Here is a 576,716-nt window from a genome sequence, read left to right on the forward strand (position 1 = left end):
CGTCCCAAGTGGATATTGTCCACTTTCAAAAAAATCGGAGATTGAAATATGTGCCGTAAGGTAACTAATTAGAAAGTGTTAATTACCGCAATTATGTTATTTATGAAATTAGGCATTTTGATTTCTCGTAGAAGTAATTGCAGTTTCATCGAGTCATTTAGATCAATGGTTGGAAGTGGGAAAAGTATCAGGCAATTTTTTAAAATCTAGAGCAGCTAAAAAAGGACACTGTAACCAATATATTATGTATGGACTTTTTAAATTTTTTTATTAAACTTTTGAAGTGTTCGTATATTTAACGAGGTCGGCCGCGTATGTAATCTGTGCTTGGCGCCTGACAGCGGTGCACCTGACTAGCTGTTATGGCTACGGGTCCAATAATTATTGTGCATTAACGAAGGGGATCATGTGTTCTGAAAAAAGAAATACAGATGTCTTAAAAACCACGGAATATCGCGTGAAAACCGTCACAACCGTTGCCAAATACGGATATTCCTCGGCCTTGTGATGCTGGTATGCAACGTGTGCAGCTATATATAGTCTGGCTTGTCGCTTTTCATCCGTTTCAGCGCTCTTGTCACGCTTGTAGTATTTCAGTTCTTGTGCTTGAAAAAAAAAAAAAGAAAGCTAAGAAGGAGATTGACGTCATGCAGCTAACCTCTACAAGTCCACCCCCTGGCACGCCGCCCATGTCTCCCTTCAGGGCCTGTTTGCGCGTTGTCGCTGGAAAGTGGGCCCCCCGTGGTTGCGGAATTTTTAATGAATTTGTGTGATTTGCGGTAGCCTTTTACACATTCATCACGATCGACACTCGCTGCCCGCTTTAGAATAAACTGGAAATATTAGTATTCTGGGCCACTCTATACCTGCTGTCCGTTCTACCGTATTCTCTGCGCGCTCGGCGGTTATGAAATACCGCTTGCGTGCGTGTTACGTGGTGAGGGCCCGTTTCCATTGAGCATTTTCTCCAGCATTCGAAGGGACGCTGGCATCAAGAAGCACTACCAACGCCACCTAGGTGGCGGCGTTCACCGTACTCAGCACAGCGGAGCGTGGCCTCCGCAATTAGCTCTGAAAATGTTTCTGAAGTTGATCGCGGAGGCTGCAATTACGACGCGCTGTACGCGCTGATTTGACTCGGTGACGATTCAGTTACGTGCTTTGTCTTGCGCGTTGTATTAGTGTGTCAGTTACGTGCTTCGTCTTTCGCGTTGTGCTAGCGTGTGCAGCGTAGTGCAGCTTCCATATGCACGACGGTTGCTCATGGTCATCGACGTTGGTAGTCGTGATGGAGGAGACGTGCCACCAGGCGTCAGCGTGGGTGCATCAACGCCTAAGGGCGCTTTAGCCACAAAACACCAATAGACATTATATATCAATGTGCAATAAACATTACACTACTTCTGTGAAGACACGTTTCACTTTCGTGTTCTATACCGATTCCTATATAAGAGGGATCAACCACATTTTTTATATATGTTTTTATTACTTGACTTTAAGACTGTCTCGTGACGCTCCCAGTCTAGTCTTCTTTCCTTCCTTCATACTCCCCCGTAAAGGACGAGTTCTGCCATCTTAAATTGTCTGTGTCAAACTGAAACTTTGATGCCCGCTATATTCGGCACCCGCATATTAATCCTAATCTTAAGATCGGCTCGTAGTCGTAAATTATTGCCCGTAATAAAGACGTGCTTGCACTGTTGTGATTAAGAATGCTTCCTCCATAGTCCCGCCATTACAAGCATTGTAGCAGCATACTAGGAATTAATTCTTGCTCTTCCCATACAGTAACAATTTAGAACGTCTGTCCCGTTGTCAGTTTCCTTATATATATATATATATATGATCGCAAACATTTGTAGCTTTAAAAATATATTGATTGAATAAAACAACTTTCGAGAGCACCATGCGTGTGACAAGTTTGCTAAACGTTTTCGTGCGATTTATTGTTACAGTAATGATAAAGTAAACCTCTACACGGCGTTAGTGCTATGACCCAGTTTAATTTGCTTTTTTCTTGTTCGTTTATGTTTGCGTGTTTATATTGTTTTTCAAAACTGCTGCACCGATTGCTTGCATCGTGCTAACCCTCCCCCTCGTTGTCATTGAGATAGTAATAAAATAAATGAAAGCGAAATCAAGTTTGAACTATTTAAAATACGGCAACAGGTTTCTCCGCGGGACGTTAAGCCGGATGTATAGAATTATACGATGCATCGTGGAAAAGCTTGCTTTCAATACTGAGCCGTGGTGATTTATTCACACTGCGATATCGCTTGTATGTGGTTGCTTTGGTGCTATATCGTAACTTGATTAGCGAAAACGCACGTTATTCTCACGATTTTTTTTTTTTTTTTGTGATGTACGAGAAGCACCCCACCGCGAACAGAAGGCGACAAGACATGGAAGCGAGCTTCTTCACCGGGCAAGACCCATTCTTGCTTAATTGCGAGAGCATATCGTCTGCGAAAAGGTTCACTCATCGATGATTGCGTCGATGGACACTGCTAAGGACGTCACCTTTATCGTCAGCGGCCCACGATGACGTGATGGAAGCTTCTCGTGGCGCTGTTTATTACAGCGACCGGTCGGTAAGTCACGGTGCCTTTACTGCCTACGCCGACGCCGTAACCTGAGGCAGTTCTAAACGAGTGTTGGCAGACGCTCGTGGAAAAAGACGGTAGGCCGCAAACCGGGGATCAGCGCCGGCCTTTGAATGAAGCACTTCTGTCGACTTATACCGCATACATAATTCAAGGGTTTAGTCAAGATATTTACACGGCGCTGCTCAAGAGCAGGGATGTTTCGTTCCGTAGGCGAAACAGGCGCTGGCTCCCGGTACATATGCTGGCACCTCGTCGCCCCTCATACCGCTCCACCAGCACGCTTATAGCAGCGGCCGCGGTCCATAAAGAATCAATGAAAGTTGAGCTAATCGGTATGAATTCAATCGGACTAAACAGTGCAAGGGAAACAGCGCACGTACACGGGGAAAGAAGGATACGACACATAGCCTTTTCGTATCATTTTCCTCCCCTGTGTACGTGTTTCCTTTGCGCTGTTTAGTCATGACAACGTTGGATAGTGTTGTACGCAAATTAGAATCCATATTGCATTTTATTCCCGTATTTTCTTGTGTCTATAAACTAATAAACTAACAATAACAATACTAAAACGAACAATGAGCTAACACCCGGAAACCTGCGCGACATCTTTTCCTGTTGCTATTACTAATGCTTAATTTCTTTAAACTGAAAGAAAAAGTACTCTCACAAAAATACAGCCTGAAAGCTACGGGAGTAGGTATCGGCGAGGATTTCTGCCACGCAACGCGCCAGTCAAGAAATAAACTAATAGAATTTGGGAAGGCTAGCTGTCAGCATTACATTTTGCGTTTCAATAAGCTAATGGTGAATTAAAAAAATTGTCGCAGTTTCACCCGAAAGGCGAAGCATCAATTGCGATAGCAAATTAGTAGAGAGCTATACGGAGTAAGGATAGTAGTTTTATCAGCTGTATAAACTTGGACATGCAGCAGCACCAGCAACGCGCAGAACTGTTGTCGACGCCGTCGGCGTTTTGCCCGCGTTCGCACTGAACGCGCGCGGCGTTTTTATATAAATACGCATTTGGTGCCGCAGCTAAACGTCACCTCCCCCCTCTCTCTCCCTCCCGTCCCCCCACAGCCTTTCGCGCGACGGAAAAAGTTGCGTTTGCTCTCTACATATGGAAAGGAGGAAAGAGACGCTTAATTCTGCAGCCCTTCAGGGAGCCCGGCGCAGAACGCGTGTTTGCTCTTCGACGTGCGTTCGCTCCCTGTGAAAGCGCGCGTCCCTCTCCCCCTTTCACTCGCACATACAGCGTCCGGAGCGCGGCGACGATTTCATCGCCGTTGACGTCATACGGAACCTCACGGCGACGGCGACGGCAGAAATCCGCTTTGGAGTGTCCATATATAATAGCTATCGCAATAAAAATGCACTCTTTGTGCGTGCATCTTTTATTCACCTCCTCTGGGAGTTGTCTAAGTATACGTAAACATTGTACCACTTGCTGATCTCCACGCAGCCCGGTGTCATTATCAACGTTATGCAGCTTGATGCGACCAGTACAAACGACAGCGCCCTGACTTTAAACACCGACTTTAAGCACTGCGCATACAAATCCCGGCTCCAACCCGCCGTGGTGGCGTAATGGCTATGGTGTTGGGCTACTAACCCCAAGGACGCGGGAGCGAATCCCGGCTGCGGCGGGCGCGAATTTCAGTGGGGGTGACATGCAAAAACGCCCGTGCATTGGATGCATGGTACCCAGGTGGTCAAAATTAATCCGGAGTCCCTCACTACGGCGTGCCCCACAATGAGATCGTGGTTTCGGCATGTAACACCCCGAATTTAATTTATTTTTAATCCCCGCTCCTAATCCCCTTGCGCGATCGAGAAGACTGTGTGGTTCCTCCTCATCCCTGTGCGATTGGCCACCCTTGCCGACCCCAAAATAAATGTATCCGTGCGCTCGGATCACGGTGGAGGAATCGCTGAATTCTGCGTATTTTTGTTTTCTTTTTTTCATTTTTTTTTTTTTTGCAGCGCTGGTGTACTTGGCAAATCAACGTCGAGGAATGGTGTTCAGAATCAGTGTCCAGGAAAGGAAAAAAAGAAAACTTTCTTCTTATTCGAAGCTTTCTTTCTGAGAAACCAGTGTGTGTTAATTTCCCTTGTATAGCTTCGTGATACAGTGCAGGTGAGTGCCAATATTCCCTTTCACCAGTGTATTCGAAAGGGGAAGCTCGGAAAGACGTCCCTGCAAGGGCTTCCTTTCAAACAAGGCAGTGTCCAAAGGCAAATGACAGTTACATCAATGGTCGGCAAAGACCGCTGTAATCTCGCGGCGCGCTCGTGCAAAAGAATAAGGAACAAGCGTGCGCGACGTACTATTGCGCGAGTATATTAGAATTTCTGCCTCCGTCTGCTCGGAGAACGCCATCGGGCGAATGACTTTTCTTCAACTTTCGAAATTTCCGTGATCGGGGATTTCCGTTTCGCGTCCACAAGGCACGGCTCCTGCGTGGTACGCGGAAGTACAGTGTACTAGAACTCTTCTAGTACACTGTAGCGGAAGCTTGCTTTTACTTTTTTTTTTTCGCGAACTATCTGCACGCGACATGAATTAGAGATAACGGCTGAGAACGACCACTCGACTTGGGAAAGCAACGAACTAAACTGAAGCACGTATATCTGCTTACTTTGCAACAAATGCCTTCGCCTACGACAGGCGGACGCAAATATTCATAGCTAGTAGTGTAATTAGGTTTAGATGAACACTAAGCACGGCTGGACTGGAGTACCGCGCGTGCTTCTATCTTTGTGGACATGTGCGTGACAGGAGGGGGTAGGGGACGGGTGAGGGGCGTGGGGTGGAAGGGATTTTGCTGCCTATCGCCGCAACTCATACTGGCCTTATGTTACGTAAGCTGATCGATCATATACTGCTCTAACGATGATGACAATCGCTTTTAGTTTCGTCCACCTCGCTTATATATATTTTTTTATATACCAGCGCCACAGATTCCCATTTTTTTAAAGGAAAATAGAGCCGAGCGGGCACTTAACATTCGGGTTCCCTTATAGCTGAGTGACAATCGGATGGAGAACAATTTTCCCTTTCATTAACTTTACTCCACCTTGTAGGCTTCCGCACAACTTAATCGCCATAATCAGTGTCCCAGGGCCTTCGAGTTGTCGATTAATTCGCCCTCGCTCTGCGATCTGTTAGCCTCCTGGTTAGCTCAGACGGTTAAGCGACCGCTCCGCTAAGGCATTGATTCCGGGTTCGAATCCTGGACCAGGCCGAATTTTTCTTCAACTGCGAAGTGTTCTTTCTGAGAAACCCGTAAGGGTTAATTATACCTTTGTAACTACGCGCGACATTCGGGTGGATGGCAATCTTTCGCTTGCATGAACTTTACTCCACCTTGCGGGATACCGCAGAACTGATATGCCATAAACAGGGGCTTGTTGCACTTGGCTACCTCGAATGACACTCATTAGGACACATGTCGCTAAGCGTGACTCTGACTCGCAATGGCTTGTAACAATATGAAGCAACGGTTTATTCGATCGAACCGTATCGTCGCTATACCTCATTTTGAAGAATCGAGAAACTGTGGTTGCCTTTGACCACCGTTGCCTGCTGTGAGCTGTAAAAGGTGCAGACGCGCTTTCGTTTACATTTTTTTTTCTCTTACAACGAACGTTTCTTGTTCACGAACTCGAAGACGGCAGCGAGGAGCCTAACGTCACTTCGTGGACTATAGCGGAAATTTGGTAAGACAGAAATTTATTGGGAAGTTTTCAAAATATCAAGTGGTACTCTACTTCTAAGAAACTTCGAGTGTCTTAAGATGTGCACGAACCTAACTGAAACGCAATATTGTTATAGATTGATTGAGATATTGGGGACAAGAGAACGTCGAGGAAGGTCTCAAAGCCAAGAATCTCTGGAAAGAAACATATAGATGGCAGAGCGAAGTGGCCGAAACTTGTACAGACAGCGACTGAATGCATGTAATGGTGATACATATTTGAAGAAGAGATCGCGATTGAAACCAACTGCTTTGATCAGGTGGGACACATGCTGCAATTAAACATCTAGAGATGCTATACATGATCGCTTCAGTGAGACTCCATGCAAACAATGCTGTCATGGTGGTTAAGCGAATCGTGCATCATGCCTTATTACGTAATGACGCTTGCTTGTCACAACAACGCTAGCCAGAGAATGACGCAGCGAAATGCATGGGGCACAGGTGGTGCCAAAAACTCCGCCACTGTCTGCTATTCTTAGCACGAACTACGTGGATCGTCTGTGGTTCTTCTGCTGTGTCCTGTGTCGCGCTGTTTAAAGCTGCGTTTTACAAACCAACCAGCCCAAGTGAACACGACGGGTTGTCTGTTTTACGTCACCCGATGCCCCACCGTATACAGCCAGGGATGAATCGTGTTCCGTGTGAACGTTAACGCTGGTGACCAACAGTTGCCGTTGTTTACTAACGGCAACATCTGTTGCCTTTACTATTGCTGTATTAAAGGTGATTGTGGTCATGAGGACAAATTGAAATTTCACCATCAGCCTGCAAGTCAATTCCACGCTTTACAAAAAAGCATCAAACCTCGTCTGCCATTATGCATTTAAACGAAACGGGTGCAAAATTTTCATTAATATTCTCCTTGTGAACAAAGTGTTAACAAAGTAACAACGACATCAAAACACTTCAACCGTGAGTAGTATGTGGGTATCGCGTGGCTGGATTTAATTCATGTTTGTACATGGAAGACACATTCACCAAAGGTTAAAGACTGTCAAGCCGCCCAAGTTGTCTTCCAACGAGGGCTTCTCGGTATGTGATCAAGGTCGTGATGCTATCGTAGTCATTTCATCGTCGTCATTCCAGCTTTGTCATCCGACTCTCGTCATGCCTTCGTCGTCACATCATCGCTGTCATTGCGTCGTCGTCATGGATTCGTTGTCATACCGCCGTATGACCGGGACAGATTTTAAATAAACGATCTATTTAACAATACGGCGCATCGCTTCATTGCTTGAATACTAATCGCATTAACGTCATCAGTCATCGGGAGACTGGTTCTATACACCGGGGTTTTTCTTGAGGTATAATAAAATGTCACAGTTTCGCCCTAAGGGCGAAGCGATGAATGCGATAGCAACACAGCAATGTCATACGAAGTAAGGTGAGCGGCTTTGGTAGCAATTTGAATTGTAGTAAACATGAGCTGGATTAAGTAAGCAGGTGTGCTGCGGCGTAAGTAGACCGACATGAAGAGAGACTCGATGACCACGAGAAGGCGCGTGTGAAACGGTGGTGTTGATGAGAAGCGCTTACCGTGGGCAGCGCGTGCGAAGGGACACACCTGTAGTGCTGCACTGCCGATCTGGGCAGCATTGCATGTGTAGCGTGCGTTGGAAAATGTGGCCCGACTATTACTAACTGAATGAACAAGCGTGGTGTGAGCGCGCACAAACAAACATGAATAGATCACACTGAATGACTGCAGCCAACGACTGTCAAAACGCTGGCAGCGGGCGAAGGTACGTGCGGTCTATCGCTTCAACGGAAACTACAGTGCACTAGAAAATATTGTAACGGAAACTGAGCGGCGAATGCGCATAAAGGTCAGAGCCGTGTGGAGATAAGAGACGGTGCGGTCGAACGAACGACGAGCGCGGTTGTTGGCAGCGTAGAAGTGCGCCCCCCCCCCCTCCCCGCTCCTTCCGGCGCTGGCTTCCCGCTTCCTTGCTTGCGCGTGGGAGAGATAAGAGACTGTGCGGACGAGCGACGAGCGCAGTTGTTGGCAGAGAAGTGCCCCCCCCCCCCCCCTGCTCCCTCCGGCGCTGGCTTTCCGCTTCCTTGCTTGCGCGTGGGAGATTGAGTGCGTTCGCTCTCCGTGATAGCGCGCGTCCCCGCACGCTGCCTCTGGGGCATACGGCGCGCGGCGTAGATTTTATCTATACGGAACCTCACGGCGACGCCGACGGCAGAAATCCGGTTGAAGTGTCCATATAATTGCTATCGCAATAAAAAGACATGACATAGCGTGGGTATTTCCTACTTCAATCTTTCCACAGAAACTGATTTATAACATAACGGTTATCGCATGGTGTGGCGCAGACGTATACCGACGTCTCACCAATGATGCGTCGAGAGTATTTCGCATTTGATTTTATGTGTTTAAAAGTGTTGTTTTTAAGCGTCGGAACTGTATGAAACGCTGCACTCATCAGTTAACTTCCTCGTGGTTTTGCGGGAAGGCTCTTTTCGTACTTTCTTTTCTCGTCATATTTTCTATCCTTTCAACTTTCCCAGTGCAGGTTCGCCAACAGGACAGTTACTCCGATTAACGTTTCTGCCTTTCATCTATTATTTTCTCTCTCTCTCTCTCTCTCTCGCATTTGGCAGCCGCTTTCAAACTTTCGGAAGCCGAATTCGAAAGAACCACGGAAAACCACGGAACCACACCAGATGACCGCGCGCCATCGTTTCCCGAGCTTTTGCGGTACAAGGAAAACGGCCGTTACGCAAACGGCACAGCAGAAGATATCGCCCTCGTTATAGAGACGTCATCGCTAGTATTCTTTTTCCGTATCGGCAGGAGACTCCGACGTGTATTGTGTATACGCGAATATATTAACACGCGTCCGTGTCGTGAGGACTCCGGATCTCGCGGTAACCTTGGCGAAGTCCGTGGGCCCCACACAGGCAAGCTTCCCGCAAGGTGCGATGCTGGGTGTGCGTAGGCGCACGCGACCGGCTACTTACTATTCCTCACGCGTGTCAGTAGCACGCGTTTTTCCGGTCACTCGCTGCCTTCTCACCGTTCATCGCGACTTACCACGAGTGGACCGAACACCTCAGTGGAGCTGTAACACACGCCGTTGACGCAGTTAGGCACTTGTATCACACATTTTCTACCCGCAATCTTTCAACTCATCATGCAAGTTTTGAGAACGTGAGAGTCGTAGAGAAAGAAGAAAAAATAAAGCAAATTTCTTGATGGTCATGGAAGTCATTTGACTTCCATGTTGCGTACACCAAGATTCACAACAGAATATCACCGAGGGAATGTAGACAAAGGAGAGGACGCGGGTGGCCTTTGAATTACGGGGTGAAAGGGAGAAACAGCAGTCGAGGGCAAAAGAAAATTATATGGAGCGTTCAGGTTGGAAGAGTTGCAGAAATGGAAAGGGTTTGGCTGACTTCAGGACAGTATTAATTGGACATCTCTTGGAGGCCTTCGTCCTGCAGTGGACTAAGGCTGCTGCTACAGCGGCTGATGATGATGATAGTGCGATGGTACCTGGGAGAGGCCTTCGTTGTGCAGTGCACTTGGGCTTCTGCTGACGATGCTACTGCGAATAAATAAAATATGTTGCGGGGACACTCTTTTGGGACTTCTGGGCGAGGCCTTCGTCCTGCAGTGGACTTAAGCTGCTACAGCAGCAGCAGCTGCTGCTGCTGCTGCTGCTGATGATGATGATACTAAAAGCTCCGCTGTGCTGAGTACGGTGAACGCCACCTGGCGTTGGTAGTGCTTCTTGATGCCAGCGTCCCTTCGAATGCTGGCATCGAGGCGTCGTAGTGCTGAGACCACCGAAGCGTTCACTGTCGGTGCGCGTTAGTGTCATAATGCAGTACTTCTCTTTTCTGCTCGTAGGCGGCGGCACCGCCCCGAGCAAGAGCGCGGGTACACGGAGGAGTGTTAGATATATAAGGCGCGTCTGTGTAGCTCTCTGCGAATGCCTTTGTGGCGCAATGGGTTAAACGCTCGGCGATCTATCGTCGCGGACCGAGAGGTCGTGGGTTCGATTTCCAAATTTTGCATGTTTGTGGAACTTTTTCTTCTGGTTTCTTTCTTTGTATTATGTTCTATGACGTATTTCCGTCACGGAAATCAGTCAGTGAAGTCTTGGTGGACCCCGGCATAAAACACTTTCGTGTTAAAAGAAACGGATGTGCTGTATGGACAATCTTTTTGATTTTTAGAGCTCACAGTGCCAAAACTTTAAGTTGCTGAAATATATCATGAGCATAACGCGTGTGCATTTACTACCTCATTCGTCGTTGGGGCCGCTGAAGTTTCCAATAGATTCTCTCGAAGCGTGCTCAAGCAGTTGGAGAAGAAGAAAGGCAGAATTTGCAGTAAAGCGGCCAGGTGACGGACGAGAATAAAGAAGTTAGTAATGGCGACGTGAAGAAGTACTCTGTCTGTTTATTATGTGGGGGCTTGTTACAACACTATTTCTGAAACCATATGTTTTGTCCGATTCTAGAGTGTAGGTATTGGATAATTTGATGACCTGTGCACGAAATACATGTTTGCATTTAATTATTTCTCATCGGTGGCACAAGGTTGGCGCTCCTCAATGTGCTCTATATGTTGTAGAGGGTTCTTATGCTTTTCATATATGCGCAAGACCCTTTTTTTGAGGGGGGGGGGGGGCAGAACTATTATTTTTAGTTATTCGATGTAGCAGTCGTTCCCCACTCCTATATGCAATATGCTATTTCTGAATAAAATTGTGCGGTATAGAGCGTATGGTTTTCAATCATAGCAGTAAAAAAGTGTTCAGGGCCGCAATTTTGTAGTGATGACTTATGACTTATTCTATACTAGTCTTATCATCCACTGCTCACGGCCGGCTGATCCCGTTGATAACGCGAGCGGACCGTCGCTCTAACCACTGACAAAGCGATAAGCGCGAAAAGGCATTATTGCCGGAAAGGCATCGCTACAAAATACCGGCCCAGCTTGTAGAGGCAGCTGACTGTGTTGCTCCGGTCAATTCTCCTGTCAGTCCACCGTTGCGGACATTCTATAATAAATTTTCCGTGCATCATGCGCCTAAGAAATTTTTATGCTGCACCCGGAAAGCGTATGTTGACGATCTATAGTGGCAGCCACATGGGGGCTGACGCGTGCCCCGAGCTGTCGGTGGCATAATCCCCGCGCAGCAGCAATAAAAAGACTGCGGCCATGTAGCCTGGCGTTGCTCCTTTCATCTAGGCGTTATGCTCCACAAAATTATCTATTATTCGCTTGTTCGGTGGGGCTATTATGATTTTGTCACTTGGTTTCGTTAGTGAGATATGGTTCTTCTAGCATCAGATGGCCCAGAAAACACAGAACATGAGTAAGCATTTGCAGCATTTTTAACTTCAACGGATCGAGGTGCCAATAAGGAAAATATTGGTATCGTCAGCATACATAATTATTCTGGGCGAGCACGGAATTTTATATATAGAGAGAGAGAGAAAGAAAAAGAAAGAGTGAGAGAAAGAGAAAAAGTCGCAGTTTCACCGGAAAGGCGAAGCATCAATTGCGATAGCAAATTTGTAGAGAGCTATACGGAGTAATGATATTAGCTTTATCAGCTGTATAAACTTGGACATGCAGCAGCACCGGCAACACGCAGAACTGTTGTCGACGCCGTCGGCGTTTTGCCCGCGTTCGCTCAAAATGCGTGCGGCGTTGGTGACTGTTGCCGGAGCCTCTGATATAAATAGGCACTTGGTGCCGCAGCTAAACGTTGCATCGTGAGATGCAACGTTTGGCGATGCAACGATAAACGTTGCATCGTGAGATCCGGACTTGTGTCCATCATTCCTGTTGTACCTTGTCTGGTGGGGCAGTCGAAATCATTGTATACCGTGAGCTGGGACTGTTGAGCTTGTGTCATGAGAACCTCCCCTCTGCCAGAAGTTCTCTGGTATCCCCAATCGATGTGCGCGCAATTAAAGTCTCCGGCCACTATTATTGGTGTTTTATTTGCCGCTGCGGTAATTTGCGCTATTAGGTGAGCGCAGCGCGTTGCTGCCATACTCGGCGGATTATATATATTGGCGATGAGTAAGGAATCCTGTTGAATGTCGAGTGGGATAACTTCAAGGACTACGTTTTGTACTATGTGGGAGAATGAAAGCTGCGTATGCCTTATGAACCGCTTGATAAAGGTGGACACAACCGGAGTAGTATCGTTTGGTGAGTGATAAGCAGTATATCCTGGGAGCAATATGCTTGCTTTAGGGTCCTGTAGCAGAATTAGGTCTGGTGGGTGTTCCTCATTTAGTATGAGTTGAATTAGCGCTTCTCGCTTACGGCGTATGCTGCGACAGTTCCAGTGCCAGAGTTTTAAAAGGGGAGGAGTCTTAGAATTAGATGAATCACCTGCCATTTTGCTGCCCAGAAGTTTGGGAAGTGGAGGGGGGATGAGTGGTATGGGGTAGGGGCACCGCCTGCATTTGGTTGGTTGCCTCCGCCACCATTAGGCCCATCTGTATCCTGAGCTGGGTACAGAAGGTATCTAGCTTGTTCTCTAAAATTTTGAAGCGTTCGTCAATGAGGCTGTCGATCCGAGCTTCGAGAGTTGGGAATCGAGCCTCGAGTGTTTGCAGGCGCTTGTCTAGGAATTGCTGAAATTCATCGCGCATCTGCTGTTGGAAGTGTGCTAGTTTCGCTGTTAATTTTGCCTCAAGTTTGGCTTCAAACTGAGCCTCCATCTCAGCTGTTTTGTCTGATTGCTCCAGCTCTGTTGTTTTGGCTGATGGCGGAGGAACGTCTTTTCTTTTCTTTTTTGCAGGTGGGGTGGAGGTTGAGGTTTCTGCGGGAGATGAACTCTGGGTTTCTAGGGGTAAAGGGTGACCAGTGGGTGGGTGTGAGGGTTGGGTGATGGTTTGGGTGACGGGTGATGGGTGGGGTTGGGTGATGGCCTGTCGCAAGCTTCTTACCTCCTCTCGAAGACGGATCATCTCCTCGTCCCGGGGGTCTGGTTTGCGGACGATTCGTTCTGCCCATGTGAGCTCCTCGGGGGCCTTCGGGGGGGCTGATGGATTCCATCTTGGAAAATCTTCTGGGTGTAGCTCCATGGCGTCTTCCGGTTGTTTCCCTGTTTACCGGTGGCTTCGTTGTTTGTTGTCGCTTCGTTGCTTTGCACCATCCTGTTCCAGTAAGGTGCTCTCCGCCGCACAGAATACATCGGGGCACGCACTGACGTGTTCTGTCTTCGCCGTGATCTTCGCCGCATCTTGGACATCTCGGTATTTTCGGTTCTGGACACACATCATATCTGTGTCCTGGGGCGCGACAGTTCGTGCAAGCCTCTGGTCGCGCCCTATAGGGCGTGCACAGGTGTACTCCCCCATAGTAGATGATTCTACGGGGGATGGGTCCCTGGGCAAAGGTTATCAGGATGGATTTAGACTTGCCCATGCGTCTTGCTAGTAGAATGCCTGCTTCCGGATTTCTCGCTTGTAGATCTTGCAGAAGCTCTTCTTCCGTTTCATCCCAAAAAGCATTGGATATCACGCCCCTTACTGTGTCCGCTGCAGGGACTATGTACGCTGCCACCCCATACGCTTTTGCGTTTAGGGTAATGCTTCTGATTTTAACCAGGTTAAGGGCTGCTTCCTGGTTAGTGGTGGCTACTGTGCACGTGTTGTTCATTGGGTGCACGCGTAGTTGCACTTCTTCTCCCATCGGTATCTTCGCCGTTTCGTAGAGGCAGCGGAGCAGCAGCTGCGGTTGTATGTTGGGTAAGAATAGGCCTCCCTGTGAGCGGAAAACTACCTTAATCGCATGTTGTGGCAGTGGAGCCATTTGGCGACTTTTGCGCTTCACTTGCTGCGTGGCACGCAAGTGCGCCGGGTTCGTGCGGTACGTCGGACGCCACGTCGACGCGGGTAGCGTTTCGGTGCGTTCCTCGGATGCCTTCTGTTTTCCGCGTACCCCGTTTGTATCTTCCATTCGGGCTTTTGACTGGGACTTGCCTTGATAGGTTCCGATGATCTTAGTCCAGTCTGCTGGGTCGTAGTCCTCTTCTCGGAGGGTAGTTCCTTCGACTTGTACTTCCATCATCGTGGGCTGCCGGTGATTCGCCGAGCTAGGACTCGCGCCTGGCATGGCGCGGCCTGTACGGCGTGTCGGTCTTCTCTGTCCAATAAGTCACGTTTGCTGGACGATATGGTCGCCAAACTTGGTGAGTGGCCTCCACTCACCTTCGGGTAGCTACACGGCAAGTTTCTTGAAACGAGATGACAATTTACCAGAAGGGCAGCATCGGTCTCACGGAGCCGATGTTGCATGCGTCCGCACTCGCCCGTTACCTGGACGCGTCTCTCCGTCATACGGAACCTCACGGCGACGGCGACGGCGACGCCGACGGCAGAAATCTGCTTTTGAGTGTCCATATAATTGCTATCGCAATAAAACTTTATTTTTATGGTGCACGGAGAAGAGTGCTTCCCCGAGGTGGGTGGAGCTCTCAGTCCAGGGCCCCAGCGGCGGTGGCAGCACTTTCGGCTCTGATCAGCTTTCGCTGATCTTTCCATGCCGAGCTGGTCAGCACCGTCTCCCACTGCTCGTGCGTTGCGTTTCGGTTGGGAAGGTTATTAGGGATTTTTTTGCAGGCCCATCTGGTATGATACAGGGTAGCTCGCTCTGTAAAGAAAGGGCAAATGGGTCGATAAAGGGTTGCGTACATAGCATGGAGGAGCGTGAGGTGAGGATAGGTGTTGGTCTGGAGTTGCCTCCAGGCCGTGGCTTCAGCTCTGGTGAGGGATGGGTGCGGTGGCGGCATCGTCCTTCTCAAAAGATGGTAGTATTTCATAGTAAGTGTATAGTGCTTGTAGACTGTTTTTTTTTTTTTTTTCGTCTCTTGCCGTACGTGGTTGTGGTGACCTCGGGCTATCGTGTGTGTACGATGGTTTCAGATGACGGCTTCGTGTCCCGGTGTCCGGATTATCGCGGTGTGGGGTATTTCGTTGAGGTGGTTGACGATATCACATGCTATATACTTTATGCAAATACTTACTTTATGGCGGTGTGCTCATCGCGATAAAGGAAGAATTCATTGCTGCACCCATCATTATCGATTCTTTTCTTGAATGTACTTGGATTTCCTTGAAGGGTACTGCATTTAGTGTGATCATGGCGTTTTTTACCGTCCACCCGACATGTCTGGCGCGATTTCCGATGAGTATCATCGAGTGCTGAGCGAGGTGTTCGCGCTTTTTTCGAGGTCGGTAATTGTCATATTTGGCGATTTCAATTTCCCAAATATCAATTGGTCGTCACTCTCCGTACCGGCCACGGATGCGGCCGCACATTCTTTTCTGAGCACTTGTCTTGACTTTTCATTAACCCAATTTATTAGTCAGCCAACACGATCCACTGAAACTTCTTCCAATATACTAGACATAGTTTTAACTAATTACAATCCTCATGTATTTTCCGACATAACTCATGAAGAAGGCATCGCAGACCATCATGTTATAACTGGATGCATTCACTTTTGCGTGAGCAAAATAACAATTACCAAAAAGAAAATAATACGTTACGGTAAAGCCAATTTCGACGCAATTAACAATGAATGAACAACATTTTCAGATCAATTTCTGCATGATTTTCATTCACGCTCCATTGAACATAATTGGGCCCTCTTTAAAGCCAACCTCAGTTCTCTCATTGACACGTTCATTCCCATGTTATCCCTTTCCTGCAAAAACAGTTCTCCTTGGTTTACCAACAAGCTTCGGCGGCTTAATAACAAAAAGAAGAGACTGTACAGGCAGGCAAAACGGACTGCATGGTCTCGCGAGTGCCCATGATAAACACAAAGCGTGCGAAAAGGCTTATAAGGCATTGCTAAAATCTACTCGCCATAACTTTTTTTCTCATGATTTACCATCCATGCTAAAAAATAATACTCGTCGCTTTTGGCGTGTTGTGCGTGCTGACATTAGTCTTACTGATTCTAGCTCATGGAGTTCCTATCCCCGATTCAGATTGTGCTCAACTTCTTAATGATATGTTTGTAAGAATTTTCTCTCATGAAAACGTTAACTCATTGCCAACTTTAAAGGCATTAGTAGGAATCACAATGCACGAGGTAGTCATCAGTGAGTCTTGTGTTTTAGCTCTACTAAGCAATCTTAAAACGTCATCTAGCGCCGACCATCTAGGCTTCAATAATAAATGTTTAAAGAATACATCGCATAGTATTTGTTCTATGTTAACCGCTCTATTTTCCCAGTCACTATCAACTGGCTGTATTCCTAATGACTGGCGCATTGCTAAAATAATACCCATTTTCAAATCAGGTGATCGTGCTTGTCCGCTCAATTATCGTCTCATCTCCTTAACCAGTACTATTTGTAAATTACTCGAACATATAATACACACTCAAGTCATCAACTTCCTTGAAGACAATAACATTATTTTCAAGTATCAGCATGGTTTTCGCAAGGGCTACTCATGCGATACCCAACTAGCCTCATTTATTAACGACATACACGCACTGATAGACGCTATGTTTCAAGTTGACGCAATATTTTTAGATTTTTCCAAGGCATTTGATCGTCTTCCACACCATAGGTTGTTGCTTAAACTTTCACAGCTTAACATTCACCCTACTTTAATTGCATGGATCACCGATTTTCTCTCATCTAGAATTCAGTTTACTTCAGTTAACAATTCTAACTCATCTTATGCTGATGTTACGTCTGGAGTTCCACAAGGCAGCGTACTTAGACCTTCACTCTTTCTAATTTATAATAATGATTTACCCAGTTGCGTGTAATCCAAGATCAGAACATTTGCAGATGATTGTGTACTTTATCGATGTGTAACAAGTAACACTGATAATCACTTCTACAAACTGACCTGGAGGCAATAAGTGCATGGTGTTCTATAGATATATAATTAGTTAATGCCATTAAATATTTCCAAAACTAAACTCTTGTCTTTCACCAATAGGCCACGAATTCCAACCACCTACTCCCTTGATAACAACGCTGTGGAACTAGCCACAACTTACAAGTACCTTGGCATCAATCTTCAGTCAAACTTATCATGGAATTGTCATATTAATCTTATCCTTGTCTCTTCAAACCGTACTCTCGGTCTTATTAAACTACTTAAAAGAAGCCCCAATGCACGTTAAAAAACTAGCGTACACAACATTAATCCGTCCTAAACTAGAATACGCGTCTGCCATTTGTGATACCGAACAAACTTATATCATCAGTAACATCGAAGCCTTGCAAAACCGTGCTGCGCGATTCATTTTTTCAGATTATTCACGTTACACCAGCGTCACCTCGTTAAAGAATAAAGCTGAGTTGGACACCTTAGCACTTCGCCGTAAAATTTCTCGCCTATCACTTTTCCATAAGCTTTATCACCATCCATCACTTCATGATGATTTCTTTCAGTCACCGCCAGTTATCTTTCCACGTCGTGACCATCCATTCAAAAAGTCAAATGCATTAACTGCCAGTCATTCCATTTTGCATATTCGTTCTTACCGCGCACAATAACTGAGTGGAACGCCTTACCATCAGACATTGCCACGGAACCTGACTTGACTAAGTTTCAAGATTTAATTCGCTCACGACTTGTCAACTAATCTTATTATTATTATTATTATCTTGGGACTTTTAGAGTGTTTTAGATGTTTGTTGCTGTTTTGCTTTTCATTGCAGTTGCCTTATGTTCTCCTAATATGTACTAATGTTTTCTCTGAAATAATTGTGACTTATTTTGTATATTACCTATGTTTCACTCTATTATTACTTTTGTTATATTGTCTTGTTTTTAATATGATGTATAATCTATGACCAGTGCCTGTGCGCCTGTGACCCCCCATGTAATACCCTCATAATGAGGGCCTTTGGGTGTATTTTGAATAATAAAAATAATAAATGGCCGTTCGTGTATGCTCGACGAGCTGATTGAAAATCTGTATATGTTTCCTCATCCTGTCTCGATGCCGAGATGGCGAGGGCAATGGCGGTCCTCTTTTGCGGCGGCGACGTTGTGCGCAAGAACGGAGGCGGATACCTGTTCCTTGTGTCTGTGTCCTGCCACGCTGATTACCCTGCCTTCCCCATACGCGTAATTGGCTGCATCTGTCCAGCGAGCAGTGGAGGTAGTGCCGTATCCTGTTTGTATTGTTTTGGCTCGTGCTTTTCTCCTGCTAAAGTGATATTCCGGATGCATATTACGCGGAATAGGGACCACCGTTATCTGTTTATGTAGGGACTTGAGGAGTGCTTGTTGAGTATTGGTTGTCGTCAAAGGGTATTGTAATCTTAGTAGAGTTGTTCTGCGTGCTCTAGTGAGGTTGAGGCGTGTTGTTTGCGCATGTCGGTGTGCTTCAGTTAGTACGTCTAAGGTGTTGTGGATGCCCAGGGACAGAACTGTCGTTGTTCTAGTGCCAGGAGGAAGGCCGAAGGCTTGTTTGTACGCTTTCCGTAATAATAGATCATTTGTATAACTAATGAAAAACGAAGTAGTATCACATGATGCGTGATCACTCGCAGCCTACAGGCAGGCGTGAGTGTCGTGCTAGGTTACTTGGCGACGTTTACTAAAAACATAAAACAATACCCTCACTGGTATTGCGTTTTTAGTAAAGTTTCAGATGTAGGACGTTCAATTAAAGAACGATCGACAATTTGTGTTTCGTGATTTCAGTTTAATGCATACGCGAAACATCGCTTAAGCGCCTGAAAAATTATGCTATGTTGGACGCTCTCAAATCCTGCAGATGCCCTAGCCACTATTAAGGATTCTGAATTAATGTAGAGACGCAAAAACAATAACGCGAAGTTACTGCAGATGCTGTCTCCAAATGACAAACGCGTGCTTTGACCAAGGATCTGTCAATTGTTTCAGGTCGTTGTTCAAACGTACCTGTTTCTCCTCCGCCACCAATGTGATATTTGTTGCTTGATATGCTTCGCTTGAACAACTTGTCCATGTTTTCTTGGTTTGTAAACTCGAGTAATGCAATGTACTTATCCTGTTTCAAATGGTTTTTTCCACTTATTTTTTCTCATTTCTACTGAGTGCACCTTATGGTTCATGCGTATGCTGTCGCAGATATAATGTTTGTGGCGTGTTTTGCCTTCTTGTAAACCCGAGCTCCACAATGCCAAACTGTATTTTAAGTAACGAACCTTCGTCAGGCATTTCGTTGCCTTCTTGCTCCCAGTTTCTTGTATGAAAAGTGAATAAACCATTCAATTCAATTAAAGAACGAGTGACCTGGAAAAAAAAATGCTGTTGTGGCTGATAGCACATCCGCTAATCGTTACCATTACCACATAATATTTGTATATGACAATCAGTACGAAAGGGGCTGAAGGAGGTTTGATTAAAGGAAAGGTTTTCATCCGTGTCTGCGTAGCACGACGTTACAGAGGAAACCTGCATACTTGTTTCTCAGGGAAAGAAGTTTCGCTTTGCAGTTGAAGAAAAATTCATTCTGGTCCGGGGAGTCGAATGAGGAACCAACCCCTTCCCGGGACGGGCGCTCCACCTGGAGTCTGGCAGAATGCAGCGCGATGCTGAAATAGTACAAAGCACGAAGCACAGGAACACTGAACATGACAAGTTAATTTTGTGAATATATACAATGTGAAAAAAGTTTTATGAAAAGAAAAAAAAAACTGTCATCAGCCTGAGAATAGTACGAACACAACGGTATGTGTTTGTTGTGGATGACAGTTTTTCCTCTCGGAAACGCCTTTATTATATGAGTATAGAAATCCCCATGTGCTCGTATTGACAAAAAAAAAAAAAAAAAAAAAGAAAGAAAGAAACCTCGCCCCCACGGCCCTGCAAAAGTGCATGGATGTCCAACGAAGCTGTTGAAAAGCACCACTACAACTGCTGATGCAATGCTTGTGACTTTAGAGTAATGGTACAGTGCTATGTTAGAGTAATGGTAGGAATGGGAGTAACCGTAATTTTGACAGCACGCCGCCGCCCATATTTACCGAGAAACGCATGCGGGGAGCGCTAAGTGCTTCGCATTGCTATCATGAGCACCGTATCATCAATTATGTACTTCGGATGCTTTTTTGAGCTCGTTCTTTATTGAAACGTATGCTGTTCTGTGTGTTATATGCGTAATTCCAAAGAATGTATGCACTTCGCTGTACCTTGCTGAGTACTTGTAGCCTCTGCTTTACGTGAGTATGAGCCACTGCTGATTACAGTTTTCGACATGCTGTTCTGTATGTTGTATGGGTGATTCCAAAGAATGTAAACACTGTTCGCTTCACTTTGCTGAGTGCTTGTAGCCTCTTCCTTACGGTGCTATGAGCCATAGTATTTTTTGCTTGCTTACGTGGCTATGAGTGCTTACGGGGGTATATGAGCCATTGATGATTATAGTTTTCTGTCGACGGACGCGAAAGAATCCCGGGATCCTAGCTTTATACAGCTTGGCTGTAAAAGGACTGGGTGTTTACAGAAGGCGGCAGCCACGAAAAAAAAAAAACATTTTCTCACTACCCGAGCAGCGTTCAATTGCACTCGCGCGCTTGCAAGTGAAGGGTGCACTTTTCATGACATTGCGTGTATAGACTGAGATAGACATAGGAATCTATACATAAAACTGATGTAGAAAAACTGGCTGTGTTGCAAAGGCGAGCTGTTACGCTACTCAATTCTTCAAAACAATACATATGATCTCCTATATTAATGATGCGTCACAACATTCTCAATACTAGAAACATTTACAGAACAAAGATCTGCACGCGCCTACTTAATGAGGTTCCCAGCAACGCTGAGAAATTTACAAATCACTACCTGAACAGAGACACAGGTTGCAGCCTTCGTCGCACTTCAATAGTAGTGAAGAAACCAAGGACGCAGTATGGTATGCAAACTATTCAATATGAAACTATGTGCTTATGTAATATGTACCTTAACATTGTTAACGAAGCCAGAAATTGTAAAACAAGTCGCAAATTTAAATGTGCAATGCAAAACATGTTTTCCTCCGATTGTGATACTTTGGCGAAAGTTAACGGAGTTTTCAATTGTTCAATGTCATTAACGATGTTACCAATATATTCATATCTCATTACTAATCACTTATGTTCACAACAGAATGTTTTTCCAATGTTGTATTAGTTACGACACCGACTTGTTCTTATTGTAAAGTGCTGATACGTTTGCGGAAGTGTTGCCTTACTTCTGATACCCATGTTTCTTTCTTTCTTTCTTCTTTTCTTTTGTTGAAAACTACCACTTCTGCTGCTAAAGTAAGATAAAGGCCTTAGTCAGGAGGATTGCGCCATCCTTTTGCCTTGCCTTGCGGGCAAACCTTGTATTTCTTTCCCCCAAATAAATGTGACAAATATAATGTCCTTATTTTTGCCTTCGCATCTTCCGAATTCCAAAACTTACGTGTTATGTTATATGTTTAGCTCACGACAAAAGTTATGTCGTGAAGTGTTATGCTCACACTTTCATAGAGCTGAGCGATAACGGTTTAAATGGGCATGAGTGCAACGCAATGGAGAGCTTTGAGAGTTACGTATAGGGCAGGAAAGTTAGCTTCTCCATTTAAAGGCTTTGGGAGGCTTACTGCGCTACGTCTGGTATAACTAAAGATGCCAGCTTTGACGCGAAGTGCTTGGATTGCTGTCCACTGTGTGGCGCCACAGCATTTAACACTGGCCGTTATACTCTGGCTCAACTTGAAGCTCCCGCAAAGACATGAACGTGTAGCGGGTCGTGGACGTTTTGCGTTGCCCACGTAAACGGCTGGAACGCTTTACTAAAGTGGCCATCCGTTATACTGCCATTGTATCTCTCTAGGCGCAACTGTGCAAGAGCGCCTGTCCCTCGAGGCGGCTCGCCACGATAACGAATCGCGCATTTTCCTAAATCGTTCTAGGATAGCGTCATCGCTTTACCGCATACGTATTTGCGTTGCTCAACGCCTTTGAAGTGACGAGGTTTCCGCTGTCACAATATGTCTGACCTGGCGGTGGGACTGAGCTTGAATTTTTGGTAACGATGTGGCGTCTCAGAAAGCTGTAATGACCGTAAGTGCTAATATGGACAGTGTAAAATTCCACCACATTGTCAAATTCGACATCTTCTCAGTTCTGATTGCCGCAGAGGGCTGCTACGGCTTCTCTGATTGGCTCAGAACGCCGTAATTACAGAAATTTGACAATCTCCAAAATTGCACCTCGGGTGTGACAAGCTATGGCGAACCTCCTGCCGGGACATTTTAAATACCATTGTCACTTAAATGCTATCACTGCCACTCCGTTATCGATATACCGACTTTAATTTGTTGGGTGCCGCGTAGCTCGCTGCATGCGCTGGCAAGAGCGGTGGCCCTTTTGATTTGCAGTGGAGGTTACAGGAAATGACCTGACAACTAGACGTTTTGATTGAAGAAAACGGTAGACGCGGGACAAATTGTTTTCATTTTTTTCGTGTGTGTAGAATTATTTGCATTGATCACGCTCCTATTTAATTTCTGACTGCCTGGCTCTCTCGTGGGCATGCAGCATGCTTTAAGGACTTAACGTGAACTTTGCATAGCACGATTACAGTAAAGGACCCGCATATAATAGGATGGGTAATCTGGGCGCAAAGGAAAAAAAAAAGAATAACATTCTCCTCCCCCTCCCACAACACAGTTAAGATGTTTGGTTTCATTAACGTTGTGTGACCAAAGACGCCAAATGCTTTGGTACCCGAATGTGCGAGAAACGACGTGCCAAAAGAAAGTTTATCTCGTGCTGCACACGTAATTGCGGTAGCCTGGTTAGTGTCACCACGAATGTTTGCAACCAGAATCTTTTAGGGTTAACATATCTGCCTTTCCCACCCCGCTTCTCTCTCTCTCTACATCTGCTATAAAAATGTATTATTTAATCACCACCGGTTGTCGCTTTCAACGTATACCACCGTAGGCCTACCTGATATTATTCTTTTTCTAATTCTGTCTAATTGTTCTTTATATTTTTCATTCTCGCTCATTCTGCTCACTCCTAAAGTGTCACCGATTTCATTTACTGAGGATAATTTACGTTCCTGATGTCGTCCGATTCACGGCCGCTTCTTCACAGTTATATTGTTAGATATTTGTTCTTTCATGTTTACCCGCTAACAATGTATAATTTCTTTGTACTCATTTTTCCTTTTTGCTAATTTCCTGTACCCTCCCCTCACGCAATACTCCTTCGAGAGCCTGTGAGGTAACTGAATAAATAATATTTATAAATGTGCCACAGTTCTTGAGATCATCATCATCACCATCTGAAACCACAGCTAGCACCACTAGTCAGCAGCGCGATGTAGCGATTTGAGCCCACCAGTGAACTTACGCCAGTTGTCTGAACTGCTGTAGTGTGGCGATAATCCCATGAAGAAGCCGTACTTTGTCTATGGAAAAATGTGTGCACAGTGGGCATTTTGTAGTTTGGCGTCAGATTGGAAGTTCAGAATGTTGTAAGTCTCTCGCTAATCAACTCAAATTCCAGCGCGGAGACTGTCCGCTCCTTACTGTGCGAACTAACACTGCCAAACGTTCGCCGATAAGGGAACGTCTCTGGCGACGATTGTATGACGCAGACGATCCAAATGTGGCCAAGCATTAGGTGCGTGAACGGGCAGCCATTTTTTTTTTTTTTTTTTTTTGCAGAGCAGTCTATAGCTTGCGCTGGGCGACGGTGAACACGCCACTTATTGCACTGTGGCACTTGGACGTTTTATTCAAATTGAAAACGTTATGCCCATGTCATGACGTTTTTTGGCATTGCTTTCGGTAAAACGTTACAGCCGTGTGCAAGAATAATTAAGGGAACCTAAATTTCGTTTTAAGCAAGTAATACGACAGAAGCCGCTTTACACAAGTCCTCTTATCTTGTAAACAGAAGCTCTAACTGGTTACTTTTCATACTCTGTTACAGAACGCAAGAAAAAAAAAAAGGAAAATGATGAACATGTACTTTTCATTTATAGGAACATGTCAATTTGCTGCTTTCTTTATTATTAGACTGTTGCAATTCTTCCGACATTTTTCTGTAAAACCAGTCAAAATTCACCGGCACGTATAAATAAACTAAAAAAATCGCAATGATTTGTGATGTGCGCTATGACAGTAATATATGTGCGATGAAGAATAGTTAGCATGTCGTGGCGGTGACAGCAGCACTAGTACCTCACAAAGCCCTTGGGGGCAATGGCTGGTAAATTCTCTCTCCTCTCTCCTTATCAAGGGGCAACCTGGCTGACTGGCATGTCATACCAGTGCAAAGAGACTGGAGTCCAGATTTCTCAGTGAAGCAAGAGTCGCGACATCTGAAAATGTCTTTATTCTCATCAGTCAATGAACAAAGTGGTTGCAGCAAAGCATTTGTCAACAAGAATAATTCAAGAGAGCCAACACGGTCCCAGATCTCTCGAAGCGGTTCTCTAGCGTCATGTCACTTTTCCTGAGGACCGTGCGACAAATGAAGGAAAAAGTTAAGTATGAAAAACATTCAAAATTAAACGACAGGCAATGAACAGGTCACCGACATGCGGTCACCATGACAGGCACAGACTGGCTTTGTACACATTGTCCCTGCAGCTGTAGATTTCACTTTTCACTTCGCTGCTCACACTTCCTAGGTCAGAAAACAAATGCTCGGAAAGAATAAAAACTTCGGTCACCACGTCAGAACATTTGCACGCAAAAGCGCAGGGGCAACACGTTATAGAAAAGTGTGATCACGGTCACAAGTGATTAGCTGGGCACAACAGTTACCACTGTATGGCACTGTACAAGTTGTGCGTCAAGGCAACTTCCACGATGAAGTGTGATTAAAAAATCTAAAATCACGAAAAAAAAAAGATTTTATCTGGCTGTTTATTTAAATGGCAGTCCCCCCCTGCAAGCGAAAATGTTCCTAAATAGGTCCGAGGAATACTAGCCATCGAAAAAAAAAAGAAAAAAAAAAACGACAGAAAATGGTAAAAGCAGTAGTTAAATGCTTAGTGATGAGGAGGTGTGTAAGCGTGATTTTGCTACCCAGTGTTGCCCTAATGGCTGCCTCAACAAATGAAACAAGTGAAGTTCCGCTAACTTATCATGCAAATAATAGCATGAGTGTTTCTCACTTATGCTCATCGCAGATATGTTTTTTGAAGCGGCAAGTTCTGCAGTCTTCAGATGAACATGTCACAAAGTTTTCACAAACATAATGAGCTCTGGCCTAAACCAAATGGAGCAGTAGTAGCTCCGAAATGCACTGTGGACACTGTAAAGGATGCATATAAAATACTACGAAAAGAATAAACATTGCAGCACCTTCAGAGGCGCTCGTCAGCAACCGTAACCAGAGTAAACGAACAATGGCGGCCGACACAACGTATCACAGTACACACAACATAAACTTGAGGAAGCTAACCTCTAGAAAACAGTGGCTATCGCTTGCTGCGACCTGTACCTTAAACAACATATTTCAGCAGCGAACAACAATGTTCAGTGGTGGGCCCATGACGCCGACGGTGTGCGACTGTGACGCTGCAGCCAGTCGCACTTTTGATGGGAGAAGCACACCATTCTGGTTTTATTTTTGACTACACCTCTAAAGCCCGAGTCCTCCTTTTTGACTTTTTGAGGTACAACCGGCTGAGCTTCAGATCTCGTTAATTGCCGGTTCAACCGTTCAACTCTCAGCCTGTACAACCAGCCAGCCTGCCCAGCGAAGCGGAGGAAAAATAAAAGCCCTGTGCCGTGGGCTCAATCTTGCACGAACATTGGTCAAAATCGGCCATTCCCACAGCATACCGCCCCCCTGCTTTCTTGTACTAATCACACTCTCTCGGTTTTTCATTGCCTTCCTTAAAGGAGTATATGTCGCCTACTTGGCTTCTACGATGTCTATCCGGTATGTTAGGGTTACCTGTCCTTAAAAGTAATTGAAGGTTGGATAGAAACACGAGTACAGACGCTCGCAAATACTATTCACTGTCCATATATATATAAAAAACAACATGGCATGACAGCGTTGCAAGGAGAGCAAGAAGAGGAGTGTAGTGATTGAGTGTGGACGGGATGGACGTGACGATGGTTCTTCGGGTGACGCATGTGCCTTCACGATGTGAGGGTGCAAGTTCGTGAGGCGGCGGCCCGGTGGGTGGCGACCCGCGGCGCCGTGCGGTGTTGTGCTGCTGCTGCGGCTGCTGTTGGGGGCGGCTGGTCTCTTGTCGTGGCTTGGGCCAGGCGGCGGCCAAACCGTCATCAGCCCGCGAACGTCGGCGCGACGGTGTCCGTCAGGTACTCCCACAACCGCCACAGGGTGGGGCCCATGTCCAGCAGCTTCCAGGCGGCCAGGGCGAACAGCACGTTGGTCACCTGCTTCACCACGTACAGCCTGCGCGAGAAGCTGAGCGATTGGCTCCCAGTGTGCTCGCACTTTCACTGGCCAGAATTCACGAAAGCTCCAGCTGAACTTCGGCTACGCTCCATTCCTTACCTCTAAAGACATGGCCTCACCGTACTTCACCTCTCAATAATGCTTCATTTGTCCATCTCTCCACCTATGACGTATTCCGCCGAGGCCCATCACTCTAGTTTTCCCTCTATTTTTGACAACAGGGTGCACCTTGTCTTTAGTGTAATAAATAGGAACAGCTGTAGCGATGGTAGCTGTTTACGGGGCCCACGACTGCGCAACATTTTCTACTAGTTCTTGAACGATCCCAGATAGCGAAATGAGCGCCGAAAATTAGATAGAATTGCTTTGAAATGCTTCACGGCTTGTGGACAGAAGGCAACGCATGTGCATCGACGCCGAATCGCACAAGCCAGAGAGGAGGAAAGCAACTCGTTGGTGCATGCGGCGCGTTGGGTTGAGAGTAGTTTTCTTTTCACCATGAAAAGGCCTTAGCCATCGTCCCAACACACGCAGGCAAAATGAACCCGGCATTTTTCATCGTCAGGCAACTACGTAATCCGACCATGTTAATTTTTTGCTCGCTTTCGCATAAATGGTTCCTGCTGAAGAGTAGTCAAGATAAAAAAAAAAGAACCATGGAAGGTGTAGCAGTTCAAGACAGACCATCCTACACTTTTCTAGCAGAAATACGATATCATGATAGAAAGAAAATAGTGAAAACGCAAGCACATTATAAGAAAGAGTAATCCTAAATAACTCAGAAATAATTTTAAACGCAATGATGGCGTCTGTGGAGCTGCAAAAGAAAGGCTGCAGACAATGCCCAACCAATCATTATTATTTTATATATGAATACGCAGAAAACTCGGGTTATCCAGCCAAGCAATCTCTTATTTTGATACTATCCGAGCAGGTTAAATTGTGAATCTCTCCATGTCGCATGCATTTCTTCCTCTACTCGCGCACTCCATAGTATATTCCAGACTATATGCTATAGGAAGACTTCATTTAACGTCCAGAAATGCAGGCACTTGTTTTTCTTTTTCAAGTATGTAGCCTCACCTCTGGAAGTTCCGACTTTTGACCTTGGAGTGATCTTCCTTGAGAAGGATGTCCCTGGCGCCGAGAGCGTAGTGGTAGAAGAAAGGCCTCCATTCTAACGTGCTGACATCGAAGTTGAAGATCTGCACAGAATGTGTGAAACCAAGGGATGACATTTAACATCATTCGGAAAGAACTATGATGTTTCACATAGTGTTGTTTTGTCACGTGTCTAAGTTAGGATCGGACATGCGCATTCTTATCAAGGCAGCGTCATTGTGCGCCTTCTGGAGCGTAAGCAAGCGTTCATTCATGTTGAGAGAATTAAATTCGAAAATCAAACCACAACCACTGTGAAGCAAGAACTGCTCGCAGGCTAAACTTTAAAAGCAAACTCGGATAAAAACAAAGCGCTATCACATTCGGCGTGTAGTAAATATCACATTACAGTAAAAGCTCGATGATACGATTAAGGCTAATACGAATTTACGGATGATACGAATTTTTCTGTGGTCGCGGCCGAGCCCCATTACTTTGCAACGTGCTAGAGAACGGTTGTTATGAATCGATTTTCGGCCTGCGTCAGTTGATACGAATAAACGCCGCCCCACTGACGGCCGCGAAAGAACAGCGCGCAGCCACGCGCTTTCTCCCGTTATCTTTTGGTGCGGAGGCGCGGACGCGGCGCCAGACAGAGCGGACTCCGTGACTGGGCGCGAAGAGTTTGAAGCGATGGCGCTTTTGTACTTTTCCTCTTTTTCGGCGGCCGCCCATAGGACGGAGTGGCTGCTGTGCTTCGGGCCGCGATCTTTGTGCTGTCGCCATTTTACCTAGTCGCAGCGAGCTATGTCTACCGAGATAGGATTGTCTACCGATATAGAAGGACATTAGAGACTTTTTCTTCAAGAAATAAATGCTTTTTACGTACATGTGCCTGAGTGCGTTCACCTCTGACTCTTTAATTTAGCTACAGTCGAACCTCGTTAATTCGAACACGCTTATTTCGAACATACCGCGCACCGACAATGCTCTTAGCAGCGCGCCAAATCACGCGGCGGCGCCTCCGACCGGCATTGCTCCGACACCGCCGTAGAGCAAAAGCTCAGGAGAGACTCCTCAATGCCGCGCGGGAAGGAACGGGGGAAAAAAAGTTTCGCCCTAAGGGCGAAGCAATGAATGCGATAGCGACACAGCAATGTCATACGAAGTAAGGTGAGCGGCTTTGGTAGCAATACGAATTGTAGTAAACATGAGCTAATTAAGTAAGCAGGTGTGCTGCGGCGTAAGTAGACCGACATGAAGAGAGACTCGATCACCACGAGAAGGCGCGTGTGAAACGGTGGTGTTAATGAGAAGCGCTGCCCGTGGGCAGCGCGTGCGAAGGGACACACCTGTAGCGCTGCACTGCCGATCCGGGCAGCATTGCATGTGTAGCGTGCGTTGGAAAATGTGGCCCGACTATTACTAACTGTGGTGTGAGCGCGCACAAACAAACATGAATAGATCACACTGAATGACTGCAGACAACGACTGTCAAAACGCTGGCAGCAAGCGCATATACGCCGCAGCGGGCGAAGGTACGTGCGGTCTATCGCTTCAACGGAAACTGAGCGGCGAATGCACGGCGCATAAAGGTCAGAGCCGTGTGGAGATAAGAGACGGTGCGAGCGAGCGACGAGCGCGGTTGTTGGCAGAGTAAAAAGCTTCGTTGTGCAGTAAAATATGAATGATGCGGCTCTTCTCGAGAAATGACATTTACCTCTTTTGAAGCAATACAATGGAGGACGCATGCCATGGTCCTAGACTTCGTCAGTGTTTAAGAATCTTGTTCGTTAACTAGACAGCGATAAATGTTAGTCGAGACCCACCGTTCAGATTTGCATATGCTCTAAAATTAGGGTAACACTGCCTAAGACCACAGTGTAAGGGGACAGTCATTTCGTTTTCCCAGGTCACTTCTTGAGCGGCAAGATTGTTACGCCAAACCCACTTACGTTCGAGATTCTCCTGCTCTACCCAGCCACTGGTATCTGCACCGCAGGTTGATTCATTTCAAGCGTTACTTACCGGTTAAGACTACATAATTTAGGGAAACTCGCTTTGCTAAGCGTTCTACGATTACAGAAAATGTAGTAAAGACCGAGCGGCGAAAAGGCGATGTCGCGCATAACGCGAAAAAAAAAAAGTTGTCGCAGTTTCACCTGAAAGGCGAAGCATCAATTGCGATAGCAAATTTGTAGAGAGCTATACGGAGTAATGATATTAGCTTTATCAGCTGTATAAACTTGGACATGCAGCAGCACCGGCAACACGCAGAACTATTGTCGACGCCGTCGGCGTTTTGCCCGCGTTCGCTCAAAATGCGTGCGGCGTTGGTGACTGTTGCCGGAGCCTCTGATATAAATAGGCACTTGGTGCCGCAGCTAAACGTCGCCTCCCTTCCCTCCCCCTCCATCTCCCCCTATCCCTCCATCTCCCCCTATCCCTCCATCTCCCCCTATCCCTCCATCTCCCCCTATCCCTCCATCTCCCCCTATCCCTCCATCTCCCCCTATCCCTCCATCTCCCCCTATCCCTCCATCTCCCCCTATCCCTCCATCTCCCCCTATCCCTCCATCTCCCCCTATCCCTCCATCTCCCCCTATCCCTCCATCTCCCCCTATCCCTCCATCTCCCCCACGGCCTCTCGCGCGTCGGAAGAAGGCGCGTTTGCTCTACATATATGCTGATTGTAAAGGAGGAAAGAGACGCTTACTTCTGCAGCCCTTAAGCGAGCACGGCGCAGAACGCGCGTTTGTTCTCCGCCGTGCGTTCACTCCCCGTGAAAGCGCGCCCCCCTCGCGCCCTTTCACTCGCACATGCAGCGTTCGGCGCGCTGCGACGATTTCATCTCCATTGACGTCATACGGAACCTCACGGCGACGGCGACGCCGACGGCAGAAATCTGCTTTTGAGTGTCCATATAATTGCTATCGCAATAAAAAGTGTGTTCAACGATACTAGGGGTCCATCGTTGCTGTCATTTCCTCTGCGTTTGCGACAAATGCAAAGTAAAGAAATTGCAATTGGGACCACAAACCTTCTTTTCTTCCTCGGAAAGGTCGTTGTATATGGCCATCATGTTGTTTGTCTCAAACTTCCACTGATGCGTTGTGAAGTAGGAGAGAGCCTCCAGTAGGAGCTCGAGCTTGTAGTATGTCTTGACTAGCCTTCAAGAAGGGCAGAGAGAGAGAGAAAATAAAAGGTTGTGCAGATGCAATGCTAATTTTGGAATATATGTGAAGCGATTAATGAGACGTTATAGATTTGCCCATTTAATTCCTTTGTCTCTGGCGTAAATGAAACATGGCGCGCTCGTATGTGCTTTCGTGCACTTTTTGTCACAACTCTTACATTGCCTTGTATTTCTTCATTTATTCCTATTTTAAATGTACATCCCACTTCTTTTCCGATCCGCCGTTGAGGTTTCGTGCCTTAGTATGAAAGCCACCATCATCAACACGCGGCGATCGTCTCAAAAGAGGTATTTGGCATTGGCACGATAGAAGTACGTATACGGGTGATTGTGGTCTTAGGGTTTGAATAAAGTAGGCATTGAAAGTCTAGAAAGGTTTGCTTTATTAAATGAATTGAGCTCTTGATGACGTGGCATTTGTTGCAATGAGGATATTTAGGTATAATTTGTTTTATCATTGGGTAATTGCGTAGAAAGCAAGGCTAGCAGCCTGGACCCTTATAAGGGTAGTAAAGATGGTAGTGCTGTCCTGCGTGTGAGCTATTCGACAAGACAGCAGCACCAAACCCAATCAGGAGCCATGGTCAGGAAAGCTTCGCATTAAAAGCCACAAAAGGGTTTCGTTTAAGTACACAAGGAAAGAAAAGATGCGGGGTCATACTTACGAACAAACAAACTGTCGTTACACGTCAGTTAACTGTTAATTACACCGTCAATGTCATTATTGCGTGAAAAGGAAAATATTTGTTCTTACAGGTTAGAAAAACAAATTATAAGCTTACAAGTAAGGCAGGACCTGTACGTGAAATAAATTGCATGCGCCTCGTACAACAACACAGCTGCAGGCTAAGCCTGATTGGACCAGAGAAGCCGAAACTGATGTGTGAATCTGCAACGGTGACCATAGGTCACTCTTAATAAGTGACACCACCGCATAGTTGGCCCGACGGGAACTGGCTAGCTGGCTAGCTTACACGACAGATTCGATAACCGATTCTAGAACAAAAAGATGTGCCACCTGATGCAGTGCATTTAACGTGCCGATTATTTGGCGTTTAAAGTTATCACTCAGATCGATTATCAGTTCTGACATCCAGTTAAGTAAAGTCAACGGGCTTCGATTCTAGTGACAGCGCAAAAGGATATTCAGAATGTAGATGCGGAGCTTACGCATGAACACGACATCAACCCGCCAGGATCGCCTATCGGACAAGCCCATTGTTCGCACACTCCTGAAAGCCGCAGCGTATTGCAACCTTCCTATATCACCATCAGCACCACTTCCGCACTCCCGGGACAAATTCTTAACCCTGTAAAGCCCAACGTATCACACGTGCTACGCTGATTTTGATGCCTTAAAATGCCTATTTAAGAGCGCGAAATTATCGCGAAGCAGTGGCGTCACTGTTTCAGCTGTCGATTGTTGAACAAACAAATGACTAATTAGTGACTATACTGATGAAGTTCTAACTGAAATAACGTTTCATTGTTCTTGCACAAATGCACTCTCCACTTCCAGAAATAAAAGTGAACAATTTGTTCCAGTTTTACTTGATGTGAAACAGTGTTTGGGCATTACAGGGTTAAGAAAATCTCGCGACATTCTCTTTAGTTTACGTACCCTTTCAATATCCTTGAATGGTGTTTCTTTAGAGAAGATATAAAACTTCAACAAAAATGTTCGTGAGGGACAAGGAATCAGCGCGCGCGTACCACTGTTTCTTCCCGACGCAGGCGAGGGCGGCGTCACCGATGCAAGCCGGCACGTAGTGCTGAAGGAACATGGACGTCCGGTGGACGACGATGTTGCGCCGCAGGTGGACGTCCGGGTATCGGATGGCGCTCTTGAAGCACAGCTCGGTCATCAGGGACTCCTGGATGGTCTTCATGTCCCGCCAGCGCAGCTGCGGCGAGCGCCCGCTGCACGCGCACTGGACGACCCGCACGTCGGACGGCCTGCGTGCACACGAGGCCAACATGAGGCATCTCGACGCGCACGCACTTGCAACAAGTACGAACACCCTTGGCTATGTCACGGTCACTTCAAATCCGACAGCGATCAATTCGACAAAAACGTGCGTGCGTCTTAAACGCTTCGATTTGCCTTGCCTTATATGCTGCAATTTGCCGAGAGAATAAATGACTAGACTACCTGCTGCCACGAAAGTACCGTGGGCTATAACCTTCGATTTTTCTTTGCGCCCTCCGAGGTCTCTCCGTTTTCGCACTCGTGTATCTTGTGGCGCTCTCCTGTTCATGCCACTTTCGGCAGACATAAGCGGAATACCTCCTCGGACATCGATGAATTCTGCCTGCTGAAAAACTTATCTTCATGACATCCTTTGCACCTTTCAGCATCATTAGAGACACCCAGCAGCCAAGCAGATTAGGAAACATGACTTTTAAGCAAGCCTTGTTGTGTCCAGAAACATGGACTCCATTCCTGAACTCTCAAGAATACTTGGGTTGTGGGAACCAATAGGCTGTTTCATCTGAATTGCGCTAGGAAACTATAAATTCCATCCAACAATTTGAATACGCATGTGCAATTGCAAGTGTATTAATATATATGCGACGTGTTTAGAGCACCATTATCTGCATTAGTATTTTATTTTGAGGCAATCTTTCGGAGTGCGCAATTGTACACGCAGCGCAGGCGGACCCGCGTGCTTTAGTTACCTCGCCGGCAACAACGCGGAACGTATTTCGAGCTGACTATTGGCGTGGTGTGCAAGCGGTGATATTGCAGTGGTTTACGGCAGTGCTATACTCGTGGCATCCTTGAATTGCAGGCGGCGGCCCTCAAGTAACGCAGTCGCATGTAATACACTTCGGCAGTGATAGTCGTAGGCGCATCGTGCGCCATGGGAAAAGCAAACCGGAGCCATGCCATGGTGTTGCAAACAAGGCAGACCGGTCACGGGAATATGAAGAGGATTTACACTAGGGGATTTGGCAAGGGGCCCTGACAAAGACAGTGTAAGGCTATCGTTTGCATGTATACCCTGAAAGCTGCAGCTATTCCCTCCATTCTCTCGCGGAAAACTTCGCTCCAAACTATTATCACTTACGTTGCGTTGTCATTCTATGCGTAAGGTGACAATGCTGACGTTCCACAGCCTGAAGTTCCCTATCTGTCCCAATAGAAGGTCGAAGATGCCAGGCCGCTAAGCCATTCCCACAACTTTCTTCCATTTTTGCTACCATTTACTGCGCGGTGTACTTCGGAGCAGCCCTTTACGATGAGAATAAAGCCGGTGGCATTGTTTCCATGCATACGCCCACGGGCTCCTCCACGCAAGTTTCCCTTTGCATTGCCACTTGTTGACCACAGGTTCTTCTGGTTTGATGTGGTTACGAGCGCTGCTCGGGGATTGCTAATAGAAGGATGTAATAACTGAGAAGGTTCTCATTCGTCACAGTATGACGGACGACCAGGCATGAACTCTAGACGAGGTCGAGTGTTCTATGGGAATAAAACCGTGACTGAAGTGGAGTCTGAGTCTGAGTCAAATGCGTCGTCTGACCTGGTGACGGCGACGTTCCATGCCGAAGCCAGGATGCAGTTGACGACAACGTCAACGGGGACGAAGTCTGTTTCCATGTCGGGGTCTGTGTACACGCTCTTCAACACCCCCGTGGCCACCTGCGATTAGCACGACGATGACGAGCATGACTTAGAGCCGAGTTAAGCAAAACTTACGTCTGAGCTTACAATAATGTCATCGGTACGATTGATTGAAAATATGTGAAAATAAGTGCGTGTATGCGCGGAATGTGCCTGAATTACACTCCTCAAACGAAACTAAAACTAGGAAGTGCGTTTGTACCCTTAAAGCGCTTGCCTTCTTAATTCCGTTCCTTGCATTTTGCGGCGTAATTACTAAGGCTTCCGGACGCAGTTTCATCGTGGTGTCGTATACATACCGTCCGCTTCGGTTTCATTCCGATCGATAGACGGAACACCAAATGGTCTATCAACTTTTCTAAGGCGACATTACGGTAATAATAATGCGCCGTATTTCGCTTTTGTGGCAGCGTCATGTAGTGACCCGGTGGTGAGGAAATCACGCTTTATTGCTTAGCCTTGCAGCAATTTTCGCGAAAACGTATTGATTTGTGTATTTGAATTATTTGTATTCAGTTTGTTTATTATCCATTCAATACAATGGTTATGTAAAATATAGCACGCAGACGAGGGTCCCGAAGTGAACGACTGCAACGGGACCCTTGGTTCAAATGTTAAAAAAAATGTATACAAAGCATGGGTTAAAGTAGCAAAATTAACAAAATGTAGAATGAAAACAAAAGAACGCGCGATATGCAATACATTGGTGACAGAAATAAACAAAGAAGTACATTTATCAAAAGGCATAATTATACAGAAGAACATATCGGGCATGAAACTATTTACAAAAATAAAACATTTCAATTCATGTTTGAATGTATTCAATGATGATGTTTGTTTAAGTGAATGTGGTAGGTCGTTCCATATTTTAACGCTACCGAGATATTGTGGCAAAGTAAGACATAATTGGCCATCTGTCCTTTATTGTACGGGCAACTGGACTATGTGAATAAAAATGTAACTGAACTGCACTGAATCGAAAATAAGATTCTAGATAATGATGTTGGGTTCATCGACGCAGGAAGGAAAAACAGAACAAAACGGCGTGTACTCACAGCAACGATCAAGCCTGTAGGTCCGTTGAAGTTGTCAACCCAACCCTGAAATTGTTGTAAGCTGTCGTTAAAGAAACGCGGTTCACATTTCCTAACCTTGAGAAATCACGTGTGCCCACAATAGATCTAGAAATGACGATTTGTTTTAGAAAACTTACAACCGCTCAAAACTCTCAAATTACTAGAGCACTTAGGTAACCTCCCTTCCCTCGTATCCCCTCCCCCTCCCTCACTTTCCTTCGTCGTAAACTGAAGGAATATTTAAAGGCCCTCTAATATAAGCATAGAAAATGCTTGTGCGTGCCCTATATTCTACAGCACAATGACTGCCAAGACAACCAAATTTCATAGCGTGTTAAAGCCATAAAAACACTAAACACCCCGGTGCCAATGTTAAGGAAAAAAAAAAGAGCTCTTCGAATGACAGAACAAATCAATCGCGAGAAAGCGCTGTGCCTTACGGGGAAGGGCTCCTTCCAGGAGCATACGACGATCGAGGGCCTGACGATGGCGACGGGGTAGCCCTTGCATTCCCGCTGGACGAGCGTTTCGGCAAGCCCCTTGGTGAACGTGTACGTATTGGGCATTGCACCGAGGAGCTTCGACTGGCATGCATCCAGCGTCTCCGTGTCTAGCCAACTGCGAGCAAAATATTTTGGTGAGGAAGGGATTATCTCAAAGGAGCCCCTGGAACGCAGTTCACAAGAACGAACACGTCATGGCCACTTTCTCCCAATGCGGTATTGTTAAACACAATTCGGTTTATTTCATGTTCCCATATAAATGCGCATTTCAACAATCAGAAAATGAAACTACTGATAGGAGCTAGTCGACATTAATTTTGATTGCAACGCCCTTGCGCTGCAAGGAATATCAGAATGAAGCGCTAACAGAAATTGACGCTGGCATTTTAGAGAACCGTTCTAGGCAGTCTACTAATATCGACAGCAATCAAAAAGGTTTCAATGAACTAAATTTGCTCATTCATTTTCAGTAAACAAACTTCACTAACACGCCAGGAAGTGAGCGCGTGATTTCATCCGTGTGTACTCTTCTCTATGCTTTCATCGTGAGCATTAATCTGCTCCGGAACTGTCCGGTCATGTCATCTGTCCTACCATTCATGAAAACGTCCCCTGCCTGAACTCTAATTTTATTCACCGCAGGAACGACTCAGTGGTTGCTAACCGTACGGATATTATTGAAGTAGCAGTTAATTCAGTGCATGACTTTCCAATTACATGCATGGTCACAATGTGCCGATAGGCTTCTGAAAACACAGTGGCTTCACAACTTATTCATGATTCACTTCGCGTACCGTTAAAGGGACACTATAAAGAACAACACTAATTCCGTTTAGACGGATAATTATTTGAGAACTCAATTCTCATTCATTTTGCAGAAGACGGTCAATTACCTAAGAAGAAAATGAAGGTCACACTTCTCTTTCTCAAAGTGCACGCCGTAATGGTCACCGCTGATACGCCAGTGTGACGTCACAGATTTCAAATCACTTCCTTGTATTTGGTGCATTATGATGTAAGGAAATTAGGTTCCCCTCGAATTAACTGGATCTGAAAAGACCCTGTCAAAGTTGACGTCATGGCAAGTTGGTGCGGGAGTTCACAGGGGCGGTGTCGTCACCGTTTTTTTCTAACAGCGGAGCTGTTTAAGCCGGCCGTTATACCGCTAGTCGTCCACAAAAAATGTGGGCCGATCCTGGCAGTATAGTGAAGAAAGGGTACAAGTGCAATGGCACATACCCCAGTGAACTAGCGAAGCTGAGCCTATCTAAGTCTAGCTAAGCATGGTTGGGACTACTTAAGCTTGTCACTCATCGATAGCCAATCAATAGCTAATCGATAATCGATCAAAAATTAATAAATTCTGGAAAATTCTGGGGATGATTTGGTAGTGCTAAGCCTAGCCTAAATACGTAGCCAATACCTTGCGATAACCAATCAATAGCCAATCAATAGCTAATCGATCAATAATCAATAAATTCCATAAAATGCTGGGGATGACTTGGTACTGCTTAGCCAAGCCCAAAAGCCAGGACTAGCGAGGTGCCGATCAGCTCCGCTGTCTCTTGTGTGTGCGTGTGCGTGCGTGCGTGCGTGTGTGCGTGTGTGCGTGTGCGCGTGTGTGTTTGCATATTTTCTAGCATAGCGAGCCTTTTCTTATGGTAAGAGTGGCCGGCCGCTAATACTAAACTCATGTTACTCTCTGCTCTACCTCTAGTTGCTATACGCAACCTCGCACTATGTTCATGGCGCCAAATTCACATACTTAAGTCGCAACCATCGCATAGTTTCTAACATGCACAGGGGGGAAATGTGGTGTTTGCTATGTAGTAAGGGTGTTAGAATAGGGAAATATCGGAATCCAATACAAATATTTTAGATAAGTGACCTCCGCATATCGAATCGAATCCGAAAATTTTCTCGTTCCTAAACAGGGCGATATATAAAGTTTGTGCGAAGTCCGTTTGGCAAAAAAGAAGAATAAGGCGTATTTATTTAATTTTTTACGTGTACTACGGCACAGAACTGGACGCCCGGTGAACTGAGCTTGTAAATGAGATAACTGAAACGTGGTTGCATTTGGCGCTCTATAACAATGGCAGTAATGAAACACAGAAGCATCACGACGCCAAATATTGTCGCAGATTGCTCTTTTCGCTGACAGAGAAAAGTCCGAGCAACGTTTTCAAGGGATGCAAACAGACAGTATTGACCAAATACGACTATTGACTTGCCTAAATCGAGAAAAAATATTTCTAAGCTGCCTAAAGGCACGGTATCCTTATTGAATGAAAACAAATCCTTCAGCACAACTTAGCTACTCTATGTGTTTGCTCAGCAGCAGCAAAATTATTCGGAACAGTCACCACTTGCATCTGTCTTTCTCCATGTAGACTCCAATAGGTGCGTTTATTTGTTATACTCCGACAGAAACGAGTATTCGACAACTTGTGAATTCGCGAATCGAATGATTCGAATAGCGAAAGCCTTTCAATTTGTATTTGAAGCTTCGAGTGTTCGTACACCGCTACTATGCAGTGAAACTTCAGTTCGTTCTGTGACCATCAATAACCGAAGGCGTCTGAGCAACATACTTACTCAACTATTTTGATTATGTGGTCTGGATCTTGAATAGGTGGGTAAACTTCTTCCTTGATTTCTCCCCTGTCGCAATTGCAGTAACACGTGGAAACATGAACAAAAACCTGGGACGGGAACAAAGGCAAGCATTGAATAAAACTTCGGCCGCATGCATGTTCAATTATCGGCAGTATCAAGTGAACAGCCAGCTAGGTCAGAGAAAACGAAACGTCACGCAGGAAAGAACAGCAGTGTCTGCACCTGCTGAGCAATGACGTCATGCGATAGAATCGGAAGGGCGAGAAGTTCATCAAGCAAGGATTGGTAACAGCCGGCGGTTAATACTAGCCATGAGAAGGTTGTGCGATATGTCTTACTTGCAGAAACGGGCAATGTCAATAACTCGGTACCAAATTCCGCTAGTCCATGTAAAAAGCTCCAAAACTAACAGGCTTAAAGTCCACAAATATTACACTTAATGCTTTAAAAAGTCTCAAGGGCGCACGACGAGGTGTTTCATTTGATAGATCTTCACAAAAATACGTATGTAACGTGACAAGCTTCTCTTGTTCTAGTGTACAAAATGTTCCTCTTGTGTTATATATGAACGTTTGAATCATATATAGCTCTGCTGTGACACATTCACGTCATATGAAGCACTATTAATGAGGTCCCTTGCAAAAAACAAAAAAAAAAACAAAACAAAACAAAAAAACGAAAGAAAACAAAGTTACACATCTGTGCTGCTCCTGCGACTACAACGTAATCTCTATTTCAGCCTGAATTAAATGTTAGTGCAGAATTCTTTTTCGCAATAGAGGCATTAACCAAATACTTGCCTTTATGTCTTCCATCTCGTTGCAAAGCTGTATTATTTTTCTCGTACCATTTAGGTTCATTTTGACGGCATTCCTGGAAGCGGCAAGCAATGAAAACATCAATCGTCAGTACCGGTTTAAAAAGTTTGGGTCACGAAGTTTGTCACAAGTCACGAAGCATCCTGAAGTAAAAAAAAAAATGAATTCTGGCATAACCGTGTCAAGAACTTGTCAAGAATTTTATAACTTGTGGAATTGGCGCCGTTAATTGACTCATTGTTAGAGCGTACTTAAAAAAGATAGATAACGTTCGAACAAAATTAAAGTGTGAGGTCTATAGCGTGAAAAAGAATCCTGGCATATGAATTAATCAATGCATGCGCGAACTGCTCTTGACAGAGAAACACAACGCGATAATTCTATTGAAAATGCCATTACTGGTTTCCAATGACATCGACCTTCGAAAACAAAAGCGATTTCGTGGTTTGAACCGCACTCTATGCATAACGCGCATTTCACTCAATATTAGAACAAACTTGTTGCACCCTTTTAATCGCTTCCTCTAATTGGACCTAAGTAGGGCGAACAAAGTGCTAATATTGCTATTTCTTTGAGCATATATCATGTCAAAAGAAAACATTTCTCGCGGTAAGAAATTTAAGAAATAATTTGCATCATAAATTAGAAAAAATGTCTTCAAAGGAAATGCACACGGACTCTCTAGCATGGCTGAATGCCTATGCCGTGTTTCATGCTGCAAGCAGTTCTTGCTCAGAACAACATTAATTATGGGGTTTTACGTGCCAAAACCACGATCTGATTATGAGGCACGTCGTAGTGGGGGATTCCGGAAATTTGGACCACCTGGGGTTCTTTAACGTGCACATAAATCTAAGTACACGGGTGTTTTCGCATTTCGCCCCCATCGAAACGCGGCCGCCGTGGCCGGGATTCAATCCCGCGTCCTCGTGCTCAGCAGCCCAACACCATAGCCACTGAGCAACCACGGCGGGTTGCGCAGAACAACAGGGTAAAGGAAACATACAAGACACGCGAATAGAGCGCAGTGCCTTTGGCGGGCGAGCGGGCAGGCGACACACTCACTTGATGGGTTCATCGAACTTTACTGTAGCAGCAGAGTGGATGACCACGTTTACGCTAGCAACCAGCAGTTCCCTGTCTTTAGGCTTGAGGCCCAAGTCAGGCAGAGTCAGGTCGCCTTCTAGCACCACAATCTTCTGGAAAGCCTGCGGCCTCTCTTGCCTCAGCCTCTGGAACAGCTGCACAAACACCAGCGACACCACTTGTGGGCATTGTCACGGTACAGGAACGACATATTGTGGAGAGAACTCGTAGAACCTCCAGTGTTTCGTGAGCTTGATCTAATTTACCCATCTGCGTTGGTCACGGTATGGGAATTTAAAGTTAATCAGATGGCAATCCTGAGATCTACGCAGTCATGCGGCGTTGTAGGGTGGCTTCGATATTTGCCTCTTCGCTGTGCGTCAAGAACGTGACGCATATTTTAAAGACACTCTCCGACATGTCGAAAAAACACGACGCGGGACAAAATGCCAACGCTACAAGCGTTCCGTTATTTCCTTATTTGTGATTCTGTCAGTGCCGGAATTATTGTTCCCTTCGAGCCGCTTCGTGTGGCCCATCAACAGATGGGACAGGCGCGCACGCCAGTTTTCGCCTACACTTAAGCACGCGCTAAGGCATCGCTGGACACGGACGGAAGTGTCAGGTGGAATGGACAAGTAGTATGACTGACGTCAGCAGCATGTGGCACGCGAGTCGGCAGGCGCAAAAGGAAACACATCCAATCGGCTACGATTGACGGAGCGGCAGCGTCGAGATTGAATTTCTACCAACGACTGACGACCAGAACGCGTGTTCAGAGAAGGAAACCGTTTGTGTTATTCTAGGAAATTGAGCATGCCCTAGTGTTGCCCCTGCGTGCCATTGGGAAGCATAGCAGCCGTGAGGAAATATTGACAGCTTCCATTCTGAAGTTCTGTTTGTGGGCACTGTCGCAATGAAAAAGCAGTGGTTTTTAGAGGATGTCACCTACTGAAACAAGATGGCGAGGTGGGCGAGTTGGTTTGGAATAATTTTAACGTGTGAAACAGCGGAAACATGGACGATAGGGTGTTTTGTGTATTTCTTTTTGTCACTGTTTATTTGCGCAGTCTCACATATTAAAAAAAAAAGACGTTACCTATATGGGTGCAAAAGGATTAGTCCACCATGCAAACTATAGGATAAAATTCAGTGACACAGTGCTCTAGGGAAAGTCCAGAAAATTTGGTGAATATACTCTTAAAACGCTCCCGATTTTAGAACTTTCACAAGAATTGGTTCGTAAGCGTCTCTCTAAAGCTCAAACTACGGCAACAAGATGGGAAATGCGCTGTACATCACATAGGCGAAACGTTCTTTATTTGTCCTCAATATTAGGGGTCTTAAATAGATCGGTCAGTTCGGCCCGTGACCGATGCTCCATTGTTTCACGCACACCAAAAGAAAAAGAAAAAAAAAAAAACTGATAACCTCAGAGCACTCTGATACAGAGATGAACATCCATTAGCAGCCATGATTGATTGCCGAACACTTCAAACATTTATACAAACGCAAAAGTATATTGCTAAAAACAGTATAATGTTTGGTAATATTCTGGACACTATACCGTTCGAATGGTAGCGATCGTCGTTAGCAGTGGGTGCAACTTTGATAAGGCTCTATACTCAAGGTGTTTCTTTTTTTTTTTTTCGCCACCACACATAAAATCAACTCGTACACACCGTGCACCATACAACTGAAGAGGCTCTAAAAAATTGCAGCATTTTTAGCGATGAAACTGAAACAATGCGGCGGGAAATGTGCGGAGGTCATCGTGGTTTGCAGCAAAACCGTGGTTTCACCCAAGCGACCAGAACGGCGGGGATGTCGTAAGCCCGTCTGTGCCTAACCATGCATAACCGCAAGTGAGGCGAGGAACATGCAGACGACAGCGGATGCAATAACGCGCTCTATGGGGATTCGTTGGCTGGACGGCTGAGAGATTTTTGGAGAGGCTGAGAGAAGCTGTTTCGAATACGACGACACCCGAAGATGTCTTGGCGCGTCGCCCCCCCCCCCCCCCCCCAAAAAAAAAAAAAAAAAAAAAAAAAAAGAACACCCTCATCATTCCCGCCGCCCAACATGCGGCCCTTCTCCCTTTACCTTCAATTAAATTTTTATTTAGTACGTCACACTATTAAAGAGCAATTCAGTTCACATTTTCAAAAAGATTTGATGTCATTTTATGTAGCTATTCCGTGCGTCAATAAATCTTCAGCTACTAATTGGATCATGTAAATCCTGCAAATGTAATACCACAGATTCTCTACCAATACGTGAGCTTTGCGTGTTTTCCCGTCACTTTTCATGCTCTCATCACTTTTCAATGCAATACGATTTCTAGCCGAACTTTATCTGGGAACGTGTCCGTCGTCCTCTCTCCTCTGCAAATTTAGTAGCAGAGCATACTTCTCAGGATATATCATACCAACCACTGCCAGATGAAGCTTATAACTAATGTAGCATGTAGCAATAAGTTTTGTTCAAAAGCTGCTCGGCCACTAGGCGCGCGACCAAAGCTGCTTCTAATACGTCTGGTAGGGTTTTCGAGCCCTCGTCTATAGCTTTCAAGGCACCTGTACGGCGGGGACGAAGGTCCTCCCTACGTACAGCTATGGACTACTGCATTTAGTTAGATGGACAGTATATACGCGTATAGCACCATGTAGTGCCCGGAGTCCGCACAAATCTCGTGAATTATGCATTGTTATGGGAACTCGACAATATGGGCTCACGCCTTTACTGTAACGTGCACTCTGACTATGAACGATGCGCAGCGCTTGTAGCAACACAGTGCTCTCGGTGGGACTCAAGTTCGATTGATCCAATTGATTTATTAGTTTACTGATTGAGTGATTGACTGCGCGATCGATTGGGTTTCCCGTCGCAAAGCAGCACGCCGGCTATGAGAGAGGGCGCAGGATTAATTTTGATCCCTCAGGGTTCTTAACTGTGACCCTGAATTTAATGAACATGTGCCTTTCTGCATACCGCTCTCACTGGCAGCCAGGGCGGGTAATCGAGCCCGCGATCTGGTGCTCACCCGCAGAACGTCATGGCCACAAAGGCACTGCCGCGGTGAGTCCAAGTGCACGGCGCGGCCTTCCGCCCTTCACGTTCAGCTTGATTTCGGAGCGAATTTCCGAGGAGCGTCATCGATAACCCGATGCCGTCCTTGCATTGCAGTGTGCGTATATGCCCTGCAGCCGTGGGAATCGCAGAGGCCTCCCCGACACTTGGCGGCCAATCGCCTCGGGCGGCGGAACTTTCCAAACGTGCGGATCCGGCCTCAAGTCGCTGGACTCGTCCTTCATTCAAGGGTGACGCGGCGGGCGCTCGTTTGCAAAGGGGGAGTTTCTCGAGCACACTGCCGCGAGCGAGAGCAAGCAGACAGAGGCGGCTCGCCACCGTCTACAGCCGGCCGGCCCTGACCGACGGCTGTCTCCAGGGGCGTCAGTCCGCGCCCCCATAACGCCTCGGCTTCCGCGGTCTCCGTATAGTCGACGCAACCTTGGGCAAGGTCGGCCGCTGGAGAGGAGGGTCGCCGGCATCGTGTTTTCGCCGCGGCGGCGTACGCACACGGACGACGCTGATAGCCTCCCATACAAAATGCAACCTGTTTGTTTATACGCCGCTTTCAGCAGGACGTGCGTCTTGCCGTGTATATCTTGAAGCTCGTTGTCTTAGCCGGCGTCTCGATCATTTGGGGCAATAGGATACATCCGGTCGCTGTAGTTCGGACGTCGTATAAGATCAGAATTTGCAGCGCTTTTCTTTTTTTTTTTTTTTTCTGGGGGGGGGGGGGGGGGAGGCGGTGCAGCCATCTTTTGCCGGGGATTGCGGGAACTGGCGAATGAAAATTGAAGAACCGCGATGACGTTCAGGTTGTTATTATATCGCATGCTTGCCGCCAGTGTTCGTTCGCCATGGCTTTGTCGTCAACTGCTCCGTCGTCATCTTCGCAGCCTAGAGTGGGCTGCGCACACCACTAGCAACTGGGGTCGAGATTAAATATGCTTGCCCCAAGCACGTGCGTGAGAGTAATAGATTCTGATCTATACTGATGACATTTAGTGGCTCAGGGGTCACCTAAGGCCAAGAAGCGCATATAGTGTGTTACTTTTTTGAAGTAGGACTTAAAAGTCGTATGGTGCACAGCAACAGTTCCATGCTTGTATTTAAGGCAAAGTCGCAGTTTTGCTCAATGTGTAAAGCAGTCATGGTAACTTGTATAACGCCATATACGCACAGTGACTCTCGCAGTGTTTTGCGCTGTATCAGCTGAGAAACTCTCGGAAGTGGCGTGCCAACAATGTGCATGCGCATCACTGTCCCTCCGAAGTCGGTCTTTGTCTGAACCTCTCGAGAACAATGTACTTCCCCTTTTCTATCCCGCATTACAATTACTCCTTGTCGTGCTCCTACATTTAGCAAGGCCAAGATCATGCGATCTATCGCATGATAGATCGCAACCATATGGGTGCCTTTTCATCGTCCTGTACGTGTCTTGCGGTTGCGCGCTCAAGTTCCACGACGTACTCCACAGCTCCGTGGGTTGGCGATGCAAATACAATTTAAACCAAACCTGAATATTTGATGCGATTAAGGGTGCTCGATGAAGAGTATCTTCCGAGAGAAACATTGCTGTCAGTCACTTGATTACCGAACTTCCGAGCAAGGCAAGCGTGTAATGAGGAAAGTATGTACGTCGGCTGGATGTTCATTACTGATAGTAGAAAGTAACGAGCAAGCTCCCTTGCTCAGAAGTCAGGACAATACAAACACAGCCCGACTATGTGACAACAAAGAAAAGCGTTATTTTTCCTCGCCGCGTGTAAATAGTTTATCTAGCATTTTCTACTGTGAATTTAGAGAAGACAACAATAACAGACACACTGTGACACGAATTAGCGCTGCAATGGCATTTCATCCTCAGCGAACTGAAAACGTTACACATGAGCGACATTCGTTAAAGGGACTATTTACGCTGAGGAACAAATTACGAAATTTTATAAAATATATACGTACGCGCATTGTATCATTGGTCAGCGCGAATGCACAAAGAAATAGAAAGAAGCCTGCTGCCTGCCTGAAGCCCACCTCTATCTCTCTAGGAGCTAAAGCTTGATCGAAGGTAGGCCAGTACAGGTGCGTCTGGGGAAGGCGTAGATGGGAAGATAAAATGGACATGGTGGATGAGTGCACCTGTCCAAAAAATGGTTTTTGCAGCTGTCGCCCTATATCGCGGCCGAAGGAACAATTTCTTATGACTCACCTGCATTTTGAGGATGTCTGCAATTCGATCTTCGCCGCGTAGTCCCCGTTTGCTTCGCACAATTAGGTAGATCGATCCAACGTCGGGGCAAGAACGAAGAATCTTTTCCAACAAAACCTGCGACGAGAAAGCAATAGCGATGTTCATCACCTTCAGCATCTGCCATCATGTGCGAGCTGTATTTCTGTTAAAAAAAAAAAAAAAAACGTGCCAAGCAACTAAGGGTTCACTTAAGAAGTGTACAAGTATCTGTCAGACATTTTCTGACAGAGCTATTGCCCGAGACTAAGATCATAGATTGGTAACCGCAGTAATTGAGAAAGGCTTGTCCCCACGTGCAAACAATGCACACCACAGTCACTCGAGTTAAATTGTTAAAGTTGTCCAAGAGGCAGTGCCAAGTTGCTTACTGTGTTTGTCATTGGAGGAGCAAAAGGCGTCGGAATGGACATCAATCTTCGCTCATGTGCATTGAAGGGAAACGGTTTGCCTTTGTAGAAAAACAAAAGCTTATGAACAGCCCACTAATAATTGTACAATAAGCCATCCGGCCTCATTATTGAGCCTGGTTGCTTAGTAATCTGCTGGCAAGCACCCGAACGATAGGTTGCAATTACGTGTCCAGGGAAGCATGCTCGGAGAAGGAAGACAATTCATGTGAGCTATGTTAAGTTTTGCCTTTGTGAATACCTCGACGCTGCTGTTCTCATTTCCACCGGACAAAACCATGTTGAAGCGCCATCGTGTAAACGTGTAAATATTCTTGCAGACTTTAGTACAAGTTTTCAAGGACAACATAAACCCTTAAAAAGGTGACGTTCAAGCTGGGAGTCAGTGTCCGTTTCCTCGTTCCAAAGAAATAAGACGTCTCCGCAAGGACGACTTCATCCTCAACACCGTATAGTCAGCCGAAACTGTATAATTTTGGGGGAGGCCTATAGATGTCGAAAATGAGTGACGGCCGCAGTACTTTCCTTGGCAACTCGGAAGCGAAGAAAATCATCCTCGAATACGAGGTATCAATAAAGGCCCGGCAAATTATTGCTTGGTAGCACATTAAAGGCGTACTTCTCGATGATTCGACGCATGTCATACGAATTGAAGACGGCACGGCATCTGGCGTACGTGATGACAACCACCGACAGAAACAAAGAAAGCGTTCGTAGACAGTTCGCACAGTTCTTATAGCGCACACTTCAGCGATTGAGTTCCCTACACGCTTCCACCTTCTTTTCCTTTTTTATTATGACTGCATTATGTTATTTTTCATCGGAAGAAGTGGACACGCGATCATCCTGCAAGCCGGTTTTGCAAACGACGGAGTTGTCGCTTAGAAATCGAACAGTGCGTGTGCTGAGATTGGTTCGCGCGGCGCGCGCGAGCTTTCACGTTGCAAGGAGTTATTGCGCTCTCACAGTGTGCCTAACGACGGATGATTTACACCGCACGCAGCTGCCGGAATGGGAACGCAAACGGGACGATGCGCCGTACAGACAGACAGCACATGCCTTCGTGTATCTCCGGTCGGGTGCGGTCTCGACACGAGTCGGTGTCCTTGAGCATACGCTTAGCCTGCTCGCTCGCCTTCTCCACGTCACGCACACTTATCACCAATAGCAATTCTATGCGTACTCTGCCATTGTCTAGCGTAAACAAGGATATGTATATACATAGTCCTAAACGCGAGGATGTTGTTGCCGCGACAGCATTTCAGTTTCAATGATCTTTCACTTTTCCTGGATGTAAAGAACGCTTGCGCGAGAGACGCACTGGCTTCACGATGAGTATGAACCTACTAAAGGCGGTGGCGGTGCACGAGTTTGAAGCGGCCGAAAAACAAAATGCACGTGATTGAATTTATCGCCTCATCACAGTACAATCGTTAGTTATATCAGCCACGTGCGCGAGGCTGCGTTGCTCCCGTTTGATTTGGAATTGCGCGCGACACAGTCTAAAAGACAAACCACACATATTCGAAATAAACAAATTTTTTGGAGTTCACGTACAGGAACGGCGGCGGTGGACGAGGTTCGCATTCCGTTAAATTGCGTCGTGCTCGATAAAAAAACAACCGTCGTATGTTCATACTTCGGTCAATCATGAAGACACGGAAGGTTCCACTAGAAAACGCTATCCAGTCGGAGAAAAATTAATAAATGCAACAATAAACTGGCGCACTTCTTTTTCTACTTAAGTGGCGTCACGCCTTGGGGCTATTCAAGATGTCCCGGCAGTTCGCATCGCAAGGAAAGATTAGTAGGGTGGCGCCAATCTTCGTGCTTTCCATTTCATGCTATCCCTTCTATGCTGATCAAGTCGGGCGCCACATCCGAATCAAGGACGTGTCTCCGAATTTCGCTAAAGTGAGCACAATTATATCAACACGTCCACGTCATCGCGAGCATGTCGTTACTGATATCTCTGGAAAAAAATTACATACTGCAAGGCTATCACGACCAATAATAATCCGAGTGAGTTAACGATGAGGCATTTTGGCTTAAAGTGAGTACTGACGTGATTCCAATACGCCACGTTTTCGAACAGGCTTTTTTCTTTCTCTCGCGGCTAATCTCAGCGGATAACGTACACATCTGCGCACAACAAAGTATTTTAGTACCCCGATAGTTTCACAATAAAGCAGCGAAATGTAGATTAAGAATGGAAACTCGGTAAGAACTTCCCAAGAAATGCACAAAATCACGTTTAGTACATCCGCATAAAAAATTATAATTGCTTTTAGAGTGCCTTCGCTAAAGTCCAGTGTCGTAGCTTTTCTTTTTACTTCATCCCGCGACATAATAGAGCGGTAGTGATGTAGGTAATATTTCGAGCACACAACTTTAGGAAATGGGGGGTTGTCTACCAACTTTATAACGCGCACGTCAAGTTTTCTGCGTAAATATGCGTCCGCGCTGAAGGAATGCTGCAATGTAAAGGAGCCAGAAAAGGAAGCCAAAATGGGCACGGTCACTTTCTGCCCTTTGCATACAAAGGCACCTCTAACGCTCGCACCATCTTGGATAAAATTAATTCCCTTGTAATCTCATTACACTGCCAACGAGTAACGTAGTCAACGAGTGCGTGCATGCTGCACAATGAACAGCACAGTCAGCACTTCCCCAAGCATAGACGAGGTGCTTATAATGTCGCTGAACCTTGGATCTTCGTTCGCGTCATCGGTACCATGCGTTTGTAAACACGGAAATACGTTCAAGACATGCACCATTTCGAGGAACACAAACGTCGCTGTTGAGCGGCGACAGTGCAGGAAAAGAATGCGCATCATCGGCTGTGAGGGAAGAGTGGTGGGTTTACGTATGACGTATAAGGTTGACGTATTAGTCGGTCAATGCATGGATGCTTATGTTCCTGCAGAACAGGAGACGTGAGAGAGAACCGCAGTGTGCTATGGGCTATATACCGAAATAGAAGCGCGTACTCATTATCCCTTACGGCCCACATATTCAGGTACACAGACGCCTTGTGATTGCTTATAATAGTTGTAAATTGTGCTATGCGCGAGGGAGACAGTTAATACTGTCGCGACGTTACGTCTCCGTGTAATCACCGCGCTGTTTGCTTATCCGTTGCTTAACGATGGGACAGGCAATCTTTACGCCAAGAATGCCCCAAAACACCTTTCTTTTCCTCTTTTTGTTTCACTCGACAGAGCAGCCGATCGCGAACTCAACTGTCCCTGTGCTTTGACAACGTGGCCAGACAGAAGTTAACAGATCAACCCGAGGACGTAGGCGTTTGATAAGTGGCTACCAGCCTGATTGCAGTGCGGCTAGGAGTAGAGGTCATGGTTGACGCAGACGCGCAAGCTATAATCATGCGAATAACACGTTTACGTAATATTTAATATATTCGGCGGGTAAACGCGATTCTTTATTGCGAGACTCCTCTCTATATAAACCGTGCTTCCATGAATAGGATAGCGCATCGCGTGTAAAAACGCGTGCGCCACCGTTTACACATAGCGGATCAGGTCTCGTACGGAGGTGTCCGAAACAAGATCGCACTTTTCAGCGAGCAGCAGTTGTTTCGCTATTTCTCATCCCTCTTAACCCGACGCGCCAGCTGTCTACATGAATTCATTGAGGTCGAGCATTACATTCAGACTTTTCATAAGCAGTTATGTGCAACATTTTATCATTTACTGTTGCGTGTGTTCTTCCACATTATTCAGCATTATTCCTACTCTCCGGTCTCTTCCATCAAATCGACAAGTAGAACTTCAAGCGTACTTAAGTTTTTAAGATTGATTCGGTGTTGGGACGTTATTCAAGCTTAGCGGCGCATTCAGCCCTCATCAGCAGATATCTTGAAAGAAAGAGCTAACAACGACCGCAGGAATCTGAAAGTTCCTCTGAAAGGCTTTTGTGCAGGTTCGGATCAGTGCTGCTGTAGTTAGACCTTCAAGTCCATCAGTCTCAATTCGAAAGAACACCACATTATACTTTACTGAATAAAATCAACATTTGCTCTTCGAACGGCGATTACCGCTACATATTACATCGTAGCAGAGACGACTCATTTAGGAATGATGTGTCTTGTTATAACAAATCCATATAACATAAGCAGCCTTTAAAAATTCGGGCCCCGAGGCTAGCTATGTATGACTCGAAGCACGCAGTTATGCTGATCCAACGCGACATTTCGTATCTCGTGCTGACAGCGGGAAACTCGTTCACACGCGATATTTGCCGAGACCACACATTTAAAGTCTAATTTCTCACACTGACTCCGACCAAAAAAAAAAAAAAAAAACACAAAAAGACACCAAATGCTGCGACATGGCGCAATTCCTCCGAAGAGGGAATGTCGCTATCCCGAGTGTTCGACAGCCTCGCCTGCTCACTCCAAAATAAAGAAAAAAAAAAAGACGAAGAGGGGGACGCACGCTACGACTTCGCATCCACCATGGCGTACGACTTGTCGAACCAACAGTTACATCCAATAAGTTACTAAAAGGTTTCGACAAATTCCAATAATCGAAGTGACTATCATTCAGACACACGTCGTAACGGACGCACCAACGTACCATGCGTCTCCTGCTTTAAGATGAATGAGCACAACCTATAAGAACAGTCGTGAGTCCGAGTCAACATCGTTCGCCTTGTGCTTCTTGCCTCCGTCTACTATTTGCGCTGCAACTAGGCCGAGCCATGCAGAGCTCGTCCGGCCACCGCATCTAGTCACTGATTAGCTTGCGTGAGGGTATGCGCTGAAGCTACAGGTGGTCTCCAAATCGCACTATTATAAAGACCGGCTGCTGATTTACATATTCGCAATATTTGAACACTTGTATCCGTGCTCATCGTCTAACTTTCTCATTTTTATCGACTGCTCTTCTGATGCCTTCATACCGGCCGAGTAATCACGTAAAAAAAAAAGTCACATTAACCAACCAACCAACTAGCCCAGCAATTCACGCTTCTAAGATGACCAACAGTGCGCACTGGGATCGAGCGCAAGTGTGCCCAGAATAGGGTATTATCTTCGTTTCTGCATTGGCTGGAATAAGAAAAGCTAATCTGGTCAGAATCTTATGTTTAGCAGGGATACACAGGGAAAAAAGACTGACAAGATCACATGAATGGCTTGTATTGATTTTGACCTTTGTAACGGCCCCGCCCCATGAGCACTTGCTGAAAAATCTCAGAATATACCGATCGCTTAGCTTTGACAGCACATTTTCACACACTGCTTACAGGAAGCAATGTCTGCTCTTCACCTTTTAATGTCTCGCTGTTAGTTCAACCTTGTTTAGCACAAGAGCAATAAAATCGTACGAGGGACTGATTCCGCACACACGAGCAAATTTCTTTGATATCTTAGATTGAACCTAGCACGGGTGCGGAACGCGTGCTAATATCTTGCAACTTATTCCAACTGTGCAGTCAGACCAAGGTAGGGCGCGTAAATTGGTTTACATTCACATACGCAAAATTATGTTCTTCAGTGGCAAACACGGAGCTAGAACTTAAGACAGGTCGGGGAAACGCGAACTGCAGCACCCTAACGTGTTTTCACAAGTAGTTATAAAACAACCCATGCAATGGTTCCTCGCAAGTCTTCACTGTGTACCGCAGGAACACTGTGCTTATGCACAGCTCATACATGTCTGCAAAATCGTGCTTTTTATAAGAGGTGGCCAAATATATTACAACATCGCAAAAACATTGTTCGTGCTTTTGGAACTTAGCGACAAAGTGAAGGAAGAGTGCAAAGTCAACTCGCGACGAAAGCTGCAGGAGTTCGTTGACAGCAAAGTATATGCGCGTGTTCAAAAGTGTTCGTATCCTGACCGATATGAACGTTGCGTCAGAGTTGATGCACCTCTCAGTTGGGAAAACAGTCTACCGCGGGGTTGAATACAGCTGACGTGCAGGCATTTATAGCAATAAATTTGAGCTCGGGTTGGCAGCAAGTCGCGCAAATGGTAGCGAGCTGCGATTGCCACTACGCTCGACAGCACCGGCGAGCCATTACACCACCGTTTCTGCAGCACACCCCCCTCCCGAACCATTGGGCACCCCACTGCAGGATCCCTACCTTTCCGAGAAATCCTGTGCTACCCGTGAGCAGGACATTCTTGCCGCTGAAGAACTCCAGCATGCCCGGTCGACGGGGACTGGACACGTCCGAACTCATGGCTGTGGATCACGCGACGACGACGACGGCGGTTTCTCAGTGGACCACTGAGGCTGGGCGACTTGTTTGTACGAGGTACAACGGGGACGACTTGACCGAGAACCGCGTGCGCGAGGGTCTGGAGGGGTGCTCCGAGCAAAGAACGTTCGACTCGACTGCGGGCCGACTCTTGAATGAGTGGCACTATCCCGGTAGCGCGACAAGAACCTTGCGCTCGCGATGACGTCAGACGGTATTCACCCGGGAGGTCGCCTTGGCGGTACGGCGTCGATGGTTTCGGTTGTTCGGAAAGGGGTCGAACTTCCGCGCGGCTCGTCGAAGGACGCCCGCCGAGAAGGGAGGAGAGAGCAAGAAACCTCGCGATAGCCTTCTGACAGCTGCTGCTCTTCCACGGGCTCAGTATAGAGGAGGAGGGCGGCCGCCGCGCTGCGCACAGTTCGCCGTTACCCCCGGTGCGCGCACACACAAAACACGAACACCGCTCGTCGAAGATCGACTACCCGTCTGTCAGTGCGCACAATCGCAGGCGGTGGGGGACACCGAGTGACCCACACCCGCTCAAGCCGTTATCTCACAGCAGTAGCCGGCAGTTCGTCAGCGAAGGGGGGGATGCGCTTTGCATCAGAGATAGCGATCGGCTCGCGTCCCGCGGGGCACTTCCCTGGCCACCAAAAATTCCGCGGACCCGCTGATGCTTCTACTGTATTCGCGCGGGTGACTGACAGACGGGACCGCGTCGGAACGTGCAGCGAGCCGCAGCCGGGCGACACCCCGAGAGGCGAGGAGGGAGGCGACGTCGGGAAGACGGCAGCTGTGCGACGACACCCCTCTCTCTCTCCGACCGCTCGCTGACGACGAGGTGCGCACGCCGTTCTTGTATACGCGAGGAGGGGTACAAGCGAAGACGCACACTATAGCGGCGGTACACAGCCGCGGCTTGAATAATAATCCTGCTCGCTATTAATAAACCATGAGGTGGGATGCGCTGCCTTTCCCGTGCGAGAGGCCGCCGAAGGCGCTAACACTGATCCCCCGGATTACATCGAGCCCGAGGAAGTACAAACAAGACGCATTCGTATACAGCGTCGGCTCAAGTTCAAGGCATCACGACGTGACGCGTTTTCACGGACTGCCTATGTCGGAGAGCGGTAACAGGTTGGTCAGGAGGGGGGGGGGCAACAGGTCGGCCAAGCAGCCGCGCGAGCGAATTGCGTCACGCGCGATAGCACACTGTACCATGAAATCAGCGTAAACGGCCGCACATGCAACCTTGGGGTGGTCAGTATCGGTTCGGGTAAAAGAGGCTTGTGACACACACTATTAGCTTGACTCTCGTAAAACTAGTTCATACTTGGTGACGAGTATCAAAGTGGGGAACTGCAATGAAGTGAAGTTTCTATGTGATGCAGCAGCTTTATTATTATTATTATTATTATTATTATTATTATTATTATTATTATTATTATTATTATTATTATTATTATTATTATTATTATTATTATTATTATTATTGTTTGCGACACATTTGATAGCGACGCGTCTTCGTTTACCTGTCATACCGTACTGATCCATGGAAAAGTGCTAGATAAATGATCGTGCGCTTCTAGGCCAGTGCTGGAGGTTACCAAATCAGTAACAAGATTACAAAATCAGCAAAACGTCTTCCAGTATAGCATACAGAAGACCTCGCGCACAACGTGATGCAAGGAAAACTGCTACTGTAACGTCTCCTTGACAAAGTGTTAATCTCTAACTGATTCGGCACAGTGATTTCAGTGGCGGCAGCAGGTGTCCGTCAGCTCTGTCCTCGCAGCAGTATCCATTAGTTACTCGGATGTTAGGCTTAATATAACACTGGCCCTTGCTAAGCTAGTCCCCAAACTCAGTCAAATGAGGCACTCTAGTTTATCCTGAACAAAAAAAAAAAAAAATGCGTTCTGTATGCACACGGTTAAAAAAAAAAAGAAAGAAAGAAAAGGAGAGGGGACCGCCCCTGGTCGCGCTTTAAGAACTTGGTTGCAACGAGCAGCTTTTGCAGCGTGTCCTTGGTTTCCTTTTCTTCTGTGTATACCCGTTGTTTCATATCTTGCAAAGCCGTGGCTTGCGCATCCGGTGACATTTCTTCATTTGCGGACGGTGTTCTCCTTGCCTCTTAAAACGATCAGAGAAGAGAGTATTAGTGGAATCGAATACTACTATAGTGTAAAACTGGCACCTGGAACAATTGTCAAGTGTCCGCTGGATAACGTTCTCGAGGCTAAGAAGGCAGCTTTAGATGCTGTCGGAGATATACAATGAGGCGCAGCAAGACTTTGCGTAGCGCCAAGGGCATGCAGCAAAGTGCGCTGTTGGCCAAGGGACTCGGCGGATTAACCTTGACCATCTGTAGCGTTCGACTAACGCGCGCTCGAAGTTCATTACACGGTTGTTTTTGCATGTCAGCCTCCCATAAGTGCGCTTGCCACAGCCAGGAGTCGAAGCTGTGACCTCGTAGGAAGCAGCGGCAATGCGCCGGAACCGTTGAGGTAAGGATAAGTGCGAGTGTATCGTACAATGTCAAGCTGCATAGGCGGCACAGCTGATAATGCGAATTTGCCTTGAGCCCTATAGTATACTCGAGTAAATTGAGAACGAAGCACTGCAGAAACAGACATCGGTGGCTGTTGTTTCTTTGTTTCCCGACTTCCGAACTCAGCGAACTTTGCTGCTATGCACTATGCTTGACGGGCGAGCTGAATGGGTCTCGCAAGACGGAGAAGTCGCGTCTGCCGATTACTGAATGCAGACGCTGCGGCGAACGGAAATGACAGCTATGTGATGAAATAGTGAGGGAACCCACGATAGCATTTTGAGAACGGTACCCACTCCATGACGACCCCGTTAGTAGAAGATCACGTTTTACTTATCGGCCGCCGTGAATAGAATCGATGAAAATGGCCCGAACGCAACCACCTGGCGAGCGATATAGCCGAGCGGTCTGTGTGATACACGTTCTCTATTGGCCTTCACGGAGGAGCCCACTAGATGAAGTACCGGGCGCAGTTTCAGACGTCGCAATTTTGCTCCAAGGTATACGAAGCATTGACAACGATATAGCTAGCAAACTATTACGTGCAGTTACTGCTGCTTCAAATATTGTCTGCAACAGTGACACTGCGCGAAACAGTATATGAGTATTACTGCACAAAGTGACGCGCTGTAGCTATCGCTACACTGCATCGTACTTGGGTGAAACTGCAATCTTTTTTTTTTTTTTTCTTGCTCTTATTCGCGCCTCGTTCTTGTGAGCGTCATTTTTTTTCTCCTTGTTTACAGGGCGCCCTCAGCTTAAGAATGCGTGAACGTGATAGCAAAAGCGTGTTTCGTAACTTTTTTTTTCTTCGTAAGAATACAGATGGAGTTACCGAAACACCAGTAACCTTCTGTTTGCCGACCTCGAGGCGACAGTCCTCCTCACTTTTACTCCTCACATTAGGACAAAGGTCTACGACACCAGCGCTGTCTCTGTGATGTTTTTTCTCTCGTCATTCTTACTGGCTACCGCAGTACTTTTCCCCGGGTCGGCAAACACAATCCGCGGCATTCTTGCGAATCCTCGACAGATGCCGCGCAGCCAAGCGTGCCGAGGAAGTCACCGCTCTTGAGTGTATATATATACCGTGTGTTTCAGCGAATATTTTCAAATATTTTTTAAAAAATTGTCTGCGACAGATAGCACAATTCTAGTCCATGAACTGGCCTACTCGAAGAGGCGGACATTACTTGCACAAAATATTTAAATGCGTAATCGACTAATTAACAAAAGTTCACGAATTAAGTTTTTGACTAATAACCATATGCCACATATTGCAATTTACAAATTCTAGCCGGGGAGTTCGCAAGGCGGATCCACGAGCAACTATGGGCCGTCCAGCAAGCCCACGACGCGGCCAAAAGGCTCTGCCTGTCGGCCCCAACGTGGGAGCAGCCCAGTTTGTGAGGCAACTCGCAACTTGCAGGACCAAATAAATGTTTTCCTTCCTTCCACTTGGAACGAATTCTCAGGATGATACCAGTTTCGGTGTATTAATCCCCCGAACTTTGCGGAGAAATGCGTTGGCGTTCCAGTTACTTTTGTGCTTCAATGCGTAAAACGACGTTTTGTTAAGATAGTAAGAGGAACGACAGTGCATTTTTACCGCAAGTATGACGGCGCATATCACGTGAATTCTGTCATCCACACAATCATTTTTAAGTGCATATGCTTTGCAGTCTCATCCGCTAGAATTTGCAAATTGCAATATGTGCCATAAAGTTATTAGTTAAAAACTTAATGAATGTATGTTAATTAGTCGATTATACATTTCAATTGTTGGTGCAAGTGACGGCCGCCTCCACGAGTAGACCAGCTCTTGGACTAGAATTGGGCTAGCTGCCACAGACAGGTTTTAAAAAAGTTTTGAAACTGTTCGCTGAAACACCTTGTACACCGTCAGTTATTATGCGCACCTCACCTCGCACTGCTTCTCTCTGCCAAATTTCTTCACTCAGCCTACCATAATTAACCGCACATACGTCGTTAAAGGCCGGCAAATCTCCCTCCCTCCATCCATTTCGTTCGTGGCATACACACGCAGACACGCATGAACAGACAAAAGACTCGATGTGAAGAAAGTGCAGTTTAAACGAAAGCCCGGGTGAAGTGGGCGGAGCTCCAGCCTTTACAATGCATGGTTAGCTTCATTAAATATTAGGACGGAGTGGGACGAGGGAGATATAACTGCTAACCCTCTGTGTTGCCCAATTATTGCTAACCCTGTATTGCCCAGTTCCACATCAAGGAATTACAACTTGATCACCTATATTTCTGGCCATGGTGAGTACACTCGCACAAAAACAACAAACCATTATTTGAGTTATAACTCAATTATTACAGACATTAATTAATTAGCAATTGGTTTGCTGAGCTATCTACAACTTAAAACTCTCTCCTGTATATTAAAAAAACGCTATTATAGGCAATGCGTTAAGTTTCCCGGGTTTAAATCGGAATTTTCAGGTATCAAAACTGTGTAGCATATATCCATAGCTTTCACGACGTCACGGGCGCAGAATAACCTTACAGTAGTGGTTCGCCAACATGGCGGGTAGGATGACATAAGCGTAACGTATTCACGTCGCGGTTAACCTGCATCAGTGTTATCGAGACACGGTCGGAACGCTACTGGTGTCTGTGCCAGAGCCACGGCTACACAACCATGGCGCGAGTCGTTCTCGCCGTGCTGGTTCTTCAACATGGCGTCTAAGATGACGTCAGTGCAAGCATTACCGGATTAAATAAAGAACACGTGCATCATGAAAGAAAGAAAGAGAGCGGTACAACATGCGTCGAAGGCCCACTCGACTGCAGGTATTTCACCATGGGGGGAAGAACGAAAATGTACACACACACACGGCGACGCAGACGGCAGAACGGAAGACGGCGGCTGCGTATAGGCAGCACGTACACAGTGACGAATCAGCGACTGCTCAAACACATTGGGCATCACGAATGCGACAGGAATGGCAATAACTAACACATTGTATCATCACAAGCGCAATAGATTACACGTCTCATCATCGGCAAAAAAGCCCAAAACAAAATCGCGTGTCTGCGCAATCATGAAATCGGGACGTGTAACTGCATTGCTCAAACACGTGCGTCGTGTCACCCGGTCTATGGCTGCACAACAGAATGACTCTGTTCCGAATTGATAAACCCCCAATGGTGGTTGTAAACGGAAGCCAACATGCCAACCGACGTGCAGCCGAATAAACAACCAATTCAAGCACCAAACGGGGGCTCCTCGTCGCCGTTGACGTTACAGTTGAAATACCCATTTTTCGTGATTAAAGATAGACAGCGCTTTCAGAAGGATCACGCAACGCACAGTCACCCAGTGACGCTCAACGCTGCACAGGTGGCGGCATGTTTTGGGGTCAGCCCCGTCTTCGTCGTTTCGACGTTTCTCTGAGCATGAGCCAAGCCTTATGAGCTGCAGTTCTCTTGTGAGCCGGAGGAAGAGTGTGTCCCTTCCGTTTTTCCGTAGTTCAATGTGAGACCAGGCAGAAGAATGAGGACGCAAAGGAAGTAACGCAAATATATTCAGCACCCGCTGCGGTAGCTTAGCGGCTATGGCGTCGCGCTGCTGATCTCGAGGTCGTGGATTAGATCCCGGCCGTGGCGGCCGCATTTCGATGAACGCTAAATGCAAAAAAAAAATAATAATAAATAAAAGGACCGTCTACATAGATTTAGGTGCCCCGGTGGACAAAAATTATCCGGAGTCTCCCCTACTACGGCGTGCCTCATAATCAAGTCGTGGTTCTCGCACGTAGGACCCCATAATTTAATTTAATTTAAATATGTTCGACGCCGTGCGGATATCACTTGACCTTCGTCACCAATTCGCTGGACTGTCCGTATTACTTGATTTTGTCCGCCCACGAAACGTTTCCGAGCCGAGCGATGACTAAAAAATACATAGCTGTTTGGAAAATGTACAGGCGCAATAGGTCCACTGGAGATGAAGCGAGTATATAGACCACCACCTCTTGGATTAAATAACCCAAGGTGGTGTCAATAGACTGGGAAGCCTCCTCCCTTGCAGCATCCCTTGTCGCGCCTTGGAGCCTTAAAAATAGGATCGAGTTATATGCGGGAAAACACGGCATTTTGCCCTCCCAACTTATGCCGATCCGAGTAACGGCAGCAAACAATCGACGGAGTGAGACCAGACGCGCTATAGAACACGTGCACGTTCTGAGCGTGTGTATAGCGTGTAGATTGGGTCTTTCTCTTCAAGTTTGCTTCCTTCCTTTGTTGGCGGCGATTATTAGTTTCTTCCTGCTAACAGCCGGCGTTCCGCCTGCTCTGATGTCGACAGCGCTTGACTCGACATGTAAACTAATTGTAAGACCACCTGTGAGCCGCTCGCGTACTTCCATCATCACCTTTGAGGCGGTTAATATTGAGTCACCCTGTTCGTACGGTCCGCTAATTAGTTGCAGTTTTCTTATCTAAAAAAAAAAAAACGTTGTCAACGATACGATGCATAGGTAAGCGTCCAGAAACTAGGGTTTCATCACACGGCAAATATTTTCTCAGACATTTGTCTTGCGTCTATGTACGGAGTCGCTCTTTTGACGAGTATGTTCCATGGCCTTCGTCCAATTATTCACCGATTACAACGTGTTTCCGGCTTTAAGTCTTTCCTAAATAATGTTCTGCGACCATTTACTTGGACCGAGCGAAGCTTCTTTTCTCCTGTTCTCATTGTTTACTCGTTGACGTACTTCTCTTTTCTTCGACGCACGCCCAAACCTGTAAAGGCATCCCTCGTAACCACGTCTACAATCGTAGTCCGAGTGCAGTTCCGACATGTATTTTTTCTTGTCACTCTACACAAGCATCTCCGTATTTCCTTTGATTCACGCAGATCCTTTATATAAATTTTTTGCCGCCTTACAACAAAGAAATTCACGGTGGATTTGTTCCTCAAGGCCCGGTCACACTAGGCCGACCCGACACCGACGCCGACAAAAGAACGACGAGACAACGACGCCGATGATCAGCTGACTAGTCGGCAGACGGTGTCGCTGAGAGTCATTATTTCACATTATAGGCCGACAACGTCGCCGACACGACCAACGACAGTGAGTCGATCGTCGCCGTGTGACAGGCTATCGTGACGCCAACGGCCGATAAAGACCAGTCTGCAGATTATCGTTCAGCCAGTCGTCGTGAGATCGGTCGCAGAACAATAACATCGCACCGACAGCGTGATTGCCGCAGCAGCTGCGCTATTATATATATATATATTATATATATTGTGCGCTGGGTCGATGCGGCGCTAATTTTGCTCTTCCGAGTTCAGTCTAGTTCCGCTCCGGTGATAGAGACATGAAATTAACCACTCTTAACTCAAGCCGGGACTTCGTACGGTGTGCACACAAGAAGCGGGAAGCGACTGACACGGCACGAGAAGCGGGAGCCTACTACTATATAATCAGTGAAAGCCGTTTGCGAAGCCCGGCCGATCACATCAGCTCGTCTCGGTATGATGCGACGCTGATCGTAGGGGCAAACCTGTGTGCTTTGCAGCATTTTGTCAATATTTCACGCCAGCTCTACATTGAGCGGTGGCCTTATGCCTGCAGATACAGCTAGTATACAACCACCTTTGTTGAGCCTAATGGACCAAGAAACGTAGAACGGATCTTGAAAACAGTGTCCAGTTGCCACTAATACGTTGTTATCGAAGCATCACGACTCAGATCTAAAGCAAATACGAGTCTCTGTTGGGAACGATAGGGCGAAACAGTGGAGGACGAGAACTTGATAAATCTGAAGCAGGCGGCTGTCGCCTCGAAGGCGCCGCGAAGCTTCCACCCTAAACAGTCGTGGGTGGTCGTGTTCCAGTGTGACAACAAAATCGTCCGACTCTATGCCGACGAGTTCGTTCCCGCCGCCGCGCCACCGACACGGCTGTCGGCAAACCGTCTGCAGACTGTTGGCGTCGGCACAGTGTGACAGAGGCGCCGACAGGACGAAAAACGCTGTCGCCGACCGTCGGCAGACCTAAAATCGGCATGCTGGCGGCCTATAGTGTGACAGGGCCTAACGCATCACTCATATAACGCGTATTGAACTCCTGCTGGTAAAATGCGACTGTGAATAACAGGAGGACAAACAATAGATATACACGATTCTTGTAAGTTGTTGCGACTCCGTGTAACAAGAAGTGGCGGCTACAGTAGTGTTCTAGTGTAACGCTCAGACGTTATAGCATATGTTGGTCCAAGAAAGTATACCGAGCGCTCATAACAAGTTCACAGATCAAAGTTTGAAGATGCCCAGGAAATTCAATATATACGCGCATGCCGACGTAACAACAATCTCGTGCGATTTAAAATGTTGTGCGGCGAGCAAGCGTAGATTTGATTGTCCATTAGGCAATACCGATTTCATAAGAACTTGGCAGTTTCGCCGTAGGACGATGCACTGACTGCGATTACAAGGTTTAGCGTCGCGCTTCAACTTCTCGGACGGTGTCCGACTAACGAAGGGTCAACTAAGGGTCCGACTGGCACCCTTAAAAGCTTTAACACGCTGTGTAAGACCTGTAGTGACATCGCACGGGGGCCACACTGCTACACATTTGTTTGTGCGCTACCATCCTCAAAATTCTGAGAAATAGTTTAGTCAAGAACGTACAACCTGGTATGAGCAACTTTTGAATAGTGTAGCAATATTAAACCGCATATACGGCATGGATAAGCATATAGCATTCACGTTCTAAAAAATAGACGGAGCCCCACAGGCGACGCCGATTCGCTTGGAGTGTCGATATAATTGCTATCGAAATAAAGGTTGCATAGCAACGTGAAGTTGTGCGGGCTTCCGCAAGGACCTTTCACGCGTGCATAGATAGCGAAAGAAAGTCACACAATGCGCCGCGCACCTAAATGTGACGCCAGGAACATTCGACGTCACATGGTTGTCATTCTAGGGATAACGGCGTTCGTTGTCAACTAGACTACCTCCTTCCTTCAAATGGAAACAAAGCGCAAGAATTATTCGTTTACGGCGTTTCCGCGTTGAATACGTTCGCTAATGTACAGGAACGCGTCAGCGCATACATTATGGTCCCAATAAGCGCCTATGTCTGTTTCCTATTGACGCAGATACGTACAGTCATTTCAAACATCTTGACATAACGCATCGCACGTGTCAGAGTCGAATTTCCTCAAGCGTTACATGGTGTGGTCTCTATCAGTGGTCTTGCAATGCCCGACGATGCGAGCGAAAATGTGTCCTTCTACCGAGGCCGTGTTTTGACGATAGCCCATCGCGGGGCCCTTGGTGGCAGCAAGTTTTCCCTGAGTGAGTTACGATCAAAGGTCGATTGGAGGGCACCGCCAAGGTGCGAATTGTCTGCCACATAACGCACGCAATGGCGTACGCCGCTTCGGCCGTGCAAATGTCGCGTGCGGGATTGTTCCATGTGACACATGGAAGCATAATCGCCAGCCATGCGAGAAAGTCAGGGAAAACTAAAGTTCACTTAAGAGTAAAATTCATTTTTCGGCTTTTTTATCGAAGCCCTCAGTGTCGTGAACACACAATTTTTTTTCGCTGCGTACAGTAGCGGGCGAGGTTCCTATAGCTACCAGATGTCTCATAAGGATTATCAAAAGTAACCATATACTTAAGAAAGACACTTTGCTTACAAAAAGTCGCGTAGAAGGTGAAACATTGCGTAATTCCAATAGATATTGTTGCAATATCTTCTACCTTTTGTCCATAAGCAGCTTGGGCTTGTATGGAATTTATAGCGGAGCCCTGGACTACGGGCCCCGACCATTTGCGCCGCCCCGCTTTCAGGGACAACACAATTTCTATGTATACAAATAAAGTTTATTCTCTCTCTCTCGCTCACTCTCTCTCTCTCTCTGCTTTTTGTCCATGACAGCTTGGGATTTTGCACTTACGGATAAATTAATAAAATCATTATTAATTTAAAAAATGGCACTATAAGTTAGGGAGCCTTCAGTCCCAAGGCTGCACTATAAATAGTGACTTTTTCAGGCACTTCTGGACATAGTCCACCATGCCTGCAAGTAGCGTTGGTCATGCTGGGTCTTGGTGTGAATGAGATAGTCCGGTGTAGGAAGGCGATGGAAGGTTAGACAGAGCTAGAGGGAGGAAAGTATGGGTAGCGTTTGCAGGGGAGTCATTCAGGGTGAAGCCCTAACTGCCCTCGAATGTGGTATATTGCGGATGGAACTTGACAGTGTACCATCAGATTCATTCAATCTGTCATGCACTCTATATCTTCCGCAAGAGCATGATGGCTTCCTTACTAAGGATCACTTTTGATGCAGCGCGAAACGTAACAGGGCACAAGAAGGCACGAGTTATAAAAAGACAACACATAGCGCTACTAGCAACAACAATGTTTATTCTCAAAACCAGACCGCTTAAATACCACATGCGCCATAACAGACATACATCACGTGGAAGCACTGAGAAACATGTGCGAATGAATTCACACTATCAAACCATATTTAATGACCCGCGACCATCTGCCAGAACAACCTGTCACCGCTTACGCAGAAAATCAAACTCCTTAGGAGACAGCGCTATCGAAGGCTCCAAATGAGTTATATTTCCTGCGTAAGGAAATCTAATTTCTAATTAACAAACTTAATTTTTTTATACCGCTTAACGGTATAAAAGAATTAAGTTACGGGGTTTTACGTGCCAAAACCACGATCTGATTATGAGGCACGCCGTAGTGGGAGACTCCGGAAATTTGGACCACCTGGGGTTCTTTAACGTGCACCTAAATCGAAGTACACGGGTGCTTTTATTTTTCGCCCCCATCGAAATGCGGCCGCCGTGGCCGGGATTCGATCCCGCGACCTCGTGCTCAACAACCCAACACCATGGCCACTGAGCAACCACGGCGGGTGGTATTTAAGCGATCTGGTTTTGAGAATAAACATTGTTATTGCTAGTAGCGCTGTGTGTTGTCTTTTTACTTGTGCCTTCTTGCGTCCTGTTACGTTTCGCGCTGCATCAAAAGTGTTCCTCATGAATCACCAACAAGCCCCCATCGCTATCCTTGTCCTTACTAAAATTGGGTGCGGGCACGCGAATAATCTCCGTTGTTTGATTCTCAGACTAGGTCTAAGAGGTGGCCGTGGCTAAAGCCAATATTTTGTCTGACTTGGCTCCAGCACGCTAAACACATATTCACGAGACATCAAAACATTTTCGACACATTGGTGCATGCAACTGTACACACAACACTAGGTGTGCCAAAAACAAGGGTTTAGTGTACGCAACGAGTAGTTATTGCAGTTTACATTGGCATTGGCGTGGTCGGTGCGGAATTTTTTCAGGATGACGTACAATGGTGCTGTCGGAATCATCGGAGGGCCGGGGATGATTGGAGGGCCGGGAATGATTGGAGGACCGGGGATGGTGGGTGCCGGTAACCCTTCTCGGTCCAGCTGATTAGGCGCTGTTCCATTACGCAGCATCCCTGCGCATCCTGGGATGCATATATGAATTCCGTAGGAACCTTGAGGGCGTACCTAAATATGACTGCCGATGTGGGCAGGTCATACGTTTGCCTGCAAGAGTTTGCGGGCTCTCTTGGAATCTGTATAGATGTATAGCAGTTGGGGAAGAGAAAGAGTTGCGGCTTGTGTTGGATTGCTAGCGCTGTGACCCATAGCTTCGTCGTGGTGGGTGAGTGGGGGCCCACTCAACGCAAAAAAAAAAGGAATATTTCATTTCTGAACCAGACTAGGTCACCCCAGAAGCTGCGACCAATGAGCAGCTATAGGAACGATGAAAGTAGCCGCAACCACGCGAGACAGCTAATGCAGTGCACCGTCCCTATGCTGCTTACACCATATACCAGCCAAGCTTAGTACGTTTCGCTCTGTGCAGTGTGGGGGAAACATTTATTTCCTTTTTTAACTCGACAAGCCATTTTCATTTCACGCCGCGTGGTGTTCACGTCACCTGCGTGCTTCCCATAAAATATTGGGCAAGCACAGCCCTGCAACCGCCGCAAGTAGGTTTCGTCACTCGTTACCCGGGGCAAAGATGACATGAATGTTTAAAATTTCCCACAATTAAGAACTGAATTTTTGTGGAGTCATGTGAGTTGTAGTATACAATAGATGACGGGGTGGGGTATATGACGCGTGAGTATATGCAGATAGCACTTCCCAACAGTATAGTTGACTAATAGCTGAGGCATACTGTTGAATATAGCTTATGATTAGGCAAAAAACACAAAGCGCTCTGTTAAAAATTAAAAATAAATAAGTAAACGATGCGTTGCATGATATGCGCTTGCTTTGTTACTTTCTCAATGTACTTTTTTAAATACATATTGCAGTACAAAGACCTAAATGATTTTGCAAAAAGCGGAGGTAACGTCAACTAGACAGGCACAGAGTCTACAAAACCAGCCCCATGAACGAGAACGTAGTGATGGGTACGTAGATAAGTAAACGTAGATAAGTAAAAGTATTAAACGTAGATAGTAAAGATAAGAACGTAGATAAGTAAAAGTATTGAGGGAAAAAAAAGAAACACCACTCAAGCACTCCGTACAGATGGTTAACCAGCGAAGCTGAAACGTGCGGCCCCGGTGTTTAGCAGTGGGTTAATCCCGACGCTGTATTGAAGCGTTTCCTCAATTATTGGCGACATGTTTGTGGTTCAAGTGGAACGCAAGTGCCAATGGCGGGCGGACGTTGCTATAAAAAATAAAAAACTCGCCCCCCAAGCTCAAGCGTAGATGACTTTATATCTGTCATGGAAAGTGTGCTGATTCATTGTGTAACCTCGCATTATCAGATAACAATCTCTGGTGACTTCAATATAAATCTGCTAAAGGATCAGTGCCACGACTACTTGTTCCTCCTACAATCATTTAATCATAAAAATGTTTTAACCGAACAAAACACGTTTCTCCGAAAATTCTGCCACACTTATTGATCACATGCTGTGCAGTCTTGATACTAACGTAGAAGCTGGTGTTTATGATTTTGGAATTGCTGATCACCAGCCGACTTTTCTTTTCATGCCACAATCGTACTTACATCATACTCGTAAAACAGAAAAGTTGCTCCCGAGATATCACACACGCGTTAATTATTCGCAAGTACACACCCTATTGCAACACACTATGTTCGAAACGCTGTATAACGACGATGTGCAACTAGAATGGGATAACATTATTTTCAGTATCACGAATGCAATAAAGCAGTCATCGTATACGTGCACACAACGTAGGTATGATCACGCCATATGTCCTTGGATATATGGCGTGATCACAGCCTATTCTAGCACTACTGAAGCAAAAAGATTACTATTACAATAAGCTGAAGTTAACAAAACAAATTAATATTACAAGGCTCAATTTAAGTACTTCAGAAATCAGTCAGTTGGGCTAATGCGTAAATCTAAAAGGGCATATTGTACACGTCTCGTTAACCGTCGCGATACAAAACAAACATGGCAAATAATCAGGGAAGTGACAGGGCTCGATAACAAAGAAAATTCTCCCTAACAACGTCATAACTAGCCTTACAAATGATTTTAATGATTACTTTGCCACGGTTGGCGAAAACATTACGAAACAATTTAGTGCTGCACGGCCCAGCACTTACTTTGAAAAAAGTGAAAACAGATTTAGCTTTGAGGTCATAACGGAAGAGTTGGTTACGTCTGCTATAAAAAATCTACACTTGAACAAAGCCACGGGCATTGATGGTATACAAGCTAGGGTACGGAAAGACAATCCAGATATTTTGAGTACTCCACTTTGTCATTTATTTAACCATTCATTAAATGCGAATTCCTATCCAGGTGTAATAAAAATGGCCAAAGTTGTACCAGTATACAAAACGGGCAACCATAACATTCCCGGCAGCTACAGAGCGATATCCGTATTGAGTATAATAAACAATATCTTTGAAAAATTAATCGCTCAATAGCTCAAGGACTTCCTTAGAAAGAATAACATAATTTGCCTGGAACAGCATGGTTTCGTCCCAGGGAAATACACATCAACAGCTGTGCTTACTTTATCTCAAATACTCAACTCTGCCCTCATCCATCAAAAGATTGCTATTGGAATTTTCATCGACATAAAAAAGGCGTTTGATAACATTTGTCACTTGGCACTACTGAAAAAATGTGGTTGATCCCTCTTATATAGGAATCGGTATAGAACACGAAAGTGAAACGTGTCTTCACAGAAGTAGTGTAATGCTTATTGCACATTGATATATAATGTCTATTGGTGTTTTGTGGCTAAAGCGCCCTTAGGCGTTGATGCACCCACGCTGACGCCTGGTGGCACGTCTCCTCCATCACGACTACCAACGTCGATGACCATGAGCAACCGTCGTGCATATGGAAGCTGCACTACGCTGCACACGCTAGCATAACGCGAAAGACGAAGCACGTAACTGACACACTAATACAACGCGCAAGACAAAGCACGTAACTGAATCGTCACCGAGTCAAATCAGCGCGTACAGCGCGTCGTAATTGCAGCCTCCGCGATCAACTTCAGAAACATTTTCAGAGCTAATTGCGGAGGCCACGCTCCGCTGTGCTGAGTACGGTGAACGCCACCTAAGTGGCGTTGGTAGTGCTTCTTGATGCCAGCGTCCCTTCGAATGCTGGCATCGAGGCGTCGTAGTGCTGAGACCACCGAAGCGTTCACTGTCGGTGCGCGTTAGTGTCATAATGCAGTACTTCTCTTTTCTGCTCGTAGGCGGCGGCACCGCCCCGAGCAAGAGCGCGGGTACACGGAGGAGTGTTAGATATATAAGGCGCGTCTGTGTAGCTCTCTGCAAATGCGTTTGTGGCGCAATGGGTTAAACGCTCGGCGATCTATCGTCGCGGACCGAGAGGTCGTGGGTTCGATTTCCAAATTTTGCATGTTTGTGGAACTTTTTCTTCTGGTTTCTTTCTTTGTATTATGTTCTATGACGTATTTCCGTGACGGAAATACGTCAGTGAAGTCTTGGTGGACCCCGGCATAAAACACTTTCGTGTTAAAAACTGAAGTGATATGGTATTATCGATGGTGCTCGTGACTTCTTTCCCAGTTATCTGACATTGCGAAAGCAGAAAGTACTAATTGACAGTTTTCTATCCGAATCTAGGAATGTCACATGTGGTGTACCGCAAGAATCCGTATTGGGTCCCATTTTATTCGATCTATACGTTAATGATTTCCCGCGAACTCTACAATCGCATAAAGCAATAATGTAGCCGGACGATACTGTTTTTTATTCACAGGTAGTTCACTTGAAACCTTACAATATACTGTTATCCAATGAACTACTATAGCTGTTTCAATGTGGCTTCGTGAAAATCAACTGTTACTAAATGCCGATAAAACAAAATACGTTATTTTTCATTCACGAATGAAAACTCTGAACTACGTTTCAATTAGCATATCATTAAACAATCGAACCATTGAATGTGTTCCGACTATTAAATATCTGGCCATTATATTTGACAGTAACCTTAACTGGAGACACCAAATCAATACCGTTTGCAAAAAGTTGTCATTCAGCTGTTACAATACTTCGATTTGACATTGCTGCGAACATTATATTTTAGCCTATTTCACTGCCACCTTAGATATTTTTGCGAGTCGTGGGGCCATGCGGACATAACATACCTTACTCCGTTATTCCGATTACAAAAACTAGCCGTTCGCGTGAGAACTTTCTCCTCGGTGCGTCATCCCTCTAATCCTGTATTTCATAGGCTGCCTATACTGCCGTTTACTGGCATACGGAACAACAAGATTTCCTGCTTAGTAAACAAAATAATGAACGCAAACACACCTCTGCCGCGTACCGTTTTCACGTTTCTGTCGTTAAACACACGGCATGCACGCGACGGTAATCTTAATCTTCCTTTATGTTCGAATGTGTACGGCGAAAGATTAATTCAATTCTCTGGTGTTAAGCTGTCGAACAATTTGCCTCTTGAAATAAAACTCGCAAGAAATTTTGACATACATGCAAATGCCACTTCTTATCTTACGAAGCACGTTCTTGAGATTCTTATATTAAAAAAAGGGGGAAAAGGGAAAAAAATCATCAGGTATGTTAATTTGATCGTTTATTATTTTTTGTTCGTTTTTAGCGCAGTTCTGTTATTACATATAGTATATACCGCTTATGTATGATACTTTCACTATTTTGTTTGTATCAGACTGCTAATTATTGCAATACATTTTTTGTATTGGACCCATCACTAGCCGCTTTAGGCTATGAGACCAAATATCTTTGTATGCATTTTGCATATCTTTGTATGCAATCAATTCCCCTTTGATTGATTGATTGATTGATTGATTGATTGATTGATTGATTGATTGATTGATTGAAGGTTGCTGAGATATTCGCCGTTGATCCTCACTCCTAAGCCTTTCCAGTCGAAGAGCTTGAATACTACTTCTAAGCATGCAGTGAATAGCATTGGAGAGATTGCGTCTCCTTGCCTGACACCTTTCTTGATAGGTAACTTTCTACTTCTGGAGAACCAAGGTAGTTGTGGAATCCTTGTAGATATTTCCCAAGATATTCACATATGCCTCCTGTACTCCTTGATTACGCAATGCATCTATGACTGCTGGTATCTCTACTGAATCGAACGCCTTTTCATAATCTATGAAAGACACATATAGAGGTTTATTGTACTCCGCAGATTTCTCGATTACCTGATTGATGACATTGATGCGATCCATTGTAGAATATCCCTTCCTGAAGCCAGCTTGTTCTTTTGGTTGATTGAAGTGAAGTGTTGCCCCGATTCTATTGGAAATTATCTTGGTGAATATTTTATACAGTACTGAAAGCAAGCTAATGGGCCTATAATTTTTCAATTCTCTAACGTCTCCCTTCTTATGGATTAGTATAATGTTGGCATTCTTCCAGTTCCAGATGAAAGAGCAAACGGGGATAGCCGATATTCTAATTGACATTAAGAGAAAAAATAGAGCTGGGCAGGCCATGTAATGCGTAGGATGGATAACCGGTGAACCATTAGAGTTACAGTATGGATACCAAGAGAACGGCAGCGCTGTCGAGGACGGCAGAAAACTAGGCGGGCTGATGAAGTTAGGAAATTAGCAGGCGCAAGTTGGAATCAGCTAGCGCAAGACAGTGGTAATTGGAGATCGCAGGGAGATGCCTTTGTAAAATTAGGATGATGATGATGATGATGATGATGATGATGATGATGATGATGATGATGATGATGATGATGATGATGATGATGATGGATAGAACATGTGAGAGATTACCATAGAAGTTGAACTAGGTGGCACAAGGCCACTACGCCGTTACAAAGGATACGCTCCTAGCATTCGTTCAGGATAGGTCTGTGCGTGTTCACGATGTGTTCTGAGCGTTCTGACAAAGAGGAAAGCGTGTGTGACACTGTCAAATGAGAGAGCGTAGCGCAGCGATCAGCGCTCTCTCTTTGTACTCTCCTTCTTATTCGCCATCTATTTGCGCTAAACGTTTCCTTAGAAAGAAAACTTGATTTGATAATGTTTTTGTATCTCCCGTCCAGTTTGTTGCGCTTTTGTGTGTGGCTTTTTCAGAAGATGTCATGCATTGCGGTGTTCCCGGCGAAGTGCATTGGCAAATCCGAGGAACAAAAGCCATCTTCGAGTACTTCACGGCTACGTGTTCTCAAAATCGGAGTCTTTCGGATGAATCATAACTCAAAAACATTTTACCGGCGAGTGTTTTTCAGAGATTTTAGGGTTTATCTGAAAACGCAGCACCCTAATAATGAGAACTTGGACATCATAAGCGCTAAGGAATGTGAACACAAAGAAGAGACATATAGACTGGACGAGCGCTAGCTTTATTGTTATCATTCTTTTTCTTTCATTATGCTTTACACTTTTTCTCTCCAATACCTACTGCTACGAAGGTTATGCATTAATGGCTTCACTTTTGCACATATATGCAAGCTTAGACAGTATAATGTTTTTGTTTTCACATATAAAGATTTGACATCTTTGTTGAGCAAGGCATTGCATTTTTTAAAATCTTGCTTTTGCTCTTGCCATTTAGGATCATATGTTTCGGTTAATCTGAGCCCACACATCTCCACGGCGCTGCTGCGAATTATGCCTTGTTATGCTTGCCTCAACCTTGACACCGTCCCGTCGAGGATGACGACACCACCCGTTCACTGGAAACAAATTGCGACCTGTCCTGCGTGCGAGAGCAGGTACCATGCGAGAGCCAAGTTTATGAATTGCTCAAAGTATGTTGTCGCAAACGCGCGCCATAATCCAAAGGCGATACCAGGTCTACGTTGTGGCCTATTATGGCGCCAACTTATACTGGCGCGGCCGCGTATTTGTCATCTTTGTGACTGCTAATGTCAGCTTTGATGTTGTCGTCTTAGCTGTAGTTTCTCGCTGAAGGCAAACTGCAAGGGCGAGTAGGGGACGAAACAAACTCTGACGTTATTCTTTCACAACTTTGCACACGCGTTTGACATTACGGTGCATCAGTTTTCCTCTTTTATCGATTCACAGCTTGCGAATTCACATGGACGGTCTCTTCAACATACATTTATTTGAATTTCTTACCTTTCGTTATATAAATGTTGTTGTTAGCGGGAACAAATATGTGCCATAGTGATTTACCATTTAGTATACTAAATGGTAAATTAACAAAAATATCACTAATTAAATTTTAAACTAATTACTTTATGGCCCATATCGCAATTTACAAATTCTAGCCGTGGAGTTTGCAAGGCGGATCTGCTTGGAAAGAATTCTCAGGATGACACCAGTTTCGAGATATTAATTCCCGAACTTTGCGGAGAAATGCATTAGCGTTCCAGTTACTCTCTTAACAAAACGTCGTTTTATGCATTGAAGCACAAATGTAACTGGAACGCCAATGCAATATGGGCCATAAGGTAATTAGTTAAAAACTTTATTACTGAATTTTTGTTAATTAGTCGATTATGTATATCACCTTTTTCAGCAAGTAATAATCGCCTCTTCGAGTAGACCAGCTCACGAACTAGAATTGGGCTATCTGCCACAGGCAACCTTTAAAAATGTTTGAAAGTGTTCGCATGAAACACCCGGAATAGCGGCACTTGAGGATGACGTGCACGTGACGTCACGAATGGTACACTATTGGCCCGCCCAAGGCCTTCGTAGTGCCGCTGGGTATATATGACCAAGGCATAAGCGGGCCCAATTAGGACCAGCTTTCCGCCGTGCTTGTAGTCTTTCAACAATGTATAGCCGCTACTGTATATGTCACGTGCGAGCAGTTTGTATACCAACAGGCGCTGCAAGAGCGAACATTCGTCAGCTTTGGGACCCGCATCGCAGACAGTACGGCGAGTGCATCCAGTCGCCGGACGCAGTGGCAGTTAGGTATGCGCTGCTAACAGCAAGGCTGCTAGACTCATAATGTGAGCTCACCACGCAGTGAGGTTGAGACGCGTTATAGAAAGCGGCCAAACGAGGAGCAGCGCTGCGTCTCGCAACGCCGAGCAAAACAACAGCAACATCGACGACATCCGCGACAGCCTCGAAGCAGTGCGGGGAGGCCTGAGAAACAGCGTGCCAATGACACGGGCAAGGTTTCCGACGCGGCGGCACCTGAGATGGGCGATAAGATGAGAACGCCGCGGTTAATAATAACGAGCGAGGAGGTCTCCAGAAAACTGGTTATGGCGCGGGACTTCCAAAAACTGATCCGCAATCTGTGTCCCTGGAACGCAGCGCGATACGGCGCCCTTGCAGTATCGCAAGGTGATTCCTGCTTCCGAGAGAGAGGGAACTGTTCATCGGAAACAAATCCTCGCGCTGCCTGCAGTGGCGATCGAAAGGTCATCCGCCCGTCAGATCTGGGACGGGGCCACCGCGCATGCGATGTGGACGATTGGCGGCTGTACACTTGGCAGTGCGTCAATGAAAATTGGCCAGGGCATTGGCTCTTGAACAACCTCAGTCACATCTAAAGCTACCCCCCCCCCCCCATTTCCTCCTCCTCCTCCAACTCCGCCCTCGCTCCTTAGAACTCTACTAGCCGGCAGTGGGTTACGCTCTAGATTGAGCGTCATTGCGAGCTAGGCGATAGCGATAATTGGAATCGCATTACAGGCTGTCAAACACACATGGTAAAAGAAAGAGGGTCAGGTCTGGCCGAGTTGTGTAAACAGGGAGCCGCACCTCTCTCATTTTCTTTCGTTTAATTCATTTTCACTTTAATATGTATATGGCATTTGTATCTGAGGATAATGTCCGCAGGCAGTTAGACTGCACTGTACATTGGCGTGGTCCTCGCATAAGTTTGAGCCTATAATAAATGGCTGTGTAATGCGGAAAGTGAAGCAATAACTGATAGTTCCCAAATGCTACGGAAACCACCAAGGTAATGTTTAAAGATAAATTACCTTCAAGAAGCCGTGTACCCTATGTATCCCCATATCGAGACGCCTATGCTGTTATGAATTCCTGCTGAAGAGCTCTAAGTTCGAATGTAGCAGCGGCGGCCGCATTACCACAAAAGTTGGATGCAAGTACGTTGTTGTGATGAGACAACCGCGCGCATTAAAGAAAGCGGTGTTCAGAAAATTAATTTGAAACTCTGCACTTTGGCGGAGCAGTCATGGCCAAAATATCGCATACACCGCAAGGACACTTATCAGGCGGCCGTTGATACAGCTGTTATGAACTACAGCAGCACAAACAACGCGGCGTTGGGCTACATTTGGTGATCTTCAGAACGGAACATGTTTTAACGCGATAGCGTTAAGGGCCCCGTGTCGCAGAAAATCAGGCGTCGGCGTCGGTGTCGGCGTGGATGTCGGCGTCTGTGGCAGAGAAAATCATCCCGAACCATAGCCTCCTCTATGCCCGAACCTACCCCGATCGCGCAGGCCCTCCGCATGGTCTAAGATGTTAGCGAAAAAAAAAATTGAATTTCTCTCAGTGAAATCCGTCAGAAAAATGATAAAGTACGACTTAACCACAACCTACAGACATGGTGGCATCGGACTGTTATTTCAATGTACGAGAAAACATAATTCTGTTACGAGGAAACTTAAACACACCCCTTTTGCCAGCATTTCTACTATATCAACAGCGGCGCGCTCGGGTAGGCTACTTGCGAAATTCTTATCCAGATGACGCTCGCATCCTCGGCAGGTCAAATTGGGACTTGGCCTGCCTAATACGCTTTGGACACGCTCGCGCGTCGGGGAAATAGCAAACAATTAATAAAATAACAAAGAAAGGTCCTATGGCCTTCCATTTTAATATAAGACGACTTATATTGCCCCCGGAAAAACGTCTTCCCAGCAATGCATTTCTGTTTAAAAGTGAAGTCGATATTAAGGGGATCGGTGTAAGCTTGGTCTTTGTAAGCTGGCTTTCTCACGTTCTGTGTTGCAGTGAAGCCTACTCAAAGAAACATGTCGCAGTTTCACCCGAAAGGCGAAGCATCAATTGCGATAGCAAATTAGTAGAGAGCTATACGGAGTAATGATAGTAGTTTTATCAGCTGTACAAACTTGGACATGTAGCAGAACCAGCAACGCGCAGTACTGTTGTCGACGCCGTCGGCGTTTTGCCCGTGTTCGCACCGAACGCGCGCGGTGTTGGGGGCTGTTGCCGGTGCCTCTGGGGGCGGCTCGGAGGTTTTCGACGAGATCAGAACGGGACACTCGTCGAGCAGCGTCGGAAGTCTTTACCACCTTCTCGCCTCGCAACGGATAACCACAATACTCAAGTTCAAGTACTGAATTCGAAGAGATTAAGCGAATAAATACGGCGAATACACACATCGAAAGCAGCAACCGCTGATGTCGTCAAAAACTAGAAGGCCTCTTAACACCCATGTTTAACACCCATCACGCACGTTTCAGCACGTCGTAATCGTGCGTTGACACAGATGTAAAGGTCGCGTGCAAGTTCCTCATTAGGCTTGTTTACATGAACGCACACACCGCCGCCGTGGCTCTGTGGTGACGGTTGTAATAGCGACGGTGACGCAGTAGTTGGTGTCCAAACTGCTGCAAGCAGGTTTTGACGCTTTCCATGTAATGCAAGCCGACCGCATGCGGAATCGTAATTATGGAAAGCAACTGTATAGGAGCTGTTCAGAGCCACTGCGTGGCGTTCAGTACTGCGTGGCGTGCCCGGTTATGTACAAGCCGTCTGCCTTTGTGAAGTGTTTTCCCAACAATAGGGGAAAAACAAGGAAAAGCAGCGCAGCCGCTAATTACGAGAGATACAGAGAGTGACCTGCTCACACTAATAGCGTCATAACGTATATTGTAGCTGTTGCTTTGATGCGAAAGTGTCAAATAGCCCATTGAAAAAGCCGGCGGCGTATACATCAGCGAAACTTCCCATTGGCTGCGATGCTGGCTTTTGCTTGCTGGATCGGGCCTCGATGGAGCAGAGCGGGAGAAAGGAAACACCTGCTGTCGCGGTACTGCGTGAGGGGAGCGGGCAGATCTCATCTCTCAATCAGCGGGCATCGCCGCGACGCCACGTCACTCTCGAAAGCCTGTGTTATCCGCGCGTTCCTTGTCCGCGCAAGCTCTCGCCTGCGTTCTAACTGTGCCTCGGTAAGACCAAATCAAAACGCGCCAAGCGTCTCAACGCGCTCGCTTGCCCACGAAGAGTTCATAACTCGTCACGATGGAGTGCCCAAAACTACCAATTGATACCCCCATTCTAAAATCCCCCCAACCAACATATGCGCAGTGGGAGGCGATCCTCCGTCGCTCCGAGCCTCAGGTCTGGCTGGCCCTGATCCGACGAGCAAGAGCGGTGGCGTAGTAGTAAGTGGTTCTTGAGGAAAGGGAAAGGATGACGCTATCTTCTGCAGCCCTTGAGGGAGCACGGCTCAGCGCCAAATCGGTGGCGGCAGCCATTGGGGCCCTGGACTAAGGGCCCCAACCACATTCACCCTTTCACGTTATGATAAAGTTTATTTCTTCTTTTCTTCATAACTCGAAGGACCGCTCAGTGGTGTTAAATTGGGCATTAATGCTTTCGCATTCACAACTCATAAGTGCTTAGGTGTCCTAGGATTTTTTTTTTTCTGTTACTGTCCCTTTTTTTTTTCGTGAGCTCTAATAATTTGTTTGAAGCATTCATTGTGGTGGTTAACCACGTGCTCATTGTTCTGTCCATATACTGCTTTGTTGTAGTGCTACTGTTTTTTTTTTTTTTTTTTGCAAGGCTGCTCTTGGCTGCTCATGGTTTGTAATGCACTACTGTTTTGATGTTTTACAGCATGCAGTGGTTGTCGTGTGATCTCTTTGATGCGCATCCTGCAACAGTCCACACTTCGGGACTGACTTATTGTAAAATTTTTCAAGAAACCTGCTTGCATACGATTATTTTATCGAAAGACAAGTTAAATACTATAGTGGGCACGTTTTCAATCGCTGTTATTTGTAGTTGGTTGTCATCCAGCGAAGAATCGTTGAATCGAAGAAGTTGGTTGCCATCCTCCCCCCCCCCCCCCTCCCCTACGCGTCCAGCCCCACAAGTCCAACGTGTACCTTCCGCGCTCTGTTCACATGGTCATTTCAATTCAGAAGGTGGCTTGAGGTCGAATTTTCCTGATCAACAAAAACACTCTGTCACTGTCTTGTATTTATTCATTCCCTCTTAAATTACTTTGAGCCAAACGCCGGAGAAATAAACATCGTCATCATCCTTGGTGCCATTATTATTATTATTAAGCATTTTATTTGCTGTTGGATTCCTCTGGCTAAAGCAAGGAAATTACATATTATGCAAAGTGCTTGCTCCCCCCCCCTCCCCTGGCAGAGATACTGGGTGCGCTACTGGCGTCCAGTCAGAGCGCACAAGGCATCTCTTATACAGGAGATGTTGGATTGCTCCTGTACTGAGCACCATTGTCATGACGGGAGGAGAACGAAAGGCTCAGGCAGGTAGGAAATGCCGCTGACAAGAGAGTGCTTGAGACGTCGTTAAGGAATGGGCGGTTTTTATTGTAACTTGCGAGTTAATTATAGTACTTGAGAAAGAAAGAAGGAAAGAGAGAAAGAAAGAAAGGCTGAATGAGACAGCGAAGCGAAAATAATCTAAGGACTCCTGCGCGGGGTCAGTCGGTGTTTTGTCAAAGGGTAAAGTATATTATTCATTAAAGAAAAATGAAAATCTTTAACCCTAGCACGTCCGTCGGCTAAGGCGGTGGTGCGACCACGGATGGAGCCTAAGACCATTTCTTGAATTATAGAATCAGATTGATGTGCCCATAATTTAGAACGGAAAGCTTACCGCTACCATTACGACGTTTAGACGGAAGTTGTTCGACCGCAAAGCGGGGAAGAAACACGAAAGCGTAAACAAAAGCGTTGTGGTAATACCTGACTGCAGATTTAAGGTTACAGAGCGTGCTCGATGAGAGGTAAGGTCAAATAGCATCTAAGAAAGTAGAACACGAAAATATGAGAGAAGTAATTGTGTCAAAACGTCCATGCTGACCATTGCTCAAGAGCTAGATTTAGCTTACGTTTTTCTTGTGTCCCCATACCCACGACATCCGCTTCCTTATTTCCGCAACGTAGCGTTGTAACGTTAAATGTAAACTATAGATACGCGTGTACATTTAACTTAGAATATCTAAATGAATAAGCACCGACATAGTTTGTGTGAATTAACGCGAAGATCGCTTATCGCAAGCGTAAATGAAGAACCACTTACGTGCGTCAAGGAAATTTACATGTCTGGATGTTGTGTGAAACGGGGAAAATTTTACGCAATAGCCACATTCTCAGCCAGGACACGGCATACAATAAATGCGTGAAATTTGCATAAATAGCGAGATATACCGTCCGACGTCAGTGAGTAGAGAGGCTTTTGGTTTTTGGCTACGGGACCAAAAACGGAGTCGGTCATGGAAGGAAGGCGGCGTTTGGCGAGATCGGGTACACGTGCCTTGGCCTTACATAATCGACGCCAGGAGCGTTTGGAGTAGTGCCCTGGTTGCGAGCGGCGAGATAAGGGCAGACAGATCGTGCTCAGATAGATACCTAATTTCTATCTTATTCTCTGGAAGCAGATTCCGAACGAAGGCTGATGAAGGGGGTTCATTTTTTTTTTTTTTTTTTTTTTTTTTTTTTTGCTCAAGGATGGTTCTGCCAGCGCAGGTCTGCGCGCACAACACCCGAAGTGGTTGACCTTGCTGTCAGTGTTTAGATCTTCGGCTGATTGACTGAACGATTGTCTCTCTTTAGAGCCCTGTTTGGTCGGTTGTTACCGCTCAACTTTTCTTCTGTCTCTCTGGTTACTTCTTCTTCTTCTTTCTTTCTGGAGGTTTACGTGCCTTCTGATATCCGAAGCCTACACCGCATACCCATTCTCGCTGCATAAAATGAGATTATTTTTAACGACTGCGTCTCCTCTGCGCGCTCGACTCGAAACGTTTAGTGATAGCGCACTTCTTTAGGCTTTACTTTCGAACCAATCAGATAATCAAGCTAGTTCTGAGGAAGCCTGCAAGCTGGAGATGTGTTCATGCATGAAAGGAAACGTTCGGACCCTCTTCGCAGCATTCTACTGTAACGAGGTCAGTGGAAGCATTTTTATTTTTCGCAAGTTCACCTCAACCTTGGCGTTTTCCGTAGAACTCATTTGTTTATCACATATCTAGCTTTCGACAATTCGAGCTGACGGCCGATTCGCCTTCGTGTTGCCGACTGCTAACCACCTGGTTAGCAGTCGTTATACTCAGTTAATTGGCGGTGTGACTGCACAGCACCTAGAAGTCGGAGTGCGCAAACGTTGTTTCTCCATCAATGCATATGCCTCGTACGTTTTCGTTACCTGTTTGTGTGGGTTAATTTTGTCGGGCGTGAAATAAAATTTCGCTTACCTGACAGTCTGCCATAGAGTACCGCCCTCACACTCTTTCCATTTTCCTTAGACCTGTTTCCGCACGAACTAGTCAACTTCAAACCTTCAAATGATTTTCAAGAGAAAGTTCACACGCTTTAAACAGTGACGCTACGCGCAATGGCCGATAGCTAATATATTTTAATGAACTAAATGAGGAGGACGCGGGCGATCGACACTTAGCATGATCAATTTTTTGCTTAAGTATTGTTTTCCATAAGCTTTTTACTTTCACGTGAGCGATCACAGCTCATAGCGCATTGCTAGAGTTATTGTAATGGCAAGGCGGCAAGTCCACGTTCGATTTCCGGAAGAGAACAAATTTCTCCCTTAAATTACAAAGTTTGGAGGTTGGCATCCTTCAGCTTAGAACAGTTGATTACTTGGTTAGCTTTTAAAGATCCATAGTGCAGTGTGTAATGGAAGCGCAATACATAAACTATCATCTTCAGTCACGAATTATGATAGACTGTCGATAAATGTATTAAATTTATATAATTCTATTCCAAGAGGCTGCAGACTCTATTAAGAGCAAGTCAAGGTGGTAGAATGACCCCTTCTGCATTTTATGATGAGTCACCATAATTACATAGTGATTAAGTATCTAAATAATGTGCACTCAGTAATGATACGTTCCCTCATACAGAAGAATTGAATCACTGACGCGAATTACTTGCACAAATTAATTGTTGGTTTCAAGCATTACTAGAAAGAAAAAAAGATCCTTCGCAATTGCTACAGAAACGTCCCACGTCCCACCTCCCGTCAAACACTGTAGTGCCTTCTCCAAAGCGATCTTCGGTAGCGATAGATTTCCCTCAGAAGTAAAATGAAGCAACTTGAGGTAAGCAGAACGTTCAATTTATCGTAAGCCTAATTTTTGTGGTCTATTCCTTGCCGCAACTGCACAGAAATGGCAACAATAAGTCGCGTCCACAAATGTGCACACCGTGACTGGAGGGTATGAGGAAAGACACAGCAGTATAGATGTAACGACACCTGCTGCCCGTCGCCTATATACGCGCTTTTCTCCTGTGTTACGCGACAGCCGCAGCGGCTCAGTAGTTAGGCATTCTTTTGCTGAGCACGAGGTCGAGGGTTCGTTGCCTGGCCGACGGGGACCGCATTGTGATGGGGGTCGAATACAGAAACGCTTGTGTATTATATGATGTTTTGTATATCCCTAACCGGTTCAAATCGATCAGGCTACCTCCACCATACAGCTAATCTCGGATGGTTGTCTTAGATAGGGGCATAAAAATAAATAAATAAATCCAGTCCAATCAGTCAATCCATTCATTATTCAATTTTGTTTTCAAGTACAGAGCCTTTATTTAATCGAACTCTTGTCCACGCACGTGAGTTGATAGCTACTGCCACTGTTTGCAATGTAGTTGAACCACAAGTTGAACTCCCTTCGTAATATTCTATTGCAATCGAGTCCATCAAGAAAGCATACATTCGGGTAATATAGGTCCGATGAAATTTATACATGCACAACGTTTGATATACGGCATCTGTGTACGTTCATACCCGAGCGCTATAACCGAATACATCGGCTGCTGCCGTTGCTCAGGGAGGCATTGCTGAGATTGGCAAAGCACGCACTGCCCCTGCTTGTATTGAAAAATTATGATAAGTATTATACGACTTAGTGGTTGCGCTCGCGAGCCTAAATATCGTGCTGGCCTACGTAGTAGCCAAGAATTTGAAGAAGAGAAACGGTGGAAAAGAGATGAATTTTGAGCGTACTTTATTTTTCCGCGGAGGTAAAGAAAACACCAAGAGATCTCGTACGTTCGTGGCGCGCGAGGTCATGACGTGCGGTGACACCGGATACGTTACATCTAGATGTTTTTTTTTTTTCAGGAATTGCAAAATTAGCATCACATTTATCGCAACAGTTGCAGGAAGTTTCAACTCACGCACATCAGAATACTGGCATGTTACACATATTTTTTAAATTCTTTTTTTCGTAGGCTATCAAAGACGGTCATTCGCTTACTGAGAATATCGGTACAGCTATACACACTTCACACTTCTGCCACAATGGGTCAACTCAATCTTCAACATTTCGATCTGCTTCGCTAGCCATCTGCCCTCGCATAAAAGCTATACATGGTCTTTTCTCTTGTACATAAATGAATGTTGAGCGCCAGGTAAGTTAATTTCTTCTCGTTGTTCTTGTTAAATATGCCTCCTTCTTTTCATTTCATGCATTTTATTTCCATATCTGCTTCTGATGACACATCTAACATCCTCCAATGCGACATGCTTCATTGAGCGAATGCGGGTTTGCGAAAGTAATCAATAAAGCGCTGGTCGAGATTCGGCAATCCATGCTCGATATGCTTTTAATATTGTCACGCGCTAAAGGCTACGAAAAATACAAGAGACCGCACAAAACGGAAGAAAGAAAAGTGATGCCGAGAAACGGGGCTGTGCCGCGAAGGATAAGCGACGAATGGAGTATTTTTATTCCTTCAAGCAATGCGCCTCGTTTCAAAATCAAATTGTGTTACTAGGACGCGAGTAATTTTTTCATTTCTTTATCGAACGACACGAATCAGCTTCGCACGAAATGCTGTAGTATATATATATATATATATATATATATATATATATATATATATATAGACTAAACACACAGAAATACCCAAGAAAGTGGACGGCAGGTTGGCCGTCGTGGTAGCTTAATTGGTAAAGCACCGCATGCGTATAATACGGACGATGCGAATTCAACTCCCACTGGCGGCAAAAGGTCTTTTCGTTCACCTTTATGTGCGTTTTCCTTATTACTTCTACATTTCAATTAAATAATGTACCCTATGCTTTTTCTGGCGTCACTGTCCGTTTTCTTCGTATGGTTGTAATTAACAGACCTTTGAGTATTTCAGAAGAGGATTTTGTTGACAGGGCGGAGTTTGCTAGTCCTGAATTGTCGTTGATTTCATCTTTCCGACCCGATGCGTTCGATCCTTCCAGCGGAAGAAGTCGGAAAATGTATCCCCCGTCGTGTCGGCTAAGGGCGATGCTGGAAAACAGAGCGATTATAGAGCGCTGAGGACGACAGCCGTGTATGCCGACTGACGGAGTAAGGATAGAACGAAGCAACGTACCACCGGCAGCGGAGGCGATCGCTTAATCTCTTATCACTCGACCTATCGTGCGGGCATCTCAACGGCGAGCGCGAATGCGTTACCTTGGTTCTGCGGCAGACTGCCCAGACAGTGGGCGGTTCACTGCCAAGTTTTCAAGGTGTACACGCGATGACCGAGAAGCGAAGGGCCGCATCGCCACACGCGAGGCAAACATGGAAGAACGTAAAGCAGCCTGTATACAAGTGTGGCCAGTAGCAAAGGCTAAGATGAACGGCTAGTTAATATACTCGCTTGTATTTCGCTTCGTGGTTGCGCAATCTTTGTTCACGCGGTAAACTATGAGACGTGTGATGTGACTCGTTGACAACCTGATGCGTGATAAGCATTCAATGACTAAGTCTTCAATAAGTAATGACTAAGTCTTCAATAAGTCTTCAATGACTCGGTTAAGCATTGTGTGTCGGCAGTGAAAATGAACCGGCTGACGCGTAACATACGGAATTTGCTGGTCTAAGACAATCGGAAAGTGATCGGAGTGGTTAAATTTGATATATCAATTGCGTTTTGCTCATGCGTCGAGGTTTGTTTTCCTCCGATGAAACCTTTTGTAGAAGCCTCATTGTCTTGAAGCGATTGGTTAGACTAATGAACGAATAATAATGGGAAATGTTAATTAATTAACGGCCACACGAAGGGGCTTAAACGCTGATTTATCGAAATCGTTGGGCGCCGGCACTAACTCCCTAAATCGAATTTTAGCCGAACAGTGTCATAAAACAAGAAACAACGTACTTTAAAGCGAAGCTTCCTTTGCCTCCACAATCCTCCACACTGCACAAGAGATATACAATCCTTAAATGTATCAATACGTGGGTCGTGTGTATGCACTTATTGGTGCACATACCTGTCATCACCATTCTTACTTCGACAAGCATCATACATCACCTTCATCTTCGTGACATCCTTGCGTAGACGTTTCACAGTGTGCATTCGCTTGATTTGGTGTTTGCATTCATAAATATAAGTATTGCCTGAGATTACAAATTGAATAGGATGAAAATAAGGACAACTGCACGCATCGCATTTAATTGCATAGCATTTAATTAACCGTTTCACTAAAGCTTCGCTTCACATACCAAAGTAGATTCCACCATGTGCGTTGAATCTGCATAGTTTTCCCGCTTGTTTTCGCACTGGCTTCACACACTTGTTTATGCCTGCAAAAGCGTATTTAATCCGTATTCAGTTACCTATAAGGGCTGGAATACCGCTACATGGGAGTCAAAAGCACTCAACACTTGGCTTGATGGTGTGTTTGCGTTCGGTTAGGCAATGTACCCGTCGTCAACGTGTTCCGATTACTCATCGGTCATTGTGAAAGGTTATTCACTCCATCTGTGAAAACATCCGCAGTGTACACGTAATCGTCGGCGCCTGCAAAATCATCGAAGCTCCCGCCTGGTAGCGTGTCTTTTCACATGCTGTTGACATCCCCAATAGCTGGGCTCGCCTTCCTCGTGCTTGTATAATATGCAAAACTCCACGCAGCCTTTGCCACTTTCACCATTCAACGCTTCTCATCTGACCCGTGCAGTTCCCTAAAACGTAAACATGTGATGGCTCAAATGTGTGTCCTGGCATACAGGTCAGCGACCTATCTATATTTCCTAAGAACTCTCATGAACTGGGTGCGAAGCTCTGGATTTATTTCGTTATTTTAATGCAATTGCATTATAGAGGACACTCATCGCGTTTTGTTGCTTGCCTCAGCTCAAGATGAAGCGGATCGATCACGGAGGCAATATAATCAAAGGCGCAGGTGGGCCGATTCCGATACCGAAGTGTAATTTGTGTTCTCACAGTAGTTTTAATCTGTTTTTTAACAAAGGCAGATTTCGACACCATAGAGTCTGTGATATGTGTCATCGCAAATGTTTTAGTAGGTTTGTGACGCGAGCCGACCGCGGAAGCAGTGTCACAGGGTAGATCCCGATGATCAGGATCTGCCTTTTTATGCTATCGCATAACAAGGGCTCGATAACATGTGAATTTTTGAGATGACGGATGTCGTGTTTGCTCTGTACATCTGCGAAGAAATCAAATAGTTCATTACAACAACGAAGAATTGTTAACGCTTGTACCAAGTAATGGCATAAAGCCGTCTATCCCGGTATGTATACGAGTCCATTACAGCTCCGGGACGCCGTGAGCAATGATGACGAATCATTGATAAATATATTAATCGATTTAATGCGTCGGTGTCCGTATGACAATTAAAAAAATGTATGTTCCTACCACGACCATCTCGTTATAACCGCTGATAGCGTGCCCAATTAAAATGCACGGGACTGCAAGTTAGCGGCTGAATAGTTTTGTAACGCGATGTCATAGGCCACGCACGTTTCTGAGCGGACTAAAACGTTATTTTGTCATTCGTGCGCGGTTTTATCATTTACATAAGCGCTCGCTTGGACCCGTATACTTCACCACTCGGCTTTCTGTCGAGTGGTGGAGTATGTGTGTGTGTGGCCACAACGGGAGAGAGGGAGGAAGAGAAATCTAAAAGAAAGACAGCTTTGAGTTCAGTGCCTCGTAAGAACACCGCAAAGCACCTTTCACGCAAAGGGAAGCGTTCTTATTTTTATACGCTCCTGGTTAATGTTGTGTGTCAGCCTTTGTTGCAAGCTCACGCGATCCTTTCACTGTGACAGCAATTAGAAGCACGAAACTGAGTTGTCTGCGTCCGTCCCTTCCGTTACGTCATCGTCGTCAGGCCACCTCCTCGCCCTCAGCCTTACCCTCCCCTATGGCGAACAAAAACGAAAATTTGCTTTCCAACGCCACAGGTGATCGAACTCAAGCTCTCGCGGCTACGCGCAGTTAAAACCGGATGCGCTAAGCCCGATCGTGCAGCAATCGCGGTCGAATCGCAGACCTTCATAATGGTGGCATCTGCGCACGTATCTGGTACTGTATTTGGGCACATGAGGAGGGCCTCTTTTGAAGTCAGAGAAGCGCCGAGAAAAATTAGTTTTGCAGAAAGACTCAGGAATACGGATGAAAATGGCCGGCTAAGTGCACTGTACCTCAAAAGCGTCAGCACGGAATGGAGGAATAGGGTAAGAAACGTTTGGCAACCACGTCCGAGGTAATTAAAAGTGTAAATAGACAACTAGGATTCACTAAAAAGAAAGTGAGAGAAACAGAGACTGGATGCAAATAATTGAGAAAGAAAAGACCATGCATGGATGTTTGCAAGAATGACGAGACAGAAATTAGGTGGGAAAATCTGTACGATAACACAGACAGCACTTTGCAATAGAAAGGTTCGAGCTGGCTGCCTAAGAACAAAAACATACCGGAGCAAATATTCGCAAAAAGATGAAGCATGAGTCTGCTGCAGCGAAAATTCCTGAGCCCACTCAGCACATCCTAATAGAATGCGAAGGTATTCACACACCGAGACCCGTAACGTACACCTCCTAGAAGCGCTTGTATTTAAAATGGATGGAAGCATCAACCGGTCAGCAGTCGAGATGAGCAAGAGACGTTTATGGGGCATTGGTGGGGAAAAAGCAGGGCAGGGATTGATAAGACCGGATTCGTTACAGGCATATAGGTAACGATACAAGGTAGATATAGAAGATTTAAGAAAGAGAAAAATGATTAAGAAGATGTATACAAAAATGCTAGAATGAAAAACATGTATAGCATACCTGATTAACCCAAGTAGGCCAGGAGACTATTTGTTACCGCCGCGTTTCAAAGGAGATGCCAATAAACCATCATGATCATCATCATCATCATCATCATCATCGGAGGCATCTGCAGACAAACGTGATGTTGACGAAAGCAGATAGGACTTATTGGTACGTGACGAAAAACCAATAGCGCAAACCAAGACACGGACAGAGCAGGCGAAATACACAACCGCTAACTTGAACTTCGCGCTTGGAGTTCGCGCGTGCGAGCGCTAAGAAACGCGTCATGCGGCAACCGGGCTTCTCTCTCGCGCTACTTTCTTAGGCTGCCTCGATGCCAGCGCCGCCGTTCAGGCTGGTGCCATCCATAGACCGCCCCCGCGCCGCCGCTTTCTCACTGCGACGCCATCTTGAATCCCAGCGAGTGGTTGCGATTGCTTGGTGCCAGTGCTTAGGTCGAGGCACAGTGCGCGCGGATGCTTCGCTGACGCTTCTACTTGCTGGACAGTGTTCAAGTGCATCGAGTCGACATGACGGGCTGTTGTGCGCTGGTATCGAGGCACCCCATACTTTCTGAACACGCTGCACCATCTGGCGGCACTGCCGAGAAGTCCGCGTGTGGCCTCCGAGAGCAGGAGCATGGCGCGTCGGTGCCTTCGAACGCTGAGAATTGTTCCCTGGCTTGCCGCACACTTAGTGGCACATACTGAGTGACACAAGTTGGCGAGAGATTCATTGAAGAAGAGCGGCACATAACTAGTGAATTCATGGCGCAGCTCGCTAAAGCGTTGGCGTGAAAGGCATTCATTGAAAAGCGGGACATACCTAGTGCATCTGTGACGCAACCTGCTAAAGCGTCAGGTTTCTGTCCTTCAGGAACACTTGTGACGTGGGTTAGATTCCGTTCAGCATCGGATAAATTTGAGGGATCTTTTTCGTCATTGTAGAGCGGCACATTCCCAGTGGCACGTACTTAAGTTGGCATCAAATATGTTCATTAGACACCAGCACAGACCGACTAGCACGTGCCCGTGGAGTACTCCAAGTTCTCCAAGTCATAGTTCTCTCGAACAGCGGTGCCTACCCAGCCCCGCGTCTCCAGTGATGATGTCGGCGTGATACAGGTTCGTTGAAGAGCGGTACGTGTGTACACCGTTGCCACATACTCAATGACCTGAGTTGGTACAAGCGCTGGTTTTGAACTCTGTTACCTCAGCACAGCAGCCCGATGCGCTACCCATTCGACCATTGACTACTCAGTTAACCAGGTATAGGCGGGAAAACGGTTACTTACAAACATAGATATATGCATAGATACAAACATAGATGGATGGATAGCCCCTGGAAAGTGCGTCAAGTACCGTAAGAATGCTAACGCATTAAAATTTGCTCCTGTCGACAGGGACATTCTTTTCAACGTGTCTTTTTTACCTGCTCACAAAGGTGCATGTTCGTCGGTACTCGTTATTCATACACATCTTCACCTCGGATCAGTGGGAGATGACTCTTCGTGGTGGAACTCCTGAGGTACGGCGGGCGATCATCCATCGGGGTAAGGCCATCTCCAACGAATCAAATGGGCCCTGGACTAAGGGATCCTTCCCTATACCCCCTTCTCTTTGATGTTAAATAAAGTTTTAATCATCCCTATCATCCTCATCAACAGCAAACGTTCACGTCGCCTTTCAGCTTCTATATTTGGATCAGAGGGATAATCGAAGGGGTTTAACTTGTCAAAGCTGCAGAGCGGACTATGGAAACCGTATTAAGTGGAGGGATGGATTGAATTTGAACTCCTCGGATTGGTTAACATACTCCAAAATGTTAATTCACGAAGTTCTTGCATTCCCCCCGCATTGAAATGTGGCGACTGTGGCTGCGAAACGAACCGACGACCTCGCGTTAAGTAGCTGTGAGCCATGGCCGCTGAGTCACTGTGGCATGTGCTGTGCATATTTGTGACACGCAATAACTGAAATGTTCTAAAAATTTTATATGTGGGGTTTAACTCCCCGAAATTGTGCATGGGCTTAGAGAGACGACGTGAGGGGACTACAGAGATTAATTTTGACCACCTATGGTTCTTTAACGCGCAACCTTACCCTAAATGTTGCCACTGGGGTTGACTTTATGATGTACACGCGCAATCGACACCGAATAAGCAGCAGACTGGTATCAATGCATCGCAAGAGCTGGTGAAAGCGGGCGAATAAAGATCTTTCACTTGCTTCCAAGCCCTTCGCGTTCAACCGACAAGTTAAACATATTTTCCCCTTAACTAGGTCGGCGCCTTGTTACGTCGTAAGGGGACACGTTTATCTGCTTTGTTCCGCTTTTCGCTGAGGACGAGGACGATGGGATCGCTCCGTCCAAGGTCTCCGACTCAAGGCTCGTTCGAGCGTTACCTGTGGCCTACGTTGGCTTTTCTCCATACCACCGACAGATAACTTCATCGCTCTTGCACAAAAGTGCGAAGTGTAATCTGTCCATACTAGATAATTCTTTTTCACCAGACAGAGCGGAGCTTTGCTTTGCATTATCACAATGGCGACTTAACATTGAAATTTGCATTGAAGGATATCTGGACACAGGCACCACTTCCTTCAGCATTTCTTTTGTTTACTATTAGATTACGATAGTACGTAAATTACAACCATCATAGATTTCGTACCACCTTATTGATTGATTTGTTGATGCCCCGAAGCAGTACTAAGGCTACGGAGGCCTTCGGGGTAATTTTAGCCACAGTGTGTTCGTTAACGCGCACCTAAATCTAAGAGCGTACTTGCATTGAGCCCACGACAAGTCGAACCCGTAGCCTCTTGCTTAGCAGCAGAAACACGCAGCCACTTAACAGAGTAAATAATTCTGTGCCGCATATAATCTGACTCGCATGGTGGTGTTTCTGGTATGCCTCGCAGATTGCATGGTTGTCTCCGTCAACGTGCCTCGATTTCTAGTGTAAAACAACGAATTTTACGTTCCCGTGCGCTCCCCACGGGATAAATACTCAAGAACGCTTGTCCAAGTTTTCCAATTTGCGCCCCCCTCCCCTCCCCTTTTCATCACCTCATTCCAAACATACCATTGTTCTGTGCAGAACTGACTAGTGGGCCCCACGTCACAACCAGACGAGTTTCCCGCGCCGTTGTAAGAAAGAAAGAAAGAAAGAAAGAAAGAAAGAAAGAAAGAAAGAAAGAAAGAAAGAAAGAAAGAAAGAAAGAAAGAAAGAAAGAAAGAACGAAAGAAAGAAAGAAAGAAAAGTGAAGTATAGAAGTGAAATCTGCTTATGGCTTTCAGCCGGTTAAATGGAAAAGAAGCAACGGCGATCATAAGAAGAGGCCCAGAGTCTCGGCCCGGCCTCGATTATCTGGGGCAATACCTGCTTGTGTACGTGGGAAGGAGGCCACGTATGTGCAGACATCGGGATGGAATGCGAGAACGTTCGCTGACCTCGTCACACCTCTCTCTAATATTACGAGTATGGGGATGACGAAGAGATTAGAGAGAGAAAGGAAGGGGGAGGGGGGGGGGGTGAAGCACCAAGAGTGGCAGGAATTTTCACGAGAAGCTAAATTACTAAAGCGATGTATAAGCAAGCATACAGTCCTTCATTTTATTTCGGTGCTTGTTTCGAACTCTTATAGCCTAACTTCATTCGCTCAGGCGCGCCATCCTGTGGCAGACAGCCGGCGATTATCTCGTGGAAGAATGTCGGCAATCTGCTTAAAGCGAATACTATCCTTATCACGAACCTCGCGCGGTATACTATTTCATGACGTTGCAGTGAAGTCACGTCCTTCGTGGCTTGGGTTGTGAATTGGGCCTGACGTCCATTCCATCTGCGGGATCGTTGCATCGGTCGCGGAAAAGCATGGCGCCGGAAACAATTGTTCCTGACCAAATAATATCGCTAAAGTATCTCTCCGGAACAAATACCCCCAGAATCGATAAGCCCAAAGTTCCAAGCAGGAAGGAAATGGTCCCGGTAGAAGTCGCGCACCCTGCATATAAGTTGTCTCGTGGACACGCTGAAGGATCAAAGGGGGGAATAATGATATCTACCTACAGATGCAATAAGCGGTCATTACCGTGTTACCGTCAGAACGTTTACAGTGGTGCAATGGTGTTTCTTTCCTTAGATTATTTATTGAATACATGTACAAGTTTTCTTTATTTTATTTTTTTCTGTGATGTGGGTGGAACTAAGGAGAGAGGCGCTTGAAATGCGTCAAGTGTACACACGTAGACATCTAGATTACCGACAATTTTACCAGTTTCGCTAGTTATAAGTGGTTGTAGAGTTCATATTCGATCAGATTCAGTCTATTTCTTTTGCAGAAAGGGGAACAAGAGCTAGAAGTCAATGCATTCTGATCACGGGGTAAGATAAACAGGAGCGCCGACTCGGCGTTCTAACTTGCGTCCCTGCGAGCTAGCTGGTTTGTGAAGCAACGCATAGATGGCGCGCATACTTGTTACTAGCATTTCTACACATTAAAAGAGCCTATGACAACGTAGACAGATAATAGTTGTGGGATATTCTGAAGCATGAAGGCATAGATGGCGATTTCGTGGAGCTGCTGAGGGAGATATATAGAGACAACCCAGTACAAGTTGTATGGGAAGGTCGAAAAGGTAATGAAATGGTGGGAATTCACCAAGGACTGAAGCATTGCAAGGATGTCCTCTGTCTTCCATTGTTGTTCACGCTTTATGTTATGCACATAGAAAGACGACTGGAAAACAGCGAATTAGGGTTTGATTTATCGTACATGCGTAATGGACAAATGGTGCAACAGAAGGTCCCTGGACTGATGTATGCGGATGACATAGTGCTACTAGCGCACAATCCAAGAGATATACAGGCACTTGCTAATATCTGTGGCAACGCAGCGACAAATCTAGGCCTTACGTTTAGCACAGCGAAATCAGGAATTATGATCTTTAGTGAAGAGACGAGTAATTCCGTGGTGGCAATTCAGCAAGTCATACCCATATAGTCAAGCAATATAAGTACCTCGGCGTATACATAAGCGAAGGAAAGACTTGCTCAAGCACCCACCAAGATAATCTGAAAATGAAGGGGAAGCGCAACGCAGCAATAACGAAACACGGAGCACTGTGGGGCCATAATACGTATGATGTGGTGCGTGGAATCTGGAAAGGAGTAATGGTGCCAGCGTTAACGTTGGCAAATGTCATTCTATGCTTAAAATCGGATATCTTGCCGGGGTTGGAAGTTAACCAAAGATCAGTACGCCGGTTGACTTGGGAGCCCACGGTGAAACCACAAATGAGGCACTGAGGCAGTGCAAGGTGACATGGGTTGGGCCTCTTTTGAAGTCAGAGAAGCACAGAGCAAAATTAGTTTTGAAGACAGACTCGGGAACATGGGCGAAAATAAATGGGCTGCTAAAGTGCGCAAGTATCTGTAGCTGAAAAGCGTAGACACAGAATGGAGGAACAGGTCAAGAAAGTTAGCAACCAAGTACAGCATAATTGAAACTGTAAATAGACAGCCAGGATTCATCAGAAAGAAAGTGAGAGAAATAGAGACAGGGAATTGGATGCAAACAAAAAGAATGGAAACAAAAAGGACCATGGATATTTACAAGAATGAGAAGAAAGAAATTAGAAGAGAAAATATGTACGATAACACAAAGGGTAGTGCCTTGCTATTTGAGGCTCAAGCCGGTTGCCTAAGGATCAAAGCATACTGAAGTAAATATTCGGAACTAGATGAGGCATGTGTATGCTGCAGTAAAGATCCAGAGACCGACTCAGCACATCCTGATGGAATGCGAAGGTATTCACCCACTGAGACCCGTAACGTACACCTTCCAGAAGCGCTTGGGTTTAAAGTGGACGGAAGCGTCAACAGGTCATCAGTCGACATGCAAGAGACTTTTAGAGTATTGGTGAAAAAAAAGCAGGGAAGAAATTGATACGACCTGATTTGATCTTTCACAGTCATGTGTAGCCGTACAAGGTAGATATTGAGCAAAAAAAAAAAAGCTTAATGAAATGTATACAAAAATGCTAGATAGAAAACATGTATAGCAAACCTGAGTAAATCAAGCAGGCTAGGTGACTGTCACCGCCCCGTTTCAAAGGGGATACCATTAAATCATCATTTAGAGTTACTGCATATGGCTCCCGCAGGGAGCCAGGGAGCCATGTACAGTAACTATAACTACATGGCTCCCTGGCACCCTGCGGGAGCCATGTACACTAACTATATTACTAGTACTCGGAGATTCGTCGCCTGCAGCGGCGCAAGTGGGGCGTGTGGCATAGCGTGGTACTGTGGGCTTCCTGTTTATTGACTAGTTCGTTTGTGCTGTTGTAGATATATATGCGCGCATTTCCGCTGTTGCCCGCGTGGCGCTGTGTGTCTGCGCGCGTGCTAGCGAGTACCGTTGTCCCCTTCCAATTTGTACCTTTTGTATGCATAAAAATTTACTAATGTAAGTGCCAGTGTCCACCTTCCCTCCCTCTCTATGGTGGCGGCTCTTAAACTATCAGATTTTACACGTTGTTGTGATTATACGTTGTTGTAACTAAAGTTAGATTCGTTAATAAAAAAAAGTGAAATGAAAAGCTGTAAACGGCCTTACGTCTGTGTGTATTCAGTACCTCTTTGAGGGAAAATCTGATGCACAGCTTTGCTTATTTGAGCGTATTTTGTGTCTTGTCTGTGTTCATAAACTTCAATTTACAGCATGTTTCGGCCTATGTCGTGGGATGCTTCAGCCGGCATGCCACCTAGCTAACATCCCCAGCTATAATTAAAGCTTTCAGGTGTGTTTACCACGCACTACACCACCTAATTCGTCGACTAGTGGCAGCAGTGCCCTAAAATTAGTAAGGGCATACCACAGGCCAACAGGAACATCAGCAGACTTTTGTTTTATGGTGGAACTCTGCTTAAGACAAATGCAAGTTTATTTAAGTTACGGTCGTGAATTAAGTAGCAGGCTGGCACACAAGCTCAAGGCAGTCCATACTGTTTTCTACGTATATTAGCTTAGTGCCCGCAAAACACCATCACAAGCCAATGTGTGGCTACTGCTAAGCTCAAACAGTGCACTGTTATCGCATTTATCTCCGCTGTTCTAAGAGCGATGGGTAACTTCGGTGACACAATATTTTTTCATTCTTGGAAATCGGCTGATCGTATCTTTAACCGCTGCAGTCGCAATCGAAAAACACGCCGCAGTGATATACCGCTTCAAGCGGCGACAACACCGAAGCGTGCCATCCGGCCACTTATCATTTTGATAGCTGAAAGGGCTCTCGACACGCTCCTTTCTCGACTTGACCGCCGCGCGGCGTGCATAGTTGGCTCCAACATCGAGGGGTGAGAGTTATCTTAGAAAGCCACGAAGAAGAAAGGAAGGGAGTGGAGGTAGAGAACACGGTGGAATACTTGGCGCCTGTTATCGCTGGGGTATTAGTTGGCCGCACGAAATGCATTGCAAGATATGCGAGTTGGAGCTCCTGCATATTTTACTCCGTGATCCTGATAGAGACTTTTGCACCTGTTGACGTTCTACAATGTACACATGCATTTGATACACATCATTGCAGATATATCCTGCAGGACATACACCCTGGATTGACATCCTATCATCATATATTTAAGTCTATTGCAGGACGAAGGCCTCCTTCTGCGATCTCCCGTTACCCCTGTCTTGCGCTAGCTGATTCCAACTTGCGCCTGAAAATTTCCTAACTTCATCACCGCACCTAGATTTCTGCCTTCCTCGACTGAGCTTCCCTTCTCTTGGTGTCTGGAAACGTTTAACAGCGAAGCTGTTTAAGCCAGCCGCAATTTCTGGTGCGTAGCAATAAACTACCAAGAAATAAAAGAAAATAAACTTTCTTGCCGAGGCCGGATTCGAGTCCGCGTACCCCAGGTCCCAAAGCGAGCGTCGTAACCACTAGGCTATACAGCCACGCACGCAGAGCATGCATTTATGCGAACCATATGATTGCGTTCGAGCGTCGTTTTCGTCCACAGCTGGTTCGTACGCTCGTGCTCTGCGATGATGATGATGATAAGTGGTTCTTGAGGGAAAGGGAAAGGTTGGCGCTATCTTCTGCAGCCCTTGAGGGAGCACGGCTCAGCGCCAAATCTCGTGCTCTGCGAGGTGAAGAGGTTTTGCGCGCTTTGAGAGCGAGAGAGAGACGCATTCACGAAGCGGGTCTCCTGGAACGCGGTGTCGGCATTGGAACGCGGTGTCGGTGTGGCAAGCTGCGCTATGCAACGCGCAGTGACGGCCCTAAGTCCGAGACGCGGGAAAAGACGTTATCATCATCATGCGTAATAGGATTAAAAGTTCGCGCGCACTTCTGGAAAATGCTGGGCTACGATCGCCCAGCTTCGCTGTTTCAAGCGTAGCGTGGCAGAGTGCAAGCTTAATTTTACATACATGTTACAAACAAATTCTTCACATGAACTTATACATACATATGACGAATTTGAATTGCAAAATGAAACAATAAATACATCTAAATTCCGCAACAAAGAAATTACCATGGTTACAGTTCAGGAAGCACCCTTACTCGCAGGAAATGTCGTTATTTCTCAGAACTGTTTGAGATAATGTTCAAATTGAGGTGTCTGGAAATCAACTTTCTGTTCAACGAGATTCAATAACCAAGGTATCTTATATAGGAAGTCGCGACGTCCACAAGTTGTTCGAGTGAATGATGTTCTGCGCTGTTTTCGTAATGGATACTATAATGGAGAAGTAGCATATTATAGGTCTATTCTTTATTGCCGCGAAACCTGCAAGGTCATCACGCCATTTGACGCGTTATTTCGAGATTCTATTCCTAGGGCTTTTTTATTTCTAAAGACGGTACTAATGTGTCGTATTTTAGGCTACTCTTCGTGGAAGGCGCACATGAATGACACGTTCACTTACATGCGTGCCTCCCGTATCTTCTTTATACTGGATGGACAGTTTCACCCACTTAACAAACTTTCTTTTTTTTTTCGCGAGAGAGTGATAGATGATATGTTTAATGATAACTGGAGAAATTCGCCTAATGTTTTCTTGTACTGTTTGAAAAACTGAGCTTTATTAAAGTAAAACATATACAGGGTGTTTCACTTAACTCGGGCCAAACTTTAAAAATATGCAAGTGACACGTAGCTCCACCAAAGCAAGGTAATGTTGTTTGCCGTCGCTTGGAGATACTCAGAATATTTTTTTGCATTCCGCCTAATTAGATAATTAGTCGTAAATAATTAATCAACTTCCCAATTATTATCGTTATATGAAAAGTGTCAATGAGAAAATTGTAGAGCAACATAAAAAACTCCCGATACAGCTTTCCGTTGCTCAATACGTGCTACATAAAAGTGTTTTCCGAGCGTGACAGATGCCCGCGAATGCACGCAATGTGCCTCGAATTAGAGCACTACACGGGCCGATTTTTTCAGCCCGGGCCCAGCCCCGCCCGTTTTTACGTTGGGCTGCCCGCCCGAGCCCGACCAAAACTTTTATGGCGAGACCCGGACCCGGCTCGGCACCCCTTTACCTTAGGCCGCGAAAAACACTTTATGTAGCACGTATTGAGCAACAGAAAGGTGTATCTGGAGTTTTTCATGTTGCTCGACAATTCTATCATTGACACGTTTCATATAATAATAATAATAATAATAATTATAATAATAATAATAATAATAATAATAATAATAATAATAATAATAATAATAATAATAATAATAATAATAATAATAATAATAATAATAATAATAGGGAAGTTAATTAATTATCTAATTAGGCGGAATGCAAAAAATAATCTGAGTATCTCCAAGCGACGACAAACAACATTACGTTGGTTCGGTCCAGCTACGTGGCATTTGCATATTTTTAATGTTTGGCCCAAGTTACGTGAAACACCTTGTATATTACTCTATCAGGGTACAAACACGTGTCAGGTATATTTAACTGGAACAATGAGGAGTTTGCGATAAACTGTAACAGAACGAACGTTCCACTTGTTAGGGCTCTTTCGAAAGAGCCGAACCTATCTTTTAGGCTCACCTTACTACTACTATTCGCTGATCTTCCTTCAGTACGGGCGGTGCCACTTTGCATTTCCTCTTACTCTTGCGTGGGTTATCGGAAATATTAGGATTAAAATTTCCAACTATATTCGTCGTTTAGAGACTGGCTTCATGCCTGGCAAATGTGCTTCAGAAATTTAATGTATATGCCCGTCGTTGCATATATGCCCAGTGATGTGCTTGACCAGTCTTCTTGTGATACAAGTTTTGCGATACAAGAAAGCGGCGACTTTTTATTCCGCCAGTGGCAATTGCAAAAATAATCACAATGTACTACCGTGCACAAGTCTAATAATGAGTCCACACGCAAAAGTTTCTTCAATTGCCTTCATGTAAATGAGCATTAGGTTCTACCCTGCCCGGATGAACGGTGTATATAGCGCGTCGCGAGCTCAAACCAAGCATACCAGCGTGTCCCATCTGAAACACAACTGTTCAATTTCTCCGCTCTTGTTTGAATTTTCCCTTTGGGTTTTCATTTGCACACGACACCACCGCGATCGACGCTAGCCCTTTCGTACGACAGAGCCACGCTATATGCTGCCAACATTTAGCGAGCCTTTTCTGGTTTTGCCCCCCTTGGCGCGTTTCGAAGTCCGGTCAGACGTCGCAGAAGTGTGCTATATATGCGTAGCGCGCGAGACAAAAGCCCCCAATCTCTGCGGCGTGTACACGCGTACACTCAGCAGAAACGTCAGCGAAATCAGGAAAAGAAAGGAACCGACAGCCGACGTGGTGTCGAGAGCCAGTCTTTTGTTTGCTCGCCACCATGCGGTGTCTCTTGCGGAGGGACACAAGGACGAGAGCGGGTTGCTGCGGCGGCAACGTATACATACAGCGGTCACGACGCACCGTCGCGAAATGTGAAAGAAAGCCAGGAAGCGGCGTTCCTCTTCTGCCTCACTAATTCTGTGCAGCGTTTGCACAAACATATATAGGTTCAGGGACGATGGAAGAGCTTGGCAGATAAGACGATAGGGGCAACGGCTACCTTTTCACCACTGCACCGTCCAGTCATCCCGGCGAGCTTAGAAGGGTGAGCTGCATTCTGTTTACCCAACGGGACCTAGCGCTAGATTAACGTAGGCGCTGTGGTTTCTGCATTACCAGCTCTCACCTACGATATAAGAGGAAAAGGCAATAAAAACATACTCATAAATAATGACACTCATCTCGTTGCCTTTTTGCGTCTTCGTCTGTGTGAAGGTCTTAGCAGCGCAACAAGCAGCTTCTTCGTGATGTATTTATTGCGTAATACCCCAAATTCAAGCTATTTTGAGCAAATGTGACCATTTCGAATCGCTTTATCGGAAACCATACCATACGCACAAGTGGGAGAGGAGCTGAGGGAACGTGGCCTAGAAGACAAAGGCTGTTTTCACAGTCCGAATAATACCTCTGTCGCAGCAGCAAAGCTGGCTCTATGAGGTGTAGTCCGCCAACCCTGGAGCCCTATAATTTCCTGATCCGGCTATTCTTGGACAAGACTACCGATACTGGAGTAAGCAAACGAAGGGGCTGGATTCAATGAGCTACATTTACACTTAAAAGCGCTGCCTGATCAAATGGCGCCAATTGCCCAAAACAATCAGCATATAGCCAAGGCACCGTTCAATCGCAGGGCGTTCGGACGTGCGATTTCGGCTTTACGACGCTCGGTCCCTAATTGGCCGACGCAAGAGCTATAGTATCCGACAGCGCTGCATGCTTATAGCGAAAATAAGCGCTTACAAAACGATACAGCTGTTCTTTGCCGCCATTCTTTTGACGGGAGAGAAAGGTATAGAGTGTGTCGCGCGTCACTGTTCCTCGATGACGAACCGCTGTCGTGACCGATGACCCGAGAAGAAGCCTCGACGGCGAGGGAAAACGAAAGTGCCCTGTACGCAGGAAGGAGTGATCGGAGGGACCGCGTTCCATGCTGCCCGCTTACTCGGCTTTTCGCATCGGAGTGCACTTACGCAAGAAGCCACCAGCGGGCCGACGCAAGCACACATCCTTTGGTGTGGGAGTCCGATGTTTGTGTTTCTATACGAGGGGAACGCCTGAAGGAATACTACGAGCTTGAGTAAATTTGCGGATGATGATGATGCAAGAGGAAACGCGCACGCCGTCAGCCGTGTATGCACATACAGGTGTTGCACGTTTACCGAAAAAGGTGCCGTCATCATCGCAGAAAGTTCCCGCTGTACCTGTACATAAAAATAAAAAAAAATAAGAAAACAACAAAACGTGACATTTGTGAAACATTCCAACATAAATGTATCAACTTTGGTGATCGACGATATCCGACATGTGTCCAAAGCTTAGTGACCTTTCAGCCTCATGTGAATTGCTCCCCCACCCCCGCATTTTTGTTGCAGACGAAAATTCATCACCGACACCGGTATTTAATTGTTGTCATAAGTTGCAAAGGTATGCTTTCAATAAGCATTGTCACAATTCCGGAGCTCCAAGCTTGGTGGTGCGCTGTTGCGCCTCTCTAAGCGGTGGTGCGTCTCAAGCTCGTTGCTCAACCCCCGTATTCAGAAATGCATCTTAACTTGAAGCCCATGCTTGACTTGACCTAAATGACGTCTCGTATGAGCATGCCCAAGACGCCCATCACGTTTCCTTCGGCGCGTTCACAACAGGCGTCATTTAGATCAACTTTAGTAATTGCCGCAATGCGCAATTTCCGAGACTTGAAAGGCCTGCCGGCAGTTCGATAACTGCCATCCTGGCGGGCAAGACACGACACAAACGCCAGTCTCGACACCAAGCGCCTGCCGTCAGAGTTCACTGGCTGGCCTTTTCCAAGTGTTCCCATGATGCACATTGTTTTCTACATGAACGATTTATAGAGCAAACGCAAAGAAAGAGACGTAGGCAAGCACAGGAACGGAGGCAAGCACATCGCTGTATTTGTCTATATACGCTATAAGCTTGTGGGCGCAGCAACGCGTGCCCCACGGCCTTTGCTCGAGCGTTCGTGACGACCCTCATATAGGCTTCGGCTTTGCTCCGCTCGTTCACATTCCCTGTCAGCTTATAGCGATCTCGCTGGGCCGAATTCATCACGCACTGCTGTCTGCATATGAAGCGGACTTTTTGAGATTTCAAGGAACGAGCAGTGAGGCATAAAGTGTGCCTTGCGGTACATGCCGTACGTATACGTGCCGTGAGCCACGGCACAGAATAGATACCGACAGAGACGGTATCGTTACGCGACCGCCCTTTGAAGTCGAGTCCCCACGGCGCCACGTCCCATGACCAAGCTCACACCTTGCGTCGCCCGCTGGGAATACGCAAACCTCAGCCACCAAGACAATAAAAGCGTGAGTGTGATGTTTGTGCTGTCACAACAGGCCGGAAAATTAACAGCGGCGCTTGATCCATCCTACCGTAAACAACTCAGAACGTTGACTCTGAATGTGGGACACGGTGACCTGGCGAGGCTTAGAAAAAAAAGAGGAGGAGGAGGACGAGGAGGAGGAGAGGGCAAGCCGTCCCACTACAGCAGGCACGCGCAACACCGCGCAGGGTAGTCCCGCAGGGCGGACCGGCGGAGTTGACAAAGGTGACGGGGTCAACGTAACGCCGGCTTCACTCGTGTAAACACGAAAGTGGGTTCGTGGACACTGACTCTCTCTTCCGGTTGTCGCGTTGTCAAAGTGGTGGTGCCCCTTCCATTAAGGCGTCATTTGAGAGAAATGTTAGGAAAGACTCGACTCGGCACAGATATAAAAATGGACCTTAAAGGAATATCGGGCCTAGTTGGTTAGTCATGTTAAGTTGACTGCGGAAAACTACTGAGATGCAGGAGATGCGACGCATTAAATACCATTAAAGTGAGACATGTTTATTTTAAAAAGGATGAACAATGGTTACTGGAGGCTTCGCTATATGCCAAGCTTCTGCGACTACACGCGAACATCATTTTCCTCTTTTATCCGTCGCCCAACGTAGCGTAGCAATATGCTGAGTTGGAGAATATAAATGAGTATATTAAACGTTGAGAATGGTAAATCATGCGCATATTAGGTTTCGAAAATAGCGTTTTTATATATACTGTTTAAACCGTCATTTCTTCGCTCTCGTTATTCGCATCGTTTTCCGCAAAAGACCTCTCAAAGGCGACAGGATGGGTGGCTGTAGGTCCTGGAGTAGGCGTCCCAGTGAAGACAGTTGACCTTAATCGTCGTCGTCTGCAGCCATCGAAATCTCAAACTGCTGATTTCCCAAGACAAGCTGAATTTAACTACCACCTCCTTATTCATGCACCGCTGCCACCATTGCAGCACAATGTCGATGTATATCTCAGACGTGCACTCGTAGGCGTCACCCCCCCCCCCCCCCCCCAAATCTCTTTTACCTCCCTAACCTTCGCGCTTTACAACTCATAACGTATACCCCCTTATAATCCAGAAACTGACATCAGTCTATGGTATAAACTTATTCCACGATCTTTGAATTTGCTTGCTTGTGTCTGAAAGGCACTCTGATTGCTCGAACACTGCCTTATCGCCGGGGCTAATTGCTGTCTTAATTATTGCGCGCTTGAAGAAAGTTGGATCACTTATGCAGTCAGTGAATATTGGAGTTTCAGGCATGCTCAATTGTGGCGAGAGCATCACCAACGGCGGGTGCTTTCTGACGAAGCCGCAGTTTCTGGCGTTCGTGAGAAATTACTTCAAAGCTTATCGTCAGGCCTTAATTCTTGCGTATAGGACTTATTTTATTGGTTGATCCTGACACACAGGGGCCGCATGCGCAAAGCTATTCGTTCGTAAGTGCCATTTGCCATTGGTCAGCCGCCTCCGCTAACAGTATGTCCAGCGTCAGGATTGGCTGGAATTTTCTCTAATGAAAAATTCCACCATAAGAGCTTTTTCGCGAATACGGGCCCAGAATACGTGCCTGAGTAAGCAGACTTTCACAGCGTTAAAGCAACAATATAATATAGATAGCTACGGCGACAAAACAGAGGAAATGACAAGTACATCGCACGTATACTACGCTGCTGAAACCCTCTCGGCCACATATTTGGCATTTTTATTGTGTTATGCGCCTATATCCAAAGACATCGGGTATACTGTCGATGAAGACGATGCCATGGTCTAGCGCGCGCTTTCTACAGCCTGGTTCCGCACTTGTTCACTAGAATGAGTGATTAAACGTCTTTATCAAACAATAAATGTACAAAAGGAAACTATAAAAAAAGAATAATAAAGCAAGCTTACACGTGGCCCCAGGGCCTATAGACTTATAATAAATTCATGAATAATGAAACTAAGAAGGCTTGATCAGACGAGCTTGCGTGTATATATTTTTTTAAATACATTTTACTTCCGTGTCTGCTACCAGGTAAACAGTATGTAATTCATTTATTTCTATATTTTAATTTATGTGTGGTTATTTTTGTGTAATGTTTGTGCCTATTTCTTTGAGAGTGTCTTCGTTATTCTTGCACTTCAGCGTAGTCCTTCTGTCTTTCTTTTCCTTGGCTGCGGGACTCTTCAGGTGTCCACCGACAGGTGAGTACGTAAGTCCACGGCCTATCTTTTGCGATTCCTTCTCGTTAAATAATAAAACTATAACAACAGCCATGAGGTGCTCGTAAGAGAGAGCACAGCTAGCTGTCCTCGCTGTAACCAAGTCCATTAGTCCCCCCCCCCCCCCCTTTCTCTTCCCCACTCGGGCACGTAGAGGTCAAACCAGGGACATTTACCTCATAAGGGCAAGCAGTCGACGCTGCGCTCACGACCGTTGCAGTCGAGATAAAATTTGTCAGAGCCGACTAAAGTAGTCGCTCGCCTAAAAAGCGCAAATTGCGAACCCAGGAAGAAATGCAGCCTTCTCAAGGACGTCAAAACGCGGAAGAAGGCTCCGAAGATACACTTTTCAAGTCGGCAAGTCTCATTAGGGCCGGGACCTCTGTTGCGTTGAGAACAGTGTTGAGGAATGGACGCCCCCATTCCATTCCAATTCCATTCCGGGGAATTAGAACTTGCCGCAACTCCGTACCTTTCGATTCCTCGGATTGAAAAAAAAATTTGCCTATTCCCACTCCGGGAATGGCCGGGCAGTTGAATTCCATTCCTGTAATTCCTCAACGTAAGATAGACATCTTGATAGTTGTATCGACTTACCGATGAACGCACCATAAAGCTGATGTCATCAGACGCGTTAAGAACTCAAAAGTGCGCCAAACACATTACCAAGGTCGAGCGATAGTAGCTTGATAACATATCTGGTGCAGTACAACCACCCTACTAATTCCCACAGGGGCAGTTCTCCCGCTATCTACATTATTTGCATGACCACGTTTTAACGGCTTGTGATGTTTTAATATTGTTTAAGTTTTAATGTGTTAATGCTAAAATGACGACATAGCAGTTTTGTCACGCGTCTAGAGAGGTCGTGAATATGGAGAAAACTAAGATTTGGTAGATGGGCAACAGAACCTACCAGATCTGCTGGTATTAGTTGGAACAGTGCACTACTCGAGCACCTTGTCCTGGGGTTTCTTGGGCGCGAATCGTCGCGTCGGGGCTGGGGGAGGCACCGCCGTGGCCGCAGCTATGCGGGCTCTCCTGCTTCGGCTGGCTTTTCGAACGAATGCTTTCAAAAGTTTATTCTCTCTCTCTCTCTCTCTCTCTCTATATATATATATATATATATATATATATATATATATATATGTGTATATATGGAGGGAGAGGGCGCACAGTTCATCGCGTACGCCTGTGTGCTGTGCTGACCTGCAGACCTTCGTCGACAGAGTTTTGGGCAAAGGCAGCCGTGTGTGTAGACAGGTGGGACAGTATTGCAAAAGGGTCGGGGGGGGGGGGGGGGGGGGGAGTACGAGGTGAGACGGCGCGCAAGCCGGTATGCGAAAGCTTGCAGCGTCAATACGCATCATAACTTATAGAAGCGCTTTTTCTAATATGCGTCCGAGTTGCCGACGGCGACAGAAGCAAAAAATGTCAAATGAAGAGAGACTCGATGACCACGAGAAGGCGCGTGTGAAACGGTGGTGTTGATGAGAAGCGCTGCCCGTGGGCAGCGCGTGCGAAGGGACACACCTGTAGCGCTGCACTGCCGATCCGGGCAGCATTGCATGTGTAGCGTGCGTTGGAAAATGTGGCCCGGCTATTACTAACTGATTGAACAAGCGTGGTGTGAGCGCGCACAAACAAACATGAATAGATCACACTGAATGACTGCAGACAACGACCGTCAAAACTCTGGCAGCAAGCGGACACGCCGCAGCGGCGAAGGTACGTGCGGTCTATCGCTTCAACGGAAACTGAGCGGCGAATGCACGGCGCATAAAGGTCAGAGCCGTGTGGAGATAAGAGACGGTGCGGACGAGCGACGAGCGCGGTTGTTGGCAGAGTAGAAGTGCCCCCCCCCCCCCCCCCCCCCGCTCCCTCCGGCGCTGGCTTCCCGCTTCCTTGCTTGCGCGTGGGAGATGGAGTGCGATCGCTCTCCGTGATAGCGCGCGTCCCCGCACGCTTCCGCTCGGGCATACGGCACGCGGCGAAGATTTTATATATAGGGAACCTCACGGCGACGGCGACGCCGACGCCGACGACGACGCCGACGGCAGAAATCCGGTTGAAGTGTCCATATAATTGCTATCGCAATAAAACAAAGTGAAGGGAGAGGAGACAGCAAGCGGCCAGGACGAAGGCGCCGCCGAGGTAAGGCGTAAGGGGTGCGGAGTATGCCGCCGCCGTAGTTCCGCACGACGGATACCAACGGCATAGAGCCGCGGTTACACGAAGAATCGAGACAAACTTCGGAGCAACTCAGTCTATAAAGACAGAATTGTGGTAGGCGCGTTGCTTCTAAATGTACCGTCCTTGTAATCAGCCAAGCCATGTTAAGAATACTGCTTTATTGTTAAATTCGAGGGTCTGACTTACTAATGTTTGAACGTGGGCTGGTTGGTTCTTCGGCATTTTTTGACAAAAACAGCGCGTAGACGAAAAAGCGTTCCATTTTCGGTAAAAGGCGTAATTTCATTCCAATTCCATTCCGGGCAAAATGCGCCTAATTCCATTCCCATTCCATTCCGGGGTCGCGAAAATGTGGAATGATTCCGCAGTCATGCCAATTCCGGAGTGGTAACTCCGCAACACTGGTTGAGAGACGGCCTTTTACATCAGGTTCGAATAAACGTCGTCTCGTGAGAAATTCGTGTTTGTGGAGAGAAGCCCAAAGATAGGTAATAGAACGGTTCATTGATAATAGCGGTGTTACTTGAAGGCCTCAGCCATTTGTACTTTACGGGATCGCTTGATGCAAGTCACTCATGGAACACGTGCAACCTCGTGCAAAAATCCAGAGACCACATGCAGCCGATTGCAATCTACGTAAGTTAGGAGTTGACTGTGTGAACACCATGTGTTAATCATCGATCTGTATACATCATCGGTTGCAAAAATAGCACGCATATGGGGAAACGTCAAACCAAACAAGATCACAGCCGTGGGTTAGGTGCTAGCGTAGTTTTGAAAGGAATGCAGGGAGGTAAGCTTTCATAATATCTACACCTGACAATGCTTCATAAGGGACGTGGAACAGAAGTTCGATTACGGTTGCGTCAGTCAACAGTGGGTCTTATGCACGTAATGATAGTGACAGATCTACGAAAGGTGGCAGTAGTAGTAGTCGGTCTCAAAGCGACGTGCCCAATGTTCCGGATTTCTCTCATGATGCACTGCCTGAAGAAGTGAAGCTTTCGCTGGAGTGCAGGCTTCACGCCTTCAATTTGCAATCAAATTTGCGACCGTACACGTATACTGAGCGCTCTATCTGGTCAGCAGCACCAACTTCATGACAAATTTATATGAACATGATTGCTACAAATGGGGTTCAAGTATTGTGGAAATTATTCCTCAGGAAAATATCAATTGTGAATATAGCACCCAACGATTTGCGCGTAGCGGCTTCCTTTACGAAAACGCAGAACCAAACCATATCAACGATATCTGCAATGGTATTCACAACCTGTACAGAGCAGTACACATCTCTCGTGCCCGGCGGTTAAGGTCAGTTGCGAGCACTCCTGAGGCGAAAAGGTGCCGTGACTATGCGACAATCGCGTAGAACAGTAAAAGCCACGAGGTTATTCACCATGCAGAGGAATTTCATTCGTGGACAGAAGTGAGTGCATGTGTCCGCATGTCAGAAAGAAAGACATGACATGTTTGCTAGCACTTGTGACAGGGAGAAAATATCGAAACATATCTTGCAGTTCATGCACGCTCGTCTTCTAATTTCAGCGTCAGTGACTGTCGCTCCCTGTGTGACGCGGCGGCGAACGATCAACGGGATAGCACCACGTTTGTGTTCACCGACCAGACTCGGTCATAGTTGTGTATGGAAGCCTTTCGCACGACAACGCTGGGAGGTCATTTTACGACCGAAACTCACAAGACATGCACCACGAGCGCGGTGGAAACAGCCGCAGCACCTAAACGCGAGCGCTTTACTTGAAACAGTCAGCACACATCGTCATGTACCATACATGCGCATCACTCATTACGCGCTGGCACGACCCGTCGTCTTTCCAACAGCTGATCACGCGTTGCCCATTTTGCAAACGGAGGGTAGCGCCTGCGGGGACGCCCTGCGTGCCCGTTCACCCCAACGGGGACGAGACGCTCACCTTGCCAACGAAGCCTGTGACCCCTGTGATGAGGACGGTGCTGCGGTCGAAGAACCGCGCGAGTCCGGGTTCCAGCGGTTGCCCTGCCGTTTCACTCATTCCAGTCATTGCGCGCTGGTCTGGCGGTGGACGGTGGAGGCGCCGCTAGGAGTCGCGGTTGTTGTTCGGGGCCCTCGCAGGTCCGCCGGGGAACCTCAGCCGCCGGGACTGGGATGCCCGCCGGGGGGCATGGTGACGAGGGCCCTCGACTGATCAGCGCACTCAGCTGCAAGGGACGCGCTGTGGATGCAGGCACCGCCGTCGGCGCTGCAGCTCACAGAAGAAGAAGAAAACGCCGAGCCAATGGAACGGCCCGCCATGATCGTCGTCTTCCTCACCGCACGTTTGCTGGCCGAAAAGTGCATATCCCCCTTAATTAGTGGGTGCGAGCCATGATAAAGGATCATCATCATCATCATCAAGTGTCGCTGTAATGCTTTTATTTATTTCGATTCTCTTCCGATTACCTAGGAGGCAAAAGTGATGCTGTTATGTCTGTGGGAACGCAGGGAAGTGGGTAGATACTTCACATTGACATCCTTCTCAAAGCTCTAGGAGACCTTGAAAACGCATCTGGCGACAGCTGTTCCGTTTGTCACAACGGTTTAGTCTGTACTGGAACAACGTGTAATAAAATGTTCTTGCTATGTTTTCATACCAGATGTTTCAGCTATCACTGTTCCCAAAAATTATTCAAAAAGGGAATTCGAGACTGGCCGTGATTCGAGACTGGCCACGATTCACAGCAGGGACGGACAAAAGGAAAATACCTGACGGATCATTTAGTAGCCTAATTGCAAGAAATTCTATCGGCCGAACCGAGGCTGGCTCGGAAGCCGAAGCTGGCTGATGATGATGACGGCTTCACACTATGGCTCATACCCACACTGGGGAATTGGCTAAGAATTGTCTGCATGAACTTCTACTTAATGTATTGAAGTTTTACATATTCGATTAAAAATGTAAAAAGAAGAAATGAAAAAAAGGAAATATTAAAAAATTATTCGTTTAGTTGATTGTATAAAAGCACAAACTCGGGAGCCATTTCGTTGTCATCATCAAGAGCTCCGTCGTTGTCTCACGCCATGAGTTGGTCACATGCTTTCGTCAGTGGTTGACTTGTCGTCAGGCTACTATGAGATAAATTATTGACGCACTGCAGCTGCTGCGTGCTTACGTCTCTTGCGAGAACAGTGGTTGGAATAGGTGGATAGAAAAATGACGATATCGTCAGCTAGTGACTTCCGGTTCGAGGGTTAGCGCTTCTGTTGCTTCGTTCAGCCTTGTCAACAGTTTCTACAGTGCGATTTCCCGCTGTTCGTAAAAAAAGAAAAAAAAAAGAAAAAAGAAAAAAAAACCACGCTTCAGCAACGTGATTATGGTTGGCTGCTCGGCATTAGGGTGCGCGAACTCTTCCGTGAAAGGAAAAAAAAAAATGTTTCGTTTTCCATGGAATGAAGCGCAGAAACGTAAATGGGCAGTTGCCGTCAAACGAGCGACCGTGTACGGCGAGCTGTGGGTACCGAACCTAGGAGCCAGAATATGTGAAGATCATTTCGTCACAGGCAAGTGTTTTGGCGAATAACTTCGTCTACTAACGTTCTAGTACGAATACCCCCTTTTTAACAATCAGTTAAATACACACAGGTGCACCCAGCAAGGATCCTCAGCACATTGATTATGTGCCGTCTTTATTCCGGTACAACGAAAAGGCAACTGAGGCTGCACGAAAGAGGGAGGAGAGGTAACGTCAACATAATTCGTGCACTTTTCAGATACCTAAATCAGTGCTTTCTCTCTGCAGTTATACACGACATGCGTCTCTTGAGAAAAAGAACGGGAGACTGCGAAGGCACAGCAGCCGATGACATGGCGCGCGCTGGGCACCGCTGCAGACAAAACAGCGGACGAAGCGATCGACTGCACCGTTTGTTATGGGAAGCGTCAGAAACAGCCACTTATTAGGTTGACTTATCAGATATTAAAAACTACTTCTTAAGTAAACGAACGTTTATTTGTGCTATATAAACGTTATATGACTATTTGACGCGACACAAACACGTTACGGCATGAAATGCCTGCCACCTAAAAATACACGTGTCTAAGGGCGCCAACATAAGTACGAAGGAGCGATAGCTCACACCTACGTTTTGGAACTGTCCAACGGTGCTTGCACCGTGGTTTTTCACCAAAGATCCGCAGTATATATATAAAAAAAAAAACAAAGCGCGTGAAGCATGGGCATGAAGTGACGGCGGTATAGACGGCGTCGTGGTCTCAAACCGGAAGTTGTAACAGAACACGCCGTACCCCACAATCCCTTGCGACAACCGAGATTTTGCTATCCACCTATTGTCAACGCTACAGAGAAATTTCTGGTTATGCTGAGTTGGAATGGCACCTGCCGCTCACCATCCGCCAAAAAGCACCGTGGAGTACGGGCGCACAGTTAGCAGCACAACACACTAAGCAACCACGGCGAGTTAACGCTGCTTATGAAGCGACGCCAGCCTTAAGCCAACGCTTGGTATTTGGCGGCGAGAAGTTAAATGACAACCATGTGAAATTATTGGAAAATTTTATTCTATTCAATCGCTCATTTATATTGTATGTATATTTTCATTCGGAAAGACAGCACTCCATGGCTGCATCCACTTATACCGAGACGCAGCAGGGTTTCCCCGGGCTTGTTGCATGCAAGATGAAATCGGTTTCCCCAATGTCGATCAACAGCTTTTTTAATTTATTCGTAGCTTAACAAAAGCCTTACTTCGAGAGCACCTAGTTCAATCAATCAATCAACCTTTAATATGAATGTAACAGTAGTGATACATAAGAGATTATGCAGAACGAGGTCCCAAAGTTACAATCCACTGGCGAGATCTCCTATATTAATGCAGTGAAGATGTATCATAGCGAACAAATTATCAAGACTGAAATCAAGGTGTTAGCAGTTACAAGGACAGCGTTAAAAATTTCAGTGGTTGGTATGAAAATTATTGTGTAACATAATCTAAGTACATCGTAAACGATAATTTTTGTTTCCGAAATCCGCGGAATCAATTTTGTTGAGATTTGTTGCACCCAAAAGAAAATATCGTAAAATAAGGAGCCTGCACCGATTGTTGGGAGCAGCCTTTTTATACGGGGCATGCCGTTGTTCTTTTTTATCGGAATTGCCGAAGTTAGAAATAAAAATTAAATTATCCATTTATTACAACTCTCCTAACTAAGTAATACAATTAAAAGATATCACACTTAGATCTGTAAACTCTATCTAATGGCGCATCTAAAGCCGCCAAAATTGCTGTTATACACCGTTCTGAACAATAAAATGAATTTATGAATACATATTTTGCAAAACTCACCTAAGCAATATAGCGATTTAACGTGAGTACACGAACAAATACGTCCTATTTGTCCGCTTTACCCGTTCTAACAGGTAACTTTCACACAAGAGAGAGATAACTACTTTAAGCGCAGCCTTAACTAAGTTGTAAACTTTGTGCTTCAATTGAACGTTAAATTTACAATTTAGGTGATTTTTGCGTAATTTGAAATCTTACAGCAATTCTGCTTGACGCATTCGGTATAATATAACTTTTTTTTCTTGTAAACAAATTTCGTCCGATTTGGTCAAGCTGTTATATTTAACCAGATAAGTTTTGCCTTTCACATCCTTACAAATAGGGAATATCTAACTTTGTATAAAACATTGCAGACGACTTTCCCATGGTTTGGTCCGGTACTTGTATCTACAGGTGGATTGTCTTGGATGTTACCATATTCAAATATACGGAAATACGTGGCGAAGTAAAAACAGCGAAATACTGGATAAAATTTGGCACTCCGAAAGAAAGATAAAATGTGTTGCATCATGTGCACTTTCGTGTTCACCAGCAGTATTAATTGCTTGACCCGATTAAAAATGGTAAAGAGAAGGATGGAAGGAAATTACTGCTGGCCACACTGTAACAGTGTCTAAAGATTGGCCGCTGGCGCTTGGACTGTGGCCAAAAAAAAAAAAAAGCACCCCGCCCCCCGCTCTCCACCATGAGGCAATCCTGGATCCTCCCCTAGATTTGAGCAACGCAAGAATGCATCCATCCTTCGCAAGTGTGCGTTAGAAAGTGTTTCCAAGACACGAAGGTATAGTGACATGAATATGAGGTGACACTGATGTAATTGCTGATTATAGCGCCGCTTAGAAAAACAATGAAAACGACGAAGGCACAGGCAGGTGAAGTCGCCAATGAGTAAAACGGGCACGTCCTTGGTTAACCTCCCTACCTTTCCGTTTTAGTCTCTATATCAATGAGTAAATGCGATGAGAATAAGGATCGTGTAAGTTGTGTGGCAAACGATTTTAGCTTGAAAACGCGTCTAGTTAGACCGACTGCTATGGTTATGAAATATCCTACAGTGCCTTCGTATGCGTCCTATATTTGTATTTTGCGCTCAGCACGCCCATACATGCGTTCGGTGTCGTTTTCGACTCTTTTAAACAAATTTTACCGCACCGCAGTTGCACGCACCACTGGTGAAAGATGTTAAGGAGCCTGTTGAAGAAATGACGCAAGTGATGACGCACGGCAGAAGTCGAGGCCCAGCGACGCCTGACGTAGGAGGCGGATGTATGACGATGCTTCTTAAATCACACTTGAATACAGGGTTTGTCCGAAAATTAATGTCAGTGATTATATTGTGAAGCGACTATACGCCGCAGCGCGTTAGGACCGGTTAGTATTAGTAACCGCTAGGACCGCTTAGGGGGGAGTTTGTTTACGCACACGCGGTCGCTCTATCGTCTGCTACCATCTGGAGAGTAAGGACAGACTTTTCCGTGAATCTCGTTTTTATTTCCCGTGCAAGCCGCAATGCAGCGCTCGTTGGAAGAAAGGATTGCCTTCAAGATTTGTGTGAAACTCAGCAAGTCCGCAGTGGAAATATTTCCTATGATGAAGACTATACCTCTGGTGATAATTGTTTGTCAGACCGTCGTCTACCAGTGGCGCTTGAAAACTCCCATGAAAGGACATCATTTCGGGACAGTTTACTAAGTCAAAGAGGCTTGCACCAAGGCTCGAAAATACATTCCGGAGGAGGCCTCACGTGATGCCTTCGATGCCTGGAAATCTCACAGGAAGCGATGTATCGACGCAGGAGGAGCCCATTTTGAAACCTTTTAATGTGTTGTACTCATCTGATCAATAACTTTTTTTTAATTCGACTCACTGACATTACTTTTCGGACATACCCTGTAAAACTTGGCATCCGATTAAGTACTTTATTTTTTATCCCGTCACGATGGGCAACAGCGCAGCGTATGTATACAGTACGGGTTGTGGAGACATTCTGCCGCGAATTTCGCGACGACCGCGTAAAGACCCTCGTGTGCTGCATACATTAAGCCCACTGAAGAACAATCCGCAGTCGTAATTTTTGGACAGAGAACGTCTCCATATGCGCGTACCACATCCATTATGCATATAACGAAAGGCGCGTCCATTGAACAGAGGAACTAGCTCATAGTTTGTCAATGCGTAGGAAGAATCAGTAAGACCGCTTTGAGGCCGACGCACGTAAGATGCCAAGAAAGGCAACACGAGCCTTGCTGCAACTTCTGAAGCATATGCTGGCTTCAATGTCCGTTAGTAGGCGTCATATGCACGCCCACGTGAGCGTGCGAACAGGTGTACGCTCCATCTTTTCTTCTATCGCCCTTCAAACGTTGACCTCCCTAAAGACGTTCTTATGGCTTTGTTTATACTACGGTTTATCTGCCACGTTATGAGCTCAAATTTCGAAGCAATCATATTTTCCTAAACGCAGAAGGCAATAAGACTGCCCACATGAACTGGTTTTGGCACGTAAGACCCCAGAAAGAAGACTGTGCACATGCATAATCGCTGCGAATTCTGGCGCTTATGACGCAATATTCCGTTGATCATGATCAGTTTGCAAAGTCACAAAGCCGCTTCAACCCAGAAGAACGAAGTTTAGACAAATTTATGTACTACCCACCATTCCCATGCTGGCTGAGCCGCATTGCTTGCAGTTCCTGTGCCCTTCAAAAAATTTTGTTAAAAACTCCATGGTGATAACATAGCCTCCGATATCTGGCCCGATCTGTCAAGAGTGGAGGAGGATTTGTTATAATAAATAAGATTGCGCAACAACAATTCTTTATAAGCAACCCGATGCACGCGCAAAACAGTGTTAAGTTTGTGGCCGAATGGTGCGCGCGCACGTGCTCTTGCTCATGCTGTGAGAAGTGACGCACGCGCCAGCCGACTCTCGAGGCGTTGGCACGAGATAAATATGCGGGCGATCAGAAAGAGAAAGCGGCCAAATGATTGCAGCATCGGGCTGTTGAACTGGGAGACTAATGGTATAGATAGCGCCGCCTGAAACTTTAACTTTACAGCAAATCTGTTAGCCTCTAGTTGGTCGGGATCATCCAAAAACAGTACCGCCACCTAGCGGCTGGGGCCACGCAGAGAGACCTCAAACGGCAGCTGGAAAAAGGACTCTGTCTTTGAGTTTCCGCGTGACAGAATTATGTTTTCTCGTATATTAGAATGAGAATCCGAAGCTATCGTGTCTGCAGCATGTGTGTAAGTCGTACTTTACGAATTTTCCGGCGCAATTGAGAAAAGTTCAGTTAGTTCAATAAGGCACTTGCTCTTCACAGCGGGCCTAGAAGAATGAGGATGCATGTTGCACTTTCGCCCACGTGTGTGCGTGCGTGGCGGCAGTACGAAATATTCGTTAGCATAGCTAAAGCTGTTTCTGCTGTTGATGATGCAGTTGTTGCGCTTGATTTCAATAAAACTTACGATACTTGGAAATCAGTAGTCACTTTATTTGCGTAGCCCAGGAAAGGACCATGCCCGCTCGTTTAGTCACCATTACGCACGCGCACTGCCCTCCGGCTTCTCCGCTCGCGCCATTATCTCGGCATGGCATCTGGCGCCATCGTTAGAGGCTGCGCGGTCGCGTGTTACGACAACACCACCTAGATAGCACAAGGCCTACGCACTCCGATCTATGACTGTCATGCTACCTGGCCCGACTGCCATAGAAACTAATGGGGATGCTCCCGCGTAAGCAATAGTATTTTATTGCTATAGCAATTATATGGACACTTCAACCGGATTTCTGCCGCCACCGTCAGGCGTCGCCGTCACCGTCGTCATCGCCGTCGCCGTGAGGTTCCGTATAGGTTCCAAGGGCGATAAAATTGTCGCCGCGCGCCGTATGCGCGAGCGAAAGCGCGCGGGGGACGCACGGCCTGAAAGCAAACGCGACCGTCAGCGCGAAAGGCCGTGGGGGTTTGGGAGGGAGGGAGCCGGGGCGACGCTGTGCTCCGGCACCAAAGGCGTATCTTGCAATCGGGCGTAAGGGGAACTTGCTACTCAATCTCCCACGCGAAAGCAAGAAAGCGCGAAGGCAGCGCGGGAGGGAGGGGGGGGGGCGCAGCTTCTACTCTGCCAACAACTCCGTTCGTACTTTGCCCGGCTGCGGCCATCACCCGCACGGCCTCTTATCTCCACACGGCTCTGACATTTGTATGCGCTGTGCATCTGCCGCTCAGTTTCCTTTGAAGCGATAGACCGCACGAACCTTGCTCACTGCGGCGGCTGCGATTGCTGCCAGCGTTTTGACAGTCGTTGTCTGCGGTCATTCAGTGTGATCTATTCATGTTTGCTTGTGCGCGCTGACACCACGCTTGTTAATTCAGTTAGTAAGCGGATGTGTCCAAGTTTATGCAGCCGATAAAACTACTATCCCTACTCCGAATAGCTCTCTACTAATTTGCTATCGCAATTGATGCTTCGCCTTTCGGGCGAAACTGCGACCTTTTTTTGACGTCGCCGCTTTCGCCACGCCAGCCTTGGCAATGGAAATTTCGGGCCAGGTAGCATGCCGTCGTAGATCGGAGTGCGTAGGCCTTGTGCTATCTATCTAGGTGGTGTTGGTTACGACAGCGGTTCCGGGTTCTTTGATTTTTTATTTCGCCAGCCGAGAGGGGAAGGCGGACAGTTATCATCTTTGCCAATGCCTCCGCCCCGCTGTCAGACTAAACGCCGCACGCAACAGCCGCGTCACATCAGGGAGGAGCTTTGCGCCTATCCTAACTCTACTTGCACGCGTAATCATGCGAACGACAATTAAAATTTGGAGACGGATATCTCGGAGCACAGACACACTAGAGGAATTCTTCCAACTGATACTGTCTAGAAACACGACTGCCTTCAACTTTTCAATACAAGCATACCCACTTACTGCAGCAAACAAAAAGTTAATTATTCAATTTTAGTTAATTAGGCTGCTGACAGCGATAATTATCATCTCACTTGTGCCCCCATGGCCACATAACTTATTTGCAGAGGTGGTCTTCGCGTGCCTCCCAGTGCCTTATTTTAAGAACACCATAAAGCTTCATTTTGAACACCCTGTATATGCTACAATATGTTACATTCAAATATTGCACTGTGCTACCGCTAATAATAACTTCGTTTTTTTTTATAAACACTTCATAAACTATGCGATTGCTGGTAGTCTGTGGTCTGATGATGCAAGCACGTAAAATACAACTGAGCATGCGCAAATGAAAAAGCGAAAGTTACTTGCGACACTGCGTTTATCACAACGGCCGAACATTTCTTTGTTTTCCTTTTTCATGCTAACCAATCTCACGGTGTTTCCAACATTCCTACTTTAGAGGACTTCTTACAACATACCTTAGAGGGAAATGCTGCGTAAGTTCATTCTAGTCTTCTTCTTTTCCTGGATCCATGAGGCAACACATCCTGAGATGTTTGCTGCAGCAGGTGCGATCGACATAAGAAAACGTGAAAAGAAATAATGTAGCAGCCACCAGTGGTCAACCGAGTAGAGCACCGAGGACGGCGATGGCACAGTGTGGGCTTCCCGAAAGAAAAAGGAGGCAAGGAAGGTGGAATTAAAGCAGACAGCTAGGCGGATGCATAGCAGAGCGGTGGTCACTCGCGGTCCGAGAAAGCCGACTTGCCGTTGCATATTGCATCGGCCCACCTACGACCTTGCGCTTCAGGTGAGGCATCAAGGAAGCCAAAGGAACGGTCGGAATACACACACTCGCCTGGGCATCACCGGTATATATATAGGGGCGCGGAAAGTGGAGGAGCAGGAGGCCGGAGCAGAGCACAGAATTGCAGCGCACTTGACGTCGAGCCTTGCGCCGGTACAACGCACAAGGCGAGCTCCTCGTGTCTACTCTACAGGGCTCGCTGGTGCACGATTGCCTGAGCCTGCAGCTCATCCTGTGTAACTGCTCTCTGTTCTAAGCGTAGCGCTGGGTATGGATTCCGCAGTGGTAGCGAGAACACACGGCGCAATCTTTCAGTCCTCTCTCTCTCTCTCTCTCTCTGTGTGTGTGTGTGTGTGTGTGTTTCAAGCTGTAGTATTTTTTGTCTTTATTTTTTTTATCACTGCTTGAGCGAACTTGTTGGAACACAAATGTGATTCATGCCTAATCGCCCGCTGTTTCATTTTGAAGCTTCTATGCAATTAATTCTTCACGGGAAACTTCCGGCACGAAATTCTACAGAATTACAGTTAGTGTAATGACGTATTCTGCGACAGAAGCGACACGCTTTCTGCGTAGTCACGTCTTGCTTTTACGGGGATTCGACGTCGCGATTGCGCCCGTAATACCACTATGTGCCGTGCCACGTTGTCAGGTACTAGCACGGCGCTTACAGACCCCGCGAAAGAGTTGTTCGGGATAATCATATAATGCGACGCCTGACTAGATTTTGCGAAGACATTTTGCATGAGTAGAGGTGATCCGCTAACTCTGCTTCATCTACTTAATCAGCGTGGTAAAAAGCAGGAGGCGTTTCTTGCTGCAGTTTTTTCTCGAGACACGTGGCAGTTCAATGACGTCAAAACAGACAGTTGTTCAAATCTGTTAATGGCTGCACCACTAACAAAAAAGCCTGAAATGATAGTGTACCACAAAAAGTCTACAAAAAATGTAGTTGTCTCTAACTTCGAGCGATTCGGTGCACGTCTCTCTGACACGACACTAATCCTATCACGGCTCATTCTAAAGCCCCTTCCAGGCGGCTGGCATCGAAGGAAAGGCACACATCTAGCCCGGAACCACGAGCTAACGGTTGACGAGCGCTGGAGTTCGAGCAAGGACGCGTCCCGACATTTTTCTCGTGATTTACCGCGACGTCAATGTGCCACAAAGTCGAGCACGTCCCGAACGCGAAACATTCCTGACAAGGCTGTTGCAGGAAGCCCAGTCGGAAAGGAAACGCTTTGCTCCAGTTCAGATGTTACTCGCGGTGTTTCCTAACAGAACGCTACGGGGCATGGGCAACATGCCAGACCGCGAAAGCAACGCACGCAGCTACGGAGCAACGTTTTTTGGCGCCGCTCGGAACGACTGCATGTCGTTGACCGAAAGCCAGCGGCGGCAGCGGTTTGGACGACACTTTTGTTTTGCGTTCAGCATTTCGCAGAGGCCTTTGGAGACCCGTGCGTATACACGTAACGCGCATAGTTTTGGTTAGGGTTGCTGGAGCATTCGGAGCGTTTGCGCGGTGTACGTGCGTTTAATAGCGCATCGACATAAGGGCGAGGATCGGCATCCATATACGGCGTACGTGCTGATGCTCGCACAGTTGGAACAAAAACAGTGCAGGCAGCGTTGGAGTGTCAGATTAGGGCGACGAAATAATCAACGCGTCCTGCAGGGAACTTTTTGCTCATACGAACACACGTGTGGCGAATGCATCCGCGAAAGCTATGTACGCCGTACGAAGACAGTGCTGGGCGTGTGCTTCGATATAGCGTTGGCCTTTTGCCCACCGCACCCCAATATTGTTTTTGTTTTGTTTGTTTTCCCTCTGCTGATGGCTCACACTGTAGGGGGATTGGCCCAGATTCGGATGGAATTAGAAGGAGGCTTTTCAGACAGTACTAAACCAATAATGTATGCAATGAATTCATCTTGATCACCTTTCCCCGTTTCATGTAGAGTGCGGGTAAAACTTTGGTGGAGTAGCTCACTAATGTTCCAATGCAAATAACACGGAATAAGCATGAAAACATTCAGGCTACCTTTCTTCAGACTACTCAAGCGCAACGTTTTCAGAGAAATTCAATTAAAGTGGAAGGAAATTCTATCGTAGAATACCGAGCAAGCGCCAATGTTCGAATGCACGTTTGTCGCCATCTTTTCTTATTCGTTTCTTTTTTTTATTTCTTTATCAAAAAAAAAGAAGCAGAAGGCCGCAGGAAAAATATAGAAAGCGGGAATAATATTCGAAGCAGGAAAGCGAAGGACACAATAAGAAATCATAGCTCCCAGTCGGAATATTTAGCATATACTCGTAGCTGCGAAAGATAATTATTCAGCAATTTAAAGGTTTTCTTTCTTTCTTTCTTTCTTTCTTTCTTTCTTTCTTTCTTTCTTTCTTTCTTTCTTTCTTTCTTTCTTTCTTTCTTTCTTTCTTTCTTTCTTCTTTCTTTCTTTCTTTCTTTCAACTGGATTGAAAGCAATCATGACTGAAGATCCACAGCTGCGTTGGCGAAACTGATATTTAAAAGACAAAAACAAATGAAAGCTCGATGTGACGGTAGAGTTTCACGAAATTTCTGTAGTAAGCCCCTCTCCCTTCCTTTTTTTCTTTACTCTTTTATTAACGCGCTAACAAATATATTGAGATTGCTATCTATAGAGAAATACCACGCGAAGTCCTTCATTCAATGACGTTCTCCGTTCTCCACAGCCAGCCGGTTAAAGAGTTCTGAGCAATATTGGAGTCTTGGAGAACTGGAGAAACTCTCTAGAACAAGGAAGCTTGATGACTCTGAAAAGCCACGCCGGCCCTGCGACATTGAAGGCAGCCTACTCGATGACCTCTGATTGGAGGACACGCCAGCCAAGAGGACAAACCAGTTCAAGTGCTTGGCTGCGCCGATGGATGAACAAGGCATTGTGACAAAAACCGAGAGCAGGTTCTCTGCGAAAAGAAGATGCTGATAAACACGAATGACCAAAGTGTAGAAGGCAGTGCGGCAAAGACGGATGTAACCGGCACAATTCCGATGCAGGCGTTCAGCATTCTCCAAGTCTGCTCCTGTGCGTGGTGACGACAAGGACAGATAGAGTTTAAAATGTACGTTCGAGAGAAATGGGCAAGATCGTGAAAATTGGAACAGAGGCTCAAAAAGGACAGATTTACATGGCTTGGCTACGTAATGAAATCAGGCGAGGCCTACAAAGTCACGATGACAATGAGAACTGATTATTGTGACAAGAGAGGATTAGGCGGGCCTCTGAAGTGATGGCAAGACACAGCAACCGAATAAATCAGAGCGATGCATTAGAGTAAAGTACGGTTTAATTATTAATGGGGATAAATAGTAGCAACAGGTCGAAACATCAACTATGTGAAAATGGGGTGACAGTTATTAACGGAAAGAGAGCATAAGTTCGAAAAGAACTATGCGCAGGTATGCGGTAGCAACACATCAAACTTGAAAAAAAAAAAAAAAAGCTTACCTCCGTTGCTCCGGTTCATCACGTATATACAGTAAAACACATATGTGTAATGATCGCACTTAATGCATTTTACGAGCTCTCTCGAGCGCTCTTGCACTGGACTCTACAGCTAGAATGTGGCAAACGCCACAGAGTGGCACAAATTATGGCGAAAGTAGCACTTTGTTTCACCGAGATCAGCACAGCCGCTTCTTTCGGAACGAGCAGACAAAGGCGCCAGCAGGGCTCCGACGTGAAACAAAAGCTGCTGCGCGGGCGTTTCAACGTGTACACGTACACACGTATGTAGATGCGCGCGACCCGAAGTGCGCAGTGCGGTTACCCCACGCAAACCCGAAATCCGCCCAAGATAGAAAAAGAATCGAGTCAGAGGCAGCGAGCGAAATCCCGCGCGTATCAGTTGCGACTAGACCATGCAGTGAGCCGTGTGTTAGCGCTAACAGCATCTTTTCCTAAGTACTCGCAGATCTCATTCTAAACTCACTGCACAGCGCAGAGGAACTAAGGGGACCCACGGAATGAGCGCACGGCCGAGACAGACAGCAACGGTAATGAGGTGGGCACAGCGGCAATTCTTTTTTCACAAAAGATTTCCGTGCAGTTGAAGAGTCAGTGCTGGAAGCAAGAGGGCGGTAGCGGGAAAGCCTAATCCCGCGTTTACTCGGTTCTGGTTTGTAGCGATGTGCGCCACCAATGGAGCGGGCGACGCGCGACCAATGTGAACCACTTATTAGATGCCCCGCTCCTGCGCACCGTTCTCTCCACAATTTTATCCCGTTACCCTGTACATATCAATGCATGAGTGACTCCTGTACTTGTTTTACCGAGCTCCTCAACATATCATACCAACTTGTTTACAAAGTTGTAGCAGAGCCTCGTATTTGTTTTCATTTTTTTTTTCTTACCGCATTGCTGAGTAGCTGGCGAGAACACACTGGCGGAAGCCAGCCTCTCAACCTTTCTCTAAGAATATATAAATTTCTTGGGGAACGCGCTATCTATGGCCAATTGTTCCGACAGCTTCGTTTGAAAGCTGTTTATGAAAATTGAATACACCCCTTCTCCCCCCTGCCTCAGTCCCCATTTTCTAGCTTGGTGTTCATTTGATCGTCTTATTACTGCATTTTCTTTTGTTTCTTTCGAAACACATAAGTGATGATAACTGAAAGAAATTACAGCTTTGAACGAAGTTGACTGACGCTTCAGTCCGGATGTGCTGTGTGTCTCCAAAGCGTCGTAGTTGGCATAACTTCGACGCCTATTGAGAAAATGGCGAAGGGAAGATGCCGATCGCTTAAAATCTGCGACATTAACGAGTAGGGCATTGATTACTTCATTATGCAAAGAGCAGGATCATCTACAAACAACCTACGGCCCCGTAAGCGTGAACTAGAGTAGGCGTGGCCCTCGACTCGGCCTGCGCCGGGTGAAAAGGCCGAGACGTCCTCTCTGCCACGCGTCATGCTACCCGTCGCTGTCGGCCCATTACTGACCCTTAATTGCGCCCTCCAAATAGTTTTGAGCGACCCTTAATCTCGGATTCGCGCCGGTCATGAGAAGAGGTCTATACGTCGCGCCAGAAGAATACGTGCCTTCAATTCTATCTCATGCATTGCGCGTATTGAGACGACGGCTCATCACGCACGAGACAGGGGCCAGGGAAAGCGAACCAAACACAAACAAGCACAAATAGATTTGTGGGAGAAGGAGGGAAGGCGTCGTGACGGGAACTGGCGCCGCGATGCACCCGACCACGGTGGATTAAGACGGGCACAACAGGCGTCCGCAGCGCAGTCAGCGGTGATCAAAGTGTTTTGGGAAAGGAGAAAAAAAGAGGCTGCCGTCCTTTTCGCGAGGGAACAACTTCTTCCACCACCCCGACTCACTCCCGTCTCTTCCGCATCCCTTTGATTGCCACTACACGCGAAGGCACGTGGGACGGCGCGTGACGTCAGGCGAAGCGGCTCTTCCCCATTGGCGGAGAGCCCGACGAAGGGCCGGCGGCTCCGCGGTTAAAAACTCCGAGGCCCGCGTTCCCCGAAATGTGCCACTGCGCTCCACGGGAAGCGAAGACTCCGGAATTTTAGCGAAGACCCCTTCCTGCGTCGCAAATTCAGCGGGTGTACGCGCCCCCCAACAGTTTGGCAAAGTGAGTACACGTGCTGTGCATGTCACCTGCACGACGCGTCTGTCTGCTATAGATTGCTGCTCAGTCTGTTACGTGGTTTACGCGTGCGGGTGCCCGTTGGAGGGCGTGTTATCCCACTGCAACTAAGTCTAATATAGTTTTGCACTTAGGGATTCCGTATCGATCGTGTTGCATGGTATTCTATACGAGTGTGATCCCAAATACAAGGTCTCGAACTGTTTTCGAAATACAAAAGAACGCTTATGTTCAATTACTCATACATAATTTTAAAGTTGGAACATTGCTCTATTTTTCTACAAGTTTGCCACTTCGGTCGATGCATTTTTGTAGGCGATGGGGAAGATGTTGCAGCCCTACTATAACTATCACTCTCCCTAAGTGAATAGCTTTCCCTGCTCCATGGGTGTGTTAAGCCATCTCTGCTGAGTGTATTATTATTAAGGACTTAAGGCTAACTACCTCTCAGGTATGTAATGTTATGTTTACTCGTTCCTAATAAAGCTTCGCATATAAGTAGAACATCGTTACTTAGTCTGCCGTGACTTTTCACATAACGGTATTTCATGTAAGCTTCAAATGTGGACCGGATAACAGAGATCTATTCAATGTATAAGTGAAAGCACGTTTGGCTATAACATGGAGAGAACCACTTATTTTTATTTACTCATTAATAATAAATAACGTATTGGCGAATTTGCAGCGTGATAACTCAATTTTCGCCGAGGGAAGCTGGGTAATATAGCGAGGTTTATTTAGCCGTAGCTTCTGGGGGCAAACACTTTAGGTAGGTAGTTACTTTACATCGCTGTGTGCAATCAGTGTATAGGGACGTTGCTGCTGTGACGTTAATTAAATAATCTTATAAGTTGCTCGCGCCCAGTCAACACAACCACGAGTAAATTTCGTCTCCCGAACACTTTCATGTGGGCATCAGATTTGAGATCGGGCAGCATTACATGTTATATGACTGTCGTGCGCACACTTGGATAAAAAAGATCACAGTGGCGTTATTTTTCTTATCATTCTAATCCAACCGTAAAATCCAGATCGAACGCCCCGCCAAAATACGAATTTCCCTTACCCCTTTGCTTATTGTCTGGTACAATCACATTCATATATTTTTCTTTTGCATTCATACTTCTTGCCACGTCCCACCGAAGCACATTTTGCGTGCACTTTGCCGATGAGGCCACGTTAGGGACGGAAGACAAGAGCGAACCGACAAAAATGTGCAGGGACGCTTGCTCCAGATTTTACAGACGTTACGAGCAAACACAATCGTTGCGCAGTAACCATCAGCATACACATTATGTGTTCTCTGGAGAAGCCGCTATCTACAGAATGTATAAAACGAACTAGAACCAGAAAGTAGAACCAGAAATATATTCGATCGCAAGTACACATGCGCGCGATGCTGTGAGCAGCAAAGTATTCTGGGAGCTACAGAACGATGTGTGGCTCTTGCACATGTCCGATATTAGACAGATTTAGTTTAACGTTAGCGTAATAGAGTTAGCGTTACGGGAAATAGCGTTACCGTTCCGCAAACGAAGTTTGCACAAAGAGAGTTTTAGTATAGCGTGATAGCGTAGCTTACGTGCGGGATGCTATTCCATTCCGCTTTGAATTTCGCATACGTAGGATAGGGAACCTAAGTAATTCAATGTGCGTGTTCCACAGTTCAGTTGTGGTAATGACAACGACGACGACGACGATGATGATGATATAAATCAACATGACCGAATAACTGAGCGAATAATTCGTGCAAAGCTGGCGAGTGAGTAAAATACTTTATCGATGTTCTGAGCACGCGAACATCACAACCACGTGAAGTAAAATCCCGTTTGCGTCTCAGAGAGAGAGAGAGAGAGAGAGAGAGAAGAAAAAGCAGTGAGGTTAATAATACTGACCTCCGGTTTGCTACCCTTCACTGGGAGAAGCTGATAGAGGGACGAAAAGAGGAGAAAGAATGGGAGAGAAATAGCACTAGCTTTATGCACATGTGAAGGTGCACGACCTAGTCTATGAATGGTTGCAGAGACCTGTCGACTGCTGAAATTGCAGTAACGATTTCGTTGCTTTCTGCGCCAGCAACGTGCACGGTTGTCCTCGCAGAACCATGTGCGAAAACCAGTTCTGATTATGAGGCACGCCGTATTGGATGACTCCGGATCAATTTTGACCACCTAGCTGGGGTTCTTTGACGTGTACAAAGCAAGCACACGGGCGTTCTTGCACTTCGCCTCCATCAAAATGCGGCCGCCGCGGCCGGGATTCGATCCCGCGACCTCGTACTCAGCAGCTCAACGCCTTAGCTGACTGAGCAACCAGCTGTAGCCTTCGGTCCAGTGCCACCAACAAGGCATACTTGGTGGCTCAGCGTTGGAAGACCCCTCACTTGCTGCGGTAATAAGCCGATAAAATCTCCCTAGGTGTAGACTGCACACAATCTAAGCATCCTGGCTGGTTGATAACGTGTTTTGTTTCTACAAATACTGGCTAAAGCGATGGGTCCGGCCTCGGCGACTATACAGGAAGTTTGGTGCTAGGGTACTGCTTATTGCGAAAGGAGGAAGGACGGATAATAGAGCGATGTACGCATGGTGGTGATGGTCCTATCAAAAACACTCTTGCAGATTTGCCTCTCGCACAAAGTGTAGGAGCGCATCTGGAGTAACTAATCTGATACATTCTAGGCGTGTTGAGCCCGACACCGCAGTAATGAAGTTAACGCGTGTGTACACGCGTACGAGAAAAATAATGAGCCAATACAAAATACCTGCCTTTTATTTACTATCCCCATCTGCTCGTCGGCAACGTTATCGTATACTGGGCAGTCGAGTACTACTTGGCTTTTATAATCACAAGGCTAGTAATAACTCTGACGCTTGCGGCAATCAGGCGAATGCCACTGTAGAAATGACAATGAATCACAACACAGACATGCTCTTTCATCGAATAATGTGCAGTATAAGCAGCCACACAATACACTTCGCAGCACAAGTTATGCGTTAAGATTAGCGTTCTTATCAGAGCTGCGATACGTCAATCAAATATCTTGCCATAAGAAAAAAAGCTTCATTTCAAGTGTTCGGAGTCATATTTACGACCTTTCTTTACTGCGAGACCACATTTCGGGAGGGAGTTGACGGGCCTGTCGCCTGGGGGTCTTTCACGAGTAACAGCACGAACATAAGAACATCAGATCTAACCTTTTCTAGAATTAATCAAGAGAGTGAGCGGGCCAGAGTTCTGAGAAGTTATTGTGGGAAGGCGATCTGCGGGCAGTTTTCTGTGAGATCAGCTGCAAGTTCCACTATACCATCGAAAACACACAGACACAGCAAATTTAGGTCAGCGAACTTTGCACAAAAGTACATAAACATGAAAGTGTCACTGGAGCCGATTGTAGACATCCACATTTATTCATGCGTTTATTAATAAGGATCCCCAGGGAATCAACGACGACGTAGCACAACTTCGGCTTGCGCAAATGTCGCGTCTACAAACCACTGTGATTCAGGCTAGCGGGACAACAGCCAAGAAGGAGTACGCACTATTCGCGTCCGCTTGCTTTCGGACGTCCGCTCGTGTCGTTAAGCGCCCAAACATCGATCGCCGGCTGTCGTTGGTTGCAGCTGTTTGCTGCCTCTACCATCGAGAAGTACGAAAGCCACAAAAATTAGCGATAATAACAGCCCAGCCAAGTCATCGGCGCGTGAGCCCACCGTTTTTGCCCAGCTCGAACAAACGGCATCACTGTGCCTCCCACGCGTTAGAAGGACAGCAATATGAATTCGGTGAAAAAACAACGAACCCCTTCATTACGGGAATCTTTTTTTTTTCTTAGATTTCTTTTATATTTACTGGCAGAGAGGAAAAGCGGAGGGTGCCTTTTAATACATTGGCCGAATCATTGCGAAGATCTCGGCTGCACTCGGCTGTGTACAATCTCGCGATATTGGGGACACAGAAGTGCTGCTCTACAGAGTTTCGCGATACTACAACGATGCTATAAAAGTGTTTATGGGAGATCACTTTCGCCATTCCCGTTGAGTGAGTTTGTGTAGGTGGAGTATGTATATGAGGTTTGTTTGATAGAAGTGGCACGGTGAGAACTGAAAGAGTTACCATACTTTACGAGGTGTTATCCCACAATATTGGCAGCTGAATTGGTACTTAATTATTATGGGGACATTACAAGTGCTGTGCGCGATAGCAGGGTCATCGCTTGGACCTCACAAGAGTGCTACGACTATAGCCAGAAAGCTGCGACGCGTTATCACCGGAAGCGAAATAGGTTCGTTAAATAGACGTCTCGAATCTAAGTTGACAACATAACCCTGCGGTTAGTGGGCACTCCAGAGTTATACGGATGGACGATATTAGTCCCTCTGTATACCTTTAGTGAGAGACACGCACCCATAGACAAGCGCTGTGCAGTTGATTACTTTGTTTCTCAACGTCCCATTTGCTCAATTTTATCATCTCACTGAAGAAAGTGAAGAAAGTATAACGGGCTCTATTAATTTTTATTCCGCTATCTGATTTCGCGCTTGTTGATTATTTAAGACAGACAGGAGCGCGTTATGACGTGAATACAGCATGAGAGACGTACGCCTTGCACGTACACATGTATAGTACGCACGTACGTATAGACGCATGCACACATACACGCACGCAATCAATGAATCATTAGCACGCACGAACGCCCGTGCGCCTATGTACGTACATGCATACATACTACATATACTTACTACATACATACTACATACATACTACATACATACTACATACATACTACATACATACTACATACATACTACATACATACTACATAGTAAATACATACGCGAGCACACACGCAGGAAAGCGATCCAGTGCCACATACAGGTAACAGAAGAACACACATTTTCCCCAATTATTAGCGTCCCAATATGCGGATCCAAACCAAAATTTCAACCATAAATCGGGCTCAAAGTTTTAGTTTCGTTATTGCTACATGGCTACCATAATCCCCATTGTCCTTTAGCCCACAGGAGGCGCCATCTAGAGACGGCGTAAGTTTGGCCGCTATAACGTGCTGACATCACAAGCGAGCGTGCAACTGGGCAGCACACGAGCTAACGCGCTAACCACGTGAAGTGCACGTTATCAGGAAACTGCATTTCTTTTCCTCCGCGAAGAAGCACCAATACGTCAGGACCGCGAAAGTAGTACTCGCTGCCTCCATAAGGAAGGTGATTTCGTTTGGATGGTGAAAGTTTACGATAAATGTTCATCACTTGTATTTACGCAGATGAATGTTCTCTCTCTCTCTCTCTCTCTCTCTCTATTTCGTTTCTTCTTTTTTTCGCTTGTCGCTATTCCCAAATCTCCCCTCCTAATATATGGAGCTTTTACGGTAATGTAGATGATGTCAGCAGCGCTCGTGCCGTTGCTTTTTTCAAACAGCCATTCTTGACGTGTCTGTTCTGTTATACACGAGTCGCTGTGATTAAGGTAGGGAATACCTCGGCTACTCCATTTCTCCACGTTTTTATACAGCAAGAAATACAGAAATAAATAACGAGGTGTCATTTCTCGTTCGTATTCGTGTCCGAGCTCACTTGTGGCCTTCCCGCTGCTCACTTACTGACTTAGTTCAGCCTTTATGAGCAGCGTTCCTCCTCCTGTACTTCAACAAAACCAAAATCAAAAGAACAGAAAAGCAAAGTCGCGGCACTCACGACGTTGCGAGCAGCCACCGAGAACGGAACCTTGAAACGCCGTGCAATGCGGCCAGGGATCAACGAGCAGCGTGAACGCACTAACCAACGCTGTTGTTGCGATTTAGCCGTTCGCAACCTCGACCTACAGAATGGACAGACGCCCTTCTCTGCTAATTGTTGTTGTTTACCTCCAGTATCGACTGGTTTGCGCGCTCGGCGTGGAAATGCACCACGCAGAAATCCATCTTGACATTGTGCTGTCCAGCGTAAAGGACCGGACCACCGCATACGGTTTATATATATGCGCGATGAACCGTGGTTAGCTGCCGGTCGGATTACCTATAGTAGGTCAGCCACAGGCGTCCAAGGACACTTCCCACTGCGCCCTAGGGTATTCTCAATATACGCTGCAGAGCTGCCGACTTTCTGTTTATATCGTGGGAAATAGCGGTAACCTTGTGCGCCGGCATGAATCAGCTCTCTGTATACTAGTGTAGTATACGGATCGCAGGGCAATGCTTCGTTCAGAGAAGCCACGGTCAGCGTGAGCTGCAGCTTACAGAGAGGGCTTTATGTCAGTACGTCGCAAGTGATTGTCAAAAACCAGACGATCTGCTTACTCACGCCGTGACAGCCAGTACCTTCTGTGGTCAATACTTAGAAATTATTTTCAGGTGAGTATGTCTAATTTCATGTATGCCATCTGCTCATGAGCTTTTGCGAACGGCCTTGAGATTATATATTTCAGTGGCTGCCGAGCCACTTAGGCATTGCCGGCAACGACAGGGTATGGATGAAACAGCGCGCTCAGCTTATCAGCAAGATTAGTGCGTACAAATATCGCTGTCGAGAACCAATGCAGTGCGGCAACTTTACTCACTGTCCACGTAGCGTTACACTTCGAGATTGTAATCCGCCAGGTTTTACACTCACAGTTATATTCACTGGACCCTGACCTGCCACTTCACCTGCCACCCGGGCTCTCCCGTCGTGAAACTACTTTTGCGTACCGCCTAAGGTTGGGCGTCGCATTCACGCACGCTTATTCATTCCTCATCGAAATGGCCAACAGCGCCGTATATGCAACTCTTGCGTACGGAATGAGACTATATAGAATACATTCTGTGCCATTGTCCAACCTACAACTCTCAACGAGATGTTCTGCGTATGAGTCTTAGCTGCGTAGACGACAGTCCGTTCTCGGGAGCTGAGCTCGTGGGACCCTGGCCGAATACCTCTGGTATGCACAAGGCCCCCAAAGCGCTAATGCGCTTTTTGAAGAGAAGCGGACTATATGAGCGCTTGTGAACGAGCCTTTCATTAGGAATGAGCATATACGAGAGTTAACTTTCAGCTGCGAGTACGTTCACAATGGCTCTCCGTCTCTCCTTCTCATCTTTCTTCCACCCCTTCCCCACGCGTAGCGTATAGCCAACCGGACGTGACCTTGGTTAACCTCACTGCATTTCCTTCTTATCTCTCTCTCACTTCAGGTGAAAATCACAGCCGCCGCGATAGTTCAGGGGACATGGCGTTCTGTTTGGAGCACGAGGACACGGGTTCGATTTCCCACCGCATTATGAAGGAGGCGGAATGTAAAAACGCTTGTTCATTTTTTTTAAATTCAGGTGCACGTCAACGTGGTCAACATAAATTCGGAGCCCTTTATAACGGCGTCTCTCATAGCTCCAGAGTTGTTCGGTTACGCTGGACACCATGAATCAATCGAACGTATGAACAACATTTCAATACTTCAGGTTAGACCACGCTATAGTTTTTCCTCCACGGGTCCGCGAGGCAAAATACACCTTTGTGGCGCCGGGCTCTCGTATCCTCATACGCACGCAGTCCTGCACATAACAGCAGCGCTGCACGCAGCCCGCAAATAATAACTACCAATACGCTTGATGCACGTCAGGCACAGCGATGTGAGAGTAAATAATCCACCGAGGGAACGACAACGCTTAACATTTCACGTACAGAGTGGATGAGAAAGGGGCGATCGAAGAAGATAGAATAGTTTCAAGCTATGTTAATTTTAAATCGTCTGTCCGTATACGGAAGACAGACTGCGTCACGGCTGCTTGCACCTTTAGTTGCGCGGTATGAAGAATAAAAGTCAAATTTGCATTCAAAAGGCAATGGCGACATAATAACTATAGCGAATGAGGTGAGGTGAAATCATGAGGTGAAACGTTCGGCGACTCAAAAAAGCAACTTGATCCATGTTACGTTAGCTTGGAATTCGCACCGCACAGGTAATCGTTATTTGAACAGATTCGGCGTACTATACTCAAAAAACGAACAATAAGTTATTTTTGCTGCCTTAACTTCGCGTGTTTATATTGCATGTTTAACGCTATAACCGGTTCGCAGTCTCATCCACTAAAGAACGAACTGGCCGCAAATACGCATCGAAACATTAAAATCATTAAATCTAATGATTCACATTAGAGCGTTAAAACTGGTGCACACAAATTTCACATTTCGTGCTGTTCGATACCTGTGAGCAGGTAAAAACGAGCGTCTAGCGTATCAGTGCACGTGTCGCGAAACAATTTTCGGTGGTCCTCCCCCCCCCCCCCCCCCCCCCCTTCCTCCAAAACGAAACTGGAATGAATTGCGAGAGCCTCGCTCGAGAGAGCAAATGAACGCACGTGCTTTTGAGGGAAAACAACTTCTTGGCTGAGAGGATGGCGGGAAAGCAGACAGCCACCCGAGCATGCATTTTTAAACCTTCGTTAGCAGCCGGTCTCAGGGTATACAGACGCATCATTTCCTGCGGACCTTTTCTGGGCAGAGAAAAACGCAACCTAGTTGTAGGTTTCGCTCGAAATTGGGGCCGCCTTTCCTTCTTTCTTTTTAGGCAGCGCTGTAGATGATCATATCAGTCGTGGCGCTGCGGGCGTAATCGAGGAGCGAACCTCAAGTAGCAGAGCTGTGTCGGTGCGGTGCGAAAGCGTGGGACGATCAGTAGGGTGTGCTGTTTGTCGTATGCTATAGATCCATATACGTTATCACGCAGATCGGAGTGCGCGTCGCAATCGCAAATTTCCTGGCAAGCGCCACGTCGTGACCATGGTATCTGGCAAGCTAAAAGATGTTTCATGCTGCGCAGACATTTTTTTTTTCTTCTTGCGGATAAAGTTTCCGAATTGTCAACGAATCTGCGTGAATGCACCTGTTCGACTGGAGGACCAATCGACCCTATGGGTTTACAGTGCCAAACTCCTATAATCACAAGGCCCGAGGAATCGCGCCAAATCAATCAATCAATCAATCAATCAATCAAATACCTTTATTTTAAGGTACAAATTGGAAATGGATACTAGAGCAACAAGCTGGTATAAACAGCTAGCCCTAGCAACTGTGATGAGGCAGTAGTTTCAACATATCGTCATTATCATAGAAATACAAAGGAGCGTAAAAGCATATTGTAAAGAATAACAAAAAGTTGAATATTTCACCAAGTATAATGTTATTTACACAATAGTGAACATATTATGTCGGTAAAGCAGACAATGATGATGATGCTATCAATAAAATAAAATACAAAAGAATGCAGAATAAAACGTTAAGAAAGGATATAGTTTTTACAAGGTACCGTGATAACACAATAGTGAATGTACACAATCATATAAGTAAAGCAAACGAGGATAACAAATAACATTTAGATTAAACTAAGAATACTCGAAGCGAATATTAGTATAGTTGAAACGCAGAAAAAAATTGTCGAGAGAATCGCGCATCAACAAATTGTCGTCTTAGTTGACTTAAAATATAATGATAAATGTCAGTATACTTATTCAATATAACGGGTAACATCCTGTGTTCTAACACCTGCAATTTATAATTCGTGCGGAAGCGTGGGATGAACCATGTAGAATCACTCCTAGCGCTAACACGTTTGTTGTGAAATTGTAATGGTGCGAGTCTGGTTGGAAATTCCCGAAATGCACTAGATGCATTTCGGAATGCACTATAGAATCTCCCCGACGTCAATGCAATTCGGGGTGTAAAAGAGAAGTTCGAAAGGAATATTTCTAATATTGCCAGAATTGGAAAGTCACGCTCACTGGCCTTTGTACACTGCTCATTTTAATACGCGTAAGCTTTCTCTTCTAGCCGCCCCGGTCGTGTGACCAAGTATGGTCGCTGTCAAAAGTACAGTTCTATTATCTATCCAGCATCCATTAAAGGATGTTTCTCTCTCTACTTTGAAGATTTTGAAGTTTTCAAAACGTGTTTTTGCTGACCATTGCACATATTTTAGCCCTTAAATGTTTCGTGAGAGCATGATGTTCGCGTAAACACAAGTCGCGAAAGAAAAGCTACCCGCCGTGGTGGCGTAGTGGCTTAGGTGTTGCGCTTGCAAGCCCGAGGTCGTGGGATCGAATCCTGGGCGAAAGGGCCGCATTTCGATGAGGGCAAAATGCAAATAACATCCGTGTACCGTGCATTGGGTGCATAGTAAAGAACCCCAGGTGATCAACGCTAATCCGGAGTCCCCCACTACGACGTGCCTCATAATCATATGTGGTTTTGGCACGTAAAACCCCAGAATTAAAAATAATAATAAAGAATAGTTCGATGTCGTGACATGCTGTCCTCTTCCTTCTTGTATCCTATCAGGATGCAACTTGGTCTGCCCGGAGCAACATGGATTCTCATCCTGGCTGTGGCGGCGATCGCTGCGTCCTCTCCAGCTCGGTCGAGGTATGAGAACACTTTAATATCTTCAGCCGTGCGACGAATGAGATCTTACAAAACAACATGCTCGCAAGTGGTAAACACACCAGCTCGAAAGCCCTCAGAACCAGGCAGCTGGCATAGATGGCGTACCCGACAGGATCGCATGCTCTGACGCAGGCTGCATCGAGTCATAAATCTTCACTGTAGACGGCGCAAGCGCATATCAGAAAACATCGATCTCGCACTTTATAGACAAGCGCGCTTGGAGTCCCGGGCGGGTGGCGTCTTCTTTGTGTACAGAACATATCGATGGCATTTCTGCAGCAGAGTAATAAATGAGGTTGAATTGGAAGGCAGGACAAATGTCCGGGGCATTCCGGCGTACCGGCAAGTCCTTTTTACATTGAGACCGTGCAGTGACGCGCAGATTCCGTCTTTTCATAAAAGCGTAAGCCGTGTTACCAAAACTACCTTCATCTTTCGTCATTTAACAAGCAATTTATTTGGCCTTGTTTATTTCTCACAAGTTGAGAGAAACGTCGCTTTAAATATCTCCATTTTCTCCCAATTAACTCTACCTTCCTACGTAACTGAAATCACGTCGATGTGAAAAACGAGGGCCTCGCAATCGGCCTTAATGCAATAAAGTTCACATTTCCTTAGCACACCGTCAGAGGACGGTCAATGACTGCTGTAGAGTCGCCCGATTAAACACATGCGACGCCGCCGGCAACTTGCACAGCAACCCTCACTCTCCCCTAAAGCTTTTTTTATTCGCACACGGAGGGCGCACTCGTAGACAGTGAACGCCCTTACATTCTGCCAAATCTCCTGCACTCTTACGCGGCGATGCAACATTATCGCATATGGCTTGGAGTGACATTTACGAACGCTAATTCTCACCGCCTTAGAATGGCCGATATACAAACGTGAGACTCTTGTGCATCTAAAGAAATCATTGAACACGTGTTGTGCACCTGCCCTGAATACGACGTCCATGAGGCCGGAGAGTCGACGTCAATCGCACAAGCATGGCAGTGCTGTGACGTCACTCAGTGACGCATGACTTCGAGAATTATTCAAGGCAACATCAATTATTTGTTTAATCTGTTGCTTCAATAGACGAATTAAAGTTTAGATAAATTATAAAACATACAAACCGAATGTCTGCATGCTTTTGTTTTACTCCGTACCGTAGCAAGAGAGATGTACTTCCGTTTCGTCTGCTTGTTTCCACGTCGTGCAGTCACTCGCGGAGAACGAAACTATCTGCCATTTTCTACCGCGTTCCAGCGCTGCGATCGTGCTCTTTCATCCTCTCGCATTTGCATCACTGCTCGTGACTGTGGCACTGACTTATACCGCTAATCAAGTGTTGTAGTGCAGAGCGCGCAAAATCGTCCGCTGCGCGAAACGAGACAAACGCAACAGCTAGCGCGCGAGACCGTCACCGGAAGTGCGTCACTCAGCAGAGAGAGAGAGAGAGAGAAATAAGGCGGGACCCGTGGCGTATTCGTCGCGCGATCCTCCGGCTCCGGTTTGGGAGAACGCAGGGAAGGAATTTCGCTTGCAGAGACTAGACGGGGAAAGTGGAGAGTGTGTCTATGGTAGCGGTGACGCCCGCCTCCTGAAACCATGGGTTCACGGCACTTAAAATATTTCTATCTCTGCTACTAAGGAACTAATTTGAAATATTCCTGCGGTAGAACACTCCTTAAAGGGCACGTAACAACTTCCAGCGTATAACCGAAATTTGTTATGTGGCCTGGTGAGGGGCTCTTTAAGTTCTGTGCATCCTCCTGCGTGCATGGCAGTGCTCTATCTCTCTCTTTCTACTCTCCCTTTCCCTTACCTCCGGTGTAGGTTAGCAAACCGGACGCTCGTCTGCTTGACCTTTCTGCCTTTCCTCTCCTCGCTTTCTCACTCTCACTCCCTGCTGCTCTCGTGTTAGGCACTCAATCGATCATAGTTCACTGTTTGCACGGCGCTATCTCCAAACAGCATGTCGCATCTTGCGCAGGCCCAAGCGCGACGTCTACTATGACTCCGCCGTTGACGCCGGGGAAGAGTACCTGCTCAGCCTCCTCCGCAACCGCCTCAGGTGAGCACAGCAAAAGGAACGAGACACGCTGGCGTTCTCGCGTTTGTCCTCTGATCCTATAACGCAACACTCAGAGAAGCTCAGCCGAGTGGCGAAAGCAGAACACAGGACGACATATAACAAGTGATGAGGACAAGCGCTAGTATGTTTGGCAGACTGCAAAGACTGTTCTTCTACAGTTGTAAATGTAATTGACAACGTGCGCTTTAGCACCTTCTACAGACAACAGTAAGCGCGCGCGCTCAATATCTGTGATGTCATCTATACGAAGACCGATGAAACCATTGAAAGCGAAACACAGCCATGATCGCTGAACACGTTTTTCGAGCCCTTGCTTTTGTGCTTGAAATATAAACTTTATTTTATTCAGGATGTATAGACTCGTGGTTTTCTCGAGCAACGTACGTCGCAGCGTAGAGTATAAGCCTTCTGTTATATAGGAGCTGGCTGGCCTGCGCCGAGTTTAAAAAGTTCCCTTCGTATCCTCACGCACCGTCTTTTCATGTTAAAACGACGTGGAGCCGAAGATCAAGTTTCTTCATTCCTGCCTCCCCCCTGTTTAAAAGTGCGAAGAAGCCTTTCTAGGATAATGTGGCTTTTATGGGTCTTTCAAAGAAAAAAAAAACTGCCCTGGTGAAAAAAAAAAAAAAGAAAGCGACAAAACGTTCACGCGTCCGCAATGATACTGAAGTATGTCGCAATAATTAGCGAACCAGATCAGGCGTATAAGAAAACAACACTTGCGTAATATACACCAGCTTAACATTCCCGACTACAGCGGAATAACACGAGAAGAGCCGATTGCCGGGTCAGTGACATTGCATTATTAAAGAAGTAATAATGGCTAATTAAAGGGTAATTAAAGGGTAAAACGGCGCAGACGATGTCTCTTCTGCTTGCCTGAGATGCGTCGTTTTCAGCTTCCTTCTTGAATAATGAAAAGTTCGAGCACATTGCTTACACCGCTATGCCACTTCAGACGAGAGCAACATACGAGTGTATAGATGAATGCAAAGAATGTGCCGATGCCGAAGCACTACGTACTTACCTTGAGGCGGTGGCGCCCGCCTCGCCTGTTGCGATCGCAAGATACGCTTTGCCAGGGAAGCAGAAGATACGTTTCCCTGGCAGTGTAGAGTTCCATACAATTAACTAGAGGAAACTGCAGCGCTAGTGTTCACTGGAGCTGCAAGCATTGCCATTCAGCCAGCATGATGACTAGTACATGGATTTGCCCCACCTTCGTCCTTCTGAATTTAAACGGCTTCGTGACTTTCTAAACTCATTTTCAACAAGGTACTGCGGTATAAATAATTAAACGCTATTAAATTGTCCAACGGCAGGATTCGAACACTGTACCTCTAGCACAGAAGCACGATATTCAAACATTTACGCCACGGACGTATGGACAAGTGGAACCGCAGTAATTGAGAAGTGATTATGCGCGTTTGCAGAGTCTTCTGCATTTAAAAAAGTAAACAAATGAAGTATGGATAGCGTTGAAATTTAGGGCAATGAAGGCAGTTAAAGCGTGATAGACGAAGCCACAAGAAAGCCCGAAACCACACGCCCGCAGATCAGACGAATCCATGTATACTAACCATCATACCAATAGTGGCTGAACGATAGCCGCGGTAGAGTTCCCTGTGGTAATTATTGTAGGAAATCCTATGCCTGGGACACTAGCAGAACATGCGGCATATAGCCCGAGAGTCCCTATAAATAATGGGAAAAGGCAATTAAAATATTGCATGCTGCCGGACGCGTATTTATACCGGCCATCTCAATCTCAGCCGGCGACTATACTGCGCCGCCGCGGCCACAAGCAAAGCGGCACCCGCATATATCCGCTCATTCGCATCGCCGAAAACCAGGTAGCTCTCGGGTACACAGTGGGATTGGTAGAATCGCATGGTGCATCGGGCAACTGTATAGGGCGACAGTTCGAGTCCGCGTATGATTTTGTCACTACGTTAAAATTTTGTCTCTCATACGTACACGCCATGCTCCGAGTCCACGTGTACCCTCTTTAGATCCCGGTGTACATGCCTGTATCCTTACGCATTTGTGCCGATGTGCCTAACGTACTACGGTTAATCAACAATAAAAAGATCGCCCACCTCGGAAAGTGTAAGGTATCCTCGAGTTTAGGAAACATGATGTAGATGGCCATTGCTTGTGCCTCGAAGGAATACCGCACGCAGAGTAGGCTAACTTAACAATGTCATGCTAACAAACCTGCTTTCCCAGTGAGTAATCGCATTTCCATTCATCCACTTCTCCTGCCTATCTCTGGGACGTGAGAACATTCACGTTAGTCAAATCTACATGTTATTCAGCGGCAGCTAGTTATGGAGTCAGTGGTTACATTTGAAACGTCTGGCAAATATGCAACCTAGATGTCATGAGCGGTTGTATGTGCATTCAGAATGTTTCGGGCCACTTGGCACAGACCGGGCGGTTTTTTTTTTTTTTTAACCGGACGGCCGCAGTGCTGCGCGACCAGTGGTTTGCATAATTGCTTTCTCTGCCTTGTCCGTCCTTTGGCACGCAGCCATCCTGCCCTGCTCGATCAACAGAAGCGGGCCGGCGGTCTTCTGGACTTCGGCGTGTCTCGAGGTGCGTCCGGAGCCGAAGCGGCCAAGGCCCGCCTGGGACTCAAGCTGGCCCACGACCCGTACGGACCCGGAAGGCGTTGAGGTCGAAGCTCGTAACTTGCACCCTGTGCGCACACACGATAAATCAACGCGGTTAAATATGTTGGAAAAGAAGAAAGCTACAAGGCCCCCTGTCGTGCTTCTCGGTTACGCCAGTTCCGCTACGACGGCGTCGCGAGAACTGGCACGCTGAAATAGGCGCTGCGCTGCGATAACTTAACTTAGGCTGAACTACGCTTCTGTGAAGCACTTCAGTGTGGGCGCTATACTTGTTCCATTTATGATTGTTCTAAAAAGCATCAATGGACTTATGACTAAGTTGCAACGTTCTGCCATGATTTAATCGTACATTTTATCGGACTTGTACACACTGAGGTCACTTTACTAGGTATGTAGCATCAGTTGCACTGAATCATGAAGCGAAACTAGAGAGATTTCATGTGTTCAATAGGTTCTTTTCTTTTTCGTGTCAAGGTAGCGACAACTCGAAAATATTGCAGGGTGTTGCTTCTGTTACAGACGCCCGGTGATGCTACTTTTGAAATTGCGTTGTACATATGCATGGCAATAAAGGCAGTTGGTCTCTTCGCAAAAAGTAGTAGTAGTGACAACTCTAACACTGATCTAAGAAACCACACTGATTCGCACTTTCTCGGTGTTCGACTCGGTTAAACCGCGAATTCTATCTTGCACGTATTCGATTCCCGTCGTATCATTTTCTTTTCGCTTGTGAAGCAAGCCTCCTGTTTTCGACGCCTCACATTGTTCGGTTTGTGTGAAGTACATGAACAAAGTAATGACACGCAGATGCGCACTGTGTAATTTATTTGTACACAATAAAGAAACCCATCGAGCTTAATCTACGCCGTGTGAAGCTCTTTGCTCGATTCAAAACGAAGACTCGGGGCGAAACACGCAAACGTGTTCAACTGAAGAGGACATTCGTGAGAATCCAGCAGACAAGAAAGAAAAAAAAAAGAAGAAAATGTATCTATCCAGTGAAGACAACAAGTATGAACAAGGTCTATCAAGGGACCAAAATAACCCGAACGAGGCACAACCTTCACACCGTGAAACGCATATCTCTGCATGTAACACAAATATAATAGCAGGAAATAACACGGGTGTGCGCTTCGACGATTGCACGTGCGTTGTTTCAACTTCGGAACCGCACCTAATAAAGGTGCAAAAAAGTTCAAAAAGTTCAACTCGATCGTTCACCTTTGCCTAACATTTGCGGAAAAAATAATTTTCAGGTTCAATACCTGACGCGTTCAGTTCAGTGACAGTTGCTTTTTTGCAATGAGCACGACACACGATAATAGATCAAACAAAATTTGCAGTCGGCACGCGACCGTTTTCACGCTATGTAACTTGAACACTGTACAATTAGGAGACGGTTATAGTTTCGCCATACGGACAAAACAGACCGTTTAAGTTTCCTAGAAACCAGGAAATATACGTCTGACCCATCACGTGAGCAAAAATGCTCACCAACATACATTAACGACTATACACAACAAGCATGCACAAAGGCCCGCAGGCACCCTGACAGCCTCACACACACAATGGGACATTGTGACATATGTGCTTATATACATGTGTGTACCAGATGTAAAAAACAACAAAAAATACAACGGACTGTTATGCTACAAAAAGCCGACGCTTGAAAACTGCTAAGCGCATGCTAAGGAAAAAACAACACAAAGGAAAAAAATACTTCAAAAGATAGCCAAGTCGCGATAATTTCAGTTCCTTGTTCGGCTCTGTAGAGTTCCAAAAGTTATTGGAGATTCCTTGAATCCGTTTTTGTACATTTTGACTCGGTAGCTTGAGCAATCCTATTATGGCACTTAATTTCTTCATCTTCTTCAGTGAAAAAAAAAAATCTGGCAAGTGGCGCACACGGGCGGTAGTACGACAATCGTGTTGTGCTGTAGGACAACACTGCCGCCAAGCGGCGAAAAGTTCGCGATTCCTACTGGCCGTCGCGCTACACCACAGCCCAAACCAGTCATGAATTCCCCGGCATTGTCACGGCAAGTCCAGGACGCCGTCCAAGTCACTCAGCAGATCTGCGGCGACGTCAAGTTCGTCCGACTCTGCGATACCGTCGTCATCAGCGAGAAAGTCATCCAGGCGTCTCACGACGTCGCCGACGTCCAACTCAGTGTCAGGAGTGCTGCGACGAAAAACGACAGAATGATGAGCGGGTGCTCGGGCTAAAACACCAAAAGATTCTATTCCAATTCTATTCCTTTCAACGGACACTCATAGGCCAGAAACGGCGCCTTGTCTGCGCTAATCAAAAGAATCGACCAGTTGGCGCTGTAGGTGAAGACAAAGGAACAATGACGAAAAAGAACCGTTCATCTGCAACGGCCTAGAGTACACGTTGAAGTAAAATGTGTTACAAAGCCACAAGAACGAACGACGGAAAAGAACACACACATGAAATTCATGAGAAGCGCATGAATTCGGCAGCACATTTCACTTAAACGTGTACAACCAACAAGCCCAAGCCTTATCTATTCTAACCGAGATTACACCTAGATCGACCTCCTTGCCAAAGTTTCTCGGTCCGCGCGTCATGTGACATGACATCATCTAGGAATGCTGACGCTTACTCGAGAAGGCGCTCTTTTCAGAAAACAAAGATAGCGCCAATTTACGTCCTGCGTCATGCCTTGAAATATGGGCTATCGGAATACGTGCGTGACGTCACGAGTGAGCTCTCGCAGGCCGTGCGCTATCTAGAAGGCCCTAATGGTGGACGGTATGCTCTAATGGACGTTGACTACGACCGTCCTTCTAGCTACAGACAGCCTTCTGCAACATGATAGGAAAAAACCGTGACTCTTAATGATTTTCTACAGATATACATTTCCTCTTTCTCTCTCTCTCTCTCTTAAACCACGCATCGCTCTGGTGCACAATGCGTAGAAGCTACATGTGTAATGTACGTTCTAGGAGCTCCGAGCGCTATCAAAGCGGTATACATAGCTTGTGTGACACACACGGCACCCTTACAACTTCCCGTAGTGACAGAAATTAAAAAAAAGGAAAAAAAAGCAAAAAAAAAAGAGAACGCACTTACATTTTGCAGCGCACAGCCTCTTGTTGGCACGCAATATGCAGCCACTTTTTTTTTTTTTTTCAGGAATCTCATCGTAGACCATACGTATGAATGTGTGCGCAAATGTTACGCAATAGAACAACGTCAGCAAAATTAAACTTGTTACAATGCAGAAGCGTTCTGCTGCTCTACTGTTTACTAATGCCGACAAATGGATGCCCTATAGTGAACAGGAATCCCTTCGGTCCACGCTCCCTTCATGTTCACTCGTTGACATTACGGTGACGAATATGGGAATGCCTTTAGGACACACGAGACAACGGGTTCAAGTAGTTCGACACGCACTGCCAACCGTACGTCAAAATGCGCCAAACTCGAGAATGTGGCGTAGATAGCGAGTTCGCAAGAAAGAAAGAAGAAAGTACTTCCAGTCGGCACAGACCTGTGCTCTTGTTAGCAATACATAATAAGACAAACTGACTAACCTCCTTCCAACGACACGTATTGCGCCACAGATAGTTTACAATGTACAGAAAGTGTTACAGGAGGAAAAAAGATACACGTATCCAAGCGATCGCTTCACTCTCAGATACATCACAAAACGACAGAAAAAAAAAAAAGAAATGAAGAAAAAGAACCAACAGAGCGCACCGTCCTTGGCCGCCAATGCACAGCCCGTGACGAACACCAACAACACAATGGACAATGAATTCACCTCGCATTTGCAGTTCCCCACCTACTACGATTATGCCAACTTACCGTTTAAGCCAGGAAACAAGCAAGCGCGAACGAGGCTTGACCCTCGTATCTGTTTTTGAAGTTTGAAACTTTGATTGTTTTTACCATAAGCATTATACAAGAAAAATGAACAATTTCTGGGACCTAACAGTGTCTTCTAATGACCCCAAACCAAATTCTAACTAAAAGCACATAAAACAGCAATGAGGTCAATCGCTATACGAACATAATTTCCGACATAAAGTATGATCAAGGAGTTACGACTTAAGTTTTTTTTTTTTTTCTAAACAAGTTTTAAGAATATTGGCATTTAATATCACCTCTTAGATTATTTGAACACTAGGTTTCTATGGATTGCAAAGTATATCACGGCTTACCTCGAACTGACGGCGGTCTCCTGCTCCAGGACTGCATGCTTCGGCACTGCGACATGGCGAAATAAAATATGTGCTTCGCAACTCAACCGATGCACTTTTTTTTTTTTTTTTAAGTCAGTAGAAAGTTTGCAGACATTCATGTAAAACGTCTGCATACTGTCCATCGACAACTTGTATCCGCATCTCACTGGTATTCTACAAGCAATCTGAGGACTAAAAGTCACTTCGAGTTATATGCAGGCAAACCTCGTTAATACGTAGTTGGCCGGGAACAACGTTTAGGTACGTACTAAACGATGTACGAATTAACCGCCAATACCAGTTTAGCGGCTACTTACCGGCCGGGAAAGAACTACGTCACCATGCTCTCAAACACACGCACTCAGACAGGCTTTATTTGCGGGTATTCAGCAAAAAATCGGTAATCTTCACTTGCCGGCGTGGCGGCCTTGCAGCGCCGACGGCATCTTCGAACTCGATAAGGCCGCGAGCCAGTTTGTCCATGAGGCCCCGCTTACTAACTAAATTAACAAGCACGGTGTAACGCGTGTACTGGTAAACACGAACACATATCTCGCTCGATAACCGCAGAAATTCGCTGTAAGAACGCTGAGTGAGGAGGCGCGACAGCAGCAGCGATCGTGCCGTCTCTCGCTTCAACGCGAACTAGACGTCGAAAGCACAGTGCATACGAGCTACCAGCGCTAGTTGCACTTTGTCTACAGATCGCTTTGAAGATCAGGCCCGTGCGGGCGCGCACTTTTTCCACGCAGCAGATCGCTTTCAAGATACGGCGGCCGCCGCCGAAGTAAACCCCTCCCTTTCTCGCCTCCTCCGCCGTGCGCGACAGAAACAGCGCGCTTCTGCTCCGCCTTTCTCCTACCCTTGCAAGCTTTCGCTCGCACATACAGCGTACGGTGCGCGGCGACGATGTTGCCGTGTTTGGACTTTATACGGAACCTCAAAGCGGCGTCCACGGTGACGGCAGAAATGCGCTTCGCAATAAAATGTGCTACTTCGCGGTTACTACTTGAATGGGATTCGACTACAGTGCACTAGAATATGACCATTGTCTAGTACGCTCTAGATTCGACGGCGAGAGCGAATTTTCACTCCCTACCGGCGGCTTCTTCGCGTTACCGGGAGCTAATCTCGAAGGCCATGCTTTTGTCCGCGGCAATCGGCAACAGTGCTTGAGCAGGAAATACGTAATGGTGGCCACATTTTAAGTTCACTATCGCTGGCGGCTGTCGTCCGGGCGTCGCAACTCGAGAATCGAACGTCTGCGCACATGAAATTTCGCCGATTTGTGCCTGTGTGTGTTGATAAGAAACACAAATAGTACGCACTAACCGTTTGGTGGGCAATGAGCGACTACGACTAAAGCGGTCAGCCAATACATGGGATTCAATGGGGGCTCGGTGGGGGAATCCTCGCGACTACGTTTAAACCACAATTACACATTAAGCGGGTACGTATTAACGAGGTTTGACTTATATGGTCATAGGGTATAAAGAGTCTACGGTATTATCATTTTACTTTCATTCAACAATCGTCTGTACATAGATTTACTGCACGCCACAACGTAACACAGAGAGATGCCTACCGTTGTCTACCGCTACTGACGGGCCGCCAATCGGTAACAAGGCGCGGAGCATATTACTAGCCGTCCTACGCTTGTTACCGCTAAAAAAGAAAGAAAGAAAGAAGTTGCTGTTTTCGGAACAGTCAACTAAGCGAGCGGTGCAAAGTATACTTCATTCAAAAGTGGATCCACCATACCTGATAGCGTTGCTCTACGTGGTCGCATAGAGTGGTTGCCGATGGTGACCGTCCGCCTCGTTTCCTTGAAGTCTGGCCGCTTGATGCGAATGGGAGCCACTGAATACAGAGAAAACAGCGTGGTTAAGTAGAGATTGTCTATAGACGCTTGATTTACGAATGACGATGAAACAGCTAAATGACACTAACCGCCATCTGACGACTACTAATTAAGTATACCTGCGTGCTTTAGCTGTTGTCCCTTCTTCGCACTATTTCTCCGCCATGATAAGTTACTAACTAGCTCACATGTTAAGCCTAAAGTTCCTGGATCTGCTTGCTGTCCTTGCGAAGTAGTTTCTTATCTTTCTACCTCCCCCATTTCCCAGTGTAGGGTAGCAAATCAGATTTTCCGTTTTGGTTAACCTCCCTGCCTTTCCCTTTTCTTCTGTATCTCTCTGTACTAAGTACCGACACCTTCCTCCTCCCCCTTGCAGCCAGTGTCACCCGCCATGTTTTTATTAACTCACACGCATAGAGCGGCGGAGTACACAACTTCGGGTCATTCACGGACTTTATCGCAATAAGTAAAGATGAAAAAAGTTTAAAAGATAAACCGTAAGAAGATCACCGTTGTGCTGCTTAGACCGAGGACCGATTTTTTGAGCTAGCGGTGGTCAGCGAACTGCACGGTTCATGTCCGATCTCTGGCATCGCAGCGTCGGACTACGTTAGGAAGAAACATGGCGGACGGAGCAAGCTTCGCTTTTTTTTTTCTTTAAAAGATAGCGTACATAGAGACTTTGCTTCACCCTGGTGCACTAAAAGTTCAGTGCAATTAAATTTTGGATGGCGTAAAAAGCCTAGTTTTGATAGTGCCGATGTACAGCAGCACCCGTACAAAATTTTAAGTTTGAAATACTAGCTAGTGTGTGCGTAAAGACAAGCTCGCAAGAAGTGACGTTTTTTGATAGCGAAACTAAACAAAGAAAAAGGCGCTGTCATTACTGCTAACCCGAAATGACGCAGGAAGCAGGCCATGGTTTGGCATTTGTGTCATATACACTAGCCACCAGATGCACTCGCCATCTGCTAACGTGCTTTCTTGAAGGCTGTTGACAAGAAAGCTCTGCACCTTTGCCAAGGTTGCTTCAGTGTAGTATCTACTATACAGGTTTATAACCAACCTAACCAAAGTGGAATTTTGTTGCAGCTGGCCTTTAATAAGAATCAATCGCTTCTATCACCCTTGTACACTTGTGCATTGGAAAGTATACTATAGCAAGGGTTACATGCTGCTTTTTTTTTGCAAGAGCATAAATAAACTTACCTGGCTTCACCTCCTCGGATTTCCCTCGCTTCCTTTCTACACGGTCGACGTCATCCGCTGAATGAGCAAAAGAGACAAACGATGCATCAAAATTTCATTTCCACAATACGGAAGCGTCACGCCGTTACACTTAAGGCTGTTTCACACTGCGACTAAAACGAAAAAAAAAATCGGTGTAGTCGCAATGCGGTTTTCAGAGGGCTCATTTCATATGATTGCAATTTCAAGTTCAAATCGCAATCATGTGAAATGATTCTTACAGGCCTGCCAGACAGGAACGACATAAAAAAAAAGAGAACAGAAAAGACAGAGAAGCACAATCATTGCGAACTGCCAATTTATACTTACAATTTTCTTGCTTTCTTTTTTTGGCGAGCTTCTGTCGCAGGTCCACGACTTTTTCAGCAACTAGGAGAACAAAAATTGAGACACCGTCAGCGAAATTTTATGCGAGTACTTCAGAGAAGAAACACGATGTCGCACATACACCTTTTCATAAATAACCCTTTCTAAATCGTGCTGTGTTTTGATAGTGTTAGTTAAAAAACGATGGACACCAGCATGCCATTGCACGGAGCTACACCCGTCCACAAGAAGTGCAACACCCAACAACATGACAAAGACTATCATTATTATTATTTAATAATAATAATAATGATAGTAAGACAACTTTTTACAGCCGAGTACAGCAGTGACATATTTCACCTCACATTCTTCGTCTATTTCGAGTCATTCTTTCGAAATCTGAGCAGCTGGTGCAATTCATTTAGGAAGCCTACAGCATTTTCATGTTTTCCTGTAACGTCTACAAAATCTCTAGGTACAGCCCATAGCCTTGCATATTTTTTTAACAATTCTCTGTAGACTTCCTGAAAACAGCTATAATTGGTAAGTCTATGAACCCTCAATGTGACCGTCTACAGCCGTCTGCATAGTTTCTATGCTTCTAAAGGCACGTGTGTCCCATCTTTCTCTCTTTGTCCTTGTTTATCGAGAGCTACGTATCTGAAATTATGTCATACCAACTTGCCCAAACTCGCCTGTGAAGCTTGTGATCTATATACAAGACCATATAAATTCATTCTTTGAAGGAGAAAGATGAACGCCGGTCAACTTTGTGCAGAGACTAGCATCACGTGAGCGCCGGACACAAAGGAGGCAGAACGGAAAAATGCACCAATACAATCCTAATCAGCTATTTCACAGTCAAGGTAGATACACAGTGATACACAGATACAAAGCCCGCATCTGCGCAAATGCATGCTAATTAGAGTGTATACCTAAATTCACCTTGCTTGTCATTATCTTGTACCCTCTGCGCCAGTATGAAAGATAACACTCAATCTGTGTTCTCACAACGACTCCATGTGCCACGGCTCTCTTGCTGAAGGATGCTTATTTCAGCGCCAAAACAATTAAAATTACTGGTTTTAGACAAAAGTCTAGTGTGTATAGACTTCAAGGAAATTGCATTACTTACATACAGACTTTTCCTTAACTCTATAGAAACAATTATGACTGCTCTAGACGAATGTCTTTAATGAGTTTTTGTGGTCTGTCATCGTGCTCTTACTTTCCTTTTTCATTCCCTTCTTGCTATCTTCAACTTCTGTTTCTATGCCCTCCTCAAAGAGTAGGCAGGTGCTGTGCCTCTACCAGAGGCTGTTAGCAGCCTTCTGCCTCCCTATTTCTCTTTCGGTCCATTGTGTGTGTGTGGTTCCACATAAAATAACAATAATTCTCCATTCATACTGGGGCGCACCATGTACAGTCACATTCAATACTAGCTGCAACACCGGCAACTGTGGTCAAAGGTTCTCCAAGAATGCAGCGGCTCTAGCATAAGAAAAGTTGGTTTGACCAGTAATTAGGACTGTCTTTAGGTCTGCTAACTTTGTAATGTGAGCGCAGCCGTACAGTCTTGGAAAGTTTGAGCCCCTTCAATCACGCTCACCGGTGTTGGAGCTAATTATGAACGCGACTTCACGCAGTGAGCAAACACAGAACACATGGACTACCGTCTTGGCTATAGCACGTTAGAGGATGACAGATGATACGCTTCGTCGACTTCTCCTTCCTCCTCACCATTTAACTTCTCCGTCTCCAAGGCGCCAGTGTAGACTTCTGCTACACCCAGGATGCGCTTGAGCAGCCTTTCCTCTTGTAGTCGCTCCGAATCAACTGCCATCGAAACGTCCAGCTCTGAAATTGATAGCAGCGACATGCAACGCAAGTAAATAACCAAGTTTGCGTATGATGCGAAGGTTGCTCACAGCACATTCAAACAAAAGTAATGAAGCCTCAGTTCAAGTATCTTTTTTTTCCTTTTTTTTTACATTTGTCAATTTAGTTTGCTCACTTTGGCCCCTTTTCATTCCTTTCTCCTCACCGGGGTTTACAATGAACTGGGCGGTAACTGCATGAGTTCGCAAGCATACGCGTGGTGTTGGTCTATGCTCAAAAAACTAGTACAAATGGCTAAATTGTGCTGCTTGGCCTGACTTCGTTTATACGCCACTCTGCCGAACTTTAGAGAATACGTCTGCAGTTCAAAGCTAAGCTGAGCTCAGCAGCGGATAACCGTAGTTTGCCCCCACATTACCCTTGTGGCTGGCTGCAGAGATAAAATTTCTCAAGGTACACCTTTTGACAAATTTTGGGGGACACAAGACGTATCTTTTGTTCAAAACAATCCGTCTGTATTGTGCGTAAATGTGTTGCTGGACTGCCCGGTGGACACTTCTGATGCTTTGGGAGGTGATCTTTCACTATGCTGAGTACCAGAGACATAGGAATGCAATGACAGCCACAATTCACGGTGCACGAAGTTATATTCGGTCGCAATGAGTGCAGTCTTTCACAATCCATTTTCACAATTCAGCGTGAACACACAGGTGTAAATGGATCGTCGTCTCAGTTCATGACGTGTGAGACGAGGATTCCGTTTATACTGAGGCCTCTGAGTCAACAGCCAATGTGCCTGATCTCGAAGGTCATGCTTACGCGCTTTCGTACCAAAGCTACCTCTGCGCGTGCCACATGCGTTTCAGATCCTTCTTTCTCTTCTATTGACTTTTTTTTTTTTCAATTCTGAGTGCGAATGTAGGTTCAGGTAGAACTTCTTTTGCGCAGGGAAACTTCGATGTAAACTTGCCTCTCTAAACCACAAAATTGAACACACAAAAGTGAAAAGTTTGCTGCATTGGACTGAGAACGCCGTGGCATGCAAAGAGTACTGAATTGCATCATTTTACGAGGACCAACCAATTTTATTCCCCCTACCATACAGTTACGCACCGAATGAATTATTCAGGAGTTCACGTCAATCATAAGGTACATCTATACTAGAAGGTACAAAGAGAAGGGAAGCGCAGTCGAGGACGGCAGAAAACTAGGTGAGGTGACGAAGTTAGAAAATTTGCAGGCACAGGTTGGAATTAGCTAGCGCAAGACAGGGGTAATTGGAGATCGCAGCGAGAGGTTTTCGTCCTGCAGTGGTCATAAATATAGGCTGATGACGATATTGATGACATCGAGGCACCCTACGTCATATGGAAACTTGGATGCCACACAACACACGTGCATACAGTGTGAGCGCCTCGCATATGATACGCGATTGTTGCTAAAAAATTAAATTATGGGGTTTTACGTGCCAAAACCACGATTTGATTATGAGGCACGCCGTAGTGGGGGACTCGGGAAATTTGGACCACCTGGGGTTCTTTAACGTGCACCTAAATCTAAGTACACGGGTGTTTTCGCATTTCGCCCCCATCGAAATGCGGCCGCCGTGGCCGGGATTCGATCCCGCGACCTCGTGCTCAGCAGCCCAACACCATAGCCACTGAGCAACCACGGCGGGTAATTGTTGCTAAGTAATGCAAACATTCTGCTCTATTCATGGTAAATGGTGTACGGGTTACGATCTTGACGATTTTACAAATTTGACGTAGTAAGAGAGCGGGAAAAACCCCACACCACAATATAAAAGAAATAGACAAGGGACAGGTGTTCTCTGTCCGTTTATTTTATGCCCACGTGTTATCACACTTTTTATTGCAATAGCAATTACATGGGCACTCCAAGCGCATTTTAGCCGTCGGCGTCACCGTCACCGTGAGGTTCCGTATAAAGCCCAACGGCGATAAAATCGTCGCCACGCGCAGTACGCTGTGTGCGCGAGTGAAAGTGAGCCGCAATCGCGGCTCGATGTAGCGCACGCGAGGGAGGAAGGCAGGCCGGAAGGCGACGGAGATGGAGGGGGCTACTGCTCACAGCGCGGCCGCGCGGGCGCCATATCTTGAAAGCGATCTGCGATGTGGGCGAAGTGCACGGCCGCGCGGGCCTCATCTTCAAAGCGGTCTGCTATGGGGAGAAAGTGCATGCGCCGAGTGTCGCTAGCTTCGTATGCGCTGTGCTTTCGACGTTTAGTTCGCGCTGAAGCGAGACGAGAGACAGCGCGACGGTCAATTTGCCCGATGCTGCTGGCGCGCTTTCTCACTCCGGCGATCCCACAGCGAGTTTCCGGGTCATGAGCGAGATGTGTTCATGTTTACCTGTGCGCGCGTGCCACCGTGCTTGTCTATTTAGTTAGTAAGCGAATGTTTACAACTCTATACGGCCTATAAACTGCTATCCTTGCTTCGTATAGCTTTCTACTAATTTGCTATCACAATCGATGCTTCGCCTTTCGGGCGAAACTGCGACTTTTCTTACGATGTCAACTACGCACCAACTATAGGCTCACGGCAAGTTCTTTTAAGCGATTATTACCTTCCGTGCTTGTCACAACAGCGGCAACGGCCTTTTCTTGTCGAATCTGGGCGAGCGTCTTGACTCGGAACGGCAGCGGGTCTTCGCAATCTGAAAAGACAAAAACAACAGTCGTGACCACAGTGGTCATGACGTGGTGTTTAATACTGAAATTATTTTGCAAAATGGCAATTCTCGACGACGAAATTTCACTACGAGGTCCTCCAGATGGAGCACTCACTCCCACTGCCTCGAAGTTCCGCCTGAACAGGAGTTTACATAAACATACACCATGTGCGCACCTACATCATCTTCTATGTAGTCATCTAATAGTACTTAATGTAGCAGCGATGCCATTAAGGATACTATCATGAATGGGTATATAACTGTCACTCTTGTCGAAGAATGTGAGGACAAAGGTGAGTTTCGTTATAGGAATGAGGTGAACAAACGTTTCCCTGGTACGCGCAATATATATATATATATATATATATATATATATATATATATATATATATATATATATGTTGTGAGCATTATTCATACGCTTCATATTCTCGTCAACCACCGGCGCCGGAAATCATTCTAGATTTTGTCTACAACGTCTTTTTCACGCTCGAAAAGACATTTCGGCACGAACATTGCGAACTCGGGCTGGATTTTGTGGCAACGCCCTTGCACCTGGGCCGCTATTTTGTAACGATGCCTTTAAAGTAATAATGACTTTTCGCGCTTATCGCGCTTTGTCAGTGGTCAGAGCGACGGTCCGCTCACGATATCAACGTTGATAACGCGAGCGGACCGTCACTCTGACCACTGACAAAGCGCGATAAGCGCGAAAAGGCATTATGACATTACAGGCATCGCTTCAAAATCGCGGCCCTGGAGTCAAATAACGCAAGGAGCCCCATCCGAGCACAAACTTTCAAGGGCTTTTCGATAACGAGCGGGCGCGTTGCGGCATCTCGCAGTGGCCGCGGAATCTACGGAGCGCATGGATTTCAATTCCGAAACTTTATGGGTATAACGTTCTCATAAACTTTTGACGCGAAAAGTGCACTGACATTTCCAATGGCGTGCTTTAGATTTTCAATTCTGCAACTTTATGGGTTTAATGTTCTTATAAACTTGGGCCAACATGCGCGCACTGGAGCCCTCGTGTCCAAGCCGTTCCAGAAATGGAAGCAAACGCTCGCAATCTTCCACACACACGAAAATACTAAATATCACCGTGGCTGTCAGCTGGCAGCTGATAATTTTCTCCAAACATTTTCAGGAAGCCCGCGAAATGTGATCGATCAGCTGGACCAGGGCAGGCAAAGTAATATAAGAGAAAACAGGAGAAAGTAAATGGCCTATTATTGAGACAGTTCTTTTTTGCGGGCGACAAGGTCTGGCTCTCCGTGGCCATAGCGAAAGTGGTCCTACTGATTTAAGCAAAGCCCCCGCTGAAAATACTGGTATTTTCAGAGCGCTTCTTCGCATGCGAGCTGCTTGTGGAGATACATATCTGAAGAACCATTAGGAAAGTTGCTCCAGCAATGCCTCGTATTTAAGCCCAAATGTACAAAACCAAATTATAGATATTTGTGGTGAAATTATCAAAGAAAGCCTAGATGCAAAAGTAAACGCTGTAGACTGTTTCTCCGTACTTGCTGACGAAACGACGGATATTGCTGGAATCGAACAGCTTACTGTTTGTGCAAGGTACCTAAACAAGGATGCCAACTACATCGAAGGAGTGTTTTTTTTTTCTTTTTTTTTTTAAGGTTTTAGCCCCGGAATAGATGCCTTCTCTCTTTGCGACTGCAGGTTCTATGTAAATATGTACAAACTGCAGCAGATTCTAGTCACCCTTCCAGTGACCCCTGCCAGCGTAGAGAGAATATTTTTTAACATGACATTACTAAAAAACTACTTGCGCTTTACAATGTCTGAGGAACGCATGGTTAGGCTGGCGCTTCTATACGCCCATAGAGACGTCGGCATCAACGTGTCCGAAGTAATTGACCGCTTCGCTAAACTTCCCCGCCGAGTGAAGTTTGTCCTTTAGATACCGAAGCAGCAAAAATCAATGCAAGTAAAAAGCTCTGTTCCTTGAGGTTCATAAACTCGTAATTATGAAAACGTATGACTGTTCATTAGCTTTAAAACCGCAGAAATTTTCACCGTTTATTCGAACAGTTAGCATCATAATCAAAATTATCATGCGAATACGAAAATTACGAGGACATCAATAACCAATTGTGATAGACCTTGTTCATTGAAAGCCTGGCCCACGCGGCGTTTCCCAACAAACAAACTTGGATATTGGGTAGTTCAACTTGCCGCATCATCTGTGGCTTTCGTTTGGCCTATTCTTTCCTTTTTAGCTACCTGCTTTTACTTTTTTATTAAAGAAGCAATACCTTTCTTTAATTTTGGGTGCAGAATATTTGTTGCCGCTCTGCGGGCAGTTATAATACACATTTTCTTACTGATTTCTGCATTATTCCTCTATTATTCTATCCATATGGTGCATATGGTGCCAAGTACATATTACGATTTCTGCGATCATAATTTTGTTCATTTGCCTGGATCGTCTCTCTTTCTATGCGTATAAACTGCGCAACATGTTTATTTGTCATATTTGACGCATTATATACACTGACGTTTGCTTAAATGTGTAGATTTATTGGAGAATTGTACGTATATTTAAATATCTTGTTGCGAGGTTTTGCGTATACAAGCAGTGAACTTTGTTTCCAGCGACACTTCTTTGCCCTTTATCAAGTTGTATCTTCGCATTTGTATATTCCATTCTATCTTCGTATTTCTAATGGATATATTGCAGAACTCCTGCTTTTTATGCGTACTCACTGTTGCGACTATAATCTCGGTGTAATCACAATACACGACCGGTAACAGCTGCTCCTGCGCAATCTATTGCAACGAAGGACAGCGTCATTGAGGCTGTTCCCTGGCCGTTGCATATGTACAAAAACGTAAACAAGGTTCTTGAGTGACAAATATTCATTAAAATATTTGTCCTCAACTTGTTCTTTTCATGACCTTTACGTTTTTCATATCAGCTGCAAGTACTGCTTTGCTGGTTTCGAACTGATATAGTTTAAAGTTCATGTGATATTTTCTTATGAAATAGACAAAAAAATCACAGCATATCCACGAAGTGAATGATGATGAGTGGGCGAAGCACCGGGGGATCATTCGGGTAAACCACAGCTACGGACGAGAGATAAAGAGAGAGCGCGTCGGGAACGAACGCCCTTGTGCAATGCAGCGCCCCTAGCTACGGACGAGAAAGAGAGCGCGCGTCGGGAACGAACGCCCTTGTGCACCGCAGCGCCCCTAGCTACGGACGAGAAAGAAAGAGAGCGCGCGTCGGGAACGAAAGAGAACGCGCGTCGGGAACGAACGCCCTTGCACACCGCAGCGCACCTAGCTACGGACGAGAGAGAACAACGCCGGAAGCGTTCTCCGGAAGCCGGAAGCTGGCTTCCGGAACCGGAAGTGGAAACGGAAGCGGAAGTCGGCGTCCGGTTATACTCTACATATACACATATATGTATATATGCGTATACAATTACATACATGCATAGCGGTCTCCATGCCAACCAGAGCTACGGACTTCTAGTCACGGCCGGGCTCGACTGGCGCGCGCAAGCGAGCGCGCGCGCCAGTCGAGCCCGGCCGTGCCCTAGTGAACACTTCATAAAACTACATGCGGTGTCTCTTTCACGTACGGACACACAACGCCATCTATTGAGCAATTCATAAACTTGAGGTGGCTACATACTACTACTACTACTACAGAGGAGGGAACGACCCACACCCTAAGGAGCTTCGCCCCTAAAAAAAAAAGCGCGGGAGCATTGATATCCGTTATTTCTGCCACAATTTTATTGCGATAGCAATTATATGGACACTTCAACCGGATTTCTGCCGTCGGCGTCGCCGTCGCCGTGAGGTTCCGTATAGGTAAAATCTTCACCGCGCGCCGTATGCCCGAGCGGAAGCGTGCGGGGACGCGCGCTACCACGGAGAGCGAACGCACTCAATCTCCCACGCGCAAGCAAGGAAGCGGGAAGCCAGGGCCGGAGGGAGTGGGGGGGGGGGGGGGGGGGGAGACACACTTATACTCTGCCAACAACCGCGCTCGTCGCTCGACCGCACCGTCTCTTATCTCTCCCACGCGCAAGCAGGGAAGCGGGAAGCGAGCGCCGGAGGGAGCGGGGGGGGGGGGGGGGGCACTTTTACTCTGCCAACAACCGCGCTCGTCGCTCGCCGCACCGTCTCTTATCTCCACACGGCTCTGACCTTTATGCGCCGTGCATTCGCCGCTCAGTTTCCGTTGAAGCGATAGACCGCACGTACCTTCGCCGCTGCGGCGTATCCGCTTGCTGCCTGACTTTTGACGGTCGTTGTCTGCAGTCGTTCAGTGTGATCTATTCATGTTTGTTTGTTCGCGCTCACACCACGCTTGTTCATTCAGTTAGTAATAGTCGGGCCACATTTTCCAACGCACGCTACACATGCAATGCTGCCCGGATCGGCAGTGCAGCGCTACAGGTGTGTCCCTTCGCACGCGCTGCCCACGGGAAGCGCTTCTCATCAACACCACCGTTTCACACGCGCCTTCTCGTGGTCATCGAGTCTCTCTTCATGTCGATCTACTTACGCCGCAGCACACCTGCTTACTTAATCAGCTCATGTTTACTACAATTCATATTGCTACCAAAGCCGCTCACCTTACTTCGTATGACATTGGTGTGTTGCTATCGCATTCATTGCTTCGCCCTTAGGGCGAAACTGTGACATTTTTTTGTGACATACGAATATATTCTTTAATGAAAAAAAAAAAAACATATTTTACTGGACAGTGCGTAGCATTCAATAATTCCTTTGCAGCATCTGATATATAATGGCATTGACAATGCAGTTATGATTCGTACATTTGATCTCTCGAGAAATTCGATAAGGAGGAGGCCGCACTGCAACGTCACCCCCCCGCCCCTCACAAAATTTCTGGCTACCCACTGCTTGAGAGCGATCTGCGTCGGAGGCACAGTCTAGGTGCGTCGGCAGCAGCTCGTAGCTTTGTGCGTGCTGTGTGTTCTCGGCGCTCAGTTTGCGCTGAAGCGATATTGCCAACACGAAGGTCACTTCGCTCGCTGCTGCTGCCGCGTTTCTTCACGCAGGCATTTTGACAGCGCGTGCCCGCGGTCATCGAATGTGACGTGCTCATGTTTGCTGTGCGCGCTGACACCATGCTTGTTAATTTGCAGGTAGTTAGCAAGCGAATGCTTACAAGCTGATACAGCCGATAAAAGTACTATCCTTACTTCGTATGGCTCTGTGCTAATTTGCTGTCGCAATCGGTGCTTCGCCTTTCGAGCGAAACTGCGACTTTTTTTTTTTTTTTCAATTACATGCACTGCCTGCAATCTGTTAGAACATATAACCTGTAAATATATTGTTACGGCCTCGGGAGAGGGTTAAGGGAGTGTTTACTGATTGAGACACAAAGATGTAGCACCTTGGGCTATGCTGGCCGGAGTCAATCGCAGGAGCAACGTCGTCTTCTTCTTTCTCCTTCCCTCGCTTCCCTCACTTTTCACTGGCAGTGACCACGGCGTAACAATATAATTGATCCCATGGAAGAGGAAAACCTATCCTATGCTAAACAACATGGTTTTCGTAGGTGTCTGTACTTTCGAGAAAAGCATTTTAACTCAACATTTTGAGACAATTCAACAATTTGCGGCAGCCGTAAACAACAAAGAAGACATAGATGTCATTGCGTTAGAAGCCTTTTGTCGAAGTCTTTCGACAAGGTCTGCCATGCGAAACTTGTACGAAGCTTTATGACAGCGGTCTTAGTTCGGAAGCTGTGCAATGGTTACAGGCCTATTTAAAGAATAGACAGCAGTTCGTGGAAATTTCCAATGAGCGATCGTCGGCATTGCCGGTTACGGCCGGCGTTCCGCAGGGGTCGGTCTTAGGACCGGCACTGTTTTTCATTTATATCAATGATATAGCCGTGCATATCAACCCTTTGGTTGAACTACGCCTGTTTACAGATTACTGTCAAATTTTCTCTCGAGTAAGATACGTCAGCGATCAACTTGTATTGAATGAGTCCTTGCAGATATTTAATAATTGGCGTGTCTCATGGAGCATGCAAATTAATTTTACCAATTCTGCCTGCATGACTATATCAGATAAGAAATTGCCCTCACTTTTTTCAGATGCTATTGGCGGTGACATATTAAGACGTACAAATGAAATGAAGTACCTCGTTCTAACAGTAAAAAGTGATTTAAACTGGAGCCGCCATGAAGCGAACGCTTGTGAATGGGCGCAGATAAATCTTGGCTTGTTAAACCGAAAATTGAAGTATGCCAGCTCCGACGTAAAACTAAATGCATATTCGGCAACTGTTCAGCCAAGCGTGGAGCACGCGTGTCTGGTTTGAGATCGTCACCAGCGATACCTTATCGATAATTTGGAGAGAGTAAAACGGCTTGCGGCAAGGTTCGTCTTTTTTTGTTATATATACCGAATGCAATCTGTTAGAGACTTACTTCATAAAGCGAAGCTTCCGACACTGGCGACGCGTAGGAAGGTTGCTGGGTCAAAATTTCTGTTTCGATTGTATACGAGAAACCTAAACGTGGATCCCAGACCGTATTTGCGACCTCCCGGAAGATATTGTCCCGGATGAATCATAATTATGCCTTAACGTCTTATTAAAGACGTCATCCAGAGATGACGTCTTTAAACATTCTTTCTTAGTAAGAACAATTGTTGATTGGAATAAACTTAACTCAGAGGTATTTGTAACTGCTGCTGATTCTTTTGAAAGCAATTTGCAAGTGATGTTTCACTGAGTTTTGAATGTAAATGCATACTGTAATTTCTTAACTGTTTGTAAATACAGATAATTATTAGTGTGCATGACATTTTTTTTTAGTTTCTATCCCCACCCTGTAACAGCCCCGAAAGGGCTCGCAGTATGGACAAATAAATAAATAAATAAATAAATAAATAAATAAATAAATAAATAAATAAATAAATAAATTTGTCGCAGTTTCACCCGAAAGGCGAAGCACCAATTGCGATAGCAAATTAGTAGAGCTATACGGAGTAAGGATAGTAGTTTTATCAGCTGTATAAAGTTGGACATGCAGCAGCACCAGCAACGCGCAGAACTGTTGCCGACGCCATCGACGTTTTGCCCGCGTTCGCACCGAACGCGCGCGGCGTTTTTATATAATTACGTATTTGGTGCCGCAGCTAAACGTCGCCTCCCCTCCCTCCCTCCCGTACCCCCACAACCTTTCGCGCGACGGAAAAAGTTGTGTTTGCTCTCTATATATGGAAAGGAGGAAAGAGACGCTTAATTCTGCAGCCCTTCAGGGAGCACAGCGCAGAACGCGCGTTTGCTCTCCGACGTGCGTGCGCTCCCCGTGAAAGCGCGCGTCCTTCGCGCCCTTTCACTCGCACATACAGCGTCTGGAGGGCGGCGACGATTTCATCGCCGTTGACGTCATACGGAACCTCACGGCGACGACGACGGCAGAAATCTGTTTTGGAGTGTCCATATAATTGCTATCGCAATAATAAATACTACCTGACGCATGTCCTGCGAGATTGGACGGCGCGCAGGCTCAATGAAGATTTAGGAGACAATGCCGGAGCGGCGTTTGGAAGTGCTCGATGCTTACCTTTACTCGGACTTCGGTCTCCAGTTTGTTCGCAGCGCGACGAAGGCGAAGTGCGACTCTTCTGCGGCGTTCCAAAGGTGCTCTCATTGTCAGACTCTGAAAGAGAAGCGTCAAAGAAACGGCACGTACTGTTTGATTCGTTTGCTTTGCTTCCCTCAATCGATGGATATTGAGGGCGACAATCATACTCCAGGAGAAAACATGAATGTCCTGCTTTCCCAGTTTCCCTACGGCTTTCCTGCAGGGCGGAGAGACACATCACTAACCAATGTAAAAGAACAGATTGAAGAAAAGCTTCTGTAATTCTCCGCCACTGCTTTGTTTTACAGGGGATCTAATTGTTTTGCCGTTAGGTGGACGTATTTAACGAAACGTGTTTAATGCGTGTGCGTACGTTTAGGTCCCGTTAATCCAACGAAGTCGATCCGGCCCGCTTTTAAATTCGACCGTCATCAAACGTGCCATGAAGTGGCCATGTATTTTTACGCACGTCTGTTTCGAACATCGGGCGATTCGAACAACGTTCATTCGGGATCCAACTGACGCGATAGTCGGCTTTACACATATCTTTGACATCCATCGGATAACAAAAAGCGCATTGGCTCAGTTCGCTGACAGAAGTGAATGCTCATTCTTTTTTGAGTTCTGCAACGGTTTGTGTGTGGCGTTGAAGACCGGCGTGCGACGCCGTGGCCGATATAAAATATAAATGCAACGCAACGGGTGTCGGAGCCCGGAATTTTCTTTGAAAAGTAATAATAAATGATGATAAAATAAAAGTTGCCTTCCGTATATCTCATCCGAATAGAAAACTTGTAGGCGCTGTTTTTTTTTTTTTTTTTTAACCATTAATTTTGTACGTTAGTTTCTAACGGCTTCACGTTGGAGGTTAGCTAGGAGCATAGAGTTTCACACTATAAAACCTAGAGGGAAATGTGGCGCTGCTGCGCCGTGGTATGCAAGGGAATGCCGGTATATTGTGGATTCGGATTGGCATCGTTCTTGGAGAGCCACAACGCCTTGAAGACGCGCCTGGCTAGCACAGTTCCGTCTGTCACTATGATTCTTTTCCTGATAAAACAGGACGTAAAAACTACTTTAGCTTTATTATTACACAAAAAAACATGTTTTGTTTAATTTTGAGGACATACTATTGGATGCACAATTCTATGAAACGTAGAAAGTATCAGCTGGCCGCTAAAGTTGGAGGGCAGACGGCAAGATTCTCGCTCGCTTTGGAACAACTTGCCGTCGTCTGTTCTTGGTTTTCTTCGCTTGATGCTGCACTGTAGGTCAGTAAACGTTATTGAGAGATGTAATATGGGTGAATGAAAGCCTTTTATGTAGATTTTAAGAACGCGTTATTTGTGTAGCCATATCCACGTTTTAGATGAAGCCTCGTACAACACCAGCCAACACAAGCCTCGCAGACACATATCCCGTCATTCCCATGAGGGCACGGCAGCCCTTTAAGAAACTCGCATAGACGGTGGCGCCAGTTTACCCTCTAGGTGTTATAGTGAGAAACTCTATGGTTAGGAGTTTGTACGGCTGCGTCAGTGAAAGGCTGATGGCGTTCTCCAACAAGGCCGGCTGCATGGGAGGCCCAAGCGGCCACATGACCAGGGGGGGGGGGGGGGGGGGGGCTACTCTGTAAGAGTCCACCTAGTGGGCTGTCCACTTCGGCTGTCACCATTGGCTGCTGCTTCACGAGCAGGAAGGAGACTGGCTGGCACCTTCCTGCTCGTGAAGCAGCAGCCAATGGTGACAGCCGAAGTGGACAGACCATTAGGTAGACTCTTACAGAATACCCCCCAGGGGGGCGTCGGTTGTGGAAAATCTCAAGAACCGACATCAAACAAACGCTTAGTACGTCATAAGTGTGTGAGAACTCGCTTACACACACCTTCGCTGTCTTTGATGTATCACTTTGGTCAGATTGGCACACATCTGCAAAGGGTTTCTTGGGTTTTTTCCTGGAGTGCCGTTAGATTACGTCTGTGTCAGCTGAAAGCTGCATGTGCATGCCTTTAGGTACACATGGCCTACCTCACCAACCGAAATTAGCAATACCTAGGTAGCGAAATAAACCTATGCAAAGAAAATAATAATCACAGTTTCGTCATAAGGGCGAAACAATGAATGCGACAGCAACTGCATGTGCTGAACCAAGGTTGACCATGTTAAGAAATGAGCTGCGGTGCAAAATTAAGAAAGCTAAGAACTTTTTTTTTTCTGTTACTTGAGTCAATTTATTGAGAGAAGCTCCTGGCAAGTTTTGGAGGTTCTTGACAAGAGCCCAATCGCGGTCTATTTTACTAGACGCTGAAGGCACACTCGTCAGTGTATGCGCCAAGACACGCATGACATCATCCGATCTGTTGGAGTTGGCTCGTCAATGGCGGATCACCCAGGAGGACACTCTGAAATTAGTTCTATATTTGAAAAAAAAAAATTCGTCGGCCCTTCCCCTCCGTGAAGATGACTAACCAGCGAAGCTGAAACGTGCAACCCCGGTGTTTATCACTGGGTTAATCCAGAGGGTTCATTAAAGTATTCATTCATTTCTCAATTATGAGGTTACACACACGTTCGGCTGCGACGGAGAGAACGACGTCACTGACGGTATGCCCGCAGTCCGCCGTTGTCGCTTGCGTTCGAGGTCTCGAGTTTGCTCGGCGCCGTGGTTAGCAGCCTTCGCCCGCCATTGCAGCTTACGAATCTTCGAAATTAAATTGCTTCAAAATTAAATCTGTTCGGTACGTAAGACAATGAATGGCTCATACCCTCGTAAACAAGGCCTCCCAATTACGACGACAGAAGAGAAGTAAAAATCCTACGCTGGAATGATGAGCGGCAACGCAGCCAGCTGTGGAAGACGACGACGAACGCGGGAGTAGAGGCACGAGCGCGTGCCGAGCACGAGCACGAGCGCAACCCGAGGCGCGCTAACGAGCCAGCTGCGGTAGGGAGCCTACATGCAACGCCGTTTTAGGGTGGTGACAGCCTTTGTAAGGGCGCTTGCCACCGCCAGCTAAATTGGCGGGTTAAATCTAGGGCACAAAATGGCGAAAGACCAGCCGACAGACCACATTTCCCGCAACCCTTGGTGACGTGAAATTAATTAACTTCTTTTAATAAACTTTGGCCTCAGCAGCCAGAGACAAATGGCACGTCTGAGCACCGTACACGGCACGTCTACGTTTTAGTTAAACAGACTAGTAAGGACAGTCTTTATTACAGCACACTTCGAAAAGCACCCTTTATATATCGCGTACAACTGGAAGGCAACGATAATGCTTAATGCAGTTCACATTCTTGGCGTGAGATAATGCTACCCCGAGGACGCCATCGTGCCTTATAACTTGTTGCTTTACATGTGTCGCACGACATGTAATAGAAAAGTAAGTTTGATGTGTTCAAATAAAAGGAAAATACAACTAGTATATTGAACATGTATGCAGGTTTCTTGTGCGCATTGGCGCAAAACCAAATTTTTAAAAATTCAATAGATCGTATGCCAACATGAGTACATCAGAGCGTGACAAAAAAAAAAAAAAAAAAGGAAAGACTGGGGACGAAAATGGCTGCCCACCAAATTTGGCAGTAAATAGCGGTCAAAATGTTGGTGTTGTCACCGCCCTAAAACGGCGTTGCGTGTAGGCTTCCTAAGCTGCGGAAGAAGACAACGCTCGAGTCAATGCTGATAATAGTAGTGTGTACACAGGCGATTTCGCCTAGCCATATACGATTTCACCTAGACATAAGAAGCTTCGCTTTAATAAAGGCAATCGGGCATATATTCCTACTGCCTTCTTGCGGCGTGACGCGGAATGGGTTTAGCAGTATTTGAGTTCAATGCATCATTCTTGCAGTGCGCGGTTCCATTTGACTAGAGAATTTCTCGAATTGTGACTATACCAAAGCGTAATAAACATTCAAACGTCTCAAACTTCCACCCTCTTTTACTGACCTCAATCTGCTGTAAAATGTTGGAGCACGTGATCTCTCAGCATCTAAAACAATACCTAGAGGACAAGTGCTTGCTATCTGAAGCTCAGCACGGTTTTAGAGAAGGCCTGTCCACCGCAATCACAGCAATCGCAGGGAGCAGACAGATACAATATTTTTAGACTTTGCCAAGGCCTTCGATAAAGTGCCTAACTAAAAACTTGTCTCAAAGCTTCGCGCAACAGGAATATTCAGCTTGTAGACTTCATTAGGGCCTACCTTGAAGACCGTGTTCAGTACGTTGAAGTTAACAATTGTTTTTCCGAGACGCTGTTCGTGATTTAGGTAAATGACATTGAGAGCCGTTGAGCATGACGTGAAAATGAAACTTTTCGCAGATGATTGTGTATTGTATAGAGTTGCCGAATGAGAAAGGGATCAAATTAGACTCAGAAATAACCTTAGTTGGGTTCTCAGCTGGTGTGAAGAGTGGGGAATGACTTTAAACACTAATAAGTGCTACGTGATGAAGTAACTGTAAGTCAGTCTTACACTTTCCCTATTCTATTGGCTGTACTGCGCTCAACAATTTTTCTGCCTCGGGGTAACGCTAACAGAACATATGAGCTGGAAGGACCATATTGAAAATATTTCTGCTAGCGCTCTTCGTACATTGTGGGGACTTCGCCGCAAACTTTCAGGAGCACCCCAACAGGCGAAGCTTGCAGTTTTTATCCCATTAGTCAGACCTCGTCTCGAATATGCTTCAGCTCTGTGGGATCCACACACAAAACAAAAATCCTGCGCTTAATGTAGCACCAATCTTGCACAAATTCTGCGCTTGTGTAGTTCAAATGCAGCTCCAATAACGTGGAACCTGAGGAAGTGCGATGCAGTGATGCGCCGGTGTTTCCCTTATGCTATATTCTTGCACAAGTGAGGAGGAATCGAGCGCTGGTGGCGCCCTCTCTTGTGCTGCGCTGGTACCAGACTGGAGTTTCGGAAGCGATTTTCACGAGTTTCTGCTAATTCCCGCATATCCCTGGTTCAGACCCGCATATCCAATGCGGGTATGCGCCACACGTGATTATTGTTAATCATGACGTAACTGATGAGCATGTGATGTTATTGATGTCATGACCTATCAGTCACGTTAGTCACACATTCGTACCCTTCCATGCACATTTTGGTATATACCAAGTGAACGAGACGCGAGTTTTCGGCAGATCTTGTTTTTGTGCGTGACCACGACGACATGACATCACATTAGACGCCGACAGCCAGGGCCCATTAAGTGCTTCGTACTAAATATTGCCAAATTAGAACGAACACAAGGAACTGCAGCCACGTTCATAAGCAACTACCGGCGAACTGATAGCGTGTTGGATATGCTAAGTTCTCTTAATCTTGAATCCCTCCAGTCGAGGCTAGAAAAAGAGACTAAAGTTCCTGTACCAAATATATGATAAACTCCAAATCAATAAATCGCGATATCTGTGTCGAGTTTTTCAAGAAAACACTCACCAGAAGCACGGAAAAATGAGGATTTACGTGCGTCGAACGATACACACAAATATTTTTTTTTTCCCTAAGACCACTAAACAATGGAATGCACTACCGAAAAAACGTTGACAGTGCCAATGCCAATACATTTATGAAAATGTTAGAGCGTGTTAACTGAAATGTTGGCTGGATATTTTGATTATTTTTGCGCATTTTCTCGGTCCTCACACGTGTATATATTTTTTGTATGCTCGCCTCTGCTAGGGCTCACAGTCTGCAGTATTTTATATATATATAGCCGTGGTGGGCCAGCGTATCGTACCGCACCCATCGAGCTTCATACTAATATATGTTATTTGAGAATGTACTGCCAGTGTTGATGCCAGACTTAAGGCAGGAGTGGGCGATACATTGGAAGTAACACAACACAGAAAATTTAGTTGTATAAAAGGAAAAATGTGAAATGTGGAGCTAAGAAAATTCAGTGGAAAAAGGATCAGTTGTTCTGACGGAACAAAAGCCCGAATGAGATGTAGCGCAAAACAAAGTAATACTACAGAAATAGCAGATACCACTTATTAGTAAAACGGGTAGTGACGAAACAACACAGGTACCGTACGGAAACGCAATGTCGAATACCAAGAACAACTGCATCAGATTATGCTGAGACAAAGAAATCCTCACTTTAAAAATCAGTACGAAACCATTTATGGCGTTGAATGTTTGCTTATCTATCGAGGCGCGCCGTTTGGTCAAGGCGTATCTGCATGTATAATAATGTAGGTGACACCAACTGTTCCTTCCTGGTGTTCGTTATTTCACGCAGGCGCTATTTAGGCAAACTGAAAAATAAGAGACACAAACTGAGGTGTCTGTTAACTCTGCACAATTTGAATTATGCGCACACAGCATACTCCCCATAATGACAGCGAACATTCCGTAAGATAACATTTCGCGTAGCCGAGCTAGCGTGAAAACTCGGCACATTACCGCTTGTAGGCCTTCCTCACGAGTACTTGTTTGAGTCTGATGGATTATACCTACTATGGCCGAGTGAGCTCTATCAGATCGACAAACGTACAGCCGAGCTATGAACGCCGAGCAAGAGGCTAAATTTAGCTCCGATTGCGTGATGCGTGGCGCGACAACGCGGGACACATGTATGACCTAGTAATGCCTTCTTTCCTCTACACAACGATACCAAAGCAAGGCGCATAGGTAGTATACGGATGCAAAGATATAGGCGATAATGCTATAACATGTTCTCGTTACAAGCGGTTTTAGCAAACGAGCCTCCCTGACCGATATTAAAGACGACGTCAAACAAGAACTCCGTTAGCGCAGAACATGGCGGTTACAAGCAGTCGTTACCCCACAGGAACTTTCTAGGCATACTTCAGAAAACGGCGCCAGGTGTTCCTCGCACAGCTGATCCGGCAGTGGTCGCTGCAACAGCGGTCGTGCTATATTAGGTCGTGCTCCGCAAGGAGCCATACTTGCCGCAGGCTTCGTCAGCAGCGCGCTCGTCTCGAGGAGTTGAGACAGATGCCACCAGGAGGAATCACATGTGCTACGGTCGTGGTCTCATGTTCTTGTATTCTTTTTTTTTATTGTTATGTACAAACAGCTTGCATTCTCTTCGGTTCTGTTAGTGACGTCCAGCATATAGCAAGCGCCTTTCGTGTGAGGGGTCACGTGACACAGAAGGGAGGTCAGAGGAGGTAGGGGAGCACAGAGCAGAACTCAGACGCTTGTTCGGGATGCTTGTCGCGTCGGGGCGTTGGTAGGAAAGGACCAAGAGCGAAAGAACACAGACCAACAAGAAACATACAAAAGACTAACAGCCTGTGCAACACAAACGAATGAAGAAAACAAGAAACTCCCACCGCGGTCAAGGTTGAGGCGCTTAGTCTGGGAATGCTAACCCGCGTGGGCGTTCGGAGCAACTGTCAATGCAGTTGGTAGAGGGTTCGAAAGGAACGCGCCTGAGATTCTCGCACAACCATGACCGCGGGTTCAAGGACCGTGTCCTTGTCCCGGAGGAAAGAAGAAAACGCGCACAGGAAAGGGAAGGAAGCAGACAAAAAAAAAAAAAAATGAAGTTTTTTCAGTCCCGTCAGAAACTCGAAATGAGAAAAAAAAAAAAAAATGTGCGAAACAGCTGGCAGAGCAGCCTCCTGCTCACCGAAGCAGCAGGAAACATGTTTCAATTTCAACCACGAAACACATTCAATGTGTGGACAGTCCACGACAGTCTTAGAGCGCAGCTAGCGGACACAAATCCCGCCTTCTGGCCGGAGCTCGACATTAGTCACGAGTAGCGCCCTTGGAAGCGGGAGCTCTGGCACGAGCACGAATACAGCAGCTACCCTCTCCGCAGCTGTCGCGGTGGAAACTGCCTCGCTCGTCAGCAAGCCAGTGGGCCCACTAGTTCGCAACGGCTAAGCGTACCACCCACCTAGAGCTTGGGCGCACCAGATTCAAGCGTTGGCTACGGATCCTGCTAACGTGCCAGCCTCGCGCGTTCAGGCGCGAAGTCGCCGCAGAACGACATCCTTCTGACTCTAGAATGCGCCAGCGACGGGAGACATAGGATCAGAACCGGCGCATACGCTCATGTCACCCCAAAAAACGTATCGTTCACGTGTGCGCCGACGTCTTCGTCTACAACAGCCGCCACTGGCGTCTGTAGTCGACCGCGGCGCTCCGGGCCGTAGCAGACCACACCGACCACCAGGGAACTCCGCGCCAGCTGGTAACGGCACTTTCTGGTCGACCGCAGGGAGTAGAGGGGGAGGAAGGGCGAAATGCGTCTATAGACTGACGCGCTTGTTCACTGGTATCATTCGAAGACGAGACAAAACAGACAGGTAGAGGGGAAAAAGGACGAAAGAAAAGGCGGCGAGCGGGAGTTAAGAAGGCAGGGCAGCAGTACGAGAAGGAGTGGGAGGATAGGTGAGAAAGTGAGAGAAGCGATAGCCGGCAGCTGCGGGGCTTCTCCGCTCAGTGCCAGCCGGGTCGACCCAGGTAGACGCTGCCATGGCGCAGGAACCCCTGGAACACGGCGTGGTGGCGCCCTGGGCGGGGGTGCACACGCGCGCGCATAAGTACACACCGATCCCAAGAGAACGCGCACGCGCACGCGCATGCGGACACACACGCACACACACACACACACATATACACGTATGGAAAGAAGCAAAGAAGTATCGTGGGACAAAGGACAGGCCAGGCGTGCCGATACTGGCACATCGTAACGCTCCTTGACGCTCTAAAGCAACGTCTGCACGAGCGAAGCGAGACTTGCCTGCAGCGCTAAGCGCGTAATAAAACGCTGGCCACAGTCGACACGCAGATCCTTCCCGCCAAAGCTCTATTAGGCCCCCCTGTTGAACTACCCAAATTGTGAGAAAGCGTGACTAGAACTGCTTCCCGGACATGTAATACTGCTCTTTCAGCTAAGAGGCAAGGACAAGCATTCCACTCGGCCTTCAGAGATTTGGGGGGATGCGGTGCGGCGGAACTGTCGCCGCACTTTCTAGCCCCTGTTCACGCGTTTACTGGCTTAGTTAGTGGCACATAAGTCTGTGGCTGATGGAGTGCCCACTTAGATCATCACAGTTAAATAAGTTCCCGTCTCAGATAAGTGGCTCGTTGTTGCCGCTGGGGCCAAAGACAAAAAAAGAGAAGATTAAACGCCATTCCCAATGACGCCGATCCCGTGTGCCACTGATACGAGTTAAATCGCACACGGGCTGCTGTCTCATTAGCCTGTTCCTGGTCACAGCCAGTGAGACAAGATGCCATTACAGTACCTGCGTGTGAATGTACCATGTTTTTCGAGTGCATGCTAACATTACGACCGTATTCTGGTACTGAAGCAGCAGCTGCCCAATCTTACCATCACCAAGCGATGCAAACATAGGCGCATACATATGTTCCTGTCAGAAATATGCCAGGTGGCTGGCACATTTCTAAGCCAACAAGCAATCGTTAATGCAGACATCATCTGCATTTCAAATCTGAATAATGTCGCTCAAATTACTCTAGCCATGACCACGCTGAAAGTTGTACCAACATATCATAAAAAGCCTCACCAGCATTTTGCTCCTTGAAAAAAGAATCAATAGGACACTTGATTTTGTCTTAGTCCAGAAACAAATATTGAATGCTACACTATGCACTTGTACTGTCACTATGCACTTTGTCAACATTGTTACATTATACCACTTTTCTCCGTAATGGGTTGTGCCCTTCAAACAACCTTTGAAAGTATTTGAAATAAAACAAATCAATAAACATGCCAACAGGAAATATTGATAGCAGCTATTCTGTATTCAGAAATGCATGTGCATCCAGAACTTTGATGTGTGCCAGACTTAAGACATCTTTCTGCACTAACAGATATAAAGGGATGGGTATAAAAAATGCCCTCAAAATTCGAATGGCAAATGCCTCCGGGTTCATCACACACAGCCATTATTAACAAAATTCATGGCACCTTAGTGCCATTTCAGTACCACTGCCCATTATCAGAACACTTGCTTCCAAGTAGCATATATGCAAACTGTTAGCACACTGCACCAACATTGAAGTGCATTTTAATGCAACACAATGAAAATTAGGTCAGGGCACATGCATGAAAATACTAGTACCATAGCATTCATTTTTTAATACTTCAAGTGTCACTCTATGCATACCACAGAACTGTGTTGCTTACTTTTGGTGTCCTAGTATATTTTGACACATGAAGTTGCACTGCATCCCATGCAGCCAGAATGTAACCAGAACTATAGATTAGTTCTGACCAGCGGCCATTTCAATATTGTGCATGGCAGCAAGACAACTTCGAAGCAAGCGTGCCACCAATACCTTCTCTACCTACACCTGCTGTACAACTGTCGCCCAGATGCAGCTCAAACATTTCAAATCCTTTACAGTGATCCAAGTACGTTTTGTAAAGACGCCTTCATCGGACCAAATGTTCTATGCTCAGTAGACCGGGCATATGGAGCATAATTTCTGACAAATATGGCAATGATACATGCAGCAGCACCTTTTACAGAAAGTTTTGCTGAACCCTTATTCCATACCGAGTCACTCAGCAATTCAAATGTGTGCAGTGCACAAGTGACTCTCCGCAATTGTTCGCAATCTTTTGCTTGATAATTGCACTTGATGCAGACTATACTAGATATGTCGCTGCTCAATTTCAGGGTTAATTTTCACCATGAGACAACAATTGATGACACCACAATGTTCCTGTGATGGCAAGACTATCATTCCGCGATTGATGGGTCTTCCAAGCAGAAGCGACCACAACTTATTTGCCAAATGTATTTTGTGCCCTCCACAGTGTTGCTATAGAATTTCAAATTCATTTTGCAGAGCTGGCTTCACATTCTTGTTGCTTGCCGAAAACATATTGGTTACACTGATTCAGACTCTCACCCTGTCATTCAGGCTACAATTCAGTCTCAGCTATAAAACAATAGTTTATCTGCCATCTTAACATAATTTCCTCATTTTTTAAGATCATGCAAAAGAGAAGTAGCTAGAAACACAGATAATTTCAGAAAGAGTTCAACTTAACCTCTGTAACACCAGTGATTCGCACCTACAGGTACCTAGCGTACCATATTTAGTGTGCACCTTCAACCTAACCTCCGAGATGCCAGTGATTTGCACCCACAGATACCTAGCATACCACATTTAGTGTGCACCTATACCTGACACTGTTGTCAGCATAAAAAGCAGTCAAATTGTCTTGTGCCTGCCCTGTTTTGTAAAGTGAATGTGGTCGACCACAAAGCATAAGTAAAACAAAAATGTATTCACAAAAGCAGACAGCTGCCTCATAGTATGAAAAAAATTTTTTTAAATACTCCATATCAATAAAAAAAAATATGGCTCGCTTTGAGTAAGAGCATAGGAGTGTGAGCAATGGTGAGAATAAAATATTTCTGACATGAGAAACACTGCAAACCTTGTATAGTGAGCACTCGTGAGTTAACATGGCCGAAGAAAAGTAGCCTGTCAGGTCTCTAAACTGCTATCACAAAGTTTCACAAAAAAGTTTATCCTTATGCCAACTTCCCCCAATCCTTGTATATATGAAAATTGACATTCTTACAAAAGAACTAAAACTTCTGCTAGAGCAATTGGTTGGTAAAAATTCTGTTGCATGTATTACCTGAAGACAGCCCCCATGCTGGAGGTAATGACGTGACTACGTTTTGAGAGATTTTTCTTGAAAAACATACGTTTGTGGTTGAAACATCCCTTGAATTTTTTTTTTTTTTTGCATGCAGATTCAGTGTTGAACAGAAAAATAAATTTCCCTCATCGCGGTGTTTGGAGACCCTCATACAAACAAATTGCGTGGATATAACTGCAAGCACTGAACATAATGTTGCATTTAGGCGAATTTTCAATATATTGTAGCACTTACAGCCTCTAGATAAACACCATGATATTGCATATTATACTACACAAGTCATGGTCAAGACTATACTTGAAACCTTTCAACTGTGCAGATGTAATGGCATAATGACAAACGTGATCATAGATGGCTCTCCTCAGAATGTAAGCACAGAGTGTTCCTGATCGGAGTTCCAAAAAAGAAACATATGTTTTGTGTACAGTATGACGATGTGCACAGAAGGTAGATAAGTGCAATACATAAAGTATGAATATGCAAAAGCAACATACGATAAGGCAACTACATTCACCAATGTGCATGCGCACGTATGCAGTTCACAGAAAAAGTGCTTGTTGCACTGCAGGTGACCTCGCTTTCAAGGTGTAGTTCATTCTCACAGTGAACCAGCTACGTAAATGAATATACTGCAAAGCAATATCTGCAAGGCATATAAAAATATTCTGAAATAATTTTGAAGCGACTTGCCAAGTTTTTAAAAGTGTTATTACATTACTCCCACACAAGTGCATTTTCTCTCCAGGGAAAGAATACCAACACAGCAAGTACCATGACCTTCAGGGCCACAGGCACCACCACGCGACGCCTCTTAAAAGGCAGGGGTGAAGCATGTCGGGAACACTCAAAGTATCGGAAAGAAGCTGTCCGATGTACACAGCTTCTCTACATGCCTCAGTTTTACAATGACTGGCTTTTTTAGCAACAGTGCAGCTGCTTTAGCCCCCCTCTTAACTTACCTGTGCCGTTTCTAATGAGAAAAGCAGGGATACCAAACTGATAACAAGCAGAAAAAAAGGATTCTGGCAACCAAGTATATTACAGAAAAAAAAAAAAAGTTCTGAAAGAGACAACACATGCATGCTTGATCGTTCCTTGTGCAAGAACTTTATTTGTTTCGGGAATTTTTTTTTCTTTTCATCAACAGTACTGTAGACATAGTCTGATCAGGATGCTCAGAAGAAAAAAAACTTTATATAAATATGCCTCTTTTTTTTTTGGCAAGCAACAAATATTCAAACAAAAACAGAACGAAGGCATTGTCCCAAACACCACCACACGAGACATGCACACATTGACCCTGTCACAGGGAGGGGAGGGCAAACAAAATGCACAGTAGAGCGAAGAAACAAGCAACAGGAAATGTTTAACGATTTTGTGCAGACCTGCAAGCTGTCAAAAAAAAAAGACTAAGCTGTGTACGGAATGAGTGCATTATGTGACTAAAAAAAAGAAAAGCCATTTGTTATCACTGGAAAAGGATCCCCAGCCAAGGACAAAAAATAGATCACACAGGTACACGTGCAACACCACGTCGCCAAAATAGCAAACACCCCAGCTGGCAATATTTTTTTTTTCTGTACAAAGCCGACACACTCGCAAACAATAAATTAATGATAACACAATTACTACTTCTAAACTGTGTGAAAGAAAATTCATTTTCCTGACTCTCTTTCCCATAACTAGTGCCAACAGTCAAACTGTTCGCATGTAAAATAAAGTGGGGGAAACAAACATTTTTAAAAATCCAACAAACAAGAAAGACCTGCCTGGCATAAGACCACGCGTGCGTTTCTTTCAACAAGAAGAGATTTGCAGGAAGAACAGAAGAAAAAGTGAGGAAGGTGAGGTCTTGTGGCTCTTGTGCTACGCTGTTCAACATCGATGGGGGAAAATAAAGACAGGCAGAAAGATAAAAAAAAAAAAAAAACAGTATCAACAACAAAAAGGGAAGAGGAGAGGGGGGGAGCAACTGCAGAGTGCAGAGGAGAATGCCAATCCGGGCGTGTCGCAATGGTGGTGCCAGAGGCGGCGGAGGGAGTATTGGCAGCCTTGAGGGCCCCGGAGCCAAGCACACCATGCGCGCCCAAGACCTAACTCTTCCTGCCTCTAGCAATAGCGAGACGTCGACACCCCTGCAAAGACCGGAAACAAGAGGCTTGAGCCAGCGGCAGCGCGACCCCCTCTGGGTGAGCCCGAGATCCTTTCACAACCCAACCCAAAACATTTTCTCGTCATTAGTTCCCTCCCGGCCTTGGGGCGCATTCACACCGGCGATTGACAGAGGTTATGCACCTGACTGCGACTGGTGACCAAGGAGAGACTCGTGATGAGTGATCTTCAGATCGGCAAGTGCAACCGGCCCATCGCCACACCGAAATGTCTTGCAGTTGCTACTATTTACGTTTGCTCGGAATGTCATTGCCTCGTAAAATAAGCATCAGTGTATACAGATATGCTGCTCCTGCACTCCCGATTGGTTCAGTAGAGATTGCAAATGCAGTTGCACAACTGAAAAACCAAGCAGTGAACTCAAAACAGTCGCTTTTTTACCAAAGCAACCGCGTGGAACCAGTCGCTTTGCGACCAAATTGGTCACACGACCTCTGCAATTTGCCAGTGTGAATGAGCCCTTACTATCTTAGAGAATGCGTCAATTCTATAGCGGGGTTTGCCCTATAAAGAGTTAATTAAAACTAAGCAATGTTAGCTTCAATGAAAAGCACGATGGTGCTGATGTGGCAGTGCCTTGCCTGGTGGAGGTGCTCGTTTACAAAACTTTTGATGATTGTGGCGTTGTACGTAGAAATAACTGATAACCATAGGTGTGAACATGCATTATTCTGCTCTACACTATGCTTGTAAAAGCTATGGACAGAGATGAGAACGAAACGAAGCCTTGCAAGCAAGCTTCTCCACAAGGCGGGGTGTGGACATATATTTGGGGCATAATATTAACAGGGAAGCTAGTCAATTTCTTAACACACCCAATTCTATGTGAGGCATTGTATTCCATCTATAGTAGGGGCAGCAATAGCATTACGTGTGAACTGCCATGCAGTTTCCCACTGGTGCGCATGTAGCTAGCTACTTAAAATATTGGTTCTCTTCTCAAAAACTAGCACAGCACTTAACAAAAGAGCTAGCACAAAGGCATTCAATGCTTAAATGTGCAATACACGTGTTGCTGAGCTAGAGACATAGGTCCAATGATAATCTATGCCAGTGTTCAGTGTGGCCTTAGAGTCATTTATCGCTTTTTGAATGCACTAGACTGCACTTTCATATGCACTGCGTTGATACCACAACCATAGCCCCAATGGGAGACTGCTGACAATGAGAATAGGCTGCAATGCCCTTCCATGTGTACCGTACCCATAAGCTTTCATGTTTTTTTGACGAATATACTCTTATTTACAAACAGGAACCAGAAGAAATAAACAGTGAGAGCTATGGTTGGCCACATGCATATTGCAGCTGCTAGATTCAAACTTTATGGCTTGCAATGGCAGAACATTGTAAAACGCTGCTGATGACAGGCCATTCATGGATAAATCACCCATATGTGCCCATGTTCGATATTCAGGCTGCCATGTACATGGAAGCTTCAGAATGGCATTTTTCTAGGAGAGCCAAAACACTGAACATGTGTCTGGCTAGAAGCACCTTGTCTGTCACAATGATTCATTTTTTTACTACAACAGCATGTAAAATGCTGATTTTTCTTGTAAAATATTTTTTTTTATTAAACTACAACTCATGTTGGGGTGTACAACAATATCGGAAGTGAACAGCACTGGCGAGCGCTAAAGTTGGAAGGAAAAATCTACAGAGTATATGTTCACTGTGCATCAGTTTCAATCATCTGCTTGTTTGCTTCACTTGTATTACACGTCAGCAAACATTAACGATGCACTGCAGAGAGCACAAAGACTTTATATGATGATTTCAAAGAACTCATTTGTACGGAAATGACTGTTTTAAACCAAGCCACGTTCGAGCCAAGCTTTGCTCACCCACATCCAGGCATTCCCATTGTGGCACAGCGCCTCTTAGGAAACTCTCATAAAAGACGGTGGTGGCAGATTTCCCTCTAAGTAGCATTGGCATAAGGTGCTTGAGCTGCATGAAATTATTCTAAAATACTGAAAACACATCAACATAGTCATTCTATTTCATTTTTAAACTGTAGCTGTTAATCGAAATTTTGTTTGTTATTTAAAGTACTATCAGAAGCACCACTAACATGGGAATGACTGACCAGTGTATTTGAGACAGACAGGAGTCCCTGCAGGCCAAATCCAGAACTGGGGACCAAAAATTAGAAATCTAGCTCAATTTTAAAGCTATCTGAAATGTTCCTTTGTTGTATCCAGCCCATAGCCAATGTTAAAAATGGACACACACATCCAAAATGCTCCATTTCAAGCGGCTTTTGCCAATTATTTGACATTTTTGCTACCAAAACGCACTAAGCGGGGAGCAAACATACATTCATTTTGTTGTAACAGATACTGTCTTTGATCTAGCATTTTTGGTTTCGTTACGGTGGTAGTAACCGAAATAAAGGGTGGCCAACCAAAGCAATGATACATACTGTCAACCATACAAGGCTAAAAGATCTACATGCAAGATTTACTAACAAGTAAAACATAGATGAATGCAAACCACCAACAGCATGACTGACACTGCAGCAATGGCTGCACAACGCTTGCACCACTTTTTAAACTTCCTCATACCAATATACATAAAATGCAGTAAGTCATAAGCTATGTATAGCAGCACAGCATGCGGTCGCGTGATGTGAGCAGCCCATAGAAAGCACTGACTACTTGATAACGAGGCCAAAAAGAACGCATAGCAGGCAAGGCAAGGCAAACAATTAAAAATTAATCCCTGCAACATTACCTGCAGTGCAGTGAAGAAAAGACTCATGCAAAATTAGCAGAACACAAACAGCAGCACCACAGCTAACCCCACCCCCTCATTAATTCCTTTCAAGATGCCAATGACATCTGTTTATGCTACTGCTACTAAACAGCATTGGTGAAGTGAGTACTGAGCACAACGGGAAAGAACATGCATTGTAACATACAGCTTAGTATGCAAAAACATTCAAACCAAAAACCACAGCAGTCATGCATTCCGAGGCACTCAACTAAATGACATTCCAGTGAAGGACATGCCGATCATGCATCTTAAACATTCATTAGTACTGATCACAAAATGGCATGTGATTTGTGTTTCTATGAACTTGAGTCAACAATATGGAAACCAATGGAAATGGCTTTATGCCCCTACTAGAATCAAAATCGAAACTTGCTGCCCCCATACACGATAACGATAAGGCTCAATTCCATTCCCAAGCCAAAGCTTACGAAACATACTAAGAGCTTTATCTGACCCTGTACATCCAAAATAAAAGCATGAGCATTAAATTGTGAACCTACCAACTGTTTTTACAGGTCCACTGCATGCCAACTATGTCATAGGACAATAACCAATAACTAGAGAAGCACACAATATGTCCTCTGGTCCTCATCAACACGCAATTATCCAGGCCTCTCGTAATACTGCATATCCACCAATGGCCTGTGCCAACTGCTACCAATCAACCTCCTAATCTTGTCACTCCCCTTAATTCTGAGCCACCATCGAGTAAGTTTTCTGGCCCTAGCATCTGTTTTAATACACAACCTTATAACCAGCCCTGCACATCAACCATTCTGTCTAAATCTGCGTTTCATTTAAGTTACGATATAAACTCTGTTATGGTTCCCAATCTTACCTATATCTTAATTAGACATACACGAGTTTCCCTTCAGCCAGAGCAATGAAGTGATCACTGATTTTAGCTTAAAAACATCTGTGCTATAATTAAGTCAACTAAACATGGAGCGTCAATTGATTGAAAATGTGAAAATATGTGGTTAGTGTGTCTGTTATACATTCCAATGATTGCCAGGTACTTGCAAAGCATTCCTGAATAGGTGATTAGGTACAAATCTGCTGCTGACTGAGAAGAAATGTGGCAGAGAAGACATGATGTGCTTCATTCGTGTGAACTGAACTCTCCATGAGATTTACCAAATAATGATGTTCTAAATCTTGAAATTAGACCTGGGTTGTGAAAGGCTGCACAGCAAAAGGTTTAGAATCAGTTCTCACCCATTTGTATTCTTTCATAATTCTTTAATGTACAGGGTCGTCCACTCTTGGGGTGAACATGGCTCAGCGTTGCAGCGCTCCGCGGAGCGCCAGAGCTTCCGGCACGGCCGCGCATCGAAGCGAAGCGGCGCAGGCGCACAGGGACCTAGAGGCGGTGCCTCGCATTGTCTGCTACAGAGCTGGAGCGCGCCACTCTTGCTTTGCTGTGAGGTACACTTCACTAAACGCAGGCGACCGAGCACCCAAGACGGCGTCGAGGGAAAGCGCGCTTCACTATTCACTAACTGGAGCATTTTGCCGCTGGTTTTGTCTACAGCTTCTGAACAGCCTGCTTAGTCAATATGCATATACAGAAACAAGCTTCTCAGCACATAAATGACTTAGCATTCTTTTTGTAAGTGATGAGGGTAAAAGAACAAAATTATTCTTGCGCGCCATTTATTATTCTGGAAAATTTCATATGCATATTCTCACTAAAATTTCATGATTTGTTAATTGTGGGGTATGCGTCCCGAAGCGACACATGATCTCTGCGTTACGCCATAGAGGTGGGCACCGGATAATTTGGTAAAGGATAATTTGGCACTGGATAATTTGAGTGGGTAAAACCTAACTATGAATACCTGCAAAGGGACGCAAGCCACGGACAAGCCATGCTGTAGCCGTCGTGGAGAAGTCGCGGGCCTGTGTGTCAGCCGAACTCGGTCACGATGATTTAGCCGGCGGTCATGACGCCGGCCCGGTGTCGTCTGCCGACCGCTTGCCGGTGGTCGGTAAACGGGCTGGCCATTTGTATAACCCAAATCCGGCCCGATCCAGATGGCTGAGGTTAGGCCGTCTACTTTTTACCTGGCCACGGGCGTCGGCGCGATCTACCGCCGAGCTCATTTTTTTGCTTGGGTCATGCTGCCCTCTCTTATCAGCTTACGATGCTAATACGCTGCCTGCCAACGACTGCTCAACTAAGTGGCTGGTCGCTCACAAGTGAAAGATTCTGGGATGGCGCATTTAACCGAAAGACACATGAAAAGCGCTCCTGATGGGTTCTCTGGATGGACTGCACCAACAGTTGTGGCAGTAAAATAAAATGGCACCAGCCTAATAAAGAGCGCGCAAACAATACCTTTCTGTTCTTTTACCCTCAAAAAAAAGAAAAAAGAAGCTCAGTCGTTTATGTGCTGAGAAGCTTGTTTCTGTTTATGCATATTGACTAAGCAGGCTGTTCATAAGCTATAGACAAAACCAGCGGGAAAATGCTACAGTAGACAAGCGTGCATTCCCTTGACGCCACCTCGGGTGCTCAGTCGCCTGCGTTTAGTGAAGTGTACATCACAGCAAAGCAAGAGTGGCACGCTCCAGCGCTGTAGCAGACGACGCGAGGCACCTACCCTAGTTCCCTGTGCACCTGCGCCGCTTCGCTTAGATGCGCGGCCGCGCCGGGAGCTCTGACGCTCCGCGGAGCGCAGCCACGCTGAGCCGTGTTCACCTCAAGAGTGGACGACTCTGTACGTGAAGATAGTACATGGGTGTATTTGCATCATTCATCACCACCAAAATGTGGTTGTGCATCCAGGAATTGAATCCCGAACCTGCGACTCAATGACTCCGGCTCAGTCACTGAGCCACAAACGACAAGTCCCAAAGCTACAGTAACCACTGAGCCAACAGCAAAATGCCAATCCTAACTTTATAGATAATCATGAGAAAAACAGGCTGGGGGCTTGTTTTACCAGATACATGAAATGAAGGAGTAACTGATAACCTGAGTGCTTTGCTAGGACAAAGATTTACATTCAGCATAGCAACCATTTGGCATGTGCTAAAGATTGCCACACCTCTTGCCTTGTGCACCAATGTAGAAAAAAGAAAAAGCACTCTGCCATTGGCGACATTTCAATACCTTATCGACCACTCTGACTATAACCTGTCAGCTTTCCGGAAAGATACGTGCAAGGCCCACACATTTACTTTAGTCTTAAATTTTTTGCAATTTTTGGTCAGGTATACAGCGCAAAAATAAGGTATTTCGCAACTGGTAGCAACTGGTAGGTATAAAAATAAAGTGCATGCGTTTAGGCGTGCAATTTATTTTTATACCTACTAGTTGCTTTGGGCTATCTTTAGACAAGTGAGACGACATATTCGAGCTTATTTTGAGACCACTATCCACTTGTTGGCCAGAACTCATCTGGTTGCCCTGTTCTTTGTGTGTTTCAGGTGTGCATTGATTGAAGATTGACAGAATGGCGAGGTTTAGCATCCCAAAGCAACACATGGGATGTGCCTGCACATGCAGAAGCTTTTTTTTTTGGCTGCAGGACTCTTCCAGTGCACTGACGGATGAGTATTAGTAGGCTCGAGAACAGCGGTGACGCTCACAGCAAAGCGGCACTAACTAGCACCCGCACTTGCCTGAGGCCATGCTCGATTGATGGAGATCTGGAGGAAAGCCAGTTTGCCAGTACATCCCTGAGCAAAGCCGACACAAATGAGTGCTCAGAGTGCAGCAACCCAGTGTAGCAGTGTTAGCAATTACCAACAGGCAGAAGAAGACGTTAACCTGCGCAACCAGGTTGGTGAGAGTGCAGCGTCCCATTCACAAAATACAGAAATAGAAAGGACCAGCCTGCAGCCCAATGTTTCCTTCAGTTCATGAAGTACACACTTCACAATCATTTGGAAAAGATACCCTGCTTCAAGGATATGAGTACCCTAGAGGGAAATACAGCAGAGCCAGTTTACCAGCAGTCAAATGGCTTTAAACTAATATTGACCATGTTCTTGTTATGGTGCTTCAGAGAACATCGCTATCGTAGGCAACTAAGAACATGGCTATTCAGCATTTTGCAACAGCACAGTTGTGAAGCAGAAAATCGAAGCTTATCATACAACTTTGAAATGTCGCTCATGAGTTGAAACCAACACACGCAACACCTGTGCCAAGCATCTATCAGGGTTTTTTTGATCAGTGAACTGAATAACAGTTTTTTTTTTACCAGTGAATCAATACAATATAGAAGGGTACACAAATATCAAAATTTTTTAATGCAAATTGACCACGAATACTTAACATTGAATACCAAATCAAATATTTAATCATGATATGCAGATGCATTTCTTAGCACAGTTTGGTTACCTTAACGTGTTGTACTATCACAATTAACTTACCGAGAGTAAAAAATAGGCTAGTAAAAGGATGTTTATTTGACTGCTGTTCATTTGGAAAATTGAGTAATTCACATTGACTAGTCCAATCTGTGTATGTATTATTATGCACATGCCCATTAACTAAGAGGCATTTGGCGCTGCACCAGTTGTCACTCTGCACATTTGCTAAACAATAAGCTCAAAAGTGTGAGTGGCACTACAAAAATAATGACAAATGAGTGAGGCAAGAGCCACACTCGCACCCAACCAAAACAAAGTGCTGCTGTACTGTGCACTATGACCATTGCTTAGGAAAAAAAAACTGCTAGAACACGCCTTTTCTTTTCCCCATATTTTACGCAAATGGAAGCAGGACTTCTGCAGCACAGCTTGTGAAGCAAGCCCTTTACACTGTTTTCCTTCAGTGTGAGACAGCTGACCAACACACTGTTGTCAAAGTACTGCATTTGCAAGAATTTAACACAACCACAAATAAAATGCAGAGCGTGAAGAAGGGGGAAGGTGCAGCCGCATTGAATAAGAGCTGCAATATGTCCCCCGTAGTAGAAGGGGAAACTGCACGACGGCGCTGACATATGCTAAATTGTTTTAAGAAATACCAGTGATTGTGTTTAGTTAAACGTTTTGTACATCGGTGCCACCGTGCAGCCTTGGAGCAAGATAAATTCAAGTAAGCATGTCTAATGCAACCGTGCTCATTTGGAAAAGCGCCTCTTAGCATGCCACAATGTGTGCATGCATCATGAAAACCTCAGCTTCCAAAAGATCTGCACAAGTCCCAAGGCCCGCTCAGACATACGTGGTAGCGGATTGGATATTGCCCTATGCTAAAATATAACAGGAGTGCAATATGCTGCACTGAATTGCTAACAAGGGGTGTGTGGCAAGCAGCTGGCATGTTTGCACAGTGAGATCATGTGGGTATGCCTCACTGTTGTGGATTGGTCCATTGGACCTATACCCGTGAAAGCACGAAGGACCTACCTATACTTGTGAAAAGAGTATAGTAAAACGTTAATTTGAAGTCTGCCGGACTGCAAAATATCTCCAAACTAGGTGGATTTTTGAATTAACCTAAAAGAGCAAGAAACCCAGAAAATAAAGAAGGGCAAGACTGCCCCACACAAGCATGGCATGTTTATTTTCCATGTAGCAGGACTACTTAAAGTAATCATAGCTAAAAAACAGCGCAATATAAAACCAGGACAAGAAAGATGACACAGAGCGAGCGCTATGCTCAGCACTAGTCCTGTGTCGCCTTTATTGTCCTTGTTTTATTTTGCACTGTTCTATAGCTATGAATCTTACCAACAAGCTCGAGTTCGGACCATTTTAAAGTAATCATTAACTCTTTCCATACCGTGCCCATTCGGCATCGTTAGCCCGCTATAGATGGCTCGAAACGCCACTTTAGAGACTTTCCACGCCACTCACAGACACACTGCGCTACCGGACATGAAGGAGGAGAATATATTTGTTTTCTAAGCAGTTCACTTTTTTCCCGCAAGGCAGTGATTTTTGAACGCACTCTGAAGATTTACGATCGTCAAAATAGAAAGAAAAAATGGCCGCCTCCAAGAGCGGCGCATGCGCTACAAAACATAGCAGATCTTGTGATTCTGCTGCAGCTGCAGCTGATTTTATCGGTGGATTGTGCAGCAGCGCGTCTGAGGATGCTGCTTTTTCATTGGACTGACTCCGAGAGCGACGACGACGCAAACCAGCCCGAACATTGGCGGCCACAGCCCGGCATTCCCAACTGTAGTGCTTGCAGTGAAATTTTTGGAACAGAACACCTGCTCAATGGAAAATCTCGATTTTTTTGGAGATAGTGCCTATCAGACAGCAATAAATTAGACAGCAATACATGTTATATGTCTCATAAATTTCAGTACATTTTTTTGTCAGTAGATACAAGCGTGTCTTTACAAACTTTGTTAAATTTTATCCAACAATCTTGGTTTTGGCAATTGATATTTTTGATGACATATCTTGTTAATAAAACCTCCGTGCATGAAAAGTGCATTCATTCTGCTTTTTCTTTATGTATTACATAAAATATTGAGCGCAGTAGTTCCTTCAGAAAGAAAATCTGGCATGACCTACAAAAAGCCCCTACCATCTTTGTTGTGGCACACATAAAAAGCATCTCCCGTTGTACCCTACAACAATGGACGTTGTTCTCATCGGTGCCAAAGACCCGCTCGGCTTGAACGTTTAATGATGCCTCTGCGGCCAGCACTACTTTTCGTATGAAAGTGGCACTATAGTGGCATTGCCTGTTTAGTGGCATCACGATAACGCCACGCCCCATGTCGATCTTGATACTACCGATATGACACAGGTCAAAATGGCAACATTGTTCGTGTACTTCAGTAGCTAGTAGCGGCTGCGATACTGACTTTTCTAGATGGCGCTAGCTATGCACCATATTTATCTATTTATGTTTAGGTTAGGTTAGGTTAGGTGGTGCACTGGCGCGTTTTTTAATATCCTCGAATCTAAGCCGGCCCTAGAGTTCGGTATATGATCATGTGAAAAAAAAAAAAAAAAAACCATCAGCCTAGATTCGAAAAAATATGGTATTTTCCCCATTGTAGGGAAAGCGTTAACGAAAGATTGCTTGGTATGGTAGTTTGCTGCACCAAGAGTCATGATCTCTAGCAAGCTAATCATGTTCTGCATCTCGCAGTCACCATTAATACACTCAACAAAGCTGCAGTCTACGTTAAGGGACTCGATAACCACTGATAATGCAGGTCCACGAGTGGGCTCACCACCATCCCTGCCATCACCTATTGGCCCAATCGATGAGTTAGTCTTCCACTACAGCGTACAATGCCTACAAATCTGCTTCTATGTTCAACTATTCGGCGATGCCTTGTTGTCCTAGTACATCATTCCATCTTTGTACACTTACAGAAATGTGCACATGGCTGAGATTTTTCATGCGGTTGGGAATCGTATGCATGTGACGCACAAGCAGTAAAGAAAACATGAGAACAGATACGATGCAGCTGGCATTTATATGGGAAAAAAGAGAAATGGAAAGGCAAAAGTGCCACATTTATTGATGATGATGATGCTCTGACACTTCTTTATAGCAGGCACAAACACACAATCATAATGCGCACTGCCACATAACATAGGCCCTTCGCACAGCTGTACGGCTTATCAGTATCACATTGCGGAATCTAGCGCTTGCTCTATCAGTGGTATCCGAATTGCAACCCCAGCGACGGCTCTCGAAGTTCGATCTTGAAGACTATGCATTTATGAACTGCAAGCGCGAGAAGAAATAAACGTTGCTATATTTGCAGGAGCCGTAAACATGTCATGGCCGCCACATTTCTTAAACCAGCTCAAAGACATGCAAAGCCGAAAGCATGTCTCAGCCTGCCAGTCTCAGAGGCAACAAGCGGAAACTCCGAATTATCTGGATGGATGCACGTGGGCCTTTCTTATCTGGTATACTTCACATGGGGAATTACGAGACTGCACAATTTCTAAAACTTAACCAAACTTTCCAATAAACCGAGATCAAATTATCAAGGTTTTATCAATTGCGCCCTTGCTGTACGCAAACCCGTGCTCCTGTGCTCCCATGTGCTCTTGCCCAAGCGTGCTACAATATGCGACACCTATTATATATTGCCGTATATATCGTAATTTATTTTTATTCATTTGAAGTGTACCGCTACATTTTTGGTCAATCCCTCGTTGTGGGTATGTGCCATAGTATGGAAATAATCACCAACACGCCGCAATCATCTCAAAGAGGCAGTTGGCATTGGCACAATAGAACTATACATGCAATTGTGGCCTAATGGTTAGGAAAACAGGCAAGGAAAGGTTAGATAGGTTTAGTTTATTAAAAGAATTGTGCTCTTCATGACACATTTGTTGCAATGAGGATATTTAAGTGTCATTTGCTCTATCCCCGAGTAATTCCTTAGAAAACAAGGCCAGCAGCCTGCACCCCTATAAGATTAGTAAACCCTATCACATGGGTTCTCAAAGTGGGTTCCGCGGAACACTGGGGTTCCGCAGGCCCTTTCTCGGGGTTCCGCGAGCCACTGATAAATTTTCTGTGGTCCCGCGCACGCCAAGTGGCTATAACGGCGAATACGAGGTGCGCTCGATCAACACAACCCACGCCCGAATGTCAAAAAGCACATCAGAGTACGTAACAGCAACACGCGAACTGCGCAATAAATCCGCAACCAGTTTGTAGCCACCCAACCTCAGAAAATGGGCAGCCATGGGCAGCGCCTAAGCTTTCGCACTTGAATCTCGGAGGCCGTAACTTAGCACCATGCGCATTTTCCACGTTTGTAGACACGGTAGGTGCCGATTGCGTGCGGGCGGATTTATACACTGTAAAAACAGTTGCACCCTTTGGGGCGTATTTTTGCCACGGAACAATAATCATCATCTGACTTGCGTGGCTTTCCTTTCTTTAACGCTGTGCGCCCGGCACTTCAGCGTGACACAGCGTTCTCGACAGGAAAGTAGCAAGTGCAGAGTTTTCAAGATAGGAAACGCAAGCAAGACAGATAACGATTATTTTTGTGTGGCAAAAATGCACCCCAAAGGGTGCAACTCTTCTTAGAGTGTGTAACATCGCATTGGCGGTTAGCCACGTGCCTTCACAAGTGCGTAGTCGCCATCTATGGTCATTTCGATAGCCACCACAGTTTCGTCCGCATTTTAGTTCGGAGGGGGGGTTCCTTGGCGCTTCATGGAGCTTAGCAGGGTTCCCTGGAATGGACATGCTTGAGAACCCCTGCCCTATAAGATTGGTAAAGATGGTAGTGCTGTCCTGCGTGCAAGCCATTCGGCATGACAGCAACAGCACCCAGCCAGCAGCCACTGTCAGGAGGAGGAGAGAGTCCGGGTCGATTCACAAAGAAAGCTCCGCTTTAAAAAACAGTATAATCTCGGTGATACGACTGCAGCTATAAACTTCAGGTCAACATGAACTTCAATTAATAAATTGAAGTGCGCCGTGTAGAACAAATTTGTGGTGATCCAAACGAAATGGTACAGTCATGACAAAGGGAAAAAGGCCTGTTCCAATATGAGCATAGGTGGGAATTAAAGCTTCAGTGACGATATGGGCCACATTTCAAGCCGAGGTTTTCAGACTATGCTTTGGTTCGACATGCCAGCACTTTCTTTCCTTGCCTCGAAATGATCACTGTAGCTGTGATAGAGATGCTAACAATCGAGGCAGAATTGCAGCAAGCGCATGGGTGCGCAGGACGGACAGATAGTGAAAACAAGGCTGGTGGTCAAAGTGGGAACATAGCAACTCAAGCACTAACGCAAGGGACTGAACTCTTTTTGTGGGTTTCATGTTAAGGTGCAGTTTCTCCCTACATATAATGGTTTATCGTCCCGATGTTCTGGTTGACAATACTCCTGACTTCAAGCACAATCTCCGGATTTTTCCTGTCCGATATATATTTGTATTCTTTTTTGTCTGTAATTTTAGGTGCAATTTTGCGCGTGCACTGCTATGGAAAAATTATTTGGACCTGTAATGCACTCAACGCTTAGTAAAGCATTATAATAATGAGCAAAAGAAGAAAAAAATGTTTCTGGCAATATTTACTGCTGTAGTGTACCCTATTGCATATTCACAAAATAGAACAAGGAATTGCACAAGCAATTCTTGCTCAGGCAAAAATCGAGTGTCTATAAAACAAGGCCTTACTACCGAAAGGGAACCGAGCTGATAATGTAGAAAACCCAAATAAAATTTATGCGTCTTGTAATTTAGGTTCCCAAAGTTGCTAAGCAATCCTTAAGTTCTCCCATCACTCACTATGATTCTATGCCAAAATGTAACACCGTTGCGATGAATGAAAGAAAACGATGCCGATGACAAAGTGTGTACAGGTTCCTTCGCCATCAGACCACGCATGTGAATGATCTCACCAAATCAGCGATGGCTCTGTGTTACGCCAAAGATGCATCATGCCACGATTGGGCTGGCCACGTATAGCAAGCACGTGACGAAATGCTTCATGGCGAGAGACGCACCTAGTCAGCGGGAGACGGAAGACATCAAGCCCCGACGTGTTGGACGCCGACAATCAAGGCTCCAAGGAATGCAGCCGTCCATGGAGCTGCCGCCCGACCATTGGCCTTGACGAAGGCGTTTGCCAACACGAGTGCTGCAGCTCGGAGCGTGGCTTGACCTGCTGTGCTACCCCTTGACGCGAGCATTACCGGATCACGGGCAAGGCGTCTACTCGGTCAGCTGTTCAGCGGAGCACCGTTCGTGGCCTGGCTAATGGCCGTACATGCGCCGAGCACTGCGGCTCGCGCGCAAGCTGTCTGCTGGGCAGGCTGACCATTCCTGCAACGTGCACTGCGGCTCGAATGCAGGCTGAGCGGTCGTCTCCAGTTCGCCAAGAGCCATCTCCTCACCAACCAACATCGAGGCGTCTTCTACGCCGTCACGTCATCACCCCTCAACTCCGGCAACCTCACATCTCGTGTGCACCGTACTGTGAGCTCTCTTGAACTGTGTTTCTCTGACTCCTATCAACCTCAGTTTTTCTAGCATATTATGTTTGTCATGTCATGTGCCGTAACGTTCTGTGCGGTTGTAGTTTGGCTTTTGTTTTCATAAATGTAGTTTGGATTTTTAATCACGAGTTCGACTGCTTCTCCTGCGTCCTTTTTCTCATCACACAGGACGACAACCAAGTGTGACGAACGTCCTCCTAATTATAGTCGAATCCCGCTACAACGAAATTCCCGGGACACAGGAAAAATTTTGTTGTGGCAGAACTTTGTTGATGCGAAATTGGTATGTATATAGGTACGCCAAACAGCAAAACCACGAAGGAAACCGAAATCATCATCCGGGAAATCTTCGCGATGGCATGGGGGCAAAGGTTGAGACGTACCGGAGGCAGTCGATAAAGTGTCAACTTCACGAGAGAATGCATTTCGCGCCGCTGTTACAACATTTTTCGTACATTGCGGCCGACGCCGATCGTGAAACGCTCATTTTGCTGCACATGCAGCGTCGCAATCAAGCTTTTGAATTATCACAATTTCACTGCATATTTACGACAAAGTCGGCAAGCTTGGCGCTTACCGGAAGTTTTATTCCCAGAAGTCGGTCAGCCTGCATTTCTTACGCTTCACGGCAAGCAAAGGCATTACGCGAGTCTCACAGTCCGTTAAAAGAGCCATTGCAATGTCATTGTCGTGGGTTCTGATAACTTTTCTGATGAGGTGAAAAGGGTCCATTACTTTCAAAGCAGTCGCCAGAGTCTGTGTGTGTCTAGCTGATTGTCATTTTCTTCAGACGACGAGACGTTAGCATCTTGTTGACAACAGTGGCTGCGGTGCGGCCGCTTGGGTGTGCTATCTTGAAAGCAATCTGCGACGTGCACAAAGTGAGCACCCGCGCGGGCCTTATCTTCAAAGCGATCTGCTATGTGGGTAAAGTGCAACTAGTGCCGGTAGAGTCGTGGGGGCTGTGCTTTTGACGTTACGTTTAGTTTGCGGCACGGAGGTCAATTCGCTCGCTGCTATTGCCACGCCTCCTCACTACAGCGTGTTGACACGGGTTTTCAACACGGTCATCGAGCAAGATGTGTTCATGTTTACCCGTGCACGCGTAACACTGTGCTAGGTAATTTAGCTAGTAAGCGAATGTTTACAAGTTAATACGGCTGCTAAAACTACTATCCTTAGATCGTATAGCTGTCTACTAATCTGCTATCGCAATTGATGGCGAAAAGCGAAACTGCAAGATTTTTTCCTTCCGCTTTCTGTCTCGGCAATCATATGTGCCTTCTCCTCGAGAGAGAGAAATTTACGCTTCTTCATTGGCGTCGCATTTCGACCGGACACAGACCACAGAAAACGGCAGCGATTGCGGTGATCCCCTGCAGTATCACGCAGGCGCGTGATGACCATGCATGGCTATGGATTGCAGTGGCTTAAATCGGTACTTTGAATTTGATTTCGTTCGCGGAAACCTCATTCAAGCGGAGATAGGATCGTCACCACTTTGGAAGGGCCTTCTAATTTGACTACTCGGCAGCTCCAATTTCAATTCAGTCCCAGTTTCGTTCACAAAAAGTTTGTTGAAGCGGAAATACCGAATAAAACGCCTTCATTATGAAGGGACATTTTTTGTATTACTTTCTATGGGCAGTTGATGGGGAATTGGAAAATCTTCGTTGTGGCGGAAATTTCGTTGTAGCGGCATTCGTTGCAGAGGGATTCGACTGTACCTTTCCAACCATCGTCCAATTGATTGATTGATTGATCTTAGAGGTTTTTTGACCCCAGGTAATACACAGGAGCTACGATAGATGCTGCCGTAAAGGTCTCCAGAATGTGTACATGAATCTAAGTGATGTGGCCATGCCATCATGGCCAGGAATGGAAACCACGACCTCATGCTCAGTAGCAGAATACTATAGCCACTAAACAACCGACAAGTTACACCATCAGGGGAGAAAATACACAAGGGTGGCGCTTTTTTTGTAAGCCTGCAGTTTCCTCGCACTCTGGCTGAAGCAACTTTAGCTGGGCATTCTGTTCATAGCTGCACATCCATTTAGCTAAGGCATTTGATGTGCGTCTATTTTAGCTAAGGCAGAGAGCTAAAACAGAAAAAAACAGACCAGCCTCTATCAAAACTCCCAATACCGGCAAGCATAGATAGCACACTCAAATGTACTCCTCGTCTTCGTCAATAAATTAAATATGAACATAACAGCGCAAGAATGCAAGGACAAGAAAGAACACAGCATAGAGAGTTCCTTTAGTGCGTTGACCCGAACTGTCTTTGGGCATGAAGGAAAATCAAAGAGTCGGAAAATTCAAAGGTCATTGCCAGCTCTTAATTCCCATTTACTATGTGTTCCCGTGCCTCGCCATGAGCATGAGTGGTATATGCACTGAGCTAGTGAGTGTGTTGAACGAGGAAATTGCACGCCAATGGAGCACTACAAACACTGTTCCCCAGCAGGTCCTCACAAACGCTGCCAGCGCATGACCGGTTTGTCAAGTCAAAAATACAAAACAAGTTCTATAAATGAAGAAGTGTGCATAAGTGACCGAGGATGGAGGGACACGCTGGATTACACATTGGTGTTTGTGGAACCGATCAATGCCTCTAAGAGAACACAGCCCTGCAATGTTTCCTAAACAATGTGAACATACTCCTTACAAAACCTTTAGTTTTGTACAGGGCTGTCCTGTGTTAGCACTAAAATGTTCTTACACTCCAGGTTATGCTAGCTGCAAATGCAGAGACAAGCAGCTTTGATGGTAGAAATAGCATAGTCCGTACTACGCTGAGTGCTGGCAGCTTGCCACAAAAATGTGAAATTCACTCAGTCCCTATGGTGGCAGCTCCCGGAAGAAGCCAGCAACTGAAATATGTCTCTCTGGCAAGATATGAAGCACCTATCTCTCCAGCAGATCCCACAGTGGGGGACTATTTCTACTAGTTCTGCATCTACGCCATGCATTAAGGGGGGACGCGGGGATCAGATCGCGAAAATCACGAGAAAAATCGGTTTTTGGAAACCCCGCATTTCGGTATCTGCAACGCCTAATCTACGCTGTATCAAAATGATTTGGCTGGAAACGCACTAAAAGTGCCCGAAAAAAATTAATTTGTCAGTGCGCAGGGCGAAAAAACAGCTTTAAATCGCGCAAAATCACCGCAGTTCACGGAGCCATATCTCGTATTTCCCGCCACCGAGCGCCGCCATCTTGGTATCGTTCGAAAGCTCAAAGTTTCGCCGTTCCGCTTCTCAATTCGTCGGTCTTCGCCATCTTGTAACAAACGCACAAACACAAAAGAATCGCGGGTCTGCTAGAGGTAGTCACACGGCCCCCTCCGATGAAAGCGGGCCTGCGATTGGCTGCCGTGCTGAATGGCGTCTTCCCATTGGTTACTGCTGCGGCAGCGGGCAAGATGGCTACCGCAGTTGTTCGCTTCGCAAACCATGCCGGCGTCTTCACTTGACACGCAGAATTCGGATTTCTGAGAGCGCCCAGTTTAGTTAAGGATCGTTGCTTGTTGGAGAAGAAAGTTTGGACGAAGCACGTCTTCGGAATACGGAAGCGCAAGCCTCCTACGGCGAGAAAAGTACGGCGATTAGCGGAGGAGCACCCGACTGAACGTGCCGCGCTACCTTGCACCGTGGATTACGTGCCGCGCTATCTTGCACCGTGTGACTCAAGCAGCGAAACCGACAATCGCCCTGTGCCATCGGTACCGATAACGCAGTCGACGGAAGACGCGCCAACGGAAGCTCCCGCGCCTCGGCGTACGGCCGCGCGAACCAGCCGAGATCGTATCGACGCGGGTCGAAGGTCACCATCGCCGGCGAAGACGGTGTACTTAGTTTGATGCATCGTGCGACATGAACACGCCGCCTCTGAGCGAGCCCCAACCGTCGACGAGCTACAGTGTAATAACCGAAAATTCACCGGACAAATAGGCCCCCGAACGGCGCACCATTCAGACGCGCCTCGAGCCGCGTTTCGCGTCAGCGGTGACGGCAGAATCGCGAGCATGCAGCGTGCGCGACTCCCTTCGCGCGATGTCCGCAACTGAACGGAAGTTCAATTTGATGTACTAGCCAGGCTATTAAATTTTCAAAGCCCACCAAACGAAGAGGCAAAGGTGCAAGAAGATGCTTGACAGCACTGATGCCAAAAATTACCGCCCTGATGCGTTCTAATAAACCTGCACTGCTTGCAAAACTTTGCAGCTCGTTTTCTCAATAGTGTTTTTTTGGTCGGTCACCTCGCTTGTGGAAAGCATAGCACAACAATGGCTGGACCGATTTTGATCCAGTTTGTTTTGCTGTGATCCATGAACTGTGCTGCACATCAAGACAGTCTTGAAATGTTCATTTATTTTTCCATTATTTAATTACTTCACAATTACTGCATGGCTCTATGCAGTCAAACACAAGTTACATGCATGTCATGTTGAGTAAAAAATTATAAGGGCACTAAAAAAAAATCTAACACTGTCTTGATATAGATTAGGCATCTGGGCAAACATACAAAGTATTCCCAGTTCCGTACCATGTTTCGTTACTGTGCCAGGCTTTCCACGAGCAAGGAACTTGTAAACTTTTGTAAATTCTTATAAAACAAAAACTAATGAAGATATCTTAATGAAATTTTGGATTTGTCCCTCTATTGCAATGTACAGCGCGTGTGCCAAATTTCAGCCCTTTCTGCCAAGAAACAAAAAAGTTATTTTTCATCCCCTCCTCCCCCCTTAAGACTACTACTTGTGTTCACAGCTGGTGCACCACAGAGCAACTGTGAAATCGCATGTTTATGCAAACAGTGATCTCCATACCATTTTGTGACTAAAAGCAAAATACTATCAGAACTAGTCATTAAAGTAAATGTAAATGTATGAATAAAACCCACCAACCCAATGCACAAAGGAGTGCTCACAAGAGTACGTCAGTTAAACCCAAGAGTACATCAGCCTTGAACCGATCATACTTCTGTATGTCCATTTAACCTGTTATACTATGCAAACGTGTTCTTGTATCTTCAAATTTTTGTACTTGCCCACCCTGCTGTGTCTCGTATGGAGACAGCAGTATTCGTAAATATACAGGGTGTCCCAGCTATCACGCAGCACGATTTTAAAAAAAGAGGAACAGCGTTACGCGAAGCAAACCTAGTGCATATTGTTTCCAGTACAGTGGAGTAGCCGCCAGTAATTTTTTCATTACTGAGTTTTAATTAGGTAATTGTAATGAATTATCCAACTCGAGAAGTACTGTCCTAATTATCAAAGTGTCAATGAGCCAGTTGAATAGCAACATGAAAAACTCCTGATACAGATTTCTGCTGCTCAATACATGCTACATAAATGTGTTTTTCCGAGTGTGAAAGAAGCCCGTGAATACACGCAGAATTGCCCCGCGACCGGTCGCGGGGCAATTCCCCTGTGTTCCCCTGTTCCGAACCGCCCCCTGTGCCTCTGGGGGCGGTTCGGAAGTTTTCGACGAGATCAGAACCGGACACTCGTCGAGCAGCGTCCGAAGTCTACCACCTTCTCGCCTCACCAAATTTTTATATAAATATGCATTTGGTGCGGCAGCTAAACGACGCCTCCCCTCCCTCCCTCCCTCCCTCCATTACCGCAACTTTCGTTCCCTTTCAATTAAATTACAGCTAATTTAGGGACGGGCGAATGGATTTGAGGTTCGAAGCGAATAGCGATTTGGTCAAATAATTTCGAATCAAATAGTTTGAACAGTATATATCACATATTACAGTAAAACCTAGTTAATTCAAATTTCACGGGATTGAAAAAAAAAAATGTCCGAATTATCAGGGTATGCAGAAAACAATAAGCAAATACTTATTACGTCAGCACGATTTTATTAGTATAATGGATGAGCAAATCTTTTCGCTATTTAGCACAAAAGCAGTGCGGAAGCTGCAATTCTCGTCATCTCGTGACTTATTGGCTCTCGCAGCGGCGATCGAGGCCACGCGACTTCCTTCGCAGCACGGCTGCGGCGCACGCCATCATTTCCGGCACGCTTTGCACTATCGCGCGCACATCCCGATAATTTTTTCGCCAGTAAGCTCAACGCCAATGGATCGCACGTCCATCACGATGTAGCCGGTGCGCTTCATCCTCGACAGGTTTGCCCCGAGTCAAACCGAAACAACTGCTTGTCGCAACCGCGGCCGCTATCGACATGATTATGAATGGCGACTTTGCGGTGCTTAAGGGTATGGCCACGATAGCGGCAACGCATCATGACGCGCGCGGCAAAAGCGGCAGGAATCCGGGGTTTTACGGCTTGCCGAGGATGCCGAGAGCGACGAGGGTGACGTCACGGAGCCAATGGCAACCGGACCTCCGCCGCTCCGCGCCGGGTTATCAATCGACGATTGTCGTCTCTCGCGGTTCTATAGAGGGATTTCTGGACGCTGTCCGATCGCACCCTTTTCGCTCACGGTGATTCCGCTTTCCGAGAGCGCGCGAGATCATATCGCGCTGCTGCGCGGCGAGACGCGATTGCCACGGTGGACTTCGCGGCAAGGCGCTGAAGCGCGGCAAATTGCCGCTAGTGTGGCCGTACCCGAAAAGTGATGCGTTTATTTAGGAATACCACCGATCCCCTAACAGCAGGCTAGTCACCCCCAACCCAGCGTGTTCTCCATCAACGCCTCCTCCGTTCCAACGGCGGTGGCTAGAAACATGGTAGGCGTGAGCGGCGCAGCGCGGCGCCAGCGGTCGAGCGCTGCACGGGGGCGCAAATAGAAATACGCTACCCGCCCGACGCACGCACCGAGTCAGAACGAAACTACCGTTCACTGCAACAACTTCAGCCGATAATCGCGGTCGCTATCTATGCGATCATGGATGGCCACTACGCAGCTCTTTAGGCACGCGGCCGACGTGCGTATTGAGTCAAAACGAAACTAAACGAAACCGCTGTGAAAGAAACCGCGGCAGCTATTGACGTGATGATGGGTGGTGACTATGAAATCCCGCGGCCAACGCGTTGTTATGCGCGGCGGTAAACGCAATAAAGGCACAAATAGGCACGAAGCGTTCCGTCGTTGCTGTCATTCACATATGATTTCCGCTGCTGACTATGGCCATGCGGACTCCACCGCTTCGTTTCGGTTGTGCGCTAGCGCCGTTTCTGCTATTCTGCGTCGCACATTTCAGGCTCTCTAATGCGAAAACATATTGCCTACGAGATTTATGGTTGATGTATGGCAGCCATGACGTGAAGCATAGCCTCCGAGATGTGCACCGACCGTCCGTGGCTTTTGGCTGCCTATTCGGGACCGCTGAATAATTCGAAAATATTGAATCCATGAATTCGAATCGAAGCGAATAACGAACATAGAATTATTCAATAAAATATTCGACAATACCCTATATTCGCCCATCCCTACAGTAATTTTCCCTGATAGAGGCACAAATTCCCTGAGTTTTCCCTGAGTTTTTCCAGAATATTCAAAATCCCTGAGAATTCCCTGTTTTCCCGGTTGGTAGACACCCTGTGCACCATCCTTGTGCAAGGAGGAGCCCTAACTGCACCCAATCTTTGCCTGAAATCCCCCACCATGGCATATCACTGCCAGGATAAGCAGGGAGGCTGTTTTGGCAGCTTTTTAGAGGGTTGATAAAACAGGAGACAGTACGGTATGGCATCCAATCCAGCACATGACAAGACTTATCAACTGCCCCGTTTAACAATTTTCCAAAAGGCTGAATAAATTAATTGACAGTGTTTAACACCTCAAAGCAACAGAGGGTCCATGAGAGAGGCCGTTGTGGATGGTTCCACATTATTTTGTCCACCTGGGAAAGTGCCCCTAAATCTATGTACGTGACCGCTTCTTGCATTCCGCCCCCACCAGAATGTCCCTGCAGCAGCCAGGAATCAAAACCGCAACCCTGTGCTTAGCAGCAATACACCATAGTTGCTAAGCCACCGCAGCAGGTTCCCAAAAGGTACGAACTAATTCTGGTAGTTCAAGCAACCATCTTTCAGATGCAACACACAAAGTACTGGATGCCATGTCCCACCGAATGTTTCCCACTTCATCCTGCCGCAAATGCATCCTTGACCCTGTTGCTGCCTGCCGAGTCTGTGAGCACAACTGAGCACTTTGACACGGAAGGACTGCAGAAAAGAGGAGAAACACTACTGACCTTCATCGAAGTTGACGACCACTGGTTCAATGGCTTGGGGCAGGGTGGCGGTCAGGTCAGGCTGCTTAGCCCCGGGGGCCACCACCAGGGTAGCTGCCTCGGGGGCTACCACAGGGGCCGCAGGCACAGGCAGGATCACTGCAGTGATCACCACAGGCATAAAAGGAGGGCATTGTGTGATCGAAGCCCATCAAGAAACAACATAAATTTAATCATAGTTATAAAGCAACACTACAGAAATTTTTCCCCCGAGTTCTACCAGTCATATCAAATATTTTAATTATCAGCAAATCTCATCCAAACAGCTCTGATATTCTGGCAGCACCAGCAAATTAGCAACACCCTGCCGACACCACACAGTAGGTCCCATTTCTGTTCATCAGACACAAAAGCAGATCACTTGCATTAAACAGCCAGCAAAGCTTGCCAGCATTTTTGGTGGGCATGTGTAAACAGACACTGGAATTGAAGTAAAACTCATTGATACAATCCCATTTAGCACGATTTCCTGGCACCAATGTCCGCCATTGAGATAAAAAAAAAAAAGTGACCAAATACAGTTATGCTTCTTTCTTACCGGTTGATAAGTTCCTCAAAAACTCGATGTTTCGGTACCTACGTTCATATCGGCAAACTGCAATTGTACGATATGATTTCAGACCACTAGATCCTGTGTAAACATGAATAGGTGCGGGGTGCACGCAATCCAGAACAGTAGCTGTCCGCACAAGCAGCTTTTCCAGCATAGTCTTATGTGTGTCACATGTGTATGCCACGATTTGCTGCAAGGAATATCACAGCTTCAAAAATGTGGAAGAACACACTTCAGTCGAGCCCCACTTAAGACGAACTTTCGATTAATTCGCAATAGCAAAATTAGCGAGGAAAGCGCAAAAATTTTCATGTTGCGAAATGAGATCCCAGACAGCGACAACGTCGCAAAAACGAAACATTACTGTTAAAATTTCGTTAGCCTAATTGGATAAGCCTTGCTTGAGGCTACAGAACCGCATTGTCGACAGTACAAAGTGTGCCCTACGCGTCGCTCAGCGATGGCGACACTGCAATGGAGCAGTTTTCTCCCTTGGTCGCTTTCAGTGATTTCGCTTAACTTTGCACCAGATGCGGAGCAGCTGCGCTTCACACACGAAACGCAGCTGTTGCGTGCACGTATTGTTGCGCGCAGACAGTGATGCGTTCAGTGCCGAGCGCCAAAGTGATCGACCGAGAATTTGGCTCCTTGGCACAAATCTGCGCGGCGACACTGCATCTCCAAGCAATGCTTGTTAGGTGGTACTACAATCCACTTTCTTCAAGAAGAGGATGCACATACTCGGACCGTCACTTTCGGAGTAACAATACGGCCCCAGTTCTTAATCACGGCCAGAGGCGTCGCCTCAAGCACCATAAGCAAGTCCACGTTGGTGCGACATGAATTTCTTTGCTTTTGTTACACTTTTCTCACTGAACTGCAGATTATGCACTGCGCAGGAATGCAAAAACCGTCATCACATGTCAGTATAGGAATGTGGCCATGCCATTAGAATCCTGTGATCTACAAACAAGATGGCGGTCATGTCTCCAGCGCATGCGATCGCTCCTGGTGCTTTGTCGTTTTTGTAAACTAAAATGGCAGAAACCTTGCAAGCGTGCAATTTAAGTGGGGTGAAAATGCAGTTGAGCACTTTTTGTGCTCTGTTAACATTATACGGGTAGATAATATGGAGTTTATTGTTCTGGCAGATTTCAATGATATGGGATTGCCATTCAGTGATGTTTCGTCGTCGAGAGATAAAGAATACATTGAACCCTCTGGGCGTTCACCAAGGATACAAAAATATTTCACATTGGCAAGAATTTCGTTGTCTTGAGATGTCGTTATTGTGGAGTTCGAATGTACAATGAATGCCCTTGCGCCTGGCCAGTTGGTTACAGCGAACTGACAGCCGCAGTGAATGCCAGACCACCTGCCACCACTCCGCTACACGGCGACTTGAATAGAGATATTAGCCTTGCCACCCATTTGTGTATATGGGCCATTTTCCCGAGTCTCCTTTCACACAAACTACCACTGTTCCTGCTCCTTAAAAGTGACCTACCCTCTCCCTGCAGGCGACTGCACTGTCAGCGGCACCGTATCTGATGAAACATCAGACAAAATCTCGCGACACACTGAGAGTGACTTGATCTTCCTTCCTCCATGCTATGGAAGATAACTTCACGAAGAGTTGGCTTGCGGAGCCTGACCGTGACATCATGCCATGCTCTCTTATATACTTTTTTTTTTCTCCATACTCTATCCATGCTCGCTAGGGTGACAGTCGCAGGTTGCACTGCCGCACTGTCAGTTGTGATGTTTCGTTCTACCTGTTGGTGTGTTGGTGCGAGCACTTCCTGTAGTTGCACCTGAGTAGTAGATGGTGGATGGGAAGTCTGCTGTGCCTGTAAGATCGACCACAAAAAGAACAGTGCTGAATTTAGCAACAAAACAAGCCATTCTTACAGAACTCTCTCAAGGTGTTAAGAACTGCGAGCTAATTAGGAATACGGTTTATTGAAGTCTACGATCAAGATGATACTCAATAGCAAGGATAAGATCTTCGCCAGCTTCGACGCCGACTCGACAGAGAGAAAGCGGTGATTCGTTGACACCCGGGCTTGGAGCATTCCGATAAGCGGACCACTGATGCTGGCCAAAGCTAAACACTTTGCATTTCTACGGGGTTTCCCAACTTGCGCCCAGGCAATGGCTGGCTACATTTGTTCAAGGCACATCACGGAATAGTTTTTAAAACGATTGTCGGCGAGGCGGCTACAGCAAATGAAGATGTTGACACAGTTTTTACACAAACAAAGCCACTAGCTATATGGAGCGAGATGTCTACCATGCACGTGAAACTGTGCCGTCCTACCAGATGTTCCCAAACAAAATACATGCCAAAAGGCGACTCACGCGCTAGTGACAAGCACAGTAAAGTTCATGTCACCGTGATTCTATGCACAAACATGGATGGCAACAAATGGCGCAAGCCCTTCATAACCGATGAGTCAAAGAAGCCACATTGTTATCACTGCTATGTGCCTGTGCGCTACGGGCACAATGCAAAAGAATGGATGACACACAATTTATTCCCAGAATGGCTCGGCAAGTCTGACCCCGACCTGCACAATCAAGGCAGAAGCATGCTGCTGGTGCTGGGCACTTGTTTGGAAACTGTTCGGCGCACCATGTGCAAACTGTTCTGACGGCAAAACTGCTTTTCATGCCGCCTAATGTCAAATACACAGGTACTTGACATGGCCATTATATGTGCGTTCAAAGAATTGTAGAGGCATCACATTATGCAGAGCATGCTGATCGCTGTTGAACATCCAGCCACCAACTTGCAGCTTCAAGGTTCCCTTTACTACGCCACACAGATGGTGAGGACGGCCTGGGTAGAAGTGAAGGCAGTTTACGCTCGAAACTGTTTCCGCAAGGTTGGCTTCGTGGACGCGCCTGATGCCGAGCCCGATGCTTCCAAAGAGGACAAGTCCATCGACGACTTGTGGCAACATCTTGTCAGTTCTGACATGGGTGGCTGGGATGTTGGCTGGGACAATTTTGTTTCTGCAGACAACAATGCTGACGTCATGGAACCATGCATGGATGATGGCATCGCTTTTAAAGTACGGGGCATAAGTGACGCCTAATAATCTGGTAACGGCCTACTTTTGGAACCACCACCCATAATTGCATAAGTGCGTCAACAGTTGTCCCTCAAGCAGCTAGTCTACACCAAGGGCCAAGGCAAGGAGCACGTTACTGAATTAAGTAAACCAGAGACTGCCGTCATGGGGTCTGCGCTACAAAACAGATGACCATCAAGGTAATAAATTTTTCTTTTTTCAAAAAAATAAAGTTTTGTGTTTTGACTGACGACTTTTTCGAGCTGCATTCCACTTATTACAAGTTCCCTACATAATGAACAGGGACCGTGTCACACTCAGGTTCGTTATAAGTGGGCTCGACTGTGCATGATTACCTCGAAGACAACACAACCAGCATTAACAAGTGTATGTTGGTGCCACCTTTCCCGGTTGCTCTCCTGCGCTCATTAACCCATATTACAGAGATCCCTCATGCTTTAGCCAAATTATAGCTAGTCATGGCACTGGTGCAGAAAACAAATATTAGTGAGGTACTTCGTTTTCATCAAAAGCAGGCACGCAGCAGTAGCTGCATCAGCCCTGGCAAAATCTAGCAACAAGATTTTGCAGAAATTGACAAGATTTGGGCAAGAATCGGTAACAAGTGAATGATGCCATACAAGTGCCCGACATACAATTGACTGAATGCCGCTCTCGGCAGCCCTCCCCAAAGCACCTGTGCACCTCTGGCAAGCTCATGGGTTAAGGGCAAACGCAACCAAAATGAAGCAAAGCCACTCACAGCCCGGAGCCCGTTGGGCGCCTAGCACATCTGGGATCGCAGCACGGGGCCGGCTGTGCAGGAAAACGCAGTGGGGCTTGCGACATCCAGATGGCTGGTTCTCCCAGTAACATGGGATTTGTGACCGGTTCTTCTGCAAGTATCAACAGCAGAGAGGGGAAACGTACTGAACATTTGAATTTCATGACCTGAATACCGATGACCAATCGTCATTGGGTAGGTACCTGAATGTCCCTGGGGAGTCTCTTATCGTGTCCTGCATTTACCTCAATTTCTCTATTACTAAAGCTCTGTTCACGATTATATTGACTCCTTAGACGTTCTAGAGCATTACTCTATCACTTTAGCTTGACTTTTTATTTGCCTTTAGTGTCCCTTTAAGCGCTCAGCGAACACATTACACTCCATGAAAACTGAATCAGAATTTTCACAACTATGTCTTGAGCAGGTAAGTGTTAACTATGTGCTACAGTACCAACTTTTACACCAGCTGTATCAAATTTAAGTGCAAACATAGATCTCTTTTTATTTAATGTGCTATCCATTACAACACACTGCCCTTGTTTCAGTGAATTCCTTCAAGCTTGTGATTTGGTAAACCAGATTACGTGGCAAAGAAAATTCTTTGTCCCCTGCCATGTGTGCAAAGATAGAAAAAAAAAAAAAGTAGCGCTAGCATACTATCTAGTTGTTAAAACAGTGCACCGCCCCCATCATCCTTACCCTGCTCTCCATATGCCTAAACTTGCACGACTTCTTCATGCAGTTGCCTTCCTTCCAGGCTGGGCACACCGTTTCTGTGCCCAGAGCTGCTTCGCAGTGCCGGAAGGGACAGTCATCCCCCTACAACAACACAAAACAATTAATCACAAGTCCATGAAAAGGTTTCTGTAAACAAGCTACAGCTGTTCTTTTGTAACAACCACCAAAGCATACTTATTAGATATGATTATCAGAACCCTTTAATGAATTCTCATTAGGAAGCCTCAGCAGGTGTAATTGCATTTCTTACAAAACGGACAGTGCCGGTAGTTAAGCTTTAAGCTTAGAATGTTGGCTGATCTTGTATAAATGACTGCAAACGTGACTTATCGTGCACATAAACCAAGTGCAAATGTTTGTAAAGTTATGGAATTAGGTCATTGTGTGTCCGCAAAGGCAACTTCACAACCTCAACCTCACTGCCTTTTATATTGTTCGCTTTAATAAAAATTTCTGTTCATAGAACTGCATTGCGCCTCTTTTCTGTACTTCCCATTAGTTCATGCTGTTCTGAAGATGAGCCACTATCATCATAGCCACGATAGGATTCATGAGCTCAGACAATAATGCATTCATGAAGCTGCAGTGCAATCACGCAACAAAAGTTTCACGAGAAAGAACCAAAGCTACAATATTATGGACGCAAGCAATGTGGCTAAGCAAAAGGCAATATTAACTCGTGAAGCAGTTTTTCATTCGCAAGATAAATGATGACCCAACTACGGTACACTATTACCACTTAAAAACATTCATGTTGAACTCTGCTGCTGCCCTAAACACAGTAAAGCGAAATATTCTTTCAAATAAGTATTTCGAACAACACAAACCAATTGACAAAGTCAAACAAACAAACCAATTCACAAAGTCAAACAACAGCGAAAAAAATCACCGCATATCCACGGGGTGAATGATGATAAGTGGGCGAAGCTCCGGAGGGAATCATCGGTAAACCGTGAATCTTCCGTGTAACTCGCCCAGTCTCGCCGCACTAAATCGAACGATTGACTTCCACCAATGACACGTGCCATATGTGACGTCATTCCTATTTTATAACAGCGCCCTTCATTATAATTGCACCATCTCCCGCTTAAGGGGACGCTAGCACAAACGCGTTAGAAACGTGCAGTACTCTCTAGTAAGGGGGAGAGGCCACAGCGTCTTACGCAGCCGTTTACATATGCTGGAACGTGCACCGCGTTTGCCGACGCCATCAGCGTTTATGAATACGGGGGTAAGGCGGAGAGGCCACAGCGTCTTACACCAGCTTCTTACACGGGCCGTAACATGCTAGCACAAACGCGTTAGAAATACGCAGTCTTTCATTAATGTTGGGTATTTATTGTCATCGTGGTGCGTGTGTCCATGTGCGCTTCGTGGCGTAGTGGTTAGCGCCGCGCGTTCGGAAGCGAGGGGTCCCTGGTTCGATTCCGCGCTACGGACACAACTTTCGGAATCTTTTTTTTTTCATAAAAGTAGACGTGGCTACCTACTACGACGACGACGACTACTACTACTACTACTACTACTACTACATACTACAGAGGAGGGACAGACCCACACCCTAAGGAGCTTCGCCCCTAAAACTGAATATACATGACTGGTAGAGCATCGCATGCTTAACACAGACGTGGGTTCGGTTCCCAGCGGTAGCAAGTCGCTTCCTTCACCCCCTTTCACTTCCTTTTAACTTATCACTTTTACATTTAAATTACCGTGTTTTCCGGTCTATAAGTTGCACCTTTGTATAAGACGCACCCCCCTCAAAATGGCAGTTTTTCACCGGTGTATAAGACGTACCTGTTCGTTCTGTAAGCGATTTTAAAAAATTAGTAGTGCAACGCTAATTAGGTAGTGCAACACACGCGTAATGCGGAGGTTGTGGGTTTAGGCTCCCCGCCGGCGACAAGTTATCTTTTCGTCCACTTTCATTTCCCTTTCCTTCATTATTTTCTACATTCCAATTTCAACCACACCTAACTTCCCTGATGCTTTCCTTGGCTTCATTGTCTGTTGGCTTTATGTGGTTATGATCAAGATATATGAAACACATTTTAAATATTACTTTCATCAGTGCTTTTGCTGTTGGTGCACTATCTTGGTGTACACAATTGTGTACACAGCATTTCAAAAGGGTTAAACACAGAGGTTTCTGAAACGTGAAAGCTGTATGGACAAGAATTTCCTTTGAACCTTAGAGTACTTCCCTAAACATTCTTCTGGGCAAAGTTACAAAGGTGCACTCCTTGATTCTTGACTGTGCACTTGGGCTGCAATAAAATTTTACTCAAGGCTTTCGTACCCAAGAAACGCCTGTGAAAGTTTGCAGTCACCTGCCAGAAGCGCAACATAAGGCATCAGCACAACAGCATGGACTTGTTCACAAAGCCATATGCCTCAGGGGAAAGGCTCGAATTTTTTTTTTTTTAATTCAAACGTCTGCTACAAAATTGGCCACTAGCAAGGGAAGCCACGGGCCATATTCCTTATTGATCATTTTCAGTATGCGTTCATTGGATAGGCCAGCAGATATGGTGCCCATTGCGCTAATAGGGTGTTATGTTGAACATGCTTCACGCAGAAGTATCCCCTAAATTGATTGACTAGGATTATGGCCCTAGTGCTGAAAAATGCCATGCCTGCAGAGTTGTGGAGCTACAAAAACCGGCCAGTTATAATTTCAAGCTCTCCTAAATCTACGCTGGGCCACGGTTGCTATACTCACGGAGAACTTTTCGTGGCTATGAAGCAAAGGCTATGGAACCAAACCACTCCTCATTTACAAATGCTGGAAGTACTTCTGATTTCTGTTAATTTTTGCCTATGTTGGATATAGAAAACATTTTTTTTTATAGCACCTAATTTGAAATTATATGTAAAGTCAGCTACTGATATCTTAGTGTTTTATTTTGCCCCTTCGAGTTTTCACACGCCCGAGACCCGTCGGATGTTTTACGCATTCCTCAAAGGCAAAATGGCACCCGCGTCTTCTGGTGAGCGTCCGTTTGATGTCCTGCCAATCGACTCCCCTGAGAGGCTGTTGACCAACTTCAGGAACAAAAGACTTTTGAAGCACAGAAAAGCGTTTGCAGTGTCTACACAGAAACTAAGCTAACCCATCTGGTAATCCCAACAGTCAGCATGTACAAATGAGTGAGTGAGCTGACGGCTGCGCTGGCTCTACTGACGCCAGTGTCAGTTGCACGTCCAAGTCATAACTGACGCCGAAGTCATACAGCCGCTTTGGAGCTGCGACGCAGGCTGCGTTGCTCACTGTTCACAACTCGCACACATCAGATGTGTATAAACATTGATTCATGCCGAGTTAATTGTCTCTGCCTTCACTAAACTAAATAAGTTGTGTGAGGTCGGAGTCTGGACTACATTGAATACGAATACAGTCGTGTGCAGAATCTCCACCCCCACAGCTTTCACTTCATAGCCAAGAAGTTGTCTGCGAGAATAGGCTTCGCAATAAGTATTTGTCTAACCTGACAAATTTAGAAATGTTAACTGTTACATCAAACCAGCTCCCATGCTAGAATTCTTGTGTTGGCATTCATTTCAAGGATTAATGTGGGAGTCAAGATTAGCAAGTCAAAAATGAAGGAAGACATTCAGTCACTGGTGCCTATTTTAACTGTGCCTCAGACAACGTGCTTTCTTCCCACAACGGTGATGCAACGAAAAATGATGGCGTGAACAAGCTCAACCCCTCTTGGTAAAATGTGGCAGTAAAGCAATTCGCTCACCTTGGTGCACGTCGAGTAAAAGTAAAAGTAGCAGTCATCATTCTTTCTATCATGGTTGGCAGCCATCACTTTTGCTTGGCGCTACCTTGGGCTGTTGTTAGTATCTAGCTGTGGTGTAGTTTCGAGTATGCTGCCTTGCTCCTTTCCTGCAAGTGAAAAGGTTGATATTTTAAATCCATCTTGTGTAAAGATTAACACTTTCAAACATACACAAGCTACATGAACAGCTGTGACTAAAGCTGCACTTGCTACGTTTTCTAAAGTGAGTGCAGGGCTGAGATAAGCCAGCACAATGTTATCGCTTTAGAGCTTGTCAATCACACACGGTGATGCTGCCTAGTGTGTTATGGAATGGCACAGATTTGGTAAGAGAATGATGTTCATCTTTAGGCTAACTAAGACGCCAATGCCACTGTCCCATTCAAGAATAAAAATCAGCAGGAAATACAGCAGGATTGGTTGACAAGGCAAGATCATGAATGGCCACCTGGTAAGAACACATTCGAGTCACTGTTTTCATTTTACTCCACAGTTGAGAACTGGTTTTGCATGGTTGCACAGGCACAATGTGATTGAGGTTTATATCAGAATGAATGTGTCAAAGATCCCCATGTTTGGTAAAAATTGCCGCGACACGCCTGCAAGCCACCCAAAAAGTTTGTTAAATGTTTCTCAACCATAACCATTACCTCACCGGCACTACTGAGGGTACCTTCTAGCATATTTATAGTTACCAGCCCTACAAGTCTCAAAGTACTAGATCACAGAACGCACTTCAACACTTGTCAGCTTTTTAGTGCATTTGTGCATACACAGCTTCATGATGCAGCATGCTAACCAATGTGTAATCCTATGCAAGTGGTGAAGGTGGTACAGTGGTGATGCAATGAAATGACTTTTTGACTGCATCCATCAGCCTCAATGATGTGGCCAAGCAGAGCACAAGTTCATTAGGACAATTTGGACACCTTGGTCACCATTAGCACATGATAAAGCACCTGCAGTTAGTTTTATATCTCAAAACACATGTTCAATGTGGCAATCCTGCGACACAAGTACATAGAAGCAGAGAACAAAAAAAGAAAAGGAAGCGCTCGGGAAAAGAAAGAATTTAAACATGTCCATCTCATAAATTTCAACTAGTCACCAGGCACAAACTATCGCAATATGCCTGGACACAGGGGGAGTTCTGGCAAGTCGTACCCTTTCCTTCCTAAACAAAAACACACTTCATGCAATGCCTGCGTTAATATTTACCCTTGTTCAGGTGACATAGGCATTACGACAAATATGGATGGCCCTCAGGCACCTAATTTGTTTTATCAGATTCTAGAAATATCAACTCCACCAGTGAACCGTATAGAGAAAGGACAGGCAGAAAGAAGTAATAAGGAACAAGACATTATCATATGCACCATGGCCAACATGTGACAATGCCAAGACTACTCACTTGACAGGAAGTGCCTTTCTTTGGTGAGTGTGTGTCTTGTGTGCCTACGACAACGTTCAGCAGGAGCTGCCGAGTGCTTACAGGTCAATACCGACAAAGCACAGCGGGTGACGTGGGCACGGCAGTTGGCCGGGCATCCTAGTTACTGCCAAGAGACATAACGGCCTGCACACAAAGAAAAAAAAAAAAAAAGAAGTGTTCCCAGTTCAGACATGCTGCGTGCACAAGCCAACCACAGAAATGGCTGCAGTCAAGGAGAAGGGTGGGTTTGACGAGTTCCAAGACACCATGCTACAGCTGCAGAGGTGACACTGCATGCAACAGAATGCAGGTGTTGTATAGTAAGCTGAGGCGTACAACAATTATCAAAAGTGTTCTCAGTGTGCAAACAAAACCAACTTGGAGTGGCCTATTGCATCCCCAGTGTTGCATAGTGCCAGATGTCGTACATAAGAGCTTTTGTTTCCCAGTGCCTCAATGCAGTGTGGATAGCAAACCATTAGACACTTCAAGATCAGCTTCGTTGTGTGTCAAGAGGAGATCATACTATTTTGCAAAGTGCACACGACACATACGTAGGGCTGTCAAGTAGTAGTGCATGGTTGAAAAAAGTTCATTAGCAATGGCTAGTTTAATTAACAGTGATAATGAGCTCACACCCCAACAGCCCAGCTGTACTGCATAGCAACTCAATCATTCATTCCACAAACATCTCCACAAGGCACCACACCAATGTTGTGTCACCTTTAACTCCTTAACTGCCGATGAGATAACTCGCCATCCCAACGACCGTCTTCTGGTGCCCATGACAAGTTAACTGGTCGTGAATTTTTGGCAATTTTTGCACATGCACCTGTCTCCAATTTCTTGCAATTTTGACAACAAAATAATATGCATGGTCTTCTGACAATTTTTTTTTGGCACTTCTAAAAAACATTTTTCGGAATTTGCCATGGCAGTTAGGTTAAATGCAAAAGTCGTCCACGAGCATAAATTCTATGAAGCGCCAGCTTTCAACATCTTTAAATATTGGAGGTATCCCTGCACAGAGGACTATGATGGATGCTGCAGTCATTAATTTTGAACAGTTGGGATCCATAAACGTACAACTAAAGGTAAACGAGCTTTTCTAATTCCGCACACAGCAGAACGTTGACGCCGCGATCGACAACCGAACACGTGGCCTCATATTATGCAGAAAAGCGCCTGGACACTCGACTACCGCAACGCGTGCTCTTCACCTTGTTTTCAGCACACGTTCATACTAAAGTGCTTAGGTTGGTAAGCAAATTCTTGTTAACCATGCCTCTGCAATAAAATTGGACTTGGTTAATGTGGGCAACCCGATAAACACTTTGGCGCATTGCTACACATCCACGAGATAAACCTCGAGTTGAATTAAACACGCGCATGCTTTCTCAAATGACAAGGGAGAGTTTGCAGCCGACAACTTCCTTCATGGAAATATACGCGAGCGAAAACCAGTGCAAACCAACTGCGTCAAAAAAAAAAAAAGGGGGGGGGGGGGGGAGAGAAAATACTTAGGAATGTCAAGCATTCAAGCAAATGGCGTTTCGAATTTGCAACTACGTGCAGCCCACGTGCAGGCTTGGAACACAGAAACAAACCGAAAAAATAAAGTGGTGGCTAAGCTAGCAGCGCCGTCAGGAACATAATTCTCGAAAAGTCAGTGCAGCAGCATGCCAGTATGGGACTGCAACTTCCGCGAACCAATGTGCGGCTGTGAAAACGAAAGCTGCGCTTGCGCAATCAAGCACGGACCTTAGCATCCTCAAAACTAAAGGAGACGTTCGAACGCGAACTAATGAAAGGTGTTTCCGCTGTGTCAGTGCAGCGCTTCAGAAGAGAGACAACTGGGGCGCTATTCTTGTACTACAATGAACTGGTGTTGAGTGAGCTCGCGACATTAACGTGAAGAGGGCGCCGAAGAGAGGCGTGTTGGAAAGGTGCGGACATCATCGAACTGCTGGCTCTGTCGCAAAGGAACTGCGCCGCAAAGCACGGCTAAGAGCATGCAAAGGCAAATCGTGTTCCTTGCAAAGCTTGTCGTCTAGATGCGTCGAAAGGAAGCGCCCGTTCGGCACCGAATCGCGGTACGACGACGATGTGGCGTCATTCAATCCGAGTAGTGAAGGGAAAGGTCACTACCTCGCAGTGCCCACACCAGCCGGCGTCATTTGAGTGCGGTGCGCAAGAGTCTACACGGCAGCGGCAGTCGCGCAAACGAAGTTTGGGAAACCCGGGCGTCGGGGAGAGAAATTAGGTGCAGATGTTTTCGTCAACGACACGGTGAAAAAAATATAAAGAACTGGAGTGTTCTGTCTGGAGCTTCTCTGGGGAAATTTTAATCATTCGCGAAGCCGAAATGTAAACCCATAAACCTTTCTATCAAATTGGCACATGCACTGAAGGAACGCAACATTTGCTCTGGTTCTATTTGAGGCAAGCGAGGATTGGAAGCAATCACAAAATCAACACGTTTTCAGCTTAGGCTTAACACGGGAGCTGGAAAGGCACACACTGATCTTGTACGAGTGCAGAGAACTCACATCATCGGGGAGCATCGGCGGCACATATTAAATTAACTCGGGGTGACCACAAATGATAAATTACTATAAGCAGTGATATGCAACGGGAAAGTAATCTTCGGCACTTACTTGCTCAAGATGGCACAGTTGAAGAGCAAAAACTAGGAGCAACAAAAATAGATGGCGCTGTCGGACGACGAGCGAGCTGGAAATTAGGAAGTGGACTGGTCGTTTCCCTTTTGTTTTCGACTGCAAAAGCGAAAACGCTGCCCGGGGAAAGAGACCGCGTAATTTTTGCTGGGACACACACAATTCAAATGTTGAGTGAAGTAAAATGTCTCTTTGCCATCGGCCAAAATACTCAGAACGTCAGTTGAAGAGAACTTGCAACCGAAAGATAAGCTCAGTCACTTAATAGCCATCATCGCCATCGCGATTAAATCACTGTTGTTTTTTCTTGTTGTTGTAAGCGTCTTGTCGATGCCGTGTGATCATTTCTGTAAATGTGTGCTCGCTGTGCGCTACTGACAGTAGCACGGAGAAAAGAAATAAACTCCATGGACAGCAGAATGTCGAGCGTTCATTCGTGCGTGGCCGCCCGACTTTGCGTTTACGACTGTGCTTGCGTGAAAGTGAAACTGTTTGTGCGAGCGGCTGTGTGATAATGATTGTGCGTGGTCAAAACACTGACGATTGTCGTTTGTCTCGTGTGCTTGTCGCAAAGAGTTTTGCTTTATATTTTTCCATCGATCATGCTTGTTCTGCAAGCTCTGGCAGACCACGTGTGGTGGAAGCAGTCCCGTTTCCTTGACCGTATTGAACTTAGCTTGGGCCCGCGTTTGTGAAGTTTTATTTGTTCACTTTCCCGATTTCGCAAGCACACTGTTAAAAAAGGCGGGCTAATGGGAGAAGGACAAAAATGTTTGGTTACTACGTGCAAATTGTTTCTTTTTCGTCTATGCGATTGTTTTTAAGCGTTGTTGTCATCCTAAGAACTTGGCTTGATTGAAATGATTGCCATTCAGGCGAAGGAAGCGCGCAAAACAACCGCACACAAATAGGTTCTTGTTCCATCTTTTCTGTGTTTGCTGTTTCCTCGCACTATTCATGAAAACGAACGCATATGCTTAAGTGGTGTGCCTGTACGGAGCTGCATCACTATTGAAGTGAACGTGCACTTCTGCGTGTAACTTGACCTCAAAGGCATATCAAGCAATGTAACTTTATGTATGCTGACAGCATAGTTTCTGTCGACATTGACCTGTCAAAAATGTAAACTGTGCAAAGCTTTTACCTAAGAGAACAAGTGCTCAACAGTAGGATAAACATTTTAAACCTTTCTGAAGATGCTTAAATGTTTGTGTACGTGTGGCTTAGAGGCCCGATTACAGAGAAGTAATTCACATGAGCCAAAATAGGGCACTATTATGGAAGTTATTTGTTAGTAAAACAACTTCTTCATGCCTTTCAAGATGGGTATCAACCTTTCAGGTGATGCCAACTTATAAGGTGTTCTAATGTAATTGTAAGTCCACTTCTACTAGAGTGATTTGTTTTCTCTATATGCATAGTGTTATCTGTGTACTGGGACCAAAGAGTGTGTGAAACTTATTCTTGGGGAAGGTATCACTAGTAAGTGCAAGTTTTTTCATGGTACTTTCATCTAGAGAGGAAATAATGGGAAGTACATGCATTGACTCATTTCAGCTGATGGCTTAACATGTAATATGACCATGGCTCAGTAAATGGCCTTTTTGGCAACAACAAAAACACTGTATTATGCACTGCATGCTAAATTCGTCACCAGAAAAATTGTACACTTGGTAAATTGTTGCAAGGTTGCAAGTTTCTTTTTTTTTTTTTTTTTTCGTCAATTCTGAATGGTCTGCCCACTTTGCAGTTGTCACTGCCACTGGTAGCACCATTTCACTCTCATGATAGGGGCATGTGAAAGAGCACATAAAATTGCAACACATGAAGTTCAGTGCACTGCGTGACAACTGCGAGCTGATAAAAGACTCTCGGAGCATAAAGACTGAATCTGTAGCACAGCACATAAATGAACATTCATCAATCTAAAGTCTGTGCTTCTGAATCACTGCAGCACCAGTTCATAAGTATTTATAAACTCATATTACCGGGACATTTGCACTCTCTAGACTATCTGACACCTGGAATGAAGAAGCACATATACACTGTTGCTTGTATATATATATATATATATATATATATATATATATATATTATTTGCCGTAGTTTCGTTTTCTCGAGCTTCATTGAGCACTTGTTCTTATATGTGAAATAATAGGAGCTTTTATGAAACTTTGCAAATATAATACGCGGAAGTGATTTCTATGTTTCTGATGCTTTATGCAGGAGGCCCACCACCCCCTCTTGTTCGCAGTGGTCACCACACGGATGGGAAAAGCCAGCAAACCTTCGCCTGTAGTTTTTGCGAGTACCGTACACCAAAATGGGCTGTCATGCTGAACCATCGGCGCACACACACAGGGGAGCGACCGTTTACCTGCCACCTATGTCCTGCACGGTTTACCCAGAAGGCCTGCCTGATGCGCCATGTGCGCACGCATACAGGAGAGAAGCCTTACAAGTGCCGTATCTGCGGTCTTGCCTTCTTCAGAGGCTACACACGAGACCGACATGAGTACAGCCATCTAGTGCATGATTTCACAAGTGCTTGTGGACCATGCAACACCAAGAAAAAGTGGGAAAAGAGCAAGTCAGTGGCAATTAAATCTAGAAGATGCATTGTATGAAGAAGTGTAACACATTTTCAGTCTTTGTGAATATGACCCCATTAACTCAAAAGGGTAGGGATAGGTAGGGGGAATTGTTTGTAGACAACACAACACCAAGGAGGAGAGAAGCAGACAAATTATAAGTGATTCCAAAGATGCATCTATTGGATAAATGAACTGTATTCACTGTGTTCGTGGCTGTCACCTTTTGATCACTAGAAGATTATTCACTGTGAAAGCACTGTATAATTTGGCACATGTCTATGGCTGGTAGAAAACCAGGATGAAGAAGCTAAAAATAAACATAATGTTCTTGGAAAATAGATTGTATTTACTGTGCCATTTTATAAACAGCCTTAATAAACTTTGAAGAAGTGATTAGGGTTTTTTTTTTTTTTTTAAGTGCGGAGAGCGTAGTAAAGGTACAGCCTCCCGCATTTTTAATTGTATCGCACGAGCGTCCATCACGCGTCATTTTAGCGCCTTTAAGCGGTGATAATCAGCGAGACCGGCAGAAATACTCTCAAGTGCACTAAGAACTCTCCTGTGCAACAGTCGTCTAATGCGGTCTTCCCTTCAGGACGACATACAACCACATTATAGTGTTCTTGCACAATATATTTAAAAATGCAGGAGGCTGTACTTGTGGTTTTACTTTTGCAGATTACGACTGTTGAAAGTAGCATTGCGTAGTTATTGAAGTGGGAAAATTTTTGGTAGCTTTCGACAAAATTATGTGATAAAAAGGTCATAAGAATGGCACTACATCCTGTGCCCCACTGCTCATGCCTACCTTTCATTGTAGCTTTTTAAAAAAATGTACCAGTAAAAAAAAGGGGGGGGAAACCTAGCATTTGCATTAAGTTAAATACACCTTTAGTGAGAACTATTTAGGCAGGGTGACCATGCAGTTCCACACATTGTGCTGTTCTGGCCTTGCTCTATGCAGGCGATGTCATATGTGTATGTTCACCACAGGAAATTGTGCTTGTGTTCCCCTTATGAAGTGGTGTTCCAGAGATAAGGGTGTGGAAAGTCAGCCTCGCTGTATATGAGTAGGGAGCCTGAGCCACACAGTCTACAAGTCACCTACAACCTACTAAGCCTTTGTATGCCACTCGCATGGCCTTTCTCAGCATTGAATTGAGTTGACCTTTATTTGTAACAATGTTGCTAGAGTGCATACACATACACATGGAGACATAATAGAGGGGAATGGACAAAACTAAAGTTCTAATTGATTACACTATGGTACAGCACTGCTTTATTCATACACATGCATACATGCACTCAGCAATCGTTAAAACACTGCGAGCAAATCAAAACAGGCTGAAATGTATCGACACATTGAAACTGACACTGACTACATGAATACATGATGTGGTTCTTTCATTATATCTTTGCAATGTCAGATTATTGTTTCACAAAAATGGTATTCAGTATTGAGGGCTTTTGTTTTTCTTAAGGCAGCACTTGATTAAATTCCGTTGTTTTGGTTTATGTATATTTGTACTGTTCTTCTCATTCAGCCACTTCATCCAGCCCATGTTGGCTACATATTTATTGAAAAGCACCACAGTATGGCCCACATAAGGATGTGTACGGTGTATGCAGCCCAGTGCCCGACAGGCTTTGAAGTCCCTGGTCTAGATCTCCGGAGTACTACCAGGATTGCTACAGATGCCCCCCACTACATGTTTCCATGTTTGATATGTGGTTGCTCATTCTATTGTTGCCTCTATACATTTAAGAAAGGCTGTGACTGCTGAAGTATAAGAATGCTGGCAAGACGGTGTTAATGGTTATATTGTTCCTGGTCCCAAACAAATTTTTTTGTTTGAAGGCTTTTACTTTTGAACAAAAGTCAACATAGCTACTAGCACTGCTGTGCAGCACTCAGAAGCATTGTGTACAAGACAGCCCACTTTCATCTCTTCTACATGTATCCACATATTATTTTGCTCGTACAGGTAGATTAGCCTAATCTGGGTGTATTTTATGTAGTACAACCTCCTTTGAATCTGTTCATATCTGTATGTGCACATTATCTCATCTCTGTACAATTATAATTTGTATGCCTGCACATCTCTGGCCACGTCACAACCTCAGCACGGTCAAAGTTTCAGATAGCGTTGAGCAGTGCAGCTGTTGGAGAGGAAAAGTGGGCAGCCCCGTGGAACTTGCTGAGCCTTCATCCATGGGTGTCATTGGAGAACTGTGCAGTGATGTCATTCGAATTGCACATTTTATATTGTTCATTTGGAGAAGTACAATACTCACTGGAGGCCAATTTTTACAGCACCTCCTGTTGAAGTTTTACTTCTTGAGACTCCCAGATGTGCCAGTGAATGACAAACCTCACAAAAAATAGAAGTGGCAGTCTTCAACTAATACGTTGCTTGGCATTGCTTGTAGAAGAATTGATAAGTCTGTTTGGCAACATGCCAAGAAGCTATTGATCAAATTTATCAATTTTCTTTATCATACAAATAGTTCTTAAAGTGTGACAATAATAATTGTAAATTTCAAGAGAAATGTAATACCAAATGCAATGGGGTCAATGATTTAAGTTATGCTCTAGGACAGTTTTAATTCAGGTAGCACACAAAATTGGCATGCACTCTTGTGTGCAGGTCCACAAATGCTGCATGTAAGTGTAATGGCCAACTGCCATCACTGTGTTTCTGCTGCAGGAGAACCACAGGATTCTGAAGGCCAGGACCAGTCTTGCGCCCTGAGCTTTGCCTGTAACTTCTGTGGGTACCGCTCAAGCATATTGGCCCATGTAGTGGAGCACCAGCAGATTCACACAGACGAGCGGCCATTCGCTTGCCACCTTTGTCCTGCAAAGTTCACTGAGAAGAAGAACCTGACACGCCACTTACGCTCACACACAGGCGAAAAGCCGTACAAGTGCAGCATCTGCAACATGGCTTTTTCCAGATCCTGCAGCCGGCAAAAACACGAGCGCAATCACGTCAAAGGGCGAATGAACAGATGCTACAAGAGTGAATATCAAGAAGACAACAATGAAGTCGAGCAAGAATATTTCTGAAAAAGCACTCCCTGAAGGAAATGGATCGTACTTTTTGTGTCTGAGTGGAAACCGTTGCACCCAATGCCCTTTCCATTTTCTTGTAAACACTCAAAGCTTAAACTTTCCTTATTACATAAATAATGGTGAAGTGTCTTGTGGATCGTTATACAAATACCTTGGTGTTAACTTCACACCAAACTTTTTCTAGGCTTCGCACCTAACCAGCATCTGTGCTAATACTTTCAAATCATTGGGATATCTTCATCACAATTTTCATAATTGGCTATCTAATATCTGCAGAATGGTGTTACTATCATTTGTTCACCCTCAACTTGTGTTTGCATTCCCAATCTGTTCCCCTCATCATAACTATTTAATCAACACGTTAAAAGCCATTCAGAATGGAGTCAATAAATTAATCTCCCACAGTTACAGTTGACAATCAAGCATAAATAAAACATATTTCACTTTGTACATTACACAGTTACCATGACATTGCACTTTTGTCCTGGCTGGAGTGTGTTAAAAGCATGCGCTGCGTGAACAGTGAGACTTGAACTATGTTTGTTCAAGATTTGCCACATCAAGCCATACCTCGTATCTGTCTGAATCTTTATCTTCATTGTCGCTGCAGCTTAACACTGCCTCAGCTTTACTCATCTTTTTGGTAACGTGGATACCTTTAATTACTCGGCACTTGCACATGCTAATTCACTTGCAGACGCTCCTTCTCAGTAGCACTGTTGAACACTAAAACAAGGGTATGTTCCACAAACTCGTAGACATGCAATTTTTATCTTAACCTCTCCCTCAACGTGTGATACACTTGTGAAGCATGCCTGTGGAATCTTAAACTGTTGTACAACTGCTTAAAATTGTTCCTTGCATTAGGATGTTATACTTAGCTATCAGGGTTCTTTGTAAAGTTTAGTTTGTATAACTTTTTGGATCTTGCGTTCTTGCTGCCTTGTTTGCTAGTTGCAACAGGAATAATTAAATGTCCTTTACATTTCACTTTCCTAATAAGTTTTTCAGTTAATATATTTTTCCGTGATGCCTCCCTTACTCAGTACCCCGAGACCTGCCTATGAATTATTTTCAAAGGAATAAATAAATAAATATATCCTATGCCACATTGGTTAAAACTGCATAACTAATGTTCCCAAAGAAATGACTTTGAGGGAGTTCATTGTATTTGCTGCGTTGTGCTCTTTGGATATGCAACCCATTGCGTTACTGAACTTAGAATTATGTGTATGGCACTGAAATACACAGAATTTTGTGTTGAAGCTGCTTGAAATTGTACTCAAATTGAGAGCAATTGGCACACTGTATTTGACACCCACTTAATAATGAGAGGTAACAAAGGAAATAGAGCTAGGCAGAAATGCAAAAGAGCAGCTTTTCTGGCAGCCAGCTCAGCATGCTTCTTCAGATGAAAATGATGATTGGTGTCTGTCAGTGGGTTTATTTTCGCCGACTGTCATGGCCATGTTTGGATGGAAGCTAAGTGCAACAATGTGTATATTACCACATTTTGGATGCACGTTCAAGAGCACTCCTCATTATAGCATCTCTCATAGGCCATCAGTCAGTCAATTAAGGTGATTACAAATAAGAGTTTGAAAAGCAGAATAAGTAATGAGCTGTATGTAGGTATTCTTTTTTATTCATGTACTCTAAAGGCCCATACGGGCATTACATAGGGTTGTTACAATAAATCGATGATAGTACAGTACACGTATTCAAACAGATAATGCATGTTAAAATAAAAACAAGAACACAAGCGGAAAAAAAAAAACGTAAAAACAGTACAACGACACATCCTCAACCTTGAAGACCCATATGGCCATTAAAATGGGTGTTACAAAAAAAAAAATCTACGTTACTTAGAGTGTGTAATTCAAATAGAAAATGCTCGTTAAAATATGTACACGTTCCAGCAGATACTGCATGTTACGTTAAAAGAGCACAACCAGAAAAAAATTTTAAGCAGTACAAGGAACTCTGTGCTAACCTAAAACAAAGACATGTGCACAAGGAACATCAAATTATGTCGGAAAAGAAAGTAAGCAAGAAAAGGAGCACAAGAAAACATTGACGTCTTGAACAAATGAGCAAGAGAATCCTACGTGTGTACGTTAAAATAATGTTTTAGCTCTGCTTGGAATTCATCATGACTGAGAGCTGATACGATTTCATTTGGTAACATATTCCAGTGATATATCGCGAGGAAGAGGGGTGAGTGACTCAAGAAGTTAGTTCGTGCAAAAACGGGCTGCTCTTTAAAGGGATGGTCGAGGCGCAGGGAAAATACGATGGGCGGGCCTGATTTGGGCACGCGCTGAAAGACGACCTGCAGTGATAAAGCTTGTGAAAATGGGAAAGAAGTCCTATCAGTCTTCGATTTTCTAGTGAGGGCAGACTTCGAGATTATAATGTTAGTGATGCTAGACGTTCAAGAGTAATTTTTCGGGATAAAGCGGGTTGGGGGGGGGGGGGTCATTGTTTTGGACTGACTCAAACTTGTTGAAGAGGTACGACTGTTGCGGGTTCCAAGTAAATGTTTATGACAGTTATAGCAGTTGTGAATTGAAGATGACATGAAATGATTGGAATGAACTCATGCATAGCTCCTATACTGCGTGTGAGTCCGACTTCAAACTCGCGTCAATATTTGTGCTGCCTTCTGCAGGAGGGCCATTCCATTTGCTTCGCCAAGATCGCCTTACCAGCTAGAGTAACTATAGTTATACTTGCACTTCTTGTGGTTTTGGTCATGCAAGTGGGCACACCTGCTATAACGCCAGCATCGGCACAGGAGGAGCAATCATACCCTCACTGCCACAGTTTTGTGAGGTTTGCACAGAGGAGTGACCTGGCACACCCACCATGTGCGCTCACACATAGGTGAAGAGTTGTTCAAGTGTTGTGTCTATGATGGCATTTCCTTTGGGCCTGTGCCTGAGACAAACACGATGTGGGCCATAAATAGAGACGATTTCAGGTTGGTTGTGTTCAACAGATTATCGAGTAGAAGAAGAAATAAAGAACAATTATACTGCCGAAAGTGCTCTGTCTAATTCAATGGACTGAATTCTCTCCACATTAAACTATGGAAGGAGTGGTCAGTGTCACAACAACTAGAGGATTTCAGTTGGTTATGAACAGTGGAAATCCAAGGGAGAAAAGAAATTGCAATCCATATCAAGGATTACACAAATGTTATACACTTTTTCAAAAAGTTTATTATGTATAATCTACATGGAGGGATGGCATAAAAACTCGCTTCTGTGTGTAGACACATCTATCATAGGAAATGTAGATTTTCTTTGCCTGCTGCAATTATGCGTCGTTCGTACTTTTTTTTTTTTTTTTGCACCTCTTAGATGACCATATCCATGCAATTCGTTAATTATATTTTGCTGAACACATTTGACTCCATGGGCTTTATTTAGTCTATGTTGAAAATGGAGGCATGCAGCCTTTTAGAAACCAAATTAACCTTCCTAAACCTTTTTACAAATTTTATAAGCTTTAAAATACAGTGTACAAGAACGAGAAGAAAGGCAGCCGAGGGGCCCGATTTTGATTAATCATATCATAAGAAGCAAACGAACAACGATACCAAGGACAACATTGGGGAAATTACTTGTAAAGAAATGATAAATTAATAGAAATTAAAATGTGTGAAAAAACAACTTGCTGCAGGTGGGGAATGATCCCACGTCTTCGCATTACGCGTGCGATGCTCTTACCATTGAGTTACTGCGGCTCCATTTTCCCATCCACTTTCTGGGGCATTTATGTTTTACTACAACACTGTAGTGTACAAGAAAGTGTGTAGAAACTAGTGTACAAGAAAGTATTTTCATGGTAAAAAACAACAATGTCTAATATGGTCTTCAAGGTGGACGTTTTGAAAGCATTATCAAAAAACCTCTTGCCACAAATGTTTATTCAACATTTCATAATATACCAGAATATCTACATGCCTTTCAAATTATTTCAATAAGTTTTGTAGAAAAGTGTTGTGTTTCGTAGGATACTTGCTGCTATACAAATTAATGCAACCCATTCATTTATTTCTGAAAATGTCCATTGCCATATTATAACCTAAATATAATTTCATATACCAGTCATCATCCACAGAAGTTGTTGGCGAGTAGTGAAATATTGAGGAAATGAAGAAAAACACAATAAAACCAAACACGTATTTGCCGATATTCATTTAAAACAAATATTTTTAAAGAAAGCACCGAGACTGTTGAAGCCCTGCAGGGCGTGTATTGTTTTGCATTACTTTATAGCTGTCACTGTAGAATTGCAGTGAAAAACTAGCTACTTATACAAAGAGGTGCAATATTTTGTGAGATCCACATTAATCTGCTCTCTCAAATGAAATTTTAGGGCAAATAATGAAATGGCAACGTTTTTACATGCATAATGTCTAAAAACTGGCACACTTTACATTAAATTGCTGCGTCTTTTGAAGGAGGTGGCATTTTGTAAAACATCCATTTCCTTCGCTAGCACTCAAGGCACTTTAGTTGCCACCATTACACTCACTCACTACCTGCAGCTTCCAACAAGTAAATAAACTGTTTTCTTAATCCTGCTTTTTAAAAAGCAATCTTGCATGAAAATTCTGCCAAGATGCACATGCAAGTAGATATGAATCAATTTATTCGGCTGATATGAATATTATATTATCTTGTTTAAAATATTAATCTCAATGATTTCAACTAAATTAAGAGTGCGTAAGTGCAGAAGTGTGTCCAGCTCTTTGCATGGATTCTTGTTTCACCGTAATCACCGAAAGAAAATGAAAATGTAGGAAATATGTAGTAGTCGAAATGGCTTGTAGAGCAGCTCATTTGGAGTGTCAGGCAGTACAAAAACGCTAGGAATGGAGTAAACAGTTTGCATCCTTCATGTGTGGTACAAGTACACATTACAGTATAAAATGGACAGCCCTCGCATTGTTGCCTGTATACAAATGGTAGCAGAAAACTTGCAAGATAGTAGTGATTTCTTCCTAGCTGTTTGCTGTTTCTTGGTGTACAACGATTTTATCATTTGGGTTATTATTTAAGGCAGCTCTGTCAATGTTGTAGACCATGAGGAGTGCTGTGCGAAAATGGAAGATTTAAACCACTTTGTCAGTACCCTTTATTTGCTAGTAACAAAATTATGAGCCTATGGAACTGTAAGGTCAATAATAAATTATTGAAGTTAAAGCTTAATAATGGTAGGTTATTTCTATAATGTTCCACTTTTTGATCGGAATAAGTAACTAGCTTGGCCATGGCTACTGGAGGATTCAAAGGAGGTATGAATAGTAATTGCCTATTAATAGCACGTGCTACCTGGTGATAAAGTTGCACTAAGTGCAATAGTGTACTATAAAAATTGACATAGAAAAAAAAAAAAAAAAAAGTGGGCTCGTCCGGGATTTGAACCCGGGACCTCTCGCACCCTAAGCGAGAATCATACCCCTAGACCAACGAGCCGAGGCATCAGCGCTTAGGATTAAGATTAGAATTGTCAAGTTATTTTGGTAAAATGTTTAGAAGGATAGTAATGTTTTGGAACGTTTGTTTCTTTTTCGCACGTCGTATTCTAACAATTGATTGCGGGAAAATATGGGATCCTGTTATTATATTTAAAGTTCTTTTTTTAATTTTGTGGCTACTGTCGGCCTTTTATTCTCGTCTTTGCGCTTACCACTGCTTTGTTTCTGCTCAAATGTCGCCATAAGATCCCATCTCATCGTCCGGATCGTTCAAATTGACAGTTGGCACTGTTAACCTGCCCGATTTGTCAAGGGACATTTTCTTTTGTGGGAAAAACAGAAAGCTTTGATTGGTGTCGCCGCCTGTCGGCAACCAAAGAAAGCGTGGAATGACAAAGCGGATTATTTGAAAATGCCGCATTGTCATAATTTTTTGTGCACCAGATAGAGCACTAAATCAAGCGTTGTCATATGGTGAGCATTAAAAAAAACAACAGGCTTCGTTAAACGGTGGAACAAAGTGTGCTGCTTTGAGCGCGAACGAGCCAGTGGCTTAGTCGGCAAGCAGAGTTGGAGACCCTGCCAAGAAAGCCACTCAACTAATCTCAATGAGATGTTACGTTTAAACGATTGGTGGGACATATCTAATATTTGTTAAATTGAAGCTGTGCCAAGATTTCGCTCTTAGGAGGATGAAAAACTGGGCGAGTCGGTATTGACAGCGCACTGAAAACAAAGACGTTTTCGTTTTCAGTGCGCTGTTGCTTATTTGCCATGAATTACACTCTTGAAGGCTGCAGCAATGTACGATGGTAAAGGGGCTATAAACCTACTCGCCACGTACTCTCACGGACTCCGTGCACTGCAGGAAAAGCTATGGGTCGCATCGTCACACCAGAAGAAATGCTCCTCCATTGTCCGCCCCTGATGATGATGATTTATTGGCATCCCCTTTGGAACGGGGCGGCGACAAATAGTCACCTAGCCTGCTTGATTTAATCAGGTATACTATACATGTGCTTTATCTAGGATTTTTGTATACCTCTCATTATTCTTTTTCTTTTTCAAGAATTTACCTTGTACCGCTACCTATGATATTAAGAGATCAGGTCGTACCCATCTTTTCCCTGCTTTTTTTTTTTTTTTTCACCAGTACTCTAATCGTCTCTTGCTTATCTCTACGCCTGATCTGTTGATGTTTACTTCCACTTTAAACCCAAGCGCTTCTGGGAGTTGCACGTTACCTACGGTTCTCGCTGGGTGGATCCCGTCGCATTCCATTAGGATGTGCCGAGTGGTCTCTGGATCTTTACTGCAGCATACACATGCCTCATCTAGTTCCGAATATTTGCTCCGGTATGTTTTGGTCCTTAGGCAACCGGCTCGAGCCTCAAATAGCAAGGCACTGCCCTTTGTGTTATCGTACAGATTTTCCCTTCCAATTTCTTTCTTCTCATTCGTGTAAATCCCCATTGACCGCTTTGTTTCCATTCCCTTCATCCAATTCACGGTCTCTATTTCTCTCACTTTCTTCCTGATAACTCCTGGTTGTCTATTTACAATTTCGATTATCCTGTACTTGGTTGCCAACTTCCTTGACCTCTTCCTCCATTCTGTGTCCACGCTTTTCTTGTAGAGATACTTGTGCACTTTAGCCGCCCATTTATTTTCATCCATGTTCCTGAGCCTTTCTTCATAAATTATTTTGCTCTGTGCTTCTCTGAAAAGAGGCCCAACCCATGTCAGCCTGCACTGCCTCATTTGTGGTATTGTCATGTGCTCCCAAAGCCAACCGGCCTACTGATCAATGGTTACTTCCATCACCCTCCGCGCGACGCCGACTGAGTGAAAGCTCCACAAGAGGATCAGAGGCGTATACAATGGGTGAGCCCCCATCCCCTTCCCAGAACATACAACCGGCGCTTATTGTCACGTTGGCGCTATCGTCCCTCGTCGACTAACCAGTCGACAGCTTTTATGCTGGTGACTTCACGCGCAAGACCCTGTCAGCATCACGACGTGTGAAGGAGGGACCGGCAAAGCGCAATGAAAAACAAGTTTATTTCTTTCTTTTTTTTTTCATGTCTATTATTATGACTCCCCCCCGGCATGTAGCATACAAGCACTGTGGCCACTGTTGGTTACTGGCACATATGAAAAGTATATCAATGAGCACAAACCGGACCGAGTGCAACAGTCAGAGGCCCAGCCCGACGCTTCACTGCATGGTGCGACGATCGACACGATCGGATTTTTGAAATAAAGCGTTAGAGCTTTCTCCTAATCCTTGACCGCAATGCTCACAAGTTCACAGTCTTGGACGTTTTCTTGATGTTATTCTCAACTCTGTCTTTCCTCATCATTTTGTATATCAACCTGATCAACCGCGCCCTTTTGCCCCTTGTCCATGTATGTTCTAAAACCAGACGGCTCAGTTGAATGCCATAGTTTTTCCCTCCCGATCTTAGTTTCAACTCTTTGGAACTTTTTAGTGTAAAGCTTCTGGGTACCTCTATTTCCTTATTTATTGCTAAACGGATGGCTTACTCTTCGACGCAAATCAGCGCTGCAAGCCATAGGTTCTTCCTCGAGAAGAGGCCAGCAGTATTGTGTGTTGGTCTTGAACGTCGCACAGTTATTCGATCTTGCACAGAGCAACGGTCACTCCATTACCTTGCAATGGGTGTCTGGCTTGCTGCGAGCTATATAGCCGATACTGATGCCATAATGTATGTACACCGCACTCCCGAACCTATGTCAACTCTTCGCTGACTGCGCTCATACGATATTGAGCAGTAGCTCACTGGGCTCGTCGTAACAGGTGCCTGTGGGAAATCAACCCTGACAAGACTTTTCACCTCCCAGCTAAAACAAAGTCAAGCGAAGCCAAGGAAGTACGCATCACCGGATTCGCCTGGACTCGACGTTTCGCCCACCTTACCGACCGTACAGACCGCCGAAACTGTGAACACCGTCAAGCTCCCGAGACTCTGCGTCCCGAGACGTGTTTTGCGAATGCCTTCAGTACGTGCCACTGCTGCTGGCTTCTACACGTTGGCAGGCATCGGAACGCAACCATTGTCGGAAGGCACAATTTTGGTCGCAATCACAGTCTTGACTTCACAGCTGCAAGAGCAGCTATATACAAGCCCGGGCTGTTATTGACTACTTGACCGCACTAGACTCTACACTTTAAGGAAACCTCTGCGTTTATTGTATATAAGCACCCCTTCCTCATGTCCTCCTCATCGCCATCTTTCATCACTCTTCTTTATCCCCTTTCTTCTTTCCCCACATAGCCCAGACCGACCTCTCTGCCTTTCCTCGAATGAATTCCCCTCTTTCCCCTCCATTTTATTCTATAATGATGGATTCTCCTTGCACGTTGTCTCTTTGATCTCTCTCGTAAAACACAGAGCAAACTCAATCCGCAAAAGAGAAAGTGACGTATCGCCAAGTGTGACACCACAGACACCTGGGCACGCCAGCGTTTCTCACCCACACATTCCCTATATAACTGTACTCCGACGTTGCACAGTCCCACAGAAAGAAGACAGAACGACTGCGACTCACGGAGAGAAAACATTTATTCTTGCAAGCATACCGGACGAGGCCGAAGAGGAAAGAAAGGAGCGAGCGAGGACGAATCCATTGCAAACCCGCTAGTTCAATACGCAGATGGCATGTGCCAGCCTATCTCGCGTCAATAGGCTAGCACTGTTGAGATTCCACATTTATTGTCCATTGCACTAGTCGCGCTTCGTTCTTGTGGCACCTTTTTCTTTTCTCCCCCCCCCCCCCCCCTCCCCCGCCCTTCTTTTTTTTTTTTTTTTTTTTTTTTCTTCTTCGGACAGGACAGGCTTTTAAAAAATCAACCTTTGACAGACAGTGCAATTTGACCATTTAAGGTGGATTAGGCTATATATCTGAAGAGACGGACGTTACTTGCACGAATAATCGCTGTGCTCAGGTGGAGAAGTTACAAAAAGTTCACTAATTAACTTTCGAATTACCTTTTTTTTTTAATCGCAAAAACTATACCACCGCTTTCGAGATATGCGTCCCTAAAGCGCGCTACAAAATACACTGGCGTTCCAGCTATATAGTAGTTTGCTAGAAGCATGCGTCGAGCAGTTCGGGATTACCTTAATTTAATATCGACGTATATTTAGCAGATTTTGGGAACGGATAGGCTCGAAATAAGTGGCGCTATAGTCTTAGGATTTCCGCTAAGCAGACATAGCTTCATTATACTGCTACAAATGGCAGTATATAGATGTGCGCCTGTCGGTGTCTTTTATTCTGTCGTCCGTGTCTTGTTTTCTGCGCCTAAAACCATTTCTAGCCATGTACGAACTAGCCCGACAGCAGACGTTATTAAGCTTTCATTAAACTGGTCGGTTTAATCCAGTGCCTCAATCGCAACACGCGCTCGCTCATCTGCGTGATGTCACACCGGGTGCGAACTTCCTTCAATATCGGCGTCGCTCGGTGTACTAGGTTTAGGAACGCGGAGGCACAGAAGGCAGGTGCGTGACGCAGAAGGCAGGGGGGGGTTCTAACCCCCCCCCCCCCCCCCCCCCACGCGTCCAGCCCCACCCCATCGGCTGAGCACTACAGTGATCTGTTCACATTGTCATTACAATTCAGGAGGTGGCTTGAGGTCGAATTTTCCTGATTAACAAAAAACACTATAGCACTGTTTTGTGTTTACTCATTCACTCTTCAATTACGTTGAGTAAAACGCTGAAGAAATCAGCATCGTCATCATACTTGGTGTCATTATATTATTATAATTGTTCGTCATTCTATTTGCTGTTGGAGTCCTCTGGCTAAAGCAAGGAAATTGCATATTATAAGTGCTGCTTTCACCCCCCCCCCCCCCCCCTTTTGGCAGAGATCCTGGGTGCGCTACTGCTCCAGAGGCTTTCAAGTGTGGTAAATTTCACAGGTGCGACACGACAAAGCTCAAAACTATGCAAAGCACATGCTCCTGCAATCTGTTGGGAAAAAGGAGTACTGACGACTCCTTTTAGAAGAGTGTACTTCACTGAAGAGCATATGACAACTCTCAAAATTGAGTAAAATACGGAACAATGAGTTCTTCCCGTGGAAGGAGTTAGTGGATATTATTTCATTTGTTCTAACAGACTTAAATAATGTCAGGGCTCTTTGTGTGGACCCGTCAGTGCTAGTAACGCCATGTACACCTCAGCGTCCTATAGCGTTCCCGACAAGAAAGTACTAAGCACGCAGCCTTAAAGAAAGGAAATGCAGATAGGATTGAATCACGATTATTTTCCCGTTGAAAAAATACACGCTAAATGACATGCAGGTTTTTTAGAGTGTAGAGTCATAGTGGCTCCACTTTTTCTGACAAAGGCTGCACATAAGGTCAAAACAAAGGACAGCGGCAGAGCGAGGGTTGCTACACGTGGGCCTCGGTAGACAGGTCGCCAAGACGAGGGGGGCAATGGCGCCACTGAAGTCCTCGCGAAGCTGGGGGCACTCTCCAATAGCCGCTGTCACACGCACAAGAAAGCGAACGCCACTCTTGTGACATGGCCAGCGACTGCTCGTTAGGGTGCCTGGTCCGTATGCGTGGTGAATCCGCGTCGTGCGTTGTTCCAACCACCGGACTTACCTTCAGCTCGAGCGGCTTCTCATGCGCGAGGCTGCAGCTTGAAGTTCACGGCATGAACTGAGAGGAAGGCGTACCTATGCCAGACGTGCCAGTGGAAAAAAAAAAAAAAAAAAAAAAAAAAAAAAAAAAGAAGACAAAAAAAAAAAAAAAGCGCCTGTGGAAATAAGAGAGAAACGTGAGACATTGCGGACGCTGTTCGAACTAATTTGTAGAGTCGCTGGTCTTCCTCCAGTTGATTACAGCCAACCAATGTAACTAAAAAAAAAAAATGATTCGTTACTCCTCTGGAGGCGAGCTAGTGTGAAGCACACGCGGGACAAAGGAGGTCGGAGTAGATGCAATTATTCGTGTCCTGTTTGCCTTTCTCGAATGTCCCATAGACAAGAAATCGTGCTGCCCGCCGCAAACAGATAACGTTACAAATGAACTGAGCGCAGCGAACCTTTATCGTGCCTCGGTAGAGACGTTAGGGCTCCAGGCAAGTAGATGGCTATTCCAGGTAGCAAACTACACGTGGGTAAGTAAACGAGACATCTGACATGTAAATGCCACAAGTTGTATTTCATCGTGGTTATGTTTAAGTGTGAAAATGTAAACCCATAACATTTACCAGTTTGCAGAACTGATCCGTAATTTGTCTTTGTTCGCAGTCTTCAATAATTCTGTGCGTAATTTTATAAAATTATATCCTCCAGCCTTTAACACGTCACTTGGGCCAATTAGTTCGTAGCCAACATAGCAGTAAACAGCAGCACAGTCGTGTCGCCCGCCCTGTTCGTTATTTGAGCGTTTTTTGATCTTACGGCGGCCTTTAGGCAACTAAAAATGTCAAATGTCAATCAGGTTTACGTCTCAGACTCGAAGCGCCTCAACTGCCCACTCATAGATAATCAACAGCTTTAGCGATTGGTTTCATCCTTGAATTGCCCGTCTCAGAGGAATCCTTAAATAATTGCGCATTCTGTGACATAAATTCGAACTTAAGCAGATCATCTCAGCTGCGTGACGGGGAATCATCACTTCGTTGCATCCCACTGCACCGCCAAGATCGCGGTCATGCAGCGTTCATCATGGTGGCGACGTTGCTGATCCCACACTAGGGTTATGTCCCCGCACCCAAGAAGCTTTCCTTTCCGGTACTTTAGATTGACGGCCTCGAACCTGCAGTTGGAGTCAAAAGAAACAAAAATCACACAGTAAGCACAAGTCAACAAACGTATACGGCGAAGGGGGCCCCGCGCAAACGCCACTCTTGTTGCCTTCGCCACGAGCGCTAAGGAATTGTCCACAAGCGCAGTAATTCGCGGCTGAATGTTGCCATGCCGCCAAACAGGGCGGTGCCACCATGAACCCTGGCGCTGCATACAGACCAGTTAAGGTGGTTATAACTTCCTTTGAGGTTGGTGGATGATGATTATTGCTGCGTGGCATAATGCATGCAACTGAAAAAGAGAGAGGGGAAACATTTAGGGCTGTAATAATACAGTATGAAGCCAGGGTGAGGTGAAGATTGAAGGTGGCCGATAAGCCGGCTTAGTAGAGTAACGAGTGACCCCTTATACAAACTGGAGTATGGTTGACCGGAAAAGAAACACGCCAAGGCGCAGCTACTATAGCTCATGACAAAAGCTTTCGGATTAACGTAGCCTATAACAATACAGCAGTAAAGGTTTCATTCCTGTTGAAGTATCAGCGCGCAGCCAAAAATAGAAAGGTGCATGTGCATCTGCGCACCAAGCGCAGAGTGCATGCCTCGACTGATGGCTGCATCCTCACTTACGCTGCGAACAAAATTCATCTCTTCGCGGCTCTCGAGTTCTGAAACTTCTGCGAGCACCCGTACGCGTTCGTATCAGTTTCTGAGACTCACGACGAGATTCTTTAAGGTTCCTCGAAGAACTTGCTTTTTCGAGCTATTGGTCAAGTGAAAGCGAATAGCCATAGACATGAGCTGTGGACACTGCTACAAAGACCCGTTAAAGTATCAAGGTGGCGGGCGTGTGATTTCAATGAATAGACAAGCTCAAAACACACGAGGGCTTTGATTGAGCTACGCACTTCTGTCTAGAGCGTTCGAACGGAGAGCTTCCGGGAGCAAAGAAAGCGGCACTTGAACATAACTGATGGGACTTTTAGCAGCACTTCTGAATTCATAAAGTAGCTCTGGTTTGCCCGATGGGAATTCGCCATTATAGACGATTGTGGCGCGCATGCGCAGTCACATGAACACGTGAGCCCCACAGTCATGAACAGCGTACATTCAACACTGAAAATGCTGTCGCATTACGTTTTACTCGTTTTGCAGTGCTTCGATCTAATACTATAGACAGGAACATGACTTTCGCATATTCTCTCCACTAAATGCATGCAATGTCGCGGTACATAGAGATTGAAGCAGCTAATCGGGCGACGATTTCGCAGAGCCATTGTTCTCACGTAATAATGCTTGTGATTTACTGGTACGTCGGTTCTTTTATGACTGGCAATTGCACACGGTCGCCGGCGACAGTGAGCGGACATACTGGTAAATTCAGTCGTTGCTGACGTCAGCCTCAAATCTTTGTATGACGATGCATGACTTCAGTGAAGCTATGACACGGATGTCCATGTCGAAGGTGCAACAGCCCGTGTGTACGTAAAGAGAAACAAAAGGACATCTCGCCAAGCACAAAGACGAAAATTCACTTACTCGGCCACACGAGGGCACCAAGCTGTCGTTGCAGTACGGGTCGGTTGCCAAGCCCGCGAGAGACGCTCCTTGACGGCTTCACGGGCCCAGGTCAGAAACGGACAGGCTAGCAGGCCGAACTCTTGGGCGCCGGGAAACTGCAGAAGCTCGCGATGACTCTTCGGCGGCGTTCCTTTCCACGGCAGAACAATGCCGTAGCCTTTTTATACAATAGCATGTGGTGACGTTGCTCGGGGCGGTGCGATGCCGGAGCCAATGAGGGAAAAGAGGAACACCCACTTCCTGTGAACGCGAACGTGCATACGTTTCCACCTCATCTGGTTACGCCGACCAGAGAAGGCACGCGGCGCGATTGACGTGTGCAAAGAGCGTCTCAACTTCGCGCGACTGTTCACTACACAATACGTGATGAGGGCCGGTTTATGGCACACATGGTCTCGACTGATCATCTTTCGCAAGTACAGCCAGCAAAGACAAGGAAAGAAAGTTGTACGTGGTTCACTGGTTAAAGGTGTTGTAAAAGATAGGTTGGCTTCGCCCTTACTAAAAATTTATTTTGACAATTCATGAACCATCTACATATGCTTGATATAAAGAATAATAGAATGTCTATAGACGGCCTGTCTAACTACGGCTTTAAACTTTCTGACAACTAGTATCTAAAGGGTTTTTGCAGACAACCTGCGTAGGAGTCTATGAACCGCGATTAGGCCTAAAAAGAAATAAATACTTTTAATAGACTTTCTCCGCGCAAAGTCCATGAATGTATACTTTAGATATGCATGTATAGTCCCAAGTTAAAGTCCGTAGAAGGCCAAGGAGTCTACACTCGAAGTTTATAGACAATATATAAACAGTCTAATTTCATTTTTATTGGGATCGCACTTCGGAAAAGTGACTACTCCTAAACCTCTTCCATTTAGGAGTCCAGCGCTCTATAAGTAATACTTGTAGTGTATATGTCGCTATATTCCTAGTAACTTGGATTACTAACGGTCTAGTATATAGCAGCGGTTTGTACCGTCGAAACAACGACGTAAATTTCCTAACACTCGTTCAACTTCGCGAGTCATCTCAGTATAGCGACATTGCTAATTCGATGATCTTTGTGATCGACCTAGTAAATTAGTTATACAGTAGTCAACTCCGTTTTACATTCCTGGCGCCTTAGAAGTAAAGCTTTAGAAGCAATGTATAGCGTAGGTGCCTTCTGCATATACTCGTTTGTTCAGTCATATTAATTAAGTTAAATTCTGAGTCCGTACGTGCCAAAACTGCGATATGATTATGAGGCAAGCCGTATAGTGGGACTCCAGACTAAGTTCGAGCACTTGGGGTTCTTTAACGTGCACCTAAATTTAAGTACACGCGTGTTTTTGGATTTAGCATCGATCGAAATACGGCCGCCGCGGCTGGTATAATAGTATCCCCAACCGTTTAATGGCCTAGCAATGTATCTCACAGTTCAATATTATTTGCTGGCGGGCTAGTTCATCAGGCATTCTTTGTAGCAGTGTCATAGCACATACAAACGTAGAAAAAAAAAAAAAAAAAACCGACAGGACATAGTGCTCTAACCTGTCCCTTCTTGTCTTTTATTTTTTTTTTCTACAAGTTGTATGCCCTGTAACACTGCTACGAAAAATATCTGACAGGCTTTTACTACCTTCTTGATTGTGACACGAGGTATCTTTTTCTACATTTTTCTTTTAACATAAGCCTGTTACCTAGACGGAGTTGCTTTACGTGTGCGAGCCCCGCTACTCTAAAAGTGTGTTGTCGGCTTGTCGCGCCCTACATCTTGCTGAAGTACTCCAAGATGCAACAACATGGCCTACTACATGAAGATACCGTTCGGGCGCATGCTAAGAGAGGCAGGTCACAGAACGACCATACTTGAAATCCAGGCAACAAGCGGGCCCATCGGTGCCGCAAAACCCCAAAAACTAAACGGCGCTTAAACGCCGTCGAAAATATTTTATGGCATCGACGCCAAACTCCGATGCCCTTCTACCCAGAGGGCTAATCTGGGGAGCAGGAGTTATCACGCTAGAGCATGGTCCGCCATGACAGACAACATCGTCACCTTATGGAAGCGGTGACAGCAACGAATAAGCCACAACAAAGCGCAATCGCCGCTCCTAGTCAAATGGCATGCGTGCGTAAGGGAGTTAACACCAGGTGTACATCACTTATCGTGGCAATAAGCAGGGTGAAGGATATTTCGGGCAAGTACCGGCCCTAGGCACTGACATCCTCCCAGGACTGGGTACGGCCGCTGGCCGACGTTAAATAAAGGAGAGGTATTTAAATGTGTGCTGGAGATGTTAGCCTAGCGAAATGACGAACATGCTACTTCACATGATAATGCTGAAGGATGAAAAAAAAAAGAAAAAAAAAGCGGGCAAGTTTGCACTCGGTCGTGCAAAGCTTAGGCACAGCGAAAGTGTCAATCCTCAAGTCTTACTGGCTGCTACTGCTAGGTATCAACTTGGTTGCTGCTAGGTCTTAACTTGGTTTAACTTAACTACGCATGTAGGGAAGGTATTCTCGAGCGATTATTTTCGGAGGTACCTTCCCTTTCGCGACATTTTGCGTGACAAGCGCTGGACGCGTCAGCGCCTACGAGCGACAGCGTTCCTGGCATGCCACAAACGCAGGCAGGCAGGCAGGCAGGAGCCGTGTCTGTGTCGGGCGAAGCGAGCGCGCACCTGCGCCGGCGGTTACTAGGCAACGCGAGGTGACGTCGTCGCTACTGCTTCGGTGGATGCGCGGCTAGGCAACGCGGGCGGCGTCGGCAGCAGCTCTGCGCGTTGCCTCGTTGGTGCTGCTACAATTTCTTTCTCTCTCCACCTCGCTGTTATTTTCTCTTTCCCTCTTCTTAAGGTCCCATGTCAAGGCAACATGTGCATGGCACGGAGAGGAGGCGAGACACACGCCGCTGCGCGAGGTGGTTGCTAGGCAACGCAGTGACGTCATAGCTCGGTGAGGTTTTGCGACAGCAGGCGCCACTTTTTACGGTTAGCTAGAAGGGCTTCGCTGTTAAAAGAAACGAACTTGACTTAGCATGTGAAGCTACATAATGGATGATACTTAACCCGATCGCCATACCTCTGACCACTTCTTCAAGTAGGCCTGGAGCCATCACTCAAATGTATTATTCTGATCGGGTCTGTTGGCAGAAGCTTCCGCCGCGCGGAAGTCTGGTAGAAATAAGCTGATGATGATGATGATAAAAACGTATTTATTGTAGGATGGCTCGAAGGCCTATTATGTGGAATAGGAAGGGGAGAGGGCTGATAAAACTGAACGTTCGCTGCTGAAAGGACGACGAACTGAGTAGGCAGAAATAAATGGCTCATCTCAATGTTGTCGTTATTATTATTATTATTATTATTATTATTATTATTATTATTATTATTATTATTATTATTATTATTATTATTAACAAGGGTTCTATACTAAAGCCTAAACACGACCCGCCACGGTGGCTCAGTCAGCTAAGGCGTTGCGCTGCTGAGCACGAGATCGCGGGATCGAATCCCGGCCGCGGCGGCCGCATTTCGTTGGAGGCGAAATGTAAAAAAAAAAAAAAAAAAAAAAAAAAAAAAAAAACACCCACCATCTTCCCGTACGGGGAACCCTGAGTAGTATGCGAAGCAGCCATTGGGTCGACTCAAGGTAGTTTTATCAGGTGTATAAACTTGGACATGCAGCAGCACCAGCAACGCGCAGAACTGTTGTCGACGCCGTCAGCGTTTTGCCCGCGTTCGCACCGAACGCGCGCGACGTTGGTGACTGTTGCCGGTGCCTCTGGGGCGCCTACCGTCGCGCCTCAAATCTAAGCTGCTTCACATTACGCGCGCGGAGCCGCAGGTGTTGCCATTCGTTGCGCAATCCGGAGAGGAGAGGAGCGTCGAAGAGGAGAGGAGGAATGCCGAGAGGAGAGGAGATGAGAAGGAGAGGAGGGGAGGGGGTGAAGGATGCGCATGTGCAGTAGGGGTGTGGACGCACGGCGGTTGGGTGGATGGAGGAAGGTAGGGAGGGAGGGAGTGACATAGCCCCGAGCTTAAGATGCTTCGCATCTAAAACGCCCGTGTGCTTGCGCTGTAGTGCACGTTAAAGAACCCCAGGTGGTCAAAATGAATACGAAGCCCTCCACTACGGCGTGCCTCATAATCAGAACTGGTTATGATTAAGAGAAAAAGTTTTGCTTTTGTGTTCTCAAAGCTTTTGTGAGCGGAAGTATAGATCAGGCGACGTCGACTGTACATTGCTAAGTTACACACAGGTCGCGTGCTTTGATCGCGAATTGCACTTGGCGCCAAGTATACAAGAATGGCCGTGCGTGAAGTCCTAAAGGATATAGGCTCATCGAAGAAGCATATATGAATAAATTCGGCGGAATAAGTCCAAAGTCACAATTTTACGCGTCAAATAGAAGGCTTTGTTGCATGTCAAAGCCAAAAGTGTAGCTCGGGGAAAAGGATAGCACAACTCGAATCTCTCTATTTCCAGAGCATGACGATTCCAGCGTAAGAACGGATATCACATGGCTTGTGAGGAAAAAATGGCGTGGATCAGGCGAAGCGGTAAAACGATGAAAGCAGGTTGAGAAATTATGTCGGGGAACGGTGCGTCAGCGCTATACCAGTTACGCTTTCGTCAAACTTGCTGACCTCCTTTAATTTCTTTCCCACCCTTTCCTCGAACGCGCGCGCATAAATGAATCTGTGATCAATGTGGTGCATGAGGGGCGACAGAACCCTTGGTTTCAGCCAGATCAGCTCTTCGACATTCCGGAAGCCAGAAAAAAAAAAAAGAAAAAAAAGAAAGAAAAAAAAAAGGGGGGGGGGGCGGTGACGGGGGAGACGGCGGTTCTCACTTCTTTGGCAGGTGCATGTGACCGCGGCGCAAAAGTAAAACAAGGGCTCTTGGTTCTTACGTTGCAGTTGTGTGGGGCGAAATGCAGAGCTTGAGGACTGAGGCTATCCAACCCAAGTCAGCGCGCAAGCCGCGAACCCACGAACCGGAATACTGGCGCACTCAGGGACAGTTGCAACAGGGGGCAGAGCATGGCGCGCGTGTTTCGGGTCGTTGCTTTCACATTGCGCCGCATCAGGTGGACTCGGTCCTGCAAGGGAGAGTGGCCGCACTGCTTCGAAAGTTGTTAATTATTAGGGTTGTATGCATAAAAACGACTACAGAGAGAAGAAAGAAAAGGAGCTAGCTGGCAACTCCCAACGGGGGGGGGGGGGGGGGGGGGGCGACAAGAATTTAGCAAACTGTGATCGCCCGATGCAAAGGGCTTGGACCCCATCACCACCGTCATCATCATCATCATGCCTGCCAGCTCTAGAAAAGAAAACGTAACATATAACTTGATTGCGCAACAACGCAAATGCAGGACAAAGGAACGCGTTACATTGTCCTGCGCTCAGCATTTGCTTTGTTATCCAATCACTATGTAAAATCACCAACTAACCCGATCCATCACGCTTCTAAGTAACGCAGTGAGTGAAGAATAGGAGAGATATTAAAAATGTTGACACGCGTACATTATGCCTCCCTCCTCCCTTATGTATAGGGGCATATAAAGTTAAGAAGAGGAGATGCACTGAAAGAAAAAGGGCGTACATAAACACACACGCACGCTACAATAGAAATGGACGCAATTGACAGCAACACAGGAACGGGACGTGCATCTGCATCACACATAACAGGGCACCACTCAACGTCGGACTGTCTTCAAGTCAAACACTGCACACTCGTCTCATTTTCGTGCAAGCGGCTATCCTCCATAGCACGCCCTCAGCGGGAAAGAACAAGCTGCTGAGTTTGCGACCACGAGGGGCGAAGTAACTACGTGCGAATTGCTTACGAGTTCAGGACCGCAAGTAACCGCAATCCCAAGTCACTGGTTTCGGCCGGTAAAAGACGCGTTATGCCAGCCACGGAGGACGCATGGACGACGACGGGCCACTGAAGGGCGCCAACGCGCACCGTCACGTGCAGGACAGGTGCTGACACGTGACCCGGCGCGCGATGTGCGTGTATTGGTGCATCTTGGCTGCGGTCGAGTCACCAGCGCTAAATACAGCGAGCGTTGACGCGATGGCGACAAATTAAGGGGACGCCAACGTATTCATTCGTGTAGGTTATATGACGGGTCAAAGAACCAATGCCACAGAGAAGGCGTCTGCCAACACCGGATTCGAGGGTCCCCCTACGTGAGCAATGTATCGCGTCGCGAGAAGACACCAGTGTTCTAAAACACTTATAAGGCTTGCATTTAGAACTCTGACCAGGCATTCTCGTCGTCTTTCGCCAAAGGCGGTCTATCAAAGGTTTCTTAGATATCGTAAGTACTGTACATATTGTACATGGTCCTTCTTCTCTTCTTGCTATAGTTTCTGTCTCTCTCTGCTTACTCCTACTCTTACCCCATTGCCCCACCAACCCACTGGACGATCTTCACTTATCAACCGTCGGCTGGGCAGCTAGTGACCAACAGGATTCTTCTCTCACTTTCATCCTTCTAACCACCACAAATTATGCGGTCACTAAAGAGGAGAACGCTGTAGGGCGTAGCCAGGGGGAACAAACGTGGCTCGACCCCCCCCCCCCCTCCCCCTATATGCGCGCGCGCGCACACACACACACACACACACACACACACACACACACACCTTCTTCCCTAAAAAAAAAATTCTTGGCTCCCCCGCTGGTGGAGCAACTTCTAGTACGCAATTTCACGCACCCGTTGCGCTACCCTTGGCGCAGCCAGGGGGTGGCATACCGAGCACGTGCCTCTTCCAAAATTTGTGTTAGTATGCCCCCCCCTCCCCCTCCTACTTCCCCCTTCAAAAAAAAATTCTACCTACGCCACTGCGTGCTGCCAATGCGTGCTTAGATCTGTTGCATCACAGAATAAGCAAGTGCCATCGCAGAACATGACAGCAACGTAATGCGTTGTTCCTGAATTCCCTATCCGTGAAAGTAATTGTAGTTTTCGTGGGGAATAAAATGTGCTCATCCATTTCATTTCAGCGCATAAGTGTATATTAGTGTATATCGGCGTATCGGTGCATAGTTCTGATCTTCAAAACACGCATCTACTGCGCACCACGGATTGCTAACACGCCGTCTGTGAGAGAGCGCCGTGCACGCCGACGCACCAACTTGTGGGACCGATCTTTCGCAATCACGAATTCCGCGCTATCGCGCCAGAACGCGAATAAAACAGGAAACGGCTCGCGTTGTGCCGCGCAGCCATTGTTCTCGGAGCGGCGCGACGACGGGGTATACTGTTCCATGCGAGCTCCACATGGCTGGCGGCGACAGCGTGGGTGCCGCCGAAGTGCAAGACTATGTGCAGCAGCAGGAAGGCGCCCACTACGTCGTCGTCGTCGTCGTTGTCGGTGTCGCGTGTCCTAGCCGGACGCAAGAAGACGGGCGCCAGATCCGCTGTACCCGTGCGCCGCCGTCGCCGCCGTCGGCATCTATCTGGTGTCTCCTCTCGGCGCGAGCTCGTGCGCACAGGCGTCCCAGCGCGTCGGGTGTCAGCAGACACCTTTTCGGGACGCCGCTGCCGCCTCGGATCGTCTCCGGTGGCTTCCTTCCTGTGCGGCTGCACAGGTACTGCCTGCACGGGGGATCGCCGGCGTGCTCCGTCCCTGCGAAAGGAAATGCACAGCGCGCTTTTCTAACTAAGGTACTGGAGATGAAAGTCGCACCAACCGTGGTGACTAAATCGCCACGGCTTTCTGCTCTGCTGCCAAGGTCGCGGGTTCGTTTCCCGGCAGCGTCACCCGCGCTTCGACGGATGCAAAAACGCTCATGCGCTTTGATTTAGGGGCACTCCAGGTGGTTATGGTGACCCTTATAACCCACTGTGCATGTTAGAGTCGTTAAACCCCACAACTGTACTTATAGCCTTAAAAGCAGGGGTGTGCAAATAGTGATTTCTGAGACCGAATCGTATACGAATCGAATAGTTCCCGAAGTGATTCGAATCGAATATCGAATACTTTTCGAATGACGAACAGCCGTTATCACAATTAACTTAAGATGGTGTTCACATCCCAGTATTCTTATGGTTAGTAAGTTTCTGTCATTACATAGTACGTTGTAAAGCGTTGTTTAAAACGCTCATGCGCTTTGATTTAGGGGCACTCCAGGTGGTTATGGTGACCCTTATAACCCACTGTGCAGGTTAGTGTCGTTAAACCCCACAACTGTACTTATAGCCTTAAAAGCAGGGGTGTGCAAATAGTGATTTCTGAGACCGAATCGTATACGAATCGAATAGTTCCCGAAGTGAATCGAATCGAATATCGAATACTTTTCGAATGACGAACAGCCGTTATCACAATTAACTTAAGATGGTGTTCACATCCCAGTATTCTTATGGTTAGTAAGTTTCTGTCATTACATAGTACGTTGTAAAGCGTTGTTTATTACAAGCACAATAATAAGCACAAATTGAGCATTAGGAGCAAACAAGTAGTTTCTTCACATGCACAGAGCTCTTCAGAGAGTGCCAATGATCACTGTACAGCCTGTAAAGTATGGTTACCCAAGTGACGCAGCCTGCTCCACCACGCAAGTTGTCATGTTTTATGTCTATACTGTGCCTGCGGGGGTGAAAAGTTAACGTACTTTTGCTCCAATCTTATGTTTATTTGGACGGAAATATTCCCTAAGTATTCGAAAAATATTCGCATGTATACGAATAGCAAGCATACCTGCCAAGTTCGGAGAAACGAAGTCCGGGAGATCTTCCGAGCGGGGGGAGGGGGGCATGACTACATGAACATCAAGGTCTAACTTTTGGAAACATTTCGTTGTTACTAATTTTGCCTTCAAAAATTCTTTAAAATGTAATGAAATACTCGGGTCTTACGTAGCACAACCACCATCTGATTATGAGGCACGCCGTAGTGGGGAACTCCGGATTAAGTTAGACCACCTGGGGTTCCTTCTTAACGTGCCGCCACCACACGACACACGGGCGCGTTTTTGCATTTCGCTCCCAACAAATGCGGCCGCCGCGGCCGAGATTTGATCCCGCGAACTCGTGCTTAGCAGCGCAATGCCAAAGACACTAAACAACCACCACTGCCAGACACTAAACTCTGGTTGTCCAAAAATTCTTCAGATAATGTTTGATTGCAATAAATTCCACTTCTTTCCCATTTTGCGAGGTTGACGTTTCCCAGCGTCTTGAACGAGCGACACGTGGACGAGCGGCACTGCGTTCTCGTATTTTTCACGATGTTAAATTTCCGCTCGAACTCTACATTGCTCTGTGGTATCAACAAAATACCCAGCGTCACTTCGGCTGAGCACTACATTAAAAATACCTGATACTTTTTTGCGCTAGCGCTCCTTGAAGCCATGACTGACCGTAGGCCTACGCAAGGCCAGAGCGGCTGACGCCGAGGAGAACGATGGAGAGTCTAGTGTTGCTAGTTGCAGAAGGCGGCATTCGCTGGCTGGCTTAATGAGACTAGGACCACTAGAGCACCCAACAACCCTTTCAGCGCAAGGAGCGGCTCTGCGCTTAACGAAATAGCGCATGTGTAGTGTTTCCATACTACTTTCTTAACAATTTTTTTGCGCGATGAACTTCTAACTGGATTAGATTGAGTTGTAGCTTTTTTTTTTTTTATCAATGTCACCTGACAAAGCGCTGGACGCGGGAACGAGACACAACAGCAATTTCCGGGAGATTTTCCTCTCAACCGTACAGCCGGAAGAAATGGTCCAAATCCGGGAGTCTCCCGGGTGATCCGGGAGTCTGGGCAGGTATGGAATAGAGACTATTCGATTAGAAGACCGAATCGAATCGAATAAGACACTATTCGATTCGTTCACCCCTATAGTTAAAAGGGGTGACACCCCTTTGTTTCTCTCGCTGTGTTGCGAATAGTGAATCACTACCAACTTGCCCAGTTTTCTATTCTCCTAACCAGAACTCGAAACCTGCTTTCTGTGAAGCACTGCTCATCTATATATACACAAAACCCCTATGGTTCTTTTTTTTACCTTCGTAAGTGAATGGCGATGAAGTCTCCTCCCATCCTTCTTTCTCAAAAAATATTTCAAAGAAGACATTCCGGTGTGTATTTGTCCATTCTTTAATTATGACCAGTATCAGATGCTGAAAGCACGACGTTCATTGTATAGTTAGAACCTTTTTTTATAAACTCTGAAATGCTTTCGAAACGCTAGTGAATCGCGCTCATTCATTCATTCATTCATTCATTCATTCATTCATTCATTCATTCATTCATTCATTCCATTTTACAATAGCTAAATGTTGGTGGCATTGTGCAATGTAACAGTGCTTTATGTAACAGCACTATAGTAACAGTGCTCGTAGGGACGGGACAAGCGGTAGGCATGGACAGACCGTCAACCAACTTTATTGCACACAAAGGCAAAATATAAATGTGTCGGAAGAGAGCGATAAGAAGAGAAAGGGAGGCCACATACGATTTACAGAAAGCAAGAATTGGCCGCCAATCATACACGTGGAAGAAAACTTCACGCGTATAAACGTATAGCCCAGCTTGACAGCCTATTTGTGCACCTATAACGATCTCGTACACGCAGCGAATGATCCAGCCATACCCATATATTCTCTGGTATTAGATATGTCATCACATGGCGCCCCCCTAAATGTGACATGTCCATCTGCCCAACAGCGGCCGCAACATTACCACTACCGAATGGCGGTGCCCAACATGACAAGTACCGCAGCTCCTGAAAGCTAAGTTTACGTGGGCAGTTTATCGCCATAACAAAGTGCCGCGTGGTTTCGGGTGAGAAGAGAAACTGATCGCCAGCACAAATTTAGTTGCCAAACCGAGATGAGTCCGGCCCACGTGCTCGGTCACATTGCGAGACATGTGGGGAGTAAATAAAAAAAAAATTCACGCATAAACTGCACTGGAGTCGTCCAAGTATGCGTAAGCATTGTTCCACTTGTTCATCTCCACGCTGCCCGGTGTCATTATCAATCTTATCAAACTTTATTCGACCAGTATGAACACTTATCAGCCCTTATCGGTCGTTATCAACCTTATCGGACTAGATCCGACCCTTATTAAACATTATCGGTTGTTATCAATCGTATCGGACTCAATCCGATCCTTATCTGTCCTTATCAACCTTATCGCTCATGATCCGACTCTTATGGGTCCTTATCTACCTTATCAGAATTGTGACGATCATTATAAGCCCTTATCGATATTTAGCACCTTATCCGTCTGCGTCGAACCATCATCAACCGTGATGAGACCCATATAACCCCTCATCAATCCTTATCAACTCACTGACTGCTTATCTGTCTGTGTTGCACGACGTGAAGCTCATGAGCCTTCAGAGAACGGTTGCATTTCGGTCGGTGAAGGAACGTCCCAACAGAAAGCGCATTCCGCGACCACCGAAACGCATTGGGGATGTGGCGTGTTTGGCATTGAATTTTCGCAATGTCGGAATTTTCCTGATGTCTACAATGCTCCTAGTCGGCTCTACATGTGGTCCTAGATATGTATTTTAATCCACCATCTCCAAATCTTTCAAAGAAGCCTTTATAGAAAACTGTTCTCCTTTGACATTTATTTTGTACCGCCAGTATAACACATTATGGTGCAGATATATTCACCTTCAGCAAGCGTGGATGTTTAGCTCGCGGGATCGAATCCCGACCACGGCGGCCGCATTTCGATGGAGGCGAAATGCAAAAACGCCCGTGTGCTTGCGTTGTAGTGTACGTTAAAGAACCCCAGGTGGTCAAAATTAATCCGGAGCCCTCCACTACGGCGTGCCTCATAATCGGAACTGGTTTTGGCACGTAAAACCCCAGAAAGAAGAAGTGGATTTTTAGTCCACCACATGGCCTCAGCAGGTGAATAGTATGGATTATATTATCACTGCCTCCCGCAAAGAAATGTCTGCTGCATAGACACACTGTTTCCTGTTCCCCATTATCGTGTGCCTTATTTGGAATGTTATTACCTAGAAGTACATAAGCGTGTCCGTCGAATGATCATTCCTCCAAGGATCAAAACTTTTTTCGTTAAGTTGTATTCGGCAACCTTTCCTGTCAAAACCTGGTTCGGAAAAAGGGGCTGTTCCGTGCCGTAGTCGACAAACTGCCTTTTGTGTCCACGTGCTGAAACGATTGATCACTGTTTTGTAGATTGTCGGGATACCGTGTTCTTCTGGAACATTCTCCAAAGAAACTTTAAAAAATTACACCATCTTCCCGTAGGGGAACCCTGAGTAGTATGTGAAGCAGCCATGGGGTCGACTCAAGGTAGTTTTATCAGCTGTATAAACTTGGACATGCAGCAGCACCAGCAACGCGCAGAACTGTTGTCGACGCCGTCGGCGTTTTGCCCGCGTTCGCACCGAACGCGCGCGGCGTTGGTGACTGTTGCCGGTGCCTTGGGGCGCCTACCGTCGCGCCTCTAACCTAAGCTGATTCGCATTACCGCGCACGGAGCCGCAGGTGTTGCCATTCGTTGCGCAATCCGGAGAGGAGAGGAGCGTCGGAGAGGAGAGAAGGAATGCCGAGAGGAGAGGAGATGAGACAAGAAGAGGAGAGGAGGGGGAGGAGGATGCGCGTGAATGCCGAGAGGAGAGATGAGACAAGGACAGGAAAGGAGGAGGAGAAGGAGGATGCGAATGCGCAGAGGAGAGGAGCGTCAGAGAGGAGAGGAGAGGAGGAATGCCGAGAGGAGAGGAGATGAGACAAGGAGAGGAGGGGGAGGAGGATGCGCATGCGCAGTGCGGGTGTGGACGCCGCATGGCGGATTCAGGGAGGGACATAGCCCCGAGCATAAGATGCTTCGCATCTAAAATATTTAGGTATCACACCATACACAATTAGTTTCCTACCTTTTAAAGATCCCTGTGACCCGCCACCATATGAACATGTTCATGGTACTAGAATGTGTGACAGGCACGCTGAGCCACCGCGAAACACTCGGGCGTTTTTTCAGAAATCTGCTGCCTACGTTCGTAGTGTGTACGCTGCACAAAAAACAGCGCCGGACTGGGTGCCTTTACTGAACGCTTGCACGTGCTTTTCTGACTTTTGAATGTGTTTTCAGTCACCTTAAATTTTAGCAGCGCTTTGTTTTTCGTGTTTTGCTGAACACGAAAACAAAGCTCCCATGCTGCTCCCATGTAAAAAAAAAAAAAAAAAAAAAAAAAAAGTTGATGTTTAGCCCAGTGGGTACGACACTCGGCTTCTGAGCGTGGGATAGTAGGCCCGAAACTGACTACCACCAACGTTTTTCCATTCGAATTAAGGCGAAAGCCTTATATGTCTCATGGTGTGGTCTCCGTTGCAAGGCCGTTTCAAAACCGCTTCTTTTCTTCTTTCTCGGGTTTTACGTGCCAAAACCAGTTCTGATTATGAGTCACGCCGTAGTGGAGTGCTCCGGATTAATTTTGGCCACCTGGAGTTCTTTAACGTGCACTACAACGCAAGCACACGGGCGTTTTTGCATTTCGCCTCCATCGAAATGTGACCGCCGCGGCCGGGATTCGATCCCGCCATCTCGTGCTCAGCAGCGCAACGCCTTAGCTGACTCAGCCACCGTGGCGGGTGTTTCAAAACCGCGTCGTCGACACGAAATGGTCCTCTTAGGATAAGAGGCGATAGTGCACACAATACCGCGATTAAGGGTGAAATAATGATTATAAGAAAGCGAACTAAAGTGATAATGGGTATACAGAGAGGTGAATGAGGTGAATTAAGAGTGAATTGATGGTGAATTAAAGAGGTTTAACTGGGTGATAGGAGTCAAACGAAATGTAATGATGAGATAGAGTGAGCTAATATAATGAAGAGTGAATGAAGGTGAATCAAGTAGTGATAGGGTGAATCAAGTGATGAAAATTGGTAATTTGGGGTAATAGAGCAAACCAAGTGTGATGGAAATAAAGCCACATAATAGAGTGAATGAAGGTGAACCAAGCAGTGAGAGGGTGAATCAAGAGTGAATAAAGTGTGAATTAAGAGTGAATCAAGGGGTTATTGAGTCGGGGAGTAACTTGCAAAAAAAAAAAAACATATGTAAGATCTGAGGGTCTCAGTGAGAGCAACTCAGCAAAAAAAAAAAAAAATGCTGAGTCACGCTTCGAGTTTGGTGAATCATGGGAAGGGTGACTTGCAAAAAAAACATGAAGACTTCAAAAATGGCTAAATTGTGGTTTCAAAGTGATGATGACTCAGCAAAAGAAAAGTGGTCGTCGTGTCATTGGGTTAGCGGCGCTCGGGCTTTCGCCTTCAAGTCGTCTTAGTTGTAGCATAAGGGACCCCTAGTCATTTTTTATACATTAATTTCATTACAGCGATTCGTCTTGCGTGACAGGCGGATGGACGGGTTTCCTCGTTGGGTAGGCATATAAATGCTTACGTATTTAAAAGTAATTCGCGGCCCGTCAGCGAGTTCGTGCAGCTGCACAGACAAGGCCGCACTGGCGTTCTTTAGGAATTGCAAGGAGATGCTGGAGCCTGTAACTTGGCACTGCGGCGACTGCTTGTAATATCAAATAAAACGCAAGAGAAATAACTGATGTATATACAGGTGCTCAGGGCTACAATTCGTAAACTGCAATATGTGTCGTAAAGTAATTAACTCAGAAGATAATTAGTGAATTTCTGTTAATTAGTTGAATATGTGTTTCAATTTCTCGTGATACTAATGTCCGCCTCATCGAATAACCCAGCTCAATGATAAGAATTATGCTACCTGCCGCAGGCTATTTCTAAAAATTCCGTAAAACTTAAAAATGAACACCCTGTACACTGCAAAACAAATTCTTCTTTAAAAAATTTTGCATCCGAATTTAAATTAAATTCTGGAGTTTTACGTTGCCAAAGCCTTAATTTGACTTTGACTTTAATTCTTTAAGCGCGCCCAATGCAGGGTACACGGGCGTTTTTGTATTTCGCCCCCTTCGAAATGCGCACGCCGCTGCCGGGGTTTGATCCCGCGCCCTTTGGCTTAGCAGCGCAGTGTCAAAGCACGACCACGGCGGGTTGCACCTGAATACAAGTACAGAAAGAGAGCGCATGATACCGAGGAGAAAATGTTAAGAAAAACAAAAACAAAACAACAACAAGGGAAGGAAGAGAAGAACGCGAGGCGCAGCTCGCGAGCTGTCGACAAATGCAATCTCGGTTAATCCCCCCATGTACTATACTTGGTGCGTCGTCTTCTCGCTTCGCTATATAGTTATACATAGTGTGCGAAGACCAGTGCCCGTTACCATGATGACGGAGTGGTCGATTAGGCGCCAATTTCACATTCAAGATGGCCCAACTTCAATCCCAGCTGACGCGCTATTTATTTATTTACTTATGTATATAAACGTTCACGGTTTCCATGATAACTGTGTTGACTAAGCCCACACAAATACCTTCAAAATACAAGATCATCGCCTGCGAAAGAATGAGTGAAGCGCGCTTCTCCTTATGACGTCGCGTATTGCAGAGAAGGCAGCTTTGTGGAAAAGACGCAAGACAGGATTAGTTTAGACAGTCTTAAATATATGTATGTATACGTCAGTGTGACGTCATGGACTTCGGAGTACTACCTACTTGAACTTTACGACAGATCTTACTACGATAGCTGTTATTCACCTTTAAACGTCTTCCACCTTCTCTGGCCGTGCTCGCGAGCTCACCCCGACATTGAGCAAGAAAATAACAACTTCGATCAAGCCATCAGGAGTGACCAACTCGCTCCTCAACTCTGGGCAGTCCAGCGAGTCCACGACGCCGCCGCCGAGCTTCGGCTCCCGGTCCCGTCGTGAGAAGCCCACTTCGTAGGGGTCGACGATCCTCTACGACTCGCAGGACCTTTCAATAAAGTTGATTTCATTCATTCATTCATTCATTCATTCATTCATTCATTCATTCATTCATTCATTCATTCATTCATTCATTCATCTTCTTTTGTTTGGGCCGTTTAAGTTCAGTAAAAGTTCTTAAAGTTTACTAAATTAAATCTCTCACTCTTTTAGAATACGATGTAGTTCATCTTTATCGATAAACTCTTATCTAGACTTGAGCAGACGCCGTCAAAATTCTTGCCGTCACGGCGAGGTGGTGCGGGAAATTCAATGTCGCTGCTCGCATTTCGATTTCGCGTGTTTTCTCGCTTACCGCGCCTCCTCTCACGGTAAGAGTGGCTTTTGTGGTATTGTACAAGAGTAATATACTATTACAGCTCAACATATTTTTCTCTGTTGAGTCACTTTGAACAGTGCCGCAGAGAAGACTCTTGTCTTAGGTTTGTCGGAAGTAGTACATGGTATACTCGCTGTCGCATTGTCGTTATTTTTCTTACTTGAAGCCACAAAGGCGGTAGATTTTAGAGTAACATTACTGTCGGTACTGAAGGGCAAGGATAAGTAAATGGCCACAAAGTAAGGACATTATACGAATAATTTGGTTGCTGAAGGGTGTGGCTATAGGGTAAACCCGTAACAATTGCATCCTCGGCGCAGCAGTGCCGTGACCACAAGCTGACGTGGTCACGGTCAGACGTACAGCCGCCGTCAGACTTAATACGAACACAGAAGACATATTTATAGCGGTTAAACTTGTACAACCACTGTATGCAAAGCGCGAACAATAAGTGTTTTGGAAAGAATAGGCATTAAGCTAGTAAATTCAGGTCCAACCCATCCAGAAATCACGAGCACCCCCCGCAGTAGAATCAAGAGGGCGCTTAAGGTGTCTTCGCGCTAAGTACGACGGCAGCTGTACCTGATAGAAGCGATAGCGCCACACATGGTGCACTAATTCAAGCGAGTCGCCTACTTTTGCATCGACGGCCTCACCGCGCAATCACTGCAGTATCGCAATTGACATTACGCAGCATCGTCAGTTCGTTTGATATTTTTTTCCCCAAAGGGGCCTTGCAAAGCCGGTTGATCATGCAGTGACTACTGGTTGTTTGCAAATTACCGCAACTTGGCGATACCCCAGCTTCTATGACATCGCACGACTGCAGGCGACGATCTGTGATAATATAGAAAGGCGAGTTATGAATGTGGCGCAACTTCATATATACTCTCGCCATTTTATCTTTCCGGCAGATCTTCGCCCTGACTAAGAGATTGTGGTCAAAACTGTAAAAAGCTCGGGTATCATGCAGTTAAGCCCATCGCACCTGCCTCTGTGCGACGTCGAGCAAAGTAAGCGTCCTGGTGTGCAAACGTGCCGAAGCAAAATAGTACTGGAACAGCTGTTGAGCTCACCAATGGTGTCCCGCAGTAAATTATTCGCGTCGGCGTTGATATCTACGTCTTGACGGCAGACTGGGCAACTGTATACACTGACGCAGAGGGTGGTAGTGCGTATTGGGTACCAATTCCCTCCTTTCTACGGTATCAGAGGCATTTGCAGGAAACGAATCCACGGCTTATTCGAAAACATCATTTATGTTGGATCAGCTGTCGCTAAGGGTAGTGTGTAAGAGTCAGTTCTTCTTCTTCTTTTTTTTTTTTCCTTTTCTGTTTGCGACAAGCTTTATTGCCTTCCCCCCCTGCTCGGCTGTGCGTCGATTGTTGGGCTTTATTACCCAGCTTGCCTGGATAATCCAGTGCATTGGGCTCGTGCAGTCGTTACGACCAATCATCCAGAGAGATTAGTTCCGCTTACAGAAATAGAATTCGGACCTGACGCTCTGATCAGAATGGCTTGTAAAATTTGTCAGACGTCTCACGTTTTCTTGGATTCTGTTGGCACCGTAATGTTTTTCTTACCAAGAAGGAAAAAAAAGAAAAGAAAAAGAAATAGCGATCCATTCGACCTGCCTTCTCGCATTTATATGCCCATCGGCGTGCCGACATTTTAAACTGGCCAGAGATACTATTCTGGACACTGTAGAGTTCTGCCACATTCTCTTACTTGTATCTTGTCTTCTCTGATTTGCTCAAAATGCCTTCGTGGAGGAATTCGACAACATGGAGGAATTCGACAATATTAAGGGATTCTATTCTGGACATCGGCGAATTCGGGATCAGGGGCCGAATTCACAAGGCATATCGTTTGTAAGAGTTCTTTTGCATTGGTCGACAGCCTTCGCTAATGATGTGTTCAGCATCAGGATTGGCTGGAAGTTGCTCTAACGAACAATTTTATACGTAGGAGCTTTTTATTTTTTTGAAATACGGGCCCTTATTATTTTTTTTTCTAAAAGCATGATTGCAATAACTTTCTGCACAAATGCCTAATAATTGCGAATTGCATCATTTATATCGCAATATTTTGTTGAAAGTGGACAATTTGTAAAGTTGCAAAGTTGTCTGAAGGCAGAATGACGAATTTTAGGCAGATCCATGCGTGGAACTGCCTATCCATGCTGTGCCAATCCATGTCTATTTGCCTATAGCCGTGCCAAGTCCACGTGCGTATTGGCACAGCTATAAAATACACGACTTTATTTTAGCGGTCACGAGAGACACGACTGGACGACACGACGCCTAGCGCGTGACGCCACCTGGTTACCGTGGCAACAGTGTAGGCACGCCACGCCCGGCCATCTCTTGCGTCAACCGGCGTGTCGTCAGCGCCCGCCGCAGAGAGGCCGAGAGTCTTGACCCTTGCCGATGGCTGAACCGCGTTGTCGGCCAAAGCGAGATAAGCCCTGCCGTATAGGGTGCGTCCGGATGTGCTCGCTCGACCAGACGCGCCGATGCCACGTCGCGCTGACGCAGGGAAGCAGTTTTACAGGCCGCGCGGCGGTCGGACAGCGGCCGACAGTGTCGTTGCCACCGCTCTCAGCAAAGCGCAGCGTTGCCGGGGCTAATAATAAGATGATGGGTTTAACGCCCCGCTCCGGCCTTAAGTACCCGTTGAGGGAAAAAAGTGAAATGGAACTCGTGAGCATACGATGTACTTGCATGCTGTCGCTCGTACATTTTGCGCGCGCCTCAAGAGTACAGCTATAGTACATGGCTTGTCAGTTGAGGCAATATATTTGAAAGTAATTACTGAGGACACCGAGGATTGGGGAATGACAGACCTTGACCAGGGGTCACAAAAAAAAAATGGAGTACTTACACTATAGAACTCTTTGTAAGAGCAAGTGCCAACTAATCGTGATGTCGAACGTAACATTAATGAAGGCGATCGGTCAGTGGTAAACTGCACTTAAAGGGATTTGTGAATACGGGCTCTTGTGCATGAAAAAGAATAGGTTGCTCTGAGGGGGCCGGGTAAACTTGGTGGAGTGGAGAGATCCTACCTTTGCTCCGTCTCGCTGCCTTTTTTATCTCTCTTATCAGCGTTGGTGCACGATAAGAGTGATAAGTGACATGCTAACGTCACATGTAAATCACTCTCACAGGTGGAATGGGACGCTCGGGCGGAGCAAGTGCCGGCATGCCCTTGCAAGGCTAGGTTCGTCCACAGCTAGCACCATCCTTTGCATCTATTTTTCTAAGTATTTTTCTAAGACTAATAGACAGAAGTATGCATGTATGCGACGCGAAGACCAGCTCAATGTGGTTGCCGACGATTTGGGTGACGGCTAATCAATGCAAATGCAATCCGACTGATTTCATTTATGAGCGAATACGTATTGCGAGTGAAGCATACAAATTTATAGGCGTTCGAAACCGTGAAACCATAGAAGGTGAGCGGACATGTTCAGCGGATTTAACACATTCAGGGGGATAACCTCTGCTGGCTGCGTATCAAATCTGTTTTGCGAATACGCGTTCCATTCACCTGAGAGCGCAAAGGCAATGAAAAAAAGCCTCAAATTCGCACTGGACTATTGAGCCAGCCTGAGTGGGAAGTGCCAGATTAACTTATAACATGAGGAGTTCTTTCATATGTACCAAGGTTTGATCACAAAGGTGTGTTTTTTTTTTCTTTTTTTTTTACTTAGAGATGAAGCCTCCACGCCTGGGAAACGAGCACGTGATGATGCCCCAATCAATCAATCAATCAAGCGCGTTTGGCAACGCCAACGCAGGAAAATTATACCTGTATGTGTCAGCTGTTGAAAAAGTTTTTTTATTATTATTTTAGGTATTATTATTTTAGGTTTAGGTTGACTTAGGGTTAACTTCACCTTTAGGCACACGACAAGCAACCAAACAAAAAATCATCATGAGGGTCACTGTAGTGAGGAACTCCGGATTAATTTTGACCACCTAGATCAAGAAATTAGGTGGTCAAATTAAGCTAAATCTAAGTACTTGAGCGTTTTTGCAATTCGCCCCCATCGAAACCCGGCCGCTGCAGGCGGGAGTCGAACATGCGACCTCGTTCTTATCGCAGTGCAATGCCACAGCCGCCAGGTGGTTCTACATATTATGATAAATATTTTATTCAAATACGTCTTATCAGACTCTCTGTGATGAATGTCGTCCTCACAGACGACGCCTATAACTGTGCTTTGGAGTTCGTGAAGTTACGTAATGCCTTCTGTCACAGAAGCCGGTTTTCGGGCTATTATTAAAAATGACGAATTATAAAACTGATATGCTGCACGATCTGCCGTGAATACACCTTACTTGACGAATGTGCATGCATAGATTATAAACCTAGAAAGCACTGACAACCTTAAATTTCTTAAATTTTATTTTGCTGTTGCCTTAATAAAGTCGTTTTTAAAAACATGTAAGAAACGCGTTTCGCTGTTGCATACTGCTTTGTAAACGTCACCACTTTCTTGGGAACTGTAGTCTGTTCTGTTACCTCTGTGTGTGCGTGTACTTTTCACACAGCCATGTTTAACCACTACGATAGACCGACTTAATTATTTAAGTTATAGCACGCTACCGCTAAGAAAGTGATGTGGAAGTTAATAACAGTGATATGCAGACTGAGCAATCAGAAATCGTCGCTGCATGCCCTATCGCTTCTTTAGCTTAAAGGTGCTCTTTGTTCACACGCGACAGGTTTGTGAGCATTGCAATCATGGCACGAAAGTGCGTAGTCACTTGAGGTTTTATTCTTTTCTTTCTTTTTAAATGTCGCAGACTTTCTTGAGGACGCGAAAAAATGATTGCCTAATAAGCAGGAAGGTAAATATTGACAAATCGCACGATCCCAGAACTTTATCAAAGTGTACAATTGGGCGAGTTGTAACATTTCAGCACATTTCAGCAGTTAAATCGTTTCAGTACGGATATTTCTGTATGCATATTCCATCAAAGTCATGCATTAAATTATCTGCGCATATTGTTCAAAGCCGCGCATTGAAATTCCCATTTACATTGACCTGCTGATCCGCACAACCTAGGTTCAGTTCATCACGGACGCCTTTTCTAATTAACCTTGTACGCCGCTTGGTGCAATAAGAATCAGAGTCCACCGAAGTGTTCAACTCAGGCAAAATATACGGATAAGCCCCACTTATGCCATAGAACAGTGACAATCTTCTCCGAGTTAAAAGAGAGTCTACTTTGGTGAGAGCTTTAACGTCTTATTTATTTACCTATTTATTTATTTACAGAATATTTAAAACTTAGTTTCTTATTTAAAACTTAGTTTCGCTTCGCAACCTAAGTTGGAGAGCGGAAGATTTAATTCCAGGTCTAAGCCGCAGTGTATCCCAGGGGCACGAAAGGCAGATGGTTCTTATGACTGCGAGACTTTCTTGTAACGAGCAACGGTCGCCATGGAAACAACCGCGGGTGATCAGGTTAGCCTACCGAGAACGCCGAGCGATGTGTGCACCACGTCTGGTTTAGGTTTATACCCTGCTGGACCAGACTTCAAACAGTTATTCGCAGGCACTCGCGGCGTTATAAGCGAGTTAGCCACTTCGCCTCACGCGGACGTCGCGTCTTCCCCGACCAGTGAGGCGTGCGGGTTCGTACTGCCTCCAGCCACGATACATCGCGTGAAACACGCCATCTCTGAGTTGTTCGGCCATCTTCAGCTGGAACGCCGCCGTCTTCTATAGACATCAACAAGTTTGGAGGTAACCATTGGATGGAATGAGAGGAAGAAGGAGTGAACAAACTTTGATCGTCGACGGCCTGCTCAATTTGCTCTGAAAATGATAAAAAGATTCATCTTGGCGCTTTCATCACAAGAACGCGGGAACATGGACAGGAAAAAAAGGAAAGAAGGAGATTGACCGAAAGCCAAGAAAAGCATGCGCCGTTGTTTGGAGAGAAATGAGTGGCACTCACAACCAGAGTTCCGGCCAGCAAGCATTTTCGGCAGCCGAATGCGGAGGTAAATTGCGGTGCAAGCGAGAAAGAAATGGACAGACGTCATTGTTTCACCATCGCCGACTTCTTACCGGTGAATAAATGAGAGGAAATTGTCGCCAGGGGTCATGGCTCCCCAGCGATACGGACATCACTGAGGCGAATCACGCTACAGGTCGGCGCTGTTAGTTAGGCCCAACTTCCTATATTGATGGGTCCATATAGGTATCGTGGACAAATTACTTACAGCGGCGCAACTGAGACGCTGCTTTGGAATGGGACCGCCGAGTCGTCGCATCAACTTTCGGCACGCGGGCCCAATTGCTTCCGTGGCGCTGCTGTGCCATTTTCTTGGGACAATGCGATAGCGCTCGTGAAGAAAATAGCGGGAAAGCGATCTGCATGCTGCCAAGTATCGTCAATTGCCTTCGCTAAAAACTCAAATGTGCTGTTACTGGCCTCGAAATCATCACATAAGTGACACAGTAACAGATGATATATTCATCAATGAATTAATTCAAAGAGCGAGATGCCGGTAACATTGATGGTGATCTCTATTTTTATTATTCACTTTTTAGAATCGTTAGATTATATTGTGCGTATCATTGTAATTGTTACAGAATGTATAAATGAAATCTACCGTGCCAATCAGTCGTTAAATTATCATTCGTAATTCGACAGCGAACAAGTGGTATATGCACGTGACACTTATTTCTGTATTCCAAAATGGCGTATCTGCACAGATAATGCTAGTGCAGCCCAGGATTCAGTACGAAGCCACATTCCTTTCCATATTTACGTGAACGTCCTTTCCCAGTGAAACTAATGAAACTGCATTATTTACATGCGGGACATGCATACCATTATTTAGCTGCGAATCATATACTTCCATCAACGTTAACAACTCTGTTTACCACCATATCAATGGTGATTTGGTTGCTTCTCCGTTTGAATAGACAGCCACTGGCAGCACTGCGTGTACACGTTTCCGTTGAATTAAAACAGCAGTACAGTCGCGGTGAACTGGGCTACCGTTAAACGTAATGTGAAAAGCGGCATGAGCTGTTACGTTCCTGTGAAGACCTCGCCCAAACCACTTCTTCGATTTATTACGTCTTCATTCGTAGATCATCTAAGCTATTGCGGACAACGCGATACAACAGCTAACTTACGCATCATCCCCAGTTCAGGCAGCACCTCCTCTATTTTTTTCAATGCCAGTGCAATCGCTCGCTCTGAAATGGGAGCGCACCAACGCGAGAGGGTACGACTGCTTGCGTCGTTCCGTGGGAGATGCGGAAAACGCTTCACACGTCTGTCAGGATTACTTCCTCCGATTTCCGTCGTGAGGCGCCACCAAGAGGGTACTCTCCCCCACGATCGTAAAGCAGGCGCGAACGCTAGCCGCCGGGGGAGAGTAGGAAAGAGCGATCGGACCGTTGAATCGGCCGCATCTGGCTGGCATTGAAAAATAGAGGAGGCGCTGGTTCAGGACGGTCCAGAACCAAGCGATACGAATCACAAACTTTAACAGCCTTATTTACCTATGCCTAATAGCACGTCCCCGCTTCAGCATTCTCATAACATGAGCGTGCCTATGCGCCCGCGTGCGCCTGCGCGCGTGTATGTGCGATTTATTCTGATGACATTGCAAATATTGGCAATTGTTGTGTCGCCGGCTTCTCCACAAAGAATAGATTGTCCAATGAGCAAAGGATGATAATATGAGGTGATATGTGTCTGTCATATTTTGTATTTTGTAATCACTCTCCGATTATTATATAATTTGTCATCAGCTGTAAGAACAGGAAGTGTCTGTCGATCATTCCAAGAAGACCATCTTTTGCGTACATTCGAACGCCTCTACAACGAAATAACCTGTATAACGAAGGAATAATTCTGTCCCGGTTTTATTGTGAGTTGCGCGGTGAGCGACCTTTACAACGAATCGACCTGTATAACGAATCATTTCGGAGACTCAAGCACTTCGTTATAAAGGCGTTCGATTGTACATATTCTGTGCACTGTGTTTTCATGTTATCCAAAATAAATTGAAGTTAAATTAATTTATTTTCGCCCTACTTACAACAAAACTGCCACCCAGGGAGACGGGCCTGTTGTGAAAAAAAAAAAAAAAGAAACAAAGACAAACATCTGCACTGCGGGCGTGACTGAACCGGTGTGCGTGCACGTGCATGCACCATCTCTGTAGCACCGGCGCTCATTGTTCAGTAACGACAGGCTTCTGAGGCCTGTGTTAAACGGATAATCCGTTTGACGACGAGCAGGAGCTCTCCTACAGAGCCGACCAGGTTAACTTCAGTGTTTTTGGTCTCCTTGTCTAACTAAGGTAGTGGCTTTGAATGTCGGCTCTTAGTTTGTCACTCGCGATCATCTAGTGCTGGCCGCGCGAAATATAACGGCTAGATTTCATATTTAAGCTTGGGCCGTCACATGCTGCCTGACCTGAAGTCGAGCTTTCCACTGTAACATTAAAAATCAATAGAGAAATGTTGAAACAAAATTAGATGTGCGCACTGGCGTACACAGAAGCGTATGTGAAAATCAGTTGAACGTCTTCGGAAAGTAGCCGAAATATTTTCTCTTGTGTGTGTGTGTGTGTGTGTGTGTGTGTGTGTGTGGTGTGTGTGTGTGTGTGTGTGTGTGTGTGTGTGTGTGTGTGTGTGTGTGTGTGTGTGTGTGGTGTGTGTGTGTGTGTGTGTGTGTGTGTGTGTGTGTGTGTGTGTGTGTGTGTGTGTGTGTGTGTGTGTGTGTGGTGTGTGTGTGTGTGTGTGTGTGTGTGTGTGTGTGTGTGTGTGTGTGTGTGTGTGTGTGTGTGTGTGTGTGTGTGTGTGTGTGTGTGTGTGTGTGTGTGTGTGTGTGTGTGTGTGTGTGTGTGTGTGTGTGTGTGTGTGTGTGTGTGTGTGTGTGTGTGTGTGTGTGTGTGTGTGTGTGTGTGTGTGTGTGTGTGGTGTGTGTGTGTGTGTGTGTGTGTGTGTGTGTGTGCGCGCGCATGTTGCAACTGCTGATCTCTGCAAAATTCACGAGGACGATTCCTAAGCCTTGTTTTTTGTCAAGAGGCTTTTAAAAGGAGCCCAGAAAGCTACGACTATTGATCCAGGGCTGCTTTCAGTGTCTCATAGAGACAAGTACAAATAGAAATGGGAGCCTTCAGTAGCCAACTTTGTGCAGGAGCGCGCTAAGAGACAATCAACACGAGATTACGAAACGTGCGTGTCACTACCGCTGTACCGACAGCCGAAATTCTATATGGCTGAGGATTCCACAATATACGAGGTCTGTCCCAAAAGATCGTGCAGTAGATTAAAAAAATCATTTCACAAACTTTCATTACGGGAATGTGGTCACCTTAAAGATATTCCCCAACACACTGGTCCTACCTTTTCTTCCTTTTCTGGAAGCTCCCTTGAAAGTTCTCTTCTGTTAAGTATTTCAGCAGCGATGTCGCTTCCTTTCAAACGGTTGTCACATCCCCGAAATTCTGCCTCTAGAGCACCGGTTTGCATCTGATGAGAAAAAAAAAAAAGACTCGGGGGGCTAAATCCGGCGAGTAGGGAGGGTGTTCCAGCCCAGTGATGGAATTGCATGCCAAAAACACGCACTATCAACACAGAGTGCGCAGGGGCATTCTCGTGGCGCAGAAACCAGCGCCCCTCTTTCGACAAATTTGGTAGCACGCGGCGCACAGGGTCTTTCCATTTGCTTCCGAACCTCCACGTAGAAAGCTGCATTGATAGTTTAACCTGAAGGCACAAATTCAGGGTGCACAATTTTATGAGAAAAAAAAAAAAAAACACGATCAAACACTGACTGCTTTTGCTTTGTTCTCCCATGCTTTTTTTTTTTATTGCGATAGCAATTATATGGACACTCAAAAGCAGATTTCTGCCGTCGGCGTCGCCGTCGCCGTCGGCGTCGCCGTGAGGTTCCGTATGACGTCAATGGAGATGAAATCGTGGCCGCGCGCCGCCGAACGCTGTATGTGCGAGTGAAAGGGCGCGAGGGGCGCGTCTTTCACGGGGAGTGAACGCACGGCGGAGAACAAACGCGCGTTCTGCGCCGTGCTTCCTTAAGGGCTGCAGAAGTAGGCGTCTCTTTCCTCCTTTACAATCACCATATATGTAGAGCAAACGCGCCTTCTTCCGATGCGCGAGAGGCCGTGGGGGAGGGGGGGAAGGGGGAGGGAAGGGAGGAGACGTTTAGCTGCGGCACCAAGTGCCTATTTATATCAGAGGCTCCGGCAACTGTCACCAACGCCGCACGCATGTTGAGCGAACGCGGGCAAAATGCCGACGGCGTCGACAACAGTTCGGCGCGTTGCCGGTGCTGCTGCATGTCCAAGTTTATACAGCTGATAAAGCTAATATCATTACTCCGTATATCTCTCTACAAATTCGCTATCGCAATTGATGCTTCACCTTTCAGGTGAAACTGCGACAACTTTTTTTTTTTTTTTTTTTTTTTTGGCCACGGCTCATCTTTTAACACTACTTGCTCTGCGACTTCTGCTCGATGTAGTATTCGGAAATTCTTCACCGGTGACGACCCTTTGCAAGAGTTAATCGCTGTCGTCTGAGGTTTTCCAATCTTGCAACATTCTTTTCATCGCAACTTTTGCTCAGGAATCAGCAGTTTCGGCAGTATCTTGACGCAAACATGTTTCCTTTCCAAATTTTCAGTCAAAATCCGGCGAACGGATGAATTTGGATGAATTTCCAAACCGAGCGCTTCCGAAATCATTTTAACAGTCATTCGCCGCTCACTGAGCACAGGAGAACGCACACGATCGGTGTTTTCATCTTCGCACGAGGCGGAGGGGCATCCTGATCTTGCATCGTCCTTGGGGTCCTCACGGCCTTCCCGAAAACGTTGAACCCACTTGAACACAGTACTTTTTAAGGCAATTTTTTTTTCGTAGGCCTTTTGCAATATTTGACGAATTCCTGCACCACTTTTGTCCAATTAACAAAAAAGTTTATATTAATCCTTTGTTCCGTCTGTTCGTCGATCGCCATTTTGACAAAGACTAGAAGAAGTATTTTGCACAAAAAGTGCACGCATAAAATTCTGCATAGCATTCTTCTGCATTCTGCTTAGCCTTGTCACATAGCAGTCCGGCTCGCACTAGATGCAAACTCTTTTCGAGTGGAGAGAGCAAGAGCCTCTCCCACTTTTTTGCTGACTCACTGCATCGACTTTTGGGGCAGACCTCGTAGTTGCAATGTGTGTCACAGAAAGGCACACCAAAAAAAAAAAGACAGCAGACTGGTGCGACCTGAAAGAATCACAATACAATTTCCAGCGAAGCTGTGCCTTTTGAAAAGTGGCAATCAGAATTTCAGTTGCTTGTAATTAAAACATACTTCAAAAGTTGCCCACATATGACTCGCGCGTTTGAAAACTTGTTCGCATATAGCGCTTTCGAGCACCTGTTAAAGAATTTTTACAAAAGAAGTAATTCATCCACACAGATTTCCCTTTGCGAGGACATCTGCCATAACTGGCCTTCCAGGGAAGCGCGTAAACCTCGTAAGTGTTTTATAAAACGCCTCTAAATTGATCGAACACGAAGATTTAGCAATATATATCTAACGCCTACTTAATACATGCACACTTCAAAATTCACCTGCATATTCTCCCTAACATTCTTCACACTTCCTCAAAATATAAACTTTGCGAGTGATCTAGTTTTCTCAGAAAACCATGAAAACAGGCATAAAGCGTTCTTGAGGTGCACGCTCTAGTCGCACTTCTAACGTTTTTGAGCGCTTCTATAGCTTCGCTGTAAAACAACAGTACAAGGGAAGATGCAGGTGTGTCGGGACTGTCACGGACTATCACAACACTACAACAGAGGATCTGTACATGCGTGAAATATTGTTCGCATACTATTGTTACTATTTAGCAGTTTCGACTGCTGGGTTGGTTTGTTCGTTGAGGTGTTTGTTACAGGCGGTCATAGCCGGGCGCAGTTTAGGCCGGTATAGTTCCTCCGCTTATGTATCTCTATTCCGTTGTTCAGAAACGTGTTGCCACGTGTCCATGAGTTCAGGTTGACGTATATCTGCGAGTAGAAGCCGTGAAACCTCCTATATCGCACTATCCTCGGTAGTTCGGGGAACACATATATGCAGCCCAAACGCATATTGAAAACCTCTTCGCAAGTTGTCAAACAAAGTCGTCGTGTCGACACTGTAGCGCCGGCAGGATCCGAATGAAACCTATTTCCTTGGATTACTAGCATAACGAAAAAAAAAATTCTCCCACTTTCAGACGCCCAAACCGAAGCGTCGGGCGATCTACAGTTTAGAAACTAACGAGGAAGACATTTCGGAACAATGCAAACACGAGAAAGGCAAAAATTTCAGCAAGTCGTCATAATCGCTTAGTGACTTTTCGCTAAAGATGAAGTGTTTTGGGTTACTATATAAACCTGGTTACTATATAAACTCCCCCCCCAAACAAGTAATAAAATAGAAAAAGAAAGAAACTTATCAACACTGATTGCTGTCAATATTTTCGCGGAGCACTTTCAAAGATAACACTTAACGCATAACTAATTCGTTAGAGCTGTTTCAAAAATCACGACAACTGTGAACGTGGCAAGATCGCTGTCCTGATATGCGCACAAACGAAAACACCTTTACGAAACAAGAGCTCGATTCGGTGATTCCCGCACAACCCGACCGGTGTCTTACCTCCTATCATCGGCACCAGAGTCAGCATGTTGGGCTCGCGGGCTGTACACATCTCACACACAGTTCACGACGACTCTGCCATCTAGCTGTCCTTACATATCCAGTCGAACGATCGCAATCCGGAAAGGAATGCGTAACCACAGGCCAATGCGCGTCGCTGTTCTTCAAAGTAAACCCACGAAGCATAACCGATCACATCGGAGTGAGATGTCATACAGATGGAGCTTTTGAATGTGCATGAGTGTACCAGGACACACGTCGGCACATTTTCTTGCTCTTTCTGTCCTCTGGCTGCAACAGAAAAAAAGTAAACAACTTTCGGGACGAAAAGAGAGAAAAAAATTGCCCGTGCATCCTGTCTGCAGGAAAAAGAAAAGAAGCCAGGGGGTGATCGAACTGACACGAACTACACGCCCAAAGCACAGCGAAACCGCGCTGCAACTGCCGCAAAATTAGTGGCTGCAGGAGTTTTCTTTCCTCTTTTATCTCTTCTTTCTTTTCTTTTCTTTTTTCTCGCTAGATCCACATCCCGGTTCGGGTCAACGCGTCCGCGCCTGGGTGCCAATCCTCTAACTACACGATATCCTCGGAAGGTCTGATTTCAGCGTTCGCGAATGCGTCCGGAGCGACAACTCGTCAGTTACCACGAGAAAAAAAAAACTGATAAATGGAGAGATAAGGAAAATGCTTGTCACATATGTCCTACTGTTTGTAACCCGAAGGGCGTGTTTCCCAGATAACGCGAGAAGTTCACAGAATGAACCTGGCGGACAGCGAAGCGACAGTCCCGCAGCGTTTTTGCCCGTTTCCGCGCTAATCAGGCAGTGCAATCACCCCTCCCGATTGCTACAGAGACAAGTGTCGCAGCTGCGCTTGACGCCAGCTCCGCTGGGTCAACGCCGCGTGTTAGTAAAACAAACAGCGCGGCAGCATGTTGTGCGAGGGCGGCTCACTCGGAGCGAGTTTGAAGACGGTGGCTTTTCCGAGGACTCCTTCGACTTTCTCGAGACTACACGTTTCGCAATATCTGGACAAAATGCCTGACAAACACAAATGCGCGCAGTAATCAGGCTTGCACAGGTCCGTCGAATGGGCACAATAAATGAGCCTGTTTCACATTATGTTCTTGCTAATTAGCCGATTATGCATTCATTTCAATATATATATATATATATATATATATATATATATATATATATATATATATATATATATATATATATATATATATATTGCCAAGTCTTATGCCGAGACTACCGACCGAACCAGTCGCAGACAACAGCAGCAGCCAAGCCAAACAAGGATGGAATAGGCAAATAAAAGTGCGCTTTAATATAAATGGGATTGGTCAGCGCAGTCTTGTTATGTTGAAACCCGCGTGCTCATAACGACGGTGGTGCCACTTACAATACTTCACCTTTGCTCATTGCTTGCGGCAACAAACGGCGACGGTTACGAGCGAGCCCAACCGAGAAAACAAGCAAATTGGCCAGGAGGCAATTACGCGTGAAATGCGCAAGTTGAAGACTGAATGGCATTCAAGAGCGTTCAGTTACGATCGATTGAATCGGCAGTGCGGTGTTTACGGCCCACCGTGCGCCGGCTAGATTGCCTGGCTACCCGACACCCGAGTCTAGACAGAAGGTCGGCTGGAAAACATTTCAAGCCTTCGAGCAGCGCGAGACACAATTCGCATGAGCGTCTCGGCAGCGCGCGTGACCATGGCGACCTTATATTGTTTCTAACGATAACGTGGCGCTGAAGTGCAATCTTTCTCTCGCAAAACAGTCCGCCAAAACGGCATTCAAAATCCGCTAGAACCCGCGCGATACCTTTGTGAATAAACGAATCTCTTCTGCGGGAATCAAGGCCTGTATATATAATGTGAGGATTCTTTTCGCTCGATTCTATTTCTTTCTTCTCAACCGTCGTTCGCGGTCGACAAATCCCGGTGATAACATGAGGGCAGCCTCACTCGAACCACACACAGAAAGCGAAAAAGAATATAATTGGAATAGAATCATTGCATTATATATCGTCATGAAAGGGTACGATTAGCACGGAGGTACACGAATTCTTCAACAGCGAAGCGTTGTTTTCAGTGAACCCGTACTGGGATTCGACTCTCGAGTGGATGACAATGTTTCCCGTTCATATTTTTTTAATGCGCTAAAAATCTTCTAGTGAAAAAACAAGAACAAAAGAACAAGTAAGGTAAAATGCGGTGAGCAACAATTATAATTGTGGGTGTGTAAACCGCTATCCCTTCTCATGATCAGGGTCACTAGAAGGAAATTCATAGAATAAAAAATGGGTTGGAGTGCATACGGCAGGCATTGCCAAATCCTGGCTGGGAGCTTACCACTGTCATTGAAAACAAAAGTGTACAATCATTGCATTCTAACGGGGCTAACATATGGGGCAGAAACTTGGAGGTTAACAAAGAACCTCGAGAACAAGTTAAGGACAGCGCAAAGAGCGCTGGAACGAAAAATGTTAGGCGTTTTGTTAAGAGACAGGAATAGAGCGGTGTGGACCAGAGAGCAAACTGGGATTGCCGCTATTCTAGTTGACATCAGGAGAAAAAAAATGGGGCTGGGCAGACCATGTAATGCGTAGGGCATAGACCGGTGGACCTTTAGACTCACCGAATTGGTGCCAAGGAAAGGGAAGCGCAGTCGAGGACGGCAGAAAATTAGGTGGGGTAATGAAATTAGAAAATTTGCAGGCGCAAGTTGGGATCACCTAGAGCAAGACAGGGGTAATTGGAAATCGCTGGTATAGAATCCTTCGTCCTCCAGTGGACATAAACCAGGATGATGATGATGATGATGATGATGATGATGATGATGATGATGATACCACTACTATACAAGGTCTGTTAGAAAAGTATCCGACCTTTGTCCGAAGAAAAAAACTGGCATAACTGGAGCGTTGGAAACCTAATCACATTTAAAGTAGTCTTTTTGGGACTCCACACACTTCTACCAGCGGTGCTGCCATTGTTGGAAGCATTTCGAGAAGGCCTCTTTCGGAATGGAGTTTAGCTAAGCTGTCGTTGCAGCCTGAATGTCCTCTCTTGTTTGAAATCGCGCTCCTTTCAATGGCCTCTTGATTTTGGGAAACAGCCAGAAGGCGCAGGGGGCCACATCAGGAGAGCAAGACTCCTGTTGAACTACAGGAGTCTGGTTTTTCGCCAAAAAAAAGTCTGAATCAAGTGCGAGGAATGTGCAGGAGCATTGTCGTGATGGATGCGCCAATTTCCTGTTGACCACAAATCTGGTCTCTTGTGCCACACAGCATCACATAGGTGACGGAGGGCAACCCTGTAGTACTCTTTGGTGACTGTTTGACCCTCTGGCGCGTACTCGTGGTGTACCACACCTCGGGAGTCAAAGAAAGCAGTCAGCATCACTTTGACGTTGCTGCGCACTTGGCGGGCCTTCTTTGGTCTTGGTTACGTGGAATGCTTCCACTGTGACGACTGGGATTTAGTTTCCGGGTCGTACCTGTACATCCAAGACTCGTCACCAGTGATTATGGTGTTCATGAAGTCGGGGTCACTGTTTGGGGAATCCAGCATGTCCTGTGAGACTTCAACACGAAGTTGGTTTTGCTCCACCGTGAGCAGCTTCGGCACGAATTTTGCCGCAACTCTCCTCATGGACAAATATTCGGTCATAATGGAATGTGCAGAGAAAGTGCTGACGCCCACCTCTTCCACAATTTCTCGGATAGTCACACGATAGTCCCGGATCACCACAGCGTTCACTTCGGCAATGACCTGGTCATTTCGGCATGTTGATGGCCGACCGGAACGTGGCTCGCTCTCCACCGATGTGCGGCCGTCTTTAAACCGGTTGTACCACTCCTTAATCTGCGTGCTGCTCATAGCATCGTCACCGAAAGCCGTCTGAATCTTCCGAATGGTTTCCACTTGGCTGTCGCCCAGTTTCTGGCAAAATTTGATGCAGTAGCGCTGCACCAGTCGCTTTGTCATTTTCCTTGCAATAAAAACCAACGAGAGCACTGCGCACTACCTCACTCAAACGCCGCGTCTCAGCGACTGACGCTATCGGCAGGCGGGAAAAAATTCTCGCATGCGCACGAAGGTTCAAGGTCGGCTGATGCAAGCGCGCTTGTTTAATATCCATCAGGTGTTCGCAAATAATAATAATAATAATAATAATAATAATAATAATAATAATAATAATAATAATAATAATAATAATAATAATAATAATAATAATAATAATAATAATAATAAGGTCGGATACTTTTCTAACAGACCTCGTATACAGGGTGCTTCAGCGAACTCTTTCAAAAATATTTAAAGGTTGCCTGTTGCAGATAGCAAATTCTAGTTCATGAGCTGGTGTACTCGAATTGGCGGACATTACCTGCACAAAATTTTGAAATGCACAATCGACTAATTAACAAAAACACACTAATTATTTAACTAATTAAATGTTGACTAATTACCTTATGGCCATATTACAATTGACAAATTCTAGCCGTGGAGTTCCCAAGGTGATCCGGAACCACTTGGAACGAATTCTTAGGATGACACCAGTTTCGAGATATTAATTCCCGAACTTTGTGGAGAAATGAATTGGCATTCCAATTACTTTCTTAAGAAAACGTCGTTTCATGCTTGAAGCATAATTAGTTCAAAACTTAATTAGCGAAGTTTTGTTAATTAGTATATTATGCATTTCAGTTTTTTGTGCAAGTAATGTCCGCCTCTTCGAGTAGACCAGCTCATGAACTAGAATTGTGTTTTCTGCCACAGACAACCCTTAAAATTTTTTTGGAAGTGTTCATAAAAAACCCGGTAGAATGGAGTACCCGCTTCTGTTAAACACGCCGCCGAGAAATGAAAAAGTTGGTTCTCGTAAGGCATTGCTCGCTTAACCTATGAACTTGGGGCGAACTCCGATTTCCCCCATTTAAACACATGTAAAACGCAGAAATGCTTTCATTGGACAACCTCTGAATGATTCGAATGAAATTTGTTGCGTTTAAAAGAAAAAGCATAATGCTACAGATTGTAGGAGGCATAAATTTGATTTAAAGCCTTGTAACTGTTACAAAAATTGCCAGGAAATCGGCAAGTTAAAGCAAAATTGAAAGGAGCGCAAGGATTCCGAATCCATAACTCAGCACCAAAAAGCACATGCTGCAGTTTTGTAAATGGCATCTGTTACGGCATGTAAATGTATAAGTTTACAGCTTACATTATTAATTTTTTACAATATTTACCAAGGTTTTGTGAAAGCCGTACTAATAAATTAGTGCTATATTTCAGAGCGGTGTACGATACAAAAATGTTGGCCGCTTTATAGATTCAATAGATATCAAATATAGAGTTATAGATATGTATAGGTGCAGTTTACAAAATCCTCATGTTGTATTTCCGAGACCATATTTGGTCTAATGAGAGCAGTTCTGTGTTTCGCATGTATTGGAACTGGGAAATCGGAGTTGGCGCCGAGGCAAAGCTTACTCCCCTTACAAAAATTTAAAAAAGAACATTCAATTGCATAACAACGGAAACTCTACTGCGGGCACCAAAAACTAAAAAAACAAAAAAACCGAACAGAATTCCTATATCAATATTTGTAAGGGTCTTAAGGGGGACGTCAGGTTTCTCGCCAAGTACGCCGCCTGCCTCGAACTTCAGCAACGCACACTGGGTAGCACGAAGCCAGGAATCTCGGAGCTCATTCTTGTCGCCTAAGCAATTGCCTTAAAACTAATAGACTTCGGGAAAAGCTTGCTAAAATTGCAACACAGTTGAATTGGAAGCTACGAGGCGCCATGCTGTGGGGACAGCGCTCGAGTCTGAGAAGACGACGCTGTGAGGCCAAGCGATACGCCGCGCTCGAGCACTAAAACGGTCGCCCTCTCCGATTGGCCGACGCCCGCTGGGGCGTCAACTCTGAAGTGACGTTATTGTGAAACGGAATGCAGAGTTCGTGATCCGGTGAGAATTTTTGAGAAAACGAACGGATGGACGAAATGACAGCGATTCTAGTATCAGGTTATGACAGGCGCTTCCCCAATGTACATGTTCAAAGAACATGATACTTCTTCCCTTTTATGTCATAAAGGGATCTCAATTTCGGCTCAAGTAAATAAATAATAACAGAGCGAGAGAGAGCACGATAAAAAGAAAACTAGGCAACCTTTATGAAATGTCCTTAAGGTAACCTTACTGCACTCCTTTCTGTCGCTGCTTTATGTTCGCCACTCTGACCACAGCAATCAATCAATCAATCAATCAATCAATCAATCAATCAATCAATCAATCAATCAATCAAGTACTTAACGTGCCCATAAACAATCCTATTAGCTGAGTGCCGGCCGCCCAAACGCATACATTAAAGAAATACTGCAGGAGATTAGAGATAAAAAAGAGAAAACAAACAAAAACTGAGAACAAAGCATAATACGAGAAAATAACACAATACATAAAAAAGGACAGTTATGAAAAGGACAGTTTATATACAACAACACACAAGGTAAGTGCAAAAGAAAAAGGAGGAGAAAGGTACTTAAACGATGTGTGAAACGATAAAATAACAATGCAAAGCACGGGAAAAAAAAAAATAATGACCCTGAGTTAAGAAAAATATCGAGATCAAGAAAACAAGCGTTATAAAGATGGTATTCTAAGGACGGTTGAGTGTTGGCTGTGACAGGCAGAAACTTGGAAAGGTTCTATGTTCAGTGGTGATCTTGCGCGGAATACGAAGCATGTTACAACTGAGGAGTTCGATGCAGGTGAGAATATCGTCAATGAGTCTGAAAAGAAACCGAAGTTCAGCGCGACTGCGCCGGCAGCCAAGTGATCGCATCGACTATAATCCAACAGTCCAGGGCCCGTGTTATGTTAGCAACGCGGCGATGATATGTGCTTAGAAACGTTTTCGGGACCATTTCTAGGGATATCACTTGGATTTCGAAATGCCATTCCAGGCGACCGACGCGTATACGAGTTCAGGAAGAGAGATTGTTGTGTAGAGCCTGCGGAAAGGTGTTGGCGAACTGAATTATCTTGATGGTCTGCCAACAGAGCTGAGAGAGTGCATACCCCGCATTGCATGGCGTCTAGTGCTAGCAGAAAAGTGTAAGGATGTGTCAAAGAGTACAACGAGATCACTGATCTCACACACCTTACACATTGGTACAGAATCTACAGAATAAGAAAAAGAAATGCTTGCTGTTTTGCGAGTGAAAGTCATGAGAGAGATGCACTCTTAGCAGCATTCAAGGTGAGGTTATTTTGCTCTTTCTGCAAAGAAAAGAAAAAGTCAGACTGCAGGTTGCCACATTGATCCACAGTATAAATTTCTTTAAAAAACTTTATGTCATCGGCATATTTCTTCTTTGAAGCGGGCGAGTATACTGCCTTATACAACTGATTGGTAGAATACCTGTTGTCAAAGCGAGCGCGTAACTTAATTGCTGAGTACAAGGAAAAACAAAAACAAAACAATGCAGGCGCGTTATCGGATGTTTAGCAAGCTGGGAATGTACAAGCAGGTGTCGCCACGTGCTCCGATACGTGAAAACAATAGACAGATATGGCGTAGCTTATTTGAACGAGCAATGCTAGTTAATTGTCTACGTTTTTGCTATTACGAATAGTTCACTCGACCAAGGGTGATCAGTGCACGCTACTATATGTATAGTTGAAACGCCAATCGGTGGCACTTACAGTGAGGCAGAAGAGGAAATGAATGCAAGCGCAGTTTCACAGGGGAATTAATGCAAATAAAAATATAAAAATCAAGTACCAGAAACACAAATTTCAAGCAATCGAGTTCAAAACTTGCGAGACACCCTTTGCCAACTCTGCTCTACTGCTTCTCCCAAAATTTATTATTTATTAACCTGTTTCTTGTGGTATAATAAAGCTTTCTGCGTTTTTTACAGGGAATCAAAGGACGGAAAGAAATTAATTACAAGTACAGGATGTTACAGCCATCGTTTTAGGACACGCAAAGCGTGCGACCTATTTTGGCTTTCTTATTTAAAAATAGCAAATAAAACGAATTCGCAGTTGAATGCTGAAAACAAGTTATCGAACCAAAGTTCTACATGCTTACACGGCAGGCTTATTACACGACGGGATAATTGCTTTTATTTACGGTTCAAGACGGCGACACATAGTTGTGCGTTCGGGACTTGCTTACAAGGCTTCCATGTAGGCAACAAACGCAGCACAACAGAGCCAAACATTGCGCTCAAATTTGCGGTATATAGTAATACTCTCCTAGTAATATTAAAATGACGTAGCAAGAAAAAAAATACGATTTTTGTTTTTGCTAGTGTATTACTAAACGTTTCCGTTCTGAGTGTGCCAAGAAACTTTGAGGAGTGTACTCCGTACTTGCATAACGTGTTTGAGCGTTGTTTTCGACTTCCGAAGCACCTTTACATCAGAGTATAACTTCTGACAAATAGTTGCACGAAACGATATTTCTATTGGATATATATATATATATATATATATATATATATATATATATATATATATATATATATATATATACAACAGAAATATCTCTGACACGAATAGTTAAGAAGGCCAGTTCTATATTTTTGCTCTGCTGCTGATTATACGGCACAATCCCCGGGTTTTTTTCCAGACGCCGAATGACCGCTTCCTGTGTGATGTAATGCGATCGAACACTGCTGCGCCACTGCGAACATCACTTCCGGGTGAAACAAAAAAAGAAAACGATATCCGTGGAACGTCGCCGACGGCGCCGCGAACCAAAACAAACCCATACGACGCACTCGCCGGTCGCCGCTGGCAGTAGTTCTTTATTAATCGTCCTACGGCGCAGTACCAGACGGCTTGGCCGTCGCATTGGGAAGCCCTTATGCCAGACTTGGGTGCGCAGTTACATAGCGGCTCGCCACAGAGTGCGCAGAGGCGAATGTCGGCCGAGAAATCTACGTAACGCCCCTGCCAAAACAGACGCACAAACACATACTCGAGGAGATAGACTATCAAGCGTGCACCACTGCCGCGGCGTGAAGGACTCCGCTCTGCTCTTTGCATCCAGAGCGGCCCGGGTCTCTAACCCCGGCATCGCCGGTGTCGGCGCTCGCACGTAGGTGCCGCAACCGAGGACGGTCTTTAACTAACGGGCGAGGCTCACCGCTTTCGTTATTTTTTCGCGACGGAGCAGGTTCCGACGCAGTCTCGCCGCTACGTAGTAGTGGTCGGCCGGCGGCTCGCACTTCCGGTCACCGGCGGGTGGTGAGGGGGTGACGAGGTGGCCCGCGGCCGGACCGGCGAGGGTAGCCAGTCCCGGAAGCGGCTCTCGGGAGTAGCCGCCGGTGCCGCTGCGGCAAACAACACGCGCACACACTCACTCCAGCGGCGTGTTGGGAGCAGCGCGCGTGAGCGCGCGGTGCGGAAGTTGGGAGCCCACGGAGCGCTCGGCGACGTCGGTTCCCTGTGTGTTACAGCAGCGGCTGTTGACCCCCGACGCCAGCGCCATCCACCGCCTCCCAGTGCACTAGCACGGCTCTTCCTACTCGGTGTTTTCCTCTCTGCGTTTTTTGTCTCTCCCTGTGACGTCCGCGCCGCCGTCTGGGAGATGGTTCGTCTGCACTTTTGGGCCGCCGCTGCCAGATCAATAGAAGACGGCTGCTGCGCGCGCGCGTAGCAGGCGCTGCTCGAAACCGCGAGTGCGTGGCGCTGCGCGGCTCATTGCGTTGGAGTGGGGTCGTCGGTACACCGGTACGAAGTGGGAGGCAGCGACCCTGGCCAGAGCATCCGCCGCGGTTGCACAACGCCGGCGGCACGGCGGTCAGTCACCGAAGAGTTGGCCTCCCCTGCTGCTACGAGAGAAAGGCCGGGTGGTCCAGCGCTTCCGGCGGGACGCTTATGCGACAAGAACGCTGGCTCCAATATCTATGAACAGACTGGTACTGGAAGTGTGCTGGATTCACATAACTTTTCGTTTGTAAGATACTGGCAACGTGTTCTCTGTCTTCTCGTTTGCTGCCACGATTATCCGAAACCCTTTCTCTGATATGGATGGCGTAACGCTCATACGGAAGGGTCACAGTTCTGTGTATGAGCGGCACATTGAACCTGGGCTTTGGGGTCGTGCTTACGGACATTTTCGAACGGAAGAACAATTCGAGAGTGGTCCACAAATTGGCTATCCTGATGTAGGTATGATGGACCAGCGCTTGGGGATCATGGTTCGTGTTGCGATCTTCTGCACCACAGTGATGCGGTCATGTGCGGCAGCAATTGAGCCGACGACGGGGAGTCATGCCTGGGTTTGGTTTGAGTAGTTTCGAAAGTGCCCGGTGGAACCGCGTGAGACCTGATGCAGGAAGGAACTACTAGTGCCTCTGTAGATGCTTCCCTGGAGAACATAGTTGTACCTCCCTCTTCCATTCGCCGCTCGCGCCACTACTCGCCGACCGCCATCACGTGGTCAAAATGACGTCAAACGTACCGCCAAGCTGCGGAGAAGCCAAGTTCACGGACGCGACTTCGACTTTTCGTTTCCTTCAATGCCATGGACATCGCAGTCCGCCGCTTCTGTAACACGCATGACATGAATGATACGAAATGTGATGACATCACATGAGACAAATGACATGTCATGAAATAAATTGCACGACATGAATGACACGTATGACATGTCATGACAGGCATGACATGGCATCATGACTGACATGCATGTACGATGCGACTGACATTACATGCATGCATGACATGAATCACATATGACATGCACGACATCAAATGAATGACATGCCATGGCAAGGATAACATTATATGCGATGAAGACAGTATGATATGACACTCGTATGAGCATATGAACACTCATATGAGCATAAAACCTAAGTGTGATAGAATAGAAAGAGAGAGAGGGTGACGACTGAAGCGAGCGATACTTCTACCCGCTGCTACAATATAGAAACGGCGAAACCATACAGCAAACGAACACACATAGGCGCACTTTTTCAGGCATAATGTTATTTGTGAAGGGTGCAATCCGGCCGGAAAAGCAAAAACAAAAAGCGGGTGTAGAAAACGTCCATCTGGCATTCACTGTCGGCTGTATATATATATATATATATATATATATATATATATATATATATATATTAGAAAACATAAGTATTTCTGGCAACTGTTAAAATATTTGAAGAAATTCATGTTGAAAAACGCATCGAATGGTCTATAGACGGTTTCATGCTCGCGATAACAGCAGCGAGCGTGCCGCCCCCAAGAAACTTCCGGTCACGTGCCTAATCAGTCTGCTATGTTTTAACGCATGGTTGCCTCTTTGCCAGTTACATTTAGCAGCTACGTCAGTGGGCAAAATCGGAAGCCGTGCAGGGCCTATGTTTGTAATCAGTGAAAAGGCTTATTGACTGATAAATCCGGCTTCTGTGGTCTGGACAAGCGAAAAACGGCACTTAAATTCCCATTGGCTGCGACGCCACGTCACGAGCGCACCTTTACGGAGCAGAGCGGGCGAAAGGGTACATCTGCTGCGCCATAGCGCGCCAGGTGTTGCGTGAGGGGAGGGGAATTTCTATTGCCAAGCCTGGCGTGACGAAAGTGGTGACGTCGAAATCACTGCGGCTTACTCGGGAGCGACCGCATTAGATTCTATGGCAGTCGGGCAAGCTAGCATGACGTCACGGATCGAAGTGCACCGGCCTTGTGCTGCCAAGCGTCTCAACGCGCTCGCTTATACCCGCGAGGAGTTCATGACTCGAAGGACCGTTCAGCGACGTTCAATTGGACATTTAGGAGCGCGCGCGGTCTTCGAAAGGACGTAGTGATGGGTGTGGAAATTAGAGGAACTCTGTTACATCCGTTGAAGTGCTCACATTTCTACTTTTCACGTATCGCGGCTTTCAAAGCGGGCAAACCCGTCCGGCCCTTTATCCATGCGCCGAATTCGAACGTGGTGTAGATCTCCATAATCTGCGCACAATTTTTCGTAAATTTTGCTGAGCGCGAACGCAAGCACAAATATTTCTTGCCTGGAAGTAGTAGCCAATGCAGGTGGTCGACCACATAAATAAATAAAAAGCTTACAATAAAACGCACGAATATTATGGAGGCGGCAAGAGTCGTTCGAAGAGCCAGCTAGTTGGTTGGTTGATACCAATTGTGAAATGGCACAACCGAATATGAGGGATGATAGCCCAAGAATCGGGCAGTAGTAGGGGTTAAAAAAGAAAAACAAAGGAGAGAAAGTTAGTACAAATATATATTTTAGGATTCTTAAAAACGATCGAATAAATACTCACCTCCACAAGGTCTTCTTCTTTCTGGTGTTTTACGTGCCAAAACCAGTTCTGATTATGAGGCACGCCGTAGTGGAGGGCTCCGGAATAATTTTGACCACCTGGGGTTCTTTAACGTGCACTACAACGCAAGCACACGGGCGTTTTTCCATTTCGCCTCCATCGAAATGCGGCCGCCGCGGCCGGGATACGATCCCGCAACCTCGTGCTCAGCAGCGCAAAACTCCACAAGGTAACACGTCGCTTTAAACTACTGTGCTCTGTAAATAAATAAATAAATAAATAAATAAATAAATAAATAAATAAATAAATAAATAAATAAATAAATAAATAAATAAATAAATAAATAAATAAATAAATAAATAAATAAATAAGAGATGAACGAGAATTAAAAAAGTGTGCTTGGCAGTTTCCTTGTTTCATGCGGTAAGTTAGATAGGGCCACGTACGTTCTTCTGAGAGAAACCAAGTGACAACGCGCGAAGGGAGAAGACTCCCCGAAGCGTAAGGTCCAGTCAAAGCTGGCGAAGGGAACCTTCCGGAAGACGTTTCCTTTCTGATGAAAATCACCTGTGCTAAAAAGAAATGTTCTGACATTTCAATTCCGTTGCTGAATTGACAGTGACGGGACAGTGACCAACCATACCTGCGTAAATAAAAATTGAGCGGACGTATTCGACAACTAATTCTAGAAAAGCGAAACTTTCGTGCGGGACACTGCCTGCTGCACCAAAAAAAGCTAAGACGTTGACTATCAACACAAAGAAAATTAGTGAGCGTTATATTTCAACGCGACACGCGCGGCTCGTCGTCTTTTTTATTTCTATATACGCACGCGCTTTTTGACACGTGGTGCAACATCAAGGAGCAGGCGCACTGCCCAAGTGATAGCGGCGTTCCTTTGGGCCACTTCAAATCGAGACGTGTGGAGTGGAGTGCAGTTTAGATGGCGGTGTCCGCGTCGCCGTAGCTGCAGTAGCCGTACTCTTTGGGACGGTGGCGAATCGCAAATCGCCTGCGACTGAAATGCTGCGGGAATCGAGAGGCACGTGCGTTCTCCACGTCATTCTTTGGATTGGGTAAGAATGACGCGAAACATGCGCACTTTTAACTAATTCTTGCTCTCGACAACCTCGCTGTTCGTTCATCTGAGACCATTCGCTTCGTTTTCTATAGAACCAGCTTCGCGACTGTGGCGGTCTTAGATGCTGAAGTATTTAAAGGGCAGGGACGTGCACTTGTTGATAAGAAATGCAAAGCACCTCCAACGTCGTGGTGCCGGTCTAAAGTTTTCTTGCGTGTAGCTCAAGCAAATGGTACCAAATGTGAATCCTCCAATGCAATTCGCTCTAATGTATATTTTCGCGAAGAAAAACCCACCACTAAGAGGTCTCTTTTCTCTCTCTGCTGGCTGTTGAAATTTTCGCCTGGATAACGTTTTCGATGGGTATAATCTAATTTACAGCTCAACCTCACGAGGCTTTTCTTGTTACATGTTCGCGCCCTCAGCCTGAATTTGATAAATGTGCAACGTGTTTTCGCCCACCGAAGTTGACAGTGCACTTCGCGATAATAATTTGCTTGCTTAGACCCCGGTACCCATGATACTAAGTTCGGAGTCGAGGTAACTTGCTACCATAGGCCACAGGCACCCACGGTAGCAAACAGAACCATGTACCCGATTGTGCAGCTTATGACTAAGTGATGTGTACCCAATTCAGCAGCCAATCATCCACTCTTATTGTCGCTTAGTCAGACTTTGCCTCACTGCAGATACCAACGGAATGGTCTATAATATTCCTGGCGATTGGATGCCATATTGACATGCTAAGAGACGTTAGGCGTGGTTGGTGCTGCATATCGACCGAGAACACGCTTCCAAACTTCAGATCAAACTTCAGATCAAACTTCAGAACGCCAAAACATCGAAACATATATATGCATGGCTGAAGCATGCATTTTCGAATACTTTATAAATAAAACTTTGCTTGCACAGTTACGTTTCCACTATTTCCAAAAGACTATGGCGAATACGCCACGGGTACTCATCTACCCAGTGCACAGCATGCACCAGCTGCCAAGCGCGCCGCGTATGAATAACATAATAAGCCCATCTTTCACCCTATTCGTCTGTTCTGTTTCGTTGCTCTCCAGAGTTATCGCGGAGATCGGCGAGCTAGTAGTATCCACAGAACGACCGACAGAGATCGACAGCAATGCACACGGCAAAGGTATGCTGGCACCCTTATGTCTTTCATTGCGCTTTAGCACTGGCTCAGCCACGATTTGGCAATTCAAGTGCCAATATGGTACAGGCATCTCTCCTCCCTTCGGGCTGCGTGGGATCGCCACGACGTCATGAATTTTGACAGCGAGCGTGTAGTCGGGCCTAGTTAATTGTTTAATGGCAAAGAAACACCAAGCTGCACCTTAAATGAACCAGAAAGTTAGCCTATAACAAGTTTCGAGAACTTCCCCCCCCCCCCTCCCCAGTGCAGGGTAGCCAACCGGGCTCAACCTGACTTTCCTCCCAGCATTTTCCTTATTACCCTTCTCTCTTTTCCAGCCACAGGAAAATGCATTGAAATCGGTGACGTCCACTGACGTACCGGTGCTGATATTTCCAGCGAGAAATTCAGTAAAGGAATTTTTTGTTGTCATTTGACCAATAATAGTAGTTTCCTGCCAAACCAACGAAAATAGTTTTGAAAGAAGACTTCCCGTGTACAAACTTTTGTTTGGCTATTAATTTTCCCTTTAACTTATCCTTTCACTTTAGCGTACCTTGAATATGTTAGAATGGTTTGCAATGCATCCTTTTTTTTGTGTGTGTGTAATCTTCTCTTTTTTATTTCTTTTTTCTTTCTGCTGCTTTAAAGACTCTATAAAGACCTTGTTTTCAGTTCTTGTATATAATGCGAGTAGTGCGACAACATTTTGTACTAACGCAATCCGCTTAAGAAATGCATAAGGTTCTCTTTTCTGTGCCTATGCCTGATCTTGCTCTGCTCTGTATGGGTGGCAAGGCCTATTTGAAGCTATTTAAAAACTTAGAATAATGAATCGCATTGTCACTGTTCTTAAATACTAAAATTTTTTAAATAGTTTTTTAATATTTCAAAACCTAATCTGTGCGCAATCAAGCATAAAATTGGAGCAAAAGTGCGATACATTTCATCCCTGCGGGCATATTACAGGCATAAAATATGAGAACTCAGGTAGCGGAGTGGGATACGTCGCTCAGGGAGCCGTACTTTAACGCCTTTATAGTGATCACTCTTCAAAGAGTCCTGTGTATACGAACAAACTGCTTATTTGTTCCTAATGCTCCATTGCTGGTTTTAATCAACAACGCTTCATAACTTGCAATGCAATGACAGAAACTTGCTAACATTATGAATACTTGGACGTGAACATCGTTTTATAACAATTGGGAAGACGGCTGTTCAATATTCGAAAAATGTTCGATAGCACGATTCGATTCGATTGCCTTCTGCCACTATTCGATTCGCGTTCAATTCGATTTCAAAACGTTACTCTTCGCACAAGCCTGCTTTCTTCAGCCAACAGATGTCTGCTGGAGAGCATCGCCGAGCGATTCGACTGCCATCCCGAGCCAGGAGTGACGCGAGAGGCGTGCTCGAGCCGAGGCTGCTGCTGGTCGCCATTGGCAGAAGGCGCGGAACCCAGCCCTGTGCCCCAATGCTACTTCGCCTGGGACCACAATGGATATCAGGTGGTCGGCATGACGACGCACGACGACCAAATCAGCCTACGGCTCAAGCGCCGTATACCATCGGGCGTCGACGTGGACATCCAGAAGGTGGACGTCGACGTCATGTACTACGACAGGGACACCATAAGGATCAGGGTAAGCGCCGCGCGACGCTCGTATTACGGATGATCTTCTACGGGGTGTTTATCGTGGGAAAAGCAGATTACTCGACAGCCTAAACAGCCGCGTGCGAAGAAATTTCGTTCGATCGTGGTGTAAAAGACTACCATCCTAACCTTGTGATATGGTTTGGAGAAAAGCTGAATGAGGTTTAAGAACCTCGTAATTAGTACTGGATTGAATGTGCGCTTTGCTCCGTCATATTTTCGACGCAGCATTGGCATATATGAGACTCAATGCGTACTTTTGCATTCCGAATCGGATGAGCCAACGACGCCTCGTGTGACTACTATGGTAGCGAGGAGACTCTTCAACACCTTCTCTGTGACTGTCCTCGCTACAATTTACAGAGACGATCTCTCGCAATCACGATAGCCCGCTTGGACCAAAGACCTTTAACAGAGCAAACCATTTTAGAACTGCAGTAGGGTTTCCACTTGGGCTTGTTGGTTTTCCATTAAGAACGTGTAGCATTGCGCGCAAAAAACATGGACAACCGTGTGTTAACCGTGTTCCTTCTTTTGTCCATGTTTTTTTGCGCGCAATGCTACACGTTCACATTTTAGAATGCCTACATCACGAGACATCGCAGCGGAGGGCGACGAGAGCTCTATCGCAGTATTTAAAGGCTACATAATTGGATAAGCAGCTGTAGCCTGAACTGATGTTTACAGTGCTACAAGTGCTACTGTGCTGTGCAGTTATTATATGCGGCGACAGTGACCGACTCTGCTTGTGTATATGTGCTCCCTTTCTTTCTCTAGCTCTACTTTCCTCTCACTTTACCTCCCCCTCTCCTCTCTCCCCAGCGTAGGGTAGCAAACCGGACCTTCTCCTCTGGTTAACCTCCCTGCCTTTCCCCTTTCTTCTGTCTCTCTCTCTCTCAATGCGTATGCAGAATTTTGATATATATATATATATATATATATATATATATATATATATATAGCGAACACGTGTTCACTTTAATAATATTATAGTAGTAGTTGTTTAAAAGGGTAAACCGAGGGTTAGCATTGAAAAACATATGCCAGAACTGTCTTGGCAAAGCAATTTATTAACGAGATTTTACGTGCAACATATGGGATGAAAACTAGCACCCACTTGTATGTCGTCGCAAATTTTTTTAGATATAAATATTACTTAAGATCAATAGTTAAAAACTCCGGCTGCTGTATTGCATCGTAGGCAGTGGAGTGATTTTTTTAAAGAACTCCACGTCAAGGCAACGCTTAATGTAAGCCACTAAAGCGGCGTTCGCTAAAATTAATTCAGGAAATGTGTTTGTCTGCAGTAATTGCAATGTCATCCTACACATTTGCGAGACCTACCGCAAGTTTAACAGCCCAAATTCAAACAAAAACATGCATGCGAATGTAGTCTACACTATATGGAAGAACTTCCGATACTGCGGAAATAGGGTAACACGCCAGAGGCATGCGTGCTTGCGAATTTTTGCCGTGACATGTTTATTCACCGAGTACACCAGCGGTTAAGATGTTCTCGCTGGTTTTTCCAAAATGATTTCTCAGAAGCCCAATAGATAGATTCGACGAACTGATTTCACGCACGAGCTTGAATACTTCGTTTCGATGACAGTTCGTTCAGCTAGAAGCGTAGTCGAGCTTGCTGGTACGTCGTTTGTTGCAGATAACAGACGCCGCCAAGGAGCGATTCGTCCCTCCAGTTCCACGTATTCCTTTTCGGACCTTCGCCGGTGTGCGTGGCTACTCGGTTAACGTCAGCACCAGCGGAGTCATCACAGTGAGCCGAAATGGGACAAAAATGTAAGTGGTACGGCACCATGTCCGTTCGGAAAACATAAACAGAAGTTCCAACTTTCAAGGTTTTTTTTCGTGCACAAGTACAGTGAAGAAAACATCACTGCTGGTCTCAGAGCACAACGTAGAACACCGAGTTATGAGTCGCTTGGTCTGGCAACTTAGCTTGCCCGTTGCTTACAAACTTCGATGGCAAGTCAGTGAACGCCCATGGACATGATGGTCCCGCGTACTCAAAAAGTTTTCTGTTCGTTGGTCGACGCAGACAACCAGCTTTGGGCACACGAGTCTTTTCTGTCGGACCTTAAAAGTGTTGACGCTTGCCAGTCAATCGTGACAACGAATGAGACGATCTGTCAACTAATTCTTATAAACGATACTATTACGAGCTAATTCACAAAGCCGTTCGTACAAAAAAAAAAAGGAAAAACTGAATATGCAGATCCAACGCACATTTTAGAATCTATGTTACGCGAAGCCTTCCCGAAGTGATTCCTTAAACGCTGTATAGAACTGTTCATCTCCTGAAACGCGTTTAGCAGTATAGCGATGACGTGCCTACCGGGCAAATCAGCCGGACGGCGGAAACCCTCCCGCGCGACTCACGTGATCCACTCCACCGAGGATTATACTTGTCCCTGGGATCAACCCACTTTTCATTATGTCATCTCCGGAATCAGCCCAGTTTATTATTCCACTATCTCCCTGCAGGACCGGCTCACATTACTCGGCAAGAGTGGGTTTAGGGGCCTAGTTGGTGCACTACAGCCGGCACTCGTACGTGTCTTGCTTCTCCTAAGTTGATGTAAGCGCGCGCATTGTTCTAAGCATACACTGACCGCGGAAACTTCAGCGCGGAGGTGTTCGGGCTCTCCGGTGACCTGTATCCGGTCCGGCCTGCGGCTTGGACCAACAGGTTATGTGGTGTCGTGTCCAGAACAAAACACCTTAGCATCATCTTCGCCGGCTACATACAACACACACTGCAGCTTGGAGTAACACACATGGACAACTATTCTTCACTGACAAGCGATACTTTCTCTCGCCCTTCCTTTTGAGTCACAGTGTGGAGGCTCCTGACAACGCACAAAGAGTATATCCATGAGCGACTTATCTCGTCTCAAGCTACCATCTCCTATCGCATTAATTCGATTCGCCCTTCTCGCGCATTTCCGCCGTTAGCATAGATGCGATGAGCTAGAAACGCAGTGCGATGAGCCACTTGTCGCATTCATGTAAATGCCGCTTATGTTCTACAGCACCCAGCCCTACGGAAAGCTATTCTGCGCTGACAAACGTCCCTCTCCCTGCATTCCAGGTAGACGAGTGAAAGCTCCTAACAAGGCACAAGGAGTATACACGCGCGAGAGAAAATTAGCTCTTCAGTAACCAGCGCTGACTCTCTCTGCAGTTTCCACACGGACCTGTCGCGGCTGGTGTTTACCGACCGCTTCCTGCAGCTCTCGACGCTGCTGCCTTCAGACGTGATGTACGGCCTGGGGCAGCACTGGGGCCCCCTCCGCAGGAGCCTCAACTGGACCAGCCAGATCCTCTTCAACAAGGACAGGCCGGTCATGGCAAGTGTTGTCTCTTACAGCACCGCCCACGATGGAAACAGCTGCACCGTATTAGAGCCGCGCAGCCGCAGCGCAGCCGCAGCCACGCGTTGCACAGGCCTCACGATTTTTAACGCAAGAAAACACGAGAGCGTTTATACTTGCAAAAGGAACAGTCTCAAAACAGTGGTGGTGTAGAGTAACGGACGTAGGCTGGAAATTAAGCAATAAACGGGATTGTCTGAAGCTTTATTCACAGCGTACGCATCTGCATCATTAGTTTGAACGAAAATAATTAGAGCATTACTACAGTAGCTCAAGTCGGCAGGTCTCTCCAACCATTTAATATACTTCCTGAACATCTTCACATGTGCGCCCTACTACGCCCTACGAGTGATGTCTCTCTCTCCTTCTTTCTCTCTCTTTTCTTCCCCCTCTCCCTTTCCGGCCGCCAGCGCAGGATAGCAAACCGGATGTACGTTTGATGACCTCCCATCCTGTCTCCTTTCTATCTCTCTCACTTTGTTGAACGAGTCTTGGGGAAATGCAGTTGACGTTGTGAAGAAGAGCTGAATGTGAAATAAAGTAAAACCCTATCTGCACATCCATACCCGGATTATACGTACAAAGTCAAAAGGATCTGTGCAAATGTGCGGCTGATGTTTGACGACAGATATCTCTGCCGTACTGCTGACGTTACTGTTTTCTTTCTTATGTGTGTATCTTCAGACTGTTTCCACCTTCTCGCGGAGATCTGCCGTCATTTACATTATTTATTTTATCGATTCAACGGCAGCGCGCTTGATGAGACAAAGACGAACATTAAAACACATACCGTACACACGCAGCAGGGGCGCTGAACTGCAACTGAAGGCTTAATGTTGCTCGAGGCACACTTATCGTCATGCTTAAAAAACAACGCATGTGTGGCTATGGTTTTTTAAGCGTGACCATAAATGCGTCTAGTACAGCATTAAAACTCCAGTTGCAGTTCAGCGCTGATGTGTGTGTATGTATTTTCATCTTTGTCTCATCAAGTGCGCTGCCATAGAATCGATAATGTCTAACTAGCCCAACAATACCTGATCAGCAAGTTCATTCGTCATTGTTATTGATTATTTTTTCGCAGCCCGTCAATTTATGTTTGGCAACTTGACACCAAGAACTTGCAAGAGCGACAGTTCACTGATTATTTTATTATTCCTTTTTTTTACGCAGGAAAACAGGAACTTGTACGGGTCGCATCCTTTCTACTTGGTCGTTGAACGCGGAGGTCTGAGTCATGGTGTGTTTTTGCACAACAGCAATTTCATGGGTAAGAGATTGCCAAAATATGGCTGTAGGATGTTGAGAAAACATAGCAGATCGAGGGAAACAGTCGGCCTCAATTTAAATGGTACCCGTGCAATTTCGCAATCTACTGAAGGACATGATCGTGAAGGTTCAATCACACGAAGTGATCCCTTAGCGTCGCTCCTAGTCACAGTGTGTCTGTTTCGGTGCTGTCGTTAACAGCTGTCAACAAAAGTGGAAACTTAACGTGTAGATACTCAAAGTCTTGCTTCACTGGGCTTGTGAGTAGCCTGTGAGAGCACAACCTTGCGAAACTAGAGTCCAAACGCACTGATTTACCGCAACCAAAAGGAAGTAACAGATACAGCCCATACTCTACCATACGTAGAAATAAACGTAGTTAGTTGTCAAACGTTTAGCACTCAAACAGTGCAACAACCACGAAGCAAGTCAAGTTTGCTGAAAAGCCTTCCAGGTTGTGATGTGTGTACTATTTGGTATTATCGAAGTAGGGGGTTGAACTACAAAGAAGTTGTCGCAAACTGCAAGTCAAAGTGAGAGAGAGAGAGAGAAAAGAAAAAAATTCTGCGGTGATTTAGAGGTAAATGCGAGATAAATGCGCGAGCATTAGGTCGCACCACTTTGAGGACCCGGATCCATGACTCAAACCGCGTTCACTAGATTGCAAAATGTTCAGGAGCTCACTCGACACACGTCCTGCCTCTGCGTCGACACTGCTAATGTTAACGCATTAAAAGAGAAAAAGGTGCGGGAGCTTGGAATCTTTGTTGGGGACAGATAAGGCGCGCGACCACCGAACGTATTCCTCAACGCCAAGCTTGTCGCCTTTTGGTGGAGCGTCCATCAAGAACACGCGCTTTCCTGGTATGTTTAGAATGAATTGTCACAGCTTGTGAATGATCACAATTAATTCGAATGAATGACCACAGCCTGCGAACAGATGCTTCTGCTTGGTGCGTGCACCTCACTTTTCAACCTTCACAAATATTTTGCTTACATAGCAGCCCATTCAGAGTCAGTTATTGGACTTAGTAAGATTAGCGCCAACGACGTCGTTTGAGGCTTAAATTTATGCTTGGCCGATACAAATAACATGCCGCTCATCACCGACACATTTAAAGGAGCTCGTAATAAATGTGACGAAAGTTTAGTGGGCCGACTGCTCGACATGCTGCTAGCCCGGCTGCATCTGTAGTAGTAGATGTCACGTAGTAGTGACGGTGAAGAAAGCAGTCGTAAAACTGTGTATGACAAAACTGATTCTTTATTGGGCGAACCTGTGCCCACAAAAGCAAGCTACACTCGAAGCACAACGATAAGCGGCGAACACAGTCGGCGATCGTCGTAATCTGATCAGCGGCGAAACGCGTCGGCTTTTATACATGAGTCATCGAAGGTTCCAGAGTAATCGCTGGTGCCCGCGTGTCTTCCAGAAAGTACTAGACAATTCGCGTCGTTGATACAATCAGATTGCATAAGCGTCGGTGACAACAGACCACGGATGGAAGCGTCGATAACGTTCGAGAAACTTCCGATTCATGCAGGCGCGTCCTGCGCCGAGCGATAACGTTGAACATTTGTTAGCCGGTGAAAAGCGGTCACCAGTGAAAGATAAACAAGTACACGTGTTAATACCCTCCCCTTAAAATACATCGTCCCGATGCTACAAATACGAAAGCGAAAACAGAATCACGCATAATAAAGAAAAAAACAAAAACAAAGCAACAAAGTCCCTAAGTTCGTCAGCGGGCGTAGAAAGGCTTAAGACGCACCACGTGGATGACTTTAGGTCGTGCGCGGCGCCACTGTGATTGCGAAATGCCGTCTGTCACGACCTCATAGTCCAGTGCGCCAATACGTCGGATGATCCTATAGGGTGCGAAATAGCGTCGTAAGAGTCTCTCGCTAAGTCCTCGTCGGCGTATCGGAGTCCAGACCCAAACACGGTCGCCGGGCTGGTACTCAACGTAGCGTCGTCGAAGATTGTAGTGTCGGCTATCGGTCCTTTGCTGGTTCCTGTTGCGCAGGCGGGCGAGCTGTGCAAACCATAGTTGCAGGTGCTTTAAAACGGAAAAAAAAGAAAGAATAATAAATAACGAACAATAGAACTATTCGCTCCTTTCCAGAGGTACTGCTGCAGCCGGCGCCGGCGGTCACATTCCGTGCCCTCGGCGGTGTACTGGACTTGTTCCTGTTCGTGGGCCCCACGCCGTCGAAAGTGGTGCAGCAGTACCAACGTGTGGTGGGCTTTCCCGCCATGCCCCCGTACTGGAGTCTCGGATTCCACCTCTGCCGCTATGGTTACGAAAACCTTAACAACACGCGAGAAATCATGCAGAACAACGTACTCGCGGGCATCCCTTTGGTGAGTGTATGGGTGCTACTTCAGCTTGTTAAAGAAGCCCTGCTAGCAAGACTACAGAAAGATTCTGTACTTTCCGAGGTCATACACAGCTCATGTTCTTGAGGTATACACAACAAGTATCTCGGCAGCCTTGTTTGTCGCGATTCGCAATCAGTATAAGTACATATGCAGCAATTAAAGGAGAACGCTATCATTGAATTACGAGATATTCTCAGGACTTTTTAAAGGAGCCACTGACGACTACCCTTGGTCATGCGAATATTTATTCAAACATGTTGCAACCTTTTGCCTGACTGTGCAAAAACTATCGATTCAGCTTAACAGTGCACTTCTTTCGCTGCTGTTTGCCTCATTTTTTACTGCTTGGTGGCCTTTTAAAGATAGCGTAAGGAGGCCACGTACCTGTTCGAGACAGTCCCTCGCCCCGTATAAGCCGACCACATGTGAGCCATCGCATGAAGAGGGCGACGAAGGCACTGCTGCAATTCTCAAGGACAACGACCTTGCACAAACGTGGATGTAGCCTTGATTGGTGTTCATTGTATTGCACGTGATCCCGTTCTGCCATAGTTTGCAGTGTCGTGACTGACTGTAATCTTGTGTCTGTGCTCTCTTTCTCTCTGTTTCTCATCTTCCTACCCCCTTTATCCCCCTGTAGGATAGTAAACCGGATGTGCCGTTCTGGATGTGCCTTCTGCTTTCTTTCGTATCTCTTTAGGCGGCTATCGCTTCGAGAGAAATCAAACGGTCCCGCTTCGCCTATATCGCAATGTCCTTTGCACAACTGGCCCGAACTGCTCGCATTCTACGCACGCTGCGCACCTCTATTTTCGCACCTGCCGCTTCTCGTACCTCCGGTCTCCGTGGCACTATGTCCCCGCAGAGCCTCCGCGTACTCCTTTCTGCCTCCTCCTTCGGGCTTAGTACAGCCTGCCTTTGGGAGTAGCGAACTCAGGGGGACTCGATGACGTCAGTGCGCCGATCTCGGAGGCAATATACTGAATGAAACGCACATTGACCAGTTCCGATTAATTAAATCGAGCCGTTTTCGTGCAGTTGTGAACTTCCTCAGACTCCGCACTCACCTTCTGTGTTTGTTGAAATTCGCGGATATTGTTCAAAAAGTAAAAACGTTGTAAGTTGACTTATATTCTCGACTATTCATGTCTTTTTACACGGTAAGATTTCCAGGTGGCCTGAAACAGCACGTTCATTTAGATGTATAATTGCCAGACGTACGAGAAGCGCAAAGGATAACTGAAGATGTCGACAAGGGCTCGTGTTCACAAAAGTGTACTTACGCTAGAACTGTTCGTAACAGCAAATGCAAGCCTATCGTCACGTCAGACATAGTATATTATTCTGTGCGACCTGCCGATCGCAAACAATACTTACGGAAAGCTTTGTGAATTCGGGCACAGCCCCTATAGCGTATGTAGTAAACGACTGCAGACATTTGTAAGAATTTCAATTTAAATGTAAGGTACATAGTGTTTTGTTAATTCAATGGGCGAGATTACTATGATCGATGTTCTTTTGCCGTACTTTCACGCATGGCTGCAGGACGCCCAGTGGAACGACATCGACTCAATGGAGCGGCGCAACGGCTTCACGTACGACAAGGAAGCATTCGCGGGTCTGCCAGAGTTTGTGCGCGAGGTTCACGATGGAGGCAGGCGCTATGTCCTCATCTTTGTGAGTGCGAACCTTCTACGTAGTCTTGTAATGTTAGAAAAATATATTTGCAGCTTGTTTATCAGTATTAGCGGCCTGTGTTTCGCATTACAACAAGAAATATTTTTGACAGAAACGTACCCCATTATACGGACAGACCTGCCCACGGACTACGAGCGGTTAATTATTGACAGTATACGTTCTACAGGCCACTTGGGCAGCTTTTTTACGAAAAAAGCTTGCACACACTTATGCATATTATGCCGTTTGGCAACCCAGTGTGGTAAATCAGTAAAGAATAAATAAAAACTCGCGAAAACTTGTATACAGGTTGGGACGCTGCAAGTCAGGGATAGGAAAGGAGAATAACCTACACTTTGTTTGGGAAGAGTGCTGGTAGGCATAAGCTAAATTATAATAGTAATAAAAAACTTAGTCCAATCACGCAGGCTTTCCACCCGAGTCAACAAAAAGGTTGTGCTTGTGTGTGTGTGTGGGGCAGGGGGGGGGGGGGGGGGGAGAAGGGTGCGCGCGGCTTATCATGTGCGCTGCTACTCACCTTACAGCTTCGCTGTTAATGTGACTAGACGCGCCGAAAACGTTATATGCCAGTTTTTACGGTCTTCTGAAAAAAAAAATCTAGGTCATTCACGAAATTTATATTTTGAAGAACTGTGGGGAATATTTGGGGAGATATGCAGAAAAAATTTGAAAAGTGTTTGACAATTAGGGTTTAACTAAAAATTGCTAAACACTCATTTTCGATCCATTTAAATGCGTTATATGAAACACTAAGTTTCCCAATTTCCGTGAGTGGACCATAAACGGCAGAGATGTCAAGTTTAAAGGGAATGGGGGCCACTCTATGGGTGACGTGTACCGGGTGTTTGAATTGTGTAGATTATTTATGTAGTTGAAAATGTTTACTGAATACTCGTCTTCCTCAATTTTTATGAGTTACACGAGACCCCGTAGTTGCTTTTTCCCGTTGTCTTCGGTGAACTATTCGAGGCATGCTGTTTATACCTCATTGAAGTATAGGCAGCACATTGACGGTGATAAACAAGAAATGTATAATCTGTGTAGGTTGATTACAGCCTTTGTAAAGTTATCCGCGATGATTTCGAGAGTACTAAAGTAACTGTAGAAAACACCAACCTTTAATTTAGTGAGAACACACATTTCCACACTGTGAAAATGTGTGTTCTCATTTGAAATGAACGTGGATCAAATACAGCGTTTGTTAAACAAAATTTAAGCTAGTGTTTAAAGTGCCATAATGCTGTTATCACCTATGCTTCCCAAGTCCCAGAATAACTCTACGTTGCACTAAGCTAATATATATATATATATATATATATATATATATATATATGTGTGTGGTGAATATTTAACGTTTTTAGCCTAATTAGAAGCGTTGCAAATATTTACTGAACCGGTGTTTTTCCCCCTATTTTTATATGTGTAACACGAGGTTCGTAGCAGTTTGCCCCGCGTGCTCGGTGCACTGAACAAACCACCTGGCTTTATGTTTAACGAAAATAAGGAGCATGTTAACGGTAATCTTTAGGAAATTTTTGGTGCGTGTAGGTTAAATGTGGGCTTTGCAACAAGTTACGTATGAATATGCTCCGGAGCGTTATGAGTATGTCTTAAGGGCCGCGCAATATTTAGCCCACTGCCCTGGCATAACTACAAACGCCACCGAGATCAAATTTAGCGAGAAGAGGGGGAACCCCATGGCATAGCTGTGTGCGAATTTAAATGCATATTTATTTACTAATTTAATACCCTAAGGGCCCACAAGGGGCATTAAATAGAGGGGGGGGGGGGGGGGGGGACATAAAGCAGAACACAACTTTCACAAACAAAGGAGCATTGAAGGTGGTTAATACAGCACTTTGTTACAGCAAGTCGGGAAACATATTAACAAAGTAAATAAACTTACAAAAATGCACACTCAACAAAGCAAGAAAAAAATAGCGGATGCGAATAAGGGCTCTGGGAGAGCAAACGTTAATAAAAGTGCTAGGATTCTAGATACGTTAGATATGGACAAAATACTGTATTTGTAAATCATTCCTTTAACAACTGCTTGAAAGCATTTTTACAATATGCTTCCTAGTGTCCCTAGGGAACTCCACGTTACACCACGTTTATATTTAGTATATTTAGTAGAAATAGGGGTCATCTTATGTGCAACGTATAGCGAGATTTTAACGTTTCTGGAATAATTAGGAGCGTTACAAATGATTATTGAACCAGCGTTTCTTGGTATTTCCATGCGTTATACAAGCTTCTCCAGATGTCCATGGGGAAAAGAAACAAGGCGCTTTGTTTCTTTCCCGAGTATTTGGTGCAAGTAGGGGCCAGGTAATGGGTTATGTGTAGGCAATGTTCAAATTGGTGGATTAATTGCGGCCTTTACAATAATTTACGTATGTAAGCGCTCCGAAGCGTTATGGGGGTTTTACCAGTGAAGCAGTATTTAGCCCGTTGCCCTGGCATAGTTACAAAGGCCATAGAGGTCAAATTTAGCGAAACTTGAGGGAACACTATGGCAAATCCATGTGTGAAGGTAATTACGTGTTGAGAAAGAAGAACCTTTGCTAAAAAATTCTTAAGCACGTGTTCGCAAGTGTCATACCGCCGTTATCAGGTCTACTTCCCACCCGCCGTGGTTGCTTAGCGGTTACGGCGTTGCGCTGCGAAGTACGAGGTCGTGTGATCGAATCCCGGCCGCGGCGGCGAAATGCAGTTCGATGGGGGCGAAATGGAGAAACGCCCGTATACCGTGCATTGGGTGCACGTTAAAGATCCCCACGTGGTCCAAATTAATCCGAAGTCCTCCACTACGGCGTGCCTCATAATCAGAGGGTGGCTTTGGCACATGAATCCCAGAATTTAACTCAATTTTAATTTAAGGCCTGCTTCCCAATGTCCCGAGATAACTGTATGTTACATCTTCATTATACGAGGGCGATTAAAAAAGTAATGCCTCCAAGCCCACTACTTTGCCAATAGCACTTCAAACATTTTGAACTCTTTATCATTAATGCAATAATGTTTAAGCTATAGAATGTCACTTGCTTCACCTTTGTATCTCTTCTCCTTCCAGAGTAATCGAGCAATCCATGGCATCCAGTGGTGACGTCCGGTTGAAACAGCGGGCACAATTGAATTTCTGACTGCGGAAGGTTGTGCCTTATGTGGAGATTTGATGCGGCTGGATTTTGGTCTTTCACAGTCCTTGCCCACCTCCGCACCGTGCTGACGTCAATGCAGGCATCCTCGTAAACTGCAGTCAGATGGCGATGAATGTTGATGAGCGCACAACCTTCCGCAGTTAGACATTCAATTCCATCCCGCTGTTTCAACCGGACGTCACCACTGGATGCCATCGATTGCTCGATTACTCTGGAACGAGAAGAGATAGGAAGGTGAGGCAAGTGACACCCTATAGCTTAAACATCAGTACATTAATGATAAAGAGTTTAAAATATTGCAGTACTATTGGCAAAGTAGTGGGCTTGGAGGCATTACTTTCTGAATCGCCCTTGTATTTGCTGGAAATGGAAGTCAGGTTAAGTGAAATGTGTGGCGAAACTTCAACGTTCCTTGCAAAATTAGAAACGTGGCAAATAATTACTGAACCTTCATTTCTTTTCTCTTAATTTTGTTATGCATTGTAATAGGTTCGCGTAGTTCGATTCCATGATGCAATCGGTGAACTAAACAAGGTACCTTGTTCATATTATTTTTAATTAGGGGCAGTTTATGGGTAATATGTAGCTGAAGTTCAAAGCGTGTGGACTAATTACGGCCTTGGCAGTAAATTACGTATGCAAGTGATCCGGAGCGTTACGAATTTATACCGTTGCTCTTGGAGATCAAATTTAGCGAAAATGGGCGCGTGGCCGGTAGAGCGGGTGACACTATGGCCAATGCTCTAGCGAAGTGAAATGTGTGTTGATGAATTACTGCCGTTGTGAAAATTTTTTTACAACTAAGTGCTCGAAAGCATTATGTGCAGGCAAGGTTTGTAACGGACCAATCATTTAAAAGCAACGTTTTAATCATTTGATTTAAATACAGGCAATTGAAATTCTTATTGCAACTGCTCGAAAGAAACAGCTTCGCTATAAATCATCTTCTGATTCTGCAAGATCGCACAAGACTGCTGTAATTTTTCCCCCAGTAAGCGACACGTACATGTAAAACTATATACAAGCTGCGGAGCGAGTAAGAAACGGTTGAAAAATTCAAAACCAGGCTTCGGTGAAGGGGCAAGAAGCGCAACACCTCGGCCCTCCCGTAGGCGCGCTGCTGCGGTGACCTGTTGTCCCAAATCATACTTACCCTACGGTCGCAGGACCCAGCGGTGAGCGGTTCGGAGACGCCTGGAACGTACCCACCATACGACGACGGAGTCGAAATGGACATCTTCGTCAAAAACGCCACCGGAGGCATAAAATACGGAAAGGTAAGCAAAAAAAATTAAAATTTCGGAGTAGGCTGACATTGAACCTGCGGTACTTGACAATGCGCAGGTGTGGAACGAAAACAGCAGCGCATTTCCGGACTTCTCGCACCCTTCGGCCGGAGCCTACTGGACCAAGCAGTTTCGACGCTTCCATGACGTCATTCCTTTCGACGGAGCGTGGATCGTAAGAAACGCATGATTTGTCTATGTAATCTATCTCTGTGTTTATGTGTGTATATAGGTATGTTTCCAACGAAGCGAAGTGTGGTAGCAAGGTACACAGTGAAATTACTGAACGCTTGAGCTCCTCAAGCGCTTAGAGGTTGGATTCGGGTCTAGATATGTAGGGAGTCTTCAATTAATTTCGGGCTACACCGGTGCGCGTTCCCTCTCTTCTCTCCTGGGAAGTGGGGAGAGAGAACGGAGTGGGGAGGATATAATCCTTCCGCAGACCTCTGCTCCCTCCCCGTATGATGCGTTCGCACTAAAACAGTGGTAGTCCTCGGCGCGCAGGACATGAACGAGCCGGCGAACTTCGAGAACTTCCACGATGGCGACAGCGGGTGCCCGTCGGAGGAGATGGCGAACCCTCCACCCTACGTTCCCGGCGACGAAGTGCTGTCCAACAAGACGCTCTGCATGACCGACCAACATCACCTGTCGAGCCACTACAACTTGCACAACGTCTATGCGCATCTCGAGGCCATCCTCACCTACAGGTGCGTGCTGGCACGCAGTGGTCGATGAAATAATTTGATTCGTCATGGCACACCGACTGCGCCATTACTCCCTAGGTCACCCAAGCTATATATAGGCAGCACTGAGATTCGTCGGTACTCCGGATGGAGAGTGCTCGGGAACTGATGGCTTTTGTCCTGTTGCGTGATAAGAGGTGTCTGCGTGGAGCGGGCCAAGAGTGGGCAGGAGATGTCTTCCTCTTCCCACTGTTAATACGCACTTTGTATTTAAATATATAAAGTAGAATAAAAAGTTCAACTATCGTTGTAATAAATTGTCCTAAGGTGCTGTAGTGACGCGGTCGGGTCTGAGACATGGCTGAACACTGCGATGCGACGTGACGCTGGTGCACGGCTGCACAACTGAAAACCACCGAGGTCCAGAAACTACTTCGCTGCAGGGAAGTAGTATAGTAGCTCGCATGGGAGCCACACGGGTCGCACTTTAGCGGAAAGCGTTGCGTCTTTCGATTACGGCAAGAGAGCCTGATTGATGTAATTCGTTGTTTGTCCTCACCACGTCTTGTAATGCCACGTCGGTCCTCGAAAATCGAAGGCGGCTTTTGTTCTGATTCATCAAAGAAAACGTGCGCTCACAAACATAGGCGGTTCCGAAGAGAGACGCCAGTTTCAAGCCATCGTTATCTATCTTTCGTATTTGCTTTTAATCAAGGTTCCTGTAAAACCGAGGAAGGGGCTGCTCTGTTTGCACGCCCTTTGGCACCGGCGAACGCTGCAGATCGACGCAGCCATAGCTGCATTGTACAGTTGTAATCTTCCGACGACACCAAGAAAGGGTCGTGATCGAAACATGTGATCGCTCTGTGTCTTATATATGTTCGAATGACATGAAACGCTGTTGGAATTATACTCAAAAGTTCTCGACATGCTGTAAACAAATGAAAAACAAGCGATGCTAGAAATTTTTGAAAAGGGTCCCATTTCCATTTCAGTTTTTAATCATAATACGTATACAACACGTTGCGGCTTTCCCTGTTAGAATGGACGAGAAGGGATTGTGTCTGCAATCTAATACCGGAATGAGTCGGGCTAGCATCATGTCAACAAATCGGCCCGCCATGTCTTGATAACTTGATTGCAAGCGTCTTAAAATGTGTCCACGAAGATCAGCATGTCATCTGTATTGGCCTATATTATAAAGCCTCGAACGACGTCGTTGGCACCAATGTTAGTATATTCAAGTAACCTCGACTGACGCATACTCCCGTTGCGCCACAATGTGAGCACACATTTGTCAAGGTTCAAAAGTAAGTCGCATTCACCAAACAAAAGCATCTGTTCTCAGGCTTTTGATAAACTTATTGATAAACTTATTGATAAAGTGCGTGTTCGACTCAATTATGAATGCTGTGCCAATAATGCGGTCTTGGCGCTGGTACTTGGTGAATATGTTTGGTTGCCGTGCACCTTTCTCATCTGCGCCCAACAAGAAGTCCTACGCTCCCACGCATTATTTAATGTGCCTGATGCCCCCGATGGTTCATGTCGTGTATTGATTTTGTCGAGAAGAAGAAATTGTTGTTTTTCTCATCATATGACCATGCTCTGACTGTGAGTAACACGAGAACAAGGTGAGAGCAGGAGCCAACGTTTCGACAAGTGGACTTGTCTTCTTCAAGGCGACATATGCTCTCCTCGGCACAGTATATATAGGTAGGGTTCTTCTAAAGAGGAGAGATGGTGAGACGGGTGGGTGAGGTAACGCGTGAGAGTGTTACCTCACCCACACTCTCGCGCGTTACCTCACCCACCCGCCTCCCCTTCTCTCCCCCTTAGAAGAACCCTACCTATATATACTGTGCCGGGGAGAGCATATGTCGCCTTGAAGAAGACAAGTCCACTTGTCGAAACGTTGGCTCCTGCTCTCACCTTGTTCTCGTGTTACTCATCGTCTTGAATCGCCATCTCCCGCATTCCCATTGTTTTCCATGCCCTGACTGGAGGTTCAGCACACCATCGAAGCCTAAACGCCGCGGGCCGCTATAATCCTGATCGCTGGCCGTATGTTGCGTAGCCCTGCTCTATAGGGGCACATGTGTGTATAAGAGAGACGCAGGGCACACAAGAAGTGCGCCTCAGTCCCTGTCCTGCGTAGCAACTGTTCACGTCTTGTCAGTGAAGATGCGAACACAGAGCACGCATATATAATGTTGCGTGCGCAGTGTTTCACAGCTTATCGGAATCGCTGTTAATCGTTTTACTGGACTGCTCCTCGATTAGCTATTCTTATCTGGTCTCGTATGTAGTACATTTCATCGTTGTATTGTGCCGTACGTGCGAAGGGCTTAAGGTGGTGATGAGTTCTAGTGCATGACGTCCTGACAAAGTCAGCGTAACTCATCCACTAAAATACGGTAACATATTTAAGTAGAGGAGCGTAGCAGCATCAGTAATTCGATATGCCTTCACGGGAGAAGCGCTGTTAGGTTAGGAAAGAGCCAACGAATGTGCGAAGTCGACAAATGGAGGGTAACAACCTTCTTCTTTTTTTTTTTTTTTTCTTAGACACGTCTGCTTTACTTGGGGCACACGCATTTGGTATAATTGTATAACGTGCACCCCTTGCGCAGAAACAAACACACACACACTTCTTTTTATTTTCAGAGCCCTGGTGGACATCCGTGGAAAGCGGCCTTTCATAATATCCCGTTCCACGAGCCCCGGTCAGGGATCGTGGTCGGGGCAGTGGTCCGGTGACACCGACTCGAGCTGGGACCACCTCAGGCTCAGCGTACCGAGTGAGCTGATATTGAACGGGAACATCGTTCTCCCTAGCTGCAGTTTTCAGAGGCTTTCACCATCCCTCACGTCGTCCATATATATATATATATATATATATATATATATATATATATATATATATATATATATAGCAACCGTTTCAGCGAAGTCCTTCATTAAAAAAACAGATGTGCAATAGGTATATTTTTAAAAGTTTGTCAGCACATTATCTGCGGCAGTAGGTGTCACACATTTAGCGATGACTGTGAGTAAGCTCCCTAATCAGCTCATCATTTTCGGAAATTTGCTCACCAATTTGCTAAGATACGACTCTAGCACACGCATAATTACGGAATTGAACAGTGATAGTTTTCTCAAACACGCCCCCGATTTGTAGCGTGTGTACAGCGGTATCGCCCGCATCGTTTTGCAACAAGGACTTCGTCACGCCACTGCAGAATAAAACAACGTTCAAGTGGTACTGCAAACAGCAAGCAGGCGCGTGAAACCTTGAGGAGAGGCTAAATAGAAATATTACGTTAAGCTGTATTGGTAAATCACGCTTATGCAAAAAAAAAAAAAGAAAAGAAAAGAAAACGCGGCGGTCTGTGGAAAGGCTTGGTACGGGGGCCAGAAAAGAGACACAAAAACAAGAAACAGCTAGGCTACACTGCTTAAGTTCCCACACCAGCATGCCGTGACGTCATGAACTCTGACAGCGTCTGCTCGGTTCAAACTAGTTCTTTAGCAGTAAATATAACCACTTTGCATTCTAAAGTAACCAAACGCTAAACATAGCAAGTTTCAAGAACTGTCCCGGCGCTAAAGTGGCTCAGACTCAAGAAAATGCTTTGACGTTCGTTACATCCCACTTAACACACATGCACAGAAGATTCGGCGTGAGATTCACAAAAGGGAAGCATGGCTTTCATCTTCTCTCGTGTTAGCTAACCGCTTCCCACTAAGTGAATAACAATACTCATTTTAGAGAGCACCAATTCAAAGTGGATTAGTGCTAACATTTTGAGCCCCTTTGTTTCGGAGGATCTGGCCGCAACATTATACTTTACGCACGAGGGCTGAAGTTCAGCGTTCCCTGTCATAAAACTCTCTGTTTGCTTTGTTTCTTCTCTTCGCTATGCAGGCATGCTCAGTTTCAGCTTGTACGGCATCCCGATGACTGGCTCCGATATCTGCGGCTTCTTCAACGACTCCGACGAGGAGATGTGCGCACGATGGTTCGAGCTGGGCGCCTTCTACCCGTTCTCCAGGAGCCACAACATGAACGGAAGCGTGGTGCGTACGCGCGTGACACGAACCCAACATAGCTATGAAAAGGGCTGCGTTTCGAGCGGAGTTTCAATTCTTAAAGAGAAGCGTTCTAGGCTTAACCTCCCGGAATTTGCTGACCGCATGGCGGCTGCTGTTGTTTTGCCAAATACCTAATGCACCTGCAGGACAGCGCTGATATAACAAATTGGCTTATTTCCGTATAGAAAGCCCAATCTGCATTCCCCTTGTAGATGTGTCGGTGACCGGCGCTGTTCTCTGTGGAATTACGAAGTGGAAGTACAAATAGTACCTAAATATCCTCAGTGCAACAAATATGCGTCTTCAAGCGCATAGTTCCTTTACCAAAGCGAAGCTTTCAATACCTTCTTCATGGGGTTTGATGTGTCTGCGCGGTCGGCTTCTTGCCGAGTAAGCTGGGCCGGTCCCGGAGATAGTGCAGATCACGACGGTCGCGTGGTCGGAAACTCTGTGCTATTATTAAAGCGACGATTTATGTCTCACTGATTCGTCCGTGAGCGCCGAAAACGCACTGCAGGAGAGCAAATTTACACAATGGAACTATCTGCGCATCTGCGCACGCAATAGAACAACGGCGCACGACATAAGTATCATAGAACACTACAGTTTACATTCGAAGTTGTACCGAGAAGAACAATGGGAACTGCAACGCCACGCTACACAGACGAACTGTATAGTATATCTGCATTGCATTACGCGCGTCACGCAATCCATTCCCGGCCGTCACCATGGCTAGGCCGCGGGTGCAGCGCACGGCAGAAGAGGCTGCCGTACGCGAACGTAAGCGCGAGCGCGATCGTGCCCGCAAGGCCGTATCCGTGTATCGGCAACGGCAGAGCTTCTGACCGTCTACCACAGCGATCACAAGGCAATACTGTGCAAGTGTAGAGTCGTCCGTGAAAGTGTGTGTGTTTGTGGGTGTAATCAACGGCTACATTATCTAAAATAAAGGCTATGCAACTTAACGAAATGTGTCTTCATTCAACTTCAACGTTCAAAAAATACAATCCTAAACAAGCAATCAAATCACATATGCATATCGCATCGGGTCGCTTAGCATTTCTTGGATTCGTTGCGTGGTCGTTGGCTTTGGACTTTGACTTTGATTCAGCTTGCATGGGAGAAAGCTCCGCGTTCAACGATCTTTCTTTAAGAAAGGGGCTTTGATTTTTACTACCTCTACATTAGTTTCCGCAATGCGCTGTCTTCGGTTTCGTTCCAGTAATTTCGGCAGCTTAGTTGTGAAGGAGACTGGCCTGAACGACCGCCTCTGAAAGTCAGGGAACATTCTCTCTCTCGCTCTTATTTTATTAACTTTACTTTTTCTTACTTATATTTTCCCCTTTCGTCTCCACCAAATGTAGGATGACCAACCAAGCATATCCTTGGTTAATGTCCTTGCATTTCCTTCTCTCTCGTTCTTCAATTCATAATACATTTTCCGCTGATGCATACTTCCGTCCTAACTCCCCATCTTGGTTGTGTATTCCGCAGGATCAGGACCCGCACAGCATGGGACCAGTGGTCATCGAAGTCGCTAAGAACGCGCTCGAGACGCGCTACACTCTCCTTCCGTACCTGTACACGCTGTTCTACAGAAGCCACGTCTACGGGGAGACGGTCGCCAGGCCGTTGTTCTTCGAGTGGGTGCAGTCAATTATTTTGACCTCGACCCTCCAACGGTCTTTCTTTCTTGCCATAGTTCGTGATGGTAGCCGCGTCGAGGCTTTTATAAACCAGTCTCTCTCAAGTTTATTCACCAACAACGCTTGTGTATGTTGGCACAGGGACAAATGTTTCTCTGTAAGTGTGAAAAGTCGGGACCCTCGAGTTATCAGCACAGAAACGCAGAAACGCCTGTAAAGCCTACTTAGGACAATATTTTAAAATTTCCCGTTATAACTGAAACATTCTGCAGAATATGCGAAACCAAACTTGAGAGCTATCGTCTCAGGCAGTGATAGAGTGAACATTTTTCGAAACTATTAATGCAATGCGTTGCCTTGCCTCATGTAAGCCACGTCAGGGTGTAGTGAATGTGCAGCACGATGACTAAGACGTAATAGTCACACTGGGACAGACAGACAGACAGACAATGAACTTTTATTGAGGTCCTGAGGGACTAGCCGGCGGAGACCCGTTGGGGCCCCCGGCTCGCCGCTGGCTGCTCCCATGTCGGAATGGGGAGGCCAAGCCTCTCCGCTCGTTCACGGGTCCTCTGGACGGCCATGGACTGGAGCTTGAGTTCCGTACTAGTGGGAATCTCACACTGGGATGTTGCTTTTTTTATTCTTCTGTCAAAACACTACGAATGCTTGGATAACTGCATTGGCTGCAATATCTGCCAGGCTGAAACAAGATATATGCCACCTGCAGGTTTCCAGAAGACCCCAACACGTACGACATTGACGAGCAGTTCTTGTGGGGATCCAGTCTTCTTTTCAACCCCGTCTTGTACGAGGTATGTGGCTAAGTCTCGACGTACTTTTAATGAGGAAAAAAGAAACTTTGGTCATGGATTGGTCGAGTTGTTTTTGCATAATTAATTGCATAAATATTGCTGTTCTGAGGGAGGAGTAAAATGTAATCACCATGTAATTGCCAATATGTAAATTTTTAATACGACGTATACTGTTTTGAAACCGACACCTCCGTAAAATTACTTTATAGCGCACGAGCTGTTTGTACACGAGCTATTTGCAGTCTTCGGCTACAACAACCGCAACAAGTTTGCCATGTCTTTTAGATGTAAGAGACATAACAATTTGTTTTTTTTTTATATGCGCTAAAATGTTTACTAGCGTTTATTTTCTTCCCCCCTTTCTTCTTCTTTTTTTTTTTTTGTACCCGCATCCATCAAAATATGGCTGCCGCGGTTGGGAGTCGAACCTGTGACATCGTGCTCCGCAGCGAAACTCCCCAGTACTGAGTACGAGTAGATTTAAGAAATGGAATTACCTTTCTTTTCCCCCGACCATGCGTTGTTCTCTTATCTGCAAAAATGTCGTGTTTTTCCTTTGCTCAGAACCAGAACAGTGTGCGGACTTACATACCCAGAGGTGTATGGTACGACTTGAACGCGAACGGAAGCGTGTACTATGAAGCGGAAGGAGGTTACCACCACCTTGAGGCACCCCTGCGGACCATCCAGGTGCTGGTTAGAGGTGGCTCCATAATCCCGTGTCAACATCCGGCTCCCACGACAGAAATCAGGTGGGAGTGCTGCAAGTAGTTAACGTATAAAACTTGTACGTCCAGCTGTAAGGCCCGTATATTTCAATGGAATACACGAGTGACGCTTGGTACCATTTTTTTTTTCATTTTTTTTTTTTTTGAGCACGGTTTTCAACGCGACCGTCAACCTCTCAAGAGGACGTCTTAGTGAAAGCACGCTGGCCTTCTCTTATGTAGCAGCCACTTGGACCAATGCCTCGCCTGCACGCTTTCATGTATCATCGCATTCTATAGCTCCCTATAGGTCCTAGATGTTGTTATAAATTTTGTTTGCTATACGTACATACACACTTGAACTATCAGACATGAAAATGTGTCCAATGAACGAACCGACTCGTTAAGAAAGTTCTGAGGCCCTGTTCATGAGCTGTTCATTTTGTTGCGTTAAACCTTAAATCTGCTTCAGAATAATATGGCGCTTGAGTAGCAGCTACGAAGCGTGCTCTGAAGCACGAGACGACGCTCGAGGCTGCTTTAGACTTACCAGGTAACATTCTGACGTGAAATAACGTGTGCTGAAGAGCTTCGGGCACTCTCGTGATAGCACTCCAATGAGAAATGTAGTGTAGCAGAACCCGCCTCACACCAGGTTCTCGATGGTGGGCCCTCATGAACTCCATATCAGGGCCCTTCAATAAAACGAAGGACTTCAGTCACCTGTGTTGCCACGCAATCAAAAAGTCGCAGTTTCACCCGAAAGTCGAAGCATTGATTGCGATAGCAAATTATCAGACCGCTATACCAAGTAAGGATAGTAGTTTTATCTGCCGTATAAGCTCGTAAACATTCGCTTACCAACTAAATTAGCAAGCATGGTGTCACGCGCGCACAGGCAAACATGAACACATCGCACTCGATGACCGCAGACATGCGCTGTCAAAATGCTGGCGCGAGGAAGAGCGGCTAGTAGCGAGCGAATTGACCTTGGATGGTGTTGCCTCTCGCGTCAAAGCTAAATATAAGCGGCGAGAAAAAGCGCGCACGAAGCTATCAGCCCTCGCCGCGTCTAGACTGTACTCATCGCAGATCGCTTTCAAGATACTGCCCGCGCAGCCGCGTTCAGCCGCGTCATACGCAGCCGCCGTCGGAGTAGAATGCACCGACACCCCCCTCACCCGGTGCATTGCGCGCTTCCTCCCCGCCTTACTCACTTGCGCGCGTGAGATCGAGCCCGTATCATCGGCTCACCCTCGCACGCTTTCACTTGCACCCACGGCATATATATACGGCGCGCAGCCACGAGGTTATCGCACTTGGGCATTATACGGAACATCACGGCGACGGCGGGAATGCGTATGGAATGTCGATATAATTGCTACCACAATAAAAACGTTTCAGGGTTATCAAGAGCCATCTGAACCAATCTCGTGACCTGCTTATGTTTTTGATATACCTTTTAGCAGGAAGCTGCAATGAGCAAAAGGGAAGACTGCGTAGCATTGACGTTACTCCAGTCAGCTTTCACTGTGGTATGTGACGATTGATTTTGATCGAGGTTTCATGCATCGTAGATAGCATAACGTTCCTGAGTAGCATGTGGTCTGTTAGTGCTGTCTAATCAAGGCTTCTAGCACTTTTCGTTATGTCGGCGCCAGTATAAAGACACGTGATTTACCAACTACTCACGTCTGCAGGCGTTAGCCTTCCTAGAACTGCGAACGCATTCCCGATACCCCAGAAATTATAAAAAAAAGAGTGCCTGGGGATTTTTGTATCAACATATATGCAGTTTTTTTTTCTTGTTTTTTTTTTTCTTCGGATTTTGCGCATGTCCTCACCAAGGAGTGAAATGTACACGCTTCGACAAAAATAGCCCAGTCACTCTGTGCGAAACTGGAGCTACGAACGCAATGTGCTTATGTGACTCTTTTAGTAAGACCTAGACTATGCATATAAATGCACTGCCGGTGCAGCCATCTACAAATACACGAGTTCCAGAACTGTCGTGGGTGGCTAGGCGAGCTGTCACCGCACGATCCGAGTACGAGCACAGCTTTTTGGTTTGTTTGCTGCTGACGAAGGCTCTGTGGGAGCTTCAACAAACATATAGGATGTTCAATATTTTCCCAGGGCATTAGACATTGACAACAGAATAGACAGACACAGCGCATATAGGATGTGCCGAGCTTTCACAGTACACCGTACCCGAACATGTACTGATATACTGTAGCGTCGCAAAAATAACAACGATGCGTAAGATCGACTCTCGTACGGTGTGCTGACTGTCCTGTACTGTACTGATTGCATTTCCCTTTCACCCAGCCGAAGGAACCCGCTGTCACTCGTCGTTGCCCCAGACGAGCGAGGAGCGGCTCGAGGCGAACTATTTTGGGATGACGGAGACTCCATAGGTGCGTCAAACTGTATCCGTTAGTATAGTGCTTGCCCAAAGTGGATGCCCTCCTGTGTTGGCTATTTGATGGCGCACATACTGTTTTGCGCCGTTATCTGCAAAAAGCACGCGCAATGTTATTTCTCGCGTCGTGTTTTTGCAAGGAATTTCTAAACAGAGAAGCGCTCAAAGTGTTTCTAGCTGTTTAATCTGACATGACAATTATGAAGTATGTCTGTCTTCCGGTTAATACTCCTACCTTTGGCACCTAATTTCTCCCTCTCTCTCATACACACAGCAATTGTAAAGCTATAGCATGCATTCATTCATGGTTATAGGTATCGAAGTTAAAAGGAAGCTTTAGCTCGGGCCCAACTCCGATGCCACCTATTCAAACAGATGTAAAAAGCAAACACGCTGTTCTGAGATAACCACTGGCAGATTTTAATGGAATACGTTGCATTTGAGAGAGGAAGCTGAATTCTAGTGACTGTTGGGAGCGGAATTTTGATTTAAGGCCTGAATTTCTTTAATAGAATTTTCAAAAATTGGTAAGTTAAAAAAAAATAGAAGCACGTAGTTTACAAACTTGTAGCTCTGCACCTTCAATAGGTATATCAGTTCTGTAAACTGCATCCATTAGAGCATCCAAAGCGGACAAATTCGATACGTCAATCTATATCTTGCGTGAATTTGTTACATTGTTTATAACGGTTTTGCAGAAGTTCTACTCGCAAGTTAGTGGTCTGTTTGAGAGACACGTGTAACATATCAATTTTCTGTGCTTTATATTTACTATTAGGTGCAATATACAGAATTGTGATATCGTTTTTGATTGCTGAGCTAGAGTTATAAACTTGATAGCTTTGTTTTCTTAAAGTTTGCGATTTTTGTCAATCTTAATTTAAAAATTCTCATTAAAGAATTGACGCCCTAAATAAAGAATTCGCAACCAACAGTCACTAGAATTTAACTTTTCCTTTTAAATGCAACAAACCTAAGCAAATTAGGTGCGGTGGTTGCCGAGAAAAATGATTTCTACTTCCCCATGTATTTAGATAGGAGGCCCCGAGCTAAAGCTTCCTCTTAAGTCTAAATCCCATGACTAAAATTCGCAGTTGCACAAAAAAATAATGAATAAATACACCTGTAGTTTTCTTTCTCAATGAAAAAAATTAATTAAATTACCTATATACGCTGCAATGAACACATATACCACCCGAGATCGCAGCATTAAGAATCAGTGTTAATAATGAATGGTTTCTTTCCTTGCAGATACCGTGCAGCGGGAACAGTACGATATCTACACGTTCATGCTAATTGATGTAAGTTTTATCCATTCATCGTAAGACACGTTTTGACTAAATACACTGACTAGCTTATTTTACTGCATGCTTATTTCTCTTCGACGAACGGATGTAAAACTGCTAAGCGGTAGTCCAACCCTAGTGCAGTACATCGCCTGCTCGTCCGTCTATTGTCATCAGTGCTTTGATTATTTACTACCTTTATTTTGTTCCGAAAATTTGTATGCATTTGTACATTGTGCAAACCTCTTCGTGCTTACAGAGAAGCCATCTCGTGGTGAGCGCGACCCACCACGGCTACGCCGGTGGTTTGCACCTGGGAACCGTGGCCGTGTTCGGGATCCGGCAGAAACCCGCATTTGTCTCACTAAAGGGCCGCAGCCTGACGTTTCGCTACAACGACGAAACAAAGGTACGTCGAACAAAGATCGAAGTATATGCATTGCAATTCGAATGCAAGCCGATTTATTTGCGTCGTTTGTTATCAGGTAGAGGGCGGAACCGTATTTGCGACTGATTTCTTAAAGAACACACCTCTCAGACAGGTTCTCCGCATCGCCTCATTGTGGTCAACAGGTTGCACTCTAAAAAAAAAGGGAGTGAGAAGGGAGCAACGGGCTCTGTTCCTCCTTCAGGCCAGCGAGTTCCTCCTTCGAGCAAGGTTCACGCGCTGCGCCCTCTTGCGGCAATCGTAAATGGAGGAACTTTCCTCCCTTAGCGCGAGCACCCCGGGACCTGAAAATGAGTTGCGCCGTGATCCCGTGTAGCGCATTGCGATTTCATCGGCTGCGACCGATCGGTTCCATCTCTACGAGCACCATAGGCGATCACTTCACCCACTGACTGTGTTTGAGTGCCTTCAATGTGCTGCGTGGATACTTCATCGCGCAACGATGCGCATGCGATATCATGAACGTCGGTGGAGGAAGGTTGATCGCAAAACAGGCAAGTTATTTTATTCTCGATCATTGGTATGCGCATACGAATTGCTCTCAGCAATAGGCTATATACATTTTAGACGCAGTCCTGTTAGACAGTATTTACTGCACCGAGATGCAAGCAAGACCTTAAAATGTATTGGTAATCTAGATCTTCTTGCTCATGTAGGGGATAATGCTTAAGGATATTTCTTTTCTTTATTCTCGCGGTACATGCGGCTGTCGTGCGATTATTATTAGTGCGAAAGTGCCTATTAAGTTGCGTTAACAAAAAATAAATATGTGGAAACGCGTACGTGTAATGAAAGCGGTGCAGAAAGTGACCGATAGTATCCCGAAATCGATCGCCACTGAAATTTATAGCCGCAGTGGCTATGGTGATTTATTTCCTTATGGTCGCGGCTTCGACTCTGGTTCCTGTGGCCGATTGCGGTGGGGGCGGAATTTGAAAGCAACTGTAGTCTCTTGTCAAGTTTTTATGCAAATTGTAACATATTATTCTACAGCTATTTAACTATATGTTGTTTACGTGGTTCAAAACAAAGGCCAAGTGATCTGATTTGTTTTTCATGCACCATGCTACATCATATTCGGTTTGAAAAAAACTTTGTCCACTTTTTTCAGTGTCATGCGTTACTGCATTTGAGAATGACATTTTCACAATTCAATTTTTTATTCCTTTTAGAATACATGGCTAACTGGAACAAGCACTGGACCTTTATATGTACATCATCGAAGTGGAAGTTCAGCACATCAAAAGACGCGACTTAATTGCTTCTATAACCTGCATGACTTCTGAAAATAAATACAGACGCCAGAGCCAACCATAAATGACACAATTGCCAATTTTGTTTACACAACAATTCATTTCTTTTTTCTTTCATAAGCAACTTTCCTGTCATGTTAGTTGCGTATAAGTTATGTCAACAAACCTTGTCTTAAAAAGTAAGCTGTACTAGTAGCAAGCTGTGATTTTTTTCTCATAAACTGCTCGTAAACCGAAAACCTCATAAGCAGATTATTTACGACGTCGAAGCATTTATAAGCGAGGAAACGGGATTGCAGTAAGAATCGGTGAAGCACATGGGTCGCTATTATGCAACTTCAGCAGAAAAGCACAGGTGCACATGATGATCATGATTATTTCCGAACGTAATATTTCTCATCGGAAGAAGACGCTTATCAAGATTTTCAATTTCGCATTGAGGCAATAAACTCGCATAACTAAATTCTGCCAACCGGCGCTCAGCAAGCATCAGCACAGGTATTACTGTTGTCGTGGGAGTACCATTTCCTACGTTCACGCATTCTGTGCACACATGGGGAGCACGCACAATACGCGTGTAGTTAGCAAGCACGATTACTTACCTTTCAAACGGTACGACGCGGTCTAAAAGCGCTCTCCAAGTTGCCGGTGCTGCATCGACGATGTTAGTCCCAGCCAGCGCCTCCTCTATTTTTCTAAAAATAAAGGAGACGCTGTCGCAGCATACATGCCGCTGCGTAGTGGACGAGCTCAGGCACGCTAATAATTCGCATGCTTTCTTTGCGCCATGCACCCAACTTTCCGCAACCATGACACAAAGGCAACGCACTACCCGGCACGAAAATCGTTGGTCCACATTTGCCTGGCGCGCCACGCATACGGCGAGTTTGCAGCAAGACACATGCTATCTTCTCGCACTATTATTGAAGCTAACTACGTCACATTTCATTACCGCAAACACAAAAACACACGATCAAACGCTCGCACATCCAACAAGCACGTTGTAGACGGAGGAATGACAACGGCGCCACCTGCACACTAGTGAGGCTGTGGTGGCCTCGGTGATACATGATTAACTAGCCGTGTTGCGCCCAACTATGTTGCGAGACAAAACGGTTAGTTCTGTAATGTATTTTCGAGGTCTTTAAACGTGCATTCAATGCACTGTACGAGCGTTTTTACTTCCTGCCTAAAAGCGGCCGTCACGTCCTCGAGCCCAGCGGTAGGGTGGCTAGCGTCGCAACGCCGTAGCCACGGGACTACATTAAAACCCTGTAATTAAACCGTTCAAAATTCTGCATCTTTATATTAAAAGGTCTGTGTGCATTGCCTGCACCTGTAATACCACCTAATACGTTTAGCTTTGTCTTACCAGCAATTGTTTAACTTGGCAGAAAACTGATTTGCATTCCGGCACAATTGGGGGGTCGCATTTCGTGACTATATAAGATCGTACGCAGGTACACAAGGCATGTAAAAAAAAAAAAAAAAAGGTGAACCGTGTCGTTATATGCGAATGTGTGCGAGTTGGTTCTGTCAGTGCTCTATGAATTGTTGTGTCAATGAATCTGATTGATTACGTGTGTGTAAAAAATGTCTATGTATGCTTGTTAATATGACCATGTGTATTATATAAACCGGACAGTGTGACTATGTGCGTGTGTTGTTGATTGTCAAGTGCTCTATGAATTGAATGCGTATGTGTACATTTGAATACTGCTCTAGGTGAATGACCAGTGTAAGCTCAATTAATTAAGTGTTATTAATTAATTAAGTGTTATATTATAATGTATGCGAATTAATAGAATGTTATATAAGAAATGTGTGTCATAATATTATAATAATACGTTCACACATGTTTCGCGTGTGGGAAAAATCTTTTTGTACATACAATTTTTTAAAATCTTTTATTGCATGTAGCCTCCGAGACCATTGCTCAGTGCGTGCGAATCTCGAAGCCTTGTATTGGTGCCCCTAGTAGCTTCAATCCTAGTTGTTAAGCCTATAGTCGTGTTGCTGGCTTCACTTACCTGGAGTCGGCCATGTTGGTTTTGGAAAGGGAGTAACAGTTGCTCCCTCCTCCCAGCCATGAGGGAGGAAAGTTCCTCCATTTAAAGACGAACATAGGGGACATCGCCGTTCCTCCTTTCAAGGAGCAAGGGTCACTCCTTTTTTTTTTAGAGTGTGGAAAATTATTCTTAGTGGGCAGCTCGTGCACTCTTCTTGCTTGCTTGTATTCATGCACATCACGTCAATGCACAATAGCAAGTACACTGCTGGACTATACAATGCGCTGGCTGCCATATTTTGGGCAGTAGCGCATTACAGAAAAGCCAGCTTAGCAGTTTTCAGATTAATCTATACTGTAACAGTGCTCGGAATGGTCAGTCGGCGCCATGAATGAAATGCAAGGGGACCGAACTAAAACAATCTTTGCATTGTATAAACCCAGAATGTTATATTTGTTTCCAGTTTAACCAAGTACATATATTCGAGACATTGGCTACTGCAATACATCTGGCAGCGTATACAACGCCAAGCGGCTACTTCAATCAATAGGCACCATTTTATAAAATCGACAGATTAGCTTGACGATTAGATCCGAGCTATAGTGTCTCTGCCTAGCGGAGAAGGGGCTCTTTCTGCGAAGTATTGCCGCACTCGATTAAAGTGTTCATGTTGCAGACGTTTTTAAGTGACACACACACACACGCACACACTCAACGCAATTGTAATCTTTAAAACATCCCCTGAATACAGGCTGCAGCTCGTGCCGACACCACCACATGGCGGATGGCATTGAATCCTCGAAATTTACATCATGACTGGAACTGTCAACTGAAGCTTTCATGAGAACTTGTGCTTCTTTATGCAGATCAATGGAAACAAGGAGTGGGAAATGAAAGCGACTGTTCCCTGTTTTCCGTGGAATACGTAGTCATAGATCCCCACTAATTAATCAGCCTAAGCTAACACGCTGTTGACCGCCATGACTGTACAACAATAAAGTATTAGAGTATTGGGAAAATACGCACCCTGTATTGCGTGCTTCATCTCAGGGCACGGGGTAAGCGCACGGGTTTCTCGTCGGTATTGTTGTGAACTTCAGCACGATGGTTACGGAACCGGATTAGGAATTGAGGCATGTGAGGAAGGCTTGTATTTATTTGAAAACAGATAAGCCGCACATGATCAGTTGCACAAGTGGTCTTCACGCTTTTTCGCCAGCTTTCCAAGTTACGGTCTAACGGACGAAATGTTGTGTGACATGAAATTGTCTCTCTTTCCCAGCTCTTCGTAGAGTTATAAAATGCTTCATTAGTCGAGTGCTCTAGCCCAACAAAAATTTCATTCACTGTCCAAATGCAAGTATTAACGCATACTTTCTGGGCGCTCTGCAGGGTGCGGTGAAGCGATCTGTGCATATAAAGATGGCTGAATAAGTTGTTTTCTATCTGTCCTAATAAGTACCAGCCTGTTTAAGGTAGTCACTAAAAGGTGTCGGAGATTAAAATGCGGTTCGGAATGTTTTCATTCGTATTTCGTACGTTTCGCTACGTGCAGGTGCTGACCATCGTGGACATCTGGGAGCCCCTCGCTGAAGCATTCGTAATTTCTTGGTCTACTTGAGAATCTTGCATAACTACCTTGTAAAGTAAAGCAACACCCATTATGTAACACCCCAAAAGGCGTGTTTAAGGAAAATAAAGTGATGTGATGTGATGTGGTAACGGCATGGAAGGGATGTTGTCGCTGTTATTTTGTCCGTCTTTCACGTGCCTTCTGGCACATACGCGCTTTCGTGATAAAAGTTCGGGCCTCATTTTACGGAGGTCTGTGGCGTCCTCCCAGTCTAAAGATTTCTGGAGGACGCCATATTTTTTACGTGTGCCCCGCTGGTGAGCGAGGATGTCTTTTCAAGTTGTTAAATGAGGTTCGTTGACGGGATGGTGATGCTCCGCTCGGTTGATAAGTTCTCGAGCTAGAGCATCTGCCCTTTCGTTCCCTTCGTGCCCGGCGTGTCCCGGGCACCAGACCAGTCGATGATTCTGGGTTAATTCATGTCTCATAAGTTTGATGACTGTTGTGGGTAGGCGGCCGTTCATGTAAAGTCGGCACGCTTCCTGGGCATTTGTGACGATAATCGACTGTTTTCCCCTGTGTTCCTGCTCTCTCAAGGCCAAAACTATGGCCACAGATTCTGCTTTGGTGATTGAGATGCTGTACAAAGAGGCGCTCGTGACCGTCTTCATATCCCAGTCTATCACTGTTGCTGCGCATTTATTCCGGTTTCTTCATCATCGGGCCTCATTTGGAGGAGTGAAGCGAAACTAAATTAGAATATTAATGATTGGTTCGTAGTTGTATCGTATAAAGGTGATGATTATCTCAGTTATTAACAGCAACAAGTGTCGTGTGGCAAGTTTGTCAACGGATGGTGCCCCTCTCTTGCAAAAATGTATTTTGTAAGCTGCACCGATCCAGGAGAAGGTGGTTAAGACGACGCCTGGTGTACTTCCAGTGGCGATGCGTAAAGTGAACATCGCAAGTCTGGACACAAATACGTGGCCACGCTTACCCCCGCGGGCGTGCACGCTTTTCTAGAAATAAACAGGAACGACGACTGTGCGTCGAGACGTCGGACTCTGCATGAAGCCGAAGTTGCGGCACACAATGGCGCCCTGAAGAAACTGCTTTTTCGCTCAAATACGCCTGGAGCGAGAACACCTGTACAAATCATGCATGCTATAGATAGTATTCATGTGACGTCGCGCAGCCATATCTCACCGCGCTGGTACCCGAAGATGGCGACTACGATGACGTCAGTGCAACGTATTATCACGCGCAAACTGTTTTGCTTTTTCACGGAGATTGTTTTTCACCGATTTGTCATTGTTATCGCTCTAACGTTCGACGCAAGACGCGCTTTTTGTTGCTGTTTCACCGGTTTATCATTGTTATCGCTATGACGTTCAACGCAAGACGCGCTTTTTGTTGCTGTCATGCTGTCATGTTCCTTGCTTACGCCCCTTCTCGACCTGCTGGCACCCCAATATGGCGTCCGCGATGACGTCCATGCAACCTATGTATGGGTGGTCTCCTGGCAACGCTGCAGTAGCCTAGACCCCTCTCTGCCTAGGTGGATATGCCTTTAACCGTGCCCTTAACGGCGCGCAGAACCAGTACAGCTGTGCAGCTATCATCACCATCACCATATCACCCTCCTTTTTCATCTTCTTACCTGATCTCTGTCCTTCTCACAGCGCAGAGTACCAGACCAGAGTCACGCCACTAAGGCCGATCTCAGCACCTACATCTCATTAAAGTTCCTCTCTTACTTTGTATATTGTCAGTCTACGCCTGCAGACGTGCGGGAATGCTTGGAAAATTTGCCTGCAATGTTATGAACTCACTGCATAGCATTCAGATAGACCCTTAATGGTGCGTACACTGTGGTACAGAACCCGACGGTGAAGACGTATAATGGAAACTAGGGGCGCGATCTTGTACGCGTTCCAAAATGGAACGGAGGCGTTCCGTTCCATCGAGCCGCACACGATTGGTCAATTTGAACGTCGCGGTTGAAATTGACCAATCGTGTGCGGCTCGATGGAACGGAACGCCTCCGTTCCATTTTGGAACGCGTACAAGATCGCGCCCTAGGACATGAAAATGCTTCTGCTTCAGCAGCACATTGTGACCAAAGCACAAACTCGAGAATCGGATATTTGTATTGTGCTGTTGGTCTAAATTCCCCTCCCGCTGCTCCCCACACCGAGGGCTACAGGAAAGCAGAAGGTGGACACTACGTTCAGCCTGAAGAGCTATATATCGGCGAAACACGGACAAGGCCAGCAAGAGGGCAGAAAAGGGAAATATTGCGAACGAGAAGGCGCAGTCGATATGTTATCTGCTTTCTTTCCCGGGGTGGCTTGGTATCTATGCTCAAATGCCGTGACACTTGAACGCGCTTCAAGCGGAAGATAAACTCGGGTTAAAAAAGATAAGGGACTAGGCGAAGCACTCGAGCGCTGCCTGCTTGGCGTCGGAGGGTTTCTCGCAGCGCGGTTGACAAAGTTGGTAAACAGCATTTTTTTACGATGCTCACCCTGTCGTGTCTTCTAGTTTTGAGGTAAGAAACTTATATTTGGACACTGTAGCACTTATGACCTGCATGTTTACAAAGAATTTATGCCCTGTGACGCATAGCATAAGTTTCGTTTACATGTTGGCGGACACAAAAACCAGCGCAAGGATGAAGGAATGAATGAATGAAACACGACACGGACGCTGTGTGAGATAGCGCTCGTGTCGCGCTCTCCTTACCTTTTCCCTTCATCTACGTGCTCGTTTCTGTGTCTTTTGCCAAAAAATTCTGACCATCCCAATTTGGAGTCTTCATATGGTTACATGCACTCGACGCAAGTTGGTCGGGCCAGAAGTCTGGCCCAGGTCGACCCGAACTCGTTTACACGCATTTTGCCAGGCGGGTCGAGCAAGTCAACACTTGTCCGCTCGCAGTCGGGCTGACCTGACCTGACAGTTTGCCAATACCATCTAAACAGCACTAATTTCAATTTCTTCACGGGAAATTGTCCAAAAATGCGCTTTTTGCGAGTGTGCAGACGATTGCGCGTCTTACATCTTAGTTGCAGTACTCAAATGCGTAAGGAAACAAAAGGGGTTAAACAAAAGGGGGGGGGGGGGGGGGGTTACAACCCCCGAATCCCCCCCCCCCCCGTCGGTGCGCCACTGGCTTCTCGGGGTGAGATCCGGTCGTCGGGCTCGTGCAAACGCAGCCATAAATCATCATCAGCAGCAGCAGCAGCAGCCTATATTTATGTCCACTGCAGGACGAAGGCCTCTCCCTGAGATCTCCAATTACCCCCGCCTTGCGCCAGCTGATTCCAACTTGCACCTGCAAATTTCCTATCTTCATCACCCCACCTAGTTTTCTGCCATCCGCAATAAATAGGCACCCTATAGAAGGGGGCGTTGGAAGTTCCTGGTGCACGCAACGTGCAGTGGAGGCAAGGTTAAGCAGCCTCCTTCCCACCCTGCTATACAGCTTCAGCAGCCACCTCCCACTGACTTCCGTTAGATAACCAGCCCGGCCGGTAGACCAGTGTTTCTACGTATTGCGCTGTGCTTCGTCTGTATCGCGCTGCAGTCCGAAACATGCAGGACCTGCAACTGCTTGCTGCAGCGGCACTCACGCTCACTGGTCTTTATACGCCCCTCCACACTGGCATTCACTCAACGCCCACCTGCACTCAGTTGTACACGCATTCGCAGCTCTAGAATGAGTGTGAGTGAGTATGCTCATGAGTGAGAAAGCCAACATATGCAGTATGCACTCGTTACATCTTTAAAGCAAGTCAACATTTTCTTGGTTGCACCTACCGGTGTTAGAAGTCTACATATTGAAAATTAAAACCCCTTTGAGTTTGTTATGAATGTTTCATAGCACTCTTTGGTCCAATCTATTCACACACGATTCCCGTGCACACAGCACATCACTGTGCTTGTCCGGAAGCGGTGAGACTGCGTCAGCAGGCAGCCCTAACATCCTGTCTGGCAGCGACATTCTGGGCGATCAACCAAATGGCAAGTGTTTGCTCCACGGCCCTTGGATATTATCTGCGTTTCCAGACGCAGTGTACTAAACGAACCGCAACCCTAATTGTCCAGTCTGTGACAGGTCAAGAATTCTAAGAGGATCCTCCCACAGAAGCATTCTCTCTTTTGAGAGACGAGCTTGCTGATTGAGAAAGTTAATGAGATAATTTAGTTAATTAAATAGATTATTGGCAATTATCTCAGTTTAGGATGTCCACCACTGCAATTGACAATTAATTAGCAATAATTGTCACTTTGCCTTTTTGGCTTTTGTAATCTTTCTTTCTAGACGTGTCTTGCGCGAACACCGATTGCCCCGCACATAGGGCCGTTCACAACTCTGAATTCACAGCAGTGGCGGACATCAGTACGCCACCGCTATGGATTTGGACAGGGCTGTGAATCAGTAATCTTTGAATAAATAATCTGTGAATAAATAATCTTCTATGACGAAGACGGGTCTTGCACAAACAATAATTGCACCCACCGCCCCGGTGGGTGAAATTATTGTTTGAGCAAGACCCGTCTTTGTCATAGAAGATTATCACTTCGTCTTCAATATTGAGAAAATCATTGAAACACTCAGCAGACGTGACAGATACCGACGATCAGTGTGCCCTGCGGAGCATTGCCGAGCGCTTCGACTGTCACCCGGAGCACAACGCCACTGAAAAGGCGTGCCACGCCAGGGGTTGCTGCTGGAGGAGCGGCGCAGGGGATGGACCCGACGTTCCGCTCTGCTTCTTCCCCAAGGACTACATCGGCTACCGAGTGATAGGCATCGCCTCGCACGACGAGGGCATCCGCCTCAAGTTGACCCGGCAGACTCCTTCGGGCGTCGACGAAGACGTGCAATCGGTTGACGTCGGCGTCGTCTACTACGGTCGGGACACAGTCAGAATAACGGCAAGCCTGATTTTCTACACTTAACAAATCCCATTGCTTGCTTGTGAGTGCATGTTAAAAATGCGGTACATTGACTTCGTGCACAAAGTTGGCAGGGCTAAAATTTGCACAGTATGTGTGCACAGAGTAAATACAATAGCTCCTTGTGACACCGACAGTGAATAAGGAAGAGTCGACACAGAGCACTGACATTCAACTTCTGGCTCCTCAAGTCGGAAGGCAGCGGTCTCTGCTGTCTTCCTGACTGATTAATTCTTGTTTCAAGCGCTGTTAATACATCATGTCACCCTAGCTAGCCCAGCAGCAGCTGTTAATCACCTTCCAGGATGTTCAAGCTTCAAAACAAGCAGCGAAATAAAACACACTGACTGATCCTGTTATACTATGTCGAAGATTTATATAGGTTGTTTTCGCTAAGCGATCGCAATGTGTCCCACCCGCTTGATTGAGCAGGACTCGGCGGCAGCATTGGACGCACTTGCGACTGCGCAATGATTGGGAATTCAAAGTAAATAGACACAAAGTAAGTTAGGCCAGACAGAGTTCATTACGATTTCTAAACATGGGGCAAAGTCTGCTGTAATTTCAGCAACGGGTTCTTCATGTATTAAGGTATAAATTGACAAGCACCGTGACACAGGTCATAATAATCTTTGCGATAAGTTTAATAAGAATCAAGCGCTTAATCTCGTTCTCTCTACGGAAAATTTTACTCGCGTTGGGAGAGCACACAGGACAGACAAAGAAGAGAGCTGAAGGATCGGTGTATAATGCTTATGCTCACGAAGTGCCGAATCGAAGCACATCACGCAAATTCGAGATGCATCGCGATTTGCGTGATTTTGATAGAATTAACCGCTCCTGACTCCATTGCGTGTAATTAAAACTTATTTTGAAATGACTGCAGCTATAGGAATTCCGCTCTGTCGCAGAGACCACCGCGTTTGACAGCTATTCTACTGACGTAGAAAGACAAAATGAAGATATTGCAATAGACAGCTCTAAACCTCTTTTTTGTTCAGATCGTTGATGCAACGCGGGAGCGCTTTGTTCCCCCTTTGCCAGAGATACCCACAAAAACGTTCAAGGGGAGGCGGGACTACATCGTCAACGCTTCAGAATGTGGTGTACTCAGTGTTCAACGCTTGGACGAGCACAACACAACCTTGTAAGTCCCTAATAATCGCATACCAAGTGTTTCATGCAAGTTATCATTAAAGACAGTGTTGCAGAAGTTGAGAGACGATATCTTCGGCATCATTCGCGTATGAGGACGTCAGGATCTATTGACAATCCCTGGTCTTCAACATCATCATCAGCCTATTTTTACGTGCACTGAATGACGAAGGCCTCCCCCAGCGATTTCCAATTACTCCTGGCTTGTGCTAGCCGATTCCGACCTACATCTGCAAATTTCTTGATTTCACCACCCGACCTAATATTCTGTCGTCCTCGACTGCACTGCCCTTCCCTTGGCACGCCTTCTGTAATTCTCATAGTCCACCGGTTATCTTTCCTACGCAATACATGGCCTGCCCAGCTCCTTTTTTTAACTCTCTCTTAATGTCAACTACGATAGAATATCGGCTATCCCTGTTTGCTCTCTGACCTACATCACCCTCTCCCTGTCTCTTACGCCTAACATTTTCGTTCCATCACCCTTCGCGCATTAGTTTAACTTGATCTTGATATTCCTTGTTTTCCTCCAGGTTTCTACCTCTTATGTTAGCACCGGTTACTATGGACTAATTTACTACGATTCAATGAGTAGCTTTATTAAAACGTTAAGGCATGTTGCAATGCAAATTGAAGCCGGCCAGTGCACAAAGTAAATCCATATATTTGAAATTATTCGTTGAACAGCGCCAATTTCGAGAAATACGCAAGTGTACGGCAAAATACATATATTGGTATTTCATTTACTATTTTACCGGACTGCGCAGAAATTTTAACTAGTGTAGAATGCCTCACAAAACAATCACACTTCGTGATTCGATTTTTTCCCAAGACTTCGTGCTGAGACACAGAGGCATTCTCTATCGATTCCTTTTCAAGATATCCAACTTCCTCTCACTGTTCTCAATATGGCATATTTACCCAGCTGTTCCTCTAAAATATACAAGGATTAGTATTACGCCGTGAGGGTGAATTCACATTGAAGGAACTGCTTTTCGGCTTCATACTCGTCGCTCTTCCTGCAGATTCAGTGCAAACCTATCGCGGCTTGTGTTCACGGGCTACTTCCTCCAGCTGTCGACGTTGATGCCCACTGATCTCGTTTACGGTCTTGGAGAACAGTGGACATCCCTGCGACGCAGCGTCGACTGGAAGCGCTACTATCTATTCACCCGAGACGGCTGGCCTACGGTAAGTCGAAGCGTGGGTTGTTTTCTCGATGATTTCGCGCAGTGTTAAGAGCGAGCCATTTAAACATCACTGATTATCAGCGGCCATCATACCTAATCGTTTTGAGACGTTCTAAAAATAGAAAGTTTAAGCACATCTTCGCAAACTGTTAGCGAGCACACATCAGCAACTGCCTCAGCTGAAGGTGAACACCTATAAAAGGCCCGAAAAAATTTCTAAACGTAATTTTTAGCTGATGCTGTAGTTTTCGCAAATATCGGTCAAGTCCGCACAAGCTTTCATGACGACCGTTAGAAGTTGTGACAAGGCACTCCGCTGGGGGACTAACTGCTTCGGTGCCAGATCGCTCGGTCCAATGCAACTTTGACAATGAAATAAAGGTTTGGAGATTTTACCACACACTATTTAGGAGTATACGCACACAAAGCCAACTCGGTTCCCGCAAAGTTTCTCCTGGACACCTCTTCCGGCCTGCCTGTGGCGATCACCTCCAGGCACCCGTTCAACATGCGTGGGTGACCTCCCGGCAGCTGACGCTGTTTCGTGCAAGTGCCAAGTGGCACACGTGACAAGTTGCAGCAAAGTGGGAAGCTTAAGAGGATAGAATAGGGACAGGTTTAGGCCCGCAACTTGCTCTTAACCCCACAAAGCCCAACGTATAATTTTGCTATACGCTGTGTTTTGCACCTCAACGCAACGCTCACAATAACGCTTCTGATGCACTGGAGCGAGTACTCAGCTCTGAATAGTTGAGCAGTCCGATCACTAATTAATTACTGCAATAATTAATTTTTACTGAAATAACATTTAATAACTTTTTTTTTGTACGAATGTACTCTCGACGGCCAGAAATAAAGGGGAACAATTAGTTCTTGTAATTTTCCTTCGTTTGGAATGGTGTTTGAGCTTTGCGGGTTTAACATGACTAAAACCTTCAGAAACAAGCCTCTGATTGCATGGTGTTTCGCAACGAACATGTCAATCACTTGTCGGGAGCTCTTCCCGCCGTCTATTTTCAAGGATTGCGTAATGTCCCCGCACACCAGTATAACCACCACAAACGCGTATAAGCACTGCTGCGCCTTCCGGGCCGCCATCTCACCCCTGAGGAAGAAGCCGGCCCAGCTCCGAAACGTTGGGGATTTAAAAAAATTATTTGAGTTTTCTAAGTCTTTAATTCAGTAAATTGTTCCCAGCCAGGCAGATCTCTGCCGAATGTTTACCTCTGATGTTGAATAGAGAGCAGGTTTCATGGCCGTGTGTCGTGTCCTTCTTGGAAGGATTGATAACCATTCGGCACCCTTGTATTTCATCCCACCCCATCCCTTTAAGCCCAATCTCAACCTTTACGGAGCACATCCCTTCTACGTGGCTCTGGAACGTGGCGGATCCAGCCACGGCATATACCTTCACAACAGCAATTTTATCGGTAAGAAATTATGCAAATTATTTTCCGATTCTTAAACATTAGTCAACGTACTTCACGACGTAAATAACTGAAACGCTAAACAAGGACAAGGAAGGGGCACACATAAACGCTACTTTCTACCAATTTTGTTTGAAAAGCTGTGCGGAGCAATTATATGCACAAGTTTACCAGACAGTTATGCATGATATACAAGCGCAATGACCCTAACATCATCGGCATCTAATCTGCACGCTTTCTTTTGTCGTTAGAACAGCATAATGGACGAAACTCGATCCCGTGTGTGCTTATAACTATCATGAACATTACCGCTGTCCGCTTGGTTCTTCATCCCCTATTATGTCATATCAGTTGATAGTGCTAGCTCACATGGTTCGCAAAGCACAACTATACGAAGTCTGATGTTATTAAGTGGACACACCCCACAGAGGTCCTGCTGCAGCCAACGCCGGCGGCCACGTTTCGCACCCTCGGGGGCGTGCTTGACTTCTTCGTTTTCACGGGCACCAGTCCTGGACATGTGGTGCAGCAGTACCAGCGCGTGGTGGGATTCCCCGCCATGCCTCCGTACTGGGCCCTCGGCTTTCACCTTTGCCGTTACGGTTACGGCACGCTCAACAGGACCCGAGAAATCATGGAGAAAAACATCCAAGCCGACATACCTCTGGTGAGGACCGTGAAACTTCTCGGTGCTACCGGGCAATCGGCTTCAACTATGCATATGCGCTCTGCATTGCTTCGCTCTGCACTATATGCAATGGGTAAAAAGAAAGTGAAATACCAGGTGTTTCAGCGAACACTTTCAAAAATTTTTAATGTTTGCCTGTGGCAGATAGCACAATTCTAGTTCATGAGCTGGTCTACTCGAAGAGGCGGACATTACTTGCACAAAAAATGAAATACATAATCGACTAATAAAAAATCACTAATAAGTCTTGAACTAATTACCCATAATTTAATAACTAATTAATTTTAACTAATTATGGTCCATATTGCAATTTACAAATTGTAGCCGTGGAGTTCGCAAGTGGATTCACTTGGAACGAATTCTCTGGATGACACCAGTTTAGAGATATTAATTGTCCGTCGTAGGTATTCTTGGCGTTCCAGTTACTCTTCTGCTTCAATGCATAAAACGACGTGTTGTACAGAATATAACTGGAACGCCGATGCATTTCTCTGGAAAGTTCGGGGATTAATATCTCGAAGCTGGTGTCATCCGGGGAATTCGTTCCAAGTGGGTCCGGACCGCCTTGCGAACTCCACGGGTAGAATTCGTGAATTGCAATACGGGCTAATTAGTTAAAAACTTAAATAGTGATTTTTTGTTAATTAGTCTATTATGCATTTCAGTTTTTGTGCACGTAATGTCCGCCTCTTCGAGTAGACCAGCTCATGAACTATGATTGTGCTATCTGCCATAGACAATTTTTAAACATTTTTTAGAGTGTCCGCTGAAACACCCTGTATAACCTTCAGGACGACGGCGTCGGCAGAAAAGAGAAACACATATGTAAAGACGTAGTAGACTGTGGCGTCTCCTAAACTCGTTTGTAAGCCATAAAATCCAGCGAAGTGTCGTGAAAACGCTTACCAAAGCCATTATATTGCATGATTTGTCCATGTCGAGTCGCACAGAATGCTCAAATCGGATGTCGTGAGCTCACAACATAATTTGTCCATGTCGAGTCACACAGAATGCTCAAAGCGGATGTCGTGAGCTCACAACATAACTTGTTTTACCACCTTTCAGCGGTTGTTTTTCTCTGTGGGCATCACGTACGCGCAGTCGATAAATAGCATACAATCACTCAATCATATCTACAGGCTGTTTCGGCTTACAATGTAATTTTGCTGTTTTGGGAGCAACGAAGTAAAGAAGATGATGGTTTAGCCTATATAGTCTGCCCATCACAAAAAATACTAGTATTGAAATGCTATGCATACACGGTTACTTCTGAAATCATGCCGCTTCACTGACGTTTCCTTGACAATCTGCTTGAAAGCTTTCTGATTCGACCTGTACTATCACATCATGTCAGAGACCAAACGTTTGTTGCAATAAAACAATAAGCTTTATGCAGAAGTCCAGGGACGGAGATCCAACGAGAGCGGAGTTCTTTCAGCTGTGTTTGTTTATCGCTTCTGGTACAGGACGTCCAGTGGAACGACATCGACTACATGGACAGTCTGAACGATTTCACCTACGACAAGTATAGGTACGCTGGTCTTCCAGACTTCGTTGCGAAAGTCCATGAGGGAGGGCGTCACTACGTCATGATATTCGTAAGTTCCTTCGCAGCTACGCGGTTCGTTAAGAAAGCGTGAAGGTTGTTATTTTTTTTATTAACCTCTCCTTCACATCTTTCGGTTACAGAGCCTGTCTTAATAAAGGAGAAAATAAAGCAGATGTTGTAAGCGTACATGTTAGCCGCTATTGTCACTAATGCGCCTCCACTAATTCTCTCGAAAATCACAGGACCCGGGAGTGAGCGGAAGCGAAATGCCCGGCACCTATCCGCCGCTTGATGAAGGACTTGAGATGGACGTTTTCGTGAAAAATGTGACAGGTGGAATTGTGTACGCCAAGGTAAGCCTGCGCAAAATATAGTAGAACATATTAAGTGAGCGCGCTGCAGCGCGGCCGGCATACCGACAACGTAAACAACTTGTCGAGTCACAGCCTGTCCTCTTGTAGCTACAGTTTGCCCTTGCCAAATGAAGCATTTATTCACTCTATCAATTTAATTTTAACCTTAATTCGGGAAAAATTGCAAGAAACGTTCTGGTGCAACACAGCGCACTGTCTTACCGCGTGTTAGTTGTTGTCGTCTATCTCCACTGCATTTTCTGAGTAAGCGGGTGATCTTGCGTTATTGCCACGAACCATTTCATAACAGAATATAAACCCGGAATAGAACGAGGTTTACAAACAAATATGCGAAACATAGCAAGTAAAATCATTTTAAAATGCTTCTTATGGCGTATGTCCCACAGAAGTGCGGCAATCCGCATTTTAATCGCACGTTACAACGCAGATGTTGGTGCAGAAGTCACAAATGTATGATGTCTGAGACCGCTTTTCCAGTAGCGGGTTTCGGAGGCCACACAGCGCGTCGCTGCGATTGGCGTGGCCAGAGAATGGGTGCATGTCATTGCGACCACTGATCGCCACTTGTTGCAACTGAACCACCTCATCCAATTATCTTATTTCAGCGAATCATACAGGGCTCTTCAGAAGCTATATCCGCAGGAATGGAAGTCAAGATACAGTGCCAGTTTGTGCGCATGGCATGATGCACGGGCTCTCTTACATTGGACTCAAGAGCGCCCGATCACTTGCGCCTTCCAGTGCGCGTAGTATCACGTTGAACTCTGCCAAAAGTTAAAATATCTCGTCATACAGTGAGGCAAACTTTCGAACTTGTTGATTCGCGTGCACTGCAGGTGTGGAACAAGGTGAGCACCGTGTTCCCTGACTTCACGCATCCCAACTCGACTCGTTACTGGACAAGGCAGTTCCGAAGATTCCATGACGCGGTGCCTTTCGACGGAGCCTGGATAGTAAGCCCTCGATATTTCTTTGGAGCACTAGTGCTGTAGCTGCCCATCGGAGTATGTGCATATGCGAACAGCTGGATGGTGAAGGATCGCGTGGTGGTTCCGGCGCAGTTTTTTCCACTTCTTGTTACTTTGCACTGGAAAGCGCATAACAGCAATCAGAAAGCATCTAGACTATATGTGTGCACTTTTATATTTGCCAACAATAGTTAAAATTCAAACTGAAATCTCCATAGGATGTCATGCCGAACAGATAGGTGTTTCGGCGAAAGATTGGCGGTTACGTAAAATTTGTGTAAGCGAATTATTTTTCGATGTCTATTTGATTATACTAATATTGTAGCCAGAACTGCTAGCGCACGAAGAAACGCAAGCACTGAAGCGAGAAAATCAGGCTACAGGACAACCACCACTGAGTGAAGCTCGGCACTTTCATCAGAAAACCGGACAGAAGCCAATGAGGCGAAAAGGGAAAGTGATAATGAGAAATCGAAGAAGGAACGCAAACAACTTTTCTATCATCAAACTTTGACAAAGGAGCAAGTATCGGAGTTCTAGGGAGCATGTTCAATGTGACTAATTTTCTCTCACCCCCCCCCCCCCCCCCAGCCGAGACACGTAGTCCTGTAACGATTCCCAATTCTAATGTTATGGTATTGTTAAATGCTTCAAATACTTCCTGCGAGTAACTGATGTCGTTGCACAAAACAATAGTCTGACAGTCGCTACATCTCGCAGGACATGAATGAGCCGTCAAACCGTTACGACGGCCACAAGGACGGATGCCCACGTGACCAGAAAGTGGAGCGTCCACCTTACATTCCGGGCCACGATCCCCTCTCCATCCACACGTTGTGTATGAGCGACCAGCACTACATTTCTTCTCACTACAACGTGCACAGCGTCTACTCGCAGCTGGAAGCCAAGGCCACTCACCGGTGAGTTGTCTAACCCTCAGGGTAGATATGGTATTGACACGAGAGAACCGCTTGATATACCTGGCGATGAGCTGCGCCATCCGTAAATGACTGGGAACCTCGTCCTTTGCTGTGGACATACCATACTGGTATCAGATAACGGAACCTCACACAAAGAATCACAGGACACCCTTTACAATATTTGGCATCCTACTTCCCCATCAGGTTCACTGAGCATCAAAGGTGTATAAACATAGTGCAAGAGATGCTAACCGGGATTGAGTTCTGTTCCGTACTACACACTGGTTGAGAGGAAAATGGTAGAAAAGGATAAAGAGCAAAGACTACATGGAGTAGATGTACGCAACGATCAGTGCTTGCGTCACAGATGTATATTGAGCGTGGTTGACATTAAAAGCCGAATCAGTGCTATTTTGGTTTTCTTTGACTGCGACTTGAGAGACCACAGTTCTACGATCTTGCTCTTTGAGAAGGCTGTTCCAACAAGCTGACTTAAGGTAGCGCGGAATGCAAGCTGTTCATTATCAGCGCTATGTCGGTGTACAGCTGAGCTATTAGTTTTGCCATGCTCATAGAGAGACCAGAAACGTCAAGCGTAGACACATATATTTGCAGTAGGAATACTTATTTCGGTGTAGTTAGGTACCACGCCTGTACTTGTTAGTGCAAAAAAGACAGCCAACTATCAGGGAGACGTGGTCTGTTTTCAACATGACATCACTCATCGTCATTTAAACAAAAAAACTGCACGAATATCCTCTCCATAACTTCAGAGCCCGGTTGAAAACAGTCTCTACAAGATAGAGTAGCTGCTGTATGGCTCGTTTTCCAAAAATCGATAAATAAACGTTTGCCGAAAAAAGATAAGAAATTGTGAAAAAGAAAGACTGAAAAAATTGCGTGCCGTAGACGCATGTAAAATGGTCCGCTGCAAGGGAAACATCGCAGGGTGTAGCGTAGAAGAAAAAAAATCACCGCATATCCACGAAGTGAATGATGATGAGTGGGCGAAGCACCGGGGGATCATACGGTTAACCGTGAATCCCCTGACGCCGGCAAGCGGACCCAGAGGCGGCTAGAGCGCGGGAAGCGGCGGCAAAACACCGGAAGCGTTCTCCACCTGAGGTTGGTGGCACCGATACTCGGCTCAAGCGCGAGCTTCGCGAGCCCTGCAGCTCCGGGTCCGCTTGCCGGCGTTGCCGTACTGCTGCAGCTTCCCGCGCCCTAGACTCCGGGTCCGCTTGTTGTCTGCGTCGCCATGCTGCAGCAGCTTTGCGAGCCCTCGACTCCGCTTGCAGTTGAGCCGCCACTCTCGCCTTTTCATCCATAGCGGGCACGCCGTTAGCAGAAGCGACCGTTATCATCCATGGCTGTAGAGAGAAAGCTAGCGCGTCGGGAACGAACGCCCTTGTAGGGAGCCTACATACGCGGCCCGCTTTAGGGTGGTGACATCTCGAACCAGTGTTGCCTAAAACAGCCCCCAAATTTGACGGGCCGCCATGTTGGTCCCCAATGTCAGCCCCGAGCATCGTGAAGCGCCGACTGCGAAGGTTGCGAGCACCTTTTCGTCTTTTGAGGGTTGTCCCACGAGCACTATTTCGTGTCGAATGTAAATAATTGTTACTGAGCGAGCATTTTTAGGTTAATTAACGAAAGGGTGCGCTATGTAACGCTTGATACGGCGTACTCCACAGAAAAACAGAGAGCCTAGTGCAAGAATTTCAGTCCATCTGCTTGTAGAAGTGTTTATTAAAATATGAATTAAAAATCACGGAGCCATACTTTTGAATTATACGTTCCGTATGATGCGAAAGCTAAAGCCTTTTTGTTGATTCTAATACTGTATTATATTGTGAATGCGTTAGTGAATAGTGAGATTATTTGTTTTTGTGAAACTCCTGCAGTAGTTGGTTGTGCTTTAAAGCTGTGCAAGCTATACGTTGCAATGCTGCACAAAAAAGTTTCATCCTGCATCCACCACCAGCCACAACAGTTTTTTTGTTTTGACCTTGGTAACTAGATTTCTCGGCAAATGAAACTATTGCCAAGCCCAGTACATTAAACAGTCATTCAGAGACATACCACCAAATGAGTTTCCTCTGGGCGAGTTCAGTAATGGAAACAAATACGTGCACATGTGAACAAGCATATTTATTGGGTTACATGATCAGCCTCGGAAAACACTTTGCAAATAGTCTGCATCTCAACTAAAGTGATACTAAAACAGGAGACAGGCTGCATCCTATAAGAATGTTTCAAAAACCTACAGTGAAACAAACATTAAACATTCTAAAGGAACTTGTAGCATCCATAAGATAACATTTATAGCGTTACAGGCAAGCACACAATCCCTACCAGTTCTCACAGAGAAGCCACCTTAACCAAACCAGTGCTCCATGTACCTTCGTAATCTACTGGCAGTCATGGCGTCTTTTGAAGGGCAGCAAACATAGGACTATGGCCAAGTCCAGCCGTGTGAGATTGAATGTGATGTCTCACCACTGGTTCAAGGGTGCACTTGCATCCTCCACGAAATTCGGGGTACACATAAATGAAGGTATTGAAGTCACGGATGAGGAGCTCCGCTAAGGCATGCTTTTCAGGGTGGTATGCTTTCCTGCATGCCGTCGGATGCTCTCACTGTGGAATGCAGGTACATTATCAGAAACAATCACCTGGTGTGTCTAAATGTCTCTCTTTCCATTAATATGATGACACTGTTCACATTATCCGGGCTTTGCCACCGCCATACATGTTCACTGGTAAAAAGCCACCATAAAAGACAGAGTCCGGTGCACACCCTCTCGATTCTTCTTGAGTTGAGAGAAAATCGAGATTGACAACTTCGAAGGGCACATCTGAACATCAAGGAATGACCGTCTGGTTTCATTTTGGGTGGAACTTGGCACGAATAGCATGAAAATTGTGACAGGTCCTCACATAATCCTCCGCAACAGCTTTCATGTTCTTCGAAGTGAAATGTTTCTGAATCTTGCAGTGAGTCGCCCATAAGCCATCATGGCCACCCGAGTGCAGACTGTCTTAATAAAGCCGCAATATTTTTTACATGTTGCGTGGAGGCACCACGAATGTTCCATTGATTAATTCCAACTCTTCAGCGTCTTCCCATACACTTGCGATGCAACAAAATTACACGAAAGGGGTGCGTGTTGCAGAGGATTTCTTTGAAGGAGCTACACAGCATTCATTTAATCAACAAAAACTATGTGCTTTAAACCATCTTTCTTTGGCGAAAATGAATACGAAAAGATTAGTTGCTTTGAATAAACAACATATGTGCATAATAAATGTCGCATAGCAAGCACCAAAACATGAGTCAAACAGTAATAAAGCCAAAAAGTTCATGCCAGTTCAAAGAATATAAATTCAAGTAAAGCCATCACAGGAGACCACGGTTATGCAAACTTTCACTGCCACTGTACCAGGCGGAGCACACAATATCACATAGCTTCAATACAAACCTACATTCTTGCGCCATTAAATTCTGGTGCACATAGTCACTTTCTGATTATGCAATAGCAATACGCCTTCGAAGTATTCTCACATATTTTCTCAGCACAAATGTGCAGTCGCAGGATACAACACATCACTGAAATCAAGACTGCCAATGATATCTGTCAACAAAATATGTTACAGCCATACGAAAAAGACAAGCATTAAAGAAAGTTAATCTGATACTAGTGATGCTGCATTCAGGTAAAGTCAATATTAGCAGCTAGAACGCATGGAAGCATGCTGTTTTTCAGTACACTAAGCAATGAACAAAGAGCTTTGGTGCGAAACATTTTAGTGAATGCCCCACCTGCTCGAGGCGTTAAAAAGACATCCAGAGGCACACGTCAAACACTTCTGCAAACACATCACACAACCACAGCAGCATTAAATTAACCACTGAGACGCCACACACGGCTCAGATAAGATTAGCAGCGGCACAGGTTTTGCTGGACTGTCCGTTCACCCTCTGCGCATGCTGCTGTCGGAGATGAATCTTAAGTCTTGTCCTCACATACTTCTCAAGGAGCATTTTGCATGCCCTTGATTCATGCGCATCACAACACCCTAATCTCATAGCCACAGACTTCCGCAAGGCACTCAGGATACCTGTAAATGGAGCTTTGAGAGTCAGGATCTCATTCATGTTTGCGAAAGTCTTAAAGTTTTCCTCACATTCGATTAAAACTTGCATCACTGTTTGGCTTGGCTGGATGAGCTTTCCGCTATTCTTGACATACTCTTTCAGCTGTATAAGAGCATTGTACTGGCCTGTTGCATCACCAACCAGGGCTCTTTCACAGTCTTTGCACTCTCCAAGAAAACCGATGACTGACTTCAGCAAAAAGCCTCCCAAGTAGGCAAGGATATCGCACTCTTCTGTGGTAAGTGCATAAACAAACAAGTTCTCAAGCTCCTCGGGCTCCTGACCTTCCACTTGATCCTGTTTGAAACTGGGGTCAAGAAGGTCAGCCAGGTGCGTGCTGTCATCAACACCATAGCTAGATGATGTCGGTGTGTTTACAAACTGGCCAACGCAGATAAGCTTTAAGGCACACTTGACATCATATGCGCTCGGCACAGGTTTTCTGAGCCTCAATACAGAAAAGATGTTTTCGAGACAATCCTGTGACAATCTACCAGTTAGCAAGTACTTGTAATTGAGCTTGTTCAGAAGCTCATGAGAAAGACGCAGGACAACAGTAGTTGACACCAAAAGGCCAGCTTGTGACGGCTTCCAGTGTGCAGTAAGTCCCATATTTAGTCCACAGAAGGTGGCACAAGCTAGTCCAAGGAGTTCAGTTGCTTCCTTGTGTTTGGAAAGATCGAAATTGCTCAAAGCAACAACTGGATGCCGTGACGACATCAAGGTGTACCACCTACTGACAAGTTCAAAAAACCACGCCGTCGCCTCCGCTTCAGGAGGTAAGATTCCTTGCTTAATCAGATAACGTATAGCCGGTGGAGCCTCACGGAACATTTGAACAGCAATGTTCACTTTCATTGTCGTGAAGTGTCCAAGGCTGATGTGGACGTCGGAGAGCCTGCTGGCAATCTTGAGCTCCTTGTCTCTGTCATGTGTGAGAACAGCTTCGACATGGTCTATGTTCACAGTTCCTGCTGTAAGCTTGTGCTCACGTATAGTTGCTTCTCCTAGAGTGAATGTCTTCACACGGAGCAGTTGAGCACGAATATTCTTCAGGACGTGGGCTGGATCAGCCATAAAATATAGCTGCCTACCTTCAAGGTGTGGGTGTGAAACAGAGCACACAGTCTCAGAGTGCCTATGGCTTGAGAAGCCAAGAAGGCGCCAGACTGCACGGTTGGCAGCTCCCATATCACTTGTAACAACAAGCACTCTTAGTGTGATGTTGAAACAAAGTTCAATCAAATTGAAGACGAGGTCCTTCAGAGCTTTCCCATCAACTGAGCGTGCAGTGAAATGATATGCAATTACTTGTTTCCACCGTGTGTTCAGTCCTCCAACCATGAATACAAGGGCGTGGTTAGCAACATCTGCAGTCGCTTCAGGCAATGTAGTGCCACCGAAAAGGCAATCAAGGGACCGATCGTGATCAAAGCCCTGACTTATCTCCATCTCGTCCATGAAAAGGACACAGTCCTTTTCAATATCTTCCATTGCCTCTACCTTGTGCTTTAAAACATTAAACACTTCATGGAGAATGCCAGGCAGGAAGCGAATGTTTTGAAGCCTTCGGATCAAGGTCCTGTTGCTCGGAATCGGGTACGACAAAGATCTCAGCATTTCGTAGCCTGTTGTGCCACACGCATGTTTTATCTGAAGTGCCACTCGTATGGTCTTTTCAGACCACTTATGGCCCTTCGTTGTCTTCATTGTCAAAGATTTCACTTGGTCTTCATTGAGAAATGATGCCGATTTCAGTGCGCACACTTCTTTTTCAAGTGAGGACACTTTTTTTCTCAGGCTCTGTAGCTTCAACCTTGTTTTATCGTGAACCCTCTGCAAGTTTATGTACTTGCGAGTGAGATCACTAGTTTTCTTGCGTAACTCTGCATTTTCTTGCCCGATGGTCACCGAAGATGAGCCTGCATTGCCTCCAAATGGTTGATGTGTGGCGCTGACATCGCGTGACTGACCAACACTGTTCGTGCTGTTTGGAACAGGAATGCCTTTGGGGTGCTGTGGGAACAAGCACGGTGCCATCGCAGATGTCAATTCATGAGCGTTTTCATTTCCGGCATGACAAGATTCTTCTTCTACAACTAAGGTTGGCACTGGAGCACTGTCATCCATCTTAGTCGAATCGCTATCTAAAGGCTGGTGTGGCTCCGGGGAAGTTGCAGGGGTGGCATCGCAGGAAGGCTGCACAGGACAGCTGCGCTTCTTTGGTGGCTTCCGATGTTTGGGGGCGGCTGGAATAAACAGTAATATGTGCATAGGCTGTTAGCATTTAGAATGAAGTAGCATAAGTACCAAATCTGCCAAGCCCATATTTACGAAAAAAAAATCTTCAACCATGGTTCACTGACGATGAAAACAGGTTAGTGTAATCAAAAATGACGACACAGAAGAACACACAGTACACAAGACAAGCGCCACTCTAAACTAATATTTATCTTGATTCACCTCCCTTAATGTATACAGCAAAGTCAATTTGCGCAAGCGCACTGCACATCACGATCGCAGCCATGCATATCACCAATCATACTGGTTAATGCATCATATCTAAGCACTGCAATTCTTTACCGCGCAATACAACAGACGTATCACTTATACAGGCGCTACCTTTCTAATTTGGTACGCCTCTAAAATTTCTCTAGAGGCGTACCAAATTAGAAAGAAAGGTAGCGCCTGTATAAGTGATACGTCTGTTGTACGTTGTTGTATTGTTGATCAAACAAATATGGCAGATCAATCAGGTTTTGCTGGGTACCAAGCCATGTTGGAATACCGGGTAATGAAGAAGCTGATAGATGCGCGTCAATGGCAGCACACAAAGACATAACAAACACAACAATCCCATATAAAGATTGTATCCGCGCAATTCGGGAGGCCTTGAGGTCAAAATGGCAACATGAATGGGACCATTGTACAAACAACAAGCTACATCTCACTAAACCCGTACTTGGCGAATGGAAGTCATGTAGTCATCAGGAACGGTTCTTTGAAGTGGTTTTATGTCGACTACGGATTGGGCATACACACCTCACACACAATTTTTTGCTCACAAAAGAAGACCCACCAATATGCGAGAACTGCCAAGAACCGCTCACAGTGATACACATTTTACTAACATGTAAACATATCGAAACACAGAGACGAAACCTTCTGCAAAACTTATACAAGTTACACATACCGTTACACCCTGCCTTAGTTTTAGGAGATGATGCACTAGTGCCATTACCAGACCTTTTTAAATTTCTAGACGATACCGGCTATTTAAACAGGCTATAGACCAACACAGCCTTTGCTGTTTTTAAATTTTTACTCATAACACCTTGTGTTTGGCGCAGCATAGCCTTAGTCGCTTTTGCGCCACTAAACCCCAAATAACTAACTAACTAAAATTTCTCTAGGCAGTAGTGGCAAAGCCGTAGCCCAACAACAAGTTCTGTTAAGGCTTCACTTAAACGGATGCACTCAATTTATATGACCAATTATGGGTGAATTTCATGCCTCTATATACAAGCAACATCGACAGGCAGTAAAAGCAATTATGATCACTCACAATACGGCTTCATGATTCAAATAACGGTAGTATACCATACATAGCAAAATACAAAAAAGAAAGACCACACAGTCTTATCTGCACTCACGTACAGCGCAAATGACTCCATCAGAAGCAAACTCGCATGTTTAAGGCCATCGTGTGTCAAATAACAGCACAATTGAAAACAATAAAAACAAATATAGACAAGGGAGATACATCCTATCCAATGTCGCATTATTCAACGAGTCTTACACAAAACGTAGCATAATCTTCACTTCGTACTTACCTCGAAAAGCAAAAACTGTTGGAACGGCATCTGGCCTCAATTTCTTCAAGCCATCTTGCCTTTTCTGTTCGAAGCTTGAATCTTCGAAATGAGCCTGCAATAAATGTCACCACACGGCCGTTAGCATAATTAAGTAAGTGCATTCACGTGAACGTTCCGAACGGGGCTGCACGCAAGACGCATTAGAAGGAAAATCTTTCAGCCGTACAAGTTCGCGAAGCGGGCGCTCGACTGTTCATTGTAATGTAGTTCACAACTGATAAAAACTATATGTGCACATTTGCCTCTGAAGTCCGTCCTCAAACGTGTTCTCCCATTATGCATTCGTAGCTTGATCATTCTGTGCACAAAATAGATGCAACAGCACACCAATAGTAAAAGTGCCGATGCAGCTTCAAACGCTCATTGAACTACCAACTCAGGGCTTTTGGCGAGAAGTTCCGTTCAGTAGTGTAAATATTTTGTCGGGATGGAAGCGGTGACTCGACGTCAAAGAAGACACGTCAATTTACGCGTCTTAAAAAGAGCGCGGGCTGCACATATCTTATCGACAACCGCGTGCTCGAGTGATCCTCGCTACTCGCTGTTACAACAGGATAAAGCACCACGTCGACTAGTCGCCTAGCCTCTCAGTCGAGACACATTTGTGATCAGCACCACGCGGCTCAATTTCACGCCCGTGGAAAGCCGGCGCGAGCATGGACAACACATCCAGGTGAAAAAGCTCTTGAAACTACAGCTGATCTTCCTACTCGCGACACATAATCCCAGAAACGACACGTTCGATTATCTGGATACGTTAAGACGGTCAAATTCATAAAGCTTATTCTACAGCGAAAGAAAAACAACGAGGAAAACAGACAGTACTCACATAGCAAACACGTGAAGCTGTGGTGGGCTCCCAGCAGTCTCGCTTCACTTGCGCGAGCCAGCGTTTTCTTCGGCTCGGGCTGGTTGGGAAGCGAAACATTCGCACGCCCTTCCTGCAGTGGTTAGTGCACAGAGGTACGCAACAACCAGGCATTTTTGCTCCTCAGGCTTCGCTGACCGCATTTAACACGTTTCCACAGCCTTCGACGCTGCCTAGACGAGGATTAAACGCGATTCCGCTGCACGGCTCACGGCGGCAAGCACAGAGCAAACTGGTGTGGGGACCAAGATGGCGCTGCGTCTCTGTCGGGCAACTATGTGTTTTGGCGGCCGGCGGCATGTGGTGTGTCAAAGGCTGACACCACTCTAGACGGAAGTCCCGTATGTAGGCTCTCTACGCCCTTGTGCACCCCAGCGCCCCTAGCGGACCGCATGCAAACCAGAGCTACGGACGACGACGACGACAACGAGGGGGGACAAGGCTCGGCCCTAAGATGCTTCGCCCCTAAAGCTCCTACATGACTAGACTGGCAAAAACAATAAATCAAAGGCTACAAGCAATATTTACATGTTGTCGGGGGCCCCGAAAACGAAAACAAAGCTTGCGTTACCCATTTTGTCTCTGCATTGCTTCGAAAACGTTGGTCGTTGCCTTACTTCTGATAATTTTCGGCACTTTGTTTAGCAAGCTGAGAAAAGTAACCAGACTTCAACATTCTGTTGTTGCGAAATATTTGCTTAGTTTGTAATATTCGAAAATAACGAATAGTTTTTAGATGCGAAGCATCTTATGCTCGGGGCAATGTCCCTCCCTGAATCCGCCGTGCGGCGTCCACACCCGCACTGCGTATGCGCATCCTCCTCCCCCTCCTCTCCTCTCCTTGTCTCATCTCCTCTCCTCTCCGGATTGCGCAACGAATGGCAACACCTGCGGCTCCGTGCGCGATAATGCGAAGCAGCTTAGGTTAGAGGCGCGACGGTAGGCGCCCCAGAGGCACCGGCAACAGTCACCAACGCCGCGAAGCGTTCGGTGCGAACGCGGGCAAAACGCCGACGGCGTCGACAACAGTTCTGCACGTTGCTGGTGCTGCTGCATGTCCAAGTTTATACAGCTGATAAAACGACCTTGAGTCGGCCCCATGGCTGCTTCGCATACTACTCAGGGTTCCCCTGCGGGAAGATGGTTTAATTTTTTTCCAATATTATACAAATAGTTAGTGTGTGTAGTATTTGATTCGTATTCGAAACTTGGAATATTCACCCACCCCAACTAAAAATACATGATCGGTCATGTATGCCACATAAAGCGCCTTCCTCTTTTCACTGCGCATTTCGTTTTCAGGGCGTTGGTCGAGATCCGCCAGAAGCGTCCGTTCATTATTTCGCGGTCCACCTCTCCGGGTCAAGGTGCCTGGTCCGGTCATTGGTCGGGAGACATAAAGTCCAGCTGGGGAGATCTAAGGCTCAGCATACCTAGTACGTACAAATGATGTGCATTGTCTTGCTCAGGATGCACCTGCGGATGGGGCCGCTGCATGAATCTTGGTCTCCAAGTAACCAAAGTTCCTTCATCCTCAAACGTCCCAAAAACCGGCATTGTGTGTCGCAGGAATATGGATCGAACTGATGACATTTGATGAAAAAGCCGCGCTAATAGCGTAAGTGATGCTCAGGAGGAATAATTGCCGGCCAAGCCCGCCGCTGCAACAGCACCACCGGTTTAGTTCTACTGAACACCACATTTTGCCGATGCGTTGGAATGCCGCCTTCATTGAATGTTCTCACAAACACGTTTTCTAACTGTAACCACTAATGCTTTGTACATCTCTATGCTCGATTCGTATGCAAGAAAATGACTGTAGAAGTGCGTTCGACCTTCCACAACCACGAGAACTTGACGTAACTGTGCCATAATGGATCAACTGTTCGTATAAAATGGCTTTAATCATGAGCTGAAACGCGAACTTGCCATGCAAGCGTATACTTTCGCGGTACCCGCGTATACAGTGCAAACCACTTGGATGCCGCTTTGCTTATTATTGCGATAGCAATTATATGGACACTTGAACCGGATTTCTGCCGTCGGCGTCGTCGTCGCCGTCGTCGTCGCCGTCGCCGTCGTCGTCGCCGTCGCCGTCGCCGTCGCCGTGACGTTCCCTATAGATAAAATCTTCGCCGCGCGCCGTATGCCCGAGAGGAAGCGTGCGGAGACGCGCGCTATCACGGAGAGCGAACGCACTCAATCTCCCACGCGCAAGCAAGGAAGCAGGAAGCCAGCGCCGGAGGGAGCAAGGGGGTGGGGGGCGCACTTCTCTGCCAACAACCGCGCTCGTCGCTCGCTCGCACCGTCTCTTATCTCCACACGGCTCTGACCTTTAAGTGCATTCGCCGCTCAGTTTCCGTTGAAGCGATAGACCGCACGTACCTTCGCCCGCTGCGGCGTATGCTTGCTGCCAGCGTTTTGACAGTCGTTGTCTGCTGTCATTCAGTGTGATCTCTTCGTGTTTGTGCGCGCTCACACCACGCTTGTTCATTCAGTTCGTAATAGTCGGGCCACATTTTCCAACGCACGCTACACACGCAATGCTGCCCGGATCGGCAGTGCAGCGCTACAGGTGTGTCCCTTCGCACGCGCTGCCCACGGCAAGCGCTTCTCATCAACACCACCGTTTCACACGCGCCTTCTCGTGGTCATCGAGTCTCTCTTCATGTCGGTCTACTTACGCCGCAGCACACCTGCTTACTTAATCAGCTCATGTTTACTACAATTCATATTGCTACCAAAGCCGCTCACCTTACTTCGTATGACATTGCTGTGTTGCTATCGCATTCATTGCTTCGCCCTTAGGGCGAAACTGTGACATTTTTTCAAGCCGCGCCCTCTGCAAAACAAACGGTTCGAATAAGGAGCGAGAACAATTACAAAATTTGACCGTAACACCCGCACTTTCTAAAGCATAAGTTAAGCATGTAAGCGTTCTAATACGTGAATAAGTGCAACTTGTGTATTTGGCTACGTCATTTCCACACTATTGCCCGTACACCTTCTACAGCACGCCCAAGACATTTCACGTAGCCCCTGCCGCTGCGTCCTTGATACAGCCTACCTGATTTTTGTTTTTCAGATGTTCTCAGTTTCGGCATGTACGGCATACCTCTGTCCGGTGCGGACATATGCGGTTTTCACGACAACACCACCGTGGAACTGTGTGCCCGTTGGCAAGTTGTGGGAGCGTTCTATCCGTTTGCAAGAAATCACAACTCCCTTTCCAGCAAGGTGTGCATAAATTACCTTCATCTCATCTCATTCGCTTGCGATGAACACATTACCTGGTGCCTCAGTATACGCCGCGCTGCGCTACGGCTACCCTGATCTGCTTTTCCAACGCATTAACATGATCATGCGGCATCTTGAACGTGCATGTCCAAGTGGTGAATCACGATTGTGACTCGTAAAACATAGTATGCGGCTTTGAGCGTGTATGTCGTCCTTGTATTAAAACACGGCAAGGTGTACGCTTGCCGAAGACTTTAGCCTTATGTTCGTGCCAAGAGTTAGCTATACTGTGGCTGTTCCTTACTTACTGTTTTGCAAATTTTAGGAATTAAAAAAAAAGTGTCAAGCTCTTGCGTTCTTTTTTTTAATATTCACCGCTTATGGGGGCGAAATGCGAAAACACCGTGTGCTTAGATTTAGGTGCACGTTAAAGAACCCCAAGTGGTCCAAATTTCCGGAGTCCCCCACTACGACGTGTCTCATAATTAGATCGTGGTTTTGGCACGTAAAACCACATAATTTAAATATTCACCGCTTGCAATAAAAAGTCACAGTTTCGCCCTAAGGGCGAAGCAATGAATGTGATAGCAACACAGCAATGTCATACGAAGTAAGGTGAGCGGCTTTGGTAGCAATATGAATTGTAGTAAACATGAGCTGATTAAGTAAGCAGGTGTGCTGCGGCGTAAGTAGACCGACATGAAGAGAGACTCGATGACCACGAGAAGGCGCGTGTGAAACGGTGGTGTTAATTGATGAGCAGCGCTTCCCGTGGGCAGCGCGTGCGAAGGGACACACCTGTAGCGCTGCACTGCCGATCCGGGCAGCATTGCATGTGTAGCGTGCGTTGGAAAATGTGGCCCGAATATTACTAACTGAATGAACAAGCGTGGTGTGAGCGCGCACAAACAAACATGAATAGATCACACTGAATGACTGCAGACAACGACTGTCAAAACGCTGGCAGCAAGCGCAAACGCCGCAGCGGCGAAGGTACGTGCGGTCTATCGCTTCAACGGAAACTGAGCGGCGAATGCACGGCGCTTAAAGGTCAGAGCCGTGGGGAGATAAGAGACGGTGCGGGCGGAGAGACGAGCGTGGTTGTTGGCAGAGAAGAAGTGCCCCCCCCCCCCCCCCCCCCCCCGCTCCCTCCGGCGCTGGCTTCCCGCTTCCTTGCTTGCGCATGGGAGAGATAAGAGACTGCGGACGAGCGACGAGCGCGGTTGTTGGCAGAGAAATGCCCCCCCCCCCCCCCCCTGCTCCCACCAGCGCTGGCTTTCCGCTTCCTTGCTTGCGCGTGAGAGATTGAGTGCGTTCGCTCTCCCTGATAGCGCGCGGCCCCGCACGCTTCCGCTGGGGCATACGCCGCGCGGCGAAGATTTTATCTACACGGAACCTCACGGCGACGGCGACGCCGACGGCGACGCCGACGGCAGAAATCCGGTTGAAGTGTCCATATAATTGCTATCGCAATAAAAAACGCGGTCAAGTATGTCCTCGGTCATGCAAAGCTTGGGCAGAGCGACAGTGTCAATCCTCAAGCCTTACTGGCTGCTACTGCTAGGTATTAACTTGGTTGCTGCTAGATCTTAACTTGGTTTAATTTAACTACGAATGTAGGGAAGGTATTCTCGAGCGATCATTTTCGGAGGTACCTCGCGACATTTCGCGTGACTAGCGCTGGACGCGTCGGCGCCTACGAGCGACAGCGTTCCTGGCATGCCACAAACGCAGGCAGGCAGGTAGGAGCCGTGTCTGTGTCGGGCGAAGCGAGCGCGCACCTGCGCCGGCGGTTACTAGGCAACGCGAGGTGACGTCATCGCTACTGATTCGGCGCATGCGCGGCTAGGCAACGCGGGCGGCGTCGGCAGAAGCTCTGCGCGTAGCCTCGTGGGTGCCGCTACAATTTTATTGCGATAGCAATTATATGGACACTTCAACCGGATTTCTGCCGTCGCCGTCGCCGTCGCCGTGAGGTTCCGTATAGATAAAATCTTCGCCGCGCGCCGTATGCCCCAGAGGCAGCGTGCGGGGACGCGCGCTATCACGGAGAGCGAACGCACTCAATCTCCCACGCGCAAGCAAGGAAGCGGAAAGCCAGCGCCGGAGGGAGCAGGGGGGGGGGGGGGCACTTCTCTGCCAACAACCGCGCTCGTCGCTCGTCCGCACAGTCTCTTATCTCTCCCACGCGCAAGCAAGGAAGCGGGAAGCCAGCGCCGGAAGGAGCGGGGGGGGGGGGCGCACTTTTACGCTGCCAACAACCGCGCTCGTCGTTCGTTCGACCGCACCGTCTCTTATCTCCACACGGCTCTGACCTTTAGGCGCCGTGCATTCGCCGCTCAGTTTCCGTTGAAGCGATAGACCGCACGTACCTTCGCCCGCTGCTGCGGCGTATATATGCGCTTGCTGCCAGCGTTTTGACAGTCGTTGTCTTCAGTCATTCAGTGTGATCTATTCATGTTTGTGCGCGCTCACACCACGCTTGTTCAATCAGTTAGTAATAGTCGGGCCACATTTTCCAACGCACGCTACACATGCAATGCTGCCCGGGTCGGCAGTGCAGCGCTACAGGTGTGTCCCTTCGCACGCGCTGCCCACGGGAAGCGCTTCTCATCAACACCACCGTTTCACACACGCCTTCTCGTGGTCATCGAGTCTCTCTTCATGTCGGTCTACTTGCGCCGCAGCACACCTGCTTACTTAATCAGCTCATGTTTACTACAATTCATATTGCTACCAAAGCCGCTAACCTTACTTCGTATGACATTGCTGTGTTGCTATCGCATTCATCGCTTCGCCCTTAGGGCGAAACTGTGACATTTTTTTTTTCTCTCTCAATCTCGCTCTCATTTTCTATTTCCCTCTCCCGAGCATTGCGCGCGTCGCGCGCGTCGCGCGCATGCTCTCCTTCCCTCTCCTTAACGTCCCATGTCAAGGCAACATGTGCACAGCACGGAGAGGAGGCGAGGCGCACGCCGCTCCTCGAGGTGGTTGCTAGGCAACGCAGTGACGTCATAGCTCGGCGAGGTTTTGCAACAGCAGTCGCCACTTTTTACAGTTAGCTAGAACAGCTTCGCTGTTAAAATCAAAGTGTGCAATCCTTCCTTATCATGCGAAATGGAAAACCTTAGCGACTCTGTTAGCTGCCCATTAATAGGTGTGATTGTCCAGTGCATAGGGCTTCAATCTGGTCTTTACAAGTACCTCGTGTCTGACGACACCTGCAGGTACAGTCACAGCAGTCTTCGAGTTCATTCCGTAGCCGCAGTAGCCGATCACTTATGAGATACTTGTTCGACCCGGCCGTGGTCGCGGGAAAGGAAACAGGCACACGGAAAGATTAATACGCGTGTGTCGCGCCGAAATTCTCACCTTTTTGTTTCGAGGAGAACATGAGGGTCAGAGGCAAGGCTTAATTGTAAAGAGGGGGAGGAAGAGAGGGCTGTTAATTATACTTCGTCCAGTTGGCTACCTTTCACGTGGGTAGGGGAAAGTGAGAAAGAGAAGAGAGAAATTCAGATAAATCAGGGGCACCAACTTCACCTGAGGGAGCCTTCGGCTCCCCCTGGCCACAGTTTATCAGGACTAATTAAAGTTCTCGTCACCGTCACTAGACAAGGCACAGCTTGTCTACACTCAACCACTCAATCCTGATGCCTTCAGGTACTGAAAAAACGCTCGTGTCTCTTTCTGGGATGATGAGAGGCGAGGTCAGGCTCTCGTGACCCTAGCTTCGGTAAAAGGCCGATCATCAAGGGTCGTAGGTTCCCAGATGAGCAATGCGAACGAGCCCTTCAATCGGCCAGGTGACGGCGAACATTTATCAGTGAAATTCAGTGCTAATGTGTCATTACTTAATAGTGGTCTGTGAGTGCGTTGACGCTACAAATATTGCGTTATCTACACGACCGCAGGACCAAGACCCGTACAGTATGGGACCTGAGGTGGTGCGAGCCACCAGGAGTGCCCTGACCGTCCGCTACGCTATGCTGCCCTATCTGTACACACTTTTCTACAGGAGCCACGTCTTTGGAGAGACTGTAGCCAGGGCACTTTTCTTCGAGTGGGTGCCCATATTTAACTTCTACGTACACGGCAAGCAGACATTCTAAATATTGAGCTTTCTTTCTGACAACTACACATAATTATCTTATCATGTTTTTCGTTCCTCAGCCAGCATGCTCTACGTGATTTGCATCTTAGTCATCAAGACTAATATATGCGTATGAGAAATACATGTAGCTGCCCTCTTCGCGTATTTAACAGTATTTTTGTGCCACAAGGCAACACTGTATTGTTGTTTAGTGTTGGTTATGTTGAATCTATCGCATTTTCACGAATCAAATTCGAACAACAAGCCGTAGTTACTCTGTCAATGAATTAACGCGAAAATGAAGCTCAAGGGGTTTGGAATAGAACGAAGCCCTTTATGTTCAACTACTAGGTCACAATGTGTTTCTCAACAAACACTGCAATACAGTTTACGAAGATATGAACAAAACTTTCAATTAGTCAAGGGGACAATTAGCTGAACTCGTCTTTAGCGATATGATACATAACCGTCATTACATGGCCTCCCAACTCTAACGATTCAGGAAATTCTCAGGTTTCCAGAAGACCCCCACACCTACGACATCGAAGAACAGTTTATGTGGGGATCAGCATTGCTCATATCACCAGCTTTGCACAAGGTGAGCTCGAATTAGTGTAAGATACAATGATATAAGCGTACGCGTATCACGCGGCTCATAGTGAACTTCGCAGTGAATATCATAGCTGAGAAAAAATATCGAAAATAAAGCCCGTGTTTGTAGACCAATACACAAACGCTACTCATCTGGGCAATATGAGACCATGCAAAATGGCGATGAAGGGATACATTAGTTTTATAAGGAGCTGCTTTGAGACCGAGTGCTGGCTAGCGGAGCTGGTTATCTTTATATTTATTCTGCGTTTATTCTCGGTTCTTCAGAATCGTGGTTTGCGCCAACTGATGCGCAAACTGGTGCCGCAAAAAAAAAAAAAAAATGATAACACTAGTGGCGCACCGTGGCCTCCGGGATCGGGCGGAGGCCACATGTTGGTATCAGTCGATCTTTCACACAGTGTGCGCAGTGAGTGTCGGTTGGTCGGTCGGCGTCTCGCTATATCACGCCTTTCAGTACCACGAATCCTTACCAACTTGCTCAACTTTCGACGTTAGAATGGATAGTTGGGCGTGTTGATTAAGCATGATCTGAAGTGAAGGCGCGAAAACGACGACGGACGAAGTGTGTGTGTGTGCGTGCGTGTGTGTGGTGTGTGTGTGTGTGTGTGTGTGTGTGTGTGTGTGTGTGTGTGTGTGTGTGTGTGTGTGTGTGTGTGTGTGTGTGTGTGTGTGGTGTGTGTGTGTGTGTGTGTGTGTGTGTGTGTGTGTGTGTGTGTGTGTGTGTGTGTGTGTGTGTGTGTGTGTGTGTGTGTGTGTGTGTGTGTGTGTGTGTGTGTGTGTGTGTGTGTGTGTGTGTGTGTGTGTGTGTGTGTGTGTGTGTGTGTGTGTGTGTGTGTAATATGAGGCGCAAAGCCTGCAAAGAAGCGCTTCCTGAAGTATACGCTCTTACGGAACGCAGGCGCAAACAGAGGTGGAGGCCTATGTTCCGCGAGGCACGTGGTACGACTTGTACAATGGTCGACGTTTCGAACAACCCTCGGGCGGCTACCATTATTTCCCGGCGCCCATGGACAAGGCGAACATCCTAGTTCGCGGAGGTCACATCGTGCCGATGCAGGAGCCGGCTGTTACCACCACAATGAGGTCAGCGAAAAAAGGCAGCGCAACGTAACGTATCTCCTGTGGATATGAGAGCAGTAAAGCAGTGAATTATGCTAGTTGGTACCCTTCGTCTTCATCTGGTCCCTCGTGTGTTTCCGCTGGTTCCTTCTCCGTTTCACGATGTGAGAGCAGGATGTACCACGCTCCTGCTTAGGAACCCGACGACTTCGTCGCGCGCTGAAGTTCTTTCCGAGCTCTTGGCCCACACAGAGACGCTAATTCCTAAAAACTAACGCGTTATTTTTCTTTCTTTCTTTTTCTTTGTGGCTGATCACTGAGTTGAACAACAGGTGAGACTTGCTTAGAAGAAGATCTTAAAGTCAACTTGGGGCCTATGCACACTCGAGAACGTGTTTCCCAACAGCCGGACAAAACTTTTCCCAGCAGTTGGCCAACGTGTTAGTCAATATCTGTATTGCTAAACATCTTGTCACGCTACACAACAGCGTTGGTGACACGAACAATTTTGTCCAGTGTGACAGCCTTGGCAACAATAACGAGTGACAACCTCGGGCTACAAGGGCGACACGGTGACCACGTGCTGCACAATGTGAGCTAGTGGCTCTTGCAGCAACCAACTTAGGCAACCCCGCACCAGTGGCATCCAAAAAATAAATTCCCAAATAAAAGGTCCATTTCGCATCCTTACTTTACAAATCACGCAAATTTGCTCACGCCAGCGTTTTTACAGCGGTTGTCTGCGGTCATCGAGTGTGATCTATTCATGTTTGCTTATTCGCGCTGGCACCATGCTTGTTAATTCATTTAGTAAGTGAATGTCTGCAAGTTTATGCAGCCGATAAAACTACTCTCCTTACTCCATATAGCTTTCTACTAGTAAATTTGCTATCGCAATTGATGCTTCGCCTTTCGAGCGAAACTGCAAGTTTTTTTTATTACTGTGTACAATCCGTGCTTCTTTATTTCTGACATCCGCCTATAATTCTCGAGAGTCGCTCAGATTTGTTGCCCCCTGTCGCCCCTATGCCCATACTTTCGATCTTTAGCAACTGTTCGAATCATTACGGCCGTTTCAAGAAACGTTTTCTTGCATTCTGCAGCCGCAAGAACCCGATATGGCTCTTTGTGGCGCCAGATAACCAGGAAAAGGCCCGAGGCGCCATGTACTGGGACGACGGAGAATCTCTCGGTGCTTCTTAAAGCTTTGACGGAGAGAAGTGCATGCCTCTCTCTCTCTCCAATTTATTTGTATCACAGCATATAGAATGTATCACCAAGAAGTGAAATTTAATCTTCTAGATGCCGTGCAGAAGCAGGTGTGCAGCATGTACAACTTCACCCTGGCGAAGGTAAGCATTAAAACACAGCCATTTAGCGTTTTTAGGTTGTCCACTGTTTTTATACTGTCGTGACATACGGTGCATTCGAGGTTATCTCTAGTTAAGACGCCACGACGCCCTTGGCGCAACACAATGCCAAGTCTGCTTTTCCGCCTGCTGCACTACCTAAACTTCTGCAAATGCAAATATTTTTAATGCAAAATGTAAATGTTTTTTTTTTTTTGAAACTCACAGAACACTGACATTCGCGTTGAGATGGCCACTTAATTAACTGCACTCTTGGGTTTTCAGAACCTATTGACCGTAAACCACGTGAAGAGAGGCAGTAACGATACGCTGACGTTTGGCGGAGCCACCGTGACCGGCGTAGATGAGCAACCTGACTCGGTCAGAATTGTTGGAGGACGTCCTCTCAGATTTTATTATTCACACGTTGATCAGGTAAGACGCCTCACAAATGTTGTTACATTAGACATTGTAGACGGATAAGAGATGCCGAAAGACATGGATGGAACCAACGGCAATGGAATAGCCGTGCTGGCCACAGCATCTTGTGATGCCGTGATCAACCAGTTATGTTTTAGAAAGGTGGTTGTGCTGCACAACATCTTCTCCTCGAAAAAAGAACAAACTAGGACAAAAATATTGCCTTCGTCATGACTATGTTGCCCACGACGTCTTCAAGAATTTAGACTACAGGAATTCGGGGCTGCCCATTTGAATAAGAGCACTACGTTTGAGAATGGATAAAATGTTGCAACGTTAACATACACAACGCAAAAAGACGTGCATCACAAGTGTGTGTAGTATTGAGTAATGTTATATCATGTCTATTGGCCCTTATAGGATGGTAGCACTCCAATACTCACATTTCAAGAGTATATACCCCGAGAAAGCGTTCATTTGTATATCTACAAGTTCTGCACGCATTGTTGTCGTGGCGTCGCTACGAAGTTCCAACGCTACCGCGTCCTTCTACATCTGGTTATCCCGTATGCGCCTACGCTAGCAGAGAGACGCGCACTTTGTACAGAGAGAACGAGCACTCATATCTGCACTCAACAGTACGCAGAACTTACATCTACATAGAATATAAAATTAGTCCTAGAAGTTGACTGTTCAGTAGGGTTACCATACTGAACATATCCGCGTGTAAAGCTTGAATTCACTGGTGGAAAGTATACAGTCGTTGCTTGAAAACGAATTCGGTGTTCCTTTTCATATTGCTGGTGGTTTTTGCTGCGCCTCCGCTGGTGCTTAGACGCAAGGCATTGTGGGCAAAATGGTGGCCGGGCCGCGCTGCAGGCCGCGCGCAGCTCGCACGCTGCAAGCAAGATGAACAGGCAAGTCTCCGGCGGACGGCGCTCCGACTTCCCGTACCTGCGGCCGCCGCTGACGGTGCGCGTGCATATCTGGAAAGGTCAATTCCACACGACTCCTTAACTTGCTGAGAGAGAAAAGCACGTATTTAATGCGCTTAGCATTCTTTGGAAACCTCATCTAGTTTGCGGTATGTCGATCTGTTTGTCCACGTTTAACCTCTTTCACGCCAACTTAGGTCCCTATAGTCCATGGTCTAACTTGTGGGTATAACATCGAGCTTCTCTGCTGAGGCAACCAGGTTTGAAATCAATCGTCGGACCAACTTGGTTCACTATAGTATGGGACACTTTGTAGGTGCCACTCATCAATGGTCCTCTTTCACGCCACCTAATTGGGCCACTGGGTATGTGCCACTATTTGTATGTCGCAGATACCCAGTGGCTAATTCCTGCCGCCGCCGTCGTGATGTCCCGCTATCGAAGGCGCATGCAAGACACGCGCGCGATGCGTGTTACTCCAAAGACGCGGAGTGCGGACTCCAAGGATGTGGAATGCCTAATTTAATTCTGCTGCAAAAACTATACGAAGCAAAGAGGACGCACCGGCAGTGCTCCGCTCAATCGGTTTAGTGGCGGAGCCAGGATATTTCTGTATTTGTCTATATATCCATATATCCATATCCAATCCATATCAAACTCAAACCTGTGCTTATCGTGATTTGTATACAAGGCCTACAAGTGTGCAATTTTTTTACAGAAATTTCAGCTCGGCTATGGACCGACATGGACCTTAAAAATTGTCTACCGAGTTATTTTGAACCTTCGTTTAAGGAAGACACAAACTTGCACTGTGTAGTTCTTAGCATGATGTTTTTACGACACGCTCTCTTATAAGGGAGTGCTGCTGGCCACTGCCACTACGAGAGAAAAGCAAAATATTCTTGCACTAAAGAATTGCCGGTACTTCATTGCTTTTAAAGCTTTTTTATAATGCATGCTATGAGGAACGGTAGAGATCTAGTGGTCACTTGTGTTGGAACCTTTGTAACTAACTTACCAGAACTTCATTGCTTTTAAAGCTTTTTTATAATGCATGCTATGAGGAACGGTAGAGATCTAGTGGTCACTTGTGTTGGAACCTTTGTAACTAACTTACCAGAATTACCAGCAAATTTACACAGGTGGGTCGGTGAACACAGATATAGATAGTTGTGCTGCTGCATTTTGGATTCCGACCCTCGGCTTCAGCTGGGCTGTATGACAGCCTGGTTTCACCGCCGGTCGCAAAGGTAGCTGCTATAACTGCTGCGCACTGATGAAACTGAAGAGATGTGTCCATAACGCGGTCCTTCTTGCCGACTCAAAGTTGCTGGCTTCAGTTGTCGCGTGGTTTGCCGTCAAACAAATTCAGTCGACAACATCTGGATCATTTAAAGGTCCTCAAGAACAATGAATTTACAGTCAAATTTAAGTGGATACCTTCACATGTTGGCCTTTCCGGAAATTAAAAATTGACTCTATCGCACGCGCATCGTTATAAAGCCCCCGAAACTTGATATTCCCAACTAACAAAGGAGGCCATTCACCGTCATTTTCGAAAACTTTGGATTCCGCCTCAAGAGCCCTGCGTAATCAAGAGGCTAACACGTTCGCAGGCCACACTAGTTTTTCTCGTTCGGCGTACACGGCAGCTTGGGCATTTAAGACTGGTAGCACGTCTTCCCCGCTCTGTAGAGACTGCGGAGAAATGGGCTACGCGGAGCACTTAATATGGTCTTGCCGGCGTTACACGGCGGAGTGAAACATTCTACTTGATGGTATGAGAAAAAGAGGTTTCCCGCACGACTGCGCACAACGTCTGGTGTTTCCAGAAAGTCACCAGATCATCCGGAGAGAGGTACTACGCCTTCTTCTTGCGTTTCTTAGGGACAGTGGACTTTCAGACGTGTGGTGACAAACTGTATATCCAGAAAGAGGCGCTACAGGCGGAGCAAGTGCCAGACCCGCGTGTAACAACACCACCACCAGATCTAGAAACAGCGGGCGCGCAGCCACCTTGCATATATTCTAGAGGGCCCTTAGTACGCACAACTCGGTGATACTGCGCAAGCGCAAAATCCTGAAGTAGTGGCTAGTGTACACAAACTTTTTATCAGCTATTTCTAAAGTTGTTCACTATCGTGGGATTTTCCAATCTAGCATAAGAATTCGCGGTTTGTGGGAAATTATGTCCAAGCCCATTTTCAAAGCATTCATCGATGACAATAAATGCTTCTGTGCTTCTTCTGAAGCCCAATTTTCTCGCCGTCCAACGGCGTGTTTGTAAAAAAAAATCGATTACAAGTCACCTTGTCAAAACCTTGGCTCCATACTCTTCCCCGTGTGTTGATCAATTCAAATCTACCATTTTACTTTTTGGGGCGCGTCCGGTGCCGATTAAGCATTCAAATGTAAACCTGCTTGCCGGATCAAGACTGCGCAAAATTCCTCAATTTGTTTTCAACTACTAGATATTGGAGCTTTTGCTGTGCATCTCATTAATTTAGAAACTTGTTTTTGTGCTCATTCTTTAGATGCTGAAAATTTTCGACGTCGCCCAGCCCATGGACGAGGACTTCAGCATTACGTGGTCCAAGGCATCTTGAAAACTAAATACGTATTATTGTCCAATGTATTTGTCTTGTTTGTTGCTTAGTGGCTATGGTGTGGGCTGCTAAGCACGAGGTCGCGGGATCGAATCCCGGCCACAGCGGCCGCATTCCGATGGGGACGAAATGCGAAAACACCCATGTACTTAGATTTAGGTGCACGTTAAAGAACCCCAGGTGGTCCAAATTTCCCGGAGTCTCCCACTACAGCGTGCCCCATAATCAGATTGTGGTTTTGACACGTAAAACCCCATAATTTAATTGTTTTGTCCACCTAAATGAATGAGGAATAAAAATTCCGCAGTGATTTAGCGATCGATGCGAGAGAATTGCGTGTACGTAGCACCTCTTTGAGGTCCCGAATCCATGATTGAATCCACGTTCACATTTCAAAGTGTTGTTCAGGAGCTCACTCGATACAAGTCCTACTTCTTCAAGGAGCGAAGTGCAACTGAGCATACGCGAAATATATATATATATATATATATATATATATATATATATATATATATATATATATATATATATATATATATATATAATGCATATGTGCCACTTCGTGCCATACATGCACTGGATGTCGCATGGTTTAAAGAAAGTGGTCTGTAAGGTGCAAGTGGACGTCGTAATTTCAGCTCCAGAAAAACTATCAAGCATATGTAAGGCTGCCGATCCATTTAGAACGAGAGAGAAACGAGAAGGGAAAGGTAGGGAGGTTAACCAAGGACGTGCCCGGTTGGCTACCCTACGCTTGGGTAGAGGGAAGGGGGAAGAATAGATAAGGAGCGAGAATATAATCATAAAGAGTCAGTCATTCACACAGTCAGTCGCAGAGGAGGGTTCACTGTCACAAGCGTTCACTCAGTCCAGTGTCCTTCAAGAAGTGAAGAAGAGCTTTTGTGGCCTTTCGCATGCAAGAATGCGTAGGCCATGGTCCCCGAATCTTTTCCTCTGACAGCACTCTGCTGTCTGACATGCTGAGTTTAGTTTGAAGAATCCGTAGTTGAGCGTCAAATACTGGGCAATGACACAGAAGGTGCTCTAGCGTCTCATCGCACCCGCACGAATTGCATGCCGCACTGTTAGCCATTCCTATTAGGAATGAATAGGAATTTGTAAACGGGGCGACGCCCAACCACATGCGACACAGTAAAGTTGCTTCGCTACGGGAGAGTCCAGGTGGCAGGCGAAGTCGCAATTTAGGGTCGAGAGAATGCAAGCGTGAGTTGCTGAAACCTGGTGAATTCCATCTTAGAAGTGTAATGTGGCGAGCAAGTGATTGAAGTTGCCGCGCAGGCACTCGCTGATGTTTTTGATGAGCCGAGCGAGCAGCTTCATCGGCGCTGTCGTTGCCAACAATTCCGCAGTGGCTCGGCAACCACTGAAATACGATGTCGTGTCCTTTCTCGATCGCGTGGTGATGAACTTGCCTTATTTCGTACACTAGCTGTTCGTGTAACTCGTGACGTAGGGCAAACTGCAGAATTTGTAGGGCTGCTTTCGAATCGCAGAAAATGGCCCAACGATTTGATGGTTGCTGGAGCACGTAATGGATGACATTTAGAAAGGCTATATAGCCAAGAATGCGCGAAGAAGCACCAGTGCCCTTTTGTGCCCTGCCCACAAGGTGTCGTTTTATCGCTTCCCGTTCTTGTGCAGCAAAGTGTATCATATATAGGGCAGACCGGTAGATGCCCCAATGACAGATTAATGAGGCAAACACTGAACTGTTATCGAGATGGGTACGTTTCAGTTCATTGTGACGATTGTGTGTGTGTGAACCACTGTTTAAGGACTGTTCCGTCATGTACAGAAATACGGATAAGGATACGCTGGAAATTGTCGAAGCAAGCTTGATTGCAAAAGATGGTGCTAACTGCGTCAGCGCCCCGTCGGTTGCTATGAGCGGAAGAGAAATTGCCTACCTGGAAAATACTGGTTTGCACGTGCGATGATTTCGACTTTGTATTCGGTTTGTCGATATAAGTGCCATGCTCTCCTTAAATAAAATCAGTTGATAGTCACTTTCATTCATTTTCATTTCCATTTATTTATAATTTCTTTAATCAATTTAAAACTAGAAATATTTTCCCCTTTGTTATCCTTCGCGTCATTGTGTGTTGGCTTCTTATGATCTGACTAATAAAAATCGGACCATTCGGTTTATTCTAGTTCATTACATGCCGAGGGTCTCGAATCCGGCAACATTGATGCTTTCAGGTAGCATGTGTAGGTTTATTGACCAGTTGCCGTCGCTCGAAATGTTCACGTAGTACGTGACGCCTGTGGTAGATAGTTTGTTCTACATTCATTGGCATGAGTGAGTGGTGGCGCTGGCTAACACTCCCCAGGTTTAATTCTAGTCGACAAACATAAATACGCCAGAAAGTGGATGGAAAAACGGCGCCGCGGTAGCTCAATTGGAAAGAGCATCGCACGCGTAATGCGAAGACGTGGGTTCCTGCCCCACCTGCGCCCAGTTGTTTTTATGGCTAGTTTCCAGCGGATCGATGTCCGTAGACCAAAAATCCCGAAGATAGTGCAATACCAGGCCGACCTGCGGCGGAGCTAGGTAAAGCAGGCTTCAAGCACTCCGCCAACTTGCAAAAAAAGAAAAAAAAAAGTTTAATATCTTGGGTTTAAATACAACCCGTATCAGATATTAAGCTGATAGGAACAGATACTATACACTTTGACCCGCGTCGACCATGCCTACGTTCACACCATACACGTGTACGCCATCCCGCGCATTCGAACTAGTCCCTACCAATCTGAGTGCCTTCTGTCTCCTGACGTCATGTTCTACGTAGGCCCGTAGGCTCCTTTCCTCAGTTATGATCTGACTGTGAAATGGGTCTGATGAAGAACAGTGTGCTTACCAAGAACGATGACGTGAGCAGAAAAGGGAATGAGCGCGGCAGCGGCGGAAGGAGACCACCGACGAAGAGCGGGCCGCGGACGCCAAGCGCACTGCCCGCCAGGACCGCGAGGCGGAAAGAAATGCGAACCGTCCATGTGGCCCCGATCCCACAAACTTGGAACGTTTCACCAGAGCAACGGTCATTTACCACATACACAGCTTCGCTGGTCATCCACCTTCACAGAGTGGAATGACAGTGAATTTTAAAGCGATAGCTTTACTAACCTAGTCGAGCCGAGTTTCGCTGTCGCCAGCAATTTGACCTTCATTTGACCGCAGCTGCGCCGTAGCCTTTGCAACGCATCACTTGACTCGCCGCGCCGAGCTACGCCGCCGCCGGCTTGGCGCATGCGCTCTCCGCAACTGGGTAGCCGCCTGACCACGTGACTCGCGGCGCGCCTGGCTAAAAGGAACGCCGCGCTCGCCATGGATGATATTAGACAGTTTTAGTTACACGTACCTAGAGGCTTAGCGTACGTAGAGCTTCTACGTGTAAGCAGTGCGCATGCGCAGAACGTAGCGGTCGCACGCTGGTCTTATCGACGTACGTGAGATTCGATTTTTTGCGTGCGTTTCTTGCGCACGTAGACAGCTTCACGTGGGGGTTTCGCGAGATCACGAACAAACGATAGCGTGCCGAGCGTGCGCAGACGGCTTGCATCGAAACACGGCCACAAGATGACTGGTCAACTTTTTCATTCCAAGACAACGATGACAGCAGGTAACGCTTGTACAACACACTTCCAGGCATTGCGGAGGCCATGACCGGCACGCATCAATGCACATCACCGGCTTGGCTGAAATACTCATCTTGGATTGAATTGGCTACCGCAGTGTTCATATTTCCCGATAGATGAAGCTACGTGGTTCCCCTTGGAACGCGTCGCGTACGTGTACTAAAGGTGTTTCAGATTGCGTGCACGTAAGGTATACGTAGACTTTTCGCGTTTGCGTACGTGAAGTTCCTACGTACGTGTAACTAAAACTGTCTATTGATAGCGAGGCCGGGCCGTCTTCTCTGAGCGTTGCGTGGGAACGGGACGCTTTGAGCCGTCATCGGCAAGCGGCGTCTGACCACCCCGCGGATATCGCCCGGCGAGCTGCTTCACTGGAAACCCACGAAACACAAAACGTCTTGAAAACTTCTCGGAACGCCTACAAACGGCTATAGACGTCTTGGTCTACGCGAAGACGTTAAACAAATGTTGTTGGAAACATTATGTAACAGGAAGTACAGTTAATCAAATATGCTATTGTGTTTCAGCTGTGGTAACACCCCACCTCTGGCTTCACAGGAGTATACTTTGGTGAACGCCTTGAGAGCGTATAACTCAAGAACCTTTTTAGATGTTCTTGTCGGAAAATGTGCGACATGCTTGGGCGTGGGCTTGAAAGTGAAAAGGATTTAAAATGCGCGTGCCCGACGCGCAGCGTTACATTCCGTGCGACTTTAACAAGCCATATGCAATCCGTTAACGTCGCATCATATAGCCTTTCGCTGCTTTCCCCCTTTGGGTGAACAAGCAGAAAAAGCATGCGGGGTTATTTGATTCCTTTCCAATTTTTTCACTCGATGAGTCTGTCACGACAGTCAAAGTTTAGAAAAAAGAAAGAAAACGGCCGTGCGCACACGTGCGCGCCCGTTCAGCGTCCTTATCAGAGCCGTGCCTTCCTTTCCCTTTGCGTGAACAAACGGTGAAGCTGGAATTGCGATACCAGCTATCGTCACCAACAGATCTGGCCGCGCGCAGTCGCAAACGTGCGCTCCGTTTGAGCGAACTGTTATCTGCTCTTGGACCACGTGTCTTGGACCGCACCAGGAGTGCGCCATAGAGAAAGAAATTGGGCGCGCTGAAGTTTCCGCGAGCGATTCAAAGGGACGTGCTCATGCTCGCAAGCGTTCGCTCGCCAGTGCTCATGCTTCTCTTCCCAAGTCTTTTGCTCACGTTCAAGCCTTGACCAGCGCCTGCAGATACGGTACAGTTCCTTACGGTACGTATACGTTTACCTGCTACAACTTGCACGCCACTTTTGTTTTGGCGGGCCCGTGCTGGCGCGAAGTTTAGACACGAATATATTTGCTTGCACGATATGTAGCAGAACGTTCTTTTGTGATCTGGGAGGTAAAGCCGAAGTTTCACATAATTGGTTGAATGATTACAGAAATTCTAGCTGCGTGTGGCCTTTAAGATGGCAGCAGCGTGCTACATTGCGTAGTATACCGGGACTTTGGTCTCTTGGCTTCTCCTCTGTGTAGCTTCCAGCACGCTAGCAGGCAGGAAAATAGTCTTGCATTAGTGTGGTAACTTCACTTATAGTTGGAGGATTGGGAAAACTTTTTGCGGTATGAGATTCGTGAGACGATATCCTTTAATATAGTGAGGCCATTCTATGATTAGTTAAGTGTCTAGGTTAGTTTAGTTTTAGGTCCCTTTACGTGCTTAGGTCCCTTTAAGAAGAGAATGGTTTTATTGAGATGTGGTACAATACCGCAGGGATATTGTAAGAGACACTCGGAAGGAGCAGTTGCCGGCCTTGATTGTCAGGCTAAGCCCACCTGTTGCTACAACTCACCAACACCACTACTTAAATAAATGTAGCATAATCTTGTAAGAGATTTGTTTGCAAACCATCTAACTGATAATGACCTACTGCAAGTCGTGTGTGGATCAAACCATGTTCAAGTTTAATTTCACTCTACAGTAGCTTTTTCATATCATATCTGCAACATATTTCTGGACGTCATCGTACAGCATAAGATTTTAAGAGAAAGTATTGCTTAAATTAATAAAATAAATGTGACCGAGGTAAAACAACGGCACATATGTTCCTATTTGAAATACAGAATTGCACATGTTTATTGTAAATTAAGTGTGGCTTACTCACTTTTTTCTTCACTGTTGTATTACAGAGCAAAGTTCTGTGGGCACCCAGTGGTATCCAAGAGAGAAGGGACCTGGATTGCTGTGGTTACTGCAGCTACGTCTTATTTATGTGGTCACCTTTTCTACTGTATTAAAAATTTTGTAAAATCACTTCTGCATGTCCTTTGATTTATTAGTCAATAAAGCCGCTTTCTCACATTTTTTTCTGCATGTTGTTATGCACATTTACTTTGGATGCGTATTGTATATTTGATATATATGTTAAACAATTTTATGCAAGTTATTATAAATAATACAATGCAATGCTTCAATTTATTTTTCCGTTACTATATAGTAACATATGCACTATGAAGCTAGCATACGGATGCATGATATGCTGAAGAAGTGGCCAGTAATTTTGCTTACCATCACTGTATGATGACAATCTATAAATGCTGCTTTAAAGACAGCTATAAAAGCCTGCATATTGTTTCTGAAGCCATTATACGTTATGGCTTCGGAAACAATATGCAGGCTTTTATAGCCTGCATTTTGTTAGACATCCCCAGAATTCTGTTACAATTCTAGGAACGTCTAATAAAATTCTTGACTTGTCAAGAGGTTTTATAAAAGCCTGCATAATGTTTCCGAAGCCATTATTACAGAATTCTGGGAACGTCTAATACAATTCTTGAAGTTCTTATCGAGATGTTTATTAGCCAACTTTTAGCCTAACGTTAGCAGAGCTTGCTGAAGTACTCGTAGACGTCCACGGCTAGAAAATGTCTTGACCAGGACAGCTATTGCACTTTTGAATTATCCGTTCAATACATCTTTTAGACATCAAATAGCTGCTTGTGTGTTTCGTGGCAAGTAAACCATCTCAATTTGTCCCAGCGTGATATTTTAAAAATCTCTGCTCGTATTCACAGAAAAGTTATTACGCTGGAACTGCTCCTAGGAGCAGATGCCGACCATTCGATGCTGCACGTCCGGCCAATGGCAAGCAGCACCTACCAACGAAAATCTTTGTGAATTCGGCCACTGTTTCTTACGGTAAACTTCCACCAGCGTTGCAGAATTCTTCAGAGTATATGAATAATTTATTTGTTTCATGCGCTTCGACTTGATCGAATAATTTGACCTCAGGGTTACCACTTGTTTGCCTCCCGGTGCCCCAGAAAGGTAAGAAATCCCGGGTCCGACTCCCAGACTACGGTGAATTTTTCTTCAGCTGCTCGATTTGCTCTTAGGGGGCACCGTAAAGACACTTTTTTTTTGTGGCGTCCGGCTGCGGTCGGGCGGATTATTATTTTTTTTTTTTATTGTAGGAAGTTGTTACGGGGGAGTGCACTGTGTCTTGTGGATTTTTGCAGAACCTATCTGAACAATGCATTGTCAACTGCTTCATGTTGTGCGCGTGGCGGATCTACGCCCCTAGAACCAGTTTATATACATAAAACTCAATGTTTGCGCCGCCGACGGCACAACAGCCCTTGGAACACAAAACGTCTTACTGGCGTCCAGAAGCGGCTAAGGACAGCTAAGGAATTCTTCGTCTATCAAGACGCTAAATAAACGTATTCTTCAGGACGTCTATTTATAGGCGTCTTAAAAGTCGTTTTGAAATTGAAGTTAACAAACAAGTAAAACAATTGAGAAAACACAAGGGAGGAGCTGCATTGTATAACGTTACAAACGCCTTGCGCACAAGATTCTCGTTTCTCAATGTCTTGACGCTCGCGTATGGGTCCTATACATCATGTATGAAGCGCAGCGCTCTGTTCTTGCTGGAGCTCGGAGGAGGCGATCACAGTATAGGGCCAAAGAAACGCCTACAACCGGTGAAAAAATTGTCCGTCGATTATTTCCTGGCATCAACATCCGATGTGGCCATCGCTATCAAGCCAGAGCAGCACCGGTTAAAATCATTGGACAACGTCTGGTGGAGCGGTAAGATGACGAAACAAATACTAAAGCGTGGGTTTGCCGGTCTGAACGTGCGCATCCGCGAGGCCCGACCGCGCCGTTCTGTATTTCCCGCCAAATTCAACTTCTCAAAGCTACGTCGCCTAATACAGATTGTCTCGTCAATCATAGCTATGCGTTCAAGATAGCATTCAAATGCTTGCATTCAGACGAGCGCAAAATACAAAATAAAGCAGATCGCGCGCACGCGCGCATTCCTGTTTGAAAGCCGCGCCAAGTCGTACCGTCCCCGTCAGGCCGTCTTGGCCGTGCCGCCGAGCTCGTCCGACGGGCCACCAACCCCTCCGCCCACACAGTGGGATCGAACTACTTCCGTTCGCCCGCTCTCGCTTTGCGTTTTGCTGTGCCCGAGTTTCGGTCCGCCTGCTGGTTGGGGACAATTTCGGAAGTGCCGTTATCGTTGTTGTTTCATTGCTGCGGAAATAAGCGCGTAGTGTCAGCATGTCGAGTGCCGGTGATCATGGCAGTGCCAACATGACTGGCGCCTCGTGAAACCCGGCCAACGCAGCCTCCGGCTCGCCCAAAGCTGCAGGTACCACTCAGCTCACCGCGCTCGCGCGTCTTCAACTTGCTTAGGCTTAATATTTTCAAAAACACATGATGCAAAACATTGTGCTCGCGCCGCGGTGCTCAAGCGACGTCCTAAAAACGTTAACGCTTTTATTTCTCTCGCGATCTGCCCAGTCCGCAAATGTCTCCGTGCGGGCGCAAGCGTCGTAAGTGGTGCACTTGTCTCCATTCAGTGTGCGTGGGCGCGCGCGGTTGGTTTACTGCTCATATCGCACCCCACGTCTGTTTTCGCATGTCGTGCATCACTGATCTCGACAGATAAGATAACGCCTTGATGTGAAGTGAAAACGTTGCATAACTGCAAATACCGTAGAAGTTGCCTCCGCGCATCAGTTCGATGCGCTCCAACGGACGTTCGCTTGCGCCATATCGCACGCCTGAATGACAAACAGCCGATATTCTACTTTTCGTGGCTGCATAGGCTGCATGTTGCACTTGCGAGTGATGACGTTCGGGGTTGGCTCCGCTTGCTGTACGTTTTAATGTTTGACACGGCACGTGCGCGCCGATGTAATAACAGATGGTACGAAACGAGGCCCCTATCATCGCTTCTGGCGTTTATTTCACTATCTCTACTTCTTTCTTTTGTTAACGAAATAAACTTCTACAGTTACTTGGAAATGAAAATTGAAGCACATGTTAGAATAATAGACATGTGCAAATGAGTTATTAACTAGAACAGGCTTTGTTTGGATTGACAGCAACTTATGTTGAATATTTGCATACAGCTGTCACATTTAAAAGTGTGCCAAATAGAGCACGGCTTCTTGACATAGGATTTGTTTACAAGTCGACTTGCACGTCACGAAAATCGGAGGTAGTGCTCACAGACCGGCGACAATGCATGCACCAGTTAGCCTGGTCGAGTGGTCGCAAACCACACTATGACCGTGTCTTGCCAAAAGCAGCATGCACGCTGCATGAACCATTCTTTCCTCTTTCACTCTGCACTTCTCTGCATTCCAGACAGGATAATAATTTGGTTACCTGCTGTTGCTTCTGTTAAAATGTGCAGTACCTTTCTCCTTCTTTCTCTTATTATTATGTTGTCTAAAGCTTTCAACAAGGCAATCACAAGGAAGCTTCAACTACTGCACCAACCCATGCATTTATGATACCACGTGAGCCCCTCCCCCCCATCCCCCAATTTTTGTGACGTGCAGAGGTTGCCCTTGTAAACAAACTCAAGACCACGAAATTAAGTGTATATTACGGATTCATTACATTAAAAGATGTTATAATGTATACTTCATGATTTCTTGCAAGTCGAGGACTTGAGGGGTCATACCACATTTCTGGAGTCAGCAGCTATCTAACAGACCAAAATAAGCGAGGCGAAAATGTTGTGTGACAGTTCTCCTTAAAAGCACTTGGTGTCCATTTTCATAAACATATGCCTTGAAATGCTCACGCGAACTGTGCAGTTGTGCAGATATCAATATCTGTCGGAATATTTGGTAAGCCTAAATTCTTTTTATCGATAGCTGTTGAACAACACATATACAGGTGATCATTTTTCATGTTGAGAATTTTTGAAATCGGCTGAGGTGGACTACTCGAACAGGTAGGACATTACTTACACTGCAAATCAAAATGCATAACTGAATAATTAACAATTTTACCAATAACGTTTTTAACTAATTACTTTAGTGCACACATTGCAGCGTACGAATTCAAGCCATTTATTTTGCAAACATCCACTTATAACGAATTCTGAAACTAAGCACCAGTTTTGAGATAATTGCTGTCAAACTTCTGGTAAAAATGCATTGTTGTTACACTTCTTTAACAAAATGCCTTTTTATGCATTGAATTTCAAGAATTACTGGAACACCAGTGCATTTCATTGCAAACTTTGGGAATACATATCTCGAAACTGGTGCCATCCGCAGAATCGATTCCAAGTGCATGCAAGCTGCAATACGTAAATTGAAATGTGCCTAATAGTTATTAGTTTAAAAGTTGATTACCATTGCTCATTAGTTTTATTCAGTTTAATTTCTCGTACAAATAGTAATCTAGCTCAAGAATTAAAATTGTGCTACATGCCATGGGTGATTTTTTACAATTTTGTTCACAATTTAAGAAAAAAAAAATACCACGTTAACACACTATCTCATCTCGTGTTAATTGCCGCTTTCTCGTATGGGGCAAGACTATCTAAATGAATATCTCATTTGAGTATATGTGCTACACCAGAAAGTCAGTATCAAGTAGCTTCCATCAAAAACAATGCATGCATATCTGAAATCTTTTATTCACTATGCCTCATTTTGCTTCATGACCTTTACTCATTCAGTTTAGTAAAACCAAAGCAAACAAAACTCCCAAAACGTGTTGATATCACTTGCTCAAGATGCACAATATCTGTAGATCCTTTTAGATCATTTGAACTATGGAAGATCTAATTTTCGCGTGCAACATTTGGTGACCAAATCGTTAGTCATTGTCTTCCTGCATTACCAAGCATACTTCATGCACACAACATTGAAATTGTCAAAGTAAGCAACACAGAATTAATAATTTTTGTTTTTGCCATGCTTATTGATAACTTATGTGCATAATCAGAGCAACACTTTTGTTTAGTTTATGTGATGATTGAAGTATATGGTGGTGCAATTAGCTATGTGATTATTACATTTTTTTTTTTTTCATGTCTGTGCTATGTAATTATTTTTGTTGTGCTCAGATTTTGTTACACATATTGTCTTGTTACGGGTTCATTAACATTTCATTCTTCCTGCAATGTTTATAGACTCTGTGCCATTGCTCTTGCCTCCAAGTATCTGTCCTCTTTCTTTTTTTTTTTTTCTTTTTTTTTATGTGTATGTTAATCTCTGCTGTAGAGTTTAATACACTCACAAAGTTTCCGTGGGGCCTGCAGCAACATCCGAAATTGATAATTAAGCAACATTGCACTTTTGTAAACACTTGCCTTCATAGCTACCGGGTACATTAATATACAGGGTGTTCATGTTTAAGTTTTACGGTATTTTTAAAAATCGCCTATGGCAGGTAGCATAATTCTTATTGTTGAGCTGGGGTTATTCGAAAAGGTGGACATTAGTAGCACGAGAAATCGAAACACATATTCAAATGATTAACAAAAAATGACTAATGAACTTCTTAGTTAATTACTTTACGACACATATTTCAATGTATGAATTGTAGCGGGTGAGTTTGCAAGACGCATCCACTTGAAATGAATTTCCAGGATGACACCAGTTTCGAGATATTATTTACCCAAGTGGGGGACGAAATACATGGACGTTCCAGTTACTTTTGTGCTTCAATGTATAAAACAGCATTTTGGTAAAAAAGTAAGTGGAACAACAGTGCATTTTTGTGGCAAGTTTGATGGTGTATATTTCCAAACTGGTGTCATTCTGGAAATTCATTCCAAGTGGATACACCTGACAAGCTCACTGGCTACAATTCGTAAATTGCAATATGTGGTGTAAAGTAATTAACTAAGAAGTTAATTAGTGAATTTTTGTTAATTAGTTGACTATGTGTTTCGATTTTCGTACTACAAATGTCCGCCTCATTGAATAACCCAGCTCAATGATAAGAATTATGCTACCTTCCACAGGCGATTTCTAAGAATTCCATAAAACTTAAAAATGAACACCCTGGATGTGTGCATGCATTGGTTGTGTTTGGCCTTGTGCTTGTGTGTAGATTAAGTATGCGCTAGGAAACATCACTTTTTTATAATGGTGTATCTTTTGCATATGTTTGGGGCAATTTTTAAATGATGGTCAACCTATGTGTTTTTATGCAAACGCTTTTATTTTTCTGCCAGGCCTCCTAGCCTTGCAAAACAGCAGAATTCACATTCAAACTGGTTACAGTTTCAGTATATGTTATAATGAACCAGTGGCGCACCGATAGGGGGGGGGGGGGGGGTTCAGGGGTTGTAACCCCCCCCCCCCCTGTGGCCGACCTAACCCCCCCTTTTGTTTAACCCCTTTTCTTTCCTTGCGCATTTGAGTGCTGCAACTAAAATGTAAGACGCGCAACCGTCTGCACACTCGCAAAAAGCGAATTTTTTGACAATTTCCCGTGAAGAAATTGAAATTAGTGCTGTTTAGATGGTATTAGCAAACTGTGACCCCCCCCCCAGGCAGAGATCCTGGGTGCGCTACTGTAATGAACGATAGTCTGAAGATGGTGATGGATAAATGGCAGCTCTGCACCTGTCCTGGCACAAAGGCAATGCATTTTGCTGTCATCTAGGCAGCTGCAAATAATGCTAGTGAGTTGTGCAAGAGCTCTTGACAAAAGTGCTATTCATTGTGTTTAGAGATAGTGCAAAATACAGCACAAAAAAAAATTCATACATGACATGTGTCATCTTGTACAGTCACTGTGCGGGACGTTTTTTTTTTTTTTTTTTTTAATCCTAACCATGAATGTAATCCAACTCGCCCAGCCTTCAGCTGTTCTGCAGAAATGCTGATGTGAATTGACAAGTGAAAAGCACCAAAAGTCATGGTATGAGTGCCTTCTGATTCTGAATGTGCTAATTCTCACTGATTTGAAAATGTCAGGTGCATGGACATACATAGTAAGGACGTATTTTTGGGCTAGTTGGCTCTTCATCATCAAGTAAAAGACAGCGCCAGAATATGCACAGGACCAAACGACGAGTAACGCCCTGTGTCTGTCTCGTTACTCGTCGTTTGGTCCTGTGCATATTCTGGCGCTGTCTTTTACTTGATGGACATACATACCATGATGCAATATATAACCATACCCTTTTGAGAAAGAAAGATGGAAACGTGCATCTGTTTTGGCAGTGCCAGATGCTTTGTTTTCCTTTGTTTAGGCACATATTATTTAAAGACAATCATAGCATTATTCTTATGCAAGTGTGTCTGTAAGTTATGTAAAAAATGTCCTCATCACATGACAAAAGGTAGCATCCTTCAGTTCTGAGCTGTGAAAGTTTGCGCCACATAATACCTGTGGCACAAAAATTGTTCAACATGCTGGCATTTATGCATGCTGTTAAATTTTTGTGATACGCTTTCAATTGCATGTAGAAATTTATAGGATCATGTGACTTGTGCCTCAAATGTCTTGCAGTCTGATGCATGATTTGGGTGATTGCAACATGTGCAGTGAAATGTGTATGAGGCATTCTGGGCAGTTTAATCAAACTTGTGTGTAGAGTTGAAGTGGATGTCAGGGCAGATCTTTTAATTATGTACTTCTAATGTTTTTTTTTTACAATCTTACCGACAAAGTGCACATATGCCTGTTTTCCTTCTGCTCACACAAATTCTTGTATTTAGCAATGTTTTATCTTTGCAGAATTTTATTATCTTGCTACAGACATCAACACAGCTTCATGCATCCTGGTAACATCGTTGGTCCTGAACTGAGAATCGTTCAGCTTTAGATTCTTTATGATGTCGTGTTTTCACTTTGAGGATCACTCCTTCGTTTACAGATAGCAAATCTTGCTTTTAAGACAAGACCTGAACAGAGGGAAGTGTGCAAGTTACCAGTACAACTTCAGGAGTATGCAAACTTCAGTACGATGCATGGCACGGACATGGAAACGAGGATGCATAGCACTTTGTGTACCTTGGTCCCAGATATGTTGCCGGGGGAACCAGGTGTAGGCTATCTGCCCAACTGTTGAAGGCTTTCTTCAAGGGTTCCAGGCCATGAAGGCACATGTAACACTTTACCTAAAGATTGGGAGTAGAACGGAGCATCAGATTCGCAGCAGACAAAGAACAGCACTCAGCCTATGTAGTCCTGTGGTCTTCGCCTGTCATTCATCATCATGTTTCTTTAAGCACAATGAGATAGGGAGACCTCGATGAGTGAACAGAAATGGGTTACAGCAAGGAGGGCACAAGGCGTGCACTGCCTGGTCTCCAAGTGTTGAGCCTCGAGTTGTTTCACATCTTTTGACGACCTCCACCCCACGTGCTTTTGCCCAGGATGAAACATTAGTTCTCCCAGTGGAAATGGGAGGCATGGCAGCCAACTGCTGCTGGTGGTGGGCCGTCTGCTGGCCAGTGCTGCAGAGCAACTGACCACGGAGCCAGGGCCTCGGCGGCGGTCATGCGCAGGCACCGCCAGGCAGCCCTGCTGTCCCTGGTGGTGGCTGTTCTGGGCATACCTGCACTGCTGCTGCTCTACCTCGATGGGAAGAGCCAAGGTACGCCCACAGCCTTCATTCATACCAGCCTCGCTGTCTTTCAAAAAGCATACTACAGTGTAAAAGCATGGAAAGGTGTGTCTTTATTATGAAGAAAGGCCAGCATGGTGGAATGGGACCAAAGGAAGAACAAGTAAACAGACAGGACAAGCTATGTACTCTAAAGACTCTTTTTCAATCCCACAGCTTGTATGATGGATAAAAGATAAGGCCTCTGTTGTCCTTTGCTCATTCTCGCTGTACTGTAAAATGAGGCTATGAAATTTATTACTATTGTCGAAGCACCTTCATAAAATTTAGATATGGTTAGACCTGGTCAGTGTAATATATAAGCATGATGACTCTTAACCCTGCTTTTAACAACACTAAATAAACTTGCATTGCATGTATGAATGTTTTTCATTTTATTTTAACGTGAAGTGAAAAGATGCTGGTTTACTACTCTTAAACTGACTTTGACATGCACTTGAATGTGTTGATGTATTGACCAGTTTTTCTACTGAATTTCATATCTCATGATAGCTATACGTTAAGCAGATCATCTCCATTCTGACCTTTTTTCTTTCAGTCGTGTGACACTTAATGATTTCTGTGGGCAGTGTCACAGTTCTTCCTTGTTGACAAGATTTGACTTTAATTGTTTACATGTACTTTTTTTGCTGCAGCACCCGAGGACAATCTACTTGGATTCACAAAAAGAGAGGCAGTCCTTGCCGATCGGGTCCGAGAGGTTGAACAACAAAATCAAATGTTGCGAAGACAACTCAGGTTTGTAAATTTCACTTCCAACACAATGCAAGAAAGTGGGAAATTTGGTGACTAAAACAGTGCGGAGAATTAACAAGCATCGGAAAAAGGTCAAGGCTTATAATATTCCTTTCAAAAATCAGCAAAACAAAAAGAGAGAAACAGAAGAAAGCTAATCTGGAACACACTAACAAGAAACGTAAAATATTCAGGCTTGTTTCCTATAACTTTTGTGGCAGAGTTTGCAGTGACATTTCTTCACGTAATTTCCACACAGTGTTGTCACAAAGCATCAGTCCTGTACCTTGCTTGTATAGACTCCAAACATTAATTTCTTGTGCGTTCTTTAAGGAACCCTGTCTGAAAAGTGAGATATAGAGCTTGAAATTTAATTTCTTTTCTCTGCTGTATTTTCTTTTTAAATTCTTTCATTTTGCTGTGTTGCATCCTTTCATTATCGTAAACTAACCAGTCTGGCACGTCCCGATTGCCAATGGATGGCACTATGCCTCCTCCTCTTCCTCCTTTTTCTGCTGCTGCGATGCGATGCTGAATGCATGCATATGCATGCAAGCTGTATTGTTCAGATTGCTGAGGGAGCTCCTTGGCATTGTCCAGGAGCTTTCTGGAGTTCTTCAAATGGCACTCGAGTTCTCTCAAGGTTTTCTAAGAGTATTGGGGAATTCTCAAGATCACATGGGAGTCTCTAAACAGTCAGGGGCTCATAGTAGCTGCATTTACAGTGAAAGTGGCAGTAGTGTATTGCATTTCTTAACGCAACAAGGTAATACTATGCAACAGTGTGTAAATGTGACGCATCCTTCTTCCTCTGAAACAAGCCAGAACCCATTTCTGAGGAGTGAATTTTGTGGTAAGTGGAGAAGCTCATGTCGAGAGTTGTCTTTTCCTCTCTCCCTCGATGCGATATTCCAGTGTTTCCATAATCCATGTCTGACCCATTTCAATCTAGTACTATCTCTTGGTGCATTAATGCGATTTGTCTTCCAAGCTCAGTATGGCCATTACATTGGTGCGATAAGGCTAGAAATGTGATGCACCACTGTTGCATTCATATAGCTGCTGTTGGCAGTAATCCTTTGCTGTGCAGCGTTTATATGCATCTGGTGCTCAGCCAGCTGTGATTCTCTTTGCAGCCTATCACGGCAGCAGCTGATGCAGCTGATGCAGCGGGAGGCACACAATGGCTCCAACGTCAATCTTCTGCCCTGTCCCACCCGAGGGGGTAGCGAGCTGCCCGAGGTGCCCAAGTGCGAGGTGCTCCAGGTGGCCATTGTGTGTGCAGGCTACAACGCCTCCCGCTCAGTCATCACCCTGGTCAAGAGCATCCTTTTCTACCGCAAGAACCCTCTCCACTTCCACTTCATCTCGGATGCCGTGGCACACCTTGTGCTGCAGACACTGTTTAGGAGCTGGAACATGCCTGCAGGTTTGTCTTGAGTGGCTCGCTTTTACTGTGAATGGCTGTTGAAGGAAAAGCAAAGATGAATATTATGCTAAGCCGTGTTTGTAGATTACACTTCTTTAACAGCCAAACGGCTTATCTTGTCACGAGGGGACACTCAGTAATACTATAAGAGATGCAACAACTATAGAGAGGTGGCAACACTGCATTGAAATTTTCACACCAGCTCATCATGATGTCATGGATTATGACAGCATCTTCTCGGGTCCAGTTAATCATTTAAAATGAAGTCACACCAGACATGAAAGTACCCTTGTTGCATCTGATATTCATTATAAGCATTTATTCGTTACACACTGGTATCAGCAACAAACATTTTAGATTTACTTTGTCATATTGATAATTTGCAATACTCATGTTTTTATATAGGGATTCTACTGTACTGATAAAACTGCCTTCAGGATCACCCTAGTGTACTGCCCACAGGAGCACACGGACGAAACGACTAGCTGTCAGCAAAATTACTTGCGAAATTTTTCAGACTTCAAGCTTTGCATGAGTACTATACTGCAAGAATATCTTGAGAAAGGCATACAGGTAGGCAAAGCAGCAACAATTGTATACAGTAAACTTCTGTTAATTCAACTCTAGTTAATTAGATTTTTTGGGTAGTTCGATCCCGACTGAAGGCTCCAGCCGGCACCCATGCATTTCTTTGGGCCCAAACTTTCTTTATGTAAGTCCTATAATTGGCCTTCACCAGACAATTTGAACTTGACCAGTCAGCAGGCATATGCCCGTCTCCTATGGCGACTGCACTAGTGACCCTTCTAGTGGCAGTTTCAGTCTAGGCAGAGCTTTGGGGACAGTCAATGCATTTAACACACATCATCTCTCATCGAAAAGGCCTATTTTCAGCCTTCTCTAGATCGAAAATTGCTTGCAAGATGCAGTCGGATACAAAACCGCCTTTGCGGCGTTAGTTACATGATTTTAGGAAACCGATTGCCATTGCACAAACATATTAGATGTTCGCCCATTTTTCTTGCTAAAAAATCAGATGTGCGTTAGATTCCTACTTTGTTTAGGAGATTTAAAGTCATTTCTATGTTAGTTTTATACTTTGTACACATAGAAAGTAGGTGCACGTTTTATTCGGGAGCATGTCAGATGTGGTAGACTCGTGCAAATACTGTCAAATAAATCGGCGGCCTGTTCTAGGCATTTTTGATGCGAAAGAAATGGCCCATTGAGCGAAAAAGCCGACGTCTCTAGTCTGTAGCAGAGAAGCGGCACCTAAAGTCCCATTGGCTGCTACGCCACGTCACGAGCGTGCATTGACGGACCAGAGTGGGCAAAGGGGAACACCGGCTGGCTGCACTAGTGCGACAGGTGTTGCGTGAGGGGAGAGGGCATCGCTGCTGTGCCATATCACCCTCTCTCTTTGTCTCGGAAGCCTGTGTTATTCGTTCATTCCTTGTCGGCGCAAGCTCTAGCCTATGTTCTAACTGTGCCTTGGTAAGGCCAAATCAAAACACGCCTAGCGGCTAAACGCGCTTCCTCGCCCGTGAGGAGTTCATAACTCGAAGGACCGCTCAGCAGCATTCAATTGGACATTATTGCTTTCACATTAACTACTCATCAGTGCTTAGGTGTCCTCGGGATTTTTCTGCATCTTGTTTAAGTCGGCCTGCCGGATAATTCGATCAATTTTATCAGTCCCGTCAGAAAGTCGACTGTACTATACAATACTGGAGCAGTGCACCTTTGCCTGCCGACATGATTGCTTGCAACTGCATCGGATTGGGGGTTAAAACTTCGAATAGCTTTGTATAATTGTGTAAGCATTAACATGTCCACAGACCTAGGGTTTTCTTGTTGAAATTCCGCAGCTTTTTTTTTTCTTTTTTTTTCTGCATGCAAGCAATGGGATGAGTATATCTTTCTTCTGCTTTATGTACATCTTTTATGTGTGTTTGTTGCCTGATGCCTTCCTTCCTTGCCATTTACACCTGTAAATGTCTTCCTCTGCATGCTTCTGTTCGGAGAGTGTGTGTTCTGCCTAAGAATTGGGCAAAAAAAGAAGAACCAGAAAATAAAATAAATTCTTTGCTGCCTGTGCATTGTCGTGATCATTGTACATTACATTGTGCATTGTAGTGTACCACCATTTCCAGTGTGGCATGTCCCAGAACACAGTGTGATCCAGTTCATATTAGTTTGAGCCAATTAGCAATCAATAATTTTTTAGAACATTAATCTATTGGAATAAATACAATTCTTTGACCTTGCAGCTTGTACTGTGCCTATCATTTCTAGCAGTTAATTAACAAACAATATTCTTTTGATTATTTTGCTCTTTGACTAGTACCCAAGGCTTTCACCACTTGCCACCTTCATCACTTTTTGACGCAAAAGAAAATAGAAAAGAGTGTAAAATAAGTGAATTAAGTTCTTGTAAGCTTTGTTCTCTGGATGCTTCTCCATGTGTGCATTAATTTAGACAAAGTGACTTCTTATACAGTAGTAAGGCAGGTATTTGTGTTTGCAATTTTTTATTTTATTTTAAGATATCATGCACATGAAGTGGCTAATTAATTTTGTAGGTGCCATATGAGTAATATGGAATATATACTGTGCACTTATCATTTACACGTATTCTCCATGTATACACTCCTTGGGCCTCAATGTGTACACATGATTAACTTCAGAGGTAATTTCTTGAACATGTTGCGTATATGTATCGACAACCTTTGGAATGCTGCTAGTGGCCATTTAGTAGCATTGAATATGCACATGTACAAATTTTGTACACAGTGGAGGTGAGCTTCTACCTAGCCGACAACCTGCAAGGAGAAGTGTCATGGATTCCAAACAAGCATTACTCTGGTGTCTATGGGCTTATGAAGCTAGTACTGACCAAGGCTCTGCCAGATAACCTTGACAAGGCGAGTATATTGTTTCCGCAAGTTGTGGGGCGATGCTGAGAGCGTATATGAAAGTGGAATTTGTTCAACTGCTTTGTTTTTACGCAAGTTTTTGTTCTAGACACAATTATGTATTGTAGCAGCAGTGGCTTGAAGTAAGTAAAACAGGTTGTTTGGCAAACAAGCCTGTTTAGCCACACATAAACTAGTCTTAACGTTCTTGTGTAGCGACATACATGCTATCTGACATCACCATGTTAAAGCCCACAAAAAATTATGTTGATGGGCCTCCTTTAGTAGTTCATTGGTTAAGCTATCCATGCTGCGAGATTTCTTGATTAGACATTTGGGCGTGTGTTCATTGAAATGAAATGATGAAGTACTGCAGTGTTTTGTTGACAGCTATTGACAGTGAAGTGATACAAATTAAATCTAGACACTTTGCCTGCGGCATCCCCAGGCATTGTCCAGGCATTGCGGAGATATGGAGTTAAGAAAGTATGCAGTGATTGATTCAAATGAATGGCTCTGATCATCAACCTCCTGCCATTTCTTTGTGAGGAAACAGCTTACAACACATTTGCAGCAACTGCACATATTTTGGATCACTTACTATAAGAAACCATGTGACATAAGGAAAAGTTGGTGTGCCTGTATGATTTATCTGCTATGCCAGCTCTTTTTGGCATAGCAAGATAATCATGTGTGCAGTTCATAATTTTTATATGAGCAGAGCAAGCTGGGCTGCTTTATTTTAAACAGGCAACATGTGGGTGTAGAAATCATCTTGATGTAGTTTTGCCTTGCATTGAAAGTTCTCTTTTCCTTATTTTCACACAGGTGATAGTACTGGACACAGACATCACTTTTGCGTCGGACATTGCTGAGCTGTGGAGGATATTTCACAAATACACCTCCAAACAGGTAAGCAAATTCTTGATGTTTTATGTATGTACAATTTGTTTTCCTTAGCAGGTAGCATACTGCTGAATCAGTTTGTTCACTGACAGTCTATGGAGGCAGTTGTCACATCAGGTGATTGCAGAGGCACATTGGCTCTTAATGATGTGGAAATACGTTCTGCCATCTATCGTGCCTGGCTTTTAAATGACCTAGCATTATTTGTGTCTGTTATCTCAGTATAGTGTCCTCATGCATCAGTTTTGTAGCTCATATGCAAAGAAAAAGCCTGAACTAATTGCCGATGTGAAAACAAACTTTTTTTATGTGACAACTGGTGTAATTCTGGAAATTCATTCAACGTGGATATGCCTTGCAAACTCCCTGGCTACAATTAGTAAATTGCAATATGTGCTATAAAGTAATTAATAAAGAAGTTAATTAGTTAATGTCTTTTTATTAGTTGAATATGTGTTTCGATTTCTCGTGATAGTAATGTCCACCTCTCTGAATAATCCAGTTCAAGGACTAGAACTATGTTATGTGTGGCAGGCGATTTTTAAAAATTTAAGAGAACTTAAAAATGATCACCTCATATACTAGTATTTAGCGCCCAGCATTTCCCAGCACCTGTCCTCCAGAATGTACTCGAGAAAATGTTGACATTCAGAAACGGCTTACAGAGAGCAGATGGCATTCCCTTTTACTTTTGATTTTATCTGCAAAAGTAAGGGTGCTTATTAGCGTTCTCAGTGGCATGGATTTCCAGATTGCAACAAGAGCTAGCCATAGTATTCTTCAGAGGACAGATAGACTTATACAGTTAAACCTCGATATAATGACCTTCGTTATAACAAAATTCCCAACATAACAAAGTGTTTGACTTCTTATAACTTCTTGTCCATAGAACACCGTGTATTTTGAATCTCGATGTAACGAAGTGTGTTTATACACGATTTAAATATACCAAAATTTCACTACTGCCACGAAGGAATACCGAGGCAATAAATGGAAACTGCCGCAGGCGTAGAAGGTCAAATGGTTGAATTGCATATGGTTGCTTGCGAATGAACCTCTCAAATTGTGTAATGGAGAGCAGCTGCCGAAACGGAGAAGCGTCATCACCGGTAGCCGCAACTACAGCTAACTGGTCACGGCCTCCAAAATCTCGCGGCGTGTGGTGCCTGACTTCAGAGGTCATAACTCGCGAGTGAAGTATCGTCGCAGCATATCGCACGTTCATATCAATGCATTCTGTGCTGCATATTGTTATTCTGAGCCTGCATTGCATCAGCGCCCGATTTGGTGTTTTCATTGTGGCCTTATCTCTGCCTCATGTGGCAATAACGTGATAAACATCAGTAGCGGCACTAGTAGTAAACGTGAGACCCTCGCCATCATATTGCATATAAATACTAAGGGTGATAAGATCTTATATTGTGCGCTGTATGCTATGGATGGAGGGGAAAGGGTGCGAGGGTGAGCTGAGAAGAATGATGGCTTGATGTGTGCCGTCTTCCCACATGTCGCATGCATAGGGGGAGGTAATGTCTGTTTTCTTTAGCGCGCGTCATCCTCTAGCCAGGCCATGGCTGCAAATGGCTGTCAGCAAGCATACACAGCTGCTCGTTCTATCTTGGAGGTAAGCTGTGGCAGGTGCAAAGTTTGGGTGACGTAGCATCGTGCTGCCGCGGGTGACATATTAGCCGCCATGGCGGAGTGGATGAGAACACTTCACAGGCTTCACTTTGTACCGATGATGTGAAGATATCATCGACATGGCATGAAACCGTGTCTTTTGTCACCGACTGTCAAATTCAACAAAATTAAATTTGTGTTTGTCTTTGAAATTCACTTTTTTTTTTCTAATTGCCCGATAATTAGAAAATTTTTGCCACCCCTTTTGTGTAATAAATGTTGGTCATTATATGTACTTATTTGCATGAAAGGTGAAATTTCACTATAAAAACTTCTAATATGACGAAATAAAGCGCCAATTTTACTGACTTCGTTATATAGAGGTTCAACTGTATTAAGTTGTATTAAGTCTTGCAAATTGAATTCGATTCACTTTATGCGCAGTTGCTCTCTGGTGCTCCATCACACTCTCCACATTTTCCAATTTTGTTCTAGGCAATCGGTCTTGTCGAGAACCAGAGCGACTGGTATCTAGGAAAGCTGTGGAAAAACCATCGACCTTGGCCGGCTCTCGTAAGTGGATATCTTTATTCACTAAAATAAGTATATGCACCGCTTTATCTTCTAATGGCAACATTGAATTACACAAAGCTTCCCGTGAAAACTGCTCTAAGACACAGAATGTCATTACATGTTTTTTTTTTCTAAACAAAGTTTTACTATAGTATTATGGAGATTTATGTAAAGTAACCTAGAGTTTTAATACCTAATGAATTAGTACCTAATGAATTGTGTGGTAGTTTATGGCATAATTTTTCTTTGTACCTGTTGGATAGTGTCTTCTGGGCACAGCGGTCTTTAGCTAAAAGTTTTGCCATAAATCAGTTCACCTTGTTGGTTTCATTCATAGTGTCTCATTAAATTTTATCTGGTGCACACTCGTTGACGACCTAAGAACTCGGTACAATCTGTGCCCACAAAACTGTGTGGTATCTTCCCTCTGTGCCTCCATGCTGCAGAACATAGTTCCAGAGAGGCAGTGATATTGAAAGTAGTTGTCTTTGCTGTGATGTCATAAAAATGAGCAAAAATAATTGGCTAGCACATCTATAAAAATTCTTGAGTTGGACAGCGGTGTATTTGCCGCTGCATTCTTAGGTTGTCACCAGCTATAGAGGCAAGAATGCACAATGGAATTGTTATATTTAAATAGAAGACTTTTAATGCTTAACAATATCAGTACCTTTGGTCAAGTTGGTGTGGTGCCCAAGGAAACATAGCAAAAGCAATAGTTACACACACACCAAGGAAGTATAACCAAGTTTTCTGTGTACTCAGCACTGCAAAACTTGCTCTGATCCATGCAGGGGCGAGGTTTCAACACAGGTGTCATTTTGCTGCGACTGCAAAGGCTGCGTGAACGCAACTGGATGCAAATGTGGAAGCTTATCGCCGAAAAGGAACTTATCAGCATGTGGTTTACTTCATTGGCCGATCAGGTGACTACTAGTCCTAAACATCAAATAAATAGTCCAACTATAATAGCTCTTTGGGTGTCACCTGCTTATTACACCCAGTTGATTACCTTGTTAGTTTATATAAAAGCATCTGTGTTCACCAACATGCAAACAGACGAGTCTGTCTTAGTTGCTCAGTGCGGACAGCAGGAATGTGGAAAGGATATTGGTCACCTGCTTACATAGAGTTGAATATTCTATTAGCTTATAAAAGCAGCTGTGTTCACTGAAATGCTGACATACAGGTGTGTTTTAATGGTTGGGGGCACTGCTGGCAAAAAATGTTTTACTTTAATTATTGGTGAACACTTCTTGGCAATGCAAATAGTCTGGCAGCAAATAGTCTGGCAATATTATAAAACGCTTTTAATTTGTATGCACTATTGAAAGGTGCTATTTGTATTTTCTTGTTCAGTTATAATTAGGAATTGGATTTTTCGGCGTTCATATTGCTCAGAAAATGCTGTACTTATAGGCACCTATTTTTTTTATAGCAATGCCTTTTCGATATTTTCAGCCCTTTGAAAAAATGTCGACGTGTAATTATCTTGAGGAGGAAACAGTAAAACGAGAAAACTTTATTGTCATAAAGGCAGTAAGGCAAATAATTACTACAGAAATTTGTGAAAATACATGCACATGTACATGCAGAGATTCTCGTCGGAGAGCCCCTAGCAGTGATCCTTTCTGTTTATCATTCTCATTTGGGAAAAGCTGCGCTTCATGTTTATGCTACATACGGGAAAGGAAGAGGCATGGCCACTCAGGTCGGTTTGTTTTCCAGAAAAGGACGGATTCTACTTGGTCCTGCAGTGTGTAGAGCGTATACTCTGCAAATTCTTTTTTTATAGACTCCAGTGTCCCTTGCTTGTTTGCCACCATGGAGGATAGCGAACAGTACATACTGAAGTCTTTTGACAGCTTGCTCTTAAGATTTGTGTTCAGAACGCGGACCACAAACCAAAAAGAATGAGGATAATCACTTAGCCATATATTGGCACTCTGGTTGCGCTCCATTCCGCATTGCCTTCTCAAGAGACGTTTTCTATATGCAGAGGACAGTTCTTGCAGGTCGCTGCGGGGGGCCTAGTCTGTGACGTCAACCAACACGTTCAGTTCAGGGCCATAGTCTTCATCTTGCTGCTACCAGAACAACAGCGACTTTAGATGGACAATCAGAATCTGGTGCATGTCGCACTACTCTTTCACTTGGGTCCATTCGATTTGAACTACCATTTGAATCCTGCTGTTCTGCACCTGTTGCAGTAGCACTACAAAGAAGCGCGAGGGTGTGGAAGGGGCACGTAGGTCTGTACATGCCATGTATCGACGTGCATGCCAGGGGTGGGCAAGTGTGTCTATTTCAAATTGCTCGACTTAGGTCCGCGGGAAAAGATGAGGCCCCCACAAATTCCTAGAATCTCACTCAATCTATAATGGCCAGTCCGGCCTGTGCATTTTGAAATGGGCTTTCTGGCTGTGTCCGGACTGTGTTTGTGTCCTCAAGTTGGTATGCACTGATGACTGCTCCTACTTGAAAGGCATCACTTATTACCTCATCCCATGCAGGAACAGCGAGGAGGAATGGACTCATATGTGCTCAAAGCTCCCTTATCCAATCTCGTTTGTCGTGACATGGTTCACAAGGCCCCGGTATTTGGGCGAGGTTCAGGCAGGGCTGGAAAAAAAGAAAGCCTGCTCATCCAGAAACTCCACACACACGGGAGCTTTTCTACTGGCCGAGGTTGATTAAGGGCACTTAAGTAGGAGCACCCAAACTACTTAGGAGAGTCCAGTCACGTTGTGCAGACCCAGTATAACGTAACGCATTCGTAATGGCTATTACGAATTCCTAAATTCGGCACTTTTCAGTTTAAACCATATTCCTAAAATTGGAATCGACAGGTAGATTTTCAGCGTTTATCGGTAAAAACCGAAAACTCCAATCTCTAGTTATGACTTGGTTCTGAGACTGTCATTTAACTTACTATATAACTAATTTCCAAGAAAGTGCAGTTCAATTTTCTGAAGGTAATTCCTTGAGCGCATTGTTCTGCAAGTAATAATTGATACCTTACCAGAATTTTCAGTTTTATGCCTTCAGTTACGTGTATATGTTCATGTGAAGTCCATCATCGTTTTATTTGTTTTTTGAAGGACATCTTCAATGCTGTGCTAAAGCAGCACACAGAGCTCCTGTTTCGTCTGCCATGCCAGTGGAATGTGCAGCTGAGTGACAATACTCTCAGCGAGGTGAGGGTTTTATGCTTTTCAAAACCAGATGTACACTTGGCTGAGGCTTGTTGTAACCCTATCATTGTATACTGTTAACCAACCCTGGCAAGGAGAGGATATCCAATCCACCTGCGAAATGCTTAGTTGTAAAGCCATGCTGTGAAGTGACTTAGAAGTGCACTCTTAGTAGCTTATTATGAGCCACTGTTGGGGTCGCCTTCATGGTTACAGGTTTTAGTACAATAAGTGTAAAGAAGTAAAGGCCTTGGTTTGTGTAACAGTTTAGTGAACTGCATTTTGCTAGTGTGCTTGCACGTGTGTGTGCAGACATTGGTTTGCTATGGTTTGCTATTAAAGGTGACCACATCTTCTGTGGCTGTTAGAGCAAATTTAGAAGTATATATATTGGCGATGTAAGCTGGGTTCACAAACTTGCATTTTGTACGTCCTATCTGGGGTTTGCTGAGGAATGTAATCACTTTTTTGTCACAGGGGAAGCATCTGTGAAGGCTAGTGTAGAAAAAAAAAAAAAGCTTAGATTTGTAGCAAGTAAAACAATATTACAAAAAAATATATATATATATATATATATATATATATATATATATATAAACTCTTGTTTGGTTAAATTCAATGTTACACAGCTCGGTCGTTTCAAACGTAAAAACATTCTTGCTAGCACTTGGCATAGAGCCAGTCATGCCCAAGCATTTCAAAATGCTTCCCCTGCTGCCTCAGTATCATGTAACAAATTCACCCATACATTTTACTGAGCCTGTTTATGATGCCGTACTTATAAAAAACTGCACAACATTGGGTTGAATGCCAACCAACCAATAAAAATCTAAGCATTGTTCTTAAATTTACACACACATTTTTTAGGGCTCTTCTGTTTTGGGGCTAGGGATATAGAGGACTGCCAAGATTTGGGCATTGCTTACGTTGCATTATATCAGCCATTTGAAGAGGAATCCTATCCCAAGTCTAATGTAATCTAGCCCACATGCATACAAAATTCTGTGCTTGTCTAAATTGTGGACTCTTACAGAGTGTTTTTCCTTACTCTTCGATATGCAGCTGTGCTACTCTGAGGTGCAGGAGCTAAAAATCATTCACTGGAACTCGCCCAAGAAGCTCAAAGTGAAGAACAAGCATGTCGAGTTCTTCCGCAACCTCTACCTTACCTTCCTCGAATATGACGGCAACCTGCTGCGACGCGAGCTTATCGGATGCAACGGCACAACTTCCTCATCGGCCGGTGTGCATGCCTCTCACGTGCAGGACGCCGTAAGTGACCACCACATAGCAGCTTGCCCTAGCTGTTCAGATTTCATGTTGGTATTGCTTTATAATAACTTTTAAGAAGAATGACATATAAATGAAAAAGAAACGAAGTGCAAGGATGCAGGTCTAGTGAACACAAGAAATGTTTAATGGCATGTGGCATCATGTATAGTCACCGTAAAAAAAGACAACAAAAAAACTGGAAGTTCCACTTTTACCTGCACATTTATTTTACCACTCGGAAAAGTTTCTTTGGGTTTAGAGGCTCATTATGAACATTTAAATCTTGCACATTTGGAGTCTGTTTTGGTAGTAATATATTTGGCGTACATATTTCCTGGTTTGTCCAGTGGAAAGGAAAGATCACAAGCATCTGCAAATCCATCCATCAAAATAGCCTGTTAAGCCAGTAGCTGAAAAGTGCTAGTGTCACCATCTGCCATAAAATATTAGCAACAGTACGAGGACTGTTCAGGCAGATGGCAGCACTAGCCCACTCTACTGACCAAGTTAAAATTATGGGGTCTTGCAAGCCAAAACCACCATCTGATCATGAGGCACGCCGTAGTGGGAGACTCTGGATTAATTTGGACCTTCTGGGGTTCCTTAACATGCACCTAAATCTAAGTACACGGGTGTTTTCTGCATTTCGCCCCCATCACTGGCCAATTTAGGTTTTTCTATCGCAATGTTTGCAAATCTCAGAATTTTTTCTTTTTTAGCAAATGAACCTGGACAGTGTTGGTGTGAAATGTGTTATCATACAAAACAGACTGTGGAACATAATCATTGTGTGAGGTTTGAGTATGAATGAGTGGCACACTCAAAGCAGTTTTTATGTTGTCTTGTTAGCCATGCAAGTACAGTGTAGTTGGTTTAAAACTTCCCTCAGAGTTATACAAAACAACTTCACCGTATTACCTTATTGGGTAAATAATAGAACTGGAAGAAAATTATCAAACATAAAGCAGTGCTAGGAAGTACTCTTGCCAAGAAACAGAGAGCCAGGTACAGTATAGACCACTTATAACGTAACCGCTTATAGTGCAGGACTGGATATAGTGCGGTCTTTTCAGACTCCCGTTAATTTTCCCATAGCACTCCATGTATACACGTATCGCTTATAGTGCAGTTGCAGGAAACGAAATACCGGTTACAGTGCGGCTGCGTGGGAGTACGGAAGTCAGCGGAGACGACGAACGCTCCCCTCAAACGGGCGCCCCAAGGAGTGCTCGAGGAAGAAAGAGAGACGAAGTGAAGGAGAAGGGCACGTGTGGTGCGAACAAACAGCCAGTGAGGCTGAAACCAGAATCTTGAGTGCAAGTCGTGAAATATCACAGCGTGCATAGCGAGCGAGCGCTGGCGAGCGCCGCGAAACTGCTGCCGGCCAACGCTCGCTTCACGTTAAATGCTCCTTTCGCGTGGGGAGATTTCGTCGCCAGTTACCCTTGCGCGCGGTTGCAAGATACGCATTTGGCGCCACAGCACAGCGTTGCCCCCCCTCTCTCCCTCCCTCCCATATCCCCACGACCTTTTGCGCAACGGAAGTCGCATTTGCTCTCCGCTGTGCGTTCGCTGTCCGTGAAGGCACGCATCCTTTCACTCACACATACGGCGTGCGGTGACGACTTTATCGCCCTTGGACTCGTGCTCCACGTCTCATGCTCCTCCTCCCCATCGCATTCGTTGATCTCCTCTCCCATCGGTGGGCGCACCTCATGCTCGCTACCGCCCTTGTCGGCGAGATTTTCCCGCGGAGGCCGCAATTTCGTCTCATGCGGCTGCACTGTAAGCAGTATGCGTATACATGGAGTTCTATGGGAGGGTAAACGGGAATCGGAAAAGGCCGCGTTGTAGCCAGCTCTGCACTATGAACGGTTACATTATAAGTGGTCTATACTGTAAATGCTTTTTACGTACGTGTGCCTGAGTGAGTTCACCTCTCGACTCTTTAATTTAGCTAGTTTTAATTGTGTTTCGATGATCCGAATTTCGGCTAATACGAATTTTTTTCGTGACCCCATGAGATTCGTATCATCGAGATTCCACTGTAGTTGGTTTAAAACTTCCCTCAGAGTTATACAAAACAACTTCATCGTATTACTTTATTGGGTAAATAATAGAACTGGAAGAAAATTATCAAACATAAAGCAGTGCTAGGAAGTACTCTTGCCAAAAAACAGAGAGCCAGGTATTTTGCATAATTATCATTGCCATAAGATGCACGAGAGGTTTCAGCGAGAGAGATGTACAGTGGAATCTCAGTGATGCTGAGGTTCACGGGAACCGGAAAATAAGATGTATCATCCGAAAATGGTATTATCCAAAGCAGGCTCCAAAAAGTATCAAGATAGGCATACTCAGTGACAAACTCAATAGCAAAGTGTTGTTTCGTTGAGCAGAATAAAGGCGTAAAGAAACAATGGGGACAGGACAGACGCTCACTTAAAGTTTAATAAATAGTTTCCAAGGAAGCATTGGGGGCGTGCATGCGCTGTAGGAAGGCAGATACAAGGCTCATGTGAATTCACATGCAAAATTTCAAAAAAAAAAAAAAAAACATCTACTGAGATAACTTCTTTCTTTATCCGTCAACAGATAAAGAAGTGTTCAGATTGTAAGCAAGTAGCAGTATTTTGTTGAACTGTGACTTGATAGCTTGCTTACTGGTGGTTGGGTCTTTATTTCTTTCTCTCTTTCTTTTTTTTAATTGATGTGTGTGTCCTACAGTTGAATCTGTTGGATGAGGACGACCCCTGCTATGACTTTAGGAGAGCAAGGGTTGCCCAGCATCGCACACACCTCTACTACATTGAATATGACTATGAGCCTGTGAGTACCTCCGTCTGTGCTTCATCTTTTGTATGGAGAGCCTTAATGAGTGCTTTGAGCCAATGTGGGAGTCTAAGTTAGGCAGTGTTGCACTTGTATATAAACCTGTATTTGCTACCTAAGATCTGTGGGAAGATTTCAGTATTCGTTTGTATCAAGGGCAATTTCCTATAGGTCAGTGACTTGAAAAGTGCAGACTACATTTTGTCAATGTTTTACGCATTTCCACATTTGCAATAATTTTAGGGCTTTACCTGAAAGATGGGGCTCACATTGCTATATGACCTGTTGTACATTATTAGTCACATCAACAGTATGGTTAGGCACTGTTTTGAGTAGCATTATGTTCAAGTAAAGTTATTGGTCAGAGGGTAATAGCTGTTTTGTGAGAACTTCACTGTATCTAAACGCCCTATGTCAATTCCACTGCTTGACATGGATTAATTATCTGTCGTTCCTCTTCCCATTGTTGTTGAAATGCAAATGTCAAATCCCTGTCTATTACAGTCTCCAGAGGGCAATGATGTCACTTTAGTTGCCCAGTTATCTATGGACAGGCTTCAGATGGTGGAAGCAGTTTGCAAACATTGGGAAGGTATGTATCTCTCTCTGAAATTAAATTTTTGTTCCTTTCAGAAATGCCAGAAGCCTGGAACACTTCCATGCATGTATATTTAGTAGCAAATAATTTTTTTTTTTTAATACTGTGCTGTGTCTCCTCCAGTGCATTAGTGTCTCCAGCTTCACAGTTCCACTGGCATTCTTAATGTGGAAAAGTTTAAGTTATCTGTGTCCGGCTGGTGCCCAAAAGAGTTTGCATAGAAATAAGTATACCTTGGAAATCTGAGTCATATTGGCCAACGTGCTTTATAAATTTTGCTCATGCAAGCATGGTGCCAGCTAAGTTTGTCTGTTATTTTATTGATTGACACGAGCTGTTCAATAGCATTTTGTGTTACAAATGTTCACTGAATTTAATTTATTGGCATAATTTGTTTAGTAGTATTTTGCTCCCAAGTGCTATCTGTACTATTCTTCATTTATATTAATGATATTAGCTATACTTTCACAGCCCAAAACAACTGGAAATGACTTTTTCTTCTTATTATTATTTTTCAGGGCCAATAAGCTTGGCATTGTACATGTCAGACTCTGAAGTCCAACAGTTCCTGAGCTACACCCTGAGCTCGGAGATTTTACAAAGTCGTAAGAATGTGGGCTACCACATCGTCTACAAAGATGGAGTAAGTGCCGTCTCAGTCTGATTTTATGATGAAAATAATTGTAACAGCTACCCCTTTTTCACTGATTCTGTGGTGATTGACCTCTGGTGTCTTTCAGCAGTCAGCCGTTGGATGTGTTAGCACACAGCTAGCCCAAATAATGATACTATTTGCATGCATTACTATAATGATACTATCTGTTTCCATGACTGCCAGTGTATTTGTTCTACAGTGTGGTCCACTGTTAAGGAAACACATGAGTGTAGAGCTCATACAAGTTTTTCTCTCTGGCAAATGTACAATTGCCTGGCTTTGCAGCACATGACGTGTGGTTGGTGCCGCAGGAACTTTTCTATGCGCTTGTGCAGTTCATTGACATTGGCTCAGCCAGCACATGAAGCTAGAGCGCCAGCAAAATAGGAGCATTACATTAGAGTTTTCCCTTTAACACTGGACCACACCGTACAAACAGCCCTCTAGTGCCTGACCATTGGCTGTGAATTTGTTTGGCTTCCCAACATCCAATGCCTGGAGCAAGTGTTTATGTAAAACACATGCCCAACTACAGCTCAGGTCTTGAAAACAGTGCTGTGATAAGTTTAGGAGGACACAAAGCAACAATTGGTGTTATGTTTTTCTTCTGTCCTTCCCTTCATCCTTGCTTTCATTCTTTCTTTTATCCGCAATGGTGTATCCACACGGCAGACAGCTCCGCAAACAACTGTTCCACAGACAATAATTCCGCAGCATGCGCATCTACAGGACAGACAAGGCGAGCAAATGACACAATTAAATAACACTCCTACTCTCAACCTCCCTCCCTCCATAAATGCTAGCAGCACTCGTTTGAGAGGGAGTCAAGGTGCATCTAGGTTGCAGGAAAACTAGGGTTTGGCACAATGGCTGTTGGTTGGCCTAGATTGGACAACGACGAGTAGTATTTAGTTCCTCTAAAACAGCCTTGTTGCCAAAAAAAAAGAGTGCTTGTTGCCAGACATACAAAGCATTCTCTTCAGCCATGGTGTTCAACCACTATAATTCGGGTGCCATAAATAGCTCTGCATTTTCTGTCCATGCGGGTCATGGGCAACACACAAATACAGCAATCTGTCACCTGTAGATACATGATGCACTGTCCAGTATGGAAAATTCGGATTTCTTCTGTGGTGTGGATACACCATAAGCAGCTCTCATGTTCTATCTTTCTAGTCTTAAATCAGCCCTCACATTGTGCCCTACTGCCCTGAACTCCCATCTCTATGCTGCTGTGCTGTTTTCAAGGCTTTACCTTGTATTGGCCAGCTGAGTTCCAAAATGTCTTGTAACAGGCTGTGTTCACTTGTTTCAGACTTTCTACCCTGTGAACATGCTGCGAAATGTTGCTCTGCAACAAGTGAACACGCCATTTGTGTTCCTGACTGACATTGATTTTCTGCCTATGCATGGCCTCTATGAGTACCTGAAGCGGTCTGTGTTTGCTTTGGGTCTTGAGTCTTCACGAAAGGTGAGACAGTTGTTTATGTTAAGTTGAACAGTGGCTGTGATGACACCCAATGTTCTGCGTGTCATCAGAAAGAACTATGCTGATGACCGAGAGGTTAGAGGGAAGTGTTGTGAAAAATGTTGCAGTTTCGCCCGAAAGGCGAAGCATGGATTGCAATAGCAAATTACAGTAAAATCTCAGTGATACGAATCTCATGGGGTCGCGTGAAATATTCATATCACCCGAAATTCGTATCATCATAACGTACACAAAAACAAGAAAAAATGAATTTATTTTTACCAGAAAAGATTCCTAATAGTGGAACCCCATTGATACCTTCCTCGCTGATGCGTTTTCCCAGCTGCTACAGTCGCGTTTTCCAGGTCCCGACCTAAATCTCATTGACTTCCACGTACAGTTGAATCTCAATAATTCGAACTCGAAGGGGCCCTAAAATTTGTTCGAATTAAAAGAAAGGCGTATTTTTGAATTATTTGTGCACCATAGCACAATGCACGAACGGTGCCAGTCGTGAAATATTGCGACGCACAAGAGAATAGCGAGCGAGGGCTACGAAACTGCCCACGCCGGCCAAGGCTGGCTTCCCGATAACAGCAGAACACTAAACTTCAGGGTGCGGGCGGCGCCTGCACGGCAACGGGCGCACGCGGAGACCGTGGAAGGTGAGGGAGGAGGGCAGCAGGGAAGCAGATTTGGCCTCGGCAACTTCGCCGCTTCGGTGGCAGTGGCTTCGGTGGCTCCCCTCGCTCTCCCTCTCAACTCCCTGGTAGCTCCCTCACCTTCGACTGTCACCGTGCGTGCCCGCCGACGTGCCAGCGCCGCCGCTCCAGCCGGCCCGGCGCCAGCTCCCTGAAGTTTCGTTTCTGCTGTTATCGGGAAGCGGGCGTTTGCCGGCGTGTGGGCAGTTTTGTTCACCGGACTGGGACACCGCCGCTGGTTCCCTCTGCGCTGCAGCCGCAGCATGCAAGGTCAACATGTGACTAGAAAATAGAGGAAGCATAAAGGAGAAGGGTTCACTGCCATTTTCTCTGCGTGGCTGAGACGTCGGCACATAGACGTGTGTTCCGGTGCAATGCAGAAACGGCGACCTTGCCATTTGGGAGAGGGTAAAATTTCCGCCGCTCTTTTTTTTTTTTTGCTTCTTAATTTTTTTTTTTTCGCGTGCATTGAGGGTTCTCTCCTAAGCCTTTACTCTATGGTGGTGCCGGAGCAATGCCGGTCGGAGGCGCTGCTGCGTGATTTGGCGCGCTGCTGAGAGCATTGTCGGTGCCTGGTATGTTCGAATTAACCATCGCAAATGCTTTCGCATTCGATTTACCGGGTGCTTTTGCACAGCTGCGTGACGTAGCGCGTGTCTGTGCTGGTCGCTCCGCTGGCTCGGCCGTCGCCGCTCTTGATCACGCGTTCGTATGATCCACAGCGGCGTGGCAATGCGTTCGGAACAGCCGATTTTTTTCATATTGTGAGCAATGTATTTCGGCCAGGGAATGTTGCGAATTCGTATCACACCGAAATTCGTACCAGCCGGGATCGTATTACCGGTGTTTTACTTATTAGATAGCTATACGAAGTAAGGATAGTAGTTTCATCATCATTATGAACTTGTAAACATTCGCTTACTAACTAGAGAGAGAGAGAGAGATAAATGAGATGGGAAAGGCAGGGAGGTTAACCGGAAGGTAGATATCCAGTTTGCTACACTGCACTGGGGAAGGGAAGACAGAAAGATAAAGAAAAAATGCACACACATGGAAAGAGAAGGAGATCAGAAAAACACACACACACACACACACACACACACACACACACACACACACACACACACACACACACACACACAAAGGAACTCAGGAGTGTCACAGTCGTTCAAGCAGGTCGCTTGTCTGGAGGAACCTCAGCAGCGCGCTCATCGCCTTCTGGCGCGCACAGGCATACATGAACACATCTCGCTTGATGACCGTGCACACTTGCTGTTAAATTGTTGGAGTCGGAAAGCACGGCAGCAGCAGCGAGCAAATTGACCTTCGTGTTGCGTCGCGCTTGAATGCAAACTAAGCGGTGAGAACACAGCACACATGAAGCCATTAGCCCTAGGCGCGCCTGCACTTTGTACCCACCGCAGATCACTTTCAGGATAGGGCCCACACGTCCACGCTCAGCTGCAACATATGCAGCCGCTGCTGCATCAGTTGAACTACCGCATCAATTGAAGAATTCTGTTGCAGTGATGAACGCAGCTATTATAGTATTGTAGATGGCGTAATGCATATGTTGATGATGCTATAATGACATTTCACACTTGCGGCTACTTCCAGCGACAGGATCAGTGGTTACTTTGCCCTCCATGACATCTACAAAAAGAGTTTACTGTGCATTGTCATTCAGTTTTCAAGTGATGGTCAATAGTACAAGTACAAGCCAGACTAACTTCTGCAGTTTTATTCAAAATTCATGTTATCTGGTGAATGTATTAAAGCATTCTCAATATTGACATTGATAATGAGCCTTTGAGTTGCCTTGCATCCCTGTAAGTAGAACGCATATGTTGACTAGTAAATGCTGCAGCTGACTAGCTGCGATGCCTGCCTGCAATTTTTTTACACATAGTTAAGAGCATTTGCTTTACGCTATTTTCACACAGTTGACTATATACTATCAAAGAAATGTTTAACCCTACCCGCCTCTGTTTACAGGCGCTGATAGTGCCTGCGTTTGAAACACAGAGGTACCGGCTGAGTTTTCCAAAAACAAAGGCAGAATTGCTTTCTATGTTGGACATGGGTACACTGTTTACATTCAGGTGAGCCGACATCTCTTGATTGGACAGCTCAGTACTGATCACCTTCATAACTGCCATGGTGCAACTGCAGGTACCATGTATGGCAGAAGGGCCATGCACCAACAAACTATGCGAAGTGGCGGACGGCTACAACACCCTACCTAGTGAACTGGGAACCCAACTTCGAGCCCTATGTGGTGGTCAAGAGAGATGTGCCTGAATATGACAAGCGCTTTGTGGGTTTTGGTTGGAACAAGGTCTGAACCTCTTGACTCAAATTGTGTTCTTATTGTGTTGCTTGCTCTGCATATGAGTACTATTAGCCATTATATTGAAGTTGATGATTTATCCCTGGTTACCGTGTCATTTGCATTACTTGTGTTTGGTTTCATTTGTTGCTTATTTGATTCTTCTTCTTCTTTTTCTTACTGTCTTGCTTTCCCTCAAATATTTCACCGCTTAATTGGGGGCAAGTGTCGCACTTCGTAGCACAAATGTTTTCCACAAGTCTAGAGTGTGTTGCATCACTTCCATGTGTCAGAAGTTTGTCTGGTTTTAGTAATTTTTCGAACATTGGCATGTTGCAGCATGAAATGTAAGGACAGCATTTTCTGTTGCTATGGCACTTTAGTGACAAGCCCTGCTAGAGCTGCTAAAGAAGCTATGAAAATAGAGAGTTTTATCATGTCCAGTATTCAGGTAAAAGCAAGCGGACTGTGCGTTTTACCGGAGGGGCAGAGGCGTAAACATAAGCATGGTGCAGCCACCTATTGGCTGCACCATGCAGAACTCAGTCAGACAAACATAGCTAATATTGCAATAACCAAGTATATTTCACTTGGCTCCTGATGTAAATTTTCGGCAGCAACACGATTACGCTGCTGCCGTAAATTTACGCCAGCAGTCAAGTAAAATACACTTGGTTATTGCAATATTAGCTCTGTATTTGTCTGACTGAGCTCTGCACCACCAGGTGGCTGCACCATGCGGGCCACTTACATTTGCGCCTCCACCCCTCCAGTAAAACGCACAGTCCGCCTGCGTTTACCGGAATACCCTGCAAGCTAAAACTCTCTACTAACTAGTCGTACCAGCTGTGCACGACAACTTTCACTGCAATCCAATTCTTCAGAGCAAGTTGGTTTCTGTGGACAAACCCTGAAAACCACTATTTTAAATTCAGGCCGCTACATGAGATCAGCCAGTCAAGTTCATCATAAATGTCTGCATCGTTTGTCAAAACACGATATAAAAAACACGGATGTAACAAATTATTGAATATAGCGAAGTAAATCTTAACTGATTTTCATTGATATTGGTGTGTAACAAATACATGTTTATAATGAATATCAGGTATAATGAAAATATTTTCTTGTCTAATGCGACTTCATTATAGAGGTTCGACTGTAAAATAATTAAATGCCAGAACATAGGTTACCTTGACTTTTTTATTTATTATAAAGCAGTGGCAGTGTGGTACAGCATGTGGGATGTTAGGGTATGGTTTGATTTTGTCCATCATGTTTCTTTGTTGTTCACTGCAGGGTGAATGGGTGCCCTAGTGATTTATAATTACCCTGCCTTGTGTCGAGCTGACTCCATATTACACCTGCAAATTTCCTCATATCATCACAGACCCTAATCCGGTGCCATCCCTGACTCTTTGTGTGATACCCATTCGGTTTCTTGACCTTCTTCCTCTTAATCTCAACTAGAGTATCAGCTACCCAAGTTTGCTCTTTAATGCACACTGCCGCCTTCCTGTCTTTTAATGTTGCACCTATGGCTTTTGATTCCATTGCTTGTTTCATGGTCCTTAGCTTCTCAAGTTTTTCTCTTGTCCTTGAAGTTTCAGCCCCATAGGTTAGTACTGTCGGAGTGCACTGATTATATGAATGTGCTTTGTAAAAGTGTTTAATTATGTTAGTTGCGCACTACACACATAGAATGCAGCTGTGAAATGTATCCACCAATCCTTGCCACAGGTTTCCCACATCATGGAACTGCACGCCCAGGGCTACGAGTTTGTGGTGTTGCCCAATGGATTCATGGTGCACATGCCGCATGCTCCATCGCTGGACATTGCCCGCTTCCGGTCAAGCAGCCAGTACCGCAAGTGCCTCTCCCTGCTCAAGAGCGAGTTTGCCAGGGACCTCTCGCTGCGCTATGGCCGCACTTTTTCGGCCGCACCCGACCGCCGTCGACGCAGGTGATTGCCCGCCGTTCCCCATTGCCGCTGTGTCGTGGCCAGGTGCCCCGCCCCTGTCGTCTTTCCGACAACCGATGCACAAGCCAGTGCTGGTTGTCTCTTCATGGGAGCTGCTGGCCAAGTTTGGTAAGAGCACGCAAGGATGTTAGGACCAGGTGGCTCATTCCTTGATGGATTTTCAACTACTTGTATGCTTTTTGTGTGGTGTGCTCCATTTTGGTTCTCACTGAGGCTGTGTTTTAAGATTGAAAGTGTGCTGCTATTATTGCATACTGAAACGCAGAGAGAAAATATTTAAATAGTACCCACTGGTCTGTAGTATGACAGGCTGGGTATCAAGGGTAGAGAAATGTAGTCATGGTGGCATGGGAAGATTAAGCAAGGGAAGTGGCAAATTCAGAGGTATGTATAGGATGGGCATGTCTGATGGAAGAGAAGGTTCATTCACTTGCCGAGTATTGGGAGAGGTCTCTGTCCCACAGTGAAGTTCGCCAGTTTTGTGGGGATGACAATGGCTGGTCTAACTGCATTGAGCACCCATTTCCATATGTAACCAGCGAGACTATCTAGAAACTAGCGAAAATGAACTGCCACCACGTGGCAACGGGCTGATAATCCACTTCACACTGTCACTTAGGTATTTTCATCTGGACTATGTAGGTTGACTTGTAACTTTGCTGACACATGGCATCTTGCTCACACTTCAGTCAAGGTTCAATGAGTTTCATTCACACAAAGGAGTGTCAAACAGCAACAGTAGTCTGCAGATTGTCATGGACTGTGTACTCTTAGCATTGTTAACAATTATTGGCCTGCACTCAAAAACCGGAAGGTCTTGAAATGTCTTGCTTGAAACTTGGGATGTAATTATGTGCAGCCTTTGTCAAAAGAAACGAGGCCACTAAGAGCATGAGTGCTGCGGTCTTGGCTGTTTAATGGTACGTCCTTCAAACTCCTGGATCTAAAAAAGCTGAGGAAGTTGAAAATGCTTCAGTATGCGTATGTTAGCTCACTGCTCTAGTTTTATCTCCACACAGAAGCACTGCATGGCTGTAAACAGGGTCATCTGCCTATGCTAAGAGGTTTGTGCATTTGGTTTGTTCTTGTGTGCTCTTATTGAACTTGCCAACTTCTGTGCAAGTGCTGTCTCGTCCCAAACTCATCACAGCAGCTTCTTTAGACAATGCAGGTTCTGTAGACTGAGTTCAAGCTATTAAATCCGCACTGTGTGTAGTGACTACAGCAACTTGAAAGTCAAACAGCATCATTGCTTTTGTACCTTCTCCTTGCCTATGTTAGTGTCATCGTCATACTGAATCATGCTTCTTTCGAATATACAAAATGCTAACCAAGGTAGGTGAAAGTTAACGAAGGAGTGCCAGCTCATTTTTATTTTAGATACCCTCTTCCTTGGCCAGTGCAATATGTCTTTCTTTCTTTATTTTTTTTTGATAATTTAGTAATTATCACATCTGAAGATGTAATAATGACACTGCCAGACATTCTTTAGGAGCCTCTGCATCAAGTTTTACGACTTTGAGGACTAATTTTAATGTGACACACTTTGGAGTTTTCACTTAATAGGTGCTATGAAAAGGTGCACTGAATACATCAGATAATAAAGGCGCACAATACATGCCTACCTCTACTTGATGCAATCTTCCTGTTTAAATTTATGTAATGTCATGATTTGCAAGATGTGCAAGATTTCTTCACGTACACAGAAACTCACTAAAGAATTCACAAGGGCAAGAAAAGGTTCCTTGTGCTGTCAAATTTTATTTTACCATCAGAACGTTTTTTAACTGTTCATGAGAAATATGTCATAAAATTTAATTGCCTTTATTGAGGCATCCATATTGGCTACCATCATTCTGATGCTGGGTGATGAATCATTGTTATTAGCCTGAAATTGTCTTAAGCTTAAGCAAGGGGGCAAAAAGATACAGATGTTTAAAAGTGCTTACTATATTTACTTGAATATAATGCGCACCTTCTTCCCAAGAAAATGGGTCCAAAAATTGCCTACACATTACAATCGAATATGAAATCAAAACCTTGTTCGTGGCGTTGGTAACAGATTACCGTCAGAGCCATCAAGCGAAGTGTCGTCGCTTGATGGTGATGGCAACAGAGCAAGTTTTCGTGAAGATAGTTGTGAGTTCAATTTGTGCTCAACTATGATTTACTGTCAATCACTTTTGGAGATAACATCACTTTCACAAGGTTTCATGTGACTCAGCACCAGATGTGCCGTTTTATACAGCCGCAAGTGTTTCTGGCACTATGCCAAGCTCACTATCTGCGCATAGTGCCAGGACCGCTGTCGGTTGCATGCCTCGACAAGTGTGATGCAGAGTCTCGTTAAAGTGATTCTAGTAGTATCTTGTGAAAGGGATCACTGGAGAATATTGCGCCTGTGTGCTTGGTATCTGTAACCAATGAAGTGTATATGGCAACGTCGTCACAAAAGCTCTTCTCTTTTTTTTTAATTCCTCCTGCGAAGCAAAATTCTGCATGTGTAGTACTTTTTCTGACCGCAAACGTGGGGGGTATGCTATAGTATTTTTCTTTTATAGATCAGGGGCATGTTACATTCAAGTGCACTTTTATTTTCGTACTTAATCCCGTGAAAATTGGGTGCGCACGTTAGAATCGGGTAAATATGGATCTATATATTTGTTTTGAATGACTTGGGGAAGTTTAAGTATTGCTAGTACTTGAGTATGACATGTTGCTGCACACAGTGCTACTCATTCACATGATTTTTGTTTCAATTACAAATTTGAAGACATGGCAAAAGGTGAAGAGAACCACCAAATGTGCAGAATCACTTTTTTTTTAATAACAAGTCGCCTTGCACTTGTTAGCAGGGCAATTTTCTATCAAAAGTGTCCCCAGTGTACATTGATGATGTGGTTGATTAACTCCAGTATGCTTTAAACGTGCATCAAAACCCTAATCTATGCGCTTAAATGCTCAGTTACGCACAAACATAATTGTTTTTAATGCACATGGAGTGTTGAAGAATTTGTGGCTGTGGCAATAACTACCACTATCAGTGGAACAGAAACACTACTTTGCTTGAAATGACCAAGCGCCACTTAGGTCAAGCAATCCCGTCCATCCAACAGGCTTTATGGAGAGTTGCAAATGAAATGCCGAAGGGAAGAGGTTTGTTCTGGCATGTACCTTCATAAGGGTGGTCGTTAAAATTGATTTCATCCAGAAAATGCTGTAGCGGTACTTAAATATTGCATGATATACTTACTGTATTATTTAGCTCACAATGGCATGGTTGCATCTGAAACATGTATACTAGCATGCCATAAGTAACTAAGCATGGGAATCAACCGCACTGTTGACTTTCTTCTAACAAATGTCAACATCAGCAGTTATGAGGTTGTAAAATGGGCCAATCATGTTCATTTGCATGTGCATTTGTTTGTCAAGCTTTGGTTCACAGCACAAAGTGAAATTTAAAAAAAAAAGTGTTTCTCTTTGACTTCAAGAATTTCAGAAAATTCTTATCAAGATCACGTGGAAAACTTTGAAGGGACACTATAGAGAAACACTAAATCAGTACTGCATTTTCGTCAGTCTTTGACAAGTGAATTAGCAAAAGACACAATGAAGGTCAAAGATAATTTTTTTTAATTTCGCTCTGAAACCCTACCTTTGTAAGGTATGACGTCATGAATTTCAAAATATTTTCTCATGTTTGGGCCGTTATGGTGCAGTAAAGTTCTTGAAGCTTCCCAAGTTCAATATTTGGTTCCTATAGAATAAAATGTAGTCCCTCTTTAGTGACAAAACATTTACTAATCTCAAGCCGATGCCATCAAATTCATGATGTCATGGCAAGCTGGTGTGGGAACATCAAGGCGTCGTTGCCAACCATCTTTCATTTTTGTGTCTAGGAAGGTAATTTAAATTTACTAATACAGCTCAAAATATATTTTCCCTTTAGTGCCCCTTTAAGTGTATCCAGGATTTGAGTGCTTGTAATTGCTGTTTACAGTTGTTCAATCATTGCCACAGCAAGCTTTTTTTTTTTTTTTCTTAAATCTTATTGCATTTTGGCAATTCGTACAGACCAGACAGCTGCAGCTCATGTTCGTGCTTTTGTCAAGCATTGCCCAACTTAAAGAAGGCATCATTACCTTGCATGAGTACGGTTTCATGTAGACCAAGTCGACCTTAGAAGTACAGCCGAAAAGTTTTCACCTTGAATAATAGTAGCACATTACTTTGATAGTATTCCTGAAAACCAGTTCTGGTATGAAATTAATAAGCATTTTTACTCCATTTTTGGATAGTGAATGTGCTGAATGTCAGTTGTTGTGAATGTCAGTGGAACGTGAGTAGGTTAAACCTAAAACTTGCAAATACATGGGCTTTCATGGTTGTTTACACAGTGCTGGATGTTGGCTGCTATAGTAGCTGCATGAAATCAACTTTCCAATTAGATGATTTCATTCACTTTTGTTTTCGTGGACCACTTTTTTTCATATTTCGGCATGTGCTTATCAAGTTCAAGCAGTCAAAACATTTTTGTCACATTTAAATTATCCGGCAGCACCATACATTGCAAGAACAGTGTATGCCACCAGTAATTTTTATTTTGTTGTTGTTGTTGGGGATGTACAATTATATTCACACTTCTATGTGCATAAGCGTACTCCCCCCCCCTTTACTCACACAAATCACCCTCACTAATGATGCCTGAATACTTTTCTTTTATTTTTTTCCACCCCGATCTTGGTTTTTCTAAACCTTATCTGCGCTGACCTGTCTAAAAAAAAGGAAGCATATGTAAAAAGCTCTTATCTTGATGGAGGAGCACAGTGCCTTCATCCTGCCAATATTTTGCTTTCTTCTAAAGTATTGGTACTGCTTGTCCTTTGCTAGGAGCTTTTTGAAAGTGATTGTTCCTGTGTGCATTAGTCCACAGGCTACACTATCTGACTAGAACAAAGGAACCTATTTGTTTACATCAATCTGTAAGTATCGTTATCTGCCCTCACCACTGTGTCATATATTGGCCATCCGTATTGTGATTCTTGATAAGGGATGTGTATTTGAAAAAAAAAATTGTTCCTGCTATTTTTGTTAACACACTTAGTTGGGCATAATGTTAGTATGCTTATATGTATGGATTTTTTTTTTTAGTCTTCATAAGTAGCTCACAATAGTTCCTATGATTTTAGTCTCCATCTCCGTGTACTCAGAGTAGTGCATGTTCCAGACAATGAACGTGCTCTGAAACTGAGGCGCACCTTTCGTGGAGAAAGTGGTTTAGCACACTTGAGTTTGTTTCAAGGCTTCGCACCTTTGAATGCAAAAATGTGAGAGAGTGCGAAATAGATACTAGTATGTGAATTATGCTTTTGGGTGAAGTTTGCACTTGTTTTTACAACATAGTTTGAGTGGTTCATTTTGCTACAAAATGTTACGGGGTCTTTCTTTTTGTTCTCTGTTGAAAATGTATTTGTTTTTTTTTCTGTTTTTTTTTTAACATTTGCACCTGTGCCATCGCAACTTGTTACAAGGCAGCTGTTGGTGCTCCATGCAAAACTCCCATCCACAAGGTATTATATTTAAGTTGGTGATTACAGAGTGACAGGCTCAACATTGCAGCAGCACTACTGAACATGTGACTTTTGAGCCTATGCCTAAATGCACTCACATGGTACAGAGGATGAGAAGAAAGTTTAATTGATTGTCAACAAATTGTCAACAAAGTGTCATAAATTGTGGCCTCTTCTTGTTTTCTGGAGTTGGAAAATGGCACTCATTGTTTGTGCACATTATAGCCATCAATCACCCTGTGGCAATGCTGTTAAAGTCTTGAGTTGCATTTAACATCCCTGCCATGTACAGTTTCAATCCTCATTTTTTCAAGTCCTCTTGCATCGAACGTTCGAGCGCAGTCAAAGGAGGAGAATGATCAAATGTACCAGCTTTGAAGTCACCCATGCTTGAACAAAATGTGAAGCAGTGCTCAGACTCCATTGAGTTCGACCTGCATTGACTCAAGCACACTCGGATGTGCCATGTGACAGGAGTATTAGACAAGCATCTCATATGTATTAGCTTCTAAAATTGCTCAAATCGAGCAGCAAATTAAGTTTGCGCTCAAGTTATCATTTGAAAGTGAAAAATTTTAGTACCATATTTACTGTGGAATCTCATTGATACAGGTAAAATGTCAACAAAAACATACACCTATAAGCATATACATACAAACATATATCGTGAAGAATTTATGATCAAGGGTCATAATTCAAACGGGTAATTTGCTATGTTATCTTGAGCAAGTTGTAAACTTGGAACGAAGCAGAAGTATCAGTGAGGCTGTGCCATACATCTGGTAGCTGATCAAAATTTTAATTGTGCTATTTAATGCACCAAGTGCATACTTATAGGAATGAAGATGCACTGATGCGCAAATTCCAGCTGCTTGTTGATTGAAAGTGTGGCCATGGCAGTTCTTTATATGGCTCAGAAAGGGTAAATACAATTGACACATGAAGTGAACAGAAAATCACAGAATATCAATTTGCCAAGTGCGACAATGTCATTTTATTGTACCAGTGCTGCGGACCAGATGCAAAAGAAGAGGGAGATTTTACCTTTGATTTTCTCCGCTTATGGCCAACCTTTTTCTGCCAAATAAGTGCATATGGAGTCCTGAAAAATGTTTCACCAGGGTAAACCAGCTTAGCATTGCTTTTTAACATCTTTTTAATAATACTGTTTTGAGAGTGTTGCACTTGGTGTGGTGTTGACTAAAAAAGAAAAAGACATTGTTGTGTTCTAAGGCTGCTGAATTTGAACTGACAATCAGATTTTGCCAGCTCCCTTAATATACAGGAAAATAAATTAGTGAATCACCAGCATCTGATAAACATAATTAAACAGTTTTTCATTACAGCTTATTTTGATGGACATGTGATTGGGTAAAACAAAAGCAGCTGTAGTCTGTAATGCCAAGCATCAACTCTGCATGTCATCACAGCGTGTATTTTCCTGGCACCCCGTTGTCCGTGCAGTTTTTGTATTTTTGTGCCAAAATGCTCGGTCTGCATGTGTTGAAAGAGGTAGCATCTATCTGCCAGGAAAGCCGCTCCTATTTTCGTTCCAAAAAATATTAAGTCCTAAATAGCTTGATAGACTAGCTTGATGCATCATTCTGAAGTATTGAATGTGTACAGTTCTTGGCTGTCATTAGAAGTGCCCTTTTGTGGGTAGGCCGGATATCTGCACAGGCTCGAATGGCTGCCGACGGGCCGAAACGATGCAGCGGTTGACTTGCTGTTTCTGTGTTTGTTCTCAGTTACCTTGCAGTAAAAGCATTACTTATGCAGGCTTAACGACAGCAACATTTTGGAAAGCGTTGTACGGGTGCCAAAGTGAGCATTTTGCCACTTAGATTTGCATTGTCTATAACTGTAGAAGAATTCATGTTAACTGCTTTTTGTGTAGTATGGCACAATAATTTCTCATGGTCAGGAGAGTGCACTAGCTGCATAGAATTCTCTCTCTGCTTGTAAATACAATGCATTACCATCATTTTATTTTAAAGACTTGCTCTGAGCGCAATGCTGCTAATGGGACAGGACAGCCAGTGAGCTATAGCGGGTGTTTCTGCGGACAAATCACTTTCTGTCAGAAGTCGATTGCACACCTTTTTGTTGAACTTATTCCTTCTCAGAACGGTGTCCACTCAGTGTTTGTTAAATGCGTCTCCTGTTCTTTTTAAGTCTAGGAACGCTTGGTTAGGCAGCTTGTTGTTACCGGTGCTTAATGTATGCATATAACTTTAATTTAGGCTGCTGGCAGAACAATATGCTTAGCCAATTCTGTGCAAAAAAATTATACTGCTTTAAGTTTTTTATGCTTGTAACTTTCTTGCTTCTTGTTCTTTTGTGCCAATAAGATTGGTGAGGAGATGTCGTGTTTAATGATGTAGCATCACCATAATTGTTTTTGTTTGTTATCACTGTATAAATTTGTGGCACTGAGTGCATTTTTGCATGTTTAACAACATGTTTCATCTGCACTCTTATTTATTTAAAACCAGAGTATACTATATACACACCATTTTCTTTTTATTGATGTGATCTATGACCTCTTGCTTTTGTTATTCTCTTCACCCTATTTCATGATTTTTCTCTCTTTGTCATGTCATTAGTTAAGCCATCAGTATTTTATGTACTTATGCCATTCTGGCTACTTTTTATTGAGTACCATTCTTTCTGTGAACATTGATTGCTCTGATGTCTGTGCATCTACTTTCATTCATATTCCATTTATTTTTCCGGCACTGTACATCCCTTTTTGCAACAGGTTCCATTACTTGTGTGCAATGCAAAGCATTGCCATGTATAATGCGAGACTGCATTTTTTGTTTTGTTTTGCTCAAAGTTTATTTTGACTGAAACTTACAGACTGTCTGGCACAGCGCTATGTATTTTTGTTTTGCTATGCAGCGCACATTTTTATTTCTCAGCTCTCTGTTGTGACATGTTTTCGCATTTATTGCATACTAGCAGTAATAGTTAATTTCCCAGTTGATTATTTTTTCTGCCACTTTTGCCCCAGGCATACATGCACTTTTGGCAGTCATCTTCAGGTAGCAGTTATGCCTGTTGGACGTGGATTCCCATATCACACTTACATAAGGTACACGGTTAATGATTTCAGTGAGTTACATTGAAGACATATGCCCATCTAACAGAGGGCATACCTGAACTGCTTAGAAAAAAAAGGACGACAGTGTATGAATGGATATGGGAATTACTAACTCAATACCTCAAGCTTTCAAGATTTGTGTTTTACAAAATGCAGTTTTCTAGGTAAAAATTCAGAACTCCAAGAGAAACTGACACAGTTATTAATAACACCAGTTGCAAATACCATCAGTATGTAGAGCTATTGGATAACATTGTGGTTATTCTAATTGACCTTTTCTTTTTTTTAGGTGTACTTTGGCCTTTTTTCTAGGCTACTACACCTTTTCAACATTCCATTAATGGAAAAAGAAAAAAAGAAAAGTTGTGACAGGTAATGTCTCTGGACATCAGAAGTAAGGCATAGTTAAACTACTAGTCTAATAAGGTTTACATCAGCTTGTACTGTGGTGTGACAATTTCCTGCTTACTTAGAAATGCAGCCTCACTTAAAAACAGCTTACTGCCTCCAAGTTTTTTTTGTGTTTTTTTTCTCCCCCTCCTCATTCTAGTCCGCTCATTTTGCCAACACAATGCTCTGTGGCTGTGCCTCGTCATTCGCATGTTCCTGTGTTTTGCTCTTCGTCCTTCAGGCTTTTTTTTTTTTTTTTTTGTGATTGCCAACAACAGTGTATGGACTTTTTCAAGTTCATAATTCTGTTGCATATATTGCTAGTGATTGTATAGCTGTTGATATAAGTGGTAGGCACAAGGTGCTTTCTTATACTGAAAAAAAAAAAAGAAAATAAATGTTATATTATTGAAACAATGTTCGAGCAGTCTCTACTATTTCATGCTGTCTACTCATTTTCTCATGAAAAATTCAATATGCATTGTTGTATTCCACTTACAATGAACAAAGGATGAGTACGCTGGAAGGTATGCATAATGCACCTGATGTGAGCTTTTAATATTTGTAGAGTGTGAAACCATTTGTAAGGTAAAAGATCCTCTGGAATATCTTTTACCATTATAGCTGCTTATCAGCTTTCTGTCAAGCCATCTGCTTGAAATGCTGTACTGCGCTGAGCAAGTCCCACTAACGTTAGTTGGAGTATTGAAGGACAGCGTCATGGTGCATTGCCTGTATAGAAAACAGTAAGGAGTCAATTTTCTGTCCTGTATCATTGAGCAGTTTCGATTTTAGATGCATTAGACTGACAAAGGAAACTCGGCCTCATCCTCCATAAGTCTGTAGCCGCACCTGTATGACCACATAGTGTCCTTAATGGACAGTTGCCTCTGGTGCTCTAGACTATTAACCCCTTAAAGAGCCCCTCACCAGATCTGGCCATTTTGAGCTGACAAGTGCAGTGCATACAGTGCACGCTAACGATTGTGTCTGCTAAATATTACATCGCTATGCGCCGCGAAAAGAGCTGAAATTTCAAACTAAACGCTGTTTCCTTCTCACGAGCGCCGCGCTCACAGCTGGAGAGTTGACGTCAATTGCGCAAGTGCGCTACGTACATCGCCATGCTGTGACGTAACTTTCAGTGACACGTGACTGAGAATTATTCATGGCAACAGCAGTTATTCATTTATCCGTTGCTTCAATAGACGAATTAAAGTTTAAGGAAGTAATAAAACCTGCTAAGCGAATGTCTACATATTTTCATTTTACTTCGTACCGTAGCAAGAGAGATGTACTTCCGTTCCGTCTGCTTGTTCCCATGTCATGCAACCGCGCGCAGAGAGCGAAACTGTCATTTTCTACCGTGTTCCAATGCGTGATCATGCTCTGTGAACCGCTTGCGTCTACCTCAGTGTTCGTGTAGCACTGATTCATACCGCTAGTCAGGTGTTCTCGTGCACAGCGTGCAAAATCGCCCGTGAGAACGTCAGCGGAAGTGCGCCGTGCAGCAAAAAAGCGAGAAAAAAAAAAAAGAGGGTTGGGCCTGTGACGTATGCGTCATGCGAACCTCCAGCTCTGGTATGGAAGATTGCAGGGAAGTAATTTGGCTTGTGGAGGCTAGACAGGTCAAGTGGAGAAAGCGTCTATGTTGGCGGTGATGCTTGCCTTCTGAAATCAAGGGTTTGCGACACTGAAATATTTCTACCTCGGCTATTAATGAACCAATTTGAAAAATTCTTGCGATAAAACGTTCCCTAGAGGGCCCATAACAACTCCCAGCGTATAACCAAAATTTGCTATGTGGCCTGGTGAGTGGCCCTTTAAGTGTTTTGGGCGAGCTTCAATGCGATCCTGGTTCATTTTGCTTTGGATGAGCTCAGCTCGTCACCGGCAATAATCCCATTTTCAAAGCGATTTAGACTAACTCAGCACGTCCACTTAGTTTTTTTCTTTTACTACATAGGCAGTACCAGCATTTAAAATCTGTGGTTATTTCGTTCTTTTTTGTTTTCGACATAGATATCAGAACTTTTTCAGCGCCTCGAAGGCTGTGTTGATTCAATCTTGCGTGTTCTACAACACAGGTGGCAGCCATTTCGCCAGTGCAGGAGGGGCGTGTTTATTGCGGTCTTTGTTTTCTACTGCATAGATAGCAGTACTTTTCCAGCACTCAAAGACTGCGCTTTTGGAATTGCACGCTTTCTGTGCCTTTTGGCACATTTGAAACTATGGTGTCTGCCACTGACAGCTCACACGTGAGTCGCGTGTGTGAAAGAAGCACAGGGGTTGCAGTGTGGGCTTGTTGGTAACACATCTTGGATAGGTCTACGGTAGCGCATGCGTGTCCCTTTGTGTCTTCTTTTGTCCTGTCTTTTAATCGTGCTTCTTTAAACCTATTCAAGATGTAAAAGAAGGCTGCTGATTGACTCTGACAGTGAGAGAGAGAGAAAGACGTTTATTAAATAATAAAAAAATTGAAAATTGTACCTGTATGAAAAGGCAACCCCAGTGGTTTTTCCGGTGAGGTGCCTAGATTAGGTCAATGTGTTTTGCTTCTTATAAGGTGAGAGTAAAAGCGGTGCACTAGAGTTGTGTTCTTTGAGTGAAGAGGATGCTGATAGTCTTCGCATTGCTTCTACAGAATGTGATGATTTCAAAAGTGAAGACAACATTGACTTGGCCTGCCAGTGATGCAGAGTGTTAACGCCTAAAACAAGAGGCAAATTGATTGAAAAAGCTTTAGAAGGTTTTTGATGTAGTGAAGTTTGAAAATAAACCATGAAAAAAAAGGCAGAATAAGGTCACTTTTCATCAAAATAAAACACTTAAGGGGTTAATCACGTCGCCAAATCTTCATTGTTTTATTAGTGGTGATGGAAGCGTAACACCATGGCGGGAGATCATCTTGTGTGGTACAGGTGAGGCTCTCTGCATACAATAGGAATAAATATCTACCACTGATGGGATATGCCACCTTTTCAGTCGCCTTGGTTTTTCACCGATTGACAAGCTTTGTAAACAGCGGTGCCGTTGCCTTTGCTTTTCGAGACAAGCTTCAGCCGCGCAGTAAGCCTGGCTGATATGCCATACTGTGGTGACATGATGAATTGCGTGCAGAGTTTCAGTTATTATGGTGAATAAAAACTGGAACCTAAACTATTAGAAAATTTAATTCGCTTAATAAGCAGCGTCTTATCGGAGCTGGCGAATAACCTCCTCATTGTCGCCCACAACTTTGGTCCACTCAGTTGGTGAGCAGAACAAATAATCAAATGTTCTTTTTAAGTGTTCACTTAGTTCTTTGTCGTAGTATGAACTGAATTTTTCACTGCTTGAATTTTAGAGGCTGCTCTTTGACTCTCTACTGTCTTAAGAAGTGACTATGGAAACATTATTGTCGCGTAGTCAGCCAACAAGACGTTTCGGTTTTATCAGTTCACTTAGAACTGGCGATAGTGCGTGAAACTGAAAAGCTGGCGCGTTCCTCTTCCTTAACTCCCCGTCTTCTATGAGCCATATCATGACACGAGTAACATTCATAGCCGCAGAATAAATCTGACACTTGCCAAATAAAGTTCATGTCTGTCTGTGCCTTCTGACTGGTTTTGTCTGTTTGAGGGGTGATCCTACTAAATCCGCAGATTTCAGCACAGGCGGGGTGCGGGCTCAACTGCTCCACAGGCCAATCTTGGTTCTCAATCTGCCATTGGAACACATGGCCTGCAGTTCCAGTTTGTCATTACAACATTTGTGCTCCATAATAAAAAAGCCAAAAAGTTTGCCTCCTAAGCACCCCAAACCTGGTGTTGAAATTCACCATTAACTAAGAGCTGCTAGGGCTAGCAGGTGGATTCACTGCAAAGTGCAAATAAATTATTCTCTCCTGATATCTCACTCTACAGTGGATTAGCACCGAAGAAGACAGCCCCCGCCTTTCACCTTCTAAAGCGGCTCAGATGGGCATGTGTCGTCTTTACCTGTTTTCTTCTTTTCACTGTTTGTATAGAAGGTGCAGGGAAGCGAAAAAACCTAACTTTCAAAGGCTCTTAGCTGAAATTTGTGTACCCCACGGCGGTGCACTTCTGTGGTATCGTCCTGACCATGTGTGATTTAATTTGTAACGAAAATGATTGCTACACTAATCTGACATTGGCATTTTTTCTTATTATTGCAATAGCAATTATATGGACACTCCAGGGTAATTTCCGCCGTCGGCGTCGCCGTGATGTTCCGTAAAAAACGCTTAACTTTGCACTCGGCCGCGCAAGGCTTGAAACAGCGAAGCTGGGCGATCGTAGCCCAGCATTTTCCGGAAATGCCGCGCGTACTTTTCATCTTATTACTCATGATGATTAATAGATTATAATGTCTTTTCGCGCGTCTCGGACTTACGGCCGTCACTGCGCGTTGCTTAGCGCAGCTTGCAACACCGACAACGCGTTCCAATGCCGACAACGCGTTCCACCGCGTTGCAATTTCGACAACGCGTTTCAGCAGATACGCTTCGTGAATGCGTCTCTCGCTCTCGGACTTACGGCCGTCACTGCGCGTTGCATAGCGCAGCTTGCAACATCGACACCGCGTTGCAATGCCGACAACGCGTTCCAGCAGACCCGCTCCATGAATGCGTCGCTATCTCTCCCTCTCTGGCTTTCATTTTCTTTATCTCTCTCCCGAGCATAGCGCGCAAACCCTCTTCACCTCGCAGAGCATTGGCACGAGCGCGTGCGAGCGCGCCAGCTGTGGCCGAAGACGACGCTCGAACGCAATCATATGGTTCACATAAATGCATGTTCTGCAAGCGTGGCTGCACACCCGAGACTTGTTCAGAGCACAATTTGAACCCCCAGAGTGGCTACCCATATTAGACCAATAAAAAGGCTTCTGTGAAGCCTTTTTAAACCACATACACTGGCCGAGTTGTGGCTGGTGTATTTAGAATGTGTACATGTGTATCTGAGAATTTTGTTTGTTTGTGAAATGGCAATAAAGAAAGAAAAAAAAAAGGCTGTATAGCCTAGTGGTTACGACGCTCGCCTTGGGACCGTGGGCACGCGGGCTCGAATCCCGCCTCGGCAAGAAGTTTGTTTTATATCTTTCTTCATTGCTGACGATGATAGTTTCTTGATACGAACACAAATTAGTGCGATAACATCGCAGCCGCGCGCCGTATGCTGTTGGTGCGAGCGAAATCTTGCGAGGGTATGGTTGGTTTGATGCGGTGGTGTCTTCTCGCGCTCGCAAGGGAGGAAGGCGAGGAGGGTACGCGCCGTGTTCTCGCGCGCTCAAGTGGGGGAGGGTACAAGTGAGTGCGCATCTCGTGCTCCACTCCAGCTGCGGCGGGTGAGCGCTGCCGCGCGCTTATGTTGGAGGCAATCTTCGCTGGTTCGAAGGCTAACTGACCCGATATAGCTGATGACGGCTTTGTGTGAGCTGCGTTCTCAGCGCCCGCTTAATTCGCGTTGAAGCGAGAGGCAATACGAAGGGGAATTCGCTCGCCGCTGCTGCCGCTTATCACGCCGGCACTGACAGCGAGTGCCCGCTTAAGTCCCTATATAGTGCCCGCAGTCATCGAGTGAGATGTGTTCGGGTTAGCCCGTGCGCGCGTGACAACGTGCTGATAAAACGACTAATGCAGGCGCGGATCCAGGGGAAATGTCCGGATGTCCTGACCCCCCCCCTCAGATTTCTGCATCGCCCCCTCGCTGACAGGGGGATGGCCCTGTCGCAAGAAAATATGGCCACCATCATTCTTCAAAAGTATGTTTCGCGAGTACCAGTGATATCAGCCATGTAGAAGTAAAGCTAGCTCACTCACAAGCTTAGTTGTATTCCGTCGGGGTGTGGTTTCGCGGAGTTGCCGTAGTTATTTTTTCTCATGAACACCTTGGACCTCCTGGCGCCGGCGGTGGCTTACTCGTCCCGTAGGTGGCGTCGAATGAACGAAGGGACGTCCCTTTTGCGAAACACGCCGATGTCCGCGCGAGAGCCTTCGCGCCTGATCAACTTAGTTGCCCCTTGGGGTGTCATCGGTTCCGCGACCAACCTGCTTAATGAAAGAGACCACTTGCGGAAGTGTTCATATACAGGGTTTGTCCGAAAAGTAATGTCAGTGATTATATTGTGAAGCGACTAAACGTCGCAGCGCGCTAAGACCAGTTGGGATTGGTGGAAGGGGAAGTTAGCATACGCACGCGTGGTCGCTCAGTCGTCTGCGACAATCTGGAGAGTAAGGACAAGGTTTTTCGTCAACTCATTTTTATTTACCGTGCAAGCCGTAATGCAGCGCTCGTTGGAACAAAGGATTGCCATCGAGTTTTGTGTGAAACTCGGCAAGTCTGCAGTGGAAACTTTTCCAATGATAAAGACAGCTTTTGGTGATAATTCTTTGTCAGAACGTCAAGTTTACCGGCGGCACAACGTCTTTTTAGAAGGTTGTGAAGAGGTCAGCGATGAATCCCGCGCTGTACCGCCATCAACGACCATCAGCGACAAAAATGTGACGCGCGCGAGATATCTTTTGTACTCAGACCCTCGTTTGAGTGGCACAGACAGTAAACATTCCAAAAAGTACCGTTCACGACATTTTGATGAATAATTTTCAAATAAAAGTGTGCGCGAACATCTTGCGCAAAATATTAATGGACGACCAACAATTCAAGCCAAGTTGAAACATGACAGGAGGTTTGGGACTTGTGCGAAAGTGACCCCCACGTTTTGGACAATGTCATCACAGGTGACAAGACTTGGGTGTTTGAATACGACCCCGAAACAAGAAGTCAAAGTGCCAAGTGGCACAGCTCGGCGTCCCCTCGCCCCAAGAAGACCAGAATTAGCAAGTCAAAGTTCAAGACCATGCTGCTTGTATTCTTTGACATCAGTGGCCTTGTCCACCATGAGTTTGTACCCCATGGCACAACCGTGAACGCCTAATTCTACGTGAAAGTGCTCAAGCGACTCAAACGAAGGATTCATCGCACCTGGCCTGATATCGGGGGCGATTGGAAACTTCACCATGACCACGCACCATGCAGCCTGCACCGCCTTCCTTGTGACCCGCTTCCTGGCCGATTGAAAGATGTCAACGGTTCTCCAGCCGCCCTACAGTCCTGACGTGGCTCTCCCAGGCTTCTTCTTCTTTCTGCGCTTGAAAATTCCCATGAAAGGACATCATTTCGCGACAGTTGGCAAAGTCGAAGAGGCTCTAAAGGACATTCCTAAGGAGGCCTACCGCGACGCCTTCAATGGTTGGAAATCTCGCTAGAATCAATGTAACGTACGACGCAGGAGGAGCCTATTTTGAAACATTTTATTGTCTTGTACCGATCTGATCAATAATTTCTTTTTAATCGACTCACTGACATTACTTTTCGGACAAACCCTGTATAAATAACAACTAACAGCTAAACTAAGAGCTACGCATGGGCAACTTTTTTTAACTGTAGCACTCGTTGTGATCACAGTTACACGTTGACAATATCCAGTACGAGCACAGTACCGTTCGTACGCTACAAGTTTTTCATTGTAACTTCGCAGTTTTATTGCCGTACATAAGGCATATAGTAGGGTCAAAGCCGCTGGATCCGTTTATCTGAGTGGGCGTTCTCGCGGAGCGGGGCGAAGTCTCGAGCAGCGGCTGCGAAGTGGGGGAGCGTGACGTCAGCGGTCAACGCCAGCGAGCGGGCCAAGGATGGCGTCGCGTGGTTAGAGAAACGGGAGCAGATGCGCGCCTTGTGTAAAAGGATGGCGTCGCGCGGGAAACAAAACATGCAGATGCTGGCTCGCGCTCTCGGCTACTAAAACACATCGTTCTTCTTGTAGGTGGCGTCGTGAGTCTTCATACGAGGTGATTCGCATATCGTAAACAACCAGCGTAGTGGTTGCCGCGTTGGAGCTCCAAAGCAAACGAAGGTGTCTCAGCCGAACACAAAGAATCTCCTTAAGGAAATCAATGTGTCCCAACAGAACGCCAAAGACGGGCCCGTGCTTACGCATTTATAACGAACCTGCAACAGATCAACCCAAATTTTTATTTTAAGAAACAATACAGGCTAGATATACCAGGTGTTCAAAATTAAGCATTATGGTTTTCTTAAAGTTAGGCACTGGGAGGCACGTGAAGAGCACCTGCGCAAATAAGTTATGTGGCCAGGGGGACACAAAGTGAGGTGATAATTATCGCTGTCAGCAGCCGAATTGACTAAAATTGAATAATTAACTTTTTATTGACTGCAGTAAGAAACACGACTGCCTCTAAGTTTTCAATACAAACATACCCACTTACTGCAGTCGACAAAAAATAATTGTTCAATTTTAGTTAATTGGACTGTTCACAGCGACTATTATGATCTTACTTTGTGCCTCCATCGAAATGCGGCCGCCGCGGCCGGGATTCGATCCCGCGATCTCGTGCTCAGCAGCGCAACGCCTGAGCTGACAGAGCCACCATGGTGGGCTACAGGTGTTGCTCTAGACGTATAAAACGCGGGTTTATCGTGAGCAGAAACGGTGAATTTCGATAAATAAGAGAGGCTACTATCATCATCATCATCATTGACAGAAGCTGACTCCCCCCCCCCCCCCCCCCCCTTCAGAAAAAACCTGGATCCGCCCCTGCTAATGTTACCTCGTATAGCTGTTTAATAATTTGCTATCGCAATCAGTGCTTCACCTGTCGGGTGAAGCTAGGACTTTTTCTTTGAATTTCTCCTGAATTTCCAGTTTTATTTTATTCATCGTCTAGTAACCCTGGTTTCTCTTTCTTTTCTTGACCTCTTATTTTTCCATTTTTCTGTAGTTTTTTTTTTTTTCTTTTTTGTAGTAGACTGACTGCTAAAGAAGACGTTCTACTATATTTTCTGCCATTTAGTAAATATCCACATAAATAAAATGATTATAGATACATGCTTGCTTAAATATTCTCATTCTTACTATTATCCCCCATTCACCCGCCTCTTATTGTTCTACCGTCCGCTTCTTGGCTGTGGGTAGGTGCCATTGTCTGGAATAATCTTCGCCATCACTGAAGAGCCACGGGTACACCGCTGCGGGAGGAGCTATAGCAGCGAAACTGAGGAACAACCAAGCAGGTGTCGATTGGCGCAGTATGTCGGCGGTTGGCCGCCGAACGAGTCGCTCGATGAGCTGCACGTCCCGGTCGCGTCCGCGATCGCTGGGCGACCCCGCCGCCGCCCCCTTTCTTGCCTCGATGTCGCGTTCGGCTGCCGACGCGACGAGCCCGATGCCTCCTGGGGCCTCAAGCACCGTCCTTCTGCGCGGGCGGCAGCTGAGGGCCGGCACGGGTCGCGTGTCCCAGATGACCGGTGTCTCGATGGGTGGCGACCTGATGGGCGACGACGACACGTCCGCCGGCGGCAACAACGCCGTCGAGCTGCTGCTCATGGGGGGTGACGGGTGGTCCCTGCTCATCGGGCTCACCGTCTGGCTCTGCGGTTTCGTGCTGCTCGCCTTCGTCGTGTCGCTCGTGTACCCGCAGGCGCCGAGCACGCCGTGCAGTCAGCCCGCCTGCCTGCGGCTGGACCGCGCCATGGCGAGCTCCGTGAGCTCGCGCCGCCACCCTTGCGACGACTTCTTCGCGTACGTCTGCCCGGCGACCGAGGCGGACCGCAGGGCCAAAGTTATGCTCCGGGTACGCCACGCACTCCGAAATTGAGTGGACGACCAAAGTGCGCGCCGTTGCCTGCGGCAGTGCGGCTTCGAAGAGGTCTGTTGGTGCGGTGCACGATCATACCGGTGCATATGTTGATGGTCAACTTCTAGCGTGCCCCTTGATGGACGCCCTTGTTGCTATAAATTCAATCTTCCTTCCCGATTGTCTGGGGCCCGCGTAAAAAAGCTACAGCCCGCACCAATCGACGTCCAACCGGTGTTGCTACATTTTCGCTAAAATGTACGTATCCGTCACGCGCAAAAAAAAAAAAAAAAAAAAAAAAGAAAGCTTTCGCGGTTTGCTCGGTGCACTTCTCGGTTGATGTCAATGACCGTAAAATACATTTCCTTAGATAGTGTCCAAGTTTCCCTGTTTACTGCAAGCACTGCCATTTCAATTGCATATACCCCGGATTTTCAACCTCTGTCCTCCACCTGCCACTGCAATGTATTATTTTCAAAGTGGCGCATCTCATTTAATTTACTTACGTTTGGTCAGTTCCATTAGCGCAGGCTCTATACCATTTTCTGCTGTCCACACTAACTGCATAAAGCTAAACGTGCCCGGTTCCTTCCTTCTTTCGACCGTAATACCGGCTGTTGGTCGAGTCTTAATTGACTCTCAGCGGACGATCGCGGAGGTCACGCGCTCGACTTAGAGAAGAACGACCCTAACTAAAGGACAAAAAATGTCACAGTTTCGCCCTAAGGGCGAAGCAATGAATGCGATAGCAACACAGCAATGTCATACGAAGTAAGGTGAGCGGCTTTGGTAGCAATATGAATTGTAGTAAACATGAGCTGATTAAGTAAGCAGGTGTGCTGTGGCGTAAGTAGACCGACATGAAGAGAGACTCTATGACCACGAGGAGGCGCGTGTGAAACGGTGGTGTTGATGAGAAGCGCTTCCCGTGGGCAGCGCGTGCGAAGGGACACACCTGTAGCGCTGCGCTGCCGACCCGGGCAGCATTGCATGTGTAGCGTGCGTTGGAAAATGTGGCCCGACTATTACTAACTGATTGAACAAGCGTGGTGTGAGCGCGCACAAACAAACATGAATAGATCACACTGAATGACTGCAGACAATGACTGTCAAAACGCTGGCAGCAAGCGCATATATACGCCGCAGCAGCGGGCGAAGGTACGTGCGGTCTATCGCTTCAATGGAAACTGAGCGGCGAATGCACGGCGCATAAAGGTCAGCCGTGTGGAGATAAGAGACGGTGCGGACGACCGACGAGCGCGGTTGTTGGCAGCGTAGAAGTGCCCCCCCCCCCCCCCCCCCCCGCGCTCCCTCCGGCGCTGGCTTCCCGCTTCCTCGCGCTTCCTCGCTTGCGCGTGGGTGATAGAGTGCGTTCGCTCTCCGTGATAGCGCGCGTCCCCGCACGCTTCCGCTCGGGCATACGGCGCGCGGCGAAGATTTTATCTATAGGGAACCTCACGGCGACGGCGACGGCAGAAATCCGGTAGAAGTGTCCATATAATTGCTATCGCAATAATAAACAAATAACTAAACCCGAGGACCCTGCGATGTTCAGGAGAGCGAGTTCAACGCGGTCATGGAGCATGCGCTCTCGGAGGAGTCCAAGTTCCACGGCCTGGGCAAGCTGCGCGACGATTGTCTCCGCTACCGAAGCACTGGCTCCGTGCGCACCAAGGACATCCTGCATGTCTTGCACCACCACGTGGGCCTCCCTGGTTGGCCTCTCTCGACTCCTGCCGGCTTCACAGCCCAGGAGCTCTTCGCACTCGTCGTGCAGGTGCGGTCTTTGTCGCTGCAAGCGTGGTGTTATACAGAAGAGACAGGAAACCTATATAGGCATAAGCAGTCGCTAATCATTCGGTGCGCTTCATGCTACACTGCGGTGAGCCGCGACATAACATTCAAACAAGCAATGGGCAACCGACAGATAACCACTAAGATGACAAAAATTGTACTGACCTATGGGCACAGAAATGATTACACGAAGTTTATGGTGCTTGTTTACAAAGGATTAAAATACCGTGTACCGGTTCAGTTAAGTTCATTTTGCTTAAAAACCCTATTTCGGGGGTATTACGTAATGAGTAGGGTACAGCAAAATTGGTGCAGAAAAGACAACTTTACAGACAAGCTTGTTCAGAATAGTTAAATTGTGACTCGTATAAAGGTATAAGATGGGAAAGTGGTGAAAACAATATCAGAAGTAAAGACGTCGCTCTCTGTCGCAGTTCGGGCAAATAACGAGGCTTAAAATGTCGATGTTCGGCATATATACACATGTATATGCCAGTGGCGCACCGACGGGGGGGGGGGGGGGGGGGGTTGTAACACCACCCCCCCCCCCTCCCCTGAGGCCGGCTTAACCCCCCTTTTGTTTAACACCTTGTCTTTCCTTGTGCATTTGAGTACTACAACTAAGATGTAAGATGCGCAATCGTCTGCACACTCGCAGAAAGCGCATTTTTTTTTGACAATTTTCCGTGCATATACATTGAAATTAGTGTCTGTTTAGATGGTATTGGCAAACTGTCAACCCCCTTCCCTGGCAGAGATCCTGGGTTCGCTACTGGTATATTCCACTCGGTGTTCTCGTGTGCCTTCGAGGTGCTCGGGCGAGCTTACGTGCGAAACGCTCTGTCCAAGCTCGTGACACACATGGCGGAAGCATTGGTGCAGTTGGACTTCAAGTACCGCGTCGGAGCTTGGGCGCGGCTCCGCATGGACAGCGATGGTGGTCGTGAAATGCGCACGTTCCTCGACCCGTCGTCGGTGCTGCCACAGTGGTTCGAGAACAAGGAGGCGCTGGAGCGCTACGTCACCCAGGCGCTGGCCATGTTTGGCGCTTCGGCCGACGCCGCTCGCACAATCGTTAGGCTGGAGAGTTGCATCCACGACCTCAACGTCGGCTTCGAAAGAAGGTATACCTGTACAAGCCCGAACTCATATAGCGTCCCTGCAGAGGGCAAGATATACCGTGCGAAATTGTGGCTGCAGCGATATATACTGCTCAGCACAAGTAAACCTATATGTATACATATATGTAATTATATGTACATGCCAATATATGTGTTTATCCTATCATGTCCGCGATGTGCTTGATTCACACGAAAAAATAAGATATTCGAAATCTTTCATAATGGCCACCATTGTCTCCGCAAGGCCCCTACCGAAAATATTTCCTGGATACGGCCCTGCTTGGTGGTGATTGCGCTCCTGAGGTCTGCAGGATATCGGTTATTCAGGGCCTTACAGGCTACGATGCGTAAAATTTTGCGGTTCCCTGTCGTAATTACAGCTACCGCAGTTTTAGGGAGTGATGATGGCTACGCAAGCGTTTCCGTAAATACAATGCAAGCTATCGCCTGTAAAACGGTCTTCTCCTCACAAGGATACTTAGTGTGGGGAAGCCAGCTTTGACGATTGCCTTTCAGCGAGTTGCAGGTGCGTACGCACACCTGAGTTCTGCGTAACTATTACAGAATAAAGCATTAGTTGCATCATTCCGACAGAAATACGCGTAAACCTGGTTGAGCCCCGTAAGCGATTTAAATAGTTGCACTAAAAAAAAAAATGTTGAGAGCATGAGAGCAAGAATTGGCATTTTTGAAGCATCTTCAAGAATGATGCTTACAGCTCTAACTCGGTAATGGAAATAGATACCGCATTTCCTCAAACAGTGTCTGTTGGGATGTCTAAAGAAATCAAAATTGTTTTATCGCACATGCCTTAAAGCACCGTCACCTAAAAGCATTTTGCACAACTATAGGGTGTGCGAGTCAAATCGCTGAAAGTAGACGAAAAAAACAAATTGTTCGGCTGCCACCGGTGACAAACTGTTTTTTTTTTCTCGTCCGCTTATATTTTCCTTTACCGTATAATTTCTACATTTCAAATAAAATAAATATTTTCTGTTATGCTTTCCTTGGCTTCGTTATCTGTTGGCTTCATATATTCTTGTGACTCACAAAAATCGGGCTCCTCGGTTCCCCTCCTCCTTCCCGTTCATCACGTATGAAAAGTATTGATTGATTATTGGATGTTATTGGCGCAAGGGCCAGGTGTGGCCAAAGAGCGCCAAGGCTATGGTAATGAGCGGACAACGGGGCATGAACTACGAATTCCAAGGGTGTATATAATACGGCTGTATAGAGGCCTAAAAACATGTAAAGTGCATTATATATATATATATATATATATATATATATATATATATATATATATATATATTAAAGCTATGATAATGACACGTGAGGAGTGAGATGTGCTATGGTTAATAAAATATATGCAACGAGGGGATTATATACAAAATATATGGGTGTTAGTAGCAATAATGCCTCAGCAGCACCCTTGAGCGCAAGGGCCTGGAAGAGCGTGCTATGCAAAAGCATATTATCGGTAGCAGCAGCCTCCGGTGAGAGGATGTGCTGCGAACCTCTTGGATTTATGACTTGCAAAGTGTCAACATCGTGTAAAAAGTTCAAAACGGCTTTACTTTCAAAAAACGGTCATTTGCCAACGTATGAGAAGTATTTTATGTAACACCGCGGTGTCACACGGCGCACTTTTGATCGCGATCAACTGCGATTGGCTCCCTCGCGCAGCTTGCGCAAAGGAGCCAATCACGACCGAGAAATGCGATCCGGATCGGGCTTGATCGCGATCAAAAGTGCGCCGTGTGACACCGGTATTTATACGGGTGTCACACGGCGCACTTTTGATCGCGATCAGGCCCGATCCGGATCGAGTGCTGCTACGTACACGGTCACTTTCGATCGCGATCTTGCCTACAATTGCGGTCGAGCCTTTTGATCGCGATCGCAGGCCGACGACCATGTAGTTCTGAGAGTTGCAGATTATCAGCAGATGATGATAGCCCATAATGACAAACGAAATGATGTTTTCTTTTTAAAAAAGAGGGAGGGGGTTGTATTACAATTTTTACTGCATATTAGACAAATTTGACAAGTTGTTTGAACTTTGGACCCTCTAGTGCTCTATATAGCTCACCCAAGCCAAAGATGTCCAAAAGTCTATCCGCATCGTTGTTGGACCGTGTAGCAGCGATCATTGTTGATCGCGATCAATAAATTCGATCCGGATCGGACCCGATAGCGGTCAAAAGTGACTGTGTGATACCAGTATAAATATCGATCGCGATCAAGGATCCAGGCGCGTTTCTTCTTCACCGGTGTAAGTTTGTAAACTTATTCTCTTTCCGACTATTAAAATTTTGTTTGTCTCATTGATTGATGAATTATATTTAAGATTCCAAATATATTTCAAAAATCCAACATTTTATCTAACTCCTAATACGGTTTTCGTCGTGCTATTATCAATTGACAGTACTATTACTCAATTGATAGAATTTAGTCACGACACTATTATGGCGCTTGATTTAGGTTACCAAATGGATGCTACCTTTGCTATCTTTACCGACCTCTGCAAAACGTTTGATACAGTTACTCACTCCAAACTTTTGTGCAAGCTTGACTCAGTATTTAACAATCCTTTACTTGTTAACTGGATCGCTGGTTTTCTCACCGGCCGTTCATAAAGCGTTTCTTTCAGGAACACTTAACTCTTCTGCTATTGACGTAACATCCGGGTTGCCGCAGGGTTCCGTCATGGGGTCATTACTGTTCTTGGTGTATATTAATACTTTACCTTTTAACATACCTGTCAATATACGTTTATACGCGGAGACTGCATGCTTTAGCAAACTACAAGTTCACCTAAAAATCATAATCTTCTGAATGATTCTTTTGATAATTTATGCCAATGGTGTAAAACCTGGCAAATGACTACATTTTAAGAAAACCGTGTACATATCATTTTGTAGGCGTTTATTTCCATCCGCGTTTCCTTATGCATTTAATGGTTATGCACTGGAAAAAGTTTCCGAATATAAATACCTGCAGGTTGTTATTTTACTAATAACATGTCATGGTCTCATCATATAAATGATATTTGCAATAAAGCACTTAAAAAGCTGGGCTACTTACGGCGTACTTTGCGCACAGCTCCTTTAAATCCTAAAGCATTCACTTAAAAAACGGAATATGCCTGTGTGGATGGAACCCACATAAGAAATCAGACACCTTGAAGTTGGAAATGGTCCAAAAAGAAGCTATCAGGTTCATCTACTGTTGTTATGATAGCAACTTTACGTCTTCTAAACTTTCAAAGTTAAATCTGACTACTCTCAGTGTCCGTCGCAACATAGAATCCCTAAATATCTTGCACGAATGAATTAACTCATCGAACTCTTCTTCCCTTAGTACATACATAAAAATTTGCGGAACCTTCCTCATCTAGGAGGTATGACCATCTTAATATTGTACCGTATCGGTCACCATTGAATATTGGCACTCGCTGCCTGGTGCCATTCGTTCTCTTCCGTTGGACGATTTCTTGCTTAAATTTGAAGGTTATTGGTCTATTGTTAACAGCGGAGCTGTTTAAGCCGACCGTAAATCCGTGACGCCTCGGAAAAAATGCGGGCCGATCCTGGCGGTATAGTGCAGAAAGGGTCCAAGCGCAATGGCACATACCCCTGTGAAGCTGAGCCTGGCTAAGTCTGGCTGGGACTACTTAAGCTTGGTCAGTCATCGATAGCCAATTGATATCCAATCAATAGCTAATCGATAATCGACAAATAATAAATTCCGGGAAATGCTGGGGATGACTTGGTAGTGCTTAGCCTAGCCCCTTTGCAAATACGTGGCCAATACCTTGCGATAGCCAATCAATAGCTAATCGATCAATATAATCAGTAAATTCTGGAAAATGCTGGGGATGACTTGGTAGTGCTTAGCCCACTCAAAAGCCAGGACTAGCTAGGTACCCATCAGCTTCGCTGTCTCTTTAGCATTGCGCCTGCAGTGCAAGCTACGATAATTTTTTTTATTGGTTGTTCATGTTTTTCGCTCTCTTAATTGCTGCTTATATTGGCATTTTTGTATGCTATACAACTGTATCATTCGCCATTCCTGCCATAGCCCTAACAGGGCTGCAGTATGTAAAAATGAAGGAATGCCTTGTAACGAACTTTTCCGCTCATAGCTCACATCATTAGTCTTTGTCATTATTTTAACTCATATATTTTACGCAATTTATAGCAACTTGTTTTAGGCCTCTTTACAACCACCTTTTATCTACCATTTGCTACCCACTAGCCGCTCCATCCATGATACATTCAGAACCCATCACCATAAGTCATGGCGCTCTTTGGCCATAGCTGGCCCTCGCGCCATTAAACACGACACATCATCATCATTAAAAATGAAGGAATAAATAAATAAATAACTGACGATTACGATACTCCTTAATGCGAAATTTGAGCGCAGCTCTACACATGTTTTCATTTCGCGTGTCAAAATTTTGGATTATGGTTATATAGGTACACGGTTCTTATTGGGAAGAGTAGTGAGTAGCGCAGCTGGTGCGGACAATGTCTCGTGTGGCACATTGCAAACGGAGCGAAGTGTGGCGCGAATGCCTCGCTAATCGCGACTGGCAGCGCGTAGGTGACGCGTGGGCGCGATTCACAACAGCCGCAGCAGGCAGACCTCCGCTAATACAGCGCTTTGTTTCCATACAGACGAGGCGCGCAACACTGTCGCCATATCGTAGCCATCTTCACCGCACAGCCCGTCTTGCGCGGCATTACACTTTTCGTCGCACGCTTCCGTTCCACCAACGAAAAGAGCGGCCCTTCGTCGCGGGAAAATCGTGTCACCAGTGTCAGCGGCGACAAAACGCAAGGGAGCGTCACTCGTAGCCGCTCGCCATCGCCCTTTGCAGGAGCAGTGATCCCGGCCGTCACACACGCTGGTACCGCGGACTGACCTCAGCAGCTGACGCATCCCCACCTCACGTCACCCTCGGAAGCGCAGATGAGATCGGCGGCGGAGCCGTGGCCGACGGCAACTCAGCGCATGCGCAGGCCGTCGCCCCACCGCTCCTCCTCATGCTTTCTTTCATTTCCGGCCGCGCTCCGCGTTCGCTTTCATCTTTCGCTGTGCTCGTTCGCTCGGTTACGAGGTAGCACGACGCCGAGGCACGCCGACGCTCAGCGCAGGAACGGGAGATGCGCTCTAAAAAGACGTCGTAGTGGAGGTCTCCGGATGAATTTGGACTACACCTGTGGATCTTTAACACTCACCCAAAACTTTGTACACGAGTGTTTCAACATTCCGCCCCAATCGGAATGCGGCCGCCGCTGCCGGTAATCTAATCCCTGACCAGACGGAACTTAACGTCGCGCCCTCGACTATGTGGCACACAGGTACTCGTTCCTTACCGTGGAAGAAGCGGCGCTGAGACTGGGCGGCATTCTGCCGGCGTCTCAATGGATCGACGTGCTGTCCACGCGTACTGGGCTGCCCAGGACGACGCCCGTGGCCTTCCACGAGGTGCTCTTCCCGCTGCTCGAGCTGCTGCTGACGTCGAGTCCGACCGCCTTCCTCTACCTCGGCTACCGAAGTTTGTCCATGTTCGGGTTCGACGCGCACCAACCCGACTTGGCTGCGCAAGTCGACGCACCGGCCATCTGGCTATCGCCCGACCAACGGGTCGCTCACTGCCATCAGCTTTTGTGGTATGTATACGTAGTGCACCCATTCATATGAAGCCAATGAGGGCCTCGACTCTGACCTTGAGGTGCAGCACACGAGGGTCTATCGGCCTGCTTCTAAGATCATGGCTTTCAGTGGCATTGTCTGACACTCGCAGGGTTAGGTTATAAACACATGTGGCACATATAAATGCCCAAGAAAGAAGAAGAAATGACAGTCAGTCGCCGTAGCTCGGTTGGTAAAACACTGCACGCGCCATGCAGATGTCGCGGGTTGGGCTCCCACTGGCAGTGAGAGTTGTTCCGGCAGGGAATCGACCACAAGCGTACTAGAATTTGGTAAAATTTACTCCAAAACCAATGGTGACATGGCCGCCCTACCTAAGTTGGATTCGGGATCCTGATTCCCGTGTGGATAACCTTTCGGGATTTTAAGCGGAGAAGATTACATTAACCATTACAATTAGGGCAATGGCAGAGAAGCCAAGCCCCTGAATCACCTTACTACCACCTAGGTACCCCATTCTGATACCAACTTCTCATTCCCTTCCAGTGAACAGTTACAATCAATCAACCAAACAAGGTCAATCAATGAATCAATCTTCAATCACACTTCCATTTATTTTTTTCTTGTAATAGGAATATGAAGTTTATGGCAAACATCATCATACAACATGACATCCTCAGACAAACATGCCTTCATCTATAATTATGCATAGAGCTTAACAATAAAGACATTAATTTGTCTTACTCTTTCCTTGGGTTCATTCTCCGTTGGCTTCATATGGTTACTAACATTTGTGCGCCTCAGTGTGGCCTGATTGTCCTCACGCTTAGTTATCTCATCTTCCCTAGCTTTAAGGAAAGGCAGAATAATTTTCTGAAACACCGCGTATGTATAAAAGCTATTTGCTGTGCTTGCTGTCTGTGCTTGCCCGCGTTAGGTTACGGGCATTTGCATAATCGTGCTCCTAATTGGCTGACGCCAGCTACAAGCAGCTTCCGCTCCAGCGTCATGTTAGTGTGAAAAAAGATAACAGGAGAACAGCCTATCCTCGCTTGGTGGCAGCCATTAGCGGCTTTTAGTAATAGTAGGTGTGTTATAGCATTAGTAGTCATTAGCTGCCAAGGCAACAAACGAAGTCGAGGATGTTAGAGGATTTACGTGGTGGGATGACGCCAGGAAAATTGTATACAGGCATATGCCTGAGTCGGTCAACTCAAGACAGGGCTATGTAATGGCTGGTAATGGGCATATATTACCAGCCATAGTGGTGACATGGTGGCATGGCACCACTATGGGGTTATGTGCATGGTGCTAAGACAGGGCTATGTATTGACTGGAGAGGCCTTCATCCTGCAGTACATGGAGGAAGGAAAAAGTGTAGGGAGCCGGAGCATGACGTCAGGCAGCTATAGCCTCACCAATCCAACCTCTTTTGATACCGCCACTCATTTCCTTCAGAGACCACCTGCGCGTTGACTCTTGAGAAATAGGCCTTACTTGGTCGCCTGATTTTTCAAGGCATTGTTTTGTTTGTGGTAGCGTTCAGTGACGGCCCTCGTCACAATCAGTGCACCCCACTCTGCCCCATACCCTCCACGCGCTCGTCGGCTATAAATTACTGCTTCTTTATCACGTAGTGAAGGCCTATTTCCCATCAGCTTTTCCTTTATATCTTTCATGACTAGGCTTTAAAATGCTCGCTCCTATTCATTCTTTTCTTTCCTGCACGCTGCAATGGACATAAAATATAACCATGATGACGATAATGATTCATCAGCAGCAGCCTATTTTTATGTGTACTGCAGGATGAAGGCCTCTCCCTGCGATCTACAATTGCCCCTGTCTTGCGCTAGCTGATTATCAACTTGCGCCTGCAAATTTCCTAATTTCATCACCCCACCTAATTCTCTGCCGTGCTTGACTGCGCTTCCCTTCCCTTGGCACCCATTCTGCAACTCTCATGGTTCACCGGTTATCTACCTTACGCATTACATAGCCTGCCCAGCTCCATTTTTTTCTATTAATGTCACTTAGAATATCGGCTACCCCAGTTTGCTCGCTCATCCACACCACTCTCTTCCTGTCCCTCAACGTTACGCCTAACATTTTTCGTTCCATCGCTCTTTGCGCGGTCATTAACTGGTTCTCAAGCTTCTTTGTTAACCTCCAAGTTCCTGTCCCATATGTTGGCACCAGCAGAATGCAGCGATTGTACACTTTACTTTTCAACGACAGTGGTAAGCTCCCAGTCAGGATTTGGTAATTCCTGCCGTATGCACTCAAACCCATTTTTTGTTCTTCCGGAAATTTTCTTCTCATGATCAGGGTCCCCTTTGAGTAATTCACCTATAGATAAACATACCCCTGTACTGATTCTAGATGCTGACTGGCGATCCTGAATTCTTGTTCCCTTGTCAGGCTATTGAACATTATCTTTGTCTTCTGCATATTAATCTTCAACCCCACTTACACTTGCAGTTAAGGTCTTTAATCATTTGTTGTAATTCGTCCCCAGTTATTCTGAACAGGACAATGTCATCTGCAAACCGAAGGTTGCTGAGATATTCGCCGTTGATTCTTACCCCTAAGCCTTCCCAGTTAAATAGCTTGAACGCTTCTTCTGAGCAAGCAGTGAATAGCATTGGAGAGATTGTGTCTCCTTGCCTCACACCTCTCTTGATAGGTAATGTTCTACTTTTCTTGTGGAGAACCAAGGTAGCTGTGGAATCGTTGTAGGTATTTCCGAAGATATTTAGGTATGCCTCCTGTACTCCTTGATTACGCAACGCGTCTCTGGCGATAATGATCAGTCACCTTTTAAGATGAAGCCGTCGGGCTACAGGGGCATGTTGGCGGCGAAGGGCCCTGCAAGATCGCGCGCCTGCTTTGCATGCAGGTCGGCCAACCCGGTTGCCCTCAACGCTGCACTAGTGTTGCGAAAGCTGGCAGGCAGTGCGCAAGCCAAGGCAGCGCCGTTGAACACGAGGGCCTTCTTGAACGTGGTTGCGAGCCAGCTGCCCGCACGCCTCATCGAACACTTCCGAATGGACACCACCACCTTCACCGAGGCACGGAAGAAGCTCTCGGCTCTCAAGGTCTCGCTTCCCGGTATATGCACATACTGTTACGCGCCGGCCGGGGTTTGGTAAACCTTCAACAACGTCTGCTTGGAGCTCGCGCCAGGTGGACGTACTATCGGAGAGGGCCCGGCAGGGAAGACGAGGCGACGTCTTCAAATAACACAAGTTTAATACATGGTTACGAGTGAGCGGTGTGCTTCAAATAAAACATACAAGAAACGTTCAGCGTGTATGCACCATCCGGGCACTCTTCCCCTTTCCTACGCCCACTGAAGGACTGGGCAAACCAGACGAAGTAGTGAGGGGGGGGGGGGGGGGGGGGGATGCGAGATAATTACAACACATTTGCCAAGTTAGCATCATCTAAAGACTGAATATGAGCGAAAAAATAACACATCATAGAATTTTCTAAAAATACACCTTTACACTCAACCACCTTCGTGAGGCGCAATATGCACTTCACATATAGCTTTGAATAGCCACATTGTGACAGGCACGGGGGCGCTCGGTTGGTGGGCGCCCACTTACGAACGTTGTTGCGAACCGCTCTGCACATATACGGGTGCAGGCGACATGGCGTCCCTGAAGTCGCTGACGCCGATGCTGGGCAACTCATCCGCGTGGCAGCCACGCCGGGCGACGCCGTTCCTGCTGAACGTGCTGTCGCTGCGCGCGTTGCCCACGTCGTTCCTGTTGGACGCGCTGACGCGGCCCGTCGATCTGCACGAGAATGAGGCGACGCCGTTCCTGGTCCCGCAGCGGCTCACCGAGCCCGTGCTACGGCTGCAGCTGAAGGCCGTGGCCGTGCCGCTGGGCGCCGTGACGCCGCCGCTCTTCCACGAAAGCTTCCCGGTCGCCGTCAAGTTCGCGGGGCTCGGTCGCGCCTTCGTCGACGCCGCGCTCAGGTGAAGGAGTTCGCAGGTGCACTCACACAACACGTACCGCGGCGCAGCAGAGAGAGAAAGTTTTATTGTACTAAGTGAGGGTTAAAGTCAACTTCAACCAGGACGGCCAGCGCCACTGCGATCCGCGTGGTGTCCTGTGCCCGCCGGATCGTACGGCGCTGGGCCCCCTTGTCCGAGAGAGCGCAACTTCCCAGAAGGAAAGCCTGTGTGGGAGGGTTAGGGCACGCCCAGGAAGAGCGGTAAGGGTTGTATGGGTGGTGATGGGGAAAACTTATCTATTTATTGGCACTAAAATTGCTGCGGAGAGACTCCGCGGGTTGTGTGGGCGCTGCAGAGACACAGGTGGAAGGGTACTGTATTCAGTACGCAGATGTCCTAAACCACTTTCAGCGATCTCCCCGAGGCTTGTGGCGGACTCAGTACAGTTCAGTTCAATTTATTTCAGCGTTTCGTACTTCGGACTCATCAGCATTTCTGCACTTCGGGATCAGCAATGGCGTTCTTCTTCCCCGCAGGCGCTGTCGAATGCTGTTCACACGCTCACAAGAGCCTGGTGGCTCTTTTTTTTTTTTTTTTTTTTTTTTTTTTTTTTTTTTTTTTTATGGGCTCGCCCGCGTTCCTACTTATAAGGGGCATGGCCGCTGCGACCTCGCGCCAACTCTACAAATACCAGGCCGATCAGGTCGACGAAATAGCCTCTTGCAATGTGGCCACAGAATTCTCCAGCTGTCCGCACTGCTGAGAGACCGATTTCTCTCTTGCGAAAAAAAAAAAAAGAGAAAAGAAAAAAAAGAAAGCGGAAATTTGTCGTGGACTTGTAGTTTACATGGAAAATGATCCGGCTCTTTGCATGCGATGAAAGGCGATTTCTCGGTGTGTAATCTCAGTTCATATATGTTTTGCTGGAAAAGAAGACTCGGCAACGTGTCAGGTATGGGTGTTGACTCAAGATGTTATTCGGTATTTCTACGGAAGGTTTGTGTCTTAATTACACAAGGACTTCACTAGGTGCGCCTACACGGTGCAGTTTTAAGTATATTTGCTGAGACTGAGATCACTGGGTCCTTTTGCGTGTGCGCATGAGTTACAGAATTTGGTCATACCCGTGACCATACCATGTGCAGCGGTGACGCCGTGGATCGAAGTGGTTACTTATACGCATACAGTGACGTTTGCGTCGGCATATAGCAGTCGTTTTGATCAACAACGCTCAAGCTGGGTTGCTTTGGCTATGGTGTAGTACCCTAATTCACCGCGTTTTTCGTTTCGACGTTCTTCTCCTCCCAGCGACTGACGCCGTTGGGAAGCCACTCTCTGATGCCATTCTTTCGAGTAGTTCCTGCATACAAACAACATTTTGAATCGGGTTGCGATTCGTTTCAAGTCCGCGCAGAATACAACACGTGAATGCATAAGAATGAACTTAGGATCGAAGCAACAAAACGAAGCGAAACTGAACAGAAATGCGCTTGGTCCCCCTTCGCCGGCTATATAGCGTGGCCGTTTACACTTAAACTTGACGGAATACCTATGTGCATGGGTGTGTACGCAGAGCTGTCGGTCCCGAAGGGGAGTTCCGTGACCACGAGGGGCGGTTTGGCCCGTTCAGCTGGTGGTCCGAGAAGAGCCAGGAGTCGTTCCGCAACGCCACCCGCTGCCTCGGCCTGCCCGACTCCGAAGAGCTGTGGCGCGCCGCGGTGTCGGTGCGCGTGTCCTGGGACATCTTCAGCCTTCTGCGCCGGGCCGACGACGGAAGCGCCCTGTTCACGTTCGGCCTGCCTTTCGAGAACGACGTCGGCAGGCTCTTCTTCGTCGCCTACTGCTTCTTCCTCTGCGCCAAGGAGGACAGACCGCAGAGGCACGTCGCCCCGCGGTTTACGCGCTCATCATTATATACATGGCCAACGTTTAAGCTACTACATGTGCAGCGATAGTTAGTCGAATTACTAGCTCATTAGTAAGTTAGAATTGTTTTCCTTCCTTCTTCCTTTGTAAGTTTGTTTGTTTAATTTTGAGGAGGGCTGCCTTAATTACGGCACAGTAATGAAGAAATAAATGAAAAAAAGTAGAAATAAAGACGATTGGAACGCGTTGAGCTGGGATTGGTTTCGGCAGCCATCTTGTTTGATGTATCGTTGTCTTGCTTGTGAATAACATTTAAATACATCTTTATGCGTGATCCCTTCATTATTTCCGCCAACGTTACGATATAAATGTTGTTGTTTTTTTTCTGGCAAATGGCTAATACTGTGATAAGCCATGCACATAAGTTCGGAACCCCTTTCACCATTGCAGACTGCTACTAAGAAAGCCGGCACTGGTAGACTATTGATGAGGAAGGGACAATTAGTATGGGGGTAAGTGTAGCTGGTTTATTGCAAGATGCGCGCTCGGCGCGTTCTGAATTGGGTCTCCCCGGACCATCGTAGCTCTTGTGTATGCTTAAGAAATCTGGCGTGAGGCATACCGTAGTTCGCACACGTAGTCCTTAGGCGATGACATATGTTCCCACGGTCGCGGCACGTACAGGGGCCTTTCCATCCACCCGTCGTGATGTAAACACCGTCGGAATAGTCGGGCCGTCGTGCTCGATAGAGTCTTAATCCATGGCGTGCACTGCAAGACATCGAAGTCTTATACAGGCTCCGCCGCTTTTGGTACAAACGTCCGCCGCCATTGCCCGTATTACCTGGCTCACGCTTGCCGCGCGACTGTGTAAAGTGGTGACAAAGGCACTTTAGTCGGGTCATGCTGCCACGGTGGTCCGAAGGCGCACCTCCAGGAGAACACCATCCCGGAGCAAGCGACGATTGATGGCGAATGTGGCGCTCCACTTGTAACTCGGTGTTGTTTGCGAAAGCCACACACTGGCGACGTTTGCACTTCCGCATTTGTGTATTGTAGGCAGTGTCGGGCGTCGCTTTGCGTGGCACACATTGTTTAAATGTTTAGAATGTACATGTACAGTGGGTACAAGGGCACAACTCTGGCCCTTTCAGTGCCATGGCAGATGGCAAAGCACACGACAAGAAAAACATGCGTCCACCAACACCTCTCGTGCCAGGCTTAAATACCACCTTTATAGCACCCCAAAAATTTCCTCAGATGTGACACTCGTGCTCTTATCTCCGTGTCCGCTCCCTCCCCCACAACCTCACAAGGGTGGAGGAAGTCTCGCTGAGGAAAATATGGGCTAGGTAGCCCTCACTCCTGCTGTCACCTGCAAGTGGAAGGGCTTCGTCAATGACGCCGCCGCTTGCCCCTAGCTGTACGACCCTGGCACAAGACACCGATGTGTACCACCTGTTGTGGACTTGCCCAGGCACACGACGACATACGCCTTGCTCAAACGGCCTGGCCTCCGCACTGACCGGCATGCTGACTTCTGCAAGATGGCTGCTGTAATTACAGAGCGTAATTACGAGACTTCCTGCGGGATGCAGGCTTGCATTCATATTTGTCTTTTTTTATTTTTTTACTATGCCGTAAGGCAGCCCTCCTCGAAAAAAAAAATGTGAGCTATGTTATAAGGCTAACGTTAGCTCAGAGTTGATGCAAAAGCCACCGTCGACAAAAGAACGGAGAGGGGGCATCTGGTAAAAAGAGAGCTTTCATCAAAGATTAGAGAGAGAGAGATTAAATAGCTAAGGAAGGACGCAGAGGTTATGACCAGCGGGTATCTCTGGTATCGATCTTCTTCAAAGTCATGCTTCTCACAGTAAGAGTCATTGCGGGTTAATCCTTCTTCGTTTAATCCCTTCGCGTTTGGTAGCCACTATTGAGGGTGCAGTTCCGCGAAACACCATGCAAACATTAACGCTGGAACATAACTGGAACAGAATTTTGTTATTTTTTCAGGCCAAGTATCTAGAGAGATATGCAACGCAAGAGATAATTTACAGTTCTAATGTAGCCAGTATCAAAACTGAACGCTCGAAGAGCAGCGGAAGTATGATCAGAGGTATTACGCCGGAGGGTCAACGTCCCGTGACAAAGCGTGCGTCATGTTTATGAGTGACAGTGCGACAGCTGGGGCACATAACGGGGTGGAGGAGGTTCATTGTCCCTTGCCAGGTATACGGAAATTCATAATACGGGAACGGCATTATGCAAAAACGTTTGTGTGCCTAGATATCATCATCAACATCATCATCATCAGCCTATATTTATGTCCACTGCAGGACGAAGGCCTCTCCCTGTGGTCTGCAATTACCCCTGTCTTGCGCTAGCTGATTCCAACTTGCGCCTGAAAATTTCCTAACTTCATCACCACACCTAGTTTTCTGCCGTCCTCGACTGCGCTTCCTTCTCTTGGTATCCATTCTGTAACTCTAGTAGTCCACCGGTTATCCATCCTACGCATTACATGGCCTGCCCAGCTCCATTTTTTCCGCCTAATGTCAATGGGTGGTGGAAGTTATTCCGTAGCCCCCGACTACAGTGTTCCTCATAACGGACGGGACAGTCTCGGCACATTAAACCCCACAATTTCATTTGAAAATGGTGGATTTCTTTTAAAATATGACTGCCTCCACATTCGCAATATATGAAACATTGGAGGTAGTTCTATTAAGAACTATCTCCAAAGCTGATGTTAAAATAATCAAGTAATTTCCGTTAATTCTTCTTCTTGTAGTAATGCTTTTAGAGGCACAGTATGTCCGCGTCCCCTTATAGTGGAATCCATCTGTAAAAACGCTCTCTGCGCTGCAATATAGTCTTAAGACACGCACCTTAATTGTATGCAAGCATGAAATGCTTCTTTTAGAACTGCGCAAACGATCTTATGACGCTGCACGTCCCCTCCTGCGTGCTGTAGTTCCCTATACTGCGCTTTCTTATGCAGGCCTTCCGCGAGGGACCTGTGCAACGTGCCTCTGAGGAATATGGCTGACTTCGCGAAGGCCTTCAACTGCAGCGCAACCTCAAACATGGCGTCGTCGCCGCGCTGCTTCGACCAGGACCGACCTTCGGCGGCGTTGTGATGCCCAGCTATTTGGGCATTATTCCCATCTCGATCGTGTCGATGTATTGTGATTGATTTGCGTGCCCACTTAACTATACCGAGCGACCCGACATAGGGAACGGAAAGCTCCCGATGTGGACTCATCTCGCCATCTCGTGCTTAGACAGGTTGTGAATGGTTTCGAAATATTTATATATTTATCGTGTTCGTTATGCATTATTGGTTGTTACAATTACTGTTTTCTACCGCTCCTAATCGCACATTACGAGTGGAAATAAGTCTCCATGCTTGTTAGTTAATAACATCTGGCGTCGATGGAACATTTCTACCATATTCGCGTGTGTTGAAGGTTGTTTCCGGTAGACTGATTTAGAGCCTTGTGCATAAGTAGGTCATTTTCCGGTAAGTCACCTTCCAAGCACGATGAGGACGAGGACTGAAAGGAAAACATGGCGTTTACGCTACCTGGCTTGAAACTTCTATTATAGACCATTTACGAGCCACTCCAATTACGTGTGTATACTAGAGTGAGTGGTGATCGAGCGAGCAAATGCATATGTGCTATAGAACTATAGTCATTACATTCAAAAGCCTGGATATGCTTCTTGTAAATAAAATTTTGTTTCTCGCTTCAGGCGTGAACATTGCTAAGTGGGAATACATGGCGAATACCAAGACATGCTTTTTTTTCCGTCACACTGGCTACATCTCCTCGCAAATGAAACGTTGCCTGATCATAAGCATAGTGGACCTTATCACCCCATGATGGCTATCTCATGTACAGGCATGTAATTTGCGTCCGTCTATACGAAATCGAAGTCATGCCCGCTTTACGTGGTTATTGCCAAAAGCGTTCCGGATTGCCCTCGTCCCTGAGCGGAAACGGCGCGGCGCAAACCTTTTCGCACGTGCGCATTGCCGAACACAGGTGCGAGGTCCGGGCTTCGCCATCCGCCTGCTGCCAGGAAATGAATGAAAAGAAAACAAGAGCGCAACGCTGGAATCTGGACCTCGACCACCTGCCCAGCGCCATCAGCGTTGCAGCACGTGATACAGCTCTCGGCGCGCCTGCGTAGCGCGTGCAGGAAGCGCGGAGCCTTAGCTTCGGGTGTCTTCAGCCGCTACATGGTATTGTCTCCTGCCGAAGAAAGAGAGATCTCGCAAGGAGCCAGCGCAACCTGAGTAAAGGGCGGCACCGTGTTCTTCGAGACCGCGATGTAGGCGCTCGTTGCAGGATCGTTTCTTATTTTTCTTTTTTTTTCCCCTCTCAGATGAAAGGAACGGCGCGTTGTACAGTCTCGAGTGACGCATCGCGGGAGCTCGAGCTCTGCGTGATGCGGCGTCGCGTGACTCGCTGTAGCCGTTGACGACGATTGCGGCTCCGCGCGAGTGGTACGCGCTCCTGCTGCTTTCGGTTGTTTGCTGTTTGCTTCAGCTGCAGCAGTCAGCGCAATGTATGCCGAACAGCAAAGCTTTTTTGAGCACAGAGAGAGAAGGGGGGGGGAGGGAGGCAGAAACCATTGGAGGAGGATAGTCAAAGTCAAGTGATAGCTACATAATAGACTCGCTCAGATGTGCTGCCGGGGGCACTTATTGGTGACCTCTATGGGCCCACCAAGTCACCATCTTTGATTACATGTCTGCCCAGTTTTGATTACGCTGTTTCCCAATTTCCCACTTGGACTATTTCCCAATGTCCCAACAGACTGGCAAGAATGCGAAGTTGGATGATAACCACTCTATACGCAGAACACTATGGTGGCTCGAAATTTTAGCCTTCGCACGAACGAAATATGTTTCCTGAAATGCTTATATTACAACCGCGCTACGAGCTCCGCAACTCAAACGTTCACGAAATGCAACGTAATTATTTTAAATCGACAACTCTGATTCGTCACATCGCACCATCGGGGAATAATTGCGGCGCCAACAAATAGGGCATATACATTTGCTGCACTTCACTAATACGTGTATGTATTATCTGTTCTTCACACGGCTCTAGCCTGTCCGAGCAAGGAGCTCAGGTAGAGATTCCGTGGCGACAGAATATGTGAAGAGTGCGACTAACGTTATCCGGTGGTAAAATATACCACGCGAGAAATGAGTAAATTATATAAACCTATAATGCTGTGTGCGTGACAACAGTGTATGATTCAATGCCTATCAAAATCAAACATTCAGGTCAAAAGGCATTTCTTTCGATTTCGGACAAATCGGAGATAGAGGCCTGGAGATAAACTTTATTTCTTGACTACTCTTAGTCCGATAGTCGTCGCTGTCGAGGTCCAGCTGACTCCCCGGTCTTGGTGGTGAGTTAATTTGTCTGGACATATTGACGTGTCAGATTGGAGCCATCCAAATATTTATGTCGGGTCATGCAAGGCGTAGCGTTGGCCAGTACAGCTCGCACAACCTAGGTACGTTCACGATATGGTAGGCGGCCAACGGGAGGCTGATGTCAATCCCCAAGCTCGGCCCAAGCTACATTGTCAAGCTTAGCCCAACCAATCCTTGGTCGACTACCATACGTCTGGTCAAGGTTGGGCCAGAAAAGTTTATCCTATTGGGTAAGGAACTAAGGCGGTCAAAATTATTGCGGAGCCCGACTATCATTACCAAATTGTGCATTTGACATTTAGCACTCCAGAAGTTAATTCATAACTTAATAAACGGAAATCATATGCGTCATAGCGAGCGAAACGCTATAGCGAAGACACCTGCCAGTGGCAAACTGTCCAGTTCTTACTAAACAAACATCTTGTGAATACTTCACCTATATCTCTTTTCTTCGTGCAAGAGCGAGCAGATCAAACTGACAGATAAAGCTGTCAGCTTGAATTGTTGTTTGTTTTCTTACGCGGTGCGATTCTTTTTTCTGTTACTAATAATCAACATAATTAGCTATAGCCAAGGTAAAATGTGTACAGATCCAATGACGTCACTGGGAGCCGGTGCATGAAGCCAGGATGTGGCGTCGCTATACTTTGTTCTTTCGTGCTTCTCTGGCATATCCATGCAAGGTCTCCGCCCTCTGTAAAACGTGGTGTAGCCTTAGCCTGGGGTTCAATTTCATCTTATATGCAGTGTCTTTCGCGGTCACTTTGGTTGTGAGACAAACCTTTTCTCCTCCCCGGCTTTATTCATGCGTTAGCATTATGTAGGAGTGTCAAAGTTACATACATACATACAAATATATATATATATATATATATATATATATATATATAAGAAGCCACGCACACACACACACACACACACACACACATATATATATATATATATATATATATATATATATATATATATATATATATATATCATAAGCCAACGAACAACGACACCAAGGACAACACGGGGTAAATTACTTGTACTTACTAATTGAACTGTAGATTAATGGAAATGAAAGTGGATGAAAAACAATTGGTAAGAGCATCGCACGCGTAATGCGACGACGACGTGGGATCGTTCCCCATCTGCGGCAAGTTGTTTCTTGACCTACTTTCATTTCCATTAACCTTTCATTCAATTAGTAAGTACAAGTAATTTCCCCTATGTTGTCCTTGGTGTCATTGTCTGTTGGATTCCTATGATTCATAAAAATCGGGCCCTTCGATTCCCTTTCTTCTGGTTCATATATATATAATCAAAATTTTAAAATATGCGAGTGTCACGTAGCTGGACAAGTGGCTCTCCGCTATCAAGAGCCCCGATGCCGGGGCGCAACTATGGGCTGTCCAGAGGGCCCATGATGCGGCGGTCGGGCATGGCCTGACTGTCCCAACGTGGGAGCGGCCCGCTGCGCGCTGAGTCGCGTACCTCAGGACGTTCATTAAAGTTTTCCATCCATCCATCCATCCATCACGTAGCTGGACAGAACCAAGGTAATGTTGTTTGCCGTCGCTTGTCGTCGTTAAAGAAATCGCGCAGAACACGAAAAAAGTGCCGTGCGACTCGTCGCACGGCACTTTTCGCGTGCTTTTGCGGGCTTCTTTCGGGCTTTGAAAAAAACATTTATGTAGCTTGCATTAAGCAACCGAAAGATGACCCACAATTTTCTGATTTCTGATTGCAAATTGTGCTCTGATTCTAATATTTGAGAAGTTAATTGACTAATAATAAGTCATTATGTAATTAGACGAAATACAAAAAAAAAATTGTCTGACTTGCTCCAAGCGACGGCAAACAACATTACCTTGGTTCTGTCCAGCTACGAGGCATTCCCATATTTTTAAGTTTTGGCACAAGTTACGCGGGAAACGCTGTATGTAGTGCAACTGACGGTGGTCTGCTCCGAATCATTGCCAGTTGCACATCGCTCCTGTTCCCATTACTGTTCAATTAAAAAAAAAAAACGCCTGTGAATTTCTCTAACGTTTTCGTCTTTTGATTACTACATTAAAGCAATACGTGAGGTACATGCACGCAGTACAAAATTGAGTTGCATGTCGATCGAGCTTGGAATAGCAACAAGCTTGTCCTTGAAGCAGGCCCTCAATACAGGCGCGGTATAATGGTGCTGAGCATGGAGGGCACGGTTTGTTTGCGAGCGGTATCGATTAGGCAACGAAAGCTCGGATATATGTGAGTGTGTTGCCGCTGAACGTATTCAAGATGAATGCAGCAAATCGCAGTAATACTGCAATCACTCCGCATAGGACGGTGTCTGAGGAAGTTATAAATGCTCGATTATCTCTCGCCGCCAATTCCCGTATTGCTCAAAGGGTCAATCAATGGCCCTACATTCACAAGCCGAAGAGTTAAAGGCCAGTATTATGCAACCGATTCGAACCCAACCATTTTCTTTTTCGTGCTTCGTCCTGTGGTCGAAGCGACGCCCTGCCCTCGTTATCCACTATAGGTTGGCCGACCGTGAACGATGGATGATAAGAAAGGAATATGGATAATTAGGCCTGCGGAATACCGCACGGTGAAGCAAGGTTGAGGAAAGTGAAAAATTGTCACCCACGTGACTGTAGGACGAAGCTACGAAGGAAACCCGTATGGGTTTCTCAGAAAGAAAGCTTCTTCACGGTCGAAAAGAAATTCGTCCCGGTCCGGAGATCGAACTCGGGACCAGTGCCCTTTCAGGGCGGTCGCTCTACCACCCGAGCTAACCAGGAGGCTAGCAGATTATGGAAAATTAGTTCTGCGGAATCCCGCAAGGTGGACGAAGGTTCGGGAAAGGGAAAATAAGAAAGGAATGTTCTTGCGCTAGAATCGGTCGTAAGAGCAAATTTCAACCAATCCTGACACTGGACATATTATTCGCGAAGGCAGTCAGCTAATGGCAAATGGCACTTAAGAGCGAGAAGCATTGTGAATTCGGTCCCTGCAGATGTGGTGTGCCCGAAACCGTAATGAATCGGATCTCAAAGTGGCGATGTGGGCCTCGAGTCCCGGGAAGGCCGAATAATTCGTCGCATATGAAATTAAATACAGACATTGGGAAGCTTTTTTTATAGCAATAACGTAATTTAAAGAGGAAAGAACTGCAGTGTAGTTCTTCCGCCTACTTTACGATGGTTATCGAGAATATATGTCGTGGGAGCGATGAGGGCCCAGAACACGCTGTTGTGAGAGCCGCAGGCTTTACTGCAAGACAGGTCGTGCGCTGGTTGTTTCTTCGTGTTCCCATAGAACATGGCAACTACAAGTCGTTGCACGTGGTTCCATTATACTGTCGTCATGGAGGAAATCATTATCTTCCTCCATGGCTACAATGTTGCCAGTCACTTCTACCGCGAAGTATATAGTTTAGGTAACATCATGTGCGAGAGAGCTGCGCGGTGTTCGAAATGAAATTTACAAAAAGAACGCTGTATATCGCACAAGGTATATCGCACACCATATCCTTTAATATAAGGCTTCACGCCGTAAGCCACGGTAGCAACCTTGACCTCGTCGTCTTCTTTCCTAGTGTTAATTTTGCTTTATCCTCATAAATCAATATCTTCGACTGATGCAGTAACCCGTAAGAATATACGAAGCATGCACACCCCGCCCGTGCCAGCTAAGTGCCAGCCGGTCGAAGACATCACCGCGTTTTCTTCGGTCTCTGCACGCCCAAGGCGCACCATCTCCCACCGGCAAGGAGCTCTCGAGAGCTACCCTCGAAGAAGCTCTCCTAAATATGAGACACGGCACAAAGCGATTGTCAAGCCGCCTCCGTCAGCTCTATACTCGATGATTACATACGTGACGCCATGTCGAGTGAGTCGTGCACGGCTTCGAGAGTCTTATCAGCTGCAGAGTCGTCGTTCCTCCGACATATGCCACGGCGGACGTGTTCTGTGTATAGGACAGTCAGCGTGGGGGTCGCGACGCTATAGCTGTTTACCGGTCGCCTCCTTATTCCGACACTTCACCGCGAGGTCGGTGCTAAGTTTTCACCTGTGGCTTTTGGCGATAGCTGCGCCCCTGTTGTAGACAAGAAATAGTCTGATGTCTGTGACCGCGTCGCCAAGCTTGCCGGCGGAACGCTTGAGGAGATCCCCCAGTCGTCTCTGTTATTTTCAAGTCAGCCGCGCGCTGCACTTTTTCGTTAATGTGAACTCTAAACTAATTCCGGACCAGCGAATTTTTCCTCAGCTGCGAAGCGTCCTATCCGGGAAACCCGTCTGGGTTTCCTCCGTAGCTTCGCGCTACATTTGGGTGGATGACAATTTTTCCGGTTTCATCTAAACTAGGTATTTGCACATATGCAGCGTTCCGCTTATAATGTTTATTCACCTATACGGTGCCATGACGTTTAATATTGCATGTCGTTATCAGTACGGTACGGTTAACGAGACAGTATCCAAACAGAGGACACCGTGAGGCACTTGTATATCTTATTTGCAACGGTTTCAATATGATATGGCGCTGATTCTTTAGTAATGAACAATAAATAAGTGGTCATTTTCTTCAAGGTTTCGATCGTTCCGCCGCTTCATGCATTCCCTTGCGCGATTTCTTTTCTCGAACTCCCGCTTCGCCATGTTGCATTTTCGATCACTACTCCCGGTTCTATTATCGTTGGGGGCTGTTCGGTTCGACCCACAGGGCAGTTTGCGTTGCACTCCACAATTTCATCGAAGCTTCATTCAGTAGGTTATATACATTGCTATACGGGTGTCATTTAGATCCACTGCATTTTTTTTTACATCTTGTTATCATTACGTATTTTCCGATATGTATATTATTTTTAGGAAGAGTCTAAACTGCCTCAAGGCAACATTTCAAAACTGGGTCCCGAAAAGCAGCTTTGAGAGTTCTAAGCAGTTACGCCTCACCTAGAAGTGTGAGTGCAAACCTGGATGCTGTGGAACCGGTACACATTTTTCTTCCTATTAATGACTATATATACGTAAGAAACATGCCCATACAGAAAATGTTCTTACGCTAGAACTGTCTGAAGAGCAGATGCCAGCCAATCGTGATGCTGGACACGTTATTAGCGAAAGGAAACGGCACTTAGAAACGATTTTTTTTTTTAATCCAAGGCCGAATTCACGAAACTTCTCTTGCGTAAGAAATTTTTCTCATTGGACAGCCATTCTCATTCAAGCGCTCTACATCCAATCATGATAGCTTACCACCCAGATGAAGAGACGATACGCACCTGCGAAGGCCAATCACAGACATGCAGCACTTACGTAAAAAAGTTTTGTGGATACGGGCCAGGGGGTATAGTGCGACACTGGGGCCGAATTCAGAAATCTTTTCTTTCGTAAGTGCTGTTTGTCATTGGCCGACCGCCTTCGCTGATAATATGTCCAGCGTCAGGAGTGGTTGGAATTCTCTCTGTCAGCAGCATATAAAATATATTGCCCCGCGTCGCCTCAAACGCTGCTGAAACGAAGACGCCACGTCACGCTGCCCATCCCGCTTCTCTCCCCGCTTCGCGCGAGGAGGGCACAAAGAATGGTAAGACATTTTCAAGTGTGTCATGGGGCCCCACACTAGGCATTGTCGTAAATATCGGCAATGAACTCAAAGATATGTAAAGTGCCACCCATGGAGCAATTTACCACGATAATCTAGAGGGTTTGATAAGCAGTAGACGGAAGGAATAGAAACAAATGAAATGGAGAAGGTGAAGCACAGTTGCAAAGCAATGGTGTGAGGGGGCGAGCTGTTCTCCCCACTTGTATAAGCACTCGTACCAAGCACGAGATAAGTGCACATGCTGTTAGGTGCTGTCTGACTTGTCCACTGTGGCTGCCGGCCTATATGGGAGGTGTAAACTTATAAGGCAAGCGGTCTTTTCTCCCCTTCGGCCGCTGTCCTGCGTTGAACGTGTCTGTATATATAGTGAAAAACCATATTTTAACAAAATTAACAGAAACATGCCCGCTTAATTAACAATGATTCAAAGGAATTATACATAGCAACTAGTAGGCAACTAAGCAATTAACAGCAAGACATATCAAAGCAACTAACGCGACAGAAGGCAATAAATCTAGTTAACACTACAATATGCAATGAAATATGTCGCGGTCACACAAGGAAAAAGCAATATAAGTTGCTTACAATATTAGTTGTACTTTAGCTATATATTTAGTCAATTCTATCTGTGTACCGGCAGACCGCGGCCTTCCTCTCGCTCCTTTATTCCATGCAGCTCCCACATCTCTGACGCCGTCTTTCTGCTTCCTGAATGTGGCCCCTCACCGGTGACCTTTATACACCGATGCGTCAACTCTGCTAAGCAAGGACAGCCAACCTACGTTCAGTGCCTTCAATTAAGCCCCAGGTGGCCGCCGCTGGTGTCAGCAAATCCGGGGCCGTATTCTATGTCGAAAACCCTTGCGGAATGCTTTCACGTTTGCGTGACGTAACGTCCAGCGCGATACTGACCAGGCCTGCCGCTATAGACTGACCTCTCCAAATTTCATTAAACTTTATCTCTCTGTTTGCTGGCTTCCAATGAATGCGAACTCAATGTGACAATGCGATCATGCGAATGCACGTGTCCTACGCCGCGTGTTTCTACTCGTCAGAATGTCGTCTGCTTGGTCACGTCTTGCTCACGCGCACGTGACTGCTAAGCGCACGCCGTCGTCCTAAGTGCCAAACACGCCAGCTTTAGTCCGGAAAGTACAGGATCCCTGAAGTCAAGGTGGTTGGCATGCCAGACGTCGTTGTTTACCTTGCCGCGACGAGCCAGGCGGTGGATCGTGTTTCTTCAACTAGCAGCGGTGTACCGTGCAACGTTTTCTGTTGCTTATCACACAGAGATGAATCATGGGTTCACTTTACTTGCAGGCAAAGGGACGAAAGCTCACGATCTTCCCGTGTAAGTCATGGCGACGTACGAGGATCAATCTTGACAAAGTCTTCAGAACATTGTCATTCCCGTCGATGGACACGTTGCTTTCTTGAAAAGTTTGCAGGAATGTTGAATGGAACATATATAGTTGTCATCTTTGATCACTGGCGCATAGCTAACGCATACGTGGAACGCTATATGCCCGTACATTCCGGAATCCGCATTAGTGTCCCAGTAATGCTCCGGGCAGCATATGGTGGCACACTAATGCGCATTGGCTATTAGCGTCATTTGTTTGGCCAACAGAGTTGAAGCCTGCGAGCCCACGAAGCACCCACATATTTACTAGGAATCCTGTTTATATTACAGGACCAGTTTTTAAGAAATACGTAATAGTACTGAAAATGTGCGGCAAGATGGCATTGTTGTGCTCTAGCTAACGTTTTCGCGCACCGCATGTTTCCACAGTGAGAGAATGTTGAGTGGAACACCAAGTTACGTTGCTGCACTTGTGTGTAGTCGCCGTCATACTTAAACCGAAGCTTCTGCGGAGGGTGCCCTCCTTCCCCCCTTGTACTCTCCTTCTTTCGTGCTGATCTTAGGATACTGTCACAGAGTTGTGCTCCCGGGAAGAATTACGTGAAATGGTGTTGAGGACCCGTGGACATTGAAACATCAACATCCGAAGACCGTGTGACACATTTCGTCATCAATGTGAAAGGTACGCGATAACACTGAGTATAGAGGACCACTCGACGTGTAGCGCACTTGTATTACCTCTTGGATAAGATCGTACACTATTCATGGCGTCCATCGATGGAGCGTTTCACACACGTACACACACAACACGATGCGTCAGGAGGATACTGAGTGCACGCCCTGATGTCCTGGCACTAGCAACCCCCTCTCCTCCACTCCTCCTACACTTTACGTGTTTCGGGCACCTTGCCGATAAATCATTTAGCGGACCATTACAGCCACCCTCTGGTATCCCATATCAGGGCCGTCATGGAGCATTCAAACGACTACCAAGCCGCACCATCAGCCATAATTTAAAATATTTATTGTTTCTGTCAAAGGACAAAATATGCCTTCGTCTCTAATTTGTCAGCACGTGGTATGCGAAGGCTGCAGTTCCTTATCTTTAAGAACGACATGTTATCCTGAAATTAATGAGGTCAGTAGTCATCATCATCAACAGCATTTCTATAAATGGAACCTTTTTCCTAGAAAGAAAACCAGGGACCGCCCTTGGTGGTCGTTTGCGTGCTATTGCGCTCAAACTGTCTAGAAGTCACATGACAGCCCTACCGTGAACGCGACTTCTGGAAGAAAGAGATTCGCTGCAGAGCGGATTCGACATTTGCAGCAGCGCGGAACAAAAGACGGAGGCGATTGTGTTGCGCGAGCAGCAAGTGAGCTGTCGCTCCCACTTCGCAACGGGTGGCCGGACCGAACAGCGGCCTTTATAAACACATCAGCAGCGCTTCTGAACTGCGCTGCGCACCTTGAATCGGCCGCAGCAAGTTACACAACGGCATTCCTCTTCGTGGTGCGCGTCTGAAAACGTAGCGCCCCAAAAATAACTCATTCGCTGCCCTCGCCGACGTAAGGTCGTTCCCGCTGACCGGTTGCCAGCTGGCCTTTGGGTCCAGTTCCGGCGGCCATTCCAGCCCCAGGGTCCTTCAGTTATCGCGCAAGACAGAGGTTCGCCACGGAACACAATGTCGCACGTTTACGGGCGCTCCAGTGAAAGCGATTGAAGAGGGGGCGAGGACGCACTGTCACTCCTGTCAGCGCAGCGGACAGTGAACGAGGCCGCGGTAATCATGGCGTTACTCACTGATGACTGCAGGGGCTACTACTGCGACTAGAGTATCTTTGTCGGACAGGGAGAGCTGCGTTTTCTTTGTGATCGCGTCTGCGTGTTTTTGAAGCAGGGCCGCAATAATGTACACCGACTCTACAAAAAAAAAAAAATACGTACATTAGTTTAGAAGCAAATTAAGACGTCAACACTCGGCTGAAGATTCAGTAAGTTAGACTGTCCCACTCGTTAACAACTCTCGGAAAGGAGGAGTACTCGAAAAAATTAACACGTGTGCGAAAGGGAGTTACTGTCAAATCATGCCTTTGTCTAGTGGCGTACGTATTCAGATGAGAAAGAGATTACTTTGGTATATCAGTTTTGTATATAGTGCCCTTTAAGTACCTGGTGAAAAAATTAAGAAAAGAACAGCGATTTCTCTGGGACAAGGTAGGCTGGCCTTGGCCGAAATATATGTTATTAAAGAACGTCCAAAACTGTTGTATATAGAGCGGACATACTTTCTTTTCTTTCTTTTTTTCCCCTTACTGTTTGTGTACTTTCTCTATTTCGTCAATATCAGTTTTTAGTAAAAGGGTCCCAGATTAAAGAAGCATAGTCTATACTACTAATGGTACGACTAAGCTCACCATTGGTAGACCATTTATCCCTTTGATAAAGCTGGCGGAGCGTCGCACTGACCACTGAGGAAGCGCGAAAAGCGTGAAAAAAAGAACAGTGTCAAAAAGGTACCGCTAAAATCGCGGCCACTATTGGAAGGCAGCGATACCGCAGAGTCATAATCGTAGTAATTAACGAAGCTAAATTATGGGGTTTTACGTGCCAAAACCACGATCTGATTATGATAGTAACGAAGCTGTTCATTCAGGAATGACTCGTGACTTGGCAATGCCTTGGCTGCCGTATCGTTGGCTCCTGAAATGTCAGCGCTTTCGCGCTGTAGTATAATGGTTTTTGCGGCATAATGGCTGTCGCATATGCAGACTTTCTTGAAAAGCGTCCGTGTCTCTTTTTTTTTTTTTTTTCTTGTTTGTGTTCGTTTGCACGCAGGCGCCTACACGTATTGAGTTCTCTTCGAGTGACACCTATGTAGCCAACAGCTCTCACAATGATATAGAGCATACAGCAATAACGTAAAAATAATAATAACAAAAAAAGAAAAGAAACGTTTGAGCAGAGACAAGAAGAAGAGAAGTGAACGAGCACACACATCTCTTGTTCGCTTCCTGGCAGCTTGCCTTGCGCGTTTTTAATGGGTGATTTTTCACCTGTTGTCACAACAGTGTCACAGGGACGGAAATTTGCCATTTGCTACAGCAAATTCAGACAGGTTAAGATCGAAGATTTTCGAGCTTCCGCTGCGAAGTACCTCGAGCGGCGAGCAGCACCTGCACATACTTTCGCTGTGCGGGCGATTGTTTCATCAACGGGCAAACAGCCGCGCGACATTAAAAAAAAAAATATATATATATATATATATATATATATATATATATATATATATATATATCTGCCGCCTCACGTGACATAAAAAAGTGGAGCTCGCCAGTTCGCAATAGGTGTATATACCCTCAACATGGCATGTGACTGCGATGCTCCGCCTTTATCTTATCACCGCGCGCCGAATCAGTCGCCCATGGGGAACGGCACACGGACGAAAACAGGCACTCATTACGGCAATGTTGGTTGCGGCTACAAGGCTGGCGTATTGTCTCAGTGCCTAGCACAAGCTAGGCAGTGATGCCGGATGAATTCTGGGCAAGAATTCGCAAAGCTTTTCGTTCGTAAATATAGGGATATTTGCCAGTGGCTGATCACCTCCGCTAATAGTATATCCAGTGCGTCAGGATCGGCTGGAATTCAATTTCACGCCATATAATTGTTTCTTAAGATCAAATTCCAGCCACTCCCGCCGCTGGACATATATTATTGACAAATGCAGTCAGCCGCTGGAAATTAAAGCATTTACGAACGCATACCTTTGTGAATACAGGCCCATTATTTTTATACGGAGCACGACAGGGCACTAACACCTTGTACACGACATGGCACGACCGGTCGATGAGAGCGTCGGCAATAAATGAAACCTTAGCCTAGATTCAGGCCAGTGCTGGCGAGAGCCACTGTCTGAGCTGACACACCCTTATACGGGAAGAGCCTCTGCACTCTTGTGACACACTGCATACTTGACAGGACCGCAAAAAATGTGTAGCGGAGGTTAATAATCCTCACGCCTTCGCCACGTCTGCCACATCCATGGGACGTCGGCAACCGCAACTCGTTCGCCGCTGTTGTGTCTGGCGGTCCTTCTGGACAAAGGAGGCCTCATCGACTACAGGGAAGCTATCAAGTGCTCTTCACGCTTGTCGGTTCTCGCGGCCGGGAAGTGTCACCTGGGACTGAGGGATTAGCAGTTAAGTCTCCAGGCTACCTCATGCGTCGCTAAACGGCAACGTCGCCCTTTGGTGCGGTTCCGTGAATTACCAGCGCCGCCCGAACTACGACGAGGCCCGGCGCCGACTGCGACGCGCCATCCTGGAACCCCTTTCGAGACAGCCACCACCCTCCCTGGAAATGGTGGCTTCCGCGAACTGACCGATATGGAGAGGCGACTCTTGACTGGAAATGGTGGCTTCCGCGAATTGACCACTACGGAGAGGCGACTCTTGCAAGGAGCGAGCATCTAGCATATTCCCGGATGTGACTCCCAAGGTGTCAACCGCTGCCTGTGTACGGGGGCGACGCTCATGGGCGAGAGTTTATGAACTCGTCGAACATTTTCATTGGCTAAAAGAACTAAAGTGTATTCCCTCGTTGAGTGAAAGAGGGAAACGAAAGGGATAAAATAGCGGGACTTGAGTGTTGTGAGACGCTTGACCAGGTTGAGAGGCTCGACCATGTAGAACGCTCGGAGATGTAAACGCTACAACATGCAAAGATGTTAGCATGTAGACGGCTCCAATATCATGGAGCCCTTCTTGTAAATTACGATATGTACATTTGTATATAAAACAGTTTTCTAATCTCCCTGGATCTCGGCACCTGGCACGGCACCACCCATGGAACCTTCGTGGCCACTCGGACCCTCGGACTTCGGGCTTTCGCAACACCGCCAAGGGACACCATCTTCCACAAGGAAATATGATTCGGACCAAAGTAATCCTTGCGTGGCTTCCGAAATTGGGAGCGGCGAGCGAGCGCTATCTCTGAAGCCATCCTTCTTGAATCCTTCCGCCGTGCACACCATGCGCTCCTCTCATTTCTCGCGCATTTGCTATGCCAGCCACACTGCAAGGAGTTGTGCGAGAAATAATGCAGCTTTAAAGCCGTGATAAATCAACGATGAGATGTCTATAATGGGCTGCAGGAGGAGGGGACGTACGATTAATCAAGAGTAGCACTGTAGCCGCCATTAGCCATGCGCCTCCCTGATTTCACATTCCGGCCCTGCTTTAAACCTTTGCACTGTATACTTAGGCGTTAGAGCCTTCATCCACTTCGCTCGTCGGTATGAGGGCATTGGTTTAAACCGTAGTGGCAACTCCGGAGTTGGAATGATTCTAGGATCATTACACAACCAGAATCATTCCACATTTTCAAACACCCGGTATGGAATGGGAATGAAATGATGGGACCAGTTGGGCAGATGGAGTGGGAGCCGGTGATTACGGAATGGAGTTGGAATGAAATGGGCACATAGTCCTGGAGCGCTAAATGTTTATTTTAGGCGAGACTACAAAACCGGTTAACTTGCCAGTTAGACCAAACTGTACTTGGTCAATTCTTTACATTTCTTACTTTTTTATTACTCAATACGGCTCTTTCGGTATCTACGGTACTTATAGGTATTCTCCACATTCTACGCGTCTGGTTACCGGGAAACTGTTCATTGTTACACCGGTGAAGTGCATTTAAAGAGAAAATTGTATGGTTACAGTTAACTCCTTAACTTTTTACAGCAAAGCTGTATGTGGCTAGCCGATTCGTCCGTCTGTCACCTGCACGCCGAAAACTATCATCATCAGCAGTGGCTCGAGCGTCGTCTTCTTCCACAGCTGGCTCCGTTGCCGCTCATCATTCCAGCGTAGAATTTAACTTCTCTTCTGTCGTTGTTATGGGGAGGCCGCGTTTACGGTGGTATGAGCCATTGCTTAAGGGGGTATGAGCCATTCATTGTCTTACGCGACGGACATATTTAATTTTGAAGCAATTTAATTTTTGTTAAGGAGTTAAGTTAGTAAACTCCTTAATGTTAATGAATTCCTTAACATTCAGTTAAGGAGTTAAGTGGCCAAGAATTATCAGATTTAGCAAGAGCATGCCTTCACGTATAGGACAAATGGATGCAGGCGAAAAAACGGCCGCGTCGCAAGTGGTTTCACCTTGAGCGAGTCGATGGTTATTTGGAAAGCGCGCCATGATCTTTCGCCAACTAGTTGTCGAGTGTCCAGAAGATGCGATAGCAGGTGGTCAGAAAAGTGTGCTGGAATATGGCGCCCGTTAATATGTCATGGGGAATAAGAAAAGGCAGTCGACTTCAGCAATTTCGTCGGCTCTGAAATCACTTATTGTGACAGCAGAATCCCCCTTGACTACCACAATCTTAATTTTGCTCGACTGACAGTAAACCGCGCGAAATAAACACGGGGACGAAAAGCAACCAGGCGGGACAAGCGCTGACTTCCAACTGACGATATTTATTTATGACACCGAACCAATATCGTTAGTTGGAAGTCAGCACTAGCTTGTCCCGTCTGGTTGCTTTTCGTACCCGTTTTTTTTTTTTTCCTCCTGCTGTTTACCGTCAGCATACGAATCACCAACTAGCCCAGCTGGCCACCTTGCATTACTCGAATGATTAGTGAAATTAGATAAATTACAGGCAACCACGCCCTGAAGAGATGAGAGGCCACAAAGCATGTTTGCGCTTGTGCGAAAAAAATAGTGCGCAACATTATTTGTTACGTTGTTAAGACCTCAGAAATATGTTTTTAGTTACAAGACACGCAAGGGGCGCAGGTGTAGTAAACAATTATTAAAAAAAGCATTTGATTGACTGGAATTCGACGAATGAAACGGACCAGCTCAGCCACTCCAGGATTGGGAATTGTCCAACTCTCACCAGTCCGTGGAGTTAAAAGGAGTGGAATTACGGGGATCCCCACTCTCCGGAATGTAGCGCGAATGGAATGAAGGGCTCCACTCCGCAACTCTGGTTCAAACAATTTAAAACACTCAAACAAGCACCTCCAGTACAGGCCTGTGTTACAGCCCCTTAGTCAACCATTATGTGATTTATGATGTATCATACATGAAACAAATTATTTGGGCTTTCTTTATTCACCGTCTATATAACGATGTCGAACAACAAATCTCCACAATATGAGTCATGCCTTTTGTAGCTAATTTTCGGATAACAAAAATTCAGTGGCAGAATGCACGAAAGCTTTTTGTTCGTAATTGCTGTTTGCTATTGCCAGACCTCCTTCGCTAATAATATGTCCAACATCGCAATTGGATGGCATTTGCTCTTACGAACAGAATTTGCTACAGTGTACAAGAACGTTCTTCATTTCTATATTACGGGCCCGGGACCGGTATTAACAAAAATATTTTTATGCCACAATTGTTAAATACCAACCAATCATGATGCCGGACATATTATTAGCAAAGGAAGCCGGCCAGTATAATAGCAAACAGCATTTAGGAACAACAAGCTTTGTGAATTCGGCCCCATGGTGAACGCCGCGAAGAACCAAAATGGCGCACCGCATAACCTCAGTCAGTGGCAACATCACGTGCGCAGTGATACCGGGATGATCTCGCGTGAAAAACAAATATCACGAACTGTCCATCAAGTTACACCCGTTGCGTTTGACGAAAACACAACCTGCATTTGTGCATCAGGGTTCCGTATCCACGAAGAAACTCCGCCAGATTTTTTCGCAAGGGGAAATGCCAGCCAGTCCGAGCAATGGTATACTACGAACGAAAAGCTTTGTGAATTCGGCCTAATTTCCCCTTTGATACCATTGATCGTCTTCCTGTTTTTTTTTTTTTTTTTTTTTTTTTTTTTTTTTTTTTTTTTTTTTTTTACTTAGTTCTCACTCTTGAAGAGGCTAAGCTAAATAGTAGAGTTCCTGGCTTTTCCTGCGGCATGCTTATAATCGGCGAATCGAGGTCTGGGCTATATGGTGTTCTGGGCATTACAAGGTTAGTCCAGCGCTGGCATATACATACGACTATAACAGCAAAGACATTCGAAAGAGGAGAACATGCATGATTCAATATTTAAATAGATTTTCAATTTTTTTTTCGTTTTAATCCTCATGCACGTTCTTCCGTGCGTAACCACGAGGCTCATTTGTCCCAGAGCACTATCAGATGGAAATGATACCCGGTACAATAGGCCAAAGTTGGTGGCATTGCATGATTAAACAGCTCAGGCACCTTCCTGTACCTCTTGTGGCATGTCCTCTTGCGGTGTTTACGAAAGTGTAACTCCAGCAGGTTCCGCAAATAACACTTGGGTGATATATAATAGAGGGCGGGAAACTTGTGAAAAATAAACCGGTTTCACGCAATACGATCAGCCGAGCGTCTGAGACATTGCGCAAACGGTGTTACCGGCCACGCGTATACGTTGCTTTGTTCGCGTGCCGTTCTCCCCTGGCAACAGTGCAGGAGCGCGGACTGTTGCGATTGGCACATTCCGTGTACACCTATATTCACGTGAGCGGCCAAGTGCATTCGTGGAAGTGAACGCCCACCGTATTTTACACGAGGAAAGAGTTGTTATCGTGTGGTGAGCCTTCATCGGCATTCAATTTTTCTTCCTTTCTTACTACTTCCGCACACAGACCTCTCTGTGTGCGGAAGTAGTAAGAAAGGAATGGTTTTCCACGAAAGACATATTTAGCACCAGATTGACGTATGATAATTGTGCACCTTAATTCTCATGTTAGACGAACATGCATTTCGTTTTCGATTGGTGGCAACGGCAAAAATTGAGTGTGTAGGAAGGGAGAATTGACTGCATTGATTGTTATTTAACTTCAAAGGCGCACAGAAGAAAATCGACAGATCGAGAGAACGCGTTGTCGGATGTGTTTTGATTGGATCTCTGACTGCTCTTGGCTACATGGGTTTTACATGAAAACTAGGAATTAATCTGTGACGTGGGTCTTCAATCGAGAGTTTTAACGCGATAGCATTGAGGGCCCCGTGTCGCAGAAAATCCTGTGTTGGCGTCGTAGTCGGCGTCCTGTGAGCGAAAATAGCCGGGTATGTTTAGGTATATGTATATGCCACGCCTTGCTATATGATATGCGTTTTATGCGAGTTATATTGCCACACCATTCTATCACTAAAGTTGCTCATATCTTGTCTTAGATTCTTGACAAAGTTATTCCTCGGCATTTTGAGAATGACAGCCCACAAACAAATCTCGATCAAGAAACAAAACACCGACAGAACATGACAGAAACAAGAGGCCTCGTTTCTGCCAGAAAGCTCGCCTTCGTGCATAGCGTTCGCCGCCAGCGTTTTCGGTTAAACGTTACGGTTACATAACCTGTAGTTGCTGGGAAACGTGAGAAGCAGTCAGGTATCTTTGAATGCTATCGCGTTCCACTCTTGGAGGCGAAGCTTAAGCGTGCTCCAATTCTTGTATGCATTTTGCGAGTGCAGCAATCTACCACCTATATCCTCCCTCCTTAAACTATATCCTCTGTACCGTGCCCCCCGTACTAAAATTGCGAATCGTTACTAACTAGCTTAAATGTCGATAATGCTAACTGCACTATACCAGAAAGGTCAGGAGGCAGGCCGGACGGCCACATATTACCTCAGTGCCCGGTCCCCATTCATATTGTGTTTAATATTTTTGAAATAAAGACAATGATAACTGATATATTCGTGGACATTGGCCGAAAATTTGCTCCGATTAACTCCCTAGTCTACGTAACATCTATAGCCTCTCGTAAATCTATGTTGTCAAATAGCCAGCCTCCATCACGTATTTATTTTCTCTAGCGGAGGCGTTACATAGAGCATAGTGCAGCGTACATAGTGTCACACATCTTTATACAGAAAGTATAATAGCAATACAGAGCTGCAGTGTTACGTAAGGTTAAAAGAATGGAGAGACAGCTGCAGTACCACGTGAAGCAATTAGGAACAGCGACCTTGGGTGTATTGGAGTCATTGAGAGGCAATAGAGGATGGTGGGTGGTTTCTCCTTGTACTTGCTTTTGAGATGGAAGTATTGAAGTGTGCTGGTGCGATTAAGAGCGCCAACCTTGAATTGATGACCGCGCTACAGGATAATATATAAGATGGGGGTGGTCGCGTATACGCTGGAGTTGAAACTACATTTTTTAAGCTCCCGGAGACGTACCGCGGGACAATGACCTTTCACATGTTTGAGCTTATATGGTACTGGCCATTCACAGAAGCTACGCCCGCGTTCAACCTCTTATCGAGGCTCCTATATGTGCACAGTTGACGGCGTGCCATGTAAGCCGTAGATACAGCAGTCGGCAGCACTGTATGATATCTCTCCCTGGCACCGCAACACAATGCGAACGGCGGCCGCCCGACAAGCATGTCACACGTTCTGAGTGTCGTCAAACGAAGTACAAGGAATGCAAGCCAGTAAGTTGGATAGGCGTCGTTGTATATATAGATAGTCTCTGTAGGTGACATAAAATAAAATAAGAATAAATAAAATAAACACATGATCGCGTAAATACCCGCACCGTGAAACCATTTCCTATGCACATCCGAAATGCCGAAGACAGAAAATGGCCGCGCATTGCAGAGAAACAGATGGGAGTAACAGGAGTGATACCACGAAGGCTCGCTCGGATGACGCAACGCTAACGCAACACTTGACTTAGTGGTGCAACATCAGTGCAAGGTCGTTCGCGCTGCCAGCGAAAAAAAGCACATTAAAGTAATAAAGGGCCACCATGCAGTCGGGGCAAGAGTATTTCCATCAGAGGCCTGCCATATTCAAAGCACCACTATGCCAGTGCCGTCTACGTTCGCAGGACACCGTCTAATATACGATCTCGAAGTCAATGAGTTCAGGAAGGGATTGGTAAAATTATTCGCGTCTGATAGGAAAAAAGATTTCTACCTCCACCGCGTCCGATAAGCACAGCCTGGTAGCTAAGTGTTCGCGTAATACCTTCAATATAACTTCAATATAACTTAAATTCTCAATGGTTCCGTATTCAAGGTTACTGTGGCACCGGTCGTACCACACAGGCGTATAACATGTATGGTACATTCTGCACTACAGGACTTGCTCGGTAAATGTTGCCGAAAGCTGGGCGAATTGGTTACTGGCATTGTGAAACGTCTCATCAGCGCGAGACACAAACCACGACGTGTATACAGAATGGACTCCCGACAACAACTTGTTTTACTTGTGCTACTTTTTATAGTAACGTCAATTGAAGTCCAGTGCCCGTCCTCTGTACTTCGTGTTCTGTGTCTTGCCTTGTTTTTTAGCGCTGTCGACATGTTTAACAAATCTCACTAACTACTACGCCACACTTTAAACTAAAATACGCCCTTAACGTTATATAACCCACACCCCTACACCGCACAGAGAAGAAGCGGTTTGTGCTGCTGCATGACCACACTTGCCAATGCCGAGACCATTCTCAGAGGAATGACATGCAGTTTTCAGCAACAGAAAGCATATTGCTAAGGGAAAAATAGTGAATTGCTATTCAGTAGCGTAGCCAGAATGTTTTTTCGGGCGGGGGGGGGCATGTATTCAGTGTGCCACCCCCTGGCTACGCCATTGTTGCTATTCCAACATTCAATGTCGCAATCACCATTATCAGCCTATATTTATGTCCACTGCAGGACGAAGGCCTCTCCCTGCGATCTCCAATTACATATTATTAGCTAAGTAATTGCATATTACTAAGTAAATGGGGGTACAGCAACGGTTCCGTTAGTAGCTGGGACTGGCTTGAAATGCTAATTGCCGAGACAACTGCAGTGAACATGGCAGTCAAGAGGCGAGCAAGACAAGCCGGTTAGTAGAACAATACACAGAGCCATCAGAGTGAAACTCCAACGGTTGTACCAACCATTACATCACATGTACAGTATCATGCGATACTAGTGCCATTGGGAATTGCACGGCACGTAGCAACAAACACCAAGGTGGCAAACGCCACAGAACCTTATCGATGTGGCAGAGTGCAGACAGAAACGGTGAGCACCTGTACGATTTCCATAAATACAAGGTCATGCACGTACTCACTGTGCCAAAGTTTAAAGGCCAATCTGCGCGAGCGCGGCTGCCATGAGCTGCGAAGCGTGCATACAGTCTACAGCACCGACGGTGCTCCGAGGGCCAAGAACTCTAAAGCAGTTATGTTGAAACTCTGCAGTGCTTCAGAGAAAGCTACAAAGCGCAGATGGTTGGAAATTTGTACTGTGCACACCTCATTGTGTAGACGGGCAATACGCAATTGTTAATTTAGCGTCATCGAACGGCGAAGGTTGATATAAAGCATGAAATGCTACTACAGCCAGCCTTAGTGCATTAGTAAAATTAGGAGCGTAGCACGGGCGTTTTCGCCGTAAGTACTCCCTAACCAAAAATAAACAAAACACCCCAAAACTGAGAGTGAATGAAGGGCGCTTTCAACGTTGCACCACCTTTAAGGGTGTAAACAGCTTTACAGTGCTGCGCAAGCTGTTAGTGGGGTTTATCTTCTCTCTCTCCCCCCCCCCCCCCTTTTTTTTTTTTTTTTTTTTCTCTCTTTTTCAGAGAATCGCGTTCTTGCCGTCTAGTTGCATCTTGGTAGAGACACGCCGCACTCACTCGTGACGCGTGGCCGAAATGAATCACCGCTGTGGCGCGGCCTGTTCTGTCAAGCGCTTCCAGATAAACGCAGCGGTGGAGCTCCGGGTTGGATTTGACGCAACCCTAACCACGTGCGTCGTGCGAATAGTTTGGCGTTAGCGGTGCGTAGAAACGTATGTTAGGTGTTTCAGTGAGAAATGACAAAAACATTCCTGCAAACAGTGCAGCGGAAGCAATGTGACGATTTTTTTTCGGTAACCCATTTGTTCGCGGCAGCTGATGCCTAAATTGCGTAATATGTACCGGCACTCTTACGGATAACTAAAACGTACTTCGAAATTTTAATTTATAATTTATAATGGATGTTTACGCAGAGGAGTTGAATTTGGTCACTCCTTGCTACATAGTAACTTCACAGAAATAATGTCACTGCTCAAGTTTCGAAATATCCGTTCCCCCCTCCCGAGACAACTCTACGAGACAACTCGACGTGGAGTTGTCTTATATATATCGGCGCCGTTGTTAGGCCTCTGGATTCCTCGTAAACGGGCGTACGTGCCATTGAATGGTTTTAATTCCGCCATGGCAACTTGCGCCCTAATGCTAATACAGAAAGTACTGACTACATCTGGTTAATTAATGAGGTTGTTAGTGGTTATCAAGCCATCCTCGAAGTCCGCTGTCGCGAAAGGCTTCCTACCGAAAAAAAAATTATAATTATTTTGGCAGCCTTCGATAAAAACGCCTTGCATATCTCATCTGGCGGAGCCGAGAAAGCGGACATCCGCATCTAGCGCCACTCACGTGATGCGACAGTAACAGGAAATAAAGAATCACCCACTCCCGTTCCCTTGATCAGCTGCCTGTGTTGGTATACAGCTACACGCTTCAGGAGCTGGCTCAACTGCGCAGTTGGTGCCCTAAGCCAACGCCTCCCAGAGGAGGCATTGCCTAAACCCGACTCGCGGGACACAGCCCGCGACGTGGCTTATGCGGGGCTGGAAAACGGTACACTTAACTCGCGATTGGTGTCCAGCAAAGTATGTAGCTGCGTCAAAGTCTGAGGCTGTGAGTTTCATACTTAGTGAAGAGAATTACAACCCTCCGACATACGCACGCCTTTTCTTCTACCTTACATGAGTATGGGGAAATAATACTTGCCTTTGCGAATGGCGCCGGCGACTGGTTGTCAGATGAAAGCAATGAAAGTGACATAAATAAATTACGAGTTCGCTGGGTGGAGCACACTCAGCACAGGATCGAGTTAGTGTGGTGTATGTACATACATATACGTGACCGTGCAGTAAAACACTGGGTGGCTACCGCATCCTATATTATATTTTGTCGAACTGTGAACAATCTATCCTGTCTTTATTTGAAAGTCGTTCTGGCTACTTGCTTGCATTTACGTTGACCGACCCAAATAGCTTCTTCTGTGAATCCGCACCGAACCCCGAAAAAAATATATTTCCTTGTGGGTCCGTTACAGCATGATATATGTAAGAACAGTTGTATTTAAGTCCATAATTGAATTCATGCATTGTCGTTATGCCACCTTTTCCTGCTTGCTCCGGCGCACTGACACCCTAAAATGTGGATAGGAATATGCCTTCAGCTGTGACCCTTTCATAAATACGCTTAACGTCCGCCGCCCCGCCCCCTCAACTTTCCACACATCTTTGGGAGTTCTTGTATCCTTTTTGCTAGTTGTGGAGGTTAGCATGCAGTGTTCTAGTGCAGTCAACCGGGGCTCAATCGCCTGGTGTCGCAATAACGGAAGAACAACTCAAGGCTAGAAGTGCAGGAAGCCTGTTGTTTTCAGGAGATTACTTTTTCTGTGATTTGTTCAACATGGCGGCTGTAGAGGTGCGCAGTTCGGTGATTCCGTTTATAGCCTTACCAGCAGCTTACTACGGCCACAAATTGAGGCCAGCAAGACACGGATAACATGAACACGGCCAAAAAGACACGTGCAACATCGATGTAGCGTTGTAGCCGTGCACAGTTGCAGTGCCTCAAAAAGTGGGTTTGCGGCGTAGTCAGGAGGACAGCAATATTTCAAGTTTGTTAGCTGTAGTGCTTCTTTATTTATTGGCAGGTTGTTTGTCACAAGCTATGAGTGTCCAGGTGTGTTTTCGGCTTGACGTGTCGTGCCAATCAAATAACAAATGTAAATAAACAAGCGCAAACATCACTGTGGCCAACTGAATCGATTTGAATTGCCGTGGTCATGTGACCATTAAACCTAACGTAATAAGAATAATTTTTATAAATAAGCTTTTTTCTTCAAATTTTAGCATGAACACATTTGTTCAAAGCTTTAGAAACAAAACATTTACAAAGTCTGAAGAAAATCGCAAGGGGGTGCAGGCACCTCAGGGAACAGCAGGCCGTAGAGTATAAAACTCCGCGCCCCGCCGATTCCGCCATGTTTTGGTCGATGTTATGCTTCAACAGTGATTGAACGAGCATCGCCAAACTTTCTCTCTCTCTTTCTCCTAACCTTTCTTGCTAAATTTCTCTTGAAATACAGTTTGAGATCCCGTCCGCAAAAAACCGACGAAGATGGCCGCTACTCAGCCCCGTCAGAACTACCACGTCGATTGCGAAGCCCGCATCAACAAGCAGATCAACATGGAACTCTACGCGAGCTACGTCTACACATCAATGGTAATACAACGAACGCAGATTTCCAGTAATGGCACGGCCACTCACCTCCAATACTTGTGTCGTCTGTCGTATGCGGGATCCCCACTGTCAGGTTTTCAGTGAAGCAAACACGGGTTGCGTCATAGTTCGCTAGCAAAGTAACGGGTGAACACATGACTTTTCAGCGAGGTCGACGCGACCGCGTTTAGCTTGTAATAGTTACAGCTTAAGTTGCATATTCACCCATCGTGCACGTGACGTCTGCTAGTAGTGTGTTGTTTTCTCTTTCCCGCGTTTTGGAGATCCGGGCCAGCGCGTGCAAAAACGCCTGCCAATGTCGCCGCCCTCTGAAACGGCGTAGACGATTCTGTTGGAAGCATCGTCAGTTCCGCTTGGTAACTATTAACTAGGGGCACCCTCTGGCAGTCGCGAGGTTATTGCGCTTCCTAAGGCAATCACCATTGCCAAGTCCGTCGTTATCTGTTGGCAACGGCTCAACATTTTTTGTGCCCAATATCGCTACCAGCGTTGCTCGGCCATCAAAATCATTCGCTGTCGTTTTGTTGCGAACAAAACTGATTCCCTCGCCGAAATGCGGGTTGTATTCTTGTTGCTGTGTCGTAAACAAATGGAAAGGTGCAAAGCACCTTTTATGCAAAGAGGTGCAAGGACTATTGATGTGCAAAGGACCATTTAGCATGGTGCATTGTGTAGGATAATTATATAATGAAGGCTGAAAGAAGATGGAGAGTGCGTAATCGCGAGCAGTGTTGCTCCAGCTGTCACATTTTATAAATGGAAGTCATAAGGCTGTTCTAAAGATTTCTTTTTAATGACACGGTAGATGTGACAGTCAAATTTTTTGTTCACAATCATGCTTCATGACTGGCATGGGATAGGGAATCGTGATTGTAAAGGAGTGTCCCCGTATGTTGGTTCCCTTCCAAACGTGAGTAACAAAAGTTAACCTCCTCAGAGATCATGGAGAAAGTCTGCTGCTTGAAATATTCGTCAGCATCAGCATACATTACCATTATTATGGGATACCTACATCAGGTGGCACTAGTGTTCAGAGGTAATCGCCTGGATATGAGTAATAATTCTGGTGTCCATTATTTGTTTTGTTTTCACTGTGTAGCGCAGACAGGTGAAATGCCCCCATTAAAGACCCTATATGTTTGGAGCAGTGGTACTCCTTCTAGAGGGTTGCCTATTTCTGCCTCCCTGGAATTCATTGATGCCACCAACTAGTGCTGCTTGGAAGGTTTCAGACCCTTTTATCAGCAACTCACTGAGAGAACAGTGTGAGTGAAGAGTACATGAAGGCAGTGGTAATTGTCGGTTTAGCCCAAAGGCGAAGCATTGAAAGCGATAGCAAGGTTCAGTGTTGTGCTGTAGGCAGCTCGGAATGATCAGTGTACCAGTACTGTTGCGCCTCGGTGGTGCACGAGACAAGACTGAAGGAAAATCATCGGCATTGGTCACCATCCAAAGAAAAGATTACATAAATTAGCTTGATGTTCACCACAGTGTGGTATGCACATGGCTGCTCAACCGGAGCGCTATGTGTGTGCACAACACTCATGTTAACAGTGGAAGCCAGAACTTTGTCCTGGCTCCCGCAGATCCGATTGACCGTTGTGCAACAGTGCATTTACTTGGCTTCATCACTTTTGGGGCCAAACATACTTAGCATCTCTGGAAGCCTTCTGATCCTTCACGTACAGCACATGTGTCGTCGATAGCAGGGCAGCACAACAATATTGATGGTGCAAGTGCTCCTTGAGTTTCCGTACATTTACTATCGCAATAAAATGATAGTTCTTTGAGAGCATATAGGGACTGTAGTACTATTGAACTGTAGTGCTGTCTGTAGGGAGTTAAACAAAATATCCTAGTGAATGTGGGTGCTCAGTAATGCGGCTCAAATAACATATTAGTGCTATAGGTCCTAGTGGAAGCACCATATTTACAAGCTATTCCTTGTAAGGCTAGTTAATCATGCAGGGCAAGGAGTTTCTCTTTATGATACTGTATGTTAGGTTGTCATGCTTTTCTGAATGGATTGGAAACTTGGTTGTGGTTTTAGTTGTCACTTCCAGTTGCTATGGCCCTTATGGTCCACTTGCACTTTGGGCCATGGTTTGGTGGTACTGAGGTGTTGGGTTTGTCTATAGGAAAGTAATGCTCATTCTGCATGAACATTGAACATTTTATCAATAAGGCGTGAATGTGTGGCCGTCAATATTTACGCAACTCTGCTATGACAACCACTGGCATTATGATGAATCGTGGACATAGTGGTGGCTTGTTGTTTGCATGCATTCTCTCATAAATCTTCATAAAATTAATAATACTGCAGTAAAGTTCTAGTGCTTACTTTAAATAGTTATAAATGAAAGCTAGCACTGTGACATGAACTGAAAGAACACTTTCTGAAATGAACGATCAATTTTTTTTGCTCATTTCACTTCAACCACACCTGAAGGTTGTTGCTAGCAGAATTCGGAAAATGTGTTCGTGTCGTACCTGACCATTTTGTCTTTTGAATGTCGCATGGTCCTAACCGTGCTCATGAATCTGTTGTCTAGATTCGTTGCTCATGTGCTAGTTCTTGCAAATTGAACTGAACATGATTAGTGTCAGCATTAGTTGAAAGTGCCCAGCCAAGAGAAAGCTTTAGCTCTAGGCTAACTCTGATTTTTCTATTTTTAAACTGACAAAGTTTTCTTTCAGCACTCTATAATCGTTAATTGTGCAGTAATAGGTTGATTAGTAGAAGAGAAAATGAAGGCCAGTTTTATTTTCTAAATTTCGCGCTGAAACCCAAGCGCCAGTTCATCAGGTGACATCACCGACTTCAGAGTATTTAATTGCAGTTGAGCCGCTGTCGTCGCTCATTAAATTTTCTTGAAACTTGCCAAGGTGGGCGACGTCCCCGCGAGTCTCTCATTTTGCCATCTTTTGTGGCTTACCAACCTCCTCTCGTGGTAAAAGTGGTTTTTTTGGTATTGTGGAACATTAATTTAATAATTCACCTCGAATTGTTTTTCTCTTTAGCGTCCCTTAGTATGTACCCTTAGAATTTAGAAGGCTAAATTCTACTGACTGTTTAGAATAGAACTACAAGTTAGTGGTTCAAATAAAAAAAAAAAAGTTGTCACAAATCTGAAATAAAGGCCATTGAAGCATATAGTTTACGTCAGTCACTCTGCACCACAAATGGATATTACAATTCTGTAAAGTGTATCTCTTAGATCGGTTAAAGCAGGAAACTATGTATTTGTTTTAGTTTATATCATCGGTTATGCAAGTTCTGCAGAAGAAAAGCAGAGGGCCCAATATGGACCCTTGTGGGACACTAGATGTTACGGCAGAATTAGGTGAACAAAAATCATTAGCTGTCGCATACTGGCTATGGTTCGAGAGAAATTCCTTAATTCATGCAAGTACACTGGGGTCTGTGTTCAGTTGATTAAGCTTGAAGATAAGTAGATCGTGTGAGAGTCAAATACTTTAGCAAAATCTAAATATATGCAATCAGTATCAAAGTCATGACCCGCGTTAATGAACAAGTCGTTAGTAAAACAGCAATTGCGTTTCGCACGAAACTGCTTTAATGAATCCATGCTGATAAATACTGAAGAAGGAATTGGACTCGAGGAATTCAGTGAGGTGTGGTATGATATGTTCTAAGATTTTTACTGGAATGGATAATGATATGGGGCAGTAATTATTGGGGGAATGTACATTACCAGATGTATGCACAGAGACCACCTTCCCTATCTTCCAGTTAGAGGGCAGTGTAGACATCTGTAATGACTATTCAAAAAGCTTTGACAATATCATTGAGAAATAAACTTGTGTACACTTGATCATTTTTGATGAGATACAATCTGGGCTGGCCGATGAAGACACTTTTAAATTGACAATCAGCCTTTCGACACCAACTGCATCAATAGCGATGGGATCCATTGGTAAGAAGTTGGTTTTTGGTATATGCGGAAATACAGTGGGGGTGCTCTTATTAAAATGAGTAAGAAACACATTGTTCAGAACATTGCAGCATTCGTTTTGAACTACTAGAACATTAGATTGGATTAATTGCATGTGTGTCCTTTTAGAACCGTTAATAATACTACAAAATTTATGGCGGTTAGAAAGCAGTAGCTAAGGAAGAGTTATCGCACTTACCCTCGGTGGCAAAGAAATACCCACAGTAAATCGCGTCCGCATCCTCGGCTTCCACATACAACAGGACGGCAGAGGCGCATACACCATCCAACGTCTCAAGCAGACCACCTTCCAAGTCGTGTGAGTGGTCAGCCGCATCGCCACCAAACTATACGGCCTGAAAGAAGACGACGTGACCCAGCTCGGTGGGGGGGGGGGTCCAGGCTCTGATAAACAGCCGCATTGACTACGGTGCCCTGTACCTGCCCCTCACTCTCAAAGAGAAAGATCAACTAGACATACTTCTGCGGAAAGCAAGCAAGCAAGCGCTTGGCTTACCACCGGGAACAGCCACACTCAAGCTCGAAGCCCTAGGAGTCCATAACACAGTAAGAGAAATTGGAAACGCCCACCTCACAAGCCAACGAGAACGCCTAGCCTTCACTCCAACAGGCAAGAAGCTCCTAGCGCGCCTAAGCTACCCCACACAGGGCCGAGGCCACGGAAAATCGATCTATCTAACCCCCAACATCCGGGAGCATATCAAGGTAGCCGCCATCCCCAGAAGCATGCACCCGGAACATCATGCTGGTCATCGCCAAGCTCGCGCAGACTCTTCAGACAAGATGCGGTAACCTCCCCACCATACTATACACAGATGCCGCGCAGTCCCCCCTAAAAGCAGCCATGGCAGTCAGCGTTGTTGACCATAACCTTCAAGAGGTGGTCTTGATGACGGTCCGCACTGCCAACTCCCTCGAAGCGGAGGAGACAGCCATCACCTCAGCCATCACCTCTAGTCAAACCAAAGAACACGTTACAACTATTACTGACTCCAAGCAGCTTGCCCTAGCTATCTATGCCAGAGGCAGAATATCTTCCATCGCCGCCCGACTCCTCAAACAAGCCTCCCAATTCCCCAACGTTGAAATAGTATGGACTCCAGGACACGAGTCCCTCCGTGGAAATCGGCGTGCACATGCTGTAGCCCGAGCTCATGCCACCCGGGCACCACAAGAGAGGGATACGACCGCATCTATGGAGCCCGTACCTTTACATTCATCATCATCAGCAGCCTATTTTATGTACACTGCAGGACAGAGGCCTCTCCCTGCGATCTCCAATTACCCCTGTATTGCGCTAGCGTATTCCAACTTGCGCCTGCAAATTTCCTAACTTCATCATCCCACCTGGTTTTCTGCCGACTTCGACTGCGCTTCCCTTCTCTTGGTATCCATTCTGTAACCCTAATGGTCCACCGGTTATCCATCCTACGCATTACATGGCCTGCCCAGCTCCATTTCTTCCGCTTAATGTCAACTAGATTATCGGCTATCCCCGTTTGTTCTCTGATCCACACTGCTCTCTTCCTGTCTCTTAACGTTAGTCCTAAGATTTTTTGTTCCATCGCTCTTTGTGCAGTCCTTAACTTGTTCTCGAGCTTCTTTGTTAACCTCCAAGTTTCTGCCCCATATGTTAGCACCGGTAGAATGCAATGATTGTACACTTTTCTTTTCAACGACAGTGGTAAGCTCCCAGTTAGGATTTGGCAATGCCTGCCGTATGCACTCCAACCCAATTTTTTTCTTCTGTAAATTTCTTTCTCGTGATCAGGGTCCACTGTGAGTAAATTGACCTAGATAACCGTACTCCTTTACACACTCTAGAGGCTGACTGGCGATCCTGAATTCTTGTTCCCTTGCTAGGCTATTGAACATATCTTTGTCTTCTGCATATTAATCTTCAGCCCCACTCTTACACTTTCTCGGTTAAGGTCCTCAATCATTTGCTGTAATTCATCTCCATTGTTGCTGAATAGGACAATGTCATCAGCAAATCGGAGGTTGCATTACCTTTACATTACAACGCCATATTACAACACCACAGATTGAACAGACAATACTCACCCCCACGCAAGACCCTCTCACGCAAAGACGCAGTAGCATGGCGACAATTACAAACCAAAGCATACCGCCATTTAAGCTGATTACACGCAATACACCCTGCACTGTACTCGTACAAATCCCCCCTTTGTATCGACTACGCTTCCTTATATCGCACCGCATGGGCGTGCCCCAAAATACAGGTAGCCCCGCATATACCCAACCCCACACCCGAGCAGTGGGAGGCCGTTCTGACTAGCTCGGGTGTGGGGGTGGGGCTCGTAACCAGCAACAACTGGTGCTGCGTGCCCGGGAGACGGCAAGAGCCGCAGGAGCCCTGGACTGAGGGCACCTCCCAGCACAAGCAGGGAGACACCTGCTTGTTTGTTCTTCTTTCTTAATGTTTTTCCTCCTCCTCCTCCTCTTCCCTTCTTGGCTTTTGAAAGCGCAGTATGGAATTCTTGGTTAAATTTTTGATAGCAAGACCAATGGTCTGTTCTGGCTGTTAGTTTTGCGTGTTGAAATATCTGCTTCTTTTTGTTGCGCATGCACTTTAACGTGTTATGAAATCACAGAGAGCGAGGACTTTATGAAATTTTTCTTTTAGGTACAAAACGATCAATTAGAGACAAGAGTTTGTTTTTATAAAGCAACCAGTTGTCTTCAACCAATCTCTGCTCAAAACCAGCAAAAAAAAAAAAATCAACAAAGGCCTGCTGGAATTCATTCCAGTAATGTCTGCTTTACTGTTGTCTTGGATATGACACTGGTTTTTTTTGCTTGTTGGAAACCCGTGCCCGTAGAGTGAAGTGAATTCTAGAGTGGTCACTAATTCCCGGTGAATGAGTTAAGCAGGAAGCTAGGTCTGGTGTAGCTGTAAGTATTAGGCCTAGAATGTCAGCAGAAGTCGGGAGTTATGCGAGTGGGAAAGTGAACGAGCTGAGTTGAAATCCTGACAAAAAAAGTAAAAATTTCCGTGCTTTCAGCTGAGTTGTGTTATAAGCAAACCGAAGCGCTTTCCCACTCGATGTCCGCCAAGTATGAGGAGGGGCAATTTTGGGTATGTGGGGGGACGAGTAGCTGATTGACAACATCGTGCAGGTCATTGCAGAAGGACATCATCAATAGCGGAAGACAATTCGACACGCTCTGTTCATTAGAAAGGAAAATAGAGGCGTTTTTTGCACGGGATGGTAGGCAGACATAGCTATGATGCACTTCTAGCACGTGCAGATACAGTGGCCGCACTATATTACATATCTGCCGATTGTAGTAAATCAGTTTCGCGTACGCTGTCAGTTACTGCGCAGTCAACGTACATTTTTTAAAAATTCATGATCAGTTTTCATGCGAAGTGAGGACGGCTGCCCTGCTACCTTTGCAAATTCTGTGAGTTTCGCGTAGCTCTGCAAAAATCTTGGCTAGCTGATAAGACAAAACATATTGACCAAGACCTTCTGACTGAACCCACATCTCAGTTGGGCAGTCCGGTACTCCAAAGAATAGGTTATCTCGTCTGGATTTGTCTTCAAGATCATCCAATCGGGAACTGAGTGCCTGGCCTTCCATTCTGACAGCTTCAGTGATTAGACGTAGGTCATCACTGAGAACTGCAGAATCGTCGAATGAGTCGACAAGATTCAACTGCGGTTAATGTTGCTGTTTACTCAAGTAAGCGACGGTTTGTACTAAGGCCTCCTGTTTTGTCTTTAGGTAGTCAAGAACTTTCATGACTTCAACATGACGGTGGTCAACTATTTCAGAAAGTTTAGTGATGGCATCAAGTATTCCTTTGTTAGTAGGACCAGGGTTTAGGTCAATCTCTCTGCAACATGGTAAGGGCTTTGTAACAAATATGCATTCGCACAAACACTCAAAGAGCACACTTGGGCACGGTAGGAGCAGTAGGCAGACGTTGCTAGTCCGCTTACTGTAGGGAGAGGAAGGTTTACCAATCTGCACAAAAAGCAAGATCGGGTTTATGAGCGACTGCATGGCTGCTGCTCCAGCGTGCCCGCTGAAGGGGCATAGGAATTCCAAGGTCCTTATATCCTCTCTTGTTGCTGCAGTTGCCTACAATGTTGTCGGCCAGCTGACCATGGAAGGGATGTCACCGTTAAAGCAGCGCTGATGACATGAAGGTGCATTATTGAACATCGGGGCCACACTGACAGCCACACTGTCAATGAACAGCCGGCAATCGCCAGGTCTGTAGGTTGTGGCCATGTGCCAAACCGAGCTATAAACTGCACAAAAAGCAAGATCAGGTTTATGAGCAACTGCATGGCTGCCACTTCACCGTGCCCACTCTTTTATGCCTGAATTTATTGTTAGGATTGTTACCAGCAAAAAACTGAAGTGTTAGTAACCTGGGGAGTTTATTGGTGCACTACTTTGGCTTGCCATTATCTTCCTTGCCTGCTAAACTAAGCAGGCTGTTTCAGTGGACATAACTGGAAGCCTTCAAGGTCTCTGTTGGTAAACAGTGAAAGGGTCTGTACTACAGTGAGTGAATTACATGTCCGGTGCTTAATATGTTCTGTTGGCTGTCTTACCGATGCTTGGCAGCCAGTATTGTTGCTGTCCTGAAGCTCCCTGGTTCTGATTGTAGTTATTCCTGGCTTGCAGGCCTACTACTTTGACCGCGATGATGTGGCATTGCCGGGATTCCACAAGTTTTTCAAGAAGAGCAGTGAGGAGGAGCGCGAGCATGCCGAGAAGCTGATGAAGTACCAGAACATGCGTGGAGGGCGTGTGGTGCTGCAGCCAATCCAGAAGCCAGCACAGGACGAATGGGGTGCAGGCTTAGACGCCATGCAGGCTGCGCTGGAGCTGGAGAAGACTGTCAACCAGTCACTGCTTGATCTGCACAAGCTGGCGACTGATCACAATGATGCTCAGGTGTGTGTCGTGTCAATGAGGTTGGATCTTTTTCATGATTGGGTTATGTATGGATGCTTGCTAGCAGCTTTTTGGAGCATCTTTGATTACTTGTTGCAAAGCTTTGAAAAGAAGCTGTCATGTTGGGTTGTCCTTTGAAAGTAGTTTCAAACATTTTCTATGTTCTTTCTGAACACTTGTGTTCTGGCACTGCCCTGGAGTGTTTGGCTAGAAAGTCGGAGTGGCTCGGAACACCAAGAGTCGGTAGACTGATGCAGTTTATGGAGGCAGACAATGGCTCGAATTTGTGAAAATGTGAACTTATGCGTTTCCCCTGACTTTTGTGCCTACTGTATTAAAGGACATCAAGGCTCTCAGACGCAGCACTGATAAGTGTACTGGCAGCGTTATTGAGTACGTGGAGAGAAAGCTCTTTAATGAAGCAGCGACTTCTGTTTGCATGTGTATAGTCTCCTACATGCTGCCCTAAAGGGTTGAGGGATTGAAAGGCCATAGGAAGGAGAAAGAAGAAACAGGGGTAAAAAAAGGAGCATGAAAAAATGCGGTTTCGGTGTTTACATGTTTTGTAGGAGGGAGAGAGACTCTATGTGAACTGTGAGGACAAAGTGATCAGTATGCAAGTGCCAGACTTTCGTCCTTAAAGAATGATTACTATCTTTCTTGCATCATGTTTGCACCCGAGCTGCCACTGGGTGCTAAGCGGGTGCAAACGACGCTGTCCGGTTGCCTTTTTTTCTGGTATACTCGTCTAGATATTGAGATGAAGGGGTGAAAAACACACGGGTTGGCACCACGACTGCAACAAAATTTCAACTTAGCTGATATTACGAGATGTCAGAGTTCAGAGTTATTCAGGGTTTACTGTAATTTTAATGGCACCCAGTTATTAATCCCTTGGTTGAGTTTTGACAAGTGAAGGACCAGTTTTTGTTGTGGAACATTGAAATGCCCTTGCATTGATGGCATGTTGCATTTTCTGTACTGCAGCTGTGCGACTTCCTGGAAAGTGAGTACCTGGCAGAGCAGGTGAAGTCCATCAAGGAGCTGTCTGATTACGTGACCAACCTGAAGCGTGTTGGCCCTGGCCTCGGAGAGTACATGTTTGACAAGGAGACCCTGTCAGACTAGGCTCTGCATGCAGACACAAGGCGTGGTCTGTTTGTTGGTGAAGGGCTTGTACTCGTTGTGCCACTGTGTACCATTTGGCCCTTTATACCATGCAAGAATAAAATAGTTAAAAGAAAGAGCAGTGGCGAAACTCATTTTCAGTGTTCCTTAGTTTCTTCTCTCCTCATTCTACTGTTAGTCAGCTCAACAATTTGTGCATGTGCATTCTGCAAGTGAGCCTTGCAGAGTATTTATAGAGCACCTTGGTACTTCAGTAGAGCCTGTTCCTCACTTGAAAAGGCTGGACAAGAAAGTGAAATGCAGCTGTTTGGAGTAAATTCTTCACCCTAAATGAAATATGTGCCCTTTGGGGGCATATCTTGTCCCCAAACAATAATTGCCTGCAATCCCCATTGTGAAGGTGGTTGGACAGCTGTAAATGACACCTAGAACGATTACTCATTGCGAGGTAGCTTGAAATTATTCACATGGTGACATTCACATGCACTTTACCTTATTATTTACCTAAGACGTTTCAACAGCTTGCACTTTGGCTTGCACCACTACTTTGTGCATTTTCAGAGTGGACCAGTGATAACAGAAATGCACTTATCCACACTCTCACTGCGCCTCGTATGGACACTGCTCTTCAGGAGTGCTCACTATATGTGGCCTTCCCATAGCACTGTCGCAACACAAATCAGTTGCTAGGCAGGGTTCTTCGTTTACATATGAAAGTGTAGTTGCATCACTCCCTGCTTCGTATGCTACAGTTGCCGCTTCCCGGCAATGGGTGTTCTGTGCTAAAGCCTCCGCACGCTTTGTTCAGTTCCTGTACACTTTTCTGCAGTAGTGTGGAGTGTTGCACAATATTCCACAGTAATGAGTAAGGCATACCTGCCAACCTGTTAACTTTTAAATTCGTATAAACTCCCGCTGAGACCACTAAAAAGGGAAGGGATAACTTGGATTTTGGTTTTCGTTAACGCTTGTCCCGAGTGCATGCCTTTCCAAGGGACATATAATCACTTTAATAAATATGATGTAACTTTAGACACAGCGCACAAGCAGCAACAAACTTGTTGGCACAGTAAATACTAGTGACAAGCAGCACGTTAACTACAAGGACTTTTCCAGCGACTGTTTCAGGAATTTGTCTATAAAATTGCTCAAAACAAGTATTCCTCCTGCATTCTTTAACCCTCAGAAGACTTCCAACAGGAGTTTCGAAATTGATGAACAAAACTGTTCCATGAACAGAGTTAATTAAAAAAAAAACTTAGTGCGATATTCGTAAAACGGACTGAAATTCGTAAACAATACGAAAAATTCAGGAGCGTTGGCAGGTATGTTAAACTTGCAGATGTGGTGTTCAAAATGTAAGAGATTAGACTGCTAGTCAAGATTTGGTCGAAGGTTGGTCTGAAATTGACTATGCTCTTGTGTGAGTGATAATGCGACGCGACTAGATTTTTTTGATTGCTTTTAAAAAGTTGTACATATGCTGCCGAAATGCTGATAGATAAAAGTAAACAACGCTGGGAAAAATAAAGTTGCACTTAATATTAGTCAAATAGAATTACAAAAACATTCTCTCATGAACATCTACCGTTGTTTGAGGCATTGTTAAAACATTGTATCGGAAGATGGGCAACCTGACAGAAGCTTCTGTCTTCACTGCTGCTGCCATTTAAGAATGATGTCCAGTCATCCAAAATGCCAATTTTGCATCGTTTTATTGAGAAAGTGTTATAAGCGCTTGAGGTTAGCTTTGATGATACTTCCAGTTGAAGTTTTATTTTTCCAGACTCCCCATTCTGCCACAAATGGCCAAATCTATCAAATAATAAAAGTTCAGTCATTTCATACGGTGCATGACATTGCTAGTAGAACGTTTCCAACAGAAATGTTTAACAGCGCATAGAAAAGCTGTCATTCAAATTGATAAATTTCTACAGGCACGGTAATAAAAGAGAGAACGCACAAAGGAAAGTGCCAGAAAACTACAGCTAGGTTGCTTTGTTGCATGGAAATCTGATATTGAAACATTGGGTGTAGCTATTTTGACGCTAATGCAGCTGCCTTCATGTGGCACGATTGCACAAGAATTCAAGGAGGCCATGTCCAGAGAGCAAAGGGGAACAGCAGATATTCTAGTTAACATTAAAGAAATGGAGCTGAGCAGGCCATGCATAGGGTAGATAACCGGTGGACCATTAGATTTACAGAATGGGTGCCAAGAGAAGGGAAGCGCAGTCGAGGATGGCAGAAAACTAGGTGGGGGGATGAAATTGGGAAATTTGCAGGTGGAAATTGGAATCGGCTAGCGCAAGACGGAGGTAATTAGAGAGCGCAGGGAAAGACCTTCGTCCTGCAGTGGACATAAAAATAGGTTGATGATGATGACCATATTGTTGAAAGTAACTTCTCATGCAAGAAGACATTTTAGTAAGCCTCCACATTGCAGCCCAGTAGCGCACCCAGGATCTCTGCCAGGGGGGGGGTTGACAGTTTGCCAATACCATCTAAACAGCACTAATTTCGACTTCTTCACGGGAAATTGTAAAAAATGCGCTTTTTGCGAGTGTGCAGACGATTGCGCATCTTACATCTTAGTTGCAGCACTCAAATGCGTAAGGAAAGAAAAGGGGTTATACAAAAGGGGGGGGTTACAACCCCCGAATCCCCCCCCCGTCGGTGCGCCACTGTTGCAGCCTTTTGCTTTGCAAGTCGTACCAGGCATTTGAGCTCAAAATGTGGGAGTTAACTAGGTGCATTGTAGACAGCATAAAATTTCATTGGTGTACTGCAGAAAACAAATTTCATTAAGTGCTTACCTAGTGCTTACAGGAGTGCTAGTTGGATGAACAGCGTCATGGAAATTGGGCTACACTTAAGAATTTAACTCTTTTTCTATGAGTGGGTTGCACTTTACCTCCACAAATGTGTCATATCAAGTTGCCCCCAGTAATACTCTTAAGTTACAAAACTACTACTGAATAAAACTGTCGACATCTGCAAGCTGTTCACTGTGGAGTAAAGCTGCCCTGATTCAGTAGTTGGATGGGCTCATCGACACAATCAGTGCTGAAAAGCATAGGTGGAATTTAAGGTCACTCCTGTAGTCACAATTCATCATAGTATTTATATGAAGGCAGGTTATGTACGTGTGAATACCAATTTCTAAGAATTGTACATGGATTGAATACATGAAAAACAAAGGCTTTCAATACATACTAAGCAGGATGAATAGCTGGGCACGTGATATGGTAACAGACTTTGTTGCAGCCAAGGACATAGACCGGGACAAGAACGCAAGTTGGTATTATGTTACACTACTACAAGGAAGTTTGAGCATTAAATACTTTTCTGTAGAGAGTACAAGGAGAAAGAAGCAGAGGGTAAAATGATAAAGTTAGCTTGTAACCTTTAATAGTATTGGCCATATTGTAAGTTCCAGTTGATTTGTCTGCACTTTCTGAACTTGTTCAGGAGGTGCTGCCAACTTCACCAGTTCAACATTGTGGCACCAGCATGTCTCCATTCATTTCAAACAGCGCAGACTTTGTGCAGCATTCCCTGCACTCACAGGAAATGTAGTGTAAGGCAGCTCCGCGAGAGCCTGCAATGAACTGGCGTGAACTAGTTTACGAAGTGCAGGGCAAATCAAGTGGCCCTGCAACTCAGCAGAAGACAGGTGTGTCACCAGAATCGGCCACTGCCAGCGGGAACACAACAAATGAACATGCAATGCTTTAAAGGTTAAGTCAATGATGCATTAACACTGGAGTGAAAATTACAATACTTGGCAAAGGATTATGGAAGTGCAAATCAGGTTAGTGAAAACATAGCTTTCAATAAAGATATCTACAGACAGCTTACAAATAAAATATTGGGTCCCTGCAAGTCATTCTGCATAAAGAAATAAACTGCTGCAATTTCTTTTACCATAATCTGGTTGTTTGTGTAGCTGTGTGCGTCCTGAAGCAGAAACTTGTCTTTCACTAGCTACAGCGTTTGCAATAACTTAATAAACAGTACAAGCAATGTACATGGAAGAGAGAAAGTGGTGGTTTTATTGGAGGGGTTTTTTAGTTTTTTCAGAGAGAGCAAAGGAAAGGCGAAAGGCAGGGAATAGTAGAATAGAAAATCTGTTTTGTTACCCTACACTAGGGGATGGAGAGATGAGAACATATAGAGAGTCAGAGCGCACAAACACAATTCCAGTCAGTCATGATCACAGCAGTGTCATGTGCGGCACAATGGACATTAAGCTAGAACCATTTTTGCAGGTTTGTTGTCCTTAATTGTTGCAGTGCTTTCATTCCAAAATCGTTTGTTCCAACAATTGTCTGTGATCAATGTGAGCTAGCGCAGCCGAGAGCGATAGTCTGTTAACTGCAACGAGGACAGTCACACAGAACATGTTTAAGGGCCTCCTTGCGACCACAGTCATCACAAGTTGCATTGTCGACAATAAAAAAAAAAAGTATTGCTTTGTAAAGGCCACTTCTAAGGCAGTAGAAAGGCTATGATAGACACTGAAGCGGATGGCTCTGGATTAAGTTCGTCTACCAAAGCATAGTACAGATGTGTTTTCGCATTCTGCCTCCATTAGAATGCAGTCACAGTGGCTGGGAATCATACCCACGACGTCATGCTACGCAGCAGAATGCCATAGTTACCAAGCCATCACAGTGGGTGGAAGAATAAAGGTGGGATGCAGCCTAACATGTTTACGGTGCAAACTGCAACAAAGTGAAGGAGCATTGCATACATTCAGCCATGCACGAGTATTTGGACATACTACTGAACACCAGATCCCAAGATGTGGATAGACTAACGAAGTACAACTTCAAAAATCACAGACACCTTTGTAACCTCAAGTGAAAGCTCAAAATTTCAAGGGATTAACATGGGCATCCAAACAAAAGGTAACTAAAAAGTGGCTGAGCTAGAAAAAAAGAATAATGCTTGTACAGAGATCAGAGGCTATATTTTGAAATTTGCCTTTGTTCCTTATTGTGCCTAAAAAACAATGAGACTTTCTCTTTTGGCCAAGTCACTAAGCTTCCTTGGGCTGCATACCTGGCGTTGATGTCACATAGGTTAAGACAAAATTATATGCAAGGATTCTAATATACTGAAGCTTTGCCTGTGACATACAAAGAGGGGGAAAGGGAGAGGGGGCTTTAGTGCTTGTGGTCCTAGTTTCATGCAAATATAACAAGAAAGTAGTCTCGACAAGCAGTGTTTTGAGTTAAAAATGCAACTACTAACTACAGTGGAATCTCGTTGATACGATTCTGCATGATACGTTTTTCTGGATAATACATTTGTTTCTTTTCCCGATAATATGATTTTCTGGTGATACACTTTATTTTCCGGTTCCCGTAAAGATCGTATCAACGAGATTTCACTGTACTTGAGTGACTGCACTGTGCACAGCCATTTGCATAAGCAATATATCACAAACTCCGTGAAATGCAACACACAATAGAGTTATGCTATCCCGTGCTTTGGCACTTTGCCATCATGCTGCTCGGCTGATATAAACCCAGACGAACATGTAGATGTTCTTTCTTTTCAAGCATCTTTACCAACTAGTGTAGCTGTGCTGATATACTGATATACAAGAAAAAAATTGAGATATTTCACATTCTTCAAACCAAAATCTTGTGGACTTTCTCTTTAATAGCCAACAAAGTTCATGCTTCTGCTTGGCTTGAGGTAACAAACCAGGCGAACAACCTGGGATGAATTTTTTTTTTTTCATTGACAAGCTAGGATTTTAAATGGCTGTGTCCAAACTCAGCTGTCCTTCTTCTCGCTCTTGTAGCGCTCCAAGGCATCTTTCAAGTCATCGGCGTCTTCTGCCGTACGCACGCGAAGCAGCATAGTTGTAGGGCTTGCGGGCTCGTCTTTGTCCTTGCCATTCGCAGGTGGGTTTGGAATGCACACCAATCCCACATTATTCTTGCCCAAACGAGACACTGGTAACGACGGGGCCAGCATGATGTTTAGCAGTATGTTACCTGCACACAAGAACGGACATTCAAAAATGTGGCTGCCATTCTGAATGACCACTAGCACTGTGGAGAAAATTACCACGTAGCCAAAATGCCACCCCATTCATAAGTGTATACTAGCTTAAAGCTATTCAAGAAAGAGCCTGGTCCGTTGCAGTGTAAAACCATGTGCGCCCTCATCTCAGCTTTCTCAGAATTTTACATAACTAATAGCAATCAGTCTAAATGTGACAGATTTCGCCAACAACTAAACATGCATTTTTCTTGGTGCTAACAGTTTAACTTCATGGAGCCTATTGGTTTATTTTCCTTCTTTTTTTCAATCTATGCTTATGCTCAGTACATTTCATTTTTGCTCTGTATTGTATTGCAGAGTGTGCAAATGCCAAAATTCTTGAGTAGGAATGGAACATAAATACTCATTTCTGAACATACAATATGTAGTGATAGGCAGATGGTAGCACCTACTGGCAAGTTCCTTTATTTTAACACGTCGGAAAACTGAAATTTGGTTGCCAACAACAAGAATAGACTATAGAGCCCTTACAGTAAAGCTTGTTTATTTGGCCCTGCATTAAAGGGCCAGATGGGCATGCAGCTGGCACATTTGCATAGCGAGGAAGCCACGTGGCTGAGCATCGCTGTAGTGGATTTACCCACTAGACCTATACTTTCTGGAAGAGCACTCATGATGCAGTTCAATCTATTTATGCAATCACCCCCATTCCTGTCCGTTAAGTTGTTCCCTTGCTCTCAAGAGGTTGGTTTGTCTGCAATGCTTTGTCGTTTGGTAGCAGAGCCTACATTATGCACAGAATTCTGCCATAGCCAAGCGACAAATCTATCATACATTTGCAGGCACGATAAAATCAAATGCAAAAATCGTGTCTACTACCACACAGCCACCAATATATGCGAACAACTTTATATCATTGGTTTTCAAATCAAATATCACTTTAAAATGTATAATACTCCACACGTACTACAATTTTTTTGAATATTTGCACACCCCATTGCACTGTCTTTTTTTTCTCACATCACCTGGTCATTATGATAACCCTTTTCTCGTGTTTTAGATACTTAGGTTTTTTTTCGTTTTCTCGTCGTCTCACTTATCTGCGCACACCCTCTATTTGTTTTTATCTCTAGTAATAAATTGAATTTTAGATATGTATTTCTGTATTACAGTAAACTTCAAATATGGACAAGTTTAATAATTATACTATAGAAAAACATATTTTCCTTATACAAAGAATATTACACACATGCACGTACACAACGATAGTGTCTGGAAACAGAGACAATGTCACTGGCAAACTCACCGAGCCTGGTATCAGCCCTAATTAGCAGCTGGTACTTGTCCTTCTGTGGCTTGATGTAGAGGATGCCCACACCCTTCTCTGCATAGCTGTTGTCTTTCTTCTGGAACAGCTTGCACCTGCACATAAACACCACACTAGCTATGACAGGAAGAAAAAGAAAAGCAGACACATATCCGGATACCGCACAGTTGGTTACGAGGGATATCATGGTGGACAGCTCTGCATTAATTTTGACTACCCAGGAAATTTTTTAACGCTCACCAAAAGTACAGTTCACGCATGTTTCTTGGATTTCACCTTTATCGAAATCTGGCCACCCAAGCATACACGTATGAAAATTTTTAGAGCTTCTAGAAAGAAAGAAGGAAAAAAGAAAGGGTGGCCTTTTCTAGATATGAAAAACTACTAGTAGTTGGAAACAATTGATCAGATAGGTCAGTTATTATGATCTTGCCAAGCTACAACAAATGTCATGCCGCACAAGCCTAAGTAAGCATGAAAGACTAAGACGGCCTACAGCCATGGCTGAACATTGTATCACTACAGTGAGCTAGACAGGGGTAGTGGGATCAGGGAGCGAAGGATACAGCAAGTACACTAGTGCTTGCGGTGCAAAGTGGCTTCATTGTTTTCAAGAATATTGTGACTTCTTTGAATTCTGTATTGGATCAAAAAGCAAGAGGGAAGTCACTGGGCTGACCGCAAATATAGACTTTCTGAAAAATAAAGCATTTTCCTTGCCCATAAACATATCCTTGTACTTTCCCAAAATTTGCCTTACATTTATAGGTTTTTGTTTCAACCCTAAAACTATTTTATTTTTGCTTGGCTGCACATCCTGCTTCTCAATACTGTAGTTGATCCAATACCCAGAACAACGTTTTTGACAAGCAATCTAGCAAAGGCACAACGCCATGCAGAGATGTGACGATGCAGGAATTACAAGTGCAATTTCTATTTGAACACGAATAGAACGATACATAACTTGTAATAAAATGTGGCTACAGATCTCCAAAGTATAAGTTAGAGAGAACGACTGGGCAGATACAACACATTAGCATCAGTGCACTTGCTCAGTTCATCCACCGAAGTACTGGCTGCAAGGCCCTCTGCATAGGCCTCAGCTTCTAATTTTTTGTCACATGCATGAACAAAAGGGACGTAAATAAAGAAATTAAATGGCTGATGTCTACGGTTACATAAAGGCAGAAAAAGAAGATTGCGTTGATCACATACAAAAGCGAACGGGCACAGCCCTGTGCAACCTGATTTCAAAACACAAAGGGACCGAGAACCTTGGTGGCAAGGGAAGGCTCACAGAGGACCTCATAACAAAGTTAAGCTGTTACTAGGGTTGGACGCTGAAATCTTAAAAAGGAAATGTAGAGGCAACTCAAAAGGCTGTGATGGCAACATATCATCACATTACTTCCAATAATGAAGCTGCTAATCAGAGTCTGTGCCTAACAGGCCCAGATTCTTGGTGCCGGCAGAAATGCAGCAGCAGCCCGAGGTGAGCCTACTCAGAAACCCAGGTATAACTTGCCACCTTATGTCCGCAGTGTTGTTTCCCATCTATGAGCGCCTCTCAGAAAGAAAATTCTTTAAGCGGTGCCAGAGAGGTAAAACTAAAAACAACAAGAGTTTACATTCCATAATCTGGTCACTTTCACCAAAGTAACGCCATATCACTGTTCACTGTGGAAGCTGCTGTGGCAGAGGCAGTGATGCAGTTCAATGCAGGCAACAGGCGGACATCAGCAGCAATCCTGAATGAACTTAACCTGAACCCCAGCTCAGTGAGCAACAAACGAATAGCTGAGAAGGACAAATGTAGAGCAAATTGATGTGCTCGGAAGCACCCTTTGGCCGACAGTGTTCAAAAGACACTGGCAAGGCAGGCAGTTTGACAAAATTCCTGGTGGTTATTAAGAATGTTAAGTTTTAATCTTGCTCTGTTCATTTTAGAGCACAGCTCCTAGACGGCCATTCCTGCGTTGAGCGTCGGCATCCCTTGGCGTAACCGAGCGAACGAGCAAAGTGAAGGATGAAGGAGCAAACGCGGAGGATGAAAGACTGAGATAGCGTGGGAAGAAAAGTGTAGTGCCAAGCAAGATGTGTTCTGCGGCGATGATCACTATGAGATGGCGCCACAGTAGCGCGCGTCCCCGGATACCATATATGGAAACAAAGCGCTGCATGAGCGTAGGTCTGTCTGCGGCAGCTGCTGTGAATTGTGCGTGTCACCCACGCGCTGCCTCTAACGATCTCCTGATTAGCGAGGCAGTCGTGCCACACTTCACTCCGTTTGCAAAGTGCCGCACGAGACAGATTGTCCACGCCAGCCAATATGTCGCGCAATGAAAACACGCAGTATAGAGCTGCACCCAAATTTTGCATTAGGAAGTATCGTAATCGTCAGTGAACTTTTTTGTAGCTTTCTCAAAACACAAGTTTTGATTGCAAACACAATATTGCCTCCATGCAATATTAAGGCCTTGATATTTTAACACCTATAGTAGTTGTATAGGAGCTAAAGTTGTTTTTGCAGAAAGAAGCCTAATATGTACTCTGTGAAGTACAGCAATCAGATTTCTTAATTTTAATTTCAGAAATATATTATTTTGCTACATAATCCGGCACATGGTTGCCACATTATGCGGGCTTTTATTCAATGGCCTGTAAAATACCTATTAATGGTCATAAAGAAACTGCTTGCTATACTTGATCCTTACTCCTCATGCTATCTAATCATGCTTTACAAATAATTTTTTATTGTGCCACTTATTTTTCTTTGTGGCCTGAAACAATGGAAATGAAATGCTAATTATCTTAGGAAGTAATAGACCTCTATAGACCAAGACGAATTACATACTTTAAATCAGCACAAAAAGTTCGATAAAACTGGGAAAATTTATTAATGTTGATGGAAGAAAAAAAGAAAATTATTTCAATACTATTCCCTTTTAACCACAACACCAGGTTGACTGGTGCAACATTTAGTTGTGATACCATGTAACTGCCACTTCCCCATAATGCGAAAGCGTAAGAAGCACTGCACTTTGTGCGCATTCTGAATGGGACACATAACACATAAAGTGTGCCGCAAATAAGTATTTGCGGCACACTAGACTAGCTGACGTTTTGTACAGTAATTACGCAGTCAACAGCTTCTCCCTGTGATCTCCGATTACCCCTGTCTTGCGCTAACTGATTCCAACATGCACCTGCAAATTTTCAAATTTTATCACCCCACCTAGTTTTTTGCCGTCCTCAACTGAGCTTCCCTTCCAGGCATCCATTCTTCTCCAATGGTCCACCGGTTATCTACCCTACGCATTACGTGGCCTGCCCAGCGACAATTGTTTTTCTCTTAATGTCAACTAGAATATTGGCTATCCCCGTTTGCTCTCTTTTTAAAAGAAATTCTCATCAGTACTCTTTAACTTAGTGCAAAGTGCACACTTACACTGAGAGGTTGGCACATTGCTGTGCAGCATTATCGAGCTTGCATTTCTTGGCGTGGTAGTGGCACAATGGGTCATTTAATATAAAGTGTGGGTTATTTAATATAAAATGTCCAGATGTTGCATTAACTTTTAGAAACATGTCTTTGCATGCACCCTTGTCTGCTCTAACTTTTGCTTCCGCATGCTAAGAAAGGTTAGGGCATTTTCCCAGTGCTCCCTAAATTTCTGGTAAAAAAAGCTGTTCTTTTTTCACGCCTTGACAATTTCCTGAAATTTTGCATCACTAGTGACTTGTGTGCCACCGATTTCACCTGCTTCGAGAGCTTGTCTGAATAAACTGCTGGAAGCAAGTACCCCTCTGGTATACAACATCTTGTACCACCATAAGAGGGCAGTGCAGGTCCAACCTTTTTTTGTTTTTTTTTGCATGCATTTTTTGCTATATTGTGCTGCCCTATCAAAATCACTTTTAAAACATTTTCATTCATAAAAAAAAAAATGCAGAGAATGGGCAGGTATGCTGCTTTAGGCTACCACGAGCCTATAAAGTCACTGACTGGTTCTTCCAACACATGTGCAAGACATATAAAGCGGCACAAACATCCCAACGTACCGTTTGGTGTACACGGCATCCTTCTCTTCAACTGGGGCAAACTCCTCCTTTGGAGGCACATACTCCTCCTCGTCAGAACCTGGATACATGGAAACAGGCATAAACTTAACAGCACTAGACATCTGATGTCATGATGACCAAACCTGACAGCAGTTGCATGGCTTAAGTAAATGCAAATGAGATATTCTTATTTGCTTGGCATGATAAGAAAACCTAAGATTCGTTTGACAGAACCAGTGAAGTCAAGTTTTAGGGGTTCAATGTCACAGAAACATTCTATGCTGTGTATGTGGTGTCCTATTGTATATGCCAAGCAGTATTTTAAAGGTTCGCTAAACGCAAATATTAAGTCCCTGTCGACTGTTAAAATACCATTTTAGAAACCTCTCAGCACTTGTTTCATGTCAGGAAAGTACTTGGTTTAAGAGAAAATTGCGTATGAAGGGTCTGCATACCTCTAGTGCAAGTCAAATCTGCCACCCTCGAGCCGGGAGTGGTGACATTGCATAAGCCATCACCACCCTTTACTGTCTTCGGTGAGTAAAACAGTGCCAGGCAGGTGGCGCGACGGTTTTTTGTTCAAAACGCAAACACGCAGCCATGGAGAAACCGAGCCAAACAGAGCGTTCGATTCGCTACGGCAGCTGCTCTTTGTCAAGTGGCATGGACCGTTCTGGCATCCCACGACCTTACACAGGGGATTCTCTGCTACTTACAGTTTGCAAGTTTCACGAGCCAGCAAAAGAAGCAGCAGCAGCAGGCAATAATGGAACGACAGAAATGCAAAAGCGCGGGTAATGCAGAGTCCATAGGCGCCAAATATGGGGGGCTCTGGGGCCCGAGTCCCCTCCAAATTTTGTTTCGTAAAGGTAGAATGGAAGCCCTGCGGTGTTCCACTAAATGCAAATTCATTATACTGCGCCCTGTTCAGGTGTCTCAACACTGGTGTGATGAGGAGTGCTGCCACTGGCGTTGCAGGCATCGCATCTAAATGGTGTACGAGATGAGACAGAAGGAAGACCGTCAGCTTTTGTAGCTTGAAGTGTTCTGTCCATTCTGCCTAGACCACTGTAGGCACCATAGTGTGGAATGCATGCAGCTGCACAGCAGGCACGCTAGTGTTTGAGCGCAAGACATTCATGCCAGCAGGTAAGCAGAACGCTACCCTGGCTCCGCTGCAAAGCTGATTGAGCAAAGCATAAGGATGCGTCCACTTGGCTTCATCGTTTTTGCAGGCGCATGCACTGCATGCATGCCTTTTGTGCCTCTGAAGACAATCTAATCCCCCCACGCGCGAGCCATGCTTTCACCATTGTCACCAGGACAGCATGGCAGCAGCGATGGCGTGATTGTGTTTCGAGCTTCCATATATATAATTGAATTGCAAGAAAAATACCTCCATCAGCATCTTACAATGCACCTCTGGGTCAGGTCCCCTGCTGCAACTCACAGGGTGCCACGATCACTTTTGACAAAGCTCACTTTCCTACATTGTTTAAAAGTTTCAGGAGTGACACCACTCATTCGCAATATTAGACAAGTTTCACTTGCTGCGTCAGTTGGTGAGAGAGTGAAGTGCTTCACTAAACTACTGATGGCACGTGGAGAGAAAGTTTGTACCAGGATATGAATTTTATATGCAAGTAAATTTGGTTTCTACAACAGCTTGAATACCAACTAGAACGAAATTTGGGGCCACATGAAAATCCTTTTATCAGCTATTGCAGATATGAAGCGGCTGCCATGCAAAATTTTCCATGAAATTGAAATATGAGTAGATACGTCATAAAAGGCTAATAAAAGTAGACATTTTTGATATCGAAAGTAGAAGGGAAAAAAGAGAGCCAGCATTGCTTGGTAGAAGTGACGCATAACTGAGAATGCGTGGCTCCTGGGTATAACCAATGACCTTCAAGATTAGGGACCACCTGAAACTGCCCATGGTGCAGTGAAAATTTCGGCAGCAATGTGCTGGGACTTGCATCATATCCGCTAACCACCAGGTGCACGTGTTGTCTCCTTATGCTCCTTAAAGGCTTCTAATAAGAAAATTAGACAATTACCAGCCCTGTAGCTATACCTATATTGCTTCAGTAGCGTGTATACAACTTATTTGCTACCAATCCAAACTGAAATTTCGTTGCATTTGGCCCAAGACACAGATGGCAGGCTACTTCTTTCCACAGAGCCTCAATAGTCAGTGAAACTGTAATGAAATTAAACATATTCTTCTAAGCCACTATCCCTGCAAGCTCCAGTTGGGCAACTTGTAAAGGCCAAGTGTACAGTCAACCACAAAATATTATGGACCATGAAATCTGAGGAAAATTGAATATCTCTGCAGCCTCACAACGTAGCCTGGTATTTGCATTTCAGGCTCTACTAGAACATGCTAACAACATTGTCGTATACACTTTTACTGGCTACTGCTACAGGCTGCTCGGGCATTGAAGGTTTTACAAGATACCGTGGTCCGTAACCTTTTGTGTTGGTGTGCTCATAATAAAGTTTCCCAGAAAAACCCCACATATGGTATCCAGCCCCAGCCAGCGGCCATACGGCCCAGTTGGTCTCAGACAATGAAGAAAAAGTGCACGGGACAGTCGACTAATATTTGTGGGGATTGAGGGAGGCGCCGGCTTCACCTGTTCTGTCGTCCCTTGCCATACCCGCCCGCTTCCAACTGGTCCCAGCGGTGGCGCTCCACACGCGGTGGTTTGCGGTGAGAGCCGGGCGCTGACGTCACTACGCAGCCGCATCGCCTCCTAGTCACTGAGCGTGGCTCTCTCATCTCCGGGACCAGCGCAGGGTACGTACATGTTTTCCTCTCGTCCGCCGACACCTTTGTAACGAGGACTTGAGCTCGCGCACAGTGCCTTTGCCCGTGCGGGGAGCACGTACTTTGTGCTAATCCTTTCCTGGCGCTAAGCCGACGAGCGGTGCCTAGTGCTCGCGCGAGGTTGTACCATGCCGAGCCCGGCGGCTATGCTACTTGCTCTGGCGATAACCAATGGGTCAACTCACGAGAGCTCAGGCAATATCCTTCGGCTTGGGCTTTCGGCAAGTGCGGCTCGGCATGGTACAACCTCACGCGAGCACTAGGCACCGCTCGTCGGCTTAGCGTCAGGAAAGGATTAGCACAAAGTACGTGCTCCCCGCACGGGCAAAGGCACTGTGCGCGAGCTCAAGTCCTCGTTACAAAGGTGTAGGCGGACGAGAGGAAAACATGTACGTACCCTACGCTGGTCCCATAGATAAGAGAGCCACGCTCAGTCACTAGCAGCCGATGCGGCCGCGTAGTGACGTCAGCGCCCCGCCCTCACTGCAAACCACCGCTGGAACCGGTTGGAAGCGGGCGGGTATGGTGAGGAACGGCAGAACAGGTGAAGCCCGCACAATGGCGCCGGCGTCTCCCTCAATCCCCACATATTTCACTCACCATTTTATCAATCCAACATTGTGTACTTTACATTCCAGTTAAAACAGTTCGACAAACAAGTGATGCCACTACTGCACCACAAAGTTGTTTGCTGAGCAGAAGTCAAACTGTCACTGCAACTTTTCTTCAACAGTTTTAAGCACAGATTCCAGAACCCACATGCGTGTGTAGCAGTAGTGATTATTCACAAGTGCTGAATTGGCAGGAAAGCGCACACAATAACCTGGATGTTATGCTTAGTACCACCAGAGTCTGTTCTGTGTTCTGGCTGTTTAAATCAAAGTCCATATTCAAATGCACCACCACCAAAAACGCTGTGGGAGCTTGAAGGGTAAGTGCGAATAAAGTACCAGCTGAAAAAACCAGGCCTGCGTAAGTATTAAGTGTTTTTTGCTGTGGCCTTGTGTGGCCAAGATGTGCAGTGGAGTTAGCATAGTCAAGTGTAGAAAATATTGCCTGAATCCATGGAAATGCCATCACCTGCTGTCACCATTATTGTACGTCCACGTCAGTGCTATAGTGCCTGCTGGTAATGTTACATAGCGACTGCTGGCAATGTTACTGGTCTTCTCAGACTGAACTCACTACCGGATCCAAATGAAAATGTTTTGACCTTGACAAGAGGCTGAGGACCACAGTGACTGTTGCCTAAACGTATAAAACAATTTCGTGAATTTGAACATTTTGGAACACCAAAACTGTAAGCGGGCGGATGAAAGTTGCTAAATGCTGGACGAGCTGAAAAACAAATGAGCACACATGTGGCATTAGAAATGCCATGTCAACAGTGCTACACTTGGAACAAATCTTTCAATGCCTGCACTCACCATTTGTGTCCTTCCGAGTTGAAGTTGCCGCTGGGGCAACCGCTGATAACCCAAATGTGAAAGTTGGTGTTGGGGCATGTGAAGACGTAGGTGTAGCCTGCTGCCCAAATACAAAGGAGTGGGTCGCGGTGGTACCCGACGAGCTGGTTTCGGGCTTGGAAGACTCTGAGGCAGGAGTATTAGACTTTGGGTCACCTGGAAGGCAAAGAAATGCACAAAGCCTTGCTGAATGTGCTTCTCATCAGAAAGTAGAAAAGCAAACTGCAGCCACAGCTAATGAAAACTTAATTATGTGGGCCGTGGGCCCCATGCAATACCCTTTTCAAGCGCAGAAATATGGCAAAAAAAAGTTAACTAAACGATACCTTTAGGTGCTTGGCCAAAGTTGAAATTGGTGGCGACTGATGATGCAAAATTGAATGTGGGCAACGTTGGTGGTTCAGGTCCAGATGTGGATAACTTTCGGATTTCGGCTAGATGATGCTCGTAGTCCCGGAAGACAGGACGGAAATCCGAGAATGGATTGGACTCCACGTGCTGCTTTACCCAGTTCAGCAGGCACTCGTTTAATCGCTAGAGAGACAAAATGAAATAGCTTTAGCTGCTTAGCATGAAGTCACACAATGCTGTCAAGATTAGTCTTATACCGAAAGGGTGGCAAAAACTCTTGGTGTAATGTATCATGAACTTTCAAAAGCACAAAGTCTTGATACACGCAGCCAAAAAGGCAATGCTGCCACAGACAAGTGAAGGTGTGCTGACAAATATTCTAGGTGCCAACAACAGGCCATATCATATGTTAACAAAAATAATAAAAAGTAAAAGAACGATCAATCACCTTTAGCTTGCCTAGAAAAACTGGATCTTCATTTTGTGGCTTCTTGTCAGGTGGTACTGTTGATGTGGAGCCATTTGGTAGTGTGGCATCTGGTGGCTTTTTGGCATCTGCTGTGGCAAAACCGAAGCCACCAAAGGGGCTAGCTGAGGCCTGCGTACAGAGAGACAGAGGCTGTGGTAGGGCATGTAAATGACTTTTATAATTTGTTCCAAGGGGGGGGGGCACTTGGCTGCAGGAGAGGGACAGAGCAGATAGGTGGTGTTGCATGCCATTTTATGCCAGGTATCCCTGGTACAAAGAAATTTAGGAGGGTGGGCGGAGGGCATAGGGCACGTGCCTGACAGCGTGCTGGATTCTATCCATATAAATCATGCTAATTTCATTTCCATCAATGCCTCAACACATTGTGGCCAACTGTCAGTTCCATTAAAGAAATTCATGCTATCCCCTTCCCCTTTTGAAGCACTCAAACAACGCTTGGTGCTTTAACCGTTTTGCATTCAGAGCACTACGGACCACTCAACATTATTCTTCACCCCCCCCCCCCCCTTTTGAATAATCAGTTCTTGTAATGTAACAAAGCTAATTCATTCGGCAGCATGGCTGCAATATTGGTAATGTGCACCCGTGAGCAAAAGTATACAAACCAGGGGTTGCACAATAAAGCCGATTTTTTTCTCTGCCTGTGAACGCAACTTGAAATTAAGCACTGTAGTCAAAACTTTGTGAACTTTTCAGTGTATTCGTGAATTTCAGTTTATGCTTTTTTAATTACGAAGAAAGTCACTTCATTCGCCGAACGCGCTGACGTGCAAGGGTGTACTAATGCTCCAATGCCCAATACAACATGTATAAATCCTGCAATACCTGATAATGCATCAGGATTATCTCGGGCAATTTGCCCACCTATTTCGAATCAACACACACACACACACACACACACACACACACACACACACACACACACACACACACACACACACACACACACACAAGCTGAAACAACCTAGCAGTGGCGAAAGTGAAAAAGGAGAGCACAGTCTGAATCACACATGTTCGAGTGGTCATTTAGCCGATTAGGACTCCGTCTTTCGCCAAAAAAAAAAAAAAAAGCCCAGACTGATGACGCAATGAGACCGTGCATGATTGTGCCGCATGCTAGGTCCATGCGCTATAGGAGAAACACAAGTGGAACCTAGCAGCTACGGGCTCTGGCGCACTCCGCAGCCATCCACTCGACTACTCTAGACAAGTGCAATTCTGATTGTAGTTGCGGGCGAGAACACTTACTGACGTGTTGCTGAGGCTACGCCTGGCAGTCTTGATTACCCGGCGTCCAATTTCCTCTTTGTCAGCTTTCTTGAACTGGCCTTGCACTTCGGGTTCATCGTCTTCTTCCCAGTTGTCAGCGTTCAGTTCTTTAGCAGCCTGTCTCTTTGCCATGTTTCTGTCCATAGGGAAGGCGTCACAGAAAATCGTCAGCAATCCGCAAGTACCAACAACTGTCCAATTATTCCTCACGCAAAAACCGCACATGCCGGCACGTCTTTCGGCTTTTATTTTACGTAGGCAACAAAATAGTTAATTTGCCACACGCAGAACAAATCCACCGTTTCAATACCACAGACAACACAGCGATGTATCTACAAGCAGCTCTATCAAAGCCGTTCTCGATGGCAACCAGACAATGACTACTACTGTGAGTCGTGTGTCCGCTGGAATCTATACATTCCTTCGCATAGTCCTCTCCTGCAAACTTTGACGCCGATATGCGTTACGCCTCGCAGCACGCGGGAGAAAACGGATGCAGGTAGCTTCACTGGAAAACATCGTCGTACAAGACGTTACAGCTTCGATGCAGTTGTAAAGAAGCGATTATAAGAGCCTTCCAGTGTTGCACTATATTTAAAATATTTACTTAGCACAAGAGACCTAGGAAGGTAGTCACGCGAACCCCAACACATTGCACATTTGTCATTCAAACTAGCTGGCCGCAGACACAACATCACGACGTATAGTCGCGCGAATCACTGTCACTTTGACCGCAATATGCGCCGAGAACAGTCGAGCGAAATTGTGCAAATGACGTATAAATTGCATATTTTGGGATGCAATTTCCGCGCAAATCAATACATCGTGAGAACCGTGAGCACATGCCCAGGATGGGGTCTCGAAGAATGCAAGCGTCCGTTAGCAACTTGTCGCAGTCATATACAATGTAGCCGCACTCAACGCCGGCCTCTTCGTCCGAAGGACGAACGAAAGCTGTATGCAAGACGCGCGCATTCAATAAATGGTGCTGCAATGCGCAAATATTATGATGAAAACCTACAAACCACCTGTCTTTCGAAGTTCTCCCCGGCGCACTACTTGCTGAGTGACCTGCGCCTGCCTGCGCCTCCTGCGCGTTCGATGCGCGGTTGCAGCTGCCCTTTTTCGCACTTTGCGCAGCGCGAGAAGTGTCGCCGTAATAAAAAGTGAAAACAGCTGAAAAGTGTGTTTTGCATCGGTACACCGATCTTGCTGCGTCGAGAAGGTGTATTACTTGCGTACAAAAATTTATTGACGCCAGTATTAAGCAAATATAACAGCGTTTGTCCAAGTTTCGCTAAATATTTTCACATCCGGGCACAGATTTCGGGAGCAAGTCTCCGCCTGATCACTACGCCTACACTTGAAAAGTAGTCCCTCCGCACCCATCAAAGATTTCTAATTTCTCTTTCTAAGACAACAAAAAAAGTTGGCTAAGAACATATATCGTTGCGTTAGTGATTATCTAGCACCGTATTTTGGGGTATTAATTGAGTGAATTGAGTTTTGATCAGTCAGCTGCAGTTTCAGCTCATTTATTCGTGCAGCGTCTCTACCCTAGGTAGGACGACGAAAGCTCAGCAGTACTTTCCGACTTGATGTAATTTGTGTAATCTGTTATACAAGACCTGTTATTCTCCGCGGGGTCGAGGGATACTCAAGCCAAGCTGGATGCCTTTCAAATGAACGCGATGGAGCTGCAAAGCCTTCAGAGTCAACTTAAAAGTGCCATCCAGAACCATCAGGTATACGGCCGGACGATATGTCTCGAGTTTATCCCAAGTTGATAAATCTCGTCTTGAAAAAAACAGGCAGTGTCGACCTGTGCATGTTTACATAGTAGCTCGATCTTGGCCCTGGGCTGCCTAGTGCTTATTTGTATGGCAGTAGCGTTGTTTGAGAACATTACTCGAGCTGAGCCAGTGAGTTCCCCCTTGCTATCGGTCGGTTCAACTTTGTTGTCGTAGTTTTTATCCACCAGCCGTACTGCTGTGGACTTGCGCGGCAGCCATGTATCGGGACGTGTACACAAATGCCAAGTTTTAGAATAGGCACTGCGCAGTGGGCTTTAAGGCTTTTTGCACAAAATGCGCGGTGCGCGTATTTGTTTCGCCCAGTTAACGGGCGCCTAGCGGTTTCTTGTCGCTCATACAACACTTCTGCCTTCCATTTTCAGATCGTGCTGTCAAAAATGCGCATTGATCCTCAGGTAGGCGCTTTGGCTTTATATTTTTTGGTGGCACTCTTCGGCTCTTAATGCGCGCATGTGTGCTGCTCAGAGCCTCTGAAAAGCGCTTCTCGGGAGATGCAAAGGCGCTGGGTACGCGACGCAAAACTCGCTGCGGGATCCCCGAAGTGTGCCCCCGTTATTTTGTTTTGTTTTTTTAACGAAACCGCAAAGTTGCTTGCGGGCGCTCAGAATATGTTTTACTTGCAGAATTCGTCTCTTCAGAGACAGCTCCACGATTTGCAAGCAGAAATCATGACGCTGAGCGACAAGCAAGTAAGTAATCAGCTCCAGATTTATCGACTGTTGTGACCTTGGCATGATGTGTGTAGCCTGCGCGGCGCTTGTCAGCTCAGTGGTTGAGGTCGGCCCGTGAACTTCGGGTGTTTCGGTCGCGCTTAGCATGTTATGGGAACGGCGGCGCTACCGTGTATTGGCTTCGCATGTGTTGCGTTGGCCAAATGGGTTTAGATGGTTGTCAACAAGCGCACATAAAAACAAATTTGCAGGCGTGTGACATCACTAGTGCCAGCACCGCGGCTTCCTTTCTTGCTTGCGTGTGCTTGTAAACTTTGCTTTCGCATTCACAAGCGCCGATTTTTTCTATACGTGCAGTCGCCCAGTGTGCGTTTGCACTTTAAACGTTCGTGAAGGTAGAAAAAAAAAAAAGAAAGAAAAATGCTTCCCGTGTTTTTTAAAAAGCTCGTTTTCAGTGGCGTGCAAATTTGGTTGAGAAGCGTTATGTCAGTCTACCGTTTTACTCGCGGCCATTATTGCTTAAAACCCCCAGCTGTTATTTCACTCTTCGCTCCTGTGAAGACCGTATTTTATATAGCATAATCAAACAATGGTATTTAAAACGTATTTTTTTACAGCCTAAATAGCGCCGATTCTGCTCTTGCTTGCACACGAAAGTTAATGCTAAATTGCAGGATGATTAAGCGTGCAATATGCGGTGATCTTAGCTCGAAACTTCTCTTTAGAATTCTGTTATCTTTTATGAGCGATCATGAGGACAATAATTTTTTGTCTGAATTTACCGATGGACATGCTTCACCTCTATACATGGGGCTAAAGGGGAATCGGTGGTGTATTTTTCTTAGCATTTTTGTACACAGCAAACAGCAATATGTTCTAATGCTGAATGGTACTCTCAGAAATTATGCTTTGGGGATGGTGATATTGCATTGTCACAATATAAAGGTCTTATTTCATGTCTTATTGAGATTATGCCCTGTATTTTTAATGTTTGCTTCCAATAAAAGCACTTTTGTGGCAGTTGTAGTTGGAACAGCATACAATATAAATTTAGTATATATAAGTAAATGAATAGTAAAATTTGTTCATGCGGCGTGCTCTTTGCATCCTGTCATCTCTGACTTGTTTATTGTCAACATGCAGCATGATTTAGTATCTATAAAACTTACCTTGTTTACCTTGCACTTATGACATTGATAGTCAAAGTCACACCTGTGTTCAGCTAAATCTTGGAGTTTATGTTTGTGTTACAGGTTTAGCTTGCAGGTTTTGAGAAAAATCAATCTGCTTAAGTGCCAAGAAGACAGTCTGTTTAACATTATTCTTAATTTTTGTTTTTACAGAAACAGGTGGTACAACAACTAAGGTCAGAGCTTGAGCGGAAGCAAAGTTCAGCAGTTCTGAAGCTTTCTCACAATGCGCAACTCCTACCTAGGGGCGTGGTAAGTTGAATAAATTTTTTATTTTTTATTGATATGCTCGTATGAGTGTCGCACATTGCATGCTTTCCGCACCATTGTACAATGTAATTTCATGTGATGATGTGCTTCGGAATTTCTTGTGATATGTTTGGTACTGCCGCGGTAGCTTGGTGGCTATGGTGTTGCGCTCCTGAGCCCTGGTCGTGGGTTTCAGCCTGACTGCGGTGGCCACATTTTTATTGGAGCAAAATGCAAAAACGCTCGTGTACTTATATTTAAGTGCATGTTAAAGAACCCCAGGCAGTCAAATTGAAGTCGGAGTCTCCCACAATGGCATGCTGCATAATCATATCGAGGTTATCGCACAAAAAAATCTCCCCAATTCTTTTGTGTACCGTCCTTCTCTATGGCTTCTGTCATAACTGTAGTCTATTCAGGGTTAAGGACTCTCCAGTTTTTTCTTATAAAGTTTCATGATGGCCCTAAATGTGCACTATGGAAACTTGCCTTGTATTCTAAAACATGCCTCAACTGAACGCTCCGCCTCAGTTGCAAGAACTGAAAGACAATGCAACCCAGTGGCGTAGCCAAGGGGGGGGTTGGGGGGGTTCAAACCCCCCCGGAATTTTTTGCCCCCCCCCCCCACTAACCCACCCTTTTCTCTCGTCGCTTCGCGCTGCCATATTTCAAGAAACCGGTGCTACTTTCACACTTTCATTCCTGGGCGGTTCCGTTTGGGTTGGTAATTTACAGCCAATCATGTCTGCATATGGAAAAAAACTGTCACGGTGTTTGTCAAGGCCTTGACACTCTGTGAGGTTTTGGGCGCGAATGTGGCGGCCGCATTCTGAAACAACAAATGCGCAACAAATGAAGCAACAAATGCGGCAGCCGCATTTTAGATGAAGGCGAAAATGCTCGAGGCCCGTTTACTTAGATTTAGGTGCACGTTAAAGTCCCCAGGTGGTCGAAATTTCCGGTATACATTTCCGCCGCTTCCCTTCAGGTGCCGGTTAGGCCGCGTTCGCGTAGGAACTTGGTCTCGAAGCTCTCGGAAGCGGCAAAATCTTGCAAAAATCCGCCCGCCTAGGCGGCAAAACAGGCAGAAAAACAGGCGGCGAGCCAAATTGGTCTCGAACCGATTTTTTCGCCATGGCGAAGCGGAAACGCGGCGGAAAGTCGTTCTGCTCGACCGGAAGCTACACTAGCATGTAAACTTCCGGTCGTAACATTGAACATGGCACCAAAAGTGTAGGCTGTAATGCTGATCGACGCGATCAAGAACCACCCCTTGCTCTACGACAAGAGTGGCACTCAAAAGTACTGTCAGCAATACTCGCGATAGTATTCAACGTCGCGCGACAGGAGATGCGGCAACGAAGCCTTGGCGTGACCCAACTTCTTACACTTTTGCAAAGCCAGGCGAACCCACCACTGCCGTTTCCGAGGTTTTCTTGTCTTCCGTTTATTCATTGTCCATTTCTAGAAAACAAGTAGGTAGAAGTATAAAAGCCATTTCTTCTTCCACTTCCATGGAAGACAATAGTTAGGCAGATTCCTTGTTGGCGCTCCATAATTCTCCTCGCACGTGCACGGTATGTTGCAGAAGTCGCGGGGTGCTTTTCTTGTCGCGACGATAGATTGGGAGCGTAGGTCTCACGTAGGACGCGCAGGCTTCGGCGAGCCTCAACACAAGGGCCAGCCCGGGTTTTAGCTTTGGTGTTCCCGTTGCCGCTTTCGTGCCCTAGAGGCGCCGAAAATAATACGAAATGATGAAAGGTTATTACAACTTCTAAATAAAAGCTATTAAAGAAATATAATCACGCCTATAGGCAGCAACCTGTGACACAGCGCTACCGCGCCCGTGTGAGGAGAATTACAGAACGCCAACGAGGAACTTACCGAAGGTCGCAGATGACACGCGAAATTGCGCAAGATGATCACTTTTGATGACGGGTGGGTCAGTGAATGAACATACCGCTCGAAATAATGCGATAATGAGCGCCACCACGCCGACAAACGTACGCAGACTAGATGGATGTGGACGAAAGCGGCAGCGCGGCCGCGGTGGTATAGCAAAACAAATTTGAACTTGGACATGCGCGGAAAAAATTTTCCGGCCGCTTTGGCCTGTCCACCCGCTTGCCGCTTCCCAAATGTGAACGTAGCCATAGTCTGCAGCGCAAAACGTCTCTCGTTTGCGATTGCGCCCCTACGGAAGGCTGGTAGTTACTGTTGTGTTGCTGAATCCCAAACCAGCAATTACGAAAGGCTGGTAGCTGCTGTTGTGTTGTGGAATCCCAAACCAGCAATGTACACACGAAAAGGTTGATGCCAGCAGTGAAATTCCACCGACTCGCAACAGAATGCACGAAACAGACAGCCGACAAGCATGGATTACTGCTGTGCGCAGTACAGCGTAAGTAAACTCTTGTTGCAGGCGCTGACAGTTCTCGTCGGAGTTCACGCGTCCTGAGAAATTGATTATGTGCACTATGCACTGAACAAGACCGGAGTTCATTCCTGCATCACTAGTACACCAATCAGTCGAGATTCTGTGAGGTACAAGGCCACTTCCTGTTTGCACCGGCCTAAGTGAAGCAGAAATGACTCGCACGCACTACTTAAAATGCGTACACATGCCATAACTATGCAGTGCGGTGAAATATTCTGTACAATTCTGAATATGTTGACGTAAAGGCAAATTACGGCTGCACGCTCGCACACAGCGGAAGACACAGCGGCCCATGCACTTGCCGCAGGAAATGCAAGGCGACGAAAGCTTCGTAAAAAAAAAAAAAAAAAAACATTACTCGTTTTTGCGCGTATTTAAGTTTTCTAGCGCAAAGACGCAGCGAACAAGCTATTGCTATGGGAGTAGGTATAGCCTGGTAACACGTGCATTTTCACATGTATAGCCGTCCTTGACCTGTGAAACGCACTTCGCCCCGACGAGGACGACGCCATCTACGCTTAACGGAGATTAACAATTAATGATGTCTTCTCCGATCGGGCGGGTCGTCTCAATGATGCGTTTTCGAAGACTGGTCCATTCAGTGGCGCGATGAGAGACGGTTGCTCCAAACGCCCACTGTACCTGTCGTACTTACAGTATTTTACTGAGCTTACATTACTTTTTACTTAATTTCTTCACAAGCACACAGTGCCACACACACACACGCGAGGGGGGGGGGGGTCCCATGTCTTTGATATACATGCATAGAGTGTGCTTAAACTACCGATACTTATTATCGATCACGTCACGTAGTGGAAAGCAGACGCTTGCCCCCCCCTCCCCCCCGGTCGGGCCGATGAACCCCCCCCGAAAAAAATTTCTGGCTACGCCCCTGATGCAACCCCTCAACTGAAGTCATAACCACGCTTCCATGATGCCTCTTGGTGATTCCTGAGCTGAAATCTCATAATCAGTTGTACCTAGCATGTGCTTGAAGAGTGGATACATGTTTGTCAGTGCACCTCCTGGTCACAGGAATTGAGCTGAGGAGCATGATCCAAAAGCGCTGTCTGCTTCAGTTGAGGAGCACCACTGTGCTACAAGCTGAAGTTCAGGAGGGGCTTTCAGCTGAGACCCGCTTATGTATATGGCGTTTAGTGCAATTCTTCTGCTGAGGATGAAGTCATGTTTTGCTGCCACCTTGTGATAAGTGTTGCAACCCCCCCCCAAAAAAAAGTCCTCAGCATGCTTCTTGGTGGCATTCCATGGCTGAAGTTCATGTGTTGGCATACCATCCGCTTGCTGCACTTAAGAAGTGAGCCACAGTTGATCATTTGCACTCCATTTGGTGCTGAATGGGTGTCTTGAGGAACTCCCTTAGAAAGGACAGCAAGTCTCACGATAGTTGCCGTTGTGCTGTGAAGCATTGCCTTCTTGCCATCTTTTCAAGCTACAATTCGGCGTTTGCTTTGTAATACAACCACTCAGCCTCCTTTTGTTCTGCATTTCATTGCTCAACAGCTTCTTGCTCATATTACGCTCTTTCGTTTGCTACATCTGTACATTAAATGGTTTCTTGATTGTTTAGCAGTGGTTGTGTGAGGCAAGCGCTTTCCCTCAGTATCACTGATAGTACCTCTGGTAGTGACCAAAGCGGAAAGGCATCTCTGGTAGAGTTAACGTTTCTTTCTGAGCTCAAATGTGAATTTTACGGCCACACCCTAGTTCTACTGAGAGAAAACCGAGCTCACAACGAGGCAGAGAATGGCTGCTGTTTATGCTAATGAATTTTGAAATGACTGTATGTCAATATTTTAATCCCTGTTGAAGAACCACAAGCAGTCAAAATTAATCTGGTGCCTGTCACCATGGGGTTCCTGATGGCCCAGGTATAGTAGCTCTGGAATGTCACAATTAACCACAATGGTGGCTCGGTGGCCACCATTTTGTTGCTGAAGCACAAGTTTGCGTGTTAGATTCCTAGCCATTTACCATTACTTTTATTTGTTATTTCATAGATATTCATCATGGTATTGTGAAACCAAGCAAAGTGGCATTGGCATTGACCAATATGCCAGCTTATCCTAAAGATACCGTTATGTGGCTAAGCCCCATATTCATAAATGCATCTTAAGTTGAAGTCCGTGCTTGACTTGATTTACGTGACGCCTGTCGTGAACATGCCGGAGGAAACTCAATGAGCGTCCTGGGAACATTCGCGCCAGGCGTCACTTAAATCAAGTCAACCTTGGGCTTCAACTTAAGATGCATTTCTGAATACGGCAGTAAGTGCCTATGGTGTTCTGCTTCTGAACATAAAATTGCGGGTTCAATTCCCAGCTGCACAGGCTGCATTGTAATGGAAGTGCAATGCAAGAATGCTTGTTTAGCGTAGTTTGGGTGCATATTAAAGCACCTCAGGTGGTTTAATTTAACTAGGAGCCCCACTGCGGCATGTATGGTAGCCCCTGTGTTCATTTAGGACATCAAAATCCCATAAATCAGCTGGTCAGCATAAACGTTTTCAAGTTGGTTGTCTTGTCCAGAGGTCCTGTGCCGGCTAGTGTCGCACATGTTGAAAACTGTGCTGCTGCTTTGCAGCTGGGCGGCACAGGCGTTCCCGTGAAGCTGCAGGCAGCGCTCAAGGGGGGACCAGGGGGTGTGCTGCTGCCACAGGTGGTGGTGGTTCCAAGCTGCAGTGGACCACCTCACGGCCCGCCCACTCTGCTGGCCCCGTCAATACGTGTGCCCCAGTACCCGCCCTGTGGCCAGCGCCTGACTCCACAGCAGCCATTATTGCAGGCCCAGCAGCCTCAGCAGCAGCATCAGCAATCCCAGCATCAGGTAAAGGGTCTATCCAGCAGGCACTGTTGAAACGTTTCACCACCCACTGTGGTGACTCAATGGCTGTTTCCATTGCGCTGCTGTACACGATGTTGCGCTGGCCGCTGTGGCTGCATTCTGATAAGGGTGAAATGCAAAAATGCTTGTCTATTGGATTTGCGGGAATTCCACCTTTTTTCATAAATTTCATGTCCCATATCCTTTTGTGGCCGACTGTACAGTGAAACCTGGATATAATGAGCACGAACATAATCAGATATAGCGAAGTAAATCTAAAATGTCTCACACCGACATTGGCATGTAACAAATATAGTCTTAAAACAAATATTGGATATAGCGGAGGTATTTTCATATTGGATGCGACTTAGTATATCTATAATAAGGTGGTTCGACTGTATTTCAAACTCTCGTGCTGTTGGGAGTTCACTTGCTGTATTACCACCACTGCTTTACAGCTTCTCAACTTTTAATGAATTATTGCTTATAAGGAAGTTCATATTTAGCATTTACTGTGCTCTAAATTTATGATGGCAACGCGACAAAAAAAAAAAAAATGAAGAAGTACATCTAAACTATCGTAATTTCTTATGGTACAACGAATGTTAGTGTGGACAGCAGAGCTTATAGGAAACAAATTGAAGAATGCAAATGTTTTACAAAATAAAATGTGCTTGGAAAGTTCTCTCGGAGCTCTTTCGACTCACCCGGTATGACTTCTTAGACGCTTTGTCATTACTTCTTGATGGCTTAAATCAGTATTCCTCATAAGTGTTCCTTGTTAAAGGGACACTACAGGAAAACAATAATTCAAGCTAGATTGAAAGATTAGGCGTCTGTAATAACGAATTTGTCATTCATAGTGAGAACAGAGCTTTTGTAAGAGAGGAAACAATGAAAATGGAAAATGTGACAATGGTGCCACCTAGTTTCGACTATGGTACCTTTCATGTGAAATTAATACTAGCGTATTCACAGAAAGAGGGAGGTGACGAAAGGATTACCTGTCAACTTCTCCGTTTTGGCGTGAGCGATTCAAATCGAGGACCAGCAGTGGGACCTTCAGTGATAATTTGCTACATAACAAGGTTGTATATTGGCACCCATTAAATGGCAATAGACTTCTAGACAAATAGTCTAGCAATCTATCTCTGCTTAATATTTTAGTTGGTATGTGATTATAAAAGGAGTCCAGCATCTTTCCTGTGATTTCTGCCTTTCTTCTCCAGTGGTTTTTTTCGCCTAGCTTGCTGGCTGACCCATTTACAGTATTCCTGCTTTGTTTGTGAATGTCCTGCTAAAACAGTGTCTAGAATGTGCTAAATATTTTTTTGAGTCTGGTAAAAGTCCAAAAATGTTTTCATTCGAAATTGGCTAGATAATCCACTCTTTGCCAGAGGCATACTTTTGCCTGTAAACAACTCTAAAATTTGCCAGGTTTTGTGGAAAATGCACCAAAGGCAACACTGCTGGTAGGATGCTGTATTGCAACTATGAAAGACCTGCGTGATTTCCTGAAGAATATCACTAATCTTTTTTAGAAGGTTGTAATTTTTAAACCTCCTGGCCGTGAGCTCCTAACTTAGGAATGGGACATAAAAGTGAGAGAGGGGCCAGATTCTGATGCCTCATGTAGTTGTCAAATAAACACATTGGCATGTCACCACTAATTTCAGATGTTCTGGCCTCACGTATACGCATTTTTAAGTGCAATTTAAATGCTTTTCTTCAAGCAAAAAGAAACTTCCAAGGTGTATGCAAGTCCGAGCAACTTGTATATCGAAGTCAGTGAAGGGAGTTCCATCACCCTTCTAGGTTTGGCACTGCCCAAAATCTACCCAAGACTTTGCAAACAAAACGCTTCACTACTATATCCAGTGCAATTGCTCCAAAGTTTTTTTCCAAACGCTTCACTATATCTAAGCTTAGTACTTCTATACCCTTCGCCATACCTGACGCATGTTCCTCTACACTGCACCGGCTCAGCTCTGACTACCGTGCCACATGTTGCTGCCACTTCACAAAAGCCATTGTGAAACTCCCATACACAGTTTCGCAGGGAAAAAAAGTCAGGCTTTAAGAGTTTAAAGAAAAAAACAGAATGGAGCACCAAGACCTTGTTACGGGTCTAATGCAGGCGCTTATTCATAGTTGCGTTGCCTCCCTTTGCAGCACACCTTGGTCACCACTGCAACGCCGGTGCCACGAGTCCCGAAGTCCTGCGTTGCCGTGCTTGTACAGGCAAGCAGCATCAACAGCACAGCTGCGAGTTTGGTGGTGCCAAACCTCGGAACCAACGTTCACAGCAACACCAACAGGACCACTATCACCACGACGACGACCACCACAACCACCACCAATGGCATCTGTGCAACGGGTGGTGCGACCACGATGGTGACGGTGACAGCTGCATTGCCTGCACCCGTGCCCACTGCGGCTGTGGCTCCACCTCGAAGAACTGTGCCTGTCGGTCCCCCTCCTCCAAGTGCCCCTCCACCAGCTAAGGAGGACCACCAGGTGAGTTCCAGCATACTGTAGCTTTTACATGAATTTACTTTACTACAGTAGAACCCTGTTCACACGTTTTGGGGGGAAAAAAAAATGTTAGAAAATAGATACTAACTGGATAAATGTACAGCCTCCTGCATTTTGAACTATATCGCGCAAGCGTCCATCACGTCATTTTAGCGCCTTTAAGCGGCGATAATCGGCGAGACCGGCAGGAGCACTCTCAAGTGCATTAAGCACTCTCCTGTGCGCAAGAGTCGTCTAATGTGATGTTCCCTTCAGGACTTACGACCATATTATAGTGTTCTCGTGCGATATAGCTAAAAATGCGGGAGGACTGTACAATCTGAAGCCGTTAAAAATTTGGCAGACCTAAACGTAGTTGACATCGACATTATGCGAAGCGTTGCACGAATCATTGCAGCACGAGGTGCTGATGCGCGCCAAGCTGGTGGAGCTCGAGTGGCCTGAGAGGTGCATTGTTGTTTTTGCGGCTTCGGCAAGCTTACGTTTGTGCTCCTTGAATTCAACCTGGGCCAGCAGCTTCTTCGAGCAAGGCATTTTGGTGGGAAGCTGTTATGTGCCCAATCAGAGCAAATCATTGCGGAACGAGATGCCAACGTGCATCGAGCTCGTGGGGTCTGAGCGACTCGAGAGGCAGGTTGTCGTTTTCCTATTGTGTAGTGTTTCAAGACAGCAATGGGAAACCAAAACGAAATTGAGCTGTTGGGTGACACCAAAATCGGATGCCACCAGAGCAAAACATGACGCTCACTTCGTGCCAGCTGCAGCATGGAACAGTGGCACATATTGGGTTATTGGGCACATATTGGGCACATATTGGGAAGGCGTGCAGTAGGCTTCCAATGGCATTACGCCCCACGCGCTGTGAAACAGATAGGTGAAGATGCTTATTGCAATAGGGTTGGCAGCGATAGCTGTGAATGTGACGTGCGACGGCCTGGGAGATTTGCTAGTACAGGAATAGGAAACCGAGTGCATGTCGGCATTTTCACATGAGACGGGCAGGCGAGTATTGCGGGGAGTATGGCTGTTCTCGATCGTGCGTGCCTCGCGTCTTGTTCATATGGGATCTAGTGGCTGGGAAACGTATCTCACGATCACAGTTTGGCAATGTACTGAACATTAGTGCCAAAAGATTGTGCTTTCCTGGAACGTATAAACCAGTAAAAAAGAAGCATAACTTAATTTGGCCATTTTTGTGTTCTCGATCGTGAATGTTGGCGTGGGCAAATTGTATATGACAGGATCGTATCAACAAAGTTCTACCGTATATATAATTTAACTTGGATAACTTGTCATACTGGTTTTTTACCGTCATATTTGCCTTAGTGTGCTAATAACAGTGACTTTCCACCATGCCCGGCCCAACTAGATGGGGCACTGTTACAATTTGACTGTGTACATGTGCGTATGCATGTACCAGATTTGCTTTCCTGTTTTAGCTTACTGCAATCAGTTACAAGCTAAGAATTTGCAAGGTTCTGCCACATAGGCATGACGCACCCAGGTTGGTGTTACTGGCTTTTGGGATACTTTTACTTTAGCGTGATGCAACACATCTATCCTCATTGGAAGGACATGCGTCTTGTCTGCTGGCTTATCCAGTAAATGCTGACAAAAAGTGATATTCTTAAAAGTAAGGCTGACAATACAGCTCATGCTTTTTATCCAAGGAGATTTAAAATAAAAATTTCTGTAGTGTGCAGCCCCCGCAGCTCCTTGCCAGCAGAGGGGAAGCCAGTGTTTGCCTCTACATCATCTCTGCTAGTGGGCTCTGTTATTGTAAATGCTAGGCTAATTGGAAAGTAAAAGTGTGTTGTTTCAGGCTACAATATTACCTTTGGTTGAGTATGGATATCATGATCTCCCCTACAATTGGCCAACATGTTCATGCTTCATCCTAAAACCAGTGACACAATGTTGCATGTCGAGTGGCATGCTCACTGAAATATCAGCCATCTTAAACTGGCTATAAGTGAGAAGAAAGCGCTTTCTAATCTTCATAATTCCTCTAGTAAGATGGCCGCGGTCTGGCTTCACTTTCAGGACATAACGAGATCTTTTTTAAAACCTCTTTGTTTCTACACTTTCACTCTTGAGAAAGAAGCTTCTTTTTGCATTCCCCATGGACATGAAGAGAAAGTGTTGCTGTGCCTCACTAGTATGCAGCAGTTGTGCTGTAGACTGGTAGTTACACACAGCCATGACAGGCTTTATGCAAAAGGCTCTGTGAATGTGAAGAAAACCATTGTGCAAAGCAGAAAACATAGTGAAGAGTGATGCTAGTGAGCAGATGTGGTCCTGCGACAAAGATACATGAGAGAAGGTGTTTAGATGTGGCAGTTACAGACAGGCTGGCATGAAAACTTCTTGTGGTTACTCAATTACGATCACTTCCACAAGGCTCTTGTACATGTTCTGCGAGCAGCATGCTGGATTAAACCACTTTACACAAACACTAAGGAGGAACAGTAAGTCGTTTGGCATCTACGTCGCGCGCGTCCGCTCCACGGAAATGGCGAGTTTCGACGGTTTCCGACGCATCTGGGCTCGAATTTGCGGATGATCGTAGCAGCACAGATTCAGAAGACGACTTCGATTCGTCGGACTTCATTACGGACAAAGAAAGTGCGGCAAACCGCCCCGGAACATCGACGGGTATCTGCCGTTGAGTTTTGCTTTCTTCTCGGACCATGTTATCGCTGCCGCGCATCGACGTAAGGATTTCCGGCGTGTTCTAAAGGTCACAGCTCTTATCTGCAAGATGTAAACGTCGTTCGGACGGGATAATTTACCGGCGGTCGCGCAGAGAGTCGAGTTTTGTCCACGAAGACGGCCGGAAGTGCGCCTTGGAATCGCGCTCCGAAGTGCTGTGTGTACCCGTGTGCCTCAAGAACTTTTGTAGATACAGAGCTTATATGTGCAGGCTGATTTCATACATCCCTTTTCTTGAAAATGTATATTTCGATTTTTTTAAATATTTTTTTTGTGCAAAGCAGCATTGATGTTTTTATCGATCTTTCTCGTTCTTGATGTGATTTTTTTGTTTTGATAATTTTTTTCGTAGTATTTTTAACAAATATGCTGCTTGAAATTAATACCGTTGGAAAGATAATTTATTCTTCTACAATTTGATACCATACACTTCAACATGAATAATTTCCTGTGGCAGGAAAAAAAATAATAGCCAGACTACCCGAAAACTACCGATTTTCCCGCGGTCACGAAAGTGTTAAACCACTTTACACAAACACTAAGGAGGAACAGTAAGATAAGCTAGATTGCTATATTAGACTTCTGGAATGCCAGAAATTCCAGTATTTCTGTGAATGGAGACTTGATAAGACAGAAGAGATGCAAAAGTAAGAGACAGGTCCCATGTTAGCAACTTGTGACAGAGGGACATTTGGACAATGTCTCCAGGGTACTAGTTCGTAGTTATTCTATAAAGAAGGATTACCTTGCATCATAAAGAAACCAAGGACTGAACCTAAGGAGTTTTATGAGGACTGCCTAAACACGCGAAAATACTGTGATACAGTTCACTTTCATTAATTCGACCCTGATGGGACCGACAAATTGATTGAGTCATCTGGCAGGTTGAATTAAACAAGATGCAGAAAAAAACGCCAAAACACACCGCTGATTCATTTTGAAGTATGTGCTTGATTATAAGATGCCCTTGTATCAAACGCGCGCTCACTTTCTGCATGTCTAATGTAGAAAACTAACGTAGAAATGACATTAACCCATTCGATTCCACAGCCAGGGATTCACCAGCCACTCAAAATTGGCTGTTTCTGGCTGTTTTTCACAGATGGCAGCACATTGTAGGCTATTTTCTAGTTGCTTTGGGTTTTGCACACTAGATGGCCATATTTGTTTACACTTTCCGCAGGAGTTGTTTGTAAGACAATGGAAAAGGGGGATTCCTGCTCGGGTCAGACTCCGCTTTGTTGTTGTAGCCATTGCAACCAGAGTACCAGGCTAGAAAAAAATGCGTACAGGCTTCCGAGCTGGCTCATTTATTTTTTCAGCACATACGACCGAAAACTGTAAAGGAGAACCATTTGATGCTGTGCTTAGTTTTCAAGGGTCAAGTTCAAAAGCCCAACAGGCATTCCTATTGCAAAAAAACATTAAAATGCATTCCGTGTTCCTGCTCGTTTTAAACTTTTATTGTGGTCACTTTCTAGTTTCTTTATCTGATGTGGAAACCTTGTGGGAAAAAAATAAATCGGACATTTTGTAGATGCGATTTCTGTAGCAGATTTTCTTACAATGTGGAACACTAGGTGCGGCAGAGCGCCGAATGGGTGGCAGCGAAGGGGTTAAAGCTCCTAAATAAGGTATAAATCAAATGCACAGCCGTTTGTTTAGCAAGAATAGTAAGCAAGGGTATATCTAATATGTGTTGCATGGTGGCGGCCGGTTTCCTAAAGTCAGCTTTGCCTCACGATTTTTAAAATTCAGCTTCGCGGCAATACAGCCATGTTATGCGGTAAACCCTAAGAACACGTTTTTGGTTTTATATTCAGTTGCACGGCGCAGGCAATTTTTGACCCAATATTTCTGAAAAAAAGAAAGGTTCGCGTTAGGAACTGGGTAAATACCATAATCGGACATTATGAGCTACCATTATTGCTTGAAAACCTTCCTAGGGCAGGTCGAAAATAGGTGTTCTTGCTGGGGGGATGATGCATGTTAAACGCATTCACTGTTTTCTAAGCTCCGCTGAGACAGGCTGCTACTGAAGGCGTTATTGGGGTCACCATAGGGGTCAGGCACATGCATGCTGACTGGTCAAGTTTGATTATCTGGTGAAGGCCAATTTTGAGATTGAAATAACGAATGTTTGGGCCCGTAGAAATGCACAGGTGCTGGCTTTGACCTTCGGTTGGAATCGAATTGACTGGGGTCGAATTAATTGAACTTTAGTGTACTATCTGTGACGTTATACTAATGTACCAATGCTGTGGATCAGAAGTGAATTCAAAGGGTTAAACAGTAAAAAAAAAATACCACATAAAATAAAAAAAAAGACTGATCTTTTTTTTTTTTTCGTGTGATCAGTTCTGTACATCATATTTAGCAAGACCAACTGAAGAGATTGTTTCAGACAAGCGAAGTATATTACGAAAAAATTTGGCTTTTCTTTTTTACACGTTTTAACACAACACACTGTATCGCAAGATCGGTCTTATTAGAAGAAGCTTAACTCTCTAAATCAGCACGCTTTCTTCTCAACATGATTTGAAGTGTTCAAGTGTCCCATGGAAGATACCATATTGAAGTAGATTGCTGGCGTCACAACAAAACAAAGGTCCATGTTCACAACTTCACTCTGCTGACGATTTATTGGCATCCCCTTTGAAACTTGACGGTGACAAATGCACACCTCGCCTGCTTGAGTTAATCTGGTATGTTATACATACTTTTCATTCTAGCATTCTTGTATACATCTTCTTAATTTCTTTTCTCTTTCTCAAAACTTCTCTGTCTGCCTTGTACTACTACCTATGCCTGTAAGTTTAACGGATCCGCTCATATCAACATGGCTGCACAAGTCTGCTGGGGCTTTTTTTTTCACCAATACTCCGAAAGTCTCTTGCTTATCTTGACTGCTGACTGGTTCATGCTTCCGTCCACTTCAAAACCAGGCGCTTCTGAAAGCTGTACGTTGCCTACGGGTCTGATTGGTTGAGTACCTTCACATTCCATTAGGACGTGCCGAGTGGTCTCTGGATTTTTGCAGCAGCAGACAGTGTGGGGTCCCACACGTGCTCTTGGGACAAAGGAACGACAACACAGTAGTGCAAAGAATCAAAAGGGCATTTATTGCACCTTTCGTACACTAATGCCTGCTTGCTGGTTTAATGCGCCGATGGGCATGCGACAAATTGAGGAGGAGGTCCGACTCACCTCGACCAGATAGCGAGCGAATATGTTCGCCCCTAAGACCTCACAACACATGCCTCACCTGTTGACATATCTCATCTTCCACAGGCTCCTTGCGCCATCTGGTGTTGTCTAAAACAAGCCCAGGGCAATGGTTGAGCTCAAATCGTCTGGAGGGCTGCATTTAAAATAAAACTGCACTGGACGAATTGGACTTATTGTCTTCCAAGTATGCGCCTGATGAGCTCAGCTTGTTTTTCGTGCCGAATGGATTAACCCACTGGAAAATGCTGCGACAAGGGGACTACGGCAGCTACTGGCTCATGTGAGAAGGCCAGCCTCGCAACTCTGGCAGCCACAGCGTGATTTTGGTCTCATGTTCTAATACTCTGTGATACTTTGCAGGTGTTCTGCACTGTAGCGTGGTGTAACTGATGGTGTGTGCTTATGTGTTCACAGAAGCTGGAACTGCTTGGTGCCTTGGGCCTGATGACCCGGGAGGCTCTGCGCGAGCTCCAGCATCGTCGGGGAGAGCGCAAGCGGCGCACCACTGCCAACCCTCATTTTTCTAGCGCTGCCCTGGAGGAGAAGCGGCGCAATGCACTGCTTCTGATTGGCGAAAACATTGCCTCGGGCAGGAAATGTCAAAAGGGTAGGCACCTCCCGCTCTCATCACTTATTATTATGTGTTTATTTCAGCATAGCTGTTGGTGTGTGACTAGATGCAGTGTAAAAGGCCTTTGCAATGCATGGTTCTGGTTTTAGCAAATTCAGAACTGCCAGCTCAAAATGTTGACCAGTGTTAATTCTGAGAGAAGTATTAAAGCAGGAAATTTTGAGGTACAGAAATCAGAAAATGGTGTCTTCGCGAGAAAATACTGAAACGCTTTACCAAGAACTATGCAATGGCTGCAGCGAATCAAGCAGTGGTATGGGTAGTTATTCTGCATGGTTGCACAAGTGTGCTAGGGCTGTTTTTGAGGTATTAGTGTTTGAGCGCATTCAGTAGAACCCCATGAGAACTTCAGGGAAGGTCTCAAGAACATTGCATAGTTTGAAAGCCGTACAAGCTGGACATGTGTCATTAAACTAATTATGTAATGGTTGCCAAGTCTGAGTCTGCTTGGCAATTATACGGGACTCATTTATGTTCAGACTTGGATGTACTAAATCCTGAAGAGATCACAAAGTAGTTTGGTTTGTTGATATTTGGTGTGTTGATATTTGGTGTGTTGATAATTCAATATGTAAATATATTCATTAGACCACATGCAGAATTACCTGGCATGGTGTTGCGCTGCTTAGCACGAGGTTGCGCGATTAAATCCTGGCCATGGCAGCCACATTTCGATGGGGGCGAAATGCAAAAATGCCCATGTCCTGTGCATTGGGGCACGTTAAAGATCTCCCGGTGGTCAAAATTAATCCGGAGTCCCCTACTACGGTGTGCCTCATAACCAAATGGTGGTTTTGGCATGTAAAACCCCAGAATTCAATTTAATGCACATGCACTTTTGTCATACAAGCTGTGTTTACAAGCTTCTACGAGACAACGCGTTGCACATTTATTGCGATAGTAATTATATGGATACGTCGGGTGAATTTTCTTTGCTGCTGTGATGTTCCGAATAAAGTCCAAGTGCAAGAAGAATGAGCAGTGTGCATGCTGTATGCTGTGGGCACGAGGGCAAGCATGCGAGGGTGAGTCGAGAAGGATGGTGGTTTGATGCGCACAGTCTTCCCATGCACCCTATGTTCGAGGTGAAGTGACCGAGCGAGCATATGTTGGAGGCCACCTGCGGTTGGCGCCAGGACTAGAGACGAGTCGAGATGGCTGGTGGCTTCATGCAAGCTGTCTTTTCGCGCGCCTAGTGTTGGAAGTTGTGTAATCTGTGTTTTGGAAGCGCAGCACTGTTGAAACCATGAAGTGAGCAGTAGCATGAAGCATCCACCTTCAGACAGGCATGCGTGCTCCCTGCTGCTTTTACTTCTCATTGTGCCAGTGTTGTGACAGTGAGTGCTTGCAGTGATCGAGTGAGATCTGTTCATGTTTGTCTGTGTGCACATGACATCACGGCTATTTAGTTAGTAAGAGAATGTTTAATGTAATTTATACAGCCTGTGAAACTGAAGCATACCTTGTGTAATTGACTATTGCTATCAATGCTTTGCCTCTTGGGTGAAACTGTGTCTTATATTTATATAAATCAAGAGGAACATGATAAGGTGATGCACAATATGCAATATATGTTACACTTGCCACCTGTATGTCTTTCACGACTTGAAAGGTTTCAGCTTGGGGCAGCAAATTATCTGAAAGTACCTTTGGGTGTCCCCACCACACAGACAAACAATGCTTGGTGCATTAGTTTCTTTCCAACTTGTGTAACAGCGCGAAAAGTAACAAGGAAGGGACGACGATAGAGACAGAGTGAAAAGAGCGCTGACTTCCAACTGTTTATTCTACTGACGATGCTAGGCATATGTACACATACGAAGTGTCAGCAAGAAAGGAAAATCAAGGAGGTAAGGAAAGAAACATCAGTCAGCATGAATGGCACAAGGTGATATCAACATGGACCCAATCACCAACCATCTAAAGACTGTAGTTCTTCCTTAGTTAGTGTTAGTGATGGCATCGTCGTCCCTTCCTTGTTATTTTTTGCGCTGTTACACAAGTTGAAATGAACCAACTAGCCCAGCAAGCCACCATTCTAGTTTCTTTCCTTTTAAAATGGTATAGGACAAAAGATTAGTCTCCATTCTATAGCTATAACACTAGATACCCAGTTTTGTCAGTCCTTGTTTGACGTTATTGTGTGTCTGCTAGGATTGTTGACAGTGTGGTTTTTGAGCATTTACGTAATGCTTTGTTTAGAACATTGATTAAATTGTACAATGGATGCATCTTCTACAGTGCGATCACGCCTTGGTTCGTCCACACCAAGTTCACCGGAAGCATCGTCGAATGAGACCACGCCCAATGGCCATCCGTCACCACCACCCTGCTGCGATGTCACCACAAAGGTGCTCACAAAGGTGCTCACAACGTTGCTGGTTGCAACCTTGAGTGTCATTTTGCCTCATTTGTGTCCTTGGTCGTGCTGTGTTTTGCAGCATCATGTCGAGTTTCTCAACATAAAGGGTGCTAATAACCACAAACTATACCACATCTACTTGTGGAAGGACTGCACTTTTTTTTTTCAGCATTTGTACTTGGTGTGGGCCTTGCGTCAGGTAGGTTTATAGCTTCTCACTGAAGCCTCGAACTGCATAATCACAGCTGTTTTGCTACTCTCGAACTGATTTAGCGCAGTGGACCCATATTCTGTTTATGACTGCCAGCTCTCATGCGTTCGTGTAAAAATCATTAAAAATAAGATCTTGCCTTGTCTGTGAGCTTACAACAGGTGAGCCTTATATTCCCATTACAATGACTTACAAGCTGTCTGGCACAATCATTTAAAGGCATTTCACAGTGTGAGTACATTTTATCCTCGCACTTGCATTCAAACTTGGTGGTCATGATGTAGCTGTTTCGGGTGCTGGCAAGAAAGCTATGTAAATTTCATTTTAATGCATTCCAATATGAATTGGTCATCTCGAAAGTTTATAGTATATACGTTTTTTTTTTTTTTTTGCGTATTTCCCATAAGGCATGTTTGCAACTGGGCTAGTTAGCATGCATCATTGAAGCACTAATCGGCACCCATAAAAACGAATACGAGAAGGAAAAGGGCACAATGCCCAGAGCTGAGAAATTATTTAAAAAATAATAAATAAATGCAATAAAGGTTTGGTTTGGGCTAGTTAGTACATTATGAAAGTATTGGCAGGGCAGCGCACAAAGACAAAGAAAGAGGCATAAACAGGACGAATGCAGTACTGAGCCCTGGCTATAAATAAGTAAATCCTACTGCCCGTAAAATTATTGTTTGCATATGGTTTACAAAGTGTCTGTGCATCCTGTAGTCCCATAATGAGGAGAAAACTTGGTGTAACTGAATTAATTATCTAATTTTAATTAATGAGCAGCTTTTTCCCTCTGTCCTATCATCTAATATGTATGATGGCAAATAAACTTATTATTATTATTATTATTATTAATTTATTTCACAAACCTCCGCCCTTCCTACTACGAGGGCTTGTGCTCTTCATTACGGTGATATGTTCACCTCTGACGCAATAATTGAAAAAACAGAAAGCCATACTTCGGTCTATCCTCGTGGCACGGCCGCATAGTCAAAATGTTGGTCATATTAGTGTCCTCAAAGGCACCACCATATGCTATTGTCCTCATATGCTATTCACCTGCTTTCTTTTCTCTACAGATCCCTGTGTAGATATGTCAGTCAGTCATGCTTGCCGGCATTCAGCGTCTGCCGGAAATTGTGGTAGCTCATGACGCGATTCTTTTTTTCGTCTTAGATGGACAAAACAGTACGCAACATTCTTGACATGCCCATATAGGCAAGGTGTGAAGGATTTGGACCTTAATACCACCAGTTTAAAAAGCTTGTCCCCACTGCAATGTGTGTTTTCGTACTGGAATTGAGCCTGGTGTTTCGTAGTGGTGTACGGCTACTAGCGCCAAAGCGGGTGGAACTGTAAACACAGCGCTCCCGCCCGTGCCCATGTATTTCAGCACTACTTTTGATCGAGTGGTTGTGGCATTGCATTGCTTCTTTCCAAACGCTAAGCTGAAGAGCGGTGCCTAGTGCTCATGCGTGGTCCTATTATGTCAAGCTGCACTCATCAGAAGCGAAGTTGAGAAAAAAGGCCCTATGCTTTGTGAACAGACTGTTTGGTCCCTGCAAGAATATGTGGCATAGCAGTGAGAGCATTCCTCTCCCCCAATGCTTGTCACAAGAAGCTTTTCTCCCATGGCACTGCAGTACCTGTTCTTTGTATCGCCCATGTAACTACAGGAGCGTTTGCCTTTTGTCCTGCCCAGATTGGGCATTTGTACAAAATTGGTGGTTGCTGGAGGTAATGTGCAAACAAGCCCCCCCCCCCCCCCCCCCCCCCGCCCTTCGTTAACATGGGCAATACTGTCTTTCTTGTGCCCTTTAGAGGCTGAGCATGTGTGTGTGCAGCGACAACTGATGCAGCTTTGCAGCTCACTAAACTAGAACTCGCAATAGCCGTTACTGATGTCAATTCTGTAGAGCCACCACATTACCAAATATAGTTGAGCCAGGATATATCGAGTTCGAAGGGGATTGCTGAATAGTTTGATATATTGATAATTTGGAATATAAAATATGCCTATCTGAACCATATCTGACACCTCTGCACATCTCAAACAGTTCCCAAGATTGTGAAATGCAGGAATTTACCAATTTGCTTTTTCAATGCAGCGTCAAATGCACAAAAATTTACTTATTTTTTGCACACGAATGTCACAATTAAATTGCTTGCACTGCAGCGTCGTCTTTAATAAGCTGATCATAACACTAACCCTAAAAGCCTGCATTGTCTAAATACAAAACCACGTTGCACCTTGCAGTCCTCGAAGTGCTTGCTTCGCATTTTTATTCAGGATAAGGAATAAACGGGCACAGTGTGGAAGCAAACCAGCCTGCATGGATATGTGCCGTGCCGTCATCAGCGTACTTGTACTGCGAATTGTGCTTGAACGTGCAAGCCGCATGCACGTCGCGTGTAATAGGCTGATCATCACATGTCGGCAACGAGTAATCCATGCAGACTTGTGCCGTGTTTCCGTATCGGAACCGGCTTCCTGTTGAAAGCAGTCGTCCCCGCTTCTAGTCCGCTCCATGTCTGCCCATCTCTTCTTGCATGCCACTTAGCGCTCCAACACCTCGCGGTCCCTTCGTTTTCCGCCCTTCCTCTCCAGCCGCTGCTTTGATCGGTGACTGCCAACCATAGACGCTGTCAAATTTGAAAGTGGCTATCAGCTTGCAGAATATCTGAGTCCATTCATATGTAACCCTAGCGAGAACGAATAAAACTCATTCAGCGTGCATCGGTTGTAATGGCACTTACTGTAATAGGTACTGTAATGTAAAAATCCGTCCAAGTCATGGTTGGGATCAGATTCGTTCCGACCACCTGCTGAAAGCTAAAATGCTATTCGTAAAATGCCCTTGTCTACTATAAGACAGAAACCAGCAGCGCAGACATCCTCAATTCAGCATCCCGTGCCCGGAGCCACTCACTCAAAAGATTGAGTGTTATCCACGCTTTCCTGTGGAATGCCTATCGGACTGGGAGGCTGTTTGCCTTCTTGAAGCGAAGTGCTGATCTATTCATGCCGATAACGAATGGCTGCAGTTTGCATGATCAAGCCTTCCATGTGTGCGCAGTGAGCATAACTGAGACATGCACCATGATTTTTCATCCATGACATGTACTGCCCTTCAGATTCAATGTCTTGTTTGTTTGACAGCTTCTGCCAAAATGTAACGCTTTTTCATATTTGTCGGCATTAAATATTTTTGACGGCGCAACACATGATCACCTATCCGTTCGGGGAAGTGCACTTGCAGGGGTGCAATGCGGCACAGTGGTCGATATATTGTATGTGGCAGTGCTTGGATGTTTTGATACATGCATAGTACAGCGCTATACTTCTGCGTGGGATTTCCGAGGGTATGTTACAACTGTTCACTATGGACAATAATAGGATATACCGAGTTCAATATATCTGGGGTTCACTGTAATAGTTTTGTTCATTCATTCTTTTTTCTCTGTTGTCACTGTCATCATTTTCAAATGACCTTAGTTTTTGCTGTGCGACAATGGGTGCAGAAAATGTCATTAAGCTTGATAAACATCGTTGGATAAGACATTAAATTTGCTGTATCACAGGGTTATAATTATCTGTTATAATTATAATGATGTTATAAATTGCTGTTATAATTTCCATTGTTATTTACTTTGATTTCCCAAATAGCATATTCAGGGCTTCTTCTGATTTCTTTGCCAACAGAGAGAAGAAGCACCAGTGCTTGTGAATGGAGATGTGCTGCAAAGCTGGACAAAAAGCACTCCTGAAGAGGTCACAAACAATTCCTTGGGCTGGGTCAGTGACTACGCCCTACTGAAAAGTGGTAAGGCCACCTTGCTGTCAAGCGTAAGAGGCATTGTTTGCCACCAAATGTTGACATGCACACCAGTAACATTTCATGTACAGTGTAGACCGCTTATAACATAAGTCACTGGAGTTGCGAATATCTGCACTAAAAGCGGTACCGCACTATAACCAAAACAACTATTTTCAAGCCCTGCACGTATGCAAAACATGTAGACCACGCATGTAGACACGCTTTGTACTATCGCGCGCACATCGCGATGTAGCCGGTGCTCTTCAAGCTCGACAGCTTTGCACCGAGTCAAAACGAAACAACTGTTTTCCGCAACTGCTGCGGAAAAAACCGTGACGGCTATCGACGCGATTATGGACGGAGACTTTGTGGTGCTGAAGGCACGTGCCCGACGCACGCACCGAGTCTGAACGAATTAACTACCATTCGCTGCAACAACTGCAGTCGAAACTGCGGTCGCTATCTATACGATCATCGATGGCGACTATGCAGTTTTTAGGCATGCGGCCGACACGCGTATCGAGTAAAAACGAAACTATAGTATACTGTTCGCTGCAACCGCTGCGCAGAAAACCGCGGCCGCTATCGACACGATCGTGGATGACGACTACGCAGTTACGAAAGCCCGCGGCCAACGCGGTGTTATGCGCGGCGGTACAAGCAAGAATACAGGCTTTATAGACACAAATAGGTTCGAAGCGTTTCGGCGTTGCTGTCATTCACGTACGATTTCAGCTGATGGCTGTGGCGATGCGGACTCCGCCGCTTCGTTTCAGTTGGAAGCTAGCACCGTTCTTGCTCTTTTGCGTCGCACATTTGCGGCGCTCCTCACTCACCAAGCTCCGAAAGTAGTCCGAATTAACCGATGTGCGGCCAAATAAGTCCGAATTAACGAGAGTTTGATTGCATTGAATAATGCATACGCCAGCCGGGACTAGAGGACGAGTCCGAATGAACCTATTTTCCGAATTAACGAGGGTCGAATTAACAAGGTTTTACTGTAGCTCCAAACTAAATTTGCGGAACACTGCTTAAATTGACAGCGTCGTTCGCGCGATATCTGCACTTCATGACACGCATCGTGACGGGTGCACATAAACTGAAGCCGCGTTCAGTGCAAAACGCACCGCTGATAAGCAGCCGAGCAGAGGGTGTCTCCGTCGCCTAGACAACCTACGCGTGAATTTTTTTCCGTTCATTTGCTCCGCGTCTCGTGTTCCTCCTCCGCATCGCCCTCGTTGATCTCCTCTCCCATCGGATTCTATGGGTGGGCGCACCTTGTTGAGAAGCGTGCTCGCTGCCGCCCTTGTCGGCGAGATTTTCCCGCAGAAGCCGCATTATAACCGGTATTTCGTCCTATGCGGCTACACTGTAAGCGGTATGCGTATACATGGAGTTCTATGGGAGGGTAAACAGGAGTCGGAAAAGGCCGCGTTGTAGCCAGTTCTGCGCTATAAACGGTTACATTATAAGTGGTCTATACTGTAGTTCGACCAAAATGTAGGTTAGTGTCTCCACTTTCATGACATGAAGGGAAAAAGTACAAAGTATTTTTGTCTGTGCACATGTGTGTAACCAAGCATCTTTGAGTGCCCGGTTTGTCAGAAAAAACTGATAAAGCTGGCTACTGCTGAGATGTGAACTGATGCTGCCTGGACGAATTTAGGTAAACAATGATGTCAAGTGTAGTTTTGGAAGGTGACCATAAAATGCAATCTGATGTAAAATTTGAGAAAAAAAAAAGTGTTAGTAAGCATAAAATAATTTTTTCAAGTCAGAAGAAAACTTGAGGTTCCCTAACTGTTCAATCCACGAGTTCCATCTAGAAGAGGGTCTACAGTATTTTGCCAATCCATCTGTTCTGGGAATTGTGCATGCACATTTTACTTCATAATTTTCTAGTGACCCTCTTGTAACAGCCCAGAGGGCACTCACAGTGTTCTGAAATGAACAAGGGTGCTAAGTGTTAACCCTTTAAGTGTCACCGCCATACATGTGTGGCGGCGACCAAGCATTTGAAAAAATGCGCATTCTTCAGAATGAAGCACCACTTTTCATCGTTCTGCAGGTCTGCAACCTTCCGAGACTCCTAGAAAACATTCTTACTGTGCTGCCACCCCTCGGTGTCTGCCAAAACTGATTTTTCGGTTTATTCTGTGGAGCTTGCCACCAGGGTGTAGGGAGTATTCCTGCTTCGTGTAGTTTATTGCTACGTGCTCAGGGCTGGGCTTGCGCACTTTATAATGGGCATTGTTGCACGTGTTGTTTTGAGTTACAGGGCTCTGGAAAAGTGATTTCTACCTCGTTTCTTATCACTCAAAGTGTTACCGCGAGATGCTCGACCGCATAGCTCTCCCGCAGGCTTGTAATTACTTTGATTACGGACGGGCGCTCGCAAACTTTTGATACTGCTGCTCGTGTATTTCTCTCTTTGAGACTCGCGAGAAATGATAGAATCCCTTCTAGTGATCTAACAATTCGATTACTGCAAGTTTCTCAGATGCCTTGTTTTTCTGACATGTGCACACCACAGAGTTTGCTCCCAGGCGCTCGCATGGTATGCCTCGCTTTTACTTTGGCCATGTGTCCTGGGGCCATATTCTCTAACGGTACACTTCATTTTCCATTCTTATGGCCCTTCACCATTGGGTGGTGAACGTAGGGTGGTGAACGTAGACGTAGTTTAGAGGCTGCTACACCGCCATCTTTGCTCGGATCACACCCGTGGCGTGACGTATACGACTAAAGTGGAAAATGAAATGGAACGTTTCAAAATACTGGCCCTTTGTGTCAGACTTGTTTAAAACATAAAAATAAGTTCTGTAAATTTTATTACATTTATAAAAAATTATATGCAACTCATTCATGTATTCAATAATAAATCACGTAAAAAACTTCACACATTACTAACGAAAAAATTTTTTGCCTTAGTGTCGCCTAAAAATTATTTGCTTGTGTTTTCTCAAAATAGGTAATTGTAAATAATTTAAATCAGCAATAAAAATATGTGACTCTTGGGGGACGCATTTCTCGGAAAAATGTGTCCCTCAAAGAGTCAATCACTTCAATTGGACCAACACTGGGCTTGTCAAATTCTCGTTGCCTTGTACTGACCATGCTGTTACCTTATACATGACACATTTAATTTGATGTTCTCCTCTGGTCTCATACAGCCAAAGCAGAAGAAAAGCAGAAGCTGCTGAAGAGAAGCCTGGAATTAAAAGCCGAGCGCATGCAGCTAGAAGCGAAGAAGCAGCAGCTGTCGGAGATTATTGCTGTAAGTTGTGACAGCAGCAGTTCTTTCTCCTCGTTGCTGATTGATGCTCATTCCTGATGCAGCAATGATATGGGGGATGTCATAGGGAAGGGTCTTACAGTAATTTGAGTAACTTTGACTTCTCTGCTATGCTCTGAAATGGATCCTTTGCATAATGGCAAAGTCTGCTTTCCTGCACACTGAAAAGCTTCAATGTGAGCTCTTGCCACAGTCAGTTCTCCCTGGACACTGGGAAGCTCAATTTCCAGCGAGGCTGTTTCTTGTGAGCAGTTGTACAGTAAACTTCAGTTAATTCTTTGGTTAATTCAATTTTTACATTATTTCGATCCTGACCAAAGGTCCTGGGGCCAGCGCCAATACACTTCTATGTGGCCAAACTTCTGTTATTTCGATCCTAAAATTGGCCTTCGCTGGATAAATCGAACTTGATCAGTCACGATGCATGCGCCTGACCCCTATGGTGACCCCAATACCCTTTAGTGACAGCGTCTGTCTCAGTGGAGCTTAGGGGACAGTGATCACCCGTCGAAAAGCCCTATTTTCAGCTTGCCCTAGGAAGAGTTTGATGCAATAACAGTAGCTCACAATGTCTGATTATGGTATTTACCCAATTCTAACAGGCACTCTTTAACAGGTGCAATCAGATAAAAATACCAAAACTGCCTTTGCGACGTTCATGTGCTTTACCGCATAACACCTATGTATTGCGGCGTAGCTGACTTTAGGAAATGGGCGGCCATTGTGAAACACCTATTAGACCCTTGCCCATTTTCTTCTTTTTTGTGTCCAACTTGGTTGTGTGTCCTATACTTGCAAATAATCGCCAAAGAAGAACAGTGTTTTCACTGACAATAACAACAGCTTAATTTAAAATGATTTCCACAGCGCGTGGGATCTGTTTATTTTTGTGTTTTGCAATATCTGCTATACTTTTTTTTTTGTATTTTTTTTGTATATTTTATTTCTTCCCTCAAGACTTCTAGTGATGGCTTATTTCATGTATTGGGTGAAATGTGCCATTAATTATGTCATATACAGTGTAGTACTGTTGAGTGCACCTGCAATAGACGTGTTGTACATAGGAAGATAGCGGCGCACAAAGCAGGTAGAAAGAGCCTCGCTGTTCGCCATGTTGAATGGTAATCTTTGCCAAGTTACTGTCAAAAGTTAGGCCACATGTATTGCTTTTGTCTTTCTGAAAAATTAATCGCAGCCGAGTTGAACTTTCTTGATGGCACCAAATACAATAGCAGTGCCACCAGAATAGTCATGGTGTCACTTTGTACGGCTTGTGCATTGATAGCACCTTCGGCTCTTTAGATGGCTATACTACAGCTTAGGTAACCAAACTTAGTGTGCAACATTAATGACTTAAAGGAGAACACAGCCTTCTAAAACATTGCATAACTACACATTACTTGCACTAATCATAACACAAGAACAAAAAATTGTGGAGCAGTAAAGATGAGGACTAATGCTACTACGGTGTAGCGCTTGACCTGTTGCAGATGGAAAGCAGCCTAATCAGTATTAAAGGGGCCCTGAACCACTTTTCATCACATTGGAGAAATGCATTTGAAGTTAAATTAGGCTATTTTAGAAATACTTTGCCACAAAAACAGGAGTGGAGTTATTGGCACTCAGACGGCCCCTACACGGTGCTTCCGCTCCTTCTTCAATGCCTTGCACTGCGAAGGTTACGGCGGAGCGGGGCATGCCCACAAAGCTCCGCCTACCGAATGTCATTGTGGCGCACAGTTCAAATTTGATTTTGGATCTTCATGTAGACGCCATTAGTTCCGATTTTGGTGCCCATGACGTGCCAAATGTAAGACCCCTTGGCCAAACTTGCCAAACGTGGTTGTCTTCAGCGAGCTGCAGCGCGCTCAGCCAGTGGACTCGTCGCAGCTACATGCAAGTGCAGTGTTTGCTTTGTGCACGACAGGACTAGAGTGCGCGCTCGCACTCATATGCTCCTGTCTGGCTGTGCTACATAGTGCGGACTGGCTTTGTCCTGCACCAGCTTGACTGACGGATAGTAGTCACATCCAACTTGCGCATTTTGAAGAGCTATCAATAGCTCATTGCAGCGAAGTCTGCCAAGGCATCCAACCAGGAGCGGGCAGGAGTGAGCGTATGCTGGCAAGTGTGCGTATGGTCTGACCTTAAGTTGGGTGCATGGTTTGAGGCTAGTTCATTGTTCAAAGCTAGTCGAAATTAGCGAGGCCCGACGGCTATAACAGCGATAATCAGGGTGGCCAAAGTTTAATTCCTACGCAGGCTTCCGTGACCGAGCGGGAGCAGATGATGGTCGGCTTCTTCCGGAACTATGTAATTATTGTTGAAATATGCACAGTAACAGTAGGAAGAAGCACACTGATCCAAACACCCTTCTTGATTGATGTCAGCTATTGGCCAACAGCAGCTGCATATGGGAATCTGCTATATTACAAAAGCAGGACCATCCACACCATCGCACAGGTTGTGCTGTGGCTATACACAGCCTATGTGCTGCGTTGCCCAATGCATTTTGTGGCAATAGACTAGGCATCATGTTGTGCTATAATGTTCTAAGAGTGCACCATGGTGCATTTTCCAGCCAGCTGTGTACTTGTTGGGGCAGGTGCACTTGCGCAGATGGGGATGCTTGAGCATTCTTGGTGATCAGAAATGGTGCCTTGGACCACTTTGCACTGTCACTGCCTTCCCATCAGTTACAGTTTTGCATCCACACAGACTTGAGCTACCTCCTGTGCACGAGGGTGTTTCTTCTCCTGATGTATAGAGGTTGGCACGTTTTCTGCAATGTTTAGTTTTAGTTTCTTGTCAATGAAGCACTTCAGTCATATACAAAATATACAATGTAATAGAGAGAGAAGACGCAGTACATTTGGAGCATTGTTCTAAATACAATGCAAGGTTTTTCTTCAAGCTACTAATTATACAAAAAAAATTAGCAACATAGTCATGCAAATATGGTATTTCTTTGTGCTGCGTTCTCATATTGGCGGTTTTTCGTTCATGTTGTTGAGATGTAATGTAAAGGTTAGATAGAAATTTCATTTGCACTTCATTGTTCATTGCTTAAGAACACACCCATTTGCCTTCCATCTGTGAAAAAGATTTAGATACACACACATAAGTCATAAGCAATGCCTGTGACACTATGTCTGGTCTGCGATCTGTGTTCAGGTGTGTTGCGTCGTGTAGCATTGTTCTAGGAGGGTACATCAAGTTTTTTGCTTCTGTGTGCCATGTGTCTTACCAGCATGGATTTGGTTGATGGCACTGTTACGATATGCCATAGAAAGTGTAAACGTTTCGGAGTTTTTTCCTGAAATGGGCAACTATTGCTTGCTTTTGTTTTGCTGCAGAACCAGCAGAAGCGGCGCCTGGAGCTGCAGCTTGCCCTGCAGACTGTTCAGAACTCGTTGGAAAAGTTTGAGCGTGTTGTAAAACTCTTTAAAGATGCTTCTTGATTAGACAGGTGGTAGAGAGTGTGTGTGAGAGCTGTTGCATCCCTCTGAAGGTTTTTCCACATTTACCGCCATCTGGAAGAAGAAGAAAAAGCCTCCCCATGGAAGTCTCGCCCACGTTGGTGTCCCAGCCCCAAAGCCAACCCAGTCAGGACTGCCTCCTGCACCACCTATCAAGTACCCTCCTACGCTACAGGTGCCAGGCACCACTGTGCTCGGACACTCATAGACCTCATCGTTTGTGGTCTTGGATGCTTCACTGCTGAGCAGATGGAGGCAGCACTGCATACTACAATTTTGGCCACTGTGCTGTGTTTGTGCGTGCGTGAGTGAGTGATGGAGGGAGGGGCTGACGTGGAAACTGCACATGATGACGTGTTCAAGTGTACTGGGGGCTTGGCTTCAATCATGCGAGTAGAACTGCCAACATTCTAGTCAAGTATTCTGGGCATTGTCATGCACTGCGGTTTTCTGGGGATTGCCATTCCACGGAGGTATCAAGCAGGATCTGCCCAGTTTTTTTAAGGACGGTGCAGTTGATATAATGTTTGGTTTCTGTATGCATGCCTTTATTTTTCTTGTATTTTTCTTTCCCTCAGTTTTCCTTACCTTTACATGTAGAGAGGCCAGTGCGTATGCATCTAGATGAACAGTTGCTTTCATGCACAAAATTAGGCTAAACTTTCTCTTTGCTGGTCCCTTGCTTTATCTTGCCTTCTGGTTGCTGTAACATTGGCAGAAATAAAAAAAAAATTGTAGACAGTAAAACACTTTAGGACCTAAATTGCAATGCATTACAAAATAATGGATCATGGATGCCTCTGAGGTGTATTGGTTTTTGTATATGTTAGATGTATTATTTCATGCTCTACTAGCCATGTATTTATTGTACAGTTTATGGAGTTATAAATTTTATTATGTGAAGTTACTGAAAGGTAATGTGCAGGCATGCTCCTACGGGTCACGCCAAAACTTATTTATGTTTTGAAAATGTCTGCAATATGGTGATAACAGCTGCATGTTAGACCTGATGCCACCTGAGAGGCCAAGAACTGTTTTTAATGTGTGCCTGATGGAATGTTGGCCACTATATTGGTGCGAACTTCAAGAAGTGTGTCATCATCTGTTCATCCTACTTTTCAAGAGTGTTGACATTTAGAGGAGCCAGATACTACTTGCCAAGGCATCTTTCACAATGTACAACAGCGGGACTTTGCCACATGCATATCTTGCCATCTCCAATTTTTGTGAAGTTGCAAATGCTCAAGCCTAGAGAGAAGGGGGGGGGGGCAATCAGCATTGAAGGGAGTGGTTGTGCCTACCACGCACTAACAAAGGCAAAATTTGTTGGCCACGTGATTCTTGGGTGGTTAACAAGTGCCTGTATTTGTTCCTGTGATGTGCTTCGTTAAAGCATTCGAGTGTGCACTGTCCTAAAGTTTTGACCTGTCTACATGTCAGTTGATAAACAGTGAGTGAACAAGTGAGGCCTGCGACCTCACGTTAGGGTCCCATTTTTGTCCTGACAGAGACAAGTCTCCTTGTCTAAACTTTGCTCGTGGTTGAGGATTAACTTGTTTGCACACTGTTGATCAGTTCAAGTGTTCATCTTCCATGACCTCTTAATATGGTCTGTGTTGACACAAAAAATGTTCAAAGTTGACAGTGGTGCGAGGTAGGCAGTAATAAACAACGTGTCGTCAGTCATGGCATGACTATTCACATTGCAAGCTGTCCCCCCCCCCCCCCCCCCTTTTAAGCTGCTTTAAGGACTTCTGATTGTGCTTGACTGGTTCTCATTATTTTTTTTTTGTCAGTTTTAAGCACCTTTGCAGAAGAAAACAGGTACTCATGAGATTGATCTGAAGGCCAACATTGTTTGCAAGGTGGACTACTGTGTGCCAAATAATGTTTGCATTTGACATGCATGACCTCTTGATGCCTGCAACTTTTCACACAAGGAAACGTGCACATTTGGACTGTTTTTCGTCTACATGGCTTAGCTGGCTAGTGAATACTGTGCAGTTGATTGGTATGCTGCTACACATAGTGTTTTTGTGGTTTCATTGCATGGGTTTATAGAAACACGAGATTGCTGATAAGACTGAGAGGAAATGTCAGTGAACTTGTGTTTCATATCAGCAGCTAGTCATTGCCTAACAATTCTGACCAGGGCCCAGTCAAATATGTAGCTAGCCATTTGCAGCACTTTTTTGTATGTAGAAACCTTTTGGTAAAAATTTTGGCAACCTTGGTCACATTTCTGAAGTGGGTGGCCACTGAGTTTTATCAGTTTTTAACATAGCTAGTTAACCATAATTTGTGAGACTCGTGCTTTCTCTTTGCACAATATTTTACAGAATATTGCCAGGCCATCATACTAGCAACACAGCACTGACTTACTGTATTTATTCGAGTATAGGTCGACCTTCTTTGCAGTTCTTTTTTGCTTTTTTTTTTTTTTTGTAAAAATATTACCCAAAATGAGCTATCGACCCATATTCGTGTCCAAAGTACTGAGCTAACGGAAATCCCTCCGTCATGCAGGCCAGTCTGGAGATTATCCGGACTGACTTTTATAAATGCTGCATATCCAACGCATTTGTCGGCACAGAACACGACGTAGTGCGAGGTGCTGAGAACAAAACTGCCGAAGCGTCCAACAACGGCTACTGCTCTGGCTGTTCCGACAAAGATGCAGCTTGTGGCAATGACTAGCCAAATATTTAGTAGCCGAGGTTATGGTATAAACAAAGTTCTTGGCTTTTCTGTAAAGATATGGGTCGATATATTGTTGATTATATATGGGTTGACTAACATTCAACGGTAGTTTACCTCACACCCGGAATATGCTTTATGGAACAATTACAGAAATTCATGGGTCTAAGACACTGGAAATGATGTGCTGGGACATTTAGGGCTCAGTAGACAATTAACTGTTGCCAAAGTGGTATGCTGATGCCAGTATCGTAAATGTAGCATGCAGAACTGGACAGCAAATTCAGTAATTAGTATAGTATGTTGTTAGCACACAAATGAGACAAGTTACTGATAACTGTCAGACTACAGGGTGCTGTTGAGTTTTCCTGACTGAATGATGAGTAGGCTTAAAAGGTTTATCTGAGTGCATGGGAGCAATTTACTGTAATTGCCATTTCATGAATTGTGAGCAATCTGCTGGAGTTGCTTGCACTTGTTGCAGCTTCTAAGCCACTTCTGAATTTAACGCTTTGCTTACAAGTAGAAAAATACCATATTCTCTTGTCTAAGCCGCTTTTCTCTATTTCGAGGAAGGAAATGGTTGAAAAAAATTGTGCACAAATGTAAGCACTCCATTATTCCGTTAGTGTAAGCCATCACCATTCAAGAAGAAATCATGGCAATGTCTTCTCAGAAATGCAGCACTGCAATTAAGCTTGAAGGGACAAAATTAATGCTTTAATGATTCTGGCGAGTGATGGCTAAAGATAGTCACTATTTAGGTAATGTGACGGCAGTCAGTACATTAACCAGCAGACCATTCTTTCTGGCAGTCAGCAGGATTTCGAAGTGCTTGCTTTTTTTCACTTTTCAATGAGGTAATAATTCTTGCTAAGATATAGTGGTGCGACTCATTTGTTTTGAATTTAAGTATCTTCCCTTACTCTCGTCATCACAGGTACAAAAAGAAAAAGGAAGCTGTTGGCAAGTTTTGAGAAAATATGATATAAGAATTCTTTAAGATCTGGTGTCATATTTTGTTGATCACTCTTAGGGACGTCAAATTCCCTGTGCAACAAAGGCTTGCTGAAAAGGCAAGTTTTCGATGAACGAAGTGAAGCTTATGGACACGTGCATCTTAAGGGGACCTGCAACACTTTTTCCTCAGAATTTGCCTACTATTAAAGGGCAGCTCCTCGCGAGTCTTTTCCAACCAAGTTTTTAAATCTGCTTTGTATTGGCATTCAAGTGCTGCTGACCCTCATAATAACCCTTACCCTCTTTTTCGTCGTTTGAAGGTTCTGCTGTGCTCACACTGAAAATGCCCAGTGTGCTCTGCCAAACACTACGCAAAGCTCTAGATAGTGCGGTGCAACACTCCAGCATAGCGCCTGTTTTTTAGGTCATAGTTTCGGCACAGTGGCACTGTTCTCAGCCACTGGATAGTCCAGTCGCCCTATCAGTTATTAGATTTCTCCCCTTTTCTATGCCCAGGAGGCACTGCTTATTCATGCCTTCAAAAGGAATTCAGGCAGTGGCCATTGTGTATATAAGTATGTGGAATATACACCAACAGTGAATGGGATGTTGGAAATTGAAGGAAATATTTTGAATGAAGCTGTAGGCCTCTTGCTGTGAGTACAAGATTAATGCTAGGCACTTGTGTCCATGACATTATTATATAAAAACTAAGCAGGTCTATGTGTCATGTTCAAAAGCTGTTGCAGGGCCGCTTTAAGGTGTGAACTGGGCAATTCAGAGCTGGATTTTTTGCTCAATGCAGCGTGTTTCACTGGTCCATTCGGAGCAGATGTGTATGTACCTCTGGTCATTTTGAATCGTCTCTCGCTGTGGTTGATAACAGTGTTTGCTGTACGGAAGTGCTACGCTCTTGATTTCATACATAGCAGGCAATACTACGAAGGTTACAGATTTTTCTTGCTGCTCGCATTGGTGTGCTAATGGTGTATTACATACGAAAGAAAGACGTAGGTACAAATCATGTATGTGACCGTAAATCACATTTTTTTTGTTGCAAAATATGACAAAATGGTTAAATGGAAGGCATAGTGGTATTTCAACCTCTTCACCACCGAGCAAGCGAAGTGACACATTTCTGTGACCAGTGGCCATATTGCTCCGCTTGAGCTTGCGACCAAAACATTGTGCGTAGCATACTGGCAGGACAAAGATGCAGAAACAATACACGAGGTGATCTAACCTTGCATACAGAAGTTGTTGCAATCTACAGAGAAGTTATTCCGTTGGGAGCATCTCAGATTGCAAACAAATACACTGCAAAATGTGTGTAAGGAGACTTTCATAACCACCCCACTTGCGTAGCTTCCTGAGCATTGCCTGTTAAGTATGAAACTGACTATAGAGCATGCCGTTTCCCGCTGGCTGCCAGTGACAAGTTATGCTGTGATCCAGCACTGAGCATTTTGTTTTGTTTTGCTTTTTCTGGCAGGATTGAATTTCTGAAATCTTTGCGCTTGCTTGAGTACTCAGGTGCCATCACCAAACTACCTATTGAATTTTCAATTAGTTTTGTGTAGTTTTCACTATGCAGTGCAACTTCCTCTTTCAGTATGTGTCAGCTGTCTTCAACTTATGGAAATGGATGTGATCAAAAACACTTGTGCCTAGGCACATTTCTCATCAGCATTATCTTCGTGTTGTCTTTGAGAGGATAGGCAGGCAGAAATGTTGCAACATCAGTGAGTGCTTGTCACTGCTGTGGGGGTGTACTGAATGTGATGTCATGCAAAAGTGAAGATGTTGCAAAAGTGGCTGATTGAGAGCGTAACTCCTCATTTTTACGTGCTACGAATGTGCACTTTCGCTACTCTGAGTTGGTGTTGAAAATGCCTTCGGGACAGGGTTGAAGGGAGAAAAGCCATACATTGTGATTTCGGTGCATATGCATAGTACGAAGTGTCTTGACGGCTGTTTTCGTGCGCCACTGAGCTAAGTTCTCTCGCAGTTTGATTCCAGTTATTACAAAACATTGTGCACGCACCCTGTTATTTCAAAAGGACAAATAATTTCACCGTGTAATTGTATAGGAAGCGCATAAGCATTTTGAATGTTTCAAAGGGCATTTTGTTTTTCTTTTATTTGTACTGAGCTCTCCCATGTTTAATGGATGTGGTATGGGTGCAGGCAGAAGTCATTTTTTTTATGTTAAATGTTGATTTATGATAAGCCGTTATTGGATAGTTGTAGCAAACTTTTCCTGTGCAACTTTATGACCTCGAATTGTGGAAGCTTGATTCTCTAAAATAGGAATGTATTGCAGTTGGTGCACGTTGTTCATTGATTGAAAGAGCCAGCCCACCTTGAGAACATATCATATGTTGCTCGAGTTCATCATTATCATGCCATTTCCTTGCCGTAGGTTTTATCTTGTGTGGTATGCCCTAGTGAGTGGGTGTTCCTATTATAGTGTGCATGCAGAGTGACTATTTTTTGCTACAAGGTGCGACTGTTTGATGATACACAGGGCATTGTGGCATGCAACATATGTATATAATAACAGAAGATATGAGCTCACTAGTCGCACAGATTATTCATTTGTTTCCAGAGTGTACAAAAATTATATATAACTTTCAGTGCTGTTGTGTGAGTGTGGACTAACCAAAAAACAAGTTTGGTTGTGCCCATGTTTGCAAGATAAAAACTTTTTGTTTTCTATAGTATAGTATGGGGGAGGGGGATACACATTGTTATAATCATACTTTTTTGGCTTGTTTTGTCATACCCATTCTTGATAGCATATTTCTTGCCTTATTGTCATACTTATTGTCAGTCTTTATGAGATGCTCATTTGTGAAATTTATGCTACAGATATTGAGGAAGTGTGTATGCATTTGCACCCTCCCTCCTTGTTAACCATGTACAGAAACTGTATGTCATCATGCATTCATGGTAGGACATCCTTTTTTTTATCTTTTAGAAAACTGATGGAATTAAATATACATATTCAAAGCCTGATGCTGTGCTCTGTTTGACTCATGCACCCTTTTCTCTCTCTTCCTACACTCGCCCGTTTTGTTCTTGCAGAAGATAATGTTCTTGAACTAAATTTGCAAATTTGCAAATTATTATCCTGAATGAACATCATGATGTTCATTCAGGATAATAATTTTGCCTAAATGATGCTATAGCGATTTACTCAGTCCATTAGTACATATTTTTGCTAATCCCGTATTGTTATGGACATCAGTCGCGCGAGTGGTGGCAATTTAAACCAATATTATGGGGGTTACCCGTCTAGCCACCGTACCAGTATTCTTGGTGTTCCAGACAACTTTCTAAGCTATTAAATTTCTAGGTTATACTACTTCCAAATTAATTTATTTGATGTTTAACCTTGTAGAGCATAAAATATCTCGCTGTCATTGTGCGAATTGTTTCTTAATGCACTGTCGTCTGGATCGCGCACCTTTGATGTGCGCGTACTGCAGACGATTTCGTTCAGTGCTTTTTGATAACCTGGTCAGCTTCCAGCTCCAATCTGCGTTTGCGCCCATAGTATAAATAATAGCTACGGTTTAATGGACTACTGCGGTTTAATGGACAACGGTAAGTTGCCTTTTTGTTCGTGCTGAGTAGCTCTTAATCAACCAAACAAGATCGAAGGTTTGATACGATATATAACTGCATTGTGTTCGATAGCTTGACAGTAGGCCTACATCTTGCAGCACATAGATAATACAAGGCAAATATTTACGATGATTTGGAACGTAGGCGGTTTTTCTGAACTTGTAGACTCGAATTTGTCTTTGCACCTCCTTTATTCTACTTCAAAAGCCGCAAGAGCTGTTGGAGTCTGGCGAGGTCACTTACGTGCAACAGGTGAGTTACGGATAGACGGCAAGCGCGGTTGCTGGGACGCTGAATATTCTGCTTTAATGCAGTATTTTCCTTTTGTTATTGCCACGGTGTTCCATCTCCATAGCATACGCCGTCTAACAGAGATTAAATATGATGTCATTGATGTGATATTCTGATGCGGCCCAGCGCATAAGCCAGCCAATTGGCATGTTTTGCTATATGCAGTACCGCAGCACGTACCTTATCTTGTATTATAATGAGTTCTCAAAATAGTTTCAGCATTCCCAATTTCGTAACGGTCTGTTTTTCATGAACCAAAAGCTGGTTTCAACTGTTTCAACTAGAGTGTACTAGAATATGGTCGAGTGGGACGAGCGGCTGGGGCGGCGCATGCTTTGCGGTGAGGCGCCCGACGTGGAAAAATACTGTGGCGGCGCTGCGATCGAACTGGATTGGGCCGCATCAAGGTCGCGCCGTTGGAAACTGCTGGCGATACTGCTCGGCAGGGTCAATCGCACTACTTCGCGCGCTGGTATTTGCGTTCAGACCTCTCGAATGGTGTTCATAATCGAATATGACACGTATATATGTCTTAAGAACAAATGCCTTTCTTTCTCTTCATTTTATTTTTTAATGCCGCTCGGTGATTGCCCGTACATTGCGGCCGCAGTGTCGGCTTTCATTCTACTATGTTAGTGTACGGTTCCCTTTGGAGAACAAATATTTTTCTCGTTCTTCAAGCAGCATGTATCTCTCGTGTGTATTGTTCCGCATATAGTTTTTTCATCAGTAGGTCTTGCGGAACGCAAACGGAGAAACATATATAACATTCCTGCTTGCCGCTTCAAACAAGTAAAGCATATCTGCCCCATCCGGCACCTTGTACTCAGATTTCGTTCTTCTTTTGGGGTTTTTTACGTGCCAAAACCAGTTCTGATTATAAGGCACGCCGTAGTGCAGGGCTCCGGATTAATTTTGACCACCTGGGGTTCATTAACGTCCACTACAACGCAAGCACACGGGCTTCTTGCATTTCGCCTCCACCGAAATGCGGCCGCCGCGGCCGGGATTCGATTCCGCGACCTCGTCCTCAGCAGCGCAACGCCTTAGCTAACTGAGCCCCCGCGGTGGGTACTCAGATTTACGGGAAGCATCGTTATTGAAAAAAAAAAAAAAACTGCAGCGCAACATTGTATTCAAGTTTCCGCCTTACTCGCGTAACAGAAAGCGGAGTAATGGGTACGGGGTCATTTATCGCGGTCGGTGTCATTCTGGTGTCATTCTGGAAATTCATTTCAAGTGGATGCGTTTTGCAACCTCACCGGCTACAATTCGTAAATTGCAATATGTGTCGTAAAGTAATTAACTAAGAAGTTCATTAATCAATTTTGTTAATAAGTTGAATAGGTGTTTCGATTCTCGTGCTACTAATGTCCGCCTCTTCGAATAACCCAGCTCATCAATGAGAATTGTGCTAACTGCCACAGGAGATTTTAAACCTTAATTTCGAACACCCGGTATAGTGGATATACGGCGTTGCGTTGCTAAACTGGAGCTCGCGGGTTCAGTCCGTTGCGGAATTCGATGGGAACAAATGGAAAACACTCGTGTACTTCTATTTAGGTGCACGTTAAAAAGCCTCAGGTGGGGAAATCTAAACCGGGTGCCTCATACTCATATCGTGGTTTTGCCACGTAAAACCCACAAATTTGTTTGAACTAAAAAAAAAAAAAAGACAGGTGGCTGCGTTCTTCGTGTTTTTGCTAGGAGTGTAAACAAAATAAATTATTCTCGAGTCTGATTTCCGAGAAAAAACATGTTACGCTTATCCTATATTTCATGCATAAATGTAATGCCATTCCCAAATGTCTGTCCGCTCAACTAAGCAGCTTGTATATTATAAACGGCTGCTTTCAGTTATTCGACGCACTATCATAACGACAATAATGAAGCATTTAGAGAAACGGCATACCTCACATACACGTACAGATATGTGTAGATAGATCTGCTGCGTTCGTTCAAGAAGATAAGTGTGCTACCACATGGGGCACCCAGTTTTAATGGGTTGCAAAGATGGTGAGACTGAGAAAAAAAAATTTTTTTTCCTTCCCTTAATCAAGTTAGCAGATTTACTGGCTGCCCCAAAACGGGGCATTTATATTGAATGACAGCTTATTACACTTATTATCAGGGCTTATTAGCAGCTTATTAGCCGGACTATTAACACCCCTGCGTTAATTTTCTCAGGAACTGCGCCTCTGCGCAACAGCCACAACTCTCCGGCAGCACAATCATTCGGAATAACAGTCCGAACTTGCATCGGTCACTCACCTTTGAGACTTCAATGGTGCTGTTATGCGTTACATTCGTACGGAAACGACTGTTCGGCGTCGTACAGCATATCAATAACTCTCTCTCACACACAGATTATATATATATATATATATATATATATATATATATAGTTTTAAGTGCCTGCTATGAATATTATTTCTGCGAATGAGAGTTTTATGTGCAGTATTCACTAATACGTGTGTTTCGTATGCAAACGTGCACGGTCGGGAGTTCTCACTGTACCATTTGTACCATTCTCAATGTACCCTTTGATTTAATTACGTAGAAATACATCGGTCATTCTTCGCGCCACGCAGCTAATAAACCTGGTTTATTTCACTTTAATATTGTTTTCTTCGATCATTGTTCCTAATCAATATCCACCGACAAGAAGCGCGCGTAAAATGACACGCTATCAATAATAAAATTTTCGTACGTAGCTTCATGTTGCAGAGATGCCAGTTGCTTTTAGAAGACAGTGTTAAAAACAATGGTTCACTTGACTGAAACTACCTTTGGTACCCGCCGTCAAGAATCATGAGCGCACCAAAGGAACTAAAACATAAAAACAAATGTACTACACAGACGTTCTGCGAGAAAAACTGGGCGCCGCCAGCGTCCGCGTAGCGAACGCGCGCTCGCTAGCAGACGACGCGCTTGACAACGACAACAAAACTGAAGACGACGCGTTGTATAATCCATGCCGCAAATATATATGTTTGGCAAGATAGTGTAAACATAAATTTGCAGTTGAAATAAAGCACTATTTTAAGAGCGTACTATGCGCAATCGGCCTCGGCGCCCGCAGCGAAAGTGCGTTGAATATGCCGCGGAGCGCGTCTCCGCCCCAATCCAGTTCGCTCGCAGCGCCCTCGCAAAATTTTTCCACACGCGGCGCCTCAGCGGGAGAGCGCCGTTCGGCCCACTCGACCATTATCTAGTACACTCTAGTTTCAACTGTCTGCTGTAGTGCATGCATGCACAGTGTTGACCGAACACGCCGAAAGTGTTCCAATTCAAATAAAAATCACGTCAAAATGACGCCTGAAAGATTTAAAACAAATTTCAGTGCCACATGATGGATATGAAAAACTGGCGGCTAATTTATGCAAGTTTAAAGTTTTTAGCTAACGGAAGGAACGAGTTAAACAGCAAAGTAGTTTTGGCGTTTTGCGGCGGCACGGCACAACTGCGCCGCTGCTGCTCCGGACCCGTGTGCCGTGGGCTTTCCGCGCTCGCGAAGCGCGCTGGAAGCGAGGGTCGTCTGCTACGCGCTGTAGTTTTTTGCGTTCAGTTTCCACGCAAAGCAGTTAAAGTCTGTTTAACTTTAACGATGTGGCGCTGCGTGGATCTTACCCATCTTTGAGCGTTGTCTTTGTGCTTGGGCAGCAAGAGAATGCAAAAACTAACGCGTCAAACTCATCAGCACGGACTAGCTCCGGTGCTAGAGTTCGGGAACGGTAACGCGGTAACTGTGCGTGCGTAGAAACGCGCTAAATGAGCCCGCGCAAGGAAAGAACGTAAAAAAAAACTGTGTTCGCATGGGTACGCGGGCAATAGCAACGGGCTTGCAAGAATAAGAGTAACGAAAAAAGTAAATTACTCGCGAAGTCAAGTGAAATACTTACGCGCGTGCAGTGACCGCTTCGCTCACCACTATACGCGCATTTCACTCACGGTCAGTAGTGGTTTAGAGACGTATGCATATGTATTTATTCATGAATTTTTTAGCCTCAACAATAATTTGTTATGAACAGAGCGCAGTGAGAAGGTGTAAGGGAAACAAGAGAAGGAGCAGAGACGGCCCTAACACAGCAATATTGTTGGCCTATTTCGCTTCAGAGATAGCGTACACGAACAATTCTCGCTGTACGCTATCTCTTCAATGCAAACTTCGCGCACGATGTACCTTAAGCTTCACCGTGAGCGAAGCTTGGTTCAAATTCAGACATTCGAAAGAAAAGCCATTTCAGCCTGTAGACAAACAAACATAGAAAAAAGGTGAACAAATATATATTTTTCTATATTGACATGAATAGATAGCTACTACTGGCCTAGCCATTTACTCATTTGTTATGCAAAAGTTATTGCTGCAATAGCCTTGTTTTAATAATCCGTGAATCCTCTCTGAAATTACCAACATGTAACTTCTCACAATATCATAGTTACTGTATAACGTGTGATTTTTTTACGTAAGCTAACAAGCATTCATGGCGCGTAACGATGTTTGTGCTTGGATTATATTGAGTGGAAAATCGTCTTGAAAATTACTGTCTTTGATGCACTACAAATATCGCTATTGATTCTACATATCCCTAAAATAGTTACCTTCAATCAGTAAAACATGAAAAGTTTATGGTCTGGTGATTAGAGGCCTGTTTCATTACGTAACTACAAGTATACGTAATTATTTATCAGTAAGTATATTTGCTGTGTACGAACCAGCGAGCATACGCAATAAATATTCCTAAAGTTACGTTCATGTTAAAATTCACTTAGTATTTGCGCTCTTGCAACACAAGAAGGCGAAAGACGCGTTGCACATCCGTAATGCATCGCGTTCGTTTTCTGAATTTCGCTCGTAATTATGAAATGAGGCGTACGTACACAATGTTGCACTGTTAGCGTTTCATTTATTTTGGTTTGTCTTGTTTTTTGCCGCGTGTATTTCTCGCGTACACTTTACCTACATGCCGTGGTAGCTTGGTGGCTTTGGTAGGTTAGACTGCTAAGCTCGAGGACGCGGGTTCGATTCCCAGTCACGGCGGCTTGCATTTCGATGGAGGCGAAATGCATAAAATACCCGTGTACATAGTTTGCAGATTTTCTTCTTATAGAGCAAAAAAGAAAATAAATCACGGACGTAGAAGAACGGAGTGTGTGTCTCCGTTCTTCTTCTACGTCCGTCCGTCCGTGTGTGTGTGTGTGCGTGTGTGTGTGTTTTGTGCTACGAGAAGAAAATCTGCAAGCATGTTACACCAACAAGCCCAAATGTCTACACCGTGTACATAGATTTAGGTGCACGTTAAAGAATCCCAGCTGGTCGAAATTACCAGAGCCCTCCACTACGGCGTCTCTCATAGCCATATTTATTGTGATTTTTGGATGTAAAACCCCAGAAATTATCATTACTATTACTACCCTTTACATGTGCTCTCAGTTCATCATGATATATGGGTAAGTTCGACACGTTGAGATCGAGATTGGCATTCAACACGTTCTTATCGTCACACCCACACCATCAGAGGGATTTCTGGCCGAAGAATGCGGGTTTGCATCACGCGTCATATTGTTACCGTTAATCGTGACGTGCATGCAAGTATGTCAAGTTACTAATGCCATGACCCATCAGTCATCTTAGTCACACATTTGTGCCTTTCCACGCTATACTTTGTGAACGAGACGCGAGAGTTACGCGGTTTATTGTATTTATTTTTGGTACCATGGCCCCACCGACGGACACATTCGGCTGCCCAAGAGCCAGTTAAGGATTTCGCCTTAATACAGAAACAGCAGAGCGCGGGAGGCAGCCTTGTAAAACAAATCGAATGCATGAAATAAAAGAAAGGAAACAATAGGGTGTAAATGCGTTAGCATGAGCTAGCCATATCTACTACGTTCTCCTGGTTATCATCCCGATCTATAGCTTATTTTCTTCTGCAGCACGTTCACGTTGCTCATTCCACGCATAACTAAATGAAGTAAGCGCGCGGAATGCGTTACTCAAACAGCCGCGTAGGCGCGGACCAAGTGAGCTAGAAGGATATAGACAAAATACACGTATTCACAGCCGGCAAACGCATTCTCTGTGCGGTGAGTCACTGCGGTATTACCTTGCGGTGACGTGGTACTTAATATATCCCAAATTATCGCGTTGTTGGCTAATAGCAACCAAAATATCAGGCTTGTAGCAGACGCCCGCCGCTTTGGCGCGGCTTCCGCAGCGGAGAAAGCCCATGGGTCCGGTACAGCAGCGCCGCGGCGCGAGAGTTCTCAAGAAAAGGTCCTCGTTCCTGGCATGCATTCGCGCGACGCTCTGGACACTCCCCAGTATTCTAGGTCACTCTAGCCACGGCCGGACTCGACTCCACCCTCCGCGTTCCCACCCGCGCGACCCTTCGCTCCCACGGACACGTTTAAAGCCCCTATATTTATACAAGTAGCGCCATCTAAAGCCCCTATATTATAAATATAGGGGCTTTAGCGCCATCCACTTCCCTCCTCCTCCGTTCCACTATCGCGCTCGGCGCGACCAGCGCGATCGAGGCGCGATATCGACAGTGGCGCCGCCTGCGTCGGGCCTGCCGTGGCAGACGACAGCTAACGCGCTACCAGAGGAAATCCGAGGAAAACTTCGATCGCGCCCTGCGGAGACGTTTTTGAGGCGCGATTTTGCTTCGTCAGTTAGTAACTGGTCTTAATAATGCCGTTTTGGAAGTAGCAACGCGACGATGCGAGACGGCGCAAATATCAAGTGTGCAGCAAGCGTTTGCGCACGCCGGATGGTAAACAAAAAAAGCCTTTTGCCCTCGCCTTGTCGGTTGCGGCAACTTAAGGCGCAGCAGCATGCCATCACAACGAAGTTCTTGTCCCTAACACGTTTGATCCGTTTGTGCGTACAGCACTTTCGTCGCACAGGCCCGAGAATGGCAGTCGGAGCGCGCTGGAAAGAAAAAAATATACAAAAGCGCGACGCGAACTTCCACGTGACACGGATTGGCCAATGCGGGAGCGGAGGAGGCTGGGGCGACAGGAGGAGAGGGCGAAGAGGAAGCGCCGGGGTGAGCGCGGTGGCGGCAAGATCTAAGAATGGCGCTACTTTTATAAATATAGGGGTTTTAGACACGTTGAGGTTGTAGCGACCTCTTGCGGCGAGCCAGCTACTCGTCAGAAAATGTCACAGTTTCGCCCTAAGGGCGAAGCAATGAATGCGATAGCAACACAGCAATGTCATACGAAGTAAGGTGAGCGGCTTTGGTAGCAACAACACGCAGAACTGTTGTCGACGCCATCGGCGTTTTGCCCGCGTTCGCTCAAAATGCGTGCGGCGTTGGTGACTGTTGCCGGAGCCTCTGATATAAATAGGCACTGCGTGCCGCAGCTAAACGTCGCCTCCCTTCCCTCCCCCTCCCCCACGGCCTCTCGCTCGTTGGAAGAAGGCGCGTTTGCTCTACATACATGGTGATTGTGAAGGAGAACAGAGACGCCTACTTCTGCAGCCCTTAAGCGAGCACGGCGCAGAACGCGCGTTTGTTCTCCGCCGTGCGTTCACTCCCCGTGAAAGACGCGCCCCTCGCGCCCTTTCACTCGCACATACAGCGTTCGGCGCGCGGCGACGATTTCTTCTCCAAATGACGTCATACGGAACCTCACGGCGACGGCGACGGCAGAAATCTGCTTTTGAGTGTCCATATAATTGCTATCGCAATAAAAAATCCCATTGACTCCCGTCGCGTTGCAAAGGCCGTAAGGGAGCGCGGAAGAGAGTCGAGTCCGGCCGTGCTCTGGATGGATGGATGGATGGATGGATGGATGAGGCTGAACCCTTTAAATCGGGCGGTGGCATACGCCACCTAGCCATGGTTATTAACATAATTTGTACTTTGTGGTGGGTGAAATTTCACCCCTGCCTTAATTTTATCCACCAATCAGATAACCTCTGTTTGGTTATTTCTACCCGCTTAAAGTCTATTTTGCCTTCACTGTCCCTAAACCCCAATGCTTTGAAAAAATCAGCCCCGTTGCCTTGCACTGTAGGGTTAAGCCCCTTACAGAAAAGTATGAGGTGTTCAGCCGTTTCCTCTTCTTCTCCACACGCACAGCACAACGTGTCTATACCTTGGTACTTGACTCGGTACATCTTAGTCCGCAATACTCCCGTCCTGGCTTCAAACAACAAAGAGCTTCCCCTAGAATTATCGTAGATATTTTCCTTGGCAATTTCTTGCTTGAAAGTTCGGTATGTGCCCAGTGCTGATTTCGTCTGCATCCCTGTTTTCCACAGACCCCTCTCTGTTTCCGCTGCGTCGTTGTGCTCTAGCACAACGACGCAGCGGCACTAGCGGCGCCACTCAGACACTCACAAAAACGGCTCTATCGTGAAATTTGCCATTTGGTCAGCTCTGATTGACTCACATTCATTTTGACAGCACTAGAGGACCAGAAGGTAGAGATAACGTATTCTTTTTTTTTTTTTTTTTGCTTTTCTGGCCCGGTTTTCTCGCAGTATCTTTGTCTTCAACAAGTTATACTCTGTTATCTGTGCCTATGTTAATTGCTACAAGTTGTCACCTCCATTTCGCAAAGCGCTTTTGAGTGTGCGCGACACTACTACTCACGTGATTACGACGACCTACGTAAATCTTGCAAAAAGCGATAGATACTTTGTAGAAACTAAACAAAGAAATGAGAAAGAGAGATGAAACCTTTGCAGATCTATGTTAATCTGAGCTACCGATCCATGAAAGAGCGATGCTGCATTAGCAACTTCTCGCATTCTTCGGAAGTACTAAGCTTCTGTTTGTTGGCAGCTTCTTATGATTCATCACTGACGCTACCGACGCCCTGAGGTGCTATTTTGGACCATTCTGGATATTGCCCAGTTCTATGATGGCGGAATATTTAACCAACCAGACAGGTCCAGAGGGCTGCTACGGCCTCCCTGATATTCGCTCAAATTGCCGCCATTACCGAATTCGTCAATATGGCGGGGTTTGACAATGTTCAGAATGAAACACCCTGGCCACACGGCCGCTTCGGGGCACCTACGCAGGCGGCTTTCTGGACAATGCCATTCAGGATGGATGGATGGATGGATGGATGAGGCTGAACTCTTTAAATCGGACGGTGGAATACGCCACCTAGCCGTGACTAATAACATATTTTGTACTTTGTGGTGGGTGAAATTTCACCCCTGCCTTGATTTTAGCCACCAATCAGATAACCTCCGCTTGGTTATTTCTACCCGCTTAAAGTCTATTTTGCCTCCACTGTCCCTAAACACCAATGCTTTGAAAAAATCAGCCCCGTTGCTTTGAACTGTAGGGTTAAGCCCTTTACAGAAAGGTATGAGGTGTTCAGCCGTTTCCTCTTCCTCTCCACACGCACCGCACAGCGTCTCTATACCTTGGTACTTGACTCGGTACATCTTAGTCTGCAATACTCCCATCCTGGCTTCAAACAACAAAAAGCTTCCCCTAGAATTATCGTAGATATTTTCTTTGGCAATTTCTTGCTTGAAAGTTCGGTATGTGCCCAGTGCTGATTTCGTCTGCATCCCTGTTTTCCACAGACCCCTCTCTGTTTCCTTAACCTTTTTCTTAACCGCTGTTTCCTGGTTTGCACCCCTCCTGCAGTCCAAATATTTGATTGACAGTTTTCTGGTCAGCTTCCTCCATTTTGTATCAACATTCCTCATGTACAAATAACTGAAAACTCTCCTTGCCCACCGCTTTTCTGCCATCTCTCTCAATCGCTCCTCAAATTCTATCTTGCTGCTGGCTTCCCTGCCCTCGAATGACGTCCATCCCATGTCACCCTGTACCCCCTGATTTTGGTGTATTTCCGTGTGCTCCCAAAGCAAGCCTACCTACCCCTCGCTGCTTAACTTCCAACCTTGCTCGAACCTCTGATCTCATGCACAGGACCGCATTGCCGAAAGTCAAACTAGGGACCATCACCCCTTTCCAAATCCCTCTCACCACTTCGTACCTATCGTAATTCCACAGTGCCCTATTTTTCATCACAGCTGCATTCCTGCTACCTTTACCCGTTACATATTTTTCATGTTCCGTTAGGTACTCAGCCCCATTGTTTATCCACACTCCAAGATATTTGTACTTATCCACCAGCTCCAGCGTAACCTCCTGTATCCTATGCTCGCTGCCCTGATTATCATTAAAAATCATAACTGCCGATTTTTCTTTGCTAAACTTCAAACCTAAGCTACCTCCCCCATATGTCCATTAATCCCTGCAAGTCTTCCTTGCTGTCAGCCATAAGTACGATGTTATCCGCGTACATCAGTCCTGGCAATGACTGTTTAATCCATTCTTCTTGCTTGAAAAAGGAAAGGTTGAAGCCAAGTCCGCTCTTCTCTAATTTGTTCTCTAATCCTTGTAAATACAGCATGAACAACAAAGGTGACAAAGGACACCCCTGCCTAAGCCCCTGCTGTATATCTATAGGCCCAGATACCTTGTTTTCCCATTTTATAAGCGCCTTGTTACTTTTATAGACATCTTTTAAAAGATTACTTACTCCATCTTCCACATCTAGAGGGCCCAGTATGTCCCACAAGTCCTTTTGGATTGCACTGTCATAGCCTCCCTTGATATCCAGAAATGCGAGCCATAGGGGCCTGTATTACTTTTCTGCTATTTCAATACACTGCGTCAATGAGAAGAGATTATCTTGAGAACGGTTGGTTGTTTGGCCGAGACGAGACTTGCAACGAGGTTTAGTTCAAAACAGGTTAATTTCGGCTCAGTAAGCTTTCAGGCCTGTGTCGCGGCACCAATCTGCTTTGCCGGTAGCCGTTTCATGCTTACATCTACTGTCGATTACGGGAGAGCCAGCAGCTTTTCTTTTTGTTATCTCGTATAAACAACTACAAAACCCATCTTGTGAACATTTTTCTAATGAAAAAAAATATATTTTTTTCTAAATAACGTTAATAATGCTGCATTTTGCGATTTTTCTCGTACCCAAAAGCATAGTGTAAATTTGAACAAAAAGTAGTAAACTATAATAGTCATCAAATATCTCCGTCTTCAGATTACAGAAAAGCAGTTTCATAGTAATGGATCAGAGCAATGATTTTGTACAGGGACGTGCATATTTCGCTTAAAATGTAAGATTGCCGTGTCTTCCAGAAGAGCAAAAACAGTGCAGTGGTAAGACGCGAGTTTTTTTTCGGACATTCAAAGTGAAATATGCACGACCCTGTATAAGTTATTCTGCGCGACATGGTGGTTTCACTTCTGTGCGCGAAGTTCGAAGCGCCCTCACGGTATCAGAATTTTTTTCTCCGAAAAAAAATAAATCGCTTGAATCATTACTTCCCACATAGAGGTAAAATAGCATGATCTTATTCTTTTTCAGCAACATCGAAGATGGTCGAAAGCATACCTGGTACACTTGAGATGGAATGACCCAAATAAATAAATAAATAAATAAATAAATAAATAAATAAATAAATAAATAAATAAATAAATAAATAAATAAATAAATAAATAAATAAATAAAATCGAAAATATTCAGTACTCTTTTAACAAATCATAATAAATAGAGAGGGAGAGAAACCGCAGGCTGTCTAACAACGAGAAAGAGAGAGAGAAATAGGGGGGAGGGGGTCTTTTTCTTCCTTCTGGTGTTTTACGTGCCAAAACCAGTTCTGATTATGACGCAGGCCGTAATGGAGGGTTCCGAATTAATTTTGACCACCTGGGGTTCTTTAACGTGCACTAAAACGCAAGCACACGGGTGTTTTTGCATTTCGCCTCCATCAAAATGCGGCCGCCGCGGCCGGGATTCGTTCCCGCGACCTCGTGTTCAGCTGCGCAACGCCTTAACCACCGCGCCGGGTAGGGGGGAGGGGGGGGGGGCGGTATGGGGACACTATTTCACAACTGTTTAAACACTATTCAGTAACAGCCCAGATTATATACTATAGAGTTCTAAGTTCAGCGCCGATATAACGACAGCTGGTTCAAATGACCGGACTTTGCTGTTTCGAGAATATCGTTTTACATATGGCTGTCGTTGAATACTTACGTTCCGTTTCTAAAGCGCGTCCACGTGTCGTAATACACTAGCATACATACGTATAGACTTCGCTGCTAGATTTATTAAAGGGATCGTTTTTTTTTTACGTTATGAAATGGGAGCTATGTCATTATTATATATCTATGTTTGCCTTTCACCGCGTAGATGAATGAGAACCTCCTGTAATTGTCAGCGCTGCCGGTCCGGCCGGTCCCGGCACTCCCTCGGGTTGTTCCACTGAAGAAAAAAAAAAAAGAACAGCGCCTCGCGTTGGTGAATGGCTCTTTGTACCATAAGCAAGAACAACGATAACAAATAGAGAGTGAGGTAAACGACTTCCTCTCTGTGGTCCGTCGTGGAATTTTCCGCGCTCCTCGAAATATAGTGTTCACATAATAAAGGAGTGCGCAAACTTCACGGCTATCAATCTCAAGAACGGCGTGGTTTAGAAGAACCCCGCCATTGCAAATGCGGTTCGGGGCAATTCTTGAGAACGGTAGTTTCCTTTCTTTCTTTTTAAAGCTATGTCAGCCTACCGCCATGAATTTCTTTTAACGTATGCAGGCTGGTAAGAGCTTAGCTCCGCGCTATATATATTGTGCGCTTGAATAAGCGGAACTTACACTTGCGCGGTACACAGAACGCATTGGAGGCACTAGCATGGTCGCGCAGAGCGGATGCTTAATTTATCAACATGGTGTAGCGGGCGTTTGGTGCGACGCGATACTTAGGACATTAAGGTAATTAACGGCGCTGCATATACGTGGATGGATCATTTCTTCTAATTTCTGCAGCTAGAAGCAGTTACTCCGCGCGAGATCTGAGCAAGATAACTGCTGTAAGATTCTGCTAGTCATCGGCGAAATAAACAGTACCTCCCTGAACACCCGCGCGTGCAGACAGATACGCAAAAAATAAACCACAGCCAAACAGACACGATGACATCCATAAACGTGCCAATTTTCATACTTTAAAAAGTTATGCATATCTAACGAACATGTTGGATTATACATGTAAAGCGAACGTTTAGTGAAGCGGTGTCACGCATATGTACGTGTAACGAGGACTAAGGCGATGTATGATGATTGTCGAAAGAGTAATGGGGATTAGAGGTGTACGCACAGATGAGTACTACACGAGATCTTCGTGCTTTTGAGGTTCCTATAAGTGTACGTGCATAGTTTATGTCGTGATTTAATTTTTTATCACGCAGAGAACACAGGTGTGCTCACTGGTACCATATTATGGGTCTATTTTGGGACAGAAACCCGGGACAGTAGGCAAAGCAATTAACGCTTTAATAACAGTGGCGCTGTTGTTGGTGCGGTTATTTCGAGGCTAAAATTGACCGGGGCGAAGTTTATGGGACCGATTTACAAGCAATTGTGGAGTGAGGTGTGTTACTATAGAACCTTCGTGCGCAAACGACTCCTGGCGTCTTAGTTGCTGATAAATTGTTTGTGCAAATTCTACTCCGGCCGATGCACTTCCATATCGCTAGACAACCCGTATGTAAACGTATATATAGCGAATTAACAACCTGCTCAACTCCTCTTTTTCCTCTTACTCTGAAATGCAATATCGTTTTCGTGCGTTTGTCCTTTTATCCATAGATCTAGAAGATCCAGTTATTGACTTGGAACCCTGGACAGGGAGTCTAAAAAATTAATAACACTCATCATTGTCATCACCCCCACCATCACCATCTCTCCATCTCCTCCATACCGCTATATTTATACGCTCTAAGAAGATTTTGCACCACTTGGGGCCTTTCTTGTCCCACAACAATAATCGTAATCCGTCTTGCGCGCCTGTCCTTTCTTTAACGCTGCGTTCCCGGTACTTTCAAATTAGGAAAGGCATGCGCTTATGAGCGTGTCCTAGCGTTCCCGGGAGGAAAGCAGCGAGCGCACACAAAATGGATGATGATAATTATTTGGGGTCAAGATAAGTCCGAAATGGGGTAAAAGTTTTGTTACGGTGATATATATTCTAACGTCCGCCAAGTCATTTTTTGTTCCATCGCTGCCTGCATTGTCCTTAACTTCTGTTCAAGTTTGTCGGTTACATCCAAGTTTCGGCAGCATACACTCACCACCTTTTGTGCGTATGCCATGTCGGCAGTTCCGGATTGTCCCTCAGGCCATCTGTCAAACTTCACCGATATTTCAAAAGATCGCCAACTTTCAGTTAGCAACGTAGAGAGGGTGTTCCCTTGTAATAACATACGCATTTGCGACTATTAACCTTAGCATTTCACCGGATGCGTTATCGCAGTATTTTGATCAGGACGAAACTCGGGGAAGCTACGACAAAGTTCCGTCAATGTGTATATTAGAAGAGAACAACTTCTAAACGTTGCTAAATGAAAGTTGTTGAAATTCGTTCGATCTTATCAAATACCATTTTTAGAAAATGATACACATTCAGTTATGTTGGTGCATTGGGGGGAAGTTCGACAGATGGATGGAGGAGCAATGTCCAGAATTCCTAGGCATGCCATGGACGAGGGCTACTCGAGAGAGAATGTAAAGAACTACCAAGCTACGAACGCGTCATATACGAACGGTTATAGGCGTTGGCTCATGGATTGTAAGTTCGCCAAAGCCGCTGCGGCAATTTCTACATGAGGATGGCCTCCACGCCTTTACTTAAATACAAGTCCATGCAATACAGGTCCATGCAAGAAAACAAAAAAAAGTAATGTGATAATGGCAGAATGCAGTGCTTTCACAATGTAAAAAGTTTATCGTGGAAAAAAAAATAATCACGAAAATAATGGCAATTTTAGTGGCAAAACGTCAGTGTTTGCTTTCGTTTTCTGTTGCTCGCTTTTTCTGTAGTTTCACTCAAACACGTCGTTTGGGACCTCCTTTCATCACTAAAAAAGAAAGAAAAAAAAAACGACAGTTCTACATAGGTCAATTTCTTATCTTGACTGCAGTTTTGTGGGAGTACAAATAGTCAAATGCTGTGACACTGTTGTAATACTAGATACCTGCGCTACAGAGAACACATGAGAAGCGACAAGACACCCGGTACTACGCGACACATCCAAGCATCAACTCTACTAATATACGTATATAGCCATGCTCCGAGTGGCACGACTGGCTCGGTGAGCAGAGTATATACGCTTAATTACAAAATTCTCACTGACACAGCATATCCTCATCCCCAGCGCTTCTTTCGACACTGAAATATTTACTTTGCGTGCCGCTTTAATGAAGTCGACTGGACGACAGAGCGTTCGCAGAAAAAGACGAAAAAAAAACAACAACATATATTGGTACCGTGTGGACTCGAGCGTCATCGATCCGCGCAGAGGGCCACAAGAACGCAGCTGCACTTTTTTGAAGACGTCTGAGCTCTGCGACCGACTTTGATCGCGCAGTGAACGCTTTTGTGTGCGGGTGCGCATCGCAGGTCGGCAGGAAAAGCGGTTGCCCGCTCACCAATATTTTTGTATGCTACGTTACTCATTCACACTCGCGTGCACTCAATCGCGTCGGCACTCGCTGACGCTCCTATTTATGCTCGACAACCCTCACTCGTGTTCATAGTGGCTTTCATTCACACTTACCGGCACCCGCTCTCTTATTTATTTATTATACATACTTAGTAATTATAACATCACTTGTTATCTCTTTGTTTCTCCCTTTTCTATCTTCCTTTGCTACCCTCTTCTCCTACCCTAGTGTAGGGTTTGTAACCTCCCTGCCTTACCTTCTCTTTCTAACTCTCTCTCACTGTACCCTATAGGGACCGATTTTCTTGAATGAAAGACAGAAACTGCATTTCAGCGTAAACAGTAAAATGATATTTTAAGTAAAAGAATACCTGCAGTTCCGGTTCGAAAAAAAGAAAAATCCGTAATGAAGATAACTTCTTTCTCTGTTTTTCGCTCTTTGTTTTTTTCATCCTTACTCTTTTACAGTGCACGCTTTTATTTTCGAGGATGTCTGCAACCCATCTATAACCGCGCGCCTCCGCGCACCGCGTTCTTCCTCCCCCGAATGATGTCCAGGTCGAACTCGGCGTGTCCCGCGACCGCCGCGGAATGTGTCATCCAGATCCGTCGGGGCTCCTCCGCCGCGCAGGCTGCGCCGCAGCCTGCGACTCAGCGGCCAGAGACAAGGTACGACGGGCTCGCACGGGACGCCGTGCCTCGCCGACGATGCCGCCGGTTCCCTGAGCCAAGAGTCTCAAGGTTCGTCGGCCACCGCCGTGCCGGAGCGGAGAGTCGCGCTGACCGAGCTGCCGTTGGAAGTGCTCTTCCACATCTTCCTGCATTGCGATGGTGAGGACCGGAGCGGCCGGCACGAGGTCACTGACGATGTGAATTCACGATTTGTGTCCAGGACGAGGGCCATGGGCGTAAAATTCTTTCAATTTTTTTGGCAAGAAAGTATGATAGTCATTAAAAATGCTTGAATGAGGGTGGCATTATATAATGAGGTTTCCTGCGTGCTCAACCGAAAAGGACAACTTCTAGGGAAGTGAGGAAAGAGGTCGGTTGGTATGTGGGGGTGGGTTTACGACGTTCAGAACTACTGGTCGAGGCACTGCTGCAAAGTATGATAGCCTCTTGAGACCCAAGAAAAACCTATCGGCGTAATAGCACTTATCGAGAGTTATTATTGTCAGGCGGTCTCTTGAGAACATGACAAGCCCGTTGTTTGGTCGGATGGCACGGGTACACTGCTTACATGTACAGCTACTGAAGTGACCATCTCCATAGTTTGCTCACGCAAAAAAAAAAAGTTTACTCTAAAGGGTAACCACATCGTGCTTCATTGTATTGATTTTTCCTCCTGGACAGCAGCGCATTCTCATGGCATAAGAACTCGGTACGACTGGTGATTACGAAGCTATACAGACCGCATGTTATAGCACAGAAATAGTTTTTCTGATAGGGGAGGGGGAGGGGGGGGGGGGTCTTCTTAGGTGTCAACGTAGACTGCGTCGGATGCAAGCCAGAGCTGTTGATTTTATTGTGTCCAACCAACTAACCTAAACTTGCACCCTGTTTAGGTTTCTCTGCGTGAAACAACAACTTGAATTTGCTGGACGTAAGTGAGGTGCTGTGGTGTACACACGCTTTGAGTTGTACAACGAGAACTCGAATCAGTCCTGACGGTGCAGAAGTGAGCATCGGGAGGTATCTCGACGTCGCGGCGCACGCTAGCAGCCTGGCCACAAACGAGAAATTCGAGGGATCCCCGTCCACGCACTCGTATACGGTAAAAGAAAGAATTACAGAGGCTACAAAGTCGCCTCGGATGGCTTATCCCTCGTAAACGTGGATCCAATCAACTGTGCGAGCGGCTGATTGGCCCTGAGTCCATTGTGGCAGCCCCTGTTGCCTTACAAGCTCAGTTGAACTGTGCAGCGTTATTGGAGCTGTACTGAAATGTCCAGATTACGTAGGCGGAAGGAACTGTCATATGAGTAAAATAGGCTCTGATCCCAAGAAGCACTAGAGATGGGACGCGTACTACAGGTCCTATGCCTTCTTCAAAGCACCGTCGGGCTGTCATAGATCGACACCATAATCTTTGCTTCCCCTGTACTGACATACCATGACCATATATTCTCTAGAGTATTTTTTTTTTCATTCTTTCACCCTGCTTTTCCGAGGGAATTTCTATCCTCGATCCCTTTCTCGGTCCAAAGTAGCATGTAAGCGGCTAAATATACGCAGGCAGAAGTCTCTGCGTTTCATTAAAAAAAAAACGTTCTTTCCCTCTGTGGGAGCAAATCAGGGCAACCGTTGGGGTAGCTTAGTCGTTGCGGCGCCCTTAATTCTGCTGCGAATGAAGTCTAGGGTGCGATTCCCCGCCTTGCAGCGGCCACGTTTCCTTTGACGCGAACTGCAAAACACCTGTGCAATGAGATTTTTGATGTGCACTCTCCATTGGACTTAAAGCTAGCCTCGGGTTACGGGTACAGAAAATTTTTATGCAAACGTCGCAATTATTTTACGTAAGAAACAAATATATCAAACAAAAATTCAGTGGCAGTCATAGCCTATTCATACGCTTGGTACACTTCCCGTAAGCGAGAAATATGGAAAGAAAGAAATGAGTTATATATATATATATATATATATATATATATATATATATATATATATATATATATATATATACCACATAAAGCCAACAGACAATGAAGTCAAGGAAAGCATCGGGGAAATTAAGTATGGTTGAAATTGGAATGTATAAAATCACTAAGAAAAGGGAAAATGAAAGTGGACGAAAATATTACTTGTCGCCGGCGGGAGCCGAACCCACAACCTTTGCATTACGTGTGAACTACCAATTGTGCTACGGCGACGGCCATCAATTCGTCCACTAACTTGGGTATTTATGTTTACTAGATCTTGCCCTAGGTCTAGACGCTGGCTGACACACCTAGGGCTAGATCTAAATACCCAAGTATTTTATACTTATGGGGTAAACTGTTGAAACGCTTGCCGTAAACGAGCAAGCTCATTGGAAGGAACACGTATTCCTTACTGTGGCGCCTACTAGCAACAAATTTTCTTTAGTTAGGTTTCCCGGCAAGCATTCACGAATTTCAGCAAAGTTGAGCGTTGGGCTATATAGCTGGAGCTGCACTACAAAAGTGTCACAGCGCGTTAAACGCGAATAAGAATGGACATTCAACGCGGTTGGTTAACAAATTAAACTTTATTTTCCTGATGGCAGGTATAAATACGCTTCACGCGAGGAAAATAGAAAAATACGTAAAATAGAGGCAACAGAGCGAAAGCACAAAATTGCAATTACCAGAAGCATCAACCGCCACGCGTGTCACTAATTCGGCGATAAGAATTCGCACTCATTACTTGACAAGAGCAACGAATCTACACTGTCACATTTCACATCTCGTTTCGAAATTTCTCGCGCTTCGATTATTTTTTAGGTCTGCCCACCTTTCTCTTTCGCAATCGCACACGCTCGGTCGTATCTACAACTGGTCCCAGAGAAAAATAAAAGGTTTCAATTGTTAGTTCAGTGCTGTTGAGTGTCCATTCTTGTCCGTGTCTGATGCTCTGGGAAACGTTCGGTCTCGAGTTCGTTCATCGTTCGATCGACGGCGAGTCGTGATAGCCGTCGATCAGCCGTGCGCGTATAGCGAAAGTGCTGGCCAATGAACGAAAAGCGGCTTTTTGTTAATCTGGCGCTCGATTGTCTCACGCCCAGCCGTTGCTCTTTACAACGCCGCATGATCGTAGGGAGGCGCAGCATGCAAGACCCCGCTTTCTTGTTTTCTTTTTTTTCTTTCACTGCTTCGTGTTCCGCAATCTTGGCGTAGCTACGCCCCTTATCTCCTCCTGCGTGGGACGCGAGCGTGAAAGCTTCGCGCGGCTCAGTATAGGAAATTGCGCCGGCCATTGGCGGGTGGGCCTTGACTCTCTGTTTACCGAGTGTCCTGTTTACTGTCAGCGGCAGCAGATTGTCCTCCGACGCTTCTTCTCGGCCGTTCGCGAATGCGTCATTCTATCGAAGACAAGCGAGGCACTGGCCTTGATTTGCGCATCGCCCGCCTCTTGGATGTTGTGTTTTGGTCGGGAACGGCGTCGTCTCGCTCGATATTAAAGTTCTGAGGCTGTTTCGGGGTCGGCTGGCGTAGTAAAGGTTGTGTAGAAAGTCCCCGGCAGCCAAAATTAACCATTGGTGCCTGCGAGAGTGCTTGTAGGAACTTTGCGTTATAGCCGTGAGTATAGTATAAAAAAAATGCCAAGTATCCTTTTCTTTTTTTCTTCCTTTCTTTTCTTTTTTTCCACCTGTGTCTGCCATTGTGACCAGCGGCCGGCAAGCACGCCGAACATAACGAGAAGGTGCTGGACCATGGTAGTATATGTTCTACATCGCTATAAGCCTTCCGTTTGATTTAGTTTCTTTTGTATTTGCAGCATACCCCCTCCCCCCATATCCTGTCTTTCACTGAACTTTCCTGTTAAGCGTTTTCTCTATCACTTGCCGGCAAGCTGTTTTCTCCTCATACATGACTGTATACAGGCAAAGCAAACACTTCTTTGTCTGACTTGAGCTTGGCTAACACGAATAAATAAATAAATAAGTAAATAAATAAATAAATAAATAAATAAATAAATAAATAAATAAATAAATAAATAAATAAATAAATAAATAAATAAATAAATAAATAAATAAATAAATAAATAAATAAACTTGGAGTACGCTTAAGCTTCACCTTTAAGAGTGGAACGCGTTAGCGTTATTGGACGCCGTTAACGCCGACACCGACGACACCGTATTTTCTGCGACATGGGACCCGATCAAAATTTAGAAAGGCTCGGTTTTCAACATTCCCCTCAATGTTGCCTAGAACCAAAGTACAGCGTAACACCATCAGAATTGGAGGACGCTTAAGCTTCGCCTTTAAGAGTGGAACACGATAGCATTCAAGGATCCCTGGCTGCTTATCAGGATTTTTTCTCGATATTCAAATTACAATCCGACGCTATCACGTCTGTAGGTTGTGGTCAAGTCGTACTTTACGATTTTTCTGACGGATTTTATTTTGAGAAATTCAATTTTTGTTCACTAACGCCTGCGCTGGCGGAGGGCCCGCCCGGTCTGGGTGGTTCGGGATGATGTTGTTCGGCATGATTATTTCCACCAGACGCCGATGCTTACGCCGACACCGACACTGACGCCGACGCCGGATTTTCTGCAACAGGGGGCCCTTAACGCTATCGCGTTAAGAATTATTACGCGTTTAGTAGCACAATATAACAGATTTAGATAGCGTTGCGGCACCGCACTCGATGTAGCTAGTTTAGTGGGCCCGCTTTGACGTTTTTATGAAAAGCGGTGAACGGGAATAGGAGGGCCTAAAAGCCGGTAGAGGGAAGCGTGGTGAGCATGATCAGCGTGTTTAATCTGAATAAATGCAAATTGCTGGTGACAGATTTAGCAGAGCTGAATAGCTGTGTGGGCGATGTGTAAATTAGCTTGGATTGAACAGTCCTTCAAGCCACAGATTTGGTGAGACCCGCTGAGGGAACGCACTGCAAAGTGTGGCCGAGTGGATAGATATTTCTAATGAATTCAGTTATTCAGTTCCACTCAATCTGCCACCGGCTGCTTGCATTGCCTCAGATTAAACTCGCAGAAGCACTCCCTCGGGTTCATCACGCCTCCGTCTACTGGATTTTAGGACGCGTTTATACCGATTCTGTTGCTCACGAGTGAGATATCATTTGCTATTAGTCTTCTGTTCGAATCACGGCGAACAGAACGCTCTGGTTCCCGCCCAATCACATCCTGCAATATACAACTGCATGAAATATTTGAATGAAATTTGTTTAATAAAGATTAAAATTCGAGTGACTGTCTGAAATAAAATATTAATTTTATCTTAAAGATATTTTGTAAAAATTGACGGCAAATTCAAAGTTTAGTACATATTTGGTAACGCAATCGACCTGCCTTACGAAGCGCAACTTTTTCTCATCATCGCTTTGAGGAATTAATGCCGTGTTATTATTTGTGAACAACCTCGGGAAACACTTCGTTAAAGTTGCCTGCGAATATATTGAATAGAGCAGGTGTTGGTGCATATTGCAACATCTTGTGAAATAAAGGACAAAGAAAGGTGCTTGCTGATCAAAGGCACGTTCGACATTCTACTGGGAGAGAGAGAGAGAAAGCTCTTTATTGAAACTCAGGTCACTCTGCCGGAGTATATGTGGTCGCTTACATGCAACTCAGCATAGGGTGGGGGTGTCGGGGAGATAAAAGCCCTATAGGAGGAGAAAGGAAAAAGAAAAGGCAAGAAAATATGATCATATTATGTACGTACATGTGAGACAACGGTGATGGTGTTGATGTAAACAGGTAATGCTTCTGCGCGTGAAATCTGAGCTGAGAAGGGAGTGATCGACGCTCAGATAAAACTGCCTATGACGTTTGTTCACGCGAAAACTAACAACCATTAACTCATCGTTTGTCCGCTTTACTGACGCAGTGGACTCTCTCGGTGAGCTGAGCATATGCTCTTTGCTGCTGCGGGACCAAGTGGTGGGTTACCTCGGCTGGGGTCCCGCTATCAAAACGCTCAGCTTCCAACACATGAACCAGAAAGACGCTGTCAAGCACTGCAGAAACCTTGGTGAGTTCGCTTGACGCATTGCTGCAGTAGATGTTCACATTGGGTACGGGGTGTCGTTGGCGGAGTGGTATCATTCTACGCCTGTTCCTTATAATTGGCTTGACCTGTCTTGGCAGCGTTAGACCTACTCACGATGCAAGTAACTCTGTGGCATGTTTGTCCCCCACGTTGAGAGGAGACGCTTGGACCACTGTACTCGGGCGGAGCAATCGCCGACATGCCTCGGCAAAGCTAGATCCGGCCGTACATGATGATTATAATGATGATGATGATGCTCCTTTAAAACAGGGCACCTACCCACAATTGAGGATGGGTCAGGTATCGGGTGCTTGTACGTTCTGTTATAATATTCTGAGGCAGACACACACACACAAAAAAAAGGGAAGAAAGGGACATGAAAAGGTGCAACTTCAAATAAAAAAATGTAGTATGTAATGGAGCAGTGCGACCAGATGAATGAAAGGTTAAATTTAAAAGAAAGAATAAGAATATTCATTGCAAAATTTAGAATGAGGGGAATTTAGAATAGTTATACTAAGAACAGAAACGAAAATAGGGATTCGTTCGTAGCGAGCACCATCCTCGTTTTCCTCTTTCAACGGAACTACTTTTTCATGTGGGAAAAAATACGTTACTTCTTACAGGCGATGCCTGTGCTGTGTTTCCGAAAGATAACGCATCACTATTTCTTGCCATCAACTTCTAATATTTGTCAGGACTTATATTTGTCAGTTCACGTATTGGTGAATAATGAACATTCACAGCGGATACTACAAGAACAAGAAAAGGGGAAAATAGTAGGTCCCCTTGCAAAGAGTACCTTGCGCGAACGAACAAAGAATATATATGTATATGTACATATATACAGGGTGTTCAAAATTAAGCTTTACGGAATTTTAGAAAATCGCCTTGGCAGATAGCATAATTCTTATCGTTGAGCTGGGTTATTCGAAGAGTCGGACATTAGTAGCACGAGAGATCGAAACACATATTGAACTAATTAACAAACATTGACTAATGAATTTCTTAGTTAATTACTTCACTGACACATATTGCAGTGAACGAATTGTAGCCGGTGAGCTTGCAAGACGCATGAAATAAATTCCTTGATGTCACCAGTTTCGAGATATTCCCCAAAGTGTGGGACAAAATACGTGGGCGTTCCAGTTACTTTTGTACTTCAATGTATAAAACAGCATTTCGGTAAAAACGTAAGTGGAACAACCGTGCATTTGTACGGCGAGTTTGATGGCTCATATCTCTAAACTGGCGTCATTCTGGAAATTCATTCTAAGTGGATACTCCATGACAAGCTCACCGGCTAAAATTCGTTCATTGCAATATGTGTGCCAAAAGTTATTAACTAAGAAGTTCATTAGTCAATGCGTGTTAATTAGTTGAATATGTTAATTAGTGAATAGTTAATTAGTGAGTTTTTGTTCATTAGTTGAATGTGAGTTTCGATTTCTCATGCTACTAATGTCCGCCTCATCGAATAGCCCAGCTCAACGATAAGAATTGTGCTACCTGCCACAGGCGCGATTTTTAAAATTCCGTAAAGCTTAATTTTGAACATACCGGCATATAATATATAGTGTGAGAAGAAATAAATGCAACGGAAAAGCAACTGCAGCGAAATAAATCTGAGGTTAGATACTAAGCACTAACAGCATGAACATTACACTTGGTGCAATAACTATGGAGTAAAGGGAACAGATCCACGAAAACCTAAATCTACGGTGTCACTGAGCCAATTACAAAGTCACAAATAAAATGATTGAAACCTCTGTTGCTCCAGGAGTACTGATGAAGAGGGTCACCTGCCTTTTCCCGACCAAGGAACGGCTCAAGATAATGCTGCGGTTCATCGAAAAGGTGGGCTTATGATGCGTCGTCTGTCTACTGGCTGCACCGTGAATGGAGAAGGCTCATTCGTTCATTGCGCACGGCGCGATGGTGCAGTTCGTGAGCCGGCCGACGCTCGTGCGTAGCCACCTGCCCCGCGACCTGGAAGCCGCGGGTCGTCAGTGGCACCAGTACGGCGCCTTCCTGATGGCTGCCGTGGTCGGCTGGGTGGACAGCGAGTGCCAGCTGGTGCACGAGGTGCTCCTGGGGCTCTCCTCCGCGCAGCGATTCACCTCCAGGGTGCTCGGTGCGAGGCCCGGTGGGTCATCCGGATACACTATTGCCATACCACGCCGCATAATACATCAGGCCTCGGGTGTTTCGATGAATACTTCTCAAAGGGGCGCTAAGCACTCAACGAACCTGACGGGATCAGTTTGTGCTTGTTGTCACATAATGACAAAGAAACAGTGCGAAAGCAACAGTGCGAGACAGAGAAGGCGAGGCACAAAAACGCAAGTATAAACGTCTCGCCTCCTGTGTCTCGTTTTCGCGCCATTTCTCTGTTGTACTCAACGAACGTCTTTAAAGGGATACGGACACAAAAGTTGGCGGGTGTTGTTTTTTCTGTTGCATCTTGCCTCCTAGCGGCCGCCGGTAGAAGCTGGAATTTGACGTCATAACACCCACCCTGCGCGCGCGCGGCCAAGGTCGGCCACAGCTCTCGCAGTGTTTCCGGGGGTGTCGGTCCCTTGCAGAGTTTGTTTAACCCCTTTCGTCGATCTTCGCACGTGGTCCGTCTGAAACATTTTCCTCGTCCGCGCTCCACGCAGGTGGTGCGTCTTACATGAGCCTTCCTGCGGTCGTCGCTTGGTATTGACACGTTTGTCGTGGCGGAAGGAAATGCCCTAACATTGCTGTTATAACACCATCGTCGGTCGTGACACGCCGTCGCACACGTTTCCCAGAGACGAGAAGGTGCGTAAACTTCGGATACATGCCTGTCAGCCATCACGTACAGCCTGGAGACCTCTAAAAAATTCATTTGCGCGGACCACTTCGTCGATGATGATTATGTGACCAGCCCGGCTGTGCTGAAAAGCCTCGGCATGCCGCTCAAAAGGCAACGCCGAAAGCCTGACGCTGTGTCATCGGTCTTCTCACGAAAACGCAAGGCAGAAATGATCAGCGGCGTGTTTGAAAAGAGGAGGCGAAAAGATGTCGGTACTGTTTTCGTTAACTTGCACACTTCTTGAGCAGTGTGAGGGCGAGGCTGGGGCGAGATGCCCGAGGCTGGACACGAAGGCTGTAATGTCTATAAAAATGTTGTGCAAAGCATAGTAAAACATTACAAGGCTAGCGCGCGCGAGCGCGACTCACGAGATCAGTCTTACATGACAGCGGGGCAGACACACACACACAGCTTTGCTTCTCCACAGAATAAAAGCGGGGAAACTGGGGAGAAGGGCCAGACAGGTGCTGCCATCTATCGGGCGGCTGGTGAATTGGACGTGAGAGAGTCGGAGGTACTGATACCTCACAGCAGTTGCTCACGCCGACGACATAAACAGACATCCACGCAGTGCTGAAGTATCCCGCAGCTGCCTCGCCTGCGTGCGCTCTTGAAAAAGCAAGTTTACAGAGTAAATAACAAATAATTCTTGCACAAGTGTCTGGTGCAGAGCGAAATCTTCGCGCTACGGTTCGCGAAAATCTGACCGGCACTTCCACGGCCGCCTGCTCTTCTTCGTCGCTTGACGCGGAAGGCTCGTAACCGTGCCAAATTGGAATGGTCCTCGTCTTCAGACGTGTACTCATCGCTGGTAGAGGCACCAGAACTCGAATCCATGCTCGCGATGGCGGCGTCGGCGCGCTTCGAATGACCGCGGCCGGCCGGCTGGCTATCCGGCGAGGGTGTCGTGACGTCACGCCTTCCAACTCCCGCTGGTCTGGCGGCGAGGCGCGCGCTCACAAAAATGCCAAAAATAAAGCCATCGGCTCAAAAATGAACTAAGTGACTACTTCTTTTCGGTGTAATCACACACTGAGGAGTCATTTTCCGCATTTTCGTAAAATATTCAGATGTTGTGTCCGTATCCCTTTAAGTCGAAAGTCTTTCCAACGAATGTCTTTAGGATTTCAACGAAGATCTAAACGGACACTTAAAAGTTAGTTCGCCCCGGCCAAGTATTCTCCCGAGAGCCAATTTTAACTTAATTGTTGAAAAGTTATTAGCGGAGAGATAAATGGGAAAGTTCATTATTTTGAACTTGTAAGCGCGAATTGCACCGCCGGCAAGCTGTTGTGACGTCATGGTTTTTTAGACCCATTTGTGCACGTTTTGGTCGTTTTCGTGTAGAAAACGTTCTCGAGACTCAGTTGGATTTAGAAATAAACACAACCCTCGTTTATCTATAAACTATGAACTAATCAAGAGCCAACAATTTCAAAATCCACGCATCATGAGGAGCTATAGCATGAGAACTTCAAGGTGGCGTCGCCAGGCGTTCCTCGCTTATAAGTATTTTCTGCCTTACTGAAACTTCACTCCAGTGAGATTGACCTTTTTGGTGTTACTGATTTGTAATTCACTAATTAACCCGCACTTAATACGCCTTTTCAGTGTTCCCTCGAAGACTCCGAGTTGCGGCTTCACATGCTATGAGAGCCGGACTTCGCTACGCTACCACTCTGAGCGCAATCGCTTTTAAGATTTAAAAGCTGATTTGGGATGTAAAGCTCTCCAATATTACAGTAATCTCAGGGGAGCGAATATTAAAAGTTGCATTGTGTCGATGAAAAAAAAAACATAAAAAAGAAAGTTGAGCCGCGCGCGTTATCACTTATTGATCACATCTGAGTAAGTTGTATTTATTGATACATGCTTCGTTTCTTGAGGAACTGCTAGGAATACACATGACCTCCTTGTGCGTTCATGTGATATAGAGTCATCGTATATGCTGTCCAAAATGCAAATTTAGAATCTTCGCTTCGGGTCTTGAACAAGTAAAATCAATCAATCAATCAATCAATATTTTCATCATCTTTCTAAACAGAGTACTATGCCTGTAACCAGGTTATCGCCTGATTTCCGTCAAAGCCATCATCTTCTCTGGACACGCGGTTAACTGGTGCTACCGGTTACCAACGACCGGTAACGACAGCTCGGGAGCGAAGAGAATAGAGGAACGAATGAACGAGTGTCGCGGCGCGCAGGGGTGCTGCGTCGCGACGAGCTGGCGCTGCGCCACTTCCTGCGCTGCCTGTTCCTGTCCGAGGTGAGCCCCGAGGACAGTGGTGCCTGGCTGCACAGGCTGCTGCAGCCCTGGCCGCTGGTGTTCCGCGCCAAACTGCTCTTCATCATCTACGGGCCCTGCTGTCACCGTGAGTATAGGCTGCTGACACAGATTAGATAGATAGATAGATAGATAGATAGATAGATAGATAGATAGATAGATAGATAGATAGATAGATAGATAGATAGATAGATAGATAGATAGATAGATAGATAGATAGATAAAAAGCGTTGGAACGCATTCAGTCTAGCGCTGCAAGGTATGTCCTGGGGCGGTACAATCGGTTTGATAGTGCAACGGAATTAAAAAGAAATCTAGGTTGGACTCCTCTAAGCGAACGCCGCAAGAATCTTCGTCTCAAGCTTTTTTACACTATATATCATAATCAAACTGGAATCAAGGCCTCATCATATCTGCGTCCTCCATATTACTTATCCACCCGAAGAGACCATGAGTTCAAAGTTCGGGAATATGCCCCCAGGACTAACCTTTTTAAGTTTTCTTTCTTTCCGAGGACCATATCGGAGTGGAATTTGTTACCGGCTGAGGTTGTGAGCCAAAACTCTGTTGATTTGTTTCTCTCTGTATTATGCCCCTCGCAATAATGCCAATGGCGCTGCGAGTTTTGTTTGAATAAAGAATAAAGATAGATAGATAGATAGATAGATAGATAGATAGATAGATAGATAGATAGATAGATAGATAGATAGATAGATAGATAGATAGATAGATAGATAGATAGATAGATAGATAGATAGATAGATAGATACGAGATCTCCCATCTGCAGCAGGTTATTTCGCTATTCGCTCAGCCTCTCTTAAAGACACCCTGAAGAGCAACACTAGGTCAGTTTAGACAGGCAAAAATATTACTCCAAAATCTTGTTCTCATTCATTTTGAATGAGAAGAAAAGGTTCAATAGGTAATCGAGAAAATGAAAGCCAAACATGCTTTTTTTAAAGCTGAGGCCGTAACCTAAGAGTCTTAGGTAAGCCAGTGTGACATTACAGATTTTGCGTCAAGTACTTGCCCGGGTTTTGAGCCATTTTGGCGCAGGAAAAGCTCCTTCAAGCTCGCCATGGCCTAAGTGTTTGATTAGTCCTCCTTTACCGACAAGCAATTATCCAGACCCGAGTAAACTCTGTCAAAATCGATAACGTCATGACGAACTGCACGGAGCGTCGCCAGCCTTCTTGTGCGTCTTTTGTAGCTTACCAAGTCACCTTTCCAAAAGCGCAATTTTCTAACACACCGTAACTTCGTATGCGTCTCTAATGCCTCTTTAATAAAAGTAACAATTTAGAAATAAGAGAGCGCCCACTCAAGCGTGGCTATGACCGTTTTATAGCGAACTTGAAATTAAAAAAATTGAGAAGTTCATGAGAACTTCAAGAAAATGAAGGGTAATTTATTTTTGAAGGATTAAATATAACATAAAGGCAACAAAAAGAATGATCGAAACAAAAACGAACGAAGGCCACAATTTTTTGTCAAAGTTGGCTTCTCCGCAATAAGTGGCATTCCGAGGAGAAGCACGCTTCAGTGATACCAGGCGCTTTGCACGCTTGCCGAGCTTTCGAGGAATCTCCAGGTCCGGTGGCTCAAATTTCTTCCGCGTAGTTTTGACATATGCCTGTAGTACACTGTGGCGAAGGAGGCGGATGATGCTCGGAAGCTTTTATCGCTTCTCTGGTCCTTCTTTCGAGCCGGCGTAAAGGGTCAAATCTACATGCGAACGAAAATGGTTCGGTTCATATAAGACGGTGCAAGCTCTCTCCTCGCGAAAAAAACACAAACAATAAAAAAAGAATGAAAAAACTAAGAGAGAGTGGTGTGTGAGAGGGGGGGGGGGAGATAGAGGTGCCTTTGTCGTACATTGCACTTAATTACACCGCTGTTAATGATGAGAATGACTTCGATGGTAGTACGTGGCACAACGCCGCGCAGCATGGATCCCCTATTTAATCATTACGCTTGGAAGATGTAGTTTTATTTTACTCGTGTTTATTGATTCACTAAACCTGCAAAGTGGAGTTGTGGTTGACAGATCGCGCTAAAAAAATACAAAGAAGAGAGAATTCGCGTAATCAGGGGCATCTGTGCAGCTGCGGTACGGGCGCGTGGTAATTGATTCATTCGCCTTCCGTCTGCCTAAGGGGGGCGCTGATTTCGCGGTTCGCGTGTTTGCACAGAGACTAATAGGATCAGTGCTGTCCGATGCAGGACTTTCTCTTCTTCTTTTTTTCTTTTTCTGCAGCGACTCCGCAAAAGGCATTCGTTGATGTCTTGGGGACAATCGCGGCCGCACACGCGCACAGGAGAAAAGTCCCCAATGAAGGTGTTTTATTCGCTCATTCTGTGGATAGAGCCGTCTGGAATATTTCCTTTGCTCGGCAACCGTGTTGATTTTCCATTTCCTTTCCGGCGCGTTTACCGTCGGTGCACCGCCTTGCCTAAGCCGATCTGCAGCGAGAGCTGCTTTTACTGCGCGCACGCGCTGCCCTCACTTGTACGGTGCAGCGTTCCGGAGCTTGCTGTCCAATGTATAAAACCACCCGTAACGGTCGAATGCGATTCGTGACTACCAGTGGCCTTTGCTGCACGCCACTGTCGGTTGATTGGCCAAATGATTTATTTTCTTTAGTTCGTTGTCTCGAAGAGGAGAAAAAGGATGGTACTACCTACGGGCGAATAATTATATCCTTGCAAGGACATGCCGGCAATCGCTCCACCCCAACGCTTTTATTTCTAAAGGATGGGGACAATCCAGACATAGAGATAAACGCAGCGTGAACAGGTCTCACCCCACCGAGGATGGTCAACGCATAGCCACTGAGCGGCGGGTATGACGCTGTTGGCTACTGACCGTTTACTGTCCAGTGCACTGTTGTTGGGCAGTTTGGGGGATTCTCTGATTGTGGTCCCTGACTGATTGCAACGTCAGTTCCTGCTTACACAGCGGTGCACGGTCTTGGGAACTGTGTACTTCTTGGACGCCGATTCGGTTGCAGGCTCAGCAGTGCCCGTATTTACGCGGCGCGAGCACGCAACTTGTACGTATACGCTTTCCAAGCAGTACAGTCGGAGTTTAACATATGCTTCCCATCGTGAACTACTTTCCTTACACACACAACATTTCATTCTGTTGATGTATGATTACTGCAGTATGCATTACTGCACACACACACACACACACACACACACACACACACACACACACACACACACACACACACACACACACACACACACACACACACACGCACACACACACACACACACACACACACACACACACACACACACACACACACACACACACACACACACACACACACACACACACACACACACACACACACACACACACACACACACACACACACACACACACACACACACACACACACACACACACACACACACACACACACACACACACACACACACACACACACACACACACACACACACACACACACACACACACACACACACACACACACACACACACACACACACACACACACACACACACACACACACACACACACACACACACACACACACACACACACACACACACACACACACACACACACACACACACACACACACACACACACATTGGTCACCACACTTTACACACACACACACACACACACACACACACACACACACACACACACACACACACACACACACACACACACACACACACACACACACACACACACACACACACACACACACACACACACACACACACACACACACACACACACACACCACACACACACACACACACACACACACACACACACACACACACACACACACACACACACACACACACACACACGCACGCACACATTGGTCAGCGGCGCTCTTTACATAAATAACAGCAAAAGCCGAGCGAACTAACTCGAATGTTTGGCTACTTGGCGTACGGTAACATCGATGTTCTTAAATATATCACTAACCGGGGAAATGTACACTGTTCTCCTGGAGCAGGCACCATGTTATACAAGCTTTAGTATGCGTCACATTTACACATTGTTGGCTCCTGTCATTTTTTCTCAGATTTTCTTAAAACATACGCATCACTTTACTTCAGGCAACCGCTATTTAGAATAAATTACCATTATGTATGGAATGTTGCAGTTATTTAAGGCAAATGTTCCTGTTATCTAAAAAAAAATGTCAAAATTAGCACTCACAAAAGACTTTGCTTTCAAAAAGTGTCACCGGTTTCAGAATGTAGGCGCTCTTGGTGCCGCAGTAACATATTGTTTAACATATAGTAACATATTGACGATGTGGCGCCTTCACAGAATGCGTTGACAGTGTCCACACAGACAATTCTACATTGTTCATTCTTTCCTTCGTTGGTCGGTTCTCTTTAATACCCCATTTCCCCTTCCTCCATCCAGGCTAGCCAACCGCAGACATCTTCAGGTTAACCTCCCTGTCATTCCTTTGTTTCTTATATATAAATTCCACTACGACTTACGTGAACTTTATGCCTTACATTAGTATGGCTTAAGACAGGCTACGATTTTTTCGGGCGATGGAGTGCCGGTTACCTATAACAAAAAGTGTGAAAATTGTGCTTCTTTGCAGAGGTTACCGTGTGTATAGGGTGTAGGCAACTTCCTGTCAGCTCGGCAGTATAACTATACGAGATAAACACAGCCTGTGGGTGCACGCGTGCAGACGAGCTCCTGTGGGTGCTGCCGTCGCTGCCACAGACGGCGATGGGGTCTCCACTGCTGCGTGCCTCGCTCGTGAACCTGGGAACGGCGCTGGCCTGCCTGCACGAGGAGGCAGGGTGGTCCTCGGACGAAACCATCACAGTGATCGAGGAGCTCTTCGGTGAGTGTATACATACTGAAGATGAACAAGAAAGGAGGAGACGTTGGCATGAAGCGCGTGTCTCAAGCAGGCTCTATACTCCTCACATGGGGTAATGGGAGAGACAGAAAGCGGTGGCAGGGTACGATGCAAGAGTTCAATCAACTATATACGCACGATGTACAATGCGTGGTATTGAACCGTACGCGCACTTACGCGCGGGCAGTACAAAACGTTCTCGCGCAAACGTAATTTCGCACATTTTCGTTTTACACCACGCGTGTTTAAGGACAAGCGTTCTGAGTCCGTCTCCAATAGAAAGTTCAGCAGAGACCGTATGGCACATTTGGCATGGTCAACCCGGTCATCATTCGCCCAAAATATTCTCCTCCTACAACGGCCGGGATCCAGACGGTATATCAAAATCTTGAATGCCCTGCACTCAGCCACATATTGAGGGCCCACGCAACATATTATGTACTCGAAATTTTGCAGAAACCATAGACGGCTGTTTTCAATGAACGCGAATAGCACGAAAGAACGAACGAACGAACTGGTGAGAGAGCAAGCGAGAGAGAGAGAGAGAGCGAATGAACGTTTTCCTATCAGAGTCCGACTACCTACCACCGATGTAGCTACCAGCGACCTACTATACCACGAAAACGGCCGAAAGAGCCAAATAAAGCTACTCGCTTTAAAAAAAGTTGCAGTTCGCTGGAACAGGAACGGCTGGAGCAAACATTCGCAAGTGCGCGCGAGACAGTCACTTTCTAGAAGAAGAAAAAAATTGGGCCGAGCTCATCTACGATGACTATCCAAGTACGCGAATATCATTCCTTCGGTATGAAAATAAATTTATTCTACACTGAATAGGTGTTTGTTGTTCTGTATGCACGCTTTGTACACTTTATTACAATCTATCTTTTCATCGTGGGTGTGTAACTGGCGATATGTTTTATATGTTATGACGATTATTATGAAGAGCGGCACATTCTCCAGTGGCACATATACCCACTCGTAGACAGCACTATCTTCGGAATGGCCCTTATTATTGGTTGGATAGATAGCCGGAAAGAAAACTGGTCTAAGAATACGAAGAGTGCTACTCGCATTAAAAAAAAAAATCAGTCAGCGATGCCGAGTCTGACTCGCCCTGATTTGTGTAACTAGCGCTTCCCGGTGGTGTAGAAGCGGAGACACACGACTATTCCTTCCTCCCCTTTCCTAACCAATCTTTAGATTCTTACCACTGGCTTGGTTTATGTTCTTGCACCTTGGAGCTGGTTTACGGATAAGCTGCAGAGCGCGTGGCACCAGCCAATCATTTTTAGCGAGTGCTCGAGAGGCCAACAGTGTTGTCCAGGTGAAGTACTTTTTCCTGCAGCATTGGCGGAGCAGTTTAGGGGTAGGATCGTTGACTGGTGGCGGCTTTCGAATCCGCGCAGGACAATTAGACTCTTTTTTTCCTTATTGAAAAATTTAGATTATAGCAAAAGCACTGCGGGATTTCAGTGACGGAGGCCTGCACTGGCGGCGGACATCAAAACCAGCAGAGGTGTGATCCCATAGCAGCTATTGTATAGTAAAATTAAAGACGTTGAGGTGGACAGACCACGTAGAGTGGTAATAGGTCACGTTTCCTTAGGATTGACGCACTAGGTCAATCCGTGCCTGACAAATCTGTTAACCGAATCACGGAGAAAAAAAAAAAAAGCATGATACGCCGCGCGGTGCAATTTACCTAGCTACTCACCTTCACCTTATCATCAAGCTTCCTTATAAGCTCGGCCCCTGCCCGAACGCACATGCACCTTGGCCGGCTACACTCGCAGGTCCCGCGCGTTAGTTCACTGACTGAAAGACTGGATAACTAATAAATGTATGCAATAAACATTAAAATGTAATTCTGGGGTAGTACGTGCCAAATCCACGGTTTGATTATGAGGCGCGCCGTAGTGGGGGACACCGGGTTAATTTTGACCACCTGGGGGTCTTTAACGTGCACCCAATGGACGGTACACGGGCGTTTCTGCATTTCAAGAGCGGTGTAGGTCACAAACTAAGCTTATACGAACCGTAATCTTGCCGGCATCCCACGAAGTCACGGAAGTGTAAGCAAAAGGACGCCTTCTGGTTACCTCATTGTTAGTATCTTTAGAATAGCGCGTTAATGGATGCGCTGTCCGCTACTCGCTCCAGCTGGTCCCAAACAGGCACGCTGAGCCGCAGGGGTGCAGAGCAGGTGATGCTTCGTGGACGATCGATCGCTAATCAGATCATCGGCAAGCGCTTAATGTGAATTTGATTTTCTGTTGTGAAGGCCCGTATGCACTCTGTGCCTGATAAAAGTGCGTCGTGCACCTCTGGGTGACGACCTCCCAACAGTGATGGCGCGGGAGTGGCTTTCGGTGAACCGCGCCTCGCTGCTGGTGCATTGCGGAGAAGACATCTGCGTCCTGCTGCTCTCTTCTAAGCTCGTCAATGGACGGGAGTCCTGAAGTGGCCAACATCCTGTACAACTTGATTTTGGTGAGAACAGCCTCTATTGTATTATATTAGTGTGTGCGTGCGTGTGCGTGCGTGTGCGTGCGTGCGTGTGCGTGCGTGCGTGCGTGCGTGTGTGTGTGTGTGCGTGTGTACGTGTGTGTGTGTGTGTAGGTGGGTGGGTGGGTGTGTCTGTGTGCGGCCTACCACTGATCTGGGGCGGTATTCTGTAAGAGTCCAATTAATGACTGTCCGTTTCGGCTGTCGCTGATTGGACTCTTACAGAATACCGCCCCTGTACAGTGGTGTGGCCCGTCGCGATAGCCAGCGGTAGGATAGCCACGTGTCTTATCGCATACAATTCTCAATTACGAATAACTTCAAAGATCGCGCGCTTGATGAATCAGCAACGACTCTAGTTTCTACTAAGTTATGCGGTGTTACACCCATGTCACGCGGACGCTTTGTACTTTCGTCGAGGCCAATCGGCGTTGAACTCTTCGAACGCCATCGCGATGTGAGTGTGAGCAAGTATGGCAGTATTGCGAGTTCAAACACCTTTAAAGATGACCACATAGCAAGCAACCCTTGAGTTTAGGTCAGCAGAACCTACGCACAGCCATCGACAAAAATGCGCTCGCAAGTTTCCTTGTGATAGACATGTTACTGAAAAATACCATTAATGACACTTTGGTCGTAAGAAAGAAAGAAAGAAAGAAAGAAAGAAAGAAAGAAAGAAAGAAAGAAAGAAAGAAAGAAAGAAAGAAAGAAAGAAAGAAAGAAAGAAAGAAAGAAAGAAAGAAAGAAAGAAAGAAAGAAAGAGAAGCGCTGACGAGCGTGCGTCAGTTTCCGAGGCGCCAGGCTAATGCACGATAATTGCGGTATTTCATTATTCAGCTAGCAAATGCTAGCTCGTACGGGGTTAAAGCGTGCGCCTACTCCAATTGAATGCAGTTTTTTTATTACTTGTGATCACTGTAAAAATAGATCTGTGATTCTCTATATCTCTAATCCTGTTGTTTGTTATTATCTTGTGTAAATCATTTCTTTCGGTAGAAAGCCTCATTCTGCCTTCCTTTGGAGGCCGTCTATTAGCTTTAGGATAAACAAAAATTACTAGGCGCCCCTTATGTTACAACTAAGACGACTTGAAGGCAAAAGCCCGAGCGCCGCTTACTCAATGACACGACGACCACTTTTTTGCTGAGTCATCTTCACTCCGCACCCATATTTTGCAAAGTGAATTTTGCAGGTCATCCCTTATTCACCAAACTCGAACCGTGACTCACTTTTTTGCTGAGTCATCATTCCTCTGAAATCACAATTTACAGTCATTTTTGCAAGTCACCCTTCTTATGATTCACCAAACACGAACAGCGACACTTTTTCTTGCTGAGTCACTCTCAATTGGACCCTCAAACCTCACACTATATTTTTTGCAAGTCACTCCACTACTCTATAACCACTTGATTCACTCTTAATTCACACTTGATTCACTCTTGATTCACCCTTTCACTGCCTGGTTCACCTTCATTCATTCTATCATCTCGGTTTTACTTCCATCACACTTGGTTTGCTCAACTCCATATTTCCAATTTTCATCACTCTTGATTCACCCTATCGCTACTTGATTCACCTTCATTTACTCTTCATTCACCTCTCTGTATACCCATTTTTATCGTTATCATTACCATCATTACCCGTTACTATCATTAATTCTATACTGACCTGTACAGTGCCCAAAATAGCCAAGCTACTTTCATTCGAAATAGTGATGAACTGGATACAGAGGCTCTTCTATAACTAGCGATGAAGTTAGAAGGGCCTTGAAAGACATGACCAGGGGAAAAGCTGCTGGAGAAGATGGAATAACAGTAGATTTAATCAAAGATAGAGGAGATATCATGCTCGAAAAGCTTGCGGCCCTTTATACGCAATGCCTCACAACTTCAAGTGTACCAGAGAGCTGGAAGAACGCCAACATTATGCTAATTCATAAGAAGGGAGACGTTAAAGAATTGAAGAATTATAGACCCATTAGCTTGCTTTCAGTATTGTATAAAATATTCACCAAGGTAATTTGCAATAGAATCAGGGCAACACTTGACTTCAGCCAACCAAGAGAACAGGCTGGCTTCAGGAAGGGATATTCTACGATGGATCATATCCATGTCATCAATCAGGTAATCGAGAAATCTGCGGAGTTCAATCAACCTCTCTATATGGCTTTCATAGATTATGAAAAGGCATTTGATTCAGTAGAGATACCAGCAGTCATAGAGGCATTGCGTAATCAAGGAGTACAGGAGGCATACGTGAATATCTTAGCAAATATCTACAAGGATTCCACAGCTACCTTGGTTCTCCACAAGAAAAGTGGAAAGTTACCTATCAAGAAAGGGGTCAGGCAAGGAGACACAATCTCTCCAGTGGTATTCACTGCATGCTTAGAAGAAGTATTCAAGCTCTTAGACTGGGAAGGCTTAGGAGGGAGGATCAACGGCGAATATCTCAGCAACCTTCGGTTTGCGGATGACATTGTCCTATTCAGCAACAATGGAGACGAATTACAGCAAATGATTGAGGACCTTAATCGAGAAAGTGTAAGAATTGGGTTGAAGATTATTATGCAGAAGACAAAAATAATGATCAATAGCCTGGCAAGGGAACAAGAATTCAGGGTCGCCAGTCAGCCTCTAGAGTCTGTAAAAGAGTACGTTTATCTAGGTCTATTACTCACAGGGGACCCTGATCACGAGAAAGAAATTTACAGAAGAATAAAATTGGCTTGGAGTGCATACGGCCGGCATTGCCAAATCCTCACTGGGAGCTTACCCCTGTCGTCGTTGAAAAGAAAAGTGTACAATCATTGCATTCTACCGGTGCTAACATATGGGGCAGAAACTTGGAGGTTAACAAAGAAGCTCGAGAACAAGTTAAGGACCGCACAAAGAGCGATGGAACGAAAAATCTTAGAACTAACGTTAAGAGATAGGAAGGGAGCGGTGTGGATCAGAGAACAAACGGGGATAGCCGATATCCTAGTTGACATTAAGCGGAAGAAATGGAGCTGGGCAGGCCATGTAATGCGTAGGATGAATAACCGGTGGGCCATTAGGGTTACAGAATGGATACCAAGAAAAGGGAAGCGCAGTCGAGGTCGGCAGAAAACCAGATGGGGGGATGAAGTTAGGAAATTTGCAGGCGCAAGTTGGAATACGCTAGCGCAAGACAGGGGTAATTGGAGATCGCAGGAGAGAGAGGCCTTCGTCCTGCAGTGGACATAAAATATAGGCTGATGATGATCATCATCATCATTAATTCTCGGTTCTTGGCCATTTTTCGGGTTTTAAATGCGAAGCATTTCTTGGCGAACATTTGCTACTTTGACAGTATCTATCTATCTATCTATCTATCTATCTATCTATCTATCTATCTATCTATCTATCTATCTATCTATCTATCTATCTATCTATCTATCTATCTATCTATCTATCTATCTATCTATCTATCTATCTATCTATCTATCTATCTATCTATCTATCTATCTATCTATCTAGCCGCCTACGACTTTGTGCTCTCATGGTCGTTTCGTTAACTTGGTGTATACCAAAATTGGCATACTGTGACAAGATTATATGACGAACATAAATGATATGTCATGACATGTGTTTCATGTCGGTCATGAAACAGCCGCCTACGTCTTGGTGCTCTCATGGTCCTTTCGTTAACTTGGTAGGTACCAAAACTGGCATAGTGTGACAGGAGTGTATGACGAACATAAGTGATAGGTCATGACATAAATGTTATGACATGCGTGTCATGTAGGTTATGACATAAATGTGACATGCGTGTCATGTAGGTCATGACAATGACGCAGCGAAAAAATTACCACTCAAAAACCACTGAAATGGGTTCCGACGTGGGTACTAAGTGAAGGACAAACTAAAGGATGCTGGTAGAAGTCATAGTCATGAGCATGACTCAGCAAAAATGACAATAACTTGCGAGAAAAAATTAACACTCAGAGACCACTAGAACGGGTTCAGACGTCGGCACTAAGTGAAGGAAACACTAAAGGATGGTGGTAGAAGTCGTAGTCATGAGAATGACTCAGCAAAAATGCTAATGACTCAGCTAAAAAATTAACACTCAAAAATCACTGGAATGGGTTCGGACGTGGGCACTAAGTCAAGGAAACACTAAAGCATCATGATAGAAATCATATTCATGAGCATGACTAAGCAAATATGACAATGACTCAGCGAAAAAAGATTAACACTCAAAAACCACTGAAATGGTTTCGGACTTGGGTACTAAGTTGAAGGAAACACTGAAGGATCATGGTAGAAATCATATTTATGAGCATGACTCAGTAATAATGACAATGTCTCGGCGAAAAAAATATTATCACTCAAAAACCACTGGAATGGGTTCGGACGTGGGCACTAAGTGAAGGAAACACTAAAGGATGGTGTAGAAGTCATAGTCATGAGCATGACTCACCAAAAATGACATTGACTCGGCGAAAAAGATTAACACTCAAAAACCAATGGAATGGGTTCGTATGTGGTACTAAGTGAAGGAAAAGGATAAAGGTTGGTGGTCGAAGTCATACTCATGAGCATGACTACGGCTTTCTCCTTATGATTTCTTAGGTGTAGCTAAAGGGACTCCTGAGGACTTATGACATGAGTGTCATGACATGCCTGTCACGTACGTTATGAAAAAGCCGCCTACGTCTTGGTGCTCTCATGGTCGTTTCGTTAACATGGTAGACTTCCTGCACACTGCTTCGCATAACATCGATTCCACAGGGCGTGGGATCTGCTGGCTTTTTCAACCCATTTTCCGCTTTGTCATGCTAATTATCATAGTTAATTTATTGGATATCATGATCATTTATCAATATTTATACTCCTCATGTAATTACCTATCGATTGATATATAATGTTATGGGATTTGTAATGATGTTACTGAGTTATCAATTTCTCGTACCTATTTTTTACCAATGTTTTGTCCGATTTTTGGCTCCACTTTTTCAAGGTCACCTCAAAACCAGACGCATAAGAATTTCGCCTTAAAAAAAAGAAGTAGAGATTAAAGACATTATTTTAGACTGCGACCAAGAACGCTTGAGAAGTAGATGACGTTATTGGAAATCGCATACGTGCTCCCGGCGTGTCGATAGCAATGCAGCTGGGGGCGCAGCCAAGATAACGCTTTCTGGCTCGTCACTGTGAATGCGCAGGTGCAGCGTCAGGCGTCACGCTCGTCGACCTTCGTTATCGACGTGGTGAGAGCGCTCAGCGATGCCGTGGGACACACTCGCTTCTTGAGGGAGATGCCCCTCCACAGCGACACGCTCGTTCATGATGCGTTGAGATATTACTCGAGAGGTGAGCACGCTTTGAACGTTACTTGAACTGCCGCGTGCGTTTGCCGATGTCTTCTCCTCCATATCAGTGCAGCGAACGCGATTTAAAATTGAATTCTTAGGTTTTACGTGCAAAACCACGGTTCGAGTATGAGGCACGCCGTAGGGAGGGACTCTCGATTAATGTTGACCGCCTGGGTTTCTTTAATGGGCACCAAACGCACGGTATACGGGCGCTTTCGCCCTCATAGTAATGCGGCCGCCGCGGCCCGGATTCGATCCCGCGACCACGGGCTTAGTAGCGCAGCGACTTAGCCGCTACGCCACCACGGCGGGTCACCAAATGTGATTTCTTCTTGGTTGGAATTTTTTCCCAAATTTTGGGTGGCCAAGTTGAGGGTGCGCACCATACACGGGTGTGGCCATTACTTGGGATTATATGGTATATATAGTGTCCTTGTATATACATGTACACTACCGATGATGATGACAATGATGATAGTGATGATGTTTATTCGCATCCCCTTTGGAACGGGCGGCAACAAATAGTCGTCTAGTCTGCTTGATTTATTCAGGTTTTGTTAAATTTATCGCCATCTAGTATTTTGCCTATCTTTTGATCTCTATTTAAAATTACGCATTTAAAGCCTCTATCACTATATTGTACCGTTAACTGCGCTAACATAAATCATCATCAGGCTTTACCTTCATTTGAGGTGCCTCGATGTCCCCCTCTCCCGCCGCTTAGTCGGGAGACTGGGACATCGAGGTACCCTACTTCCTTGGGAACATGGTTGGTGTTTAAATCCGATGGGAGCGTTAATTTGTCAGTGGTCCATATAAGCAAGAGACGTTGAGAGTATCGGTGGAAAAAAAAAAAAAAACAGGGAAGAGATGGCCATGAAATTGTCCACAGGCATAGGTAGCACTACGAGATAAAGCAGAGATGCCAGGTTACGATATGATAACGCGTAGATATAGTGCACGCATGCTTGACGACTACTTGTCGCCACCCCGGTTCAAAGGTGATACCATTTTTTGTATATCTTGTGGTTTTACACGCCAAATGCACGATCAGATTATGAGGCACGCCGCAGTTAAGGAACTCCGGGTGAATTTTAACCACCTGGGATCCTTTAACGAGCAGCTAAATTTAGGTATACACGCGTGCTTTTTTATGCGGCTGCCGCTGCCGAGATTGAACCCACGACCTCGAGCTTACAAGGACCGTAGCCACTGAACTATCGTGGCGGGTGGGGATGCCATTAAAAATCATGATCAATCATCATCACCGAAGTAGAGTGCAAGTAAGTAATCAAACGTCTTAACAAAAGTATGAAATGAAAGAAATTAAGAACAAAAATAAACAAACTACACGTGGCCTCAAGGGCCTAGCAGTTAAATGAATTAAAAAGGATAGTTATATCCTTATAAAACCAAGGGGCTCGAGTAGACGGGATTGGCGTTCGACGTCCACCATTCTTTATAGGCCTCATCGAACGAAGAAAGGTTCTATAGAATAAGTTGGCGAGTCTGTCATCTAGCTGAATTTTAAAAATACCTTCACATCGGCTGATGGCGCCAATCGCGCCAATCTGCCGCCCTCCTCCTGTTCCAGGCGACGAAACAGGCTACGATCAAGTCTGCCACTCGCTGCTGTCTTTCGCCTCCTCGCTGCTTCAGCTGTCCTGCATGGAGGGAGTGCACTACGGACGCCTTTGCCGCGAAGGCTGAGGGATGACCAGGACCTGTCGCACCTGACCTAAGAGGATATGCAAGCATCGCCGTTGTTGTTGTTACTTCCACGCCGAGGCGGTGTTCTGGAACCGTAACTTTGTGGGACGACAGCTTGTAAAAACTCCGTTTGCCAAAAAGTGCGCCGGTACAGCTGCAGTGCTGCTGCCATGCGCGACAGCGTTTGGCAGAAAGTGCCATTATTATCTTGATGACCAGACTCTTGCTGGAACATACGGCAAGCATATGCCGTGTGTCGCTTTAACAGTTGTAACGCGTTACGTTTAAGTACGGCTTTATATAGCCGGCCGTCAACGGCAGTGCGGGCGATGCTACGTTCCAGGGTAAAAAAAAAAAAAAAAAAATAAAACATACCGCAACCGCAGCAATTTGGGCCCGTTGGTATACCATGGTGAAACGTCGTCAAGCTACATTTGTCGGTATACGGTGCGGCACTCTCGACACCCATGGTTGTCTTAGCAACGCCTTCATCTTCGCCGTACAAGGCCCCATTGAACTTTGTTATGACCTGTGTTGTGCTTCGTTTGAAGCACATGTGCTGAACAGCGCGACCGAACAAACCTGGACGCTGTTGTTTAGACCAACGTGTCTGCACCCAGGCTTTCTTCTTTATATACGCGTCCGCACGAGACGAAGCACTTGCGATTACAAACGTGCACTAGCTTCATTCTCCAAGTTCTAGTTACTGTTTAGTAGTGAATGGAATTGGAGAGACTTTCGAAGCTCAAGTTAGAGCTGAAACTGTCATTTTGTCTTATGTGAATTTATTTATTTATTTATTTATTTATTTATTTATTTATTTATTTATTTATTTATTTATTTATTTATTTATTTATTTATTTATTTATTATTTATTTATTTATTTATTATTATTTATTTATTTATTTATTTATTTATTTATTTATTTATTGAACCCCCGTGCACTAAGGCGGCACAGAAGCAATAAAATGCAGCGTTGACCCATGTTTGTGTACCATGCCTTTCATTTTCCCGCAGTATTTCTTCAGATATGCTTTTCTAAGGAAATAAAACGCTCTGCATGAAACGTATGTACACGCAGAGACGCCGTGTGAGACCACAAGTATTAAGAAAACCGTCTATCATGTTCCTGCGAGCACACTGAATATTTAGGAGCGAGGTACGTGTTTCCCCTCCTCCTCAAGTTCGTTCGTGATATAAAGCTGGAGTGTGAATGGTGAGCCGTGTGGCTGGCCTATAGCAGGGCGAGGTGGGATGGATGCATGGTCCGCATGGCCTTTTACGAGGAAACTTGTCTTGAGTAACCTTTGTGATCATGTCACGCTAATGGGTCATACGAACTAACTGACTCCCAGCACCACCGAGCCACGCATAACGCGCTAAATGAAAAGCTCAGATTTTTTAACCGCGCTAGACTATTACCAAAGCAAAGAAAGAAAACAAAATAAGAACATTACGTGGTATGCACGATGCCTCTCGATGTCCCTCGGATCCCGTCCACTGAAGCGATCAAAGTGCCTATAGCAAAGCAAAGCATCAACAGTGGCCGAACGTTTACCGTTTTGGCCACACCGCCGACCTACACCAACGAGAACAGTCTAGAATTGTGATCGCTGTGTAAGAGAGAGTCTCATCCTCGACGGCGACCGGGCGCACCGTGATTGTTGCGTCCTACAGAGAGCGTGCGTGGTGTTTCTTCAGGAGCAGCATATGGCTCGCCATACGCGGGCTATACGCAATGCACATCTGCAATGACAGTGGCAGCAACGCCGTGCGGAGAATGCCGCCGTCACCGAGATGAGGGCGAAAGAGAAAGTAGTGGGGTCTGCCGGCCTTCTATCCGACATCGGATGGCTGCCCATCGACAGCGGCGGCGTCTGGTCGCCTAATGGTATGCCGCCGTTGCCGCGAACGGACCGCCATTGTGTGGCCTTTTTCGCGTGGCCTGCTCGAGCGAGATGAGAAGAGCCGATCGTCTCTTTGTTTGACTTCTTGCCCCTTTCTGTCCGCGGTCGCCACGCTGTCAGCTGCCGTGTCGCGCACAGGCAACCACGGACAAAGCGGCCACCGCGCACTGCAGAGTCGAAGCCCGGCCACTCTCCGCGCGTGGCTTCCTCGTCCTAATACGGAACCCCTGCTGTCCGAAATTTTGCGGCCGTGCCCAGCTCCCAGACGAGATTGATAGCACCGTTAAGCGGCATACCGAGATATATGGCCGCGAGGAAGAGCCATCGCGGGATTTATGGCAGTTCCACATAAGCGTCGTTAAGAGCATAGCGGCGGCGCTCGGCGTTGCTCCAGTACTCGAGAACGAATAAGGAGAGGCCCCGATCCGAGATTTGTGGCGGTGTTAAAGGATGTTCGTAAATACTCGGCGGTTCTAAGAGCAAGTGCGTTAACATACGCAGTAGCGATTCCCTGGTGTTATTTCGGCATTAGTGCATTCTGAAGGGCAGCTTCGGTGGTGGTAGGTGATTTAAAGGACTTTCCGTGCATCGCGAATGTATCAGGCATAATATTGCGGCTTATGGTAGGCGCTAGCTACCACTTGGGACTGAGCTAAGCGCTGCTTCGAGGTTCATGGCGGTGTTAACTGCATAGCTGACGAAGCCAGGACTGCACCGAATCATGTAGGAAGAACTGAACCTTGAAGAAACATTACAGTGCATCTCTATTCGTGTGTTACACGGGCAGGTAGTAGGTTCGTTTAGAGAGAAGAAGAAAGTGCCCAGGCCCGTGCCACAAATTGATAACTTGCCGAGAGAATACTCAGTAAAAACGAGTGGTTTTACATGTCTACCAGACAAAATAAAAACAAATACATGTAACTGAAAGTATAGCTTGGTTTATGCCCCAATAAAAGGCATTAATGTGGCGCTAGACAAAGCACATCAGCGTAGCTCTGTTGCAGAAACGCGTGTGGCAAGCTTCACCAAGAGAAGCGTTTCGTCCGAAGGACATAGCTGCAACGCTTTTATGTGTGTCAGTGAGTCACTGCCCATTGCACGAAATTGCGTTTTATTATATGTCGCCGGTCGTATGGCGCAAGGTGACAGTTACGACTCAATGTTTGGACAACGAACGACCCGACGTTCATTCGTTAGAAAACTCAAGGAATATAAATTTGCGGCTTTCAATAAAACTGCTGCGTTCTGGAGCGAGGGCAAACGTCAGCATGCCGGTATTTTCTCCGACGTATATAGCCGCATAACTTCAAGGCTAGCGAGGCAGTTTTCTAAGTCAAAGGAATGGAGCTTCCACCAATAGTGGATGACACGTGGCCTCGAAAGATAAACAAGCCAAGAACTCAGAACGAAGGGACGCATACCCAAAAGCACCCAAGTGCCGCTCTCTTGGCGTATGAATTAGGCTAAAGCGAGATATGTATTAAAAAAATATATAGCACAGACTGCGCCCTGTCTTCGTAAGACTATGTCAATTCAATTTCGTTTTGGCGCCCCGGGCAATTTTTCTCATAACCTCGTTTGCTCCCCGCTCTATGCCAGCCATCACCGAGGCTTCCTGTTTTTGTCCGGACGTACTTTTACTGGTGCTAGACGTCTGTCAAGTCCGCCACGCTACGTCTTCTTCTTTTCAGACATAGTGTACGTATCCCTTGCGTGTTTCCCAGCGAAAAAGGTCAATGTTCGGTTTTATTTTTTTTATAAGCACGTCGTCACCTGAAACACTCTGCCAGGTACTCCGTCCATGTCCTATTTCGTCCACTTTTACGCCTGTATGTGTCGCACTGTCGTACCATGCTAGCCGGACATTCTGTTAGCAAACACGGCGTCTTGCGATGGAGCTTCCATGGAGTGTTGAACAGAGCTTCAAAGGGCGCGTGAAAGCTTTTCCTTCCTTCATACCCGCACTCTCTGTGTCATCATAACCACATCTTTCGATTTAGGTCGAGCCAAGCCTTTCGATACCTGTACGCACGAAGAAAATAGTTAAACCAACCCTGCATATTACCTTCTTTTTAATTATTTCTTTCTTTTCTTTTTTTTCTTTTTTCTTTCTTTTTAGAGCAAGCGATATCTACGAGTATAGGGGACACATTGTGGGGATCACTTTTGTGAGAGTTAGTCAGACGTGACACAGATGACCGCGTGATCATATTCTTAAGTGATATTACTTGCTGTGAAAATATTGTGTTGTGACGTATCATATACGCCAATTTGAACTTTATGTGAACTCTGCGTTAGCGCTTTCGGACATCTATTTACCTTTTATGTTGATATTGTATCTATTTTTTGTGTCTGTTTTAACCGGCCTATCTTTGTTGCGTACTGCCTCTGTCTTTTTTACTCATTTGTTTAATAGAGCCGGCCAAATTTTCATTTGCCTCTCCTAAAAAAAAGAGACAAAAAATTGGCGGTTTTGCCCGAAGGGCGGAGCACTGACTGCGATGGCAATGTTACGCGACATACGCAGTTGCGCCAAAAATTTCTGGCACCCTTAAAAGCTTTAACACACCGTTTAGGTCCTGTAATGACATCGCACAGACACTACGCCGGCGGTAAAGAGCCGCGCCTGTAAATTAACATCACTTTCAGGTTTGAGCACTGATATTGTTCTGCACTTTTAATATTTCAAAGTCTGAGGAGATAACTTAAGATAAAAAGGCATGCGCTGTGAATGTTATGTTTCATGACATTTGCGTGTGAGCTGCCATTCTCAAAATTCTGAGGAATGATTTAGTCAAGAATGTGAGATCTGGTATATGAGCAACTTTAGTGATTGATTAGTGTAGCAATATAACCCGCATATGCGGCATGAATAAGCATATAGAATACATACACCTAAGTACATGTGGCGCCCCACGGCGACGCCGACGGCGAAAGTTCGCTCGGAGTGTCCACATAATTGCTATCGCAACAACAATAATGAATGAAGGTCCTCCGCACTACTCGGTATTTCAGTTCGTCGAGGCGACTCTTGCACTCGTCCCCGAACCTTGGGCATTCTAACAAGTAAAGTTTGATATCACCATAAGCGCAAGTACACAGAAATTTCGGAAGAGAGGTGTTTGACCTGCTCCTGGAGTTTCTTAAGTATACCGATCTTCTGAACTAGTGACACCAAACGTCACCACCAGCAAGTATAACGCTAAACGCTGACGTTTATCCGTAATGCACATAATCACCAATCGTTTGATGAACTTGAACAAATGAACTATTCTCATTGGGCACGTGTGAACGTGGCCGGGTGGCAGTATTCGTACCACTGTGCGCTGCGATTAACTATGTGGCATGTTTATCTCCTCACTCTAAAAGGAAGCTCCCTGGAGGTGCAACGCTAGATCCGTAGCTAACAATATTAGCAATTATGGTGTCACGTGAGAACTTGTGCGAGTATTCGGAACTTTTGATAAACGAATCGAATCTTTTCCTATTTTAATCGGTCTTCAAATCGAATAGTCGCTATTCGTAAACACGAATAGCTTTCGAGTGTTTCAAATCTTCAACTGTGCTCAATCAAACGTGAAACTGGGGCAAAAGTACGGTAAATCTCATTCCCGCGGGCATGTACGGTATGTAGTGGAGCAGGCTACGTCACTCAGGTAGCCATACTTTACCGGCTAAACGGTGATATCATTCGACCCTCTCCGAAGAGTCCCGTGTATGGGAACAAGCTTCATGATTATTTCAGCTTCATGCTCTATTTGCGTTTTTTTAATAAACAACACTTCATAGCATGCAATGTAATGGCCGAAACTTGCTAACTGTATGAATGATGGAACATTTTTTGAATATTAATAGTGAAAACAGCTGTTCATTACTCGAAAACTACCAAGAAAGTATTCAATATACGATCGTATTCGATATACGATCCTATTCGCTTCTATCCCTATTTTATTCGTATGCGATTCGGCTTTGAATATTACTGTTCGCGCAAGCTGTACAAATGTTCTTCCGGGCATGGTTGGGAGGCGCCGACGTCAGCACGAATGGCGCCACGCCTGCCTTGCTCAACGCCAGCCTCTGGCGGAACTCGAGGAAGCGATGTCGGCAAAAGAAGAAGAACCGGCGCCCTCTAGTTTGCACCGAAAGGCGTCAAGTCGTCAGCTACGCTCTATAGCCCTATGGGCAGACAGATCTGAGAGCAAGCGCTGAGCACGTCTTTGTTGCGCTTCGCATTTACTGCGCCGGCTGCGTTGGCTTTTCAGTGTCCCCTTCATCGCCGTGTACCGTATTTACTGCTCTACAGCCCGCTTGCGGTGCAGGTATTTAGGCGATTCCTCTTTATGCTTTGCGGACTACCCACGAGTACATGCACGGTGACTCGGTACAATGAAGAATGTCATCGCTTGGCTACTGTCTAAACTATAGTGTGGTTGTTGGAATGATGCACTTTTCGACTTGGAGTAACCTTCGTGCTTCTTTTATAGCGAAGCTTGTTAGTCTGTCGGTGGACGGCATTTTTCGTGTCCTGTCCGTGAACAAAAATTATCATCATCAGCATGGTTCATACCCCCCTAAGCAAGCAAAAAAGTAATGGCTCATTCCCCTCGTAATGTAGACGCTGCAAGCATCAACAGCACTGCAAGCACCGTAAGCAAAGTGAAGGGAACAGTGCATACAATCATTGGAATATCGCACACAACGTGCAGAACAGTGTACGTTTCAATAAAGAACAAGCTCAAAACAAGCTTCTATCATCAGCAGCAATGGTTCATACCCCCGTAAGCAAGCAACATGAAATGGATCATACCCCCGTAAGAAATGGCTCATATCCCGTAAGGCTGAGGCTACTAGCACTCAGCAAAGTGAAGCGAACAGTGCATACATTCATTGAAATCACCCATACAACACATAGAACAGAATACGTTTCAATAAAGAAAAAGCTCAAAACAAGCATCCGAACCATAAATAAAGCATCGTGATTTTACAACAGCTTCGCTGGACATGCACTTTCGCAGGGCCGCGATGGCGAGTAATTTTTTTGTCCTTTTTCTCCTTTTGCCCCAGCGACCCATAATATAGCGACTACGAAAGAACTTGCGAATTCAATCGTACTTATGCTGTGCCGCGACTATTACAGTGATGACGACAAACCTAAAGGTACACGCGCTTTCATAGCACGCCAAACTTAACTATTCGTGTTAGTAGTATTTTATTCCTTTTTCCCATTATCCCATTTTGGTAGTGTTCTTATTACTTTCTAAATTTAAATGGACAAGTTAGTTGACACGCCCATCTGGCTGCTCAGTAACACTATTTACTTTATTCTGATTTTACTTTATCGTATTCTTAACATAATTAATTTTGCTACGAAAATCTCTTCCAATAATACATATTGCCATGTGTCAAACGAGTATTCGCCAATCCTCCTTCACGGGTTTTCGCGACAGTCTTTGGGCTCGTCGTCAACGTAACCATCGGCTTCCGGCTAGAACAGCCGATGTCTTTGTCGTAACCGCGACGAAGCTACCTCTTAACACCGTGGCCGTTACTCAGCCATCGTCATCACCTCTACGGCCATGGCGGGAACGCCTTCCGAAATAAACGGGGTGTCTGAGCGCTTCTGAGCTGATGCAAGGCGATAATTTTTTGCATGCACGGGGGAAGTATTTGTGGACGCTGATGGCAAGCTTATTTAGGTCAGCATTTTTTACGAGTGGCTTGTACTATAGTCATCTAAGTCATGCTGTACTAAACAACTTTAGCGCATCGCGGCCGCTATAGTATTATCCTATAGTCTTTGCTACCTGTCAACGTTGCACGAAGCCACGCCGCTCCTGCACGTGACATGGCTTAGCCAGCACACCTAGAGTTTGAAATTAGCCGAGAGAGATAGGGGGGGGGGGGGGAGGCAAAGGAAAGACAGGGAGGTTAACCAGAGACTATGTAGCGGTAACTGTGGTATGCAGAAGCTCTCGCTACGATACTCTCGTATTTCCATTGTTCTCAACTGCGTGGGCTTCGACACAGCGGGCTGACCGTGCGGTGGGTGCCGACTACAGACAGGAAAGTGCGGTATGTATGTGTACTTTTAGCAGTATTTCTTGTCGTTTCACGCGCTGATCCCGCGCTTGAACGGTCGCCACTTGAAGCAACGCGCCGCGCTCTGCACAGTGTAGGCTTTTGTCGCCTTCGGAGGACCCGCGTCGTTTCACAAAAGACTCTCTTCTCGGAAACTCGCTTCGACGCCGACCTGTGCCCTTCAGAACCATGCTGGCTTTCCTCCGGACTTCTTTTTTTTTCTGTTCATTACGAGCGGACAAACTGCTTTCCTTTTCGCCTTCCTGTCTTCACAGTTCGGTAGCACCAAAACATTTATTCTTCCTGTTGTTACCCGTTCGGAATGGGTGGCAGGGTATCAGTGACGACAGCGAAGATAAGAACTAGACGAGGATAATAAGGGCTGCTCCGAAGCCGCGATATGACTTCTTTTCTTTGACATTTGAATATTTTAAATGTGATGCAGTCTCGCCTGCTCCGCGATCTTGCGAGAAGCATCCAGAACCCAATTAAAGATGAAAAGTTTCTCTTTCCTGGATCATTTCTCTTTCATGACAATTGGCAATTGCCCGAACGACCAACGTGCACTCGGAGGGAGAGGTGTGCGGCGCAGCGCCACGGCTATTTGCTGGAGTCAGGCATACGACACATGTGTAAATTTGGATCGAACCGCGTTCTTTGATATGCCATGAGTTTCTGTCCCCCTCAATAACCAAGCTCTCCACACTTTGATTATTATTATTATTATTATTATTATTATTATTATTATTATTATTATTATTATTATTATTATTATTATTATTATTATTATTATTATTATTATTATTATTATCTGAAAGCTTATGTACAACTGTAAGAGAGAAATTTTTTTTATTGATACTGCGATATTATACAAGACCTTAGCAGGAGAATGCTGGCAACTGCCACCGCAAGGAGCACAACGCGTGCCTACTCTTCAGGAAGGAAGAGACAGAAACATAAATATGCAAGAAAGGAAGGAAAAATAAGGTGGCAAATCCCCCAAAACAAAATTAACCTAAGTAATGGCGATTTACGTGCCAATACCACGGTCTGAGTATCACGCATCGAAATGCGGCCAACGCGGCCGGTATCGAATCCGCGACCTCGAGTTCAAAATTGCAACGCCATGTAGCCATTGGGCTACATATAGCGGTGGGTAGATCATAAATACTATTAAAGCAAAGCAATGACAAAGAATAGAGTACATCAGTGGGAAAAAATCACCACAGGTCGCTCTATGAAAAGAATGTTAAGAAGAAATAGTTGAAATAGTCTGAAGTCTCGTAATTCGCAAGCAAAAAGAAAAAAAAATAGAGTACGCTTAAGCTTCGCCTTTAAGAGGTGAACGCGATAGCGTTATCGGGCCCCGTTCGGATCGCATTTTTCTTTATGAGTAGACTTCACTGCAACGCAGAGCGTGGGAAAGCCAGCTTAACAGAAATGCATTGCTGGGAAGACGGTTTTTCAGAGAGCAATATAAGTCTATTATATATTAAAATGTGAAAGCCGTAGGACCTTTTTTATTATTTTATTAATTGTTTGCTAGTGCCCCGACGCGTGCGCGTTTATAAAACGCATTAGGCAGGCTAAGTCAAAATTTTACCTGCCGAGGACGCGAGCGCCAACAGGATATGATTTTCGCAAGTAACCTACCCGAACGCTTTTGGTATGGCAGAAATGCTGGAAAAGGAGTTTGTGTTTGAGTTTCCTCGTAACAGAATTATGTTTTCTCGTACATTCAAATTACAATCCGACGCCACCATGTCTGTAGGTTGTGGTTAAGTTGTACTTTACCATTTTTCTGACGTATTTCACTGTGAGAAATTCAATTTTTGTTCACTCACACCTTGCGCCACGCGGAGGGCCTGCGCGGTCGGGGTGGTTCGGGATGATTCTCTCCGCCACGGACGCCGACACCGACGCCGGCGCCGACGCTGGATTTTCTGCGACACGGGGCCCTTAACGCTATCGCGTTAAAGAAACGCGCTATCAACGGGAAGTCAATCCATAAAAAAAAAAAAATTCGTGAGCCATTCCACTGTGTGAAGGTGGATGACCAGCGACGCTGTTTAGCGCACGATGCAGAGGTGGCACGTAATTTTGGACAAAGGTACGAACATAATTATTGTCCTGATCGGTAGTCATCGTGACGAGAGGTGCGCACACACATTCGCGTATCACCTCTGTTATTAAATCAGTCCGTCACGTAAGACAATGAATGGCTCGTACCCCCTTATGCAATGGCTCATAGCCCGTAAACGCGGCCTCCCCATTACGACGACAGAAGAGAAGTTAAATTCTACGCTGGAATGATGAGCGGCAACGCAGCCAGCTGTGGAAGAAGACGAAGACGCTCGAGCCATTGCTGATGTTGATAGTTTTTCTGCGCGGACGCCATGTTCTAGCCATAGATAGCTTCGTTGTAAAAAGTTAGGAGGGCGTGATGAGCCTGGTAGAGTCAATACGTACGTACACTGGGGTAAAGCCCCCCTCCATACACGCGCCACCGCTTCTTTTGCCAAGTAGCGCCAATTTTTGATGTGCGCCGCTGTTCCCTGATTCGTCGCTCACGCCAGTTGCGCTTTAGCAATTTCCGCTTTCGGGGTTTCCGTTTGCAGTTGTTCCGCTTCCGGGATTTCCGGTTCCTCAATTTGCGCGCTCGCCCCTCTATGCAGCGGTGACGTCGCTTCCGCTTGAAAGCAGAAGCTGGGACTACGTATAAGTTCAGCTTGACGCCTGAAACTGAGGGGATGAGTGAGGGAGGAGCGCAGAGGAGGAGGGTAGGTGGGTGGTACTTAACCTGGCCGGCGAAACGTGTGTGTGTGTGTGTGTGGGGGGGGGGGGGGGGGGGGGCTTTACACTGGGGTACATGTAGAACATTCAAAGAGAGAGAGAGAGAAGCTATAAGGGAAAGCCAGGGAAGTTAACCAGGCTGAGCCAGGTAGGCTACCCAGCATTCATCGTGAGTCGTACTACACCGCAGGCCAAGAAGGCGATAGTCCTTCATAGCGACGTACGCTGTACAAGGAAACCAGGGCTGCAATTTTGTAGTGATGCCTTTTCCGATGCTATTCCATTTCGCGCTTCGTTAGTGGTCAGAGCGACGCTCCACCCGCGTTATCAATGGGATTAGCCGGCCGCGAACGGTGGATGGTAAGAGAGGCCTGGAATCGAGTGGAAGGATTCGCTACAAAATCGCGACCCAGGACACTCATTCAGGTGCTCAAGTGCCTCTCAGGAACCACAAGACGCACACGACGCCGACTGTCCACACATGCTTGTCGGCGTAAACGTTCACACACCAGGATACAGTCAACTCATACCTTGATTAGTAGGGATTATAGTGCGATTAGGCAAGCCCACGTAACACGATGTGATAAATTCCCATCTGCGACACGCTGTTCTATAGGTACACTGCTTGAGGAGCTAGCGACGATACAGAAGACCAGCGTTATCGAGCCTATACACAAAACTTCGGGCCGTCACAGTTGTTGTGAGCATAAGTCTTTATTTCCGGCAATGCCCATGTGTGATGGTATCCACTGACCAACGAGGGATAGACCACTAGAATTAATTTTGGTGGCAATCAGTGTTGTTACGCACAACTGTACCATCAGGGTCACTTCTCTGTAATCTGCTATATACACTTACAAGGGCAGCGTGGGAGTCCGTAAGGATGGCAATCTTTGGTGCTGTATAAATTGTTACGGTATACTAAAAAATTCAAGCACATTGAGCACGGCTGCCTTTCTATTTCTCTTTTTTTCCACCCCTCACGTTTTCTGAGGTATTTCTCCGTCAAAAACCAACAGACTTCTCCGCTCTCTTCTATTTATGTCCTCAATTTCAGGGTTGTGGGTGGTGCTTTTAGATATGATCTTTCTTTTCTCTTTCTTGCATGTAACAAAAGAAGCGCAGCTACACACTGCGCTGCATGACAGTATTATGATCCTAGCACAGTTTTGTACGCAAGCCGCTTGTAAGGACACAATCGCCATTTTCGAAGCAAGGGCGGGATTGTGCCTAAAGTAAACGATCGTACGCGCTTTTTAGGTAGGGAAAAATAGCGGAACAACACATAGCTTTCTCTGAAGCTCTCATTCCACGCATGTTTTAGGCAGAGCAAAAAGAGCGGAGGAAGCACATGAATCAATCAATCAATCAACGTTTTATGTTCGCAAGACGTTCCGAACAAATATCGAAACACACTCGTACGCACATAACGTTAAGCACGCGGAGAATTAGCGCTTAACCAAACCGGAGATCATTGATGGCTGCGGAGAACTGACGTTGACCAAATCCATGACTACGGACGGGTGCGGCCAACCGCGTCGAACGGGCACTTAAATTGTCGTTGTGTGTGAAAGAACTGGCGCAGCTTTGTACACAACCCCCCTCTATAGGCTTTGCTCTGGGCTTCGATCAGCATCCGACGCCAAGAGGATGGATGAGAAGCGCGGCTATCGACCGTCGTTCGCCGCTCAGGGAGGAGCTGGATCGTTGCAGTGGTACGCTTCCACTAGATCAATACGCATCCTGCTTAGCATTAGGCTAATGCTATCGCCCCCGCAGCTCAGTGTGCTTGTTTACTTAAGCGCGCAACGCTGGGACGGAGGCGAGGCGTGCTGCTCGAACCTCGGCTATGCCTCCTCGAAACGCCGTGAAGTGGTCGGGAAAAAACAAGTGACATAATTGATTTCCAGCAAGGCCGTCGAGACTCCACTTAAACTCACTTTAAAACAAGCACGGAAGTTTTTTTTTCCTCCCGAAGACAGATCAGCCACATAATTGCATGCTTTTCAGGTCCGTTCTTAATTAGTACGAATATTACAACAAAAAAAAAGAAACCTGTTTACATACATTGGTTATAGGCTGAGGACAGCATTTCCGTGTATGGGGACAAAGTTACCATCTATGGTAAACAGCGCTTTTCTTGGCCTCAACACAGAGATGAACGTGTAACACCGCATGGAAGGTTGGTGTTGATGCTGAATCGTGAATTTTCGTGTCAGCTCGCCGTATTCGGAACGCACCTTACGGTTGCCATTCATCGTCTCTAAACAAACAACGGTATAAATTGAAAGAGTGCCAATTTTATCGATAACTGACGCAAAGCATACGATTAAGCCACTTTCAGGCAGCTCCGCATGCATCCGACTTGGTATCCGAAGTACATACTTTACGTAATTTTTCATGAGTTAACTTGGAAAGTGATGCGCAATATAATGTTCAAAGGGTCTCAGGATGACTGTGCATTTGTATACAGTATAATTGCATCTGTACAGCAGTGACTATTTGCTTGGCGTAGCGTCCATGCATGTGTTGCTCGGAAACGCGGACGCAAGGATGTACTAAAATGGTGGGGAAAACAGGGCTTGTAAGATTTCTATTATATTAGAGAGCATGAAAACTTAGAAATAACATATATCACAAGATGCCAAAGAGTCGGTTTCTTAACAAATTCAATGCGTCGAGGCGTTTGCAGATCAAGTTAATCAAATGCGATGGATTTGAATGCTGACAAATGCAGTCATTTACACATATATACGCGTAGAAGGATATAAGATGTTAATGAACGAACATTAGCAAGCTACTTCTCTTCTTTCTTTCGAACACAGTAGGCGCACCATGCTCCGTGCGATAACTAGATAACAACGATAACCCGGCGACAAACATTGGACATAATGCCATTGAGATCACGCTTCCTTATTCAGATGTTTACAATCAGTGACACCACTTGCTTCACAGATGTTAGACGGGAAGCTGCCCGGGAAATAAATACACAGAAATCTATCTGCTATTAAACTTAGAGCTTACAAACACAAGCGAGGGCAAGTTGAGCACATCTGAGGTCATTCAAACGCAATAATGCTATGCTTAAATCTTTACTCAGGTAACATATGTCACCATAACAATTTTCACCGTAGATGAAACTCTCGGTGTGCGAGTATTTGAAACTTCGAATAAGGGCTTATTCGAATAAGGAATTCGAAGAAGGGTTTATTTAATTCGGTTCTCAAATAGAATAGTCGCTGTTAGCAAATTCGTTTTCTTTCTCGAACAGTTTTTAAATACATCGTATTGTCAGCCGTGCATGATCAATGCGTCAAATTTCATCCTGGCCGCAGTGGACATAAAACGCGAGATGTCACATAATGTAGACCGTGCTGCGTCAGACGTGCTGCGTCAGGCAGCCAGGCTTTTTCAGTTACATGCAAGTCATTCGCGCTCAACTTTCGCTTAGGTATCGAATTCGCCGTAGGTATTGTTTGGTATGTCTGAGTATTTCTCGATGCTGCATCTATGAGTTCTGTTTGCAGTAAGTTCCAATGCGCTTCGTTGCAACATTTTTTCTATATAATATTGGCACCGTATATCGCCACCATTCTAAATGGAAAAAAAGAAAAAGAAATAGAGTGTGCCTTTTTTTTTCAGATTTGACGTCATCCACAGGCGACAGCATTTCCGATTTAGTCGCGATGGTAAGAATAGATGTTAATTGGTCCACAAGGCTAGCTTTCTAAAGTCCATTGTGATAATTCATGAGCACCATGTGCATGCTGCGAACAGTTTTCTGTATCGCAGGGTTATGCAAAATTCACGATGCGATGCTATGTAACAAGATTCTAGCATCTGATTTCTTGCAAATCAAAACTGCTATATCATCTATTGGCTATTTGCATTAATTTTACGTACCTCTTTGTCACCAAGGGCAGCGACGATTGCGGTCGCCATTACATCTAGTTTCCAACTGCCGCACCATACGTTATTCTTTACAGACGTAAGTGTGGAGTCCATTTACCATATTGCGCCACAGCAAGCAGAAACAAAAGCAGTACATCGTCACACTGGTTCACGCCTTGTTGCTACGGCAAATACACAATAGAGGACGCAACAGGAGACACACGGTTCGGATGCAGTGTTGCACAGAAGATCACGCCAAGAAACCTAGCTTGCGCAACTCGTCGTACCATCTTGCAGGAAATATGACTACGCAGACAAAAGAGCTCTGTCACACAGACACTCACACACGCGCGCGCGAGCTATCCACACGTACACACGCATGCACACACAGACATACACTTACACACACACACACATACAAACACATACACGCGCACACGCACAAATATACACGCACGTACACATACGCACACACACATACATGCGCACAAACACGCAGACATATATACACATACACTCAAACGCACACGTACACACACACATGCACACACGTTCACGTACACACACACACACGAACACACGAACAGTCACAATCCTCACGCGCATTGAGGGTGGTGGCGAACAGGCATTGTTAGCACCTGCACACAAGTCCATCAATCGCCGCCCCAGGGACACCTCTCGAAGAGCTCGCCGTGGCCTACGGCGGCGCAGATAAAGAGGCCGGCGAAAAAAAAAAAAAAAAAAAAAGAGAGAAGAGCCCACGTGGTCCGCGCCGCCGGTTCGCCACAGCACCGCGCGCATCAAGGGGATTGCCGTCACTCGCGGCAGGACGCACAGCCGGGCCGCCCTGTGTCGTCGTAAAGGGGGACAAGCGCGGTGAACATATCACACTCCTCCTCCCACAGCCACGCAGGAATGTCGTCTTCTGTTCCCTGCCTCGCTCTTATTTCTGCAACCGCCGCCACTGCCGCCGCATGCGCCGTGTTTCTGGATGCTCCCGCGAGGTGCGGCCTCCATTCGCACGCGTCCCATTCACAGAACGACGCCCACGGTGCGACGCCGGGCGTCGCGCGGCAGTCTTCGGATTCCGAGGGTTCTTCGTGCGATGCTAAAGGGGGCCACGTCTGCTCCTTGGAAGATTAGAGGCTGATGGCGCGAGGCGGTGGGCGATGTAGAGCGCGCGCTTCGCAAAGTGCGATTTTGCTAGCGACTCCGTACGCCTGACGTCGCAGGTGCGGCAAATGAACCGTCGGTCTTTTCGTGTTTGCATTGTTTGAAGGCCCCCTAGTAGCTGAATTTCCCTGCGACACCGCTTGTGTGGCGTGAACGGGGATCGAATAATTGCGCAGCTCATTATATCGCATCGTGGTCGAGTGTCAGCTTTGTTTTTTGATTTCATAACTTGGCTGGTTTAAACACCAACCAGCTTCTGATGAACAGTTCTATAGTTTGTTTTATTTTGTTTTCCAGAAAGGGCGGACTGACTAAGGCTACGCTATGTAATAGCTTGATATTCTACTTGGTGTCTCGCAAATACAAATATCGCATTCGCCGTGGTCGGGGTGCATGTGAAAGTAAATACGAAGCCCACATGCGTGGCAATGACATCTCCTCAAGACGCAGTATATGACAACGCTCGCCGTCAGAACCGGCTTAGAGAAAGTGTAACCGCGAGGCGGAAAGGCGAGGAGACGACGCGCTCTTTGCAGTGCACACTATAGGGAAAACAGCTCGAGAGATTGGGCTGATCAGTCATTCATTTCAAATAATCACAGCGCCATATGGTCAGAGCTTTATTCCGTAGAGCCTTTAACAACTGGGTGAGTGAGAGACTCGGATGGATGGATGCTATGAGCGTCTCCTTCCAAACGCGGTGGTGGATTGCGCCACCAAGCTCTTGTTATTATTTTGCCTAATGCCCTACCTATATTTTTGAGAAAACACCCAGATACAAAGAATTCTCAGCATCAAACTTTTTGAACCATTACTGGGAACTATGTTTTTGTATGCCTCCATTCTTTGTGATCTCCCTACTTTTCTGCCACCAAACCTCCAACCGCCTCTTACTTATCTCTATAGCGGACATGTTTACTTTCCCCCTGCTGCCCCTGAACCCAAGGGCTTCAAGGAGGCGAGATGAGCCTAAACTGGCAGCTTTCCAATAAAACATGTTGCATAATTTCCCTAGCGTTACCAATAAAACCCTAGCACATTCCAATAAAACATGTTGCATAATTTCCCTAGCGTTACCGCAGCAAGCATATGCGTCTTGTCCTTGATGTACCTCGCTTTATAACTACGCGTTCTTGTCAAGGTCAAGGCACCTTGACTTCGCTTCGAAAAGTAAGGATGTTCCCCTTGAGTTATCATAAATTGGTTCTTTCTTGATTTCGTCTTTTACTTTGAGGTAGTTAGTCATAGCAGGTTTCTTTTCCATTGCCGCCACCAATTAAATTGTCTCAGCCTCTCTCACTTTGCGTTTGACGTTCTTTGTCGCCGTGTTGCTGATTATGCCGGTCGCGTACTTCCTGGTGAGCTTCCTAGTTCTTTTCCTCCACTGTGAGTTAATGTTGTTCCTGTACAAATATCTGAACACTCTCGCACGCCATTTACTTTCTTCCATATTTCTCAGTCGTTCTTCAAAATCAATCAACTTCTTCTGTGAGCTCCCTGTCATTTTTATATGTTGCCTTTGTTTTTGAAGAATCCTTCCTCTTTGCCTAATCGGTAACTCCCTACTTCTAGTGTTGATACCTTCCTAGAAATTATAATTTATCGGGAAACCCTGATATCTCATATCAGAGGTCGTCCTGAAACAAGACCCCCCCCCCCCCCCCCCCCCCCCCCCACTCGCCCAATGCTGACTTCTGAATTATTTTCGTCGTGTGCTTTGGCCGGTCTGGTGTCTGTTTCAGGTAAAATAATTTTATGGTTTCGTCACTTTCGCGCTTCTGAGCGAAATCTAGAGTGAAACATGTCACCACTGGAACACGTTTGAGCCGCCGAAGTCTTTAGCACTCTCAATTTATCGCGATTTACTGCGTCGACATCTGCTGATTCCCCACCTCTCAATTTACCTCTCTAGGCCGATGAGCCATCCACCAATATTTATCATCATCATCATCATCATGTTGTCGAGATGTCCTAAGGGGCAGGGGTCGTGTGAATACTATGAACGTGATGAGCATTGCTTTGTTCTCGCGTTTTACAAACAATCAGAATGCCGCACCAGTAAGCTCGAGACGTGCGAAGAATTTTGTGATGACAGTTGAGGAGGTTTTGAAACGTGTTAATTCGCTGATATGCACCGCCCAGTTCGGTGCCGTCTTCCTCGCGTGAATTGTGTGCCGTCGACGAGTGCGCTAACATCGCTCAACGGCAAGGCTGCTGAATCCCGTCAGGAATGTGTGCCACGTGGTCATTGATTAAAGCGGATGGTGCATGGCACGCATTTCGGCCCTGATAACAGTTTGGGGCTTTTGCAGCAGCCGTGATAACCTAATGGATGCTTCGTAGTTCTGTCGGGGCATTCACACACGTGACTCGAGCACAGGGCTGAGTCGATGCACCGAGCAATATACGGCGAACTCCCGAGGCTTCCAAGAAGGCTGCGCTCAAGCTCTAATGCTCGATTTTCCAAGGTTTGTCTCGTTTCCGCGCACCCAAGAAGGAACGGGATGCCTCGCTCTTTAGCGCGTCTCGTCCCCGAAGCTTCGCCCTCTCCTCCTAGGGCTCCCCATTGACGAGTCGGCTGTGGAATGTCGCCCACCACTTCTATCCGCAAGCTGCCACGCGTGCGCATGCTTGCAAACCGAGTCACATACAGACGCACACGCACATGCGTGTGCGTACACGCGAACGGCGCGCAGATGCCCGGCGCGGGGGCAACTTCTTTCTTCATTCATCTGTGGCGTCATGCGCACCGCGGTCTCGAAAAAAAAAGGAGCGGGTGCTGAGAGGATGGAAGCCAGGAAGAGGGGGGCATCAAGGGAGGGACCCACGCAGAGATGAGTGTGCTTCTGCTTCTTCTTCTGCAGAGAGCAACGCGCGCGCGCCGTCAACCTCGCAGGGGAAGAAGAAGCCGAGGCGACCGGAAGCGTCCGCTTCCGCCGGCTTCCGACGCCTGCTGCCGCGTCCCGGTGTTGCCCTGTGCGCGGAAGATTTGAGCGGCTGCGTGGCCTCGAAGCGCGGCTGCTGTTGCTGCTGGCTGCGCCTCGCTGCCCCCTCATCGTAGCGGGGCTCTCCCGGGCCTGAGCCTTTTCGGTGGTGCGAACCCCCCGCGCGCGCCCGCCCCCCTCGCTTGGGCGGCTGGTGAGGGGGGCTCTATTCTCCCCCCTCGGGACCAGCTGCCGCCGCGGTGGCGTCATAATGGCGACGCGTGCGCGAGCGCGTGCGCCTTCAAGTTGAGCGGGGAAGGGCGCCGCTTCACGGAGAGGTATTATTATAACGGCGGCCAGGGGCGAAGGAAGGGGGGGCTGTACCGGTGCTCTTCTTTTGCACCGTTACCGCGCGTGCACGCGCGCTCGGGTGAAAGCTGCTTGCCGCCCAACAAAGAAGGCGTATTCCCCCTTCCTTCCTTTGGTTTTTTTTTTTTTTTCGTCAAGCCGGTGCCCTTTGTGGGCTCGGGGAGGTGAGGGTAGTTCGCGTGCGCGTTGCCGACAACAACACCACGATCGCAGGGAGCCATCAACCGGGGTTTCGGCCCTCAATCCCCGCCACAATGCCTTCCCTCTCCTCCTGGAACTCAAAGAGCCCGCCGATGCTACGCGGTCTGTCCCGAACGCGCCTGGTGGCCTCCTAGCTGCCGCGTCGTGTCGTGGCATGCCCGCTCAATGATCCGTGCGCGCCATTCTGTCCAGCTTTCGAGCTTTTACGCTGGTCTGCAGGTTTGGTGAGCACTTTATAGAGTTAAGGGCTGTTTGCCTCGATGGTTCGCCGCTTACTGCTCAGTTATAGGGATGGACTCACTTGCTCTTGCGGTGACTAAACACGAGTACGTTCAGTAAGGTTTCCCCGAGGAAACGAAGAAGCCGACGCAGCACGTTTAACAGTCTGTGTTTATGTCCTTGCTTACGGAACATCCTGCCCAGATTGCGCTGCAGAATGTGGCGACACTCTTCACCAGAGGAGGCAGAGATGGCGGCGATTGCCCTGGCAATCACAAACCCATCAACCAGAATAATCATCACCGAGTCTAAAACTGCAATTAAAGCCAATGACCCCGGTAAGGTGTCCAAAGAGGCCGGAAAAATTCTGCAAGCAGGCAAGGAGAACGTACCCAACGACCTAATGAGAATAATATGGGCGCCCGCCCATATTGGACTCACAGGGAACGAGATCGGCAACGAGGTCGCCTGAGGACTCACACACCGGGCCCCAGCGCAGGCAGACTACTCCCTGTCTAAAAAGCGAGACTTTACCACATACAGAGAAATTCTAGAACACTATAGAATGGGCAGAACCCTCCTTTCCTCCTCCCCCCCCCCCCCCCGCCCCCATACATCTCTCACAAAGAAGGAAGAAGTAATCTGGTGAAAACTGCAGACGGGTACTTTCCCAAACCCGTATATCCTACACGAATGGCATCCTGAGGTGCACTCCTCCAAATGCAAAAACTGTGAAGGCGTAGCCACCCTGAATCACATGCTCTGGGCTTGCCTAGCGCTAAACGGTCTACATGGGAACAAAGAATCATGGGAATCCTCCCTACATAGCGAGGAAGAACAAGCCCAAAAACAAGTCATCGGTCAAGCCCAGGCCGCCGCTGGAAGCCAACTGATTCCGGCCGACGTCTAGGGGGGGGAGTGGACGGTGAAAAAGGGAGCTGCGTCTCACCCCGATCACCCATACTCTCTGATGGGTGCAAATAAAGTGCTTTCTCTCTCTTGGTAAATGGTAGCAACCAGGAGATTTCGTCTGAATGACCAACCTGTCTGTCCTTGCATTTCTCTCTGTGTCATCAAACAGTCACTCAAAATTACAGAGGGGCCACGTTGGCCCTTAATGTTTTCGCTACCTGCCATTGCTTTTCATTTTCTGGGGCAGGATTAGTTGATGGAGTGTAAGGCCATGAAATCGCAAGGATGCCGTGCCTGGTTCATAGGATGACCGAAGCGGGTCGTTCACCACAGGCTGCTGAACTCAAAATACTGGTCGGTAAGCCAGATCAATTTGACTGTTTCTCACAGATACAGTAACAGTACTTCGTGCTTATGAAATTCTACGTGGGGATATGAAGCCTACCACGAGAGTGTATCGTATGGAAGCAGAAACACAGCATTGTTTGCAAGGGTGCATGCATCCCCTAATATAAAACAAAAATGTGTTTCGAAAGGGCGGGAACATAAAGTAAGCAAGCAGGTCGGGTGCTCTGCTGCAAATACGAAAATGTCAGTCAACAACAAAGCCAGAAAACAACAGTATAGAGGCCGCACAATGAAACATCCGCTCATTTATGTAGGAAGATCTAGTCAGCAGTTTCTTAAACAAGTGTCAAACTGGCTTTGCTGCAATGCAGCTAAGTAGCTAATTACACAAGTCAGCGAACCAGTAATCCTGATTGTCATATACAGGCACACTGCAAGCATCGAAAAGCGCCAACTGCACTATATATCCGTTGGTTTAGGTTACCACGTTAACGACAATGCACGGGAAAGCGAGCTTGCCGTTGGTTAGAGGGCTCTGTCGCAACATGCACTGCCTGTATTACGTGGATTTCAAACACGCGGCATGCCAGCGGCACGCGCTGTCCTTGGAACTTTTGTGTGTAGCCCGGAAATCATTCCGCGGATTAGCCACCCCCCTTCCGCCACGCACTACAGAGCGGAGCGTGCTCGCTTAATACGCCTGCCCTATTGCAACGTCACAGTCGTTGCTATATTATATACAGCCGCCTTCTGGCATTGTCCTCTGTTTCCCTAAATTGCAAGAATCCCATGGCAGCAGGAGGAGACGGCTCGCGTGCAAAGGAGCGCCGTAAGGTTTAAACATAAACTATTAACAGCATTTCAGCGCCGGAGTGGAGACAGGGAGGGAGGGACAGAGAGAGAATAAACTTTTGCTCGCTCCAATCAGCTACTAAGAGATTGCTGCTGACGTCGGCAACCGGCAGAACGCGGCTTTGGCGTCACACCTGCGTTTTCATCACATTCCCGTGCTCGGTTATTTTCAAGAGACCAGGTTGCTCGGTTGTTGACAACTTCATTACCCCCTTCTCGATGATGGGGTCGCCCCCGCGTTCTATAGTAAGACCGCGACCGCTAAGCCTATATATATCCTTCCTTTATTGTTATTTTTCTTTTGCCTGTCGGATCCGCGTGCTCGCTCCGCTACAGGGCCCAGAGAACGTCGACCAGCGTGTAATCCCCGGCGTGGCGTATTCATTCTGGTGACGACACTACAGGAGAGTCGGCGAGCTCATCATCTTCTCGGCTTTGCAGCGCTTGAACCTCTCCGAATAATTAATGAGTGCAGCTCCAAACGCGGCGTCGCTTAGTACCCGAGAAAAAGGCACCACAGGGAAATCTCAGAGAAAAGAGTTCTTGAGGCACTTGGCGTAGCTGCGCATGAGAAAGCGAATAAAAGCAAGAAAAGCATCAAGGGGCAAGTGATAGCACACACCGTGACAAACACGCACACACGCATGCAGGCGCACAAACAGCACAGCACACAAACGCACACCACAATAAAAATAAACGGCATGTAGCGACCATCTTGCTTGTTGGTCGTTCTCGACGGGTAATGGCCTATAGACAAAGGCACGATAGCATGTCTTAACAGAGATGTGCAATCAACTGACCCGTTGTCTGGCCGCTGAGACTGGGATGAGTGTCCAGCATGCGTCATTTGTAGCTCGGATGGAAGCGACGATTGTCGTGCAGCGGCGTCCTTTCTTTGGTGTACTTGATCGCCTATTGCCAATGGCTCATTGCCCTACTGGACAAACAAAGACTCAAAGTCAGGTGAGTTGAATGGCAAAGCTATAGTTGAAGCGAACGCGAAACAAAGCCATATCCCGTTTGCCGGCAGATCTTCTAAGGTTATAAATATATCGGCTAGAAATATGTGTGGCCAATGCGTGCTCTAGCAAATTCTTATTTCGCAAAACTAGCAGTATTTGCGCGTTACTATTACTGTTCTTTCGTGAGGGTTCTACAGGCAGGATTCACGTCACGTCAATTATTTTCTTATGCTTGCACGCTTTAACCTTTCTGCATGCCGTGATTCCGGAACAACCTTGAGAGAGAGAGAGAGAGAGAGTAAGAGATGATCGAAAGGCAGATAGGTTAACCGGAGTAACCGTCCGGTTGGCTACTCCGCACCATCAGCGTGTACGGTTACTTAAGTGGGACCCAACCTTGAATATTGACTGAAGAAAATGGCGGCACATTTAAGCTCTGGGTTCTTTCTACTGTCCCAACGAGTGACCAGACAACTTTCTGCAAAGGCATTCGGTCAAAACAAGAAAAACGAAATCGCTCAGTAATGTAGCAATACATTACGCCCTGCGTAATATCTTCTTTTCTCTCGTGTTTGCGTATGCCAAATAAGCAATTAATGCCAGGATAATGCAACGATTTTATTCCAATTCTTTTTTCGTAGTATTTCCGTCGTTTTGTTTTTCTAATGGGGAGGAGAGAGCTTGTTGCGGAGATGTCGAGAAGCCTTAACTCGTCAGCCTCTGTCATCCCTATTTGCAGTGTCAGTCTTAAGCCTGCTCATCACCCTCGGTGCAATAGTGCAACTATGACAAACAAAGGACCGTTTACAAACAAACACATCTTCAACTGCGCGCGAGAAAATACAACTCGAGGAGTCCCCGATGAACAGATGAATAACACCAATTAAGAAAGTCAGATATAGGTAATGCGGGCTAAAAAGCTTCACTTCGTGCAAGAAAAAGCTATCTTCAACTGTTGTTAAATGCTTCAGTTAGGCAAATTAATTTTTTTTCTGAATTTTACTCTGCCTGACATGTTTCAGGCAAAAACCTATTTTGGTCGATGGCTCGGTCCCGACCACGGCGGCCGCATTTCGATGGCGGTGAAATGCAAAAACACTCGTGCACTTGGAGTTTGCTGCACGTTAACGAACCCCACGTGTCCAAAATTAATCCGGAGCCCCCCACTACGGCGTGCCCCATAATGAGATCGCGATTTTGGCACGTAAAACCCCATAATTAAATTTTTTTCAGAACATTTTTCGTTATTTTGCGACTACGTTTAGAAACCTGAGACCTACTTTTTTTTTTCCCGATGTGAGCATCTAATTGTGAAAGTGAAATGAGTGAAATAATAAACATATATGAGTGCATCCAGAACAGGTGCCGAGAGTTGTGGACAACGCCGAAAAAAAAAAAAAAAAAAAATCTGAAAAAGCGACTGAGGCGCGATTTACCGGAACGAAAGGGAAAGGGGTGAAAAAAAAGTTCCCGCCGAATACAAGGCCTATTCACATTCGCACCGTGTCCCCACAATTTCGTGTATTGCCCGAACGAGAACCATGGATGTATAGGAGAGGCGGCGAAATCTTGGGAGAGGGTCACCAGATGGCGTACGGGCGCCAAAAACAAGTATGCAATAAAGTGGAGCGGTCTGATTGGCGGAGCCACGCGGCCTCCTCCTCCTCCGCCTAGTGGAGAGGGAGCGTCGCGTGCCGGTCGCGCGCGCGATCTTCGACAAAGAGCGGCTGCTGACGCTCGCCGAGGCAGAAGTCGAGTTGCGAACGTGCGTCCGCCTAGACCGCATGAGTTCGAGCAGCTGCTTCGGCACCGGTGTCTCGCGATTCGAGTCGCGCTGCTTGCCGCAGTTCTTTTGCGTGGTGCGGTGCGTTGGGTAGACTTATCTCGTGGACGGCGCTGCCCCCTTTGGAGTTACTCAGCCATGAATGAGCCAATTAAGAAGAGCTACCTGCCTACCGTGCACAAGGTGAGTAGTACATGGATCATGTGTCGTCGCCTACGTTAGAACGGGCACTGCCTCGCTTATTATGTTTTTTTTATTTTTTTAACCAAAACACGGACTCAGCATCGTATACGAAAACGATGGGTTACTCTGCGTTACAAATGAAGTTACTCTTCATGAAGCCATGTGCGTTATTGCACGTTACTTGCACGTTATTGCACGTTACTAGTGGGGACATAACAAAAACGTTCACAAAGGCACAAACGTCTTTTTCGAGGTGTTAGCGACGGGTAGCTGCAGATTTTCTTTTAGTCTTCTCTTTCACATCGAAGTGTACGATCATCGTTAGAAGTTTTACACGTGAAATTAAGTGGAATAATGTGACATGACAAATCAAGACATGGAGACCGCGAGACGTCCCCGCTAACCGATTTCTCATCTACCCGCACGATTTTGAGCTGTGGTCCACTCACTGAGACTTGGATACGCTATGTCGACATTTGCAGGGATCCCTATAGATGTTCTTCATGAATGCGCACAAAGTGCCGACCTCGAACTATCGTCCAAAAAGTCCCGCTGTGCGCACCTGACCTAACAAGTACGGCATTATATAGTGTCATCTGAGGCGAAGTTTATTCTCGAGATGGGCTAGATGATTATATATGAAACTAAAACAACGCGGGTGTTCGGACGTGGTAACCATTAATCCGAATCTAGTGCCTCGTATCTTCGGAAAGTCAGCAGAACGTCGGCAACAACTCTGCACTTGATGCGCTGGATTGCAATAAGCGTGGACACCTAATGAGGGGACTTCATTCACTTGTTCCTCCAACCGCGCATTGTCTAACTTGCGCAGTTTCACTGACTCGTTGTTCGGCAGTGGGCGAGTGTGGAAGCGATAAACAGAATCGCGATGAGAACTATTACAGCGCTTCCTCGTCTGACGCCCATTTCAGTTTTGCGAGAGCGCGCTCATCCCAACGCTATTTGGTGACTCGGAGAGAGAGAGAGTGGGTCGCGATTTTCAGAAGAGCGTATTGCGACTGCCGCGGCTCTTAACTATATCATTTCAATGGAGGACTCACTCTGACTAAGACACAATATGACCGCCTGCTCCCCTGGAGTTGCTCATCTCCTACCACAACGTAATCAACGTAGTCTCGCCGATGTGACCAGCCAGCTTGCACAGCTGAGATTATACTGTGTCCACCAGGGTCATTGCTTGCATGGTGTACATGCGCGCGCGATGCTGTATGAGGAAAAGTGTGTATTCTTTTGTTAACTACATATGCTCTGCGGCAAATCTCCCAAATAAAAAAAAAGTAGAGTGATCAAGTCACGGAAGATACTGTATTTGGCAACGATTCACGTCACTTTCATTTCTTTTTGCTCTTTGTGATCGGTTGTAACGACGCCTCGCAGCCGTTGTCGCCGCTGTCAGCCACTCGGCGGAAACGTACGGCAACAAGCGCAGATAATCCCTGCAAAATGCGATATCAGAAAATGAAGGCTTGAAACCGTATTTAATACGTTATAGCGAGGCGAGGTGAGAAGCAAGACTAAAGAAACTAAGGCCGGCACGCGCCCCGTGAAAGTTATCGTGGACAGAGCGACAAGTCAAGTGTTTTGTCGCTGAAGAACACTCAGAGACAGTGCGGCGTTGCGCTGTCTTATAGGAGTACCTACAGTTTTGACAATGGCGCCTGGCCGCATAGCGGGATTTAGGATGCCACACTGTGGCGTTGTTTCTCGAAGCAGGCGGCTTGCCCGATACGTGAGATTAACATTACAACCTGCAAGCTGTGTTTATAAGTTGGTCTGTGTGCACGCTTGATTTTAGTTCGCTGCGCGTGCCCGAGCTTCCCTCGGAGATAATATTCTGTAATAATGAGCACGCGCGATGTGATAGGTTGAACTGATTGTCCGTGTTATCTTACCGAGATTGAAAGAAGGAAGACTTTCGTTTATTCTAATAACGATGTTCAAGATGACGTCGAAGCGAAGCCTGATCAGAAACGTTATATAAAGCCACTCGAACGCACAAGTTCGGCCGAAGTGATATGAAGCCTGATGAGAAATGCTATAAAGCCAATCGAACACACCAATTCAGCCAATATGCGAATTTGATAGATTTTCGTGGGGATGATGCTGCTGCATTATTTTCATCGTGTCAAAAGCCTCCACTGACGCTTCCAACGAACCAGAACTTACTTGATGTTCACGTCGATGGTGTTCCTTTGACGGCAGTAATTGATACTGGAGCCCAGATGTCCATAATGACTGGCTCTCAGGCCTGCTGCTAGACACTGACGAAGAAGCGATGAAATAGCAGTAAACGTAAGCTACATCGTGATAAAGCCTGATATTGGCACCGGCATGTAATCTCATCTGCAGGACCCCCTATTTTGTTTGAGTACCGAGTGCGGAAACGTTTGAAAAGATCAAGTTTTATTGATTTATTTTGTGCACAATTTAAGAGAATTGATTGTGTTAATTATGTTCGGAGGTTGCCAGAGATAAGAAACTGTAAAGTGGACCTCCTAAAACAAAACGTAGGCATATTATGTGCAAATGCGACATGGTAGTACAACTAGTAGACATATCCTTGACAACTTGACATATCCCGCAGTCAACAGCATTGTTCCTTGCAACAATGCTATAGTAAAAGCACAAGATCTCCCGCTATGTTGTTGTGCTGCTAAGCACGAGAACGCGGGATCAAATCCCGGCCGCGGCGGCCGCATTTCGGTCACCCCGCGCCTTATGTAACGCGCATTATGTGCACGTTATAGAACCCCAGGTGGTCATAATTAATCCGTAGTCCCCCACTGCGGTGTGCCTCATAGTCAGATCGTGGTTATCGCACGTAAAAACCCAGCATTTAAATTAATTTTGAAGCCCTAAATCACGCTTGCTCCTTACTTCGTCAGAAGCAGAAGGCGTAAACTCGTATGCATTAGCATTAATTAAGCCGCCGTGAGCAGGCCATAAGATCACCGCTGACCCAGTGAGTAATAACTAGTGCCTTCTATATTTGCCCTGCCTGTACGTCACTAGCAGCAAAGCCGCAGTAGTGTATTTCTTCTTTCGTTCCTTTCTTGGTCTCGCTGCGGTCGCGACCCGAGGTCTGCGGTCCGCTAACGACGTTCCGTGCTGTCCTGTCGGTCGGTCACTCGGAAACAAGCAGCCCCCCTGTCGGGACAGTACAGCGCACTTTCTGGGTCGCTCGCGCGGTACAGGGTGGCAAACGCGCGTGATTCCCTGCAAGCGGTGCTGCCCCGCCGCTCACCAATCAGCGCGGCCGAAACACGGTGCACTGAACGTGACAGCTCCTGTCCCAGCTAGGCTACACCGGGGGTCTCTGTGGCACTCGGGATCCCGTAATTCCGTGCAGTTCTGCGAGTATACCGTGTACGCGGTAACTTAATGAAGGAAGTCACCGCGCTGTGTGCGGTAGCATCGAATATAGTGCTCCGATTCCACGCCACTGCGCGCACATCAGCCAGACAGGCACGTATAACTGTGCGGCTTGCGGACAAACTTCCTCTTTTGCAGAGACAGCCCGACATCTCTTTCGTCCAGTTTTCGAGCCGTTTGTCTCAGGTGTCCAATCACTTTTATCATTGTCACGTTTCTTTGCCAGAAGTCGCCAAGAAAGAAAACTCTGTTTGTTTCTCCCCTGCAGAATTCAATCTCTGGTTCAGTAAGTTGTTGATGCTGATTCGTGAACATATGGCAGATACCCGGAAGGAGGAATGACTAGACATCGTGAAAAAAAAAATTTTTTTTCTAGCAGCAAATGCAAAAAAAAAAAAAAAATGCGGGAAAAATTGAGAAAGATGTTAGATCTGCAATTACAGCAAAAATGAGAAAGTAAGAAGAAGTTAAAAAGACGCGCAAAGAGAACATTGCAGCATTGACGGAACCTCTAACAATGTAGCCTGCTGTAAGCTTGAATCTTTCCTCTACTTAAGAGTCGTCTCTCATACCTTCATCACCGTCCCGTTGAAGCTATACCAATGGAAACGGCACGACGTAGGTGACCGGTGGTACTTTGAGCCTTTCTTTAAATGGCCTCTCTACAATTTCTTTTCTTTCTAGAATCGACGGAGCATTTAGGAAATCCGCCCGACTATTGCCAATCCCCCCGAGTGGGTAGGTGCCACTACCTTTAAGGTTACCATCATTATTTCGCACTCGCTACGCCATCGGTCCGCCAATGAGCAGCTCCTCTGACTGGACGATGTCGGCCCTATAGGTTCCACCGCGCTGCACCGTTTTAGCGAGACGCGCAACAACAGCCCCATGCTCGGGGTCGGCGCTGCGGTTCGTGTCACCCGCCGAGTCACGTCGGAGCGCTCTGGGTGCTACGCGCTGCTTAATTGCTCTGGCATCCACGCGTCTCCTGCCACTCGGTGTGCGTCGCATCCAGCCCTATATGCCTTCAGTGGGTCGAACGGCTGCCTGCTTTAAATTTGTAGGTCGCCCTTGTTATGAGTATTTTTTATTATATTGTTCTAGAAGAGATTTTTGCTCGCTGGAACAAGCTCGTAAACTTTCTACAGCACCGATTGATTACAGCGCGCAGCAGATCATATAGGATCGTGCGTGACACGCGGCAGGCGACACGTAACTTATCGTCGATGACGGTTATGTGTTTTCTTCTTGTGTTCTGTGTGGATAACTTTAAAAATTTACTTACGTGCCAAAACCACGATCTGATTATGAGGCATGCACGCCGTAGTGGGGGACTCCGGAAATTTTGACCACCTGGGGTTCTTTAAAGTGCACCTAAATCTAAGTACACGGGTGTTTTCGCATTTTGCCATATCTAAATGCGGCCGCCGTGGCCGGGATTCGATCCCGCGACCTTCGTGCTTAGCAGCCCGGATTTCCGGAGTCCCCCACTACGGCGTGCCTCATAATCAGGTCGTGGTTTTGGCACGTAAAACCCCATAATTTAATTTTTTTCTTGCACGAGAAACCAAAATAAATATTCAACTAATTAAATAAATTCACCAATTTGCTTTTTAAATAATAACTTTACGTCACATAATACAATTTACGAATTGTAGCCGGTGAGATTGCAAAGCGCTTGGAATAAATTTCTACCACAAGCGATTTTTAAGAATCACGGGAAAATTAAAAATAATCACCCCGTAGAATAATGGTTGGTAGTATACTACCAACCACTGAAACACAAACGAACAGAACACATAATATTACGCTATCTTAAGAACACTCTTGTGTGTGGAAACTTGAGGCTACGACGTCGCAGTAATGCACAGTCGGTTGATAAACATGGCTCAACGTACACTCTAAGAAAAATCCCGGGGAAAACGGGAGTAACTGGGCTGTTAGTCCTAAAAAGTGCGCTTTCGTCCCTCAAAGGACTAACCGCAGGAGTGTGCGTGTCGTGTGCAAATTTTGGGGAGTAAGTGTTTAGTCCCTGGTCGAAAAGAGAGCAACAGCAGGACGAACGGCAACAGTTACTCCCCAAGCATTTCGCTGTTTTTGTCCGTGTCGTGGAGTGGTGCGCCGAAAACCGTATTGTCTATAAATCGTGAATATTTTGAAGTTCGTGCGCTGTCTATTGAACTACATGCAAAGCAGCACTTTGTCTCTTCTTGAGAAAATTGTGTGAAATTTAAAATGTGGAGTGTGAAGATATATGTCTAAACAATCGAGGTTGCCGCGCTCTGAAAGAAAACGCCTTGTACTATGTTCAGCGCGTGAGTTTGGGTATAACGTAAGATATCGCGTGCCACGAACGTCGAAAGGTACAAACGAACGTGACGGAGTCCTCACTGCACAGGTCATGCTGCCGAAGGTTCAGTTTCGCATTTCAGCGCGCTTCGAGAGGTCGGCGGTGACGCTGCGAACCTCATTTTGTCGCCTGGCAGGCCGGAACACAGGAATCAGCCGTAATCTTATCGTTATATGGAACCGATTTGCCTGGTCTGCCCCGTAGCAATCGGGCATATAAGTAAAGAAATAAGTACGCCTCACTTCAAATGAAGAAGACGGTGGTATAAGGGTTATAAAAAGGGATGTAAGTTGCCTCAAAAAGCTGGCCAGCCTTTCTGAGGCAACTTATTCCTGTTTATAGCCTGTATATCACAATGTGCTACTCCATCTGTCAGCCCCATTCTTGATTTTATATTTCTAATGAAGGAGACGTTTTATGACTACGATAAATGACTCGTCCTTTTTTTAATCTTTTTTTTTCGGAGCTGTATACTTTCATAACATGCGTCATACGTCCATCCTGGTTGGCTTTACGCGTGAGTGCTGTCGGAGCGTTGTTTGATGAGCCGAAGAACATTTGCACTTCGCGGAGACGTCTAGGCCCAGACGAGTGCTTATCGAGGCATCAGCAGCAGTGGGCTGGCTGACGAGGTGGGCCATCAGTCCCACAGCAGCGTGACGCAAACGCGGGAAAATATACCGCGAGACAGTGCTAGCGTCCACTCGACCGTTGCTTGCGGTTTCATCTGCGCAAGAGGATCGCCGTGCACGGAGTGGCTATTTGGGCACTCGGCTCGTGAGTGCCTGTTTCATCATCCGTGCGACCTTACTCTGTGCTTTAGCTCCGTTTGTCGACAGCTGCGACTGCGATTGAGCAGTCTAGAAGTGGTCGGTAGCTCAGCGGCAGTGCTGTAAGAATAGTAGTATAGCTGCGTCTGGCAAACACCGGTAAGTACCCGGAATACTCCAGGAAAAGTATAACCCGTAAACAGTATATTATGAACACACACACACACATGCGCGAACACGGAGTGGTGAGAACGTATAGGGGTGAGCCTAACATCCCACAAGGGCTTCAACGGAAGCAGTTAGTTTCAATAAATGTACTGCAAAAATTCTGCAATGCGTTTTAACAAAACACTCTAGTTTTTTGCATTGTAGTAAAGAAAGAATTAATTATCAAACGGACATGTGTTGGAAGTACGAAGCAGCGAACCTTACTTACTAGTCTTTCATAAGGAAAGAAAAATAACCATAGCCATTGAGCATCGCCAGGGAAAATGACATTGCAAGACATATTTTAGGTTTCAGAGCACCGTGTGTGATGATTTCTGGCCTCTGTGTGAACAAAAAGTGGTGCGGAATTAACTCTAGCACATCTATGACAACTCTTAGTAGGCATACATCAAGAACACTGTCAGCTGTCATGAGCGAATCCTTGAAGGCCTGCAATGATTTCCACGTGCAATGCGAGGTTCCTCGAAATTTAAATTTCGTTAAATAATTACGAGCTTCAATATTTTTACCAGATACACTTTAAGGTACCCAACAGTGCGTTTCCACATGCTCATTTAACTATCTACATAGTTTCAACTCCCCCCGTCAAAAAATGTTCTAACAACGCTCTCGCACTTCCGGGTTGTATCGCATGTTGACGCTCACAGAAGGAACACAAAATCTTTTATGCACAGTAGGGAGCTTTTACGATCTTGCCACAACGATGGTGCGCTTCAAGTGACACTATGGATGAGAGAAGAAACGATAAAGAGGTTACTAAACTTCCACGTTGTTTACGATACCAGTGTTCCAGCAAACTGAGTGCGACAACGCGGTTAACGAACCGAACAGATCTCCGCCCGCTCTGTTTTGACAAGGACCCCGCGAGTCATGCACGCGAGGAAAAATGGGCGAGCCTGGTGGATCCAGGAGCTTTACAACATCGGAAGACGTATTTATTCAGAAAGCTAAAGCAGCGCGGTTCGTATACACTCCGAGGAAAGACGTGCGACTTCGATCTATTATTAGGCGGGAACGCGCTGCCTTTTGGCGACCCTATTACCGGCACCGGAAGGAAAGAAGACGCGCGCATGAGTTTTGTTATGTTTTATTTATTGTTTTATGGCGTTGCTTACGGGTACGGCTGAGGTTTAAAGGCCATTCACTGTGAGAAGTCGTCCCATGTGGGTAGCAGCTACTTATGCCTGACTTTTCGCATACAGCTCTTAACAACACTCTATAGCGCGGAGCATGGCGATACGCGAGGAAAAACAAAGGGTCTTGGCGAAAACAAAATTATCTTATTAGCTCGAGCGACCCTGCAACGAACACCCGTAATATAAAGGCGAATATCTTATACATAAGTACAGCTGGTTTAATTGGAAAGGGGGATAAGGGGGCGTTAGCGCGACTGCTCGAGCCATAGTTTCAGGGTATACCAGAAAACTCCCGGAATCGGCATTGCATGTTGGCATTCGCCTAATGCAGTTGGTTCAGCTCCCGCCTGCTTCAAAGTATCATTTCGTCCACTTTAATTTCTCTTTGCCTTATTAATCCTACATTTCGTTTAGGTATAACAATTAATTTGGCCAGCGCTTTCTCTGCATGGCTTCGTGGTTTGTTTCTTCTTAAAGTTGTACCGACAGAACTCGAATCCCTCGGATACCTAAACTTCGGTTACAAGAAAATCCCGTGAAATCCTCCACTGGTGCGCTGCACGTCGGTCTCCGCGGGTCATGGAGCTGCCGCGCCACTCGTGTCCACCACGAAGACAATCACCGCCATCGACTCGCACCACCCAATTTCGTTCCTTTCCGTTTTCTTTCGCCTTTTTCCCTAGCAACGAAGAACGCTTTCCGCAGAGCACTTCGCACCAGGAGAATAAAAATTAAAACAAAGCGGTCGACGGGGGCCGTAAACTCCTATATGCGCGTTCCCCAATCGAAGCTGCGTTACACATTTTCTCCGGGAGAAGAGAATCACCCGCGCCACCCTCGGAGAACGACGTCGCGGTAGAAGCTGAAGTTCGTGTACCGGCGGCGAGAGGCTGACTTTCCGCCGTTGTAAAAAAAAAAAAAAAAAGCATAAAAATACAACAAGGTGCCGGCGGTCGCTTCCACCGAGCTGGAAACTCTACTCCACTCGTCAGCTTCGGCAGTCCCGCTGATCACGGATTCTCTGTTTTATGCGGCGCACCTTTGTACTCTGCCGTATTAATAGGGTACAGTATGAGGAAGGCGAGGCACGGAGGTGACGCACAATCGGCAATGCGAAAATGCTAGCGCATGCGCAGTGCATGTTAGGTCTTTATATGATACTCCAGCTAGTGTAAATTAAGGCTTTCCTCCGTTTCATTGTTTTGGCATTATGCCGTTATCGAGTTTATTTGGCATTTTCGTGGTGAGCATCTGTCACGGAAGCCTCACTGCCTGCGTGATCAGTCTATAGTGCGTCGCAGCCCGCCGGCGTACGTGGCTCATCAGGAAATATGACTATGCGTCGTTGAATAAGTACACCCGATGACACACATTTTGATAGTATAATATAGTCACATTAGTATCGGAAACAATGTTCAGTGCAGTG

At 45.6% G+C, this 576,716-nt stretch overlaps 14 protein-coding genes and 2 non-coding genes across 34 annotated transcripts in view; 8 read left to right on the forward strand and 8 right to left on the reverse strand.

Moving 5' to 3' along the window:
• Positions 1 to 24,689: 24,689 nt before the first annotated feature.
• Positions 24,690 to 106,055, reverse strand: LOC119449568 (putative fatty acyl-CoA reductase CG5065). Of its 4 annotated transcripts, none has more exons than XM_037712760.2 (12): positions 105,787 to 106,055; positions 46,061 to 46,177; positions 40,765 to 40,940; positions 39,682 to 39,754; positions 38,861 to 38,967; positions 36,200 to 36,377; positions 35,739 to 35,783; positions 34,583 to 34,701; positions 32,769 to 33,011; positions 30,900 to 31,029; positions 27,842 to 27,963; positions 24,690 to 26,767 (listed from the first exon to the last, which is right to left on the reverse strand). In XM_037712760.2, exons 1-12 carry the CDS (start codon positions 105,892 to 105,894, stop codon positions 26,623 to 26,625), a joined length of 1,563 nt encoding a protein of 520 aa, XP_037568688.1. In that variant the 5' UTR covers positions 105,895 to 106,055; the 3' UTR covers positions 24,690 to 26,622. The 4 variants fall into 4 exon arrangements, with proteins under 4 accessions (XP_037568688.1, XP_037568690.1, XP_037568689.1 ...); XM_037712762.2 differs by having other exon boundaries at positions 24,690 to 26,755; positions 105,787 to 106,045; XM_037712761.2 differs by lacking the exon at positions 105,787 to 106,055 and adding an exon at positions 52,622 to 53,240.
• LOC119449570 (U-limacoditoxin(8)-Dv66) lies at positions 78,697 to 136,566 on the forward strand. Of its 4 annotated transcripts, none has more exons than XM_049665312.1 (4): positions 78,697 to 78,910; positions 130,886 to 130,969; positions 132,966 to 133,046; positions 135,601 to 136,566. In XM_049665312.1, exons 2-4 carry the CDS (start codon positions 130,887 to 130,889, stop codon positions 135,743 to 135,745), a joined length of 309 nt encoding a protein of 102 aa, XP_049521269.1. In that variant the 5' UTR covers positions 78,697 to 78,910; position 130,886; the 3' UTR covers positions 135,746 to 136,566. The 4 variants fall into 4 exon arrangements, with proteins under 4 accessions (XP_049521269.1, XP_049521270.1, XP_037568695.1 ...); XM_049665313.1 differs by lacking the exon at positions 78,697 to 78,910 and adding an exon at positions 97,138 to 97,161; XM_037712767.2 differs by lacking the exon at positions 78,697 to 78,910 and adding an exon at positions 118,807 to 118,949.
• Positions 136,512 to 346,199, reverse strand: LOC119449569 (zinc finger CCCH domain-containing protein 11A). Of its 5 annotated transcripts, none has more exons than XM_049665310.1 (15): positions 346,188 to 346,199; positions 201,587 to 201,751; positions 200,137 to 200,282; positions 196,349 to 196,468; positions 195,626 to 195,758; positions 193,561 to 193,635; positions 191,194 to 191,331; positions 155,465 to 155,560; positions 147,759 to 147,848; positions 145,071 to 145,187; positions 143,334 to 143,393; positions 142,986 to 143,042; positions 141,677 to 141,775; positions 139,895 to 139,940; positions 136,512 to 137,885 (listed from the first exon to the last, which is right to left on the reverse strand). In XM_049665310.1, exons 3-15 carry the CDS (start codon positions 200,200 to 200,202, stop codon positions 137,738 to 137,740), a joined length of 1,245 nt encoding a protein of 414 aa, XP_049521267.1. In that variant the 5' UTR covers positions 200,203 to 200,282; positions 201,587 to 201,751; positions 346,188 to 346,199; the 3' UTR covers positions 136,512 to 137,737. The 5 variants fall into 5 exon arrangements, with proteins under 5 accessions (XP_049521267.1, XP_037568691.1, XP_037568692.1 ...); XM_037712763.2 differs by lacking the exon at positions 346,188 to 346,199 and adding an exon at positions 204,265 to 204,386; XM_037712764.2 differs by lacking the exon at positions 346,188 to 346,199 and adding an exon at positions 204,157 to 204,279.
• Positions 215,373 to 215,444, reverse strand: Trnap-agg (transfer RNA proline (anticodon AGG)). Its single transcript has one exon. It is a non-coding gene; the product is annotated as a tRNA-Pro (tRNA).
• On the reverse strand, positions 230,651 to 233,885 carry LOC125944665 (uncharacterized). The gene is made up of 2 exons (XM_049665311.1): positions 233,830 to 233,885; positions 230,651 to 231,455 (listed from the first exon to the last, which is right to left on the reverse strand). Exons 1-2 carry the CDS (start codon positions 233,862 to 233,864, stop codon positions 230,984 to 230,986), a joined length of 507 nt encoding a protein of 168 aa, XP_049521268.1. The 5' UTR covers positions 233,865 to 233,885; the 3' UTR covers positions 230,651 to 230,983.
• On the reverse strand, positions 255,789 to 256,757 carry LOC119448050 (protein GVQW3-like). Its single transcript, XM_037711545.2, has one exon. It carries the CDS (start codon positions 256,711 to 256,713, stop codon positions 256,171 to 256,173), a length of 543 nt encoding a protein of 180 aa, XP_037567473.1. The 5' UTR covers positions 256,714 to 256,757; the 3' UTR covers positions 255,789 to 256,170.
• Positions 265,943 to 299,201, forward strand: LOC119449574 (lysosomal alpha-glucosidase-like). Its single transcript, XM_037712771.2, has 20 exons — positions 265,943 to 266,104; positions 267,180 to 267,256; positions 268,589 to 268,896; positions 270,571 to 270,707; positions 272,113 to 272,278; positions 273,476 to 273,572; positions 275,698 to 275,936; positions 277,500 to 277,631; positions 281,983 to 282,093; positions 282,161 to 282,277; positions 282,607 to 282,812; positions 285,456 to 285,589; positions 286,717 to 286,868; positions 288,378 to 288,526; positions 289,260 to 289,344; positions 289,909 to 290,096; positions 292,380 to 292,468; positions 293,725 to 293,774; positions 294,019 to 294,168; positions 299,025 to 299,201. The coding sequence occupies exons 1-20, from the start codon at positions 266,052 to 266,054 to the stop codon at positions 299,088 to 299,090; spliced, it is 2,706 nt and encodes a 901-aa protein (XP_037568699.1). The 5' UTR covers positions 265,943 to 266,051; the 3' UTR covers positions 299,091 to 299,201.
• On the forward strand, positions 301,446 to 335,517 carry LOC119449573 (lysosomal alpha-glucosidase-like). 3 transcript variants are annotated; one of them, XM_037712770.2, is made up of 20 exons: positions 301,448 to 301,593; positions 302,974 to 303,068; positions 303,667 to 303,986; positions 305,009 to 305,154; positions 306,188 to 306,353; positions 307,686 to 307,782; positions 308,208 to 308,446; positions 309,934 to 310,065; positions 310,259 to 310,369; positions 311,227 to 311,343; positions 312,079 to 312,278; positions 322,483 to 322,616; positions 324,266 to 324,417; positions 328,332 to 328,480; positions 329,024 to 329,108; positions 330,024 to 330,208; positions 331,288 to 331,376; positions 331,487 to 331,536; positions 331,819 to 331,968; positions 335,423 to 335,517. In XM_037712770.2, exons 1-20 carry the CDS (start codon positions 301,562 to 301,564, stop codon positions 335,492 to 335,494), a joined length of 2,721 nt encoding a protein of 906 aa, XP_037568698.1. In that variant the 5' UTR covers positions 301,448 to 301,561; the 3' UTR covers positions 335,495 to 335,517. The 3 variants fall into 3 exon arrangements, 2 of the variants coding, with proteins under 2 accessions (XP_037568698.1, XP_049521265.1); XM_049665308.1 differs by having other exon boundaries at positions 303,670 to 303,986; XR_007466337.1 differs by lacking the exons at positions 330,024 to 330,208; positions 335,423 to 335,517 and having other exon boundaries at positions 301,446 to 301,593; positions 331,819 to 331,905.
• LOC125944664 (uncharacterized) lies at positions 315,768 to 321,532 on the reverse strand. Its single transcript, XM_049665307.1, has 3 exons — positions 321,142 to 321,532; positions 320,271 to 320,364; positions 315,768 to 318,686 (listed from the first exon to the last, which is right to left on the reverse strand). The coding sequence occupies exons 1-3, from the start codon at positions 321,292 to 321,294 to the stop codon at positions 316,210 to 316,212; spliced, it is 2,724 nt and encodes a 907-aa protein (XP_049521264.1). The 5' UTR covers positions 321,295 to 321,532; the 3' UTR covers positions 315,768 to 316,209.
• Positions 338,009 to 338,207, reverse strand: LOC119451130 (U2 spliceosomal RNA). The gene has a single exon (XR_005191685.1). It is a non-coding gene; the product is annotated as a U2 spliceosomal RNA (small nuclear RNA).
• LOC119449575 (xylosyl- and glucuronyltransferase LARGE2s) lies at positions 343,476 to 382,747 on the forward strand. The gene is made up of 17 exons (XM_037712774.2): positions 343,476 to 343,802; positions 349,801 to 350,021; positions 350,687 to 350,789; positions 351,923 to 352,215; positions 355,009 to 355,139; positions 355,959 to 356,042; positions 358,152 to 358,229; positions 359,024 to 359,155; positions 361,331 to 361,426; positions 362,486 to 362,695; positions 365,423 to 365,524; positions 366,032 to 366,119; positions 366,644 to 366,768; positions 368,096 to 368,251; positions 370,945 to 371,051; positions 371,122 to 371,287; positions 373,016 to 382,747. The coding sequence occupies exons 2-17, from the start codon at positions 349,925 to 349,927 to the stop codon at positions 373,241 to 373,243; spliced, it is 2,196 nt and encodes a 731-aa protein (XP_037568702.1). The 5' UTR covers positions 343,476 to 343,802; positions 349,801 to 349,924; the 3' UTR covers positions 373,244 to 382,747.
• A 51,091-nt stretch (positions 382,748 to 433,838) lies between these two features.
• LOC119449579 (soma ferritin) lies at positions 433,839 to 444,281 on the forward strand. Its single transcript, XM_037712782.2, has 3 exons — positions 433,839 to 434,099; positions 442,763 to 443,035; positions 444,023 to 444,281. The coding sequence occupies exons 1-3, from the start codon at positions 433,995 to 433,997 to the stop codon at positions 444,161 to 444,163; spliced, it is 519 nt and encodes a 172-aa protein (XP_037568710.1). The 5' UTR covers positions 433,839 to 433,994; the 3' UTR covers positions 444,164 to 444,281.
• Positions 444,282 to 449,816: 5,535 nt separating this feature from the next.
• On the reverse strand, positions 449,817 to 463,164 carry LOC119449577 (nuclear pore complex protein Nup50). 5 transcript variants are annotated; one of them, XM_037712781.2, is made up of 8 exons: positions 463,020 to 463,164; positions 461,971 to 462,127; positions 460,681 to 460,830; positions 460,208 to 460,415; positions 459,843 to 460,037; positions 455,577 to 455,655; positions 451,494 to 451,609; positions 449,817 to 450,177 (listed from the first exon to the last, which is right to left on the reverse strand). In XM_037712781.2, exons 2-8 carry the CDS (start codon positions 462,121 to 462,123, stop codon positions 449,954 to 449,956), a joined length of 1,125 nt encoding a protein of 374 aa, XP_037568709.1. In that variant the 5' UTR covers positions 462,124 to 462,127; positions 463,020 to 463,164; the 3' UTR covers positions 449,817 to 449,953. The 5 variants fall into 5 exon arrangements, with proteins under 5 accessions (XP_037568709.1, XP_037568707.1, XP_037568708.1 ...); XM_037712779.2 differs by having other exon boundaries at positions 463,013 to 463,164; XM_037712780.2 differs by having other exon boundaries at positions 463,017 to 463,154.
• Positions 463,165 to 463,314: 150 nt separating this feature from the next.
• Positions 463,315 to 500,142, forward strand: LOC119449576 (PHD finger protein 21A). 3 transcript variants are annotated; one of them, XR_007466338.1, is made up of 12 exons: positions 463,315 to 463,736; positions 464,168 to 464,200; positions 464,429 to 464,494; positions 465,820 to 465,918; positions 470,954 to 471,196; positions 473,366 to 473,710; positions 480,083 to 480,275; positions 482,541 to 482,662; positions 486,579 to 486,699; positions 489,867 to 489,970; positions 493,345 to 494,339; positions 494,382 to 500,142. XR_007466338.1 is itself a non-coding variant. In XM_049665314.1 (11 exons), the coding sequence occupies exons 1-11, from the start codon at positions 463,674 to 463,676 to the stop codon at positions 493,447 to 493,449; spliced, it is 1,494 nt and encodes a 497-aa protein (XP_049521271.1). In that variant the 5' UTR covers positions 463,315 to 463,673; the 3' UTR covers positions 493,450 to 500,142. The 3 variants fall into 3 exon arrangements, 2 of the variants coding, with proteins under 2 accessions (XP_049521271.1, XP_049521272.1); XM_049665314.1 differs by having other exon boundaries at positions 493,345 to 500,142; XM_049665315.1 differs by having other exon boundaries at positions 482,541 to 482,650; positions 493,345 to 500,142.
• Positions 500,143 to 523,090: 22,948 nt separating this feature from the next.
• On the forward strand, positions 523,091 to 543,535 carry LOC119449580 (F-box only protein 47). The gene is made up of 8 exons (XM_049666786.1): positions 523,091 to 523,227; positions 525,026 to 525,102; positions 525,190 to 525,391; positions 528,289 to 528,456; positions 533,086 to 533,244; positions 535,609 to 535,752; positions 540,959 to 541,106; positions 542,703 to 543,535. The coding sequence occupies exons 1-6, from the start codon at positions 523,188 to 523,190 to the stop codon at positions 535,719 to 535,721; spliced, it is 759 nt and encodes a 252-aa protein (XP_049522743.1). The 5' UTR covers positions 523,091 to 523,187; the 3' UTR covers positions 535,722 to 535,752; positions 540,959 to 541,106; positions 542,703 to 543,535.
• Positions 543,536 to 567,182: 23,647 nt separating this feature from the next.
• LOC119449581 (uncharacterized) overlaps positions 567,183 to 576,716 on the forward strand; it is a 102,727-nt gene continuing 93,193 nt past the window's right edge. The window contains exon 1 of the mRNA XM_037712784.2: positions 567,183 to 567,413. Within this exon, the coding sequence (XP_037568712.1) occupies positions 567,369 to 567,413 (45 nt within the window). The 5' untranslated portion in view covers positions 567,183 to 567,368. The remainder of the gene's footprint in view (positions 567,414 to 576,716) is intronic.

This window comes from Dermacentor silvarum, chromosome 4, assembly GCF_013339745.2.
Source record: "Dermacentor silvarum isolate Dsil-2018 chromosome 4, BIME_Dsil_1.4, whole genome shotgun sequence".
NCBI lineage: Eukaryota > Metazoa > Arthropoda > Arachnida > Ixodida > Ixodidae > Dermacentor > Dermacentor silvarum.

Coding starts and splice junctions, on each gene's coding strand:
- LOC119449568 (XM_037712760.2), bottom strand. CDS start 105,894: ATGACTGGAATGAGTGAAACGGCAGGGCAACCGCTGGAACCCGGACTC. Junction 35,784..36,199: donor CCTGGAAGGAGCCCTTCCCC/GTAAGGCACAGC, acceptor CAACAATTTCAG/GGTTGGGTTGACAACTTCAA. Junction 34,702..35,738: donor CTACAGGCTTGATCGTTGCT/GTGAGTACACGC, acceptor TGCTAATCGCAG/GTGGCCACGGGGGTGTTGAA.
- LOC119449570 (XM_037712767.2), top strand. CDS start 118,912: ATGAGCGCACGGCCGAGACAGACAGCAACGGTAATGAG. Junction 118,950..130,885: donor CAGACAGCAACGGTAATGAG/GTGGGCACAGCG, acceptor GTATCCTATCAG/GATGCAACTTGGTCTGCCCG. Junction 133,047..135,600: donor CTCCTCCGCAACCGCCTCAG/GTGAGCACAGCA, acceptor TTTGGCACGCAG/CCATCCTGCCCTGCTCGATC.
- LOC119449569 (XM_049665310.1), bottom strand. CDS start 200,202: ATGGCTGCCAACCATGATAGAAAGAATGATGACTGCTACTTTTACTTT. Junction 195,759..196,348: donor TTAGGCATATGGAGAGCAGG/GTAAGGATGATG, acceptor TGATACTTGCAG/AAGAACCGGTCACAAATCCC. Junction 155,561..191,193: donor GGTCGTCAACTTCGATGAAG/GTCAGTAGTGTT, acceptor CTTCTCTTTCAG/AGTCTGACAATGAGAGCACC.
- LOC125944665 (XM_049665311.1), bottom strand. CDS start 233,864: ATGGGAGGAGACTTCATCGCCATTCACTTACGAAG. Junction 231,456..233,829: donor ATCGCCATTCACTTACGAAG/GTAAAAAAAAGA, acceptor TTCCTTTCGCAG/GGACGGAGCACGCCGGCGAT.
- LOC119448050 (XM_037711545.2), bottom strand. CDS start 256,713: ATGACAAAGCGACTGGTGCAGCGCTACTGCATCAAATTTTGCCAGAAA.
- LOC119449574 (XM_037712771.2), top strand. CDS start 266,052: ATGCTGCGGGAATCGAGAGGCACGTGCGTTCTCCACGTCATTCTTTGG. Junction 282,094..282,160: donor GAGGCATAAAATACGGAAAG/GTAAGCAAAAAA, acceptor GACAATGCGCAG/GTGTGGAACGAAAACAGCAG. Junction 289,345..289,908: donor TCAACCCCGTCTTGTACGAG/GTATGTGGCTAA, acceptor TCCTTTGCTCAG/AACCAGAACAGTGTGCGGAC.
- LOC119449573 (XM_037712770.2), top strand. CDS start 301,562: ATGCTCACCCTGTCGTGTCTTCTAGTTTTGAG. Junction 301,594..302,973: donor TCGTGTCTTCTAGTTTTGAG/GTAAGAAACTTA, acceptor CCGTGCACACAG/CACATCACTGTGCTTGTCCG. Junction 311,344..312,078: donor CTTTCGACGGAGCCTGGATA/GTAAGCCCTCGA, acceptor TACATCTCGCAG/GACATGAATGAGCCGTCAAA.
- LOC125944664 (XM_049665307.1), bottom strand. CDS start 321,294: ATGCCTGGTTGTTGCGTACCTCTGTGCACTAACCACTGCAGGAAGGGC. Junction 320,365..321,141: donor CAGCTTCACGTGTTTGCTAT/GTGAGTACTGTC, acceptor CATTTATTGCAG/GCTCATTTCGAAGATTCAAG. Junction 318,687..320,270: donor AACAGTTTTTGCTTTTCGAG/GTAAGTACGAAG, acceptor TGTTTATTCCAG/CCGCCCCCAAACATCGGAAG.
- LOC119449575 (XM_037712774.2), top strand. CDS start 349,925: ATGCGCAGGCACCGCCAGGCAGCCCTGCTGTCCCTGGTGGTGGCTGTT. Junction 358,230..359,023: donor ATCGACCTTGGCCGGCTCTC/GTAAGTGGATAT, acceptor TGATCCATGCAG/GGGCGAGGTTTCAACACAGG. Junction 362,696..365,422: donor CCTCTCACGTGCAGGACGCC/GTAAGTGACCAC, acceptor TGTGTCCTACAG/TTGAATCTGTTGGATGAGGA.
- LOC119449579 (XM_037712782.2), top strand. CDS start 433,995: ATGGCCGCTACTCAGCCCCGTCAGAACTACCACGTCGATTGCGAAGCC. Junction 434,100..442,762: donor GCTACGTCTACACATCAATG/GTAATACAACGA, acceptor CCTGGCTTGCAG/GCCTACTACTTTGACCGCGA. Junction 443,036..444,022: donor CTGATCACAATGATGCTCAG/GTGTGTGTCGTG, acceptor TCTGTACTGCAG/CTGTGCGACTTCCTGGAAAG.
- LOC119449577 (XM_037712776.2), bottom strand. CDS start 462,135: ATGGACAGAAACATGGCAAAGAGACAGGCTGCTAAAGAACTGAACGCT. Junction 460,831..461,970: donor GTAGCCTCAGCAACACGTCA/GTAAGTGTTCTC, acceptor CTCTGTACGCAG/GCCTCAGCTAGCCCCTTTGG. Junction 455,656..459,842: donor AACTCGGAAGGACACAAATG/GTGAGTGCAGGC, acceptor CCATGTATCCAG/GTTCTGACGAGGAGGAGTAT.
- LOC119449576 (XM_049665314.1), top strand. CDS start 463,674: ATGAACGCGATGGAGCTGCAAAGCCTTCAGAGTCAACTTAAAAGTGCC. Junction 464,201..464,428: donor AAATGCGCATTGATCCTCAG/GTAGGCGCTTTG, acceptor TTTTACTTGCAG/AATTCGTCTCTTCAGAGACA. Junction 464,495..465,819: donor TGACGCTGAGCGACAAGCAA/GTAAGTAATCAG, acceptor TTGTTTTTACAG/AAACAGGTGGTACAACAACT.
- LOC119449580 (XM_049666786.1), top strand. CDS start 523,188: ATGAACCAGAAAGACGCTGTCAAGCACTGCAGAAACCTTG. Junction 525,392..528,288: donor GGTGCTCGGTGCGAGGCCCG/GTGGGTCATCCG, acceptor CGCGGCGCGCAG/GGGTGCTGCGTCGCGACGAG. Junction 533,245..535,608: donor AGTGATCGAGGAGCTCTTCG/GTGAGTGTATAC, acceptor ACCTCCCAACAG/TGATGGCGCGGGAGTGGCTT.